Source organism: Cavia porcellus, unplaced genomic scaffold (assembly GCF_034190915.1).
Source record: "Cavia porcellus strain 051 isolate PalLab524CR breed Dunkin Hartley unplaced genomic scaffold, mCavPor4.1 scaffold_9, whole genome shotgun sequence".
NCBI lineage: Eukaryota > Metazoa > Chordata > Mammalia > Rodentia > Caviidae > Cavia > Cavia porcellus.
In genome coordinates, this window is record NW_026947492.1 from 19203276 (window position 1) to 19776154 (window position 572879).

A 572879-nucleotide genomic window follows, 5' to 3' on the forward strand; every position below is an offset into this window, starting at 1 on the left:
CATTTAGCCCTTGAAGGCACTTTGGAGCTTACTAACCCCCAAGTCATCAGCCTGGGTGCTGTGACCAACAGAGGCCAGCAGATTGGCAAATAGTTACTAAGGACCACAGGAAAAGGGGTCCCGTGACAGACTCCTGAGGGGTCAGAGGTGGAAGTGACCCTACAGATCTTCTAGTTCATCCCCTCCAATTTAAAAATTAGTTACTATTTTAATTGTAAAATAAATTTATGGAATGCAGTACACTAATTTAATATGTGTATACAATGCATAATGAACAAATCAGGGTAACAAATGTTTCCATTTCCTTAAACGTTTAAAAATCTTTTGATTAACATGTAATAATTATACATATTTATGAGGCACAGTGTGATATTTCAATATATGTATACAATATGTGCTGAGCGAATCAGAATAATCACATTTCCATTTCCTTACCATTGCTTTGTGTTTGGAGCTTTCAAGCTTCTGTCTTCAGTTATTCATAAGATATATAATTGGTTACTGTGAACTGCAGTGTAAGTTACTGGGACCCAATACTCAGTACTCACCACTTACAGGAGGAAAGGTTTATTTAGGCTCACAGCTTGTAGAGGTTTCAGCCCACAGTCGGCGGGCTCTATGAGGAAAAGGGCATCACAGAGAAGAAACAGCTGGTGGCAAGACAGGCAGAGGACAGAGACAGATCAAGGCAGGAGAGAGGGAGATGGAGCCTTCCAGGCTGTAACCCAGTGAGCCTCCTCCTCCCACCAGGCTTCACCTCCCAACATCACATTTAGCTAAACTAATCCACTGATGAGTATCATGGACCCAGGATGCAATCACTTTACAAAAACTCCACCTATGGAAGAGTGCATGAAGCTTTGGGGGGACATCTAGATATAAACCGTAACATGTATCGTCCCTCCACTATGCTGTAGGGCACTAGCACTGATTCCTTCTAAATAGCTGTGTTTTAGCTGCTGTTGGATGGGGAGCACAGGCTGGAGGAAGGGCTGCAGCACACAAGGACCTTCCCAAAGACCAGCAGAGGCCATGCAGGAGAGGCAAGCCCACCCTACGGGGCCTCCCAAGCCCTGTCTTCAGTCACACCGAGGCTGCAGTGGTTGTAAAGAAGATTGAGACCAAGACGAAAGCTGGTGTGTGAGTCCTCTGATGTTCCCCCCAGGAAGTGACCACTGCAGCCTCCCCCAGCCAGCATCCCTGTGGCAACTTCCCCAGAGCTCGGGGGAGATAGCTGCACACAGGAGCACTGCAAGCAGGAGACCCGCCTCAGGCTCATCCTTGGGAGGAACCTGCTGCCTGGGGTACCCCTTCTTGCTCATGCCTTCCACCAAAAACCAGTTCAATTGTGTTTTCCAAAATAAAGTCTGGGCTGGTTCTGCCCCTCCCAAAAATAAATAAATAAATAATAAAATAAAAAATAAAAGATAAATAACTGTGTTTTGTACCCAGGTAAGCGGAACCCAGAGAGATGGCACAATGTCAGAGGTCGCCCTGGAATCCCGATGCTGTCCCACATTCTGTGAGTGTGTTGCTGGTGCCCTTCTGGCTGTCCACCAGCCCTTTTCTCCATCTCCTCTTCTCGAGTTTGTGTTTTCTGCTGCTGTTATCTGACAGTTCAGTACTGGAGATGCACTGTGTTCTTATTGGTACCCAGCACTGTGTTAGGTCCATGATGCAAAAGTAAGTTACAGACGCACTATTACACAAAAGGAGACTGTAGTGTCCTGCACAGTACACCCCGTTATCTGCTGCCTGTCCTCCTGAAAGGACTGTACTTACCTAAACCATCACATTGCTCGGCTTGTTTCGGCCAATGGGATTTGAGCAGAAGTGATACAGTTATTTCCCAGTGGAGGCCTTTGGGAAATTTTTATGGTTCCTCCTGCATTTTCCCTTTTCTGTCTTTAGGGAGAGTAGCATATCCAGAGGAGTGCTGGGCAGACAGCTGGGTCCCACAACAAAGGGAAGACACAGAGAGCACTGCCAGAGTCACAGGCGACTTACAACAAGGTGAGCACTCAGTCTCTGGGGGTCAGGTCCCCGAGACCCTGTGGTTATTTATCTGCAGCATAAGTTGCAGGGGCTGATAGTACAGTGGGGAAGACAGTTTATGTACAGTGTAAATATGGGGTATAAATGCTTTGCTATATTAGACAAAGACAGCTCAGGAGGAGAGGAAGGAGGGACCTGTAGCTCCCTGGGATGGGAGCACCAGGAGAGGCTCTCTAGAAGAGCCACAGGCCTAGAACCTACGGCAATCGTTCTTTCAGTAACATGTGAATTGTTTTTGTCTAAACTAAAGCCTCAGGTTGAATTGCAGTGTTGGCACCCTGTGATAAATACGTGGATTTGGGGTTGTCGTTTGGGTGCTGGGTCTTTAAAATGTTTGCTACTACTGACTTAGAATTACCTGCAGGCTGGCCAGAAGTTCACCACATGAGGGGATCGGGACACTGTTTACTGAAGCGTCCCAGGCAGACAGGCCAGCACACTTACACCCATAGTATCACGGCAGGCTGATGCCCACGCTAGGGACCGGGACCAGGACCAGGATCAGGACCAGGACCAGGACCAGGACCAGGATTCTTCCCCTTTGAATCATATTGGTCACCATCTTCTGCAAACTCTTGAAGGTGCATGACTTACTTTAAGTAGAGTTTGGGGCCAGAGTCATCATCTGACTGGTACTTAAGAGGACTGAGCAGGACTGTGTGAAATTAACTTGTATGGAAATTTGAATGGAGATCAAAGGATAGGGAGGCATAGCTTGGAAGTCAGCAGTTACCTTGCAATATTTATTTACTACTGACTCAACTAGTATCTCGTGACCATGTATCTTTCTTTGTATAATCTTTTGTTTCTCCAGGTGTTAACAATTGCCTCCTTCTTATTGACCTTATTTCCAAATGTGTGTGTGTGTGTGTGTGTGTGTTTATATCTATTTATTTATAGATAGATATATTTTTCAAATGGTTCATCAGCTCTGCAACATATTTGCTGACACTAGTGTCATGGTTACTTTTCACTGCTGGGACAAAATACATGACAACTATAAGTTAAAGAAGCAGAGGTTTATTTATTGCATATTATTTATTTATACAATAAAAAAGAACAAAAATGATGATATAGAATTTCAAAGCAACATAATAGGAGATTAACAATGGTTAGTGCATTTCATATTGTTTTTTTAAATCGGTACCAGGGATCGAACTCACAACTGCCTGCTTGCAAGGCAGGTGCTTATGCCACTGAGCTAAATCCACAGCCCCACATATTGTTATCTTCTAAGTGGTTGCTCAGATTACAAGACATAGGCATGAAAAAATGATCAAACAATGAAACCACAACCAGTCTTTTTGAGGAACTAACAAAGATTAGTAGTATATCTATCGTATATATATATATATACCATATAAATATAAATATATATATAAAATCTTTTCCCTTCTTACTTTTCTCCTTTCTCATCCCAGTTGTTTTTTCCTTTTGAGCAGTTTCTTCCCCTTTCATAATATGTATTGTACATTTTATTTTTGTTTTTTGCTTTTGTTTCTTGGTACCAGGAATCAAACTCACAACTTCACACTTGCCAGGCAGGCACTTGTGCTGCTGAGCTAAATGCCCAGCCCGTATTGTACATTTTGGATCCTATTTACTCTTTCAGCTTTCACACTAGGGAGACAATACAATGTTCATACATGTGAACTGATTATTTCACTAATGTATATGGTCTTTTTTTTTTTTTTTTCACTATTTTCTTTTTGGCACCGGAACCGAACTCAGGCCCTCGCGTCTGCCAGGCAGGCGCTGCGCCGCTGAGCTACATCCCCGGCCCGATGCATATGGTCTTAAATTGCATCCATTTATCTATAAAAGCCTCTTGTTTATCCTTCTTTATAGCTGACTAATATTCCATTGTATAAAAATATCACATCGTTTTTATCCATTTCATGGTTGATGGGTGTTTGTGTTGTTTCCAAGATTTAGCTATTACAAATTGTGTTGCTATAAACATGGGTGCATATATATTCCTGTGTTATGATGTTTTCAGTTCTTCTGGGAAAATACCCAGAAGGGGAATAGGTGGATCAAATGGGACTCCAATCCTAGTTTTTTGAGGAATCTCCACACTGATTTTCACAGTGGTTGTATCAGTCTACATTCTCACCAACAATGAAGAAGACCCCACCAACATTTGTTATTGATTGATTTACTGATGATAGCCATTCTTTCTGAAGTGAAATGGAATCTTGGTGATGTTTTAATTTGCATTTCTTGAATGATCAGTGATGTTGAACATTTCTTCATGTATTTATTTGCCATTTGTATTTCTTCATCTAAGAAGTATATACTAATCTCAAATGCCCAATTTTGGATTAGGTCTTTAATTTGGGGGCCTGATTTTTTTCAACTCTTTATATTTCTAGCTAGAAGTCTTTGTTCTTAGGGATAGTTGGCTAAAATTTTTTCCCATTTTGTGGGGTGTCTTTTCATTCCGTTATTGATTTCTTTAACTTTTTAATAAGGTGAGATCCCAGAGCCAGGAATTTAACTCAGCAGGTCTAGCACTTGCCTGGTAAGTATGAGGTCATGAGTGTGATTCCCACTCTCCACCAAAAAATGATGAAATGCCCATTGTTGATTCTTTGAAGTGTTTCCCTTGCAGTTTGGGTTTTGTTCATGAACTCTCTACCTACCTCTATATCTTCAAGATTTCTACTACCTTGTCTTCTAGTAGATTTAGAGTTTCTGTTTTATATTTAGATCTTTGATCCATTCTAACTTTAGTTTAGTGCATAGTGATAGGCATGGGTCTAGTTTTAGTCTTTGGTGTGTGCAAGCCAGTTTTTCAGCCCATTTATTAAAGAGGCTGTTTCTTTCAGTGAACATGATTGGCCCCCTTGTTAAAGATAAAGTGGCTAAACATCTTTATAGTTGTGTATGCATTTTCTAATCTGTTCCACTGATCCTTGGGTCTGGTTTTGGTTTCTGTTTCTTTCTTTTCTTGTTTATTTGTTTGTTTGCCAAAACCATGCTGATTTTATCACAGTGGCATTGTAGTATAACTTCTAGCCAGGAATTGTGGTTCCTCCTGCCTTGTCTTTGTTGCCCAGGATTGCCTCTGCTATTTTACATTTCTTCTGTTTCCAAATGAATTTTAGGAATGTTTTCTCTAGATCTGTGAGGTATAATAATGGTATTTTGATGGGGATTGCATCAAATATGTATAATAGTTTTGGGAATGTGGCCATTTTTACTCTGTTGGGTTTTTCTATTTATGAGCAAGGGATATCTTTCCATTTTCTGATATCCACTTCATCCTCCTTTTTCAGAGTACTGTAATTTTCTTTTTTAATTATAGTATTTGCTTTTTATCTTTTTTCTTTTCATCTTTTTGAGACAGGGTCTTGCTATGCAGTTCAGGCTGGCCTTGAGCTCACTTTGTAGCCCAGGCTGGCCTCGAACTCATAATGATCCTCCTGCCTCAGCCTCCTGAGTGCTGGGATTATAGGCTTACATCGCCATGCCCAGCTTGTAATTTTTACTATATAGATCTTTTACGGACTTTGTTAGATTGATTCCTAACTATTTCATTTTTGGGATGGTATTGTGAAAGGTGATGTTTCCCTAATTTCTCTCTCAGTGAGTTTGTTGTTTCTGTACAGGAATTCTGTTGATTTTTAAGGGTCAACTTTGTATTCAGCTACACTGCTGAATTTACTTATTAACTCTAGTAATCTTTTGGTGGAGTTTTTTGAGTCTTCTATGTAGAGTATCATGTCATCTGCAAATAATGATAATTGAAATTTTTTCCTTTCCTATCCTTATCCATTTTATTTCTCTGTCATGTCTGGTTACTCTGGCTAATGTTTCCAGCACTATATTCAATAAAAGTAGTGATAGTGGACATTGTTATCTTGTTCCTGAATCTAGACTGAGATCTTTCAGTTTTTGTCTGTGTAGTGTGATGCTGGCTGTTGGTTTGTCATAGATGGTTTTTATCAGATTGAGGTAGAAACCATCTATTTCAATTTTCTGTAGGGTTCTTACCATGAATGAGTGTTGGCTTTTATCAAAAGCCTTTTCTGCATGTATTGAGATGATCATGTGATTTTTGTCTTTGGCTCTGTTGATGTGCTGTATTGCTTTTATTAATTTGCATATGTTGAACCATCCCTGAATTCCTGGAATGGTTCGTTAGGGGAAATTGTCCTATAGTTGTCTTTTTTGGTTGGGTCTTTCTCTGATTTTGGTGTCAGAGTAATACTTGCCTCCAGGAATGGGTTAAGGAGAATTGTTTGTCTTTCAATTTCATTAAACACTTTGACGAGTATTAGCAGTAAAGCATATTTAAATTTCTTGTGGAATTCAGCCATTCAGGACCTGGATTTTTCTTTGTTGGTAAGTTGTTAATTGCATTTTCAATTTCATTAACTGATATTGAGTTATTCAAAATTGTTCTATCTTCTTGATTCAATTTTGGTAATTCATGCCTTTCTAGGAATCTGTCCACTTCTGTATTTTCCAGCCTATGTGAGTCAAGATTTTGGAAACAGATATTGATTATCTTCTTTCATTCCTCATTGCATGACTTTTAGCTTTCCTTTCCTTGATAAGGTTGGCTAGGGGTTTATCAATTTTGTTTTTTCTTTTAAAGAACCAGCTCTTCAATTCATTAATTCTTTGCATTGTTCTCTTAGTCTCAGTTGTGTTAATTTCTTCTCTGATCGTCATAATTTCCTCTCTTCTAGGAGCTTTGCACTTGACTTGCTCTTCTTTTTCTAGAAGAGATACAGCATTAGTTTGTTTATTTCTACTTGTTCTGTTTTCCTGATGTGAGACTTCACTGCTATATATTTCCCTGTTAGGACTGCTTTCATTGCATCTCACGGGTTCTGGTATAGTGTATCTGCATTCTTACTTGATTGTAGATATTTTTTAATTACTTCTTTTATTTCATCTGTGACTCATTGGTTGTTCAGGAGATTGTTATTTAATTTCATATGTTTATGGAGTTTTTTGGTTTCTTTTGCCATTAATCTCCAATTTCAGTGCACTATAGTCAGATAATATGCATGGGACAATATCAGTTCCTCTGCATTTAGTTAAGCATGTTCTATGGGCTAGGATATGGTCTATTTTAGAGGATGTCCCATGTGCAGCTGAGAAGAACATGTATTCTGATGTTGGATGAAACTCTCTGTAAAATTCTATTAAGTTCATTTGTTCACATATTTGATTCAATTCTATTATTTCTTAGTTTACTTTTTGTCTAGTTGATCTATCTCTTTGTGACAGTGGGTTATTAGAATCCCCTGCTACAACTGTGTTATTTCCTATTTGATTTTTCAAGTGTATGAATATTTGACTAGTATAGTTGGGTGCTTCTATATTTGGTGCATATATATTTATGATTCTTATCTCTTTCTCTGGAATTTTTCCCTTAACAAGTATGTAGGGACATTCTTTATCTCTTTTGATCGTCTTTGGTTTGAAGTTCACATTGTCTACAAACAGAATAGCTACCCCTGCTTTTTTTCTGAGTTCCCATTGCTTGGAGTATTGTTTTCTATCCTTTGATTTTCAGTGTATTCATTTCTTTTTTGAGTTAAATATGTTTCTTGTATACAGCATATTGTTGGATCTTGTTTCTTGATCCATTCTGCCGATTTTTGTCTTTTGATTGGTAATTTGAGGCCTTTTACATTGATGATTATAACTGACATGCATTGCCTTATCTCTGTCATGTTATTTCCCTGTTATTGGTTCCATGCTTTCCCTCTCTGTTTATTTTTTTTTAAAGAGAATAAAACAAAACAAAATAAAGCAAATCAGAACAGAACAATTCAAGTGATACAGGACTTCAAAGCAAGACAACAGTGGCTACCATAATGTCTCTTGTTTTTTTCAAAATAGCTGTAAATACCATCACACACAATAAAATTAAACAAAACAAAACAAAATAAAACCAATCAAGACAAAAGAATGAAAGCATTATAGGACTTCAAGACAAGATGATAGGGAATCAACAATGGGTATCATAATGTGTTGTTTTCTTCAAAGTAGCTGTCCATACCATCACACATAATAAGATCAAACAAAACAGAACAAACTAAAACCAATATAAACAAAAGAATGAGAGCATTAGCTGGGCATAGGGGGACATTCCTGTAATCCTAGCTCTTGGGAGGCTAAGGCAGGAAGACCATTGGGCGTTCAAGACCAGCCTGGGCTACAAAGTGAGCTCAAGGCCAGCCTGAATGGCATAGCAAGATCCCATCTCAAAAAAGACAAAGAATTAAAAAATAAAAAGAGTGAAATTATTATAGGACTTCAAAACAAGAATAGGAAATCAACAGTGGTTACCATAATACATCCCATTATCTTCAAGATAGCTGCCCATACCATCAGACAGTAAAATCTAAGAAAACACAAGACAATAAAACCAAACCTATCAAAATTATGAAAACAGTACAAGAATTCAAAACTAGATAATAGGAAATTAACAGAGGTTAGCATTTTCCCTTTTTAGTTTCCTCCCCTATCACTTTCATAATATCCGTTGTGCTTTTTGGATCCCACTAACTCCTTTAGTTTTTTACCTGAGGGAAATAGCTCATTGTTCACCTGTATGAATCCAAACCATTTCACCCAAGAGCATAATCTCTAAATTGCATCCATTTATCTGCAGAAGCCTTAAGATTATCCTACTTTATAGCTGGGTAGCCTTCCAGTGTATGAAAATACTATCTTTCTTATCCATTTTGTGGTTGATGGGCAAGTTACCCTTGCTTTTTTCTGGTCTCCTGTCACATGGAACAATTGTTGATTTTTAGTCTATGAATTTCCTTTCCAGTTAAATGAGTTTTTTGTATATAGTATATTGATAGGTCTTGTTTCTTGATCCACTCTCTCTATATTTCTTTGGACTGAGGCCATCTACATTAATGGTTACAACCAGCCTGCATGGTTCATCCCTGCCAGTTATCCTCCTGCTGTTGGCCCTCCACTGTTTCCCTTCATTCCAAACAAGTTGCCTGCCTTGTTTGGTGATCCTCCTCTGTTGCTGTTCCTGGAACCATGGTCATCTTTATCTCTCTCTAGAATATCCTTCAGCACTCCCTTTAGGGTTGGTTTGTTGTTCATGAATTCCTTTAGTTGTTCTTTATCATGGAAGTATCTTATTTTTCTATCAGTTTTGAAGGATAGTTTTTCAGAGTACATCAGTCTGGGTTGGAAGTTGTTTTCTCTCAGGATCTGAAACACATCACTAAATCTTCTTGACTTGATGGTTTGTGTTGATAAGTCTACCATGATTCTGATTGGTTTTCCTTTATAGATTATATGTTTCTTTTCTCTAACAGTTTTTAATATTTTGTTCTTGGGCTGAATTTCTGTGATGTTGATTATTACAGGTCTGGGTGTAGATGTATTTGTTTATGGCTAGTTGGAGTTCTATATGCATTTCTTATCTGTATGCCAGATCCTTTCCCCATGTTTGGGAAGTTTTCTGCTATTACTTTTGTAAATATTCTTTTTATTTCATTTGTGTTGAGCCCTGCTTTTTCACTGATACCTATCACTCTTAAATTACTTTCTTTTGCATGATCTTGCAGCCATTGAATTGTTATTTCCTGGTTCCTTGTTATTTTTAAGAGATCTTTCCTTTCATGATTGCTAGCTGTGATCCTGTCTTCAAGGTCTGAAAGTCTATCTTCAATCTCTTTCAAGCAGCTTTCAGTTAACTTTTTAATTTCCTGGGTACCTCTTTGAAGCTATTTCATGCATTGTAATTCCTTCCTATATTGTTCGTTCAAGGTTTCCATCATTTCCCTATGCTCCTCTTTTTTTTAAAATCTATGTCTTCTTTAGATATGCTCAGCAATTCTTTCATTATGTTTATGATTTCTTCTTTTACCATTATTTCTGATCAGATTACTTTTACAGCCTCATGAAGTTGTTTCTAAACTTTAGTTGCTATCCTCTTAGAGATTTCAGATATGTGACTTTCATTTTTCTCATGAGTTTATCTCCCAGACTTGTTCTGTATGGGCTGGATGTCTGCGATTGCCTTTGTTCCTTTGTCTTGGCATTCTCCTAGATTCCTCCCAACAAGCCGGTTGTGGGGTCCTAGGAACTTCCCGTGCTGACTGCCCCTCTGTGGAGGGGAATGGGACAGACACCTGGGTTTCTCTAAACCAAGTTCCCAGGGAGGTAGCAGGGCATGGAGCAGGCTTCTCCAGACTCATGAAGCTAACTGAGGCTTTGCTGATCACCAGGGGTGCGTGGAGGTGGGGCTGCTTCTTGTCTCAGCCTGTGTGTCTGCACTAGGCCTCCCCCAATGGTGGCAGGTACCCTGGGACATGTTTGTCTGATTCTCCTGGTGGCTCTGGCTGCATGAAGGAAGCAAGGGTCTCCAATGGCAGCCTGTGGGTACACTGGGCATATCTGATTGTGTCTCCCTCCCCATACTGGCTCCACACAGGAAGCAAGCCTTCCAAGGGCGGTGGTGGCCTCTCCTTTGTTTAATTGCTTGCCCTGCCTGATGCTTTATTTCTGTTGTTGTTCTGGGAATTGTAGTCATTTTTATCTCTATCTAGAATGTCTTTTAGTACCCTTTCTAAGGTTGGTTTCGTGGACATGAATTTCTTCAGTAGCTCTTTGTCATGAAAGTATCTTATTTCTCCCTTGATTTAAAGATAGTTTTGCAGGTTATATCAGTCTGGGTTGGAAATTGTTTTCTTTCAGGGCTTGAAATACTTTACTCCAAGATCTTTTGACTTGAGGGTTTGTGTTTAGAAGCTGCCCATGAGTCTGATGGGCTTTCCTTTATAGGTGATCTGTTTCTTTTCTTTAAAAGCTTTTAGTATTCTGTTTTTGTACTGAATTTCTGGGATCTTGATTACCAAGTGTCTGGGTGTAGGTTAATTCTGGTTATGGTTTAGTGGATTCTATATGTCTCACTTATCTATATGTCAGATTCTGTTCCCATCCTTGGGAAAGTTTCTGCTATTACTTCTGCAAATAATTTTTTGATGGAATTTATGTTGACTTACGCTTTTTCATTGACATCACTCAATCTTACATTGTTTTTCTTTGGATTGTTTTGGATATGTTGAATTGTTATTTGATGGTACCTTATTTTTAGATTTTTTTCTTTCACGATCACTGGTTGCAATCCTGTCTTTGAGGTCTGAAAGTCTATGTTCAGTTTTGTTCAAGCGATTTTGCCAGCTTTCAATGGAATTTTTAATTTCCTGGATATCTCTTTGAATCTATTTCATGCATTCTATTTCTTTCCTATATTATTTATTCAAAGTTTCCATCATTTTCCTATGCTCCTATACTTTTTATCTACATCTTTTCCAGCTATGCTTTGCAATTCCTTCATTGAGGTAGTTGTTTCTTTTTTGTCTGAGAGATTATTCCTAATCTAATTTCCTCTATAGCCTTGTGAATTTGTTTCTTTTCTCCACTTGTTATCTTTTCAGAAACTTCAGGTGTGTGTCTTCCAATGTCTTCTATGTTGATCTCTCCTCTACTTGTTCCTGATGGACTGGAGGTCTGAGATTGCTTTCTGTTTTTTCATCTTGTTATTTTCAGCTCTTGGTTCGTATTTCATTCTTTTCAATCTTTCTAGTTTTACCTGTCCATTATATGTGTCTTAGTGTCCTATTGTGTGGCTGACATTTGCTCAGCTGCCAGGTGCCACAGTGTAGGAAAGGGACAAGTCGCCTGAATTCCTCCTGTGGGGCCAGTTGGGTGAGGCCTGGATTCTTTCTGGACAGACTAGCCTAGGAGTACTGATATAAGTCAACCCTTAACTCATATTGTTACTGATATCAGACTTTTTGAGCTGCTAGACCCGTCTGTCCATGGTGTGTGCCCCAGCCAGGACCCTACTGTCACACGAGGAGCCTTGCAGGCCCACCTGGGTTCCTCTGGGTGGGGAGAGGCCTGACTTGCACTCTCCACAGCCTGCCACGGTCCTCTGGGTGGTGGAAGGGCTCACCTGCACTGTTGCTGTCCACCTAAATCCTCTAGGTGGGAGGAGGGGTCACCGACACTCTCACCAGCCTGCCAGCGTCCTCTAGGTTGCAGGGAGAAGTTTATTTTGCTTCACAGTTCATAGAGTTTCAGTCCATCATCACCCAGCTCCAAGGCAAGGGACATAGTGAAGGGAAAAGAGTGTGTAGCTGAGCAGGCTGGAAGCCACTGTCCTTGAGGCTGGAGGGTTCTATGCTGTTCCAACCCTCACCTACAGTGACCCGCCCCGCCCTACCAGGCTTCACCTCCCACCATCACACCCACTTATAAACCCATCAGTGAAGTAATCCAGTATCACACACCCATAAACCAGTCCTTCCCCAGAACCCCATCTATGAGTGCCGGAGGCTTTCAGGGGACATTTAGATAGATAAACAACAGCATTTAGTTGCTTTTCTCATTGCCGAGATAAGTTGTTTCCACACATTCAGGCTTGTCTGTTCCACGTCCACCCCTGCAGCTGCTCCTCCTGATACCTTCTGTTTTCTGCTTCAGCATGGACTGCTTACTTTATAGAAATGCTGTGTAATGGTCATTTAGAGTCTTCCGTTTCTTTTTATTTTGAACATTCCCTTCACTGCCTTTCTATCTTGGAACCCCTATTTTCTGAATTCCAAGTATACTGGACTATCATCTAATGTTCCAATAGCTTCCTAAGAAAAGGTGCCTGGAAGGTAATTTTCTTGAGTTATTGTATATTTTAAAAATATCTCTATACTACTCTGAAATGTGGCTGCTAATTTATTTGGGTTTAGATTTATGAGATTAAAAATGTTTTCCTTTAGAATGGAAAAGGCATTTCTCTTCTATCTTTTCACATCTGGTATTACTTTTTAAAATCTGGGATATTCTTTTATTCTTGTTTCTCTTTAGAAGGTGTTAGAAACTTTATTACCTCTGCATTCCAAAATGTCTTAATAATGACGGTGGTGGTGTTGGTGCGTACCTTACTCAATTCTCGTGCTGGGTTAGTCGGGAGATCATTTCCTCTATTTATCTCTTATTCTTCTCTTCTTTCTTCCCTCTTAGAGGTTCCCAATTTTATCTTCTAAACTTTACTTTGAGGCCCATTGTCTGCTGCTTGAAGAAACATTAATTTCAGATCCTCTTATTTATGTTTTCAGTGCTGAAGATTTAACCTTGACGTTGTGCATGAAAGGTACATGTTCTCCCACTGAGCTACACCCTCAGATCCCCCAGGATTTAAAAAAAGTATTATTATTTCAGTGGGGAGGATTAAAGCCAGGACCTCACATGTGCTAGACAAGTACTCTACTACTGAGCTACATACAGCCCCAGCCCTTTTAATTTTTTATTTTGAAACAAAGTCTCAACAAGTTGCTAAGGCTGGCTTGAACCTGTAGTCTTCCCTCAGCCTCCCAAATTCAGGATTACAGGTGTTTGTCACTGAGTTTATCTCCCAGAGGTTTTTTAAGTTGAAAATTTTCCTGTTCATTGTAATTTTTTGTTTATTAATATAATCTTTCTTCTTATCTTTTTGATAAAAGTGTTCTTGAAGTGCTATTGCTTTTTTATTTTGAGCTTTTCTTTTGCTCTTGCAAAATCTCTATTGCCCCCAATCTCCCTTTTCTATGTTTGAAGCTTTAAATAAACCCGGTGACCCTTGACTGTTTGTTCACTTGTAAGAAGGAAGTGCTAGCAATCTCTTCTGGATGCTTGATGTGGAATTGGGCAGTGTGCTGACTGGTGGCCTCGATGCAGGGTGAGCAGGTGGCAGGCCAGCCTTCTCCCTGGGCTGTCTGTGTGCCATTGGGTTGGTACATTCTGCTGGCTAAGCTTGTGGTGTGGGGAATTGCTGTCACGGCCAGGGAAAAGCGTAAAGTCCACTCTTCAGTATGCAAAGCTCTCCTGAATTCTCTTCTATCTCCACCATGCTTGGTGTTTCCAGAAACAATATTGCCCTTTTCAATTTTCGCTAGGGAAAAACTGTTTTCCAGGGCAGCCAGGACCAGCTGCCTGGCTCAATGAAGTAGGTGAAGACTGCTTCTGTGAAGCTTTCCCGCCTGTGTCTCCTGGCCTCAGGGCCACATTGCTTGGTGTCTGAAGAGGTCAGCCCTTTGGGTTTTGCAGAAGGATGGGCACCTGCCACAGGCCCTGGGCTTCTGACCTTTCTCTGCTGAGCCAGTTACCACTCGGAGTTGTGGAACTTCTAGTCTACTGTTTTTGTTTCATTTTATCACTTCTTCTTCTTGATGTCCTTGATTAATACTCTTGCAGTTTCTAAGCCTGGATTGGAGATTCACAGGCTTCCCAGGAAGCCCAGGAAGAAAGCAGGTGAGTGGTGTCACCCTGAGTCTCACTGCATTCGGGCACTCTGATTTCCTGTTGATGCTGTTGTTTTCAGTACTGGGAAGTGAACTCAGGGTCTCCACAGTGAGCTACATCCCCAGCCCTTTGTTTTTATTTTGAGACAGGCTCTTGCTAAGTTGTCAGCCTGGGCTCTTATTTGTGACTGATCCTTCTTCTTTAGCCTCCCAGTGTGCTGGAGTTACTGGTATTTGCTCCCCTGGCCAGCTGCGTCCTCAGGCTCCAGCCCCCCTGGGACTCTTGTTCCTTTAGCATAAACTGAAAACTAGGGTCAGGTCCATGTCTGCTGCTCAGTGCCTGTCTTCTGAGCACATGTCCTGGTTTTGGCTACTGAGTTAGACAGGAGAGAGCACAAAGGTCAGGGCAGAAGAACTGGCCTATGCCTACCGCACAAGGATTTGGGCCCCACCACTTCTTAGCCTCTCCTCAGGGCTTATTGAGGCTTTCTTTTCCTGATCTAAAAGAGGAAGGGCTCTGCTCAGGTAATCAACCTCCATGGTAGGCAGAGATACACAGAATACTTTCCTTTCCTGATCCAGTTCTGTCCCTTCACAATTAGACTCTGCTCTGGGTATTGGACTTATACTGAGAGCAAAGCAGATTGGATTCTGCCTTCTCAGATCTTCTCATCCATCCCAGGAAAGACGTCAACAGAACAAAACTGAGGCAGTTCATCACCATGCAGAAGCCCACGCGCCATTACCGTCCATGTGATACTCAACCGGTTCCTGAGTTCCCGTCTTGGAGGACTGGAACGGGTGGAGTGGGGAGGTCGCGGGTGACACAGGGCATCTGAGCAGGTGGCCAGGGCACACGGCGCTGCTCCATGCTGCGGTGGCATTTGGTACATATGCTTTCCATACTTTATCATCTAGGCAAACTCCACTTGGTCTTTGGAACTGTTCCTTAATTTTTCCTTGCACGAAGTCTTTCCTGGTCTTCCCCATGCAGTATTAATCCTAATTCCCTATGGTTCCCCCCCTCTTTCATATCATCCGCAGCTTCTGAGTTAGTTATGCTTCAGGTGTCGAAGACACAAATAGAGGCGAGACCCTGAACAGTGCGTGGGACTCAAACATCAGCTCCCTTTCCTCTTTCCTTTTAAGGAGCTCTTATTCTAGTAAAGGGGGAAAAACAAGCAACCAATCAATACAGGGCTTTGTTGCAGTTGCTAATGGTGATGCTGGAACAGATGAGAAGAGATAATAAATCACTTGCTGCTGATTTTTGAGTCCACTTCCCTGCTCCTTCCAGACCGTGAGTGCTTCAGAGCGGGGCTACATGATTCTACTTGATTCTGTTCTGTGCCTCTGGCACCTAACACAGTGCCTGACACACAGTAGCTGTTCAATAAATCCCTGCGTCAATGATACAGGAAGGACTCTGAAGGACTCTTGCTTTTCCTGATCACAACTTGATGATTAGAACCTGCTTCTTCCCAGTATTTTTGCCTCCCCAGGCTATTCCTATCTTAGAGAAGGAACAATTACAATTAATCAGCCATGTAGGATGAGAATCTCCTCTCCTCACTTGGAGCTCATGTTTCCAAACATCCCCCCGATCCCTCCTGTGATGTAGGGGTGGGGCCTCAGAGATGCCCCGATGGGCTCACTCCTGTCCTGTGAGACTAGCCTCTCTCCATCTCCCCCTTTCTGAGTACCCAGACGTGCAGGATTCCTCTGACTTATCCATCCTATCCATATGAGTCTGTCTCTCAAACATTTTCTCTCTCTGGCCTCAGCTTGAAATGAAACAACTTGGCCCAGGGACAGTTTTATGGTCCCCTGCCTTCCATCCCTCTAGTTGAGTCACTCGGGTGAGAGCCCAGCCCAGGCTCTGATTTATACAGCTCTCGCAGGCCCCTGTTGGATTCCAAGTCTGGAACAATAAGACAGGGCCATCCATCACCCTCTACTGGATCTCCCAGGACTCATTGGGAAGGAAAGGCGGGTGGTGGCAGAGAAGATAGCCTCGGGGGTCCTGCATCTGTCACACTGATGGAAGGCGAAGGCCCAGGGCAGATGGGAAGGAAGGTGAAGCTTTTTATCTTACCCTAGCCTGCCCTGTGAGCTGGGGACAGAGTAAGGCTGGGACAGGTCTGAGAGCACACTTTGGGCTGGTGCAGGAAGGAACATCCTGATGCAAAATGTCACTCCTCCCCAGCCCCTTCAGCTCCGCATGCAGTGACACCGGTCCAACCATGCTGACCATCACCAGCTTCCCCATCTGACTGGGCATGGGGACACCCCGGTAGCTAGTACAGTAGCAGGAGCTAGGATGCATCAGAGAGCGATGTTTGCTCATAGACTAGGCCTCTTTCCTTCCTCCTTTGGCCTCAGGGTCAAGACCAATCAGAGAAGCCCTCATACTCCTAGTCACCCTCAAATGGAACAGTGTGGCAGTGTGTCTGTATGTTCTGTGCCCATGTATAATGACTACACACCACATGTGATCTTGCAGCTGCACATGCATCGTGGGAATTCATGTGATCAGTGAGAGCCCCGTGGAGGCAGAGTTCTTGCATTCTGCAGTGGGCAGCCCAAGGCATGACTTTGGCTTCTGGGGCCTGAGGAGATGCCACCCTGCCAGGAAGAAGGGCAGGGGTAACCTCTAGATGCTTTCTGACCCTACTCATCCAAAGCAGGGAGGGAGCTATTGCGTGGTCCTGGCTGTAGCCAGTTTGAGATTGGTCTTCTTTCCAGGGCTCTCCACCCTTTGAACTTGGGGAGCATGACCTAGCAAACAAGCTGTGGTGGAGATGGGCCTCTGCACTACCCCCTGACCAAGGGATAGCCACCAGGCACTGTGTGCCACTCACATAGCACAGTCTCTGCCCGGGGAAGAGCGTTTGTGTTGTTAGGAAATTAGAGACTTTGTTCAAAGATAGGAAGAGAAAACCAAAGTTCCAATTTAGGAGCTGAAGGAAAGAGACTTCCAGGGCCGTGGCATGCTTGTGGCTTTGTTGTGTCTTTTTGTCTCAGCGCTGCCGAAGCAATAACGTGTAATGACCTGAGCGGTGCTGCCTTTTCTGCTGCCAGCTGCCTCCAGCGCCCGGGAGGTTGGCTGACCTGAGGAGAAGCCAAGGGTGGCTAATGAGTCATTAAGAGTCTTTATCAAATTAGGATTATAATCCATCTCAACATGCAGAGGAAAATGTTTCAAATTATCTACTTTCTTAATTGCAACTCGAAGATTTGGCAGGAAATTATCATGAGAGATAATGGCTTGAGGTTGACGGATTGTGCTGGTGTGTCTAAGCTCCCATGACTGTAATAGCTGGAAAAATCACCCACACACCCGTGCACACGTGCTTGCACTGGCAGTTGTACACGCTAACCTCCTGCTGGAAACAGTGGTCCTGGATATGAGACAGATACTGTCAAACCCAGGCAGGTAGACAGACAGACAAACATGCAGAGTAGGTCGAACTATGCATTGCTTAGTCAGTTGGAATAGGCCCAGACTCTTGCCAAATGCTGAGAGACTGGGAAGGAGAAGGTAAGATATAAGGAGGTGCTTAGTCCTGCCTTTATGCAGTCAAAAGCTGCTTGGGGAGCTAGTACACACATATTTGAAATTTTAGAACACACAGAGCAATACACAAATGAATCTCACAGTGCGATCGTGAGTGCATATGCTGAGAAGGTCGCAGGACAGGAGTGTCCTGAGTTAAGCAGTTTCAGGAGCCGCTGAGTTTGATTTGGATGTGTACTGTGCATGGTGACAGTGACTAATGGGGATAAACTAAAAAAGATACATTGAGGACCAGGGATGTGGCTCAGCAGCACAGCGCCTGCCTGGCAAGCTCGAGGTTGCGAGTTCCATTCCAGCTACCACAAAACAAAACAAAACAAACAAACAAACAAAAGATACTCTGAGGCTGTGAAGAGGACATTATGTTTGCAAAATCTCCAGGGTGGGTGGGGTTGGAAGACAAACCCTAGATTGGGCTGAGAAGCCAAATCCACTCTTACTTGTTGGTGAAGTCAGGAGAGACTTGAATTCTACCTCTTTGTTGCCCTTCTGCTTGAGCTTCAGTTTCTCTGCCTGTGACGTCTGAGCGGAATCTGAAGTCAGTCTTTGCATGCCTCTCTTGGCCCCAGAAAACCTGGAAGACTTCTGTGACTTCAAGGGTTGTGACACACAGGCCTTTGCAGCCTGACCATCCGGGCAGAATGGGAACCAATGTGCTGGCGAGTTTCTTAGAGGTATCGTGGATGCTGAATGCATGTGTCAGCGCATGAATGGGGACAAAGAGGCAGCGCAGAGCAGTGCTCGGAGGCCCCCTCCCTGAATTCGTACCTACTGACAAGTTGCTCCTCTTACCTGAACCTCTCAGAGATGCTTTGGAGATGTGATGAGCAGCACGGGTGAGGCTTTTCACACAGTCTTGCACTGAGCAATAATCAACACAAATTAGCTATTGTTACCATGGCTGCTTTGTTTTGTTCTTTGCAAAGCAAACTGTGCTCCCCACGCTGGGTAAGCTGTGGGTAACGGAGCTCTTTCACTCTTGGTCACCCTTCCCTTAACATGATAAGGCAGGGCCAATTTCTGTGAGGAATGTGGCTTTCACTCCCTCCTGGGGGCGGGGGTTGGTAGGCTCTCTCTGCCCTGCACGTGGGCTGCTCTGGGCCCCAGCTGCCAGCATGGGTTCTGGAGCCAGCCTGCAAAATCCTCAGCTCAGGAGGGCTTAGAGGTTGGCTGTAGCTTCAAAGGCCGTGACCAAAGGATGTGGGGCAGCTCTGTGACAGACAGAGACAGCAAGGGTGGTGAGTCTGGGGTTAGGACAGAGGTGACGACGGTGGGATCAGGGCTGACCACGGTACAGTGATGGTGATGAAGGTGACAGGAGACAAGGTATTCAGAGATGGGTCCTCTGGGTCAGTCTGGAGAAGAGAACTTTGATTTGCAGAGAGTAAAGGTTTGAAACTCCACAGAACCCTGGTTGGGGTAGGGAGGTGGTTCTTCCCACCTCTTCTGTCTGTCAGAGGCACTGAATGTCCTAAGGATGTCCCCTTGCTGCTTGCTGCCCCAAGACAAGGCTGGCAGAAGCAGAAGGAATTGAAGAGGTAGGGAAAGTTTCAACATGCAAACATAGCTGACACCAGAAGTGAAACCTACAAGGAGACTTCAACAAAGGCAGGATGTAAGGCACACCACGATTTTAAATTTCTTTTTTTTTTTTTCTTTTCTTTTTTTTTTTTTTTTTTTGTCTTTTTCGTTTTTATCGGTACCAGGGATCGAACTCACGACTGCCTGCTTACAATGCAGGCGCTTATGCCACTGAGCTAAATCCCCAGCCCCGATTTTAAATTTCTAGTGGCCACATTTAAATGTCAAAAGAAGACTGAAAATATTTAATGAATCTATTCTTAGTTGACTCTATGTGTCTAAAATGTTATCATTTCAAAATCTAATACGTATAAAATAATCGCTGATGGAATATTTTACATTCTTTTCAGTCTACTGAATCGTCCAAATCCATTCTGTAGCTATGCTGGCCGTCCGTCTCAGTTTGGATGAGTCCCGTTTCAAGAGCTCAGATGCCACGTGTGGCTTCTTCATTGGGCAGCTCATGTCTTTGCCTCCTCTTCTTAAAGTTTGGGGGCCAAACTCTGGGGATATCATTTCTCAGAAATCATCCTGGCATTTTCTCTTCTCTTCCTAACCACTGTTTAAATATTCTATCTCCCAGCCTCTCAGTTTTTTAAGATGGCAGTGACACTTCCCACCCCTCACTAGGACCAAGAGAGAGCTTGGAGGTCTCTCAGAAATCTTCTCTTTCCTCTTCTGCCTGCCACGAAGCCTCCCATCTGGGACTGAGGTAGGTGCAACTCCACCGAAGAGCCCAGTGTGTGTGTGTGTCTATGTTTGTGTGTCTGTGTGTATGCATGGTGTGATGTGGAGGTGCCTAGAAGAAGTCAAGCATGGGACAGATGCAGCACTGGAAGGAACTTTCCCAGAGTACATTAGCGTGGTAAGACAGTGGGTTTTTCTGAAGGACTTTGGGATTATACTGCTTCTACACCAGAGAAGCTGGTTGAAGTTGGGACCCAAGTAGTTGCGTATTGCAGACCCAAAGGACCAGCTGCAGAGGTGGGAGTGGGTGGGAGAGCAGAGTGGATTTTCTGGGGTGAAAAAGGAAGGGAGGAAGGGGAGGAGGGAAGAAGGAAGGGAAAGAAAAAGCAAGGAAAGAAAGTTAAGGAAAGAAAAAAGAGAAGAGAGAAAGGAAGGAAGGAAGGAAGGAAGGAAGGAAGGAAGGAAGAAAGAAAGAAAGAAAGAAAGAAAGAAAAAGAAAGAAAGGGAACTTGAGGGACGGATGGAGGAAGGAGGGAAAAGGAAGATCAGAGTTGAATGAGGAACCTAGAGGTTCTGCTTCCAGTGCAGCAGAATTCTGCAGCCCCACCGCCCAGAGGATTGAAAGTGTCTGAGTTCTGGCAGGGTGTAGGTTGCTTCTCCTCCTCCCTTTCTCCAGGAGCTGCGCCCTGTGTGCTGTTTCCCCTCGCCCAGGTCCAGGGTCAGGAAGGAGGCCTGAAGTAGAGCAGGAGAGTCCCCTTCCTTTCTCTGCCTTGCTATCTGCTATCTGTGTTACAGCCCGCAGGGCCTGTCACAGCATTCTGGGTAAACAGTATCTGCCTTCCTCGGACCAATTAAATAAGCACTATAATAAAGGCTCAGGCAAAGTGCTGCAGCGGCCCTGGGTACCAGGCTATTAACCCTAATGGTTGTCACTTATTGAAGAGCCTCCCATGTGCCGGGACCGTGCTAAGCTCTTACAGTCAGGATGTTATTGGATCCCCACAGTCTCATGAGTTGGTTTCTGTTATCATCTTCATTTCACAAATGCAAAGACTGAGACAGTGAGCGAGAGGGTCAGTGCTTCCAAGATACTGGATGGAGGTCAGAGCCGGGGTTGGTTGACTCCGAAGCTGATGGGGACTCCAAGGTCACTTTCAAAAGAGGTGATCTTTCAGCCAAGACTGCCAGCAGGTACCAGTAGGATTTGGGAAGGTAGGAGAGGGGGGCTGGAAACTCCAGGTTGGAGGAACAGCAGGAGCAAGTGCAGGGGGGTATCAGTGCGGGGTGTGTTCTGGGACGCGTGAGTACCAGGCGGTGGCTGGAAGGGACGACTCGGAACATCTGGGGTGCAGTGGCCTCCACTGCACAGATTCTCAGGCTGTTTTCCAGAACGGCTTTCTAGGACTGGAACCCGAGCCATGAGTTACAGGGAGGCTTCCCAGGAGGTTCTGACACAGCCACTCACTTAGGGCCACCGGAAGGTGGAGCTGGGGAGGTGTAGACCCCTGGATCTGGGACAGAAGAGAAGGACAAACTTGAAAGTCAGGCTAAGGAACATGCATCAAGGTCCCCTGTTTATTATGGTGCCCCAAAAACTTTTTAAAGATTTATTTTTATTTTTAATTGAGAAGTAGTGATTATATGCACTCATGGGGTACAACGACATTTCAACATGTGTGTAGGATGTACAATGATCAGATCAGGGCAGCTGGCATATCTGTCACCTCAGACATCAACCTCTGCTTGCTGCAAATATTCAAAATGCTCTCCACGAGCTATTCTGAAATGTTCAATTAGTCATAGTCAGCTATGATTTCCGGCTGTGTGCCATAGAACATTTTGAGTTATTCCTGCCTAACTGTACCCCTGTATAGCATGCTTTCTGAACTGGACGTTGTACCAGGCTTTGGGGATCCCTTCTCCCCCCCCGCCCTGTACTTTTCCCAGGCCCTGGCAAGCACAATAGTATTCAGTACTTTTTTGACATCAACTTTTTAGCGTCTACATGTAAAGGAGAACGTGTAATATTTGTCTGTCTTTGTTCGGGTTTTGTCACTTTATTTAGTGTCCTTCAGTTCCGTCCATGCAGCTGCAAATGACATTCCCTTCTTTTTTATGGCTGAATAATATCACATTATATTGTTTTATGGTTGTTTTAATCCATTGATCTGTTGATAAGCACAGTTAACTTTCTTTAAATTTTATTTTAAAAAACAAAAGAAAAAATAGAAATGATACAGAATTTCAAAAAATATGAAGTTAGCACTAGTTAATATAGTGCACATTGTTATTTTAAAAGTGATGCTCGGGTTACAAGATCTAGGCATAAAAATGATCACATGAACAAAGAGAGTACAAACTGTTCTTCAGGAACGCACAGATTAGTAGTATAGTTATTTAACTTGTATATATATATACATATACTCATACATGTGCATACCTAGATACATACAATGTTTTCCCTTCTTCCTTTCCTCCATCCCAGTTCTCCTTTCCTTTTGAGCACTTTCTTTCCCTTTCATTTTCACAGTATCTATTGTACATTTTGGATCTTTCCATTTTTCTTTTTACAGTATTTACACACGTGGGTGTGGTTTAGTTCACTTATGAATATGGTCTCAAATTGCATCCATTTACCTATAAAAGCCTCAAATTTATCCTTCTTCATAGCTGAGCAATACTCCACTGTGTAAAAATATCACATCTTTTTTTTTTTTTTTTTTTTTTTTTTTTTTTTTTTAATTTTATTTAAGGAGAAAAGAAAAAAAAAGCAGGGAAAGGGTACAAGTTATACAGATTTACAGAAAAAAAATGAACAGTAGGAAATCACTAGTTAATGGATTACATATTGTCATCTTAGAAATAATTGTTCAAGTCACAAAATTAAAGCTTGTAAAGTGGACATTCCATCAATGATACTGCAAACAGTTCTGTTCATTGATCCAATAAAACTCTGAATATCACATCTTTTTAATCCACTCAGTGATTGATGGGCATTTGGGTTGTTTCTAAAAGCTATTACCTGCTGAAGCACAGTTAAATCTTAGCCCACATTTTCTAGGTAATGGAAACTACTGAGGATTTTGAGGGGAAGCCAAGGTGTGATCCAACTCTGTTTTAGGAAGAACATTCTGGTGATAGAGAGAAAATGGAGATACTGGAGGCTTGTAGAACAGTTAAAAAATCATCAAAATATTCCAAATAGGTGACTGGAGACAAATGTCCCAACTAGGACAGGGGCAGCGATGGAGAAAGAAATTCCATTTGGTTCAATACAGCAAACATGTCTTGAGCACGCTTTCTAAACTGGACGTTGTACCAGGCTTTGGGGATCCTAAGACCAAATGATATATTGGCCCCATCCTCAAGGACCTCACGACCTATCGAGCATTAAGAGAAATTAAATCGAGCATGAAGGGAACTGGTGATTGGGCAGTATCAGGGGCTAAATCGTGCTTCCCCAAATTCCTATGTCAGAGCCCTAACCTCTGAGGTGACTCTGGAGATAGCACCTGAAAGGAGGTAATTAAGGTTAAATAAAGCCATGGGGCTGGCGCTGTGATCCAGTCTGCCTGGGGTCCTTGTAAGAGGAAGAAGAGACTCTCGAGCTGTCTGCTGTGTCTGTATAGAGGAAAGGCCTTGCGAGAACACCGTGACACCATACCATCCACAAGACAGGGAAGAGAGGCCTCCCTCTAGGTCTCCCTAGAAACCAGTGCTCCTGGGGCCTTGCACGTGGATTTCCAGTGTCCAAAACTGTGGGAGAAGAGGGCCTGCTGTTTAAGGTACACAGCCCAAGCAGACTAACACAGCCAGGTCTTATAGTTTATTCATAAGTTGACACCGGCAGGATGCAGCGGCAGGATGCAGCGAGGCCATAGATTGTGTAATCCAGAGCTCAGAGGTTGCAACCTGGCAGGTGTGGATGGTTTAGCCTGAAGACAAAGTGCAGCTGGGGTGAGAAGTGGCCTGGTGCTGGGCTCAGGGTCTGTGATACGCAGGAGGATGGCTGGGATGTGTGGGATTTTGCATTTGGTTAGACCGTGCATGTGTTTATGGGTTATGGGATGCGTGTTTACCTCCACATCCTCAGACAGAGGATGAGAGAGAAAATGTAGAGCACACGCAGCACAATCCACACATTTAATTTCTACTCTGCCCCTTCTCCGTTTACTGGCGGAACCAGATTTAGACGGACACCTAACGCAATTTGACATATCGACGGCCCATTTGTTCATTAATTATTTACCGGCCGTGTCTTCGGTTGGATGTTTGTGTGTTGTTATTTAATGCTTCTGTAATGGTGCTCCGTCTTCCTCGCTAAAGGAAAGCAGCCTGAGGATAGGAGCCAGCTGTCTGTGGGCCTTTTTGCCTGTGCTCTTTACCTTTGGCACCAGCACATGTCTGAGCATCCAGGGGAGCAGGGCTAGTGTTTACTGGGAATGATTATAAAAAGGATGGCTACAGGTAGATAACCATTTTGTCAAGTTGTGCAAATTACAGAGATAGTCATAGCAAGCTACACTGACTTAAAATTACAATGTACACTCAAAGCATGGAGAGGGTATTGGTGGCAATCTTAGTGTTGGACAAGACTCTGCAAATGACTAGCTCATGGCCATGGATCTGCCATTGCAAGGAGCTGGGCATGGAACTGGATTTCAGAAAGTCCATGGTGATTCCTGGGTGTTGCTTGCGGTACCATTTACCTGTTTAGGGCTCCTGATGGGGCTAAGTGTTTACATTCAGCCTCATTCTATCTCTGACCCTGAAGGCTTCTGCAAATCACCAGGAGCCCTGGAAAGAGTAAAACCCTTCCCTCCAGGAGGCCTGGGCAGGGCCAATGGGGCTTCCTTCTTTCTCATATTTGAAACCAACTTCATTACCAGACTTTATGGCAGGATGACCCCCAGTGACTCTGGCCACTTCTGTACTACATCAAAAGGTCAAGTGCATTCATTACTATTATATTGTTGTACAATGTATAATATATAATAGTGATTAGCCTGTCAGCAGCTGGAGCCTGTGACCACAGACAGAGGCTGGGGCTACATAAATTCCGCCAGTCAAGTATTGGGACTACCTACTCGAAGGTGAGGAGTTTCTTCCACAGGACCTAGGAGGGTGCATTTGGGGGTACTGGAGGAACTGGCCTAAGAGTGGCATATGTGGGGTGTGAGGCAAAGTCTCAGTTGCTCCTCTGAGACACGAAACTGAACAGATCTCATTTCTGCCCCGATGGAGGCAGGAGAAGAATGACCCAGAAGGTTGGCATGGCTTAAGAGGCTGCCTCCAGCCTGGGGTCCGATCCTTTACTGAAAACCCGGCTGCCTGGCGGGTTTCCCTTTCTGCTTTCCCTGCTTACAGCAGTGTCTTTGTCTCCGCCCGCCTGGTCTGGGGTCAGAGGATCAATCGCTCTCTGCCTGTGGCTGAAATGGCTGGCTACAGGGGCCAAGGGGTTCTCCTGTGCTTTTATTACAGACAGCCATTGCTAAGCTGGGGAAGCAGGGGACCCGGCTTCCCTAGATATCTGGCGTCTACAGTGCACGTAGTAGGACGGTCACCTTTGTTAAGTGAGGGGGGTGTTGCACATGGTTGTTCTGGTCTTCCAGGTACAAGGCACTTAGATGAGAAGCCAGTGTCCCCTCGGAAGAGGATGAAGCCACCCCAGCAAGCCCCGGTTGAAACAGAAGCCCCTTCCCAGAACTCACTGAGTTTACTAAAGACTTTTTAGAATGAAAATAGCAGCGGCTTCCAGCAGGGTCGCCTGACCTTTGAAGAGGGGCGAGTGGCGGACACAGCGTGGGCCCTCTTTGTCTCTCTCCTGCCCCACCTATCACATCTCCGCCTCCCCGAACCAGCCGCCCCAGGATGCCCACAGCAGAAAAAGCTCTTGAGATTAAGAATCACGAACCCGAGTGTCATCTGAGCACCTTTTCTGGGGCCAGGGTAATGAGAATTATTCAAATGCAATCATAAAAATGAGGCCAGCCAGGCAGGAATAGGGGACGGGTAGGGTGGGAAGTGGGGGTGGAGGGAAGGAATTCTTTCTAGTTTTAAGTTTCCTATTTTCTGGAGAGTTCTCTTGAGGTTCCCAGAAAACTTCACCCCATCTCGGTTCCCCCATCCGGCACCTAACGGCTTGGAACTCCGCCGCTGTGTTCGCCAAAGAGGACTTGCCCTGGGTGGGGTGCGCCCGAGTTCCCGGGTCTCCGCGGCGCTCCGCATCCGCGGCCGCCTCGGGTTTCCAGGCTCCTCCACGAGCGCAGTTCGGCCTCCCCGCCAGCAGGAGCGAGGCCCGCGCCCGGCACCGGAGCGCAGCTTCCAGCAGAGGGAGACACTCCAGCGGCTCGGCGACTGGGAAGCGGCCGGGGCCGGGAGTGGGTGGGGGTGAGGGGGGGTGGGGAGAAAGGGGGAGTGGGGAGAGGGGTGGTGTGCGGAGGGGGGGCTCCGGGGGGCGGGTCCCTGTGCCGCTGACGTCCCGAGCAGTGCTGGGAAGTATAGGCTGTGTTGTCACGCCGGTGTCAGTCTGATGAAGATTGGCATCAGGTAAGCTGTCATTCATTTCCATGTCAGAGACGCTTTTGCAGGCGGCGGCGGCGGCGCGGCGGCTGCTGCTGCGGGCGGCTGCCTCAGAGCGCGTGTGTTTTATTCCAGTCCCCAAGCCAGAGTATTATTCATTGCGACAGGGCAAGGAGGAGAGAGGGAGAGAGGGAGGCAGCAGGGAGGAGAGAGAGGGAGGCAGCAGGGAGGAGGGAGGCAGGGAGCAGAGAGGGACGGCGGGAGCGTGCAGAGCGAAGCTGGGGAAGCGCCGCGGAGCGCGGAGCGCGGCAGCGCGAGGGGCGGCGAGGCCGGGCGAGGGGCGGCGAGGGCTGCGCAGTCCCCCGCGCCCTGCCCGGCCCGGCCCGCTCCGCGCGCAGCCCCGCCGCCGGCGCCGCCTCCGCCTCCGCCTCGCCCGGCTCGGCCCGTGGCCGGGCGCGCATTGTCCGCAGAGGCGAGGAGCCGGGCGTGGACTCCGGCCGCCGCGGGCCGAATGCTGTAGCGGGCGGACGGGCGGGCGGGGAGCGGCGCGCCGGGAGCCTCGGGGACCCGAGTGCGGTGCCGGCGGCTGCGGGCTGCGCGCTCCGCGGGCGAGAAGGGGAAGCGCGGGCCGGCTCCAGGCTCTCCTGCGCCCGGCTTCGGGAGCTCCGGGGCCGGCGCTCACTCGGCGTCACCACCCGGCGCTGCCTGCGAGCGCCTGGAAGCCGGAGCAGCTCCAGCCTGGGGCTGGGTGGCCTGAGTGCAGGAACTGCGGCCGCGTCCTGCGGGCCCGGGGAGGCTTTGCAGGAAGACCAGCGGGGACCGGGAGACACCAGTAGGGTCAGGAAACGGGGCCCGAGGCGCCATGCTCCGGACTCTAGCCGGTGGAGGGGCGAGGAAGCGTAGGGTCACCGGCTCTGCGTGGGTTGCTGGGAGGGTCCTTTGGTGAGGGGAGGAGAAGAGCTGGGGCCCGTGGCGAAGCTTGGGAATCGGGGTTCTCGAAATAGGGGATGAATCCGTAAAACGGGGGACGGAAAGCGCAAAAAGAGGCGAAAGCTGAGGTGGGGATGAGGCAGGATCCCTAGTCAGCGGCGCAAAGTTTGTGTTTCCTTCGGGTTGGGCGAGAGGTTCTCCGGGCTCCTAAAACCAAGGAAGAAACGGGCGCAGAGGGCCGCCCTTTTGCGGGGCTTCTTGCAGGAGAGCCGGGGTTCCCGTGCGGTGGGGAGGAGAGGGCTTGTGGGTCAGCCTTGAAATAGGGCTGTGCTTCAGGGTGGCGACAGTTTGGGTTATAGGATCCAGGCTGTTTGCAGAATCCGGACTGAAGGACCGCTGAGTAGTTTACACGCCGGCGAGAGCCGAGGGCTAGAGGTAGGAGCTGGGGGACCCAGGGTTTAGGTCTGAGGCTGGGGTCGGCGGAATGGCAGGCGATTTTAGGACGCAGCCACAGGATCACCACCCTTTCTTGGGGGTTCAGGCTATTGGGATTTGGGAAAGGTTGCGATTCTAGTCCTGGAAAAGCGTTTAGGTATGTGACAAAAGTAGTTGCGCTAACCCATGGCCTGCGAGCCCCGAATGTCTGCTGCGTGTCCCCATATGCGTTATCTGGAGGAAGAGGTTTGGGGCGCACAGGACTTGATCCTAGGAGAGATTCTGGGAAGCGGACACATGGGAAGGGCATTCTGGAAGAAAGGACAGGGCAGCCTCGCTGGACTCGGAGTGGACCCCGGCGGTCCAGCAGGGTCCACTTGGGGTCTGCGGGCGCGGTGCGGTGCACAGGGGCCGCGGCCTGTGGTGGGGGAGGGGAGCGCGGCCGAGAGGTGCCACCGGGCACCCGAGAAGTCGCCACTGGAGAGCCTGGAAGGCTCCAACTCTAGCGGGCGCCCCATCCCGGAGCCCCCTCCGAATCGCCAAGTGCTGTCTGCGCTTTCCTGGGCCTTGCAGCAAAGCCCACAAGCCCCACCACCAATGCGATATTCTGCCTCAGACGTTGGAGAAAGTTCGGGGTCCCCTGTTTTGATTCTACTTGTCACAGGACTTCAGAATACTGACTTTTTGGATTTCAAATGTTCTCCAACGGGTGGAAGCTAAATGCTTCATGAGTTAGGCATATTTAAACGACCTCCCCACCAATCTGGGAAATGGTGCTCAAACAGCCAAAAGCCCTCACCCCTTGCCCTCTCACTTTGCCATTCCGAGCGCCAGCACCGTGGTGGAAGTGTGTGTTTGTGTGTGTGCTGTCTTATGTTTCTGAACTCAGAATCTCCCATTCTGTAAGCCTTGAGTGCTCAGGCCTTGCTCCAGGGCGCTGGGTGGGGAAGAAGTCCCCACCGTGGGGGGAGGTTACCCTCCGGCCAACTAGCGAAAGACTTGGAGGGGGCGGTGCAGGGGATCAAGGCCTGCGATTTCCTTCTTGCAGTTTTAAGCCTTCCCTTCCCCCAGCGGCGCACTACTGGCTAGGAGAGCCAAAAAGCCCTGACGGGACCCCGGAGCCGCGCGACCTGTGAGTGGCCAGGGAGGCCCGGGGCACGGCGACCGCCTCCGCGGCGGTGCTCCAAGGCTGTTGTTTTTCAGGCTTGGAATTCATGCGCTCGCTCTCCCGCCGAGAGCGCGGGGAGGGAGGGAGCCGTGACCCCACGGAGACTCCCCGGTCACCACCTCCCCTTTGTGAGCACGAAAGGCATGAAACCAGAGAGAAAGAGGAGCTCCTCCGAGTAAGGGCCAGGGGGTTACCGGAGGGAGATGGGCCCGACCACGCTCACAGTAAAATGCCTCGTGCAGATTGAGCAAAAGGCTACCCAACTCGGACTGGCTGTTTTATGATCCTTTCTGGGAGTTTACTGCTCTGTGCTTTTAAGCCTATAGATTGCTTTAAGTTAATGAAAGTGCTGCTTTCAAAAGAGGCTTTTTATTGTGCAGCACTGACAAATCCAGTACCTCCCCTTTACTCTTCCCTGTTGGGGCAAAAGGGAGCTTGCTGGAGTTCCCACCGGGACAGAGCTGGGGGGAGGACGCCGTGACAATGAGGATTAATAAAAGTCAATTTCCAGGTAATTCAGAAAGATGAGTTTACTTCTTTCCCAGCCCAAATTCATCCCGGCTTTCGCAGAACCTGGATTGAAATGTTCCTTGGTGTCTCCTGGCTGTAGCCTGCTCTTATGGTGCTTTAGGTAGGCCTGACTGCGTTCAGTTCAACCCCGACCGGATTTTAGGGTTTCAGCCTTGCTGCCAGTTCAAACTGCCACTAAAATATTTAGTAGGGCTCTGGGGGGGGGGGGCTTTACATGGCATGCAGCACAGACAAATGTGTTTCAATGGCTGGGAATCTTGAGAAGGAACAAGGCAGGCTGCTGCTCAGTGCTTTTTTCCCTTTGCAATGTGTTTGGCACAAAAGGTGAGATGACAAGTTTTTTGACTAGGTCTTAACACAGAAACTGCAGTGGGGCCGGGCGGTGGCTTTGACCGCATGTCATAACCATTTAAACTGTGGTTAGTTGTTCAAAGCTCAAAGCTTCTCCAAGCTGGGTTTCATTAACTCTACACCAGTTGCCTGGAAGTTCAGTAGCAATAAATTGTATAAACACATTTGAAGTAAGTTAGTGATGAAATAAGGAGAATTACTGTCTTGTGAGTGGAGAATCCTGAATTCATGGAGTTCTAGCCTGGCCTAACTGGAAACATACCTCCTTTCCCCTGGCCTTGAAGTTTATAGGTGCACCAGAGTGTGTGTTGAATTTCTTTCTGCCATGTCCATCTTCAACCTACGGCTGTGACTCATTAGAGACCAAGGCATGCCTAGAAAGCAAAGAGGCTCCCTTTTAAAGGGGTCTCTATTAGCCTGATTTAGAAACCAAACCAAAGTGACCAACCTGACTTTGTTACCTTTCTTGAAAGCAACAGGCAACATAAACAGCCACAGGATAGGAGCAAATTAGATTTTTAAATGTTAGAGGCTTAATAATACTGTGCTGTTAGCAATTGAGATTGTTTTTATTAAAGCAACAACCAATAAAATTTATAGGCTTCCAACATGTTGCAAGATTTCCTTGCTATTTGTTTAGCCCCCCACCCCGCCTTTCAGAAATTCTACCTCCAGTTTTAGACTTTTGTTCCTGATTTATTTAATCTGGAGCACATTTTCTAAATTAGCTGGAGGAGGGTGAGAAATGCTGTTATAAGTTTTCCTTTTTCCTATGCCGTGTGGCACAAGGGCTTCGGCGCTGTAAGATATATATAAATGTGTGATGCAATTGCTGGAGGTGACGGCATGTGAAGCAGAGCTTCTGGATCAAACAAAGTGCAGATCCCAGGATGGAGAGGGTGGAAGCTACACTGCAGAGGAAGTTACATGGAGAATGAAATCATCACAAGCCGCCATCGAGAGCCCTGAGCCCCACCAAAGCACCGAGAGCCCCACCAAAGCACATTGCTTTGTGGAAGACACTTCCTAGGAGAGCTGTGACTTATTGAAGATTGAATTACATCTAAGCAGAATTTAGAGGGAGGAGCTGCACTTGCTGGGTTCTATCCAGGCAGCAAGGCCAGGATTGTTGCAACGGGGCTCTGCTAATTTAATTAAATCTAATACCTGGTGGGAAAGGGAGGAGGGCGGGAGGTGAGTGGTGGGGTGATAATCAAGGCTGGCAGGTCAGCGAGCCGGAAGAGTGTTAGGCTGGAATCTGGGGGACTGGCAACTTTGTGCCATGTTACTGACTGCTGCTGGACCCCAGCAGGTCCTCTAGCTGCCAGACCTTGGTTTGTTATCTGGGAAGTGGAATATGACACACATAGTCTTCATTAGTCTTCAAGGAGTGAAGCATGAGATGCACACTAAATAATAAAGAAAATGGGAGGTTAGAGACTTCAGCAGCAAAGTCCTGCATTCTGCTATGTGTTTCCTTCGGCTCCACTGCCTGTCCTTGTGAATCTTACTAGTTCTCAAACTTTGCCAACTGGACAGAGGCCTGCCTAAACTGTGTGCACTTTACTAAGAGGAGCAGTTACTGTCGGGTTGGGACAATCAGCCTGCTTCTTCTGATGGTGCTACCTGGCACAGCCTCACAGAGAGGCAGCCCCTGCTCTGTGCCCTTGGGAATAAAGGCCTCACCCTAACTGGTGTTAGACATCCGGTTGTGCTGGGGGCGGGGTAGGGGGTGGTCTGGAACTTGTGGAGGCCTGGACCTTGCTTAGCAATCTCCATGCTAGCAGATCAAAGCTCATTCTGGGCAAGAAAGCCCAAGAAGTTACACCCGACCCTTCTGCAGAAGTGTATGCCCTGCATGTGTGCTAATAGATTCCTTCAATTCCATGCCTGATTTTTAAAAAGCACGAGCCCTAATCTTGGAGACATGGCTCCCATGGAATGCTTGTCTTGAATTCTCCCTAGTCCATTGTGGATTCTTTAGGGGTAATTTTTTCTTTCACATATCCTTCCCAGCCAGTTGCAGGCAACATTTTTGTCTCTATTTTAACTGGGAGCAGAGAGGGATGTGGGGTTGGGTACAAGGGGCAACAGTTGGGGGCAGAGTCCTTCAGTCAGAGAACTTTTCCAGAATCCCCCAGAGTTAGGGAAAGCCAAGGCCTGGGCTGGCTCAGCTCTGCTGAAGAGTGGACCTGGGGAAGAGCCCGCTGCAAGCCTGTTGTCTTCCATCTTGGGGGGATCTGCTGTTTGCCCTGGAAGCCTCACAGGAGGCCCAGCCTGCCCGGGTTTCTGATTACATGAAGGACGTTTCTGCTAAGACCTATCTCACTAAAAACACATCCTTGTGTGTAATAAGAAACCCCAAAGCAGGCAAGATATTTTAAAACCGAAGCAATGAAGATTAGATTAAGTCTCCACCAAACAGCTTCGTTCTGGTATTATTTTTGGCTGGAATGTGGAGAAAAGCAGCTGGCCCTGGGGCTCAGGGCAGACTCTTAGGGCTTGGATGGGGCCCGGAGTGGGTGGTGTAAACTGTTAGTTCCCTGCTTAGTAGGAATGTGGCCAATTTCCGTACAGCGCAGTCAAGGGAGAAGGGGGTAGGCAGTGCCCAGTGGGACACAGAAGAGGCTCTGGGGAGCGAGAGGTGAGATCCAGATGGGTCACAAAGTGGCTGCAGTATCAGCAGGTGACACGGGCAACAGTGAGAAAGCTTCTCACCTTGTTAGGCCCTAGAGTTTGTGTTCAGTGTGTGCTGCCACACCTCTGTCCCCGTCCCACGCACAGCAAGTGCTGGATCTTGTACATGGTCTGCAGAGGAATCTTCATGGATCAAGCCCTTTTCGCGTGGGAATGCATGATTGTTCAGAGTTCCTGGAAACAGAGCTCAGAAATATAGCATCAGAACCCCTTGTCCTGCTCTGCTGGCATTCATTCATTCATTCCTTTGTTCCTTCACTGAGCCCGTTTCACAGAGTGTCTTGTAAGTGCCCAGCACAGTCCTAGGCACTGAGCACACATCAGTAAGAACAAAGCAGACGCTGACCACAGAGTCTGCCCTCCAGAGGCTGGATGGCGATGGGGATGAGAAACTATGGGTTTCCACATCAGAAGAACTGCATTTTGAGCTTTGCTCTGCTGTTTACATACTGTATGCTTCAGAGAAGTTGCTTAGCATCTTTGCTCTAGTTTCCTCATCTGTAAACTGAGAAACAGAGACATGGCTTGTAGCATCATGGATCAGTGCCTATAAGATCCTGGCACAGAAGAGAGATTCAGATCTGGTTCATTCTCCTGTCCTGTGTTATTTTGGAGCTGATGATCCAGTTGATGGATTGTCCGGCTTCTTTCCTGTTTGCTCCTCTGAAACAGGGCTTAGGTCCTATCCCAGGTCACTGGCACCATCAACAATCTTTGAACACACAGCCAGTTTACACTGTGGCTGGCACTGCGTGGACTCCAGGACAGCTGGGAGTGGAGAATGTTTGGGAGTGGTGGTGATGGTGACAGATACAACACAGAGACACCTTTGGGTGCACAGAGGTAGAGAAAAGGCAACCACCAGTTACTAACAGGCCCATGTCATGTGTGGAGGGAGCTTTTCTTCTGTTCCATGAGGGGACAGCTGGACTCATAGTAGGACAGCAGCCTCAGAGGCACTCCAGATTCATGAGGCCAATTCTGGAGGAAAGCCAAGGTGCTGGAGGGGTCCCTGCAGGCTTCCCTGGAACCTGCTCCCAGGGAATGTCGCTGGCTTTCTTTGGGAAGGCACCTCACTCACCGGGGTCTCTGAGCATCAATGAAGTAGATACTTCCAGTGCTCTGACCTCCAGATTGTCAGGAGGGCTCCTTTCCTAGCTGGACATCTGGTCTCCTAGGGTGACTTTCAATGTCACTTCTGTTGCCTCTCAGGAAAAGGATGAAGGGAGAGCCTATTATAGGGAGTGGCCTTGGCTGCTGGCAGGGCTAAAGGGAACCCCCAAGCACTTGTGGCTGGAGTCCTGGAGCTGGCATTCCTGACTCAGCCACTGGTCTCTGGGGAGGGAGGAAATGAGCCACAGTAGCCTGCTGGTAAGCAGGAGGAAGAACTCTTGTGAGGCTGGGGGTTGCTGTGTGTGTCAGAAGAGCCCCACCATGAAGGCCACAGAGTGGAGGCTTCTCCCTATGGTCTGACTTGGTGCCCAGTCCTAGGCTGGGACCTTGCACCCCTCTTCTGCTGGATCATCCAACACTGCAGATCTGAGAAGGAAAGTGAAGCTCAGAGAGGGTATGAGGATTTCCCCAAGGCCCACAGTGGGTAGAGTATGATTCGGGGCCCGGGGAGGTTGCAGCCTGCTCTAAAGAGTGGTGTGCTCTGGAGAAAGTTGTTGGACCCCTTGATCTCTTCTTTCCTACCCGAGACCACATGCTCACCTGTTCCTCATACACAGCATGACATAGCGCTGGCTTGGGAGGTCATGGATGAAGAGATGGTGGTGTGACAAGATGCTGGTGGCAGACGGTGGAGAGCAAGCCAAAGGTTTGCACTTGAGCCCTGTGGCTGTGTGTTCACTCTGCCCTCACTTTCCTCTTCAGTCAACTGGTGGTTGATAACACATCCTTCCGGGCTGTGGAGAAGATCAGATGAGTTAACTTATGTGGCTGTGTTACACGCATTGTATAAACATAAATGAAAGCGCCTACATGGTGCCTCACATGTAATATGTGGGGGAGAAAACTGGTTGGCACAGACTATGTTTCTTATTAGCTTAAAATAGAGCATGCACACAAACACACAAGCTCTCTCGTACTCACCACTTGCAGCGTGATGACAACCGTGTAGAAGCAATTAAAAGCTGGCGAGATGCCTTCTACAACTGCCCCATGGCTGGGGCATGAATGGCTTCCTCTGGAGTCCTGAGTGCCTGCTGGTTTTCTGAGTCCATCTCAGACTCAGCTAACCTAGATCATGTGCCTACTGTCTGCCTTGGTTGTTCTCTTATGTTTTCCCAGTAGATGCCGGGTAGAGGACTTACCTGGAGGCCGGGTTAGAGTGTGGAGGTGCTGGCCTCTGCCAGTCCTGTAGGCTTGAACCAGGCCTTTGCTTCTTCCCTGCTGGCAACATTCATTCTATAGCTTTTTACGGAGCACCTTATGTTTCAGACCCTGGAGATGTGACCGTGAATGAGAGATGAACGTCCTGCCAGCCGGGCTCAGTATGTCCACGGGGGAGAAAGACACAGAAGTTCCATAGGGAACCTTTGAACCCTGTTTGAGCTGTGCTAGAAGTTGGGAGATTATAAAGAGGGAGCATAGCCTCCTCTAGGTGTCCGGAGGATGTGAGCTTAAGCTAGAGCTGGAAGGAACAGTTGGAGACAGCTAGGTAAGGAGTAGGGGCTAGAACTCCAGATCCCCAGGGCTGGCTGCATGCTGAGATTTGTCCCTTTGGCGAGGCGATTCTCACACCCTCTTCCCTTAGACCCACCATCTTTAAGGAATGCAGGTATCTCTTCCCTTCTTCCTGTAGCACTTGACGGTATCCGGGGGTACATTCGGATCCTGAGTCTAATTCTGGAAACTCCTCCAGGGAAGCAGCAGTGAGGTGAATAGCAGTGACCTAATCTTTCCTTCTCAACACCAGCCATGGAAAGACTATTAGGACAAATTTTCTGGCAGATCTGGCCCCTGGCTCCTCCCCATGTAGGAGGCGATGTAGCATTTTCTTTTGAGGACCTGATAGGGCAGCCAGGGCTGTGTCTTCCCCTGAGAAACACTGAGGACTATCTGTGAATGTTCTGCACTCTGGTTATTTGGAGGGAGCAGCTAGGGGCCAAGTCAGTAGGGCTGCAAAGCCCAACTTACATAGATAGAAAGAGCTGATGCTCCCCTGCCCAAGACTCAGGATACACAGTGTATGTAGCAAAGAGCACCTGAACGGGGGTCCAACAGGTAGGAGGAAAGTTTACCTCCTGGTGCTTGCTGGTTATGTAGTGTTTAATAACTGTCTGATCTCTTTGAGCCTTAGTTTCTTTCATTTTTGTGAAAAGGGGAAAACAGTGTCTCTTGGTGGGGAATGAAACTGGTCACTTTCCAGTTGCTGGAACAAAATATCCAACCTGCGAACATGAAAGAAGAGAGATTTATTTGGCCCATGGTTTCAGAGGGTTCAGCTATGATTGGGTGACTCTATGGTGGTCCAGAAGGAAAAGAGGAGAAACTAGGGGAGGGAAAGGGAGATAGAGAGGAGAGAGGAAGGGAGGAGAGGAGAAGAGAAGAGAAGAGAAAAGAGGAGAGGAGAGGAGAAGGGAGGAGAGGAGAGGAGAGGGGGAAAATGGGGAGCTGGGGACAGAATACGCTCTTCCAGGTCACACTTCCAGGAAAGCATTTCTTCTAACCAAGCCCCACCTTCTAACAGAACATCCAAATATGAGCTCATCCATAGGTTCACCCACTGATGAGAACAGCATCCCTATGATCTAATCATGTTCCAAAAACCCTGCTTCTGAACATGTGAGACTTACGGGAACATTTCAGGTCTAAACTGTAACAATGAGCTGTCATAATAGAAACCTGGCCCAGTGCTGACCTCCAGAAGGTGCTCGTATGTGAGAGCTCCTTTCCTGTCCCTTACTTCCATCCCCACAGTGCTGGGTGCAGACCCAGGTACCCCTGCCGAGGAAGGAGGGAGAGAGTGAGGAGCAGGAAGGTCATGGGCTGCGGGCCTCTCTAAGGAGCAGGACTAGAATGGTTGGCTGGGGACACTGAGAGGCTGGGACATGGGTGTCAGAGCATGGTGGGGCTTCCTGGAAATGGGAGCCAGAGCTCTGGGTGTTTTGGAGGAATCAAGAGCCCCAACATGGCTGCAAGGGGGCTGTGAAGCAGAAAATGTTTAAAACAATAAGAAGAGAGGGAGGGAGACAGATGGAAGACGAAGAAATGAACATTTGTGGAGTATCTGTTATCTGCTGGACCTTGAGCTAGGTTTCCTAACGCTCATGATTTGATTTATAAATTTAGAGCCATAGAATCTTCAGGTCAGGAAGTCTCAGACTGCAAAGGACATGAGCCTTGGGACATCCATTCCACTGTTTTCTTTTAGATGTGGTGAAGGTGAAGTTGAGAGACAGTAACTCAGCCAGCATCACACAGAACATCTGGGGCAGAGTTGAGTTACCAACTGCACAGGCCTGGGCAGGCAGGGCACAGTGGAAAGAGCACTGAAGCTGGGGTCGGAGGACTAGGCTGGACTACAGACGAGCTTGCAGTGTGACAGGGAGATTGTCTACTTCCCAAACCTTAGCTCTGTCCACTATGAGAGAGAGCAATTCTCAACTTGAGTGGCAGCTGCAATAATGAAATGACAAAATACCTGGTGGCATCAGGTTGAGAGGGGAATCAGGGCCCTTCCCCTTCCAGCCTTGCCTCTCCTTCCTTGCTTCATTCTTGGTTCTGGCCTTACCCATGGCACCCACCAGAGCACCTTGAATTTGCCTTGCCTGAGCTTCCATGTTCCTTGAGGCTGCTTCATTCTTTAGTTCAGTTATTCCTTGTAGTTATTGTGTGTATAGGCATTGCCTTGGTGCTGGGACTGGAAAGGTAGTCACAACCAGATAGAATGTACAGTCAAATGGAAAAGATAAGCATTGATTTCTTTAAAATACACAGAGCTGGATATGGTGACCCATGCTTGTCATTCTAGTGCTCTGGGAGGCTGAGGCAGGGGGTTTCCAAGCTCAAATGCAGCCTGAGCAAGTTAGTGATTTAGTGAGACCCTGTCTCAAAGTAAAAAATAAAAATAGGCCAGGGATATAGCTCCGTGAAAAGGCCCTGGGTTCAAACACCAGGACTATCAAAAAAGTTATGCAAGCATGAGAATTTAAGTATAATAAGAGCTTTGAAGAGAAGAGCCTGAAACTGGGAGTGTGTAACAGGGAGACATTCTGTGGAGAGAGTAGGATAAGGTCTCCTTGAGGAGGTGAGGAGCCAGAGAACTAGAACATAGCTCAGGAGAGATGGAGGAGTTATGTTTGTGTTTGGATGCCCCCCCAAGCCTCATGCAATCATGGAGGTGGCTGAATATAGCATTTGTGATTGATTGGCTCATTGTCTAGCTCTGCAATTGATGGTGTGGGTGTTACACCTGCCCAGGGTTGGGGAGCCGGCATACAGTATAAGGGAGGAAAGGAGGTATGCTTTTCCTTTTAGCCTTTTCACTCTTGTCACTTGCAGCCTTCATGAATGGCTGCCCCTCAGCCATGCCACCTTGCCTTGGAGCCAGCTGAATATGGATTGAAATCTCCAAAAATTGTAAGCTAAATAAACCTTTCCTTCATTCATTTTGGGCACTAGGTGTTTCGTCTCATCAATGAGAAGAAACTGACCAAAACAGAATTTAGTACCAGAAGTGGGGTCATTACTGTGACTGTCTGTACCTGACCATGTGGTTCAAGAGCCTTTGGGAATGGCTTATAGGAAGAGATGGGAAAGGTTTGGGGTGTTGCCTGAAAGAGTAGAGCTGAAATGCCTTAGGTTGTTCTGCATGGGAGATTCTGGTTGGAGCTCAGAAGAGTAGAAGGCTGATAGAAAGTCTGTTGGTAAAGACTAGGCTCAGGAGGTTTCTGTTGGAAAGAAGGACCTGCACTGGTTGTTGGACTCCAGATAGTGCATATTGTGGCTTGGCAGAAAGTTTTTCTGCATTTTGCTCATGTCCAGAGACTTTGTCTGAGACTGAGATTAAGATTAAGAGCAGTAGACTGATTAATGTGGCAAAAGAAATTTCAAAACAGTCAAATATTGGTGGCATGGCTATTGTTGAGGACTTTTAGCCAGATTTATGTTGCAAATCAAGAGCAAAGAGCCCAGCAGGATGATTTAAAGTGTTATGAATTTGACCAGAAAGCCAGGCACTATAAAGATAGAGAAAATATCTTCATTGCTGAGAAGGAACAGGAAAGTAAAAAAGATGGCCTGGGGGCATCCCAAGAAGCAGTGGGTCTCTACCCTTTGCAGCCTCAAAACTGCAAAAGTAAAAGACTTTGCTGGGAGGAAAGCCACAAAGCATCATGCTCCAGTGTGGTGGCAAAGGCCACAGAATATTCCAAAATGGCAGCAGCCACACCAGGTTCCAGAATGATGGCAACATAAAAAGTTTATTTCTCACAATCAGATTCAGAGTGCTCAGTGATCTGGGCATTCGACTCCTACAGGCAAGAGAGAGGAAAGACTGGCTACTGCTCCAGCTGGCAGCAGACCTTGATGGCATCCATGTGGTACTGTTTTAGGTGTGCAGAGAATGCATGAGTGCTGAAGTTAGGGCAGCTTTCACCCTGACTTCAGAAGGCCTGGGAGGCCAGACAGTGTGCCTCTGAGAGGGCAATGTGTGAAGCTTTGAATGTGATACCAAAGGTGCAATGGAGAACTCAGAAGTTTGGAAAACAGGAAGATGGATTGTCTAAGAAACCTGCAAGGAGAGAGCAAAGCCAGCCCAAGAGAGAATCTGTGGGAGCTAAAACCACAGGAAGTGCTGGGGTGATGGAGTCATCCAAGCCCTTTGGAACTCACAACCAGATTGCTTCAGATGCTGAGCTTAGAACTTCAGGACTTAATGTTTGTCCTGCTTGGTTTGGACTTCCTTTGGTCCCAATTATTTGTATACTACTGTTTGTACCTTTTGGAGTGGGAATGTTCATCTTGTACCATTGTATATTGGAAGTATTTAACTTTATTTTCATTTGTACAGGGCCTTGCTAAGAGTTTGCCTTAGATCTCAGAGGAGACTTGGGACTTGACCTTTTCAGCAATGCTGAAACTGTTAGGACTATGGAAACTCTTGGAGATAGACTAAATGTCTTTTGTATAAAGGGTGTATACATAGGTTTTTGGGTACTAGGGGTGGAATGTTATGGTTTGTGTTCAGATGGCCCCTGCCAAGCTTCATGCAGTTATGGAGGGGGCTGAATCTACTGTTTGTGATTGGTTCATTTTCTAGTGCTGGGATTGGTGTGATGAGTGTTGTACTTGCCCAGGGGTGGAGCTGGCATACGGTATAAGGGCAGGCAGAAGGTGTGCTTTTCTTTGTTTGCCCTTTTGCACTTGTTGCTTGTGGCTGTATGAATGGCTTGGCCATACCACCCTGCCTTGGAGACAGCTGGGTATGGACTGAAACCTCCAAAAACTGTAAGCTAAATAAACCTTTCCTTTATTCATTTTAGGTACCAGGTATTTTGGCTGAGTAATGAGAAAAAAGAATCCAAGACAGGAGGGGAGTGTGTTCCAGCCCAGGGAACTGCAGGGTTGCAGGCTGTGAGGAGGACAGGGATGGGGCCTTCAGGGACTGAGGGCTGACTGGCTATAAGTGAGCAGTGGCAAATTCATTTATGTCAAAGCTTAGATGATTCGGGTTCATAATCAAACAAAGCCCCGCCTCCACACTTCCTTGCTCTCATTGTCTCCGTCAGGCACAGCAGATTTCTAGGCTTCCCTTTTGTAATAAAAACCCCATGTATTCTGCAGCCTCAGGGCCTTTGCACATGGTATTCTTGCTGCCTTAGTGCCCTCCCCATCTGCGTGATTTACTCCTTAGATTTTTCTAGTTTTCTACTCAAATGTCCCACTGTCAGTGAGGGCCTCCCTGAAAACTCTCTTTTTTTTTTTTTTTTTTTTTTTGGCTTTTTTTCGTTTTTATCGGTACCAGGGATCGAACCCATGACTGCCTGCTTTCAAGGCAGGTGCTTATGCCGCTGAGCTAAATCCCCAGCCCCAGAAAACTCTATCTAGAGTGAAATTCTTTTTTCCTATCCCTGGCTCTCTCTGCTCAAGAATCTTTATTTTTCTTCAGGTTATCAGATTCATATTGTCTCTCTCTTCTCTTACCCTCTCTTTCTCCACTGTAGTTTGGAACAGTGCTTGGTTGTAATAAAATCCCAGGATACCCTTGTGGGTGGATAGATGGATGGATGGATGAGTGAGAGCTGATGGCTGAGAAATGATGTATTAGATTTATTCACGGGCACTTTTTCTCTTTCTCTAAAATCGACTCATGGAATGGCAGAAAGAGAAGGAACCAAGTCATTGGTTTTGGAGAATCCCTCTCACTTAACGACTGAGAAAATAGAGGGCCAGAGAGGGCAGGGCCCATGTAAAAGGTCACGTTGCACAGAGCCTGGGTGAGAACCAAGGCCTCTGGCAATGGCTCCAGGACTCTTCCCATGAAGCTCGGATTGTCCCCGAGACACCGCTCTGGGGAAGCAGGGTTGCTCTGTGGCTCTGGCCTCGAATTCTACTCCTGGGTCCTCGCGGCCAGAGAGGCTGTGATTTCACTGCAGATCTCGGGGGATGCTGCGCATTTCACCAGTAGGACATTGGGAGCCGTTTGAGGGGATGTTGGTGAAGGCTGCTGTTGGCAGCTGACGGCAGACACAGCTCACTCCTCAGGTGAGGACGTAAGATGAATGAGCTGTCATTGGCTGTCGGGTCAACCTGCAGGAAGTGACTCAGCCCCAGCATGGTATGAGCCTGTCTAACAGGGAACACAGAGAAGGGTGAGATTCTAGCGCTGCACTTGAGGAACTTCTGGTCTACCTAGAGAGAGCACGCTTCACTAATGTGGATAGAAACATTAAAATAATCAGACACTCATTGAGTGCTGACTGCCAGACACTTTTAAGTTCTTTATGTGTGTATTAACTCATTTTAATCAACCCCTATGTGCAGTGGTCGCTCTACTCAAGTAACCCGAGGCACATAGAGGTTACGGAGGCTGTTCAAAGTCACACACCTTGTGTGTTGGGAGCCAGGTTCAAAGGCAGGAGGTCTCCCTAGTGTCCATCCTTCTACTCCTTAAATTAAATAATAGCACAAGATGAGAAAGCAAGATGTGGCACGAGTTAAAGGTGGGGTCCAGGCAGGAGTTTACACTGTGGGCTGCAGTGGCTGGAGGTGGCTTCCTGGGGGAGTTCCTACCTCCTGAAGAGGAGAGCTCGGGCAGCAGGAAGGAGGCTCTGCCGTCTTGCTCTTGCACCTCAGGTGACACTAAGGGACTCATGATAGGGGCAAGTCTCCCCTTTGGCACATACATTTGGAGCCAATAAACAAGAACCAGGTCCTTTTCCAGCTGCTGGGTGAGGGCTGGGAGAGGACTTTGGCCTGGGCCGTCCTCCCTGCCCCATAGAGAGTGCTCCCTGAGACAGACCAGACTTTAATCCCCGTCTGTGGTTGAGCATCAGCTTGATTTCGGTCAAGCGTCCCCACCTGAGTGTCACAGTCCCCACGGCTATGTCATGAAGATTCTGGTTTGAGTGAGGTGCTCTTTGATGAGAAGCATAAAATCTGGGCTCTGAAATTTTAGAGAACTTCAGAAAAGATGTTGTAGATAGTCTCCATGATGGTAGCTGCTCTGTCTGTGAAGCGGGCCTGGCCCTCCCACCCTCTCCATGCGTGGGGGTACAGTGAGCATCTGTGTGAGTGGGGGCAACATCTTCAAGACTCTGGCCGGTTTGGCTTTAGTGCCTGTGCACGTGCCTCCTCCCTCTGCTTGCCTCCCTCACTCCTCAGTCATCAATGGCATTGTAGCTGTTACTTTTATCTTCTGTGCTGGGGGCAGACTGGGCAGAAGTAGCCACCCTTATTCTCAGAGAGGCTGGACTGGGAAGGGGTCTCCCCAGTGTTTCTGAATTATCTGTGTCCATGGTATCTGGGAAGCATCTTTGTTTTTCTGTTGTTGTTGAGAAATAAAAACAAGTGACCTGCTGTTGTCCCTGCCCCTGAGGCTGGGCTCAAGGCAAGACCCTTGGAACTTTGAGTGTCTTTCTCTCTTCCTGAGTTAGTTGACTTTTGGGAAATAGGAAAACTGGTTACCATTTGGAACTCATAAAACCTAAAAGAAGAACAGTGGAGTCTCTGGTGTCATCTGGTCTTGTCTGAGATGAGGCACAGGAAGTGGCGACTTGTCTGAGGCTGGGCAGGCACCTCCCTGTCCAGTAGCTGGGGAAGTCCTGAAAGCTTCAAGGAACGCCGCACGTGATGGCTGAGGTGTGCAACAAATCTGTTTCCTGACAGTAGAGTGTCAGCTTTGTGGATTGTCGTTGAAACATGTTCAATTCCTGACCGGCTACCTCTGTCACTTTCTGGGTCACCTCTCCCAAGTGGAGAGTGAGCCATGCCAATGAAAAACTGGCTCCTTAGAAAGCAGAGAAACCCCTCAAAACCCACTAATTTGTCTGCATCAATTCTTTGATGATCACACTAAGCGAAAAAGATAAACACCCATTTCCAAAGACATTCTAAAATTCACAAGAAGAAGTGATGCTTTGCATGTCAACTATTTCCCGGATTAACCACACCACAATTGACCTTAATGAGCCAGGGGTATCTGCAGATTCATTCATTTGATGAAAGGAGCGTTCATTAAGCGCCAGTGTGGGCAGGGACCATTCCATCCAGAGCGGAGATCATGAATGGGCTGTTACTCTGGGCTGAATGTGTTCAGCTTCCTGTGGGGTTTTCCTCTGTTGCCTGCAGACCCTTCATTTGCCTCAAATGTATTTTCAATTTATTTAGTACCCACTGTGTGTGAGCACCATGGAGGGAGACAGAGGCGGACATGATTTGCTCTCTACATGAAAGAGCATGCAGTTTGAGAGAAGAGATAAGCTTGGAAAACAAGGAAGGTTAAATCCCATTGAAGCTCCATTGAAGGAGCTAAATAGCATTACATAAGAGCTATTCCCCCCAAAGATGTTACAGAGGAGTGCGAATCGGTTAATGGATGGGCAATGTGAATCAGAGAGATCCCTTAGAGCTGCGGTAGTGACCCTGTGGCACATGAGCCCCAGCTGGCTATTTGTGATGACCAAAAGCTCTGTAAGGTTTGCCATCACTGCCTCTGAGGAAGGGGAGACCAAGAGGGCGCCAGAACTCAGGGGACACACTGCAGGAGAATGGGGTGGGAATGGGGGCCTCCATGACCTCACAGTTTACATGTGCCAGAGGCCTGGGCTGCACAGATATCAAGTCTGGGTTGGAATGAGCCCCATCTGCTTTTAAACTTTTCTCATTAGAAACGCTGTCTCTCGTGGGCCGGACTTGGAGGCGGATGGCGAGCGGGGAGCTGTAGACAAGGTGTTTGGGAGGTAATGAGCGAAGTCCCCCCAGCCTGGTAGGAAAGAGTGGAACCAGCAGCCCGGCCCTGGAGCTTGCTATTCCGTGCTTCCACCCCTGTCTGGAGGCTTTGAGCTGGAGACCTGTGAGACTGGCGTCTTGCTGGAAAGAGGACTTGCCAGTTCCTGGAGAGCAGTGGTGGCCATGCCATCCAGCACCTGTGGAATGTTCTGCCACGTCTTCCCCTGAACCCTGAATCATGCTGCACGATGATGGAGCAAGGTCCGAAGTGCTAGGCCATGATGGCCAGAGCTCAGAGGACAGAGTAAGGACAAGGTCCCCAGGCAGCTGATTCGTGGTGGCCTCCGTGTGTGCTGTGCGGGGCGCGTGCACAACCTCCGTCACAAGAATGCATTTTGGGAGGACGTGGGCCCTGCTCATGGGCACCTGATCCTAGCACTTCTTCCTCCTGGGTTCCTCCTGTGTCCCTTGTGTACATTTACAGCTACTAGGTTTGAGCCTGAAAGTGATGGGATTTCATTTGTTCTGCAAGGTTCTCAGGATTCACTTTAATTTTACATGAGAAATGAAATCATTATGCCCTATCCTTCCAATTATCCGTTTTTGGCTACAAATCTGTTTCCTAATGTTCAGCTTGCTGTTTTAACCATTGTAAGTGTACAGTAGAGTGGCATCGTATTATATTCATAGTGTGGCACAAACATCACCAGAGTTATTGCTGTAACCTTTACCTCATTCCGAACAGATACTCTTATTTCCTAAGCAGTAATTTCACAGTCCACTTTCTCCTCAGCCCCTGGGAACTTCTAATCTACTGTTTGTCTCTATGAATCTGACTATTCTAGATGCTTTATATCAGTGGAACTGCATTTTTCTGTTTCATCTGGGTGTTCCATTGTGCATGATGTTTTTAAAATTCATCTGTATCATAGCTTGTATCAGATGTCCAGTCTTTTTTCACTGGTAGGTAGTATTCTACATCCATATGCACTGCATTTCATTTATCTATTCATGTGTTAATAAACAATTGCTTTGGTATCATTCATTTTGGTTATCATTCATAGTAGACACTGGTGTACAAGTGTCTCTTCTAATCCATGTTTTCTTTCTTTTTATTTTATTTTTTTGTATCTACCTAGGTGAAGAATTGCTGGGTCATTTTCTTGGTAATTCTGTTTAAACTTTTTAAGGAACCACCAAACTGTTTTCTATAGCAACCATGTCATTTTATATTCCTACCAGCAGTGCATGGGGTTCTAATATTTCCACATCCTGAGCAATATTATTTTCTGTTTTTTGATTAGAGTGCTCTAGTAGGGACAGAGTGGTGTCTCCTTGTATTTTGACTTGCTTTCCTTGAATGGCTAATGATGTTACACATCTTCCCATGTGCTCTTCTTAGTGAATGCCTGTTCAACTCCTGGGCACTTTTAAATTGGGTTGTTTAACTATTTTTTTTTTCTTTTTCCTTTTCATCGGTACCGGGGATCAAACTCACAACTGCCTGCTTGCAAGTCAGGTGCTTATGCCGCTGAGCTAAACCTCCAGCCCCTGTTTAACTATTTGTTATTGGGTTGCACAAGTTCTTTATATGTGTCTGATATTAAGGCCCCATCAAATACATGATTTGTAAATATTTTCTCCTATCCTATAGGTTGTCCTTATTTTCTTAATAATGACTTTTGTAGCACAGTTTTTAATTTTGATGAAGCCTGATTTATAGTTTTATTTTATTGCTTACAATTTTGGTGAGATATCTAAAAATCATTGCCAGATATGAGGTCACAAATATTTTCCTTTATATCATCCCCTAAGAATTTTATGCTTTTTGTGCTAGCTTCAGCTGCACATATACTGAAGTGATTTTATGCTTTTAATTCTTATATTTATGTTGTTGATTCATTTTGAATTAAACTTTGTACATAGTATGAAATAGGGGCCCAGGTTCATTCTTTTATGGAAACCCAGTTGTCTCAGTGCCATTTATTGACCAAACTATTCTTGTTGCATTCAATGGATTTGGTACGTTTGTCAAAAACAAATTGGTCAGGGATGTATTCCTGAGTCTGTGTGTCCATCCTTACGCGCATTATTTTGAGTACCATATAAACTATGGTAAAGTTTGAAGTTAGGAAGCATGAGATTTCCAATTTTGTTCTTCTTCATGATTTTTTGGCTATTTAGGGCTGCTTGCAATTTAATTTGAATCTGATGATTGGCCTTTCACTTTTTGAAAAGAAAGGACTGTTGAAGCTTCGATATGAATCTCTTTGAATCTGTAGATTGCTTTGAATGGTATTGACATCTTAACTATATTAAACCCCGCTATCCATGAACATGGGAAGCCTTTCTCTTTATTTAGGTCTTTAATTACAGCAGTGTTTTGTAGTTTTCAGTATATAAGTCTGCCTTTTTCTTGGTTAGATTGATTCCTAGGTACTTTATTCTTTTCATTGCTATTGTAAACAGAATCACTTTCTTGATTTTGTTTTCAGATTACTTGTTTATATATAGGAACACAATCAATTTTTGTGTAATCTTAAATCCTACAACTTTGCTGAATTTCTTCATTAATTTTAATAGCTTCCTTGTGAATTAGATTTTCTGTATATAGGACCATGTCATCTGTGAACAGAAATGATTTTGTTTTATCCTTCCCATCCAATTTGGATGCCTTTTATTTATTTATTTATTTTTTCCCTGCCTAATTGCTCTGGTCAGAACTTCCAGTGTTAAATAGCAGTGGTGAAAGTGGGCATTGTGTCTTATTTCTTGTCCTGGGAAACTTCAATTCTGTCACCACTGAGCATGGTGTTAATTGTCCACAACCCTTTTGATGATTGGCCACTGCTAGGGGCTGGCTTGGGTGGAGGTAGGAATACTCATCTGCTTTCCTTACTCAGCAAAGGGTCTCTTCTGATGGAATCATATTTGTTATATTGTTCAGAAAAAAATCCTCTAATTAGAAAATATCAATTTCATGGCAGCACTAATGACACTGTTAAAATGTCAGCTGAAGGAAACCCCAGATATTTGTTAAGCTCCTACTATGTTGCAGGTACTTTATTACCTCATTTTCTTCAACAATAGCCCTTTATCACCCCCCCCCCCCACTTTAGAGGTGAGGAAATGCATGCTAGGAGTGGGGAGTGATTCACATAACTGGTCAGTGTCCCTAAGAGTTGCCCTGTAAGTGCTAGGTTTCCTGATTTGTACATTGACTTCTCTGTCCAGTAATTCTCCAAGGGAAGGACAGAGGACAGCTTTTCTTTGTTGGGGGCATCAGAGCTTCCCCAAGTGATGGAGTTCTGGGGAAGGCTTTCTCAAAGACACTGCCATTCTTTATCCCTTCCTGACAGATCATCACTTCTGGAGCTGCTGGCCCCCATTAGAGAGCTATTACTGCAGAGGTCCACAGTGACTGGCCGTCACCCTCAGGAGCATGCAGTAGCAAAAAGGTTGAGCACCCACTGCAAACCGCAACCTCACCTTTACTGCCTGGTGTTGGCAATCTCTACCAGCTACAGAGACTTGTTCCAAGAGGGACCTCTTCCTGAGGATGGGCAGCGCGTGCTTGGCAATGCAAAGAGAGACCACTGGATGTGGTAACTTTTGTCCCTAACCCAAACTGTACTCTTAACTCTGCAGTAATCAATACTCTGAAAGATTAGCTTTATCACGTAACAGCAGCCACAGACACCTGGGTTATTCATAGCCAATGGCTGGTTCCTGCCTCAAATTTCTGGGTCACTGGAGTTGTGTAGGATCTATTCTGGACTTTGTGATGAGACCCACCTAATAAAAGATAGGTCTCTAGCTCCTTTTTGTTAGAGAAGTGTGACCATGAGCCTGGGACAGAGCCCTAATTCAAGAGAGCAGCAACCTGCAAAAAAGTTCTCAGGCTTTCTGAGTCCTCATAATCCTCAGCATGGATAGGCACTACGAAGGTTGCTGTAGGGGTCTGATTGGAAGACTTCTGTACACAGAAGTCCACAGTTCTAGATGGGGCAAAGCTGTGTTTTTCCTCTCTTGATTTTTTCCAGGTTCATTTTTCTCTTTCAGTTTGCCTCATTTTTTGCATTAGCTGGACACCAGCATCTAGATGAATTTAACTCCGTTTTTTTTCCCTCGTGCTCAGACAGGTTTGTTGAACTTTCTGTGTTGATGCTGGCCATTTCAGTGCCACGTTCATGTTTTCGGTTCAGATGAGAGACATCATGTCATGATGAGACTTCCCTGGGCCACAGATGGCCAGGAGGACAGACTCCCCAAGAAGTATCTCTATTGGAATTCAGAGCACACACAGGTAAACAAACAAAACCAAGGGGGAAGCAGTGGCCTGGTTCCTCCTCCCCCGACAATCTGTCCTCCTTAGATTAAACTTGGCAGGTCCATGTTGGCTTGATTCAGTTTAACAAATATCCACACCGTGGTTTAGGTAAGATGTGATTCTCTTCCAACAAATCGGAATTTGCTCGCCCACTCAGTGGAAGCACATGCTTCTCATCCCTTCTTCCCTCAGCTGTTCTGTGCCACTTCCTTTCATCAGCCTCAGGTTTTTGCAGTCTTTCAGGCTTGAAATCATGGAGCTCCCTTCACCCCAGTGTGGCTGCTAACAGCTCCCCTTTCACTCTCAAAAGTGCCCAGGTTCAGGCAACAACTTAACATCAGCTGACCTGTAACCTATCAGAGTACGAGGCAGGCTGCCATCCATCCACGCCTGACAATGCCACTTCCACTGCCACCACTCCAGTTCAGGCACCGTCACTTCCTGCTGGATTACTGTGATTACCTTTTCTCTAGTGTGTGTCTCATTTCCTTCCTTGTGTGTCTCATTTCTAATCCATCTGCGTATCAATGGTTAATTCTTTCAAATTATAGCACCTTGTTCCTCACTTCATACATTGCAAACATCTTCCTGGCATTTGAAACCCTTACTCATGGACAGTGTTCACTCTTTTGGTTTCTCAGCATGAAATCACATTTCCATTCCAGTTGGTCAATGCACTATTTCCTGACCTTGTCCGTGGTCACCTGGGAACATCTGTGCAATAGGTTTGCTGACTGGGCCATCCCCAGGGACTCAAATCCATGCTCACGTCCTTCAAACCCAGCATCAGTTCCCATGTTGTAGACAACGTGTTCTGCGACCAGTCCACCCCACAGCACTCTCTCCTCTGAACTCCTCGGCCTAGAGCAATTATTGCCTGCACAATTCATTTGGCATCTAATCATGTACTGCCTCATGACTTTTCATATATTGCTGTCTTGAACCAAGGCTGAAAGGATTTACTGCAATTTCCCTTCTGTTCTCACATGCCTGTCTCCCCAGCAAAAATCACAGGGTCCTGGAGGATAGAAACTGCTGTGTCTTCTACATCTATCTGCTCCTTAGGGTACCAAGTGCTGAGTAGGTATCAAATACATACGAGATCTTCATTTAAAAATCTCCGACTGAAAAAGCCCTTCTAATCACCGAACTCGAACTCTTATTTTGCAGAAGAGGAAAAAAAGAAGAAAAAAAGAAACCAAGAGATCTGCTTTGAGATCTAGCAAATTCAAATGACATTGCCAGGCCTCCAGGCAGATCTTGTCCCCCTCAGCCCTGGTACTTTTCAGTCACAGAGCCATCACCTGTGTGTTGGTTTTGTACTGTGAGTGAGTTGCATCTATGTTCAAAGATGAGCAGGAATTTAGAAAGTGCAAGCAAAGAAGATGAAGCTGCAGAGGTGAAAACATGCTTGGTGAACTTTTAGGGGAGATATATCTAAGACAGCTGAGGCGGGGTGAGTTTGAGTGACATAGTGGTCCCAGGGCAGCTCCCTGCCAGCACCATGGGTGAAATTCCGTTCTCTGGACTCCACTGTTCAGAAGTTGTGGGGTGGGGTGGACTGGGCTGGCATGGAGAGTGGGGTAGCCAGCTAGGGCCTAGGAGAGGGCGTGGGCAACACCTCCTCAGAAGTGGTTGGGTCACGTTTGCTTTGGGCTATAACGAAACTCGACTTCAGTGGTACTGAAAAACGCCACCAGTAACGCTGTTATATACAGCTTTCAACTTTAATAAGGTTGCAAAAACTATGAAAATACACATAACCGAAAACACATTTCACCAGAAGCTTGCTCTCAAATCCCTTTCTACTGCTCCTGTGCGGTGCTTCGTGCTGTCAGTAGAGCTGTTAACACACGATGGAAAGTGGGTAATTGTGCGTTAGATGGCTTTTGTTTTCCATTATGAAATATCGATGTTCGGAGGAGAGCGGGATTCTGTGGCAGAGGAGGCGCTGGGCGCAGGAGGCTGGAGGCAGGAGAGGGCAGACGGGCCGCGTGGGAATCCGGCTGCAGCCTTCCCAGCGGGTTTCTCTGAGCCTTGGCTTTTCTAACCAGGAACCTGGGGAAATTCGCACAGCCATCTGACACAAAGAGGTTCTGAGTCATTGTGGGAGTTGGCGGAGGACTCTGGGGTCCCAGCCTTGGAGTCCAAGGCAGGCAAGGCTGTGCCCGCTCTCCCAGGAGGGCACAGTCGCTGAGGAATGCTGCTGAAGTCACCTCGAGTGAGATAAGCACAAATTCAGTCAGGAAGCAGAGCTGGAATCACTTCCCAGGAGCGCCTGGCCGGTGTCCATCTCGTGTGCTGCTGGAGGAAGAAATAGGGGTGCGTCACTGATGTCCTTTAGTCTGACGCTGGGGATCCTGGCAGAAGCTGGTCCTGGGGAGGGTGGAGACCCGCTCAAGTGCCCTCCGCCTGGGGCGACTTGTTCTTCCCAAGTAATGATGACAATAAAATAATAATAGCCCTGCTTTATTGAGTGCTGTGTGGCAGGTGTTTTGGGTAGTTTTCTTACTTGATTTTTACAAGAGCCCTGGAAGGGGGTGTTAACCCATTATCTGGATGGGTGGTGGAGGCCAAGCGAAAGACTCTCTGCCTTGTCTGCCAAGTCTGCGGCCTCTCCCTGGTTCCAGGGGCTGCAGAGAGACAAGGACACATGGAAAACACAGAGGCGGGGGCTGGCCAGGTGGAGGGGGTTCGGTCTTGCTCCTTTGGAGGAAGAAAACAGCAGGGGCCAGTAGGGAAGTTGCAGTGAGCGGTGGTGGGCCCTGGGCCGTGTGGGTGAGGACAGTCCTGGGGTCATTCTGGCCTCCACACAGGTGAGCCACTTGCTGAGGCGGGACCCTCAGGGTGACTCCTCTCAGTGGTGTGGCATTGCGGGGTCTGTGACGGGAAGTGAGGGACGCCTGTCTCTTTAGATAGATTACATTTGGTTTGCTCAGAAGGCATTTATGGCTTTATAAAGCTCTTAAATTGGCTCTTTCCCCCCCTTAAAACATTTCTTCAAGCTTACAAGGCCAGTTTTAGAATAGCAATTACCAGCTCCAATATCCCCCAGCAAACTCATGCTGTGCTGTTGTATATAAACTGCTTGGGACATTTGTAATGCTGCCACACGGCTATCTGCAGGCGGAAAGCCCCCATCAGCCTTGTCTCTACCAGGAATGCTGCAGAGGCCCTTTCTCAGCCTTAATTTATGGGCCACATAAAACTCTGTGAAGTTGCCCTGCATCTTTCTGAGGCAAAGTTGAGGTTTTTTACTGTTTCAAGCTGCTAATTTTTTCCATTTAAAGCCAGCCTTCTGTCCATGCAAGTGTGCATGTGTGCATACAAGTTGGCCACTTTAATTTATGTGCCTCCTTCTCTCTGAAATGCTTATAACTTACAAATGCGTGCATAATATACTGCCAGTTCCTCCTTATTCTGAGAGGCTTGGCTGCTTTGTCCTGTGGCTGTGATAACCCTGCAGCTCTGCTCCCCAAGCCCAGGAAGGTAACACCAGTGCAGAGAGGGCAGGGGCTGGAGCCAACCAGTGTCCTCACCCTTAAGACGAAGGGCTTAACAAGAGGCAGCACTGGGCAGAAAGTACAAGCAATTCAGAGCCGGGATGAAGGATTGGGGCTGAAATGAAGCACATGTGCTATAGCTTGGGCAAGCCAGGGTAACCTTTCTATACCTTAGTTTCCCCATTTGCAGGCCAGGAGTAGGAATAGAAATATCTCACTGGAGTGTTGTGAGTTTCAAATATGCTAATGACTGTGAGGTCCCACTACAAGCTAGGGTACTATCCAAAGGCTGGTTGCAGGCTACTCCAAGCTGTCATCTGCTGGCAGGGCCCCGTAGGAGGAGGAACAGCCAAAAGCAATGTGATGTCTCAGGACTTTCCAAAGTCAAATCTAAATGCCGTTGCATGAGCCTGGCCTCCCTGGTCTCTGCTGAGCACTGAGTGCAGAGCTGTTGTGTAATGCAAGGTGGCCGGGCAGGAGTCTGAGCTTTACACGAGCTCCTGCTTTCCTACCAGGGTCTGCTGGGCTCAGAGATTTCTGATCCTTTGAGAAGGCATGTTGGCACCCCCTTCTCCACCATCTCATCCTTGCCCGTTTTCAGGGCTAGTAATCCTCTCCTGGCCTCTGCTGAGCCCATCTTTTCAGGGTCTCCTGAGAACCAGGAAGACTTGCAGAGGCTCATGGAGGCTTCACAGGCAGGAAGTGTGTAGCTCCTAGGCCCAGCTTTGTCTCCACAGGAGGGTCCTCACCGCTCCTCAGGCAGCTTGCCCCTGTTGACCCTTGGGTTGACACTGGCTGATAGAGGGGATAGTCAGTTCCTTGTGGGGTATTTTTTTTTTTCTTGTAGGGGAGTTCCCTCAGTGTAGAGGGATCCTACTCTTGTTTTGGTGTTCTCAAGGTCTTTCTTTCCTCTTTAGCTGCTTGCTGCTAGGATGTTCCTACCTGGATATTTTACCGTAAGTGCAGAACTCTGGGAGTTTAAAACAGATTCACTCAAACACGTTTTTAGAGAAGGGAAAGATGCTGACTTTTATTGAGCAACTACAACATGCCAGCCAACTGCTAAAGTGCACTGTATGCTCTGGGTAATGAAATTCTCACTACAAAACCTACCAGTCAACCCTTAGAGTGTATTCAGCATTTACTACGCACTGGGTACTGTTCTAAGCTCCTTTTGTTAATTCCACCCTCACCGTGCTCCTGTAGGTGATTGAACTGAGACATGGAGAGGCAAAGGAACTTGTCCAGCACCCCACAGCTAGGAATTTGGGGAGATGGGCTTAGCACTCTGTGACTTTAAATGTGAGCCTGAATTCTTAATCACCACAAGGAAATATTCCCTGTTTAAGGGAGGTTTCTGTTTTAATTTTACCCTGCCTAAATTTACATTTGGATGTAAAACAGGATGTTCAGATGGTTTTCTCAGTGATGTACAACCACTAAGAGGCAGAGGCCGGACAGTGCAAGATCAAAGGGTTTATACCTTGCAAGTTGTCTTTTTTGCTGCTTTATCCCTGGTGGAAAATGAAGGGTGACAGAGCATGCTCAGGAGAGAGTGGAAAGGAGGAAGAGCTCATCCTTTGGTCAGAAACCCACTCCTGCAAAAATGGCATTAATTTAGTCATGTCGTGACCCAGTCAACATTTACGGGTCCCACCTCCCAACATTAGTGCACTGAGGAGTAAATTTCTAACTCATGAACTATGGGAAACATCTGAACAGTAGCAGGTGGTGAGAGCCTGGTACTGCTGGGGTTGAGAGAATGGAAAGCAAAAGAGTTTTCTGGGCCAAACTGAAGAACTGGTAGTGTACCACGTACGGGAGGTCCAGCCAGGAGACCCAGTGGATTGATGTACTAGTCATGAAAATGTGATGGGTTCAGGATGCTATGCAACACCCAGTGGAGGAGTCCAACCAGGAGCTGGTGGTTGGTGCCTGATATTTCCTCCAGCCTCTAAAACTGATTCTGGGTACATCAGGGTTCTTGAAGTGTTTGGGTCATGGCTTCTTTGAGAATCTGATAGCATAATTTTCCAAGAAAAATATCTCAAGAGCACAATTTCTTGATAGTGTCCCAGGTGTGGAATCTCTAAGATGAGGGCTCCAGGTTCAGAAGGTTGGGTTTTGTCTTTGTCTTGGTTCAGGCCTTCCAGGCTCAATCACTGCTTGGGCAGAACCCTGGGCTTGTTTGGAAGCTAGAGAGCCATGTTCTGCGTGGCCCATCTCTGTCTCTGGGTATTTGGTATGGGGATCTGGACTGGGATCCTTGAAGGAAAGACTTTTCTGACTTCCCAATAGGGCAGGTGAAGTTTCCTGTCAGACTCTTAGCCCAGGGGAGGATCAGGAACCATGAAGTCTAGGGTGGGACTTTCTGGCTGAGGTAGCTCAGGGCATCTGGCTGAATCATCTTCATTACTGTACACAGAGTTTTTGACCCAATGAGCTCTTGGGAACCTCTGTGTCCTCTGGGGCTACACCTATGACTGAGGCTAAAGAAAAAGGCAGGATCCCCCTCCCACCCCCACCAAAGCAGTCCTAGGAATAGCCAGAAGACTGGAAAATGTGCATAAGGAATGGCTGTAGAGGAGAGGCAAACCCCGGGGCCGAGCTAGAAAGGCAGCTTAGGAAGGCGCCTTGGTGCCACGCAAGTGCTGTCTGTGTCCCTCGGAGTTGCAGTTTCCACCTGTGAAAGTGAGAATGTGCCACCTGTGTGGCTGCCAAGCTAAAGCCATCTGACAGATTCACAGGGAAGAGGAAGAATGACAGCTGGAAAATGGTCATTTTTCATCTCACGCCATTCGCAAAGCCCCGACGTGGTCCCTTCCCTCTCTCCTGTTATTAATGACCGCAAGGACCGCATTCCTGCAGCTCGCTTCCTTACTGGCCTTGCAGAGCCTGGCGGTGGCTGGACACCCCAGCTCCCGCTCAGTGTCTCCTGCTGCGTAGGCATTTCCCCCTCTAACCAAGCCACACCAGCTCACGCCTAGGGTTGGAGAAGAGTGTGTTTTGGGGGTGGTGGGTTCTGCTAGGGGTTGGGGGGTCGCGAGCTGCCTTGTGGCTGCTCTGCAGGGTCTGGCAGAGCCCCAGCCTCTGGCTGTGACATATAGCCCCCTTCATGAAACCAGACAGAATTAAGCCTTTTGTTTCCTGTTTGCTAGGCCGGCTTAAAGAAAACACAGAGGGTCCGTGGGGCTGGGGCTCGCAACAAGACGGCCTTTGTATTCATTTAATTAATCAGTTCGTGGAGGGAAAGAGCAGAGGGAAGTTCATGTTATAAATACATGTTTTTCTTTAGCTGCCTCCCCCCAAGACAGGGCCTGAATGGCATCCCGAGTGAGCCCCCTCATCGCGCCCTGGACATGCTGGGGGCTGGGGCAGGCCAAGCTGCAGCTGTGACCCTTCTTGCCCGCCACTCCCTGAAGGGGTATTAGTCTTGGTATCTGTGGTTCTGGGGAGGTGTTAAATGCTGATGGGGTGGAAGGGTTGCTGCTAGCTGCTGGACCCCATTTCTGAGTCTCCCTCCCCCCCCCCGCCCCCTTCTGCACCCTGTGTGGATAAGGAGCTGCACTGTCCTTGGGACAGGTGTCTGCCCCCCTTGAGGCCTGAGCAGTCTGCAGGTGCATCATGGAGGCAGAATTCTGCACCTCAGCGCACAGTGGGGCTGGCGGTCTCCCTGTGGGCTGGAGCGGGCACCAAGTGGTGGGAACAGAGTGCTCAGCCACTCTCAGGGGACACCAAGGCCCTCCACTGCCCTCCACCCCTTCCACTGGAACCTTTGGGAGCGCAGGGCCCCAGTGAGATGGGTGCTGTCAGGGCTCGGGCAGGGGTGTGGCAGGGGCCGGGGGAGTGCGGGGTCCCTGTCCCCACTTCTGTGTCCAGGGTGCTTCTTCAAAATAAAATAAAGCTTTCTTTAATAATGTTATTGAAACAAAAATGTTTTCACTTTTTTATTTGCTTTTCAGAGATAGGCAAATTTACTCCCTGTTCTCCTCCCCCCTTTCCACTCCCAGCCGCCAGGTGTTTTTGGTGTTAAAAAAAAAGTCTCTTTTATTCTGAGGTAAAATATTTTTGGTCCCTAAATATATGGCTCTCATAATGGAATTTCATGTGCTAAGTTTTTCCTTCTGTGCTCTTCATTTCGAGTCCTAGTTGGAATGCTCTGGTAACTGGTAACTATCGGTCTGGGCCTTCTGAATTTACTGTGAAGAAAATTCCCAGACTTGGCCAAAAAGGTCTTCTGCCTCTGGCCTCTAAATATTTATTTAACTTCTCAGCCTGTCAGGCCACCTGCAGGTGGCTTGAGGTCCTGGCTTCTTCCCACATTTGTCTCCCTGCCTTTCTTGGCTCTTCAGGGAAACAGGAAGACAATGGAGTCCAGGGGGCTGACAGAGCTTCTAGAATGTTCTGTGTAGACTGGACTACAAGGCCTCAGTTTTCTCTTTCTCTGTCCTTCGAGCACATTCTCCTCCTCTCAACCTGTGAGAGGTGGTTTCAAACCACAAACCCCAGTGCCCTCATGTAAGCAGCTTTGGAAATATGATGAAACCAAGCTGAAGGTTTCACTAGGACCAGTAAACTGCCCGCAGTAGTACGGGCATTGGGCTCAGTTTATCGTACTGTGACTGCCCTTGTACCCAGTGCCCTGAAACAATGACAGAAACTTCAGAATGTCCATGTCATCTCCAGGTGATCTGGCACTGCTCCTTTTCTTCCCAAACTTCATTTCTTAAAACCAGTGCTTCATCTTTACATCCGGGGAGGGAGAATTGCAGCCCTCTTGTGCTCCTCTGCCCAGGAGGTGGATCGTAGGTTCTGAGGAAAAAAATCCATGTTACTTTTTCCTTGGGGATCTTGGGATTTCTTTTTGTTAGAGATCATGGAGAAGAGGATGGCACGGAGAGTGGTCGATGCTGAAGAATAAATTTCCTTTGCAGAATCACTTGAATGCTACAGACCCTGGGGAGATTGGGTGGAAAGAAGCCCATTCTTTTCTGAGGAGAGAAAGTAGAGCTCTTGGCATGGTGGTCGGGGGTAGGCATGGCCTGGGTTTCCACCCTACAGTTGAATCTCCAGGGCAGAAAAGGCCATGAAAGCCATGTTTCCCAACCTTAATATATACAAACAGCTAAGCTGGGGGTCTTGTTAAATGCAGATTCTAACCCAGGAGGTCTGTGTGGGGAGAGATTCTGCATGTTTAATAGGCTTCTGGAGGTGGATGCTACTGGCCCGTGGGTCACACTGTGGGAATCACAGATGACTAACTAACGGATGTGTGGGTGATGTGTTCACTCCTCCATGAGAGGGTGCTGGACTGCTCCCAAAGGTCCCTTCATTCCTGTCATAGGTTGACCCACTCACCTCAGTTTGCCTGGGACTTTTCTGGGTGTACTAGTGGAGGTTCCCCTAATCCCAGCCTCCCTTTCTTAATCGTGCTTGTCTTAAAGGTAAACACCTGTCTGTCTTGGACCTTTCCTGTCAGCTCTCTTCCATTTTGATTCTAAATTGACTCACTCTTGGCTGTAAGTTTTGTTTTCTAGCAGATTTCCACAGGCTTTTTCACCCCACTCCTGAGTCATTTTTTCTACTTGGCCTACTCTGGGCTCCAGTCCTGCAGGCCTGACTGAATCGCCTCTTTCTCTCACCTGGCCATGAGCCTCTGGGGTGCATCCATGCTTGGTGCCTAGCACAGGCTGTCTGGTATAATAATGGTAACAATGAGAACAGTAGACACTTTTTCAGTGTGTAGATTGAGTCTAAGACCTTGTATGTAGTAGATAGTCAATCTCTCACTGAGCTATAACCTTATGTTTCTGGGGCTCAGGGCCACGTCTAATCTTTCCTGAGTCCTCTGGAGTGTCTTGCACACAGTGGTTGTTAACCCTTGGAAGGCAGCAGCTTGTCCTGTGTGCACTGCTATTCCTGAAATTCGGCAGAGTGCCAGGCACTGAGTCTGTTGGTTGTAATGTTAGCTATGTGTTCACCATGTTTTTCTTCTAACAAGGAGCAAGGTAGAAGATGCTCCATACACCTGACTATATTTGAAGTCTGGATTCTTGGCTTTTTTAGAAAATTAAAGTGTGTTGTTGGATATGGACTGGGAGGGAACATTGAGAGGCCCAGTCTGAACACAGGCTCAGGTGGGCTTTCTGCTCTCCTTATGGCTTTGTGCACTGAGGCCTGGGCAGGTGGCTTCTTCGTGGAGCACAGCAAGTGATATTTTTGGCTTTTAGGTATACTCTATGACTCTGATTCTGAATTCAGAGTTATAATTATATTTTATTACATCCAAGTAAAAAAAGTCATTTCAGAGCCATCAAATGATTTTCTTACTGAAACAGCCGATGGATGGGATGAGCAGAGACTTAGTTATGCCTCTTTGTACCCCAAATACTTTCCTTCTCTACGTTCCTGTGTCAAATCTGGAGCTCTTACCTCATCTTCCCCCCAACATCCTGCCTCAAACACCTCACTACAGCCAAGCCTCGGCTTCTCATGCTGCATGACATTGAATCACTGTACATTTATGAGGCACTTAAGATGTGCACGGCACTTAAGATAAAAATACAGTTGGCACCTAACCATCTTCAAGGAGTTTATTCTTTAATGGGGTGGCAGCCGTGGAAAGAAAAGTAATATATAAAAGTTAAATAATAACTTTTACCATTAAATATGAAGAGCGCAGTGCAGGAGATATCACATAATGGAGCAAGATTAATTAGTTACTAAATGATGGCACAGATACCTCGTGTTGAGGGAATTCCAAGAAGAGGTGGCTGTACAGTGGGATGCTGTAGCATGGATGTGGGCCTTGGGGGTGGGGGGTGGGGCTCCCCAGGGGGAGAGGACCTCAGTAGCTCCTTGCATATCAATGGAGCACCTGTCGAGTTCCAGGCACAGTGTCACTTTCCACAGTGCAGAATCCCCACCCTTGAGGAGTCTGCAGTCCAGAAGGACAACTGTGAAGGAAACTGCAAATACGGATGACCACTGATGACCACTGATGACCACTGATGAGGTTAGGAGGAACCACATTTTGTGACCTCCAAGTTGACTTGATTAGAAAGTAATTAGGCCAAAAATGTAAGGGTAAGAGTGTTACACAAGGACACTATCCTGCACAAACGCGTGTTTGCACGTACCAGGTAGAGTAAGTGAAAGGTAAATATACCAGGGTTCTACAGCAAGGGCACAATCCAGAAAGTAACAGGAGATGAGTGAAGAAGGAGGCAGGGCCAGGTTAGAGACCTTTGAATGTCGTGCTAAGGAGCTCAGAGCACAGTTGATACAGAGCCCTGGAAGAACCAGTACAAAATAGCAGCCCAGAAGCAGGCTCTTGAGCCAGGTGCCCTGCTCTGCAGCTTGCTACTCATGTAAACTCGGACAAATAACTTCCTCTCTTGCAAAAAAAGGTTAAATCTTAATATTTACCTCGCTGAGGTGTTATGAGGACTGAGTGAGCTTGCTATCAGCATGAAGACCTGTGAACAGCCGTGGAGCAAGGAGAGAGCTCAGTAAATTCTAGCCATTGTTAATGTTAGTATTAAGGGATTTGAGGCTGGTGAAGGACTGGGACAGACTGTGTTTTAGAGAGATCACATTGAGAGTACTGAGGTGGATTCATGCCGGTAAGAGCAGTCACAGGAAGCTTGCAGGTGGCAGTCCCGGGTTGAGGGAGTGGTGCTTGGTGAGTAGAGGCTGTAGCTGGATCAGAAGAATTGGTCAGAAGGGCAAATCTGCAGATGGTGGTGATGGTGGGGAGTGGGGACTGGTCTTTATGTGGGAGGGTAGGGCCAAGGAAGGGCTCCCAGGAGATTTCAGTCTTTACTTTGTAACTGTGTGGGGGATGCTTCAAAAACTCTGATAGGAAATACAAGATGAAAGAGAGATCTTCCTGGGAGTGGGTCCTCTCTCCCTCCCACATTTAGTTCCAGCATCTGGGGGACGCAAAGCTGGGGATGTCCATCAGGAAGCTGAATATGCACATTGGATCCCATGGCTGGAGATGGACACGGGGGAGCTGCTAGCACACGGGAGGGTGGAAACCATACAGGTGAAGGAACTCACCGCAGGACAGTGCAGAGCGGGCAGAGGTAGGAATGAGTTTAAAGGATGGAGACGGAACACAGAGAGTCACAGGGAAGGCAAGAGAGTTAATTAGGAAGAGGATCTGGAAAGCGTGCCATCCCGCAGCCAAAGGAGCAGAGTGCTTTCTGGTTGAGTGGAGATCACAGGGTCAGATGTAACAAGAACAAAATGTCTAGCAAGAGGAGGGCTAAAGGGTATTCTTTGATTTTGTCAATGGGAAAGTTGTTGGCACTCTCGGGAGAGAGGTTTGAGAGGCAGGCCTAGATTGAGGAGATTGGAGAGGAGAGAGCGGGAAATGGGCGGTGAGGAGGAGATGGAGCAAATCTGGGTGGGACACGGCTGCTGTCGGCCTGGCTTTGCCAAATCCCTGCTGGGCAGGAGGAGATCAGCGAGCCGCTGATAGTCAGTGAGCACAGCTTACCTGTGGCACACGGGTGGGGAACTATTGGAGAGACTTTATTTAGTCATTTAATTTTTTTATTGATTAAAAATATTCACAGGGGGCCAGGGCTTTAGCTCAGCGGCGTAAGTGCCTCCTTGGCAAACTCGAGGTCATGAGTTTGATCCCCAGCACCAAAAAAAAAAAAAAAAAACCAAACTAAACAAACAAACAAACAAAATTCGTTGGGCTGGGAATGTGGCTCTGTGGTACAGCACTTGTCTCTCGTGTACTAGGGCCCGTGTTTGATCCCCAGCACCACAAAAAATTAAAAATAAATAAATATTTATTTATCACATAACAGCTATGGAATTTATTGATTGGTTGATTGACTGATTTTTTTTTTTTTTGAGATAGGGTGTGCTATGTGGTCCAGACTGGCCTTGAACTCACTGTGTAGCCCAGGCTGACCTCAAACTTCCAGCAATCCTCCTGCTTCAGCTCTTGAATGCTAGGATTACAGGTGTACACCACCTTACCTGGCTCAAATATGGATTTTAAAGTGTGCAAAATGCAATTCAGTAGTGAGCATGTCCAATAGGAGAGAGAGAACAAGAATATGAATAGCTGAAGTATAAAAGTACAAAGTATCACATGCTATGAGTTTGGACACAGAAACGTTACCTCTCCATGGGGTGACCAGGGAATATATCATGGGACTACTTCATAGTAACTCGAGTTAGACCCAAAGGAAGAGTAAGTTCTGACAGGCGTCAGTGGAAGACAAGGATTTCAACAGAGTTGGCACATGCGAAATCCCCAAGGCAGGTAGGTATGGGTCATCATCCGGGAACAGGAAATACTTTTATTTATTTAGACTGTGGGGAGCACTAGACTGAAATTGAGGCTGGATATTAGAGATTGTAGTCATGCCATGGAGGGACTCTGTGTCAGACTTAGGGATCTGCACTTTATTCTATAGGCCATGAGGAGCCACTTCATGTTTTTGACATGAAGCACAGCAAGAGAAGAGTTTGCTTTGGAGAGACCTTGCTGCCATCACATGTGGGCCAGATCGAGTGGAGGGAAAGGAGTCGGGAGACGACTGTGGTTAGGTGTGAAAAGTCACGAAGACTCTAACAAGCACATGGGTAGTGGGCAAGAGGAAAGGGACTGTGGGAGACAGGTAGGCGCTGGGCTGCTGGGATTTAATACCTGTCCACGTGGAATCCACTGCATCTGGGTTTGTTGGGGGTCAGCAGAAGAGGGGAAAAAGGGGTGTTGCATGAGGGAGAAATCAATAAGACTCCAAGTGTTATGCAGCTTAGATGGTCAAAATAGAAGTGGCATGGGTTACAGAGACAGCAAAGACTGGAAGAGGCGCCCACTGAGGGAGGAAAGGAGCGAAATGCTGCATTGCATTCTTCACACAGGTTAAAGAGGCAGCGGTGGCTGAGCAAGGCTGCTTGACGGGTGGGTAGGAGTGTGAGGCACCCAGGAGCAGTGTCCCTGCGCGTCCTGGGGTCAGCCGCAGAAGGACAGAAGGAGAAGGGAGGAAGTGGTGGTGGTGAACATAATTCTGTTTTTCAAATGTCTGGTGGTATCAGTGAAGGAAAATGAGAGGCTATAACCCAGAGGCCAAACTAAGTAAGTTAAATTCTAAAATTCTGTACACTTACAATTTATCAAGTACATCGAGTCTATTAATATTTAAGAGAGTTTGTGGCAGGAGCTATTACACTTTGCAGACGAAGACACCAAGGCTCTGAAGTACATGGAGTACACAGTGTCACAGCTGGGATGTGGCCTTCTGGGCCGGGGCTGTTTCTGCATCTCTGTTCTGCCTGTGGGTCTGGGGAGACTTTGTATGTTGTAGGTCAGTGTGAGTATCCTAAGACTGAAGATGCATATGTGCACACACACACACACACACGCACACACAGTCACAATTACAGGGTACCATAGGATGGAGGGTCAGGCCACAAATGGGTTCAGCCCTGGGACAGATGGGGGAGTTTAGCTTTTGAGGTGTAAGGAAGGAGAGGGGCTTTAAAGTGACAGCACATGGAAAATGAGATGAAGGACATTAGCAAAACTCAGAAGATACAGAACCAATGGACAGGGTCCTCAGCTGAAAAGGTAAAGAAAAAACAAGAAAAGGAAGAAAAAGAAAGAAAAAAATTAACATGCCAACAAAGAGTGCTAAATGATGGTGAGCTGGAGGCTGGTGGGGACAGGAGAGTGGGCTGTGGGACCCTGCACCTCCAGACAAAAGACACCAGTCAGAATCATCTTTGTTGTGGATAAATGAATGAACAGGCAAGCCAAAATGCCAGGGCCCTGGAAATAATGATCTTGAGGGTGTGGGAATTGGCACCCTAGGCGACCTCAGGTCCATCCTAGTATCATCCTTAACCATTACTCTCCTGGCCACTTAGTTTCTTTCTGGACCATTATTGCTCTTATTTTGACCTTGGCCCCAGGTCAGTAACTACTCCATGCCAGCTGGGGGTCCACAGTAGTTAGGGACCTCACTCTAGATGAAGCAGTGTGGGAGGAGGGGCCTGGGAGGAGTGGACCCCGATGGATTACTCCCAGTGGAGGCAGAAAGATGGAGATACAAGATAAAGGTTCTACAAGACCCTGGCCAGAGAATAGAGGGGTGACTCTTGTATAGAAAAGTCCCACAGGGCAATCATTCCTTCCAAAGCCTTTGATCTAGGACTCCTTTGAGGACACATCCCAGGAGCCCCATTGAACTTCTCAGACACTCATTGCCTGAATCATTGTATCAGAGGGAGGGAGTTTGGCTAAAACCAAAGCCTCCTGACTGGAATTCCAGGAATCTGCCCTCTTTGCTTTGGGGAGGTCACTGTGTCCTTGAGGGAAGAAGGCCGCGTTGTTCTTGTTCTGAGGCCAGAGTTTGCATTCAGAGCACAGGGAGGTAATGATGATGGCTCGCAGGACCCTGCTTCCTCCTCGGGAAGGGTGTCGACTCAGACTTGTGTCTTTGTGGCCATCACACTGCCGTGTGTTGCAAACACAAGGAGTCCTCCAGTCACCCGCCATGGGAAGATGTGCAGGAAGAGTGCTCTACCAGACAGCCCCCTGCTCTTTGGCTCCAGAGTTTTCGGGACTCCAACTGTGGCTGTAGCCCATCTAGGGCAATCAGCTGTTCCTGCTTGCCTGGGATAGAGGGGTTGCCTGGGACATTAGAAGTTAGTGCTAAAACCCAGGAAGTCACAGACAAACCAGAATGAGTTGGTCACTGCTAATAGTCCCTACTTCTGACTTCTAGGAAAGCAGAGTTTAGGGTCTCCATATTCCAGTGAGTTTTCTCCTGGGAGGATACAACTTATATTCCGGTAGAAGGATAAGCTGCACTGTGGTACATTAGGTTGCATAGAAGTAACCAAACCCACTACCACTTCAAAGATGTGCAGATTTTGGGTGAATTAATTCATATTTCTGAGCATCACTTTCTTTACCTGTAAGATGGGAGCATTAACACCAACCTCATGCAGTAGCAGTGAGAAATAAAGGAGACCACTCTCAGTCAGGAGCCTAACCCCGTGCAAGGCACAGGTGGGATACACTCATTATTCTCCCCATTTCCTCCCTCTCCTTCTGCCTTGTGCTGCTCTGATACCCATTCTGCAGATGGAGAAGCTGATGAGCAGGGATGGTTTATTGTGGGTTAAGGTAACAGAGACCACAAATAATCTAGGTCTCCACTGCATTATCTACTTTGGAGTAGACAAGGTTTCTCTATTTGTAATGTTTACTGAATGAAAGGAAACCTTTTATTTGTGTGTTTATTCATGCATTCCATAAGTACTTGCTGAGCACTTACTATGTGTCAGATGCTGGAGCTACAACTGTCAATAAAACCCCTAAGTATTCAACCCTTCATGAGGCTTACATCCTGGTAACAAAGACACATAGTGAAAATCTGTGTAACAGAATGTCAGGTAGTAATAATTGCCTCGGAGGGCAAACAGGACAGATTAAGAGGGTCGAGGTGTCTGGCTGTCCATGTTACCCTGTCGGGAGGTAGAGAGGGAAGCCCTGTCCGAGATGCTGGTGATGAGCTGATGTCTGGAAGAAGGCAGATTGGGTTTTCTGGGTGTCTCGCTCATCCTGCTGCTCCCAACATGGGCTCAGCTGTCCCTGGGAGAGTCAGCTGCTGAGGACAGACAGCCAGTCCCTGACTTGGGCTGAAGCAGTAGATGGGAAGGCAGCTGTTTATCAGCTGTCCTTCCTCAGCACTGACCCCTCTGCTGGTCTGAGCTTTGGTGAAGGGGGAGGAAGTCCAGATAATCTGTACTGAGGGTCAGATTGCAGCTGAAAATGACATAACTAAGCTGCTCTGCCCTGCTTGGAGGCACTCTACATGTGGGGACAAGTCATGGTATATTCAGTTTCCTGTGTGGCTTTGTTTCTTTAGCATTGTCTTTTCCTTTAAGGAAAAAAAAAATAATCTACCCATGTTTGGATTGCAAGCTAAATGATTTATGAGCATTATTCTCCATCAGTTCTACCTGTAGGAGCTCTAACCCTTGCAATCCTATTCATGTTGATTAAGTACATTTGAAAGCCAGAGGAGACCGTCTGAAATTGCTTCACAACACAGACTCATGACTCTTCTAGACCCAAGAGAGAGTCTTCATGCCCCCTTTGAAAGACCTCATTTGTAGCTGTTAAGCAGGAAATCAGACCGGAGGCCTGGAACCAGACTCATGTGTGCTGAACCCGCAAGGCTAGTGCCTTCATCCTGGATCTGACAGCCGTGGATTTGAGATCCTGGAATCCAAGCAGGGCCATCCTCCAAGAGTCAGCTTTCTGGTCTTTTTGCTCCCTTCCTTATCCTGGTCTTACCGCACCTGGCGTGGCCATGGCAGATAGCACCTCAGAGGAGTGTCAGTGGGTTCAGCTTCCTCAGGGACTACTACAGATTGGGCAGGGAAAGAGGGGGAGGAAGAGAAACATCACTGTCTGCCTTTACATGTCCCAGCGCTAATGGACAGTGTGTGTCGGGGAGGCACAACTGACACAGCCAGCTCCCCTGCAGAAAGTGCTTTTGGCTGCTTCTATAGTTGGATCAGGCCCGGGGGCACCTCTGTTCCTCCTTATCCTGCTGTATTTCTGTATGGGGCAGCTCTTGATGATATACAGATAATTAAGGCTCTAGACCTAGAGCTTGGTGCAAGGGAAACTAGAAAGTAGATTCCACAGATTACATTTGACTTGGTGCAGCTTAGTCTGGAAAATAAATATTAATACTTTTCTCCTGTACCCCCATCTGAGGCAGGGTCCCCTCTCTCTCATCTGTGTGGGGGTCAAAGATGAAATAGGACAGTTTTCTCTGGACTCTCAGTCTAGCACCAAGACACATGAAGTTGTCTTCTTGTCTCTGCCTTTTTGCCCCACATACGCCCTCCCGAGCTGCCTTCAGCTTCTAGGTTTTCAGATCCAGGCTCTAAAGTTTTACTTGCTCTATTTCTGAAAAGCTGTCATCCCTTGAGGTGTCCTGTGGTGTGTGAGCCCCAAGCATCTTTGTACTGTCACCCCCCTTCCTGCCCTTTCAGGGCACCTGGAGCTCGAGTCTGCACAGATATCCACCACCAGGCTTTACATGGCTTCAGCTGCACATTTTTGCTTACCTGTTGGGTAACAAAAATTCACTCAACATCTCATCTGTTAAGTAGGAGTTATTTGAAGAGCAAATGAAAAGTACCTTGTAAACTCTACTTATTGGGCTCTGTCCACAGAGCATATTAACAATAAAGTTAAGCTCTGAAATATAAGCGTTTACCTTCCCACTCTCTGGTTACATGCAACTCTGGGGAACAGTGACATGACACACCCCAAGGAAAAAGTCAGAAACCGTTTGTGTGGCAATGTAGGGACAGGACTGATGGTGCCAACTTGATCTCAGTCCTTGCAGCAGGACAAGAGTTGGGGAGATGGAGGGGATGCCCACTCTGTACCAGACACACTCTTGGCATTTTGCAGCTGTCATATTATGTCACTGTACCAACCTGGGGCTACTGTTATTCCCACTTGAGCAGATGACTGGAATGAGACCCAAAGAGGTCAAGTCATTTGGCCAGGGCCACCAAGCTAGCAAGCTGGAGGATGGAGAACAAAACCCAACTCTGCCCAGCACCAGTGTTCCTGTGGTGCCATGCTACATCAGAATCTACTTCCTGGAGGGCACTTCCAGGAAGAGCTGGAGTCTCCTCAGAGTAGCCTCCAAATGCTACCCCTCTGAAGGCCACCAGCCTCTTGAGCTTGTCATTTTACTGCTAATGGTGTAGTCCACAGAGCAATCTGTCTTCTGATTCTCTTTTGCTCTCCCTCCTTCAATGCACCTACCAGGTAGGGCTACTGACAAAGTGTGCATTAGTGTTGTTTGCCAAGCCAAAATAAAATCTCTGAACTCTGAATTGGGGAGAGCAGCTGGTCCTAAAAAGGGCAACAAATTTGCCCATCAGACACAAGCTTTATCTTCTTTAAGTTCTGCATGGGCTGCCCCACCTCTGTAAGTTGAGCCCTGCTCTAGAAACAGCCTTGGAGAATGACCTCCTGCTGCCTGCGCCCCCAGTGAGTGTCCCCACTGCCATGGACCACAGCCCCGCCCAGTGGATGGATGGCTCTGGGTAGCCCTCGCCACTCCTGCCTGCACTCAGACCTGGAACCTTCCCTCCCTTAGTCCCTGCCCTCTCCCTACCACGTTCTCTCTCCTGCAGACCTTGAGGTCGAAGGTTCGGCTCCACCAAAGCTTCTGTCTGCTCCTACGATCCACTCTCTCCAGAGAGGGTCAGAGGGCCTTTTGAGTGGGGTAGCAGGCAGCTGTGGGCCTGGAGAGACAAATAAAGGGCGGAGATCCCCCAGGGCCCCAGTGTCAGGGGCTCTATATCTGGTGACTTCTGAATGCAAGCTCCAACAAAGAGAAACCTGTGATGGGAGAGCCTCTGCGAAGGAAATAAAATCTCCATGAAAACAAACTTTTGTTGGACGCCTTCTCCTCTTGTTTTCGCAGTTGCTGAGTCCTGGGAGGGGGAGGCCCTGTCTTCCGGAGGAGCTAGCAGCTTCAGACTGTCCAAACATGAGCTCGCACCATGACGACTGTTTTTCTCCCCGCAGGAAGCCGGATTTGGGAGGCAGAGCAGTAATGGTTGGTTTTCTAATCAAGGCTACACAGAGCAAAGGAAAAGCTGGGGGCCGTGCAAGGGGCTGTGAGCTGGGCCTTTGAGTTAGGTGATGTCTGTTGGGGGGACTCCACTGATCTTGATGTCCCCTTGAGCCTTGCTTTTCTCACCCTTGAAACTGATACAACTTGTGCATAAATTATCCAGCCAGAAATGTAGGGGCCAGAGGTGGGGAGGCAAAAGAGCTTCTGAGCCATCATAAAACCCCAGGAACCTCAGGTGATAATTTCGCTTTGCTCTTCCCAGGGTTGGGTCATACACACCACATGCAACTGTTCAGTTTCTGCATCTTTTACTACCTTCAAAGAAGCTTAAAGAAGGGCCTTTCGGGCCAGTCTTTGCTGCTAACTTGACTGATTTGGGGACACCGGGTCCAAACAAGGTTTAAAGAATGCAGAAAATGAGGCTTTCCCTAGCCGTAGAGTTGTTTTTATGTTAAATAAGCAAGAGAATATTTTTCCCTTTCAACCGAGGGAAAGAGTAAGCATTCATCTTGTGTCCAGGCCCTGAAGATTGTCTCAGTTTATCCTGCTTGGGGAGAAAAATGTTGGGTTCTGGTTGTCGTTTAACAGAGCTCAGAGGACTTGGAGTAATGGGTGGCCAAGCAGGGGACAGAGCAGGGCAGAGAAGGACGAGCTGTGGGTTGAGTCTGTCTGCTTCTGACAGGCTGTGCGACCTTGGGCAAGAGCTGTCCCTCTCTGAGTGATGCTGTTTCTCTTTCCGTAGGTGGTATAAGTTGATGGGGGGAGAGACCAACTGGAGGGCAGTCCTGGTTAGTGGAAAAGGCCTGAGTGGCCTGGCTGGGAGGAAGCAAGGCTGGGAACCATCCTTTCTCCCAAGTCCCTCTTTATCCTTTCTTGACCGGGTTGCCAGGACTGCTGTTGTTTCTCTTCTTCCAGAGATTGTTTGTCTGAGGTGCTTGTTCTCCAGTGCTCAGGTGTCTATGAGAACTGACATGGGGCGGAAAGCTTCTTCCAGATGTCTTTTCCCCAAAAGGCCAAAGTGCACAACTGGACCAGGAAGCCCTGTCCGGGAAAGGTTGTCCAGATTAGTGCAGTGGCCTTCTCCTTCCCTCTTTTTCTCCACTGTCCCTTGGGTAGTCTTGCTCCGTGGGTCATAGGCTAATAAGATGATGCCACCAGTGTCACGTGGGGGGCCTTGTTGGAGGGGAGTTAATAGGTGAGGTCTCCCATTGCTGCCCACATGCTGAGTTCGCATGGGGCAGGTTCTCACTCTGCTGGCCAGGCTGGGCACGGTGCAGAGGGAGGCAGGAGGCCAGTCTCTGTGAGCTCCCTGGCACCCCTCCTTTTAACATACACAGCTGCGTGTGCATGCGTACACACACAGAGCCGAATACACATGCACAGACATACACATTCATGCGCTTGGACACAGAAACACACAAATACACACAGGCACACACATGTACAGAGAAAAACACATGTGTGCCTGGCCATGGAGTCACATACACAGACGTGTGCACACGTGCACCCTCAAATGAGACACTGGTGATACAAAAGAAACACTTTTCTTCTTTTTATTTCCTTTCCTTTTTTTTTTTCAGTGCTGAGGATTAATGCGGGGTATCACAGAGGCAAAGCATATACTCCACCCCTAAACTATGCCTCAAACCCCAAGAGCAACCTTTGTAAGAGCTCTTTTCCTTGGTCGCCCCTTCACCCCTTTTCCATCCACGGTTCTTGTGCTCCACCAGCCTTCCTGGTCACCTTATCCTGAATCAGCAATGTACACAGGTCCTGGATTTGCCAGGCCAGCCCTCGAGCCATGTAATTTGGAGGCAACGTGAGACAGGAAATCAGAACTCAGCTGGGAGAGGCCAGCAGAACTGGGCTCAGATGCTGACCCCTCCAATAGCCGATTTATGGCCACAGACACATCAGGCAGTCTTTTTAAGCTCCTCTAAACCTTACTTACCTATGAGATCTGCCTGCAGATACCGCCTTGCATTGTAGTTTTGAGGAGCGTGTGTGGTACCAGGTGTGTCCCACCCAGCACAGGCTGGCACGCAGCAGATGTCAATATCAGCTCGCTTCTCACCCACTGTAGACGTATTTCTGCTGTGTGTCCTCACATTGCTAGAAAAGAAGCCTATCCTACTGAAGGATCTGGAGTCAGCCTTGCATGGACTTTCCTTCGTTTTTCTAAGCAGCTGGTTTTGACTCCAAGAGAGAAAATACTATAGCAGTCATTGACAAAGCATTCTGTGAGATAATCACCCTCACCTTGTCTTCACTGCCGTCTCCCCCACTCCTCATCAGTAAGAAAGCTGAGGTATACAGGGGGTTAAGTAATTTGTCTGACTTCACACAGCTAGTAGGTACCCAGCCCCACAGCCTCTAACCTTGATTTTCTCTTGCATGAGATGACTTTTCTACAGCACTGGGGATACTGGCTTGAGTTCATGTATTTATTAGCTTTCTGTTGTTATAACAGTGCCTCAGACAACCACGGATTTGGAGGATCCAGTCCAGTTGACTCTTGCTTTAGGCACATGGTGGGACATCACATCATGGTGGCCAGCACTGATGGAACAAAGCCATCTTCCTGGCCAGGGGTCCCACTATGCCTTAGCGGGCACACGCCCAATAATCAGAAGACCTCCCACGAGGCCTCATGTTGTAAAGGTTCCATCACCTCCCACACTACCCTGAGGACTTACCCTTTAACACATGGGCCTTTGGGGACATTCAAGATCCAAACCTAGCACCATGCCACAGCAAATGGTGCCATTTTGTCTAGTGATTCAACATACTGTCTGTTTCTCCTCTTGGAGCAGACACATGTGGATAGGGCCTTTCTTTTACCTTCTTTCAAAAGTGACATGAATTTGGGTAGAAAGGCTTTGGTTCTGAAGAGCTGGGTAGCAGGCTACCTGAGGGGGCATTTGTGGGGACAAATGGGGTGAGAGTGAGGAACTCCATTCAAATCTGCAAATACTGGTGGATTTAAGAGAGGGCACCAGGGCACCAGGCTGGGTTGTAGGGATTAAGAAGCAGGTGGGACCTTGTCCCTGCCTTTAGGAGCTCACAGAGAAGTTACTGGGTGAGGGCTCAGCCATGTGGAAAGATGGACCGACACTGGGATTCATCCAGCTGTAGAGGAGATGGGACACGTCCCGTGATGAGGTGGGGACTGGTGCCTGGTCTGACATTCTTCTGGAGGAGGCGATGCCAGAGCAGTCTGTCCTGGGAATGAGACAAGAAAGGGAGGGAAGTAGCCTTCTAGGGAGGAGGGACAGAATGAGGGACAGCATGGAGGTGTGAACAAGGAAGAGAAGAGAACACGGGTAGGGTGATGCTGAGACCCTCAGGTTGTATTTTGATGAGGAACTAGTGAATGTGTTTAAATTGGAGGCTGACATTGTCAGATTTATATTTTAAAACAGCAATGGGCATGGATTAGAAAGGACCAGACCTTTGTAAGAAAGGCATTCAAAGTGTGTATCTGCTAGAAAGCTTTATTTTTTATTTTAAAGAGGGTAAAACAAAACAAAACAAAGCAGATGAGAAAAAAACAATGTAAGAGACACAGGGTTTCTTTTTTTTTTTTTTTTGGTACTGGGGACCGAACTCACAACCACATGTTTGCAAGGCAGGTGCTTATGCCGCTGAGCTAAATCCCTGGCCCGAGACACAGGATTTCAAAGTAAGACAACAGGAGATTAATAGTGGCTACTATAATGGCTCTTATTTTCTTCTAAATAGTTGTCTATATCTTCACACACAATGAATTCATACAAAACAAAATAGTATAAAACTGATCAAAACAAAAGAATGAAAACATTACCTGCCTTCAAAACCAGACAGTAGGAAAATCAACAATGGCTACTGTAATGTCTCTTGTACTCTTCAAAATAGCTGTCCATATGCTAGAAAGCTTTTGATTGCCTGTAATATCAAACTCAGCCCCAAATGGCTTAAACAGTAAGAAATTAATTTTGTTGCATATTATGAAGTTTAGGACAGCACTGCCTGGGGACTGGTTACAGAGCCACACTGCTCAGGGGCTTAATGACATCAACAAGCAGCCAGGTTTTTCCTCTGTCTGTGAACTCTGTCTTTGGATACATTTTCCTCTGAATCACAAGATGGTGACAGCAATTCTGACCTTCACAATGCTATCCAGGCTAGAAACTAAGAGTCAAGTCAACTGCGAAACTCTGGGGAGTAGTGGGGACTAAAGCAAATCGGAAAGTATTTGCTGTCTGTCTATTGGTATTCAAGTAGGACATTGTGAAATGCATTGGCAAAAAAATTATAAACAATGTTGAGACAAATTATACACTGGAAAAAGATTCCTATAACTCTTATTGCGGAATTATCCTCCTTAATATACAAAGAACTCCTCAAAATCAACAAGAAAAATACAACACTGTAAAAGATACAGTTCAAGGGTATGAACAAACTATTCCTAGGAAAAAAAAGACAAATGACTCTGACACATGAAAGCATAGTCAAGCTTACACACAAGACAAATACATATTAAAATTACCCTGAGATACCATTATTCATTTACCTTTTAAACAGGCAGGAATTTAATAGGTTTTCACACTATAATAAGACCTTTGGAAAACAGCCCATCTCCTAGGATAAATCAGTGTAAACCTTTGTAGGGTAACTGGAAATGCTTATCTGAATGGTGCCTTTTGACATAGCAATTTCATACTGAGGATCTGATCCTAAAGTGTACTTGTATATGTACGAAACAACATATGTATAAGTGTATTCTTTGCAACATTATTTGTAATAGCAGACCCTTGGAAAGAACCTGAATGCCCGTTAATTGGGGAACATTCATTAAATTATTGAATATTCTGACAATAGAATATTGTACATTTAATAAGAATGAATTTTAGCCTTTGTATCAGGGATTGAACTCATGACTTTGTGCTTGCCAGGCAAATGCTTATGCTGCTGAGCTAAATCTCTGGCCTCCCCAAATATATTTTGTGTAAAGGACAAAAACCCCACCAGAGTGCCAAAAAGCATACAGAAAAAAGAAAAAACAAGAATGTATATTTGTATTTACTTGGACAGGTTGAGAGACTCCAGTGAGAAGGAGTCTCAGTGTATAAATTCTTATGCTTTTTGGTTTTTGAACCATGTTGCACATTACCTTTTTAAAAGCAATACAAAACAAGAAATATGGCCAATCCAACATGTCTGCCATCAACTGCGAATTTTCTGTCAGAATTATACAGTGGCTGTGGGTGGAAGAGAATGGATTTGGAGAGTATTTTGGGGAACCCCATGGGTTGGGTGTGGGAGTGAGAGAACATGAAGGTGGAAGAGCTTCTGGAGGTGGCTGCCCCACTTTGGGATGGGAGGACCGGAGAGAAATGTGCTGGAGAGAACGGAAGCCACCCCCCATCACAGGGTAACAGCCTGGAGAATCACCTCACTGCTCTTCTCTGTGCTTCTCCTGTCCCCCTACTTCTGGGGCCAACCTTGTCCTGTTTCCCTGTATTTCTAGCTACCAAAATAAAGGGAAGATTCCTCTGAAGTTTCACATTTTGCCAACTTCTGACTCACCGAGGGGTATAGGTTCTGGGTTTGCTGGTAGTGTTCTTTCCAGCCTGCATAGCCCTTCAGTCTGAATCCCAAGTCAGGTGTTGAGTCTTCAGGTGGCTCTGGACAGATGACTGAGCATCAGGTCTTCCAGTGAACAGAGGCACTACGAGCGTCTGCAGCTCATGTTGCAGGGACCTGCAGGACAGCAGGAATCTACATTCTCCTCTGGGCTAGCATGTCCTGCAGAACGAGCAGGGCAGGTCCTGTGTTCTGTTCTCTAGTGTTCACCGTTGGCTGCTGGAGAGGACTTAGACTGTAGCCGGGTGCTTGGGCATCCCAGGAGATGATGGGCTGTGCTCTCCCAGGGTTAGTGTCCTCCCAGGGGCATCTTGGCACTGATGGCAGTGGGAGAGGTGGACATGAAGGGGAAGCAGGGTGAGAGGAGCGCGAGGGAATGTGGACATGTGGTTTGTGGGATGGAATGTGTGTTTGGACATGCCTGTCCCTCTTGATGAGAACACCAGTCCATTCAGCTTCTTGCTCTGCTCCAAAGCCATCCACAGAGTTGGGGACCCGGGATAAAAATGGACTGGACCGCTCACAGCAGCCACACTGCTGAATGCTGGAGGTGTTCTGAGCTGGTGCATGAAATGCAGAACACAGTCTTGGTTTGAGTTGTAGCTGGAAAGGATTAGAAGACAATTAATAAATCATTTAGTGCCCTGAGTTTAAGTAACTTATTATTATGGGCTGCATATATTTATTATGCTTCACTGAACAACACTGGCACATTTCCTTGACTGTCACACAATTTGTATGCAATTTTTTCCAAAGGCTTTCTTAAAAATGCATCTATAAATTATTAACCTGCATTTTTCAGGACAGATTGCCAGGACCGCAACCCCTCCCCCACCATCTCCTGTAAGTCTTGTGAAAACTTCCTGTCCACACACGATCTTAGCACCGGCTCCCCTGTCCCCTCTCTGAGGGGCTGGGAAGCGGGTGAGGAGTCACTGGCCATCTCCTGGGTTGAAGACCTGGGCCAGGGACCAAACAAAGGTGTGAAGACAACAAATGCATGACTGGCACCTTGATCAAAATCCTGCCTTTCAGAGATGGGGCCCTTGAATGAGACTCAGAACCCAGCTGACGTGGGAGCCACAGAATTTCAGACCCAATGGCCCCAACAGGCCCCAGCCACCCACGGTGAACCGGGCCCTCAGGGACACCTCAGCCCTGTGGTTTCCTATCCTTTTGTCTTAGTCGATTTCTTGTTGCTGAGAGAAAATACCTGACTCCCAAGAGTTAAAGGAGGAAAGGTTATTTTAGCTCACAGTTTGTAGAGGCTGACTCCAAAGCAGGGCGGAGAAAAGCAGTTCATGGCATGACAGGCAGAAACCAGGAAGACTCACTTCTTTCCCTTTTCATTCCATCCAGGACACAAACCTATTGGTTGGTGCCACCCACACCCAGGGTAGGTCTTCCCTCTTCAGTAAATCCATCATCCACACTTAGAACTATGCTAGACCAATCAGGGGACCAGTCCAGCGTCACACACATGAGCCTACGGTATCACACACTCATACTGCAGTCTCTCCCAAAACCCCACCTACGAGTGCACGAGACTTGCAAGGGACATCTACACATAAGCCGCAGCACCTTCTTAACTCCTCTTAGCTGGGATTTTTAACCACTCATCTTTCTTTTCATCTCTCTTTACTATGCACTGGGAGACCCTGTCTACCTTTTTTCAGGAACAAGACTATCTTGTCTTTTGTGTTTTTTTCTGGAGTGGGGCAGTTCATGGTTTTTAGTAACATGACATTTTTAGTTTTATTCTGAATTATTGTAGAATTCTTACCCAAGTACCTAGGGCCTGGTTAGAGGATACACTGACTGGCTCATCTCTCCTCTTCCCAGATGCCTTTTCTGACATCTGCGTAACACATCTGTCAAGCACTTAATAGTAGTTAGTGTTCTTGGGGTGTGTGTGTGTGTGTGTGTGTGTGTGTGTGTGTGTGTGGTGTCTGTGATGCACAAAAGGCATCTGTGACTTCATTGCCTCTTGCCTTGTTGGGGTGATTCAGCATCCTTAAGCCTCGGTGTCTGCTGGATGAAGTATGAGTGACTCAACTAGAAATGAATGCAAGTAAGCCAGGGATGTGGTGCACTCCTGTAACCCCAGCACGTGGGAGGCTGAGGCAGGAGAATTGTTTGCAAGTTCGAGACCAGCCTGAGTTACAAAGTGAGCTCCAGGCCAGCCTCAACTGCATAATGAGACTCTGTCTCAAAAGAAAAAGAAAATAAAAAAGAATAGAACACAAGTAACTTCTGAACATGCAACCTGTCCTAAAAGAGGAACAAACTTCATTTAGGGTTTTCCAGACAGGGTTATTCTTAAAGTCCTCCAAGGATGTTTTGCATCTTATAAATAGTGAGCACCCATGGGCTGGGGATTTAGCTCAGTGGCATAAGTGCCTGCCTGGCAAGCTTGAGGTCATGAGTTCAATCCCCAGTCCCCAAACCAAAAACAAACAAAAAAATAGTGGGGATCCTTCTTGTCTTCCCCGATCAGTTATCCTGAGCATGGCTGAAGCTTGCTGGGTGGCTTGCTGTGTGGCCCCTTAGCTACTTCCTTTGTCAACCCTCCAGGCCCTCAGTTTACATTTTGGGGAAGCTCAAGCCCTCTCCTCTTTTCTAATCAGCTGAGGCCCAAGGTAACAGACAGCATAACCTGTTAGAAATGCATGCAAAACCAGAATAAAGAAGCCCTAAGCAAGGCCTGGAGAGCTCTAAATAAGGTTCATGAACACTAGTGCAAAGACTTTGCAATGCGTACTTTGACAACTCATGGGTGTTTAGAAATTGTTCCCTTTCCAATCCTCTTGTACCAGTACAAGGTTGTTGAGCAGCTAAACCACAGGCCAGAGAGGCAGGCATTTTTGTCGTAGATCTCATGACACATCCGCAGGCAGGGTGTGAGTAAAAGCTGTGAGAGTTGGTTCTATCTGCTGATTTATTTTCAAGAGGGTCACACTGGAAGTTCTCTGGCTTAGTTATTTTAAGCCACAAAAGGCAATTTAACTGCAAGAAGGCCTTTTGGATCCTGGCAGTCTTGCATGTCTGCCTTGAGAAAGCAGCTCCAGGGAGTCTGCTCACCTCTGCTTCCTCTTTGGCCCTGGAGGGTGCGAGCTCTTTCAGTCTTCTCGTCTGTGTCTTCTCCTGAAGGGTCCCTCAAGTTGACCTTCCTGCAGAGGACCCTTTGAGCAAGTCCTCCTGGAGAGGGTCTTCATGGTCCCTTCCACGCGTGGCCACAGTCGCCTGCATCAGCCCCCAATACCTTCAAGCTCTCTTGCTGGCAGGTGCCCTGTGGAGACTGTCGGCTGCACAGGAGAGAAATTGTTCTGGGTAGTTACTGCTAGCGAGGGACCCCATTTTATCTACCTGCGATCAGAATAATCTGTCCTCTGCTGGAGGCACCTCCAAGGAGCAATGAGCAGGCGAGGCTCGGCAGATGGCAGTGCAGCCAGGGCAACATCGGGGCAAGAAAGCTGGAATGCAGAGCTGTCAACCCTGCTGCCCTACCTCTGTGCCTGGAGGCCAAGGACCTGTGCTGTGAACTCAGAAATCTTCTGGCTCCTCCTCTATTTATGGTGAAGTTGGGCCTCCTTAAGAAAGGCACAGTTTTCCTACTCCGTTTGTTCTCAGATTGGTGTTATACCCTGGAGCCAAATTAGTGGCTAAGAACAATTGGAAACAAATGCTCTTTCAGCATCCCACTGTGATCCTGGGATCCAGGTGGGGACACCAGCCGTGTGGCTGCTTTCTCCACTGAACCACCCCTCCCCGGAGAATCTGCATCTCAGAACCGCTCAGCGTGGCCAAATTCCCTCAGAATGAGCCAGCACTGTGCACATCTGCCTAACCTCAGCTAAACAAGCTGGAGCCCTGTTAAGTTATTTATGAAACAATATTCAGGACCAGCCCCGGGAGGCGAGTTAGGAAATAATGAATGGAAAGTGCCATGGTGCCATTTGGAGAGGCCTGCGGTTGCTCTCCCTATGGCACTGGGCACCCTGAGGCCCCTCTGATGACCCAGAGAGGACACCTTCCCCGAGCTGAGGGTAATGACTCTTGGCTTGTCTTAGACTTGATACTCCCATTTTTTGTGTTCAGTTCAGCACTGGGGAAAAGTAGCCAAGCCTGCCCTTCCCCCTTATCCGGATATAACTGACCCAAACGAAGGACGCCTAGGATGCTGTCTGTGGGGGGGAACTATCCTGCTCCCTGTACAGCTGGAGGACGGCACCGGATCTCCCAGTCGGTGGGTGGTCTGGTGCCCTAATGACTGTGGGATGCATAGGTCTGGGAAGTGGATTGGTTGTTCATATTTGATCTCCGGCCTAGTGAATGAATGAAGGGAATTCCTGGCATGGCTTCCGACCTTAGATTCCCTGAAAAGGCTCCCTACTGCCTGCCCAACCGGGTCCTCAGATGTGAAATCACAATAGATGATCTCCAGGATGTGCAGGCCCAGCCACGCTCCACGCTAACGCTGGTTCCAGCCCTGAGCTGGCTCTGAGCTTCTGTCCTCCCTCTGCCCTGGCTGGCTCCCTCTGGTCTGCTAGGGGGTGACCCCAGGTGCACAGTCCCCTTACCCTGGTGATCCTGGCTTAGTCATTACGTAGACTATCAGTCTGTCTTGCTTTCTGGGACCAAATACTGTCCTCTGCCTATGCTGTTTCCTGATGGGTCCTCAGACTGTCACTTTTCTTTGTCACAAAAACTGAGAATTCCCAGGACCAAAGCCAAGCTGGCTGCAGAATGAGAACTTGTTATACCAAGAGTTGCATCTTTCTGCTCTGGGCTGTACCTTCTGAGGAGGCCATATTTACTTTTAGCATTGGATTCCTCTCCAGTAGGGGAAATAATAGACTCTCCATTTCTACCCAATGAGGAACACCAGGGGTCATCCCGTAGCAGATCTGCCTCCCCTGCCATGCTGCCTTTGTTCCAGCCAAACAGGAGCCAGCTTCTTCCCTCCTCCCCGAGGTCTGCTTCAGCATTTCTTTTGCTTTTTATGAAGCAACCATAACAAGAATATTGACTTACATGGAACACAGAATGTTTCAAAGTATATCGTTATTTTTATGCCATTTTTATATTATCTCTGTGTTGTAGGCAAGGCAGGAATAAACATCTGGATTTATTGGAGGCCTCAAGATTTATTGGCATTTAATCCAAGATTTCTTGGAATCTTAAGACTTTCTGGCTGACAGAGAACCTAGCAAATATCTTTTCCACTAGTTCCTGTCCTCTCTGGGGATGTGGCTGTTAGGTTTTCCGGTGTAATAAGGAGGCAAATAAAGGAAAAGGCCTTTATTGAGGACCAGAAGAGGAGAGCACAGCTTGTGGGCTGCTTCTCTGGCTTGTATAAAGGGGGCTGAAGGTCATATGACTTCTGGCCAGAGGCGGAGCTTTGGGCGGGCATTGATGACGTGTGAGAAACTGATTGGAATTTTCTTCAAGCACGTGACAGGAAATAGGAAGTTGTATTCAGGATTAGGGTTAAGGTTAGGGTTTGTTCAGCTGGAAGATAAACTGTTGTTTTTGTTTTGGCCTTCTGCCGCTTTAGACCACTACCATAATATTCAGTTATTTATGTTAGGGCAGAAACCTTTCAGTGGACAGGCTCAAAAATCTTGCTACAGTTTTCAAATCTTTCCCTAGAAAGATTGAAAAGATTTGTACACATAATTCCATTGGGAAAAAAATTGAGTGGCTTGTGGGCCCCTAAAATCTTAAGGTTCTTCTTGCTTTGTTTGAGCCTGTTTGGCTCAATAGGTGATGAAATGGAGGTCCACAGAATTAGGGTGTCATGTAAAAGCGCCCGGGACTGTGGAGACAAAGGCCATCTCCTTGGTCCTGCCTGAATTCTACCGTTCCAAGCTGCTCACAGCTGCATCAAAGGAGGGGCCTGAATCCTCCAATCTTTTTCTTAGGCTTCTATTACCTTTTCCTTTTGGATTTCCTACAGCGTTTGTCGCTATGGATGCATTTGTAGATTTTCACTTCAGACCTGAGACTTTGTCCCTCTTGCCCTGTCCTACCAAGTTGTTTTCCTGTTTTGTTTTTTGATCCTGTATCATTTCTCATTTGCCAAGTAACAACCCTCTGGAATCACCTTGGTTCAGCTCAGTGCTCCAGGGAAAGTCACCTTCGCTGTTGCAGGCTGACCTGGTCAGTTTTCATCCTTGGAAGGAGGTGGCACGGGAGGCCCTATTCGTTCCTCCCTGGGAAGGCTGTAAGACTCCAGGCTCCCTGGTTTCTCTATAGTAACCCTTGGCTCCTCGTCCCTCTCCTTAGGGTGATAAGCTGCTCCTTTTCTTGCTTTTTAAATTCTAGGATCTTTTAAAAATTTTTCCTGATAGAAATTGGGACAAACTAGTGGAAATACATATATTTTAAAATGAGAGTAAAATATACATAACCATCTTAACCAATTTTTGTCAGTGCCATGAAGTTTACTGATGTACATCATCATCATCATCATCCATCCGTGGAACTCTTCATCTGGCAAAATAGGAACTGTGGTCCTGTGAAATAACTCCCCATCCACCTCACTCCACTTTGGCCCCTGGCATTTTACTGATAGTTCTACTGATAGCCCTGGACTGATAACCTCCATTCCTCTTTCTGTCTTTGTGTATGTGACTATTATAGGTGCCTTATATAAGAGAAATCAAGCAGTATTTGCCCTGTGTGACTGGTGTATTTCACATAGGATAATGTTCTTGGGGTTCATTCATATTATGGCCCTGTCATAATTTCCTTCCTTTTAAAACCTGAATAAAATTCCATTGTATGCTTTTACCACTGTGTTGGTTAACTTTCTATCCCTCTGACAAAGTACCTGAAAAAATCAGTTTGAAAAAGGAAAGGGTTTGTTTTAGCTTATGGTTTCAGAAGCTTCCATCCATGGTTGCTTGGCCCTGTTGCTTTGGGTCTGTAGCAGCACCTACATCATGGCATGAGTGCTTAAAAGCAAAATGAGGAAGGGGCCAGGGTCCCAATGTTCCCTGCAAGGGCACACCCACAAGAACCTAACTTCCTTTTCCTAGGTCCCACCTTCCAGGAACACCCCAGGCTGGTGACTAAGGCTTTCACACATGGGCCTTTGGGGAATGTTTCAGATCCAAGCTAAGCTACTTTTGTTCAACTTTTTTTTTTTTTTTTTTTTTTTTTGTACCTCACAACCTCATGCTTGCCAAGCAGGCACTTATGCCACTGAGCTAAATTCCTTAAGCTACGTTTTGTTTGTCTGTTTGTCATTGATGGCCACTTTTGTTGCTTCTAGTTTTTGCTCTTGTGACTAATGCTGGTGTGAATGGGGTGTACAAGTATCTAAGTGTCTTTTTCCCATTCTCTTTGGAATACGGCACATACTCAGAATTGGAAGCATGTTTTTAAGGTGTTTTAGATATTCTGTACTTTTCTTCGAGGCTATTTTATTTTTAATTAATTTCTCTATTAATTTTTTCATTACCTGTGCTGGAGCCGAGGGCATTTACACTGAACTATATCCCCAGTTCTTTAGTTTTTATTTGGGGTTTCATGAAGTCACTGAGTTGCCCCTACCAGGCTTGAACTTCTGATAATTCTGCTATAGCCTCTCAGAGTGCTGGGGTGATTTTTATTTTATTCTTAAACCAGTGCCTTTTGAGCAGTCACTGACCTTCCGTGGCCTGTGGCCCATGCTACAGAGGGCATTTCCTCAAGATCCCTGCAGTCTCCTCTGCCTTCACTCTCTGTAATGCCCAGCCAGCACTTTTAGGTCACTTTAGTTCTCTCTTTCTGCTGCCTGTTTCTTTTTTACATTTATCACCATTTGAATATCTATGTAGCATTTACTGTTTGCTCTTCCCATTAGAATGTGTGCTTCCTAGAGTCAGGGATTTTCCTTTGATCACTGCTGTATCTCCTGTATCAGGTACGGAGCTTGGTTTATAGCTAGGACATAACTATTAGGGGAGTAAATGAATGATTGAATAAATCTGTTCCTGCTTGCGAGGAGCTTATAGTCTGCATTTGGTGGGCAGTTAGACACATTACAGCCTGTGATATGAGGCTAAATACAGGGATTCAAAGAGGTAGACAAGCAACTTCAATTAGAGAGCCCAGGATGGCTGAGCCGGGAGCTACCACTGTGTATTGGAAGGGAATTCCAACAATGACCCAAAGGCCATATGATGAATGGTTACCATATGGTTGGTATAAGTTGATTTTTAAAAAAATTTCATTTTAGGGGCTGGGGATTTAGCTCAGCGGCATAAGCACCTGCCTTGCAAGCAGGTGGTCATGAGTTCAATCCCCGGTACCGATTTAAAAAAAATTTTTTTTCATTTTAATGAGAAAAAAGAAAAAACAGAAAAATAAAGAGGCAAATAAACCTAAAAAAAAACAAAAAAGCAAAACAATAACAACAAAACAATAGCCATGTAGGTATTCAAAATAAGATGACAGGAATTTAACAATGGTTGTTGTACTGCATACTGTTATCTTCAGAATAGTGGTTCAGGTTACCAGATACAGGAATAAAACAAAAACAATAAAACGGAGCAAAACATTATATTTCAAAAAGAAGGCAGAAGGAAATCCCCCACCGTTGCCACAGTGCACATCACCATTCTCCAAACAGATGCCCAGACCACCAAAGGCCTGCAAAGTCAATCAAACAATGCAAGCATCAAGCTAATCCCTTCCTCTCAGTTGCTATGGTCTCACCCTGAGCTCCTACGAATCAGCCAGTTGCTCACCAGGGGAGAAGAGAGGAAACAGGCTCCAGGATTCCCAGCCCCAGCACCCAGCACCGTGCACCAAGCACTGGGTACCAGCTCACTCAATGGGCAGGCATGGTCCTGCTTCTTGCTGAGTCTCTTCCCATTCCTCATGGTCTAAATTGATTTTCTCATCCATCATCATGACATATTATTAGTTTTATAAGTTTCCAGGTGAGAAAATCAGGCCCAAGAGAAGTTAAGGAACTTGCCCAGGGCCATACAGCTAGTAAGGCACCTCTGAAGGCAAACTTCTTTTTCCTCCTTTTATTCATTATTTTAACTGTATTAAATTTCATTTCAAAAACTGTAAAAGTGTCAGTGTTCATTGCAGCCAGTAAAACAAGGCAAAAATGTACTAAAAGCAGTGTTTCCGTCGAGGACGTCATCTTCACCGTCTCTGTACTCACACAGATTCCTGTAGAAGCGTAAACCTGTACTACGATCTCCTCCATGTCTACAGAAACGGAACCACACTGCATACCTCCCTCTGCTGTTTACATTTCTTCCTTGCAGTATTGTGACCATCTCGAGTGACAAAAGATACAGGTCTGACCTGCTTCCTTTAATAGCTGCTGTATGTTTGGGCCATGTAATCCAGTCATTCCCCTGAGAGTGGACACTAAGTTTTTGCTTTTATCATTTTATACAGTGCTGCCTTGTACTTAGGTATCAGTAGTTTTCTTTCTTTGGGCTGTTCAAGTTGGGGTTGCTCAACCTAAGTATACGTTTAATGCATTTTTAATGGTAATACACACAGCTTTAGGATTTTCCCAAAAGACAGTGGACCATCACTTCCTCTCCTCATGATTTTCCTCAGAGCACTGCCCTCTGGCGCACCCCCAATCTGACCAGACTCTCCCAGGAGCTGCAGGGACACTGCTCCCTTCTCACATGCCGTGTGTGGACCTGGGCTCTCCCTAGGCCACTGAGGGCTACTGGTCAGGGCGGTCTGGATTATAGTCCTAAACGCTGTCATTGACCGGCTGTCTGACCTTGACGAAGCTGTGGAACCTGTCTGTGCATTCTTTGCTGCATGCTCAGTGGAAGGCAGTTCACCATCCAGCGCAACAGCCACCAGCCGCTCGAAGTTGTCCAGCATTTGAAATGCAGCTAGTGCAACAAGAGACTGAATTTTACATTTTATTTCATTGTAATTAATTAGAATTTAAATGTAAAGAGCCGCATGTGGCTAGTGGCTACCTTATGGCACCACGAGGCTATAGAGAATGGATGTGCCCGGTGTCTGGGACATAGTAAACACTCAATAAATGCTTGCTATTATGAGGGCTTCTGTGTCTTGCTTTCTGGCTCACCACACCTGACAGCCCTCTGTAATGCCCACACCAGTTGTCCTGGAGTCACCTGGGGGAGGGAGGAGGGTGGCGCTGCAGTGGTGCATGTCAGTAACGAGCCTCACTCTGAATGTTTCTGGTCGGCTACTTTCCCTGGAGGGTCATGTGAGCCAGAGTGGTATGTGGCCTGCTTTGCAAGTGATTAACATGGTGTAAGCAATCTGCATAGAGAGAAAAAACCCTCGGTTGGTATTCCATTATTCTATTAGAGTTTCAGAGCCAGGATTAAGTGGACATGATTTCTTCCTATGGGCCATTAATTTTGTTTTATTGCTGGTCTGATGGCCATTACCCTTTTTTGCCAATGCATTCCCCCATTAGGTTTGTACAATTAACAAAATATGTGCTGTTAGGGCTTTGATAGGAAGAGTGGGATGGAAATAAAGGGAGGGGGTGCAGCTGCCACAGAGGTGGGGGTGGGGAGAAGCTAGGCTCAGGGGTGAGTCCTCAGGAATCAAGGGGGGTTGGGTCCCCTCAGCACCTGTGAGTGCCTCAGGCATCCCTGGAAAAGTCCAGAAAGGTCTTTCTGGCTGTGCCTCTGCTAGGTGTAGGGGAGGCATCCAGATGAAAGAATGGAACCCTCAGTGGGTCCAGGTGGGAGTATGCTGGCCATCCTCCCCGACCTGCAGCTGGGTACAGCTCAGCTGAGAACGTGATGTGCCATCCCCTGCTACTCCATGCTGTCACCCTGAACTCTTCAGCAGGAGTGGGAGTCAGCCTCTGAGTCCAGACCCACGACAGGAGAGACTTCTGGGGTGATACCTGCTTTCTCTCAAGGAGGCAGAGAGGTAGACTTCCACCCAAGAGAAAGGAGGAGGTGATCCCCAATGTCATTCACTGAGTGCCACGTGGAAATGCACGGTTGGCATGGTTAAGTCTTTTTTTTTTCTTTTTTTGGTGGAAAGAGAAATTTCCCAAATGTTTAGATATTGGCAGAATTCATAAAAACATCAGATAGGCAAGAGTCAATATAGCGGATGCCAGCTGGCAGCCTGTGCCAGGCACTGAGGAGTCTTGTAGGGTTTTGAGGGGGGATGGGCATCATCCAGTTCGTGTTTCAGTAAGATCCTGTGGCAGCAAGTGAGGGGGTAAATGGGCAAGAGAGAGTCAGGCTGGAGGCGAAGAGACCTGTGCAGGGCTCTTGCCCTCTTCTGGAGAAAGAAGCCCATGTGGTCAGTGTCGATGGCATGAATACAGAAGCAGTGATATTCTTGATGCAGAGTTGGCAGGGCCTGTGTCTTGATATGTGCACTGCCGAAGATGTCCCCAGGCCAGGGAGGCCCGGTCCAACCGTGACCCCTCCATTCATCTGCCTCCGCAGAGCCATCCTCTCTGTGAACCCACACCACTATGGATGAGTCTGTGGTCTTCACTTGCTGGGCTTGCAGGGCAAATCACCTGCTTTCCCCCAGGACAGAGAGATCGAAGCATCTCTAGTTCCTTCTCCCATGCGGGTAGATGTAGGTTTAGGTTGAGATGCTTTGCAGGGTTTCAGATTCATACCTAGACTTATAGGTATGGACCAGAAATCAGAGGCCTGACCTGGCCAGGGCCTGGGCAGTGTGACTGGGGAACTTCTGCAGCTCCTGTGTGACTGAGCCCTCAGACTGCATGTGACTCAGAGGGCTGAGGATGGGTGTGGAATTAGAATTCGTTTCTACCAGACTTGGAGAAAGGCTGTGCAGTGCAGTGCCAGTGGGTAGGCATCTTGGACCTGAGTCTTTAGTGCCAGGCAATTATTTCTTTATCTGATTACTCAGTCATTTAAAGCCTGGTGGTCAAAGGCTGCAATGCCTGACTGACAATCTCATGGACAGGTGCAAACAGCTACAAAAAGTCAGTGACCAGTGACAGGGATTGCAGGTGGAGCAACGTGGTGACGCAGATGCAGTGATGGTGAGATACAAGACAAACTGTCTGAAGAGATGCAGAAATAGCCTGTAGATATTCTCCTGGAGTACCCAAGAAAAGGCTGTCACAGTTTGGTTCTTGTCCTAAAGGCCTGGTTTGGGCAAGCTCAGGGAAACTTGTCACAAAAGTCCTCAGACTTTATTTATCCCCTTTTCTCCCTTTGAGTTGTTGTCAATTCTTTTTAAAATAACACCAAATAACACTAGTTCCATTGATTAAGTTATTGATATGTTCCAGGCAGTGCACTAAACTCCATGCATAAATTATCACGTCTAAAAGCATTTCTGTTTTCTCTCTCAGAGATGAGGAAATGGAGGTTCATAGAGGTTCAGGTTAGGTAAATCATGGACCCCAGCTTGAACAGGGAAATGTCCTGCTCCAGCCTCTGTACCATATCAGCACCATCTTATACATCCTGTGCTACCTTAGCAAGACATTTAGGGCTGTCTCTGGAGGTCAATTTGGGCAGCCTCAAAGATACTGTAGATGTCGGATGGAATTCTGTTTTAAGAATCATCCAATAATCTGTCATTTTCAGATAGGAAAACTGAGGCATAGAGAGGATAAAGGCATTTGTCCAAATTCAAACAGTAGAGCCAGGTGTGGTGGTGCACGCCTATAATCTTAGCACTGAGGATGCTGAGACAGGAGGGTTGCCCTTTGAGTTCTGAACTACAGAGCAAAACCTTGTCTCAAAAACAAACAAATCATCCAACCAACAAAAAAACAAAACCAAGCTCCGAGGCAGAGCATGAACCCGCGTCTGGCTGACACCTTCAGTCTAGTGCTTGCTACCCAAAGCCATGGCTTGCTAAGCCCAAGCTCATTTCCCACCATCCTTCGGACTTGCCTGAGTGTGCCTCGCAGAGTTAGCACAGCTGTCCTGAGGACGCCACGTTGGTCTCACTGTGCCACTTCCTTCTAGTCCCTGTTAGGTTTCTTCTAACCCTTGTTCCTGACTCTTTTTCAAGTAAACAGAACTACTCAGCAGCTTCTTTCCTGTTTGTCACTTCCCAGGTGTCCCTCATGTCCATATAAATGGGCACGGTCAGTCTAGTTTACGATTCCATAGTCTCTTCATGGTGAATACAGACTGGAGTCCTGTTCTGGCTGCACTGGTGTATGGTTACAGATTGGCTTTGGAAGATCCTAGAATATCACGTGTGTGGATGGCTCTCCACGTGCATCCTGGGCCAGGGTTGGTCCAGGAAAACTACTCCACTGGTGCATGTGAGGAGTGGAAGAGAAGGGCAGTGCAGAAAAGTTGAGGAGAGAGAGAGAGAGAGAGAGAGAGAGAGAGAGAGAGAGAGAGAGAGAGAGGCAAGTGATGACTGTATTGTGAGCTTTTCCCTTCTTTTGTGTATTGAATTACTTTGAAATGATGCTGAAAGAAGACACTGTTACTATTTTATCAAAACATAAGTTATTAGTCCCATCAGCCTTGTAATGTTTTAAAAACATTTTCAAAAATGGCTGAACGAAATCCAAGGGAAACCACTCTGGAGCAGCTCCTCCTGCGGTGTGGGATTCTCCCTCTGGAGTTGGGATTCACTGCTTTCTGAGAAAATCTGGCTCACTTTTGAGTGGTGCTCAGAGCTTTCTCACTGTGAGAATTGAAGATCGGCTTCCTCTAATGTCTATAGTTAGTCTTAATCCACCTTCTAGAATAATTCAGCTTCTTTCAGGTAGTTCCAACATTTATAGGACCACCTGGTGGAGGGGCACATGTTGTTTTAGTTAGGAGAATTAGGAGAGGGCGCATGGAGGTACTGCTCTGGTTTCTTCTCCATGACTTTTTTCTCACTGTCTTCTTGTAATAATAAAAACAACAACAACAATAGTGTGGGTTCACTGAGTGCTTCCTTTGTGTGAGGTGTGGCCCTTTGCCCCTTGGGTTGCATTAAGTCACCCTCAGAGGCAGATCCATTATTAACCGTGTTTTACAGAATGAAAAACTGAGGCACGGAGGAAATAAGGGTCTCACCCCGGTCAAATTGAGATGGATAGTTGATAGTTGATAGTTGATGGATAGATGATAGTGGGATTCTAGAAACTGCCCTTTTAATTACTAGACATTTAACCCACAATTTAACTGCCTAATGTCATCTCTCACATCTCTTCTCTACCCCTCAATGTTAAAATTCTTAAAATATGATGCCAGAGTTACACATAAAACTGATGGCCTGATGAGTCCATCGTGGAGATTGTCCAGGTCTTAGTTGGACACTGTGTATGATTATAAATGTAACCTAAGAGCACATTTAGTGAGTCTGGCAGCAACACCATATCCTGAACTTGCATTTGACTCAAATAACCCAGGTCATTTTAAAAAACTGGGTCATTCCATTCTATGTTTTTGAAATTGATTTTAAAATATAAGAGCCAGGTATGAAATACTTGGCATTTGTCATTTTTTATCAATAACTGCAGAAAAGGAAAATTTGCAGAACACTGAGAATAATTTGATGGTTTAGAGTAATGAGATTGTGGACAATTTTTCTTATTTTTGAAATTATTTCATTTGTGGTTGTCATGATGCTGTTATGCAAGAAATAACCAGTAAAGTAAAAAATAGACTTTTTAAAGTTTAGACTATGTCTTGGTTGCTTTTGTTCTCATTGCTGGGACGAAAATACCTGATGTCCAAAATTAAGGAAGAAAAGGCTTATTTAGCTCACAGTTTGTGGAGGTTTCAGTCCATAATCAGCTGGCTCCAAAGCAGGGGGGTATGGCACAGGGGCAACACTTCAAGGCTGCAGAAGACAGCAAAGCAACAAGAGCAAAAGAGTAGGGGGAAGAGCAAGCCTCTTTACTTCCTTTATATTGTAAGTAAGCTACGTCCCTCGGGTGGGTGTCTCACTCACAACATCTGGGTGCCCTCCCCTTGCTGAGGATGTCACAAGTTAAGGACCCTTCTCCCCCATCACTTAAACAATTGCCACTATGAACAATATCCTAAAACCATAAAGGCTTGTCCTGTAGACCCCAGAATGCAGAGCTGCTGACTTGTACTTAATGAAGCTTCTAGACTTCTCAAGTTGACACAATGTATCAACCACAACAGCCCATCCTTTTAGCTTGTTATGTGTTGTAACAAGAGCACAGCAGTTCTGCACCACATACCATAGGAAATCCACCTTGTCTTCTTCCAGGTGGTTAGTATCGCAGATGGACTTCCCAGAGGGCAGGGATAGAGCACAGAACTCCATGTAATTTAATCTAGATGCTTGGTGCACTGACTTCAGGGGGTGGACTGAGCTCAGTAGTGATATGCAGGTAGATTAACAAAACACACATTAGAGCCATTTGTCAGCTGAGGGCTGGTTCTGAGGTGTCAGTTATGGATTCTGGGTGGAATGATCAGGATCTATCATTCAGTATTTCAGGACTGGCTTGCAGTCTAGTGTCTTGTAAGCTCCAGAAACTGAAAACTATGATCATACAGATATTGGTAGATAAACTCAGAGGAGGAAACTTGGCCAGAGGACAGAATTGTGGCTGGGACGAATCATTTATTTGCATGAGCATATCTCTCTATAGTTGATACCCGAATCTTCTGAAATTCCACCTTCTTCTCTGATGCCTGTGTTATCTTAATCAAAGGGAAAATACTAGAGGGATTCTGTAGTAGTGGTGCTGCCACCTACCATTTCCTTCTTAGAAATGGTTTCGTGGTTCTAGAAGTTCACGTCCAGGCCTGATCCCTCCTTCCTGGTCCTCAGAGCCTGGATGCTACAGCGCGTCCTGATTAGCTGACACATTTCCTCCTGTTGTTTCCTTTAGGGACACCAGCCTCTCTGCTCTCTCAGACCCCATTTCCTTCCCTTTCTTCTCCTCCTCCTCTTCCTTCTTCTGCTTGTTCTTTGATGTCTTTTTTGAAACAGGGTTTCACTATGCATTTCAGGCTGGTCTCGAACTCACAGTAATCCTCCTGTCTCAACCTCCTGAGTTCTGGGATTACAGATGTGCACCACCACACCCAGGCCCCCTCCTTTGCCGTACCTCAGATTGCCCCCTTCTTTGACATCTCCTCTATTCATTGTCAGTTCCATGTCACTCAGCTTTCTGTCACTATAGCAAAATACTTGAAACAACCCACTTATAAAGCCAAAAGTTTCAGTTTGGATCACAGTCTTGGATTCTTCAGTCTACCATCAGCTGTGCCCATTGCTTTGGCCCTATGGTTAGGTAGCACATGAGCATGGGAATGTGTGGCAGAGCAAAATTCGTCAATCATGACTGGAAAACAGAAAAAAAGAGAGAATGGGGCCATCCTAGAGACTTAAAGACCTGCCACTTGTTCCTATCTTTTAAAGATTCTATCACTTCCCATTAATGTCATGTTGGGAACTAAGCCTTTAACAAGTGACCTCTGGAGGACATCAGACACCCAATCTATAATGTCCTCTCCTTCCAACCAGCTGGAGCCTGCCTGTCCAGTCTTCTGAGGTCCCACTCACATGCTTCATCCCCACCAGAGCTCCCCTGAATGTTCCAGCTCTTGCAGACTCCTGCTCTTCGTGGAGAGAGGATGGTGACCTCTGTGACACAATTTAGCACAGTAGTTTGCATAGTCGTGTCTTCTCTAGTGTTGCTCCATACGGGCAATTTTCTTCTTATATATAACAGGACCAGGGATTTCACTAGCAAGGAAAGATCCCAGACACCCAATAAATGTGTGCTAGTTTTAAAGATTGTTTTATTCCAGAAAGCGAATTAAAAGTAGTCAGGGTTTTGGTTTTTCCATCTTGTCTTCATCATGCTTTTCCGTGCACACTTTCCTCCTGCCCAACTGAACTCTTCCCTTTATTTGACAGTTCCTCCTGTAGGAAGACTTTCATTTTTCCATCATAAACAACGCAGGCAGTTTTGTCATCTGCTTGTAAATGCGACGCTCCCTTTCTGCAAGCTTTTACAGGGGCCCCTGAGCTCCATCCCTGCTCAAGATTTTCCAGCAGGCAAGAGCCTCCAGCAAAAGACTACTCCATGGTCAGTTTGGGATACTTGACAGCTAAGAGCACTATTTTCTCTGGGGCTCCTATATAGAAAGACCCAGAACTCAGGAGAAATGGAGGCACCCAGCAGGGACAGGGAGGTGTGTGTCTGCATTCTGCTTGCCTCTTAAAAACATAACCATTTTGCACCAGGAAGCCTTTGCCAGGAAACTTTCCCACTCAGCGTTGTGGGCACAGAGCTGCCAGTGTGTGCCCACTCTGCCATCAGGCAGATCCCCCGGGCCCTGCTTTTCCTGCCTTTCACCCCTGCATGATCTTACACAGGCTGTAAAGATGTTTTCTTTCATTGGCAGGTGAAGTCTGGAGCAGGACCCTGAGGCTTTCTGTCCTCCATGCGGCTCACTAGAAAGGAGACTGTGAACTGTAAGTAACTTTGATTGACGTTTTCCACACTGACTCAATAAGGTTATGGGTTCAAAGCCGGTCCTGAACCTGACCTTTAACAGCCATGCACTGGACAAGAGAAATATTCAACAGTGAGCTGGTCAGAATGTAAAATTCAGTGGCGCTCTAATTAGACTATGCCTGAATGTGACAAAGCAGCCCTGTAATGTGACACGCCATTTAATTAAACTATATTGATTGGACGGTAAGGTGGACTTGACGTGTTACATGTATCATGAACGCTGGGGAAGGAAGATCTGGAGTCCTCAGAGCTGACCCAGTTTGGAGGACACGGGAGAAGTGGCAGCACCGTGAGTTCCCAGACAAGGCCACATTCATAGCCTGCACTTAACGTTTACGTCTGGTTATTTCTGGGGAGGCCAAAGAAAATACTGCTGACCACTTCCCTTGCCCCCACCCAGTAAGAGCTCTGCTACAAACAGTATGAGCCTAAGTACAGGCTCGCATCACCTCTTCCTGCTTGGCAAGAGTCTGCCCACCTGTAGGAGCTGGCTGAAGTCCAGCTTGCTCTGTGGAGTCTTTTTTTTGAAATCCTAGTGAGAAGCAAGTTCCCTCTTGAGATTCTGCAGCGTTTACATGCCGCCCTGTCCTCTAGCTGGCCTTTTCTGTGCTGTCTCCAGCGAGGCCATGAGCTCCTGGAGGATAAAGCCTGGGACTCCCCCGTGTTTTCACACTGCACCTTAAGTCCAGTTACCGATGGTGATTGTCAGCTAGATGATTGGGCTGCCCTGGGCCGGCAGGACTCCTCCACTCTGCTTCTGGGGCTACCCTAGACCAGGTTGCTGCTACGTTACGACTTTGATAGTACATTGGCTTCCAACCAGTCCATGGAATTATAAATGATTAACCGTTATCAGCGCACATCTTCACCTCTGTGTAAAAATAGATTGACTGTAATGAGTATTTGAATAAATCATAAGAATAGCTGCCCTGTGATCGGCTAACATCCTGCCGATGGCTGCCCGGTGAGTGAGCAGGGCGCCAGCCCTGCCGCCTAATGGCCTGCGATTCAGTGCGGCTTGCCTCTGTGATTGACGGGCCTGGGCTCCCAGGGTGCCTCCCCTGCAGCTCAGGCTCAGGAGTGGTTGGATCCCCAGGCTGAGGGGGTGGAGAAGGGTGCCTCCCTCTGTCCTATTCCAGGAAAGCCTGCCTTGAGGTGGGACTGGGGGGAGGGAACAAGAGTAGAAGATAATGACCTTTGTGAGAATCGATGTCTCCTCGCACCAGAGGTTAGAGGGATCTCATAATTCAAGTCAAGAATGAGGAACAAGCTGAGCATGAACCTTAATGAGAGCTGAGCGTAGGGGAGAAATCCATCTGTACCTTCCCTCCCAGTCCTGGAGGGCACCTCAGGCCTGGGCCACCCACACCCAGAGAGAGCTCCTTCGCAGGGACACTCAGACCTCAGTAAAGATCTGGGAAGAGCAGATTTCTTCAGGTGCCAGGACTCTGAAATGGGAAGGGCTCAAGTGATCTTGCAGGCAGTGGTTTGCTGAAGCCAAGTCAGGCCTGAGGAGCCTTTTGGAGAGGGAGAAGGAAGAGGCCAGGAAGGAGGCTCAGAGTGCTGGGACCAGGTAAGGAGGAGAGAGTCTGCCAGTTGAAGTCTCAGAGAGAAGACCAAAGAGGGCTGGATTCGAGTGGGAAATAACAAACATTCCAGTGGTATTTAGTTCCTAGACTGTGTGGCAAATCACCTCCAAAACATAGTGCCCGAACAACATTTATGTCTTCATGCATTCTGTAAGTTGGGAATTTAGACAAAATGGGATGGGGACAATCTGGCTGTTTTAGCGGGTCTGAGATTTCACATGGGTCAACTCAGAAGCTGGTGCTGGGGTTGTCCACCTCCATAGGTTCCTTTGTTCTAGACTTTGAGGCTGCCTGTTGGCTAAGAGATTAGCTGGGCTTGCCATGTGGTTTTCCACGAGGAGCAGCCTAAGAGAGAGCCAAAGCAAGGTGGGTGCTGCACCACCCATGGAGGGCCAGCTTATGTTGCCGCAGCCATCTTTGGAGAAGACAGTCTCCTCTGACTGGCCTTTGCCAAGCATTTGCTAGCGGTGTGGTACAACCGGTCTCATCTGTTTTCCATCAGGAGTGCAATGAAATGTTCTGTGAGAGGGAGATGTGCTCTCCATCTTAGATAAAATGAACTGCCTTTTGACTCCGAAGGAGGGGCTTTTGCAATGAGACTTCCTTCCTGGACGGGACTTGGTAATTCTGGAAGGTCCTGCAGTTGGGAGAAACCTTAGCCTCTTAGGTCATCTCAGCAAGAGTGTGTCCAGTATGCAATCTGTAGCCATGACGTGTCTGGGCTAAGCTGTCTGAGACCCACAAGTCTTGTCCTTGGTTGACAGCTGGACTCCTTCCATCTCTGTTGGTGTGGCCTTCCAGGCCAGTGTGGATTTCAGCCAAAGAGCAAGGTCTCAGAGGTGATGAGGGGCTTGCTGGAGATGAGGAGCTCCAGGCAGCCCTTGCTTCCTGGCCCCTCAGTGCTTCGGCTGTGCTCCGATTTGGGGAGGGCCTGCTCGTAAGGAACCCTGCTTTTTTCTCTTTTCTGTGTTCATGATGTAAATTCAGCTGAGAGCTAGAAGAGAATCTGAGTGTCTCTCACGGGGATGGAAGCAAAATCCAAGCAACCAAAGGGTAGAAACTGAGGCAGTCTATCCCTGCCCCTGCCCCAACACACGCAAAGGGCTGCGGTTTGAAAACAGCTAATGTTGGAAGGGAGGGCAGGGAAGAAAGGGCTAAGTGGTTTTTAGTTTTGATGAAAAGGTGCTGGGGTTTGGAAAGAAAGTCTTAGGTTCTTCCATATCAGCTTATTATGAACATTAGTAAGCCACACTTTCTGGGTACTTGCTGCATGCTAGGTACTACACTAAGCACTTGGGGTACTTTGCACTAAGCACATGGGGTACAATTTCTGATTGGCCCTGCTATATGAGATCCTGTTATCATCTCTGAATTACAGTCATGGAAGTGAAGGCCTAGAGAACAAGATATACTAAAGGGTAACTGTAAGCTGGCAACAGAGTTGAAATCAACTTACAACTTTATTCTTGATTTAAACTGCTTCATTATTTGATCAGTGCACAGTGTATTGAAATTATCACACTGAATTCTGTTCATGTGTGCAAGGAATATATGTAAATAAAAATTAATTCACTGCTTTTTTTTTTGTCTTTTTTTTTTTTTTTTTTTTAGACAAGGTCTTTGCTATGCAGTTCAGGGTGGCCTTGAGCTCACTTTGTAGCCCAGGCTGGTCTCAAACTTGCAGAATCCTCCTGCCTCAGCTTCCCAAGTGCTGGGATTGCAGACTTGTACCATCATGCCTGAGACAAAAAGCACTAATTATTTTTTTAAAAAGAGTCTTAAAAAAGCTTCACTTTACTCTTCTGTAAAACGGGGATTCTGATGATATCACTACAGTGTCAACTTTAGTTCTGAGAGTCTAAATACACATAATATTCTAGAAACTTGTTTAGACATATTTAAAATGAGCTCCCTTTATGGAGATAGATAGGTTGATATTAAAGTAGGAAATGATTTTCTGTTCTTCTCCCTATTATGAAATGTAGGCCGGGAAACTAATGTTTAATTCGGGCAGGTGGAGGAAACAGATAAAAACATAAAGATCTTTTAGATTTCTGAGGCTCCAACTTGGAGGAAAAATGAATCCCAGCCTTGTAACAGTGCCTTTGTAACCTTGGCGTATGACTTTGGTCGTGAGGTTCCTTGTTTCTACAAAGGAGTCGAGATTATATAAACTTCCCAGAAGTGCTGTGGAGACTCCATAAAATCCAACATGTGAACACCATACACTTAGAGCCATTCCTGCTCACAGTAGGTGCCTAATAGTGGTTTAGGGACTCAGCAACCTAGTAAATAAATAAAAAGTAGAGTTTGATAGAAAGATTATCCCTCTCCATTGCTTCTGACAGAGATGGTCAAGAATCTTGCCTTTAACTGTACTCTCCATAAAAGTTCACTCATAAACTATTGATATTTTAATAATACACATTAGCATCTTGCCCTTTGACAAATGAATATTGAATGAGCAATAAAGAGGCAAAAGAGTAACCAGGTATGCTGCTTTGGAGAAGCTGGAGTCTTAGGGAGTTGTCCAAGGGAATGGCCCCTTTACAGAAGCCTTGTGAATCACCTCTCTCCCCAGTGACCCCTGGAAACAGCTCTTAAAAGGCTCTCAGAGTACAGCCAGACTGACCCAGTCTGGGCAGGGTTTGTCCTCCTCTGTGTTCCTTTTGCTTGGCTGGAAGGGCCTGGGGGAGGAGAGAAGGTCATTAAAGTGGGTCTAAAGGGGTAGAGACTTTACTCCACATCAAATCCCTTGGATTCCCCCCATTCACTTTGCAAAAGGTGTAAGCTTGAAGCTCACACTCTCTCAGGCTGTGAGTTAAAAGTCTGCTGACAGCCAGACAGCACACCCACAAGAAACCAGGTGCACCCTCTCTGGGGCTCTCCCAGGTGGTGGTGAGAGCCCATGCTGGGGCAGGGGTGCTCAGATTTGTAAGATAGAGCTCCTTGCCTCTTCTGGCACCTGTTTCCAGCCCCACTGCCACAGTCTCTGGTGTCTTGTGGCCTCCATCTGGGCTGGGAGTCCTTGAGTGTACGGAGAGCAGTGACAGGGGCTCTTCGTGGGTCCAGCTTAATTGGTGTGATTTAATGGCATATCTGGTGGATTCAGGTTTATATGGCTTTCTGAGCCGCAAATCTGCTTTCTAAATGTAGAATTTTTGTGGAGTGGTAAAAAATAATGGCTGTTCTGTGATTCCTGCCTCCCGAGCTAGGAGATTGCAATTTACATTATGCAAATAGACATTATGCAATCAAGGCACTTTAGCAGGAATCTGGCGGCAGAGAGGCCACTGATGAGAAGCCGAGGCCTGCAGCCCTGACTGGAGGGCTCAGGAAGAGGGGAGAGAAGTGGGAGGAGGTGCGTCAGGTGGGGAGGAGGCCAAAAGTCTGCTTCCCTGGCCCATGGAGGCAGCGTGGAGCCTGCCCGGAGATGAACACATCCCAGAAGCTGCCAAAGGGACTCTCTCAATTAATGGCTTTGTTTAATCATACCCCCTGTCCAGAAGAGTATTGTCTTACGGATAATTTCGTTTGCCTAACGAGATTTTGCTAATTAAATCTCCTTTCAGTTGGTGTGACTGTGCCTGCAGGAGAAGGGGCTATTTGGAATCTTCTTCGTAAACCTTTCTGGAGGGGCTTGAAAGAGGGATGGGGGAGGGGAGAGTGGTGGGAAGGACCCCTGGTCCTGCTGTGAGGGTTTGGAGACTACAGGCTGGTGCCTGGCGCCCCAGCTCCCCTTTCCCTGTGCAGAAGGTCTGTGAAGGGTCCAACAGGAGGGGCTTCCTCCCAGCTCCTGGCTCCTGGCCGCTGCTCCTCTGCGAACTCAGCTTCAGGCTCAGGAGGAGGTGCCACAGAATTTCCAGGGGCTACTGCCAGCACCCCTGGCTGTGGGGACGAGGTGGCATTGGCAGGACCCCACCCCTTGCCTTCACCATTATCCAGCCCAGCCTGTCTGGCTCTTCAGAGAGGAAAATTTGCTCCAGGATGGGCCATTTCTCCAGAGATAATTAACTGCATCCATCAAAGCGGCAACTTCCAGATCAGAGGCACTTATTGTCAGGGGGCAGGGAGCATCCCGGGTGCATAACAGCCCAGCTGTGTGCCCAGTTAACGCTGTGGGGTATCTGTCTCTCAATCACGTGTTTTACTTTCTGTGGTTTCCGTTACCTGCACTCACTAGTGGTCCAAAGCTATTAAATGGAAAATTCCAGAAATTAACAATTCATAAGTTTTGAATAACGTGTAATTGTTCTATTTATTATTGGTGTTAACCTCTTGCTGTTCCTAATTTATACATTACACTTTATCATAGATATGTGTGTAGAGAAAAAACGCAGGACATGATGCATTGGGTTCCATACTACTCGAGGCTTCAGGTGTCCACGGGGGGACTTGGAGCACATTTCCTGAGGATAAGGCAGGACTAGTGCCTGTGACTGTGTCGCTCTTATTCTGGGCCACTCCCAGTGCTCCTTTACTGTTGACAGGCTAAGGTCGGCTTCCTCGGACCTGCTGGCTGTGGGCTGCACAGTTTCAGTTGTAGTCTGCTTTCCCAGTTTTGTCTCCCTCCTTTCTTCCCTCCTTGTACAGACACACATGAGCTCCTATGCTTGAGACCCCAAGCAAGCTGGAATGCAGTTTCCCATTACTCTGTACGTGATCACACCTCAGTGCCTTTGCACGGGCTGTGTCTTTGGAATATCCTCTGCGTGGGAAGCCCCTTTCCCTCTATGGCTGCTTTCTGATGAACCTCTTTCATCTCTACCAAACTGACACTGCTGCTCGCCTCTGCTCCCTGCAGGCTGTCAGCATCTCTAGCCCGATTATCCCAGTACAAGACTGGTGGCATTTTTCTCTTGATACCCGTTCCTAGAACTGCACCCAGTCCACAAGGTCAGTTAGGGGATGGAAGAGTGGCTGAGCAGAGGGTGGGATATGAAGGGGAATATCTAGTAAGCAGCCCTCCCTCTTCTCCACAGCCCCAGGCTGGCCACGGTGGGAGTTCGGGGAACCGATTTCTGTTGAGGTCACTCAAGGTTGCCTGCCCCTCTGTCACCTTCATTTCACTTGTGGAAAGCCGCTCCATTGTCCTTCCCTTCTGTGTGTCCGGCCTGTGCACCAGTGCCTTGCTTCACACTTGCTCATGAGGTGGATACTACCTTAGCAGACAGAATGGAGGTGTGTTGTCCTCATCAGAAGGCGGGGCATTGTTGGTCCTTCATGGGGCTATGGAGGCCTCTGCGGGGTGAAAGCTCTTATGCCCCACCTCCACCTGGCCGGGTGCTCTGCTACCTCACTCCCCATGACGTCAGAGCTCACATGTACTGCATGGCCCCTGTGAGCTTTGGGCCTGTGTCTGTGTGTGTGCTGGAACTTGGCTGCAGATTCTGGGCTCTTCTGGGCTGGCAGCCAGGGTGTCAGGGGAGAGGATTCTGCCTCCCACCCCGGGAGGGGACAGGCCAAGAGATGTGGCTTAGATCTTCATGTGTGATGTGTGAGTGTGTGTGTGTATGTCTGAAGAGAGTGGCTTGTGTTTTTCTTGGTTCCTGACTTTTGTTGCCTTGTGATCCAGGGATGTCTGTCCAGGGGCTATGCCTTCATCCAGGATTTCCATGATTCAAATTCCCAACTATGTGATTCTCTGAGCCTGGACTGTTTCCAAGTACACAGTAGGTGCTCAGTAGATGCTCGGCTAATGCACCAGTTGAAAGACTGTGCTTGGTGTCAGACAGACTGGGTGTGAGCACTGCTCCTGTTATGTACTTAGCGGGAGCTTGCAATTGTATTTTTCTCTTCTCAAAAGCAAGAGTAATCAAAGCCCCTGTTCCATCTTTCCGGAAGGGCTGTCGTGGAGGGTTATAAGACATGGGAAAGTATTTTACAAACTCTGAAGTGCTGCACAAGTAGAAGAACTTATTATTATGATGGTTATTATACTTCAAGTGATCGTTGTGTTTGAAAGTTAGGAATTCTATTTTCCTAATAAATTAGGAATAGAAAATCATCCAGGGCTTATTTGAACTGAGACTTCTGGAGCAATCATTTAGGATATGATTCTAGATTTGCCCAGTCATGGGAGTTTTCCGTTACCAGAGTCCTGGCCAGAGGCCCTGCCCTTCTCCCCATTCCCTGTGGACTTCTCAGCCACGTTGTGGGAGGAGACAGGAAAGGTCTCATCCTCACTTACACCTCCTGTCCACCTATGGAGTAGGAACCTATGGCTGAATGAGACTCTGCCTTTGCCTGTGCTCCGTGCAGTGAAGTCATCTTAGTAGGTGCTGTTCCCTCTGCCAGAAGAGCCTTTCAGTCCCTCTCCCTTGCTCTTTTGTCCTTCTTACACAAGCTACTGCCCTGGCTCCCAGCTCCAGGATTACCAAGGAGGTACCCTATAGGGCATTTATCATAGTGTGCCTGGCACTATTGATTATTACTGTCTGTTCCCCGCACCATGGCAAGCATCCCCAAATACCAGAAACGCTGGTCCCTTAAATGTGGTGACTGCCCTCAGCTCTCCAGGCAGAGGCCTCCAGCTTGTAGCTGTGTGCTGTGGGTGGGGAGCATCTGCCTGCTGCTGACCCCTATAGGTAAGCAGCTGCCCACCTGAAGAGGCATCTGCTATCTACCAAGTCCTCAGCCCTGCCAGATTCTGGCTCTTGGGGGAGGGACGGGCCCCAGCTGGGGCTGATCTGCTGCAAGCCCTCCCAGGGGTCTGGCTCCCTAGCCCTCACCTTGGATTTAAGGCATCTCATCTCCTGACTGCTCTGGGCCTCTCCCCTCGGGCTTCCCATTCCAGCCCCAGGCAGCCTCAGCAAAGTGCCAGGGGGCTGGGAGGCTTTTCATTACCGAATGCACTGAACCTATTTGTGAGTGTTTTGCAAAGTGTTTAATCCAAGGTGTTCCCTCAATTAAATTAGTGCAAACATCTGTGTCCCACATCCACCTCCATTTGCATTCTGTGCCATTTATTACAGCGGGAAATTGGAAGGCACCTTAGGAATACTTAGGACTGAATTAGGCTAGGTAGGTGTGGGCTTCTAGAGGAGGGCGGGCTGACTGTGAGGTTGACCCACCAGGCAGATCCAGCTCCAGCCTGGGACCCGCAAGGAGTTACTTTCTGGTGCAGGAGAACACAGGGAGGGAAGGGACAGTGTCTGGACTCAGGGTCACCTGGTTTTGAGGAGATGGGCGAGTTTAGTCAATGCCCCTGATTCCCACCTGGGGCCAAGAATCTGCAGAGGCAGGAAGAGTTTACAGTTATTATCCTGTAACTTTAAACCCAATTTAAAGAACAAACTGTCACACTCAAGTGACCACCTAGACCTCTCTCCAGGGGAGCCCCTCCCTGTTGGAAGATGGGGCTTTCCTGTCATGCAGCTGCTCAGTCTCTGTGACTAGCGTGGTGACAGCGTTTCATCCCTATATGATGGAATTCCTGTTCTGTCACATACTTGAGGAGACCTACGTTACATTAATCTAGGGAGGAGGGAAGAAGAGTGGTTTCTCTGACAGGCACCAGGAGTACATTATCTGCTATAATCCTCCCACCAGACCTCTGAGCCAAGGATGAGCCAGGCAGCCAGGCTGAGAAAGCAAAGGTGTGTGTTCACCAGTTCACAGCTAGCAGATGGAACAGACAGGATTTGAACTCAGATCTGTACAGCTCCAGAGGCTTTGCTTTTCACTGCCCTGGGGACATTGCTTGTGAAAGAAACCACTGAGACTGGCTCTAAATCACGGTCCTTGGTGCCTCCCTAGATAACCTGTCTCACATTCCAGCCAGGTAATAGAGAGGTCCAGGTCCTAGCCTGCCCCTTCTTGGTATTCCTTAGCTTAGAACTCCTGGGGACCTGTCATGGCCAGGCTGGGCCCGTAACCAACTAAACGGAGACGAGAACTCTGGCTTTTGGGTGCTACGACAGGAAGAGAAGGGGCCTGGGGAGTGAGGAAGAGGCTTGTGAGTTTCTGAAGAAACCTTAGAGAAGGCTGAGTCTCTCTGTTAGTGGGAAACAAAAGCTCAGGGTGGGCAACAATGTGCCCAACAAATAGAGGCCAGGCCAGGGTCCACTCCTGGTAGGTCTCCGAGGGGTTGTAAGGAGGATCCTGCCTTTTTGGATGCAAAGGATAAAAACAGGGGAGCTAGGAAGCCAGGTAGGAGGAGGATGGGAGGCTGCCATGGACTTAGCTACCAAGGATTATTTAGCGCTGAATTTCACACAGAACCATCCATGCCCGACAAGGGTCCTGTGTCTGTAGCTTGGGCCTGGGGCATCCAGACCCCTGGGGAAGATCCCCAGCTGCTCCTGGGGTTTCACCTGTAGAAGTCCAGGAGGAAGCAGAACATTGAGGAAGGTACTTAGGACTTGCGCTAGATACTTCCTTCCGGTATCCAGGCCCTGCGCCTCCCCAGGTCATTGATCCATGTGCCCAGCTGCTGAAGGACATCTTGGTTGCTTTCAGTTTTGCAGGGAGAGGGGGCAGTGAAAGAACATTGGATTCGAGTTCAAATCCTTGCTCTCTCACTTCTCCCTCATACTTTGCCCTGTCTTTGCCTTACCGTCCCCATCTGTTGAAGAGTACTAATAATCTCATCTCATTGGATTGTTGGAAAAATTAAAGGAAATAACAAGCATGTTTGTCTGTGGTCAAGGACCCAAGATGTCTATCTGCATTCCGCTGTCGTTTCCAGTGCTTCTGTCCACCTTCCTCTCTAAGACCTGGGGTTTTGGTCCTGGATATGGAACACTGTGGAGATGAGATCTGCTGGGTTTCCTCCCCCTCCTCCTTTTCCTCTTCTCGTCCCTCCCTCTCTCATCAAAAGACTTTAATAAATGCATCTCAGCATGTGGCACTGCCTGGGGCTTTATAAGAATGAATTGCTTATCCCAGCCTTTACTTCCTAGAAATGACAATCTACAATCAAAACACATTTATTAAGCGCTGACTGTGTGTAGTTCTCCATGCAGGCACAGTGGGTCAGCTCAGGTCCTGCTGTCTCCTCCCAGGATGCCAGAAGTTCCTGCTTTTTTTTTTTTTAATTGCTAGATCCCAGGACCATCTGCTATTCCCAGCAGAATTTTGTGTGTCTGTGCCCTTCTGCTTCTATACACGAGGGCCTTTTTGACTAGAATGTTCTCTGTCCCCATCTTTGGTCATTTCCTGTATTCCCCTGGGGCAGCCAAATTCAGTCTCCCTTGTTTCCTGGATTGAGGATGGCTGTCTGTACCGTAGGGAGTTTCCCCAGTTGAGTGAGGGTTGTTAGGCAGACCTTACTGGGTGCTACTAAGTGCTACTAAGGAGTAGCACTTGAAGACTCCTGTGGCACTCTATAGCTCCTTGGCTTCTTGAGGTTGCTGGACAGGACTCTACCAGGTTCTGAGTGGCGTACCAAGGCTGAATAGCTAGATGGAGTACGCTTTGCAGGCTTTCAGCTCATGTCACAGGTGCACCAAAGCTCCTCAGCATTTGGGGTAGCTCGGTGGGGCCCAACCAGGACCCTGGTGATATACCAAAGGTCCTGGGCTGTTTGGGGACACTAGACAGGGTCCTACCAAGTTCTGAGCAGGGTACTCATGCTGCACGGCTAGGCAGAGTTTGCTGCGCAGGCTTTCAGCTCATGCCACTCAGCACAGAAGGTTCTCTTTCTCTGTCCCCATGTTTACCTGGTTAGACCTCAAGTTTCGTTGCGATGAGCGATGAGTACATCAGGCCAGGGTTTACCTCCTGTGAGCACCCAGTACACACTGAGCATTGCCATCCATGATTTTATCACATCAGCTTTCCATTATGTCTATCTAGACATGGTTGAGATCTAGTAAAGCATTCTAGAGGTCACAGGCTGGAATCACAGAGCCAGCATTGGCCTGGGGTCATCTCTTCTGTTCAGCCTGCAGGACACATCATGCCTCATCTCCTGTTCATTAGAATGCCTTACTCTCTCTCTCCTTAGCCTTTGACGTACAATAAATGCTTGTTCTCTTGGACAGCCTTAGGCCTCCATCACCAGCAGCAGGCTGGGAGGAAGCTGTCAGGGGAGCAGCTTCAAGCTCTAGTTTCTGGGGTGTTCAGTCTGAGGGTTCTCCTCTGCCTCTTCTATTTGCTATTCTATGAAGCTTTTATTCCTTCTTTCCTGCCCAGCCTCCCACCTGGCTCAGGGTATGGGGTCTCCAGATGGAAGCAGGGTAGGCACAGAAGAAACAATCCCTAATGCATTGTTCCTGTGCTTTTGCCAAGGACATTTGCTTTCCCCAAAGTCTTTCTTTTCTATCTGGATGGCCAAATCCTTTCCACCTTCCCTAGCTTCCAGACCACCTCTTCCACAAGGTCTTAGAGCTCTCAGGGGGAAGCAGTTTCTTCCTCCTTCAGCCCCTGGCCTGAACGCCCCTACACTGACCAGCGTCACCTATATCCCAGGTAGCTTTGTGCTTGCCCTTTTTGCTGAGCTGGGTTAGTACGGAGCCCCCGTTCCAACTGGTGCGGTGCCTGACATATTCTGGTTGAAATACATGATCATCAAATATAAGAATTAACAGCTCTGTTACTTCTAGCTTATTTGTGGAGAAGGCATCTTCTCTCTTTCTTGGCTTTGGGTTTTCTGTCCCTAATTTCTAATAGACCTAGAGGCACATTTGTCACCAGTTGCTGGAAACTGGATGCTATGGCAAGCAAAAGAAAAACAGGTGTTAAATTCTGCTTGGTGTACTGAATGGGCTGGAATTACTTCTGCGAAGCAGGACTGTCAGGTCCCAGGACACCGATACTGTACGTGTGCAGTCTCCAAAACCCAGTAAGTAAGATGAACCATTGAAATAAGAGCAGAAAATAGTTCAACTTTGTTTATTTGTATTTTTAAAAATGTTGTCCTGTCTAGACTTATATTTTTGAATGTTTTCCTTAATACACATCATATATTGATAGTGTCTGTATTTGCATTCATGTGCGCACACAACACATGCATGTTTATATGTATATATCTTGAGAGTGTAGCAATATTTTTTTTCTGATAGAGTTGTAAAAATATCTTGAGGACTCATCCCACTGGACCATCATCCAGGAGGTGAGACGGGTGCATATGTACCAGCATCTCTGGAAAAATGCCTCCTATTGTGACCCCACCTTATTCCTAAATCTTTACAACCTGAACCTTGTACCAAAGTGGCAAATTCCTTAAGGAAAGGAGCTTGGGGATTCTATTCCCTTGTGAGTCTCCAAGACCTGACATGCAGCTGGCACTTGTGGAGAAGTATGGCTGGCATGACATTGATTTGAATTGATGAAGACCATTATTGGAGATAACTGGGGATACGTCTTAGTGGTAGAGCCCTGGGTTTGAATTCTTGAAAAGCACAAAAGAAAAGCAAAAGATAAAAGTCTATGAGAGAAGCTTTCAGATTTTATTTTTGGTTTCATCTCCCATTGTTTACTTCCAAGCAGTATATTTGATAAATTTACTGGGAAACCATTATGCAACAAATAAACCAGAACAGTACATGACTAGGTTCCATCTAGGTACTGGGGTGACAGAACTGAAGTCCTTGATCTCAACTTCTTTACATTCCTTTGAAAGAAAGAAAAGAGGAAACAAAGAAAGAACGAAAGAAAGAAAGAAAGAAAGAAAGAAAGAAAGAAAGAAAGAAAGAAAGAAAGAAAAAGAAAATTTCCTGATGTAAAATTTCAGATCCCAAGAAATAGCACAAACAATAAATCATGAACTCCAAATGCACATTACTGAGCATTAGCAACTTTTGGTCCTCCCCTATTCAGCTGGGTCATTTGAAAGAAAATAACAATCCCAGGCCTCATATCATTTCCTCTGCAAATGCTGCAGTAGTTGCAGCCTTTGGGAGAGAGCCAGCGCTCTGAAAATACGACTGTGTTGTAGGAACCACACTGGACCCCACTGGGCACAGCCAGGGCCCAGAGCAAGCCAGAAGGCCTGGTGTGCCCTGGAGAAAGGAGAGAAGGGTCAGGAATGATTTTTGTATTGATGATGCTTAGACTAGGTTTCTAAGATGAACTTTTTAGGCTCTTGTGTTGAAATTTCAGAACCAGAGAGGGGATCTAGCAGATAAGGAGAGAACATGAGAGGAAGACAAGCCCCGGAGGGAGCTGGGAGCATGCCAAGATGAGAAAACAGAGGCCCAGAAAGCAAAGCGAGAGCCTCTTGCCAGCGGCTGCACCCCAGAGTTCCACAGCAGTGGAATCAGGCTGGGACCTCTCAGCATATGCGGGACCCCTGGCCGCGCCAGTCTGTGCCTGCTTTTCCATGTACCCAGATTTCTTTGACCAGGAACAGCACATACTGAACCCTGAACCCTGTTAGCCTGTGAGCTGTGGGCAGCCCCTGGGTCCTCCAGCATCTTCCAGGAGGGGGCCAGTGGCCTGCAGCCCCCAGTCATGACCGGTGGCATGTGACTTCTTCTTTCTTCCTGTACAAGTTGAGCACTTGCCACCCTGCTGTCTGTTTTTCCTTGCTAAGGTTCAGTTCTAATTATGTTGATTTTCTTCATCCCACCCCCTCCTGGAAGCTTATTAGGTTGAATATTTTTATTTATTATCATTTCGCCCAACTCCTGCCAGCATTTCCAATTACTCTCCCCGCTTCCTTGTAATTGTCTTTCTGTAATGGCTCTGAAACAATTGCGCTAAATGAGGTGTCTCCTGCAAGATGAGAGTCTCACTTCATTAAAGGCTAATGTATTCTCAGCTCCAGCTCTGTGGGGCTAGCTTGGAAGGAAGACATTTAAACAGCTTCTTTTATTTTATAGGGAGCAACTTTTCAGCGACGAAGATGTCTGTGGGTTATATGTGCATGTGTGTGTGTGTGTTGCCTAGATTTTAATTTAAAGAAAGTTTATGAAAAAAGTCCTCTTAGTGATAAGATTCTGTCCTCAGGTAGCTGGGATTTATGTAAATGGGGCACCAGGGAGCCCAGTGGAAAGGGGTCCTCCATGCACATGTCCCCTCTGCCTTTCTGCTAGTCCCCACCCCTTCTTCTCTTGATCTATCTCTGCTGGATCAACTCCCAAATCTCTCCACGCCTCCTTCCTGTCTCTGTTTCCTGCAGGACGAGCTCAGGTGCCACCGTAGGATGCCCCCTGTTATGCACTGTTTTGTAAGAATCAAATCCTTTTTGGTTCATATGTCCTGATTCATACATTCATTTATTCATTTTTTGTCACTTATTCATTTGTCCTTTTGTCATTCATTCAGCACATGCGTTTTGCCCACCGCATGAATTCAGCATTATTCAGGCTGGGGATGTGCCCTTTCGGAGAAATAGAGACAGCTGATTCCGAAGCAGGCACCTCTGCCACAATGCGTTAAGTGCTGTAATCAGGCACAGGCAGACACACTGCAAGCAGCCAGGAGGGCACCTCAGAAAGTCTCATGGGATCAAGGAAGGCTCCTAGAGGCAGGGTGGTCCAGGCTGATACCTGGGGGCTGTGGATTTAGCCAAGCAGTGAGGGGGTAGGTGAAAGAACAGGAGCTCTGTGAATCAAGTCCTGGTCGCCAGAGATAGTGTGGCAGGTGAACGGGAATGCAGAATCGTCCATCTGGCAGGTGCATTGTGTGGGATACTGGCTGTGATGAGAGGTGGGGCTGGAGATCAGGGAGGCCCAAGGGACCACATTCCCAAGGGACCAGTGGTAGGCTATCCAAGAGTTCTAAGCAGGCAGTGGATCTGTGTTTGAAAAGATTATTTCTGCTTCAGTATGTACAATGGATTGGAAGAATGTTTCTTTTCTTTTTTCTTTTTTTTTTTTAGAAGAGGCTAGGAGAACTTACAGGCAGCTGTTGCAAGAGAGAATGATGACCTGCCTGAAGATATGGCTGTGGAGTCACGGAGAGCTGTATACATTTGTGCAGTGCCCAGATGGAGAAAAGACAAGCTTGGGATGGAGAGTGGTGGGAGCGAGAGGGGACGTGGAGGACAGGATCTAGGTTTCTGGCCCGCTAGGTTTCTTGCTCAGGCAACTTGGTGAAAGTGTGGGAGGAAGCCAGACAAAGTGTGAACAGTGAGAGGTCCATGGAGCCCCCGCAGGTTGTGTGACTCTCACATTTAAATCCTAGCAGATGTGGTGCCCTGGTCACTATCACCACTAACCACTAAGGACTGAGAGCTCCTCTACCGGCAGGAACCGTGTGGTGCATAAGGGCTTCCAGTTCACTCCTTAAAGACCCATAGGCAAGTGCCACTGCAGATTCTTAAAGTCAACTCGGTGAGCTAAGTTCTGAGCTGAGCAAGGTCACCTATTGGCTCTGACTTCTAGCCTTGGAACACAACCTGTGCCAAGGCCTTGGAGTGCTGCCCAGGCAGCTCCTGTGCCAAAGGGCTGTCTCTTCTGGTAGAGATTTTAGTTCATAGTCAACAAAGAGTAGAAAGGCCCATCATGACATGTTTGGGTTGGAAGTGGAGAATTTAAATATAACCAGAAGTGTCTTTATGCCTCAGGCATTTCCCCTAAGGTCCTTGAAAGCTTGTCAATGACTGGTGTAATAGTTGTAAGAATCACACTAATTCCCAGGCACTTTTTCATGCATTAAACTGTGCATATCTCATTTAGCTCTCATATCAGTCCTCTCATGTAGATATTATTGCTATTGTCATTTTGATTAAAAGGAGAAAACTGAGGCCAGAGAAAATAAACGGGCCATCAGGACACCCCAGCTTGCAATTTCCTTCTCAGCATAAAGGAAAGGGGGAGTTTGGACAGACCAAAGCCAGCTGGAATACGTGCAGAACCCAGGAGAAGGGCTTGGCCCGTCCTTTCCTTGCTGCTTCCCTTGCTGTTCTGATGCCCCCGGGTCCTTTGGTGCCCTGTGTAAATGCCATCCACTCGCCCAGGCGCTGCCAGTATTTCCTTCCTCTGGTTCCCAGAATACATACATTGCTCAGTTTTAGCCCGAGGATTTGCAGTTATTTATTTGCATGTCTATCACCTCAGCTGTACTTTGGGTTTTCCTGAAGAAGGGAGCTTGGCTTCCTTCTCTTTATATCCTGGGCACCCAGCACGGCAGCTGGTCCACAGGAAGTTTTCTATGGATAAATAAGTACTATCAGATAGGCATGATGTTGGGGGCGAACCCTAGGGCTGGAATAAAACATCCCTGCTCCCCTCACTGTCATCCAAGGAGCAGGCTGCCTAGACAGGCTCTAGGTTGAACTCCACACTCCTGGGAACCTACCTGGAAATCAGGGAGGCCACTGGGAGCAAACTCTCTGCCCTGTGAGAACACGTGAGGGCCAATCAGTGCTCCTCCTGGGTGGGGGGATGAAGGAAGCAGGCCGGCTGGCTGTTTATTCTGATGAGGTGCTTATGTAACACCAGGTTCCCTCCAGCTCCCAGGGACTGAAGAGACCACAAGGAAACAAACAAATGAAGATGCACACACTTGTGCCATTAGACGACTGGAGGGAAGAAGTGTACACATCTTCAGCAAAAATTTAGCACCAGGGCGATTTCCAAGCAGTTTTTTACAAAGAAAATGTAGCTCTAAATATCCACATGTGAAGTCACCAGTGGTTTTCTACCTCCCCAAATCTTGATATATTTTTTTTTTCTTGGTACCAGGGATCCAACTCAAGACCTTGTGCTTGCCAGGCAGGCACTGGGCCACTGAGCTAAATCCCCCACCCCCAAGTCTTGAATTATGTTCTTAATTGCCAGGCTTCCAAAGCCTCCTGGGGTGCTGGACGATCCTGTCCTCCTGAGGGACTGGAATTAAACTCTTCCTCCTCAGACTGTGGAGTGAGGGCTCTGGTCACACACAGCCTCAAGACAGCCAGTGAAGGGAAAAAATAAGAAAGGAAGTGCAGTGGCCTCCTGTGTTAGCATGCTCCTCGTCTACAAATTCAGCTCCCTGAGGATGGAAAGTATTTCAGAAAAAATTTAAGCCTGTGCTAAAAGACCTTTTCTCTTGTGATGATTTCCTAAACACTCTAGTCTAACAACTATTTACATTGTAGTAAGTATCCCCAACAATCTATGGATGATTAAAAATACGTGGGAGCACTGGTACAGGGTCTACACAACTACTAGGTCATTGTATTTCTGTAAGGGTCTTGAGCATCTACAAGTTTTAGTACCTTTGAAGAATCCTGGCACCAAAATCCCAGGGATATCAAGGGGCAAACAGCTGTATTGTTCTATTTCTGAGGGCCAAGGGTCTGAGTGTGGTGGCCTGGTCATTAAATAGCTGTGTGGCTTTGGACAAGGAGCCTCCCCTCTCTGAGCTCCCGCTGTCACACCTGTAAAGTGAAGAAAAATGTCCATTCTGCCCCGCTTAACTCATAGGCTTGTCTGGGATATCTGTATCCTGCACGGTGCAGGGGACCGTGATGACTTTGGGGTGCTGTTTCTGATCCAGGTGGGGTCACAAGGAAAGAAAGAGCTGTTTATTCTGATCAAAACCTGTTCTTGTCAGTGCTCCCTTCCTCCTGCTCCGGAGCTGAGCCCACTTGCCATAGCACTTAGCACAGAGTCAACTGAATGCTCCATCTGAAGTCCATGGGGTTCTTGGATACAGCAGATAGGATCTCCTGTGCTCCAGGGAAGTGGGAACTGGGCCTGCCTTCTGCATTTTCACATAAGAAGTCTTAGACTCTTGGACTGAAGTCACACACGGTGTTGTTCTTGGCTGGCAGTGGAGCTCGGTGGTGGAGCCCTCGTCTACACCATGGTAAAGCTCTGGCTTTCATCCCCAGTACTGCAAAAACAAGCACAATATCACTTTGTTCATTTCATTAGCATTTATTAAAGACCTACCATGTGCACAACTAAGCACTGAGGATGTAATGATGAGCAATATGTAGGCCTAACCTTTCAGAGTTTGGAGTACAGCAGTTACACCAGTTTAGTATCCATTTGTCTCCATGTTGTAGAAGAGGAAATAAGGCCAGCCAGGAAGGAGAGTGACCGATTAGTCAGTTAGTGTGCACTGTGAAGATGGAACAAGCTAACACATGCTCAGTGCTCAGAGCCACGCCTGGGGCCCCCTACTGAGGGCTTTAGGCAGGCACACTGCCGTTACCTTCCAGGCTCCAGGAGTGTCTTCTTGGTCTCCCGTGAACTTTCTCTGGCTCCAAATCCCAACCTTGCTCATAACTTGAAGTTAGGAGCCTGACACAGCCCAGACCACCTCCAGGATGAGGTTGACCGTGGGAGGACAGGACTTGCAGTGGTCCTCAGGCACTGGCCGTGGGTCTATGGGAGCAGCCTGGGCATTTTATTCTTTCATTCAGCCAATGCTTAAGGAAAGTTTGCCATACATTAGTTCTGGGGATGGGTTGCAGAAAGTGGCCCCAACCCTCAGGGACCTTATATTGTAGTGACAAGGGTGGGGGTGAATATGTGTGTGTTGGATAATCAATAATAAAAATATACCAAATGTTTCTAGATATAAGGAGATGAGAGCTGGAGGGTGAGAGGGTGATTGGGTATGGCACGTAGAAAGGTTGGAGGTAATATTGACTTTTGGAAACTGCCCTGCCAAATGAGGCAGGATTTGGGTGCCCTTCTCGTTAGCACTAACGGTCCAGGGTCTCTAAATCTCAGTATCCCAAGCAAATGTTATCAATACTTAGATTGTTCCTGCTCTACCTGGCCCCTGCCCACAGCTGGAAGTAATCCATCTCAGCTCCCTCTCAGTTTCCACCAGTAACCCTCAGAGGACTCGGTGATCTCCCTCCATTAAAATCTGGAATCAGGAGTAAAGAAAATACACAGAGATTAGGACTCTTCCCCTGATGCTCCTGGAGCTGAGTTTGCCCATCTGTGAAAGGGGAAACCTAACCTGCCCAGAGAGATGGAGGGCCGGAGCTCCAGCCCACTGGCTGGGTTGAAGCTTCCAGCCCTTGAGTGAATGGGAACGCATTTCATTCCAGGGCAGAGGCAGCAGCATCCCTGTCCCTGTGCAGGGAAAGCCCTGCTCCCCTCGCAGGGGATGGTGCTGGTGTCTGCATCCATCGACACCCCAGCAGTCTGCACACATGTGCAACTGGTTGGTTCTTCCAGAAATCAAAGATGTCCTTTGAACCTGTGTGACTCTGCCCACCCCCATCGACAGGTGGGCCCCTGAGTGCATAGCCCCAGGACTGGCATTGATTGTATTTCAAGGTCCACATAAATAGCCAAAGGCCCACCTAAGAAGTGGACTGAGCAGAGATACGAAGGTGAAGATCTGAAGAAACTTGGATGTAGGCCACATGGTCTACAATTCTTGGTTCTCAAATTTATGGGTGTGCCTGGGACCTAGGAGGTCATCTTTTTCATCCCCCTGACTCCAGGCAGGCTTGCACGGAACCACTCAGCCAACCATGAAAATCCTCTTAGTCCTGGGAATATGAACTCTGGGGGGCCCCAGAGAGGAAGGAAATAATCCACGTGTGGCTGGGCTGCAGGGGCTGGGCTTCCGGATGTGGCATCTACTGAATCTGACTCTCCAGAAGTCTGTCAGAAGCATCCTTAACAGAGACCTAGGACTCAGAATCACGGGTGCACCTTCCTCCGGGTCTCCTGTCCACTGCACCAAGCACAAAAGGAGTAAGCAGCGGCAGTCCCAGCCAGGTGGCACCCACTGTGTGTGTTTTGGGTAAGAGTAGTACTCGGATTCCATCCAGGAAGGACCCTGCTGCTGGCTACTCCGGTGCTGGGGTGGATGGGCCATGCTCTCCTGGGAGGCCTGTCTCCCTAGCTTTGGGGACTGGTGGTCAGCTGAGCCTCCCCCGGCCACATTCTCATCCTTGGACCCCAGGTCCTCAGAGCTCCCTTTTTGTCCACCAGCCCTCTAACTTGGTAGCCCCCAGAGGTGCTTTATTCCCAGGGAGTGGGCCACTTTCTGATTTCTCAGCTAATCAGTCCTGCTGCTTTTCTCTGGCTCAGTTGCTGTCGTGGTTGCAGATTTCCTAGTAACGATCTTCCTCCAGGAGCAAGGGAGAGACATGTTGCTGCTGCTGTTGCTGCTCCGGCTGCTAACATCAAAGCTTTCCGTGTGGCTTTGGTAGAATGTTAAGAATTGCGAGATAATTAAGTTGCATTTCTGTGCATTGTTTACTGTTGCTCTCAACCAATCACTATTCCATAGGGGCTAATCTGTGTAGGTTTTTTTCTTTCTTTGCCGTGCCTGTTTGTACCACATTCTTCATTATGCTTCAGTTACAATTTTAATTTTACTATTATTAAATCTTCCCCAAAGCTGTATTATTCTGTGCCTCTGAGCTGGAATTCCTGATTTGGGGACTGTTTGCATCTGGTCCTATTCACAAATGATTGTTCTTGTTTACAAAAGAACATGCATTAAAACTCAGCACTGGAGGAATCCCAGTTCCCGTCTCTCCTCCCTGCCCCTGGCCCACCTGGCTGTGGGAAGTGAGGGAGAGGAGAGACAAGGAGGGAAGAGGATATGGTATTGGTTGAGATGTTGCTGTTGCAAGAGCATCTTCCAGTGGCCAAGCACCGGAAAAGCAGTTGAGTTCGTGGCCTGAGTAGTGAACTGGGGTCTTAGGAGCATGGGTTTTGAAGTCACACAGATTTCAGTTTGAAACAGAACTTCTTCACTTAATAGGTTTCTGATATAGGGCAGTTATGTAATTTCCCTCAGCCTCAGTTTTCTTGATATAAAAATAAGAAAGAAGATGGGATACTACCAGCCCATGGATGAGAATAAAAGGAGATATCATTTTAGAATGGTGCTTGTCACATAGTAGGAACTTAGTCAAAGTCAAGGGCAGTGCATCAGTCTGTTTTCTATTGCTATAACAAAATGCCTGAGGCTGAGCATTTTATTTTAAAAAGAGGTTTATTTAGCTCACAGTTTCTGAGATTCACATATATAGTACTGGCATCTGCTCGGCTCTGGTGAGGGCCTCATGGAAGATGATGTCACAACAGCAGGACAGGAAGCAAGAGAGACCCAGGTGCTAGGCTTACTCTTTATATAAATTCATTTTCCTTTTTCCAGGAACAATGACTTAACCACCTTCAACTAGGCCCCACCTCTTCAAGGTGCTACAGCTTTTCAATATCATTACACTGTCCAAACTTCCAGCACACAGACCCTGGGGCCATACTGAAATCAGCAGGAAGTAAAGGACTTTTGCTAGTATCATCAGTCATTATTCCATTACTCTGTCTCCTGTCCATTTTGCTTCCTCCATCACCCACCTGGCGTTTGCTTGCTCACTCAGCTTTGCATGACAGCTCTGGAGCCCAGTCCTAGCTGTTGCCATATCAGGAAGCCAGTGGAGTGCAGTACAGGGAACTTTCCATATGCTCCTGATGGCTGGTAATGGTTGAAATTAGTTACCTGCCTTCCGAGAAGGACAGAGTGGCAGATTCCAGAGCCTGCAGAAAGAATCTAGCCTTGTCCCAGCCAAAGATGTCTGACCCTGGGATCTCCAAGCTTAGCACCAGCAAAGCTAGGGAAGCCACCGTGGCCCAGCTGCTCCCATCCCAGCACGTCTCCGGCCACAACTTCCTCCCGGACTTCCCCAGCTTCACTCTCTCTGTGTCATCCTGTACCCCATGCCGCCGTGCACACACTAAAACCATAACTTTTTCCCCCCTTTTCCCATTATCTCTAACCCATATACTCCAGGAAGTTTAATTTGTTCTCGGTAGTAATCACCATTAACTAGAAATTGTCTTTCTCTGTGTAAACACGTCATTAGTGAAGCTGGTTTTCTGCAGGGTCCAGATTTCATTTTTATTAAAATGAAACACTTTCAGGCGCCTCACTGTGTCCAAGGAAAAAGAGTATAATTTTAACCCATTGGGTTGGCCACAGATAATTGGGCTGGCATTTGATTGGACGATTAGGGAAATATCTTCTTTGCATGCAGTATAATTTGCATTTTTTCCCCACTTATATGAAGCTAAGTCATGCTTTCGTACACAGGCAGTTTTAATGAGCATTATAAATCCTAATGAATATATTTTCATGTTCATTTTATTGGCTTGTTTTTATTACTAGAGGTCTGAAAAACAGGGCCAGTGAGGGAGCTGCAGAAGAAATGGCAAGGGAGACAGGCACTGTGGCAGGCACCACACCCCCCCTTCTGCCACCAGGTTGCCAGGGATGGGAAGACGGGCAGAACAGGTCATCCAGGTCCTCTGTAACCAAGCCAGGAGGTGCTCAGGACCCCAGGGGATGCAAGGAGCCAGCAGATCTCCTGCTGTGTCTTCAGCCTTGGCTGCAACAGCAGCATCAGCAACAGGATCCTCGAAGGCAGCAAACCCTACTTCGCTGTGGTCTGCAGTGGAAGAGGAAGGAAGTGTTTCTGTGCAGTGTCGGGCATACAGTAGGATCTCAGTGCAGACAGATCCAACAGAACCAGATTTTGCCCTGGTGCACACGGAGCTGTCACATGTGGAGCACCATTTTCAAACTCAACACTGAAAAGCAGTTCATCAAGACAGAGTGGTTTTCTCCCGTAGGCTTTGGGAGGTTTGTTGCTATCTTGGAGACATAGCATATCATTACGTGTAAAAGCTACAGATCTCTTAGTTTCTCTTATCTCTAAAATGAGAAGAGCCTTCTTCATTCAGTAAACATTTTGGGTCACCTACAGTGTTGTAAGGATACTTGTAATTGGCCTTAATTTTCAGCCAGCCCATTTTTAAATGTTTTGTAATACACATAATCTTTTTCTTTCTAGTCTGCAGCTCTCATTCTAAAATTACTCCCAGTAAGCCAAGCGTTTGGGTTCTTTCCTTTGGGTTCCACAGGTCCCTCTGTGGGCCCCGGCCCTCCTGCCTGGCACATCAGCACTCCGGGTATCTGAACTGACCAGGCCTTTCTTGTTTCCTGCTCCTGAACACACAGCCTGGCCCTGTGGGATCCAACTTCATCCTCTGCCCTTCACATCTGCCCCCTCAGAATGCTGGCGCTGCCCACAGCCTGTGCTCTGGGAAACCTGGCTGGGAGTGCTGTGTCTTGTCACTCATGTACTGACCCCACTGCTCCTCAGCACGCAGCCTGTTGTCTGTCCACCGTCCCACCCAGTCACCCCTCTCCCATTACCACCTCCCTCTTTATTTTTTACTTAGAAAGGTACCTGCTGCTCCCTTAGCTTAAGAATCCTGGGGATGTTTTAGAAGTCACTGTCAACGGAAAAGTAGCCTAGTCGCTTGTGCTACATTCTTTGCAGAGTGACAGCACACTTGAGGGTGATCCCTTTCCCCATAACCCATGACTCACTAGGCTCTGGCTACGTCCTCTCCCCCTCTGCTTCCCCTCTACACCCAGACATGGCTGAACAAATCTTGCTGCAGACTTCAGGACAACTTTTTGTCTTGCTGCTGTACAAGAAATGTTTGCATGTGTACTAGAGTCTCTGAGGACAGAGAAAATTTACCAAGAGGCTTGTCCTGAAGAGGATGGGTGCTGACCCACAGACTTCACTACTTTTTATTGTTGTGACCTCAGGTGTGTACTCAGGCCACACGCAAAGGACACTTTTCCTCCTTGTCACATGGGAATAAGAATTGTCATCTGTGCTGCAGGGTGGCCCAGGAAGTGGTTGGGACTTCAGTGAGACAGTGACTGGGGAAGGGGTGTCACTGTCATCTGGTGGGATGCAACCGTGTCTCAGGGTGATTTGCTCTGTGGCCTTGGCCCAGTTTTTGTCTTGGGTTCATCTCCAAGCTTTTCCTGAAGGGCACAGTGACGGCTGCTGTCAGGATGGGATGCTGCTGCTTCCCAGAGTTGGCTATTCATGGATCTGTTTTTGCAAGGAGGAGGCAACGGAAGGAAAGCTCTGTCTGGAGTTTGCCCTTGGAATGGTCTTGCAGGTCTAATTTCACCATCACCTCTTCACTTTGCTTAAAGACCATCGCCACTCAGTGGGTGCTCGACTGTGCCTTGAGATGTGGGCAAAGCATCTCTTCTCTGGGACAGGGCGGTGTCTGACTGTAATCTGATTAACCTCAGAGCACTCAGCTGCTGAGTCCTTCAAGACTGGAAACTACTTCTGACCAGGGATACTTGTCCAGGGCTTCTTCCACATGTGCCCTCACCGCCACCAGACTCACAGGGCCTGCAGATGGGGTTGGGTGTCATTTGCTCAACAAATGCCTTCCATAACCTCACCGGCCAGACGTCAGGGCACCTGCAATCCTCTCGATACCTCATCTCCATCTCAAATGGAGGCAGATGCCCACAACTGACAGGGTGGTCTTTTTCAGAAGACAGAAAGGTGGCCAGACGAGGAGAGCATTGGCTCTGAAGCTGTCCTTGTTGGATCTGAAGAGCAGAATACGCCTGTGATGTTGACGTTTGATTAAAAAGTAAAGAAGGTGACGTAAACACGAAAGCAATCTTCCTGCCCACTGCAGAGCCAGGTCATCAGCTAGGGAGTGTACATTCCCGAGCTGATCCCTGAGACCCTGTGTCCCTGGAACCAAGGAGTACAACTTCCTCCCTGCTAAGGACAGCAGGAGACACACAGCAGCTCTCAAGTCGCCTGCCACCAACTGGTTTAGGGTGGCTAGGTGAGGAGAGCCTTAGAAGGCAGTTAATTCATCCTGAGAAGCCAGAGGGCTGTCTTCTGGAGGGAAGGGGGCCACTAGCTCAGAAGGGCCTTTGATGTTTGTTAGACTGGGTTCTAGAGAAAGATTGGAGGAGAGGTGAGGGTTAGAGTGGGGAGCTGGAAAAGACCTGGGGTGACTTTCTGGTGGCATCTCCCCTCCATTTAGGGGGCCACCAGTGTGATGACTGGATTGGCGATGTTGGGAGTGAGAACAGACCTAGGGTGCCACTGAGGCTGATGGACAGCAGGAGGAATGAAAGGAGGCTGTGTTCTGGCCTCAGCTAGGGAGGATGGCTGGCTGATGGGCCTCCCAGGGAGGGAGAGTTATCTCACCTCTCTGGCTGAGGAGGTGTTTGTTTAGGTCCCTAGCAGATTAGCCAGGTCTGAGTCTAAGCTTTGCTCTGTGGTGGAGAGGCCAGCAGGCCCCCGAGGCAGATGGGGTGTCAGTGCCCCTTCCCCTGCCATCCACCTCTGCCATCTCCCAGCCTTCCCCTTGTTGCAACCCAGGGTGTGGATGTGGATGGGGTGGGGTGGGGTCCTGACCATTCCCTCCCCTTTGCTCAGCTCGCTCCTCTCCCTGCCTCTGGTCTTGTCCTGCTCTGCTGGGGTGGGGTGGGGGGGCGCCCAACTCACGCTCCCTCTCCTCTTCTCGGTGTTCCTCTTTCTAGTTCTGCCATCCGTTTGGGGTGCTTCTTTCATTCATCCATCGGTGCGCAGTACTCTCTCGGTGGTGTCCGGGGTGGGCCGCGCGGGGCTGGCGGCAGGGTGGCAAGTAGCGCGTTACGGGGAAGGCACCAGTTCCTCCTCTTCCCTGCGCCTCAGTTTCCCCAGACATAAAATGCAAAGGACGTCCCATGCCCGTCAAGGATGAGCCACGCTTCTTGAAGGAGATTTCCTGTCCTCCCCGAAAGTCGAGGCCGCCCTGCGCCCCACCCCCACCCTCCAGGGCTGGGGCGCTGCTCCCCTCCCGGGGAGGAGGGGTGCGGTGCGGCGCGGGGCAGGAGCACGGAGCCGCTCTGCTGCCGGCCTGGTTTAGGCAAACAGCGGGACCGCTGGCGGCGGCGGCGGCCCCCACTTAGGCTGTAACAGCTGCAGTCCAGCTGCTGGCATCCCTGCTGGGGGAGCGTGCTAAACCTCTCCGGGGTCAGCGCTGTGGTATGTCGGTTTCCATAGCAACCAGCCAACGGGCCACTTTCTCAGAACAATTCCCCTACTCAGCCGGGTTCTGGACTTAGCTCAGCCCAAGGGCATGTGGCTGAGGAGCAGCTCGGGCGGGGGAGAGGGCGCCCAGGGTGGACCGGGCCCCACAGAAGGTGGCTATCTCCGTCTTGTCTCGGCTGGCGGGAGGAGAGCTGCTTCAGAGGACAATACTGCATACTCTGTCTTCCGGTCAGGTTGCCCCTTGCCCGTGCTCTATGCGCGCGCGCGCGCGCGCACACACACACACACACACACACACACACACACACACCCATCCACAGACCGCCCAGCTCTGCCTGGTTGCTGGTCTCTGTCTGGATCTGGACAACAGCTGCTTGGCTGGGCTAGGAGGTGGGGGGGAGAAAGTCCCAGAATGGTGTAGGAGGGGCAGAGGGGCTTCCCCTGGCTCCCGCCTCTGCATCTTTCCAGCACCATCTGAATGGCCCCATCTCTAGTGACATACAAGGACGCTGGGGATGGGGGTACCAATTAGCTGTCTCCCTATTTTTAGAGATGGGAAAGGGTCACCACTGTAGTAAGCTCCCTGATCTCAGTAGGTTGATACTGTTGGGGAAAGAGGTAAAGATTCATTCTGGCAGCTACAAAGGACTTTGGTCCATGTTCTACATGAAGCAGGTGTCCAGTGGAAAATGGATGACAGGGAATGAGGGGCATCACAGGAGCAGTTCCCACTTACGGGCACGCACTGTGGGCCTGCTGGAAGCTGCGGCTGGGGTCAGAGCTCCTTCCCTGGTCCTTTGGAATGCAGCTTTGGATGCTGAGGAAAGGACTTATTAGCACAGGCAGAAACTGAAGTAAGAGACACTATCTCTGAGGATGTCTAGTAACTGCAGGGAAGAAGGTAGACTCAGCTTCCTGAGAAGCCACCTGGGTGGTCCCTGCTAAACCGTGGGAGGACCAGAGGTTCCTTTGGGGGGGGGCTGCCCAGCGGCCTTCATCTTCTATTCTCTTAAGTGATTCCTCACTTTAAGGGCCTTTGCTCTTCCTTCTACACTCCCTTACCAAATTTACCATCCTCACCCCTTAAAATGAGGGGACAGATGTCTTTGCTCCCATGCACCACAGCTGCAGCCAGACGCAATTTCTCTAAGCCCTGGAAACAGGTGTAGATTATTCTCAGTCCCCCAGGGACACGCCCAGCTCAAGAAGGTGATCAGTTTTAGAAGCTGCCTTCCCCCCCACCCCCACCCCACTCCCCACCCGGCCCCACCTATGAGATGGCAGGGCTGCTCTAGATTAGCACTTTCTAACCCAGCTCTGAAGCAGGAAGGCGCCCTTTGGGTAAAGAAAAGGCTACAGTGTCAAGAGAGCTTGGGAACAGTTGTAGAACCGCGTGCTTGAACGAATATAGGACTTATACAATCTCCAACACTTTAAGAAGTACAGCACTAAAGAAAAATCAGTTTCACTGACTTTGGCTTCCTCAGCATAGGTAACTGTGGCATCTTTACTTCAAATCCTAGCAATAAACCCACCCTTGGCAAACACCGGCTTCTGCAAAACATTCCAAGGCCCTTCTCTGCCCTGTCCATGTTCCTCAGAGCCCCACTCCTCACCCCAACTATCCCTGTAGGTTTATGAACCACCTGAGGTTTTTTTCCTTCTACGATGGGGCAAAGCTAGGAGAGAACTTGTTCTGGCTGAGAAGTGTCTACTCAGAGAACCCTGCATGGGAAGCATAATACATGCTGCCAGCAGAATAGCCCCCCACACTCTCCAGCCCTTAAACTTGGAACGGTCTCATCCCTCCCTGATCCCTGTGCTATGGTGGACGCGTGAGTATCAGCTGGGACACACTGCAGCCAGCCCCGTGGGTGCCTGGTCTCTGACCTTGGGGTATTGTGTCATCCTCTGTCTTGTCATTTGCTCATCTCTCTGAAGGGAAGAGCGGTTCCTTTTTCCCAGGGTTCTTGTCTGAACTGAGTGGTAAGATGTGTGTGACAGTGGCTGGGGTGTACGAGGAGCTCCCTGAGGGTGTGTGGAAGAGAACTAAGCTCTCCATGAGGTAAGACTGCGCGTTTCAGGAGGCAGAAAGTTAAGCCGCTCGTCCAAAATCAGTCCCTTTGCTTCCCCTTTACCTCATTTCCAGGAAGATGCCTCGAAGGTGGATATTTGTCTTATTATCTTTTAGCACTTAGTGAGTTCTTACTTCCTTTATTCTTGAATCTTTCAGTCTCCCCAAGCAAGTAAAATAGTTGGAGGGAGAGTTACAAGATGGACCTGCTTTTTTGGAGGAGTGCTGTGGGGTGTGGAGGTGGGAAGGAGGTATTATTCTTTTAAAATAGATTTTTAAAAATAGTAGTAGGTGTATGAATTTAAACAATCCCATTTTAGTTTGCAAAGAGCTCCTTTCCTAGCAAGGAAGAACATTTTCTCCTTGTAGTAGTCCCCTCCCCACACTAGGGGAAAGCATTGCAAGACCCCTAATAGATGTCTGAAACTATGCATAGTACCAAGCCCCGTATTCACTATGTTTTCTCCAGTTTGTAAATACCTATGATGGTATAATTTATAAATTAAGCAGATCGAGAGATTAATAGCAACAATAATAAAATGGGGCAGTTGTAACAATATACTGTAATGAAACTACCAACATCACTACTCTTGCACTTTGGAACTAATATTAAGTGAAATAAGGATTACTTGAACATAAGCACTATGACACTGCAGTAGTTGATATAAAAACCGAGATAGCTACTAAGTGCCTGACGGGCAGGTAGCACATATAGCATGGATACCCTAGACAAAAGGACAATGAATGACCTGGTTAGGATAGAGTGATGCAACATGAAACTTTGTCATGCAACTTGGAATAGGATGTAATTTAAAATTTATAAATTATTTCTGGAATTTTCCGTGTAATATTTTAAGACCAAAGCAGTCGGTTAACGGAAGCTGCAGAAAGTGACATTGTGCTGGGAGACTTCTCATGGCATTGTCTGTGAGCTTGGGGATTGGCACACGCATTCTGGGAAACATTGTACGTGCTCCTTCCTGATCACTCAGGCCCTGGACTCTGCCCTCACCACCTCCCTCAGCCTCTTTCCCTGCACAGCAAAAGCAGTTTGCATGAGAGGTCTGGGCTTTGGGACAGGATGAACTGTTTTCTTCCTACCTCTGACCTAGGTTTTACTGAGCACAGAGAAGTAAGGAAAGAATGGAGGGAAAGGGAGACAACATTGGAGAATGTCTTTGAGGTGCTCTGCACTGTGCTAGGCTCTTGGGAGCATCCTTTGCAGCATCCTGCCTCCCTTTTGACTTTTTGTGTAGGTGAGAGAGGGGCCATTTACAGCCCTGCAAGTTTTTATCCCTGCAAGATGTCAGCAGGGGGTCTGTCCTCCCTGTCACCAGCTGCAGCACAGACCAGGATGAGGGCCTCCATTTATCTAAATCACCTTCTCTTCTTCCACTGCCTCCTCTGCTCCCTCCATTATCTGAAATGTCACAGCTAGTGAGGCTGTGAAGGCCAAGTAGACTTGTTTGGTGAAGCTTGAACAGCTAGCTGCTAGACGTGTCACGACGTGATAGATGCATGCTTCAGCACCCATGCGGATCTAGCTCCTGTCTCTGGAGAGCACTCTTGTTGGGAGCAAATGGAAGGGTCAAGAAGGATGTGCTTGTCCTGGTGGCTTGGCAGGAGAGCAATGATCACCTAAGCTGGTCCTTCTGAGCTCCTCCAGGTGTGCTCTCTGCCTGACTGGGCCCTCTTCCCTGCCCTTTTCGCAGGAGGCTGACTGAATTGTGTGAGTGAGAGAAGGTGCTTCTTAGGGGCCTTCTGCTCTCCAGACACGGAGCTGGGAAGCTGCCTGGCTCTGCTCATCATATGGAGAGGGAAAACCTGACTCTAGCACGCATCTGGGAGTAAAGACAACAAACAGTACTAAACATCTCCCAGCACCAGAGCAGTTCAGATTCCCACCATCAGCGAGATTTCCTGCCCAGTGTTCTGTCAGAGGGAACCTCTCTCTCATGTCTCTGTCTGTCTCTGTCTCTGTCTCTGTCTCTGTCTGTCTCTCTCTCTCTGTCTGTCTCTCTCTCTCTCTCTCCTGATTTATAGTCACTTTGTGGATATCAGCACTCTGCAGGAGGAGTGGGCTGGGGCTGGGAGCTGCCTGTGATCAGGGGTCTGATTAGAACAAGGACCTAATCAGCACTATTTATGAAGGTGTTTTGTGCAGGAATGTGCAGTAAGTGATTTAAGGAGGTGCCCTGAGAGAGAGGAAAAGGAGAAGGCCACACTGGTGTCTGACACCTTGGAGCCCTGGGCCTTGGAGAGATGTTAGATCTTGGAAACCACTGTGTGAACAGTGCCCCTCAGAGGGAGTTCAGCCTGAGGGTCACGGAGGATCTCAAAAGGAAGAAAGGAGCAAGGACACAGTGGGCCACTGTGGCTCCAACACTGTGGACCCACACTGATGCCACTGGAAGTCAGGGGGCATCTCTGAGCCTGGTTCCCCTTCTCCTCTTGTGCCCAGTGTTTTGGGAATCAGATGCTGTAGGAACCGCATTATGACAGTGAAAAGAATTCTAATTTGAAATAGGAAGGCCGCAGGTGAGTCACATGACCTGGGTTTTCTTGCATGGAAAATGAGGCCTCTCAACAGTTCCTTGACCATTTCACAGGACTCTAGAGCCCAGTGTGGTGTGGAAAATGGGTTGTAAAGAAACGCAGATGTACGTTTGTTGCTAGTACATGGCAGTTTGCTTATCTGCTTAATGCTGGAGTGGGGACAGGGGCCAAAGCTGGGAGCTGGCACTGGATGACATTATTGAAAGTCCATAAAGCTGATTTGGTGGCTTTAGAATAAAAGCTCCAGGAGGGCAGAGTGGCCTGGGGCTGTTGCTATGGAAACCTCTTGGTTTGAGGAGACCTCTGTTCAGTGTGTATTCTGCCTGTAACCATGAGCTCTGGACTTGACCAGCTACGTTTTTTCTGTTTTGTGTTTTGTTTCTTTTTCTGTTTCTTGGGGATTGAGCACAATATTTTACCCTGACCCATATCCTCAACTCTTTTTTTTAAATTTTGAGGCAGAGTCTCACTAAATTGCCCAGGCTGGACTTGAACTTGCAATCCTCCTGCCTCTGCTTCCCAGAGTACTTGGAGAAACAGGCAGAACCACCATGCCTGGCTTGGACAAGCAGTTTAAACCTGCAACTTGGCTGTGTCATCTCTGAGATCTCCATGGCCTGCCTTGGGTTGGGCTGAAGAGGCCAGGAAGTGGGCTCTGGGCCCAGCAGTCATTCTGGCGCCAGAAAAGCAACAACGTGGCTTTGAGAGGGGAGTGGGGAAAGTGCCAGTTTTGGAGAAGGTGCCACTGGGGTGGGGGAGGGGCCGGCTGCTGCTCTTGGGCCTATGACGCAGATGCTGCCTGAGGTGGTTCCTGGCCCAGTGACCGCCAAGTGCCCTACGGGAGGAGAAGGATGAAAGAGATGGGAATTCTCGTAAATTTTTAATCTGAAAAATAAAGAAAGTGTGAATTAGAATTAATGCAGGTATTAAATATTTAAACTTTCTGTACGTACTTTCATTTTTAACATATTCCTCCCTCAAAAGCTTCCATAACGCTTGTCAGATTTGTTATCAAGACGTCCCTGTCTCTCTGCCTCCCCCCAGCCCAGCCTCAAAGTTAGAATGCAGGTATTCATCATCCTGATGGAAATTTTCATTTTGTTTCTCCTACAGGAACCGTCTGATCCCCACCCTCTCTCTCTGTCTCTCTCTCTCTCTCTGTTTCTCTCTATTTATGCTTTCTGTATATGCCAGCATAAATAATTAATGCCATTATAAACACATCCTATGCAAAATATTTATTAGAAAAAATAACTTTAATTTGGCATGTCATTTAATTCCAATGTTAGCACACAGGCTACAATTGATGCCAGGGCTGGGGGATCCAGTCCGACTGCCAGTCTAACACTTGGAGAGGTGCGAGAGAGGCTCCCACATTGAAGCCCCCTTGGCCGTTTGTCATTTGTGTGCATTTGGTTGATGACAGCAGATGGTATCTGCTGTCAGCATGGGGCTGGAAGTGAGTCTGGAAACAAGATGGGAAAACTCACTTCTCTCTTCAGTAGAATGGGAGTAGGGCTGGTCTAGGTCCCTTCAACTGCATTTGGTGGCATTCATTCAAAAGACCGCTAGGACTTCCAGATGCCAGGCACTTGTTACATCTTCATGGAGGTGGCAATGGTAGTCATTGTTGTTGGAGTTCTGGTTGAGTTCTCACAAAAGCCTGGCTTGGGGTGTGGTAATAAATAGGTTCCTATAGGTTAGGTTTCATGGATGTGTCCTTCAGCAAATATTTATTTAATTTTTTGTACATATGATGCATTTAAGTGGGTACTGGAGACGCGGCGCTAAAGGAAAGGATGGAGATGAACATTTCCAGCCTCTGAATATTCTGCCACTGCCTCTGCTCATTCCCTTTCTGGGTAGCTTAAGGAATCTATGAGCATCTCCACTCCCAGGTTTTAAAGACTCTAGGCGAGTGTCTAGTAACTGGGTGTTCCTGGCCTTATGGATCCCCGAGATCCTCATGAGCTTAGCATGTCCTTGCAGCCACACTGCAGCTACCGCTTCCCACACTCTTCTGGGAGGCGTCTTGAAAGCAAAGTGATGTGTCAGCATTCTTCTCCCCTCCACTCCCGATGATCCCCCTCTTCAGTTAGGGAGGAGCTCTTTGGGGAGCCTGCCCATCCTAGATATCCCTCCATAACCTAGACTTTGGAGCTAAAGCCTCGGACACTTTCTTGACAGTTTCAATGTGGCATTTGTTAACCTTTTCTTCCGTTGAATATCTTCCGTTACTGTGCCCATGCCTGGCATTACTCTGTGTGTTCATTTGTTCGTGGGCCAGACTCTTGTCAATTCTTTCATGGCGTGGAGAATGAGAGGGCAACTACTGCCCTAGGAAAGCAAAAACTGTCATTTTTTCAGTTAGCAGTCTGCCACCATGGAAGGTCAGTGTGCCCTCCTCAGCTTGTAACTTAACTGAGGAGAAAATTAAAACAAATACCACCCAGCTCCCAGCCCACCTTTCCAGAGAGGCATCCATACTTTCCGCGTTTTGCATCTCCTGAAATAGGATGGCAGGAAGAAGTGTGGAAGTCCTGACTGACACCCTGCCCCCTTTCTCACTTTGTGCTCCTAGATCACGCTAATTTAGTAGACTGATGTCTGATGGGAGAGACTTGCAGGTGTACCAAGGGGCTGTTGTTTGTCTGGGACCAATGAGGCTGAACATTGGCTGCCTTGGGAATGGCAGAACAGAAGCTTCTGCAGGGTTAACCCCTGTAATTTGATTTCTGTATCATTCAGGGGGCTGAACTTGTCTAGGGATTCAGAACAAGAAAGTCTGAATAACTCTTTAGTTACCTGGCCTTACCACCCTTACCTGTTTACAGGGAGAGCCATAGGACTGGGGCTCACCTGGGATCTAGTGTCCATTGTAGACTCCTTTGTTAGAGTGTTAATCAGCTTTCCTGTCACTGGGACACAAAACTCAACACTGACCACTTAAAGGAGAATTGCAATTTGGATCATAGTTCAGGGGATTCAGTCCATGGTTCATGGCTTCAAGGCAGAAATATCATGGCAGAAGCCTGTGTAGCAAAGCAAAGCTTCTCAGTTCATGGTGGCTGGGAAGCATAGTGGTGGAGTAGCACCAGAGAATGAACAAGGGACCATGTATAGGACTGTATAGGACTAAGGTCACATCTCCGTGACCCACCCAGACACACCAGGAATGTGCTTTACTAATATGCTAGGTATTTCTTAATCCAACAAAATTGACCTATCAGCATTAATGGTCACAATTAGAAGGGATAAAACAATTGTAGGTGAATCCTCAAACCTTCCTACAAGTACAACTTGGCCATTTGTCCTTACAACACCCAGTTCGCCCTTGTACAGTTATTCCAGTCAGATACTCAGAGCCTTTCTCCGGACTTCTCCAGAGATGGATGCTGCCTGAGGACAGTGTTCTGTGTTCCTCCTTTTTAAATAGACCTTCTCCCGTATTTGCTTCCCAGCCCCAGCCTATCTTCAACCCAAAGGGCATGTGTTCAGTTCTCTGCTGCTCTGTAGCCTTCAATCATTCACTCAGCGCTGACCACTGACCATGCAGACATGGTACCTCTGAACACTCTGCTGGGAACTTGGGTGTCAAAGAAGACTCAGTACCTGCACTCTAGAAGCTCTGGTTTCAGTTTGACTTAGTCCTTCAGCGTGCATCCTGTTGTAAAATAGCAGAGTTAAGGGAAGGGTAGCAACACATTGACAACTTTTTCAAGGAAACAACAACAAGAAAGTGCCACAAGTCCTCTGTCGGCCTCACCCCAGCTCGTAGGCCAGAGCCTTTTCCTGGCTCTGACCCAGAAAGCACAGGACTGCAGGTGGAGCCGTGGAGGGGCCTGACCTTCTAATGGACAAAGCGCTTCTGCCCACTCCGTGACAGAGGCACCGCTGGATCCCTCGGTCAGTTAATAAAACTTGCTCTTGTTTTCCTAATGTCCAGTGCCTGCAGTGGCAAGGCCATGGCCAATAAGTGCTACAGTGATGAACCAGAGAAAACAAGGAGCCTAGAGCTACTCCATGGCTTTTATTGAATTTGACAAATATCCAATAACCCAGGTCTCTTGCCTACTCTACTAGAACATTTGATACAAATTGCATGGAGGCTTGGAGGGAAGAATATTTCAAAAGAAGAGTGCTGGTCATGGTGGTGCCTCCTGGCTTCCAAGAGCGGTGGAGTGTGCGGACCTTTGAGTCTTTCTTGATGTGACTGATCCTGGATCCTTAGGTGATCAATCCACTGACAGAATGTCTGACCCTGGGTAAATAAAGATAACTGTCATTCCAGAAGCATTTTATCAGTTTCCAAGCACTTGCACGTGTATCATCACAGGGAATGCTCACATCGCCCCTGAAATGATTCCCTGTTTGGCAGTTGAGGTGACTGATACCCATTTAAATAGAAAGTTTAAGTGATTATCAAGGTCACATGACTAATGTAGGGGACAACCAAGACTCAAGCTCAGATGTTGATTTTATATCTTGTACTTTATTTCCCCCAGCCTTTTATCCACCATATTTAGAGGGACTCAAGCCTTGCTCTCTCCTAGACCTGGAAGGAGCATTAAAGAGATACGCTCTGGGCTTTGGTCATGTCAAGTAGAGAGATCACGGAGACGTACCATCTTTAGGGGGTCACGCTTTCTTTGTTATCCCCAGTGCCTGCAGCATGGAGCCGAGTATGTACAGCAAAAAACCAGCAAAGAATTAATACTTTATGGAGTCTGTTTCACAGGTATATGGGAGCTGGTTACGCCACTTGCCTTGATGTCCTTGTTTTGAGGGGAGATGGGAGCACCATTTAGCTGTGCTCTCTCTGGTTGGACTGCAGTGCAACGAGGACATTCTGGACTAGAGGCAGACACAAAGGTTTCAAATGTCATTGTCCATTGCTCAAAAGCTTAGACAAGCCATCCTGCTATTTCCTTCTTGGGTCTGAGAAAACCTGCCTAAAAGCACACCCAGCTCCCCAGGGGCTCAAGCGAGAGACAGGCCAGCCAGGAGGAGTGGCCCGCAGGTCAGGAGGGCAGCTAATTAAGTGAACAAATTCCCTAGGTGAGGTTCAGAGGGTCATGGGTGGATGTTTATCTTTGCAGCCCAGCGTGCGTCTAACCACTTGAAATTTTCCCAAAAACCCAGGAGAACAGTTGAAAAATCCAGGTAATATGAAAATGAATAAAAGCTCGGCAAACAGAGCCCAGTTTCTGAGCAAACAGCTAAAAAGGCAGGCAGGCAGAACAGTAGGGAGGAGACAGCAAAAGGAGGATTGTGGGTAGGAGGGGCCCCGGGGCGGTAGGTGAGGGCAGGATGTAGCTTTTATTGTTCTTCTACTGGAGACCTCACTGTGCCACCCGCCACCTGGCGCCCCAGGGGTGAGGAAAACATTTCAACTTTGGTATGGCTGAAGAGACTTTGATAGAAAAATGCCTCAGTGTGGTATTTTCCTACAGTGGAAGGGAATTTTGTAATAAGGGAATATGCATATGAACCTTCCTACAAATTAGCACATAATTGTCACAATGTGAGCTTGGCTATGACTACTTTTGTGGGCCACAGTTTTCTTATTAAAATGAGAAGACTGGACCGTTTGACTTGAAGAGGATCCCTTCAGTTGTCATGTGCTGGGGGTTTTATTTTACCTTCACCGACAAAGACTTGAGCAGGTGTTAGCTTGCTGGGCTGGGCTGAAACCCTTTGGAAGCCTATTCCCTGAGACTCGTATGTCACATGGACTGAGATGTGCATTGCTCACGTAGGTGACTAGGAACCAGCAGAAAATACCTTCTGGACTATTTTGAGTTATACCAGGGTGGGACCAAATGAAGAGCTGTTTCCTTCTAACTTGATGAAGGTGGCTTAGAGTCTCTGTTTATGATAGTGACAGTTTCTTTTGTGTTCATTCTGTGCTTTATTATCTCCTTTACTTTTATACCAATCCAAGGGTTATTATCGTCCTGACACTAGGATGCACCTCCAAAAGCTCAGATAACTGCCCATAGTCAAGTGACTCAGGTTTTACCTAGATCTGCGTGAGGCAGGATCCACATCCATCACTGCTGCAGGCACAGATGTCTATAATCTGCCATCCTAGGGAGAAGAATCCTAGATCTTTAACAGCAGTAGACAGAACTGTAGCATCCTACCACCCTCAGCAGAGCGCGTCAGTTCCCTGACTGGAGCACGGGGTGAGGACGTGCAGTGGGGCTCAGTCCCTCAGTGGCGCTGAGCCCTGTGTGCTGAAGCGCTGCTGCTTTATATGGAACAGAAAACCATGGCCTTTGGCTTGTTTGTCTTCAATACTTTAATAAACCAGAAGGCACGTGAGCTGTGCAGCACTCATGGTGCTAGAAGGTGGGCAGGGATGTGCAAACAAGGGCACAGTGCGGATGCACAGAGGGGTGTGCAGCCAGGGGTGCTTGACCCAGGGCTGGGCCTGGATCTGGCCTTGGTCAGGACTCTGGGTCACAGTCCTCGTCTACTTTGTTAGTTGTGAGGCTCCTCATCAAATATGCTAGGCCCGTGGAAGACTGAATTGACCACTTGGCAAGGAGGTTAGCATAAGTGGAAAATCTAGCTTCAGGTGAAAGGTCAGAGCAGGGGTGTTAAGAAGATGCAGTCAACAAACACTGAGTACCTACTGTGTGCAAGGCAGGGGCAGGTTACAGAGATAAACAAGATGAAGTCCCTGGCATCAGAGGTTTCGTATTCTAGGTAGAGATGAGAGAGCATGAACAAACAAGGAAGCAAATATAGAAATAAGAAAATGTTGGTTCTTGCTCTATGTGGTGAAGGAGACAAAATAGGGGCTCTGGGGGAGTGCCTGGGCCTGATGCCGGGGAGGCTGTTGGAGGATGAGATGTCGGGACTGACACTGGCAGATAAGAAGGTGGCAGCCGTGTGTGCATAGAAGGAAAGCAAGAGCAGAGTCTCTGGAGGAGGCCCAGAGTGTATCTGGGACGCAGTAGGCAAAAGGCAGGATGAAGAGGACCGAGGCTGGGAGGAGGGGAAGGCCTCTGGGACAGCCGGGGGGGGGGGCACCTGTAGGAGGCTGGTTCTTACCTGACTTGCAGTGGGACGCCACTGGAGGGCTATTCAGGAGAAACTGGGGAGAGCTCCCTGTGCTTTTGAAACCACTCTGGCTGCTGTGTGAGTCTAGGAAACCCAACAAGAGGCTCTCTTGGGTTGGCCCTGACCATGGCAGTGAAGATCGAGCAGTATCATTGGATTCCATGCACTATGGGAATGGAAGCAGGAGAAGCGGCTGAAGGGTCACAGTCCTTCAGGATGCAGCTGAAGAAGAGGAAGGAACCAAGACTGATTGCAGGTTTTCAGCAACCCAGTGAAGAGAGCTGTTTCTCCGTAGGTGGGGGAAGGTTTGGCAGGAGCAAGTGTATGGATTTGAGGGGAGAAATTAAACCCTTCTGAATATGTTAAGTCTAGGATGCCTCTGAGACACTCAAGTCAAGATGTTGAGTAGACAGTTGAATGCAGATGTCTGTGGATCTGAGGAGAGTAACAGTCAGAGGTGTCAATCTGAGAGGCCTGAGTGTGCGGAGGTATTTAAAGCTGCAGGATAGATAAGATCACACCAGGAGATGGAGGGGACCATACAGAAGGGAAGAGTATTTTTAGAAAATGCCAACAGGGGCGAATGACAAAGAGTGCTAGTGAAGGATGGAAAAAGTCGGATGAGTAAAGGGTCAGAGGCTGGAGGAGAAAGCATCTTCAGAAGCAGCAGTTGACTGCCTGTACCAGTTGTTTCTGGGAAGCAAAGACGAAGGCAGAGAGTTGGCCGTTTGCTTTGGCAGAATGTGGCTACTCGTCATCTTGGTAACTGGTCATCAGTGGAGTGGTGGATAATGAAGCCTGGCTGGAGTAGGTTGCAGAAAGAACGGAAGATGAGAAAGTAAGAATCGAGGCTCCTTGGAACAGGCTTTCTGGGAAGGAGAGCTCTGAAAGAGGTAGAGTGGAGCAGGAAATGGGGACAAGAGAGGGCTTATTAAAGGCGGACTGCATGGAGGCTTGTTTGTGCACCAGTGGGAGGGTCCAATAAGGAGGAAGAAAATAATAATAATACAAGAAGAAATAAAACAGTAGAGAGCCAGTGAAGGTGATGATCTTCGACAGGGCCCGGGGCTCTTTGTCTGTTGTAGCTGGGGGGTGAGATGGCCAGAGTGCCTTGGTTCTGAGGCAGATACAATAAAGGACTTATTGATGGGAAGACGAGGTAGCTCTCGTCTCATAGAAATCTATTTTATCTATGAAATATACTGCAAGGTCATCAGCTGGGAATGAGCTAGCAGAGAAGGTGCTGGGGACTTGAGGAGAGAGGAAGAAGTATGATAGCGTCCCCAGAGATTGGGAAATTGAATTTTTCTAAGGAAGTGTAGTAGGCTTTTCTGACAGGATTGAGTGAGATTTGTGGTTATATTTGTTCCGAATCTAGTCAGTAAATTCATGTCATTTTTCTCCAGCTGGTGTTCAGTTGCTCTGGTCCAAGGCCTGAATACATGGATAGGATAACAGGGCTGGAGCTGGGCACAGCTGGGGCAGGGGAAGACTTGCAAGGTTACATTATTGGCAAGGGAGCAGTTAAAGTGTTGGATTGTGCAGTCAGAGCTGTGTAGGGGGAGGGGAATACACGCAGACAGTGACAGAAATGGATGACAAAAAAGTGATTCTAATGAAATGAGGTTTGAGAACTGCTGGAATGGTAATGCAAGAGTAAGCCAGCTCTGAGGAAGAGAGTGATGTCCAGAAAGTCAGAAGTTGGAAATCTACACTCACAGATGACTCAGTCACTGGTGTGAGGAAGTCTAGAGATAAGCTGTATGGGTGCACCTCAGGACAGTGAGGAGCAGTGACCATGGGGTCAGCACCACAGGAGCCGCAGTCTGTGACTGAGAAGACTGTATTGGTATGAGCTAGTCTTGGCTTATGATGGGGATGTGGGGCCTTGGGTTGAAGGCTGGGGGAAAGTGGGGTGACCTGCTGGAGTTACTAAAGGAATGAGGGGCCCATCCCTGGAGGTAGGCTGGTTGTTCACCAGCACAGTGGAAGATTGGAATCATATCTGGAGAATGTCAGAGAAAGAAAAGCAGCTCCCAATCAACTCTTTGACTTTTCAGATAAGGAAACTGAGGCTCAGAGGGGTCAGATAACTTGTCTAAGGTCATGAAGCAAGTAAGTTTTATTCAGAACAGAGGTATATGTATAGATTGTGTATACTACTGGGCTATGGCTGTATAGAAGGATTAACAATCTTGGGGAAGTCAGTTTGCCCCCCCTGGCTGGGCTGGGAGGGCACTAACTGTGTCTATTCTCTTCTGTGGTCCCCCCATGCTTGCTCCCAACAGGAACATGTACCTGGCTTGGAAGGACCATTAGAAATCTTGTTTTCTCTCTCCCTGTTACCCCCTTGACACCCAGGTTGAGTGCTCTATCTTTTTCTTAAAGAGGATAAAACCAAGGAAAATAAAACCAATCAAAATAAACCAGTATAAGTGACACAGAACTCCTTACAAAATCAATAATAGTTACCATAATGCCTTTTGTTGTCTTCAAAATAGCTGCAGATAACTTCAGACATAGTAAAAATCAAACAGAACAAAATGGAATAAAAACAAAACAATGAATGCAATAAAAGACTTCAAAATAAACCAATAGTAAATCCAAAATGGCTACCATAATGTATCTTGCTGTCTTTTAAATAGCTGCTCATGCCATCAGAATTAAGATAATCAAACAAAACAAAAGAGAACCAACCCAACCAAACAATGAAAATGATATAGTTTCCAGGTGAGGATCACCTCCCGTTGAGGCCTGGTTCCCCCACGCCCCCTGCAGTCCATGAATGGCCCCAGTGCCCTATCTTATCAGCTTTAAGCTCTCATGGTTGTGGGCATTGCCTGTGAAGGCTGTGGGTAAAGATGTACCCAAGCCTCTCAGGCTGGGCCATGGGATTCCCTGGATGCAAATGAATGAACCATTTATTGAGCACTTACCCTGCACCCAGCACCGCTTCCATGAAGGTAAAACCTAGTTGATGACATCAGGCTTGTGCCTGGGGCCTCAGCAGCTACTGGCAGGGTGGGCTTGAGAGGTCTTTGGATTCGGTTGCTTCCCATTGCAGATGGGGAAATGAGAGCATGGGAGCAGCAAAACAGAGCTCTCCCCAGATCTGTGGACTCACGGTCTAAAGTGCTTTGTGGCCTTTTTATTTGCTTCACCGTGTCTGACCTGGGAGGTCCCCTCAGATGTGGAGCCTTGCCTGTCTTTACTGACGAACACCTTGGGGGTGGAACCAGGGAGAGCTGGCCCCCAGCCTAGACTGGGAGCAGTGCAGTAGGGGGTCGTGATGTCCAGGAGGTCCTTTGGCTGTTCAGGGTGCCAGCAAACGTGGCCTGACGAGCCAGCTCCTGCCTCTGAGCCCCTCTCTCCTTTCAGCCTGCGCAAGTGTTAAATACAGCATCAAATTAAGCAAAATTAAATACATTTCCATGCAGCATTTTTCTCTTGATGGAATCAAACAATGCGGTTGCCATAGCAACAGCCTCTTCTGAAAAGGTCACCTGCAAGAAACTGTGTTTTAGGTACAACTCAAGGAGATTATGGGGGATTAACTCATTTTATACATATATATTAAATATATATTTTTTTCTTTAAAGAGACTGTTATGAAGGACTAATATCCAACTGAGCCAGAAGATACCCACAGAAAAAATTTTAAGTCCCCGATAAAGGATTTTTTTCTTTCTTTCTTTCCTTTTTTTTTTTTTTTAACCAGCATGCAGTGGGGTGATATCTGAAATGGCGACTTTGTGTTTTTACTTGGCTTTAATTAAACCTCAGTCAGGGCTGAGAAATGTGGTGAAGCGAGATAATTGCACTATTCCCAATGCAGTTTTTAAACTCCGGCTTTGATATGCACCTCGTGACAGCCTGAACCTGCACCCAGACTCCTGGGGCTGCTTGAAGCTCAGCTTATAACCACCCCTCTTAACCTGGGGGCATCTGGGAGACCGCCAGGGGTATCTGGAGTGGGAAATGAAGAAGGTGGGAGTAGTGAGGGTCCCTCTGTACAAAGGCAAGGAGCGGCCTGGCTCCTCTAAAAAGTTCATGTCACGTCTCCACTGGACTTTAGGAGAGGACAGGCAGGAGCCCATCTAGTCAGAAGCAGTGGGCTGGGCCTTCTGCAACTTTTCCGTCATTTAGAGATGGGGTATCTTAGGAAGCCTTTATTAGATCTGCGTGAGAGCAGGCTGCCTACTACCAGTTTCTTTGTAAGTGGCACAGGCGGCATGAGGAGTAATACATGTCTCTACTCCCCAGCCTCCGTACAGAGCCTGTGCAGAGACACCACAGACGGCCTATGTGTCTCACACGCTCGCACGACCTTCCTGGCCAGCCCACAGTGGCCCAGGTTGGGCTCCTCTGGTGCCAGAGTGGCTGAAATCTTTGAGTCAGCTGTACGAGAAGTTTGCCTGGCCCCTTCTCGTTCACTTCCTCGGTCTTGCTCGCTTTCCAGGAGGGCATGAAGTGCAGGCCAGGAGGCAGAGTGTTAGGATAGATGGGGAAAGAGAGCACTGTGCCCGCTTCCTGGGTACTCACTGGACGGTCTCCGGATCCCGATGTCAATCCCATTCTAGAGACAATCTAAAGCTTTTGGGTGAGAGCTAACAACTACGATCCCCCACCAGGGTCTCACGAGGTTCAGTTTCCCCCAGAACTCAGGCTGTGCTAGAGCCATGGCTCCCACTTAGCCTGTATGATGCCGTGGCCAGTGCTGGCCCAGAACGATAGCAGGAGGAAAGGAGTTGAAATCCTCAGACACATGCATGCGATTCAGCCACATAAGACTCCAGGCACGCATAGAGCAGCTCTCAGAAATGTTTGAACACCATTCTGATGACTGACCTGCTGAAACCTAGAGCTTCTTTCCCATTCTGCCCCAGATTCTAGTCCCATCTCTTAATTAACTCTAGTGCTAGACTCGGTAGGCTCATGTGGTGTATTTAAGGGAGAGATCTTGGGAGACAGGTAGATCTGGATTTGAGTTCTGGTTGGCCACTAACCGTTGAATCTCTCTGTTTCCTTATCTACCAGGTGGGGATAATAAGAGCTATCATCTTAAATCATAAGTCCTTAAAGGGTTGTTCTGAAGATTAAATGAAATGACCTGAGGGAAAGTGGCCGGATGACAGTTGCTCGATGAATGTTTGTTGACTGTGCCGGGAACATGACTTCTGTACAAAACAAATCATAGGTTTCCTTCCCTGTGAAATCCAGCCTTCCAGCCTGGGGACCACTGCAGAGATTAAAGAAGAAACAGCAATTTCTGTCTCTAATCCCCTAATACAATCACTAGAGGTTTCTTGAACTCTTAAGAAAAGCAAATCTACAGTTATCCAGGGAAGAATTTTATTTTTAGTGCAACATAGTTCTTTGAATTTAGATGCACTCTTAAGAGAAGATCCCTGAGCACCTGGCCAGACTCGATGGACCTAGGTAGACACCATACCACAAGCAGAGACCTGTGAGGGACCCAAGTCCTGCTCGTTTCTCCACGCAGGACAAGCCAGAGCTGCTTCACTGTGATAATGGTATTGCCTAGGCAGCTTGATGGGTTGTCTGGTCTTGAGTGCCACTGTAGAGCTTGTCACGTGAGATGTCCCAAGTTCCTTCAGAAGATATTTGGCAAGGAAATGCTTCCTGCCCACTCTCGGCCAGTGATGTTAGTGTATGGGCTCTGGAGACAGACAAAATTGGGCTTGAAACCTGTTTCTGCTAACTTTTAGCCGTATGACCTTGACCTTGGTTTTTGACCTATAAAATGGGAATGGGTCTCTCATCTCACAGTATTATGGCCAGGTTTTAGTAGGGTGACACGTGTGACATTTGTGAAATGCTCCCCACCATGACTGATGCATAGCAGCTTCAGTCTGTGGCAGGTATAAAAAGTATCAGAATCACCTGAAGAGCTTACTTTTCTTTTTCCCTGTTCAGTACCGAGGATCAAACCCAAAGCGTTTGCGCTGTCCTACAATCCCAGCCTTTACATTTTACAAAAAATTTAGAGGTAGAATCTCACTGAATCACCCAAACTTGGCTCAAACTTGTGATCCTCTTGCCTCAGCTTCCCTGAGTACTAAAATTACTTGTGTGCCCCACTTCCCAGGGTGCAGAGTTTCTTAAAGCACAAACTGCTGGTTACTGATTCGAGAGGTCTGAGATGGGGCCTAAACTCTTGTATTTCAAACAAGGTGGTGCTGCCGGGCCAGGGCCACACTCTGCAAAGCACAGTCCTCTATAATCAGTGAGAGAAATGGCATTACCCTCAAGCTTTTTAGGCATCCAATTTTGTTTCTGAAGGGTTACAAGTGGGCTTAGAAGATTGAATTCAGACTACTGCGGTCTGGGAGAGCTTTCTACAGTGATGAAAATATTCCATATCTGTACTAGTCAATTTAGTAGGCACTTGCTGCAAGCAACAGTGAAACATTGGAGATGAAGCTAGTACAACTGAAGAACTGAATTTATATTTAAATTTAAATAGCCACATGTAGCTGATGGCTGCCATATTGGGCAGTGCAGCATGGAGTCTCATGGGCTCAGCTTGGTGAAGGTGTATCCATTAATCAGGAAAATGAATGGTTAAGTGGAGGTCACCTCAGAAACTGAGATTAGGGTCAAGATACAACACTGCAGCCACCTGCTTCCTCGGTGTATTCCTCTACCTCAGGACCTTCTCTGGTAACCACAGGGGCTAACTAAAGAAGCTCCCTCTTTCTTTCATACACCCGGATATCTAGGTGTACTTCTCAATGGAAGAAGCAGGAACAGTTAAAATACAACGTAGGGTTTGGACATCAGCTGGAATAATGGTAGACCTGTTAGAGGCCACGATGCGCCCTCTCAAAGGACGGGTGCCTGGGCTGTAGCCTATTGTTTCAGGGACAGAATAAAATAAAGACATTTTCTGGGAGGTAATAGGAATCAGAAAATAGTGTGATCTGTTCAGGGTTAGTGGATAGAAAGATCAGTGAAAAGGAAAACTTTACGTGACCTGGGCAAGACTGCAGTAATAATCTGAAGAAGAGGAACTAATTCCTCATTCTGGCGGGGACTGGCAGAAAAAGATTGATATCTTGGTAAGGATAAAAAGGTATTGGTGGGTGGGAAACTGATAGCATCTTGTTATTCCACAGTAGCTCTAACAATGTTTGCCCTAAAATCTCTCATCTCAGGCCATGTCTAATCCACTTTGGAAAGCGACATAACACGGCATTCAAGATCAGTGGTTCTGAGAGTTTACAAAAGTGTTAACTGCCACTTAGGAGCCGCAGGATCTTAGACAAATTGTATGACATCTCCAGCCTTGGCCTTTTGATCTGTAAGTGGAAATAATAATAGTACACACCTTTAGGGCTGTTTTAAAAATTAAATGAGGCAGTACATCTCAAGAGCTTTACACAATGCCCAGCACATAACAAGTACTCTTTGGTCTTTAGATGGTCACTATTCTTACGTTATCTACCCTACATTATGACCTCTCTCCTAGTTTCTGCAGCGAGTGCCTGCCCTGGATTGTCACATATGGGCGATAGGAGGGCTCAGGCTCTGGGAGTCCTTCCCGAGTGTGTCTTATCCCAGTCCCCTCCCCTGGGTAGAGGTGAGTTGAGCTCTCTGCTCCCAGCCTGCTGGGGGTGTGCCTCCATTCCACAACAGCCATGATGGATTGTGGTGGCTGAGAGCACCAAGACACAAGAAATAACATCACCAGAAAACCAACTTAAGCCTGGCCTGATTTAGTACAGAGAAAATGACAGCTGCTGTGCTCGGCTGGCTTCCACCCAGCAGAAGGCTATTTTTTGCAAATAAAATGGTAAGTTGCTAATCAGAAAGATAAATTAAGAAGCATTAAGATAATGATGGTCTAATCACCGTCCACACACAGAATTGCAAGAGTGAATATCCAGGCTACTGAGTGCTCGAGCACATTTGGTGATTATTTGTGTTACGAAGGGAATGATGGATTCCAGGCCTGCAATCATCCAGCTCAGGAAACCCACAGGACCAGCCTCCAGCAGGGACTTCTGGAGGTCATCTACTCCCCTGCCAGCCTCCACTTCCAAGCGCTGAGCAGCCTCCTCAAACCATCCTTCATTTCAGGCTGGCTCACTCCTGAGCCCTCCCCCAGGTTCTTTAAGGGCACCTGTTGGTCCAGCTGTCTAAGTACCCAACATGCTTCTGCTTGGGACTACTGAGTTGGAGGGACATAATCTAGTTTGAGAATAATAGAAGGGCCCCCATCTGGGAGTGAGGCAGCCACATATGATAATTAGACAATGCAATGTGGCTGTCCCCAGCCCTTCTGTGGGCTTTTGGGCAGATCTGCTGACTCCTGGGATGCAAGAGTCTGGCACCATCAAAACTGTAGACACTCACTCGTTTGCTGAGAACTCAAGGTTTAAGGAAGGGAGTTTGTGTGCTTTCTCAGAGACAGAGACAAAATAGAGCCTTTATATGTGCTTATCTGCCTTGAAAACTGCTCTAGTGCTAAACTGAGAAAGAATGTGGAAAACCATACCCCAGACTCCCAGTTCCCAGCTGATGCCCCATTGGATATAAGAACATCGATGAGTGCTGGAAATGGAATTGAATAAATAGAGAAGTCTCAGTTCTGAAGCTTCCTGAGATGGTAAGGAGCTTAGACTTGATCCAATATTGAACTTTAAAGCATTTAAGCTCCCCTAAGCTTTAGTACTCTCCTTCTGGGTCCCCATCTATAAAATGGGGTTAACATGTGACTTGGCCTCTAGGTTTGCCAGGAGCTTCAGTGGAGGGTTACATCTTGCACACCTACCTTGCTGTGGTTCCTGTTGCTGTGAGTCTGTGAGTACCATAGCAGGTGAGCTGGGCCAGCTGGGCTCCATGCAGTGGTATGCTGGAGGCAACCTGCATGAGCCGGTTGTTAGGAACTTTGCAAGTCAGCCGTTAAACGTGGCCATTATTAAAATTAAATCACATCAACTTAGTGTTAAATAAATTATATTAAAAACAAAGTTAAGGGTGTTCTATCACTGTACCTTTGAGGTTATTTCTGTCAGATCTGAAGGAAATAGTGGACCATATTGTGCTACTCTGCATCTCTTCCCCACTTTGTGCCTGGTAGCACCACACTGGTAGCTTGAATTTGGCTGTGGTGAGCATATTCTTCCAGAGAAGCTAGTTGTTAAGTATTTCCCAGCACATCACTGTATGTGTGTGTGCCGTAAGGAAAACCACAGCCCCGGGCTGGGCACACAGTGTGAGCTCAGTTCATGATGGACATCCCTGGGGAAGAACAGAAGGGAAAGCTCGGTAAAGACCAGATGCAGGGCCAGGCCACTGATGCCCAAGGCTGGTTAAATGCTGTAGCTGGAAACCAACGGAAACCTGAGAGCTTCACAATTTTGAATTGCTTAACACCTGCATCTTTAAAAACTCAAACCGTATCTTAAAGCTATGAGGGTGTCTTTGACAAATCCTCTGGTAAAGAATGTAGTAAGGATTCCTTCTGTATTATAAAGAGTCCCTCCGACCCAGGGTAAAAGTGGATTTTTATTCACTTTCTTCAAAACCAGTTTCATCAGTGTGTATTCATGTCTTGAGCCTGATTTAATGGCGGACACTGGAGTCACCTCTGTCCACTCTCCTGGCCCCTACACCACCCCTTGGCTGTCTGCTGGGGCTGTGAGGAAAAGCTGTGTGGAGAATGGGTGCTGGGTGCCTGCTGCCTACCCCCAGGCTTGTGTCACCCACCTGGACCATGCTGGACACCTCCAGCTTTGTGCTGAGCAACAGCCAGACAGTGCTTTGCATTTTTCTCTTCCCTCCCTTCCCCATAGCTCTTTGAGCATCTGGCCTTGGGTTCTGACTACAGGGACATCTGCAGCTGTGGAGCTTGGCCTGTCCTGTTCCAGGACTGACCTTGCTATTTGGCCGCAGCCTCCAGGGACAACTTGGCCAGAACATGTGGAAAGGACATTGCGTGCTGTCGGTGCACAGGCAGGGCACGGCCAGGCTCTTCCAGTCCCCTCCCAGGAGATGGGGTGTTGCTGCTGCTTTTGTCTCAGGACACATGTGCATGTGTGGGTGTGAGCGCCTCTTGGGAAAGCACTTCTGATCCCCTTCAGGCTGTGAGCTGGCCAGCTCAGTGGGACATCTTCGTTGTTGACCTGTCTCTCCCTCAGGCATGTGGTATCAGTAATCTCATTGCATTAATCTTCACAAAGCATGTATTTTATTATCCCCATTTTATAGATGAGAAAATGAGGGTGTAAAGAGGCTCAGTCGCTGCCCACGGTCATGTAGCCAGCCCTCACCTCCAGGGCCATCTGAGCTCTGAGCCCAGGTCCTGTATGACTCTGTGGTCCTGCTAAGGAGCAACTGCTAGACACAGGGAAGCAGCAAGACTTGGGGAGGACCAAGTCTTGGATGTGGGTGCAGCATAGGTGGTCCCTGTGTAGGGCACCCCAACCCTCTTAGCAAGCATGAGAATGTGAGGCAACTCAGCAAAGCTCAGCAACCTGCGCAAAGCCACCACGGCCACAGCCCGGGGCAGAGCTGCATTAGCAGTCACATGCTCTGGAGCCTTGTCAAGCAGAGCCTGACTTCACCAGCCCATGTCTGGAGGGAAAAAGGGGTGCCCAGGGACGACTGTTTCCCCTTCCAATTTCAGTCAGCAGCGGTCACGCCCTCCCAGCTCCTCCTAAAACCAGGCAGACCCTAGAGCAACATGTGGCTTTGAGCTAATTGCTGACTGTGTGGGTAGAGCAGTAAGCGGCCTGGAAATTCCTAAAGACTCAGTCTTCTGGGGAACAAGTGATTCTTCTTCCTCCCAGACCTCCTCAGCAGCTGCTGAGCCTCAGGATTTATCGAAGCCCTTCACGCTCTGTGACAGACTGCTAATGAAAGGGAGCCGGGCTTCTGCGTCCGTCCGCCTCCTTTAGTTTCTTATTTGTTGGGGGATTCTAGCCCCAAGGGGAGACAAGTGACTGGAAGCCAGAGGGCCCCACAGAGCCCCGCAGCCTGTCAGCAGGGCTTGGCTTGAAAGGGTCCCGCCGCGGGCCACCCAGGGGGCTGTTTCCAGCTCCAAGTACCTGCAGGCGATGTGAAACATGCCCGGGATTAATGGGAACCAGATGGGCAGGGCAGCCCCTCCACCTGGCCTCCTGCGCAGAACCGCTCAGAGTTCTGGCCTGGTGGAGACTTTCCTCAGGGCCGCATGCCCAGGAATACAAACCAGGAGGCCTAATACCTCTGTCCAGATGAAGGAAGACAAGAAAGTGAGACAGGACCTGAGAGGGTGTCCAGGGCAAGGCAGTGGTCTTCATTCCAGGGTGCACATGAGAACTCCAGGGGAACCTTTTAAAACTACCGAGATTTGTGTCCTAGCCCAGATCGCCAGCTACATAAAAATCATTCTGAAAGAGGCCCAGGCCCTGTTTGAAAAGCTTCCCAGATGGTCTAATGTGCTGCCCAGGCTGAGAACTGCTCAGTTCATCGTTCATAAACACTTCTGGACTGAGAAAGTGGCCACCCCAAGGTCACCTGGTGAGGATCAGTGGCCTTCTCCGACTCCCATGCCGTGAAGGCGATCTCTCCCTTGTCCCCACCACTCCCAGCCCTTCAGAGGGCCTGCGAAGGATTGCACTTGTCTTTTTTCTTCTGCTTTGCTTATTTTCTTGCCAGTTCAGGGCCCAGCCCTCCTTAAAGTACACATATGCACCTCCTCCATGAAGGCACTGCCCGACCACCCAAGCTCCTCTGAGATTTCTGGATCTGGCTTGATCCATGACTTGCTCCTATAAGTCTGGTGCAGTCAACTCACAACTTTTACTTTTCTTGGTCATGTTGATTTTGGGGCAGAGCAAGAAGCCACCTGGATGGAGTCAGATCCAGTGAATGAGGTAAACAAGGACACGACGTGATGTTTTTATTTGACGGAAAGTGCTATAAACAATTTTGTATTTTGTACCGGGCATGGAACTCACGACCTCGAGTTTGCCAAGCAGGCACTTATGCCGCTGAGCTAACCCCCCCGGCCCCAACCATAAACAATTTTAATTGATCAGCACCAAACATCCAGGCAGCCTTGACAGCGCAACTAAAGACACTTACAGAAGAGGATTTTCAGAACTGCCTCGGAAAGTGGTGAGAATGGTGGAATAGGTGTTTTCAAAGTGAGGAGGAGTATTTTCAGGGGCAGCATGTCTTTTACTGTAATTAAAAATTTAAATTTAAGGGATGGGGATATAGCTCAGCGATACAGGCACCTACCTGGTGAGTGCAAGGTCATGAGTTCATTCCCCTGGCATCAAAAAAATTACATTAAAAATTTAAATGTTTACCATATTTTTTTTTATCACGCTGCATACCTTCTGTCTCTTTAATACATAAGGTCATATTTTCCCATTTTCTAGATGAGCAAACTGAAGTTTCTTTTTAGCCTTGAGCGTTCAGGTTCTGAGTCAGAGATGAGCAGAAACAGGTACATTGGCGCTGCCTCTGTGGAAGATGGGGTGTGTGTGCTCAGAAAGGGGCAGACCTGGTGCTATGCAGGCCAGAGCAGGGACTTATCTGGGCCCGCTCCTAACAAAAGGCGGCGGGGACAGAACCTTAAATCTCTTTCCTAAAACAACCGCTGCTCCCCTCGAGCAAGAGCATGTCACCCTGCGCTCATTAAATGTGGAAGCACCTCCACTGGCGGCCTCTGCCGTCTGGATGCTTTCTCCTTCTCCCAATAACCGTTAATCAGCCTTAGCAGCCACACGAGCCCTATGAGGGCTGGGTCTTGCCTGGCAACCACAATCTGTTCCTATTTCATCTGAAAAACTAAAATGGACGGGATGTTGTGCTGCTCCCCTAACCCCCGGCATAAAAGAGTGGAGGATCAGAGCTCCCTCCCAACCCCCAGCCCGACCCTTGATGAAAAATTAACCAGCTGTGCAGACGGAATGAATCCCTGAAGGGGAATGAGGTCTCTGATGTGAGCTGGCTGGGTTGTGGGAGCTCCAAAAATCCTCGTGGTCGTTAATTCTCCAGCCCCTGGATCCTCAGCGCAGCCATGGACAGGTGTGCGTGGGATGCTAATTGGCCACTCCTCCCACAGCCAGCTGTGCCCAGCAACTGGTGGAGCCCAGACAGCCCTGGTCTGCCTTTTGATGTGATGCGAGTCCCTGTATGCTTTTGGGGAAATGGAGGGGCTTGGGGCATCGTTCTTGTTTACCCCAGTCCTGGTCTACTCTTCTGTGGGTCTCCTGAAGACAGAAGCCGGGGCTTATTTGCATCTGAACCCCAGTCCCTAATAGAGACTGACACATAGCAGTGACTGTACTAAATGAATGAATAAATGAATAAGTGAGTGAATGAGGGCTTGGCTATGAGCCAGAGGCTACTCCGCAGGCTCGGCTCAGTCCTTGGGACCCCATTCATTCATCATCCATTCATTCACAGTTGGTCAATAAACATTCATTAAGCAGTATGGCTAATTCATTCTTTATTCTCATTCATACATTCACTCAACAAACACTAGGTCCTGGCCTTATCCCAGAGCTAGGGATACAAAGATAAGATGCTCATTCTCTGTCCTCAAGATACTCACTATGTGGTAGGGGCATGGGTCACCAAGCTGAAAGCAATAAGAAGTAGGTGACAGCCTTGAGAGTAAATCCCTGGGGTGCTGTGGGAACAGAGGAGAAGTCCCTCAAGTCCCTTGAGAAGACAGAACAGGGCAGGGTGTAGAAGGGTGACAAAATGACATCTGAGCTAAGACCAAAAAGGGTGACAACCCAGCTCTGGCAGGATGGCACAGCAGAAGGAACAAGGGACAGTTAGATCAGGTGTCGTTAGCTCTCTGGGTTCGCCCGGCAGAGCATAGGAGAGCCCTAAGCTTCACTGACACCCCGGGGAGCAGCATAGGGGGCCCTTTCCTCTGACACCCTCAGCTCCAGAGGCTGCGTTTTCTTCCCGTGCTGAGCCCTGAGTGGGCTGCACAGCCTCCCAGGACCCAGACGCGTGGACATCTGTCTCCTGGGCTGGACTGCGTGGATCTATTAAAACTTAGGCTCACTGCGACAGGAAACGGCCTGATGGGTCCTCGAAGAAATTAACCTAGAATTACATTTGCACCAGCTGTGCCGCTCCCACAGGTAAACCCAGAGGAACTGAGAGCAGAGACTCAAACACAGCCATACACCCATCTTCAGAGCAGCCTTCTTCACGATAGCTAGAAAGTCAAAACGACCCAAGTGTTCGCCAACTGACAGATAAACAAAGCCTGGTGTATCCGTGCCATCATGAAATGTTTTTCCTCCATAAAAAGGATCGAAGTTCTGCCATGGGCTATTACACAGATAAGCATTGTGCAGAGAGGAATAAGGCAGACGGAAAAGGACAAATATCGTGTGATTCACTTTACGAACTGTCTGGAATAGGCAAAGTCATCACACGGGAACTAACTTAGAATTTCCAAGGGCTGGGGGAAGATGCTGCTCTGAAAGGTACAGAGCTTCCTCTTAAGTTCAGCTTGCACAACAATGTGAGAGTAATTGTGCCACTGAACTATACACCTACAAAGTGGTTAAAACAGCATATTTTAGTTATAGATGGTACCACAATTTACAAAATCCTCAGCTGGCTTTTGCAGAAAACCCAGCAGTCAACGCATTATCCAATGGCCCTCTCTGGCCTGCCTCCCCGGCAGGCTTTGCGCCCCCCTTAGGACTCCTTGCCGCACAGAGTTCTGCCAGGCGGGTGTGTTTCATTTTTGTTTTTATTTCCTGCATCTGCATCTGCTACCACCAGAATCTATTATTGCTCTCTGGGGCCTGTGCCCCTGACAGCGATTATTTGTACATGTAAATCAGAGAGCCAGGGACAAAGCTTTAATGACAGGCTCTTTGGAGGTGGCCGCAGCAACAGCAGGAGATGAGTGAGTGCTGCCCCCCACTGGCCCCCCTTTGGTCCCCTGCCCAGGGGCCTAGAGGTGGGGGTGCTGACCCTAGCCAGTCCAGGTTCAAAGACCTCTTTCTGGTGGTGATGGTGCTGGCTTCTGGGGGCACTGGGCCTGTGCCCTTTAACGGTGGGATTTGTTGTGAAGCCTCAGCTCTGACTGCTGGTCTGAACGGGCGGCACCCAGCATGTGTGCGGAGGCAGCTTTCAGGCATGAGGTGAGCAGCACCAACCTCTTGTGTTCTCTCTTCCTTTTGTTGTCTACCAGGATCTTTGCAGTCCTTGAGAGCAGGCTTTGGCTTGCCTTGGACCAAGTCCACAATACCTTATGCCTTTATGAGAAGTGCTTATATTCAAAGAGAGAAAGTGTATCAGTTCAAGACTGGAGCCACTGGGCTGGCAGTGTAGCTCAGTGGTAGAAGGTGGAGTTTGCATGCATGAAGCCCTAGGTTTGCTCCACACCAACACACACACACACACACACACACACACACACACACACAGTGTGCACTGTCAAGTAGAGGTTCAAAGTGAACCGGAACCTGCAGGGTAGGAGAACGGGTGTTACTTGGTTTGATTTTTTGAAGTGAAAGGGGTGTACGCATCCCAGGCCACCTAAGCTTGTTTACAGGCCGACAAGGAGAGGTGACATGCAGAACAGCATTGTAGAGTACACTGCCATGTATGTTAGAAACACGGCTGTTTATATGTGCGTAGAACATCCCTGGGAGGGACATACAAACTGTGACAGTAATTGCCTTCTGGAGAGAGGTAGAGGAAGCAGGACTCAGTCAGAAGGAAGATGAAGAAATATGCAGTGTATGCATATGGATGCATATATGTAATTTTCTTACACATACACTATCTGTACACACAAACATATATACACATACATACATATAAAACTGTATACTGCCTAAGGTCCGTACCAGGTGCATGGGGTTGCCTAATTATAAAAACATGTTTTTCTCAGCCCAGCCTCGTGTGTTGTGAGCGGAGAGGTGGCTGTGAGTGGGACAGGTGAGTGGCACTTCGCTGTTGCCCCCTTCTCTCTGATTTCTCTCAGTGAGCATCTCTCTGAAGGAGATGGAGAAGTAGAGAGCTTCTGCCCCTGGGGCGTTCGGCCAGGCGTTAGCGGCTGCACCTTTTGTTTTTATTGGGAGAGATCTTCCGTTCTCAATAGCCTCCTCCCTCGGTTTCTAAACAAGCATGTTGAATCTTGATGCTGCTGGCTTCGGCGGTGTACTCTCTGGGCATCTAGTTGTTGTTGTTTATGGCTCTCCAGAAAGTACAGCTGCTTGTCTTCTGCAAATCTTGTGTCTTTAAACTCCGGGAAGAATCTGTCCTCATCCTCGGTCAGCCTCAGGTAGAGTTCTTTGGTTGGAGCGTGATAGTTGATTCACACTTACGCACACAGTCACACACACACAGCAGGCACACACACACAGCAGGCACACACACACAGCACGCACACACACACAGCAGGCACACACACACAGCAGGCACAGGGCAGAGGAACATCGCTCCCATCTCTGTCTTACTCAAATGCCTTCAAAATTGCTGTAGATGTTACTTTAATCCCATTTTCCCTGACACTGGTTAAAGGAGGGGGGAAAATCAGAAGTCTCAGAACATTCCGAGCAGTGGAAAACTGCGTGTTTGGGAGGAAGCGGTCTCCTTAGCTGAACTCCAGTTCGCTGACACTAATGTTATAATAATATTTTTCTTAGATCACAGAGCTTCCTAACCTCTCTAGTCTACTTAACTTGTCATTTCAGACAATTATTTCTATGTTCACTAGAGGAAATTAACACACTGAATACAAATATAAATGATTCCTGCTTGAAACTGTTTTGAGTATTCTTGCTAAGGAACTGGTTGTTTTCCTATTTCATTCCATGAATAGTTATGAACATCTCTGGACCTACCAGTGACCTGTGGAATACTCAGAAACCTAAAACAAGCCTCTGGTCCTTTGTGTACTGGTTTCTTTTTGTTTCTTATTTTTGAGACAACACCCTCCTGTGCCATGTTGCCCAACCTGGTTTCTGACTCGAGTTCATGGGAGCCTCCTGCCTCAGCCTCTGTAGCTGGGGTGGCAGGTGCCAAGATGGGGAAGATGTGGCTTGAAAGTACCAAAGGCCTGAGCATCGTGTCCTTGTCTGCTGCTCACCAGCCTTGTGATTTCCAAGCTGTCACCCTTATCCATCGTCCACCTCTTCATCTGCAAAACAAGCAGGTCTAAGTCTACCTTATGAGGCTCCCAGGTAAGGTAAGGACTGACACCACCAGGAGACCAGCAATTGCTGGCTCCTCTACCATCTGTCCTAGGTAGAGAACTGGGACCCCAAAATGTGAGCATAAGCATTAAAGAGAAAAAGAAACCCCAACATAAAAAACTGAGACTTCACCTGATCAGTGTGAGGACCCACATAGGGTGTCGAATTTTGAGCCAAAGAGTAAAATAAGAAAGCCATGCTTTAGCTGATGTATCTGGCAGTAGCCTTCAGGAAGACTGACCAGACAGTAAACACAGATGCAGGGCCACGATGGTGCTGATGTTTAGTGATGAGCTATAAAGAAAAAGACACAGTGATTCTAGAGTTAGGGCAACCACAATGCACCCACAAATGAGCAAGGCAGGGAGAAAAATGCAGTGAGAGAAGCAAGCACAGCTTGAACATGAGGTGACAGCTGGGCATCAAGAGGCAGGGTCCCACTGAGATAAAAGTCCTGGGGAGGGGTGTGGTCAGTTTATAGAGAGAGATTGAGAGTCAGATATGCACACTGCTCAGATCAATGTGTGCGTGCATCTGTGCATATGCATGTGTGTGTGCATAGTTCTCAGAGCCAGAGAGCAGAGCAAGGGCTCAGGAGTGGCCTTTGGCAGATGCCAGCGGCTGGAGGACGTGGTGGGAGAACCAAGGAAGTGTATTGGGAGGGAGACACCAGATCAGGTTGTATCCTGGTGTCAGGGTGACAGCGAGTTAAAGGACAGTGAGGTGTGAAACAGGCTCACGGGATGATCTCAGAGCCTGAGCTGACACGAACGGCCCCTTCCTGACAGTCTGTTGGCTTACTTTTTCTTCTCTTCCTTGTCCTTCTTTTTTGAGAGAAGAACTTGCTGTATAGCCCAAGGTATCCTCAAACTCCAGATCCTCCTGCCTCAGCTTCCCAAATGCTGAGATTACCGGCATGGACCACTAGGCTCGGCTTTTCTTCTTCTCTTCCTTCTCTCGTGTGTGGGCATGGGTGCTGGGGCATGGAACCAGGACACTGCATACGTTAGGCAAGGTCTGTACCACTGATCTCTAGCCCCAGCTCCAGCCCTCTTCCCTCTGCAGCTCCTTGGTTCTTGGCTTCTGCTCAATTTATTCTTTCATAGATGGTTTGTCTTCTGTTCTTTCCTTACTATACAGCATGGGCAGCGCTTGCTGCCCAATATGTTTAAAAGCTCTCTGAGGATGTTCTTTTGTTCTCTCCACCCCCGTGCCACTCAGCACGCAGAACGCAACCTTCACCATCTCAGTAAAGGGCAAATCCATGCTTCTGACTGCTCGGGTCAAATCCACCGGGATCATCTGGACTCTGCTCTTTCCCCCACTTTCTCACTCGAGTCTTCAGAAGCCCCGCGAGACCTGACTTCTCCCCGCCTCCCTGCGCCCACCCTCGCCCACGCATCTGGCTCCTGCCTGCACCACTGGGGCAGCCTCCTACGCCCTCGCCCTACACCCACCCTCTCTCCTGCAGGTCTGTGCTCAACCCAACCACCAGAGCCTCCATTTAAAATGACATCAGATCGTGTCACCGGCTGCTTGGGTGCCCCCGAGGGCCTCTCCTCTCTTTCAGAGAGAACACTCAAAGTCTTCTCCATGGCCTGCTGGCCCTTGCTGGTTTGGATTTCTGTCTGCTATGCCGGTCTTTTGCTGGCTCTGCTCCAGCCCCACTGGCCTCCCTGTTGTGCCCAGACATGTGGCTCTGCCTTAGATATGCTTCGACCTGGAGGTGGCTACCCAGGTCACCCATTTGTCACCTCACCAATGAGGTTCCCTAATAGTCTTATATAAAGCAGCAAGCCTGTCCCCTGCCCTGGCTTATTCTTCTCCGTGGTTTCTCTATATCTGGTATATTATGCATTTCCTTGTTAATCTACCTCAACCAATTAGAAGTACGTCCTGTGAAGACCAGGAGCTTGTTTTATTTAACACTTGAAGCTCAGAAACCAGGACAGTGCCTGGCATAGGTGGGTGATTAATAACCATGAGCTGAATGAAAGGGAGGGAAGCTAACATTTACAAGGTGTTTATTACCTGCTAAGTTGTGTTGGAAACATTCGCACGTATGTTTTATCATTTACTGCTTGTGACAATCCGTGAAGCACAGCTGTCCATCAGCACCCGTGGGGGACCGATGCCAGGACCTTTCTCTGGTACTATAATCTGTGGGTGCCCAAGTTCCTTGTGTAAAGTAGTGCAGTGTTTGCATAGGAGTCCTTCCCACTGCACAATGCTGTTTCATACCTTCCATGTGCTATCTCCTTTGCCTAGCGAGCGCACTCTCCCCCACTTCTACCTGTTTCTATTTGGTGACGTTTAGTGCAGAGTTGTTCCCGCTCCTGGATGAATCGTGTGCCATCTCCCCTACATTACCACCCCGCAGAGGAGCTGGGTGCCACTTTCCCACAATCCCCTGCAAACCAGAGCACTGCCGAAGACAGTCTTAATCACTTGCTGGTGTGTGACATGGGACCTGTCATGAGTGGGCACAGGACCTTTGATCGTTAAACAGTACTGAGTCTGTGTTAGGAGGCAAAAGAAGGCTTTCTGGGCCTACGGAGCCCTGCACAAAGGAAGGATGTTTGGGGCATGGTTCCCCAAGCAGGCTGGATGAGCTGCAGTGAGCAGCTGCTTAGGCCCCTAGGAGACCGTGCTAAGGAAACAGGTGGAGCAGCACCTGGGCAGTGGAGACTCAAAGTGTCCTGCCGAGTGACAAGCTTGTGGGCCATTTGTTCAAGTCTGCCGGCTGGAGGCTACAGGGGAATCTCAGGGGCAGCAGACTGACCATGGGGTTGTGAGCACTGAGCTCCAAAGCAGTATGTGGAAGGCTGACCCTGACTCTAGGGTAGGAAGTTCACAGCCACTGCCTCCTTCCCTGAGAGCCCCCAGACTCCTGGGCGCATGAGCCTGGGCTGTGCGAGGGGAGGGAGGCCTCCAGGTCCAGAGCTCCGAGTGGTCAGAAAGGCAGCAAAATGTCTAATACTGAGTAAACATTTGTGGTGGATAGAAGGATGGATGGATGGATGGATGGATGGATGGATGGATGGATAGAATGATAGGTGGAAGTTGAGGTTCAAGGCTGTCAGAAGAGCCAAATCTTAGGCTTAGATTGTGGCCTCTGACCTTCAGAGTATTCCTCGGGTCTGTTCAACCCTTGTGGTATTCAACCTAGGTCAAGCCCTGTTTGTTCCTTTTACACCTGACCTGGTCATTGGCTATCATGTCAGAGTCCAGGAAACCCCCATCAGCTGTCTCAGGATCACAGTCAGCGGGTATCACTGTGGTTATTCACTTCTCCTGCTTGAACCCAGCATGGATGAGCCCCCCAACCCTTCCTTGGGGAAAATGAGAAGGGACAAGGCCCAGGGAAGGGCAGGGTGGTGAAAAGGTGGTCTCAGCTAGGGGTCAGGTTGAGTGGACTTGAACGCCAATAGCACCACTTATTTATGACTTGGGCAGGTCATTCAGCATCTCTGAGCCTTAGCATATTTATGGATTAAATGTAGTTCATAATATGTCTGTCATGTTGCTTGCAAAGGATTCTTGGGAGCAATTAAACAATAGGTTTCTTTTAAATGCCACTGGTAGAAGTCAAGTTTCTAACCTGAGGGCTCCTATTTCCCCACCTGGACAGTGAGGAAGAATCCTCCCACCTGGGCACTGTTTGCCAGGTGTAGGTTCTGGCCCTCCAGTGGCTGTGGGATTCCCCAAAAGCCGTGGAGTCTGTCTGGACAGACCAGAAACAACTGGTCTCTTCCCCCACCTTTCCCTCGTTTTGAGACATCCTTTCTGCCTTCCTCACGACGGCTTCATGCTGGAGGTGACTTGGTCTTGGTAGGAGACAGTGACTGCCCTGTGAAGGGTGACAGTGAGTTGTCTCTGCCCTGACTGCCTGGGGCTGGGGACAGTTTTCTCTGTTCCTGGTCTAGACTCTCGGAGGGAGACAGAGGGGTCAGCTGGCCACTGAGTTCCAGGCTGCAGGGTGTCCCACACAATAGGACATAGAGTGGGGTGAGGACAGCAAGAGGGCGAGTGGCTCATGCCCTGACTGTGGGATGACCTTTGGAGGGAGCACATCTGGGCAGGCTGGAGGAGACCTCTCTGTGCCCGTCCCCTTTATCTTCTTTGGGCCACTCCCCATCAGGTAATAATAGGGCTGGGGTAACGCACTTGGCTTGAATGTTCCATTTGCATTTTTTTGACCTAGGTACTTAGCACTGTGTTGACTATGTGATGGTACTATGCCATTTAATACTATCTAGGAGTATTGTCCCCATTTTCAAGATGAGGCCATGGAGGTACAGCAAGGTTAAGGGATGCCAGCGGGGGATAATAGAATCAAGATTTTAAACCCCAGTATTTCAGTCAAGTCCACACTGTTCACCACTTTTAAAAGGAAAGAGAAGGAAGCGCTGGGTGCTCAGAATGTTTCAGGGTGGCTGGAAGGAGGTGAGTGGGTGTGTGGGAGGGTGGGGGGGCATCTGCAGGGAAAGGGTGAGAGGGGGAGTTGAAAATGCACTTGGAAGCCAGACATTGTCTTAACAGAACCCACCCTGAGCTCCCTAAGGACAAAGCTGCCTAGGGCCTGAGCACAGTACCTAGCAGGTCACCGTCACTGGCTTCTATTATTTACTGGAGGCTCCGGCACAGATGGACAAATAGAAACATTTCTGTCCTAGTGACTGGAAGAAGGGTTTCAAGCACTTGCGAGACTGCAGTGTGTGGCCCAGGGCAAGCCTTGGCCTCTGTTGCTGTCCTGCCTTCCAGGAATTGAAGGTGCTGGTACTATGCCCCAGGCTGAGATGTGCTGCCTGAGTTGAAAGGCTGAGCTGAAAGGCACTGAGGCCTCTGCTAACCTCCAGGGCCTTGGGCTGGCTTGGGCTCCGAAGCATGCATGCAGCTCAGATCAGAGGCCGCCAATCGCTACTGAGGCAGTCTGGGAAAAAGGCAGAGTGAAAGTGTCTCTTGTGTAAGCTCCTTCGGGGGAGGGGGCAGACTGTCCTTTGTCTTATATAAATCTGCAGTAGGGTCCCAAACTCTTAGCCTCAGACAGAGCCGCCCAGGCAGGACAGCCGCAGACTTCTCCTGCGTGTCAGGAAGAATGTGGCATCTGAGCTCATTTCCACAGCTGGCAGCATCAAGTCAATATTTTTCTGTGGTGCAGACAGAGTAAAGAGAGAATAAAGTGTTGAATTGTTTGGCATTATCAAGGATTTCAGCTCTCCAGGACTTCTGCATAAAGAGATGGAAATTTTAGCTGCCAGAGCCAAGAAACACACAGAAGTATATGAATTTATTACATATTATCTTTCCTTTTTCCAAACAGCCATGAAAATGTCAAAAGATCATCTATTGTCTCATCGTTAATAATAATAATAAAAAAACAGTTTGGGTTTGGTGGACTCGGGCTTGGGCTTGGGCACCAAGTGGGCAGTGAGAGGCCGTGGGGAGGAAGACAGCCATTTCCCAGGGCAAGCTTCAGGAGGCCTGGCCGTCTTACCAGCTCTCTCTTGCTGAGTGTTGCATTCACAGATGGCATTTAAGCCAAGAAAAGCATGCAATTATTTATTTGCGTCAACTAAGTCATTTGGCCGCCATTTGCCCAGCCCCTACTGTGTGCAGGTTCCAGCATGTTTGGCGGCATGTGCTAGAGAGCTCCTCGACACGAGGCCCTTGGGGCCTGATGCTCATCTGCCAGGGAGCTGAGAGCGATCCTGGCTTTCTAGATACAACTCTTCTGCCTGTCTGGAGGATCTAGAGCTGGGGTGGCTCCACTACCTGCGGGAGATCGGGGAGACCTCATAGCGAAAGTGCTGAACCTTAGGGAAACAGGCAGATGTTCTACTGGCTGAGAGGGGAGTGAAAGCCCGGCAGCAAACAGAACTGCATGGATGGCACAAACCGAAAGGCCACCTTTCAGACCTAGAAGTTGGGCCTGGGGAGATGAAGACAACTTGAGTCACCTCTGTTGCCCTGAGCTGCCCTAGCCCTTGGCCATCCTAACTATCCAAGGCGTGTCTGATCCGAGACTTGCTTCCCCCCTGTCCTCTGATGCTGCTAGGGGTGTGAGTGTGATGTTCCTGCTGACCTCTGTCCCCTTGCCACCTTCCACAGGCTGGATGTACTGTATGGAGGCCTCAGGCCTCCAGGGACAAAGCCAGCCTGTGGCTCCCTCTCCTATCACCTCCCTTAGCTAGAGAGAGGCTGGATGATAGGAGCTGTTGGCCACTCCCTGCACTGGGCAGGCCATGGGCCCAAGGGGATGAAGTTAGGCCCTTTGGAGCATGCTGGGTGTTTAAATCAAGGTCATCTCCAACTCTACTTCATTGGGAGGAGCTGTCAATCTTAGGCTCATCTTCATGTCTGATAAGGAAGTAGATGAAATGCAAGCTCTGACTCCAGCCTGAGCCCTCTAGGCAAATGGCCAAGAGCCTACACAGGTTTTCCTCTTCTGGCTGGCCACTCCCCAGAAAGGAGGCTCTCTACCCACTCCCCCACACCCTCTCTACCTCTCTTCCCAGGGGGGGCTAGGAAGTCAGAGATAAAGTGGGGAATATCTGAGTTGTGCAAACCCTGGGGAATGCAGAATCCACAACGCAACTGCAATCTGAACTGCCCGCTCCTGCGCCCAGCTCACCCTCCACACAGGCAGCATCTCAACATGAGTCCGTTCTTCTAGCCACTCCCCTTGCCTTAGCCCCAGATCCCCAGAGGCAGACCTGGAGATGATGCCATGCCACAGATAGATACCAGAGCTCCTCCTGCAGCTCTTCTTACCACCCGCAGCCTGGGTGCTGCAAGCCAGGTGGGAAACTCCCTGTCAAACAGACAGTTGTCTCAGAATTTTCTAGCACCTTAACGCCTGCTGGCTAAGAGGGACTCAAGCCCTGGAAATAACTGTTAACCTAAACTGCTTACTTTTTGAACTGTGCTTTGCAGTTTTCCTAGGCTTTTCACATTTATGTTTCTTAGCCTCCTCTAGATGCACTAATGGGGCTGCAAAGCAAGCTTTGCACCACACTTGTGTTTGCAGAGGAGCGGATGGGGGTACAGATTGAGTGATGTCCTAGGGTCTCCCTTCCAAGTACTAACCAGGCCCGACCCTGCTTAGCTTCCGAGATCAGATGAGATCGGGCGCGTTCAGGGTGGTATGGCCGTAGACTGTCCTAGGGTCACACAGCTAACTCTGGGAGTCCAGACTCCAAACTTCTGGTCACAGTTCTGGCACCCCCATCACAGCCCCAGACAGGTCCCAGGGCTGGAAAAGGGATGTGGGTGAAGGTGAGCCCTCACTGACTACAGCCAGCACTAAGGTGGGAATGTGGGCAGGAAGCCCTAGAGCTCTGCCCAGCTTCTTCCCGCAGGAATCATGGCCCTGAAGATTCTTTCCAACTCAGCATGCCTGACCCCACAACTCCATCTCGTATGCCTTCTTCATCAGGAAGCTGCTACTTCAATGTGGGCAGAAATGAAGGAAAAAACTGTGTATGGCATAGTAAAACTGGGGAAGGAAATGGGCCTATGTGGAGAGCCAGGCATCAGGAAAGGGACCTCTAACCCTAAGCCTAAGCCTAAGCCTAAGCCTAAGCCTAAGCCTAAGCCTAAGCCTAACCCACTACAGGACACGCTACCTAGTGGGAAAGACAAGCTATTGGGCTGTGCCTCACAGGCAGGGCAGACAGAGGGATGCTGATGTCCTCCTGTCTGCTATGGAAGCCCCCCCCCCATCACTCCTTTCCTCACTACCCTAGATAGCTGTGTGACCCATCAGAGCAGAGAGGCAGTGATGGGCCACAGTAGAGGCTGATACTAAAGGGTTTCTTTGTGGATACAGGGATGTGGCAGGGATCTGGGAGCAGCCAGGGACTTGGTTGGAAAGCACCCTCCACAACTCAGGGAGCCTTCAGGGAGCAGCCAGCTGGATCACATTCAGGGAGCAGCCAGCTGGATCCAAGGAACACCCCAGGATCTCCCCAGAGAAGACTGTTCGGGTAGGGCCGCTTTGAAATGGGTTCAGTTGGGTGACCAGGCAGAGCCGATTCTCTGGATGGCAGCCCCAACCCCCGGGCCCCATCTCACCAAGCTCTGGCCCTGAAAGGAAGACTTTCCATTCCCCTTTCTTGGAAACCCCCTGGCTTACGGGAAGCTGGGTGTTATCTTAAGGTCTGTAAACGGCCTGCCTGCTTTTCCAGCTGGAGCTGTTCTTCAGAACAATTAGCATGCAGTTTAGAGCTGGAATGGAACATATGGCAAGGGTCCCCAGGAGCCAGCGTGTGGCAGCCCAAGGAGGAGGGGAGCAGGCTGGGAGGCACGCGAGGGGATGTTTGAAGACAGGGCTCAGAGCCTGCTGTCTGGACCAGGTACACCTGCTTTTAGTCCTGGAGGGAACAGAGATGAGGGCTGGCGCCAACTCCTTATGCGTCAGACCATGAATGCACTGAATGTGCCCTAAATCAGCATTTTATATTAAGGGACTTGAAAAGTCCTGTATCCCTAGACAATGTCTTTCCATGGAAAGCTTCAGGGTGAATACTTAGGGATCAACCAAGATTAGGGCGGCAACTGGGGAACTAATACCTTCTTAGGTGCTCTTGGGCATTTGTTCATTCACTAAATATTAACAGAAAGTCTAATGTGTGCCAAGTGCTGTCCCAGGCCTTAGTCTATCCATGAAGAAAACGAACTGAGATCTCTGCCTGCCTGGAGTTTTCACTCCAATGTGGCACATCTGTGAACCTAACAGTGTAACCATTCACTTGTGGAATCGTGTGGGCGTTCAGCATTTTGGGAATTTTTCTCATTTGGATATTTTGATTTGAGGTGGTACATTTTTATTTCCTTTTTTAATTCAAGGATATGGAAACTAAGAGTGTCTAAAAAGCCTGCTCAAGTTCTCTGTGGTAGAGTCTGGATTTAAACTCATCTGGCCCAATGCCCGGGGCAGTCATCTTGCCTGTAAGATGAACAAATGTCCACCCTGATAAGCTCTAGTTGAGGACTCCAGATGCTCTGATGGCTGTCAACTCAGAGACTCCTGGAGCAAAAGTAGCTCTCAGAGATCTCCATGCTGGCCTTACCCTTGTACTGGAAGCCTAATGGTCTGTGTGAGGTCACACAGCCTGGAGGTGAGACTTGAACCCAAAGGTCTGTCCGTCAAACCGTGCTCACTGGCTTAGGTCTTCTCCACAAACCCACAGAAGGGTTCTCAAAAGGACTGGTCTCCTGCGGACTCCTTGTATCCTTCTTGGCTTCTGAGACCGACCTTGCACACATACCTCTACCCCTCCGGGCCTGCCACCCACTCCTGACCCACATCTTACGGGGCTCAAAGCAACGTCCATAACTAGGGTCTTGCAGGGGCAGGAGCTAAGCAACTTCCTGTCTAGAAGAAAAATGACAGTCACAGCACTAGGGGCAGCCACCAGAGTGGGAGGGGAAGGGGAGAGAAGGGACAAGATGACCGAAATGAGGTGGTTATGAGACTTAAATCTGAGCCCAAGGCAGGTAAAGAACAGAGCTATAAATCCAGCCTTCTGAGAGTATTCTGGAAGCAGGAGACACAGGCTCCCTTAAAATATGTCTGAGATGAGAACCAAAGATCGTTATTTTTGAGCAAGGATATAAAATGCTAAACACTGCCTTTATTGGTCCTATTTAAAAGCCAGGTGTAAAATCCTGCCATTCCCGAGATTGTGTTTTTCCTTTTTTTGCTTTAATGGCAGAAATTAAAATCTCCTTAAGCCATTAGCCATCGGTTCCCAAGGTGAGCCCCTCTGCAGCTCTGCCAGGGCCTCTCCTCTCACCCACAGGTGTGGCTGCCACCCGACCAAGCCTCTCACACCCCTTTCCTCCTCCCTGTCAGACCCCACTGGCACCAAGTGCTGGCCCAGTGACAGGTGGCTGCAGAGGCTGAAAAGTTTTATGGGTCTGCCCCTGCAGACCCTGTCTCCCACCGGTTGCCAATTTGGCCAGTTGCTCCCCAACTCACAAATAGCTAATGCTAAAGATATTCAACTCTCTGGCCCGCTGCCGGGCGGGCCTGCCCCCAGGGAGCTACTGCTCCGTGACTCAGCCTTCGGGGCCATCAAATGCCACTTCTGCTCCCAGGCCGCTTCCCCTGTGCTGGATTTTCTTTCTTCCTCCCCATACTTTCTTTCTTTTTTCCTGTTCTTTCCATCAAAGCCTGGTGCTACCACAGAAAAAGTTCATAAAAATGTTATGTCCACCATAAAACCCCTAATGTGGCATTCTGCATGATCCATGCATTAACATTAACATTTCCCAGACAGTTATTGTGAGATAATGGTGCCGGCTATAATTCAGCGGTAACGTTCCTTCGAGCAAATGTTATGGAGGAATAAATGACTTGCCGAGTGTGCTGCTGCAGTGGGGGTGGGGAGAGGCGAGCAGCTTGAGGATGCAGGCGGTGGACCTCAGAGACCCCAGCGTGCACGGGAGGAGGTGGGGGCTCAGTCTGGGCTTGGCCACTGGTTCTCTGGGGGCCATGAGATTAGGCCTCTCTGCCGCTCTGCTGCCAGTTCACCCATAGGAGGAGGGAGAGAAGGGAGGGAGGTGTGGATGGATGAATGGATGGTTGGATGGATGGATAGTTGAGTGACAACAGAAAAACATCTGAAATATAAGCAGATAGTAAGACAAACAGGATAGAAATAAATACCCCACAACACTTTCAAAATCATAAGATGGGGAGCCTGAATGGAACTGAGGGTTCTGCGCTGTATTCAGTTTATTCTATTTCTTTCTTGCTTGCTTATTTGCTTGCTGGCTTCTGCTTCTGCTTCTGCTTCTGCTTCTTTTTCTTCTTCTTCTTCTGCTTCTTCTCCTTCTCCTTCTCCTTCTCTTGCTTCTGCTTCTGTTTCTGCTTCTGCTTCTGCTTCTGCTTCCTTCTCTTCCTCTTCCTCTTCCTCGTCTTCTTTTGGTACCTGGGATTGTGGTTACCAGGCAGGTGCTTTGCTGCTGAGTTATATCCCCACCCTCCGCATTTTATTCTCGAGGAACAAAAGACCAAAAGAAGTTGGTGTCCAAGCCAGGGCTAGAACTCCGACGAATCACGGTTGCCTTGCCACTCATATGCATGTCTAATAATAACAACAAACAAACCCTTTTACCTCCAGGAGCTTGCTTCTCAGAGAAGGAATGACATGAGATAGGAACCCAGTTCTCCATAGCTCAAGGGAAACACAGTGAGTGCTGCTGGGGACGGCTTCAACTTGGAGACAAAAATGTAATCATAAAGGGTGAAGCCCAGGGGGATTACTGAGACCCAGAAATGTAACCACAGAGGGGCAGTTTGGGCAAAGACAGAGAAGACTACAAGCAGAATTCCTCTGAGCCAACACTGCATGCCTGTGGATTTTGAGGACCCCTTCAGAGTGCACCCCGTTACTGCTGCTGGCACCTCCTTCCTTGTGGATCATGCCAGGGACCATGAGGGTCAGCTCTGCTTTTGCTTGGGCTGGACACGGGGGAAGATTGCATGGAGCCACATTATTCCAGAAATCCTGGGAGGGAGAAAAATCTCTGTGAAAAGCAAGAGGGAAAACGTTGGCTCTTTTCCAAATGCCACATGTCATGGCCACCATGATTTCTCCCCAGAGCAGTTCCCCAGAACGCAGAAAGAGATTTATGATATTGGCCAAGGAGATGGCGACCTCTGCAATGTATTCCAGGGACTCTGGGGAGGCTTTGTCCACATCAGAAACATCCTCCTCACTCAGGGGTCTCATAACATTAGGGAGCTGGAAGGGGCCTTGGAGGTCAACTGGTTTAACCTGTCAATCTGGGAAGGCATCTCCACCTGCACACTCTCTTTCTTTACCTAAGGGTTCCTGGGAAAAGCAGCTTTTCATCTGTAGGCGGCTCTTACTGGTAAAACTTCCTCCTATGAAGGGGACCTCTGGGTCTTTGTCATGCCCATCCCTCCCTCCTAGATCTGCTCTCTGGGCAGCACGAAATAAACCCAGCCTTCCTCTGCACGATAGTTAAGTGTTAAAGATGACAGTCATGCCCTTCCCTGGCCTCCTGCTCTGCAGGTGCGTTCCCTTCCCCAGCATCCCAGCCTTCCTCTGCAGATGCACTGCGAGCCCTCAGCATCCTCTTCTGAAGTAAACACTTTCCTCCGGAGGCGGGGGGGGGGGTGCGCAGAGGTGGTCGCTGGGTACTAAGTCATAGTTAGGAGTAAGATGCTCTGCTGCGCTAGACAGTAACATACTGTATATTTCAAAAAGCCAGAAGAAAGAACTGTTACTGTTTCCACTGTAAAGAAATGGTATGTGGCTGGGTAAAGTGGCACATGCCTGTAATCCCAGCCGCTTAGGAGAGGAAGGCAAGAGAATCACAAATCTGAGCCTGAAAAACAGCAAAACCTTGCCTCAAAATAAAGTCACAGAAAGAGCTGGATGTGGGACATGATGGCAAAGCTCTTATTTAGCATGCATGAGGCCCTGGGTTCAATCCCTAGCTCCAGGGAAAGTGTGTGTGTGTGTGTGTGTGTGTGTGTGTGTGTGTGTAAATAGATATCTTTTTTGGGGGGGTCTTTTTGAGACAGGGTCTCCCTGTGCAGTTCCGGCTGGCCCTGAGCTCACTTTGTAGCCCAGGCTGGTCTTGAACTTGCAACAATCCTCCTGCCTTAGCCACTTGAGTTCTGGAATTACAGGCATGTGCCACCATGCCCAGCTTGGAAATAGATATCTTTAATCTGATTTAAACATTACAGTAGATATATATGTAACTAAGCATCATGTCAGATTCAACACATATGTCCAATTTTTATGTATCAGTTAAAATAAATTTTAAAGAACTGAGTATTTATATCCCATCTTGAACAATCAATAATTTTTAAAAAAAGTTTCTGTAGTGTGATCTGAACCACAGCCCGCTTCACTGGAACAGGCCTTGTACCATGTAGCTTAAGGTCACTGTTATCCTTTTTGTCTCTTTCTTACTTTTTCCTTTTTTTTTTCTTTTGGCAAGAAATCTAAACCAGTGTTCTACTGATGCCTGTTACATTGTCAGTCAAATTTCCCTTCATTTTTCCCCATCTGAAATGCGTGTAAGTTCTGTCTCCTTCACCGTACACTTTGCACTTTGCTCTAATGGATACATGTATATTTATCTCTGTTCAACATCGGCTCTCTCCTTGCTTCTCGCCTGTCATTCCCGCCTCACAAGCTCCTTCTCAGTCCTTTTCAGGACTGTCCTCTCCAGTGTGGGGAGTGAAAAGTGTACCTTCTACACTTTATGCAGGTCTTTGTTAAAAATTGTTCGGTGATATAGAGCCAGCTACTTGAACACAAAAACTTCCTTCCAGACTGAAATCTGCACTTGAGTATCGAATGAGAACGATCACTCTTCTAGCTAGGAGATCTCTATCTCTTATCCCATCTTATTCCAATGTCACGGAAGATTTTTAACATATGTCTTGCTGAAGTCACGCTACCCCTCAGTATTTTTTTGGTCTACCAATCTAGAAGTTGTTTTGTTTTTAAGAGTGATAAAAAGTTTGACAGGACTGTTTCTCAATGAAGCCATTCTGGGTTTAGATCATTCTTTCTTCATTCTGTAAACAAATTCATTTAGAATTTTTTGTTGGCAGGTAATGTGAAGCACTGTCTGGTAGCTTCCAGAATCTTGTATTTGCCATGTTATGGAAGCAGTCAGATATTGCCTATTTCTGTTTCTGAGCACTATTTGTTTCCCTGGGTTCACAAATAGCCAACAGTGGTTCCAGAGTCCTACCTTTAAGTCTGTTGCGCTCTCTGAGATGCAGTTTGCGGGGATCCTCAGCCTGGAGTTTACCATTCCCTCACCGGTCTCTTTCAAAATCATCTTTCTGGATTCCTGAGCATCATCCCTAAAATACACAAAGCAGAGTGGGAGTTAAATCATTCTCTTTCCTTCTGTCATCAGGAAACCTCCTGTCGGCCGCAGGCGATAGCTGCCTCAGTTCCTTATTATTTTTTTCTTTCCATCTTGCTTCATGTATTGCTTTGTAACAGAGGAGAAAGGGAATGTGTGTGGGTGTGGAGCGAGAGGTATTCTCAGACTCCTGCTCCTTCTGTGCTCGGCTTTCCTGCAACGCTTCCAACAGGTTTCAGCTCCTCTTTTGTATTACTTCTCATTCATAAGCCCTCTTTCTAGCTTTTGTACGTGTGCTCTGGCTCGTTACACAGCTCAGGTTTGGAAGTGAAGATTCAGACAAAGCTCTGATGCCCGCTACATTTCCCATTTCCCATTGGAAGATAGGGGTTAAAACTTATAGCTCTCCTTAGAAACACAATTCAACACAACTGTTTTTTGGGGGGTGGGGGAGTTGTTCTTTTTGTTTTTCTGGACCTGGGAATTGAACCCAGAGCCTTGGCCCTGAGCTGTATCCCCAGAATCTTACTAAGTTGCTAAACTGCCCAGGCAGATCTCAAACTTGCAATGTTTCTGCCTCGGCCTCCCAGAGTGGCAGGATTGCAGGCATGTGCAAGCACACCTGGCTCAACTCAACCACGTGTTTAATTATTTCTTATGCCCAAGGCTTGGTGCTGAATACTATGGGTGACACCAAAGTGAACCAGAACCATCCCTGCCTTAGACCCCATGGAGGAGGCAGTCCTTAGGCATAGATAGCAAGGAATGAATTAGGATACGGAATATACAAAGTGCTGGGAGAACCCAAAAGGAGAAGAGGCCAGGGCTCCTAGGGAAGATCCAGGGAAGATTCATGAAGGAAGCAGCATTTGGAGCGGCCCCAGGGTCTGGGTGTGCTAACAGAAGTCAGTGGTGTAAGGAAGTCTGTAAAGTCCCTGTAAAGGGCACATGACTAAAAAATAAGATTGTATTAGGGAACAACATGTGTGGGAGGGATACATGGTAGACTGGGGGTGCAGGATAGCCTTGGGCACCCCTTTCTAGCTTTCCCTATGCAGTGTGCATCAAAACTTTGAATACAGTGCATCCTCGAATAGACTCATTGGTACCTCCTCCAAACCCATTCTTTCTCTGTAATCCTTTTTAAATTAAAAAATATTGATAATCCCAGTGTATTGAGCACTGAGTTTGTAATAAAAATTCTGAATCTGAGTGTGAATCTAGGCTCAACCATTTTAGATCGGATGAGTTTCTTAATTTCTCTGCTCCTCTATTGATGGTCTGTAAAATGGGAATTGTACCTAGCTTTCATAAGGGAGTGGTGTGGATTGAATGAGAATGTGTGGGGAGCTGGCTTTGTAAATCAGGAAGCGCATATGGAGATAAAGATGATGGTAACAGAGTCTGGCTCCTGGATTCAGGCACCACGGTAACTGCCTTGCGGTGGAACTGAGGTTTGCAATGAGCAGTCCCTGGCAGTCCCAGTTAATGATGTGTCTGGTGGGTCAGGACTGGGACCCCAAGGCCTGGGGAGAGGGCGATCTGTAGGTGACAGAGCCATAGCCATCTGGAGAGAGGCTGAAGCAGGCTGCTGCTGAGTCTGCCTCAGACACCGCCAGAGCTCACTGGGGCACCAGGCTCTGTGAGGAGCCCCCCTGCCGTGCCTCAGGAGAGCAGGCTGTGAGGTGAATTGGGAATGTTCTGGGGGTCTTTCCCTACAGGACACTCCATGTGGAGAAAGGTCATGGGGCCGGGAGCAGAGGGCAGCAGGTGGCTGGCCTGCATGAACAAATGCAGTGCAGACAGACTTGCTCCCTCCCTGCCTCCTATGGTGGGGCACACACACTCAGGTGCACTGAGCACAAGGAAGACAAAGCCACCATCTGACCTCCACGGGTGTCATTGTAGGAGACACACACACACACACACACACATACACACACACACACTGTAATTACAATTCTCTAGGTAGGTGGCATCGCGGAAGTGTGCTCAGGGTTGTGGGAGGGCATGGGTGGGAGTCCCCATTTGCCAAGAGAGAAACGTAGGAGAAGCCAACCCCAGGAAGAGGGGGCGCAATGGACAGAATGAACCTCATAGCCGGGCAGGGTTGAGTTGGGGGTGGGTGCTGTGGGAAATCCGGCTGGCATCCTACACCACTCGGTTTTGCACCTGAATGCCTCTGCCCTGGTTGAATTTATTTCTTCTTCCACCTGAATTGGAAGCAGCTGGAGGACAGAGGCGGGGCCTTAGGCATCACTGTTTCCCTCAGCGTTCCCTCCATCCTCCCAGACCTGGTGCTGGATGGCACCACAGGAGCCTCACAGACACGCTGACTGTGTCTGGTGACCTTACCTTCGTTTCTGCTCATGCTTGATGATGATGCCTGGAAGCCCCACACCATAGTAAAGCCTGCCTGCCCTCAAGGAGACAAACCCGATTTGGCTCTAGGCGGGGCTCTTTGCTAACAGTGTGGTATTGCTACATTGCCTGTAGGGCCCTCCAGACCTGTGCTGTCTGGTACAGGACCACTATCAAGCAATGTACATAAATAACAAATTAAATAAAATGAAAAATTCAGTCACACTAGGTACAATCCAAGGGCTCCGTAGCAGGTACTGATAGGACATTTCCATTGATGCAGAATGTTCTGTAGGACAGCACCAGGCCACAGTGCTGGGGAGATGTGTGTTGGTACTGCCTCAGAGGCCAGGTGCAGGCCCTGGGGTCTGGGTGTGTGGAGCCCCAGGCATGGTGGCCAGCACACTTCAACCCCTTGGCAGGCAATGGCTATGTCATTCTGAATGAAGGAGAATAGTTGAGACTCTGGCATGCAGCACAGTTTGTAAATCTCCAAGAGGACTCAAGGCCATGGGTGGGAAGAGGATGCCGACCCTAAGCTCAGGGAGGGGTGATAGAGGGGCCTCAGCATGCAGTCTGAGAACATGGGGTTGGAAGCTGGGCAGATCTCAGGAACCTCCAGAGGGATGCATCCTGAGTACTCAGTGACGCTGAGATGATCTTGGAGCCCCTGCAGTGTGATGTCTTTGCCATTGTGTCACTGGTTCATGATGTCACCATGGCAGGTTTGGATCCAGCTCTGCACTGCAGCAGATGGGCTAGGAACTGGGGTGGGCAGGGGTTTGGGGAGTTTGCGCTCAGAAGTCCACTTGTGTCGTGACGTGGGGAAGATGCAGAGCGGGTGTCCAGGTGGCTTGGTGACTTCGCTCCCTGAGAACGGAAAAGCTGCTTCTCCAGTGCCCTCTCGTGCCCTCCGTGTCACTTCAGATAAGAGGATCCATCACCATCTGGAGGAGAGGAGGATGTAGGAGGCCCCGCCAGTGGAGCTGCCTCAGAGATGGGGACCAGGGAGGCAGTGCTGCTCCAGATCTGGGGGTACTGCTGGGGAGGCCCCTTCTCAGGGGCCGTCACACAAGCCATTGCCCTCCCCATCACTTCCCCATTCTTGCCCTGCTCTGCCCCAAGTAAATCACCTGGTCCAAAAGGCAGAGACTTCCCATGAGGATGCCTCTGGTCCCCTGCCCCAAGGACAACCCTAGCTCTCACTGCCCTTTATATAGCTAATAAATCGCACCCCTGGTCTCCCAAACCAGAGGCTGGGCCACGCCAGCCCCAGCCTTTCTCAGCTCCTTTCTGCCACAGTGTTTACGGGGTGGGCTGGGGTGGGGTAGTTGCAGTTTCCTCAGGCTGGAACCTGCTCAGGGGTGGGAGGACCCTCTTCTCACTCTGTGTGGTGCCCCCCCCCTCACACACACACACCTCCTTCCTGTTCTCCTCTCTAGGAGGATGGATTGAGGCAGTGGGGAGAAATCCGAATAACTAATCAGAGTCCTCATTAACCCCCTGCCAGGATGCTCAAACATTCACTTTGCTGTTTGTGAAGCAGGAAAAAAACCCCTCTCCCCGCATTAAAATTGATGTGTTATTAATCCCTGTGCTCCTGACCTGGCAGGCTGCTCTGCCATCCTGCCCGAGGCTCAGCAGCATGAGTACACTACCTCGGGCCTTGGACTTTCTATTATTTATTGGTCCAGTGCAGAGAGACCTCCTCACAGAGAGTGGGCTTAGCGCCAACACAGGGACAGCTGTTGTGCTTTTTCTCTGGTCAGAGCTTGCAGGGGTCTCTCTGTTCAGCCCCACCCAGGGGTGTAGCTGCCAGCTGTGCCTGGGCTTGCATGGGGCAGGTTGACTAAACACCAGGCAAAGGTCTGTCTTCCTGCAGACCTGAAAGTGAGAGGTGACCTGCTCCAGGCTTCACATGGGGGCCGATCTGCTCCAGGCTTTCGGGCAGCAGCTTCAGCCCACCAGTGGGCTGCGTGTGGAAGGCTGCTCTCTGTTCTCCGAAGAACTGACCCTCTGCACACCTGGAGCTGCACTGCCCCAGGTGGCCTCCCTGCTGTACCCTAATTCAGGAACCTAAAGCTCTCCTCTGGCTCTGCACGCCAGGCAGGTGCACCTAAGTGGCCTACCCTCTACCTGTGTAAGAGCAGGCAGCCTCAGTCTTGATTGAGTGCTGACCTGGCATTCTGGCTGTGGGAGCTCAAAGACACGGAAGGTGCAGCCCCACAGCTCGGGGAAATGGCCTTGTAATGGGACAAGCTGGCCATTCATAGAACACTGATGCAACAGCAAATGAGGGGAGGGGAGGGGGGATGGAAGAAGAATCCTAGTCCATTTTCTGTTGCTATAATACAACACCACAGGCTGGATACTTTGTAAAGGTGGAAGTTTATTTGGTTCACAGTTCTAGAGACTGGGAAACCCAAAAGACAGCAATGTCTTTACGTCTGGTAAAGCTTCCTGCTTTGTCATTGCATGGCAGAGGACGAAGGAATATGCTCAGGACAGAGAAAACCAGTTGATCTCTCTCTTTTTTTGTAAATCAGGAACCCACTCTCATAACAAACCCACTCCCATGATGACAGACAGCACTAGTGAACTCCTGAGAGCAGAGCACTCCTGGACTAATCGCCTCTCGAAGGCCTCTCCTCTTCATACTGCTACGGTGGCAATTTAATTTCAACATGAATTTTGAAGGGGAATGTTCAAACTGTTGCAGGAAGGGAAGGAGAGAGAAGCTCAGGTGTGAACGGGCTCCTTTGGGTTCCCCCTGAGCCCAGTATAGGAAGGCTGCTTAGAAGATTCAAGACCCGCTGCAAATCGCTGGCTGCCAGCTGGTTGGTGCTGGCTTGGGCCTCTTTCTTAATTGTCTTTCTGCCCTAGTACAGGCCTGTTCATGTTTACTTCCTATCCTGAACCGGGTCTGGGCATGGGCCTGTGTCACCTCTGTCATGTGGCCTTGCCCGTCTTAGGTCTCTAAAGGCATCTTTGCAAGAATGATAAAAACCTGCAAGTGCAGGGTGAGAAGAAAGGGGAATTTAACGCCTAGATTTTATTTCTAATCATTTCATTCCACACAGTAAGACGTCAGAGGTCCACAGAGTAAGAAGCCTTATAAGGTAGGAGAGTTTGGCATAGCTCCCGGAGGAAGCCTTGAGTCAAGACATGAAAACACACAGTTGAAAGTAGATGAAGAAGAGTATCTGCCAGGGAGCTCTGGTAGCTTATGTAAATGCCCTGTGGTAGGAAGAAGCAACATCTTGGTTTCTGGAAAGCAAAGAGTGAACCAGAAGCTGGAAAGGTTGTGACCATTGTACGGATGGGTGCTGGTCGAATGGGAAACTAGTGACAAATTGGAGACGTGGGAGGTAGAGGGTATAGCAGGATGAGATTTGCACTTCAAATGTGGCTGCTCAAGGGAGAGCAGATGGGGCATTCCGAGAATGTTAAATGGGTCATTTGTCCCTTGCTGCTTCCTGTCTCCGCTTTAGTGAACAGAAGTCTATAGAATGTGCTGGAGTCTTATAAAAAGGAAGATGCATATCTAAATTCTGGCCATCATATTCAGCCTCAGCTAAAAATGCACAGAAGCAGGCTGTGATCCGTGAGTCAGCTCCCTTCCTTTCCTAACTAATACAGCAGGGATTTGGGTTGTCGTTGACCACCTTGGCCACTCCAAGCTGGCATTTGGATGCACAGAGGATCCTGCAGAACAGGACAAGTGGCCCGGCCTCATTGAGCAGATGTCAGAAGGGCAAATTGCTGAGAGCAGGGTTAGACTGCAGGAAACTAGAAAGGTTGGGTTACCCCAGATGTCCCAGGCACACAGTGGCCTGTGGACCATAAGCACAATGACAAAAACACAACCATGCAACCTCCATGGCTGCACATCCCTCCTGTCCTTCCACCTGCTGGCTCCCCCATGCTTTGTTGTTCTAGCTGGCTGCACTTAAAGATGGTGCTTGGGGCAGAGCCCTGCCTTCTTTTCTTTCAACAAATATTAACTGATCTTATTTTCTGCACAAGGACACTTGGACAATTAAAAACTCCCCACACTGTCCTGGTCCTTCAGCATGCTGCCTGCTAGGGGAAGCAGGAGATACGTTCCACCATGAGAAGGCGAAAGGAAACAGACCCCAGAGCTAGCGGCACTATAGGACCTGCTGGACCAGGAGTGGTCTCAGGAGAAGCCTGGAGTTGCTGTGGAATTGGGAATCACCTCTCCATCACTCTCACAGTTTTTCCCCTATGAGTGATAATTTAGGTGGTTACCCTAAGCGTAAATGTAATTGGCCATGTGGAGGTCAGAGGGATTCTGTGTAGGCATTCAGAAATGCACAAAATGAGTAATGAGCTGAGTCCTTGAGGAATGAGTTGCATATCAGCTCTGAGAATGTGGGGTGAGGTCAGCCCAGCCTAGGAACAAGCAAGGGCCTGAAAGGACCAGGTGCCGTGTAGAGGGCAGAGTGCAGTTGAACATGACCTTGACTAGGGTCAGCAAACTTTCTGTACAGGTTCAGACAGCAAATATTTCAGGTTTCATGCTACAAATATTCAGCTCTGCTACTATCAAACTACTGTACTCTACCATGCCACTTAATGGAAAGTGGTCAGACCTTAATCAATAAGGGGGTGTGACTGTGTGCTAATAAAACTTTATTTATAAGAGCAGACAACCTCAGATTGGTTCACGAGTATATACATTTGTCCATTTGGGCTCATATAACAAACTAACTTAGACTTTGTGGCTTTTAAATAACAGGAATGTATTTCTCACAGTTTTGGAGACTGGAGAAAAACATGAGCAAATTCAATGTCTAATCAGGGCTTATTCCTCGTAGATGGCATTTCCTCACATGGTGAAAGAGCCAGGAAGCTCCCTTTAGCCTTTCGTAAGGGCAGAACCTTCAGAAGTTTATCACTGCAAGTTCAGGAGGGGCACACTCAGACCGCAGCAGTGTGACCTGCCAGTCCTTACCCGCTAGGGACTCAAACAGAGTCATAAACAAAAACCCTGAAAAGTTCTGTAGGAATCATATCATAGCTCAACTACAAAGTGCCAAAGATGTATCTTATTTTTAAAAAATAGTAAGACTTTTGAGCATAGAGATGGATCAAATGGGGGGGTCTAGGATTTACCATTGGGATTTGGAGGGTGCTGGAGAAAGGCAGGGATCCACAGTAAGGGCAGAGACCTGGCCTGGGGCCTGGGCCTTCCCTTGGTGGCAAGTCAGCGAGCCAGTATTCATCCTTCCAGAATCTTCTTTTTCATTCTACATTAATGCCTGCCATTCTTGAGATGCTGAGGGGCCTCACCTTCTTTGAGGCAGACACAGGAGCAAGGAGCTGTTCTTGGATTTTCCCATGGAGTGAAAGCAACTGATGCTTCCCCACCCCACCCCACCAGATGTTTATGAAGGTTTAATCCTTCAGACCCCAGAGCTCTCCATAGCCGCTGGTACTTTCATAGCTTGATTTTTTTCAGGGTACTTCTTTGCAGTAGCCATCTGCCATCCCTCTCCCAGTCCCTAACCACTTAAAAGTGAGTGGTCACCTTCACACTGAACACCCCAATAGATTGACTTAGGTTTCCCTCCTTCACGGCAGAAAGCCCATGGCTTCCCCACATTCCAGGAGAAGGCAGTGCTTAGATGCTGGTTACATCCCCAGAAGATGTCCTGTTCATCTTTCTCTGTCTTGCTTGCAGGGCCTCTTCCTTGCCCCCTGCATGGACTGCCCATGTGCGGATGTGGCCTCTTCTGCACACTGCACAGCGACTACACGTGTACAGTCTTTACTGGAGACATAGAACAAGGTGTGCTAGGACTCGATTACCCCAGGCACAAAATTTAAGGGTTATGGGGATTCCCAGAAACTCAGTAATCAACTGAAATAATTTTTTTTTCCGGTACCGGGGATTGAACTCACAACCTTGCACTTGCCAGGCAGGGGCTTATGCCACTGAGCTAAATCCCTGGCCCAAGTGAAATAATATTTTAATGCAATAGTCTCTAAAATCAAAATTAATAGCAAAAATGTATGATCAGCAAAATGTTTAGAAGTTGTAGATTTTGCTTGACTCATAATAATTGTGCATACCTGGAGGGTACACGGGATATTTCTGGGTATTTATCCATGAAGGTGGCAGCATCACTGATCTTTGGTCACAGGCCCCCGTGTGGCTTGGGAAGGCACTGGCTGTTTGTGTTTCCATTCTTGAGGTTTTGGGGGCCTTGTAAATGTTGGCCCTGAAGCAAAAACTCCTGACACTTCACCCCTTTCCTTTACCTTTTGTCCTTTGCCCTTAATGTCTTTTCTATGCATTTTATTTATATAAGTTGTTTATTATCTTGTTACCAACCAGAATACAAGCCTTAGGCACGCTGGCAGATTGTATCAGGCCTATTCAGAAGTTTGAACAGTTGCTAGCACAGAGCAGGCTTTCAGTAAACACATGTTGAATGAGTGAGGAACAGTTTGGTTCCCTTTCATCTAATTTCAGACCGGGCCCCTCTTTTTAATAGCAAAAGAAAGTCAATTTTAGGGCTGGGGATTTAGCTCAGCGGCATAAGTGCCTGCCTTGCAAGTGTGTAGTCGTGAGTGAGTTCGATCCCTGGTACCGATGGGGGGAAAAAAAATGAAAAAGGTAAAGAAAGTCAATTTTTTCCCTTGAACCAAAGGGCCGGCTGCCCTGGGCCTCCATCCTCAACCCAGAAAAAAGTCAGCAGGTTTAAAATTACAATTAGTGTTTAACATATCTGACCTTGGCAATAGAAAAAAACATTCTTTCAACACAAAAACTCCAGGATTTTCAAGGTGCGTTTTGCTGGTAGTTTGCTTTTAAATAGGGCTATCACTCGAATCAGTAGTGATTTTTTTTTAACCCTTTTTTAACCCTCAACCAAGACATTTAAAACTCAGTTTTGCTTATCCTGTTTGTACAACTAACCTCATAGTTATAATGAAGCTTGAACAAAGAGCTCAGGGATATGGCTGGACACCTTTTAAGTCATCTTACGAATTCAGAGGTATGCAAAGCCCTACTAACCAAGGCTTAGCAAGGTAGCCCCTGATACAGATGATGGACGAAGTGACCATCCCGTCCCCACTTTCTCATTTTACAGATGGCAAACCTGAGGCCCAGAGCACTCAGAATTGGGATAAAACTAGCTGCTTCCAGCCCCAGTGCAGAATCTGGCCTCTCTAAATTTTCAAGGGGCCATAGGAACGGGGACCCTAGATGCTTCTTTGAGTCCAAGCCAACATCAGCATGGCTAGGAGGGAATTCCTGACTTTCAAATACCCTTGCAAATCCCAACCCTTTACAAACCGCCTGGGGAAGGAAGTGTGTGAAGGAAATCCTCTTACCATCCCTCGGTTTCGGAGATCCATTTCTGAGCGGCATCTGAATGAGAATTGTATTTCCTTGTTATCCTTGTTATCCTTCCCCCGCTTTCCTCAGAGCAGGTTGTGCTTGTGCCTCCTCCAGGCGCAGGGGATAAATCTTCCTGAGTGGGAGCTGCGCCCCGGGCAGCAGGTCATTGGGTTGGCACCATCTCCACGTGAAGTGGATCACAGGGAGGAAGCAGGACCCTGAGAAACACAGGGGGCACAGAGAGATTAATTTCTTCAATGTCACGCTCCCTCTGTGTTCCTTAATGACTGAAATTTACATGTGTGGGGAAAATTGCAAATTCCCCTGGAAGGCATGGGAGGGGAAGGCAGGGCAGGCAGACTGTGCTGCAAGTGGGCGTATCTGTGGGCCGCACATCCCTCTGACTTGGAATCTTTTGGCTTCTCACTGTGCAAACATGACTGTGAACACACACCAGAACCTGTGCCCTTGTGGATCTGGAACTTTCTTTTTGTGTGTGGGTATGTGCATATTCATGTGTGCATATGCAAGTGTGTGTGTGTGTGTGTGTGTGTGTGTGTGTGTTGCACTTACCGTTGTCTTTGTGACTATGTGTAAATCAATTTGTTTCTTTAAAAATGTATATATTTCTTCTTTCCTGCATAAATTACTTCGCATAAAAGGCCATCAGAGCTCAGTTCCTAGCATCTCTTTTCAATAACACAATATTATCAGAGCTTGGTTCCAAAACTAGTCCCAGGAGAGGCTTTTCCTAGACTCTTTGTCAAACAAAATGTCACTGGCTCACCAAATGATGAGAAGAAAAATTCTTCTTGTTTATTTCCCTAGTGAGGCAGAACGACTCAGCCTTTTGACACCGTCTCCCTAGCTAGGTGGACGTGTGGGCAGGTGGGCAGGTGCCACGGAGCTGTTGCAAGGAGGTCACAATAAAACTCTGGGTCACCTGACTAGCTTTGTGACTCCAAGCAAGTCATTTCACTTTCCTAACCTGTTCCTCCTATATAAAAGTGAGAGTGATAATATCTACTTCAGAGAGGTATTCCAAGGGTTCAATACTAAATTGGGTAGAATTATTCCTTGTTAAGGAGATCAGCATAAGGTATGCTGTATACTTTGTCCATCTTCGGAACATACACTTTTATTTACCTCTTCATGCAACAAATCTTCATTGATCACTTGGTAAACAAATTACATATAGAGGTATAAGGGTCTGAGCTTCTGCTTAGGGCTGTATGCTTAGTGGGGCACACAGGTTGTACACTGACAACCACAGTTTGGTGAGCTACATGTTAAGTTAGCACTCAGGTGCTGGAACTGTCCTAGGATGGGCTAGGTATCAGAGGCTACTCCTGAGCTACGGGTGGTAGTGGATGTGGAGAGAAGGGTGCTGTAGCTCACTCAGTGCAGGTACGGACAGGAAAAGAAATGGTTACGAGTACTAAGATGCATTTCTGGAGCAGGCTGCCTGAGAACCCAGGGTCACCCAGCAGCCTAGTTAAGAGAGGGAATGGGGGTGAGGGGCGTCCTGACCTTTGAGGAAAGGCTGGCAGGGAAGGGTGAGAGAGAGAGAAAGAACGGGATAAGGAGGGGTGGTTACAGGCGGGGCTTTGCAAGTTTTCAACGTCAGAATCTTCCCATGGGACTGGAAGTTTCCCCAAGGAAGCAAATCCTCCTGGGCAAGGTAAAGGGCTTCTTTGAAGGTGGGGGCTGGTCTTGGTTGAGTTAAAAGGCAGAATCACTTTACCTGGTTAATTCCCAGCCCCGCCAGTCTGTTTCTTCAGACAGAAAACAATTTGCATCTGCTCGAACTCTAGCCCGGTCTCTTGTCGGCTTTTGGCGACCCTGCCTGTCCATTCAGTCCCTCGTCTCAGAAACACCACTGGGTCATCCAGCAGTGGAAGCCAAGTGGAGAATACTCAGTCCTTGGCTCTGGAAGCTCACAGCTTCACAGGACACACAGAAGAACAAATGGTAATAATTACCTGATAGGGCATGAAGTCTGGACTTCATTTTAGATAATGGTCAGAGTTACCGGGTGACTAGAAAAGACAGAATGACCAGTCCTGTGTGGCGAAGAAAGGTCTTGAGAAAGAATTTGAAGAGCTGAATCTTGAAGGATTGGGGTTTTACTAGATCTAAGCATAATATCACTACTGCCATTATCACGAATGACAATAGTCACCATTTATTAAAGCTTGAGTCCATGTCACTACAGAGCCCTTAACTATCCACTAAGCACCTTTGTTTGTGATAGAATAGAAAATCCGAAGAAACACCCTGTGCGTCAGGTATTACTGTTCCCATTTTTCAGAAATAGGAAAACAGTTGCTTGTACGATGTATTAGATCACACGCTGGGGCGAGGATGGGCCTGGCGTTTGAATCCCGGTTTGGCTGATCTCTTCCACAGTCTCTCCCACACTGACTCAGGATTAGCACGGAAAGCATATGAAATAATCCACAGTTCAAACGCTCTCCACTCAAGGACACATTGAAATGAGGAGAGTTGCCATGTGCTTGGCAATGACTGCAATAACTACATGGGCAGACTCTTGACTGAACTGATTCAGCATTGATCTGACTCAATATTTTCTGGCAATGGCTTGTCTCCTTCGGACAAGGGTACTTGCAGTGATCTTCATGGGCACAGTATTCACCCAGGTGTATATGGAGGGGATACTGGAAGAGAAATGGACACAGGTTGTCCTCAGAAGTTTATGATGCCTCGAGGAGACTTAGTTAACACCAAGAGCATAAGTTGAGAAAAGAGCACGATTAAGGCCCAGTCATACAGTGGACAGAGAGAGAGGCAGATCTTCCATTTGCAGAGAAGGAAGGTCGCAGCAGCCTTTGGGGACTGGATAGGAAGTGGATGGCGAGAGGAGAGGGAGCACTGGGTCTTCCAGAACAGAGGCTAAAAAATTTGTTTTTATGGCCCCAGCAAGCCATTGTAGACTTCTGCACAGAAAAGAAACACTAAAAACAAGTCTGTGTGCTGTTTTGGCTTCCTGGGAGCCCCTCTCTGGGATAACAGTTGAGTTCAGTAGCTAATGAAGTGTCCTCAGAGAACAGAATGGGAGCATGTCACCCCATCGGGCTGGCTTCTTGTTCACAGGTGACAGTGATAAGGGTGGTGATGGAACAGAATGCAGACTGGTGAGGTTCCAAGGTCACAGAACACACTTGTGGCAGCCAGCGCTGCCCCTGGCTGGCCTCCTTAGCTTGCTTGCCCCAGCAGGGGTGGGAGGAGGCTAAAGCTCTGAGAGATTCCTGCCTTGGGGGGATGCTGGAGGGTGCTTAAAGGCAAACCATGCTGCATCACTGCACTTGTAGAGGAAAAAGTCCTCGAGTGGGCTCCGGAGTGAGAATATACCCTTTCCAGCTCTTAGGTCAACCAGGGCAGGATCCTTGGTGCTTTTTGCTCCTGGGATAAATCCAGGGTGGATTAATTTCCCCAAAGTGGAAGGAAAACTCTTTGGTTCAGGCTTCTGGTCAGAAATTCTGGAGTCTTTTCTACTCATCTGCAGAAGGTCCTAGGGTGAGTTGGCAGAAGAGGTGAAGGCATTCCCTGCAGAAGCCTGCCCATCCCTGTGAGAAGGTGCCCAGGTAAAATGTACCTGTACAGGCAGGAGGGGACTCACTGAGAACCAAAGAGGTGGAGTGCAGACACTCCATTTCGGTGGGAAGCTGTGGGGACCTTAAGGAACTTTATTTCCAGTCTGACCATCCTGCTTTTTTCCTTGTTCCCAAAACGTCTGGACTGTCACATCAAGTCACACACAGCCCAATTTCTGGGTGTCGTTTCTCTGCCTCTGTGTCCTGGCCTTGCTTGTTGGAGGGGCTCACTCAGCTCAGGATCAGGAAATATCTCTGCAGGCTTCCTGTTAGCCATCAGAGGAGAGAACCTTGCAAGTGATGAGCACAATGTGCCAGGTCTCTGCCGGTGGTATAAAAAGGTGCATCAGGTGCCCTCTTCCAGGGCCAGGCAGAGTGGCTCCCAGAGGAGGGCTGCTCAGGAAGGATCCCCACCACCCATCGGCACCTCCCTTCTCGCTGTCAACCCCAGACTGTCTTTCATTCTCCTCCAGCTTTCTGACATTCGAGTCGCCCTCCTTCTGCTCAGAAGAATTGCTGGCAGCGACAGAAAGGAGATTACAGACAATATTTCTGCCTTGAAGCTTTCTTCAGGCAATAGGGAAACAAGTAGAAGTAGCTGGTTGTCAGTTCTGGGAAAGGAGAAACCCAGGGAGATTGTAGCCCTGAAGCAGCACCCTGCAGGGGGCATGCAGATGTCACCTCTGATTGTCCTTCTTCTTGCTGATGTGCATTTTATTAATCCCTGGGTGGGAAGTCAGTTGACCTCTCTTCCCTGACACTGGTGGGACTCCTCTCCAAGAGTTACAGCTCCTCCATGGTGTCCCAGGGCTGGGAGCAGACAGACGTGTGGCCCAAGAAGCAGAGGTATGCGTGGCTGCAGCAGGATTGGGCGGGACAGCTCTGGCCCTACAGGGCCACAAGGGCTATGACGAGAGAAGCCAAAGGAGACACGTAGCAGGCAGGGCTTCCTTTCTTTCTCACCTGACTCTCCTTGCAGAGAAGGAGTGTGTGTGTGTGTGTGTGTGTGTGTGTGTGTGTGTTTCATATTTGGGTTGTCAGGCCTAGGTACATGCTAGATTTTTAATAGACTAGCACTAATTTAAGCAGTTTGCATCTTCCCAGAGGAGGAAAAGAGAGAACAGCACAAACCTGCCCAGCACAGCTCTCCAGTCTGCCGTGCTGGCCTCAGACCTCTGGGAAGTAACGTTAGCAAAGTTCCAAGGCCTGGCTCACCAACAGATCACATCCACCTCTGCCTGGCCCTTCAGGGACCGCAACATTGGTTTGGCACTTAAGAGTCCTTACGCTCTCTTTGGATTTGTAAGAAACACAAGAATAACAACAGAGGTGGGGAACAACATATCTGGAGTTGGAAGATAATACCACTCGCTGGCCGTGTTCCTCTCTAGACCCGTGCTTGACTTTCCTAAACCTCGGTATCCATGTTCGTAAAATCGGAACAATGGGCCGGCAAGGAAAAAGGCATTTCTCATCTGCCCTCTAGCAGGATGTAAAGGGCATTTCTGCATGTATTTTGTAGAAACTTTTAACAAATATGCCTTTGGATTTGGCAAGTTGATATCTAAAAACTGACCCTACAGAAATGATCAAGTCTGGTGCAAAAGTCAGCTGCAAGAATGGGCATTATTTTTTTTCTAACTACAAAAACTAGAAATAATGTAAATGACATATGATAAAAATCTGGCTGATTAATTATAATACATCCATAAATATGATGCTGCATAACTATTAAAATTAGAGTATATATTTCCCCGACAAGGAAGTTTTGAGATATTGGTGACTATAAAAGGCTGGTTTCTGAACAGTATGTATTTTCAAGAAAGAACCGATTTACTCCCCATGTTGGCTATAGTCATCTTTGTATTATAGGAGTGCATTTAACTTTTTCTATTGTATTTATCTATTTTCTACAATAAGCATGCGTGATTTTGTAAAGCTATTAAAGGTGTTGTATTAAAATGTCTACTCCTAAAGTTTAAGAACTGACTGAGATATTGCACATAAGGATACTTTGCAAACTGAGTGGCTACACGGACATCTTTCTGACCACGAGAAGCTTATTGGAAAGGCATGACACGTATGTAAAATAACCGCAGTGTGAGACAGAGTGTGAGGAGACCTTGCATAGGAGGGCAAACAGCAGGTTACCACAGAAGGGGAAAAGTTACTGTTGGCTGCAAGGCAGCTGCAGATTGCTGGAGCCCAATATCAAAGAATGGCTGGGACAGTGACGGTGAACCTCTTAATGCTTTTCATGATACACAGAGCTGTCCATGGCACGCATGCCTTATATCTGCCAGTGGTCTGGTCGGGTGGAAACACAGAACCAGGGCACTGAGAGTGCAAAAGAAGCTGCCTGTCCTAGAAGGTCAGTCAGCTGTGGTGCATTCGTGTGCTGGGAGGCCAAGGGTGGGGACAAAGCCAGTGACTTTTCTAGGTTGCAACACTGTAAATAGAAAGAAGGAAGGGTGATCTGCACCTTGATAGAGAGGGATGAGAAGAGCACAATGGGGAGAGAGAATTAAGTGGGGCTCAGTGGCGGCAGGAGTTGGACAGTATTTCAGGTGTGCAGCGTGCCTGGCTAGAGTCCTGGGAGTTGTCGGGGTTTATAGACATGGTGGCCTGGAGAAAGAGCAGGGTCCAGGGAGTGAGGGAGGAGTAATTTGGCTCACATGAAACCACCCAACCTCTGGGCTCCTCAGCATGGCTGCCCCAGGGGCCCTGTAACTGTGTCTCAGTACTCACCCTTCTTGGATGGAGTCCGGGCTGAGGAACAGGGAACGGGCGCTCATGGCAATGCAGGAGCTGTCCCCTTACCCCAGGACTGAGCTTCTCTCAGCCAGCTCCAGAACTTCTCACACCTGGGCCTCCTCTTTCCTGCATCTGAGACTTCCCGTCTCTCTCAGCATCCTGGATGCTCTCTCTCTGCCACCCTCATCCCCCCAGGAGTGTGCGCATGGGTGCGCACACTTGGGCACATGTGGGAGGTGTGAAAGCCTTGTTGTGTCTCCATTTCCGCTTCCTCACAGCAGCTCCCAGCCTGGGCCACTGCTTCGCTCCCCTTGTTGTCATGTCACTGGTTAATTACATTCTTTACTGAGGTGCAAATGTGTTTTTACAAGGAGACTAAGCTGGCGTTTACTAGGAAGGAGCCCGTTAATGTTAAGGATGCATTTACCTGTTAATGCTAAGGTGCAGGGCTGGGGTCCTCGGCTGGAGATGCTGCCCAGAGTGCAGCCCCCATCCCATGACCATGACCCTGCTACCCCGGCTCCAGGCACAGCGCCCTAGAGCCAGACTAACAACGCATCCACCAAGAGAGACTGATGGGACTGCTAAGAGGCACCTGGCTAGAGCTCATGGCAGCACTGACACCCGCCTCCAGGTGCAGGCACCCTGCTCATTTCAGATATTGAGAAAATTAATTCACTTCAATCTAAAGTGAAATAAGTAAGTTATCCAGCCAAAGCCACCTGCAGACCTCAGGTTGTCTCACCCCTTCACTGCTTTCAGTTCATCCCCTCTGCCCTGTGGCAGAGTCACCCTTTGCACCCCACCCCACCCAATCCACATCCCTCCAGACTCTCAGTCCAGGCATCCTAGGGACCCCACTCTCATCTGCAGCCTCAAAAGAGCCTCTGCTGCTGCCCCTCCCTTGGAATTCTACTTGAATCCCAGAACTCACAGGCAGAGACCGGGGGAGAGAGCTCAGGTGCACCTGGAATCGGGGAACCAGACAGGTCAAAGAAAGTACTAGCAATGGTGGACAGGTTTGGGCTCCAAAACAGATGGCAGGGAAAGAGGGTGCTCTGTAACCGTGCTGGGGAGAGTCAAATGGCAAATATGGGAGGAAAGTGTGGAGAGGAAAAAGAATCTGTCCCTTCTAGGACAGAACATACTGGGGAGAGGAGGCGTGAACAGAGCCGGGAGCCCCCTGTGCTCTGATGTCCTGCTGGGTGCTGCTCTGCCCTCCCCTAGGTGCTCGGGCTGTACAGACCCGGAAGTCATTCTAGCCCAGCTGGGATTTAAAAGTGGAGAGTGAGGCTCCTCAAGACCACCCCAGAGGTGGGGCTCACCCTTTGAACATAGCTCCTCTTCCAGGCAAGTTTTCCTCTCTTCTGAAAGCTTCTAGCGCCAGCCAATCTTGGAACTGGTACTTAGCACCAGCAACCTTAGGCAGCAAAACTCTGCTGTTTTTTTGACGTCACCTGCTTAGCTCCTCCAGGACTAAGGCCAGGCCTTGTCCCTATGTGTTCCTTGAGTGATGAGTTCCTGGTGGAGAGGGACAGGCACTTGCTCATATCCATGGTGATCGTCGAGTTTATAGAACTCTCTGGCGAGCATGCAACCACCTGGGAATTACGTGGGTGTGCAGGTAATGAATGCAGTTCCTGGGCCTCACAGCCACATTCTGATTCTGTCAGCGGGGGGTGAAGACCAGTGAATCTGTACCCCAGGGCTTATGATGAAGGCTGAGGAAAGTGCATCCCAGGTGTCTCTGATAAACATGGAGAAACAGTTCTCTAGGATACGTTAAGTATTTGAATAGAGAATCTCGTTTAATCCTCTTATCAGACAGGGATGTAGGGTTTTTGTTTTTTAAATCTTCTAAAGTAACTTCATGATCTCACAAACTTAAGTATCAGCAAGAGGCAGGATGTAGAGAGCCAATTATCCAGAACAACCTCTTTTTGCTTCCTAGTATGCCATATATGAGGGCTGCATCTGTCGTGGTGAGATCAGGCCCCGACTCCAAAGACCTCTGGCCAGGATTTTGTAAGTTTCCCTGACGTCCGAGGGCTACTATGACCTTACAGTTTATGAGCCTCCCTTCTGGGGACAGTGTGACCATGTTCCACACAAACGCTGGTTCTCTGCAGAGCGGGAGAGGAAGAAAGCAAGAGTGGGCCTCAGCCCTAGGGTCGGGGAACTGGCAGCAGGGACGGTCCTCTTCCTGTCTGTGCCGTAGGTGTAGTAAGGGGGTGACCAGCGTGCTCAAGCATGCTGTGGTTCCTTGAGGGAAGGCTGTCTTCAACAGTCAAGACTCCAGTTGCACTCTCTGGACAGCCCCAGATGGGGAAGAGTTGACACTTTCTAACATTTGGCCCCGTGTGGACAGTGATATGGCACAGAGCACACTGCACAGTGAGGACTTAGGAGGACAGGTGACTAAAAATCAGAGGACAGACAAGGGTTATATGTCTAGTGAGCCAGTTATAAGTGTACAGCACCCCTGTCCAGTGGCTCACTCTGGGACCGATATGGCATGGAAGTTCTTCCTTGGAACTACTCAATTGGTAGAGCTCCACTGTCTCCTGGCTGAGGCCATGGTTGCTGATCCAAACAGGCCATCTCGTGCCTGGGAGAAAGGATGTGCCCACTGCCACCACCTACATGGTGGAACATGGGGAAACAGGTCAGCAGGCTGCTGACCTCTGGATGGACTTTGTCTTTCTGGAGAAGGGAAGGCTTCTATGGATTGGACAGAAGCAGACTCACACATCACCCTTGACCTTCATTCTCATCATCCCCCCAGAATGCATGCTTGCATGCACGTGTGCGTACATACCCACACACACACTACACTGTCTTTCCAAATGAGTGACATTAGGGTCTGTCCTGGGGACGACATACAGTTGAACTATTGCTAGGATGGGTGCAATTGGCAAGGACAATTTTTGCAGCTAATGCTGGAAGTGTGGCAATCAGAGAAGCCGCCAGCTGTCTCACTTAAATTCTTAGCTCTTTTTTTAAAATCGTTTTGCTTACATAATCCACCCTCTTTTTATTTTCTAATTCTCTCCTTGCAAAGCTGGCACCAGAGGGGAAGGGCTGGGGTGGAGGGGGTAGCAATTACACATTAGTTTGGGGAGCATTTACATTTTGCAATTACAATTTAAAAATAAGTCTCGTTAATGATCTCCACGTGTAATGACAAACCTTAACTGACACACACACCCTCTCCCGGGCCTGCCTGCTACCTTGCCCAGAAGCCAGAGGCTCAGTGGAGGCAGAAGTTCCCAACGAGGGACCAGAGGAGGTGGGGATGCCCAGATCTGAGGGGCAGCCAGGGGAATTTCATGTGCTTTTGAGGATGGAGATGGGGCTGAGGACGTGGAAACCAAGCCTTCTGGTCTCCAGTCCCCACCTCCTCCCTGAGCTCAGGTGGGACCCTGGCCCGTCCTGCTGAGCTCTGCTATGGTCAATCTCTCTTCTCAGAAAGCACCATCATACTCAGGGCTGTAGCAAAGGGACCCGAACTGCTGATGACCACCCAGGTCCTGTGGAGCAGAGGTGGACCCCAGTTCCTGAGAGCCAGTCAAGGCACCTGGACGCCCATCGCTTGGGTAACAAGGATGATTATTTACTCCAAGTTCAGGAAATGAAGAGCGATTATTGATTCACCATATGGGAAAGACACTTCTCTTTTTATGATTGAGTTAGTGCGTGTCTATCGGAGGCTTCTGGTTCCTGTGTCAGCTTAAGCTTTGAATCTGGACCACCTAAGCTCAGATGGTAGTTCTCCTGTTTACTAGCAGACTTGGGCAGGTTGCAGCAGTTTCCCATCATCATGTTTGTGTAATTGGGGTAATCAGGGCACCCTCCTAGGGCTTCCTACAATATCTAGTGCATGGAAATGCTCAGAAAGGATGGCTCCTGCCCCAGACCCTCCCCAGTACCCCCAAAGTGCTTTCTCCTCCTCATGTTAGAAGTTTTTCCTCCCTAGATACCAGAGACACTCAGGAAGGGTGTCACAAGCTCGCTTCTCTCTTTTCTGGGTGCTCCTTCAGTGGGGTGGTATTTTCTCTCTATCCACCAGCCAGAACCCAATGCACATTTCTTATCAGGGGATGACGGTGCTGCGAACAGGAGCCCTGGAGGAGCCTTTCATTCTGAGAGCAGGAGCCTGTGCTCCTCACCCCCTACTCAGTTCCCCTCCAGCAAGTGCTGGTGTAGAAGCTGCCTGCTCCTCAGAGGCAGGATGTGTACTTTCATTCCCAGGTTATTTGACACGGTGCAATGTTATGTGTGAGGGTGGTGTGGCTCGGTGTACAGCACTGGCCTAGCATCACAAGTCTCTGGGTTAGCAAAGAAAATAAAGAAGGAGAGACAGAGAGAGAGAGAGACAGAGACAGAGAGAGAGCCAGAGAGATTAAATATTGTCCTAAAAAGTTACGTATTGAAAAAATTGACACATAATAATAGCACATGGTTATGAGGTAGAAATCCATGCATGTACACAATGTGTAATGATTAAATGAGGGTAATTAGCACTTGTTTCTCCTTATTGTGTGTAAAGGTCATTCTTTTGTGTAAAAGTCACTTTTTAAACATAGATTGTATGAAGGACTGCTTTCCCCATCAGAATAACTAGACCTATCCCCGTTATTTCCAATGGCTGCATGTTTCTTTATTTATGTGGGTGTCTAAGTTTTTGTAAAATTAGAATTAAAGCGTGTGTAAAAGGCAAATAGTGTAAAAGATACAAAACAAGAGGCCCCCTTCTCTCTTCCACCGCTTAACCACAGTGAACATCTTCTAATTTTAGTTATTTGGTGACCGATACTTATTGTGCTAAATAATACACTACATTTCCTCTTTCCTAATTTATCCTCCTGCAGTGCCCTGCTACGAAACTTCAAAGAATCACCACACATTCTCTCCCTTCTGGTTTACAAAAGTTTGACAATTTTTTTTTATTCAACTGTATCTAACAGTCTCTTTTAGTACATATTAATATATATTATGTATGCTATATAGTATAATCTTATGTAGCATATGCTATGCATTATTATAAATATAAATCTTTTAAACCATAATGTAAAATATATACTAAATAATATACAGTATACATAACACTGAATTATGTATACTATTAGGTACTATAGGATTCACTATTTAATACATTTATATAGTATATCCTATATTATACTAATAATATATAGTATTATACTATTATAAATTCAGTGCTATATATTAGTATATACATTAAAATTTCAAGTTCAAAACCTTTTTCTCTCTACTTTTAATGACAGTTCTACCATATTATTTCTAATCTTACAGTGAAAGCTATATAAACATATGATGCCATCTGCTATTATAATCTATATTATTTAAACTACATATAATTATATGTAATATATTTAAAGAATACATGTAAAATATATAGTATACAATATATACTATATATTATTCTATGTCTTATTTTTAATCCACTATTTTTAAATTGTTGAGATTTATTATAAGAATTATATTCTCTTGAATAACTGTAGTTCACATCCACATTTTGAAATACAGGTAATACTATATGAAAACATGTTAAAAGCATTTAACCCAGTATGGGTATGGAACTCTTATTCAAACACATAACCACACAGTGTGATTTGTCTGCGAACAAGGAAATGAATCCCATATTCTAATCCTGGCTGCCTCGGTAGGCTCTCCTGACCACCACGGTGCAGCAGGCTGCTCTCTGTACCGACCTCCACCTTTGTTCTTTGCAGTGCTGGGACTGAACCCGGGACCTCCTGCGTCCCAGCTCTACCTCTCAGTTATGCTCCCGGCCATCTCTGGGAGGGCTTGACTCTTGATGATCTTGTTCTTCCTCTGCTCTTCTCTTCCCCTCTCCTTCGTCCTCCTCTTCTTGTTCTCCTCCTCTTTTCCATTTACTCCCTCTTCTTTCCCGTCTCCCCCCTTCTCCTTTTTCTTCTTCTCTTTTTACAGTACTGGGGATTAGACCCTAGGCTCTATACCTATTAGGCAAGTGTTCTACCACTGAGCTGCATTCCCTAGCCCTTTTAAAATTTATTTTTGAGATAATTTTGCGAAATTGCTTGAACTCGTGACCCTCCTGCCTCAGTCCCCCAAGCCAGTGGATCACAGGTGTGTGCCACCCCAGCTGGACCCGCGGACTTCTGATTTCAGTTCTTGCAGTAAGGGTCATGGGAACTGTCGGCTTCCTTTCATCTTCTCTTTAAGATTCTGCAGTTTCACCACTGTGTCCTGAAGCTGGAGGTCTGTTTTGTTGGACTCTTTCTTTTCAATTCTTCAGCCCTTGGGGCCCTCTGAAGCCCAGCTTCGGCTGTGGGAAGTTTTCCTTCTGTCGCGTCCCTGTTCATTACCTCTTTCTTGCCTGCTGTCGCTTCCACCACCCAGAGCAGTGTGGCAAGTGGCAGCTTATTGTTGGGCTTGCTGCTTGGAGTCTGGGATCTAGCGAGGACCATGGCCAACTCACGGCACCAACTTGGGCAAGCTTCCTCCTTCGTCCAGCGGAGAAGTCAGCCCCAGTCCTGCGCAGGACCTTTCTCACGTCCTCTGATGGTCAGCTCCAGAGCCTTGAGTCCCCACTCCCCCTGGCTCAGGAAGCAGCGGTCAGTTTCTGAGCAGAGAGCACACTGAGGTGGAGATCAGGGCGGCAACAGCAGCAGCCTCCCACCGTGGCCTGGCCCTGTGTCTTCCATCTCTCCTGCATCCCGTGTACCCTTCTGGGGACTTCTCTCCTTGACATTCCGGGTCATTCTGAAGTGGTCTCCTCACTTCTTCCTCCCCCTCTGCCCACTGCTGTTCCCCTCACTGCTCAGCTCACCACACACCCTGCTTCTGTTAGGAACAATCCTGACCATGCAAGCAGCCCCTTAAGGGAGATCCTTATCTCCCACTCTGAACTCCAGGACAAAGAGATGGCAGACTGCTCTTCCTCCTGCCCCAAAGCAGAGGCAGCCACACCCTCAAAAGAGAAGAAAGCACAGAGGGCCTGCAGGTGGCAAGGATCTGCCCCAGCCTTGGCAAACTTGGGCTCTGGGGGAGTCATTTTGGATGAGGATCTCCTTGTGGTGACATGTGCCACTAAACCCCCCTGCCTACCTGGAGCAACCTGCTCTAGACAGAACCTTCAAGCCTAGGAGTTAAGATTCTGGGTTCCTTTTCCCTGGGCAGCCTGACCCTGGAAGATCCAAAGTAACAAGTCCTCGAGTCCCAGGAGAGGGGTAGCTGTTCTAAATCGGAGCATCTTAATTGGTCCCTGAGGGCCACTGTGCAAAAGTCTTCTCCCCATCTTTTACTCTCTGATCCTTGCCCTGGGGTGACAAGTCAGGTCCATCTTATAGGAGAAAAAAGAAGGGGACATAGAGGCACAGCCTTGAACTCCAAATCCACAAAGACTGCTGAAGTTAAGGCACTTTCTTTTCCAGCTATGACAGGAAATGAATTGTCATTGCAAAAGTCCCAGGGTTACGGTTCCTTGGGAGTCACAGTTTTCAGTCGAGTTGTTAGTCCTCAAATATTCTGTTGCTAATAGGAAACACTTCTCCTTTGTGCCTGAGTGTAACTGGAAGGTGCAGTGTAGACTAAAGCTTTCCTTAGCAGAAGCCAGAGAACTGTAGACCCCTTCCCAAGGCTGGGGGTTGAAGGAGCGGGAGCTGGCAGGAAGTAGCCAGGAGCGGGTAGGAGGTGGGACACAGCCTGCGTGCCCTGTCCTTTGGTCTGATTGCTGCCTAACTGCTGCCTGCTTTGGAAGCTCTGAGCAATAACTCTTTGGTGACCTGCTAAGATGTCATCATTGGCTGCCCAAAGCCTCTGAAAGGAAGATGTCCAGGAAAAAGTCTCTACAAAAAGACAAAAGCTAGAAGTTAGGAAGATATGTCTGGAAGGGGACCCTGGCACAGGCTGGAGTGCCCTGCCTTGTACAAATGACTGTTGTCAACTGGGCAGGCTTTCCAAAGAGACAGCCAGGTGTCTCTTCTCTTGTGAGTCACAGAGGACTTTGTTCTAGAGCAGAAACTTTGTTTCTGCAGCTATGGTGCTCGCTGGAGAGCCATGGATGAGGTGGGAGATAAAGCCACATGGAGACAGCTCAGAGGGCAGGCTGACCACCTGTCCCATCCCACCCACCCCAGCTGTGCCCCCTGCAGGGCAGGGTCCAGGCACTAGTGAATCAGAGACCCAGCCCTGCACAGGTCAGGGTCAGGGCCACTGTGGCAGTGCGTCTGGTCCTACACAGCAAAGACACGGGATTGGCTTGGGCTCCCAATTACATGTCGCCTCAGACGCAGTCTCCAACAGACAGCGCCACCATTCCATGTCCGGTTTTTAAATTCGCTCTTTCCCTTCCTAACTGAACACACAGTCCAGTGAGTCTGCGGGAGACTCAGGATTCGCCTGGATCAGGGCGTGCCACGCTTCCATGTTTGTCTTCCTACTTCTTATTGCTGGTATTAGCACTGTCCCTTCTCTCTGTCCCATTCACTCATTTTTTTAAAATGAATTAATAACAAAGTGCAATTAAATTCTTTAAACAAATTCAGAACAACACTTCTGCACCAGGACCAACACAAGGAACCGTAGCGTTGAAGCAGCCCCCTGGGAAAAGGTGCAGGGTCTACACTTCAGCTGTGTACAGCAGCCCTCAGGTGACACCAAGAAGCTGTAGTGATGATGTCCATGTAGAACAATTCTTGGAAATTCAGGCCATGTGAAAATCAAAGGACAGCCTAGTGAGGGGCCCGGCCAAATCGGCAGCTTGTCATCATCAGCTGTGACTTTTCTACTGTCTAAAGCCTCGTCCCTCCTCTGGTGTTTCCTGCCTTTGCCCTTAAACGTTCAGACTCTGGCATTAAGCTGTAACATTTGGCAATGCTCTCAACTGCTCTGAACCTCAGTGTTCCCGTCTAAGAATGGGAGCAACCACAATGCCAACTCCACGTGGTCGATGAGCAAAGTACACGAGGCCATGGAGCATGGAGCATGCGTGTCACAGTGCTCGGTGTGTGGGGAGGGCCTCCGAAGTGGAGCTGGTTTTCATCCTGCCTTACTGTCTGGATACCATCAAAATTCACCCCAGGGAGAGGGACTAACAAACTCGTTCCCACTGGGGCCTAAATCGCTGTTAGGATTGAAAGGGTTATCCCTCTCGGCCTTGTTTATTTGGTCTACATCCTAATAGTAAGCCAAGGAAATTGAATTGCAACTGTGCGGTATGTACTTTCAGGCTCCATCCCTGTGAAGTCATATTGCACATGCTCACGCCCCCATCAAGGGAGAAGCCAGACAGAGCCACAATCTCGAGTCCTGGCGAGCTTAGGGGGTCACTGGGCAAGACGGGACATGAGACCAGCAGGAGACTCTCTATAACAGAGAAGCAGGCGTAATGACCAATCCTGCCACTGTCTCTGCTATAAGCATGGGTGGAAAGGAAGGTGCAGGGAGGCTTCATGGGAGAATAGGGTTTGGAGCACAGTTTTGGAGAGGGAAAACCAGTGTGAGTGTGGTCCTGGACTGTGCCACGCTGAACTGGTGGGCAAGAAAAACAGCGAAGGCCTGGAGGACAGAGTGGTGTGTCTGTCCAGCTGGGTCCCAGGATGGACTCACTGCCCCGTATCACTTCCTCTCAAGTCATGGCTATCACCTACCTTCCCTGGCAGGGGACTTTCTTCAGGGCAGGAGCACAGAGCCGCTGCGCCTGCCCTCATTCCGGCAGTAGTGGGGACCGAGGGTGGACGGGGGCACAGCCAGGCAGTCTTCCGATCCGCAGCTGATCACGTGGCTCCACCCCTGCCTCTCTTTTTCTTACAAGCATCACCTGGACCACCTCAAAAACCCCAGGGAAGGTCACCCATTCCCTGGGGACACATAGACTTCTGATGACAGAGCCAACTAACCTAGAGACCATTTTCTCCCACAGCTCTGACTCTTGGTCATTTTGTTTTTTCCTGGAGGTGAGATTTAAAAATTGGGGTGGAGTATTGTCCAGCCAAAGAATATGGTTCCATCCTTCTCAGAGAGGAGAGGGACCTAGCTGATGTTTTAGAAGAATCTGGGATCATCGCAGAAGATGGACCGGCTGGGCTTCCCAGTCGCTTGTCTCTGTGGACCCACCCTGTCCAGTTCCTCTCACCTATACTTCCCCAGCCCCCATGTCTGCTTCCCTACCTCTCCCCTGTTCCCAGGGAGCACCCTGTGCCAGTACAGGGGTGAGGAGAGAGAGGCAGACAGGGCAGCAGGCGGAGCTGCCTGGCTCCTCTCCTGGAGGATCCCCAGCGTCCGAGCTGTTTGTCTGTCTGTCTCTGTTGAGTTGTGAGCCTCAGGGGCCGGGTCTGGGTTGTTTTCTCAGCTCAGCTCCTGAGCAGCGGCTGCTGTCAGCTCTCGACAAATAATAATAAACCTGGGAATCAGGTTTGTCGAGGGGGACTTCAGTCCCTGGGTTCATTTTTAGATTTGTTTCTCTACGTGTATGTGCAGACAAGGGAGCACGTGATGGTGTCTCGGGGGACCAGACTGAGCCTCCTGGGAGGATCCGCCCTGCCTGCCACCCCATGGAAGAGCTCGCGGGCCCCCTTCTGTCCCTGAGTCGTCCGGGTGTTTAGGAGAAATGACAAACAATTGAATAGAAGCCTCAGGTCGTCTCCCTGACCTGTGCCTACCACCTCTCCCACTCGTGCTGTCTGGAAAGCCAGGAAGGGGCACGGGGATGAGGAAGACAGGACAGACCCCCTTTCTGGGTCAGACAGTTGTCGAGTGGTGGACAGGATCTGAAGCAAGAGGCCTGAGAGAGGACAGCGGCTGGAAACCCCCAGCTTCTGGTTTTGGGGCACAATAAGTTGTGGGGCCTCTTGGAAGGGAAAAAGACTGTAAGTCAAACTTAATGGTAAAAGCAGCGCAGTTCTGGGTGAGGGTAAGTTTAAAACACCAACTGTGCCCTTCTGGGACAGAGCAGTGCCCACTGTTCTGCAGACTGAGCCCATCTGAGGTCACCACTGCCACCCAGGCCCCTGGCAGGGGACAGTGCAGACCACCTCCCTGTGAGGAGGATGCAGGCTGATTCCCCTTAGAGCCAACAAGGTATTTTTTTTTTCTGTTTGTTTTATTTTGTTTAAAGGAACCAAAGGGGGGGAAATTGCCGAGTTATAAAGTGCTTAAAGAAGAGGTAAGAATCTTCATCAAAATGCTAAAAGCTGGAGGGGGAGAGTAATGTGAAAACTCTTGCCTGCTATTTATGGGATTGATTCTCAGATCAAGAAGAAGCAAGCAGTTGGATGAAAGGAATTATTGTTAAGCTCCTCGGTAGGAAGATCTAATGGACAATTGCCACTATCGGGGAGAATTAAATTGCTGTTTCAGTTTGTAAAATATCTCAGCAGCTTTTCAAAGCCAACGAAGGTGCGACAGCCAGGTGGGGAGGCGAGTGGGGCTCTTCCACTGTCTGGTCCTGGTACGTAGAAGCAGGAAGCCGAGCCAAGGCTCAGGACCGGGTCCACGCGTTCACAGCAGATCGCAGAAGAGTCGAGCTGCAGGGGAAAGGCAGGAAGGCAGTAGCCCTAGAACTCTGGGCTCCGAGACACCAAGGCACCCATGAGTCAGGGCTCTAGGCCAGTTAGCAACCAGGCAAAACGGCAGGGATCCTCTCTGGCAAACCCGGCCAGGCTGGCGTTCAAGGGAGACTAGTTCTGCTCCTGGAGGAAGGAGGGGCCATGGATGAAGGTGGGTCTGTGATTACAGGTGCCCTGCTCTTAACTGGAAGCAGAGTTCTATCCCCAAAAACTTCGGAGACAGATGTTCCACTGTCTGTGATCACTGAGCCTCCCCTGCATAAACACACACTAAACTGCAGACATCCCTCTCATACACACACCCCAGAACTGGTCTCTGGAGGAATCATGTGCTCATCTCTAGGCTGGTTCATAAACGGGTATGCATAAATGACCTCCCTGCCATCCACATAGGAACGTGATATTCCAGATAAAGAGCAAGCAGTAACACAGCCGTGGGGGCGGAGAAAGGGAAAGAGGGGCGATCCTTGAAAATAGGGCCACAGCGGGTTTTTGAACAAGTTTGTGCTCATCTCCAGGCGGGGTCCTAAATGAGTGTGCATAAGTGACCTGTGTCCTCATCTACATGGGGACATGCTATTCCAGATAAAGAGCAGGCAGTAAAATGGCCTGGAGGGTGGAGGAGGGATGGATGTGGAGGCGCTTGGCCTCAGGGCTGCAGGCCACGCCTCGGGTTGGGGAGCAGGGAGGGTGTATGTTACCCTTCCCAAAGCCTGTTCCCTCCATGCGGCAGTTCAGAGCTGATGAAGGAGAAGAGGGGTTTTCACATCTCCCAAAGGAGTCCTTGCCACAGCTCAGGTTGGCGCCCACTCTGCCCCTTGCTGCTCCCTGGAGACCAGTGTCATCATATACCAGGGCCTGATCTGGCACCACCTTCCAATAGGCATCCCACAAAGCAGAAAGTGACCGTTGGTTTTGAGAGCTGTGGTGGCCAGTGGTCTGGGCTGTCATCTCTCCTTGTTGCTGAAGTCAGGAGAGAATTACGTTCCACTGTTTCAGACAGGAGCCCAGAGGGCACTAGGAAGGTGGTCCTCCTGGATGTGACATCTTGCAGGGGCTTGGGCTCTGGGTGAGGTGCAGTGTGTCCTGGGACCCAGTAATGGTGCAGCTCATTCCTGACCCTTAGCCAGGTAGGCTAAGGACACACACACACTGGCGTCAGACCTGAGTTCAAATCCAGCTCTTTTCCTCTCCCAACTCTTCCCTTGATAACACAGACATAGGTGTGGTCTGCAGCCCTCAGGCCCCACTTGAGCCCTGCTTGACTGCATGAGAGAGAGACTGAGACAGAGACAGAGACAGAGATCCACACACAGAGAAAGAAGGTACAGAGGAACTGGACCCCATGGTCCTTCCTGGGCCATGGTCCTTCTTCCCGCCCTCCCTCACTGGCATAGTGTCTGGCGAGGTGTGCCATGCAACAGATTCCCAGAGTACCTGACTGTCTTCTCACCCTTCCTTAGCCCCCCACCAAGGACCCTTCACTTTCTCCGCCTTGTAAAACATTTCAACCAGAGAAACTGATTTGGGGGTGAAAGCCCTGCTCATATTTGAGTCAGTCTGCCGTGTATTCTCTGTCCACTCTCTTCTCCTCCATCCCCACCCCCTAACTGGCCTCACCCTTGTCCCCCAGTTCTCAGCATTGACTCGAGGCACCCAGCCAAGGGGGGCCCGTGGTGTCCCTGTAAACGCTCAGCTCTCAGCCTGTGAATTCTGGCCTTGCGTGGGCTCTGCAAGAGACCTGTGGTGTGTGTGTGCGTGTGTGTGTGTGTGTGTGTGTGTGTGTGTTCGCAAGGCGCATCCACACGCCTGCATTTCTTTAGATAAATCCACAGAGTCACATGAAATCAGTGACAGGTTGACACCGTTATTTCAAGATTCATCGCACTGAGTTGCCAGCAGAGGAGACCTAGCCAACTCCTTCCCACCAACAACACTTTTTTTCCAGGCATAATTTATAGCACTGGGGTGAATTTGTTTCCAAAAGATGAATATCACACTATCAGCAACAGCTGCCTCTCATTTTTATTTGTTTTTAAATTTGACTCAAAGTCCAATTCTCCATACACATCTGAAGCTGTAAATCCTAAGGCGACTGATTACATGATTTAGTAAACAGGTTATATTATATAATGCAATTAAAGAGGGCCCTGCCACACCACCTACAGGCTGTTTCTGGGAAGGGCACAGGACGAAGTTTGCCAGGAAAGAAAAAGAAAGGGGATTTCACCCTGGCTTAGGTGACTGCCCCAGAAGGGGTTAAAGCCAGCCAGCTTACTAATGCAGCTTTTTGGTCCCTCCTGCTGAGTTCACTGTGTTATTTCAGCCTCATGCAAAGCTGTCAGAACCTTGCTTGGGCAGCTGTGTAAAGGGGATGGCTGGGGAATGGGGTAGAGGGGCTGCCTTGGGTAGTCTGGCTGAACCTGGAGACCCTTCCCCAGTTGCAAAAGAGCCAAGACCAGAGCAAGAGCAGAGAAGAGGTGGCTGGTCTTCAGAAAGAAGCTGTATCTAACAGTTGGCAGCCAATTCAACAGGCATGCGTGGAGTGCTAACTGTGGGCAGACTTTCAGGGTGTGCTGGGGAAATCCTTTCATTCTGCAACGCATGAGAGAGACCTATATGGGCCACAGTGGAGTGGCAGATTCTGCTGGGTGTGGAATCCAGCCTTGGGACCCTAAACGCAGGCTGTAACTTGGGATTCAAAGCTGGGGGTGGGCTGGGGATATAGCTCAGTGGCACAGCACCTGCTTGGCAGGCATGAGGTCGTGAGTTAGATCCCAGAACGAAAGGAAAAAGAAAAAAGAAAGCTGAGAGTGACCTCCTGGTCCTCTTGTCCATCTGAGTTCCCAGATGAGGACTTGAGACCCTGTCCTGTCATGAGGCTTCATAGCCTCTACTTCCAGTGAGGGAGAGGGGTTGTGAAAGCACGCGTGTGTGTGTGTGTGTGTGTGTGTGTGTGTGTGTGTGTGTGTGTGTGTGTTGGGGTAGCAGAAGGACTCTGAGGGGAAGCAAAGAGAAAGAGAGGGAGGAAGAGAGCCCAGAACTACTCTTTTAACCCCTGTCCTCAACTGCAATACTCCTGGGATGCATTGGAATCTTGGGCCTCAAGGATTCCTGCTTTTCCAGGAATTTTTCTTTTTCTTTTTCTTTTTCTTTTTCTGAGAGTGCGTAACATTGCAGAAAACCAGTCCCTACAGATAGGAGACTCACTTTTCTTTTTTTTTTTTCTTTTTTTGGTCTTTTTCCTTTTTATCGGTACCAGGGATCAAACTCACGACTGCCTGCTTACAAGGCAGACGCTTATGCTGCTGAGCTAAATCCCCAGCCCCGAGACTCAGTTTTCTAGGAAAGACACGGACAAGAAATTGGAAGGGGAGAGACTCTAGGTGAAGAGCACAGCACTCAGGACTCAGGGTGGAAGGGTCCCCTCCCCCTGTCCTGTGCCAGCCCAGGCTACAGTTTGGAGCCAGGTGGTGGGGCAGTGGGAAGCTGGGCCCTTCCCACCTTCTGGTATCCCAGTTCCGGATACAGTTTAGTGGCAGCAAGGACCAGGGGCCAGGGACAAATTCTATTGGGCCTCCTGTCCACACAGCCCCCAATTAGACTTTGTTTTTCATCCTTAAGGCCCTGAGCCCCTAACCCCTGCACCCTGGCCCAATTACTGCCCGGCAGCATTAACCCCTTGGTGCTCTAGGCTGTTAATGGAATGTTAATTGGTCTAATGGGTTTCATGTCAACAAGTCCTAATGAGCTCCTTCTAACGAGCTTGGCATTTTTTTTTCCTAAGCCTGTTTGTCAACATGCTGGCGTTCAGGTCCTCACGGAGCAGGCTGGGGGGAGCTGAAGCTGAGGGGACAGAGCGGGATGGGTGTCCCTGAAGTGTACACAGCTGTTTCCGAAAGAGGTCTCCTCTTGTGCCCCTCATCCACTTCGAGTCCCTCAAGGCCTCAGAGTCTAAAATGTCATCTTCAACTTCTCTGAATGACAATATCAGTGACACAAATTATTTCCTCTTGGATATCAGTGTGGAGCTGGGTGTTGCATCAGTTTCTTTTTTCTCCCTCCTAAGCTGTCATATAATAAAGGTTTTCAGCACTTTTAGCCTGCCCTGAATGGGGCACTTGCTCCCGGTAAATGTACCTTATGTGCCCTCCATTTGCAGCCTTGGCTCTGCTCCCTGAATGCCATGGTATCTGGTGACAGAAGCCCAGGGCCCCTGGCCACAGCTACGGCCTCCTGGGGTCCCTAACAAAAGCGCAGGCAATCAGCCTTCCGTTCCTGCTCCCAAAGAAAGTGCACCAAGACCAGGTCTTCCCCAAGGGCCGGGACCCCCCTATTGCCTAGGGCCTTCTGCCCAGGCCCTAGAGCCTCAGCCAAGCCCCTGGCAGGATCATCAAACCCCTGGAGTCCTTTCCAGCATGGTTGCATGCGCCCCCCAGGGAGGACTGAGCAGGACAGGGTTCGTGTGCGGGCGGAGGGTGAATGAACACAGCCAGCTTCCAGCGTGGGTGCAGCTGATCTCCCCAGTGTCAAGTTGCCAGAGGCTTCCATGCCCCGCTGAGCAGATAAAGAAACCTAAGCCCCTGCTGAAAAGGCCTCCTGTTCTCCCGCAGGAGAAGACCTTGGAGGGCATTGGGGCAGTGGCCTTGTGGCCTGTGGTGACGGGGGGGGGGGGGGGGGGCAGGGGCCATCTGGAGCTTCAGAAAAGTCCTCTTGCTCCTCTGCCCAGGCAGAGCTGGTTCTGACCCCGTCATAGCTCAGCAGGCTGCAGACTAACAAGGGTCTCCGCCTGGCGGATGGCTGTCTCTGGGTGCAGACCACTCAAGGGTCCCTGCCGCCCCCAGACAGGGCAGCCATGATGCTTAAGGGCAGGGTCTCCAAACTGACCCTGCCTCCCATTCATTTCCCAGTGAACAAAAGAATGGATTACAGACTCTCTGTTTAGTCCACATCCTCTTCATTGCATTTCTTTGCTTTGCCTTCAGTACGGATTTCTCATTTACAGAATGAAATTACCAAAAGCCCCAAGCTCAGGGTTTTAGGGAACCAGTGGCCCCAAAAAGAGGGGTGAAAAACCTTCCTAAATGCGGCTCCAGGCCTAACTCTGCCCCGAGGCTCCCTCTTCTGGAAGCTTTTAGAACTGCAGCCTTTCAGGTTTCCTACCCAATGAGCGTCTAGGATTGGTGCTCTGGGGAAGGGACCTAGAATCATGATCCTGTCTCCATCCAACAAAGGGGAAAGGTCGTAGTTAACACACCTCCGAATCATCCATGGTTCCTCTCTTCTCTCAGGGCCCAAAGGGTGCGATTCCACACCCATCTGAATATCTCTAAGTCTTAACTCTGGAATTTCTAATGTCTCAAGGAATCTGTACTTGGACTGCGGGGGTAGCTCAGTGGTGCAATGCTTGCCTCAAAGACTCAAGGGGACCCTGGGTACAGTCCTTGGTACTGAAAAAAAAACACTTTTCTCCTTTTCTTCCAGTATGGAAGCCCCTGAGTGAAGATAAGACTTCACACTGGTAATTTGCCTGCCTGAGGGGGAGACTGTCTGCCTCCTCTCACGGCTCTCTACTGAGCCCCTGTGCAACAGAGAAAGTCTGGATCTCAGTGTCTGTAGTGCATAAGATGGGTGACATCTTGGCTGCTTCTATCACAGAGTGTCCTGCTGGCCCGTCTCCTGAGGTCAGCCCTGTGTAAGGAGAGGCCCAGGCCAAGGCTAGCAGGACTGCCCCACACAGGAAAAGCCGCCACACACTCCGCCACACCCACCCGGCCTTCTTCTTTCCTGCAGATTGTCACCTCCCTCTAGCAACCACACTCTGGAGAGAAGACCTGGCTTCATTCCTCCAGCCTGCCTCAGCTCCTCGCACCATTCCCCGTACACAACTGAGATGTGATAAATATCTCCTGAATGAAACGTGAATCCCATTGGTTCATGTGTGCACTTGAGAACCAAGCGGGCCTAGTACTTTGGAAGCTCAGGTCAGGCTAGGTCGGAGATTTCCTCACCTCTCTGAAAACAGCGAAGAGAACATCTTACGCACATGCACATGTCCTGCACCCCAGAGCATTCTCCAGCAGTGATGGGCCACCCTCTATCAGCAGGTAGCTGTGGTTTCCGGCTCTAACTACGGCAGGGCATCTGCTGTAGCTCAGTGGTGCTCAGGGCATTGTGTTTCCTTGGGTGGGACTGCCAAGCTGTCTCCATTTACAGAACCACATTCTGGTTCAGGAAGAAACTTCGAGGCCCCGTGGGGGCAGCTCACTTACTGATTGTGTGGTGGGATGTGATGCAGTGAAGCAGACATGGAACACATGCACGCAACACACACACACACACACACACACACACACACACACACACACCCACTTCTCTTGCTCCCTGTCACTTCCGTAAGAGGTGAGCCAACCTTTTGGCTCTGACAGCTCTTCTGGCCCCGCGTGCCTGTGGTCCTATATGACGCCAGGCTAAAGGAAGTGCTGGAGTCACAGCCTGCACCTGAAAACCCAGGAGGTGACTATCATCCCTCTGCCTCTTGCCCTCCCCAAGCCCCCCTCTGCCCTCCGCCCCTCTTGGGCTGCACTCTGAGGGGCCAGCAGCCCACATCCCTTGCCGCCACTAGGGGGTGTGGTGAGCACACTCAGGTGGAAGGACCTGGTGCTTGGAGACCCCAGGGCGGGGGAGCTGGCATGGCGGCTTCTTGCATGCCAAGGAGCACCCTTGTCAGGAGGGACAAGCTGAGGCTCCAGACTCTCGTAGGCTGGGCTGTGAAGGGAGTATCCAAGTAGCCTCCAACCCCATGAGGCTGCCACAGCCTGGCTGCCCTCCCCAGCCCCAGGTTCCCCCTCCCCACACACCAGGCCAGAGCTGTTGCTGAACAAAGCATCGCTGCAGGGGCACAGGTTGTTTTACATATGATTTGAATATCGTTTCTTTCAAGTCAAAAATAGCACAGCAAACCCTCCTGCGCAGCCTCTCCCCTGAGCTCTCCTGTGTTCCTCTGCAGGGCCTCCTGCCCTGGCTGTATCCTGTCAGTCCAGGTGGCCCAGGCTGGTCCCAGGGCTCACCTGCGCTTGCTCAGTGGCATTAACAGTGCGCCCCTCTCTCCTGCCCACAGATCCTCGATGTGAATCAATCCCATGATGCAACATGCCTCCCCAGCCCCAGCTCTGACAATGATGGCCACGCAGAATGTCCCTCCCCCACCCTACCAGGACAGCCCGCAGGTGAGTGTGCCACAGAAGGCGCTGGGAGGGAGTGTGGTGGCCTTGGGAATCCCATGGGTTGGGGGTCCTCCAGAGCAATAAGCAGGGTCATATCTGCCCAGGAATTGCCCTGGAGACCTATGCAGGGAGTCCTTATGAACACAGACTCCCAAGGGACTCATTGCCTTCAACAAAATGCCCTACTGGGGTCATTCTGTCACCAGGGCCATAATCTGGAGTAGTGGTCATGGACACTTGCCCACTGCCTCTACCCTGCTAGCCTCAGAAAGTGCAGCTGGACCCCTGTGTCACGGTCAGGGTAAGATGCACGCTTGAGACACAGGCAGAAACTGTAAGCAGAGCCCACCTCTGAGTGTTTGGCAACTTCCTGCTCCTGTGGTCTGCCTGGAAGAATGTCTGTTCTCAACTGGGACAGTCCTGGGCTTCTCCCTGGAAACAGCCAGGCTCTTGCTGGGCACACTCCTGCTGCTTCCCGTCTCTTCCCAGTGCCCATCCGCAGCTAAGCAGTCAGGTTCCTCCAAGACTTGCTTCTTGGTTACAAGTCCTGCTCCGGGCATCAGCCCCTCCTGGACACTGCCTTCTCACTGTGGCCCTGTCCTGTCCCTTTGCCGCTCCGAAAGCTGCCTGGCTTTTCTGAGCAAGCTCCTGTAGTCCTGGAGACTGATCCCTTTTCAGGTCTGCCTCCCCTGGGGCACCCCCACCCACCCTCCAGTCTTTGCAAGCCTGAGTTTTGCAGCTGATCCTTTGTACAAAGGCTCTGTTCTCTGACCTTTACCGTCGTGTTCTCTGGTTCTTTCCACCCTGGTCTCTTGGGTCAGGATGAATTCAGTAATTATTTGTTGAGCACCTGCCATTGAAATGCGCCCACTAAAATGTTCACTCATTCATTCAAGCCCCATTTAGAAAGTGCCTACTGTGTGACAGGGTGCCCCCCTCTCGTCCAGCAGCCTTTCTCTGCCTTGCTGATTTCCCTGGCTTATTAGCATTTCAAACACAGCCCTTCTCACAGACCTGGAAGGAGGTCTCTGAAGCAGGAAGAGTGTTAGATGCTGGCGAAAGGGAGAGGCTTTCCCACAGCAAACCCTAAGGCCGGGGCAGCTGCTCGCCACATCCTCGAGGTCGCTCTGCTCCCATGAAGTTATCAGATGGGGCCACTCTGCAGTGACCACCCTGACTTCTTCTGCCCTGAAAGTCCAAAAGTGCCTGTCATTCACTGACCCGTCCAGCATGTGGTCTTGAGTCCCCAGCCTTGCCTCACATAGCAACTTCAGGCTCCTTCCCCAAATGCATCTCAGGGGCGGCAAGTCCTCTGCCCACAATGACTGCAGGACCACACTTGGCCTTTATTTGGAAGCTTCCAGATATCCGCACTCTGTCTGGACACTTCCATCTACGTCCCAAGTCCTGGAGTTGAAGTTCAAAAGGTGCCCTCAATGGTGAAATAAAAAAAAATGACAAGAAGAGAGGACATTTAGGGGACAAAAACCCAGCCTTCCTGCATAGACACGGACCCCTATCTGCCCCAGCTCCCCTGGGGTCTGAAGAGCAGGAACTTTGGCTTCATTTCTCTTGTCACTGGACGCTGCTTTCCGAGCTCTCCAGTGGAAAGAGGATGCAGGGTGGGAGCACTTCCTCCGCCCAGCAGGCGGCGAGTGTGAGGCTGGGGTTCAAGGGCTATGAGGGCAGGCTGTAGGGCAGGGGGCTGGGATGGGCTCAGCTGCTGGCCGCTGCTCCTCCCTCCTGCCCCTTTCTGCTTGGCCTACCTGGGAAGCTGGGGGAAGTTTTGGCTCAGTGGGATTAGCAGGAAAGCTATGGCAAGGGCCTGTGTCCTCCAAGAATGCTGACCGAGGAGCTTAATTTAATTCTTAGCATACAGCTGGATGAATAAATTCCAGCTGTCAAGGGAGGTGATGGAGCCTTAAGGGGCTCACGCCCTCATTCCCCACTGCTGAGCTGCTCTGGCCTTTGAGGAAAGGAGGAAGTTAGAGCCAAAGCCAGATGTGGGGACCGTGCTGAGACTCCTCTGTGAGGAATAATTTGCCCTGGGGGAACTGTGTCTGCCCGTAAAGCTAGTGACTCAGGAACACCGTACCTGCCAGGAAGTCTTGAGGTCTTGAGGTCTTCGTGGCCTTGGTTAAGCTACTAGGCTGTGACTAGGTTGCTATTGGCCTTTCCTGGGCCAGGCTGACTCCCAAGAAAGAGGATCCAGATGAGAAGCTAGAGCAGGGGGGAACTGGGGAAAGAGAGGAGGGGGTGAGGCGCCAGGACTAAGGCTTCCCTTTGAGGTCACCTGGCTCTGCGAGCTGTTCTCCCACTGTTTCAGGAACAACTTTTAGGAACAACTCCTCATGTGCACTTGGTCACCAAGAACTTGAAAACCTGCGCTGGTCCTCCTTCCCCCTCTACTTCCAAGAGCAGACCCCAGCTCCTCAGGGGAAAGCTCTGCTCCATTTCCCCCTTCACGCTGTTATCCGAAAGAGCCAGCTGCTCGTGGACATCCAGCCTTTTTTCTTTTTTCCAGGAAAGTCCAGACTAATAGGCACAGGTCAGGGACACAGAGCATCCTAAATGAGCCCTCTGGAACGAGGTCCACTCCCTCCTCACACCTTTAGGTCTCATCTCACGACTTCTAGCCCCTGTGTGATCTGTTTCCTCAAGGCCTGCACAGTGAGCACATCCGTGTCACCTCCTTAGAAAGCCAGTTTCTTCCCCAGGCGAGAAATGGACAGTCTCTGATATGAGGTCCCCAAAATGAGAAAGGAAGAGAGAAGTAGAGCCCTTCCTCCGAGACCCAGGCAATCGTTTTAATAATGTTCCCATTGTGCTGAGGGCTAGCAATACTGAGTATAATCTATTCCAATGCACAGGAGAGCATCACTTTGGAAAATTAGGAATCTACATAAAAAAAATTCCCAAGCCCAGGACCTTCTTCATAATAAATTAGAATTTTTTTTTCAAGGCAAGTTCTTAAGTTGGCAATTTCATTTTTAAAGTTTGGGGAATAAAATTATTAAAAATGAGGGAGACTTTTCTTCTTCCCATTTAGTAGAGAAGCATTAATGGTTACGGCCCCATGCTATTGGGGATAAGCCAAGTGGCAGAATGGCCAATGCCTGCTACTCCTCAGTTCTGTTTCAGTCCATCCAGGGCAGACTCTGTGATCACTCACAAGGACATTACTCTGTTTATCGTGCTTCTAGAAAGTGCAAAAGCAAGAACCCACTGAGACCCTTCCTGTAGACTACTTCCTCCTTCCGGTCAAATGGTTAAATTGTAATAAGATAGCAGCGCCCTCTACTGTCCAACTAAAACACCTCCCGTCTAGCAGGCTGGAGCTGGGTCTTCCAAACTGAGCCTCACTTGAAACTCTTAAGTAGAAATGAGTCACCAGAGATCATGCAGTGCCACGAGGATTGTTTAACGAAAACATTTTCTCCAGAGAGGCCTGGAGATGAGCTGGGTGTATATTACTCTCAGTTTAGTGCAACTGTGTTAATTCTTCTATCACTCCCGTTCCGTTCTGCAACTCTGTCTCTGTAGGCCTGGCCCTCACTGTGACCAGGAGTTTCAGAACCCCTCCTCCACTGCCCAGCACCCCACTCACTGCAGTGGAACCCTCTAAGTTGCTCCTCTCTCTTATTCATGCTTAGAATTGCAGCAAATGTCATTCCAGCCCCCCCCACCCCCACCCCGAGGGTTTCTCAGTAACCACCTCCCTCTGGCTCCTAGGGATCTACCTTCCTTCCCGCACTCTCTCTCCACCTGGAAATGCCATCCTCTCACTTCCCAGCATCTACCAAGCGAGGCTCTCCCTTCTGCAGCCCTACTAGCCACTTGGAAGCCCCTGGGATTCACTAGCAAAGACAAACTGTTATCCACCGAAAACAGACTCTGGCTGTCAGCACCCATTCTCCACTCTTCCCCAAAAACACACACACTTACCAGTGGTGCCATGAATCTTTGTCCTTGGTTTACAGGCAAGACACACGTTTTGTCTGGTTTACTGTGTATGTACCTGGTGTTTAGAGTTTTGTCTGTGTGTCCCCAGCAAGTCAGGATGCATGAGAAAACAGAACTCCTATGCACCCTGGTCTGACTCACTAGGCACAGTGTAGACACAGCACTCAGTGGATAGTGAAGTTTAGAACAAACTGATAGGTAGTGAGATGTCTATGTAGTGTACTTCCAATGGTGGTACCCAAAGCTTTGGCAAGATTGGATGTGGTGGCACACATTTGTAATCCCAGCACATGGCAGGCTGAGGCAGAAAGGGTCCTGTGAGTGTGAAGCCATCCTAGGCTACAAAGTGAGTTCAAGGCCAGCCTGAACTGCAGAGCAAAACCCTGTCTCAAAAAAACAAAACAAGGGGCTGGGGATTTAGCTCAGCGGCATAAGTGCCTGCCTTGCAAGCAGGCAGTCGTGAGTTCAATCCCCAGTACCGATAAAAAGGAAAAAGACAAAAAAAAAAAAAAAAAAACAAGTAAACAAACAAAAAAACAGCTTTGGCAGTTCACTAAGAACAAGCCCTTTACTGACCAGAGAGCAAGACAGACCAAGATTCAGACCAGTATGGGATGTTTGCCACAAAAGGAGTCAAGCATTTTCCTGGGCCCCTTTGACAAAAAGCTACATTCCCATACTGTTCATCCGCTAGCAACCCTCGGGGTGAGAGAATGCTGTTCAAAACCCCAGCAGAGTCATGTTTGCACACCTGAGTGCAGGCTGATGCCATGTCACACCTGCTCTGCCAGGGGAAGGCTAAAGCTGGGTCTGGACTGGTAGGGGACCCAGACAGGTCCCTCTTGTCCCTACGAGGCATCTCTGTGTGCACTCTGCTCCCACTCTGGGAGGGCCCGTGCCATCCCGGAGAAGCTGGCTCGGCTTTGATCAGTCATTAGGATCCCAATGCTGCTTTCATTAACTGGAGGCAGAAGGGGGTGGCTGGGGCCCCTGGCTGTGAATGGCCTCCATGCAGGCCAGGCAGCTGTGACGGCAGAAGTGAGTTCAGATGTTTTTACACTCATTTATATTCTCATCTCTTTAAGGCCTGCCTGGAGCCCCCCTCCCCCCTTGGCTGCCTGTGAAACCACATTCCCTTTGCAGCAGTAGAGTTAATTCAGCCACTTTGAAAGTTCCCCTAAGCCTTTGCTGTAGCTGTGACTGACCTCTCCCTCTGCCCCCAGGGGCAAGCTCCAGGGACCATGTGGGGGGACCCACCTTCCTGTGCTTTGACTCATCAAAACAGACTCCTCTTTTTTATTTTCTGCTGGCCTTTCTTCCCTTTGTGTGTGGTGACCTCTCCCTGAATGCTTGGGCCACCCGTGTCTTTAAACTGGACAGATCCCTGGACTCTGGCTCACTCCAGACCCGGATTTTCATTGCTTAATTTAAAGGTGATAACAACGTCCAGGTCCACCCTCAAAGCCTCTCTGTCCCCTCTGTAGGGATGGTGGCCCGTCCTAGGAGTTCAAGGCTTGTAAGGGAACTCCTGCCACAGTCTACTTTCCTTTAATGAATTTGCTACCTGAATTCTGATAGTTTTCAAAACCCGGAGATCTTATTGTCTGTCTTCTCATCTCCAAGCAGGACAAGTGCTGTGACAGCCACAAAAATAGTCAGTGGCTCAAGAATACAAAGCCTAAAATAAACTGGAGAACAGGTGACCCAAGTCAGCAGCAGGGCTGCAAGTACTTCACAGCCTGGCTGCCCCTTCACGCCATCTCTGGTGGCAGCTCGGTGGCCCAGCTGGAGGGGGCTGGGAGAGTAGGGACCCGGGAGGCTGTTACCCTTGGAGCTGGTGGTCCGGAGAAAAGCAGGGTGACTGAACCCAGCTCAGACTCAGAAATGCTAGGCCTGGCCCCAGCCCCCGTGCCCATGAATGGCAAAAATTTAGGCAAATAATTTCAGCACTATGTTATTTGTTGTGATGGTGGTTTTTAGTTTATTTATTTACTGGTGGTGGCACTGGGGATTGAACCCAGGTCCTTCACTCTAAGCTGCATTCCCAGTCATTTTTATTTTTTATTTGGAGATGGCATCTCACGAAGTTGCCCAGGCTAGGCTCGAACCTATGGTCCTCTTGCTTCAGCCAGGGTGCTGGGTCACAGGCATGCACCACCATTGCTGGGTTTCTCATCATAGCTCATGCAATCCTCCATTCAGTAAACAGCACTTCCTATGGGTCTTGTGGAGTTCTTGGCCCCAGGGAATTTGCAGTCCGTTTGGAGCCTTAGATTCTGCCCTGGGAAATGAGAGTGGCTTCTTCTCTCCTGCCTCTCTGGGTTGGTGGCATGGCTGCTAAGAGTGGAGTGGCATTCGCACCTGCACGAGCCACGCCCCACCTAGGTTCTTCACTCAGCTTCTGATTCGAAACACAATAGGCCAATAGGGGTAGAGAATGCGTTTCTCACCCGCAGCCCCATGAGCACAGAAGAGTGCACGCTCACTAGGATCCTGTCCATCCGGGACCCCTCCTAGGTCTGTTGGAATTGTGACAAAAGGGAGGGTCCTTGGGAATGGGTGGGCAGAGAGGGGAGCGGTCAGTTCCCGGAAATGCACGAAGCTGAGAACCGAAAGACTCAGCCCAGCAATACCCTGGGCCGTGCCGTGAGGCTCAGGAACTGTGATGAGCCTCCAAAGGCTTGTGCAGCTGAGTCCTTGACGCCTCCGTGGTGCACCACTGAGCACCTTCTTGTGTCAGGCAGGCCTGTCCAGTGGGAGGTAGGATCTGGTGGAGGCTGAGGCCTGCTGTCCCAGGAGCCCCGTCCAGCTGCCTTGGCTGCCTGGGGAGGCTGCCAGGCCTTCTCCTGGTGCTGATGGGGTTGGGGATACTTTAAGGATCCCTTTTTTGCTTCTCTCCTCCTTATCTCATTAACTTACCGATCATTCATTCCCTTTTGCAGTCCATCATTTACTCATTTAACAAACACACCAGAGCAAGATACAGGAGCCAGAAAAACGTGCCATGCAGACAGACAAAGGGCCCTGAGGTGTCCCAGGTTTTTTAGACAAGGATACAGATGATGCAGGGACCAGGGCTGCCTGGGCCTGTGAGCTATGAAGAACCAGAAAGGTTTCTTGGGAGAGTCGGGGCTCCAGCTGGTTGGGAGGGCAAACGAGGACACTTCCTGCAGCGGTGGGTATAGGCAGGAGGCGCGAAGACGTGAGCTGTAGGACACAGTGGGGGCCGGTGGGGTGCCGGAGAAGAGGCAGGGTATATGCCTTCTTGCAGCGGATCCGATTGATGAACAGGCTCGGACCCGCAGCATCCCCAGCCCAGGCTGTGCCTGCTGCTGCCTGCCGCCTGGTATCTGCCTAGTGGCTTCAAGCCCTGACCTCCTTCCAAGTCCTTGGACTGCCTTAATTGCCAGGAAACTGACCCGGGCACAGGTTGCCCCAGCGCCAGGAGGAGGCGCCGGCTGCTGGCTGGAGCTTTAATCCCGCCCCCGGTGGGCGGGCCTCTGCGGCGCCCCACCCCTCCCCACCTTCAACCCAAGGTCAGCTGGCTCACACTCTGCAGGGGACGTCCCCCAAAGGGGACCCTCTGTTTCGCTACAAAGGGCCTGCAAGAAGTATGTGCTATAGCAGTCACAGAACACACCTGGGTCGGGGGAGCTGGACCTGCGGGGCAGGGTCTGATGAGGGTTGGGTTTGGTTCCACAGCTGAAGACTAAAGAAAGATTTTAAAGTGTCTAGAGAAGCAGCATGTGGTAGCATAAGCTTGTATCCAGCCCTTTGGGAGGCTGAGACAGGAGGATCACAAACTCAAGCCCACCCTGGGCACTTGGTGACTTGGTGAGATCCTGTCACGAAATTTAAAATTAAGAATGAAGACGTAGCTCAGTACCGAGGGCCTGGGTTCAGTCTCCAATACACAAGGAAAAAAAGAGAGTTCTAGGGGCCAAGGGTGTGGCTCTGTGGTAGAGAGCTTGCCTGGCATCAAGGCGCTGGGCTCCATTTCCAGCACAAGAAAAACAAGGACTAGAAACCAAAACCAGAGTTTATTTAGCTTCCACTGTTTGTAGTGTTCTCGCCCATATCGCTACCCTGGGGCAGATATATTATTACGTTCATTTTCACCTTATAGGTAAACTGAGGCCCAGAGGAACGGAGTCGCTTGCCCAAGGTGACAGCTAGTGATCAGCCATGTCTGTTTCCACGACACTCAGCCCCCTTCCCTGCCCTAAGTCCCCACTCCCCCAGGAGCGAGGTGGACCAGCTTCCCACACTCACAGGAGCGGAGCCCCAGGGCTGGGGCTGCAGAGTGGATTGTGCTGAGGGTCCCTAACACTCACAGCACATCACAGCCACCTGCTTGCCATACACACCTTATTCTAACAAACCCCTCCTTAGATATAATGAGTGCTATGTTAGAGGTAAAAACCCTGAATCCCAAATCACACAGGCAGAGACAGAGCCAAATCTGAATCCAGGTCCAGGAAAGACATTCATTGCTTCAATCAGAGTGTCTCGGGGACTGTAACCTTCTCCATCACCGCCTGAGGCATTCAGGGCCAAGGAGATAAATGGGGTAGCATCTGCTGGGAGGGCCTACCTCCTCCCACCACTCCTGCTTCCCCGGATACTCTGGACACTCCGGCTGTAACTCGTAGCTGCAACAGTATGGGGATGAGACCCAGTCCCTGTCCTCAAGGGTGGGACTCAAAGTCAGTTTGATCTGATGTCCACACCCCCACTCTCTCCCACACAAACTGCCTCCTTCAGATGCTAGGAAGACAGTCGGGCCTGCACCAGAAGGCTTGGAGCTCCTCAAGGTCAGCTTCCTTCTTCATCCCTGGGTCTCCAGGACTCCCCTTTGATGCATAAACTCTCCTCCATGCCTTCCTGCCTGGGTCCCACATGGAAGGATGCTTGAGCACAATTATTGCTGAGAGAATTAACCTGAACTCTGTGTGGGGTCACTGGGGGACAAAGAAGCTGGGACGTGCAGTGAGGAGGGGGTAAACTGCCTGGAGACTCATGGGTTGTGCCAGGAAGTGAAGATTCATTCCGATTCCAGGCTCCCTTCTCCTCTCCCCCTTTTCACTGGAGGTGGAGGTCTTTCCATTCTTCTCTTCAAAGAAAAGTAATTAAATGCACCAATTCACATAGCCCTCTCTGCTTACCCCCAGTTTGCATGAGCTGGCTGTGGTCGCTAGCAGTGTCTTCATCCCCAGGGGCTTGGAGTCTTGTCTGTAAGATGAGACAATGCTGCCTTTTTACACAGGCTTATAGTCAGACCTGGAAACCCATCACAGCGTCATACAGCTGGCCAGAACCTAGGGGGCCGTTCTCCACACAGCTAGAAAAGAATGATTCTTGACAGAAGAGGCATCTTGAAGGTCATTCAAGTACCAGTTAGGGGGACTGCAGAGATATCCAGGGGCTACTTCCTGCCCCCCTCCTACATCTTCCAGGGAATATCTTCTACTTGTTCATTCAGATAGACCAGGCTGTCCAGCCCCCAGACATTGCGTGCCTACCGTATATCCTACAGTAACTCCCAACTTGTTGCACTCCTAATAGGATGGAGGGACAGAGAACTTCATTTCAAGATGTCACAAAACAAGAACCTTGGGGGCCCCTTTAGCTCCAGGCTTCAGGGAGGGCTGATTCTTGCTAAATGACAGACAGAAGCCCTGTGGTTTTAGTATCTAAGGAAGAAAAGCAGTGGAGGCACAGGCCCAGGATCTTAGCTCCAGGGAGGACCTGAGGCTAAGGAGAGAGATCAAAACCACAGAACCGTGGCTGGCAGGAGCAGGCTGCCACTGTGCCCTGTCCACTGGCCATTAATACAACCCCACAAAGATTAGGAAACTGCAGATTAGGAAACTGAAGAGGTCAAAGAACTGGCCCCAAAATGTGTACTAAGAATCAGCAAAGGAGCATCAAACTCTGGACCTGCACCCCAGCTGCTTCCAGTCTGTGGGGCTTTTCTGAGCCCCCTCGTTGGTTCTCGGGACATCACTCAATTCTGCCCATCCCCCCCTGCATCTTAGCTTCCCCTACCTGAAAAGGAACATTCTTGCATGAGTGCTGTCGTCCCAGCCTGTCTGCAGTGAACCACCAAAGCAGGGTCTCCAGAGTACTCTGAGGTCTCCTTAGAGAAAGTACAGATTCCAGGATGCTCAGTTCTGGAATGTTCCAAGTGGTCTCATGGGCCATGTGAGGCTGGTTTCTTCCTCTGTCACACTGAGGAGACTGGAAGGAAGTGACTTGGGGGACAACCCCTGAAATAGTGATGCACTGATAAATAACTAGCTGGCTTCCTAGGGGAGGGGTGGAGAGGCAGAGGGAGACCCAGGTTTGTACCATTGCTAATTTCCTTGTTCCTACCATGGCTGATTGTGAGATGTCTATGTGATATAAACCATCTTACAAAATTCCTGAACATTTCAACAGTTGGCTTTCACAGGCCATGACAAGGCAGCTCCACCCAGGTCCTGGACCTGGACCCACGTGTCCTGGTCCACCCAGGTCCTCCCAACTCTGTTTAAGGCTGTGCTCCTCCAAAACTTACCTCAGGTTACCTCCATCCTCCTCCTGCAGCAGCACCCACCCCCTCAGGACAGCTGCAGGTCCTTTCAGCTCGGGAAATGGAGGTCTCTAGCTAGAAAAAGAAATCTATTTGGAGATAAACATTCATCCTCAAATCTGGAAGAAATGCAGAGTTTGCTGAACTGGTCCCCATGAGCTACATAAATCTGAGTCATCGCCCCCCTCAGTCCAGCTCTGCTCCTCTCTTCCTCCCTCAAGTAACAGCCTCAAGCATGTTGGGGTGCATGCCAGAGACACCCTTTGATTTATGTTTTTATTAGCTTACATTCCTCTCTATCCCAGCAGGCCCTCTAGCATCTGTCCCTGAAGTCCTTTCTAGGAGGGGCTAGGAGAAAGACAGGGAGAGACCCCCACATCCCTCTCTATTTCTGAGGCTCATCTTAGTGGAAGCCCCTGCCGATCCTTCAAGGACACAAGGAAATGCATTTGGTGGGCATGGCACAGTATACCAATCCCCTGACACTTCATCCACAGATGAACTGTGAGGACACAGCTGAGCCTTGCTTTATGGCAGGAGCACACTCTGGAAATCTGATACTGAGCAACAGAGGTTCCAAAGCCCTTTTATGGACATCACCTAATCTGAGCCTCCTGCCAAGCTGAAGCTATGGTTGGTGATGGTTAAAACACCCTGTTTGCGTCCCAGCTTGTCGATATTGGAGATGTCTCCTAACCTGGCCACCTAGCTAATGATTCCATCCTTTCCAAGTCGCACGCTTGAGCCTTGGAGATTCCAGGGCTCGGAAAGGTGTTATGTAGACGTCTCCTTGTTACCAGTTTAGTGCATTGCTTGGAATTAGACCAGAAGTCATACCATCTAATCCCCTCACTTAAAGGGGGCTTTCATTTCTCCCCATTTCTCCCAAATCTTGCTTAAAGGTTTTAGGCTCTTTCAAATAGGCCTTCTATGGTGCACTACAGAATTCCTCCACCATCCTGACCAACTCTTTTCTGAGCATGTCTTCATATACTTGCTTAATCAGAGTAGGACAGGGCCAGAAACTTCTTCATCCCATGAGCCATGCTTCTGTTTAATTTACCCTCATGGGCTTGTTCTCTCTCTCTCTCTCTCTCTCTCTCTCTCTCTCTCTCTCATTTTGTTTTGTTTCTGGGCAGATGCTACACTTTGCATACATTGAGCTGTCAACTAAAACCCTGCCGCCAAGCCATGTCTCCCTCTTTCTTCACTTAACATTACTGATTTTTTTTTTTTTTTGGCCCAATGTTAGAAGTGTTCCATTTTAACTTCCCAGGTGAACATTAATCTTATTAGGTTTAGCACACTGCCAAAATCTGTAAAGATCTTTTGGATCCCAGTTGCATGTCATTCATAAATTTGTGGCGCATTTCTTTAACTATCCTCTAAGTCACGGGTGAAAAACTGTTGAAGAGGACAAAAGACAAAGCATGTGGCACTTTCCTAGAAACTGCCCCAAGCCGACACCTGTCCTCTAACCTTACTCCCTTTGGTGTAGTTTTCTAAGGCATCCAGTGCCCAGCAGGCCACCTATCTCCAAGTTTTCCACAAGGATATCATGGGCGACAGCTTTCCAAGGTCAGTTGCATTATATCTTCCTGATCTGTCAGGGAGGAATCGTGCCAAAGCCACAAACTGAGCTCCACAGGAGCAGGTACTGCGTCTGTGATTGTATTTCCTACAACAGAGCCTGGTACTTAGCGGGCCTTACAGAGCACCCGAAGAAAAGGCCCATTGTGTGCACGGGTGAGTGTGTGAATGAAGCAGCCTGGCCCAGATCAGCCTGGCCAAAATCTCATGTTTCTGAATCCACCTTGTTTCTCTATCTCGGTTTTGGGTTTCTTTGATACGGCAGAGTCCCCCTAAGGAGCCCAGGATGTTGTCAGACTTGCAACCCCTGGCCTCAGCCTCCTGAGAGCTGAGGTTACAGGCATGTTCCGTGCTTCTTTCTTATAGCACTTTTCTTATATACATGAACCTTAAAAGGCCACCAATTTGCTTCCTGATTAAAAAAAAATAGGCGCTTAAGAAAGTTAAGGGGTTCACCCAAGTTTAAAGGCAAATAAGAGGATTCGGGCAATGACCTGGTGGACGCAAGGCACATGATGTTCTGCTGTGCCTCTCACACCCTGGACTTGAGGGTGCCCCCCAACTCAGTGACAAAGAAGAATCCTAAGAAAAGTGACATGCTCAGGAAAGCCAAACGTTTCTTTTTTGCTCTCAGCTTTGCTCATCAGCCTTCATTCCTTCATTCATTGATTTTTTTTTTTGTCTTTTTCTTTTTTATCGGTACCAGGGATTGAACTCATAACCACACACTTGCAAGGCAGGGGCTTGTGCCACTGAGCTAAATTCCCAGCCCCTCATTTATTGATTTGACAAATGTTTATTTAACACCAACTCCTGCCAGATTATCTGGAGCCATAGGAATATAACTGTTATAAGATCACCTTGAGCTTAAGTTTTAGTTTGAAGTGGGAAAAATAGGCAAATGGATATATATGGTTATGGTGTGAGCACTGCAGAAAAATTAAGCTAGAGGCGGAGCAGCTAGATTTACTCTGAAGGAGAGGCATCTGAGCAGACATAAATGAAGAGAACAAGACACACACTCCATCCTGTATGGGGATACACACCAACGATGCGCTTATACTCACAGAAATACAATTTTTATTTTTATACAGAAGGCAGGGACCTAGATTTTATTATGAGCATCCTAGCTGTAAAATATCGGATCCCTTTGAGGCACATCCATCCATCTATTCATTCACTCATTTTCTCCACAAATATATTTATTAAGCATCAATCATTTTTATTAAGCATGCCCAGCTGGGTGCTGGGGACAGAGGGTGAACAAGGCCTTCAAGCTGGAGACAGACAGCTACATTTAGGCCAACAGCACAGCGTGATAAGAGCTATCAGGATGCTAGGGACAGGTTGATGTGAGAGAACGGGAAGAATGTCACCGTTCCAGGGATCTGTGTGACTGAAGGAAATGTGAAAGCATTAAATTCCATAACCATGGTTTTCAAAACTTTTAAAGCTACTAAACCATTTCTTTCAACGAAACCTTAGACAGAAAGTCCAATATATAATATTAAAAAGAGTTGCTCTGGTTGACACAAAATTGAAAGCCTCAGGACACCTTCAAAAACCCATAATACAGTATGAACACCACTTCTCTAAATATCTGTTCTGTCCAAGAAGAAAAATCTGCCTATTGTCCATTAAATCTTATCTTCAAATGGCCAGGTGAACCTGATTTGGAAAGCCATCCGGTCATCAATTAAAACCATTAGAACTGTTGGCTCTTGGCTTGCGTTAGAGAATAACTAACCCTTGCCCAAATGAGAACTGACTCAGCTGCTTTCTTTCCTGCTCTCTGGAGTCATCTAATCAAACTTACTGACATCCAAAAGACTCATGAGCATAATTTAAATGGCTCTTTGTATTTTTCTCTACTTCTGGGGTGAGGTCACCACATTAGGAATCATCTCTTTAAAAGTGTTCTGGACATCACCTAGGATGGAGTGGCTCTAAATTGTTTTCTAAAACACTCTTGGAAGAAAGGCTTGCTTTTCTCTCCACTGTGGCCCATGGACAAATGGATGCTTATCGTACACTACAGATCTCTTCTCGCTCACAACTCTTTTCCTGGCACACCGTCAGCCTCACCCCCGACTTGGGAGCCTGCCAAGATAAGCTGCCACCTCTTTTTTCTTCTCTCTGCAGATGACGGCCACTGCCCAGCCTCCCTCCAAGGCCCAGGCTGTTCACATCTCCGCACCATCAGCTACTGCCAGCACACCTGTGCCCAGTGCTCCCATTGATCCCCAGGCCCAGCTGGAAGCTGACAAGAGAGCTGTGTACAGGTAGGAGCCCCCCCACAATGTTCAGAAGCCCCAGTGAACCTTGGGCCCGGCTCAGCCTTTTGAGATGGCCATGGCAGAGAGGGTGGGTGCGTCAGCCACGTGGCCAGCAGCTGCTCTTAGCCTCGCTAGCGCTCTCAAGTCAACCCAGAAATCCCCAGTGCACGCTGGGGGCTGACTTTGGCTTCTTGGAAGTGACTAGTGACTAGTGACTAGTGACTAGTGACTAGTGAGGGGTACGAAGACCTGGGCAGTGTCTCCCACCAAGACCCCCTCCCGTCTCAGGTGAGGAGATGAACCCTCAGCTCAGCCAAAAGCAGCTGCTCACGACCCTGTCCTTGTCCTGCCTCCCACTGCCGCCTTCACTATGACAAGCCCACCAACGTATCAGACATCTGATGGAACTACCAGGACTTAGTACACAAACTTCACATGCGTGCAAATCACAGGGGGAGCTTATTAAAGCTCATAGTCCCAAGCTCCATGTTCAGAGATGCTAATTCAGTAGGTCAAGCTACAGGAAGGGAATGATTTTTTTTTTTTTAAGCATTACAGTTAAATCTGATGAGCTGGTTGTTGGACACATTTTGATCCATAAAGTCTGTGCTTTATCAATCGGCATTGTGTGTGACCGTGTAAGCCCCCCCTGCCCTCTCCCCTGTCCTCCCCTCTGCCCTCCCCCCTGCCCTCCCCCAGGATGGCAGCTTGTTCCTCTTGTTCTGCATCTGCCCTATGCACCTAGGGCTGGGTCCTGGGTGTTGCAGAGAGGTACCTGAAGCTCAGGGAAATGTCTGTTGGCCTTGATGATCTCTAGTTCTGATGCATGTATTTGGAGAAGAAGATGTGGTCATCTGAGAACAGGCCTGATTAAGACTCCAGCAGGAATTGTAGTCATCATTATTTATGGGGAGCCCATACTTAGCAGATCTCATGCTCACATCAGCACTCAGTGTCGAGGCTGGACCATTGCTCACCTTTGCTTCTGTGAGTTCATAGGTTCCAGGGCATCATCCCCAATTGCAGCTCACCCTGGTGAAGTATATATTGTATTAAATGCCAGTAGCACATGGCATGATACACCCAAGACAAATAAATAGGAAATGGATCCCTGGTTACCCTCCCTCACCACCCCCCCAGTGGCAATGTTTTATGGTAATTATGGTAATTATTATTGCTATTGTCATTATCACTGGCATTGTTTTTAGTTACTCAGAGGAGCTGAATACCTCTAATATCAACAGTTGGGAAATCCAGAGCAGTGACTTAATCCAGGGACCCTGGCATTCCCAAGAAGGAAAAAACACAGAGCCTGGTCTCTATTCCATGAATGCATGGGCCAGGCCCAGCTGTCTGCAGGTATAAGCTCTGCCTTGGACCCCAAAGAATTCCAGGCTCTGGCCTCTGTATCTGTCACGGATAACTTCAGGGAGGGCAAGCCAACCTCCTCCAGTGTAGGACATGTCCTCCTGTCCTCTCTCTCTTCCTTCCTTTACACTCTTTTATTAACCCTTATTATTAACATTGCATGCACTGTGCTTGGCTCCTAGGACAGATGGTAAGATAGGAAGGAAATCATGGGCCCTTCCCTTTGTGTCCAGCATCCAATAGAGCTGCAAATAAACAATGCTGTGTAGTCTGACCAAAAGGGCAGACTTCATGGAGGAGATAGTATTTGAGTCTGGTCGTACAAGGCTGAGACCCTGCCAGGTGGGCAAAGAGGCAGAAGAGAACCTGGTGTATCTGGGAAGGGTCAGTGGTCAGAGCAGTTAGGGGTGGGGTAAGGTGATGCATGAGACTGAGCAGTCACCTGAAAGTTAACCTGGACCACATATGCTGGGCTTTTGCCTTTTGTGAGGAGCCTAAGGAGAAAGAGAAGAGCAAAGGAGCCTCTGAAAACTGCCCAGTGGCTTACAACTTGCATGCAAGCCCATGACTCTGTGTATAGATTGCTGGTACTCAAAGGATGGCGCATGGACCGGCAGCATGCAGGAACTGATTACAAATACAGAATCTCCACAAGCACCTGCCTAGCAAGCACAGGTCATGAGTTCGATCCTCAGTACCAAAACCAAACAAACAACAATAATAAACAAACAAACAACAACAAAACCCCACAAAAAACCAAACAACAGAATCTCAGGGCCCACTCAGAATTCAGGGTGCATGATCTACACTTTTACAAGATCTCAGGTGATCCCCCTGTGTACTTGACTGATCCAGGATCCAGGACCCATAGACTTCTAGGGGTGGGGACTAGAAGTAGATTATTGCAGGTTTTATAGCACTGGTGGTGAAACTATGGTACATATGCCACAGCAGGATGTTTGTATCACTGAAAGCTCTAGGGTTCGCCATCACTGATTCGTAGAGACCACCTGAAAGTTCCTGGAAATCTAGTCTTGAGTCCTGCTTCTGCTGAGCACTTGTCTCTCTGAGCTTCAGTTTCATGGTAGAATTAAAGCAGTAGATTGGATAAGCATTACCCAAACAGCCCATTAAGCACCTGTACCTGGCACGAAGCAAATGGGCTTCCTTGGTCCTGCCAGTGGGAGCCATGGACTTTAGGGTCCTCCCCAAGACCCTCGGCTCACATGCTACCCAGGCAGCTGCAGAAAAGGTGGATCACCCACCCATGGGAGCCATCCACCATAATGTTCCTTGAAGAACGGCTCAGACCTTCCTTCAACCACACTTTTTTGCTCAGTTTCACTCCTGAACCTACCCTCTCCCAAGGGGCCCACCGACCATACCACAGACCTTAGCACTGACTCAGAGTTTGTATGCGGCCTCCGCAGTGGAGGGACTCCCAGGCAAATATGCCTGGCTAGCATGACTCATGGCTCATGAACTGGCTGGAGCTGATGTATCTACACCATGCCAGGCTCCCCAGCCCTCCGTCCTGTGTCCTCCTGGCCCAGGCCCCAGGGTTGTTCCCACAACCACACCTCTCCCATTAGTACCAGCTGCCCTCTCTCTAGCCACTGCTGGGATGACTGACCTCCTGTCGGGTCAGGTAATTTTAATTAGATTTGTCTGCCTGGGGCATCCTTGGCTGCTCCAAAGCACATCAGGGAGTCTGCATTTCATGTCAATAAATGTAACAAGACCCTTTCCATTCAGATTAGTGTCTTGGCACTGACTTTGGAAGCCCCAGTCACAGGGCCCCTCTGGGAGCCACAGAGGAAGGTGGGTCAGGCACCTCCCTGTCCCTGCTGCAAGGCAGAGGGGCAGTGTGACAAAGAGGAGGGAGCTTGCCTGTAGCCGAGGTTTTATTTGTGTATGAGGATGTGTTAATGAAATGTATTGGTTCCCTTCTGATGTGGAAGCTGGGGGTAGTGGTGGGGGCAGAGCCTGTCTTTAATTGGATCATACCAGAGCATCATCTGGGCTAATCAGCAAGGCAACCAGGAGCTCCCGCTCAGATTAATGATTGCAGTCTAATCCACACAGATCCCATGATTGGATGCACATCCCGGCTAATTGTGTTTGAGGCCCAGGAGCAAGGATGAGAGGGGGTCCGTGGAGGGGAGGCAAGTGGGGTGGGGGTGGGCCCTAGGTTTGGACCCTGCTCAGTTCTCTCCTTCCCCAGCCTCCACTCAACCCTGATATTTTCTCCCCCAAAAGTTCAAACTTCAGGAGGACCACAACACCCCAACACCCAAGATGACCAAGCAGTGGTCAGGTGTCAGGTGCTCTCTGAGACCTGGGGATTAGGTTGCTGGCTGCGCAGAAACAGGGCCAAGAGGGTGAGGTTAATCCAGCTTTCCATTCTCCCTCCTTCCCTCCAGTCTCCTGCATTCCCCTTTGAAGTGAGTGGGTTCCCATGGAAACTGCGATGTCCTGGGGAGGAGAAGAGTGGCAGGGAGTGAGGCTGGCCAGGTGTGAGTGGGGGAGGAGGGCGGCTTTGTGAGGTATTGGAGGTATTGGCCTTCTCCCCTGTGGCGAAAACCTCTCCTGATCCTGGGAAGGGAAGTGGCCCGCCTGGCAGTGTTGAAGAAGTTACCTATTATTGATAAGGAAACCCTGGGCTGGAGGCGGGAGCGGTGAGAAAATAGCCAGGGCAGTTGCACTTTGCTTCTCAATTAAAAATGCTGGAGAACCGAGCTGCAGGATGAGAGGGAGAGAGGAGACAGCTTTGTACCCAGTCTTTCTCCTCCATGACAGCACTCACACTTGAATTCATTGCATTGTTGACAGTGTTTCCGGCTGCTCCCTCACCGTGACTGTTAACTGTAGGATGACAGGGCCCACAACATGCTCACTGCTTTGTCCCCAGGACCTTAGATGAAGTAGGTGCTGAAGGGCTTGTTGGATAGATTCCTTACATAGGTTAAGCAGCACCCCATAAAAATTCTGTGCTTCTAGATTGATGTGCCAGAAATGGCGGTAGGGAGTCGGGGGGAGGGGCTCTGATTTGTAGTGTTTGCCGATTTCTGTGGTGTAAATGCTCCTTCCATGGCCCTTTCCAAACCACCACTGTGTGCTGCTGGCCCCAGTTAGACTGCGATGTGCACCGCCATTTCTCACCAACTTCACCGTACAGACCCCAGACAAGGAGCCGAGTCACAGGTGCACAGTCTTCATTTCTAAACAGGTAAACTCACCCTGTATGCCAATTCTTTGGGATGGCATTACTGCCACCTATGGCTGTGATCTACATTCCTGGTCTCGCTGTCTTGTCTGGTCTAACCCAGGATTCTTAGTTTGGAAGGTTCTCTTTTAATGAGTTAATACTTGTAACAGTGTCGAAGCCAGCAGGTTTTATAAGTGTCTGTAGCTAAGAGTTTCCACCTGAACCCGGGGCAGTGAATTTCCTCCTCCAAAGATTTTACCCAGTGCTGTCCCTTTCATCTGCTTGAGCAAACCTCACCTTTACTCTGATGTCCCCACTTGTCCAAATCGTCTCCAAGCCTTTCCTGGCTTCCTGATTCTTTTCTAGCGGCAATAAAAATCCTGCTTCAAACCCTTCTTCTCCCTCCTGGTTAGTTCTTCAGCTCTAGGAATTTGGCATTTCCTTACCATATGCCTAAGTCTTCACACCAGTCCTCTCTCCCGATAAATTATGTGCTCAGAGCTTCTACTCAAGCGTGCCCTACCCCTGACAGCTCTGCTCAGATCCAGCTCTAGTCAACAAAGCAAGCCCTGCTTGTCCTGTGCTTGACCTGTGCCTTAGAGACTGAGTTCCTCTCCAGTCCACACCTGTTCAGAGAAGGGGCAGAGTAGGGTAGTGGGCAGTGTTCAGATCACTCCTGGGAGACCCCTGTTAAGGGTCACCAAAGCCTCAGACTTGACCTTGACAGTCCTTTAGCTGGAGGTGTGAATTCAGCCAAGTGGCCGTGCAGGGCCCCTGGGAGATAGAGTAATGGGCTAGAAATAAACTTGGTGATAACCAGCTTTGTCACCCGGAGCAAGTTCATCTCTTAGAGCCTGTATACCCGACTGTCAAAAAGAAAACAATAATATCCAGAACAAAATTACATAACACAAGACAATACTGGCACCCAGAGCAATGTTCATTAGGTGAACCCTTTAAGCAAAGGGTCCAGCACATGTCACTTTGACCTGCTCAGTAGGTGACAGTCTGGTGCATTCTAGGAGGTGGGATTTACAGCTTTTGGACATAGGTTGTCTGGTTCATCTCTGGCTACACCAAACCTTTCTATGTCTCAGTTTCCTCATCCATAAAATAATCCTAAAAACAATGCTGTCACTTCATCAGGATTTCATAAGGAGTAATTGTAATGCAGCTAAATTTTTGGTGAGGAAGCTGGCAGCGGGCAGGCACGCTGTAGGTGTCAGCTGCTATGTGATGTTTGGGAAAATTAAAGCTAGCAGAGCTTGGTGAGACGGGCTGGGAAGTGGCAGGGGTGATGAGGACGGGCAGGGGTGACGAGGACACGAGGGGGCCCAGGCTAGTGGTCTTACTCTGTGATTCACCTGAGCACTTACTGAATCTATTGTGTTAAGCCGTGACAGGGGTTCAGGAAATGCGGAAAGATAGACCTAGAAAGTAATGTAAACTTGACACAGAAGAGCTCAAAAACAGTATCTGTGGAGTAACAACATACATATATGTGTATGTGTGTGTGTGTGTGCCACTGATCTCTCTGAGTTCACTGAAGAGAACCATTTGTGCTGGTAGTGTTCAGACAACTGTAAGCAGATGTCTTGTGCTCTGGGTGAATGATTTGGGGATGACAGTGTGCTGTGTAAGTACCATTGTTGGCCCCTGATTGACATGCTTTGAAATTTAGGTTTAGTTTTTTAATTTTTTTATTGAAATAAAATGGACTTGAAAATAATAAAATGATTATGTTTGCAGGGGAAAAAAAGTATTTGTGGAATTGACTCAAAGCCTCTGCCCATAGAGCAGTGCCGGAGAGATATACTGCTTTTTCGGGGAGAAGTGAACCCCAGTGGAATGACCACTCATTGTTCCTGGAGGCCGGGGTACATCCTGGGGAAAAAGTGCCTTAGGCCCAGGCTGTGGGGGGCTGAGTCCCTTTGTGTGTGTCCTCCTTAGCAGCCACCTGCTGGGCCCTGGGAACCGGTGCTTCCTGGTGAAGTGTCTTTGAGGGAACTCGATTGCCCTGTGACCACAGAGCCTTCTGGCTCCAGCAAGGCGACCTCAGAGCTGCCCTTGGTCATTCCTGGAATGTGCTGGGTGTGTGGCCCCAGGATGGTGTGAGAGAAGTGTAGCCATTGCCAGTGGAAAAGTCAGGCCCAGATGGCCAGGCCAGGACCCCTGGAGTGTTAGGCACCCTGAGCAAATGTTCTTGCCTGGGCTGTCAGGCTTTCCCTTTATGGAGCAGTCAGCTTCACTGGGACCAGAGGTAACATCACAGCCATTGGCTACAAACAGTGGCGGTGGTGTGAGCCTGTTGGAATCACCATCTGGAAAGCAAAGCCATGCTCAGGCGTCCTGGGGTACCAAGAAGCACTGGTTCACTGCCCTTGCTGCCGGGGTCTGAACCCCCAACCCCAAGCCCAGGCTCCGTACACTCCTAGCAAGACCAGAGGCTGTGGCCGCCTCCCTCAGGAACAAGTGTGCTCAGGGTGCTGGGTCCTGCCTCTTCCTGCTAGACAGAGCCCAGTGGTCTGGGCACCCTGCCAAGATGAGGCTCACAGATAAGAGCTCCAGGGGCCTGGGAGCCTGGTGATGGTTATCCTCACCAGGTTACATCAGACTTAGATTCGATAACCAGTGCTAATAGCTGGCAGCACTTGGCACATAGCAGGCTCTCCATGAACTGCAGCTTCATCGGCAGTGCAGTTTCTGTGATAAGTGCTGTCACAGCTGTGCCTTGTGCTAGTACAGACGGCATGAGATCGAAGAGTTGAACAGCAAGCTGGGGCTGTCAGGCCCTTGCTGGGCAGCGGCCTCTTGCCAGGCCTGGGCTAAGGAAGTGTGCCCCTCTTTTAACCACAAGGCCACTCTGCTTTGCACAGGCACTGGTCCATCTCACAGTCAGGTAGAAAGCACATAAACCAAGGCTCAGCCTGAGTTTTGACTCTGCCATTAGGCAAATCATTGAACCTCTTTAGACAAATGTTCCCACTCACACAGTAGGCATCAAACGAGAAAATGAAAGATCTGTCAGAGTGCTAAAGCCCTCCTCAAATGAGGCAGAGATTTGCTTGTCTTGGCAACAGTCTTGATGCTCAAGGGTGGACCTGGCCATTCAGTTCTTTAGCTACAGGACTCTCAGGACTTCACGATAGTGGAAAAAAAGAGAAGATTGTAGAGCGATTCCAGTAATGAGTCAAAATAGCACATGCGAGAGGGATGAGTACAAGAGTGGGGTGTGTATCCCCAAACTTAAATCTCAACTCGGTCGCCTCTTAGTGTGGTGAAATATTTTGACACAGCATGTCAGCTTGCTAGTCAGTAAAACGGGCATAGTTTAAGACAATCTACATATACCAGAGCTCTTTGTAACTTAACAATGTCACCAAGAGTGTGTGGGTGTATGCTTTGTCCCTGCCAGTGACAGAGGTGACGGAGCTCCCCGCTCCACACCAGCCCTTCCCCGGGGAGATATTCCCTTTTTGGACTAAATAAATTTCCAGTGACTTAAATAGGAGCTCTGGTGACCTCTTATTTAGCCATCATACCCTTTCTTGCCTGCTACCTCTCCTTACCAGGAAGAGAATGGACATGAGATCCCTACAGGACTTGGGCTGGGCCCTTTGTGCCCGTGAACCAGCCCTGACCTTCCCTATGTTGAAATTTCACGTTGACTTTTTTTCAGTGTAGCCGGAGGTGTGCATGCGCGCATGCGTGTGAATGAAGGGGCGGGATCTGCAGCAGACTGCAACCTGCCCGGGTCTCACGCTGCCAGGAATGGACCTGTCCACCCACCTGGGGGAGGAGAACTGGGCTGGAGCCCAGAAGCCCTAACAGATGCAGCTCCAATTTAGCAACAAGAAGAAGTCCTCTCCAAGGCAACCCAGGCGATCATACCGCCCACTGGGCAGGACTAAAAATACACCCGCGTGGTTTAACGTCACACCTGAAGTAAAAATATACTCAGCCAGGGCTGCTGGCTTGCCCCCCTCCCCAGTCTCTTCTCTCCATCTGGTGCCTCCGAGGCAAGGAAAAGCAGTGGGCAAGCACCTTTCTTCACACTTTCTGCCCTCTCTCTAAGGTCCTGTCACCCCTCCCCACACACATCCTCCCACTGGGCCCCAAAGGAGACAAGGTCCTTTTGTTGCAACGGTGGCTAGAAGCTGCCAGATGGCCAATCTGATCCTGGTCCCCCAGTATGGATTAGCCTGGAGTTACTTGAGGATCCTGTCTCCAAGCGTGCATTCCCACAGTCCTTGCTTTCTGCAGTCGTTTGTTCGTTCCCATTCACTGATCCATCAAAGCTTACTGACTCCTGCTCTGTGCCTCATACTGTACCTACCTAGAGGGGTTCAGGAAAAGGAGCTGAGGTCCCCTACTGCAGATAGTGAGGGGAAAAGATCTGCACACAAAAACCTGCGGCTACTAGAACGTAACAAGTGTCCTAGAGAAATAAAAATAAATCCTTACTCACAGTGATCCTTTTGGGTAAAAGAAAATAAAGTTTCGAGTTCTGAAAAATGGTAAGGCCTCCCCCCATCCCCTATTTCTAGGCTTCTATTTGAATTGGTGCATGGGCACATCTTCCAGCTGAATGAGTCAGGGGAATGGGAAGGTAAAGTTATTGGAGCGGACGGTGTCACTGTGGCTCTGAATAAGGAAGGCACCCACACGCCATTCCAAGGGACTGCAACTTTGGCAGCTTTCTGAGTGCCAGGCACACTCCTTGTCCCCCCACTTAATCCTCATGAGAGCCTGCACGGGAGGTGTTATCCCTGTCAAACAAAGCAAGAAATTGAGTCCTCAGTCTGCCCAAAGTCACACAGCTGTCTGTCTTCTAAATCAGTGCTTATTTCAGAAGCTCCCTGCTCCCCACCCTACGTCGCCTGTGAAGTCCAGAGAAACTCAAGCATTTCAAGCGGCAGCCGGAAGGGGGCAGTAGTTTCTCTTCCGGACAGAGCTACGTGGCGGGGGATCTCAGAGTGATGGCCCTTGGGGCTGTGTTCTGGAGATGGTTAGAAGGAACATGGAGGGATGCAGGTTGTTCAGGAGAAAGGAATGGCTGGAGCGCAAGTGTGGAAGTCAGAGGTTAAAATACAGCACAAGAAGTGCAGATGGCTGGGATGTGGGAGCACACCTGTAATGCCAACTCTCAGGAGGCTGAGGCAGGCAGATCACTGTGATTCGAGGCCAGCCTGTGCTGTACAGTGAGAGCCAGTCTCAAAGCAAAATACCCAACATCTCCATGCACTCAAGGCCAGCCTGGGAGCTGCATAGAGTTCAAGGCTGGCCTGAACTATATAGTGAGACCCGGTCTCAAAAAACAGTGACAGCGTTGGGGACACCATGCTGTCCCTCACACTCGCCACTGAACCCGTCCAGGACAAATACTAAAAAGAGGCTGACGGTTCATCATGATAAGCCTGGAGTGTCCTCCTCAGGAGTGCTGCCTTGACTCCTCAGCCTCCAGGAGAAAGTTCTCCAGAGTCTGCAGCACAGGTACTCACTGCCTTCCAGCAGGGGAAGATGCCCAGGACAGGCTGAGGAGCTGTCCTGGAGAGGGTGTTCTAGGATACTGGCTCTGGTTCTGTAATTCCAGTGGTCCTTGGCCTGGGACATTAGAAATAAAGGACCAAACCCCGGCGCCTAGACAGAGGTCTAGAAAGGTGGGCAGTTTGATAGCCACTTTGTGTCCGTGGACAGTACAAGCCCCAGCTCAGCACCAGCAGATGAACATCCTCCAGAGCAGACTGACCCTGAACAGGCCTCTCTTCCCACTGGATTCATCCTTCGAAATCTCCATCTCCTGCACACATTCCGCCTCCTGGATCATCATCCTTGTCCCACTCAGGAAGGGTTGAAGACGCTGACTTTCCTGTCCCCCTAGAGGAACCCAGGCCCTCTGGAGTGGGTAGGCACTGATGCTGGGGCTCCCCCTGTCCACCTACCAGGAGGACAGGTCTGGGCTGTGAGGGGCATCACATGAGAAGCTGAGGGCTCCAAGGGCAGTTGCAGGGAGAGGAGGTGGACACTCAGGCAGGCAACCACACACTTGGCTGGACCCGTAATTGAGGTCTATAGTCCTGCCAAGGTCACAAGGGAGGAGATGGAAGGGACAGAGTGGCGTGACTGTGAATCAGAAAGTTTATCACCCAGAAAGAGTGCTCAACACTAATGTCTCCCCTGCCCGGGACCCCCCTCAACCCCCCACCCCAGTCTGTTTCTGACCACACATCTCTTCTATCTGGTTCTCTTATTTTTTCTTAGCCTCTCCAAAGCTCTATATTTTTGCATTCTTTGTTGTTTTTTGTTCATCTCTGTTTCTACTCCCCCATAAGCAGGAAGAAATGTTTTAAATTCAAAACAAAACACAGCCAGGTTGTCCAGGGAGGAAGGAAAGGAAGTGGGAAAAGTATCTGCTGTCTGGAGTCCTTTTGACAAAAGGACATGAGCTGAGCTACACCGGGGAACTTGTGGTTACCTAGGAGTATAAAAATCCCCAGGGAAGTTCTGATCTCCTCCCCAGAAGGCCTTTGAAAATGTTGGGGACACTTAACAGCCCACTTCGTGCTAAGATGCTCTGTCGTGAGGTAGGGAGGGATGAGATGGGCCCTGTTGAATTTCACAAATGTACTCTCAGAAGCGTCACCAGAGATGGGGTGAGCACCCAGAAAAATCTCCTGATCCTGACTTAGGGAAGTTCTTCATCGTGGGGTCTCAGCCTGTCTGTTGCTTAGAGAGAGGATGCCGGGACCTGTGAAGGACTTCAACCCACATCCTGTCCTGTCTTGAATCTGCTTTCCTGGGGAACGGCCCCATACACCTTGGCCCCGCACTGGGCTTTCCAGACCAGCAGATTTGGGTGATACAGCAAACGTGAAGGCAAAAATGTCAGAAGTAATTAAACCAAACGATGGCTCAAAGCCCTGTAGAAATCAACACATCCGGTTTAATCACCTTCTTAAGCTAGCACAAGGCTGCAATTCTATGGAGAGGGCTTCTTTATTTCTTTGGATCGTTAACGGGAACTGCATATCTTGAGCTTGATTTTAGTTCGGATACTCCTGGGGAGAGGTGATGAGGGTGGGGGGCTCAGAAAAGAAAAAGGAAATAATAAAACGTTATTTGAGATCGTCTCTTCTTCCCCTCTCCCTGAGCTGAGCCTCGCCTCCCTCCTGCCTCTGTCCGCTCCCAGCACCGGGCGGAGGCACAGTGCTGAATGTGCTAAATTAGGCCATTAGAGAAATTCATTTCTCTTTATTAGTCTGTGTCAAATCCTTTTTATTAGTGGCTGGAAACGACCTCTCTCTGCAGTAAAATGTCATGCCAGTTCACTCCTTTTATTTGTTCTGCACTGACGAGGCTCAAACTCTCACTGAATTAGTGCAGTGAGATTTATTTCCTCCAAATTTTGAACGGCTTAAGAGAGATTGGGGTGGAGGGGGCGGTCACGGGAGAGGAAGCCTGGGGGGACCAGGGCAGGGAAGGGACCCGGAAGGAGAGGTAAGCTGCTCGCGTGGAGGTCAAATGCCCTTAGCTCTTTGGAAGTCAAGTCCAGTGGGCATCTCTCACATCTTGTTCGTCCTCTTCTGGGCACAGGGGACTGAGTCTCCACATTCTTGCTTCTGGTTTCCACATAGAAGAGACCTGAGCAGTGGGAGAGACCTGGACAGGGGGAGAGGACCCCATGTTTAGCCTGGCATGGTGGCACATGGGTAAAATCCCAAGATTGAGTGAGGCTGAGGCAGGAGAATTGCACATTTGAGTCTCATCTGGTCAACATGGCAAGACCCTGGCTCAATGTAAAAATGACTTGGGATGTAGCTCAATGGCAGGGTCTGAGTTCAGACCCTAGGAGGAAAAACAAACAAACAAACATGTTCTATGGCTGAACATGTGACTCAGTGGAAGAACACTTGCCTAGCATGCACAAAAACCCTGGCCTCAACTCCCAGTAATATATATGCAAAGTGAGGCTCAGGAAGGCCCACGTCTAAGGGGAAATCCTTCTCCCTATCCTGTCCCCATTTCAGGCAGAGCCTTTCCTGGCCCCTGTAATTCTGAACCCATCTCTCATAGACCCTGCCTTGTCCAGGATGGTCCCACGCCTGCAGCCCAAGCTGCCGGAAAAAACTCCCAGAGGTTCCTGCCAGCCTGTTTTCTGGCTCATAGGGAGATGTTAGAGGAAAATATGGGTTGGCCCCTAGGCAAGGACAGAATGGGTAACTGAGGAAGTAGCAGGTGACTCTCCCATAACCACAGAAGGAGAGCAGCCCCAGCTCCCCTCCCCCAGCCGGGTCTCGGGGAAGGAGCCTGTATGCTGGGTACGGGGACCTTGGCTCAGCAGTCCCTATGTGTGAGGTGGCAGGTCAGCAGGAAGCAGCCAGGGTACATCAAGCAATCCAGAAGGACAGCACCAGTGGGGCGTGGTTCATGTGAGAAGCTGCGGATAAGCTCAGGTGCCCTCTGGGATCAAGGAGGCAGACAGGGCTGCTGGGGTCAGCAGGAGGAAGCGACTCTGGAGCCCAGGGAGAGCAGAGTATGAGAAGAGAGGGTCGGGGTGCAGCAGCCAGCACTGTCACCCCCCTTCTGCCCGAGTGTCTACTGCCCAGGTGGGAAGGGCCGAAGGGAGGTGGACTGGTCATCTCCATGTGGTCCATCCTTAGCTCCATGGACCCTGCATTAACCTGGGGGACAGGTGGCAATTTCCTGTCTTCCAAAAGATAGCAGAAGACATGGAAAACACCCCAAAGGGGCCAGGGGCATCACTCAGTGGTAAAGCACTTTCCTAGCAAGTGTGAGACTCTAGGTTGGGCCCCCATCACCATCAAATACACATACACACACACATACACTCACACTCACACACACACATACACACCCCTGGCTAGGGGCATCACATATCTCATGTAAACCTGTTCTGGGGACATCTGACAGGAAGTGGAGGCTTGTGAAATTGAACCCGTGCTGTGACTCTGCACAAGAGATACATTGTTCCCAGCATGTAGATGCCCCCAACCCCATGAGTCCAGCTGTCTCACACCTGCCGGGCACCTCCCGATCTGAGTCCTGCTGCCTTTTCTACCCTGTCCCCTTTGTTTCCCTCCTGTCCACCTGGCTTCAGCCACACTCAGCTAGACCGGGGTGCAGAAAGGTGCCAAGCTCACTCCTGTCTCAGGGGCTTTGCTGTCTCTCTTTCCCCAAAGGCCTTTCCCTCCGTTCTTTGCAGGGGGTTAACTTAAATGTCACCTTCTCTCAAGATGGCCCTCCATATCCACTCTCAGAAAAACTGCTCCTCCCTGTAGGGCAAGGACAGAAGAGAGATGCACCCTCCTCCTGCTGCTCCTGATGCCAGTAACTTGGAAATCAGTCCCACAGACCCACCTGCCCCTTCCACCTGCTGTTTGCACTGTGTACACAAAGCAAGCAACCCACATATATGGTCCATACAGACGACACAATGCATGTGCATACCATGTTTGTGGTACATGAATCTGCCCCACAGTTGCACACATGCCACCTTCTGTGCATCATAGAATAAACACAACATCATTTGTGCATACACCCATAGCCTTGCACCCTTGCCAGCCTGTATTCAACTCAGTGCATGCACACACATGAACACATATGTATACACACACACGCACACCCTCTCACCTTTCCACTCAGGAGCTGCCTGCCCTCCCTCCAGCCAGCAAGAGAGGGACGTGTGGTGACCATTCCGCTGCAGCAGGTCGGGGCGGGGGCTGTACCCCCACCACATGGCACGATGCTGCGGATTATTAGTTCCTGGTAATTTAGTGCCCTTGTACTGAGTCGATTTGTGCCTTTCATTCCTAATTGATCTAGTGGCTGTTTAAATGGCAGCAGGCATCTGTTGAGAGTAGGAAGGTTCATAAGGCGCAATAATTCATAACACCGTCTGAAATTTGCCTTTCATGGCCCTCAGCTAAACCACTGCCGGGCTCTGCTTAAATTACAGCCACTGAGGCTTTCTTTGGTATTCCACTCAGGGCCAGGAGAAGCTTGCATTAAACTGGGATCAGGCTAGATTAGACTATAATATGCTGCAGTATTAGTGGCTGCAAATGAAGACTTAGGCTGGAGTTTAACCCCTTCACCTGGTGCGCTCTTTGTCTTCAGCTGGGTGCTGACGCCCCCCATTGTTTTCCCTGCCAGTTTTCTGCCAGGGCCCAACAGATCTGCTGGCACTCTGGTGCTGTGAACAAGCCACCCTTAGATACTGACCCTCTTTCCTGCTGCCTTGGGGTCCAGGGGTTTTCCATCAGCACCCAGCTCGAGGGTCAAGGAGGTGGCATCCAGGGCTGACTCTGCCAAGCCCAGCAGCTCGTGTGAAGCAGGAATTTATCTCCTGCCACCTCTACTGCCCTGAGCCTGAGTAGAAAGATGTTTGAAGTATGAATATGAGTGTGAGGGCTGCCAAGCACTGCCTGTGTCTGTGCCCACAATTGTTCGAGTTTCAGAATGGGACAGGCACCTAGGGGTTCCCCTTCCCCTGCCGCAAACTGTGCAGAGTGCTCTGGGTGTTCAGTTCTCTCGGGGTCTCCAGGGCTGGAAGGGAAAAAACTGTGTTCTGTTTTCCTTTTCCATGCTTCCTGTGTTCTCCAACACGGTGGCCACCAGCCACACGTGGCCATTTCAATTTAAATTAATTAAAATTCAATAAAATTAAAAATCCAGCATCTTGATTCCAGTAGTCATATTTCAAGTGCTCCTTGGCCCCATGTGACTCGTGGTTATCGTGTTGGACAACATTTCCTTCACTGCGGGAAGTACTGCTGGGCGGTCCTGGTGAGAGTACCCTCCTGGCCAAGGCCTGGTGGGTCGGGTCCAGCACACGTTCTCCTACTCTCCCAGGAAGCAGGATTTTATCAAAAAGAAAGGAACTCAGTTTTATATGGTCCAGGAATCTGAGGAGACAGAGCAGAGAGGGATGTGTGGATCTCAAGGGAAGAGAAAGGGTCTTTCCAAGATCTCAGATCAACAGCCCAGCCACATACATGCATGCATGCTGCAAAAGTAAATATGATAGACACCTATGCATGCAAAATAAGTGTGCATACCTGTGACACAAGCATTCAACAAATATTGGTGGAGATCCACTTACCTCTGCTGGCTATTCAGTGGTGGAATAATTCATAACACCTGCTCAAATTTATTCCTGCTCCAATTCCAAGGGAGGAAGGCAGATGATAAACAATTCGAATACGTAGCTGGGGGTGGGAAGTCAGGGAAGCTTCCAGGAGCGGTCATCTCTAGCCTAAGACCCACAGAGCCATTAGGTAGGTACTTCAGCTCATTTACATACATCACAGATATTTAGAACATTCCTCAATCAAGGATTCATTTGTTCACTCACCCAATATTTATTAAATGCCTGTCATGAGCATAGTTGGCAAGAGCTAGGAATACATCATTAACATGGGGAGGTCTTAGAGGAAAACAGAGATGTAAATTATCACTTATTTTATCACAGCTCTGCTAAGAGTATAATGAGGAAAATGTAGGGAGATGTTGCACATGTATTTGGGGTGTCTGAGCTGAGTCTCCCAGCAACCACTGGCCAGGTCTGTGTAGACCAGTATTGAGGCTCATACACATACCCTATGCACACACTTGCAAGTACACAAGTGTTTGTACATGTCATTGCCTTCAGCTGGCTCTGGTTAGTGAGTGAGTGCATGTGTGGGGTGGGAGGGGGCATGGATGGTTGATAGTGTATGTGTGAGCAGATGTGCTTAACTAAATGGCTCTATGGGTCTTAGCTTGGATACCAGCTACACCCAGTGTTCATGTCCAGAACTTCTCTAGACCTTTCTCACACTTCCTTCCTGGGCCAGAAATGGACACTTTCTTCTGGGAAGCGTTATGACCCATCCTCCCTCTCCAGAAAACATGCAGCTTATTTGATGGAAGAGAAAAGTTAGGAGTCTTTGGAGGCCCTGAGCCCTGAGACACTGAACTCTGCTGCCATCTAGGCTGCCCTTGGGACCAGGGACATTTTCAAGGAGCAGGAACTTGGGAGAAGAAATGACAGGGATCTGGGAAAGTGAGTCTGGCCAGCAGCATGGCCTCTGTGTGTGCGTGTGTGTGAGCTCTTGATGTCCCCGCAGGCACCCTCTTTTCCCGCTCCTGACGCTGCTGTTTGAGAAATGTGAACAGGCCACCCAGGGCTCTGAGTGCATCACCTCCGCCGGCTTTGATGTGGACATCGAGAACTTTGTCCACCAGCAGGAGCAGGAGCACAAACCCTTCTTCAGCGATGACCCAGAACTGGACAATCTGGTAAAGACCCTCCATCCCACACCCTAGCCAGAGTCTTCCTCCCCTCTGATCCCTTTGAAATGCCCTAGAAATGTTCTTTGAATTAATTCATCCAACAAAAAGATTTGAGTACCCAATGTGGAGAAGGTTCCAGATGCACCTTCTAGTGCCTTTTAAATTTATAAACCAAGAGTTCTGGGCACATGTGCTGCTAGAGTTCCTCCTGTCGCTACCCAAGGTGGCACCAGACCTGACTGCCCACCACTCTGCAATTCAGGCAAATGGAAAGAAGGACATAGAAGCCAGAATGTCTAAGATGGCTGTTCCAAGGCCTGGACTTCTGGAACATTAACAAACCTGTCTGGGCCTTCCCAGGGCAGAGCTGATGGCTCCCATGCCACCATATGGAGGATTCGAGATATCAGCATGTGTGAGCAGATCAATAGAGAGACCTGGGGACGCAGTCATGCTGGGAACATCAGCAGAGGCCCTGTTCGTGTAGTGAACACAGCAGATCAGGCTCCCAAACAGTTTGCCATGCCGGTTATCACCACAGCATATAAACTGGCCTCTCCTGGGCTGCGCCAGGAAATTGTGACTCAGTTGGTTACAAGTAACCTGGACCGCTGCAGTCATTGGTTGGACTTGGTGACTCCTGGGTTGGATGACACCTGAAATTCTGGGAGTTCTGCTGCAGTATGGTACTAGAGAGGTGGCTCTGTATGTCCATGACTCTAACAGTCCTCCTGAAATCATTAACTATGGTTCCTTATTTTTCTATGTGGGTGGATTACCCAGATTACGTACAGTGAATTTGGAAGCTGTGAAACTCTTCCCTTACACACTAACTGGTGACAGTGCTGGCCTCTTGCAGCCAGAGTTGGGCTGGTGTCTGTTCCCAAAAAGAGAACAGAATTAGAAAAGCAAATGTGACCGGGAAAAGGAAGAAAAATTACACACACCTGTGTGCACGCGCACACACACGGTGCATCTGCAGAGCAGATGTGAGCGACTGGGTGTTGCTCTGTGCTATGGATTAGCCACACTGCTGCTCCATCGGAGCTGAATGCACTACTTTATGGAGGGCAGGAGCGCTCCGAGGAGAACCCTGAAGTCTGCAGAGTGCGGGTGGAGCCGTTCTTTGGAGAATGGGCCTCCATCTCTGCCCAGTGTGAGCACTTGCTTGTGCTAGCAGCCCCGGTGGGGGCATCGGAGCCCCCACTTCTGCCTCTGCTCAGCCCTGGCCTTCCAGACCGTCTTCCCAGGAGGCTAAACCTCTGCCTCTGGGATGCCCAGGCGGCTTCCCTGTGCAAGTCCTCCAGGTCAGCTGAGAAATGCAGACTGGCCTGGCCCTGCCCTGCCCTTTGGCTGATCAAAGTGCAGTTGGAAAGTAGATCCTGAGACCACCCCCCCAGGCCCAGGCAGCTGTGGGGGAGGACACGAGGGACCTGTTGCTGTGGGGATGGGCATGGAGCTGAGAGTGGGGGGCAGGGCTCACTCACTCGCTTATCGTGAAGAGAAACTGAGGCCTAAAATAAGACTGAGGGATGTTAAACCTTCTTATGATGTAAGAGTCCTGGAGAAGCAAACCTCACATTCCTTGTCCCCACACTGCCTTCCCAGGGAGCTGTGGAAGACCCACCAAAGACAGCCTCCTGTTCTAGCACAGCTGGAAGATTCAAAAAGTACCAGGTCCATGCCCTTGACACCTCTGACCAGATCTCTCATGATTCTGTTCAAAGAACCAAGTTGGGCATGGTGGTGCGTGTCTGTAATTCCGGGCTGAGGCAGGAGGGCTGCCACAAATTCGAAGTTAGCCTAGGCCATAAAGTGAGAGGGACCCTTTCCCCAACCCCCCAAAAAATCCACACAAAGATCCAGATTTCCTAATTCAATCCAAGGAAACTAGGTTGAATAGACTACGGTGTGCCATTCCGAGCTGGGGACAGGGGTGTTACAGGAGCTGCCCTAGTGACCTCAGACCTCTGCTGTCCCTGGTCTTCTATTTCAGTGACCAGGCTGGGCATGGTCCACTCAGTGGGGCAATCCTTAGTCCATTTGCTGGTGTGTTAACTATAGTCAGTGACTAGCTAATTATTGATTGATTAAGTGATTGATTGATTATGAAAATGGAGAGATTTGAAAGAACCCTTAAAGACAAAAGATCTGAGTCTTGGGTCACTATTTACTATCTGTGTGACTTGGGAGACCAAGCGCCTTTGAAGCTCGGTTTCCTCATCTGTAGAGCTAATGCACTTATTCTGCGTGATTGTAATAAAAATTTAATGAATTGGCTGACGGGATTGGCCTTTAAAGGTGTCTCCCATCCCGAAGATTAATCTCAAAGGCAATATCACTGCACCAGGCAAGGTGTTCCAGCTCCCCAGCCTCCTGCCTGCCACCAGGGCCTGTGTGATTGGGACCCTGAAATCTCTTTGGGGGAGTGGAGCAGTGCCCTTTGCCACCCCTGGGGTGGCCCTGTGTAGGGCAGAGAGATGAAGAGGCCAAGCGTAGGAGCCATCATTAAAACAAGAATCATGTCGCCAGCACAGCCGAGATGCACATAATTAGAAATTAGAAAAAGGTCAGATCGCGTTATTACCAGCTCAATCAGCTGCCAAGTGCCACAGCCAGTTAATTTGGCATCTGTATTTTTTACAACCCCGCACACGTAGCCCAACGGACTGTAACTCTTTATCCGGACAGATATACTGCGAAGCCGAGCAGGGATATAAAATGAGGGACCCCAAGCAAATGAGCTGAGATAATTGAGAGATTTATTTTTTATATATATGCATGTCAGGGTGGCTTTCCTTTGCCCTTGAATATTGACTTTCATAGATGGGATTGTCAGGAGGGCACTTGGGTCCCCAAAAACTTAGCCCCAGAGAAGGTCTCTTCCTGCTTCTCCTCCTCTTCCTGGTCCTATGCTCCCTGCCCCACCCTCAAGCCCCATGCTGGCCTGCCTGCTGTCTTCACCCTTTGGACAGCATCCTGCCCATCTCCTGCCCATGCCCAGCTGGCCCCCCAACTCTTTGCCATGCATGAAGCTTGTTGGACCCTCCCATGACCCTGCAGTCTCCTTGAGCTGCTTTTCTAGAAAACTCCCTTTGAAAAAGTGCTCCTCCAAAGCTGCCTCAAGATAGGAGCGAGCTCAGATGCAGATTTCTGAGGGGCTTCCCTCCCCTCTGAGCCTCCGCCCCCTGTTCCCCAGCAGCCCTGATGATGGGAAGGAAGTCCTAGGATCCTCAGGAAAAGCAAGTTACCCCCTTTCACAGGCAGGAGCACTGACATCCAGAGGAATGACTCCTCAGGACCAGGAAGAACCCAGGGCTCCTGCCTCTGTGCTCCTTCTGCTGTCATTCTGCCCTGGTGGCAATAGAGTCCTCACAAATAGGACAGTGCAACCAGTGATGTCCCCCACACGCTGACTCCCCCAGCCCATCACCATGCCCTGGCGGCAGCTATCCATGACCATCAATCCCACGGAGCTCCCCGAGCTCCCTGGGAAGAAGCCCCTGTTCCCATGCCCCCTGCAGTGCTCACCAGTCCTATTTCTTACCTGGCCCCTTCGACCCTCTCCTTGAGCCCAGCAGCCTCTGACTGGCAGTTGGTAAAGTTTGTAAAATTTGCAAGTTCCCCAAACCCCTTTGAAACGTAAAAGCTTTTTGTTTTATAATATCTGATTTACAGGCCCCTGGTGCAGGACCAAGGTTTTATATATTATGCAAGATTTCAAACTAAGGCTGTAAAACGTACGGTTTCAGTTTCATGCATGGAATTTTTTTATGTGTAAATTTTTTAACATTTATGGGGCACGTTTTAATGAGACTCTGGTGTGGCTCGAGGGACAGATTACAGCTGCCTGACCACAAAGCCAGCTCTAAAATGGGGGCCCCTGGGCCGGGTCTGAAGAGGCAGGCCAAAGGCCGGAAGCTGTGAGTGAGGAGGACCACGAAGGAGGTGGACCCAGGCGCTGTGCCCACCGGGACCTCAGCCCAGCCCAGCCCAGCCCAGTTCCCCAATCACTTTCTCCAGCCCACAGTCCAGGCTCTCTGCCTAGATAGGAGCAGAAGATCTCACAGAGACCATCAAAGGGAAAGGAAATAAGAATAATCAGTGCTGGTAATAGCATTTATAGAGTACTTACCGAGTACTCTTCCAAACACTTCACATCCATTGTTCAAGCTTCTTTCTAAACCCACAAGGTGGTATTAATGTTATCCTCATTTCCACATGGTTTGATCCCCAGCACTGGAAGAAGGAAAAAGAGAGAGGAAGGAGGAAGACAGAGAGAGAGAGAGAGAGAGAGAGAGAGAGAGAGAGAGAGAGACAGAGAGAGAGAGAGACAGAGAGAGAGAGAGAGACAGAGAGAGAGAGAGACAGAGAGAGACAGAGAGAGAGATTTCCATTTTAAGAGGTGAAATCATTAGCACAAATTGAGCTAGGATGGGGCTGAGATAGAGTGAAGCTCTAACTAAGCTACACTAACCTGTTACACACCACCTGCAGCTAATCTCTTCCTACACATGCCCAGGAGCTTTAGTTTGTTTTAACCAGGTCTTGTTGAATCCTCAGCACAACTCTCAGAGAATCACTACCACTGGGTGCTAGTAATAGAATCCAGGACCTTCCACTGTGTGCAGGTCCTCCTCCACTGAACTGGGCCCCTGGCCCATGGGAGCCTCTTTTATTCTCCTCTTTACAGATGAGGAAACTGTTCAAGATCACAACTTGGGGAGCAGGGATGGCTCAGCCTCTGAAGCCCATTGTCCTTGAGTACCCTACTTGCTATTTAATTATTACAATGGCCCTATGAAATACCCATCATCTCCATTTATCAGGGGAGGATTAAGGCCAGGGACCTTACAGCCAGTAAGTTATACAATTGAGGCTTGGCCCAGCCTCTGTCTCTGGGCCCCATCTGCTTCTCCAGATTCTGAAGTCCCTAAAGCAGAAGTGCTAGGGCCCTGACTCAAAGTGATTTAACTTGTCATACATGCTAGTTTCCATAGAATGTGCATTCCATCCCCATCACCTGCCCAGTCCCTGGTATTTATGCCTTTTTTTCCTGCCCTCCCAACCCAGTGCTGGAGCTCAAACTCAGAGCCTTAGCACTGAGCTACACTGCAGTCCTTTCTTTACTTTTTGTTTTGAGACAGGGTCTTGCTAAGTTACCCAAGTTGAGCTCTAATTTGCAATCCACCCCCCCCCAGCTTCCCGAAGTGTTGGGGTTACAGATATGCACCACACCCAGGCCCATGTTCCATTTTCATTCTAGGGACCCCACACTTCCAGCTGGTCAAGTGGAGCTTGCCAGGTTTGGAAAAATTCCTGATTATATTTTACCTCTGGCTCCCCAGTGACCCACAGGAAATGTCAACGCACATTAAGGAACATGTAATTATAAACTCCTTCTCCCTAAAGTGAGGGAGAATAGCTCTGGCTTCCCAACTAGCAGAGGAAGAAGGATGGGGTGGAAGGGATTATCCCCAAGGCAGGAATGCCTCCTGATTCCCACAAAACTGAGTAGGTTTCTAATCTCTGGGCCTCAGGTTTCCTTATCTCTAAGAAAGTGGTAGATAACATTGCCTGTGTCCCTGTAGTGATGAGACTCAAATGAGATAATGGAGAGAAAAGCAGTTTTGTAAATTGTAAAATACCATGTATACAAATGTTTTGAGAGGCAAGGAATTATTGTCATCAAGTGAAGAGGCCAAGACCATATACTGCCGCCAAGACTTGACATTCATTGAAGACCTACTACATGTCCAGAACATGTGCATACATGATCTCATCCAACCTTCAAAACCTTTAAACTGTACATATCCTTATGTAGCATCTTGAACTGTACAAAGTTTAAAGGACTGGTCCAAAATGCCCAAGCAGCAGATAATAGATCTGGGACTGTTTGTCGCTTTTCTCATCCCGGAGACACACACCCAACACCCACAACTTTCAGAAGGAGAGAGTTACAGGATTTTCAGAAGTTTCAATCCATGGCTGGTGACTGCACTGCAGAAATGGCGTGGTGCGGAGGCCTGCAGAGGGGGAAAGCTGCTCACACCCTGGCAGCCAGGAAGTGGAGAGTGAGGGAGGAGGCCAGGCCCCAGGGACCCACGTCTTCTATCCAGGCCCTGCTGCCCACCAGCACACTCAGCCAACGCGCTCCCTAGCAGATGCGTTCACTGATGATTGTAGCATCTACGTGGCCCAGCCACCCTGCAAAAGCCCTACCTCTGAGCACAGGAGAGTTTTGAGGGACATACCACACCCATACCACAGTGGGGACACCTCAGCAGGTGACGTCACAGGCAATAAGAAGCCTCAGTCTTGGGAATTTCCTGGGACTGGGGACTGGGTACAGTGCTATGTGATTAAAATGTGGAGTCACATCTTGCTTTGCTTTTTGGAGGAAACTTCTTTGATGAAGAAGACTGAATCTTTATTTCAAAAGAGAAGGGAGGTAGAGAAGCTGATGAGGCACAACTTGCAAAAGGAATTAAGCACACATACATCATACTTGGTGATGATATTAAATTAAGTGACACTGTAATTGCTCTAGAAGACTTGGAATAACTTTTTACATGACCTAAATCATTTAGAAAAATTGTTTAATATATCAGCCATTATTCAGACTCAGAGGGAAAAATCTAAAATTTTAAAATATAGGATAGAGGATGCTTAATTGAACACAAATGTAGAAGGGAAAAAAGCAGACATTGGGAATTATTTTTCTACTAGCTGAATGTGGACCAGCAATGAAAAAGCCAACAGTGTATTAGAAATTATTAAAGGAAATTTACAAAAAAAAATATGCCTTTAGTTCCCTATGGCTTATAAAGTGTTTTCTTATTATTTTATGTTAACCCTCATTGACTCTTGTTAGAAAGGATTGTTATCCCATTCTACAAATGAGGAAACTGAGGCTCTGAGAAGTCATGGAATTTGTCCTCTGGCACTAAAATAACAAACATAACCTGGGGATTTAGATCAGTGGCGTAAGTGCCTGCCTGGCAAGCATGAGGTTGTGAATTATATCCTGGGTACCAAACAAACAAACAAGCATGAACCTGGCCTCAAAGGCTGTCTGATGTACCCCACAGACATTCTGTCCTTTGGGGCAGCCCCTGACTCCCACCCCCACGAACGACCTTGCTACCTTTTCTCTAATATTGAAGAGGTCCTACATATTCATTGCCTCCGAGAGTACCTTCTTACTATGCCTTCTTAAATCTTTAAACCAATTCTATTAGCCCATAAAAAAGTAATCCTCCTGCCTGGCTTTATCAGACTCAAATATAGGCTGGGTCTCAGCCTCTGCAGAACAGATCTGATTTAAACATGTGGTACATATATTGCATTTGAGCAAAGGTATTCTGGACAGATTTTATTTTTTTATGTTGCTTAACTTATCTATATTTTCTGATTTTAAAGAAAAATAAGTACATATTTGTTACATATATTAAAGTACATGAATAGGGATGTGACGTTTTCTATGTATGTGACGGCCGAGTGTATATGTAGAGATGTGTGTGGATGTGTGTTACTTCACAAGAAGGCTTAACAATAAATGAGCAAATGAAACGTTGATTAAAATGCAAGACCAGGCTGAGGATATAGCTCAGTGGCAAAACACTTGCCTAGCATGCACGAGGCCCTGGTTTCCATTCCCAGCACCAAAACAAACAACAATTAAAAAAAATAAAACCAAAACAGAATAGTCTGGCAATGAACACTGAGAAGAAGAAGGAAAAGAGAAAGGGGAGGAAGGAAAGCAAGAAGGCAGGAAAAGAGAAACAGAGGGAAAGGAAAGAGAAAGAAAAAAGGGTTAAGAAATTAGCTTTACTTTTTTTTTCTTTTATCGGTACCGGGGATCGAACTCACAACCACCTGGTTGCAACGCAGGTGCTTATGCCACTGAGCTAAATCCCCAGCCCGCAGGTTTACTTTTAGCTGGAGAAGAAAAAACTGATTGTGCAACTTTGTTTAAAGGGAAGTTGTATTAGGGAGGCGATGGATGTGCTTGGCGCCCCAGAAGGTGGGATACACCCTGCACATTGAGGCAGGAGAGGTGTTGCTTAAATGTAAGGAAAGCTTCTTCATCAGCAGGTTGGGAAAACAGAAATGGCCCAAAGCCCTGTCCCAGGGACGGGCGCAGCCTAGCAGGGCTGTGGGTCCTTGCCCTCCCCCTGCCCTGGCCTGGATCATCCTGTGAGGCCCCTCCCAGCCCCGCAAAGGAGCTGAGGACAAAGGTCCTGCTTATGCTTAGAGAATCACCCACATCGCCCATCTCTTCACACAAGAACCAATCACTTGTGCAGGAAAGCGTGCCCAGCTCTGGAGTGCGGAGAGATGGGAAATGGCACTGCCCACTGAGGGAACATGACCACAGGGATCCCAGAAATCCTCACCTTTAATGTCCCCAAAGGGATTAGTATCCCATACTTCTTGTCACTGAGCTTTCCTCCCAGCCCAGGCACTCTTTAGACTGCAGCTTCCTATACCGCTGTACAAGTCCTGAGTCCATATTGAGGGTGAAGCAAATCCAACTCGGGGGTGAGACCACCGAGTAGTTCTGTACGGCACCTACTTCATCTTCTTCAGCTGTAAAATACAGGCAACGTGATCCTGCAGAATTCATGAGATGGGCATGGAATAGGCTAAGCCCAGTGCCTGAGGCATAGTAAGACTCAGAAACACTTGGGTGTGGTTATCAATTCACCAACAAGTCTGATCAGCACCTTACGGTACACAGATCGTTCTGGGAGACATAAGCCAAGACCTTCGTGGTCAAAGTCAAGTAGAAAACCTGAGCAAAAGCAGATCTCTTTTAAGTACCTAGTTCACTTTCTGGTCTAATGGCCCACATTAACTTTCCCCTCTAGAACTGGTCCGCTGGCTCTCCACGGATGAGGCCTTGTACCTGAGCCCTGTATCAAGTCACATGATTGTTAGCTTCTGTCTTTGAGTGGCACTGAGTCTAATTTAGCGCTTCAAAAGCTCTTAGCTAGTTGAGCCCATCTGACGATCTGCAAGTCCAGCCCAGGGCTATGGGAGCTCAACTTGAAATGCCAGAGAAGCTCAAAGAAAGCTGTCACACTGGCCTCCAGCCTCAGCTCAGACAGAGCTCTCCTTTTTCCTTTCCTTTCCTTTCCTTTCCTTTCCTTTCCTTTCCTTTCCTTTCCTTTCCTTTTTTTTCTTTCCTTTCCATTCTGCTGAGACTCCTCCTTAAGTATCAAAATAGTAGCAAAAAGCTAGGAAGTTAGGGTTAAATATACTCACATGTACTGCTTGGTCAACATAACTGGAGAGGTCCTTACAATAAATCCTCGCTTTTTCTTTTTTTAAGAAAGGGGCTCACTACATAATCCAAGCTGGCCTGGAACTCACTGTGTAGCCCAAGCTGGCCTTGAACTCTCTACCCTCCTCCCTCAGCCTCCCAAACACTGGGGTCACAGGCATGCGTCACTATACCTGGTTATCATTTTACTGTTTATTTGATGCAATTATAAATACACAGGCAATATAAGAACTAATACAGAAAGACCTTAATTCTCTTCTTGTGTAACCATAGCACCTTTCACTGTCAAGAATAATCCACCAACCTTATTTAGATTTCATTACTGTTGCATGTACCGTGTGTGTGTGTGTGTGTGTGTGTGTGTGTGTGTGTGTGTGTGTCTAGTTCTATGCAGTTGTATCACATGTGGGCTCACGCAATCATCACTATTATAGTCAAAGTATAAGACAGCTCCTCCCTCCTCCAGCTCACCCATCAAACGCTAATCCATTCTCTATCTCTATGATTTTGTCATTTCAAGAATGTTATATAAATAACACTCTATAGTATATAATCCTTTGAGATTGGTTTTTCTCTCAGCATAATTCTCTTATGACATCTCCGAGTTGTTGAGCGTATCAATAGTTCATTCCTTTTTATTGTTAAGTCAAAGTATTATCAAAGAATAAGGTGACTGTTTAAATTTTTAAAATTTATTACAGTGAAAAGCGTATTGCTATCAGTAACCCTCACCGGTCCTGCCCCCTCTGGAAGAAGTTCTGGAAATCCTCTGTGATGGGGTCCTTAGTTACACTGTTGTGGCTGCCTCGATGCCTTAGATCAGCTCAACATATTTACCTTTCACGATCATTTTGCCTTCCGTGGAGTCTCCACCGAAGTTGCCCGGGGCGTCTCCACTGAAGCAGGTGGAGGAGGACACGCTGTGTGTTTTATGAATCTGCCTTCCCCTGAATGGCACTCAGCAACAGCGTCCACCATTTTTTTTTTATCATACCTCATAGACTCATCAAAGAGACTTTCAGAGCTGCTTCAAAAAATGGCAAGAACAGTGAGATAAATGTGTTCAAATCGAGGGGGAAATATTTTGAGAGGGATCAGCAGTAATGTGCCTTTTATTGTAATAATTTTTTGTTTATGCATCCTCAGTATATTTCAGTCTCCACAGATGCTTTTTCCATTCACCTGTTGAACTATATTTGGGTTGTTTGGAGCTATTAGAAATCAAGCTGCTTTGAGCATTCATGGACAAGTGTTTGTGTGAACATACATTTTTATTTCTCTGGAGTAAGTGCCTAAGAGTATAATTGCTGGGTCATACAGTGAGCACATATTAACTAAACTTTGTAAGGAACAGCTGGGCTTGGTGGTGCATGCGTGCAACTCCAGCATTTGGGAGGCTGAGGCAAGAGGATTTTTTAAATTCAAGGCCAGCCTGGGCTACACAGAGTTCAAGACCAGCCTAACTATACTGGGAGTATATACTGGAGGTCTTGTCTCAAAGAGGAAGGAAGGAAGGAAGGAAGGAAGGAAGGAAGGAAGGAAGGAAGGAAGGAAGGAAGGAAGGGAGGGAGGGAGGGAGGGAGAGAGGGAGGCAGGGAGGGAGGGAGGGAGGAAAGAAGGAATTGCCATACTATTTTCCAGAGGGGCTGCACCATTTTATATTCCCACCAGCAAAGCATAAGTGATCTGGTTTCCAGTTCCTCACCAGCAGTTAGGGTACCACTGACTTTTGCAGTGATACCTCATTGCAGTTTTAATTTGCATTTTCCTAATGGCTAATGACACTGAGCATCTTCTCATGTGCTTATTTGCTATTTCATAGCCTCTTCAGTGAAATGTCTGTGTATGTCTTTCATCCAGGTTCTAACTGGGTTGCTTATAATTTTACTGGTTAGTTCTGAGAGTTCTTTGCATATTCTGGATACAAGTACTTTGTTAAATAGGTGGTTTGCAAATATTGTCTTATAATCTGTAGTTTTTATATCCTCTTTACAGGGCCTGGTGAAGAGTAAACATTTAAAATTTTAACAAGGCCCAATTCATCATTCTCCATTTCTAGATCATATATTTGGTGTCAAGTCTAAGACCTCTTTGCCTTACCCAAAATCTGGAAGATTTGCTTGTGTTTTGTTTTTTGTTTGTTTTGGTTTTTTACCTAAAAGTATTATAGTTTTGTGTATGTTTAGGCTTTTGATCCATTTTGAGTTTTTTTTAATAATGTGAGGTTTAAATAAAGCATCGGTTCTTTTTTTATTTTTTATGAATATCCAGTTGTTCAGGCATCATTTGAACAGCCTCTGTTGAAAAACAGATCGGCATTATTTATAATGGGCCCTAAGAATGTCTGTAGCTTTTTCTCTGTCACTTCTGAGAATTCATTCTAGGGAAATAATGCGGTAATGGGGTGGGGAGGACCATAAACTTAGAAAATCATCACTGAAATTTTGTTTTCATAAGATCAGGAATAGTCTAAATGCCTAGTCATATGAGACAAGCTTAGTACCACACACATATGGAGTGGTATGTGGTATGTGGCAATACCTTTACTCAATAATTTTCACCCATCCAATGAACATTTATTTCATATTCATGTGTATTGATACTGAGCATAACAGAGTGAGCAGGTCAGACTTCACCCCTGCCTTCTCAGAGCTCTTAATTTAGAAGAGAGAAGAGAGGATAGAGAAAACAATTCATTTAGATAGGCAGAGTTGATAAACTGAAGGAAAAATTGAGACTAATATTGTATTACAAGCTTATTGAAAGGTTAAAAATACGTATATGGAAAAAACAAAAAGCCCTTTTCAAGTGGCTGAGTCAGAGATAGTTTTCTTCGCCCTCTTCTGTACTGTTTTTCAATGAAAAGAACACAACAAAAAGTAAAGTTTCAATTGCAAAGTGGCTTCTTGCAATGCTATGGCTTGGAATATTGTTATGAAGAGGTCGCAGGTGCACAGAACAATCCACACGGATACCAGAGCCCCGCTGTTACTCAATCAGTCAGCAGCTATCAGCAGAGCGTCCGCAACGTAGCCCACAGCCCATAGAGTGCTTGGGACACGAGAGTAAGGACAGTCCCTGACCTCGTGGGCCACTCCTGGAAGCTCTGATCTTAATCTCCTCTTGTGCTTATCAGCTCACACTCTGCAGCCTGCCACCATGTGTCCCCTCATGTGATCCTCTCAACAAACTTGTAGTTATTAAGGAGAATGTAATTGTCCCCAGTTCCTTGGGCACTGAGGCGCAGAGAACCTAAACAACTCACCCAAGGCCACGCAGTTAATAAATGGCAGGCACTGGGCTTCTGCTTCTGAGGTCCACTCTCAGAATGCCACAGTGGCCTCAAGGGCAGGTGTGACAGCATCAGACTCAGAGCAAACAGAGAATCAGCAAAGGGCTGTGTCAAGAATTACAGTCACAGGAGATGCAGGAGACGGGCTGCTTTCCCTGGCTGTGGTTGGGCTGGGGGGCTGGGCAGTGGGGGGATGCGGTGCGAGCCCTGGGCTGACCTCTCCACCCTCTCCGCAGATGGTGAAGGCAATCCAGGTGCTGAGGATCCACCTGCTGGAGTTGGAGAAAGTCAATGAACTCTGCAAGGACTTTTGCAACCGTTACATCACCTGCCTCAAAACCAAGATGCACAGTGATAACCTGCTCAGGAATGACCTCGGGGGGCCCTACTCCCCCAACCAACCCTCCATAAACCTTCACTCACAGGTAACACACAGGGCTGGGTCCTCACTCCCTCAGCCAGGTGTGTAGGAAGGTCAGAGAGTCCCCTGGTGACCTAGGCAAAGGGACTTAACTTAATGGATGCTTTTACCTCTGACCCACTCCTCTATCCATTGAGCAGTGCAATCTCCCCTACCAGAGGCCAGTGTCCCTTAAACAATGACCAAATCTCAAAGGGACAGTTCCTGACCTCCTGATCCAAGATCTTCCGAGAGCTGAGTAAGCTCCGGCATGAAAGACATAGGGTACTCACTCAGAGTAGGAGCTGGGGATCAGCCTAGACCTTCTGGCCAACAGGCCTCTGTTTGGCAGGCCTCAAAGGTGAGCTGTCTGCACTTCTATAAGTGTAAGAGAGGCTTAGGTCCTTCCCCCAAGCCTGCCCTCTTCACAAATGAAGACAGCTTCCACAGGACTGTTCTTCCCTGATCGTTCTCTAGATGCCCAGTCTGCCTAGGGTTGCAGGCCACTGTAAATGTGACCTCAGTGCACCCCTTCCAAGACTGAGCTGCCACATCCTAGGCACTGGAAATAAGGACATGGTGCCCATGCACTCCTTCTCACCAGAGCAAAATGCTTTCTTCAAACCAATAAGCTAAGAAGTGGCTGATTATACGTTCGTACCATATGCCCTGGCATCTATGCATGCTGCGGGCTCACCCCGTGTTCCCTTTCACTGAGTTCCTGAGCTCAGAACATCTTCAGAGGTCCCTGAGAAGTTACAGAAGTGATTTCTCACTAGACAGTCAGGTGTGGGGATGTGGGAAACGTTCTAAGAATGAATGGTAAGAGGTGGGAAGAGAGATGCTCAAGGAAGGCTGTGCGGGTCTTATCCCTGTAAGCCCTGTAAGGACCTCCAGGCTGCTAGGGAAGAAGCAGCCAGTCACACCCACTGTGACATTAAGACCTGAAACTCCACCTTGCATCACATCAAACCCACCCCAGTAGGGTCTCTGTGGGGTGCGGGAGTGCGTAGTGTGCATAGACACCGGGCAAAAAGTTTATTTCCTCTTCCTATTGCCTGGAATCACCAAATCACTTTATTACAGATCTAAAGGCAGCAGCCCGGGCTTCTGCTTGCTAATATTCTCTTGAAATAGACTCATTCCTTCAGAGTCTTATTGTACTTTCCCTTATGATCAAAATTAGCAAGAAACTTGCATAAAAGAGGACAATAATTGTTCAACGAGCATCTCGTTTGTAATTTATTAGTTTCTATTATTGTGAGTTACCATGGTGACGCTGCGCAGCCCCGGTGACGGGAGAGATGTAAGATAGGAGCTGAGGAGGCTGTGAGGCCTCACCAAATGGAGATGCACATTTTTATCAGTAATTTTCATGAAAATAATAAGTGAGGAGTTAATGAGATGGAAAGCCATCCTGTGGCTATTGTGAATTTTTTTTTAAGTGTTGATCTAATTAGAATGCATCGGTCAGGAAAAGTAATGAGGATTTAGTGCCTCACAGAGATGTGAGGATCATATCAGAAAATTAGCACAAGTCTTTGGAAATAATCAGGTCCTTGGAGAGGCCCTGGATTTCCCCTCCTGGGCCTCTGACTCTACCTTGAGCTCTGGGCTTGGGGGTGTATTACGGTGGTGGAGGGAGGAGGGAGGAGGGCAGAGTGCCTGACAGCTGCAGTGGCCCCTCAGGGTTGGGGAGTCTGAGACTGACAAGCCAACACGCATGAAGCAGGGTCACTGGAGGAGTGGGGTTTGCAGAGAAGGAAAGGTCTTAGAGATGCTGCCTGCAAAAATTGGCCCTCTTGGGGAAAGGCACCTTGGAGTTCCCAGGGACGAGGATGGAACCTTGGTTCCTCTCACTGGGAGCAGAACATCCCTGACAGGGGCTGAGGCTGGCTCTGGGGTTGCCCCTGAAGAAAGGTTTCTGATCCTCATGGAAAACAGAACTCAGACATTTGAGTGAAAAACAAAGACCGTGGGAGAGGTGCAAAGACACTTAGCAAGCTGTTCCTCCGTGGTGTCACTCAGGTTTGTCCCTTTGTACCCTCTGACTGCTGCCCCTCTGTGTAGGCTTCAGGGGGTAAATCAGGCAGCTGCACTTTGGTTCCACAGAAGCTTCCAGAGCCGCCTTATCTTCCCAGCCCCACTCCTGCCCCTCACAAGCTCCTGCCATTGCAGGTGTTTTCCCAAAGCTCTCTCTAGATCGTTCTGCTCACAGAGCCTGGTAGCATCTGGACCTTTCACATCTGACGTGGCCCTCCTAGCTACATCCTTGGCCTCCCATCCTGGGCCAGACACGCTGCTGAGGGACCGCTACTGTGGCTGTGCATTGTTTGTCTGGGGGACAACTTCCCACAGCCCACTTCTGTGCAGAGCCAAATCAGGCCATTCCCAAGGGCAGCAGTGACGCTCCTCTCCTCTCCCAGGCAGCCTCTCCAGTCTCTCATCCAGAATGACCTCCTTCTCGGTCAACTATCAGAACCACTAAGCCACTATGATGGCAAACCTGCTACACGATTAGATAATAACATTTATATTGGTCTCATTCTCCTCTCCTAGGTAACGCAGGTTTTTAGAGTTTGAGACAGTATTTTGCATATTTACTTTATTATGGATCTAAAAGCAGCTGTCCAGGCTTCTGCTTGCTAGTATTCTCTTAAAATAGACACAGTCCTTCGGAGTCTTATTGTGGTTCCCTGGAGGGTCCCAGCTGTGGCCACATGGTCTTGGATGTGATGAATGGCTGGTTCATGTTGAAAGAAGTAATGGGTTGAGAGACAGAGACACAGAGAGAAGAGAAGGTAGAAAGGAAAAAGTAGAAAGGAGAGAGAGAGAGAGAGAGAGAAGAAAAAAAGGAGAGAGAAAAAATAGAGGATCAGCTCAGCATTCAAAAGGGAGACAAGAGGCGGGCTAAGGATCGGGAGGAAAAGGGCAATGAAGAGAAAGACGGGAAGATTCACGGCACAAGGAAAAGGGAGGCGATGCTGAGGATGACAGAAAGAGAAGGAAAGGGAGAAGGGCGCGGGACCGCGATGGAGAGGCTCCTCAGCGCACAGGCCAGGGGACTTGAGGGAGCGGACGGTGAGTAGGTTGTTCCCATCCTGTTCCCAGGCCAGGCTTGTGTCATGGTCTTACGAACTAGGACCAAGCAACGAGACTCTCGGCTGCCAAGGATCAGGACCGGGGAGCCGGTGTGGGAGACGAGAGAAGAGTGGGGGACGCGTGTGGTGTGCGCATGCGTGCGGGTGCACGCGTGTTCCTTTTGCTCTGGCCTTAATCCCCCCCATCCTGAAATAGCTGTCCCGAGCGCCAGCCTGGCCTGGGGCGGGGTGTGTTCCCTCTGGAACATGATCCCCGGGATCAACGTCTCGGCCGCCTGCCAGCTTTGTTGCAGAATGCTGGCTCATGGTTTTCCCTGTGTGCTAATCATCCAGCCTGTGTCGCAGGCTGGGAGACATTTTCATTTTCCAGTTGGTGGCCCGTCTCCCAGGTGCCATGCTGTACCCTCCCACCGCCTCTGTAGGGTTTGGGCATATCCCCACTTGGCCTTCCTTCTCTATCTGTGGGTGTTCTCTGTGGGGATGGAACAGAGGTGGGAACGGGGGAGAAGGATGCTTCTACCAAGCAGAACTAAAAGAGTTCCAGGACTTGCTTTCAGCACAGCTGGTTCTTTCCATCTCCCTAGGAAGCCATCATGCCCTGCCTGTACCTAGTGACACCCAGGCTCGTTGCAGGGGCGGCCTCCCCCCTGTAGACACTGACTCCAGACTCTGACCCTGGTCCCCTAACCTTCCTACAGGGCACGACCTAAACCACTCCACTGGAGAGGACCTGGCCCCTGTCTGACTTATCCAGGCACCACCGTGACCACCACTCTTTCTCCAGGGGCTTCAGGCCCAGCTCTATTTCAGGCACACAGTTCTCATGTAAGCTGTTTGGGTCCTTCCTGTATGCACTGTGCTAGGCCTGGTGGAAACACAGGTGACTGGTCCAGGAGGAGCCCTGTCCCAGCAGGGAGGAGCCACGAGTCACACCTGGGGGTCTGGGACATCAGCCATAAGACACTCAAGGCTGGGGCTTCTGAGACAGGGCAAGAAAGGAACCTCGAAAAATCAGGGAGAGGGGCCAAAGGAAGGGGTTCTCAATGGAGAATCCATGAGGCTGCACTGATCATCCCACTTCCTCCCCCATGGAGAGCCCAGCCTGAGGCCTGGCACGCATGCCCTCATGGCCAGGTCTATTCCTGCCTGGACACAGGGTGGACAAAGCCAGTATGAGTCAGATTGGCCAGCATGAGGATTTTGCCCAATGTGGTGGGGAAAGTTGTAGATTCGATGCCACTGGGAGGGCTTCCTGGGGGAGGAGGCTGAGAGGAATTAACCACCTATTGGCATCTCTAAGATGAGTGTTTCCTGTGCATCAAGAATTTGGGGACAGGGTGGGAAACAGCCTTCCAGAGTCCCAAGAGAGAAGGCAGCAGAGGGTTGAGCAGTCATTCACTTGCACATCTGCAGCTCCCGGAGCACTTATGGAGACTGCTGAGCTCCCAGGACAAATAATGGATGTGGCACAGTCCTTGCCCTCAGCATGTCACAGTGGAGTCTCCTGCCTCCAGGTTTATGAATGGGCTCTATTCTTCCCTGATCGTGGTGCAGCTTGCTAGGATCTTAAAGGAAATGGAAAATGTAGGCCAAGAGGTCAGGGCTGGAGACATGTTAATTGAATAACCATGTCTCCTGTGACTCAGCACAGAACTGGCAGACGGAGGGAACATTGCAAACACTGACTGAGCCCCCAGCCCTTCAATGCTTTACATATAAAGTCTTCTTCACCCCCCCAAAACAAGGCTTCAGAGTGCCCATTGCTTTGTACATTTTACAAAAATAAAGACGCCAAGGTCAGAGGTCTAATGAGACAGAGAGTGGGGCGGGTCACTGCAGAGCCTGAGTCTTCTTACAATGGCAATGCTTCGGGGTGGCACATTTGAAAGAGAGGGAGGACCCTGGGTCCTGGGCCCCAGGTAGAGAGGAATGATCCAGTACAGCTCAGTGATTCAGGAGCTACGGAAGCAGGAGTTTGGGTCTGTGAATATATTGGGAGTGAGTAAAGAGCAGAGAGGTGTAAAGTGAATCCAATCTGAGATGTTGGACTTAGCAGGCCAGATCTACTAGCTCTTCAGCTCTGCAGCTCCCTAACAGCATAGCAAGGGGTCTGTCTAATCCACACACCCTCCCTGGGAAGAGCCAACCTTGCTCACCGGCCTACAGGGACCTCTACGTTTTCAAGTTGGCAGGAGCATGGAGGTCGGTCACTTCGGCCCAGGCTCTAGAGATTCTGCCCCGTGGCCAAGCATCCTGAGGACTTGACCTGTGAGTTTAAGGCCACGTGGTGGCAAGGGAGATAATCCACTCAGAAAGATCACCACTGTGGTGGAAAGGGGACACCCCCAAACCACAACTGCAAGAAGCTAAGCTCACGCTGCCTACTTCTGGTCATTGCATTACAGCTGTCCCTCTGTAGGTTCTTCGACCCCAGCCCTCCTCCATGCTGGGGGCCGGGAGACCCCGAGGCTACATTCCCGCCAAGCCCATGAAACCTGAGAGCCTCTCTCCTTCCCAGAAGGAATGTTCCTTAAGAGCAGCAGCTGCTGCTTGTCCCTTGGGACTAAGCCCCCACAGGAACGGAACAGAGACAGGATTAGGTGGCTTGATTATATGTGCTTGGCTTCCTTGAGTTTGCCAACCTGGCTCGTCTTGGTCTGAGGCTGGGCTCTGCGGGAACAGAGAGACTCTGCCAGGAAGGGTGTCTGGGGACAGGGGTAACCTCACCCATGTAAGGCATGCACACAAACACCCACACACACACACACCAGCCCAGTCAAGCCACATGTTTATCAAACATCTACCATGCACTTAACACTGTACTGGGCCATTTTGGAGAAATCAAAGGAAAACTCCCTTTTCCTCGGGGGCTAAGGGGGAGCTTGAGACCAAACTAGGGCAAAAGGACACATCTGCCTAAGAAAGAAAACCACTGTATTGCATGTTCTGTATATGAGGTGATAGAAACCGTGAAGAGGATGATGGTCCATGGCCATGCTCAGAGGAGATTAAGACAAGCACCCCAGCGGAAATGGGGAAGTCTGAACCCACCTGGATCCTCCCCGACCCCTACAAGTTAGCGACCAGAACCATCCTCCTGGGAGGTCTGGGTGAGCTGATCTGAGGCGGTGGATCAGCAGAGACCCCTAGCGGCGAGGGTGAGGATGGCCGGTAACTGGGTTCCTCGTTCTGCAGCCGTTCCCCTCTCTGGCTCCAGTCGCGCACCCTGCCCACGCAGTAAATGATCCACGTTGGTCTTTCGACAGTCTGCAGCTGCAAGGACCTTCTCGAGGCCATCTAGCTCATTCCTCTGCTTCACAAGCACCCTAGTACGATGAAAATTCCAACAATTTCTAGAAAGCTTTGAGGGAAACTTTATTGTCACTTCTCCCCATCACTCCTGCATGTCTACATTCACATTTTCTTTCAGAAATTTCCATTGTGGGTGAAAACTAAGTCTCCTGGACACCTTAGGCTCTTCCCCTATGAATAGCCAAGAACAGTGGCCCACCAGGGGGACAACAGCATCTCCATCCACAGCCACTGTGGGTTCATGGATGTCCCCACGTTCCAAAAGTCACCTCAAAAACACCACCTCCTGTTTCTTAGTAAGGTCTTTAGTTTGAACAGGCTATCTTGTTTGGTTCCAAAAATGAGGTTTACACTAAAACTCACCTAGGATCACCAAGGTCCAGAAAGAATGATTAATGACCCTGGATAGGGCCGTTTCTGTTGGCCTGGCAGGCCACCATGGACCACAAGCTGCTATGCAGTCACTGCTCAGCCCCTTGGAGGGGTGGGCTTGGGGGTGCAGCCCTGTCTCAAGCAAAGGACAGCATGCTGGGGTCAAGAGCAGGCAGCCGCTGGGCACACCTGCGAGCCCAGCCCCTGGCTCTCCGTCCCATCCCCAGGCTTCAGGTGTCTCTCCAGAGGGCCGCTGTGCCATGTACCCATGGGAAAAGATGAGAAGTCCTTGGTTTGAATAACCAGTTCTCAGCTCCTGATTCCTGGACAATTCAAATGGGGACGTGATGCCGGAAAATGTCACCAAAACTGTGCCACACGTGTTTCACACTTCTCGGCGGGTGCTAAGGAGCCTGGAAGGAAGTGGCTCTATCTGGATCCAGACAGCAGCGCCTACCTGGGTGTGGCGTGTGATGAGCGCCCTGGGAGAGCTGTCGGGAGGGTAACAACACCGTGTGCTTAGCCAGCAGTCTTCCCTGGGGCTCCGATGCTGCCATGGTAGCTCCTTCCTTGGAGAAGACCTGCGGCTTTCCCTGGGGACTCAGGGCTCTAGCGTCACCATTCTACAGAGCTAGGGTCTGAGGCTGGACTTGAAAGTGCAGCAAAGTGAATTTTTGGAGCTAGGCTGGGAGGTGCGTGTGCGTGTTCGTGTGCATGTGTGTGTGTGTGTGTGTGTGTGCGCGCACACGCGCTCGCTCAGAACTGCTGTTTGTCCAGGCTGCAAGTCAGGCAGAGAGGCAGGCCCCAAAGGGGTATGTGGCAAGGTTTGTGTCACTCCAGCTGGGTGTGCAACCTCAGCTGAACTGCTTCTGTTGCTAAGTAAAGAACCCAAGTGGCTCTAGGACTTCTAGGACAGGATTTTAATCCCCACTGTGCCACTCCCAGCTGAGTGACCTCAGCCAAAGGAAGTGGGAAATAAATTATTGGGTGGCTAAATGTGCCAGGCAGTGTGTTTGTATTGGAGCCTGTCTCTCTGATCCCAAGGCCCATTTCCTCTCCCTGCAGGCATCTGTCCTCCAGGCAGGGCCATTTGACTATGGAATTCACTTCCATTCTCTAGACCTCGATTCCATTTCAGGCAAGTGGAATAATCTCTGTCTTGCTGGCTTCATTAGGTGGGGAGATTAAAGGGAAATAAGAACACTCTCTAATATTCAGTGGATGATAAATAAGTAATTTGCAGATTCATCTGATCTTTTGGGCTAGCCAAGGGAAACTTTTTTAAATACTGATTGTGGAGGGTCTGATTCAGTGGCTATTAGAACCTAAGTCTTTAAAAACACCCCCATGTTCAGGAGGTTTCTGAGACAGCTTCTGTTTGCAGGTGCAGGGGGTGAGTACTGCTTCCCCAGACCCTGGGTGTGCCAGGACTTAGCATCCTATTTCTCACCCCCACCCCACCAAAATGCAACCAGCCTCGGCCCTCCCCATGGTCTCTCCCTCTAAAGTTTCCCATTCTATTCTTCCACTGATTTAACTTGGCTGCCTCTCAGCACCTCCCAGCCAAAGACTCAGAGAAGGAGGAGGAGAGCGGGAAAGAAAAGGATCTGATCCAATGTATAAATTGCCTTTAGGTAGCCAAACCTGGTGAGCTGGCATGGAGCTATCCAAGCCACAGGGGAGAGAACCAGCCAGAGTTTGAGCAAGCAGATGAAATATCCAGGTGGTATCTCACCCTTCTGCCTTTGGCTAGAAGACAAAAATACCATGGGACACATCTTGTATTTATGGTACTGATTCTCCCTGTACTTTCCTAAACTTGCTGGATACTTCTTTTGGGCAAAGAGAGTTGAGGAGAACTCTTTCTGTTTGAAATTCTCAAATATCTTTAGCAAAAAAAGAAAGAAAATGAGTATCTTCACACAGATGATTCCAAATGAGAGACTATCAAACAGCTACTTCCACTGGTTTCAGGATGAATGGTGTTAAGGCCTCCTCTCCTCTGTGAACTTGACCTTGCAAGTTTGCTTCAGTTTCAAATAACTTCAAGACTGGTTTGCACGCTGTGAGAATAGTTGGCTGGGATATGGGACAAGGGGAGCTCAACCTTGGAGCAACCTTGTTCCTGGGCTGTCAGTACTGCAGAATACATTTCATAAATAGTGAGGTGAAGTCCACAGAAGGGTCGTGCCATGATTCCCAAACTAGCCATCCTTCCTCTGGTGCCCACACTTCTGGGTTTGGGTTGGTTTTCATCTGCTCACCTTACCTTTGGTGAATGGGATTCAAGGATTGTCTTGCATCCCAGAGCCCAGCACAAGGTAGGTTGAATACTGAGTGTACTGTAGTTGTAGATGAAGGAGAGCTGTGTTCCAGTCCTACTGCTGCTTAACAACTGGGCGACTGTGGGCAAGACACTATGGCCTGTCAATCTCAGCTTCTTGCTTGTACCTCTGGGAGGTGGAATATGAGGAGACTTTAAGGGATCCTGCAGGTTCTAGACTGCTGCACATCACACGGTCTTAGACCCCAATTACATGAACAATCAGATCAGGAGTTCTGCTCAAGGAATGAACCTCAGTGGGTGAGAAGCTCTCATAGAGTCCCAGAACGGGGAGGCCAAGGAAGGAGTCATTCTGCAAGTTCATAGCAGTAGAGGTGACCGAAGGATACCCCAGAGAAACAACCCCAGAGGCCACTGTGGTGCTGGGTGGGAAGAGGGGGGCTCTTCGTTACCTTCCTCTCATTGCTGAGACAAAATGCCCAATGCCCAAAATTAAGGAATGAAGAGTTTACTTAGCTCACAGTTTGTGGAAGTTTCAGTCTGTACTCCGCTGGCTCCAAGGCAGGGTGGTGTGGCCAAGGGGCAACCGTTTATGGTGGCAGAAGACAGAAAAACAGAGAAATTCTCCTAAGCCTTCTTCTCTGCCTCATTGGCTCAGTTTCTTGCTTTTTCCAATTCTACAAACATTGACCTTTCACACAGCCAGTCTGTTCACAGACTCTCTGATAACCCAGCCACCACATGTGGGCTCCCCAGAGTTGGGGGACACCAAACCAAGCCTCTTCCTACAGAATCTTGAACCCCTCAACATCAAGTTCAAGAATCCTTACCTGATCATTGACTAAGAATGTTGAAGGGAGCGGTATGCAGGAAAAATGTTTTCTTAACTTCCTTGGCTACTGCAAAAGCAAACTACAGGGCTGCGGATTTAGCTCAGCAGCATAAGCGCCTGCCTGGCAAGTGCAAGGTCATGAGTTTGATCAGCAGTACCAAAAGAAAAAAAAATACAAGGGGTGCCCGTGTGGGGCAGGGGGACCCTGTTTCAGTGCACTCCTCTGCTGGAAACCTGAGGAAGAGCAAAGAATCGATCGTATGTGCTAAAGGAGCTACAGTTAAGACTGGTATAAGATTTCCTTAAAAGACAGGTTACGCAGGGGCCAGTGTGGCTTCACTGTTATTTTTAAACAAATATTTTCATATTCTGAACTAGGTGCTAAGGATACAAAGACAGGGCCAGGGATATGGCTCAGCGATGCAGTACCTGCCTGGCCAGCAAAAGGGCCTGAGTCCAATTCCTGGTCCCCCACCCCCACCTCACAACAAGAAAGATACAAAGGTGAAGCATTGGAGGGCTGGAGACGCAGCTCAGTGGTGGTGTGCTCGCCTAGCATGCATGAGGCCCTGGGTTTGAGCCCCAGCACTGCAAACAAATACAATTAAACAATAACATACAAAATAAAAACCAGAGGCTGCTTTGTCTTGATCTGCAATGTAGTAAACGCATGCTGTTCTAAAGGATGTGAGAAAGAGAGCACTTCCGAGTGGGGAGGACAACCAGGGAGAAAACCTGGCGCTATCGAGCGTGAGAAGCAGCAGATGCAGAGCAGGCGAAGCCAGGGGCTCTGCCGAGGCTGCCTGTCAGGACCGCCTGGGGAGTTTGGAAACCCCCAAGCCCAAGACATACCCCTGGCCATTAAACAAGTTTCAGGGTTTGGAATCCAGGAGATTCCAAAGTATAGCCAAGGTGAGGCCCACTGGTTTGGGGGTAACCCGTACCTCAGGTTGGCAGGGAGTGGAATGGTTGCGTAGATGACCATTGTTATTTTTTTGGTTTGGGTTTTCATTTTCTTAGTGTTGGATTCTAAGAAGCCAGGAGAACTGCCTTCTGGACCTGGGACTGAGGAGGAGCAGAAAGGAAGGGGAGGGAAGACAGAAAGGGGATAGGAGGATTTGGGGGCACAGAATCCCAATTCTCAGGGACATTGTCATAAACCATGCCTCCCTTACCGCCAGGACCTCCTGCAGAATTCCCCCAATTCCATGTCTGGCGTCTCCAATAACCCCCAGGGAATTGTGGTCCCAGCCTCAGCACTCCAGCAGGGCAACATCGCCATGACAACCGTCAACTCACAAGTCGTGTCAGGTCAGTGCAGAGAATGGGGTGTTGGGAGTTGTGGGGAGCATCCTTGGAAGAAGACAGGGTGGCCCCTAGGGAACTCCAGGGTCAGAGGGCGTCCACTGCCATTGGACGTCCAGCACCCTCAGTTTCTTGACTGAAGTGTTCTCAGACGGTACACCAAGTCTTGATGGCGATGGGTTGGAACACATTTGGGTCAAATTCTCCATGATCCAACCCCCAATCAGGACTAGGTAAGACTGCGGTCCCTTCCCTCAAACACTTCCCTCCAGAAGCTCTGCTCTCTCATCTGGACACCAACCCCACACACCTGCTCCTTTCCAACAAGTGAAGGAACCATCATACCTCATTGCCCCAGGCCTCCATGGCAGAGGGTTTTCACACACAAATGCCAAGGGACCTGGGGACCCTGATTGCCCTCACTCTTCCCAACCCCCCATGACAGGGGACCCCAAAACTGGTTGTCTCCTCAGGTGGAGCCTTATACCAACCGGTTACCATGGTAACCTCCCAGGGTCAGGTGGTCACCCAAGCAATCCCCCAGGGAGCCATCCAGATCCAGAACACACAGGTGAGTGTGTGTAGGTGTGTGACATGTGCATGGGCAGGGGAGGGCACTCATGATGACTTATTCTCTGCCAGCCACTTAAGGCAGTGATTCTTTTCATCTTCCCCATCCCTCCAGGAGGTATCCATACCCCCACGTTACAGATAAGAAGCTGGGGGGTTCTGAGAAAGGTTTTTATTAACTCCTGGGACTCAGCTGCCTTCTGAGTTTACATCAAAGAGTCCCACACCTCCTAGCTCTTGTCTCCAAAGTCACCCCACATCAGTGGTATACAGTGCAGATCTATAGAAAGAGCTGATCTTGGAGGCCTAAGCTCTGACGTTACTGCCCTGATCTTGGATAAGTCTTCTATTGTCTCAGAGCCTCAGAGTTCTTATCAATAAAGGTGGATCTATACCAAGTGCACACAGGCCAACCAAACCACAGGGCTATTGTGAAGGTTATCTGTGGCCAAGGTTAGGAAAGTGCTGTGCAAACTATGAAGTGTTAACAGCTATTGGATAGTTTACAGCAAATTCACATCTTTGATGCTCTGTGCATGCCTCCACATTTTCTCCGTCTCCTCCTGTCTCTCCTTCTCCCTCTCTCTTTTCCTTGCTCCCTTGACCCCAAGCCTCATCTCCATCCTCTGAGGGGCTGGAGAGGGGCGAGAGGGAAAGGTGACTTCCCCAGAGCCCTAAGAATGAGTTCAGAACGGACTTGGCAGCCAGAGCCTGCTGTCGCTATGGCAACAGGTCCCTAGCCACTGGCCTCACAGCCTACTGATGCTGATTTTTTTCTCCACGTGCCCTGAAGGTTAACCTTGACCTCACCTCCCTCCTGGACAATGAGGATAAGAAGTCCAAGAACAAACGCGGAGTCTTGCCCAAGCACGCCACCAATATAATGCGTTCTTGGCTCTTCCAACATCTCATGGTGAGTGTGTCTACACTGGGGTGTGGAGTCACAGCGGGGAGTATGAGTAACCCACAGTGTGGGTGCCAGGGTCTGCTGCTCCCTACAGACCTGCGGAGGGTGGGGCCTCAGAGACAGCACTGCTGTGTTAGGGATACTGGCAAAGGCCAGATTGGGAGGGGGGCTTAAGTGGAACCTAAAGCTAGGAGACTTTTTAGTACTTGCTGCTGCTGCCTGAAAAAAAGTGTATCAGTCAAATGGGAACAAGCCCTCTGAAGGCAGGTAAGTACTAGCCAAGTGTACAGTATTATTCTGGGCACAGAGCAAGATGTAGGGGTGGGCTCGCGGTTACTTGTCCAGTACACCTTGCCCCTCTCTCGTGAGGAATAGGTCAGTTCTTCATCAGGACACTGAGTCCACTGACCTGGGGGAAGCTCAGGTGTCCATGTCTCTGCAGACCAGAGCAGGCAGAGGAGGTGCAGTGTGGAAACTCAGCCTCCAGAGGGGCACCCAAGGCTGGACATCACTAAGCTTTTGCACATCACCTGTGACACAGAACGAAGGCTTTCCTAAGTCTCAGCCCCTATCGCTGTAAAGGGACATGATTCCCGGGGTTTAATGCAGTGTTTATAAAGTGCCTACTGTGTGCATGTAACACCATGGCAGTTCCGTGTTAGCCTTTGATAGACTGTTAGGGACAACTTCTCGGTCATAATCCTCTAGCACCAATTTCAAGAGCAGTAGCAATAAAGAAAGAAAGCCCACTAGCTGCAGGGGCTGATTGTGTGAGTGTGTGTGTGTGTGTGTGTGTGTGTGTGTGTGTGTGTGTGTTCATACACACTGGATGACCCAGCATCTGGGACCCCACTGGGCTTTCAGCAGTCTGCCCACACTCAGCTGCAGGTCAGGACACTACACACACAGAGAAGACAGATACTTACCAAGGAATGGGCACATTGTCCTGAGAACCATGTGAAGAGACATCTTTCTTCAGTGAGAAAGAGAAAAACCAAACAGATCATGGAGCTAGCTCACATAGCAGCAAATGGAGAGACCTCCAGGAGCCACAGGAATGAGACCAGGCAGCAGCTCTAGCGTTTGGAACAGCAGAAGACTGTGGCCTTAGGGACTGTGCCTCAGAAGTGCCCGCCCTGTGCAGCCAGTGGATGAGACCAGTCACTCTGGGACACTGGAGGTGGGGCCAGGACTTTGTGTCCACCCACACGTGTCCACCAGCCCTGGGGACCTGGGCTGCCCCTGTGCTTTGCTGAGCAAGCATGTGTTGAAATCCTTTTCTGATTGAAAGCCTAGAGCTTCCAAATCAGAAATCAAATTTGGAGAGAAGTGGGTAGAGGCCCTCAGAGACTAGGACATGAGACCAGGAACCAGGGGCAGGTCCATGCTGATGCTCCTGCTGGCAATGCCTGGGTCTCCTGCCTGTTTGTTTTCCATATTGTCAGAGAGCCTGGGCCCAGAAGGACTTGGTGGCCCCAGGAGCCAGTGTCTGTGCTGCAGCTCATGGTCCACCCCAGGGAGGAGGGACCCCTAGGGAAGGACCTCTCAAAGGTCTTCTGTGCAGTGACTGCATCACAGCTCAGATCAGGGCAGCCCAGGTACATCTCCAATGGATCAAATGTGACTCCACTCACCACATGGTGACACAACTACGGGGCAGTGTCTGTAGTAGAAAGCGCGTGGTTTTTTGAGGCCACCAGCCTAGGTTCAAGGCTAGGTTTCGCCTGTTGCTCTGCAATCCAGGCCACTGCCAGCTCTTGTGGAGATCACAATGGAGCCAGGAAGTAACTGCAAAGACACTGGCCACCCTAAAGTACTTAACAAGATCTGTTCCCTTTCCTTCTTCACCTCTGCCCACTGTGCTTCCTTCTGCCCTGGGGCCCAGAGCCTTCTCTCTAACCCCACCCTTCCACGTCCACTGCAGCTCACCCCTCGGAGTTCCCCAGCTCAGTCCCCAGCCCCCACCTCACCTCCTGGCCTGCCTGGTTTCCCCCAGCTTGAAGCCCCAGATCCTCTTTGCTGAGCACAAGCAGAAGGGAAGGAAGGATCCATGGGGGCTCTTTAATAAGTCCTGGGACCTTGCTGGACAGCCTGACTACAAGCTTGCTGCCCACCTTCACCCATCCATCCTGCTATTCTTTCTAACCCAGGAGCGTGCTCGGGCACAGATGCTGGTACTAAAGTGTTTGCCATTGGCACAGTCCTCCTGCCATGAGTGCCTTCCCCACAGCAGCCTCCAGAGATGAGAAGTGAGTGGTGGTCAGGCCTCCAAAGTCGGAACTCTCAGCTTCTGCACTGAGGGGGAGAAGGCCATGCTGCTCTAGGACCCAGGGGTTCCACTGTACTCCAGGCCACAGCTGCCCACGCAGACCTGGCCAGGCCACAGAGCCTGCTCCACCCCCAGGGCAGCCTTGTTCTCTACGGAGACACACATCCCTGCCCCAGCTTCAGGACAGAGGCCAGAAGACTCTGGTAACCAGGCACGGGGGAAAGAAGATGGAATCTGAAGCCAGGCAGATCAGGGTATGGACTGAGGCTCCCACCCTACCTGTATGATGGTTCCTCTTCTACTGCTTTGAAATGAGCAGGGATCATTTCCTGTGGCTGTGAAAAGTAAATGAGAAAACGTCCAGAAAGAGCCAGTCCCGCACATAGTCTGTGCTTAAGAAATTGCTCCCTTTGGGGCTGGGGATTTAGCTCGGTGGCATAAGCACCTGCCTTGCAAGCAAGTGGTCGGGAGTTCGATGCCCGGTACCGATAAAAAGTTAAAAAACAAAAAAAAAAAAAGTTAGAAATTGCTCCCTTTGAACTTTCTAGAATAGTGGCCCAAGAGCAAGCTTTGGAGCTTGAAGCCCAGCATTTGTGAAAATTAACTAGAGATGGGTGGCTGATAGGTCATTTTGATCTGTAGTGCCTACTGATAAAAGGTCACTTCTCCATTCTGGGTGTGTGTGTGTGTGTGTGTGTGTGTGTGTGTGTGTGTGTGTGTTTGAGTGCACACACACACTAGTAAATTTTCTGAGAATAGGGGCTATGCACTATTCTGTGGGTCCTTCAGTCTTGATTTCTTCACAGGATTTACTGAGTGTTGCTGCCAAAAATGTGACTCATGGTGAAATTTTGGGGGTAAATCTGGATTCTGAATGCGTAGTGTATTTATTTACATTTAGTGCACACTAGATAGTATGGTGAATTTGCAAGAGGTATTAGGTTTAAGAATCCTCTAAAACTTACTTGCTGGTGCTCCATCGGTTGGCATCATTACTCTGAAGAAGTTCTGGGGACATACCATTCCATGGTCACATCAGGCAGATAGTCACTGCTTGGTTTTAGGAACGAAAAGGTACGAAGTAAAAAAAAGATCATAGTGTACCATAGGTGCCTCACAACCAGTGCATTTGGGACAGCTAGTTCGTTGTTTAGTTAATTGGAAAAACTGCTTTAACAAGAAACAACCCATTCAAAGCACACGCTTTACCTTAATTTAGAAGATACACATATATATTTACTTGTGAATCTTTTAGTAAAGGGCCCCAAGGACTTTTTATGATTACAGTGTATGATTTTACTTGCGTAAACCTTTCCTATTAAAAATCTGTAAGCTCTATGTTTGAAGTGAACAAACACACTGATGTGTGGGCACCTTGACATTTTATGATGTATCCAGGCTCTTACATCTGTCTCACCTGATCCTAACTAGTCAGCATTTGAAAGCAGATTTGAATCTTGAGCCTAAAAAAAAAAAAAAAAAAGAAACTTATAAACATGTATCATGTGTACATGGGAGACACCCAGGGGAAAATGAGTAATTCCAGAAGTGACCCAGAGTACCAGCCATCTAGCATCCTACTAAAAACAAGGAGTGTAAGCCAGGGGACTCTCAAGTCTTCTCAGAGCTTTCTGTCTTGTTTTTCCCAGCAACAATAACTCTTTCTTTTTCCCCTCATATTTTATTTGCTTACAAGTAGCTCATTAAGTTAGAGAATTACAGTAACATGTACCATTGGCATCCACCAGTCTGGATACCGTACTGCTGACTTTCTGGTGAGCAGCTAATTTGGCCACTCAGATTGCTCCTGCCAAGAAGCCTGCTTGGCCCCTCAGGCGTCAGCCTCTGAGGAGGGGCAGTGCTGACCGTGTGTAGAAACGGACGGCACTAGGTTGCTTGCCACCGTGGTGAGCAGATACTGATTTGGAGCACTTCGGGGGTAAAACCTGGTTTTTCCTGTCATCTTCTTTCCCTCGGGCAAAAGTTAGTATTTTGCTTTTCATTCTTCTTTGTCCGATGGCTTCCTGTCATGGCCACTGCTCTGTGGCACTGCAGCTAGGGACAGGCGTTCAGATGACAGGAAGCTCCTGAAATGGAGGCTGCACCCCAGAGCCTTTTTGGCTGGGAGGCTGCAGGGAGCTCGAACGCCTTCATCCATTAGCTGCTGGCTTCGGGGCCCCTGAAGAATCCACTGACGTTTTGTGCCACTGTGTGCTGGCTGCAAGAGGCTGAAGGCTTGTGGGAAGAGGTCATTGTGGACTGAGTGGGTGGGAAGCACCGGCAGGCGCAGTGCTGTGGAGCAGAGGAAAGAGGGGTGCTGCTCCCCGCTCCAGCTCCAGCCCTCACCCTGCTGTTCTGATCCAGCGCCATCCTGACCTGCTGGTGCTGCTCGCTTGGGTGCCTAAAGGCAACGTGATGCTCTGTGCTCCTGCCACCCCACACGTGAGCACCCCAACGCTCTTCTCTGTGTGCAGGGCAGTCTTGGAAGAGAGCCAGGCCCCAGCAGGCCCCGCTGTCCACCGAGCAGCCTTTCCTGCTGTTCCCACTTCAATGCCAGAGTCTGTGCTCAGATACGCTAGTGAAACCCCGCCACCACCACCCTGATCCTAGGAGGCTGGCACTGCTGTGGTTCTCAGCTTCCCTGTGACAAGACTGAGACTTAAGATGGCAACATATTTCACAAGGTTGCATCAGATTTGAATCCAGAACCATGTGGCCCAAGGCTCTCATCTCCCACCAGTGGCCTCCACACTGATCTAGGAAGCCACAGTTCTTTCTCTGCTCTCATGCAAAGTCTAGGGAGGGCAAAGGAGAACTCCAGCTCTCAGCCTGGGAGAGGCCTGTGGGATTTTTATACACCCAGGCACAGTGTTCAGCTCTCACTGCTTAAGATATCCCTCTGCCCCATCTCTATCCATCCCATGTCAGCCTGGGGTGGCGTCTGGCCAGGGCCCAGCTGGACTCTCTGTCTTCCCCTCCCCCACCCTCCTTCTCACCCCAGAAGCCAAAAGCCCTGCTCCAGGCCCTCATATGACCTCTGCTGTGGCCAAAAAGCTGAGTGCACAAGAGATACCAGAGGCCTTCTCTGTGTGTCTGAAACATAAGTCATATGCCACCCTTCGAAACAATTCCATGGGTTGAACATATTTAAAAAGTTGTGCAATAATAACTATCTAATTCCAGAATATCTTCGTCACCCAGAAAGAAATCCCACACACATTACTCATGACCCTCAGCCCCTGGAATCTAGAATCTACGCTGTCTCGATGCGATTACCCATTCCGGACATTTCATGGCTCAAAACATGTAACGAGGTCTTTTGCACCTGGCATCTCTCTCCCAACATAATGTTCTCGAAGTGCCGAGTACTTTGTTCCATTTTCGAAATGCCGAGTACTTTGTTCCATTTAGTAGCTGAACAGTGGTCCGTCGTGTGGGTGTGCCCGATCCGGCTGTATCTTCCCCCGCTGACGGATGCAGGGGTTCTTTCCGCCTTTTGGCTTATGAGGAGCACTATGTTCCAGGTAACTTGCCTCTTCACAAATGCCTAAATTTCAGGTGTGAGACATGATTTCAGCAGTCACGGGCTCGTAATTTAACAGGAGGAATAAATTATACACATAAACCAGGATGGAGATGTAGCCCCATGTAGAGCTCTTGCTAGCATGTGTTAGATCCTGACCTCAGTCCCCAGCACCACAAAACATGAAGAAGAAGAGGAGGAGGACAAAGAGGAGGAAGAAGAAGAGGAGGAAAAGGAAGAAGAAGAAAAGGGAGAATTAAAAGCCTGATGTGAGGGGGTGCACCTGTACTCCAGCTACTCAGGAGGCAACAAGTATCCTTGAGCTAAGAGTTTGACGTCTCTGTCTTAGAAAGTGAGAACAAAGCTGGGTACACACAAAGGAAGTCAGCCCATGAGGAAACGAAGGGCGATCACAGAAATGCAACTGTCCCCGGGTCTGAGACCAGGGGAGTCAGTACAGGCAGAGTCTTTGGCCAGTTTTTAGGCCACTCAGAGCTCAGTTTTCTCCTTTGTGACATGGGAATCATGATGCCTGCTTTCTCAACACCTGGAGATTTCAGTGAGAATACAGGACATGTGCCTCAGCAGAACCCGCACTGCGTGTGTCCTCCAAGCATGCCACAAACTGCAGGTGTCCCACAAAGGGCTGCTGCCATGAGGTAACTTCAGAGGACCCTGGATGAGACTGAGAGGCAGATGTGAGCTCGACAGGAAGCTGTCCCCATCCATCAGAGGCTGCACACGGAGTGGTGGTGGCGCGGCAGAGCCATCTCTCCCCGGCTTTCAGCCGCTTGCACTGGAGACCGGCGAGGGGATCCTCACCACCTCAGACTCACTAAACCACAGCCAAGGCTGCAGACATCCCCTCTCCATGCACCCGACTTGTTCTATACTGGTATAAAGGGCTCCTGAGCCTTGGGAGAGGCCGAGGTCCAGGACCTTTCAGGCTCTGTTAACAAGGTCTGGTAGAGGAGCTAGCATCTGGGCTGGGCCTCAAGCATTGCTGGGATTGGATAGGAAGAGAAAAGGCAGGTTCGTTCTGGATGGAAGTTTTCTCTTGAGTAAGGATCAATGTCAACAAAAGGGACTGATGGTCCCTTACAGTGTGTGCTGATCATGAGTCCTCCATCCCTTTTCTCCCCTGAAGAGCTTGGCAACTCTTGTGGCCCCTTGCCATGGCCAGGATGGTTTCTACCGAGGCCACACAGGGGGCTGGTACTGCAGGACTTCCCTGGAGGCACCCTGGGAGGCTGGTGCCAGGCCAGGTGGAATCTTAACTGGAGTCGTTTCTTGGTACACACATAGTCCACCAGTTTCTGCCCATGACATGAGACAGTTTTCTCCCACCACCCTTCACTGTAGAGACCAAGAGAGAAGCTTTCTGATTCTAGTGAGGATGGAGCACCTCAAGAGCACGCCCTGCACAGCTTTGGTCCTGGGCCCTACGCCACATTGGCAGGGAGCCTGGGGAAGGAGGAACTCGGTCCGCCTCCACCTGAGTTGGGCCTTGCTGCCAGCAAGCATCAGCCAGCGCTGGATGGGCAAGCTGAAAGACAGGGAGAGGGACCCAGGAGCCTCGGCGATTCTCCTGAAAATGCTTTGGGAGACTTACAACCTCCAGAAGCTGAGACCAGACTCAGAAGGGAGTACACCCTTTGCATGTGCACGGCCTGGGGTGGTCTCAGGCCAGCCTGTTGGACAAAGGAGCCCAGTGACACAGGTGCCGAGGGCCGCTGGGAGGCTGGTATGGGCTGCCAGGAAACAACCTGGGCCTTTCAGAGAGAGCCCCATGCATCGTGCCAAGGGTTTGCTCACCTATTTATTTTTTAACAAGCACTCATAGACTATGCCAGGTGCTGTGCTAAATATTGTTAACTCATGGAGTCCCTGTAGCATCCTGGAGGCACAAGGGATGATTTTCCACATTACAGAAAAGGAAGCTCACCCACGTCTTGAGCTGCTGAGGAGGATGGGGATTTGAAGCTGGGTCGTCTGGCTCTACAGCCCATGTCGATACCCACTTCCCATAGTGCTGTGCTATCCCTGTCTAGGGAGGCAACCATCGGGCCTTGGTGGACTCTTGATCACCCCTTCCTTCCTCCCAAACATACATTTAACAGCCAATTGCAGTTAGTAGATAGGGCAGCCCACCTCTGGGTGGAATCAAAAGGGGGTCTGAGCCACTGGTGCCCCCCCACCCAGCTCCATGTCTTCAGGCACACGGAAGAAAAGCAGGCACCCCAGAGCTCCTGTGTTTACTCATTCAACAAACGCACAGCAAGTACTTAGTGCGAGCTGGACAGTCTCAGAACTGGTGGTGGTGATGGGAGAAAACATGGTTCCTCTTCTTGACTATTTGCTGCCTGTCTGTTTGGGGTGACAGGTAACAACAGATTCCCCTCGAAGTGTGAGGGATCCTAGGCAGGGTAAATGGTCAGACCTCATAGAAGGGGGCTTGACTTAACGGGTAGGGAAGGTGCAGGAGGAGTCAAGAAGGAGCCATCTTGCTGCAGCATGAATGGTTTGAAATAGAAACCGGAGGGAGAGAGAATCGTTCTGAGATCTCAGAAAGATGAAGAACAAAGAACAGTGGATTGTCAGGATGGAAAGGAATAGATGGTCACACAGAACAACCATGGAGGCACAATTCCATTCATTGCAAAACCGAGCCATCATGGTGCAGGGTGTAATACAGATGATAAAGCTATGGGGAAAAGCAGGCACGTAATTACCACAAGAGGTTACTTTGGGGTAGACATCGGGGAGGTGACTGGGGGGCCATAAGTGGGGGCTCAGCGTGCTTTAGTGTTCTATCTTTGGACTTGGGAGTGGTTACACGAGGATCTGTTTTGTGAGAAGACATGAGATTAAACATTTTAGTTCTTTATGTTTTTTGCCTTAAAAGGAACAGGGGTGAACATGAGAGAGCAAATAACCCGGAAGGTCCGAACCGGTGACAGCAGGCTCCTTCTTGGGGGCTCGCTTTGTCTGCATCAGCACCTTTGGAACCAGGGTATGCCCTCCAGCGGTGGCAGCTCAGATGTGATGGGACCTGTTTGCTCAGGGCCCCTCACCTGCCAGCCGCCTCCCTCTAGGAGGCCTCCCACCTCCTGAGCAGTGCCCACAGCAGGGTGGCACACAGCAGCCAGTGGCCCCGAGATTGTCAGGAGTGAGGCGAAGAGGGGACCCAGAGCATGCTGGTGATGACCAGAATCGGGAGCAAAACCCCCTCCTCAGCGTCTGACCCGATGCCCCTCTCCAGCCACAGAGCAGGGTCTGCTGCAGCTCGCTGTGTGTCACGTCCCTGGGTAACCTGGCCAGCCTCACAATGAGATGCGCATGGGCTGGGAGGTAGGACAATCTTGGGACGGTGGGTTTGATGGTCGAAGAGATCAGGGACCTAGGAGCCAGAAAGAGCTTAGCTTCCTTCTGGCCGGGCCCCAGGCACAATTCACTCTTCAAGCTGAAAGTTACCTTCGGTGTCATTTGAGCCCAGTCGGGTGTGCTGTGGAGCTATAAAGGGAAGTAAGGGACAGTAGGAGGGGCTTAGGTTAGATTTCAGAGGCACTTCCTGATGGCAGCTATGAAACACCTATTTAATATAAATGCTGCAGTTTGTGCCTCTAAAACCCCTAAATATGCAGCTAGATGGCATCTAGCAGGCTTCAGGGTGTTGGGCGGTGAGTCAATGGATTATATCCAGCCACGCCATCTCTGAATCATCCCCCAAGTCCAAGCTGAGGCTGGAAGACATAAAACAGCAGGAATCCAAGCTTCCCCAGCTGCCACTATGGGCAAACTCGACCTCTTCCCCCCAGGTAGCACTGTCCAATCGTGGAGTCTTCCGCTGGCTCTGACAAATGATCTAGAAAGCTTTCACTTCTTTTTAGTGGAATACTGTCCACTTCCAGAAGAGTGACTCCAAATAATCGGAGAGCAGCTGCCAGGGTCAGAGGCTTCCATGATCCCACTTTATCCCTCCTCTGACCCAGGCCCCAAACCTTTCCAGCCGTGCTATAAGCAGCACTGACCCAATCCCTGTCTGTCCAGGGGCCAGGACAATTTTGACTCTGTCCCCGGGACTCGTGGTCTGAGGCGCGTACGAGCTGGACCGATCCCATGAGCGCTCAGTGGTGGTGCCAGGAATGTTCTGGCCGACACACCTGTTCCCAGAGCCGGGCTAAATCCCACCACTCACCCACTGCCCGCACTGGGTGGGTCCAGGAGAAAGATGGGGGGACTGGTATGGCGTAGTTAGGGGCTTATCTCCTCATTTGTGAGAACAATCAGGCAGTTTTTGCTGACACTGCCTCTTGTAGCTCTCCACTAGATGGGAGCATGGTGATCACTGCCTGCTTAGAGCACACATCACGGTCCTTCTGTGGAAGGCCCAGGGACTTCCCTCTCTAGTGCTTTTCCTAGGCTGGTTTAACTCTAAGTCCTGGGCCAAGGTTCTTGCCTGTGTCTCCTTCTCCTTGTCTGCTGCAGAGTTTTGGTTGCTCTTCAAACACCTTCCCCGGTGAATCTTCCTGGGTCAGGCCTGCCCCATCCCTCTCTTCCGTCCCAGGTGCTTAGTGTGAGCTACCCTTTCACAGAGGTGCCCCCGACACACAAACCTTCCCTTTCCGTCTCCGCGGAAGGCTCTTAAAGTCAGGTATATTTCACTTCCTGCGCCCAGGATGCAACAGGTACGCAGCCAGGACGGGTGCACGGCCAGCTCAGCTCAGAAAGAAGTCTGCACCTCCTCCCTGTGTTCATAGGCGGCCTCTGAGTGCGATCTGTCTGCTCCTCACTGATCTGAACCCTGAAGCGAGAGTGTCTCGGGAGGCCAGGCCTCAGACCGAGAGCAGCCTGTGGCCCCTGGGGACAGTATGACCACATGGCTGGCACCGAGCCCTGGTGCAGAGGCAGTGTGTGACTCACTTCTCCTCAGGCCTGTGGGAAAGGCTTCTCCCAGGAGCTGACCTGAGGCTCACTGAGCAAGGCGTGAAGGGCAGAAGGGTGGGGGGCTCCTGTCAAACCCCCAGCCCTCCAATCCCTTTCCACGTCATCAGATACAACCGATTTGGGACTGAAAATCTTGAAAAACAAAAGTGTCCGTACTGAGCATGTAACGACTTGTAGGGCCGGGGATTTAGCTCAGTGGCCTAAGCACCTGCCTGGCAAGTGTGAGGTCGTGAGTTTGATCCCCGGTACCAAAAAACAAAAAAAAGAGTGCAGACTTGTGCCTTATCATTGTTTCTGAAATAATGCAGTGTAACAGCTACTGATGCAGCATTCACATGGAGGTATCATAAGTGACCTTGAGAGACCTTAAAGGACACCAGTGCTGTGTTATTTCATATGACTGAAACACCCATGGATCTTGGAACCGACCCCTGCCGATGTGAGAGAGGACTTCGCTTCCCAGCCTGGCTTGCCGTGGACAGTGAGCCTGCTGGACTCCTTGCCCGTGCAGCACACTGGTCCCCAGGCCTCGGGGCTCCGGTGTCCTTGTCTGTTCCCTAGGAGCCTTCACCTCTCCTTCTGGCTTCTCTCTGCTCCTTCCCGAGGAGTGTGAAATTGGTTCCCATGTGCCTGATGTTCCTTCTCTCTTGCTAGAATCTTCACAAGTCCCCAGCTGCCCCCGCATAGGTGGTCAGGGTCAGAAGTACAAATTAAAATAACCCGTGATCCCATGCTGCAGGCGGGGGACGCTGAGGCATCCCGGAAGCCAGCTGAAGAGGCTGCTCCCCTGTGTCACTGGCAGTGAGAGCACTTCCGAGGCTGTGGGTCTCAGACTTCTTTCTTCCTCGGAGAGCTTTAAACACCATGCCCACGTTATCCCATCATAATAAGACGGAAAGCTATTCTTTTATTGAGCCCTTTAAGTATAATTTCATTTAATCATTAGATGACTTTATGGTGTATGATTAAGTGATCTCACAGCTGCTCGTGATATAACCAGAGTCTCCAGCTCTGGAACCTTGTGTTACCAGCACAGTCGAAAAAGGTGAGCCTGGTCAGAGGGTGCCGTGCAGCCCGCAAGTGTTCCCTGGGCTCCAGAACAAAGCGCTGACCCATTCCAATGCTCACGGTGCCTTCTGGGTGCCGGGCACTAAGCTGGGACCTGTGGAGAATGCAGAAATGTGTGGACTTAGCGTCCATGCTCACCCTCAGTGGCCCCAAGACGCCCTCCCCAGACTCAGCCATTCTTTAGTGTGACCTGGTCAGCACCCCACACAACTCCCCTTTCTCTAAGCTTAACTGCACAAGCGATAGTACCTGCTGCTTTTGCTCTTTTTAATTTACTGAGCAGTCATTCAAATGTGGCAGGCGATGGGGATACATTGGTACACATGCCACCATCATGAAGTCACCTGGACTGTGCACCCTGCCCCCAAAGACTCAGTCCCACAAAGTGGCACTGTGAGAAGACTGGGCCACAGGCAAAAGAACTGAGGTGCCACCATTTGAGCAGCAGGGGGACAGTCACTCAGGCCTTCCAACTAGGAAGTGGGGACAGCAATACCTTGCTGGGTGGGGTGGTGCGTGCCTGTGATCCCAGCACTCCAGCACTCGGGAGGCTGAGGCAAGAGGGTCTGAGGCCAGCCTGGGCTCTACAGCCTGAACTGCATAGAAAGACCCTGTCTCAAAAAAAAAGACACCTAACCTGCCTATCTGACAGAGGACTGGCCCAACTAAATGAAATTAAGAGTATGAAGCCACTTCTTGGGTTATAAAGTCCTACCCCGGTAATGCTACCATGATATTCATCTTCTGTCTCCTAAGCATGGCTGGACACATAGTAAATATTGGTTGATTGAAACTGAACTGATTCATTCACCCCTCCTACCACCTTCTTCGGGCCCTGGAGCCCCCTGTAAATCCTAGCGCAGGGAAGGCCTGTCCACCTGCTGGGTCAAGTGAGAAGGACCCAGAAGCACCCCGGAAGCTGTCCTGAGGCTGCTGCCTTCGGGGCCCACCGGGAAGCTGGCCTAGCAGCTGGGTGCCCTGGATGTGGGGCCACAGGCATTGAGGAACCTGGGTCTAACCCAGGGCCCACTGACTTTGAGAAACAAGCGTTACACGTCCCACAGTTTGAGCTGCCAGCCACTAGGGCCGACAGGGCCAGGGCGGTTCTTGTGACACAGAACGGTCTCCAGAGGGACCCCGCTGCCACGTGCGCACTCATTAGTCCTTCACCTGTCATTGCAGCACCCCTACCCCACGGAGGACGAGAAGAGACAGATTGCAGCCCAGACAAACCTCACACTCCTTCAAGTAAACAACTGGTGAGTTAGCATCACCTGCCCAAGGACTTTCAGATCCAAGGGCCACATGCTTGGCAAAGGAACACCTAGCAGGGGGAAGAGATCGAATGCCCAGACATGCTTCGGTCTCAGCCCAGCTGGCTGCCAGGCCAATTCTGGTTGGGCTAACGGCAAAATCAACACTGGCACCTATGGAGTCATCTGCAGCTTCTTAGCGCCCTCTGCTGGTCAGTTATGTCAGGCACATCCGCGGAAGCTTCTGGCGGAATAAAAATCCCAGCAGGCCTTGAGAGTCCAGCCCCACCTGTCCTGCAGAAATGGGCTGAAACACCCATGCCTGTGCCTGGGGGTGCAGCAAGTGGTCAGCTGGGCTGTCCCACTTTCCCGAAAACTGCAAGGAAAACGTTCTGCTAAGTTAGGAGCAGAGAGAGCTGCGGTCCTCAAGGATCTCTGTTTTCCCCTCCCCCTGTGTCCAGCTGGATGAGAGTAGGCTCCAGAGGCAGGGCCCCAGATCTACAGAGAAGTCAGAAGTTGGTGCCTGTGAATTCCTGCTTCCCCTCCTCTGTTCCATCCTGATTTTGATTGTCTGATCTCTCCACGTGTGTTCTTCCCTTATTACTTGGGGTGACTGAGCCCTAGGGGGGTTCATGAGCTCCTTGGTAGCCAGGCCCTTGTCCCTGCTAAATCGAAATGCTGTCCACTGTGTTCAGTGAAGTCTACAAACACTCACCCCATCACCCAAAGGGTAACTGACCAGGTAACCGCTTTTCCCCCCCAGGTTCATCAATGCCCGGAGGCGCATCCTGCAGCCCATGCTCGATGCCAGCAACCCAGACCCTGCCCCAAAAGCCAAGAAGATCAAGTCCCAGCACCGGCCCACCCAAAGATTCTGGCCCAACTCCATCGCCGCGGGGGTGCTGCAGCAGCAAGGCGGCACCCCAGGGACGAACCCTGATGGTAGGAACTGGGCCGAGGGCACCTGGAGGTGGGGAGCTCCTGGAGAGCAGATTGAGGGTCATCTCCTCACTCAGCACCATGTAGCTGTCCCGTCCAGTTACCCCTCCCTGGTCCCCATCAGACCTCTGTACCCCTCTTGCAAGCCAAGCAGTCTCTGAGAAGAGTGAGAGCTACGGTTGTCTGAGTCGGTGACTGCTCAGCAGAGCCCCCCTTCACGCCCACACCTCCCGCTGCTCAGCACAGGCAGTGCCACACTGCTCCCCAAGGCCGAGGCCATCTATAAATACCAAGCAGGCAGCTGGCTTGTGAACAGAGGCCAGGAAGAGCTTGGTTTTCCCAGCTTCTCCATCACAGCCCCCCCCCCCCACACACACACTCTCTTCTAATTGCCAGCCACCCAGCACACAATGAATAGTTCAGTCAGACGTTTTAGGGCTGGGTGTGCGAAGCTAGCTCAGCTTGAGCAGCAGGAGGAGGTGTGTGAGTGTGCATGCGTGCGTCCGTGGCTCTCTGTGGTTGTGTAAGGTCCCACGTACCAGGGGCAGCATGTTTTAGGCTACAATAGAAATAAACAGACTTGGGGCTAGGGCGGCCCGAGAGAGAATCCCAGCTGGGTAGCCTGGCGTTCCCTTGAGCTAATGTCCTCACTGGTCTGAGAGGCAGCTTCCTCCATCTTTGAGTGACATCTGAATTCTTAAAAAGTCAAAAGTGCTTCTTCACCTGTGAGGTGTGATCTAAAACTATGGTGAATGTTTAAGTTTTTAAAAGTTTCTTACAGCAAAAGACACATGGTTATTAAGCTGCCTTTAAAAACTTCCCCTCCCTTGGAACACACTCCGGCAGTCCTGAGCCATCCCGGAGTCCCCTTTCAGGTCTTTAGTTGCACTGGTGCGTGTACTTCAACATCCTGTATCAGTTCAAAACATTTACCTTTCGTGGTCTTTTTGACTTTGGGGAAGAGCAAGAAGTCATCTGGTGAATAAGGTTGATGGACCCATAGTAACGTTTTTGTTTGACAGAAGTTACCGTAAATGTTTGATCGAGGGGAGGCGATCACAACTCCATCTAATGCTTAAATTTAAAAATTCATTACCGTAAAAGACACCAGGCCATTAATCCCTCTCAGAAGACTTCCTTGTTTCACACGCGCTTACCTCATCCTTCTTGGCAATGTGTCTCTTACTGTAATAAGTTTTTCTTCGTTTAAAGGCTCGCTCGCTCTCTCTGTCACTCCTTGTATGTGTGCAGGAGATGCTACCGGGCGGCCTAAGGTGCTGCTGCTTGGTGTGGGGACAGGAAGTGGCTGAGGAGGGAGTGGTGGGAGACTCCCCAGGGCGAGAATGGCCTACTTTAGAGTTGGGCACTCTTGGACATAAGGAGCTCACCACCCTATGACCGTATGACCCTCTCCGTTTGACCTAGGAGGCCGCTGGGCCTATGACGGCCGCTGCGTGTTTGTGACCCTTGTCCTCTCTCATGCAGGTTCCATCAATTTGGACAACCTGCAGTCCTTGTCCTCAGACAATGCCACCATGGCCATGCAGCAGGCTATGATGGCTGCACACGATGACTCTCTGGATGGGACAGAAGAAGAGGATGAGGATGAGATGGAGGAAGAGGAGGAGGAAGAGGACCTTGAGGAGGAGGCCGATGAGCTGCAAACGACAAATGTCAGTGACCTGGGCTTGGAACACAGTGACTCCCTGGAGTAGTCACAGCCCACTGGCGCTGATCTCCAGGGCAGGAGAGGATTGGCGTCGGGAGGGTTTGGGGCGGGGGAAGGAGGGCACAGCCAGGCAGCGCTGAGGAAGCTGAGCCCTCGCCTCCCCAAATCAGTAGCTCAAGGAAATACAGAGGAGACACCCTGTTCCTCCCCGACCGCCAGGCTTCAACAAGCACCCAGCCTGCTTCCCTAGAACTGGAGCGGACTCCACTGGCAGAGCCATCAAGCAACCTCTGTGGGAAGCAGGACTGAGACTGGGTTTACCCGATCCGAGAGGATGGATGGCACCAGTGGGCACCTCCCCCTGGAAGGACTTGACTGTGTACAAACCCTGAGTTGCAAGGTGAATTGGTGTTGTTTGCAGAGTAGGCTTTTGGTGAGGGAGGACTCGAGAGGGGAGGGTGACAATCCCCTTCCCCCAAGCATCTCTGCTCCTTTAAGAGACACTCAAGGGCAGCAGAGGTCCCCCAAACATGATCAGTGGCTGTTGGAGGGGGAGGGCCCTAAGCAGGTCTTGCAGACTGGAGCAGGACCTGGACTCCACGGGGCTCCAGCTCAGCCCAGGACCCATCCATGGGCACAACAGCTACGGACTTGGAGAGCGTGGAGTAGGGCCTCTTTCTTTCTCCTGGAAATGCATTGTTGGCTATTGGGCTCAATCTGTAAGAGGCTAAAAGAGTTTCCTCATCTGGGTCAGCTCCAGGAGCCAAGGAGATGGCAGCACCTGGACTGGGAGCCATATCAAGGTGACTTTGGGACCATAGCTGTCCCTAGGTGGTCACAGAACTCAGTTCCTATCACAGCAGGACAATGGTGTCATAACCCTAGATGTCCCCCGCCTCAGATGAAGCTGCTTGGGTGTTCCAGGACCTCCGCAGACCCTCGGAGAGTGGTGGCAGAGCGACTTGGAATCTTCCCACCCTGCAGGCCATCTGGCTCCTTCCCTGCGCCCGGCTGGCTGACGCTGTCAGCCTGCAGCCTCTCACTTCGTGGTACCCATCAGAGAAGGCAGGAGAAGCATGGGAAAGAAGCAGCAGCTGGTGGAAGCCAGAGTTTGGAGAAGGCACTGCCTCCTCCTTCTCATCAGCATTCAAAATGGCAGAGAGGGATGGCCCTCGAGAGCCCACAGAGGTGCCCACCCTGCCCACCTCCTGTCCCGCACGCTCGCACTGCACACCGCGCTGGAGGACCCGGAGCTCCTGGGAGGACGAGGCTTTCCATCTGCCCTCAGGCACCTTCTCCCAGCCCAGCTTCCCGGCTCCCATCGTGGGCACCCTCTCCTCCCGCTTCCTCCTGCCCTATGGCTGTGAACGACAAGACTGATGACATGTGTTTCCGACTGGATTTAATTTGACGGACATGCGGTTTCATTTGTAAATTGTGCATTGGCCATCTCCTTCAGTGGCATGATGTGAGTGGCTACCTAGCTCAACTGGAGGGGACCTCAGGGCCCTCTGGGGCTTCCCCTCCTCTACTGGAGGGGGCGGAGCAAAAGGATAGTCGCTTTCCTGAGGTCTCCCTGAAATGAATGTATTTCTCCCCCCAAAAGAGCTGATATTTAATGTTTTAATAGGGATTTTTGACAAACAAATAACCTTATTTATAATCTGGGTGATCCAATCATTTTTTTACTCCCTTTTGATGCCATAGGTAGAGGAAAGTCTAACTTTTTTGGCGTGAGACTTTGCAACGTGCAGTGGGATAAAATACATTTCTTCTTCTGGTTCATTTTTCTTGTTAAAATGTAGACAGACACACACGGACACACACACACCCTATCCCACTCACCACGTCAGCAGCACCCCCACTCCGCACGGGCACCCCTCTTATAGGTGCCCCCATCTCTCCCTCCAGCCCCGCCTACTGTTATACAACCTCCTTCCGATGTATCCACCATCCCGGTACTGAATGTGGCCGAGAAGTTTCAGTAAATCTTATTACCTACCATGACCCTGGTGCGCAACTCTGTGTCTGTGGCAGCTGTACGGGTCCTTTCCTTCTTCAGTGGGATCCTGGGCCGTACAGAATCTGGAGACCTCAGCGTCCACTCCATTAAGGTGTCTCCCCTAGAGAGGGCTTTGGAGGCAGCCCATTTGTCTGGGAAGGAAAATGGGCAAGTTTAACACATTTACCTTGCTTGCGCCTAACTCTAAAACAAAGAGGAAAGCTCCACACTGCCACCTCCTGGCACTCCCCGCTACTGCAGGTGGGAGTTCCCTGGGGCCACCTCCCTCCAAGGCCTGTGGGTTCCCCATCTTCCTCCTAATGCCCCCACCCGGGGTGTTACTCTATCCAAGCTGGTTCCACCACGACACTTCAGCTCAGCATTCATGCGGCCCCTTGGGCCAGGTGAAAGGTCCCGGCAACCCAGTGGAGGTGCGCTCTTGATTCACTTTGACCCCTGGGCTGTGTCTGCCTTGTGCATGAGTGAGAAGGGGAAGCTGCCTTATACTCCTGGGGCCCAGCACTGAGTTCCCTGGAGTTGTTGGGCAGCTCATCTCCCCGAGCCCGTGAGGAGCTTTCTTGTCAGCCTCAGCCTGGAGCTTTCCTTCCCTGGCCATGTTGCTGAGCTGTCCAGAGCATCTGTGGAGCAGGAGGGGAATTCCTGTCCCCAATGGTGAAGGCTGCAGAATGGACACACATCTGTGGGTCCCCTGGAGCCAGGCTGAGGACGGGGAAAGAGGCCGTCACATGAGTGGGCCCAAGCAGCTCCGAGGAGGGGTTCCCCATGTTACTGTTCTCACGGAGCCCAGCCCTACCATCACCCCAAGCAGGGACCTTTTCTCCTCGGAAAGATGGAAAAGTTCAAGCTCCTCAAGGAGACAGTGCGTTAGATGCTTAGCACCCAATCTTTAAAGCAGTGTTTCCAAGGGAACGAAGTTCAGTGGCCCAACTTCCTAGTACTGTAGAGCTAGCTGTACCTTGCTAGTAGAGTTTCATAACGCACCGCAGAATGTTAAAGGCTCTTAGGCAAAAGAAACCTATTGAACTTTGTTTCAGATATTTCCCGGGTTTTGTGTCCCCTGCCTCTGCCTTGTGTGCATGGGGCCCATGAGGCAGTGACCGCTGTCCTGCGCCTGTTCTATCTCACTCCTTGTAAGTCCCACTCTGTCCCAAGCACTGTTACAGACATCAAGGGTACAATTGTGATCAATAGAGCTCTTGCCTTTGGTGTGGGGTTTACATCTTAGAAGACCAGCCTGAAGGTGGCCTGTGATGTCCCCAGTAATGGTTAGACCCGAGATCTCAAATTCAATCACTCCCAGTTACAAATGAGAGATTCTCAGGTGTGACAGACGGGTTAAAATTCTGCTGGTAGATATGTTTTCTCTGGACCATCAGTTGTTAAATTTTTTATGCCATCATTTATTGAAAGATTGCCTGTGAGCGCATGCGTATGAGCACACGTACACGCATGCGCGCGCGTGCACACACACACACACACACACACAGATTCCTGGTCTTGAGAAATCAGGCAACTTGGGGTCTGTAACCCACATGGCCCCATTGTAGTTGAATCGTTGCTTCTGACTCAGGGAAGCTTCCAGGTTGTGACACTGGCCATCCCTGTGGTCCCCCAGCACTGAGGCCAAGGGTCAGCTGCCACTTATGAAGGGGCTCACCCTATTGGTTAGCCAGTTGGTGGTTTTACTTCCCACTCCATCCTTTTCCCTTTTCAGCAGCTAAGTGGTTGTTTTAAAGAACATTAAATCAATGACTTCATGAAGAATGAAAAAGTAGGGCTGGGGATTTAGCTCAGCAGCATAAGCACCTGCCTTGCAAGCGTGCAGTCATGAGTTCGATCCCCCGCACCAAAAAAAGAAAAAGTATACAGGATGTGGTGGTGCACACCCATCATCTCAGCACTCAGACGGCTGAGTACTGTGTGTTCGAGGCCATCTTGGACTACAGAGCAAGAATGAGAGAGAGAGAGAGGGAGAGAGGGAGAGAGAGAGAGAGAGAGAGAGAGAGAGAGAGGAGAGAAGAGGCAGGGGGGAGGAGAGGAGAAAGAGAAGAGAAGAGAAGAGAAGAGAAGAGAAGAGAAGAGAAGAGAAGAGAGCAAAATATAGTAAAAGAGCGCTCTGCTGTGAAAAAAAAGTATTGGACAGAATACATTCATGGAAATGAAGATTCTACCACCTTGCACTGCAATGTGAACCTGTACGTAATGTTCTAGAGACCCTCCCTCCTGTGTTGACTGCCTGGCTGGGCTCTAGAAGCAATCATGAGTCTTGAGGCACCAGGTTTGTTGTTGCTCTGTGTATCTTAGCCCTCCAACCAGTGTTTTCCCCTGGAACAGGCTCACAGATGAGAGCCTTCAGTGCCTCTTGCAGCTCTTTGCTTCACAGCCTCTCCTAATTTCTTTTTCCATGCAAACTACTACTGTATGCTGGCATCAACCTGGGGTCAAAGAGTAATTCACCTTTGCACAGCATCACGGGCCAAGCCATAGGGACCGAGGACCGGCAGACAGAACCTGAACTGCATTTCCACTTCAGCATCCTATTTCCAGCCCACAGATGAAGCCAGGTTTACGATACCACTTCCCAGTGTATCTCACACTTTTCGATTCCTCAGCCTCTCTCTGGGCCAATCTCATTTAGCCTCTTTGCAAATTAATGCATCTCATTAAGTTGAACCCATTTAGGACAATGCCCTTCAGGTGTGTGCATCTTTGTGCATCTTTCATTTTAAGACAAGTGTTTGATTTATTTTTCATCTCATTACGCTCTTTAAAATTATGTGCATCTCATTACACTCAGTGCACTGCGATGACTTATTTCAGGTGTAGATATTACACCCAGTATTATCAGGCAAGAATATGATTTTTTTCATTTCATTACAAGCTTTACAATTTATGTACATCTCATTACAATCAGCCATTTAAGACAATTCCCTTCAGTCGTGTGCATCTCATTATAGCTTTTCATTTTGTTTGGGTTTTGGATGTTTTATTCAGAGGGCTCACGTCAGGTGTATATCTCTCATAGTTGTCTATTATTTCAAGTGAATTTTTGGGTGGTTGTCTGAGTACTGCAAAATTTGTATTCTATCGAATTCATTTAAGGCAGGATCTGTGCCCCTGCAAGCCTCCGGGAGTTCTTTGATCAGAAAGGAAGGGTGCAGGGTTCTGCCCCTTTTGGTTGAGACTCTACCAGTGGCCTCCCCTTACACACGAAGACCATCTAAGCAGCTTTCACTGAGGGGTTTAGGGGACCAAGATGTTGTCTAGGTTTCCTGCTTTCTTTCCCTTCTCTAGGTTCGACCCCTTGGGTTGTAGTCTGAGGAACTCCAGGGCTGTGGAGGTCAGCGTGTTCTGTGGACGCTGCTTAGCTCAGCTGTCCAAGCCCACAAAAGAACGGTGTTGGCCCATTCTGGAAGGAGGAGATGGTCAAGAATCAGATGGTCCCAAAATTTGTACCTGGAAGGTGGACGGAAGATTAAAAAAAAAAAAAAAAAGGAGTCCCATGACCTGTCTCTTGCTTCAACAGTGTTCCAATGGAAACCCTGGGCTGGGGGGACTTCTTTTGTGGATGGCTCCTTACTGCTGATCAGCCATGACCTCTCAGATTCATCAGAAGTACTCCCCAAAGGCGGAGGCTGCAGTCCACCGTCCACTGCTTAGTGAACCTGCACCTGAAGGCCTCCTACACCTGCCTCTCTCTGGGCCTCTACTTTGACAGCGATGATGTGGCTCTGGCAGGCATGGGCCATTTCTTCCGTGAGCTGGCCAAGGAAAAACTCGAGGGTGCCAAACGTCTCCTGAAGACACAAAACCAGCACAGCAGCCATGCTCTCTTCCAAGATGCACAGAAGCCTTGTGAAGATGAGCAGGTAAAACCCTGGGTGCCATGGAAGCTGCCCTGACCCTGCAGAAAAACCTGAACAGAGCTCTTCTGGATCTTCATGCCTTGAGCTCTGCCAAGACAGACCCCATGTCTGTGATTTCCTGGGGAATCACTTCCTAGATGAGGAGGTGAAGCTCAAGAAGATAGGCGATCGCCTCACTAACCTCCACAGACTGGCAGGGCGAGTACCTTTCACAAGGCTCCCCCTTAAAGAGGACTAGGAGGTCCTGGAGACTGGCGTCCTCTGAACGGCTCCTGCATCACCTGGCATCAGGCTTTGGCCCAGCCCTCTCCCTCCAGACACTAGGCAGGTTTTTTTTAAACCTCTTTGGAGCCCCCTCCCAAATCTTGGAACAAAAGAAAATAAAGCCTTTTGCAGGGAAAAAAGAATTGCTGAAAAGTGTTTGGAGTCGCAAGAACCCTAGTTCTATTTTCAACTTACTAATTCAGAGTCTTCTAGCTCCGGGGCCAGGTAGGTTCATTTGTAATAGTGTCCCTGAGATTCTGAGGCCCCATCTTAACAGAGTCTGATTGCACAAGAGGACCTGCAGTGTAGCTGAGCTGAAGATACTCAAGGCTGTCAGTATGGCCCCCCTCCTTGCCTATCTTAGCAATTCAAATATAATGTGAAAAAATCATTTCCTCATCCTGATAGAGCACTGAGGGTCAGTACATCTGACTCAGCCACACAGAGAGGACCCCCAGCGCCAGCACAGCACTGATTGTCCTCTTTACCTCATACTGCCCACTGCCTTCCAGGCCAAGAAAGCCAGATTGCTGCACAGAGGCCACAGTTCCTCCAGCTTCTGCTCCCAACCTGGGATCCGCCTGCTGCAAACAGCACAAGCAGAGAGAGCACTGCGGGCTGTGACGAGGTCTTCGTGGCTCCTGTAACCTGTGCACCCAGCCCTCTAGGCAGCCCTTAAGCCTTCCACGTGCTGCTTGGATTAATCCTCACTTTTGCACCCGTGTCTCAAGGCCTGAGCAGTTCCCTGAGTGATTCTGGGGTGGTCTGTGTGTTTCCCTTCCTCTGCTCTCCCCGTCTCCATGCCTGTGAAAACTGCATTCTCCAAACTCAAAAATAAATTTGACTTCACACCATCTCTCACCCTCTACTTCCAGGAGAGAGCCTGCTGGAGAATCAGGGTAACAGCCAGCCCTGCCTCTGCTTTGTCCCTTTGCACAGGTGCACCAGGGATCCTTGGTTCCAGGATCAGCAGCCCAGATTCCCTGGGCTACCACTGGGCAGGATTTAATGAGGATATAGAGCTGGCTTAATATGTAGTGCAGCTGGAATTGAACCCAAGGCAAAGGCCTTATGAGATAATAAACTCCTCTAAACTTTGGTTCAAGGAAGGATCATCCTTTGGAGTCCAGGGCAGAGATTCCTTTCTCAGCACAAGTCTGAGGTGGGGACACCACCTGCACCTGCCTTGTTTGTTCCCTGTAAGGCTTCTGAGTGAAAAGCACTCAAAGGTGTGAGATGTGGTCTCCTGCTGAGCATCCCTCCTATAGGGAAAGGACAGGACTGAGGACCTCTGAACTTAAGGAATTGCTCTGTGCACTTTCCAAGGAGCTCAGCTCCAAGAGCATCAGAAAGCTGAGCTTCAGAGGAGCAAATGCAACCTGAGATAAAGGTCTGGGCCACGAAAGTGCAGCTGGCAGTGGTGCAGTGGAATAGAAACTGAGCCGGCTCAACAAGCATGAGGAGAACCTGAAGACGAAGAAGCAGCAGCGGAAGGAGCGGCTGTATCCTCTGCGCAAGTTTGCTGTCAAGGCCTGAGCAGCACGGTGACAATAAAACTCAAAACTCTGCCTCGGTAAAAAAAAAAAAAAAAAGAAACTGAGCCTGTCAGGCAGCACCCAGTGCAACGCTATCAGTGAGAACGGCGGACCCCGGCCTTCTCTTTCTGGCCTGTGTATGTAGGGGACTCCTTTTCATTCACTCCAAGAGCAGGGCCTGGTTCTTAGGTTTTTAGACTTAACTGCTGAGAGTAAAGGCAAAAGGTAAAGGCGGAGGCAGGACAAAGGGTAGGGGCCCATCCCTGGAGATGGCACAGAATGGATGCCCGAAAGGGGGCAGCCAATGCAGAGCAGAGGACAGGCCCAAGGTCACAGGGCATTCTCAGACCCAGCAACTCTGGTAGGAAAGGAGCAAAACAATTCTATTCAAAGGGGATGGGGAGAAAGGATGAAGTGGAAATCCAGCGGACTCGAATGCAAACACCTGGTCCTCTGTTCACTCTCTTCTTTGGTTCTGTAATTCATTTGCTTTTTCTCCAGCAGGAAAGAGTGGGAGAGAGAGTGCAGGGCAGTACACAGGGTGAAGGAAAGAGACACTACACGTGCCTGTGTCCCTGGGGTTTTTTTCTTACAACGCTATTATCAAAATGCCAACCAGGTCCTGGCCAATCTGCATATTCCACGCTGTGCTCTTTGAAGCAAAGATGAATATGCATGAGGGCTTGGGCGGCGCTTGGGGCTGCTGGGCTGTGGGCTGAGTTGGCTCATTGTTCTTTGAGAAGAAAGGCATTTGGAGGCCAACACGTCTTCCAGGTCAGCAGGCTTACCTTCCCCTCTCTCCTGAAAGGAGAGAAGACCCCAGGTCCAGACAGAAACCCGAATGACTATTTTGTTACCCTCTTAAGGAAATAAATAAGCAGGCACTAGCAAGAACCAGAATGTCTCTTCTCTAAGAATAGCATGGAATTACTGCCCTCTCAACGCACACTAATCACAAGGCTGGAGTGGCGGTAAAACGGACCTCTCCCGGCTTCTGGGAGGCTGATGCTGCCTGTCCCTATCTCCTGCCTCTGCCACATGGAAAGCAAAACGCTCTGTGCTTTTGACCTGTGGTGACCTCTGTGACGTAGCTGTGGTAGGAGCCTAGGGCCTAGTGGATGCTCAGAAATGCTCCTGGAATGGACTCAGCCAAGTCCATGAGGATCTGGGTTACAACTCAATTCATCCTGAAACAGCTGGGTAGGAGCTGCGGATGTGACTCAGTGGTAAACCACACACAAAGCACGTGCAAGCACATGCAGTCCTCAGCACCACCTCGACAAAACCAGGAGGGGCAGTGCCCGCTTATGGAGCGTCTCCATGTCTTCTCTGACTACATGATGATCATTATACTTCAGCCAGTGAGTCTGGAAAGGGGTTATTAAATTTTAAGAATCGTATTTGTCCCGTAAACTGCAGAGCCACAAAGCCTTCCTTTGGGATTTCCTTTCCAAAAGACACATCTGCTTTGCCATCCTGCAATAGACAGGAATGGATATTTCACTGGGAAAATGGTCTGTGCCTGTGAGCATTTGTTTCAGCTCTACATTAATAAAGGCTGGCTTGTGGCTGCATAGTGGAGTTTTCTTGCCAGAGCCTGATGAAGCTAGGTTGAACGAACACTTTAATTAACAGGAAACTTAGTTAACGATCCTGCCAGCCAAGCTGACCTCTAACCTAGCTAAAGGATGCTTTGTGGACATGAGCTCTCCAAGTCCCCTGCCTGCAATTCTGTGCTAACCAGCTCCTAGGTGTGGACCACGCTGCTGGGTACCACACTTTGAATAGTGAGGATGGTGGGAAGGGCAATGTAGAACCCCAGGAATGGATTCATATCCCTTCCAAACTCCTGATGTGGACCCATTCCTCCCTTTCTCATTCAGCTGCCCCTGGACTGAGTGTGTACCTAACACTTGAGATTTATTTTTAACTGCCAGCAGTTTTGATTAGCTTGTCTCCACGGCCTCAGACACCCGCCGGCAGGGTAAATTGGGGGAAACAAGCAGCTGACCCAGATCTCACAAATCCAAGGCAAGAAGCAAAATTCTGGGGATTCACTGCATCTTCTCTGCTGAGACGAGTGAAAAACCCCACGGATGGCACAACATTAAATCTGCCAGTGACCCCGCTCACCAGTCACCCTTGCATCTTTAGCTCAGTGCCCAGAAGGTACAGAATTGAACTCGTCCCTTTTCATCAAGGGACTAATATTTATGCCAATGTGCTGACCCTGAGGATTTTCATGGGTATCTTATGGTCATTTAAGTATGATTTACCACATACCTGGGAGACCTAAATGCTCCGTTAAAGAACTAGGCTCCTACACGCCTAGGAATGGGTCAAAGTCTTGGATAAGAGACCTAAGTGCCAGTCAGTCTCTACTGCCACCCGTGCTGCCTTGGGAAGCTGCCGAGGATTCCTGCTGCTCTCCTCTGGAAAACCTCGATAATACTGAAGCAGGTGTCTGTGATATAAGACAGCGAGCGTGTACAGTGGTAGGCAGTAACTCTTGGTAACTGGTAGGGTTAAGATCATTCAAGCTAGAAGACACGGCTGGGCGAATTCAGGCTGCGGTGAGGCTGAACCAGCATCCGAAATACAGGGACAGCTTTTGCTCCTGGTTGGTCAGGGCTCACAGCTGCTTGCTGTCCATGTCAGGGATGACATGTAGGAGCAAAGACTGCAGGGGGGACGTGCGAAGTCACAGGTGCTGTTCCCAGAGGTCCCCGAGGCAGACAGAAGCACTGATGTCTCTCAGCACAGGAACAAAGCCATGACGCCCCCTGTTGGGAAAGCTGGGCAGAGCTGACTCCCCCTAGCCATTGAACTCCAAGGCCTCCAGGAGCCAACCTGGCCACCCTGACCAAAGGCACTGCAGCTGTATGGCTCCTCCTTGGGGCTCACTTTCCATCTGTACGCCCTGTCCCCTAACCCCTTCAGGGCACTTGTTTCTGAAACACACAGTGCAGAGTCTGTAGGCCAAGCTCCTTCTTCCGTCTGGACTTATGCAGCTCCACCTCATGTCACGATGCCACCGCAGCCCACAGCAGGGCACAGTCCCTGACACGAGCACTGTGCTACCTGCCAGAACCACAAAACCACCTGGGAAGGCAGCCATGCAGCCTCCTTGAGGGGGTCCGGGATAGAGGAACAGTGGACACCACACACCAAAACGCATGAAGAATATTAATTAAATGAAGGTTTATTTCAAAATTAGTCAGAAGAGTATAAGCTTTTGAGGGCTGGAGCCAGACTACATAATGAGAGGTGAGAACAGCGCCTTCCCTGACACAGGTGGAGAGGAGGCTGTCGCCCACCCTGCGCCCCCATCATGCACCCAATGATTACTAGCACTAGAAGCCAACAGCAGAGGATCCCGCGCGATTGCTCATGTTTAATCCCGGTTAGGCTATACACGTTTAAATACACGTCGGAGGTTACGTGGTGTCATGCAGTCCCTGTGGTGGAGTGACTCCTGCTCAGTGACCTCCCGAAGCCAGGCTGCTCCAAAGGCAAGTTTAGGTGGGACAGAGCACTGCAACGAGAAGAGGGGGACAGGGGGGAGGGTCAGGCACTGCGGTGTCACAGCGGCTCCTAGCAGAAAATGGTCCCTGAGAACGAGGTGTGGCTATAGTTGGGTGTCTTCCAAGGGTGGCAGCAGGCGGATGTTTGGTGTCAAGATTAAGCATGTGGTCTCCAGGGCCCATCCGCCCTGGTCAAATCCTGACCTGCCATTGCTAATTCTATGACCCTAGAGAAATGAGTCGATCTCTTCACTCCTGTATCCTCAGCTCCACAGCACAGTGCCCCTGGGCACCCCACAGGGTTGCTGAGAAGCACACAGGGGCACCTGGTAAATATTAACTACTTTTATAAAGTCATTGACATTGCAGAGAATCATGAGCGTTAAGTCTGGCCCTCCACTAGCAAACTCTGGTAACCTATTTCTAACCACCTCCTTTAAGAACACTGCCACTCCTTGCCAGTCTTTAAGAGTCACAAGTTCCTGACCGGGGATGTAGCTCAGTAGCAGCTCGTCTCCCGCGCATGCGCCCTGGGATTGGTCTGCAGCATGGCAGAAGATGGAGGAGATGGAGGGGGAGGAGGAGAAGCCAAGCCACAAGTTCTTCCTGTTTCGACTAAATTCTTCCTGCTCAAATTTAAGATTCCTCTTTCTGCTGTTTCCAGAAAGGGTACAGCTCAGGGTTTACTCCACAAGCTTTCTGAAACTAGTTTTGTGAACAAGTAGAGTAAAAGCTAATCAAATAATGGATCCAGATAATGAATGATCATCAATGGCTACAAACACACACACACACACACACACACACACACACACACACACACACACACAAGCAGACAAGGTTTCCTATGGAAATCTACAACCCTGAAAATGTAGTGCCTATCTAAAGATCTGAGGCTGAATCTGTTCGAATCTCATTCTATCTGTCCTTGGAGATGAAAGAGCATATTAAATGGTACCTTGGGGCTGCAATCAGGAAAGATTCAGGATGAAGAAATTCTATAGGACAAATAACCTAGTTTCTCCAACAAAAAAATCTGACAGAATGTGGAAGAGAAGAAAATGGAAGCTGTACTAGGAGAGACCCCAGGAGATATGCTATCAGTTTATAACATGGGCTTTCGTTAGATCTCAATTCAAACAAGTCCTGAAAAATATTTTATGGGAAAATTAGGGAAATCTGAACACTGATCGACTGATTCATGATAGTTAGGGGCTGGGGGTTTAGCTCAGCGGCATAAGTGCCTGCCTTGAAAGCAGGCAGTCGTGAGTTCGATCCTCGGTACCGATAACAAGGAAAAAGACAAAAAAAAAAAAAAAAAAACCAAAAACCTCTTAGTTTTAGCCAGGGATGGTAGCACACACCTATCATCCCAGCACTCTGAGAGGCTGAGGCAGAAGAATGTCAAGTTCTAGCCCAGCCTGGGCAACTTAGCCTCTTAGTGACACCCTGTCTCAAAATCCAAAATAAAAAGAACTGGGGGACAGACATGGTGGCACATAACAATAAGCCCAGCACTTTGGGAGGCTGAGGCAAGGGGATTGCAAATTAGAGCCTAGACTGGGAAATTCAGCAAATTAGTATGACTCTGTCTCAAAACAAAAAATGAACTGGGTGGAGGATGAACTTCAGGGTGAAGTTCAATTTTCAAAACCACAAAAACGAAGAAAAAAAAAAGAAGCTTACTTTTTTTTTTTTGAAGTTGAGATAATGGTATTACTGCTATCTTTTTCTAGAGAATTCTTACGCTTTAGAAATGCATACTGAAATATTTATGGCTAACAAACATGATAGAGATTTGCTTCACAATAACATAGGGGAACCCGGTGTGGTGGGGTGCACCTGTAATCCCAGTACTCAGGAAGCTGAGGCAGGATGATCACTGCAAGTTCAAGGCCAGCCTGTAAGGTGAGCTCAAGACTGGCCTGAACTGCATAGTGAGACCCTACCTCAAAAGAACAAAGACAAAAAAAAAAAAACTAAATTAAATTAAAAAACAAATAATGGAGAAGTTGGGTAGGAATGCAATGAAATAAGACGTCATAATTAAGGATGGTGGCACTGATTCGTGAGTCATAATAAAAGGTTTTTAAAAAGTTATGAAAGGACAAATCTAACCATGAATCCATTTTCAAGTGCATTTCTTTTTCAGGCTTGATTTTCTCAGCTAATTATTACATAGCCCCAAGTCCACAGGACCTTCACAGGGCGCCCTTTGTTGGTCTCCTGCCCCACAGCCGGAGTCACATGGGTGACTCAGGGTGAGAGAACATTCTCGGGCCTGTTGGCAACACTCACTCATTCCCGCGAGGCCCCGCTGACATCCACTCGCTGTCCCCACCCCGTACTGGAGCTGCAGCCCCTAGCTCCACACTACACCAGGAAGCTCACGGCTATGCTCACCTTTTAAAATGTAGTCCGTTAGCAAAGTAGGCACCTTCTCATTATCCTCCTTCATGGCGAAGAGAACTGGGGAGGGAGACAAGACGATGAGCCAAGGCTCCATCAGGGCATTGCTGGGTCCAGGGCCAAGCAACCTCCCAGCCCAGAAGGGAGCAGCTATTGGGGTAATCGAATATTCACCCAGTACAGGGAGCTCAGAAGCCTCTCCCAGGGTCCACCTGCCGGGGTGAGGGAGGGACAGTGTCCCCAGGTAAGGTGATTTCTTTTCTTCTGAGTTTTCCATTGACTGTCTGATTTTTGGTTCCTCTATAATTTACATGCCACCTACTAAGTATGCATCTTTCATAATCACAGACATGGATAGAGTAATTGTTCTAAAGAAATTAGCTTTCAGATAGCATCCACAGACTAACAGCCATCGCATCACTGAAGTTACCATTAAAATTGCCCTTAAAGGCATCCTACTCATAAACAGCACCTCGAGAAGAATTCTTGCCTTTAATTTCTTGACAATGAATGAAGTTAATTCAACAAATATTTACTCCCTATGCTATGCCCATCACAGTGCTAGACATCATGGCGCTGCAGAACAATCGTGTGCTCCCAGGCTTCTTCTCCTGACACCACATGAGCTACACATGAATTGAGTAACAGGGAGGCTTTTAAAGCCCAAAGGCTTTTTTTTTTTTTTTTTTTCAGAAGCCATTCATAAAATTTTAAAAACAGCTTTTTCCTAGGCTGGGGATATAGCTCAGTGGTAGAGCACTTGCCTAATATAGCCCTAGATTCCCTGCCTAGCACTGAAGGAAAAATAAAAAATAAAGATCTTTCTGTTATTAAACTAAGTAACCTCTTGTAATTCCTACTGTGGAAGTCAGCTTTGCAGCGAATCCTGTAAGAATGTATCTGGACTGTATTTATAACACAAAATGAGTACTCAGCAAAAGATTCCTGTCAATAAACTTCCTCAAACTGCAGTGTATCTATCTATTCAGTGTAGTCTTACATGGCCTTAAAAAATGAGGGCTGTAGGTATAAGATGTATTCTCAGCAAGAAAAGAAGGTTGCAGAACGCACATTAAATTTATAATGCTGGGGCTGGGGATTTAGCTCAGCGGCATAAGTGCCTGCCTTGCAAGCAGGCAGTCGTGAGTTCGATCCCTGGTACCGATAAAAAGGAAAAAGACAAAAAAAAATTTATAATGCTAACATTTCTAGGAAAAGTCCAGAAGAATGGTCCCTAAGACCTACACAGATGTCCCTGACTCAGACCACAGGAAACAGTCTCTCCAGGATGTCTCTGTATACTGTCGGACACTTCTGCACAGAAATGCTTTGCTGTTACAAGCGAAAGCAATAAAGATCAGCGGGCATGGGCAGCTAGGTAAGGGGGCAGCAGTGTGACAGTGGGACCTAATCCATGTCCATGCCTTTGCCCTCCAGGGTTCACCTTGCCTCATTTCAAACAAGCATCGAAAATCAGAGTGGGCGAGGAACAGCCCAGTAATGCTGTGAGGCAGTGGCCAGCTCCAGAGAAAGCAAAACTGGACCGCGGCACGCCCATGTGGGTTTTTCCGTTTCATTTCTAATCTGTTTTGTTTTGTTTTGTTTTGTTTTGTTTTGGTACTGGGAATTGAACTTAGGACCTTGTGCTTGCCAAACAGGTGCTTATGCTGCTGAGCTATGTCCTCGGCTTCTTACCAGCTTTTAGACATGTATTCATTTCAATTTAAGTGGGTGCCAGGGGTCCTGATGTTTTTGAGGTGTTTTTGGTTTTGTTTTTCTGTATTTTAAACACACAATTACGTCCACTTTCATGACTTCAAGACTAAGCCTGGCAGACTAACTGCCACATCAAAAGGTTTGCAGTAAAAATGCAATAACCACACTCATTCGGTATGTATCCAAGTTGATCTCCAGACTCCAAAACAAATTTATTTTTTTTCTTCCAAAATAAACTTATTGGTGTATTTATAGACAGGGTCTCACTGTGTGGTTCAAGCTAGCCTTAAACTCACATCGATCATCCTGCCTCAGCCTCCTGAGGGCTGGCATCACAAATGTGTGCCACCACAACAGACACCAAAATTTAGACTCCAGTCAGAGAAGCTGGTGTTGGCCTGTGTTCCTGGTTCAAAGAGAGAGGACACTACTCACAAATTCATATGAGGATTTGCTAGAAATGAGTGATTTACAACCTATAAAAGAACTAGTCTGCAGAGAGTGTGGCAGTTTTTCCTTTAAAAGGAAGAAAATATTGGAGTGTAGTATATCCCCATGATACAAAAGTATGCGTAGAAAGAATATAAACAAAACATTAACAATTCAGTGACATGACTAAACTCACAGCACAAAACTATATGGCCAGTGTAATCACAACTATCTGGAAAACACTACAGTGCTTAATATGACAGAGAACAGGGATTATTTATTTGTCTCTGTTCACTTTTCTATAGGTCACACAGTATTCTAACGCTGGGTTCACTCTAGCTGTAATTTTTACAGTGAATTTGAAAAATGTAAACAAGCCCACTCCGAGTGGAAACGCGTCTGTTTTTTAATTGCAATGGAAAGAAAATCTCACACTGAACTTCTGGATGGGAGTTCTTAATAAATTAATAGTTTTTCCTTCTCTTAAAACCAGGATCAAGGACTTCACATATTTCAACTTTTATAATTTGTCCAAATTATTTTCCAAATGTTTACCACCATGAAAACATAAACATCTTATAAATGCATTTCCTATTTATTTATTTATTAGCACTAGGAATTAAATCCAGGATTCAGTGCTAAGCAAGTACTTTACTGCTGAGCTATACCTGCAGTCCTACAAATGCATTTCCATCTACTCCTTTAAAAAAGTCTCGATGCACATGTATGCAAAGAGAGAAGTTTAAAATGAGTCAAGAACAAGTCTGTGTACTTCCATTTTTAAATTCCTGATTCTCCAGTCTCCAGCGGGATTTCCATTTGCTACCATCTCCCGCTTTCATTCTTCAAACTGATAGAAATGAAAACATTTGGTCACCTTCGGCACCAGGGTGCAGTGGGCATCTATCTTCCCTGGCTGAACAGTGGCCCCTCTGCCTTCTCCTGGGGTGTCGATGGCCCTGCACGGCCCACTCCCGCCAGGGCAGCCTGAGCAGGCTGTGCAGCCTCCCAGCCAGCATCGCCCTGCACGCCCGGTTGCCAGGGAAATGGAATTTCTCTCTGATCCACCGTGTCTCAGCCTGGGATTTTTCTCCTCCTCACAGAGCCAGGCTGACATTGATGACTGAACCACCCACCCCAGCCCTTTGGGAGTTGTACTGTTTGATGTATGTAAAGAGATTCTGCCTACAAAGGGCTCTTTATTACAGTCCTCTCCCATAGCTCCGAATGTTTATTAATATAGGACAATGGCGCCAAAGCAGGGGAGGGAGCCACTCACTTCCTGGCAGGCAAACTAGAGGCTCTTCTTTCCAGTCAGCCTCACTCCACCCAAGAAACCTTGCTTGTCATTAAAAACACAGCCAGACCTACAAGAGCAAGCTCCCCACCGCAGAAGGCACAAGGGTGGACCCAGCAACCCCAGTTCCAGAGACAACAGGTGTGGCAGAAAATACTAAGCCCTGAGAGCCACTGCGGAAACAAAACAACCATGTCCTGCCTCCCACCCCTACCCAAACCCCTGTCACCGGTTCTTCCCCCACCCCCACCCCAGCAGATTTCTTCCCTTGCAGAAAAGACAGCTCTGGGTATCTCTGCAGAGGGTTTTAATTTTACCCCATGCAGGGGGATGGGATAAGTAGTGCTGGACCTGTTTAGACCTCTTAAAGCTGCCCTGTTGAGGCACCTCACCCATGCAGGGACGAGGACAGAGAGCAGAGAACTCACTGTTCGTCAGCATCTGCAGGTCTTCCACAGAGGGAGGAGAGGATTTCTTCTCGTAAGGGATGACTGTGTTCAGGTACTGTAAGACACACAGGGTATACAGCCTGAGATGTCACCAGAACTGGTCTCACGGGGTTTAAGGTAGGGCGGAGGATCTGGATGGAGACCCTGCTTCCCTCTAAGACACGCACCACGTCAGACTGATGTTCTCAACAATCGTTCACTGTGCCATCATTATTTCAGAACTATTTCCCCCACCTTAGGGGCTGTCTCTTTAAAAATAAGGCTTTGCTCCTGCTTAGCCAAGAAAAGCTTCCCTCCATCCCAACTTCTACCTTCTTCCAACAGGAGAAACTTTTTGTGATCTAGGAATCCTGAGGGCCTTCGGTTTTCCTTCAGGCTGGGAGCAAAGAACATCCCCAGAGGGCTTGTTTTTGTTTTTGGGTCCTTTGCGGTGCAATTGGAGAAGGAATTATTTCTCCTTTGTCAAAAATGACAGAAGAAATGCCAACCCCGCCCAGGGCCTTGGATGTTGGATTTGCTCCCCCTGCTGGATGTGAGGTGCTTCTCCAACAAACCCAGCGTCTGGGTGTTCAGTGCCTGGCGAGAAAAATTCTAAAACAGCCTAAGACAGAGGCTTTAAAGTGTGCTCGTGACTCTGCCATTACAGCAAGGCCTCATCGCTCTGGGTCTCATTCTCACTGCTGTGAAAGGACAGAGCAGGTTCAATGTTCCTAAGGTCTCTGCCCATGCTGCAGCTGCAGAATTCTAACGCTCAGAATCCTGCTATAAACATGTTTGAAAGATACCCATGTTTCATGAGCAACCTGTCAAGCTGGTCTGTCCCTTCCTCTCTCCCCTTTTGGCTTCACCAGAAGCCAAACCAGTGAGGCACCCATCTGTGGAATTGATTCTCAAAAACTGTAAGCCAAATAAACCTTTTCTCTTTATAAAGATGGTTGCCTCCAGTATTTTGTTGTAGTAACACAAAGCTAACTAACAACAGGCAAGTCATTCCTAAATGGAGTCAATGAGGAGCTGCCACAGAGTGGGTCACAATCAGAGCCAGCCCAAAGAGATGGTTTTGATGGTAGCATTGTATCACCTGGTGATCCAATATGATGGAGGTGATTAAAGTCTAAAATGGAATCGGCTCTCAAACAGGTTCTCTTTTGATGCACTTTGTCCTTGAAACAACTTAATGCATAATTCTGCAAATAGGGTTGGATTTTACGTTTTGTGCAGATTTTCACTGAGTGGCCAGAACCCAGGTGAAGAACAGGAGTGGGGAGTCAGTTTGTACCTGCTTGTCGGTTCCTGAGGAGCCAAAGGTCTGGCGGATGCCACTCTGCAGGATGTTGGAGATGCCTTCCATGCTGAAACGCTGGCAAGAGAGATGCAAGAAGAGCCGATGCTTCCTGCCCCCTGGTCACCTCCCCAGGGACCCCTGTGTCCTCACCCCAGTGCCCAAGCCCATTGGCTACCACACTATCATAGTAACTAGAGTCAGCATTAGGACTTGGCTGACAAAGACAGGGCAGAGTTTAAGCTGAACTTGCAAGAATAAACAGTAGTAGTCTTGAGGAGTTTGTCTCAAAACTAGCTCAGCTGGTCCCTCATGCAAAGAGTTCTCTGTATTCTCCCAGTTCACCTCATTTCATTGTTTACTGCATAAAAAAAAAATCAGAGTTCGGTAAAACTTAGAGGAATAATAATGCAATGACTCAGACTCAGGGAAAATAAAATGTTTAGTTATCAGAGAGGGCAAGTTTAAAGCAACTGTCCTAGTCTGGGGAGCTTTGTTTCAAAATGCATGAGTCCAAGCCTAATTCAATTGGTCTGAGATGGAGCTGGGCAAAGGCATTTTGAAAATGTTCCTTAGATGATGCTAGGATGCTTTCCCCATTTAGAACCACTTGTTTGGAGAATAGTATCTATAGACTGTTATAATTTGTGTCTGGATGTCCCCCCAAAGCGGGGGTGGGCATTTTGAATCTAGAGTTTGCAATTGGTTGTCTAGTGCTAGAACTGGGGGGTGTGAGTGCTATACCCATCAGAGCCAGGTAGCCTGCATATACTATAAGGGAGGAAAAAAGGCTTGCTCCCCATTTTTTTGTTCTTGTTTGTTTTGCTGTCTGCCTTGCCACCCTGCTTTGCAGCCAGCTGATTCTGAACTGAGACTTCCACAAACTGTGAGCTCAATAAACCTTTTCTCCCTTAATTTTGGGTGTCAAGTATTTTGTCTCAGCAATGAGGAAAAAGTAACTAAGACACAGACCAATAAGGCACCTGGTCACTTCCAACCCGAGTACTCTATCACCACCGACACACACCTTAACCAGACCAGGTTGGAGCACACCCAGGCCAGGGGCAGAGACCCTGACTGGAGCCCTGGTGCCCAGTGTCTTTGCCCCATGGTGTAGCCTAAGAACTCAGGCCATACTTTAATGTTTATATCCTGTGTCTACCAGTTAGACAGGGACCCTGTGGGCAACTCCTCTGACCACATCTATCATGGGGTCCCTTATAATTTCTCCATAAATGCTTATGTATCCACCACAGGCCAGGTACCAGGACTTGTGTGGCTAGGATTCAAGGCTGAGTGCACCTGGTTCTCCAGCTGCAGCGCTCACGTACCTTGAGAGGCATCTGGTTTCCCTTCTCTATCCGGTTACTCTGCAGGCTCAGCCCTTTCTCTCTCCGCCTCTTCTTCATCAGCTCCCGCTGCTCCTTCTGCTTGTTCTGAACCTCAATAAGCACCGTGATGAAGGAGTTCTTCACTTCCTTCTCAAACTCTAGCTCATCCCGACGGGCCAGCTGGTGCACCAGCTCCTCCGAGAAGTCCCGGATGGCACCTTCCACCTGGTCCAGGAGCTCGGTCAGTTCAGACCCTGACATGTGCCGCAGCCCTGCAGGGGAAGACCACCTGCACTGACACCCACAGCCAGGCCTGAGCCCTCTGAGGATGGGACCCTCTCTGATTCCTTAGCGGTCCCCAAAAGACCTTCAAATTTGGGGGTCAGGCCAGTAAGAGAAAGGCCCTGAAATCATGTACAGAACAGAACACCCCAGTCTGAAAAAAGAAAAGAAAAAAGGACAAGAAACAGCCCCCCAAGGAAGACTGTAGATTCTGTGCACACAAATGTAGGTGGACAGATGCCTGGCTTTTTGATCCTTTGCTCTGTTTGCCTGTGTCTGTAATATTCTTCACATAGGACTGGGTCAGGAATGGGAGGGGCACAAGAGACAGACTTTGGCATCTGAGCAGAAGAGCAATAAAAAGTTGATATTGATATTTATTCCCAAGAACTGATCACGGTATAGTCCACAGGAACATAAGCAGGAGGTTGGAAGATGCATGTCCTGGGCTGCAATGAACACATCTGGAACTGAGGGAGTCCTGTGGGAGACTGGGAATGTGCAGGGAAAACCGAGGCCCAGCCACCACCTCCAGACACAAGTGGGAAAGACGAACCCAGAACACAGACAGATTTCCTTTCACTTCCTGCCCTCGAAGCAGCTTCGTTTAAGATAGATTTAGGTGGCTGATAACTGTGAGTCAGCTATTTCAGAATAGCTCATACATGGGGTCTCAACTGTTCACAGCACAGGAAACTGGCGAACGGCTGAGGTGGCAGACACCCTGGTCACCCGATCACTGCACCGCAGACAGGTGCTGAGATGTCACTCTGTCCCCACAGACAATCACCGCACGTTCATTACGAATGGAACCAGACATAAAACAGATCTGGAAAGCTCCTGACCCAGGCATCTTCCCTTTCATCTAAGAATCCGCCTCCCTTTTCCCTTTCTTCCCGCTGCTCGGCTGGGTATTTGCTGACTTGGCCATTTCTCCTCCTCTATTTCGCCCTCTGGAGCTGGTCTCCGCCTTCCGCTTTTTGCCATTTCACGCTGCGTCTCAGCTGTTTTCCTGACTCCTTTGCGGAACACTTCTGTTTGGGGCCTTTGTGCGGCTGAGAATGGCCCATTGGGGCGGCTGTGAATGCAGCAGGGCAGCCAAACCCATTCATCACCCCCACGGCTCCCCCACCCCACTACCCAGGCAGCGGCTGCCACCCTGTCTCTGCTCCTCCAAGCTGCAGGACTGCACTTTCTGCACACACACACGCACACTGTGCTTCAGACCCACTCCTCGATGTTTGTCACTTGTCCCTGAGCAACCCACCTGCTGTCCCTGTGGTTTACAAACCAAACCCACCCCGCCCCCATGGGGACCTTCCACCAAGAACAGGGCCCTTCCTGCACCTTGGGCACTGTCACCCCTATAGACTGATGGGTTTCACTTTTGCCTTGTGTGTGTTAAATTTTTTCATGTGTGTTACACTTTTTCGTTTCACGCTTCATCCAGCCCTTTTTTTCCACCGTCATTAGCATTCACCTGTGACACAGGGATTAGGAGACTGGAGGCTGGAGTGAACTTAGCTGTAAGTGCTCGCTGCACCACTGAGACTCACCGGACGTTTGAGGGTTAGGCCCGTCTCCGATGAGACTCTGAGCCGTCCTCATGGGGAATAAGGAAAGAGGGCTGAGGGTACAGCTTAGGGCTACAGCATGTGCTCAGCGTGTGTGAGGTCTTGGGGCCAAGCCTCAGCGCTACACAAAACAATCAACGCGCGAAGAGATTATTCTTTTCTCTGACTTTCTTTTGCTTTCAAAATTTCTTTGTCCTTTTCGAAAGTATGTTCAATCTGTTACTGGCGATGTGAACCTCCTATCATCCCCACAATTCGGAAAGGCTTCCTCAGGGCCTGGGAGTCACTGCTTTGAAGGGCAATCAAGAAAGAGAAAGCTTAATCTCCCACTGCGCTGGAGGCAGAGAGGTCTAACACATCTTCTGACTCCACGCTGCAAAAGCCACTTAGCGTAATGGGCTCTGTCCACTTAGCAAAAGAGCAGAGCAAGACTGCTCTCTGTCTTTGCCATCCTTTAGTGGGCTGTGATGTGCACCCTACTCTGGTTTCATGCTTACTCAACAGTAAAAATGTTTTCTTCCTCTTCTGACTTTGTGGAGAGGTTTTTCTGGATAGTGAAGACATTTAGTATTAATTCTATTTCCCCAAAAGAGGCCTGGACAAGCATTTTGTCTATGAAACACCAGAGACCAGTCCTACCCGGGTGGTGTGAGGTCAGAGTGAGATTCTGCATAAAAAGCCACAAGCATGTCTGGCACCTGGAAAGCACTCAGCAACGCTAAGGTGGCATTACTGACTTTTGTACATTTTCATTGATTTTATGGATGCATCATGCATTGCGTTTTGACCTTGGTTTCAAGTTCTTCCATACCCTTCTTAGTCTCGCTCTTTGCATGCATTGTGCTTAACTTCCTTTTTATTTATAAAACAGATCACTTCATGGACTGGTGATACAGTGTAGCAGCACAGCCCTCCCTGGCTAGCACAAGGTCCTGAGTCTATTCCCAGTTCCGTAAATAACTCACACTCACTTCCCTCCTGATGTGGAGGAGGAGGGAAGGTGTCATCCAGCCTCTGCATGTGTAAGCCTCTGCTCTGGGGCTGAGCCTGGGCTCTGCCACATGTGTCACCGTGCAGGCACAACATTCTCAGACACCCTACCCCAGGCCTCACCTTCGTAGGACCAGTTGTTGTTGAAAGTCTGCGTCAAGGCTTGCATCTCCTGCAGCAGGACCGAGTCTGCCTGGGATGAGGTTTCTCCTCCATCCTCTTCCTCCAGAGCCTCCTCTTCATCCTCAGGATCTGGGGAGTTCTGCATCATCTCCTCAATCTCCTCGATTACCTGAGGAGGGAACACAACAGAACATGAACTCTGGAGGACCACTTGGGCTCGGATTCTGATCAGTTAAGGGTGTGTCTAATCTCTAGTCGATAGAATTCTTGAAGCAGTGTCATTTCTTAATAAATAATAATAATAATAATAGACCCAGGCAAAGGCTCACCCACACTCTGCCTTTAATAGAAAGCACTCTTTCATGCACAATTTCTTCCAAGAGCTCCATTTAGACGAATGCTTTATTGGAAATAAACTACTCTGTCAGAGACAAACCGGAGCTGCCTGGAAAGGAACACTGACTTCAATTTGCTGAGTGCTTTATTTCTAAGTAGGAAAATATTTTATCCGCCCAACTTTAACACAAAACCCAGTTCATTAACTGTCACAATACGTGTGACTGGGGAGAAAAAGAGTGTTCCCAGAACAACTCACAGTGGGGAGCAGAGCAGCCATTTCTGCAGAATTCACCTGGCCGGGAAACGAAGCTACCTAGCAACAAGTGAAAACAAAGCTATAAGAGGAGAGCCAGGGTCTCTAGAGCAGAAAATAGGTAAGAACCTCAGCTCTGATCTCCACGATTAAAGGGAAACTGCTTCTAGAAGTGAAGGCAAAGACTCAATACCTGGCGAAAGGACCATGCTGAGCTACTACTGCGTGCACTGACTGCAGGCGCATGAAGAAATCAGTCAGCGAGCTCCTTCTGAAGCTGACTCTATAGGTGACTTTGGTGGTATACAACTGAATATTCCAGACCTTTGAGAGGCTCCATCTCCAAGGCCACAGGGCTATGTACGGTCTTGGAAGGTGGTTTCCTCCTGGCAGGCTCAGAGTCCCCTCCTCTAGAGTAACTCCTATTTTTGACTCACAAACCTCTTCAACTCTACTTAGGAACATAATGGACACCTAGATGCTGAGGACTGAAAGTTAATTTATTGGATGTGACTTCAGGACACAAACTTCCTCAGGGTTTGATGGCTGAAATTTGAGGGGGAGGGGGGGCGTGGCATTGGTACTGAATGGCCCTCACGAAGGCCCAGATCCTCCTCAGGAGCCAGGAGGATAACCATCAGCTCCTGTTCCTTTCTATCTTCTGTTCTTTATCTGCTTCAAATTCCACCTTTTTAAAAAATTAAAGAAAATTTTAAAAAGAAAACAAATCCTATCCTTTGACCACAAATATGAAGAGACACCTCTTCCAATAGCCCTGCTGGGCACTGACGGCTCCCCATAGAATGTTTCCAGAAAGATTTTTTTTTTAACTTATATTGTTCCTAGCTCACAATAAACACTCATAGATATCCGTTGACTAAAATGTTGAGTAAGAACTCCAAATTCAACACTGACCTCCCCAATAAATTACTGCAGCTAAAATACAATTAATCAAACGTGACACCTTCTGTGTCTTCTCGCAAAGACAGACCAAGGCTCCTTTTGGGAAGTCCAAACCTTTCAGAACTCTGTGAAACGTGAGACAGTACTCATCACACGGAAGCCTCCTTGTTACTTTGCTTCTTTGGAAGAACAGATATTTGAGAAACTCACTTAAATGTCCTGACTCTGAACGCTAAACACGGAATTGCAGTAGGAGGCTCAGCAGGCCCGCCTCCTGCAGTGATCACAACCTACACCCATCAGCCAAGTGTCAGGAAGTCTGCCTGTGTTCTCCACAGGTGGCACAGAGCCACCCGGACTTGTGGACAGCCACTCTTTGTTTTAAGTGGCTGTGACAAGTATACTCTCCTACACTTTTACTCTATCAGAACAAAAGCCCTCGAGGACCTGCAGAGGGCCACCCACCTGGTCTGCGGTGAGGAGAGGCTCCTCGTTGATCCCGGAATCATTCTCGCTCTTCTCGTTGAACTCTTCCTCTTCTTTCTCATGGATCTGGGGGAGGAAGGCAGACGGGACGCCGATTTACCGGCAAAGGGCTAGGGTTCTCTGCAGCTGGGTGATGCTGACTGAGAGGTCACTGCAGCCACCCCCAGTCTCAGAGGGAAGCTGCGGGAGTCCAGAGCTGCGGGCCCCCACCAAAGGTGCCCGGTCACACAGCAGTTTGTGACAGAAGAAAACAATGGGGCCAGAGCAGGCAGCACCACTTTGACTCTAAGGGATCAGTCCTGTTCTTTAACCGCTGGACAGGTCATCCTTGGGATGAGCCACCCTGCAGCACAGACACACTTACTTCACTTGCTAAGGAGTGTCAGCCTGGGGTGTGGCTCAGAATTCGTCGTATTGGGCATGTTAAGGGTAGTTGTTCCAAGCCAAATAAGCCATGGCTTTTAGAATGCAGTGCTGGGCCAGGGATATAGTTCAGCGGCTACAAGCGCCTGCCTAGCAAGATGAGGTCATGAGTTCAATCCCCAGCGCCATTAAAAAAAATAGAACTGTGATACAGTGCCACAATGCTGACAGCTGATGCAAATGTAATAAACATAACAGGGTATACCACTGAATAACCTGACCATGTGAACCAAAGGATAAGCAAAGCAAGAAAAACACAGAAAGGAGAAATTTGTTTGGCCCATTTACTCTGTGTCTCCAAAATCCCATAATCCTAAGTAACATTCTTGAGATTCACAACATTGAGATTCTAGATGTTGGAGTCCAACAGAACCGTTGTAGCACATCTGGTTTTACTGACCATATCTCAGAGTGTAGCGAAATGGCATACACGTTCAAATTCCATACAAACTAATGAGCTTGCCATAAGGAGCTCCACTTTCAGAAATCTGATTGGAAAGTCAAAGGGACTGACACGTGGGGTTTCCAGGAGATCCCTCTGCGGCAGTGCCTTCATCCAGTCTTCCTTTCTCCCGGAGAGCTGGCTGAGGATTGGTTTTCCCTTAATTCATCCTATTCTAACAGCAAACAACCGATTCAAATCCCAGCAGTCAGGCCGAGGTCATCTGTCCTCAGGAACTTTCCCCTCTGCTTCGAGCCCCTTAACAAGGCACATCACCTGCTATCTCTATCTGCTTAAATCCAGGACTAGGTAATTTTTTAAAAATTGAACAGATCGATTTGAAATGCCGGATGTGCTGCGACATTTGTCACCCCCTTGATCGCCAGGAGTGATTCACCTGACCTGGCTCGCAAGGTGGGTGCTCCCTTCCGCCCTCCATGTTCCATGTGTGTTCCTGCTGAAGCTTCGCGCTCAGTGGAGGAAGACAACCACCCCAATAGACAAGCACCAGTCCTCCGTCGGGTACAGGGACAGCCCGGATCCCCTGCTAGGACCTCCAAGCAAGCTCTCCAGATTTTAAGTGCCATCTGCTCTCCACCTGGAGCAGGGCAGGACGGGAGGGGATGGAGTCATCCGAGGGGCTGGTGTGCCAGATGGTGACATCTCATTCTGCCATCAGCCCCATATGCCGACGTGTCTGCCAAGTCTACCTCCTGAGGTAGCCGCTTGGTTTCCACGGCTCCCCACGAGCAAAAACAAAACTCTCGGGGTATCACTTTGTTCACAGCTACATTCATACGGCAGCCCTTGCTGCAGGACAGTCCTGGGGGAGACGTCAGGCTTTTCCAGAAAGATGGAAGTTTCTGCTTTCCGGTTTCTGTTTGAATTACTTTTATAAACCTCTGGCAGCCACTGTTAGTCTATGACCAGAATTTGGGGGTGAGGGTGTGGCGCTGTGGCAGATCAGTCAGACTGTCCCCTTGACTGGCTTTGGGATCCACCAGGGGCCTGGTGGGGCACACTCCCAGGGGTGTCCGTATGGCTGAGGATGTGTGGCCTTTGGTCACTCTTCTCTGGCATCACTCCCTGCTCTGCCTTCCAGGATCTTCACTCCACCACGCCCTCCCACCATGATGCCCCTGCCTTTCCGTCGGATGTTCAGGGGATAGATTCCTTGTTTTGGTTTGTTTTTGAGAAAGTCTCACCATGTAGTTCAGTATATAGATGGCCTCAGACCTATGTAGATCTTTTGCCTCAGCTTCCCAAGAACTGGGATTATATAGGCATCCACCACCAATTTAGCTCTAAATTCCCTTAATTATGAGCCAAATTAAACTCTGCTCCTTTAAATTTTGGGTGCTGGGAATTGTGTTCAGCAACAGAAAGTTGACTAATACTAGTATTAGGCGAGAAAACTGCAATATTTACATTTTCTAAAATGCATACAAAATCCAGCGTGGTGGCACACACCTTTAATCTCAGCACTTGAGAGGCTGCGGCAGGAGGATCGCTCTGAGTACGAGGCAAGCCTGAACTGCACAGAGAGGACTTGTCTAAAACAAAAACAAAAACCCCCTAAAATGCATCCAATCTCAGTGAGTTTCACTGTCTGTTAATACTGCGCCTTCCCATCCTTCCTTCCCAAGGTTCTCCCTGGGTGCCAGGCAGGAAGGGAGCTTTAAAGCAGGCGTTTCTGTGCCAATGGTAATGAACCGGGCTGCGGCGTGGAAGAGGAGCACTTTCTCCCATCTCGCTCTCAGGCCACAAAGCCTCCAGATCTGTAGTGTGCAAACTGTGTAAACAGATCTGAAAGTCAACTAGAAGCTCATGAAAGCAATGTGAGCGCCCACTCTCCTGACAGCTACACCCACTCCTCATTTTCCCGGATCTCAGAAATCTCCCACCCAAATGCACAGTGAAAGGAGAACACAAAGCATTCTGGGAAAGCCCGGCCCCTTCCCTCTTCCATCCGAGGGGCGGGTTCATCCTGTCCCGGTTCCGGTTCCCTCACATCCACCTGGTCCCTGGCTTTTGCTCCTCCTCCTGTTTTTGATTCTGCCTCTCCCATTCTTCTTCATCCTCCCTGGGCCTGGTTCCTCGGAGTCCCCTCAATCCTGCCAGACCGTTATGCCCCACGTCTCCATCTCTGCTCCATGAGCCTGTCACCTTTCCACAAGCTGGTGACAGATTCCCCAGCAGCGTCTTTTGCAGAATGGGAGCTGGAGAACAAGGAGCAGACTAAGAGAGAGGACCGGAAACCGACGGTACTTCTGTGCACGGACTCTCTTTTCCCTGGGATATGACAGACATAAGTTGGCACAGGAGCTCCCTCGGCCACCGTGCAACCATGGGGGAGCCATGTGCCAAAACAGTCCCCTGGCCGGGTCGCTCAGAGGTGCATTTCTCCATGGATTCAACTTGCTGGCTGACTCACTCTTATCTCTTGACATGAACTAGCTCTTTACCGGAAATGCTTCCTTCCCTGGATCCACACAGGCTTCTTCCATACCAAGTGGCAGGCTGCTGCTCCTCCTGCCCGAGGGGAGGGTACCAAAAGCTGTCCCTGGGCAGCAAAAGCCTGATGATGAGTGCGGTGCCTGCGGTTCAAGTTGCGGGTAGAGCTCTGCTGAGTCCTTGCATCCAACACTGACCCTCACTAGTGCCTCTGTTCAAGCATCCCTTGATGACTCCATTCACAGAAAGGCAGTTTCTGCCCTTGGCCTAATAGTTCCCTGCCTTTCCCACCAATGATTCACTTGGCTGGTTGCCTCCCTGACTAAGAAAAGAAAGGCATCTTTTTTTAACCTCCAGATGACACGTAGAAGAGAAGTCTATTGCGATGTACTCAGCTAAAGGAAAGGGCCACAGTGTCCCTTCACGCTTGTGAACAACCAGGAAACATCTGTGTGGGTGAAGTTGAGCTCTGTGTTCCCACAGTGCAGTCCTCCGCTGCACACAGCAAACACACTGAAAGAGCCAATGAGCAAACAACTAAATCCAGTCTACGGCCGCCATAGATTCATCCCACCATCCCACATAACTCAGCTTCCCCATCACCTAAAAACTAGGAGGAGGCAATGTAACATCCTGTCCTGGACTTCCGTTCCCTCTTGTCCTAGACTTCTGTTCCCTCTTGTCCTGGACAACAGCTATCCATCACGAAATCAAAGTTACAGGACTCAAAAGACATTCTCTCGTAAAGCTCAGGTGGGAACAGAACAGCTTGATTTAGTGGAAAAACCCAAAGTGGGTGGTGGCTAGCTAGGGGTGGTGGTGCCAGCTTGTAATTCCAACCCTCTAGGAGGCTGAAACAGGAAGACTGCAGACGCAAGCCCAACCTGGGAATCGCAGCAAGATGCTCTCTTAACATAAGAAGTGGGCTTGGGGATACAGTTCAGTGGCACAGCGCCTGCCTGGCCAGCGCAAGGTCCTGAGTTTGATTCTGAATATCAATCAATCAATAAATAAATAAATAAAGCACCGGGGACATGGCTCAGTGTGGGTTTAATCCTCAGTACCAGAAAAAAAAAGTGGACTAATTTTTAAATAATACAAACAAACAAACATACATACACATGTAGCTCAAGCATAATATTATTCTGATTTAAAAATACAAATCAAGTCACTTATTATTCACCAGCTCCCATGGAAGGCCAAGCTTTTTTGCCGAGCACCTGACTGGAATTTACAAGGGGTTTCCATGTCCTCAGCAGGAGCCCCGCAGCAGACCCAGGGGATATCCCGCCTCCCTCCTCTCCCAGACCCTACGAAAGTGAGAACAAGGAATCAAAAGACAGTGCCCCATCCCAGGCTGGCGAGATCGTGCAGCAAGGTCCTAAATTCAATCTCTGGTACAAAATAAGTGTCTGAAGAGACAGCAGCCAGAGAAGCCACAGGGCAGCTGCAGAAAATGCTCAGCCTCCCAGGGCCTCACTTTTCAACACAAAGGATCCCCAAGGATCACCAGACTTGTGGGGAAAATCCCCACTCTGAATGGTGCACTCTGAAATACACAGAAACGGGAACAAAAGCAACACCGAGTACTCACGGCTTTGATGGTAATGGTACACAGTGTATGACTATTCCTATCCTCTCATGATTTTGTTAGGAAATTTCATTTTATTTTCTCATGGAGCAGAAGATGCTTTTGCTATGAAACTAGCAACGGCCTTCAGGGGGACAACAGAAAGTGCTGCACCCTTGAAACACAACCCATTTATAAGATTTCATCAAGCGCTCGGTGGGTGCTCATGAACCCAGCACTTCAAGGTACTGAGCCAGGAGGGTCACAAGCTCAAGCCCAACCCAGGCAAGTTAAAGGGACCTGGTCTCAAAATAAGAAGGCCCCACCGAGGGGACTGCAGCTCAGTGCCCAGGCCTTAGGTTCAATGCCAAGTACTGCAAAAAGCTGTGAGGAGGATGATCAAAAACCACAAGGTCTTAGAAATTAAAAGTGCAATAATAAAGTTCAGTTTTTTAAGTAAAGTTGAAAGTTGAGGGCTGGGGATTTAGCTCAGCGGCATAAGCACCTGCCTTACAAGCAGGCGGTCGTGAGTTCGATCCCTGGTACCGATAAAAAAGAAAGAAAGAAAGTTGAGAAACTCTCCTGGAGACTAAATTAAGTAGATTAAAAACGGGGTGGGAAGGAGTTTCGGGTTAATTTGCAAAGTTCAATACCTGAATAAAAGAACTACAGAGATCAAGAACGGAAGGGACAGGAGGCCCGCAAGGCATTTCAGAGCTCCTGGCTGGGACTGTCCCTCCGGGTACCCACTCTACTGGCCAGAGTCTCTCAGCACCAGATATGAGGTCAGGATCCTTGAAAGAGGGACAAACCATGAAATAAATGAAAACTGAAAGGCTCTGTTATCCGAGGCCTTATACTACAAGAAGTCCTGAGCGAACTTAGGTCCTGGCAGCGCACAGTTACTGTCCAGTACTCTGGTAATTGCAGGAAGGAGGCAAGTTCAAGCCCAGCCAAGGCTCTGTGGACGCTTAGGGAGACCCTCGTCTTGAAAATAGGAAATGGGAAAAGGGCTGGGGAGGTAGCTCAGTGTGAAGACCCAAGCTTCAATTCCCACAGCCCTCAGTACCAAACTGAAAAAAAAAAAACGATGAAAAAAGAAACCCTATAAAAGTTGTTCAGAGATGAAAAGGAGTGATTAAAAATCAGACCTGCAGAAATGACAAGAACACTGGAAATATTATTATTTTTCTTCTATTAATGTCTGGGACAAAAATTATTTTGCACTGTGGAGTATAAAATGTAACTTGAATTAAAATATATGACCACAATAGCACAAAGGGTAGAGGGAACAGATTTATACTGGTGAGAATTTTACATTTTACGTAAAGAGACACAGTCGTGGGGGCTGGGGATTTAGCTCAGCAGCATAAGTGCCTGCCTTGCAAGCAGGCAGTCATGAGTTTGATCCTCGGTACTGATAAAAAGGAAAAAGACAAAAAAAAAAAAAAAAAAAAGAGGCACAGTCATTATCCCAAATAGACCAAATGAATAACTAAGTAATGTATACTGCAATCCCTAGAGAAACCACTTTTGAAAGTATAAAAAGAAACCAGGTATTTAGCGCAATGGTGTAAGTGCCTGCCTGGCAAGCACAAGGTCATGAGTTCGATCCCTACTACAAAAAAAAAAGCATAAAAAAGAAACCCAGGCATGGTGGTGCATACCTGTAATCCCAGCACTCAGGAAGCTGAGGCAGGAGGATCATAGTGAGTTCGAGACCAGCCTGGGCTACAAAGTGAGCTCAAGGCCAGCCTGAACTGCATAGTGATACCTTATCTCAAAAAGACAAAAGATTAAAAAAAAATTTTTTTTAAAGTACAAAAATGATAGCAATCAAAAGACAAAAAATGGAAATAGTATTTTATTTACCAACATATATATATATATATATATGTGTGTGTGTGTGTGTGTTTTGTCACATATACATATATATTTTGTCTTATATATCTGACAAACGGTAGGCATAAGAAAGCTAGAGTAGCTAAATTTATATTGGAAAAAGATTTTAAACTGGGCATGGTGGTACACACCTCTAATATCAGCACTCAAGACACAGGCAGGAGGATTGCCATTAGTCCAACAGTAATCTGGGCTACATAGTGCGTTCAAGGCCAGCCTGAACTACACAGCAAGATCCTAACACAAGAAAACAAAACAAAAGAATTAAGCAAGAAATAATATCCATCTGACAAAAGCCTCTACAAAAAAAAAACAATTTTTAGTCCCTTGACCTTGGAACAAAAGCAAATTATAGGGCAATCCTTAGTAAATCCTTAGTAAACCAAATTCCATGTTATATAAAAAAAACATTGAAAGGGAAAAACTGTACAAAAGAAATTGTTCTTTATAAAACTTTGTTCTTTTTTAAACTGCCTAGTTCCGTAACCATGTCATGGCTCTGTAATTACTTTCCTGTAAAAAGAGTGTATCTGAAGATGCAGGCTGTCCGACTGGAACAAGCTCCATGATTATTAATCTAGTCTCGTAACTGATGATCATTACCCTAGCCCTGTAACCAATATCTCACCATGCTCGCTAGTCAGAAGGACTGCCAGGCTGTTCTGTGCCCCCTTCGTAACCCCTGCCCATATACACCAGATAAAAGCCCCAGACCATCAGAGATCAGGGCCTGATACTCTGGGAATCAATCAGTGCCTCCCAATCTGTCTCCAAATCCTGCGTGTCATTTTGGTGTTTCTGTTTGCCATAGCATCATAACTGAGGTTTACCTTAGAAATGCTGATTTAATATCTGAAAATCAATTAATGTAAATTGTTCCTATATAAATGATCCACAGATTCAACATAGTCACAGTTCAAGTTTTTTGTAGATTTTCATTATATAGAAATAGAAAGGACCTAATGTAGTCAAAACAACTTGGGGAAAAAACAAAATAATAAAATTAGAGGATGTATCTGCATTAAGACTCATTATAAAGCTACAATAATCAACACAATGTTGTATCAGCATAAAGATAGACATATACATACACCTATGTGATATATACAAACAAAATTCACAGGCTGGGCATGGTGGTACATGCCTGTAGTCCCAGCACTAGGAAGGCTGAGGCAGGAGGATTGCTGAGAGTTTAAAGCCAGAATAGTAAATTCAAGTCCAGCCTGGACTATGTAGCAAGATCCTATCTAAAAAAAATAAATTTCAGATACAGATCCACACATATAGGGTCAATTGATTTTCGACAAAGGTACCAAATAATTTAATGGGGGAAGGGATAATATTTTAATGAATGGTACTGAAACTATTAGTCACATGGGAAAAAAAATAAAACTTGACCCTTACCTCCCATTATATAGAAATGAATTTGAAGGGGCTGGGGATTTAGTTCAGCGTCCTAAGTGTCTGCCTTGCAAGCGCGTGTTGTGAGTTCGACCCCTGGTACCGGTAAAAAATTTTTAAAAATTAAAAAAAAAAAAAGAATTTGAACTGTATCATAGACATAAATATAAGAGCTAAAATGATATAATGTCTAGAAGAAGACTTAAGAAAATCTTAGTGACCTCAGGTACAACGAAGATTTTGCCCAGTATGGTACCACATGCCTGTGATCTCAGCACTTGGGAGGCTGAGGCAGGAGGATTGCTACAAGTTCAAGATCAGAATGGACTATATAGTGAGTTCAAGGCCAGCCTGAACTACACAGTGAGGCTCTGCCTCAAACAAACAAAAGAAAAACAGCAAAACGAAAAGATTTCTGAAATTCAATATAAGAAGTATAAACTATAAAAAACAAAATATCAATAAATTGGAACATCAGAACATGTGCTTGGTATTTGTGTGAGGCCCTGGGTTCAATCTCCAGGAGCACCAAAAAAGAGAGAGAGAAACAATGTTAGGAAATTAAAAGACCAGAAGAAAATATTTGTAACACAAATCTGCAAAGGACTTATAGTTAGACTGTATAGAGAACTCCTACAACTCAATAATAAGTTCACAAAATTCTACTAAGGAAGTGGACAAGCCATCTGAACAGGTTCTTCCTTAAATATACAGATCATAAGGTGCCTGCCCGAATGCCCACACATGGGAGGCTAAGGCAGGAGGACTGCTGCAATGCTGGTACTACATAGTGAGTTCAAGGCCAGCCTGAACTACATAGCAGGACTCTGTCGCAAAAAAAAAAAAATCAAAGAGAGAGAGAGAGATTGTAAATAATCACTGAAAAGCTGCTGCACACCCTATGTCACTAGTGAAATGCACAAAACCAAAATAAGACGTAACTATACATCCACTACAATGCCTAAATTAACGTTTAAAAACTGTCCATAACACCTGTTGGTGAGAACGTGTAACAATTTGAGCTCTCCAACTGGAAAACAAACAGATCCTTCAAAAGTTACACATAGCCGTATGATGGTGCATGCCTGTAATCCAGTACTTGGGAGGCTGAGGCAAGAGGATCACTGCAAGTTTGAGGCCAACCTAGGCTACAAAGTGAGTTCAAGGCCAGCTTGAACTGCATAGTGAAATCCTGTCCCCAAAAGACACATAAGCCAGGTGTGGTGGCACACAGCTGCAAGACCAATTCCCTGAGAGGCTGAGACAGGAAGGTCACAAGCTCCAACCTGGCCTGGAGAACTCAGTAAGTTGGAGAGAACCTGTCTCAAAACAAAAAATAGGAAGGGCTGGGGGTGTGGCACAGTGCAAAGGCCCTGGGTTCCATCCCCAGTGGTACACACATACACATAAGAGTTAAATATACACTCAGAGATGACTGTCTTCCACCCCTAGGTTTTTATCCAAAAGAAAAAAAAAAAGCCTACATTCAATGAAGACTTAGACAAGAATGTTCACTTATTTTGCAATATTCAAAGCCTATAAAGAACCCAGTGTTCATCTATAGATGCTTGAAAAAACATACTGTGGACCAGCCATACAAGACTGCTACTAGCAATCAAAGGAATGCACTGTGGATATATTCAGTAACATGAATGAACATCCAAGAAATTCCATTGCCTGGGGGTAGAGCTTAATGGGAGAGCATTTGCCTAGCATATGAAAGGCGTCGAGTTAATCCTCAGGGCTGAATAATAATAGAAAATAATTACACTGAGTTTTAAAAGGCAGACAAAAGTGCATACTTCATGCATCCATGTACATAGAATTCTAGAAAATGCAAAGGCCATGCAGTAAGTAAAAGCAGTGAAGCCCAGAGGCTGGAGATGAGCAGGAGGGAGGGAAGGCAGCCACAGGTTCAACATCCAGAGTGGTGACAGCCACACACACATAACACAACCCGTGAAATTACATACTTCATCAGTGCATCTTGTTATAGGCCAAGCTTCAGTAAAGCTTTGGAAGACAAAAGAAAGCCAAACATAAAACACAAGGCAAAAGCCTCATGACAAGTTGGGTTTACCATGCAAGGTTGATTGAATACTTGAAAATTAATTTGTGTAATTCATCACATCAACGTAATAGAGGAGGTAAACTATATACTCGTCTCAATAAGGGCGGACGATAAAAATATTGGAAGGAAACACGCTAGAATTTAAAGCCATACACTTTAGGTGGAGCACACATTATAATGCACAATGGGTGAGAAAAACCTCACTATGAGGCTCACATTGTTAAATTTCAAAGGAGAAAGGAAAACAGAACATAGAAACACTTCCAGAGAGAACAGAAACCACTGTGGATTTGGGGCTTCTCAACAGCAACTGAAACCAGAGAACAATGCCTTCACAATTCTGAGAATAAGCAAGAATAATTCTCTCTCCAACACAACCCGCTCGAGTGTGTAGCAGGTGAAAGAATGTCTGTGTCTTCTAAGATACAGGTTCCTCTGTGCACTTTTCTCAAGCACACGCTGTTCCCTCCCTGCCCCACCTCCATCCAAACAAAGTGTTATTCCCACACGGTAAACACACGGTCCCAGAGGACGGGACAGGAAAGGAAGAAGGTCCCCAGAAGGAAGGTGAAGGAAATGCTCAGGACAAGTTACACCAAAAATCTAGTGTTAGTCACACCCATTTGTTGTAGGAAAATACTGAATTAACATAATATTTGTTGTTCCCTTTTGTTTTGTTTTGAGAAACTCATGATGATCCTCCGGTCTCAGTCTGCTGAGTGCCAGGATCACAGGTATGCACTACCACACCCAGCAGGTTTTTTAACCACAGTATTGTTCTTTGTTTTTCTTGAGACCTGTGCAGTTCAAGGCTGGCCTTGAGCTCACTTTGTAGCCCAGGCTGGTCTCGAATTTGCAACAATCCTCCTGTCTCAGCTTCCGGAGTGCTGGGACTGCAGGTGTGCACCACCATTCCTGGCATAAAAGTCTGTTCAGTGAGGAGAGGCACCTGCAGAGGGAGCCAGTTCGCAGGGACTGCCAGGGGGTCAACCGGCAGCAGCCTTTAGCCTTGGACACCCCAGGACCAGAGGCAGGTAACCAGGGACACCGAGCTGACTCAGACTATCCAAGCCGAACTGACTAGCCAAGGACACTCCAGTGAAGTGGAAGCCTGACTCTCCTGGCCACTTCTGCCTCCTGGCAAACAGGCTTCCTGCATGGCCACATGGAGTCTGCCCTGCCTCCCATTTCTAGCACCCAAAACTATCAGAGAAATCCTTCTTTATAGATTTAATCAATTACAGATCACAACATTTTTTAAAACTCCATCTGTTCTACACACGTACAGACTTTTTTTTTTACTTTTTTTTTTTTTTTTTTTTTTTTTGTCAAGACAGGGTTTCACTATGCAGCCCAGGCTGGCCTTGAACTCCACACAACTCTCCTGCCTCAGCCTTTCAAGTGTTGGAATTACAGGCATGTACCGCCACACCCAGTCTGGTTTTTTTCTTATACTATATTTCTGTGTACTATATATGGCACACTAACTATATAACATTTATATTGTATTAGGTATCATAACTAACTTAGAGATAATTTATAGGGTACAAGAAAAAGTGCATAGGTTCAATGCAAAAACTACACTATTTGAGTATGAGAGTTGAACAGCTTCAATTTAGGTATTGACAAGGAGTCCTGAGACCAATCTCCCCTCCCCCAGGACACGGTACAACAAACTTTGCTCTCGGGGTCGGGATTTAGCTTAGTGGCACAAGCCCCTGCCTCCCCTCCAAAAAAAACAAAGAAAAGAAAAGACAGAAGCTGAAAAAATGTATATTAAATACAGCGAAATCCTGATTTGGAGCATAACTTATTCTGAAATACACTTGTAATTCAAAGCCCTCATAAAGTGAACCCCATAAGAAATGATGAAAACTCAGATAATTTGCTCCACAGCCCAAAAATAATCATATAAAAATGACTACAGTATTGTAATATAATGCAAAATAATAAAGAAAATTTAAAATATAAAGAAAAATAGGGGGCTGGGGATTTAGCTCAGCGGCGTAAGCACCTGCCTTGCAAGCAGGCAGTCGTGAGTTCGATCCCCAGTACCGATAAAAATGAAAAAGACAAAAAAAAAAAAAAAAAAAGAAAAGAAAAGAAAAACAAATTAACCTGCATTACCTTTGAACACACTCATGGTTGGTGAGAGGCAGACAAGACAGAGGAGGGTTACTGAGTAGGACAACATTCACCATCACTGAGCCAGGGATATAGCTCGGAGGCACAGCACCTGCCAGGCAAGTATGAGGTCCTGAGTTCGATTCCCAGCACCCCCACAAAAATATGATCCCCTATAATACAAATGTGTCATTTATAGCCGGGTATGGTGGCACACACCTGTAATCCTAGCATTCAGAAGGCTGAGGTAGGAGGATCATTGAGAGTTCGAGACCAGCCTGGGCTATAAAGAGAGCTCAAGGCCAGCCTGAACTACATAGTGAAACTCTGACTCAAAAAGAAAAAAATAACATTCACTATCACTGACAGAATCGCTGCTATCTATTAGCTCAATGGAATCTTTTTGTTTTGTGCAAATTTAGCAAGGAGCCTCTCCAATGACACTTGCTTTTGCCTCTTTTTGAGAGTTTTGTGGACATGAGACAGTGCATTGTTGCTAAACAGGTTCATCGCTCACACTGTCACGGCCTTCTTCAGGTGGTGTTTTCTGCAAAGTTCTGTACAGTTTCCTACAGTTTACACAACTGCCTAATCTCCGCCCTTTTCTCCTCTTCTGCGGGTGAGACCTCCTCCATGGCCTCTTGCTGTTGGGAGAGGATCACCTCCAATCCCACAGCATGGTAGTGGGGAAACCACTGGTTCAGCTGTGACCACATGACATTCAGCTTCATGCATTACTCATATTGCACAATGTTCCTTGTTTTCAAGCTAAAACTTATCACGAATTTTTGCTCACCTTGCCGTACAAGTTACTCACATCCCAAGGTTATACTGCAATTGCTATTATTTATTGAGAGGTAGGGTTATAGGTCATTTTTTTCTGTTTTCTTTTTGCTTGTCAGGGTTTCCCTCTATAATGAACATGGAATGACTTTCGTAAAGATTTAAAAGATAAATAAACATTAAATACAAATTCAAAAAAAATAATAGAAATATCTACTTCCGTGTAAGTGGACGGGGAGATTCTTTCTTTTTTGGGGGGGTGGGGAGGGGTACTGGGAATTGAATTCATGACCTTGTGCTTGTCAAGCAAGCACTTGTGCCACTGAATTAATTCCCCAGCCAGGAAATTCTTGATGTACAGCTGACATTTTCCCTTTTTTTGGATCAATATCACAGATGGGTAAGAGTTCATATCTATGTGAATAAATGGAAATTATGAATGCAAAAAAAATACTGAATTAACTACAGATTAATGACAATCCTACATCACAAAGGTAAAAGCGTACATCTGAGTTCGGGCGCTGTGTAAATGAACTGAATCTAGGCACACATCTGCAATCCTACTGCACAAGAGACTGAGGCAGGAGGATTGTCACAAGTTGGAGACCAGTATGGGCCACATCACAAGTTCAAAGTTAGCCTGAACTACACAGCAAGACCCTACTTCAAAAAAATAAATTAAATCTTCATCATATATATATAGATTGAACCCAGGAATCACACATGGTAAGCATGTACTCTACCACTGAGCTGGCCCCCAAATTGCTAATTTTAAGACTTAAATTAATGTTACAGTACTTATAGGTGGGGCTTTGGGGAGGTGTGGTACTCCAGCGGATTACATCACTGATGAGTTCAGAGCTCACTGTGATGTTGGGAGGGGAGCCTGGTGGGAGGAGGTGGTCACCGGGGCGTGGCCTGGAAGGCTCCATCTGCCTTCCTCCACCTCTGACCTATCTTCCTATGGACTGAAACCTCTACAGAGTATGAGCCAAAATAAACCTTTCCACCTCTAAATTTAGGACACTGGGTCTAGGCACACACTTGCCTCAGTGATGAGACAGTAACTAAGACAGTGGCGGTGAAGACAGGGCAAAAGTGCCATTGCAGGCTCTTATCATTAAAGCTCTAAGAGGTCTGCCATCCTTGAAACACAAATAGCAATGTAAATATGCTGCCAGAAAACTAGAACTCTACACCCAAAGCAAAATAAACAAAAACTGCTGGAAGAAATAAAAGCAGTCACAACCATAGATCAGGGAAAGACAGACACAAGGGGCCCTGACTTAACAGTACTTAAAAAGGACTATTTAACTTTGTTAAACTATATATAGTGAAAAATAAATAAGTCAACTATATACAGTCGACCCTCAAGTTACAACTGGCCTCACGTACAAACAACTCAGTTTATAACTGGACTTCTAGGTTGAACACACAATCAAAGTCTTCAGTTACAACCTGATTGCCGGCTGCTTGTGCACAAAGACTCCTGGTGCCAGAAAAGATATGTAAGTGTACATAAGCATCAGTCTAAACCCAGATGGGCACGTTTGTGGCTATGATTTCGGTCAGTGCTTTATATTTGCTACCAAAAGGCGTCCAAAAAGCTAAAAAAGAAGTGAAGGAAGGAAAGCATGGCAAAGAAAGCCATCACAATAAAAAGAAGAAGGAAGAGTGTGTGTGACCCATCTCGGTACTATGCACAGCGTGCTGGATTCCATCATCTCTACATTCTTTTACAGAGAAGAGATTTGTAAAAGGGAGCTAGTGTTGCTAAAGGTGTTACTCCGATTAGTAAGTTACCATCAACAGTGCTAGACAAGGAAGGAAGGCTATTATAAGTGTGGATAAGCAACAGGCAGATGGCAGGTTGTGGCCTGAGTCTGTAATTTGTCAAAAAGCTAGGACTATAAATGCAGATCTTGTAAGGAATAATCCATCGACGAGTAATAATGGTGAAACATTTCATGCCTGTAAGGGGTGGTTTCAAAATTTTAAAGTGAGAACTGGGGTTTATAACATAACTAGGCACAGTAACGCAGCCAGTGATCATAAAAGAGCAGCTGAAAACCACATAAACCACTTTGAAACAATGACACAGAGAGATGGTTTCAGCTGTCATCAAGTTTTTCACTGTGATGAAACTGGTCTTCTCTGGGAGCAGATGCCCAGGAGAGAATATACTACTCAGGCAGAGAAGAAAATGCCAAGCCACAGCCTGTGAAGCCTTATTGTTATGTGCCAATTTGAGTGGTGACCTCAAGATAAAGCCTCTCTTGGGTTATCCCTGGAGTGTTCAGAAAACATAAAGTCATGAAGAATAGGCCGAGGGTCATGTGGAGATCTAACACGAAAGGCTGGGTAACAAGAGTACTTTTTCTTGAGTGGCTTGGGAAGGCTTGCTGTCCTACTGTTAGGAAATATGTAGAGGACGAAGGTTTACCACTCCGGGTTCCCCTCACCATGGACAGCGCTCCTGCCTTCTCCCTGAGATTCGGAAGAACTGGCTGAAGAACTCCTCTCCTGCAGCCTATGGACCAGAAAGCTATAGCTAACTTCTGTTTTGTTTTTTGTTTTTTTGAGATCGCATCTCGTTATGCAGTTCAAGCTGGGCTGGAACTCACTTTGTAGCCCAAACTGGCCTCAGGCTCGCACCAATGCTCCTGTCTCAGCCTCCTGGGTGCTGCGGTTACAAGCATGTGCCACCATGCCTGGTAGTTATAGCTAACTTTAAGAAACTATACACTGAGAAGTCTTCCTAAAGTGCTTCTAGATGGTCTCAGATACAGATTTAACCCTTAAAGAGTTCTGGAAGGAACATTACAATATCCTTTCCTGTGTGGGGTTAATTGCAAGTTCGAAAAACCCTGGCCCAATGTCCCTCTAACGACACAGAAATCTGCCTGGAATAAAGCATGACCTAAAACTATAAAGGAGAGAGGCTTCAAAGGCTGTATAGAGGAACCTGAGCCTCCAGTTGACCCTGTGTCACGATAGCAGAGTCACGATAGCAAGTCAGTTGTCACATTCACTTAATGACAATGACATGTCATACTACGGAACAGTGTTAAAGAAAAGACACAGACAACCTTACACCAGTTTTTAGTTCTAAAAGGCTGAGACCTACTGAGCCAGAAGCAGGTTCTAGTGGGCTAAGGATTCCCCCAAGAAAGGACACCAGAGAGCCAGATTCCTGATGTTCCCATGGATGGGGACTCTCCTTCCCAACAACACCCACCTTCCATGTCACCCTCCCTTCCTGCAAGCTACAGATGTCAGCTTAAATATTGAGTACAGTGTGAAATTACTGTTTTGGGTAAACTAGGCACATTCTATAATTTTTTGGTGAATACAATAGGAAAATTGTTGGTTTTTCTCCTAACATACACATACAACCTTTTTTTTATTATGAAAAGATTAGTTATGGGGTGTTTGGTGAGGTTCAGAACACATGATGGGTATTTCCATTATTTCTTATGGGAAAAATAGTCTTGGCTTACAACCGACTTGAGTTACAACCACCCCTCATGAACAAACTGAGTTCATAAGTCAAGGATCCGCTGTACATGTGTTATTTTGATTTACAGCAAAACAAAAATGACTCTTCTTATAGTCGCAATTTGATAATATCTATACTATTCAGTGAAATTAGAGTCACAAGGGCAAGCATGAACAGGTTGAGAGGAGCAATAGCTCCCAAAATGAAGCACCTTCCAGGCCATACTGGAACCCCCGGAGTACGGCTGGGTGTGTGCACCCATGTCTGCTGGCACTAGGTTGGTTCTGCATATTTTACAGAAGGAATTCAGAGCACCTAGTGAGCCATTTAAACTGAGGTTCACTAAAGAGCTTCCACTGTAATTAATCCAAATAATAAAGGAGTAAGCAATAGAAAAGCCTTCCTCTATCCACTCTCGCTCTCCCAGGGATTAGATGGAAGACTGCCACAAAGCACCACACAAGGTCATCCTCCCCAGGCGTCACTCAGTTTGCCTTGAAAAATATGAGCCCTTTTGAGGGAAATCTGCAGAAGGGGATAAATTAGTCCTCTGGAAGGACAGGTCATCTTATATATCCATTGGCTTAATCCACAAGATGAACCAGAAAGGTGGCCAAAGAGATAACAAATCAAAATCTGCCATTTGCAGCATGATGGGCCTGATTTAATTTCAGTAACTAAATTTATTCCATTATTGCCTCCTTCTTTGCATTTTGAGTAACGTCTCAGCACCGTACACATATTTGCTGCAAAACAAAACAAGCAGGCAAGAGCTCAAAACAGCACTGCAGACGCAGCTGTAGCGTCTGCCTAGAAGTCTGCAGCAAAACAGTCTCCAGGTTATCACCTTGCCTGTCTCGGTCAATGGACATTTGAGGTTCTGAGTATTTTGGATTTAATGGTCACAAGATGAAGAAGGGTACACAATCACTTTCTAAATAAGTCAGCCAAATGTCGATCTCTGTGCTGTGTTATTTTGAGCAATCATCTGCAGATACACTGGTCCAGTAAAAGGAATGTGTTTCCAGTTCTCTTACTTTGGACTCAGTGCAGGAGCACCTAGGAAGATGAGTCCGCACCCCAAGCCCAGCGCTTTGCAGCATCTTCTGTGCTGTGCCAACCTTTCCTGATACACAACTGTCACACTTCCTTCATACCTAATCTTAGAAAACCAAGCAAGGCAGAAATTACCCTTTAACATGCTCGGAGCCATTAAATGTTTTTACATTTTGCTACCGGGTAAATGTTTGTAGCCCCTCAAAATTTTTATGTTAGCCGAAGGTGACGGTACATGCCTTGATAACCCAGCACTCAAGAGGGTGAGGCAGGAGGATCACTGCAAGTTCGAGACCAGCCTGGGCTACAATGTGAGCTCAAGGCCAGCCTGAACTGCATAGTGAGACCCTGTCTCAAAAAGATTAAAAAAAAAAAAAAAATTATGTTGAAATCTCAGCCTCCTAAGTGATAGCATTTGGGAGTTCATTAGGTCATGAGGATGGAGCCCACAGAAATGGAGTTGGTGCCTTGTAAAACAGGCTCAAGGACGTTTGTTTATGCCTCCTGCAATGTGAGGACACAGCAAGAAAATACTGTCTGGGAGCCAGGAATCGGGCTCACTCCAGATTCTGAATCGCCCAAGTTTGCTTTTGGACTTCCAGGCTCTAAAACTGGAAAATAAACCTCTGTGGCCTGTAAATCATTCAGCCTAAGACATTCTGCTATACAGACCGGGACACCATCCATGCTATATAGGCAGAGTCAGCCAGAAGGGCAGTCCTCCCAAGGGTCATTTCCCTCAGTTTATGCAAACCATCTCCAAAGGGGTCTCTTTATCAGAAGTCCTTACTGACTACCTGAGGCCACTTTGTTCCTTGGCACTAGTGCCCACAGACAGTGACGCTGGCCCAGACACACAAACGTCTCCTTGGTTGATTCATAAAAAATTCTTGGATTGGAGATACAGCTCAGTGGTAAATTCTTGCCAAGTATGTACAAGATTCTGAAAGGAAGGAAGTTCTTCCCCACTTCCAGGCTACTTGTTCACAACATTGCCTTTGATGCATCTGAACTCTTTATCAAATCAGAAAAATCGGGTTTTTAAAAAACCATCATTATTTGAACACAGAGGAAGCCTGCGATAGTCAGTCCCCTCCTCTCTTCACCCACAGTCTCATTCAGCAGGTTACAGTGCAGAAATCAATAGTGGTAGTTATCCGCGGGGGCGGGGGGAGGGGTGCGGCTCAGCCATAGAGAGCATGCTGAGCATGCGCACAGGCCCCAGTTCGCTCTCCAGCACGCATGCACACGTGCACACATGCGCACACGCACACTGAAGTTATCCGCACTTATACTTTTTAGCCAGAAACGCTGCGGGCACCTCGAATACATCAGATGTCCCTCTTATCTCATTTTTTTAAAATCTGGCTCCAAACTCATCAGACTCACAGCAATGATTTCCGGCCGCCGCTGTGGATGTCTGCTGAGCTGCCCAGTGTGCATCTAACTGGATCCCACCTCTTCCCCAGCCCGCTAAACAGGGGGCCCCAGAGGGGTACCTCGGTGTCAGAACTGTTGCCGTTCAGAGCCTCGATGTTTGGGTCCCTCCAGTCTTCAGAGAGTGAAGGGATGTAATTGTCCGTCAGCGCGTCCCAAACCCTGAAAACAAAGAGAGCTCTCATTAGCGCGCATCTGTGGCCGCCCGCCTGGAGACAGGAAGAGCCGGCCTGCGGGAGAGGCTGCCGAGTGTCGCCTCGGGTCATCTGCCCTCCAGCCCCGAGGCAGAGCTGCTGAGAACCAGAACGCGCGTGCGGGGAGAAAGAGAGGGCACACCGGGCCTGGCCTGGCGCAGCTGGCAAGGGTGTTCGCCCACGGCCCCGAAATCAATCTGTACCCCAAGCAAACAGTCGCGCTGGGAATCTAAGACGTGCCTGCGCTCCTTTCCTAGGGGTAGAGGGGGTGAGCAGAAGAGGGGAAAAGGGGATCTGGGCTGATTTTCTGAATAAATCTCAATAAAAATTAGGGTGGCCATGCAGTTTGCATAGCTTTCCATTTCAATTAACTCCTGAGGTCTGCCCTGGGACAGGGGTGACGCCAGTGCAGTGACTGCTCTCTTATCACCTGGGTGGCACAGTCCTGCCCTCTCCTAGTGAGAATCTGCGCCTGCTGTGACTCCATGGTGGTTACTCTGGCGAACACAAAAGGAATGAAAAACTCACCTCCAGCTGCAGTCTGTTTTTAGTAGGGGAGGGTGAGGCTCCTTTTGTTACATTTTTTTTAAAAATTCTGACAGTACATTAAGCTGCACGTGGTGGCACATATATGTAATCACTGCACTCAGGAGGCTGAGACAGGAGGATCACTGCAAGTTTAAGGCCAGCCTGTACCATATAGTAAGTTCAAGGGCAGTCTGAACTCCATAGTACAATCCTGCCTTAAAAATAAGAAAAGAAGGCCAGGGATTTAGCTCATCTGGGCAGGGGATTTAGCTCAATGGCTCAAGTACTTGCCTGGTAAGTGCAAAGTTGTGACTTTGATCCTTGGTACCAAAAAAAAAAAAAAAAAAAAAAAAAAAAAAAAAAAAAGGAAAATTCTGATAGTACATTATAACAACGTTCTTTTTTAAAAAAATAATTCTTATCACTTGACTATTATTTCAGAAAGATTTCTTTGAGGAAAAAGAGGGAAGGTTGGGAAAACTTCTGAAGTCTCAAACATTTACATATCAGGAAAATACATAAATTAGTCAACGCCAGGAGATGAGTGGAAATCAGTAAATTAAGTTTCTAACAATGTCAGCAACAAAAAACAGTAGCACCTGCATTAATGTTAGGTAAGTCAGATGTGGTGATACGTGCTTATAATCCTAGCACTCTGGGAGGAGGAGGTAGGAGAATCACATTTCAGGCTGGGTAACTTAGTGATTTGGAGCAAGACTCTTGTTTCAAAATACAAAATATTTACTTATGTATTTGTGTGTGCAGTGCCCAGGATTGAACCCAGGGCCTTGAGCATGCAAAGCAAGTGCTTTAACACTGAGCCACATCCCCAGCCTTAAAATATCTTTTTAAAAGGGCTGAGGATATAGCTCAGTGCAAAGGCTTTGGGTTTAATTCCCCATACCACCAAAAATAAGAATAAAAAATAAATAAAAAGAAAGAACAAACTTGTGAGACCAAAATTTAAGAAGACATTGCATTTAGATAAACTAGCCCAGTGCAATAGCCTTTTAAAAATAAGCAAATATGGCCAGGGATTTAGCTCAGTTGACATAAGCGGTGCCTGGCAAGCACAAGGTTGTAAGTTCGATGCCCAGTACCAAAAAAAAAAGCAAATATGTTTCCATAGGGATCAAATTCATGTTGTAAGATAAGTGCAAAATAGATGCAGATATCAGAGAACCAACACTTGGAATCAGATATATAACCATAACATGAGTTATGTAATAAACACACGGGTGCTTTTTTTTTTTTTTTTTGAGGTAGAGTCTCACTATGTAGACTAGGTTGGGCTTGAACTCACTATGTAGCTTAGACTGTCCTCAAACTCACAGCATCTTCCTGCCTCAGCCTCCAGAGTGTTAGGTATACAGGCGTGTGCCACCAACCCACTTCACAGGTGCTATTAACATAAAATCAGGAATGAACAGCATATGATGTAGAAGGAATACATGTGCACCATGCATGCAATGGAAGATGAAACCAAATCAAAAAACATAATTTGCTGGCAGTGCTTGAAGCACTTGCTTGTTTGCTATTTTTCCACCACAAAAAAACACTTTTGAGAGAACTCAAGTGCTCATGACACAACTTAGCAGCAGGATGTCAGAGCCCACTTCTCAAACCCTGGGTGAGAACCCATTAGGCACTGTAAGAGCTACCTCATTCCAGGATAATTCTAAATCCAAGTCCCATTAGCGCACTGCAGCCAAGAGGTAAACTCAATTTCCTGAAGGCACCACACCCACTGGAGAGGCCGTGGGGCTCCTCAGCTCTGCTGTAATGCACTCTGCTCTGAGGAGGAACAAACCTCCAGGAACTGAGCTGCAGATTTGTCCCTGCAGGAGGTGCCTGGAGAAGACAGATTCAGCAAAGCTCAAAGTAGGCAGGAATCTTTTGTATCTTCCCTACCCCAGGTGGGGCAGAAGCTGGGAGCTTAATAGATTGTCCACTGACCAGTGACCTTGAGGCTGCAGTATCCTTAAAGTAGCAACTGGGAACTCAGCCATCCAGGAGTGCCTGTTTCTCTCCTCTGACTCTTGACTGACACTCTTTGGAATTTATCTCCTAATTCTAAATCCTAGACACTTCCCTAAACCTTTATTTCCATGGAATTTCAAACTATCTTCATTTCTTCTTTCTTCTTTTTGGATATACATTTTATCCTTTAAAGTTTATAAATGACCTTTAAGACAAGCTGCTGTCTCCTCTGTGTAATTGCTGCATTCCAACCCTACCTATTCCATTTCCACTCAACCACCACAGTGCAGCCCACGCCCACTGAGCACTCACTAGGGGTCGAGTGCCATCTAAGCTCTGCATGCTAGCTGATGTGTTCGCTCCTCACCACAACTCTACAAAGCAGACATCTCAAGAGGAACACTTAAGACACAGTGAAATTAATTACCTGTCTAAGGTCACATAGCGAGTAGTAGGATTTGAACCAGGGCCTCCCAGCAACAGAGCCCATACTCTCACCACTTAACAATTTCAAGTCTTTATGATTTACCTGATGACCGACACTGATACAAGGATCATAATGATGTACCAAGATCCAAATCACAGCCTACATCAGCTGGCCCTGCATGCAAACCCACACCAACATTACGTGGACTTTGTGTTTTCATCAGTCTGCTTGAGAAGTGGCAGGGCAGAAGGTGTGTGACAGCTTCCAGTCTGGGTCCCCAGTGCCTGGGAGGCAGAGGCAGGACCCCAGCAGGCAGCCAGTCACAGGGACAGAGGAGCCAGCAGCAGGAGTGGAAGACAAAGCTCTCTGTAAGGAAGAGAACCAGAAGGGCTCAAGGGGTGGACTGTAGCACTTCGCTTCTCATGGCTGGGGGGTGCAGCTCAGATAGGAAGCACTCATTGAAGATGGGCATGGTCCTGGGTTTCATCCCTAGGACTGAAACAATGTTTTAAACTCCACTTCTCCAAGAATTAGTATGCTATTTACATTTCCTCTTACCTTAGAGAAAGAAGACGCTGTGAGCCATCCACACTATCATTTAACAGAGATAGCTAAACAGCTCACCTTGGCCCTTACCACTGTGTCACCGTGACACTGAGATTCTGTTTGCTATCCTGGACCTCACAATAGCAAAAAACGCTTTTTATGTTCCTAGTTTACAGCGTGGGCTCAGGCACCTGTAAAGTTGACTAAACTATGGTTTCCCACAGAGGGCAGGCATTTGGAAAAGGATGCTGGCAGGGATGAGCAAAGCCAGGAGAGGGGGTTGTGCCAACCCAACTATGTTCAAAAGGCTGCAGGGCCTGAGACCTGCCACATGGCCACCTGGGTCCCATCAGCCCTGACAAATAAATACATACACACAAGCAACCTCACACATACCTATGAGCCCATTTCTGACAATATGGTAAGCGGCTTAAGAGGCTAATTAAAATTTCTTCCCAGGTACATTTCCCTTAATTCCCCCCTTGGCAACTACTTGCCTTGTTCAGGGCTTTGTTTATATCCAGTCATAAAAAATACTCGCACTTAAATATGTTAACATGAATATGATTTTGCAGTTCATGTGGAGGGATTAGGAATTATTGCAAATGCCTTTGCACAACTTTTAAAATTCTTCCAAATGTTTAAATAGAATCAACACCACCTGACTATATTAATGTTTTTGGATCATTGAACACAGCTGTTTGCAGTCTCTCTGTTTGAATGTTCACTTTGTATTCTTTGATACTGTGATTTGAGCAACTATTTCCAAGATGATAATATGTAATCTATTAGCAGGTGATTTCTTACTATTATGTTTTTTTTTTTTGTAGTTCTGTATTACGTGTACCCTTACACCACTTTGTTTTGTTTTGTGTTTTTCTCTTTTTCCTCTTAAATAAAATTAAAAAAAAAAGTTACTATTAAAAAAAAAAAAAAAAAAAAAAAAAAACTCTGCCTTCTATATGAGGAAACAAACTGCTAAGAAAACCTCTTATCGACAACTTTGATAACCATTGTTGATAACCTTGTACTCTGTTCTACATCATGTGCTATGTCTATCCTTGGTTTTGAGTGACAGCTTTGTTTTCCATATTTGACTATATTCTCTCCCCCCCCCAAAAGTAATAAGAACTAGGAGTAATAAAATCCAAAATGTGTAAATTTTGTTGTAAAAAAGAGAAGGAAAAAAAAAGAGCTCTATGGATATAACAGCAATTGTGTTTAGGGGTGTTAAATAGCTGACTATATTAATGTTTTTGGATCATTGAACACAGCTGTTTGCAGTCTCTCTGTTTGAATGTTCACTTTGTATTCTTTGATACTGTGATTTGAGCAACTATTTCCAAGATGATAATATGTAATCTATTAGCAGGTGATTTCTTACTATTATGTTTTTTTTTTTTGTAGTTCTGTATTACGTGTACCCTTACACCACTTTGTTTTGTTTTGTGTTTTTCTCTTTTTCCTCTTAAATAAAATTAAAAAAAAAAGTTACTATTAAAAAAAAAAAAAAAAAAAAAGAAAACCTCTTATCAATCAGCTTTCACCCTCTGACTATTAAATACAGTGTTTCCTTGTCCCCAATTTAAAGAATATCTGACGAGTGCTTTAAACTCCACTTTTCCAAGTGCCGATTGCCATGGTGGCTCTTGCTTGTAATCCCAGCACTCAGGAGGCTGAGGCAGGAGGACTGCTGCAACTTCAAGATCCGTCAGGCTATGTAGTGAGTTCAAGGCCAGTCTGAACTACATAGTGAGACTCTATCTCAAAAAACAAAACAACAACAACAACCAAGTATATCTGATGACAGGAAGTTTACTGATTGTGTGGACTTTATACTTAACCCATTTTTATCCCAGGCAATCGTTCCCACATGTGTGGCTCCTCTGTGTGAAGGGTACTGGTAACAGCAGAGAAGGATCCCAGGAAGGAGGAAGTGGAGTGAGGGTTGTTGTTAGGTTTGTATCTAGCTGTCCCCTCAAAGACTCACTGTCAAAGGTGGGGCTTTTTCAGAATTGCTGCTCTAGAGTGTTTGATGCTGGGATTAAGGGTGATACTAAATCAGGGCACTGATTGGTTTGACATTGCTCTAATCCCAGTAGCCTAGATACAATACAAAAGGGACAGATGTTGACAGGCCCCTTGCTTGCTTACTTTTGCTGCCTTCTCCCTGCCATGAACTGTTTCTCCTTTGCAGTGCCCCTCTGCCATGCCACCCTGCCTCGGAGCCTGCCTAGTATGGACTGAAAGCTATGCAAACTGTGAGCCAAATAAGCCTTTCCTCTTTAACTTTGGGTATCGGATATTTGTCTCAACATCAAGAAAAGTAACTAAGACAGTTGTCCATTCCCATTTGGTAGCAGCTGTAGAGGTCTGAAATATCAGGTCCCATCTCTTCCAGAGAAGGGGAAGGATGCTCACACATACACACAAAGATTCTGAAGTAGTTTCTGAATTTAAAACCAGAAAACATACACAGCATTCAAATCTGACTCTTGTTGAAGGCCTAAAACTTCCATGCTCTGACAATGAAAAGATAAACTGACATCCCAACTTACTGGCCATATAATTCCAAATGAGAGTTAAAGAAATCAAAATTTAGCTAGGCATGGTGGCATACACCTGTAATTCCAGCACTCAGGAGGCTTTGGCAGGAGGACTGCCACAAGTTCAAGGCCAGCCTCGGCTATATGATATTATCATAAAGAAAGAAAGAAAGAAAGAAAGAAAGAAAGAAAGAAAGAAAGAAAGAAAGAAAGAAAGAGCAAGCAAGCTATTCAAAACTTCTAAGGAAGTCATTGCATCTGTTTTATGATGTGTGCCAGCTTTGAGGAGCTTAGTTTAATCAAGAAGTTTGGCTTCTGTTTCTTAGCTCTAATCCCACCCAGAGGGACATGGTAATGCACACCTGTGATCCCAACACTTAGGAGGCTGAGGCAGGAGGATTGCCATGAGTTCAAGGTCAGCCTGGGATATACAACAAGTTCAGGGCTAGCCTGGACTACATGGTGAGACCATGTGTGAAAAAATACATAAATACATAAAAACCCTACTGGAAACATTTTCAACTCATTTGTAGATGAAACAGTCTTCTAAATACCAAACCCGACCAGGCTTAGCACTGTAACACTAGAAGAGATTTGCAACCAGATTAGACAACATGTCATTCTTTTCCTCTGCTTGGTCATGATTTCACAGTGGAAATAGCCAGGTAGTGGCTGTAAACCCAAGTGTGTAGTGTAATTCTGATGTTCAGTTTAAGTTGAAAAGAGTTTTCAACTTAGAGTTACTGAATGCCTAGGAAGCACAGTGCCATTTTTTTTCCCTCCTTGTCCCCTGTCCCCACTTTATCTCTAAGGAATTATTTACCCTGCGGCCTCTTAGCTGCGGTCAGTGAAGCAGTCAAGTCAGGAAAACCAGGCTGGGCAGACCCATACACAGTCCCGTGTGATGGCAGTTAACATCGAGTGGCCGCTGCTGAGGAGGTGGAGGAGAGGATGGACCTGCTACCAGGTCTTCATTCTCCATGAGGCAGAGGCAGGGCTCAGACAGGGGTTAAGTGATTCGTCACATAGAAAGGGATGCATCTTAAAATGTCATTTTCAGACCACATCCCAGGCAAGGGAAGATAATGAAGCTCTTTGCAAGTCCTTAGCCCTGCTTCATGGAGACTGAGCTCTGCAGGTTCCAAGATAAGAACCCACACGGCCACTAGCGTTAAGTGACTTGCCCAAGGTCACACAGTGCATTGGTGAGAGTACAAAAATTAGAATCCATATTCTTTGTGTTTCCAGTTCATAGCTTGATGCACTGGAATGAAAAAAGATTCCATGTAACAAAGCCCCACAGCCATAATTGCCTGACTCACAGAAATTGAACAAATTCTAACAGGCTCAGAATTTAAAAAGAACCAGCGGGAAACTTGAATTGAATTGAAACACATAGCCCGCAGAGGTAGCACCGGTCACCATTAATTAAAAAGCACAGGAGGAAATGGTGCAGACCTAGAAATACACTGCCTGGACCTGCAAAGCCAGCTACTACCACTCATTCTCTATTCAGTGTTTCATTCAAAAATGCTATTTACCTACGACACAACAAATGGGGACAGTAACAGTGAATAAGATACACACTTCCCTCTCCCAGAGATGCAGGCTAGCAATCAAATAAGCAGCTCATTTCTAAATGCTGTCAGGAGTGTCCACAACTCTGGTCCCCTTATTTAAGAGCAACTCTTCCCAATCAAGTTCATAGAAAGAGAAACCAGTCTGGGGGTGGGGTTCAGTGAAAGAACATTTGTCTAGCATGCACCAGATCTTGGGTCAATTCCCCAGCATGGCAAAAACAAACCAATTAAATTAAAAGAAAGCACAGCTACTCCAAACTCCCATGAGCACCTAGTTGACATGCAATGTTTCCTAAGAATTGGTGTGTATAAGGGGCTAGGGATTTAGCTCAGCAGCATAAGCGCCTGCCTTGCAAGCAGGCAGTCGTGGGTTCGATCACTGGTACTGATAAAAAGGAAAAACACAAAAAAAAAAATTAAAAAAAAAAGAATTGGTGTGTATTGTGCTAGCTCTATCAGGAACATGCATATTTTTCTAAATGCCTAAAACACCTGTAATTGATGTTAATAGATGCTCTTTTTCCCTTTCTAGTCCCTCCTTGAATAGTACTTTTTTCTGATTCCTTTTCCTTACTAACTGCTAAGACCTTGGAAGTTTGCCAGTAAGTGACCCAGAGAATCCGCACACAGTTTTTGACTGTGTGACTCAGATCCCTGTTTATTTTGTCCTGGGTCATTCCCTGGACTCTCAGTTAAGCTTGGGTGCTTTATTATTTGCACATATCTTAATACTGAGGATAATTTTCCAAGACTACAAACAATTTTAAGATTTTCATAACTCTGGTACTTCCTGAGGCAAATAGGTCCAATAATAGATTCTTCTATCATTGTTTTCTGGTACTGGTTTCTAATATTTGAGTTGATTACCACTGACATAAAGACAACTGCCTTGCATGGTGACACACCCTGTAATCCCAGGATTCAGGAGGCTGAGGCAAGAGGACTGAACATTCAAGGCCACCTCAGTCTTCATAGCCTGGACTACGTAGCAAGACTCTGGCTCAAAACAAGATAAGAAAGTAGCATGACTGTAAATTTTTCTTTTTCCTTTTTATCTTTGATTTTTATGAGACAGAGTCTCACTGTGTAGTCCAGGCTGGCCTCAGATTTATGGCGCTCCTCCTGCCTCAGCCTCTCAAGTGTTGGGCAAGTCTTAAGCTAAGAAAACTTTCTGTAGGTATCTCCCTGAAAAGGGACATAGAAATATGTCACAGGTCACCAGAGCATTGCCCCACGGGCAGCATAAAAATTAAATAAAGTGCCATGTAAATCCACAGACAACAATTAGCCTTAGGTCAAAGAGCCCAGGCTACAGGGCTCTCATCTGACGCTGGAGAGGACAAATAAGACTTCTTACTCCTCATCCTGCAGGGTCTCCTCCTCCTCCTGGATCTGTAACTGGTTCTTCACGGGAGCCAGGTTCTCTGTCTTGGCATTGTAATTCCGAAAGCAGACATTGAGCTTCTCATCAAATTCGTTCACGAGGTCCTCCATGGACTTGAAGCTGATAATTTCAGAAGAGAAATTCTCCAGCTCAGAGAGGGAGGGGTCCTCCAGATGGTGGGGCGATGAGCCATAGAGACAGCGGGGCTTCTCCTCCGGGTCCTCGGAGCAGCAGGGCCGAAGGTCCTCAAACTCTTCGTCCAGACTCACCAGGGGGGCCTCCATCCTTGCAGCACAACGGAAACTTCCAGAATCCGTTTCCCTGTAAGAAATAAGCAAAGCAATGTGAGTTCGCCCTGGGCATTTGTACCAGTCCTGCAGGGAGCCAGGATCACATATTGCATTATCTACATCCATTCAAAAGCAACAGATTCCACTTCCCTGGCATCTGTAGTTTCTGTGCTCCCCCACTACTGTGTGCACAAAGACTTCTCAGATCACTGAGTGTGTTAACTATATACATTAATAACTAAACCACGGGAACTTTGAGATACACCTGATTCCAGTTACCTGCTCCACAAAACAAAGCACAGTGGTTACACACACATGCAGCTCCTGCTCAAATCTGCATTCTCCTCGGAGCCCCTACCAGCTGGGACCTGAGGCAAGTTCCTTAATTTCTCTATGCTTTCTTTTATTCTTCTCATGACAGCAGTAATAACAGGTTCAATCTAAAAGGGTCTTTATAAGATTAAAGGAGTAAACACACACATACACACACACACACAAACTGTGCCTAGTAGATAATAAATACCAAGACTGAGCTGAGATATAGTTCAGTCAAGTATGTGCGAAGCCTGGGGTTCAGTTCCTAGGGCCACAGAAGACATAAATAAATAAATGCCAATGCAGTTCGACACTCTCTGTTATTATTATTATCATAGGTCTTCATCTCCACCAACAGGCTCCAAAACTGCAAGGTTGTCATAACTCAGTTGGCAAAAACAAACGAACAAAAAACTGACCGAGCTGGTTATGGTTTTAATTTATCCTATTTCCTCTTTCAATGCAAAAGTATTAAAATTTTAAGTTATAAAGGTGGTTGGGGGCTGCTCATTGTTAGAGCATAAATTTTACATTCATGAGGCCCTGGGTTCAATCCCCCCAGCATGAAGTAAATTCATAGTTATCCCAGGCCCAGGGGATGAAAAGCAGAATATGCATTCTGTTACTGCCTTTCCCAATTTGAAATAATCTAAATTCTGGAATATATCAGACCCTGAGGGTTTGGATAAGGTACTGTGGACCTGGATATTAGTCACTTTTTTTAGTTGGGGGGAATTGTTTGTTTTACATGCCACTAGAGACTGAACCCAGGGCCTCTGGCCTGAGCTACATTCCCCACCCTTTTTCTGTCTTCAGCGTGACACAGTATCTTGCCAAGTTGCCCAGCCTGGGCTCAAACTTGTGATCCTTCTTTTGCCTTAGCCTCCCCGATGGGATTATAGGTATGCATTCCCAACCCCAGGTATTTGTTTTCTGAGACAGGGTCTCACCATGTAGTCCAGGCTAAATTTGAACTAGTTAAGTATCTCAGGCTGGCCTCAAACTCCCAGTCCTCCAACCTCAACTTCCTGAGTACAGGGATGGGGGGTGGTGAGACAGGGTCTCAAAAAACAAAAACAAACAAACACTATATAGCCCAGGCTGGTCTCCAACTAGCAGCAATCCTCCTGCCTCAGCCTCCAAAGCACTGCAATTACAGGTATGTAGCACCATGCCCAGCTTGAGTGCTGGGACTATTAGTGTATGTCACTATGCCTGGCTATTTTTACTTAATTATTTATTTCTAGCAGCGCTAAGAACTGAATGCATTCTAGGCATGTGCTCTACCACCTAGCTACACCTCATTAATAAATAAGAACTCCCCTCATTAATAAATAATAGAAACTAGTAAAACATTAATAGAGATTTCCTACCAGATGCCAGACACAGTGACATTTGTTTACTGTAGCCTTAACCATCTGGGAAGCTAAAGCAGGAGAATCCCTTCAGCCTAGAAGCTCCAGGCCAGCCTGGGTAATACCAAGAACCTTTAAAAAAAAATGAAAATGAAAATAAAAATAAAAATAGCCAGGCATCGTAGTACACACCTGTAACTCCAGAACTCTGGGATGCTGAGGCAGGAGGATCACAAACTCTAGTCCAGCCGAGTCAATTTAGCAACTTATCGAAGCTCTGTCTCAAAATAAAAACTAAAGAAAGGTCAGGGATACAGAAGGCCTTGAGTTTAACTGCCAGTACCATGAACACACACACACAAAAGACTTTCTTTTTTTTTTCCTACCACTGCTGAGATGAGAAAACTTTCCAACAGGAACTACATCTTACCCAGATACAGAGCACATGACCAAGAAGACAGTATCGCACTAAATTACCTATTTTCCTATGACCCTGTAAGAAGCAGACCCAGTTGCCCACGTGCTCCTAGCCAGCCCTGTGCCCATCGTGGGCACTGCGCCAGGGGACTCTGTACGCTCAGGGCTCCCTCTATGACCCACTCCAGGTCCACCCCTCATGGACTTCCCCCATACTGCCTGAAGCTGTGGGAAAGATCCCTTCCCAATTTTGATTTGAATTCCTTCAGGGCACAGACGTCCTCTGGATATTCTCCCTGGCTCCTAGCACAGACAGCGGAGCAGCTAGGCAATCAATCCGTGTGTGCTCACCAAAAACTGATTCTCTGTCCTCCACATACAGTTTCCCCCAGGCATCATGGCTGATCATACCCTTCCCTCAACCTCCTTCCTCAGGACACGGAAAGAAGCCCAGTTTTCCTCTCCTAGTTTGCATAGATAGCGCTGATCCAGCTAGATGCTAACATTGGAAACATAGCCTTAGGAGAAGGAAACAGACAGCAAAACGCAGGGTTTGCCCTAGTAGTACCTAGCCCTGGACTCTATCTGCAAACTCTAAACTAGTGGCAGCTGACCTGTGGTGTACCTGCTGACTGTGTCACTGAAAGTTCTAAAAGGTTTGCCATCACTTGGCCTAAGCTGTAAGCCAGGTGGGATGTCGCCCCGAGGAGGGCTGGTGAGTACATCCTTATTGGGCTTTTGCTGGGATAAAGTCAGTGACCAATAGCATCAGAATAGATTCTGAGCACTTAATTTGCAAAGGCAATGTAACAGGACCTTGGACAAAACGAGAGGAAAGCAGTACCATTTATGCGAAAGAACCCAGGTTTGAAAGCCAACAGACCAGTCTGGGGTGTAGTTTAGTAGTAGAGTGATTTCCTAGCACGGGTGAAACCTAAATTTAATCCCTAGCACTATGAAAACTACAAACACCCAACAGACCTGCCACTGATTGGCTGACTAAGGATTCCTAATTTCCTCCTTTGTTATAATGAAGGTGTTCACATAGATTTAATCTTTTATAAATTAACTTCAGTAACTTTAATTGTAGCAATATATTTTCATAATTTTACTTAATCCAGTATACCCAAAATACTACCATTTCAAAACACTATCCACATGTAAAATGTTAATGAGGGAATTTACATATTTAATTTTTTTGACAGTAGTAGGGATTGAACTCAGGCCTGTGCACTGAACTATATTCCCAGCCCATGTTTCATTAAAGTTCCCAGGCTTGACTCCAACTTGCCATCTTCCTGCCTCATCCTTCCAAAATGCTGGGATTACAGGCATGTGCCACCCAATTCTACTGAAATCTTTTACATTTTTATACTGCGTCCTTTAAAACCCGGTGTGGTGGCATATGCCTGTAATCCTAGCACTCGGGAGGCTGAGGCAGTAGGATTGCGCTGTGAGTTCAAGGCTAGCCCAGGCTGCATATGAGTTTAAAGCCAGCCTGAACTACATAGCAAGACCTTGTCTTGGGCTGGGGATTTAGTTCAGCGGCATAAGCACCTGCCTTGCAAGTGTGTGAAGTGTGTGGTTGTGAGTTCAATTCCTGGTACCGATAAAAAAGAAAAAGACAAAAAAAAAAAAACTTGTCTCAAAAAAAAAAAAAAACAAACAAACAAAAAAGAAAGAAAGAAAAGAAAAACAAACACACAAAAAAGAAAAAAATCCAAAGTGCACTTTACATTACAATCTCTCTCTGTGAACTGGTCCCCTCTCAAGTGCCCAACAGCTACACCTAGCTGGTAGCAACCACAGGGCACTGCACAGATCTATAGCAATGAGCCACTACAGCCAGTTGGGCTCTTTATTCATGGTCCAGCAATCTTCACAGGCTCTTTGGCTATCCCTGTATTTCAGTGAAATGGGCTTTCTTTCTAAATCTAAATATTTCATTTTATGGGTTTTTGAAAACCACTATTCAGAGAAGAATCCCATAGGTCTCTGCACCACCAAAATAGGTGGTCACAGCACAAAAATAGAGAAAGAAACAGGGGACAGGAGGGGAAATGTTGTAGGAGTTGGAATTGTCCCTGAGCACCAAAAAGGTGAGTTTAGATAAGAAGTCAAAGTACAGCAGTCAGTAGGGAGGGTTTCAGCACCAGAGGAAGTCCAGTAATTGAGGACTACAAGCCCAGCTTCCAGGTTTCTGCCCTGGTGCTACAGCTCCTAGCTGTGAGGCCCTGAGCAAATCATGTCCTCACCTATAAATGGGGCTTAAAAGGGCGGCTGACCTGGAAGGTTATTTTGTGGACTTAATGAGTTTATCTTTGAAGTGCTGGCACAATATGTGGATTACAGAAAATGTCCAGTAAATGTTGGCAATGCTAGGAAAATCAAGGCAGCGTATTTACATAGAAGCGTGACAAGAGTTTTCCAAGAAAAAAACATTCTTGCCATGGTAGTCTATGTCTGATGCTGCAAAACGATGATCATATGGATGAAGTATTGCTGCAAGCATCTAAGTTCTTTTTGTTTTGTTTTGTTTTTGACTCATTTGGCCAAAGTTTCCTAGGTCACTGGTCCTATTCCAGAGAGATTTGTAGGCTCACCAGCTAGAGTCGCAAGCATTTACATCTTCTTTTAACTCCTCTGCAGCAGTGACAGGGGAGCTGGAATGAGAAGGGGACACTAACAGTGGTGCTGATTTAAAATGGTATGGTCTAATATGGGGATGGCGAACCTTTTAGAGACTGAGTGCCCAAACTGCAACACAAAATGCACTAACTTATCGCAAAGTGCTAACACTGTCACAGAATCTGATTACTGGGGTTTTAGCTTAGAAAGCACGTGCTCACCTTCAGAGGTGGCTCAGCTTGCCTGCCAACAGAGATGGTTCTGCCTGCCCACTGTGGCACCCATGCCATAGGTTTGCCACCACTGGATATCATTTACCAGTGACAAGGGCCAAACCAGTCAAAACCTCAGAGTAGAACTGAAGTTTTGTTTTGTTTTGGTAATGGAAATGGAACTCAGGACCCTGCATTTGCCAGCCAGGTGCTGTGCTGCTGGGCTATGCCCCTGGCCCAAGACAGAGTATTTAATATTGGCAACAGAAGATTATGCTGAAAATGCCTATTTTCAGACTATCAGGTTCTAAGGGAAACATACTCATCTAGATTATAAAAGAAGAAATGAATGCCAAGATCTGGAGCTGAACATGGTGATGTACACCTGTAATCCCAGCACTTAGGAGGCTGAGGCAGGATGATTACTAAAAATTTGAGGCCAGCCTAGCTTACATAGTGAGTTCAAGGTGGCTTTCACTACATAGCAAGACTGTCTCAAGCAATCAATCAATGAATGTTGATAATGGAAACAGGAGCTGGACCTAATGCTCATATGCTACAATCCCAGCACTGAGGAGGCAGAGACAGTAAGATCATCATGAACTCCAGCCCGGGCTGCACAGTGAGTTCAAGGCCCGACTGAACTACATATTGAAATCCTGTCGGGAAAAAAAAAAAAAAAGAGACCAGAAACATGGCTATGTGAAATAATTCATAATATAACTGATTGCTTTTATTTATTTTCTTGTTGTCGTTGTGGTTTGGAAAAAGTGTCTTGCTGTGCGGTTCAGGCTGGCCTTGAATACAGATATTACATCCACCACCACACCTGGCTCCAATTGCTTTTCATCAGCTCACTACTTAGGAGCCAAGAAGTGCTGAATGAATGACCACTGAGATTAAGCTAAAATTGAAAGCCAAAACTAAGAGTCTGAAGTCACTGAGCACCCAGTGCAAACCTCCATTTGTAGAAAGATCCCAGGCTGCAGTAGAGGACACAGAGTCAGGCACTCTGACTGGCCTCACCATTCTCTCAAGAACAGGGCTCTGGGTTTGGCTTGGCATAGCTCTGGCAAGGTGCCTGCTACCTTCTTCAGCTCTTGTTTTTTGGCTCCTCTTTAGCTGGGATGACTTCATCCCCCAACTATAATATCTGAAACAAGCCTCTATTCTTCCATCCTGGCAAGCTATCTGAGCCGTCCTTTAAAAGGTAGGGCTAAGGGATGGGAGTATAGCTCAGTGGTAGAGAGCTTGCTTTGCACGCTCAAGGGCCTAGGTTTCATCTTCGGAGCCCAAAACAAAGAAAGCTAGAGTTAATACAAGTAACAATGGTCGACTTTCTACTTCCCAAAATAAACACATGCGTGAAAAATGGCAGAAAGAGATATCATGGGAGGGTCTTCTTTTTTTTCTCCATGGTAGAACACAGTGCAGGGCTATAATTGTCCTATAATTAATTCCCTCTCTTTCTCTCTCTCTCTCTCTCTCTCTCTCTCTCTCTCTCTCTCTCTCTCTCTCTCTCGTTCTCCTGTTCTCCCTTTCTCTTTCTTTTTGTTTCCCAGTAGATGATGTAATTTGGAAAAGAAAGGCAGGCTCAGAGCTTAACAGAGACCCACTGGGAAACACAGAAGCCTCCCCCTGCAGCGTAACGATGCACAAGCTGCAGCTTTAGGGCTGCAGTCAGAATTGCCAGTCCCAGCTCTGCCGTGCTGAGCAGCCTGAGTGGGCAGCACAGACCTCTCAGTGCACAGAGAGCTCCATTCACCTTCCCTTCTTCCTGTTATACTCCATTGATTCCATGCGCCTCACCCCGATCCATCCCTAAAATCTGCCCTCCTCTGATCCACCCTTCAGATTCTCATGGCTCCCCAGCCAACAGAGTTTCGCCAGCCGCACATTTTGGCAGAAAGAGAGTATTTCATTGCCCACGAATCATCTACCGTCTCGGTGGCGCTGCGCCCCTTCCCCCTCCCGCTGCGGCTCCATTCACCTCCATCTCGGATCCCTTCTCCCCCACGCCGACGGGGTAAAGAAAGGCTCTTCGGGCAGCACAATGGCTGGTGCCCGGAGGAAGCCAAGCTCTGCCAATGGTTTCAAGGGCTGCACAGGTACCCCAGTGCCCTTCTGCACAAAAAGAATAGGACGCTGGAGCGCACTGTGGGTCCCTGCTGTGGAGGGGCGAGGAAGGCAGGGAAGGCAGCAAGGAAGCGGTGCGGGTTGTGTAACAGATCCTCGGGCCCAGAGGACGGCGCGCAGCCCCGCACCGACCCAGCGCCGCGCGCGTCCTTCCCCCGACCCGCGCTGTAGTACAACAATCGCGCCCCGCGCGCGGCCAGCAGTTCTGACTCTGCAGGAACGCACGGTCTCGGAACCGCTGCACGCCCCGGGGAGGGGCGAGCCCGGCAGAGGTCAGCTTCTCAGGGACAAAGATGACTCCGGGGCGTCAATTAGCCCCGCTAACGGTCCTGGAAGGAAGAAACGGCCCGCACTGTTCTGCCACCGTCCAGCGCCATCCCCTGGCTCCCCTAGACCCCATACCACTCCTTCTCCTTTTGCACACCTGCACACACTTGCACACACACACACACACACACACACACACACACACACGCCAGGCCTGGCAGGGGGCCGACGTTCTAGGACGATGCTGGCAATGCCCGTCATCCTACCTCTCCCGGCCCCAGCTGCGCTCCCAAAACTGCTGGACAGGAAGGCGACGGCCTCCGGGTTTTCCCTCGCCAATCCCGGCGCCCCCAGCTCGTCCCGTCGAGAGTCCCGAGTCCGGGGCCTCCTTCCCTACCCCCACGTTCCCGCCTCGGTTCGCGTGTCCGGTCCAGGCTAAGGTCGGTCCCCTCGACGGCACCTGTGTGGGTCCTGGCAGAAGGAGGCGGATCCCGGGGCTCAGCCGGACAACCCCCATCCACAGCCCAGCGGCCGGAGCGCAGCGCGGCGGCAGCGGCGAGCAGAGCCAGCCAGCCTGCGAGCGCGCTCCCCGCAGCTCCGGCGGCGCCCGCTCCGCGCCTCCACCGCCCTCCGCGCGCCCGGCCCGGGGCCCGCGCCCGCGCCCGCGCCCGCCCGCCTGGCACGCGCGAGCGCCCGGACGTCATCCTCGCGTGAACAGGCATGGCCTCCTCCGAGCACGTGGGCCTACTGCTATTAATATTTATGAATTACTGTTTCTGGGCTCTTCAGCAGAGCCCCTTCTGCTTCCCTCATGAATATTCAGGAACGCTGAGATGCGTGCGTGCCTTAACTGCCAATGTGGACACCTCCGGGGGCCTGACGCCCCATGACCCCCGTGGAAAGCCCAGGCGGATGGAGCAGGAGGGCGCCCGCCAGCACACAGCACCCTCCGGCCGCTCACCGGCTCGCTGAGTGGGAAGGCCAGGAAATCTTCGCACCCCAGTCGGCCTCCAGCCAAGGTAAAGAAGGCCGTGGGAACGCTTTGTCACCAAAAGACGCAGGAGGAGAGCTGGAAGCAGGCTAAGAAATCTGAGTGCCAGAGCTTGAGGCCCTGGAAACTATGAGATAGTGGAGAAATCAAAAACTGTGCGTGTGCCAACGCCCCGTCAATGTGATCATTATGTACTGTGATCATTGTAGTAGTATAAATTTTTAAAAGAAAAAGAGGGCTGGGGATTTAGCTCAGCGGCACTTTCATCGCTCCTGGACACAGACAACGAAGAGAGAGGCAAAAAAGTAGGCACAGGAAAAGTGTGTCTCTTGGCGAATCCAAGGATTTTCTCTGATGGCAAAGGACAGTACCTGCTGCTGAACTGACTGTCCAGAGCGTGTAAAACAGAGGGATGCTGACCCCCGAGATAATAAGTTAGGCAACTTGTCTTTCTGGTGGAACTGACCAGAGGATTTTTTGCTAGAGGAAAGAAAGTGGGTAGTTAAATATCCTATGCCTATCTTCCTGGAACTGTCCCCACTTCTGTGACCTTGGAAAAATTCTCCTCCCTGTAGTCATTTCCTCACCTGGATAACAATAGATCCACTCCAGCTGTTGTGAGATTGAAGGAGTTTAAGTGTGTGAAGTATTTCGGGGTGCCTAGGAAGGTACTCTATTAATCTTGGCTAATTCTCCTCCGATAGAGGCCAGGGATACTGTATTAGAGGCCAGCTTTTGTCCAGATCTTCAGAGTGTGGAGCGCAGGCTTGAGAGAGAGTTGTGAGGAAATGCTGGAAATGATGCACACCTCAGTCTCTGAGAAAGCTCAGGTTTAAACCCCTGTGTTCCACTTATGAGCTGGTGATCTGGTACAAATTACCCTTCCTAAGCTGGGTCATCCTATCTGTGAAGTGTGTATTCCAGTATCTACTCTGAGGTTGTTATGCAGGTTAAATAATATAAAGCATACAAGTTGCTTAGCCTAGTGCCTGGAATATCAGACGTATTCCATAAGTGAATTATGTTCCTCTTAATATTTTTGTGAGAATATGAAAGATCTAGAAGCTGAGAACTGGGCGGGTAGGTACGTGGGCAGAGAATCCTCTAAATGTGAGCCAAGTAGTTCTACATATACACACACATATATATTTCCCCCAAATAAATATATTTCCACCATCAAGAAAAGAAAAACTTGTATAAATATTTTAATATTAAATGTACTGAGACATCATGAGATTAATTCGTTACCTTTGGCATCTCCAATTACAAGGGGTGCTCCAAGTGGTGGCTGTCAGCTTCTAGACACTTATTAGTACGGTGAACTGCTGAAATGTACATACATTTTTGGCAGACTGTACATATGTGTATATATTACCATTTTAATTAGCCTTAAGGGTACAATTCAGTATTAAGGACATTCAGATTGTTATGTAGCCATCACACCTACAGAACTATCAGTTGCAAGACTTTTTCATCATCCCAAACAGAAAATATGTACTTTTAAACAATAGCAGCAAACATGGGGCTGGGGATTTAGCTCAGCGGCACAAGCACCTGCCTTGCAAGCAGGCAGTTGGGAGTTTGATCCCGATAAAAAGGAAAAAGAAAAAAAAAATAGCAGCAAACAAACAAACAAAAACCCGGTAACAGCTTATGACTCCTTCCCACCAGAGCCTGGTAGACACTGTTCTATTTTCTGTCTGAATTCCATATTCTAAGTACTCTATATGAGTGGAATCATAAGGCCTTTTTGAAAGTGGTTTATTTCATTTACATATTTTCTGAATATCATCAGAATTTCACTCCTTTTAGAGGTTCAGTAATATTCCATTGTGTGTGATTTATCTATAAATCTGTCTTATTTTTTGTCACTGAGACACAATACCTGATACTCTCCACTCTAACAAAGAAAAATTTATTTTGGCTCAGTTTGAAGAAATCTCAGTCCATAGTCAGCTGGCTCCAAGGCAGAGCAGCATGGCAGAGGATGATTGCTCATAGCATGGCAGACAGGAAGCAGAGAAAGGCAGGTCAAAGAAGAAAGGAGAGAGAGATACCCTTCTGGGCCCCGCCCTCGTTGACCCACCTCCACCAATCACATGACCCACCGCCACCAATCACATGTAGCTATAAATTCATCAATGGACCAATCAACTTCTGAGCATCAAGTCCCAGTAAACAAATTACTCCCTTAAAGCCCCATCTATGAAGTCTTTGAGGAGTCATCTAGATGAAACCATAACACCATCTAGGTTACATTTTCTTTCTTTTTTTTTTTTTTTTTTTTTTTTTTTTGCCTTTTTCCTTTTTATCGGTACCGGGGATCGAACTCACGACTGCCTGCTTGCAAGGCAGGTGCTTATGCCGCTGAGCTAAACCTCCAGCCCCAACGTTACATTTTCTTTATCCAATCATCTCTCAGTGGATATTTGAATTGTTTCTACTTTTTGGGTATTGCAAATGATGCTACTGTAAACATTAGGATATGGAGCCCAGAAAGTGTTTGATCACATCCTACCACCCAGGCTAGCAACTAGGAAGGTAAATTCAAGACATGCCTTCAAAAGGCACAGGATGAAGGGGCTGGGGATTTAGCTCAGCAGCATAAGCGCCTGCCTTGCAAGCACGAGATCGTGTGTTCGATATCTGGTACCGATAAAAAAAAAAAAAGGCACAGGGTGTAGTGTGTTGATTTCTAAACCCTGCTCAACTTGGAACTTGTAGTGGGTTGAGTGTACCCCTCAAAATTCATGTTGACTCAGCATCTGAGTGTATGAATTCTGCAGATATAATTAATTAAGATAGAGAGGGCCCCGTTTATTAACCTGATTTGAACCCCAGTATTGCTCTCCCCATCTTGTTATGTCTGATTATACTATATTCTATTTTGTTTGATAGTATCAAGTTTGAGGATATAGGCAACCACTTTGAAGGCAATAAGATATACTATGATGCCCATTATGGTTTGATTATTATCTTTTTTTGAAGTCCTGTAAGGTCTCCAGTGTAGGTTTTATTGGTCTTGTTCTGTACTGTTTTTTTGTTTGTTTGGTTGGTTGGTTGTTTTTTTTTTTTTTTTTTTTTTTTTTTTGGTGCATCTCCTTTCTGAAGTTCTGTACTGTTTTGATGAATTCTATTATAGCTGATGATATAGGCAATTCAATTTAAAAATAGCAAGAGGCATAATGGTAACCACTTTTGATCACCTGGTATTCTACTTTTGAATCATGTACTATGCCCATCCTTCTGGTCTAACTGACTCTGTTTTGCTTAGTCACATTTGGTTTTATTCTCTTCAAAAAAAGTAATAAGAACTGTGGGAATAATAAAACCCAAAAAGTGTAATTGTTATTGTAAACAAGAGAGGAAAGGAAGGTGGACTAAGGGATATAACCGCGTGTATGTTTGAGTGTGTAGGATGGAAAACCCTATTACTGAGCTTTTGCTGGATCATTGAACGGAACTGTCTCCAAACTCACTGTATGAATGTCCACTTTATATACTTTAACTTATAATTTGGACAACTGTTTCTAAGAAGACAATATGTAACCTATTAACTAGTGATTTCTTACTGTATATTTTTTTCTTGAAATTCTGTATTACTTTTACCCTTTTACTGCTTTGTTTTTTTATGTCCTTTCTTTTTTTCTCTTTAAATTAAAAAAAAAGATAGAGAGGGCTCCTAATCCAATGCTGGGTGTCACTTCCTAAGCAACAGAAAACAAATCAATTTCTTCACTCTTTCAAACAAAAGTCTCAAGAAATTTGAAGCTGCTCATTATAATCCCCTTGTATCATCTGCCCCGCCCCGCAGGTCAGACAGTCCCTCTTCACTGTTACTCATTTGATGTGGTTTTTGGACAATTTCAGGATTCTGTTGTCCTCCTCCGTTAAACTCTAAATTTTTAACTCCCCTTATAAATGCAACACCTAGAAACAAAGTAATTCCCAACATGAGGACTGATTAATGCCTATTAGAGGCTATACTTCTCCCTTCTCATGAAGCAGTTACTCCTGTATTTCATTCATCAAAGTGGCTTTTTAAATTTATTTCCCTTTCCACCAACATATCCCATATTTTGAAAGATCCTTCTATTAACCTGCGGGGTGGGGAGGGGTGGGGTTGAGAGGCAGTACTGGAAGTTGAATCCAGGGCTTTTGCAGAGAGGTACATTCCCTGGTTTTTTAATTTCTTTAAATTTTGAAACAGAGTTTTATAAATTGCTGAGTTGTCCAGTCTGAGCTCAAACTTGCAATCCTCCTGCCTCAGTCTCCCAGAATGCTGGGATGATAGACATATACCACCACTTTTTAAACTACTTTTAAAACTACTTTTTAAACTACTTTTTCTTTTCTTGGCTTTTGGAGACAATGTCTTGCCATGCAGTTCAGTTGGGCCTTGAGCTTGCTGTGTAGCCTAGACTGGCTTCAAACTCAGCAATTCTCCTGCCTCTGCCTCCTGAATGCTGGGATTACAGACATGCATCACCATATGGGTTTAAACTACATTTTTTAAAAACAATAATATTTTCTCCTAAGATTTAAATAACATAAAAACACTAAAATTCATGTATTTCCAAGGAAAATATACTCCTATGGCCTCACTACAAGTTAATATGTCATTATTAATAATACTTTTTTTGGCTTTGTTTTGTTTTGTTTTTTACAGATACCAGGGATCGAACTCACGACCACGCGCTTGCAAGGCAGGCGCTTATGCCGCTGAGCTAAATTCCCAGCCCCTATTAATAATACTTATATCTACATTATTTATTATTAAATATTTTATAGGTTTCACCTTTCAACAGTAACTACATCAAAGAATTTCAGGCTGAGAATCACTAATGCGATATTTCTGTTAATAAAGTTAAACTTTTTAAAAACTTCTTTTTTTCTGTGTTTTTAAAATTGTATTAGTACATTTTAGGTATGTGTGATAGCACTTATTGTAGAGAATTTGCACCTGTACATGATATATATATATATATATATATATATATATATTTTTTTTTTTTTTTTTTTTTTTCCATACCAGAGATCAAACTCAGGACCTTGTACTTGCCAGGCAGGCGCTTATGCCACTGAGCTAAATCCCCAGCCCTGTACGTGATATCTTGCTTGTTCCCTTTTTCTCATTCCCCTCCCCTCTCTTCAACCCCTCTTCCTGTCCTTATCTACAAAAGCTTTGTTTCCATTTTCCATCAATTCTTTTTTTGTCCCTCCCCACTCAAGTTCCTCTTCTCATTTAAACATTTTCTTCCCATTATCTATTATCAATTTTTCCTTATTTACCCTTTCAGATTCTCATATCAGAGAAACAATGGAATATTTAAACATGTGTGTCCAATTTACTCCACTTAAGAGTATGGCTTCAAGGTGCATCCATTTAAGCTAAAATGGCTGAAGCTTATCCTTCTTCACGACACAGTGGTACTCCACTGCATGAAAACAAACACGTCTTCTTTATCCATTCCTCTGTAGAAGGGCATTTGGGTTGTTCCCAAGATTTAGTTACTGTAAACCATACCACTATAAACATAAGTGTGTATATTTTGCTGTGTATGAAGTTTTTAATTCTTTCAGTAAGGCACAAAAATGGAAAATAGCTGTGTTCAATGGATCCTCTAGTTTAGGTTTTTTTGAGGAATCTCCACATTGATTTCCACAGTGGTTGCACCAATCTACACTCCCATTAATAGTGGGATGGCTCCTTTTTCTCCTATAGTCCGGCCAACATTTGTTATTGGTTGATTTCTTGTTAACAGCCATTCTCTCTGGAATCTGAGTGTTGTTTTAATTTGCATCTCTCAAATGACAAGTGATGTTGAACACTTTTTCATATTCTTATTTGCCATTTCTACTTCTTCATTTGAGAAGTATTTCTTCATCTCAGATGCCTATTTTGGATTGGGTCTTTAGATCTCACTCCTCTTAGGAGCAAATTGCTCTGTGGGTTGTTTCTTTTACAAAGCAAAAGCTTTCTAATAAGATGAAGTTCTTGGGGTTTCTTTTGCCATCAATTTCCAATTTCATTGCACTTTGGTCTGATAATATGCATGGGATAACTTCAATACCTGTGGTCTATTTTGGAGAACATCACATGGGCACCCAGGAAGACTGTGTATTCTGATGTGGCGGAGTGGAACACTCTATAGGTATCTACCAAGTCCAACTGTTCAAAAATTTGGTTCAGTTCTAAATTCATTGTTATTTATCTATTTCATAGTTGATCTGTTTCTGGCAATGGGGTATTGAGATCCCCCAATGCAATTGTATTAGTGCTTATCTCATTTTTCATTTCCATTAATATTTGTTTTATGTCATTGGAGGGCTAGTATTTAATTCTGATTGTTATCTGATAGTTATCTCTTCCTCTTGGATTGTTCTCTTTACAAGGAGGTAGTGACCTTCTTTCTCTTAATCAGTCTTAGCTTGAAATTCACTGTGTCTGTAAACAGAACAGCTCCCCCTGCTTTTTCCAGGATTCTTGTCACATGGAGTATTGTTTTCCATTCATTGACTTTCAGCCTATGAATTTTTTGAACTAAATGTGTTTCTTATATGTAGCATATTGTTGGATCTTGCTTCCTCTGCTAGTCTGTTTCTTTTGGTTGGTGAATTGCGACCATTAACATCAATGGTTATAACTGCTATCTGACTTATCCTTGTCATGTTATTTTCCTGTTGTTATTTCCCTGTTCTCCTTCCTAATTAATTGCTTGCCTTACCTGGTGGATTCATTCTGTTGGGGTTCATGGAGTGGTAGTGCCCTGCTTCAGAACATTTTGGAGTGCTGGGATACATCAATTGGGGCTAGCTAGAGCTATTTTCTTTTAGGACTTGAAATACTTCACTCTAAGCTCTCCTTGACTTCAGGGTTTGTGTAGAGAAGTCTGCTGTGATTCTGGTGGGCTCTCTTTTATAGATGATTTTTTTTCTAACAGCTTTTAATAGTTTGTTGAATTTCTGGAACTGTGACTCTTGTATGCCTTGATATATATATATATATATATTTTTTTTTTAATCATAACTATTTAGATTTCTGCGTGATCCAATTATTTCTATGTCAAATTCTTTTTCCCTGCTTAAGTAGTTTCCTGCCATTACTTCCGTGAACAGCTTTTTTATGTCATTTGCACTATTTCCAGCTTTTTAAAAATTCACTCTGATCAACCATATGTTATTCTAGATTATTGCATCATCTAGCAGCTGTTGCATTGATCTTTAGTGGTCCCTTGCTATTCCTAAGACATCTTTTCATAATTGCTAACTACAATCCTGTTTTCTGTATCTGATATTCTGTCCTCACATTGGCTCTCCTGCTGCATATAATTAATGGATTGTTGTTTTGTTGTCTTTTTGAGACAGGGTCTCACTATGCAGTTTGGGCTGGCCTTGAGCTCACTTTTATAACCCAGGCTGGTCTTGAATTTGCAACAATCCTCTTGTCTCAGCCTCTTGATTGCTTGGATTGTAGGCGTGTGCAACTATGCATGGCTTCAGTGGAATTTTTAATTTTCCTGGATATCTATGATATGGGGTCCATTGCTTTCCTATGTTGAGCATTCATGGTTTCCATCATTTTTCTAAGCTCCTCTATTTTTTGTCTGTATCTGCTCTCGAGTCACTAACCATGTCTTCTATGATGGTCACCATCTCTGCAGTTACCTGAGAAATTATTTCTGATTTCAATTTTTCAAAACCTCATTCATCTGCTTTGTTGTTTCCACTGCAGAGAGGCCAGGTTCTAATTGTTCTGTGTCATTGCCCCCTTTGGAGGGCTACAAGTCTGCTGAAGTTTTTTCTTCCTTTCTTTTTCTTTCTTTCCTGCTTTTTTAAGTTTAATTCCTGGTCAATGCTTATAAATTGCTTATGGCAGGTAGCTTTATCCATAGCATTGAGAACCTTAGGAAATGACTGCCCTTCAGAGATGTCTTCCCGGTGTAGCTGGCTTTTGGGTTTTTAGTCCTATTGCAAGATCCTACCTCTTCAATTGGTTGGGAATGAGAAGTTACACCTATTGGTCACACCTGCATTCTTTAGCTCTGGCCTACAGTACCGTTTATGACCCTTAGGCAATCTCAGTCTTGCCCATGAAGAACAACAAATTAGAAAAATTCTGACACCTTGACTCATGTAATACAATCAGCCATAGCATGAAACACAGCCTAGAAAATGAGAAACTGCTTTAACTATTAATTTGCCATCTTTAACCATATGAACTAGGTTTGTGGTTATATAACAAAATATAAAATGAACCAGAAAATTGGATACATTAAACATGCCCTTAATATGGCAATTTTACCCAGGGGAGAATATTCTGAAGGGGTTGGAGTAAATATAGAGAACAGAAAAGAGAAAGAGATTAGAAGAAAAACTGGAGGATCAGGGAAGATTTGGGGGACTTTGGGGAACTTGAAGAAGACAGGAGGGAAAGAGAGAAGGAAGAAATAAAAGCAAGAGCAGAATAACCACAACAACAAAACTAGAAACAATGTTCACCCTCATGTAGAAATAAGAACAATCAAGAAAAAAGAGAACAAAACAAACACAAGAGAAGACAAGAACAAAAAGGTCCACTTCAGTAGCTGTCTCTGCTGTCACTGGCAGGCAAAGGAAGCAGATAGCCCCAGGTCCATGCTGGCTAATCCCAGCAGCCAGGTGTAGATTTATGGCAGGGTAGTGGATAATCCCCACAAGTCTGCACCTTCAGTTCCACAGAAGTTCAAACTGGTTTCTGGCAGTGAGGCTGGAACCTGATTTGTTCAGCCGGCAACACTCCACGTGCCCCTTGCCGACTTGAACTCAGCTCCTCAACCTCCTGCTGACTTTAACTCAGTTCCTCCTCACCCTGACCCTGAACACTGCTAGGTGGTGCCAGCCCACATGGCTACTGTCAATCTCCCTCTTCCTGGGGACGCTGAACCCACAACTCACCAGTCACTGCAGTCTGCTATTTCTTTTCTTTTTTCTTTCTTCCTTTTTTTTTGTCTTTTTCCTTTTTATCGGTACCAGGGATCAAATTCACGACTGCCTGCTTGCAAGACAGGCGCTTATGCCGCTGAGCTAAATCCCCAGCCCCCAGTCTGCTATTTCTACTGCTCTGTTCCACTGATGCATTTCTCTGTGGAGGTCTCTAGGGTAGCCATAGTCACTGTGTGTCTAACAGCTTCAAGCTGCCCCTCCCATGCAGTGTCAGGAATCAGGGAGAAAACATAACTTGCCATTTCCTTCCCCTTGAGTCCTCTCTATGCTCTCCTTGTGGGTTTCAATTCTTAGTTTAGATCCTTACTGGGTCCCGGAGACCCACTTCCCTCCGTTTTCTCTTCCTGATGTTGTTATATTCTAGCATCTGGACACAAAATCTCAGAGAGGCTATTTCTTTGCTGTTCACCACTCCACCATCTTTCCAGGAGTTAGAATGCTGTCCTTTTAAAAGTTGCTTTATTAGCTGTGTGTGGTAGCACCCATCTGTAATCCCAGCACTTGGAAGGCTAAGGCAGGAGGATTACTGCAAATGCAGGGCCAGCGTGGTCTACCCAGTGAGTTCAAGGCCAGCCTGAACCGCATACTGAAACCCTGCCTCAAACAAAAAACCAAAACAAAAAAAATTGCAAAATTGGCTTTGGAACTGGGTAACAGAGGTTGAAAGAATTCTGAAGCATAAGATATTTATTGTAGCTTGGCACAACTGAAGCCATCTTGTGCCCTGTATTTGACCCAGAAGAGTGAAAAGTTACTCAGGGTATAATCCCACGAGAAAAGCAGAATGAGCTGCACCAACAAGAGAAAAATTAACCTGCTCAACAAAGGAGCAGGATACAGGTGTCAACCAAAAATTAATGTAAGATTCAAGCCAAATTGTTTCCAACAGGATGTCTTTTTGTGGTTGTCTGTTTTAAAGCTTTGTAACTTTCCAATTCAGTGCCACTCAGTGGGACTCTGAAATGGGTCCACGGGTGGTCACTCAGCTAATAGAATCCCAAATTTATCAATTTGGCTGCTTGGATTTGTATATTGTTTACAGACCCACTTCAATGGCAACATTTGGGCATGCCCTTAGTAGACTGTGGGTAGAAATGTGAACACGAAAGCAATTTTGGTGAGGGCCTAGAAAGAAGCACAGAGAATGCAGAAAAAGTTGCTATATTACAGAGAATACACATATCATCACAGAGATGGAAATATGAATGAAAGGTCTTCTGGAAAGATCTCAGATCAAAAAGAGGAACTTGTTAAGCATGCGCAAAAGATAACCCTTGTTATAAAGTGCCAGGGAACTTGGCTGAGCTGTGTTCCACTATTGCATGGCAAGCAGAACTTGTAAAAAGTAAACTTTTATATTTAGCTAAGGAGATTTCTGAGTAATGTATGGAATCTACAGCCTGATTTTCCCTTGCTACATTTAGTAAACTGTAATGGGGAATTATGGAGCAGACATCCTTCCCTCCTAAGTAGCAAGCTACACAGGAGATGGACTAAGATTCTGATGATTCTACACCAACAGAGGCAGCCTAAACTGAAAAGGATGGAGATAGGTTGACATGAAAGACAGTGCTTAAAGTTCTGAAGTTCCAGGGGCTGGGGATTTAGCTCAGCGGCATAAGCACCTGCCTTGCAAGCAGGCAGTAGTGAGTTCGATCCCTGGTACCGATGAAAATGAAAATGAAAAAGACAAAAAAAAAAAAAAGTTCTGAAGTTCCACAGGCAGAAAATAAGCTGATAGAGATCCTCAGCTTCAAGAAAAAGGAAACTAGTCAGGCATGGTGGTGCATGCCTATAATCCTAGAATCTGGGAGGCTGAAACAGAAGGATCTCTGTAAATTTGACCCCGCCTGGCTACATAGCAAGACCCTGTCTCAAAAAGCAAAAAACAAAAACAGGAGGCTGAGGCAGGAGGATAGCTTGAGTCCAGCCTGGTCAACAGAGTAAGACAGCAGTTAACGATGGAGAGGGAGGGTAATAAATCATTAATGGAGAAGCTAGTCATTTGTTTTTGCTTTGTTTTATTTTGTTTTTGAGACAGAGTCTCACTATGTAGTCCAGGCTGGATTTGAATTTGTGGCAGTTCTGCCTTTCGCTAATAATCCTTTAGTTTGCTGAGTAAGGAAACTTTAAGGCTGCATCCTAGGCACAGATGCTGTTTACTGATTAAGTAACCCGTCCCAGAATCCCACCAGTACCCTCTAGGTGTGACCAGTGTTCACTGTGTCTGATCTTCCCTGGAAGGCTCCTCCTCGAAGAAGCCGGTTTTCCACGACAGTCTGGAAATGAGCCAGAGTCCTAAACTCCATCAGTCTCAGCCCAGAAAATAAAGATGAGCTCATACTTGCTCACACTTTCAAAAGACTTGATTTTTGCATCCCTGGTGGTTCTCAAGCTCCAACATTTATCTCAAGCCTATATTCATCTCCATCCTTAATCTCTCCAACTGATTAAAATCCCCGACTCATTTCCACAAGGAAAATGGAACACTCCTCAAAATTCAAAAACTGTTCACAGCCACCTAACCAGCAGGCAACTACCCATTACCATAAAGTACAGGCACCAAGAACAAGTCCTGTTACTTTCAACAGAACAGGCAGTAGTAAAAAAAGGACATTAAATCCTTTCCAAGAAAATTATGACATTCTAGAATGGTAATCCCTGTTACCTAATGAAATCACAAAGTATTGAACCAGTTGACAAATAGAAGAATGAGATCCTCTAAAATACTGGAAATTCTCTTTCTTTCTTTCTTTCTTTCTTTCTTTCTTCTTTCTTTTTTCTTTCTGTCTTTCTCTTTCTTTCTTGTTTTGTTTTGCTTTTGGGGTGTTTCTTTGTTTTTGAGACAGTCTTGCTACATAATTCAGGCTCACCTTGAACTCACTGTACGGCCCAGGTTGGCCTCAAACCCACTACCATCCTCTTGCCTCAGTCTCCCCAGCACTGGGCTTATTGACATGCACCACTATATCCAGCATGACTGGTTTGGTTTTTTTGAGACAGGTCATGGTACGTAGTCCATGGCGGCCTTTAACTCCCCCTATGACCCAGGCTAGCCTTCAACTTGAGATATTTCTGCCTCAGCCTCTCAGGTACTGGTGCCTCCTTTCCTTGGAAGGAAACAGAACCTAGAACTCAGTGTCCTGTGGGTGTGAGGCACTCATGAAATGGCTTGGTTTTGTGAGCTCACTTTTAGGTTACACTTTGGTCCTAACTGAGCTGCTCAGTCAGAGCAGATATGCAAAGCCCTGAGGAATGATGCCCACTCCCCTGTGTGTCAAACTAATCTAATCTCTATTTTCTGCTACCCCAAGCATGTCCAGGTATGTGATGGTTCAGAAAGGAACTGGAGGAAATGAAAATGCCAGAGGAAATTACTGTCACTGCACCAGTCCGGCTAAATCAAAATCACTCACCACCAGCCAACCCACACAGCCCAGTGTGCAGTGGGAACACTGCCCCAGGCTGCAGCTGGCCTCATTAGGGCTCAACCCTGCCTCCTGACAATGTCTACAATGCTGAAAATGGGGAGGGCAGAACGCTTCTTTCCCACAAGGTGTCATCTTAGCAGTTAGGGGTGCCTGCACGGTGCTGCTGGCTGAGATGTAAACAGGCCAATCTCTTCCAGTGATTGCATTTGACGAGATGAGTGCTCTACAGAACTCCAGGATCCGAGGGAGCAATGTAAAACAAAACAAAACAAACAACAGCAAAAACATCAACTAGGAGCAAGAAATGGAGGAAGGGGAAAAAGAGAGTAGGGGGAGAGGTTGACAAAAGAGTTAATGTGTATTGGGCTGGGGATTTAGCTCAGCAGCATAAGCACCTGCCTTGCAAGTGTGTGGTCATGAGTTTGATCCCTGGTACCGATAAAAAAGAAAAAAAAGAGTTAATGTGTATTATGTACACACCAGCCCCCCAATGTGAATGTAATCATACTGCAAGCACAATTAAAAATTAAATTTTTTTTTAAAAAATGAAGTCAACCTTACTGAGCTTTAACAAATCTCACTGAATGATTCTTTTCTTTAACAGTTGCTTTAGAAATAGAAGGTAAATGCCAGACGTGGTGGTGTACTCCTGTAATCCTTGCACTCAGGAGACTGAGGCAGGCAGATTGTTGCAAATTCGAGACCAGCATGGGCTACAAAGTGAGCTCAAGGCCAGCCTGAACTGCACAGTGAGACCCTGTTTCAAGAAATAAAAATAAATAAATAAAAAATTTTTAAAAATAGAGAGCAAATGATACCCTGGAAATGTTTGACGTCACACAGTAGTGCAAGTAGGTTTTGGAGAACAGTTGGGGGCAAGGTTGCTGCTGGCAGTAATTCCCTGGGCTGCAAAAAACCGGGTGCTGTCTTAGAAACAAGCAAAACAGCTGGGCAGGCACTGAATAGAACACCAGAAGCTTTGAGAGGCTTGGCAATCTAGGATCATTCAAAGTCTGCATATTCAAATAAACTCCAATTCCTTCCAGGCTGAGAATGTGTCCCCATGGTGGGACAGGAATGAAATGCAAAATGTATAAGTCAAAGAAAGCTCACTCATTGTCTATTAGGAAAAGATTACACAAAAATCTGATAGTGGCAACTATTTTTCATCATTCTTTGCGTGCATGTGTGTATGTGTGCGTGCGTGTGTACATGCATGTGTCTGTGCATGTATGTGTGTGTACATGCATGTGTGTGTGTGTGTGTGTGTGTTACTGGGGATTCACACCGAGCTACACCCCAGCCATTTCTTAAATTTTTATTTAGAGACAATGTTTACTAAGTTGCTAAATTGCCTAGGCTGCCCTGGAATTTACCACCTCCTGCCTCAGTTTCCCAGAGGGATTGCTATGAGTTTAAGGTCAGCCTGGATTATATAGTGAGTTCAAGGCCAGCCTGAACTACACAGTTGTAGGGGAATGCAATCTATAGGCAGGCAAAAATACGAAACAAAGGCCTCATTGCGCTTTCTGGCTAGTCCTGACTAGAAAGGCTTGTTTCTTCCTTGGTTTGCTTGCTTTCACTGTCTTCCACTGCCATGAACTGTTGCCCCTCTGCCATGTGCCAGCCTGCCTTGGAGCCAAAACACCTTTCCTTTCTTAACTTTTGTCCCAGCAATGAGAAAATTAACTAAAACATATTTAGTTTACAAAAATGCACATATCTGCACATCTGTATACATATATATATTTTTTTCTCATTGTAGGGTCACTATAATACTTCACTAGCTATACACATAACCTCTTACTCAGTCACTAACTCAAATTTGTATGCAAGGCTCCTCCTAACCCAACTATAAGTTCCAGAGATGAGGCCCATTGTATTTCGATCTGGGCATCCTGGTCTTGGAATCAGAGGGTGGGTCTAGTCCCTGAAGGGGGTGGGGGGCGTCCAGTGTCCAGACCTGGGTCCTCCCCGTTTTTCCCAGCTATTTCCTTGGTTACTTCAGATCTAGTCCAGAAAGCCAGCTCTGAGAAAGGCCACTCCTCCCTTCTTTCTCCAACCTTAGGACATTATGGCCGATCTAGCAAGGCAGAAAGTAGATTGCCAGGAGCTGTGGGGAGTGGCCACGAATGCACGCGTAGTTGCTGAGCATATTTGGACCATGGTGAAAGTGTGCTAACCTTAGTAGCAGGTAGTAAAATTAGTCCTACAATAGCTGCACAACTCTGTGACTCTGCAAAGAGTCGCTGGGTTTTGCAGCTGGGCAGTACTGAAGATGGAACCCTGGGTCTTCACACTGAGCTACATCCCCAGCTACCTTCCTTTTTATTGTTTTATTTTGAGAGTCTCATAACGTCACTAAATTTTCCAGGCTGGGTTCAAACTCCTTCCACAGCCTCCCAGCGTGCTGGGAAAATAGATGTGCAATACCATGTTGGAGTCGGTATTATGTTTTTTTTTTTTTTAAGGGAATAAAACAGAGCAAAACAAACGAGAACAATATTGGATTTGGAAAACAAGACAGAGGGAAATGCCCCGTAGTTGCTACATTATGTATTGTTATCATCTAAATAGATACTCACACTACTGACGTTAGGCCTGCAAAGTCAATCAAACAATACAAGCAATAAATTGTTTTTTTTACTTCAGTTGCTATCATCTCAATTTGTGTTCCTCTGAATCAGCTAGTTGCTTGGGAGAGTGGGGCAGGGGCACTTTTCTTGTCTCCTGGCCTGCGCATGGGAGGGCAGGTTGGCTTCTTGGTTCTTCTTTTATATATACACATATATATATGTATGTATTGTACCGAGGATTGAACTCACAACCTCTCACTTGCCAAGCAGGCACCTGTGCCACTGAGCCAAATTCCTGCCAATGTTACACTTTAAAAGGGTAAATTTATATGATGTCCTTATTCAAAAAGTGTTGATTTTAAGAAGTCAATGCAGTTAAACAAAAACTTGTCTGGGTCTGACATGATGCTATAGAGCTACCTAAATAGCACTTCCTGCTTCTTTTCCTTCCTTTCCTTTCCTTTTCTTTTCTTTTTAACAGCCTCACTATGTAATTGAGGTTGGCTTTGCACACACCAAGTAACCCAACTGCCTGGCCTTGAACTCACAACAATCCTCCTGCCTCAGCCTCCCCAGTGCTGAATTAGAAACACTGCTTGCCTTTACCAACTCTTTTTCTATTCTTTCTTTTATTTTTCTGTTATACTGGGAATTGAACCCAGAGAGTACTAAACTATAGGCCCAGTCCTTGACACTATACTCCATTTATTTTTTTATTTTGAGACAAAGTCTGACTAAATTAACCAGGCTGGGTTTGAGTTTGTAATCCTTCTGCTCCAACCTTCTGAGTGCTGGGATTATAGGTGTGTGCCCAAATCCCACTAAATGGAGTCATTTCTAAAGAGCTGATAGAGGCCAGGTATGGTGGTGCATGCCTATAATCCCAGCACTTGGGAGGCTAATGCCTTAGGCCATGGTGAGTTCAAAACCAGCCTAGGCTTCATAGTTGAGTCCCTGCTTCAACCCCCCCCAAAAAAACACTATATATAATATAAATTATATATAATTATGTAAATATTATATAAATTATAATTATATAAGTTATATAAGTATTAAAATTTAAAGAGCTGGTAGAGTAACAAGATAGTTATCATTATATATTTACAATAAAAGAAGTTTATCTGGTTGGGTATGGTGTCATATACCTGTGATCACAGCACTCAGGAGGTTGAGGCAGGAAGATTGCTGTGAGTTTAAAGCCAGCCTGGGCTACATAGGGAGATCCTGTCTCAAAAACAAAATAACAACAACAACATAAAACAAGAAGATTATCTAATATTATTGTTTACTAAACCATTTTTGGGGAGGAGGGATGTCGATTTATAGTTCAGGCTGGCCTTGAGCTCACTTTGTAGCCCAGGCTGGCCTCAAACTCATAATGATCCTCCTGAATTCTAGTTTTATTTTTTGTACTGGGAGTTGAACTCAGGACCTTGCACTTGCCAAGCAGGCGCTGTGCCACCAAGCTGTATCTCCAGCCCAGAAACCTTTTATCTCTTTTAATTTTCAAAACAAAGGGTACGCGTGGCTTCAGTGGAGAAGTTGGAAGGTTCAGTTTTGAGGCTGTGGTCAGTCTCCTTGGTCAAAGGCACCCTGAGAGGAAGCTCATGTCTGCTGATGCTGTACCTCTGTGCACAAAGGTTTCCCTTCCCCTCCTAGGGAGGGAGTGATGGCAGCTGTGTATGGAGAGGCCTCAGTGTATTCAAATCCAGTAGGCTCAAGGAAGACTTTTTCCCACATCTGCTCTAACTCAAACGTTTGCCATTTATAGTACTCTTTATATCACTCTGGTGGGTTCTCAGTCCGTTTGTTTTTGCTTTTACTGTATTCTTACCGTTGTGAACCTTATTGCAATGATTTATTTCTTCCTTTAGGTGCTGCTAAGAAAATTCCTCATCCCCAGACATCTTTAATAAAAGGTTCTTTTTATTTGGCAATAAACAGTATGAAATATGCTGGAGTATAGCTCAGCAGTGCAGCGCTTGCCTGGCTACTGCAGCCTGTGTTCTATCATTAGTGCCACTAGGATGCTGGCACCCTGCAAAAGCTCGAGGTGTCATTTGGCTTATGGTTGCACATATAGAGCTTCCATTCTGTGTCTCCCAGCCCCTACTCCTGTCCTGGTGCTGCTGAGCTACTGCGGAAAACAAAAAATATGAGTAGGTGTAGGTCAGCGATGGTGAACCTTTTAGAGAGCAAGTGCCTGAACTGCAACCCCGCAACTCAATCTGAAAGCTGCGATTTAGTTTAGAAAGATCAACTTATACATGAACATCTTCGTCTTAAAAGAAAAACGCAATGATAGTTTTCAGGGATACAAACGGGGTCTTACTGAGAGTAAAAGTTTGCGTTTAGCATGCTTTTGTGTGTCGTTATTCGATGTACAGCTGCTGGGGAATGCTGGAGGTGGGCAGGCGGGCGACTGGGCCAGGAGCTCACAGAGCAGGCCCGCTGGTCTAAATCTTGGTGTCCAGTTGGATTTCTAGTTCTCCTCCATGGCGCCTGACCTGGTTTAAGGAGGAACATTGGAAACATTCGGGACTTCTCCCTGGCAGCAGCTAGAGGCCAACCTGGCCCTTTTCCTCTTCTCCCCTCAGCAAGATGGGGAGCTGCTGCCCCTCCTGTCTTCCTCAGGAACACAGCTCTGAACTTTCCACTGTTTTCCTCCTCTCCACCTCCCTGCCTGTCTTTCAATTGGCTGCCAAGTTACCATGCCAATAAGGTTCCCATGGTTACTAGGAAGCCCCACTGCATTCCCTTAGACAGCTCCCATCTACCCAAAGAGAAAATGAAACTGTTGTCACCCCCAGGGCTAAATAAATAAATCAGGAACTAAGGACAGATGGGGGTCTCAGCCAGAGAGCGGCTGGAGGAGGAATCTCACGGCAGCTCTCTGCTTTGGGCTGGATCCAGAAACAAACTCTGTTGTCTCTGTTTAAGTTCTTTCTCCTCTGACTCTGGGGACAGAGATGCCTGGCACGGGTTCAATTCCATTGTTTTGCTTAGAGAGAGGTCCAAATAGGCACTGCATTGTGAGGGCCGTTAGTATGTAAATAACTGATACATCTGTGCTCTTTGTGGAGCCAGGAAACCCATGGCACAGGAAGCATACTCTACCGTCCCCTCAGACTGAAGTCTTGTCAGGGAAGCTGCTTTCATCCTTATGGTGTCTCTCCCTGCAGTGACTCAGGTCACAATCTTTTTTTTTTTTTTTAATTTGGTACGGTGGGGGGAGGGGAATCGAACTCATGACCTCAAACTTGCCAGGGCAAGTGCTTACACCACTAAGCTCAGCCCCTGGCTTTAGTTTTTAACAGCGTTTGCTTTACCGAAACATAAATAAATGTATTTTAATATAAAATTTAAAAATAAAAACATTCACGGTTCCAAAATACAAATATTTATTCTTTTAAAAAATTCAGTGTTCAAGTTTCAGTTTAGTTTGCAGTGCTGGGGATTGAACTCAGAATGAATGTTTCCTATCAATGAGCTGCATCTCTAAATCCTTAACAAAGTTGTTCGTTTGTTTGGTTTGGTTTTCCTGAGATAGGATCTCACCCTGCAGGTCAGGCTGGCCCTGAACTAACTTTGTAGCCCAGGCTGGTGTTGAACTCAAAACAATCCTCCTGCCTCGGCCTCCTGAGTGCTGGGGTTATTCCGCTCCTGTTTGTTTGTTTCTTTGAGACAGGGTCTCCTTTGTAGTTCAAACTGCCTTTGAGTTTACTATTCAGCTCAGGCAGACCTTGAGCTGGCAGTGGTTCTCTGCTTCAGCCTTGTATGTGCTGCCAGGCCTAGCTAATGTGCTACTTTTTAAATTTCCTGGTGAAAAAGGGTAAATAAGGGAGCTCCTAATCATTCACGGAGAAGAAAAAAATAAAAGAAATCATGTATCTTTGTTTGTTTTGCTTTTGTTGTTTTTTGGCTTTTTGAGACAGGGTTTTGCTATACAGTTCAGGCTGGCCTTAAATTCAACTTTGTGGCCCAGGCTGGTCTTGAACCTGCAGAGATCCTCCTGCCTCTGCCTCTTGAGTGCTGAGATTACAGACAGAGCAACCTTGCCTGGCTTTTGTCTATTTTTTGTTGCTAGGGGTGAGGGGAAGGGGATATAAAAAGTAATTAAAATGTTTCATGTAATTTCCCATGATGAATGTAATCACTAAAATACATATACTCCCAACAATGAAACAATGAAGAGGGAAATAGGTAATCATTATATACTACAGCCACACACACAAAAATAAATAAAACAAAATACCTGAGTTTTCCCCTTGCTTGTACAAAACCCTCAGTTTGATCCCCATAACTGCAAAAACAAATCAAAAACACCTGAGACTGGGGACTTCAGAAAGCAGAGGTTCACATGGCTCATGATTCTGGTACTGGAGGGTACAGGAGGATAGCATGGTCCCACATCCAACTGAGGGCCCAAGGCTGCCTCCCAGTGGGGTGGGGCTTGGCGGTGGAAAAGGCAGCAATCTTACACAAAGGGGCCAACCACAAGGGCTGGCTTTATAACAACCTGCTCTCAAAAGATCTGACTTGTTGGGCGTGGTGTTGCATACCTGTAATCCCAGTACTTGAGAGGTTGAGGCAGGAGGATCACTGTGAGTTCAAGGCCAGCCTGGGCAACATTGCAAGACACTATCTCCAAAATCCAATCAAAAAGACCTAACTCACTCCTAGAATTCAACACTGACCCTCCAGAGGGCATTCATCACCCAGCCCCATCCAGGGGTCCTTTTGCTTAGGGGTTGTAGTACAGATAGGGTATTGAGGGGCTGTGGAATCACTCCCTTCTGCCACTTGAACTCAGCACCACCTTAAGCGCCCTCAAACCAGCCCTCCCTAACCTCTCCCCTCCACCCACGTGTGCCAGCAGCCAGAGCTGTGTATATCATCCCAGACCAGAGCCCTTGCCCGGTCTTTTTCCCCTTCTCCCCCGAGCCCCAGAGCCCAGTTTGTCTGTACAGTCTGCACTAAAATTGCTTTTTTGCCATCCTTTTCTCTGTTTGTGACCTTCAATACATGCAGCTGCTTTCCCGCACTACTGAGCATGTGCTTTGCAATTCCTTGCTTTCCCTGGGCAAGAACCTGGACTCTCTGTGGCTCCCTGTGAGGAACAGTAGCACTCACACTGCCAAGGCCAGAGATGGAGCCTCAGCACTCAAACCTTGTACACGTGCTGAAACCTAAGCAGATGACAGCACCCTCAGCCTGCGTGCTGTTCCAAGAAGGACATTTGTCTCTGCCTTCAGGTTCATCATATCTACACTGATATATACATAATTCCTTTCAGCTTTCATGAGAACATTTGGAATAAGCAAGAGATGTGCTGGGTTTCCCAATGGAACACCAGCCACTGTTTAACACACACTTGTGCCATCCTAGGAAATACCTGTTGGTCTCTGTCTCCAGCCCTAAAACCCTTGAAATTTACTGAATATTAAGAACAATTTTGGTTATTCACAGTCCTTTTCAACCATGAATTTATATAGAGGTATAGTATAGATAAAATATATTTTATAATGAGATTACTAAAAGTGGGTCCCTAGAGCGCTTCAAGGGACCAGAGAGACCCAGTCATGATTAGAAGGCTGGAACCTTCAGCTCCACCCCACTCTTTGACCTCAGGGAAATGGGGGTGGACATGGGAGACTGAGTTAATTATCAGTGGGCCAATGATTTAATCAGTCGTAATACATAATAAAACCTCCATAAAAATTTGTGTATGGGGTTCAGAGCTTCTAGTTGGCAAACACATCCCTGTGCCAGTAGATGGCACCCCAGAGAGGGCACGGGAGCTCCACGAAACAGCCTCCCCACACGCCTCTCCCTCAGTGTCTCTTCTTGTGTTATCATGACCCAGAACACATACATAAAGCATTCTCCTGATTTCTGTGAGCCATTTATTATTATTATTATTATTATTATTATTATTATTATTACTATTACTATTATCAGTGGCACTTGATAGAACTGTGGGGGACCAGTGGTGGCTGAAAAGATAAGAAGTATGAAATATAAATGACCTTTATTTTGAGAATGCAGGGAGAGACACCCCCAACCCCCTGGGGTGCGGCATCTCTGCCCGGGGTCAGCAATCTCTCCATGGAACAGGTGGAGTGGGGGCCTATATGTAGCTTAGGTTAGGGATGGTGCCTGAGGGGGCATTAGGGATGCACAGGTAGCCCATTGGTATTCTTTTGGCGCCATAGGTAAATTCCTAGGGGCAGGGATGATAGAGTCACAGGTAAATTCCTAGGGGTGGGAGAGATGGAGCTCCTTGGTTCGGCCTGAGGTTTTTCCAGCTACAGTGTCCGGCCTGGGCCAAAACTCTTTCAGTACTGAAGACTGAACCCCACATCTTTCACTCTGAGTTTTTAATTTTTTTTATTTTAAGACACAATCTGACTAAAATATTAAATTGCCTGGTCTAGGCTCCAACTTGCAAGCCTCCTGGTTCAGCTTCCAGAGTACTAGATGACAGCCCTGTGCCACCAAGCCTTGCTGTGCATCACTTTTTTTTTTTTTTTGTCTTTTTCCTTTTTTATTGGTACCGGTGATCGAACTTGAAAGGGTTTTGGCCCAGGCTGGACACTGTAGCCAGTAAAGCCAAGGAGCTCCATCTCCCCCACCCTTAGGAATCTACCTCTGGCGCCAAACAATGACCAATGGGCTACCTGTGCATTCCTAATGCCCCCTTAGGTTTCACCCCAAGCCGAGGCTACTTATGTGCCTCACTCCACGTCTTCCACAGAGAGATCGCCGACCCCGGGGTAGAGATGCTGCACCCCTAGGGAGGTCAGGGGTGTCTCTCCCTGAATTCTCAAAATAAAGGTCATTTATATTTCATACTTCTTATCTTTTCAGCCGCTGCCTGTCCCCCACAGTTCTATCATATGATTCCCTGACCAGGAACGGCAGATGAGAGACTCCTGGGGCTGGTTCCCAGTATGAGTCCCCTGCTGTTCAGGACCAGGACCAGACTGCATCCTGCATTAATTCCTTGCTTCTACACTCAGGAGCTGTAAGCTTGTCGTTGCCGGTTCGCAAACAACAGCCACCTAATTTACCACAGGTAGCAACTCCCTGGAGATAGCCACTGGGCCAGGCCCAGGTGAGTTTTCTCCCCCTTTGCGTGGGTTCGTGACGCTCTCATGTCCTCAGCCCAAGACAGGGTCTTTCTGGGGAAACCTGTGTCCACTCTGGACCACCCACACTGAGAGACCCTCACATTCTTCAGAGCTTTTTAAGTTCTCACGGCAGAGCGGTTACTCGGCCCACCTAGAGTCTATTCACAATATTGGTGATGGCCAATTATTAGGAGTCTTGGAGCCATATAACCTGTCGGTCTGAGGTGCAAAGTGACGACTTTAAACTTGGCAGACCACGGCCCATTGCCTCATCTGATTGTAACCCTGTGGGCTAGACCCCACACCAGATTTTATCTCAGGGACCACTTCCTGTCCCCCCCTAAAAAAACTATACCTATCTATGGCTTATCACACTGCCGACAAGCTTACAAAACTCTCTATCTTTAAGCCTTTGTTTTGGAAATGTGTGTCCTTTCCCAATCCTCCAGGATCCCTCCCCCTCCCCACACTTAAAGAGATAACAACATCTTCCCTTGCAGCCTTTCAGAGCTTTCTCAGTGTCTGCTTTCCTCCCTGTTTCCCCCACCCCCCCAACCCCGCTGGGCTGCCAGCATCCCTTTGTTTCCTGTGCGCGCCAACCCATTCCCTGCCGAGATAAAAAATGAGACCAAAACAGTGTTAAGAGATACATGCAAAACTGCTTTGAGCTTTAAACAGTATTTTTGGCTTTCATGCCGCCGCCTCCAACTCCGCGCACGGTGTTTCGGCTCTCATGGCCCAATTCAGGTCCGCTTGAGCAATTCAGCTTTAATATCGTGCCCTAATCCACGCCGCGGGTTCGTCTTTTAACGCCGTGCCCTAAGCCGCATGCCCTGCGAGCAGCTCCTCCAAGTGGCAATTTGGCGGCTGCCAGCCGCATGCCTCAGGGAGCAGCCCCCAGCTTCAAGCTGCACTGGGGCACCTCCCAGCCCTGGTGCTGCCACTGCCACTGCCACGAGGCTGCCAGCCCCTCCCTCTGCCATCATTGCCACCGCCTTACGCGTTTCCGGGGGCAGTCCAGCCCGCCCCTGCGCACTGCGTCCTGGCGCTCACCCTGCCCACGCTGCGTGTTCCACCTAGGCGCTGCGTGCCAGAGAGATCTCAGCCGCCACCCCCAAGCGCAGATGCGGCTCTCTACAAGGGCGCTCTGTCTGTCTCAGAGTTCCGAACTGCCTTAGACACTGCGCATCTCCTAAGCAGCCGCGTTTCCCAGGTAGGCTCCTCCCAAACACAAGTGCCGCTTTAAACACAGGCACAGATAGGCAGCAACACCTCGGCGGCTCCACTCAGACATGCTTTTTTTACAATTCAGCTCCACTCAAGAGATGCTATTTTTTTTTTATCACAGTTCTCAAACCATTTAATTAAGGTTACTGGCCACCTGATAATTTTACCAGCTTTGTTTATCAATCAAAGCCTTCACTAATCTCCTGTTTTAAACTTATTCCCTCTATTATACTGTGTTGTCGCTGATCTCCTGTTTAACAACTAAGGTTATAAATTCCTTTTTGCTGGGAAACACTAGCTATGTTTCAAGACAAAGGTTTTATTCAAAGTTTTATTTGTCTTGGTTCATACTACTGCAAATAACAGATTTTTAAAAAGTAAATGTGTTCAAAATTTGACAGTATTAGGTCAGTTTTCATAGTTTTATTCATAAGATTGGTAAACCTTTACTGCAAAATGTTTCCATTAAAATATGATTATACTCCAAAAGGGGGAAGACAGACTAAAGCCTTTTTAGAGGAGAGCAAACTAAAGCCTTTTTGGGCAGACTAAAGCCTTTTTTGTTAAATATGTAATTCTACGTGGCACCCTATAAAACAGCGGTGTGCCATCCAGATAAAACCTGCTCTCTAATCTAAAATGCCAATATTAAACTCCTACATACTTACTTAATTCTACAAATACCTTCTTCTATAGTCCAGATCTCAAACAAAAAGGCAAAACTTGACCTTCAAACTTTACAGAGACTTTCTTAATATGGCTTTTTATATTTTTCAACAACAGAGATAACAGTGACACTTAGAGTTCTGAGGCAGGTAAACCTACACAAGGTGGAGCTGCCTGGCCCCCCACGGACCATGCCCAAATGCAGCAGAAGACACTGGGCAAGAGAGAGTGCCCCAACCTGGCATTCTTTGATACCTTACTCCAGGGCTGCTGGGCTGTCCTAGCCACCAGAGAGTGGGTAAGCCATCCTAACCTCTAGCCCTCACAGGAAATGTCCACACTGCCAGATTCGTCGCTGACAGATAAAATTGCTGCCAAAGATTGAGGGGCTCAGGGCCAACACAGCCCCCTTTGTAGGTGTCCGTCTCAGAACCCAAGTCACATTAAACTCTCAGGTAAAATGCTCTCTATATTTATGGACATAGAGGCCATATATACAGAGTTCTTCCTCAGTTTTCAGGCTGCTATATTAAGTCTTCAATCTCTATGACGGGGTATTGATGGTCAACCTATGCCGTTTACAAACAGGGCCTATTTTGTGCAGGTCCCAGTCCTAAATCTTAAAATGCCTTTTATACAGGCTGACTTAGACACACTGAGGCCTCAACAGCTTCCATCTGTTGTTGCTGGTGGACCCCTCCTCAGTAATATAGACCACCCCCTTCCTTTCTTATTCACCAGTTTCTCAGGTAACCCTAGTCAAGACTCAGACACATTTTTGTCTTCTCACTTGGTTTATACTTTTTTTAGGATACATAAAAGCCTTTTTCATACTTGCTAAAGTTCTGTTACAGCAAATCATTCCAAGGACCACAACCAGGTTACAGTGACCCATGCCTAAATCAAAGTTGCTAGACTGCCATTCTGGTTTCACATCACTCAGGCTAAGAGGTGCCCTTCCAGCCCTAAATCTGATCATTCTGAGTGGTCATCTCATCTTCTGTCGCCTACCTGTCTCCGTCTCACAAAGGCCTCGCAGCCATAGTTAACAGGCTAAGTCATGTTTTGTTACCCACTTTGGTTCCTAATTCCTTAATGATCATTTTTACAGCAGGACTCTTTAACAGTATTGCCTACAGACTCCAGCGTCATGCATACCAGAGACAAGCCTTACCAACCTACTGTCTTAATTTTTATGCTCTCAGATGGGAGAGTAATCACCTCTCATAACTCCACTCCTCCTAACCCCACATTTAATTTTTAGAATTCTGCCTTACCGTGGAAATGTTTCTACCTCAACATGGTCCTGATAGAATGATATGTCTAAATCAAAGGCACCTTTCCTTCTACCTCACCTGGGTCCTTAAATATGACAGTGTCATGTCTCCTCATAACATCTTGTCTCTTTGTTTTTCCAGTCTGACATACGTGCATTCACCAGTGAAGTTGTCCTGGCTAAAACACCTGGCACCAGCGTCTACCTGGGCATCAACCTTCATCCCGTCGACTCCTCTAGGCTCCAGTACAGCGCCCTCTGCCAGCAGGAAGTAGTTAAAGAGAGAAATCTTCGCCCCCTTTCATAATAATAATCATAAGACGGGATATGAAAGGGTTTTGGCCCAGATAGGACACTGTAGCCAGGAAAGCCACAACCGGAAGCAGGAAGCCCCATCTCCCCTGCCCCTAGGAAGTTACCTGTGACGCCATCTTCCCGCCCCTGGAAATTTACATATGGCGCCAAACCTAGGACCAATGGGCTACCTGTGTATCCCTAATGCCCGCCTTAGGTTCCACCCCAAACTGAGGCTATTTACAGGCCCCCATGCCACGTGTCTGCCGGAGAGATCACTGGACACCAGCGATGGGGGTCTGGTCATCTCTTTCCATGTTCTCAGAATAAAGGCCGCTTTTATTTTATATTTCTCATCTTTTGTTAATATTTTTCATCTTTTGGAAATAACCCTAGCAAAGAAAACCAACAACAACAAATGCTGGAGAGGCTGTGGGGAAAAAGGAACTCTCCTATGCTGTTGGTGGGAGTGTAGACTGGTACAACCTTTGTGGAGGTCAGTTTGGAGACTTCTCAAAAGGCTGGGATTGGAAGTCCCATTTGTTCCCGCTATTCCACTACTAGGCATTTTCCCAGAAGAACTGAAAGCATCATACCAAAGTGATATATGCGCACCTATGTTTATAGCAGCACAATTTGTAATTGCTAGATCATGGAAACAACCCAAATGTCCATCAACCGAGGAATGGATAAAAAAGCTGTGGTACTTCTATATAATGGAGTACTACTCAGCTGTAAAGAAGGATCACATTGAGGTATTTATCAATAAATGGGCGCAGCTTGAAACCATACTCATAAGTGAACTAAATCAAACTCGCATCTGTGAACTCCGAATAGTTTCCCTAGTGTAGGAAATGAATCAAATATATAAAAGTACGTGATAACCATGATTCCCCATTATATGGCCTTGAAGCCTTATAAAATTGTCACTCATTACTTGGAATGGCTTTATTCTGGGCTGTTTGATATCATGGCCGGTGATGCAATGAACAGCCACTTTGAAGAAAATAAGACATAATAACAGCTAGTGCTGATTTAATAACATCTTGTCTTAAAGCCGTACCAAACTATGGTTCTTCTGTCTCCATTGATTTTATTATGTTGTAACTTGCTGGACTTTATCGTATGTGGTAGTATAAACAAAAATTGTTATAGGCAAAGAGATAATATTGAAACCATTGATCATTTTTTTGTGTTAGCTGGTTCTAAATACTCTACAAGGCTTTCATCCACTTGAATGGTGTTACACAATCTTGATATATTTGATGCTATAGCATATGAAGTTATATTCAAATATTTTAAAGAAAAAGACACTATGGTAACTACTATTAAGTCAGGCTATTTGGTGGTGAAGCACTAGGTTGCTGAAAGTGTTATGCTTTAACCTGTATTGTTATGTTGTTATGCCCCCTTTTATCTCATCCTCTCCCTTATTCATTAAAAAATCATTTAAATTTTTAAAAAAATATATCAACCAATAAAAAATGCTCCTGGTTCTGTAGGGAAAAAGAAACCCTTTACAACTGTTGGTTAGAGAGTAGATTAGTACAAACACTGTGGAAATCAGTGTGGCGATTCCTCAAAAAATTAGGATTAGAGGTCCCATTCAACCCAGGTATTCCCCTTCTGTGTATCTTCCCAGAAGGATTGAAAAACATCACACCACAGTGACATATGTGAAACCATAAGGTTCAAAATATACAATAGTCACTGTGAAATGGAAAGAAACTGTTCAATAAAAAGAAGAAACTAAGACAGGGGAAAAGAGAAAGGATAGAAGGGAAAAGAAAAAAAATGCAAGTTAGTTGTACATTAGTGTCACTTAGTTCACTGAATAGGAAAGGTTGTGCTAATATTGATTGAAGTAATTTTTATGCCCATATTTTTTACTTGACTGACTAAAGATAATGTTGTGTAATTTATCAACAATTGTTACTTTTCCGTTATTTTGTTGTGAAAATTTGTTTTACCTTTTCTTCTTAATATTAACAAATAAAGTAATAAATAAAAAAAAAATCCATGGTGCCACAGATTTCAACAGAGCCTCCACAAGTCTGAGACAGCTCGGAACAGAACTAATCATGTCACAGAGGCTGAATTGTTGTCATTAACAATAAAGACTTCTCGGGCTGGGGATTTAGCTCAGCGGCATAAATGCCTGCCTTGCAAGTGTGCGGTCATGAGTTCGATCCCTGGTACCAATAAAAACTAAAAAGACGAAAAAAAATTTTAAAAAAATCAATAAAGACTTCTCCTGGAGCCATCTACAATTGTAAGGCCGGTGTCGCAGGGAAGAAGACCCCAAGGACCCACGTCTCTAAGGGGAAAAAAGCTTTATTTCCATGCGCATGGGGTCCGTCCAGCAAACTAGTGCGGAGGACCCCGAAGGGAAGTTACACAGGGTTTTTAAAGGCATAAACCGCAAAGCAGGCGAGGTTACAGAAGCAGATCGCATTGGTTAGTTTTGAACGGCACAGGGGTTGGCAGGAGCTGATTGGAGGGCTTCAGGGTTGGGTAACTTTGGTGCCCGGGGGTCGTAGCCCGGTCACTGTGTTCCCGGAACAGTTGTCTTATCTTGCCTAACCCACTGAGACAGAACATTCTGCGGACCCGTGGAAAGTCCCTTCCTGTTTTGTACAGATAGCTCGGGGGTTGCAGCTGTAAAGTTAACTCTTTCACAATGAGATTATCATCAAGCAGACCCTGGCCAGACTCAGCCAAGTTATAAAGGAGATGGCTGGAAAACAGGATGTAACCTGTCAATCACAAAGACTCAGGATTGAGGCTGAGCAACAGGATATGACCTGTCAATCACATCCAAGATGCACGGGCAGAGCAATTCTTGATGGATTGAACCTGAGAGGGTACAAAAGATGGCGGCCATGGACTTTACCACTGCAGTCTTCCTGTTCTGTTATCTCCCTGTTTCTGCAGTGGCCTATCCTGCATGTGGGATGTGTCTCTTGTTGCCCTTCACTTTTCTTCACTCTTTCCTTTTCTACCTTGCTTTTAAATAAAAATTACATTTACTGGGGCTGGGGATTTAGCTCAGCAGCATAAGTGCCTGCCTTCTAAGCAGGCAGTCGTGAGTTCGATCCCTGCTACTGGTAAAAAAGAAAAAGACAAAAAAAAAATTACATTTATCTGTTCATCTGTTGTCCTGGTCAAATCTTTGGGCAGGAAGAAAAGAGCCTGGCACCACTGGACACCACACCTCCAACAACTTATACTGAAGTCCCCAGGCTCTAGCATTCTTTTTTTCTGCTCCTTCAACCTTTGTGATTGCACAAGCTCGTTTATTCAGACCTCTGCCTCTTCTTTCCTTTTTTTGCATGGTTGATTCTTCTTCCTCTTAGTCTTCATATTATAGAGGTTTCTAGGAACATGGTGCTGAGCAATCTGTTTAAACTGTGGTGGGGCTAGGGAGTATATGGCTCATTATAGAGCATGTGCCTACCATGCACAAGGTCCTGGGTTCAATTCTCAGCATCAAACAAGGACCAGAGCAAAACAAACAAGATCACCACTGCCACCAACAAAAATATGTGGTAAAATATTGTTGTGATTTAGATCTAAAATGTCTCATGGGCTCAGAGGTGAGACCTGGTAGTGGGAAGAGAAGAGTCACTCGGGTGTGACCAGTAAGTGTGTATTCTTGTGCCCAACTCTTCTCTTTCTTCTCTGTCTCCGGAGTCCCCAAAACTAAATCAAACCTTTCTTCCTTCAAGTTGTGGACATCAGGTATTATGATTCAGTGGAGAATGCTGATTAATACAAATGTAGACAACAAGGTTTTACCATTTTAGCCATTTAGAGTCCACAGGTCAGTGGCATTACTATGAGTATGACTAAAAAATTACGACGAATATTAAATTTTAAAATTTTATGACAATAGCAAGGCGTAGTGATGGATGCCAGTCATCCCAGCATTCAGGAGGCTGAGGAAGGAGGATCATCATGAGTTCAATGCCAGCTTGGGCTACGTAGTGAGTTTAAGACCAGACTGAACTATATAATGAGATCCTATTGCAAAAAAAATAATTTATTGCTGCAAAAGACACATTGCTATAATTCCCCTCAAATATTGTGATTTCTCTTTTGTTGCCATTGCTGAAACAGAGCTGGGAGTCCTCTTTTGTATGTTTAGTTGCACTGTCTTGACTGCTTTGATGTCTTGAACTGATTCAAAGCAGTTACCTGGGGGCTGGGGATTTAGCTCAGCGGCATAAGCGACTGCCTTGCAAGCAGGCAGTCATGAGTTCAATCCCTGATACCGATTAAAAAAAAAACCCAAAACAGTTACCTTTCAAGGTAATTTTGGTTTGGGGAAAAAGCCAGAAGTTGCACAGGGTCAGAGCCCATGCATCAGTTGGATGAGGATTCACTAATGTTTGTATGAGCCTGCCTTTCTATTGGATAGTACTAGACCATGACATTTACATACCTTTTATTTTTTACCATATCTTTTATTACATTATTCTAGATATAAAAATGTCTAGATCTGCTCCAGAACAGTGGGATAAATGTGTTCAAAGAAAAGAAGAATATATTGATGGAAATTAATGGCAGTGTTCCCTTTATTGTAATAAATTTTTATTTAAACATTCACCATGTACTTTGATGTTGTGTCATCATCATCACTACCCATCTGTAGAAAACTTCATTAACCCAGACTGAATTTCTAGTGTTCATGAAATAACCTCTGCCCATTTCCTCATTACCCCAGCCTTGGAACATCATCTTTCTACTATGGATTTATGAATTTGACTGTGTAGGTAACTCCTGATGGAGGAGTCACACAATATCTGGTCTTTTGTGCCTGGTTTCTTTCAGTTAACATTTCTTTTCCTTTAATTCCTTTAATGATATTAAAGACTTCCATTTCTTTGGTAATATTATATCATATGTAGATATGCTACGTTTGATTATTTCGTCCTGTTCATTCCTCAGTGGACACTTGGCTTCTTTCCAATATTTTGCTTGCATGGAGAATTCTGCTATGACTGATAGTGTAGATGCTGGCAAACAGAATGAAGCAAATTATTAAAAAAGCAAAAAAAAAATGTCTACTTAAAGGTTCGTCTCTGGTATCACTGATAGACAATGTGTGGAGACAGGGTCCAGACCTGTGTTGATTTATCCCAGCAGGGGAGCAGTAGCTTTAAGGTGGGTAGTGGATAATCTCAGTGAGACCGCACCTTCATTTCCCCTGAAATTCAGGCTGCTTTCTGGTCAGGAGGCTGGGACCAGACCTGCTCAGCCTGCGGCTCTCTGCACAGCTTCTGCTAGCTTGAACTCAGCTGGCAGCCATCAGATGGCCTCAGCAGTTGTCCTGAGTCCGAGCTCAGCTGACCCCTCTTCAAGGTGGCTCCTGGCCAAGGCCCCCTGCTGCAGGACAATCCCACAGCACTCACCCCCAGCCAGTGCGGTCCTCCACATTCACCACTCCCTTCCACCACCGCGTCTGGCCATGGAGGCCTCCAGTATTGCCAGCGGTCACGGGATGTCTGCAGGACTGAGCCCTCCTCCCACAGTGAGCACTGACTGGGGAGAAGGTGCTGACTGCTGCCTCCTCCTTCCTTGAAGTTTCTTTGTCTCCAGGTGTGTTTGAATTCTTGTGTCAGATCTTTCCCAGGTCTAGGTGACCCACTTCCTTCTTTTCTTTCTCAAATTGCTATACTTCAGTGTCTGGACACTGTTATAGCCTAATTGTCTGTTCTGTATGTGTCGTTTGGCCTCCCCCTCCCCATTTCCCCTTTCTATCCAGCTAGGTTAAGTTTCAATTCCTAAAAGGCTGTAAAAGCCTTGGGTATCAGTTTCCTGTAACCCCTCCCCTACCCCTCATCCAGCTATCTGTAATAAAATTTGCTGTTCTTTAAGAAATGCTCTCCTCTGTAAAGATTGTAAGATCTTACCTAGTTGATATGTTAACCATTGTTGCCCTCTGCAAATAACAGATGTGGTGCTAAAATAAGCTAACAGGGGTTGTTAATTACTGCTAGGTTTCTCTATTCTCTACTAAGGGAAAAAAGATGTTTGCCCAATCTAAACTTGCTTGAATGCAGGGAGACTTGCTTGTTAGCCCACCCCTTATCTGAACTTTGCTCTTCCCAATATAATTGCCCCGTTTCTGTCCTATAGTGCACCCCAGCTCCCCCCCCCCCACCTGCATTGTGAGACCTGCAGCTGTTTGTGGTTTTTACAAGATAAAAGCCCTGACTTCTAGCTGTGAGGTGCACAGTCTTTGGGTCGATCCTGGAGAGACTGTGCCACCAGGCCTGGAAATAAAGCCTTTGCTCCCCAAATTTCAATCTCTTACTTCCTTGGATTTTATTCTGGGGTCCGAGCTATCACAGACACCAAATCTTGGAGAGGCTCTTCCTTTTTTTCCCTTTTCTCTTGTCTTTCTTTCTTTCTTCTTTTTTTTGGGTCTTTTTGAGACAGGGTCTCATGATGCAGTTCAGGCTGGCCTTTAGCTCACTTTGTAGCCCAGGCTGGTCTCAAACTTGCTATAATTCTCCTGTCTCGGCCTCCTGAGTGCTGGGATTACAGAGGCATGTGCCACCATGCCCAGCTGGAGAGGCTCTTTCTATGCTGCTTATCACAGTGCTATCATCTATCTCTACTTTTGATAACGTTTTTGCTTTTGAAACAGAGGCTAGCTAAACACTCCAGGCTGACCTTGAATTCTGTGTGTGTGAGAATGTATAGTGCTGGCTGTTGAACCCCATCTTCACAATAAGCTACATTTCCAGTCTCCTGGAAATGTAGCTTTTTCTTTTCTTTTCTTTCTTTTTTTTTTTTTTTTTTTTTTTTTTTTTTTTTTTGTTTCTGGGGATTGAACTCATGACCTTGCACTTGCCAGGATGGTGTTTGTGCCACTGAGCTAAATCCCCAGCTTAATTTTTTTTGAGATGAGTTAAGGCCTGGCTATGTATTTTAAAGGTAGGCTGGAGCTCACCATGTAGTCCAGGTTGGCCTTGCCTCACAGTGACCCTCCTGCCTCAGTCTCCTGAGTGCTGGGATTACAGGCATGCATCACCATAATCAGCTCTTTAAATTTCTAAACTGAGGCAATTTAAGGTGTTTTCGTGATGTGTCTGGTGGGGACACAGTCTAGCCAAAGGACTGTTGACATGCGGCTGTCTTGGGTACTGCAGCTTGGGGTACTGGAAGTCTCAGTCTTCTTAAAAATGTAATGTTTAGTTATGATTTCCTCGTCTCCTTTCTACCCATCTTTCATTTCTTCTGTCCTATCTCAGGATTACAAGTGTGTGCCTATGCCACCAGTTTACTTTCTTATTTTGAGCCGGGGTCTCACTAAGTTGTCCAGCAGGGATTTGAATTTGTTATCCTCCTACCTCAGTTTCCCGGACGTGGGCCACCTGGCGAGTGTTCACTGTGAGCCATTTTTTTTTCCTCACATGCATGCAGTCTTTGCTACTAGAGCGATCTTTCATTGTGTTGTTGTTGTTTTGCTGTTATTTTTATTTTTTATTTTTTAGTACCGGGGATTGAACTCACGCCCGCGTACTTGCAAGGCAGGCGCTTATGCTGAGCTAAATCCCTGGCTTTTTTTTTTTTTTTGCTGTTATTTTTTGAGACAGGGTCTCATTACATAGCATAGACTAGCTTTGAACTCACTGTGTAGCCCAAGTAGGCCTGGAACTTGCAGGGATCTTCCTGCCTCAGCCTCTTGAGTGCTGGAATTATAACTGTACACCACCACATCCAATTTGTTTGTTTGTGGTTAAGTTCTTACTGTATATTTCAGCCTTGCCTTAAATTCATTAGGTAACCCAGGTTGATCTTGAGCTTATGGCAGTCTTTCTGCCTTAGCTTCCCATGTGTTGTGATTTACAGGCAGGTGCCACCATCCTTGTTCATAAATTGTCTTTAAAGTCCCTTGGTTGCATCTTAGGGCTAGTGTCTGAAAGCTGTGAGATAACATAGAGAGCTATTATCTAACTGTGTATCTTAATTTCCATTAATCTTTTCATTTATGCTTTCAAGTATTTGAATGTTTATTCCAAAGCTAGATCCCACGCTAAGCACTAGGGATATTAAAAACAAAACAAAAAAACCCAAACAAACCAACAAAAAACTAGGTGTGGTGGTACACACCTCTACTCCTATTGCTTTGGAAGGCTGAGGCAGGAGGATTGCAAAGTCAAGCCCAGTTTGGGCAACTTAGCAAGTTAATGAGGGTCAGTCTTAAAATAAAATGTTTAAAAAAAACTAAAGTGTTTTGAAATTTTGTTGTAGTTTTCTTCTTTTTAAAATTTTTTATCCTTGAAACAAAATAGATTTTAAAAAATAGACTAGGGAAATAAAAAGGAAGACTTCACATGAGACACCTGGTTTGGGATCAGGATTTGAGACCTTTTCCTGATGGGAATAGGACATAGGAGACACTGAAGGGTTTGAGGCCAAGAGAAGAATGACCACATTCCATTTTCTAAAGTTCTGTGTGTCTGTCATGTGAGGAGTGGGTAGAAGTGACTGGGTAGCTGGGCATGGTCACGCAGTCCTGTCATCCCAGCACTTGGGAGCGGAGGCAGGAGGATCATCACGACTTTGAGGCCAGCCTGGGCTACACAGTAAGTTCAAGGCCAGTAGAAATGCATAGCAAGACTCTGTCTATACAACAACAACTAACCCCAACTATTGCATGTGAAAATTAAAAGAGACGAAGTCATGTATGATGACATATTCTAGCCACAGCGTCCTTACTTCTGCATCTGAAATAAATGAGGCAAGTTTTTGCCCTGGAGCTGAGGTGCATGGCTCCCCCTGTGAAGGCAGAGCTGTGCCAGGCTGCATTCTCACCCGTTCAGAGCTCCAAGTCACTATGCAGTCCGGCCTCTTTCCTTTTCTTTGAACATACAGTGGCAGCCACCAGACCAGTGGGGAATGGAACTCAGGGCATGCTGGGTAAGTGCTCTACCACTGAGAGGTACTCACAAGCCCTGTTTTATTCCATTTTATCTTTTCTGTCCTACCTTATCAGTTCATTTGAATGTGGACTCCATTAAAGCAGACATTTGGCCTGGCTTACTTACCCTGAAATCCTATTATTCTATTATTTGCATTCAATAAGTAGGATGTGTATCTCCTGCCAATTCTCCTCCTAGCCTAAATTTCAGCCATGCCAAGCAAATCACAGTGCTCTAAACTTGGCAGCTGGTCTTCTGTGCACTGCTCCTTCTGAGCAGAATTCCCTCTTTTCCATGCTAACTTCTGCCCCTCAAGGCTTGGTTTACATCACATTGCCTTACCCTATCCATTTCCCCATGGAAGGAGTAAATTGAGGGCATTATGTGCCCCAAATACCTTGCCAGGATGCGTAGGTAAGAGGCACTCTGGATGACTGTTGGGATTGTGTGGGACCTTGCCGGAACTGCAGAACCTTAGCCCTTACCCCAGAGAAACTAAATCAGTTTGTACCGAGCAAAGTCTCCAGGTGATTCACCGTCCCATTCAAATGTGAGGAACATTTTTAAATTTTAAACTTTATTCTCTTTATTATCACATATTAGTCATGCATATTGATCACATTCATCCCAGAAAGCTATACCAGTACATAACACATCTTGATTCTTTTTTTTTTCTCATTCTCCTATAATCTTTTCAACCCTTCTTCCCCTCCCCATTTACAAAAACTTTGTTTCCACTTCTCCTTTGCATTCTTTTTAAATCCCATTTCCCTCCCCTTCCCTTGTCCCCTTCACATTTGGGCATGTGCTTCCTACTTCTGAATATCTATCATTAATTTTGCTCCTTATTTACTTTTTGTGTTTCTTATTCAAGAGAAACAATATGATATTTAAATTTGTGTGTTTGATTTATTTTACTTAAGATTAAGGTCATGAGGTGCATTCATTTTCCCACAAATGATTCAAGTTTATTCTTCTTTGTGGTAGAGTACTATTTCACTGTACATAAATATATTTTCTTTCTCCATTCATCTGTTGATGGGCATGTGGGCTGTGTGAGAGATTTAGCTATTAAAATTGCACTACTATAAGCATCAGTATGTATGGATAACTGTGGTGTGATGTTTTTAACTCTTTGGAAAGATATCTAGAAAGGAAACAGTTGGGTCAGATAGAACTTCTAGCTGTAGCTTTTTGAGGAATCATTACAGTGACTTCCACAAGTGGTATCAGTTTATACCAGTTTATACCAACAATGCAGAAGGGAGGAATATTGTGTTAGTAAAGGTAATTCACATCCTGAATTGTACATGCTTGTATTAAGAGCTAGAGGGTTATTTGTTTGTTTTTTGGTGGTAGTAAGGAATAGAACTCAGGACCTTGCACATGTAATACAAGAGCTCTACCACTGAGCCACATCCCCAGCGCAGGGCCTAGTGGTTTATTTTGTTATTTCTGTTGTTTTGTTTTGGTACCGGGGATCAAACTCATGACCTCACGTTTACCAGGCAGGCACTTATGCCACTGAGCTAAATCTCCAGCCCAAGGCTTAGTGGTTTTTAAACTACATCCCTAGCACCTTTATTTATTTATTTATTTATTTTTGCATGGAGAATTGAACTCAGGACCTAACACTTGCCAGGCGGGCTCTGTGCTGCTGAGCTACATCCTTGGTTCTAGTACTTTTTTAATTTTAAACTTTATTCTCTTTATTATCACATATTTGTCATGCGTATTGATCACATTCATCCCAGAAAGCTATACCAGTACATGATGGTTTTTTAAAAAACTGTACCACATTAGTCATGATGATACACATCATGACTATACCATATACACATATGGTTTTTCTCTTGGATATTAACAGTGCAGTACTTTTTACAGACTGAAATGTTTCAGCAGGACCAAGAACGTTGGCCTAGTACTCTATACATTATTTTTTATTTTTACTTTTATTAGTACATGTTTGCAGTACATAATGATTACAGTGATCAAGGGGAATTGGTATGTGTACCTAACACATCTTAGGGATTTTTGGGGAGGAAGGTTCCCTTCCCCTTTATTTTTTATTTTGAGACAGGGTTTTGTCAAATTGCCTGCTTGTCCAGGCTGGCCTCGAGTTAGCGACTCTCCTGCCTCAGCCTCCCCAGTGCTGGGATTACAGGAGGGCGCCACCACACCTGGCTGTTTAGTATTCTTTAATTACAGGAAGTAATTTTGGATCAGTAAGTATCAGATAAACCAACGTGACCGCTATTTCATTGTAATGGGCTTCACAGGATTTTAGAAAAAGCACACCATGGAGGTTAAGTAGGGTCCAGATCCGTGAACTGGGGACCGGAGCGAAAGTGGGAAACTAGCGCTCCGGGATCCGGATTCCAAGGACTGGGCTTCCCCGGCTACTTAGCTCTAGGCCCGCCCTTTTCCGCACGGCACGCCCCCTCCCCATCGGGCCCCGCCCATATCTGCTAGGTCCCGCCCCCCGGCGGCGCTGCTCTGTGCACGCCCGACTTCCCAGCGGCCCCGTGCGGCCCGGGCATGCCCAGTGCGGGCGCCGCGGCCCGGCCTGGGAGCGCCCCGCGGAGCGGGCTGCTAGGCAAGGAGCTCTGGGGCTGACGGTCGGCGAGGGCGCTGGGGGGTAGGTGCGGGGCGAACGGCCGGGCTTCGGGACCGCCGGAGCCGGTCCTGGGCGACCGGGCCGGGAGGGCATGCGAGGGCAGCAGGCAGAGCGAGCGCGCGTCTGTGAGGGTCCCAGCCGGGCTGGGCCGGGCTGAGGAAAGGATCCCGGGCGGGCGGGGAGGGTTGGGAGCTCGTGAGGCCGCGGCGCCGGGCGCAGCCGTGCGGAGCGCCCCTGGTGCGGCACGCTGTCTGCCCTCCGTGCGGCCAGAGGAAGTGTGGTCCTCACCGCGCGCAGTGCAGCGCGTGGGAAGGCGGCCCGGAGCCGGGGAGGGCTGGAGCCGGGCGCCGAGGCCGTAGCAGAACCCTGTGCGGGGGCACGGCGGTGACCGGTTCCGTACCTGGCGCGGGCTAGGCGCATTCCCAGACTCGGGCGTGTGCTTTAGGAATGAACGTGCAGGACCATGCCTCGGTAGACGCTCAGTCCTTTCCGACGGCTGTCGGGAATTTCATGCCCAGCTATATGTCAAGGTTTAGAAAAGGGTTTTCGTTTGTGAGGTGCACCTTCCTCATTGCGGAGCCCGAGCAAAAAGAAGTCCCAATCAAGGGTTAGAACACCGGGCTTCAGAACTTCGCCGAACTGTCTTTCCCTCTCCTCTGGCTCCGGGCGAGCCGTGAAGCGTGTGAACCGCGGTTCCCCCACCATTAAGGTGCTGTCCGCCAGATGCATCTTTATTCCCTCACTTGTAGAATTCCAATGTGTCATTCAGTCTGTGTGGTCTTCTCGTCCCGAGTAATTTTTTTTTCCCATGCGTTAGCTGTTGGTCGTACCCAGTATTCCTCTAGGTAGGATGTTGAGCTTAAAATTGAAATGATTGCTTCAAAGGCCGCTGTTGGTCGTATTAATTGCCCCAGATTCGTAGAACATAGGGTTTTGATCTGTGGACAGACATGTTTCAGGCATCCTGTACTGTGTAATCGGCTTCCTCACACCCCCCAAATGGACTCATTTTTGTAGTGGGATTGTGTTCATACAGTATTTTAAGTTTTCGGGCTGAGGCTTTAAAGCTCAGTGGCATAAGCGCCTACCTTGCAAGTGTGCAGTCATGAGTTCAATCCCCGGTACCAAAAAAACCCCCAAAAAAACAAAAAACTCAGGATTTTAAGTTTTCTTGGGAGGTTGAGGCAGGAAGATTGCTGCGAGTTTGAGACCAGCCTGTACTACATTACACAGTGAGACCCTGTCTCAAAAAGAGAAGGAGGTTTTAAGTTTTTATATTTTATTCTGTTGGACTCTTATGCTAGAACCTATGAAGTGTTCTAATACTTTTTAGTTTATAAATAAGTGTGTAACTGGTTAAGAGAGTGAACCCATGTTAGTCTTTTCAAACTAAATCTCTTATCACTGAACATTTATTACTTGCCTGGTTTTGAGCGGCCTTCCCTGAAACCCTGAGGGTCAGTGGTGCCTGGACCTACATCCACATGTTGGAACACCAAGGTGTTTGTTTTTAGGAGGGAAGAATGGGAGTGTTAGACGATGTTTCTTAGCCTTAGAAATTTCTCTACCTGAGGTGAGCATATCTGAGGAGGAGTTGACAGAAAGGGCAGGTGGCTTATGTGGTCTTGGCAGTTGCTGACCCACAGCTGTATTCCCTGCTCTTCCAGTTCTCTGTGGCCTTTGTCTAGCTGGGTCACTGCTGTTTGCAAATGGTTAAAGGTCAGGAAAAGGCTGCTTGTGTTTTGAAACTTGAAGTTTAAAATGTCTGACTATATATGTATGTATATATCTTTTTTTTTTTTCTTTTTGAAACAAGGCCATGCTGTGCAGTTTGAGCTGGCCTTGAACTCAGGATGATCCTGCCTCAGCCTCCCTAGGGCTGGGATTATGGGCATGTGCCACCACACCAAGCATATTTACATTTTAAATTGAGAGTTTTGAAATTCATCAAGTAGGACTTTAGAACTTTAAATCCTAAGGTTTTTGTTTTTTGTTGTTGACAGGGTCTCACTATGTAGTTCAGGCTGGTCATGAACTCACTTGTAGCCCAGGCTGGGCTGGAATTTGCAGTGTCCTGCCCCAGCCTTCTGACTGCAGGGATTACAGATGTGTGCCACCAGTAAGTTCTTAGGAAATTTCTGCAAATTGATTTTTGATTTACCTTCGAATTTACTAAAGAAATTAAATGATTCAAGACTCTTTCCAAATAAGTTAAGACATTGCAGTGGTGTATGATATTCATGTTTATAGCAGCACAACTTTTAATAGCTGAATCTTGAAAGCAGTCTAACATGTCCTGTGGATGAATGGATAAAGAAAAGGTACTGCATAGTGGAGTACTACTCAGCCGTAAAGAAAGATAAATGAGTCATTCATAGGAAAACAGATGCAACTTGAGACCAAAATGTTAAGTGAAATAAATCACACACTTAAGCTTAAATATTGCAATGTTTTTCTTATACGAGAAACCCAAAAGAAAGAGCAAAATAAGAGCTAGATAATGGGAAATAGGGGATAGATTTTTCTGCAGCAGGAAAAGGGACCAAGAGATGAGTGAAGAATGGGAAAGGCACTGAAAAAGGATTAAAATGTGCTATATGCGTGTGCCAGCCCCTTACAAGGAGTATACTTGTGTGCTGCAGACAGACAGCGGTGCCAGGAAGTTAGAAAACAGATTAACTTAGAAGGAGGTCTTGATGATAGTCTCACATCATCCACTAAGCCAGTGATGCTGAACCTTTCAGAGCTCAGTGATGCACATGGCCCATGGCCACCTGCGTCCCACAGGTTCGCCCCCACTGCCTCAAACCTTGCCATGTGCTGAAGGATCCTGTGTATGGTTGTTTTTTTTTTTTTTTTTTTGAGACAGGGTCACGCTATGTAACCCAGACTGTGTGCAAACTTGGGGCAGTCCTTCTGCCTCATCCTCCTGAGTGCTGGCATTACAAGCACATGCCCCCATGCCTGGCTTCTGCATATGATTGAGGTGTGTGTTTAGTCATTTTTTGTAAAAACATATATATTCAAGGGTTCGAGGTTATCCAACAAGCATAAAAAATGCTTAAAAGGATACTAAGATATTTTTATCCATCTCCAAATCTTTGAAAATACTTGTAGTGTAGGAGGGAAAGTCAAAGCCCACGAGACCACTGGTCTGGTCCAAGAGCACATTTACCCCACAAAAAGTGAAAGAGTAGTGAGTGATTTAAAGCAAAACAAAACTTATGCCAGGTATGTTAAGTCCCTCTAGTACCAGCTACTTGGGAGGCTGGGGCAGGAGGATTGCTTGAGCCCAGGAGTTGGTGACCAGCCTGGCCCCACAGTGAGCCCTTATTTCAAAATAAACCAAGCAAAGAAAAAAATTAAGGATTTTGGGTTTCAGCACTTATGGATATAGCCTTACTTAGTTCCTTGTGAGGTAGAATCAGAGTAGAATCTGTTGCTTTGCTGTGAAAGCCAGAATGTGGGGTTTTCTACATTTTGTGAATGTAGAAACGTACATGAAGTAATTGGTGTTTTGTTTTGAAGTAAATTGTCTTTAAGATAAATTATGCTTCGTGTGTTTCCAGATGCTTCATGATGAGAGATTGGGGACACTTCTCTCTCCTCTGTGTAACTGATAAGACATCTGGGTGGTGAAGAGATGGCCGACAGTGTCAAAACCTTTCTCCAGGACCTTGGCAGGGTGAGTATATAAGGCAGGGTGAGTACATGTTATTTCAAGGAATTTATCTCTTAATCCTTTTTGCTAACAGAACTGACTAGGAAATCCTTCAGATTTTTTTTTTTTGAATGTTTTACTTGTTGAATCCGTCATAGTTCACATACAGTCCAGGTCATCTTGCTCAGGGGATGGAAATTATCCTGTGTCTTTTCCCCCTCCTTGATTTTTTTTGAGAGAGCCTCTCGCTTAGTCCAGACTGGACTTGAACTTTACTGTGTTGTGCAGGCTGGCCTGGGTGATTCTTGTGCTTCAGCCTCCGGAGCACTTGGATTGCTCTCCTGCAGGTGTGTGTTCTCCTGCCCGACCTAAGACCAGCGTTTTATTTACCTTTGTATTTCTGAACTTAATATAAATATAGGAAATACTGCAAGTGGTTAATGAATACTGAAGGCAATAACTTGACTTCACAGTGTGGACATTTATGGAGAAATTGAAAAACTTTTGCACCCGTATGATTTGAGCTTAGTTTGGCAAGAATTAATGGATGCCAAATCTTGAGGGGAAAATTTGATGAACAGAAAATTTGCATGGTCTAAAAAGTACCTTTCTGTAGTTTACTCATTAATTAGGAGAGGAAAAAAAATTGCAGCTAATACAGTAGAAAAGCTTGGTATGTAAAATTAAGTTTACTTCAAGGCAAAAAGTGATTGTGTGTATCTTGATGTGATATCTTGAAGGGAACACAATCACTTCTGTGATATTCCTGCAAAAAGGAGCTTAACCTGGGTCTCGCCATGAGAAAATGAACTAAAGTCCTGGGGAAATTCTATAAAGTAGCTGTCATGCTCTTAAAAGAAAGACAAGCCGGGCGTGGTGGTACACACCTATAATCCTAGCATTCTGGAGGCTGAGGCAGGAGGATTGGCTGTGTGTTCAAGGCCCACCTGAGCTGTGTTAATAGGATCCTGTCTCAAAAAAAAAAAGCTAAGGAACTGATTTGGATTTAAAAAGGATAAAGAGATATGATAATTAAATGGGATACATGATATTAGACTAAGCTCTTGAGTTTGTCACAGAACTCTTTTTTTTTTTTTTTTCCTGGCAAACTATACATTAAATGTTTTTCAGTAATAAATTTCTTGATAACTATCCTGTGTATGTAAAAATACTGTTTTTAGGAAATACACACTGAAAAAAGATTCTGCAATCTAGTCAAATGATTTATTAAAAATGTATATAAAACTGGCAGAACATTAAACCAGTGAGTATAAAACATATTTGGAAATTTTCAATTATTTTTGCAACTTTTCTGTAGATTGGGAGTCATTTGAAAAATAGAAATCAAGGGCTAAGTGGTAGAGTGCTTGCCTAGCATGCACAGAGCCCTGGGTTCAAGCCCTAGCACTGGAAAAAATTAAAAAGAGAGAAAGAGAAAAATCAAAACCCTTTTTAAGTTCCACAGCAAAATCAGTTCTCCAGTTTCCACTGTTCCTTCAGTTTCCCGTATGTAACTTTGGAAAGTCTTGTACAATCCATGATCTTTCCTGTTTAAAAATATCTTTATAGGGAATCAAAGACTCCATCTGGGGCATCTGTACCATCTCAAAGTTGGATGCTCGGATCCAGCAAAAGAGAGAGGAGCAGCGTCGAAGACGGGCAAGTAGTGCCCTGGCTCAAAGGAGAACCCAGAGTATAGAGCGGAAGCAAGACAGGTAAGGTGTGCAGTCCAAGTCAGAAAATGTCCCAGAGTGGGGTGCTTCGGGAAGTGACTGAGTGTAGTACAAACACCCTATGCAGGAAGTTTCAGCAATTCAAAAAAACTTTTTTTGAGGTGGTCTTGCTGTGCAGGTCTGGCTAGGCTTGACCTCAGTAGTTAGTCCAGGCTGGCTTCAGATTTGCAGCAATCCTCTTGCCTCAGCCTTCCGAGTGCTGGAGTTACAGGTGTAGGCTACCACACCTGACAGGAAAGCGGTTATTCAGAAATACTTTTCGTCTTTTCTCATTGTCTGAATTAGAACATTGGGAGAGAATAATGAATAATGTGCTGAAAAGAATATGGTGTCAGAAAGGTATAAAAATGGTGGGTACTGAATGAAGGCTAGGAAAGCATCTGTATGCCTTGTAAACTAAAGCATGTGATCTCTTCCAGTGAGTCACGTATCCTTAGTCGAATTTTCCAGTGCTGTGCTTGGAATGGTGGAGTATTCTGGGTACGTTCTTTCCCTCAAATTCCAGATGTCTCATAAGCATCTTCAGATGGTTGCTAGGTTAGTGGTCCTTAGCTATTTTCTTAAAACACTAAGACATACAGCTTTGAACTGTGTATACACCCTTAAGACCATAACTCAGGGTTCTGTGTACTTTAGAGGAATCTTATTCTTACTCAAGAAAGAACGTGGTTTTTTTTTTTTTTTTTTTTTTTCTTTTTTTGCATGTTACTGGGAATGGAACCCAGGACTTTGTATGTGCTAGGCAAGAGCTCTGCTACTGAGTTACATTCCCCTGCTCACCCTTCTTTTTTATTTATCTTTTTTTATTTTTTTTACCTGTACTAGGATCAAACTCATGGCTGCGTGCTTGCAAGGCAGGCACTTATGCCACTGAGCTAAATCCCCAGTCCCTTCACCCTTCTTTTTAAGACAGGATCTCACTATATGATTCAGGCCAGCCTTGTGCTCACTATATGTAGCCTAGGCAAGCCCTGAACTATGGTGACTGTCTGCTTCAGTTTCCTGAGTACTGGAATTACAGGCATGTGTCACCTATTCCTATTTATTTTGCCTTATTCCTATTTATTTTTTGAGACAGTTTTGCTATGTAGTTCAGGCTCCCGCCTCAGCCTCAGGAGTGCTGGGAGTATAGGTGTGCGCCACCATGCCCTGCTCTTAAATTTTATTTTAAGATGGGTTTTTGCCAAGGCCCAAGCTGGCCTTAAACTTGTAGTCCTCCTGCTTCAGCTTCCTGAGTAGCTGGAATTATAGGCCTGTGACACTGTGCTTGTCTTTTTTTGAATGAATCATTACAAGCTTTAGAAGTATTTTAGGTGACAGTGTCTGTTGATGCTGTCTAGGCTTTTTGGCTAAGAGGTTTATGGGAATCAGAGGAGAAGGGCAGATAAAGCTGAATAAAAGCAAGGCTCTCCTTGTTTCTGTCTCCCAAAGTGCTGCAATTGTAGGCATGCCCCATCACCCCTGACCAGACTTCCTATTTTTTTCTTTTTCTCTTTTTATCGGTACCAGGGATCGAACTCACGATTGCCTGCTTGCAAGGCAGGTGCTTATGCCACTGAGCTAAATCCCCAGCCCCTATTTTTTTCTTTTTTTGAGACAAGATTTTGCTATGTAGTTCAGGCTGGCTTTGGAATTACAGGCATGTGCCACCATACTCAGCCCTGATTTTTTTTTTCCCTGCTTTTTTGGGTACCAGGAATCAAACTTAGGGCCTTGTGCTTGCCAGACAGGCGCTATGCTGCTGAACTCCGTCCCGTGGCCCTCGTTCTCCTGATTTTTAATGGGCACCCCCATCTGGAAAATTGTCAAACAGAAATGTGAAGCTCTTGAAGAAGGGCTTTTGACATTTACCTTATTGTTTCTTTCCTTTTAGTTAAGTCTATTCTTGTTTTATCGAGTATTTATTCCTGTGCTTCAGTCAGTGACAGCACGGATTATTGGTAAGTATATACCTTGTTCCTTGCTGTCTGCTGGAAATGCAGTGGGAAATATTTTTCTAGTCTCCTTCAGTTTACTGAACATTTCTTATGGATCGGGAGCTTTAGGTGTTTTTAACTCAAGACATCTCAACAATGCACTGTTGTTCTGTCTCATCAACAGTTGACGAGGAAATGAAGTTAGTTACTATGGTTAAACCATTAGTAAATGGCAGAGCTGGGATTTAAACCCAGGTGGTTTCCTTGGAATTGTCTGCTATTAATTACTGACATCTCAGTCTGTGCCTGGGTACTCAGAGGGGCAGGGTGGCAGCAGGTGGTGTGTCTATGGTGGATAAGACTTCGAGCAGGATGCAGTGATATACTAGAAGGAAAAGAATGTGACAGGGGACAAAGAATAGTCGGAAAATAGAAGTACCGTATTTGGTCTCTTGTTTTTACATTTCTCCACTTAAGCTAATCACTCTTTGCCCTTCCTAGGTGATCCATCCCTACATGGAGATATTTGGTCTTGGCTGGAATTCTTCATCACATCAGTTTTCAGTGCTCTTTGGGTGCTCCCCTTGTTTGTGCTCAGCAAAATCGTGAATGCCATTTGGTTTCAAGTAGGTCCAGGGTAGAACGGAGTCTGGGGCTTACAGCCTGATGGGTGGGCGGGTAGCAGGTCTCAGCCTGTGAAGGTACGGACACAGAGGGACCTTTCTGACCTTGATCTTTCTTGGTCCAGTAGTCAGTGGAGGTCTTTGTGTGTTTGTTAAGTGCAGTTGCTGTCTGAAGGCACTGAAGCATCTTGCTGAATGCTGGGGACTTTTTTCTCGTGGAAGTTTTAGTAGCAGACAAAAATCCTTGTTTTAAGCATGGATACTAAGGCTATTTAATTCATGTTTCGGCATACTACTTTCTCTGTTACAGGATATAGCTGACCTGGCGTTTGAGGTGTCAGGGAGAAAGCCTCAGCCATTCCCCAGTGTCAGCAAAATAATTGCTGACATGCTCTTCAACCTCCTGCTGCAGGCTCTTTTCCTTATCCAGGTGAGACTGGCCTTCTGGGTGGGACGCATGGACTGATTAAAAAGACTTGTGACTAGATGGAGCCTCACAAGGACAGTGTGTTGCATTTATCTTGCGGTATCCATATAGACTTTGTGGGACATAATGAATTTTAAGTCTTTTTTTTTTCATAGAAAAAAATAGAATTTCAATATAAAATTGTAGCCCAGGTGTGATGGCACACGCCTATAATCCCAGCACTCAGTTGTCTGAGGCAGGAGGGTTGCCTGAGTTCAGGGCCAGTCTGGGCCACACAGTGAATTCAAGGCCAACCTGAACTATGTAACAAGATCTTGTCTCAGAAAATCAAAATAAATACAAACTTGTAAGAAACAAATTTATCTACTCTTTTCTTGCCACCCCAGGAGTTCTCCATTCTCTTGCTCTTTAGACATTTAAGAAGTAGCTAGGAGGCTATCTTGGCAGTACTGTTGATTGTGCATTGGTGGGTGAATGGTCTCTGCACCATTTGGAATTAAGCTATGCCGTCTTTGTTCTTCAGGGGATGTTTGTGAGTCTCTTTCCCATCCATCTGGTTGGTCAGCTGGTCAGTCTGTTGCATATGTCCCTTCTGTACTCACTGTACTGCTTCGAGTATCGTTGGTTCAATAAAGGTAAGTCCGTGTAAAGTTCATAGAGACAGTGCATAGAGACCCAGATGGAAACCGCCACTCCTTAAACCATTCAAGTCCTGGGCACATCATTAAAGGAAGGGGCTTTACTGGTCAGAGGGAGCTTACATTTGGCTTTGTAGGTTTGATCCCTAATTCTGAAACTAGGGAAGTAGCAATGTAAAATTAGCATTCTCATTGTTAATGTGATATAGCTGGACTGAGCTGAATTATTCAGCATGAATTATTCTAAATTAGAGAAATGAAGCTAATGCCAGCACATTTATTTTGGGGCTCTTAAAAAAGATGTGTATATATATCTGTATAAATGTATATATATGTATGTATACATATATAGATATATATGTATGTGTGTATGTCTGAAAGGTCAGCTGACTTCTACAGGATGGCCTTCTTTTTATTTGGTATCTTACTTTGTTCTAGATTAGTCCTGTTAAGGATGCCGGTGCTGGTGTTCAAATTCATAACTCACTTAGCCTGTTGGTTTTTAAATTGTGATTATTTGAATTACAAACTTTGAATAAAGGTTTTTTTCTTTTTAAATGGTATTTGGGGTTGAACTCAGAGCCTTTCACACTGGGCTACACTCCCAGCCCTTTCTTTCCACATTTTATTTTGAGAGGGTCTCACTAAGTCCCTAAGTTGTTCAGCTGGGTTCTAAGATGGGATCCCCTTGCCTCAGCCTCCCAGAATACTGAGATTATAGGCATGTGCCACCATGTCTGGCTTGCGTAGAATCTTTGTGTCAGATTTGTACAGTTTACTTTGTATGCTTTCACCTTGTAGCTTTGCATCAGAAACCCAAGCCTCAATTAATTTGTCTACTGTAGTTTGCACTTGATTAAAAGAAAATGTGTAGCCTAATTGTATTGGCCTCCTTTTTTTAGGAATTGAAATGCATCAGCGGTTGTCAAACATAGAAAGGAACTGGCCTTACTACTTTGGATTTGGTCTGCCCTTGGCTTTCCTCACAGCAATGCAGTCCTCGTATATTATCAGGTAATTAGGCTGGAAAGATCTCAGAAAGAATAGTAAAAGTAAAAGTCACGTAGCGAGCATCTTTTATTTGCTTGGTTCTCTGCCAAGCATTCTCCATTCTCATTTGACCATCAGGAGACCTGTAGGGAGTTTTCTGTTTGGCAGACAGCCATAGACATTTGGCTAGGCCACATTCATTTTCCTATGTTGCTTCCTAAAGCAGTATTAAGCATGATGAGTGCATAGAAAAACCTCTGTCCTTCCCCAAAGCTGTGTCTGATTTGTTAGGGTTTCAGCAGACTGTGATACCCACATTGCAAGCCCAGGGACTGGACTTGCAGTATCTGCCCTAGAGTCACGGCTGTCATGAAGAGGATTCAGTATTTCTTTTCTTTTTTAGTGGCTGCCTCTTCTCTATCCTTTTTCCTTTGTTCATCATCAGCGCCAATGAAGCAAAGACCCCTGGAAAAGCATAGTGAGTATTGACTGGTAATGATGTTTTTGCTGTATGAAGGAGGGCTGTAATGCCACAATTACATTAGTAAGCTTTTAATAATCTTATGTTGCTGGAAGACCTTAAGAAAAACACTTCTGGGATATACCCCACATATTCTGTGAATCCTTGCATGCGTATATTAAAATCTAACAGTTCAGCAAGGTGTGTAGTTCAGAGGTAGAGTGTTTGCCCTAGTATACATAAGGCACTGAGTTCCATCCTCAGCATCACCACAGGAGTGGGGAATCTAATAATTCACCTAACATAAGCTGCTTATAAACAGCTAGAGTTTGGTAAGTTCATTTTTGTTAGACCTGTTTGTACTTGTGAGCACTTTTTCATTCTCAGGACTGGGGATTGATTAGAACCTAGGGACTCAGTGCTAACCTACATGTCCAACCTCACTTACTTATTTATATACTGAAACAGGGTCTCAAATTGTAACCCTCCTGTCTCAGCTTTGTGCTGGGATTATAAGCATATACCACCATAGCTGGCTTGAGCATGATATTTTCATAAAGGCATACAGAATATTTTGATCATACTCATTCCCCAAGTGCTGCTTCCTCTGGGAGCCCCAGTACTTCAAAACTGGTTATTCCAGTATGTGCACATCACAGCAGGACCCACTGCAATTTTTTCTCCAGTGCTGCGGATTGAATCCAGGGCCTCATGTATGCCAGGCAGGCCTGCTTCCACTGAGCCATACCGCAGTCTGCAGCACCTTGTTTAGTTGCCTGTTCAGTTCATGTGTCTGCTGTCTTAAACTTCTTTGATCAAATATGCTTTGATGAAATTGCAGTTGCCTTGTCTTCCTCTGTATAGTATAGTTGTAAGTTTAATGTTGTCAAATAAGCTGTCGCTTCCTGAAACAATCATTTTGATTCACTAGGGGATGAACAAGTTGGGTCTCTTGTTCCCTAGCCTTTTCCAGTTGCGCCTCTTCTCCTTGGTGGTCTTCTTAAGCAACAGACTCTTCCATAAGACAGTCTACCTGCAGTCGGCGATGAGCAGCTCCACTTCTGCAGAGAAGCTCCCCTCACCGCATCCATCTCCTGCCAAAATGAAGGCCACTGCAGGCCATTGAGTTGCCTGCTGTCCAGAGGCCATGGGTGGGATCGGAGGGCGGCCGTGGCAGCTCTTTTCTCGGTTATCTTTCCCTGGTCAGGAAAGGTGGGGCCCATTCTGCCAAGGGTCCTTGTGTGTCCCCTTCTCTGAAGAATTGGAATTTTTGTCTCTGGTGCATGTAAGGCAAAATCTTCTGACACCAGTGCGTGGATTTTTAACACCATCATGAGTCTGAATGGACCATAGGTTTTTCTAGCATTTGCCGGCCTCTGTGCCTAGACCCATTTGAATATTTGTCTTTTTCCCTTGTGCCATTTACCCTCCTGTCTGTCCTTCCTGCCTTCTAGCCCCCTTGGATGAATGAGTTTTGTAATTCTAGCTGTTGTGTTTTGTGGATCTGTTATTTTGTTTTTCTGTGAAGCACATACATTGGATGTGGGAGGTAAAGGAGCACAGTGTCTCAGTGGCTCCTGGTCACTTCCGTTACAGCCATCACTGTCTTGTTTCTTGTAACTCAGGTTAGGTTTTGGTCTCTCTTGCTCTACTGCAAAAAAGAAAAAGAAAAAAAGAGCTTGAAGAGATGGAAAGACCTCTCAGCCAGATCAGCTAGGTTTTGAGATAATCTTCTTTCTTCCCCTTGAAGGGGAAAAAGCTTTTCTTTCACTGGTACCTTTAAAGCTCTCCAGCTGTGGGGAGGTACTGATTCTGGACAAGTGCCACCGCAACAGAGAGTGCTCAGAGAACCTGAACTTGTCAGCTCCGAAGGTGGAAATTTACTGTTGGCCACTGCCGTGTCTCACTGGTATTTCAGAGGAACATTGGGTGCTGAAATAGGAACTGAAGGGTTACCCTTATTAAACCCATTAAACCTGTGCGTGCTGATGTTTGTGTCACTTTAAGAGACTGAATGTGGGGAGGGAGGGCAGATGTCAAAACACTTGTACAATTTTAAAATGTCACTATTAAATGTGAGCTGGTTTCCCACAAGTGTGTAATGGCCGAATTTAAAAATCATAACCTCAGGATACATATTCATGGAACACAAGACTCTGTCTTGGATATTTTGGTGATGAAAGTTTTTGAGAGATTAGCCCTGAAGGATGTTCTCTCTGAGAAAGTTTGAATTATATTTTACATTTTATGAAAGACTGGGTTTGTTACTCCAACTCTTGCATTCTGTTTTGATTCAGAAAGATGAGTGTAGATTTCAGTGAATTTAACATTCCTTTGTCAGAGGATGAGATTAGATTTCTGGCTAATAGAAACCTTTATTATGTATAAGATTAAAGAATTAAAAATTGTAGCTGGGAATTGTAATCTGAATTGGAAGTGATATGCAATTGATAGAATTTTTAAACAGTGGGCATCTTAGAAGTGATCAAACTATTTCTAGCTTATGTTCTAAAAATTATAAAAACCTCTGTGATTCCCATGACAAATTTGCAGACAGTCTCAAGTGAGGTGAACTTGCAAGGCCCTGTCATTTCATTAGGTACTGAGCTGTGATTAGGAAACTGGGATCAAAGGAAATTAGTCTGTTTTTGCCAAGGTCAGAAGGGCAATTTGAGGTAAAATAATTAGCAGCTAAAATGAAGGAAACTTGATAGGCGTGGTGGCGCATACCTTCAATCCCAGCACTCAGGAGACGGAGGCAGGCGGGCCACCATGAGTTCAAGGCCATCCTGCACTATATCCTTGCCTCAAAAAATAAAAAAATGGTAGTGCACACTTGTAATCCCAGCACTTGGGAAGCAGAGGCAGGAAGATTGCTGCAAGTTTGGGGCCAGCCTATATTATATAGTGAGACCCTGTCTCAGGAAAAAAAAAGGGCATTGTAGCGTACACTAATTCCAGTGTTGGTTTAGAAATGGCTTGCCAGTTAAACTTACTCTAGGTCTTTCTTGCCCTTAACAAAGAATTGGATGAGACAAGCCAAAAATGGTTCCCAAAGTTTATTTGAAAAGTGAGGAGTGCTGGCTCTGTACAGTGAATTTGAGCTAGACAAGTGGATAAAAAGAACAAAAATAAAATACACCTCGTGCCTGGAAGACACAGCACGGGCTACTGTGGAATCACAGCACTGGGCTCCTTATGGTATCCTATCTCTTACGCCATCCACGTCTCATGGTACCGCAGGAGAAATTCCGCATAAGAATCTCCAGGGTTATTAGACCCTACCTAGTCCTAAATAACCGGCACTTGGGCAGCCAGGCCAGGAGGATTGCAGTGATTTCAAGGCCAGTTTGGGCCACATAGGAAGATGTCTCAATTTTTAAAAATGGAGAAGGCTGAGGATATAGTTCAGAGTGAAGGCTTTGGGTTTAATTCTTTAAAAATAATGGAAAACTCCAAGAAACTGGCATACTAAACAAAACACCCAACCAAGCAACATGAGGCAGGTGTGGAATCCAGAAACACTGGGAGGAAATCTTAGCAATATAGTTTTGAAGCACACTTAGAAAAGTGGGTGGTGGGGAAAGCTTCTTGGGAGAATAATATTCCAGCGTGCTGCAAATGAGATACAGGTAAGAGTACCATGTGATTGATGATCATGCCACAGCTTGACTCTTGAATGTGGAAGACTTGGTCCCTAGCCAGGGGAGTTGTGCAACCTTTTGGAGATTGGGCCTTGTGGGGAGAAGTTGGGTGACTGGCCTTGTTCCCCTTCTCTCCCTGCTTTGAAGTGAGTAGGGCTTTTGCACTCTGGCTCCCAGCTTGATGAGCTTATTGACCCAAACTAACAGGGTCAAGAGATCAGAGACTGAAACCTGAAATCTTGAACCACAGCAAACCCTTCTTCCCTTTAAATGGATTATTTTGGCTTTTTCTTTTTTCTTTTTGTCAGTAACAGAAATCTGACCAGCACAGACAAAAGAAAGGGAAGCAGACACTTTAGGAAAGACCAAAAGTTCTACGTGAAATAATGAGTCCTACAAAATATTTGAAGTAAATGATGGAACAGAAAAGCAGTATATTCTGAAAGTCACACTTGGTTAGGAGGGAAGCTAATATATATAATTCATCTAGGTGGTTTTTAAATAAAATTTGAGGGGTGGTACTGGAAATTGAACCCAAGGCCTTCACACTGAGATACACTTCTAGACCTTTTAAATTTTTACTTTTTTTATTTTGAGACAGGGTCTCCTTAAGTTACCCATGCTGGCCTCAAACTTACAGTATTGCCTCAGTTGTCCAGAATGTTGGTGTTACAGTCATGGGGTATTGTCCCGAGTTTATATGAGGTTTTTTTGAGTTTGTTTTCCTTTGATTTTATTTACAGATTACTCTTTTCCTATAGACTAGAATCAAAGTCTGTCCTAAAGGTTGGAGGGGCACACCATAGTGGGAGCGCCCTTGCCTAATAAGGGAAAGGCTGCAGATTCCATCAACTATACTACAAAAGAAAACACAACAAAAGGAAAAACAAACACAGGGCTGGGCATTTAGCTCAGCAGCATAAGCACCTGCCTGGCAAGCTCAAGGTCATGAGTTTGATTCCTGTTACAAAAAAAAAAATAAAATCTTAACAATATGCTTGGGAAAAAAATATGCTTTAACACTTCTCCTAACTGGACCCCCCAGTACTAGGGATTGAACCCAGGGATCGCACACTCAGCACTTTTCATTGAGACAAGGTTTTGCTGAATTTCCTTGAAAGTTGAATTGTGCCTCAGCCCACTAAGTAGCTAAAATCGTAGTGTGATCCATCACACCTAGTTTAACCTTTCAATAGTGTATTCTGACTTCTGAAAAAGGTGACAATTTATCACCTAAAGGGGATCAGTAATTTTTTAAAGAGAACTCTAACGTCTTAATAGTCTTCATGGTACTTTTTTTCCACTTTGAAAGACATCGAATTTAGTTTTAAACTTGTCCTGAGGAACGAATACTTACCATAAAAATAGAATATAGGGGTTCTATTTCCTCCTATCAGTTATGCGGAAAGCCTTGTATTGTGACTTTTTAAGAAAACACACGACTTTAAAGCATTGGAGTCACGCGCTTCCAGTAGGTTTGGTGACTCGTGGTGCAAGTGTAAATGGGGAGCCCTGTGGCAGTGGGACCACATTTGGACAGTGGGTGGAAGTTACCCCCCCCCCTTTTTAAAGAGTAGTTAAATTTATTTGCGAGTAGGAATAACTGGGCGACAGGAATGGTCCCGAGTGGGTCTGTTCCTCCGTGCAGCCTGGAAGGTGCGAGAATACTGCGGCATGTAAGTGGGTCGGAAGAGCGAATTTGGCTGGTGACACTGCTCCCTTCCCTCCCTTGCCAATGTATTTTTGGGAGGAAGGGAGAGGAAAGGCAAGGCGAAGGAGGGGACACAGCTCTAGGGCAAACAGTCAGGCGAGCGAGGACGCCGGCTGGCTGCTCGGTCACCGGCTGCTCGGCGGCGGCTGCTGTCTAGGAGCCGGGAAGGGGTGTCCCCCGGCCGAACCCCAACGCCCTATCAGATCGAGGCACCATCTTCCACAAAGCCGTACGGAAAGGGACATGCCTCCGGAAATATGCCAGGGCTCCATATCTATGGCAGTTTCGGGAGGTCGGTAAGAAAAACCAGCAAATCACGGGCAGTCTTTCCCGCAGAAGTGGGACGGCCCTGCCCGGAAGCCTCGGCGTTTTCATCAACTTTGACCTTCTCTCTTAACCTTTTATTAAGGCAACGGCCCAGCTCGCAGTAAGGAAAAAAGATACGGACGGCTTCCGAGTCCCGCACCTCGGGATCTCCGCCGCCGGTTCCTCAGCGTCGTTTCCGCTTCTGGTCATGTGGCTGGTAACCGGCCACACCTTCCCACGGAGCCCCCTTCCCCGGCCGCTGACCGACACGTCACTCCTCGGCTCTCAACCAAACTTCTCCGAGCAGGTTCTTTCCGCGCGCTTTGCTCTTACGCGCAGGCCTATGACAGCGCAGTGGGAGCCCATAGTCCCGCCCCTAGTGTGCTGAGTGATAGCTTTTCTGACTAGTTAAAAAGTGAAAGTGCCGCTTGATCGTGGGCTCCTAATCTGATTGACCGTCACGTAGCCCTATAATTTGCCCGAAGTGGTATATTGGTAGGAAGCCATCCAATGCGGAGCGGGCTAAGGGGCGGATCAGGCCCCCAGGGTTGGGTGCGCCGCTGAGCGGATGGCAGTGGGAGCGGAGCGGGTTCCAGAGGAACGGTGGCCGGATGAGAAGGCCGTAGGCTGTAAGTTGAGAAATGGCTGCAAGTACTGTCCAGGATGTTGACGGACCCGAGCGAAGTGCCGGGAGCAGCTCTCTAGAAGGTGGTGGGGAGCAGGTTTAGGGCCTTTAGAGGAGGGGGTGTGAGGTGTGACGTGGGAACCTCGTGGAAGGGAGGGATGTGGCGATTGAGGGAAAGGACTAAGGGAGAGTCGTGGGCATGGGGCGTGCATTTTAGGTCAGGGGAGCTTGGGAAAGACTGGATCCCGGAACTAGAGTGTCAAGGGGTTGCCGCAGAGGATGCTGAGCTTGTGGGGTTCTGCGGTGGTTGGTGTCAGGGGCGGTCACTTCCACTGGGGTGGGAAGGAGAGGCAGGTGGGACCTGCAGAAGAGAGCCAAAAGGCGGAGGGGAGGGCAGAGACAAGAACTTGGGGCTGGGGAGGTTGCAGTCTTGCATTGCAGACTAGGATGGGACAGGCTGTCAAATCTTGCCCGACACAGTTGAAGAGGAGAGAGATCCAGATTTTTAAAAATGAAAGTATATTAGCTGTTATTTGCTTTGGCGATGTGCAAAAATGATGAGAGAGCACACGATGAAAACTTCCTTTACGGTCTGGCCTTCAATTACCAGCTCGTGTACTCAGTTTTCAGGTTCTGGCACTTTCGTTTCCTCTGTTTATTCTCCCAGGTGTGGATCATACCAACTCAGTGGTGCCGAGTTTGTTACTATCTTGGCCATTCCTGAAAGCAGGCACAAACTTGGGACATAGAGCTAGATCGTTGACTTTTTTTTTTTCCTTCTTTTTTTTTTGTAGTGGGGATTGAACTCACGACCTTATGCTGCTGAGCCAAACCCCCAACCCCAGATCGTTGGCTTCTTGGAATTAGGTTTTTGATTGTATGATAAGGTTTTTCCTTTGGGATTATAATTAAGCATGTGCCACTAAGGCTCCTCCCCTGGGACAGTTAATTATAGAAAAGATGTTCAAGCTAGAAATACATGATTCTTCATGCTTTCTACTTAAACCAGTGTAATGTTTTCTTTTCCTTCAGTAATAGAAAAAGATCAGGAACAATGCAAATTTCCTTTTTCTCTACATAGTTTTGAATGATGTTACATATACTTTGCTGTTATATTCTTTGTTTCTTAGGCCTTGACTAGTTTATAGTTTAGGATGGTAGTTCTGCCTTGTACTCAGGCTGACCTTGAACTCACTGTGTAACCCAAACTGCCCTTGAACTCGGCAGTCCTTTTCACTCAGCCTCCCAGGTGTTGGAATTACAGGTTCCAGCATGCCCAGTTCATTTTGAAGTGTTGACAGACTGCTTTCTTTTAACATTTTAGCCCAACCTCTGCTTTCTCCTTCATTAAGAAACATTTATTTTCTTTTCCTTTCAGATTATTGTCTGGTACTATAAACTGTGTCATGGAATCAAGTCACTTAGATGGGTTTCTGTTAAAGAGATGCTTTGAAACAGATAATTGGAAATGGAAATAGAGTTGAACAGTAATTACAATGTGACTGGGATTGTGGTCTGTTTATGTCTACTTCTCTCTTGAGTGCATAACTGCCTCTGCATTATGTCCTGCTTTTTTTTAGTGGACTGAACCCAGAACCATCACATGTTCCCAGGCCTTCAAAAAATTTTTTTTAAAAAAAATTTTTAAATTTTGAGACAGCATTTTGCCAGGTCACTAAATTACTTACTGTGGGCTGAGGTTGAACTTTTGATCCTCCTGCCTCAGCCTCCCAGAGTGCTAGGATTTTAAGCCATGCTTGGCTATCATATTGTTTAGTTGATTCTGCAACTCCAGTGAAATTTGGGACAGTGTGCGGTTTATAGTCAAGTCAGTTAGCTGAGGCTTACATTTAGGGGAAATTGTGCTGATTTAGTCAGGACTTCTCTTTATCTCTTTCTACTTTCACTTCTGTATCTACTTTTTGTTTACTTCTTCCCTCCTGTATATTCTTACCTTTCCTGGACTGCTCTGTTTCTGTGTCATTATTTTTATCTTTCGTATTTTTGGACCCTCTCCTTCCACCTATTTTTCCCCTTTACTTACATTTCTGCTTTGCTTCTGTCATGCTTGTATACTTGTTTGTTGTGAGAGGGAACGAACAGAATTATGGGTAGTATATTTTGATTGCTCCTTGTTAGTCTTGACACATGGAGATGACTGTGTATGCTTCCTTGCCAGCATGTTATACTTCAGGCAAGGCTTGGGAATGGGTATGACCCTTTCTGATGCTTTTCCTAGCTCACTGTGGTCCACTGTGGTTCTCGTACCATAAAATAGAGAAATTAATGTATTCAATAAATTGAAGGTGTTCAATATTGTAAAGTCTTTTTTTCCATTTTAGCTATTTGTGTGTCATCTGTTGCCACCTGTTAATGTCAAGATGACTAAGCTTGGATTTTTACGGCTGTCCTATGAGAAGCAGGACACGCTTCTGAAGCTTCTCATTCTGTCCATGGCTGCTGTGCTATGTGAGTGTGCACGGGGTCTTTTATTTCTTTGGGGATGGAAAGGAGAAAATCTTGAGAAAAACTGAAAATAACTTTTTAAAATGCTTTGTTCTTTTAGCAGATTTTTGTGAGTTTTTGGTTTTCTTTGTTTTCTTTCTCGGGACAGGTTCTTGCTTTGTAGTTCAGGCTGGCCTAGACCTCACTTTATAGCCCATGCTTGCCTCGAACTCGTGGTTTTCTTCCTGCCTCAGCTTCCCTAGTGTTAGGCTTATAGGCGTGCACTGGCATGCTTGGTTTAGCAGATTATTATTTGTTCTTTTTATTATTCTCCATCAGGGTAATTTTATGAAGACAAAATAAAGGATATGGAGGATATGAAGGGGCTGATGAATCTTTGGGAAGCATGTTGTGTTAATTCTGCTTTCTTATAGGGCTGAATAATACTGGGGATCGTTGGCTACTGATTTTTGCAAAAGACAGTTTTTAAAATGGCTATCTTAGTGCTATTTTTTTCTTTTTTCTTTTTGAGACAAGGTCTTGCTTTGTGGTTCAGCTGGCCTTGCATTCACTGTGTAGCCAAGGCTGGCCTCGAACTTGCAGCAAATCTCCTGCATTAGCCCTCCAATTTCTGGGGTCACAGGCATGGTGTGCCCGTAATATTAAAAAGTCTTTCGAGAACTCAATTCTGCCTTGAGATTTTCTGACCCTTCATAAGTCATTAGTATAGTTTTGATTGACTTTTTGCTTGCGCCAAGGTTAAGGTTAGTGCTGATAGGTGCATGTTTCTGTCTGTACCATATAAAAGATGACCATGTAAGCTGAGTTCAGTATTGATAGGTGAGTACAATGTTATAGGCTTTGTATAATACATTAAGGAGTTAAATGTGCCTTACCTAAGTGGAAAATGTAGATGGCATTGCTTGACTAATTTTTTTTCCTCCATGTGGAGATAGATGGATAAGAACTTTATTCAGCGATGGTTTTATGTTTCCTGTGAGCCCTGTGCTGCATAATGTTATTTTCTCTGTAAGGCTACTATTTATCTGCTGTTTCTCTGTCATTGTACATTACCATAAAAACATTCATTCTCTGATTTTTGTAGCTTTCTCCACTCGTCTCTTTGCTGTCCTGCGATTTGAAAGTGTTATCCATGAGTTTGATCCGTGAGTACCTCTGTGTGGTCTGGTGTTACTGGGGAGGTGTTACGGTTCATGGGTTTCAGGTTAAATTGCTGTCAACTCTCAGCGATGAGAATGTTTTCAGTGCAGTTAAGGGAAGAATTCAAGTTTCCCACGGGACCTAATCATCCCTTTGAAACATTTCCTTTGCAGTTGTTCGAATGAGTCTTATAAACAAAAAATGTGAGTTAGGTATGCCTACGATCTGCCTAGGCAAAAACGTTTAGCTTCTCAGTTTGGTCAAGCATTAGTGATGGATTGAGGGCCTGGTATATGTATGCATTCAAGCCTCAAAAGAGAATTACAAATCATGAATTTGTGATCTATGACTGTTTTTGTTGTTTTCTGCTTTAACTGTTTGTAGAATAGAAATTGGGCTTATTGTTAAATTCTAAACCATCAAGAAATAAAAGCTATGCATTTGATAGGGATTTTATTAGATTAAAAATGATACAGGTGAAAACCTCCACTTTTCACTTTTTGTATGTGTGTATTTTTATCTCCCCCCAAACTGGAGATTAAACCCAGGACCTTTATATGGAGCTACACCCACAACCCCTTTCGTAAATTTATTTTGGGGCAGGGTCTCACTAAATTGCGAGCTTAGGTTCAAATTTGTGATCCTCCTGCTTTAGCCTCTCAGAATGCTTGGATTGTAGGCAATTTCAGTAGTTTTATTTTTATTTATTTATTTTTTTGGCACTGGGAATTGAACTCAGGGCCTCACGCTTTCCAGACAGACGTGCCACTGAGTTACATCCCCAGCCCTTTCAGTAATTTTAGTAACATTTACTAATCATTCATTTTATTTCAAGAAGTATTTTACAGATGATACAGCTGCTATTAATCCTTTTTACCTCTAAGGAGACTTAGGTTGGGAGAAGTTGTCTAAGGTTGTACATTTAGTAAGTAAATGAGTCAGGTTGAATGTGGTTTTGTCTCACTTCTGAGATTATAGTCACTATGTTGTATTGCCTAAAATCAGGGCTTATGAAAAACCAGAATCATAAATTTTTTTTTTGTCTTTTTGAGACAGGGTCTCGCTATGCAGTTCAGGCTGGCCTTGAGCTCATTTTGTAGCCCAGGCTGGTCTCAAACTTGCAACGATCCTTCTGTCTCAGCTTCCTGAGTGCTGGGATTACAGGTGTGTGCCACCATACCCGGCAAGAATCATACATTCTTAAAAATTATGTATTTCTCCATGGAGCATTGAGTCAAAAGTTTAATACCTTTATCTGTTTGTAGATTGATTATTTCATTTTGTGTAGATTTGGAGGCATCACAGATATTCTCTCTGGGTCCTCCAAAATCAGTGTATATTTTTCTCTCTCTCTTTTTTTTTTTTTTTTTGGTCTTTTATGAGACGGGGTCTCGCTATGCAGTTCGGCTGGCCTTGAGCTCACTTTGTAGCCCAGGCTGGTCTCAAACTCGTAATGATCCTCCTACCTCAGCCTTCCGAGTGCTGGGATTACAGGTATGAGCCACCACGCCTGGCTGTATATTTTTCTCTTGATTGAGGAAGCTCATATCCTTTTTTTTCTTGATGAGATTTTTTTAGAACTTCTTTCTTAGAACCCTAAATGAGCATATATTAAGGTGAGAGGGTCAGGGAAAACAAATATGGTCTGTAGTCACAGAACTAGAAGGAATGAGAAAGATTATGTGATTTGACACTTTTGCCAAGGAGGAGTGACAGGTCCAGAATGTGTCTATCTCCCAAACCTGTTCCTTTAACTTGAAATTTCTCTGTCTCACTCTGCCTCCTCCTGGGAGGTAAAGGACACCATTGTGACACATGTTAGCTGCAGACGCCCCTCAAACCTGTCTCTGACAGTAACCAAAATTATATTTATCAGTGATGAATAGAAGGATAGAGATTTTTTCCATTTGCTGCTGCTTCTTAGTTCAGTTGCCAAAACTTGACTGACCAAAGAGAAAATAGGCTTAGGAAGGTGGACAGGGAATACTTTTCTGGGGTTTCTTTTTGAGACAGTCGCGCTCTGTAATTCATCTTGGCCTTGAATGCACTATGTAGCCCAGGCTGGCCTCAGACTTGTAATGATCCTCCTGCCTCAGCCTTGTGAGTGCTGGGACGACAGGTGTGCACCACCATGTGTAATTTTGGTAGAGAAGATATTTAGTCATTATTATCTGAGGTAATTAAACTATTCCTAGTTTGGCACACTTATTTTTTTAATGCCTTTTCTTTCTTTTTTTATTCTTATTTCCTTTTAAATGGGAAATTTGTAAGGGCTTACCCAACAGACCTAAAGAGCTGTCTTTCTATGTGTAACACTAAGCATTTCATATCAGATGTTTTTTATGGAATCTATTTTTAGCAGTAATGCAGGCAGCATTCAGGTATATTTGAAATGACATGAGTAGACCTTGTTACACGTTTAAACTCATTAAACAGTTTACGCTATGATGCAGATTGAAATGTTTTCACCCCACATATGGTGTTGTATGAGCACCTTTAAAGGCGGTCATCCTTTGAAGTTACCGATGTGTCCTTTTGTGTGGATCAGAAATATTTTTTGTATGTTACTTGTCACTTGAAGTGGGCAGAATTTACTGGTGCCCATGTGTCTGCAGTCTTGTCTCACAGGCACTTAGATTCTCTTGACAGGTTCTGTCACCCACCACATTCTGGCGTGGTAAATGATCCTGCTTGAATGTTTGGGATGACATCGGCTCCAAGTTCATTTCCTTAAGGTAAAAGCAGCACTTTAGTTGACACATGCATGGAGCACAAATGCAGGATCATATGGTACTGTAGTGAGTTTTGGAGCCAAACTAACCTATTCAGGTAATAAGTTCCTCAGTGCTAGAGCCTGAAGAGCAAAATTCACTTCAGATTAGTAAAATGTTTGCCTACAAAGAAGAGACACAGAGCTTTATTTTTCCTACTGCAGGTACTTCAATTATCGGACTACCCGGTTCTTAGCTGAGGAAGGATTTTATAAATTCCATAACTGGTTTGATGACCGGGCCTGGTACCCTTTGGGGCGAATCATTGGAGGAACAATTTACCCAGGTGAGAGGAACACTATTTTTTTTTTAAATAAGGTGAGATAGCTGGGCATGGTGGCTCATGCCTGTAATCCCAGCACTCGGGAGGCTGAGGCAGGAGGATCGTCTCGAGTTCGAGACCAGCCTGGGCTACAAAGTGAGCTCAAAGCCAGCCTGAACTGCATAGCGAGACCCCGTCTCAAAAAGACAAAAATATATAAATAAATAAATAAAATAAAATAAATAAGGTGAGGTAGTTATACATTAGAGAACAATTGCTTTTATTGCTAATAGTTTCATTTCATGACACTTGTGATTTCATCCTGACTATAGACTTCCAAAAGCAGATCTTATATAGGACAGGGGAACAGATGTGAGAAAATGGAGAGGGGTATTTTTTAAACTTTCTGGATTTCCAATTGGCTGCTTAGGAGGGAAACTTAGAGGCCTGCTGCCGTTGCTGTGCTGGTTTGTCAAGACCTCTGTGGTCTCTTTATTGATGACCAAGTTGGCCCCTTCCCTTTCCCTTAAGTTCTTTATGTTACCAGGGCAGCCTAATGGAGTTTCTTTTTTCTGTTGCAGGTTTAATGATCACCTCTGCTGCAATCTACCATGTGCTTCATTTTTTCCACATCACCATCGACATTCGGAATGTCTGTGTGTTCCTGGCCCCTCTCTTCTCTTCCTTCACCACCATCGTCACGTACCACCTTACCAAAGAGCTCAAGGTGAAGGATTTGGGGTGACCAGAGCTTGGGAATAAATGTTGTTGAACCTCTCTAGTAGATGCTGGAGGGTGGGAGACTGACAGCCTTATAAGCAAGGAGAAAGAGAGGTTAAGAACAGTGTCTGCTGGGTTGAATTAATTGGGTTTAGTCCATGGCTTCCACTGAATATGTGGTTTCTAATCATTAGCAACTGTTTGTTCTTATGAGAGGACTTTTAAAAGTCAAATGTAAATTGCTACATAAAGGGGAAATGGAACCATGTGAAATGGAAATGTTAGGTTTAGATTGTTTTGTTTTGTTTGTGCTGGAGATCAAACCCAGGCTCGTATGTATGCTAGGCAAGCGCTGTAACATGAGCCATACGCTGAGATTTAGATTTGGAAGCCTTAAAAATGTAAGAGAAAGGCAAAAACAACAACAACAAAACATACGTGAAGTTCTAAAAGTGTTCTTTCAGAAATAAGCGTTTAGCAGTTGTTTGTTTGTTTAAGTGTTCATTTTAGAATTCTTATGTCACTTGGCTTCTGTAATTGCCTCTGTAGTGCTGACTCTCCCTTTTGCCAGGTTTCAGCCTTGCTGACCTGCTCCCCAGAGTCTGTCCTTAGTGGCCTGGTGTTAGGGGGATACTGAGGTGATAACTGGTAGGCAAGCTTGGGGAGCCTGAATTCACTTTGGAAAACTTCTCATCCTTCTCCTTGTTGCCTTTGTCCCAAACTGATTCCTGCCAACACTCAGGTCCTTTTTCTTTTGGGGTGTGGGTTATATTTTGTTTTTCCTTTTTCCTGAGCTCAGAGGTTGTTTGGTGATATTCCAACTTTACTACATAAGCGTCTGACATCTTTGGTCTAGGTGGATTGGCTTTTTAATTTAAATAATAATTCTCTCCCTTTGTCATTACATGGCTTTTAGATGTGTAACAGGTGTTCCTGTGCTGTATAGCCATTGTTAGAGGGAAAGGACTGATGAGCCTAGTAATACTTGTAGCCACACTGCCTGTCCTGGGGCAAGCTTTGATAGCTGACAGCACACAAAATGTATCTGTCTTAGCATCTGAATCTCGTTTCAGGCTTGGTGTCATCACGGGGAAATGGTCGTGAGGATTATAACTTTTGTATGCTGTAAGCATTTCTACCACTTTAGCATCTCATGTCTACCTTAGAAATTGTTGGGCTCTCTCTGGGTCCACTATAAATGGAGTGGACTTGTGGATCCTCTGGGCTTTAACAGGTGTATTGGTGTTAACTGCTTACTGTTCGTTTCTCTTAACAGGATGCAGGGGCTGGGCTTCTTGCTGCTGCCATGATTGCTGTAGTTCCCGGCTACATCTCCCGATCTGTGGCTGGCTCTTATGATAATGAAGGTAAGACTTGTAAAATGCTGGAGGATCATTTAAGGGAGTCTGTTTGCTTCATTCTCTACTAGAATGAAGGAAAGTACAGTTTGGGTTCAGATGGATAAAAACAACCTGGTGAGTGAGATTAGAAATGGCAGAAAGAGATCTATACAAATACACATTCTCTTCCTCTTTTTTTTTTTTTAAATTTTTTTTTTGTCTTTTTGCTTTTTATTGGTACCAGGGATTGAACTCATGACTGCCTGCTTACAAGGCAGGCGCTTATGCCGCTGAGCTAAATCCCCAGCCCCAACATTCTCCTCCTCTTGTCTTCTCTAGGAAGGCAGCTGGAAGCTTCTTACAAGCCTTCGGTTTAATCTCTGAATTCAGAGTTCACTTTTATTGCCTAAACAAGGAATAGAGGTGTCCTTAAAATTGTGATGATTTTTTTAAAAAACTTAATTTATTTTTTGAGATAGGATCTCACTGTACAATTCAGGCTGATCTTGAACTCTGATGTAGCCCAAGCTAGCCTCAAATGAGCGGTCATCCTGCCTCTGCTTCCCAAATGCTGGGATTATAAGTGTGTGCCACCATCCTCAGATCTTTATTGATTTATTTTTAATACAATATGTATGTATTGAATGTTATTGGGAAAAGATAGTGTTACTATTACAGAGATTGACAATGCAGATGATTATTTTGGCTCAAAAATTAAGAAACTGAAAGGATAGATCATAAGTTCATATTGGTCCATAATCTATATGCTAAGGATAATAAAAATGGACCTATAACGGTAACTCCAATGGTAGGCAAATAGTGCTGTGCACCATGATGGCAATATGGACAGAGTGCTTTGGAAAATGCAGTACAAGGAGATGCTAATTTCAATTTGGGAACCAAGGCTTTTTGAAAGTAGTTGAAGTTGAACTGGGCCGTGAAGTTGGCCTCTGTTAGGCAAATATGAAGGAGAGCATCAGTCAGCATAACAGCCAGCTTGTGTTCACATGCACATGCAGGGCAGTGTGTGACAGGGTGAGACGTCTTTAAGACTAGCAGGAAATTTAATTCCTGCAGTGAACACTGATAATAATGGCTGACATTCACTGTAAGCTTACTGTGTGATGGGTGCTGTTCTAAATGTTTTATGTGAATTTGATTGTTTGTCTTCACAATAGTTATATCAAATAGATGCTATGACAGGCTCCTTTTACAGGAAACTGAGGCAATGGGCAGTAGAAGAATTTGCCAGAACTTTAGTGTTACTAGGTCTGAGATACGAATCTAGAGAGTCTATTTCAGAGCAGATTTTAACTATGCTAGCATGACTGCTTCTTGAATATTCATTTTTGTTTGTTTCTTCAGGGATTGCCATCTTTTGCATGCTGCTCACTTACTACATGTGGATCAAGGCAGTAAAGACTGGTTCCATCTACTGGGCAGCCAAGTGTGCTCTCGCTTATTTCTACATGGTAACTTTTTCACATTTTTCCCCTGTACTGGGGTGAAGCCTGTCATGTATTCTAGGCAAGTGCATTGACCCTGGACTATGCTCTCAGTCCTTTACGTGTTTTTAATTTCTAAAATTCTTCCAATGCAGTGTATCCTATGCGTACATGTTGGTTGACCAACCTTCTTTTCTAGGATGTGCCTTTAAATTTTTCCTTTTCTCTGGTTCAGTCTTACATACACATGTAGACTTTATTTCCTTAGCTGATTCTAGTTGCTCGCATATCCTTAAACTCGTTTTTTTTTTTTTTTTTTTTTAAAGCCAGTCAGATTTAGCAGTGATTCCTTAAATTCTTTATGCGATGGTACAGTGTACTGTGCAGATTAACTCTGAGGTGGTCTTGTTATATGATCATGATGTCAGCAGCCATAAGGGAGAGGGGATTAACTTGCAGTAATGGGTTTGAATATGATTTTTTTCTACTTAAAAAATGAGTTCTTTATACTCTTTAAGCCACAACATAAAGTTTATAGTTAATGTAAAGGGATGACCTTTAAAAAGGTCACAACTGTCCAAGTGTGGTGGCTCATGCCTGTAATCCTGGCACTCTGGAAGCTGGGATCTTGAGTCCAACCTGAACAGCTTAGCGAGACTGTCAGAATTTTAAAAGGGCTAGGACTGAAACTGAGTGTGAGGTGCTGGGTTCAGCCCTCAGTACTGAGGGTGGACAGAATGACAAGTGCCATCCTAAGGCAGCAATGGTGAACCTTTTAGAGCTTTCAAGGATCAAAAACAGCTGGCCGCAGCTCACACACCATAGGTTTGTCACCTCTGTCCTGAGGTGTCATGCTCAGAGGAAGAACTGTTGCTTTCCATCCTGCCCTAGGTCTCTTCCTGGGGAGGCTACGTGTTCCTGATCAATTTGATCCCGCTCCATGTCCTGGTGCTGATGCTCACAGGCCGCTTCTCCCACCGGATCTACGTGGCCTACTGCACTGTTTACTGCCTGGGCACCATTCTCTCTATGCAGATCTCCTTTGTGGGTTTCCAGGTGAGCCTGAGACCAGTAGGGATTCCAGTTCCTTCCAGTCTTTCTAAGTGGGTCCAACTCGATTGATTTGCCTTAGATTCACTTAAGATCAAGAAATATTTCCAGCTTTGAACTTGGACTGCTTATGTTAATTGAAGCAACAAAATTACTCATCATTAAGTCTAGGAGCGTGTTAAGATTTGCTCATTGAATTTTGAATTTAATGGCTCTTACTTTGGCTTAGGTTTGTGGAGGAAGAGAGATACTTTGGTTAAGCTGAGTTAATGTTACTGATGAAAGTTATAAATTTAAAAAATCCCTATTATATCCTGTCCCTTTTAATACTGATGACCTCATTTAATAGCAGTGAATTTTGATCTTAATATGACCTGTGTGTTAAAGCTTCAGGGAGCAGAGCACAAACCTTTTAAACAATTACTGTACTCCACAGGGCTTTCAGATAGCTCTTAAAGAATAATGTGATGTGTTTGATTTCTCCTTAAGTTTTATAAAAGTGGAATGTTAAAGCCAGGTGTGGTGGCTCACGCTGTAATCTCAGCACTCGGGAGGCTGAGGCAGGAGGATCATTATGAGACCAGCCTGGGCTACAAAGTGAGCTCAAGGCCAACCTGAACTGTGTAGAGAGACCCTGTCACAAAAGAAAAAGAAAAAAAAGTGGAATTTTTACTTAGAGGTCAGCAAATATTTCTTTATTGATTAGCCTACTATTTGTAATTTGCTAATCACTGTCAAACATAAAAGGAAGTGAAAGTACATCCTGGTCATTAAGGAAGTTATAGTCTTCTGTAGAAAGATATACCTGCAGCTGTCTGTAACCTACAGTATATTGGCTGTAGAGTGTTAGGTTTTGTTTTGTTCTTTTTTGAGACATGGTCTTGCTGTGTAGTTCAGGCTGGCCTCGAACTTGATGTGTAGCTGAGGCCAGTATAACTATTAGCAGCATATAGAAACTTATTTATGCCCAAATTCTGTAGCCCTGTTACCTATCTTTCATCTTAGTTACTTTCTTGTTTCTGGGACAAAACATCCACTTTCTGCCTAATGCAACAGAGGAAAAGTTTATTTTAGCTCACAGTTGATAGAGGTTTTTAGTCCATAGTTGGTTGACTGTAGCAGGATAGAGGGGATGGGGTTCATGGCAGGCAGGCAGGCAGGCAGCAGCGAGTGCTCAAGGCAAGAGGCACATATATCTCCAGAGCACACCCTCAGTGACCCAGCTCCTCCTACAGGCTTCACCTCCCAGCATCATGTCCAGCTATTAGCCTGTCAGACTGATCCAGTAACCCATGCTCAGGATCCAGTCACTTCTCAGAAGGCCCAGCCATGAGCTCATGAGGCATTGGGGGGCCGTCTGTATAAATCACAGCACTTCCTGACTCAGGCTTAGAGTGGGCTCAGCAGTTGGTTTGAACATCCTCACTGGTTATTGTTAGCGTTGGAGAATCTTTGGTCTAAGGCAAAGAGTAATAAGTGCTAGAAGAGATCTAGAGTGCTGTGGAACATAGACAGAAGTGATTGGTTTGGCAGTTTAGGAAGAGGGTGTTCGCATTAAAACAGAATTCCACTTGAGTGAAATTATTGTCTGGACTAAGGATATACCTGGAGCAAAGGCAGAGATGTGATTATGAGGGTGTGTGGTATGCTCTGAGGGAATAAACAGTCTTCAGAAAATGGGGCAGGTGAGTTAAGTGCTTCCTTAGATTGGTCCTGATGCCCTTGTGAAACCTAGAGCTCATTGGACCTTTTGGGCTGCACTAGGTCAAGACAATGAAGATCGGGGCTGGATTCAACTTACTTATGTTTTCCTCCGTTGTGATGACTGACACAGTGCCTTTTTCTCTGTAGCCCGTCCTTTCATCCGAGCACATGGCAGCCTTTGGAGTCTTTGGTCTCTGCCAGATTCATGCGTTTGTGGATTACCTGCGCAGCAAGTTGAATCCGCAGCAGTTTGAGGTTCTTTTCCGGAGTGTCATCTCCCTGGTAGGGTTTGTGCTGCTCACAGTTGGAGCGCTCCTCATGCTGACAGGTAGGGAAGAGTCAGAGCTTGCATTATAGAGGGCGAATGGGAACAGACATGGGATAAACTCCAGAAAGATAGGAGACTTTCTGACCACAGAAGATTCTTTTTTTTTCCCTTCTATTTCTCTTTTTGTTTCAAACACAAAAGTCGCTTTTTCATATTCAGTCCGCTTGTCAGGTAAGGGTTTGGATTCAGAATATCAGAGAATGTCTTTTTAGAGCTATTTCTAATTACATCTGGTAAAAGGATTGTATATTACTAATTTTATTCATTTTCTTTCCTCTTGATGAGGCGGTGGAGATCCTGTTCTTTGCTACACTTTTCATAGTGGCACTTGTCTAATCCTGTGGGAACTAAGTCACGGCTCTTTAGCTTGCTGGGCCTGCCATATTTTCCTGCTCCATTTTTCCCCCTTGTACTTTTCAGGGGCTATTCTGATTTTGCCTTTGTCTCTGTATTGGCTAATTCAGAGCAAGACTGAACGATGTAGTTCATATAGTTCCTGGAGATGCCTTGCTTTGAACACATTAGGCCTAACACGCTTCCAGGAAGTTTTTTTTCTTCTCCCTGAATTTATACACAATCCAGTTTTAGTCTGCTGACTATTGACAAAAGTTTCCTCAAGCTTGAAAGGAAACAAGTGAAACTCCTTTAAGTACTATTGGTGACATTGAGGCAAAAACTTAGTCTTTCTCTGTCTTTGAGTCTGTTGAAATAAGGTGTAATCAGTTCAGGTAAGACGTTTGTTTTAAGAGCATATGGGAAATACTTCTTGTCTCTTTGCTGCCAGGAAAAATATCTCCGTGGACGGGGCGCTTCTACTCCCTGCTGGACCCTTCCTATGCTAAGAACAACATTCCCATCATTGCCTCCGTATCTGAACACCAGCCCACCACGTGGTCCTCCTACTATTTCGATCTGCAGCTCCTGGTCTTCATGTTTCCAGGTCTGTCGGCCTTGTGTTTTGCAGTGGGCTTTGTAGGAATCCCCCCGTGATCCCAAACTCGTCACCCGCTGTCATGCTTGCTTTGTCTGCCTGTTTGTGCTGCGTAGGACGGAGGACAGCTAGGCACAGTAGAAGTCAGATGTGGAAGTTACAGATGTTGGCAAGTTCAGAACTTCAGAATTTTCTCCTCATTTGTGTTGTAATTTAAAATCCAACTTCTAATTTTTGTTATTACTTTTACAGTACTCTTAATATTCTTTCCCCTTCGTATCAGTTTTCTTTATGGCAGTGTTGCAGTTCCGTGCTGGGAGCTGCTGAGTGCATAGGCACTTCATTCGTTACCTTCTGGCCAGCGCACGTGACTAAGAATTTACCAACGTTAGTAGTCTTTTTGTTTTCTAAAACAACTTTTACATTTTGTTTTACATCGTGAAAGTAGTTTGTATAAAACGGAAAAAAGAGGACTTGTAGGAGTACTTTTCACTGACTTAGCGTCACTATTAACGTTATTCATCTGCTTACTTATTGAATAAAAATGAGATCATGTGGTTTTTCCTCCTGGTCATAAAGAATCATAATAGGACTGGGGCTGTAACTTCATGGTAGAGCACTTGCTTAGGGTATGTGAAGTCCTGGGTTTGGTCCCCAGTACTGTGAAAAGAGAAGAACCATGATGATCTTTGTCATTTAGTATTATTTTGTAGACATATTTAAGGTGTGTTTTTTTTTTTAAACATACAGAGTTGTATTAAGTTGTAGGAGGCAAATAGTACATATCTTCAGTGCAGTAATGCTTTAAACAGTGTATTCCATTTTAAAAATAAGCTAGCTAGCTTCTTTACTGGCGAGTTATTAGGTTGTGTCTGATGTTTTTGCTATGTTAAAGAATGCTGAAGTAAGCATCTTTGATGTTTCTGTGATTTTTTGTTGTTGTTTTGTGTTTTTAAGGATAAATTCCTGGAAATGGAATTGCTGGGCCGTGTGGCGTCTCCAGTCATACAGTGAAGATACTTTCCTGTATAGGCTCCGGTCTCTGGGCTCGGTGCTCATTTCTGCTTTCTTTCTTTCTTTTATAGTTGGCCTCTACTACTGCTTTAGCAACCTGTCTGATGCCCGGATTTTTATCATCATGTATGGTGTGACCAGCATGTACTTTTCAGCTGTCATGGTGAGGAATGAGCTCAGTCCTAACTGAGGTGCTGTTTGTTTGTTTGTTTCTGCCCGATAGGGTTTAGAGCACACTAATGTCTGTGTGTGTGCTCTAATGAGCCTTTAGGGGCTGAGTCGTGAAGGTGTGTGTGGTTGTTGATCTTCCGGGAACATATAGCACACTAATACACAGTGGCAGTGGGGTCCAGCTCTCTTGGGTTCGGATTATTCTGTCTGTGAGGCACTTTTGTACCTTGTTAAAGAATTGGCTTTGCATATCTTTAAGTGGGGATTTGTTTTATTAAGGACTGGGAAAATTACCCATTGCTAGATTGAAAGATGAGGGATTTTACATATTGTAGTAAGATGCTCTTTTTCATGTTATTTTGATCTCAAAACTACAGTTAAGAATATAGGTCCAGGGGAATAGCTCAGCAGTGCAGTGCCTGCCTGCAAGTCGAGGCCCTGAGTTTAATTTCCAGTGCCCACATCCCCCCCAAAAATATATTTATATCTATGTCTATCATTTTTGTTTGTTTGTTTCGTTTTGGAGACAGGGTTTTGCTATATAGTGCAGGCTGATTTTTGAACTTACTGTGCAGCCCAGGGTAGCCTCAAGCTCAAGGTGGCCCTCCTGTCTCGGCCTCCCAAATGCTTGAATTATAGGTGTGTGCCTCCACACCTGCCTTCTAAGAATATATTTTGTATCATTATTGAGGGTACATACATACATGTACACATCTGTATAATTGCAACAAGTTTGAAGTATATATATATATATACATATATTTTATTTTTTTAAATTAGATTTTATTGGTACATTTTAGATATGCATAATGATCACATCATAGAGAATTTGTACTTGTATATGCTATAACTTGGATTTTTTTCCCCCATTTTCTTACTCTACTGTTTGCTTTTTGAGACAGGGTCACACAGTGTAGTTCTTGGTGGCCTTGAACTCACTATGTGGACCAGGCTGGCGGTGAACTCACAGTGAACCTCTACCACACCCAGCACATTAATAATGTATTTTTACTGTAGCTATACTATGTATTTTTTTATTTCACTTTTTATTTTTAAAAAAATCAGATGAAGGGGCTGGGGATTTAGCTCAGTGGCATAAGTGCCTGCCTTGCAAGCAGGCAGTGGTGGGTTCGATCCCCGGTACCGATAAAAAGGAAAAAGACAAAAAAAAAAAAAAAAATCAGATGAGGAGCTGGGGATTTAGCTCAGCAGCAAAGGCGCTTGCCTGGCAAGCATAAGGTCATGAGTTCTGGTACCAATAAGGAAAAAAAAAATCAGATGGTTCCTTAAAACAAAAATTAGGTGATGAACAGCCCTAAGCTGCTGTCACAGTCTACTAATAAGTTAAGCCCTGTGACTTGTAAAGCCCTGGCAAGGCTGATCCTGACTCCTGTATTCCTAGGTCCGTCTGATGCTCGTGCTGGCGCCCGTCATGTGCATTCTTTCTGGCATTGGAGTCTCCCAGGTGCTGTCCACTTACATGAAGAATCTGGACATGAGTCGCCCAGACAAGAAGAGCAAGAAGCAGCAGGACTCCACTTACCCAATCAAGAATGAAGTGAGATTTAAGCAATGCTAATAGCTTGGAAACTCTACCTGTGCCTGTGCCTGTGTGTGCGCGCACACGTGCATGCATTTGTATGTATTTGGGCTGTGCAGTAAAGTGGAGCACTGTCGGGATGGTCAGAATTACCTCCTGTAGCCTCTGGCTGGCTGGTTGTTTTATAGTATGATTATGTAAGCAGCCGTCCCGTGTTGTGTAAATTCAGTTTGGTTTATCACACACTTCTTCCTTTTCTAGGTGGCGAGTGGGATGATCCTGGTCATGGCTTTCTTTCTCATTACCTACACCTTTCACTCAACTTGGGTGACCAGCGAGGCCTACTCTTCTCCCTCCATTGTGTTATCTGCCCGTGGCGGGGACGGCAGCAGGATCATTTTTGATGACTTTCGAGAAGCATATTATTGGCTTCGTCATAATACTCCAGAGGTGAAAGCGTGGGAGAGGCGGAGTTCTGGGGGCGGGGAGAAGGGAAGACATTCCATATTGTAGTGGCATTTGGGTGGGTGGGGCGCTTAGAGATAGAGTATTAGAAACTGGTTTTAGGGCCGGGTATGTAGTGCAGGGCACAGTGCCTGCCTGGCAAGTACAAGGTCCTTAGTTCAATTCTTGGTGCCAAAAGTAAAAAAAAAAGACCCTTGGTTTTAAATGAGCTTTAGTGGCTAACCACCATTTGCTAGACTTTCTTCTATAGTGATTCTTTTTTTTTTAATTTTTAATTTTGATCTTTCATTTTATTATTTTTTTTATGACAGGGCCTTTAAAAAAAAAAAAGAGAGATACTGTCTTCCTGTGTAGTTCAGGCTAGGCTTGAACTCACAGTGCTTCTCTTGCCTCAGTCTCCCTAGTGCTGGAATTGCAGAGGTGTGCTACCATCCTGCTTCTGTAGTGATTCTTAATTATCTGTACTTTGCTTATATACTTACTACGTTGATATGGTGGTGTCAGATAGTATCAGTTTCAAAAGAAAAAGTTATGCATAATGCATATTCACTGTAGTAGCATCGCAAAATAAAAACAAGGCAAAAGATCTAAATCATCCATAAAATTACCACCTAATGATAACTACTTTTTATTTATTTATTTATTTTGGTACCAAGATTTGGACTCCTGACCTTGTGCTTCCCAGGCAGGCGCATGTGCCGCTGAGCTAAATCCCCAGCCCTTTGAGGTAGGGTCTTTCTGTGTAGTTAGTTGAGACCAGCCTTACACTCACTGTGTAGCGCAGGCTGGTCTTGAATTTGTGGTGATCCTAAGGCCTCAGCCTCCTGAGTGCAAGGATTACAGATGTGTACCACCATACCCAGCCATGTTAACTCCTTTTTAAGGTTTAAAAATTTTAAAAAATTTCTTATGTAAGGCTTAATGTTTATTAAAGGTAGGAGAAGAAACATGCTCTAGGGGGCTGGGAATTTAGCTCAGTGGCATAAGCACCTGCCTTGTAAGCAGTTGATCGTCAGTTCGATCCCCGGTACTGATTAAAAAAAAAAGAAACATGCTCTGCAGAATAAGTATAGGCCAATTGAAAGTAGGAAATTTAGTACACCTCTACAGAGTGGTAGCAGATCACTGAAAAAGCAGTGGCCAAATTTCTGTGTTTTAGAAGAGAACCAGAATTTATTGAACTCAAGGTGTAATAGGAAAGCTGCTTTTAACATTTTAGCTTTTTTTTTTTTTTCTTAAGCAGTTTATACCTTTTGAGGATCTGAACTGATTTGTTTTGTAGTAGCCATTGGTAATAGCCTTTGTGAGTTAGAGTTAAGAGTCAAAATGTGAGAAGTGCTTTTTTGGGGGGCCGGAACTGAACCCAGGATCTTATACATACAAGGCAAGCACTTACCCCACTTAGTGATATCCCCAGCCCTAAGACTAAAAATCATTGTCTGTCGCTTGTGTCATTTCCATTTCATCTTTTTTTTTTTTTTTTTTTTTGTCTTTTTGAGACAGGGTCTTGCTATCCAGTTCAGGCTGGCCTTGAGCTCACTGTGTAGCCCATGTTGGTCTCAAACTTGCAATGATCCTCCTGCTTTAGTCTCCCAGCTACTGGGATTTCAGATGTGCGCCACCATGCCGGGCCTGCATTTTATCTTTATAGCTGATTTTTGTGATGCTTCTAAAAGGTCATTTATTTCATAAATTTACTTACTGGTACTAGGCTATTTATTTGACTGAATTACACTATGCCTTCCACTTAAAGTGATCCGAGTAGGTCTTGGCAATATTGGGTTGTATATAATTTGTGGTGAGATTTCCTGACTGTACATAAATAAATGGAGGGTGAATGTCAGATTTATTGTCTGGTTAGGAGTACGCTGTGAGGAATTGATTAGTCAGCCCACAGAAGCCTGTCTCTTTCTTCTCTAGCATTTGATACTTAGGGGTGATGAGAAGTCCATCTCCTGTTACTGTTTTTCATTCTTTCAGGATGCAAAGGTCATGTCATGGTGGGATTATGGCTATCAGATTACAGCTATGGCAAATCGGACAATTTTAGTGGACAATAACACGTGGAATAATACCCATATTTCTCGAGTAGGACAGGTAAGGGAAATAGATCTTTTGAGTGTTTTTGTCCTTATCTTTTTGAGAGAGTCTCACTATGGAATTCAGGCTGGTCTTGAGCTCATTGTGTAGCCCAGGCTGGTCTTGAACTTGGCAATAATTGAGTGCTGAGATTACAGGCCTGTGCCACCACACCCGGCTTCTTTGGAGTATGTAAAGTCTAGTGAGAAATACTGGTGCATGAAGGGGTGGTAGGACTTGAGACTTTGCTCTGAGAAGTGCACATTTACTTTTTAGGCAATGGCATCCACAGAAGAAAAAGCCTATGAGATCATGCGGGAGCTCGATGTCAGCTATGTGTTGGTCATCTTTGGAGGCCTTACTGGGTATTCGTCTGACGGTAATGTATTACATTCTCTTTCTAGCTGCCAGCCAGAGTCTAAGAAAACAAGTGCATCTCCTGTGTCTGTGTCCGTTTATTTTGCAAAAATAAGAAATAAATGTATATTAATTCTCAAGGAGATAAGACATTCTATGATTGTGTGAAAACCTAGGCATGTTTCCAAAACTAGGAAGGCAAAGCACAAAAGGCTCTTAAAAATGAACTTTGGAATTAGCATTGGCTGGGCACGGTGGCACACGGGTGTAATTGTAGCACTCTAGGAAATTGAGGCAGGAGGATTACAAGTTCAAGCCCAGCCTGCACAGCCTAGTAACTTGGCAAGACTCTCTCACCACAGAAAAGTTTGGGGGCTGTACCTGAGTGTGAAGGCTCTGGGTTGTCTCCAATACAAAAAAAAAAAAAAAAAAAAAAAAAATCAGCATTGTTTAGTGGATTTAAGCCATATGATCTTCTTCTAGCTTAAAATGTATTTTTGAGGCCAGGGGTTTAGCTCAGCAGCATAAGTGCCTGTGTGGCAAGCACAAGGTTGTGAGTTCAATCCTCAGTACAAAAAAAAAAAAAAAAAAAGAAAAAAATTATTTTGATTCATATGTATGAAAAATATACATATATGCACATATATAATATACATGTGTCTGTACACTCAGCCTTCTCTATCCATGTGTCCTGTAGCCCTGCATTCAAATAACTATGGATTGAAAATATTTGGGAAGGAAGACTTGTATCTGTACTAAATACATGCAGACCTTTTCTTGTCATTATTCCCTAAATGAGAAAATGTAACCAATATTTATACTGTTACTATAAGTAATCAAAAGGTAATTTAAAGTGTATGGGAGGATGTAGGTCAAATGTAAATACTATCCATTTTATTAAGGGAATACAGATTTGGATAAGCTTTTTTTGTTTTTGTTTTTTGATACAGGGTCTCGCTATATAGTTCAGGATGGCCTTGATCTCACTATGTAGCCCAGGCTGGTCTCAAACTCATGGCTGTTCTCCTGTGTCAGCCTCCTGAGTGATGGGATTGCAGATGTGTGCCACCATGCCTGGCAGACATGCACATTTTGGTATCCATGTGGGCTGTTGGACCCAGTCCCCCAGGGATATGGAGGGAACACTGAATGTATATCACTGTGTTCTCTGTACTTATGTTACAGTGTTTCCTGTGATACTTGCAAAACAGATGTTTTCATGAGAAATAGCCACATATAGTTCACTGACTTAAAAACTTACAAAATTAAAAAGTAATACCTATTTATATGTTTAAAGTATGAAATAGTTCAAAGGTTTATAATAAAAAATGATAGTGTCCTGCCCCTCAACTGTAGCCTGTACTAACATCAGTGCCCCAATTCAGTAATTCTTTGTTTAAATTTTTTATTTTTATAGTACATGTTTGCAGTCATAGTAGTTGCGCTCATTGTGGAGAGTTGATACATGTACATAGCACATCGTACTATGGCCTTCTCCCCACACCTCCTTTCCTTCCCCCTCTGTCTCATAACTCATGTCGTTGTGTCCTCTAGTATAGATCTTCCTTTTGCAGGACTGGGAATCAAACTCAGCACTTTGTGCACTGGGCTAAACCCACTGAGCTGTAACCCAGATGTCCTATTTTTAAATAGTATGTGTATTCTGTTATTCAGTGACTGATCAGTCTAGGTATACTGCATCAACTTCTTACAGTGGATAAATGGTCTTTTAATTGATCTCATTTCTCCCTGTTTTTTTTTTTCTTTTTGGTGGTACTGGGGATTGAACTTGGCCTGTGCATGCCAGGCAAGCACTGTACCACTGAGCTACATGCCCAGCCCTCTTCTTTTTCATTGTTCATTTTCTCAGTACATGGTTTTAGTTTTTAGTTAAATCCACATAAAACTTTTTAAAAATGTTACTCTATAAATAATGTTTACTGTGGAGTCAGCCATCTCTGTGGTTACATTCTTATCTTGAATGATTTGTTTTTCTCTAGTCAATAATTACATTGTATTTCAATCTTAATTTTCTTTGAATAGGCTGGGCATGGTTGTGAACACATGTACTCCCGGCTAGTTGTAGGCTGAGATGGGAGCATTGCTTGAGTCCAGGAGTTTTCCACCAGCCTGGCAACATAGACTCTGGGTTGAAATTTTTTTTTGAACTGAGATTTGAACCCAGGGCTATGTATAACCATATACTTTATCACTGAGCTCCACCTCCAACCCTATGCTACATCTGAGATGGTCTGTATTTGAGATTATCTTTAGCTTCTGATATAGATAGACCTGACAGTGCCATGCAGATAATGTATCTGGTAACTGTAAATATAGAGCAGTAATACTATTTCATGTGTCTCTTGTATGTTCATGGGAAGAATGATGATTGTGGCCTGGCGTGGTGACCTGTAATTCTGGCACTCAGGAGGCTGAGGCAGGAGGATCACTGCAAGTTTGAGGCCAGGCTAGGCTATATAAGGAGTTCAAGGCCATATGAACTACATAGTGAGACCCTATCTTAAAATTTAAAAAAGATGTTAGCAAGGATATGTCAGTAGATTTCTATTCTCACAAAAATTACACCAAAAAGATAAAAAACAAACAAACAAACTTGCATATATCTTAAAAAATGAAAACAAAGATCAGGGATTTAACTCAGTGGCACAGTGCTTAACTGGAAAGTGTGAGGTCATGAGTTTGCTTCCTGATACAAAAAAATAGAAAACAAAAAAACTGAACTGCACCAGGACTATTTGATTGTAATTACTTACAAGTTTGCTTTTTACTATACTAATACAGCTAAGAATGAAAAGATATTTGTGTTGGTATATATATCTGTACACACAGGCGTGTGTAAATGTGTGGTTGAAAGTATGGTCTCTGAAGTCTTGGTAACTACTGGGAGGTAACCATTGTCAGTAAATAGTTTATTGCATGCTAAGGTGAATAGGAAGATATATTTAATGTTAGAATAAAAACAAGTCATTATTTGGAATGTAGTATAATTTTTTAAATGAAATTCAGGAACTTAATAATTGGCCAGTGAGGCACCTGAGAAAGTAACTTAGCAGGAAAAGAAATATGGCTAAGCTCAAGGGGTCTTAATTATACAAGATTTAAAGTAAACGGGGTTGAATGTGATATTTAGAAAGAGGTAGATGTTGTTAAATGAATAGCTTGATGAAAATCATACACAACCCACCACCGAAGTGCAAGCATGTTACTTGTGTACTGGAATTCCTCTTCATGCTCCCTTGCAGTATCTACCCTTAGCTCCCAAGCACAGTCACTATCCTGATTTGTAAAACCATTTTAAAACAGATTTATTCACGTATCAGCATGTTACACACTGTACATATTTAAAATGTGCTTAATAGTATGTATACTTGTGACATCACATACATTGAAGTTGTGTCTGTTTGAATCGTATAAAGTTGAAATGCACTGTGCTTCTGCCTTTTCTTTTGTTTGGTCAGCATTAATGTTTTAAGACTCACTCACGGTGCGGATAGTTTACTCTCATTCTTGTGTTCTGTGTGAATCAGCATATCCATTTTAGTGTTGAGGAATATTTGTGCTGTGTCTAATTTGAGGTTATTTTGAGTAATGCTGAACATTCTTGTGTACATTTTTTGGTGAACATATGTACTGAAGAATGGAACTGCTAGCTTAGAGCGAATTCATTTTGTTCAGATTAAAGGAAACAAAGAGATACTGACACAGAGATCGCCAGGCTGGTAGTGCCAGTTGACAGTCCGGTCAGGGGTATCTGTAGTTGTCAGTTGCTGTTTTTGCCTGTTCTTGGAGGTGTTTGTCTTTTTCATTTGGGTTTGTGTGTATGGTGACAAGAGATATTTTAATGAGGATGAAGAGGCTGTTTCTTCATAATAAATTGTTCATGTAGGAGTATAAAAATGTGAAAAGCAGATTTAATGAGGTCATATTGAAGCTTTTTAAATAGTTTTAAGTTTACATAATAACTTGTTCAGAATGAAAGTCTTAACAAAAACAAAACATTCTTTGAAGGTTATGCCATGCTTTTGAATTGTCACAAAAATGACAATTGTACAGTTGCTGTAACTGGATGCTAGGTTCTTTAATAATGAAGATAATAACACAACCATTAAAAATGTGCAACACTTATATAGATCTGTGAAAGCAGATATATAGCTTTCTGAAAGCACTTTGAAAGCATTATTATGAAAGCACTTATATAGATCTGTGTGTGACAACCAAAATGGAAGACCTTTGCCCTGAGCTTATTTCTTATATTGGATTTATTTCTCAAGATTATATTATCACTTTAGTTTTCTTAGTTCTAAAAATTTTGAGAGGTATACAATGGAAAGGCATGAACTCAGTCTTGACATTATTATTATTCAATCATGATAACATTCAACCTGGTTCCTTTATGCTTGTAATTTTTTGAATGGTCTGTATTAAAAATAGCATTAATCTTTCAACATGTACCTAAAAAATACAGTCCTACTGATTTTTAAATTTTTTTTTTCTCTTTTTGAGACAGGGTCCTACTGTAGTTTAGGCCAGGCTCACTGTAGCCCAGGCTCACCTTGAATTTGTAGCAGTCCTTCTGCCTCAGCCTCCTGAACGTTGGGATTATAGGAGTTATAATCCCACCATGCCATGCCTGGCTCACTGATAGCTGATACTGTCTCAATTTTGCAGGCCCCCAACTCAACTGTAGTCATTATTCTTGTCTTTGAGTCTATTAAAAAACAAAGTGAAACAAAGCTCATGACTTGGGCTCTGAATACAATCTTTTCACTATTATTATGTTTTAGTAATGGTAGGGCCTGAATCTAGGACTTTCCACATCCTGAGCATGCATTGTACTGGAGTTATACCCCAGTCAGACCTCTGAAGGCAATCTTTTCTTTCTTTTCCTCCTCCTCCTCCTCCTTACTTCTTCTTTTTTTTTCTTCTTCTTTTGGGGGAGACACTTTAGATTAAACCCATGGCCTTTGCGTTGGCTATGTTCTGTGTATATCCTTGTTACGTAGATCAAGAAGGAGTACACACACTTGTGTCTTCTTTTTTGGTGAAACTGCTACTTCTTGGGTCAGTGTACTGGGCTGATAGAAGTATAATGGGAACCACATATGTCATTTATATCATTTTATGTTTTCTGTTAACCATATTTTGATGTATAAAGAAACAAGTTAGTTAAATTATTTTAAATTACAATCAGTATAGTTTACTCACTTTTGTTTTGAACTAAACCCTGTGGCCCCTGTGTATATTTTGTATACCACCTTTTAGTTTGGACTAGCGACATTTCAAGTGCCACATGTTGCCAGTGGCTGCTGTGTTCAATAGTTGAGCCACAGCTAAAATTCAGGAGTAATTTCTGTTGTGACTTAAGTGGTCTTGGGCCAATAGTGTAGGATTTCAGGAGTCTAATTATTTCCAAATAAAGTATATTTTCCTGAATTATTTTGCTCACACATTGTCTTTCCTGTTTTTATAAATTAGAAGTGAATGATATCATGCCTTTTTAGAAAGATAATGGGCCAGGGATTCAGCTCAACAGCATAAGCGCCTGCCTGGCAAGCACGAGGTCATGAATTTGATCCTCGGTACCAAAAAGAAAAACATAATGGGAAATATCCTTGGAAATGGTGACTCTTTCATTATGTATTTAGTTTCAACAGCCTATCTGATGGAGCAATGTTTTCTTTCCTTTTTTTCTTTAGACATCAACAAGTTTCTTTGGATGGTGCGGATTGGAGGGAGCACAGACACAGGCAGACATATCAAGGAGAATGACTATTACACTCCAACCGGGGAATTCCGTGTGGACCGTGAGGGTTCCCCAGTGTTGCTCAACTGCCTCATGTATAAGATGTGTTACTACCGCTTCGGGCAGGTCTACACTGAAGCCAGTGAGTAATTCTCCACATCAGCAGCACGGCCATGGTGGTGATGGTTGCTGACATATGCTGTGCCTTTCAAGCGCTGCTCTAAGCACTTTAGATCTGTTAACTTATTTAATCTTTACAGCAATCCAGGAGGTGGGTGCTGTACCATATTATAGGTGAGGAAATTGAGGTATTAGTAGGTGATTGAATTCCCCAACACTACATGACTAGCGGTTGAGTCGGGTTCAAACCAGGCAGTTTGACTTCGGATTCTGTGCTTTTAAATATTCATCTTTTTTTTTATTTTAACTTTTTTTCTGGTGTTGGGGATTGAACTCTAGATCTTTGCACTGGGCTGTATCTCCAGCCCTTTCAAAACTGTTTCATTTGAGACAGGATCTTGCTAAATTGTTGTGTTGCCCAGGATGGGCTTGAACTTGCAGTCTTCCTGCCTCAGTCTCTGAGAGTGTAGGATTAAAAGCATGTGCCACCATGTCTGCCTTAAATATGCATCTTTTATTATTTCTCAGAAAAGAGGATTACAGTGAGGGCAAGAATAAAAAGGAGACAAAAGATTTCATTCTTCAGATAAATACATTGAGAGGGATTTGATCAGATTAAGTCTTTTCTTCAGACTTCAGTTTTTGAGTCTGTGCCTGGAGAATGTGTGAAGTGGATGCACAGTGGACCAGCCTGCCCAGATGCCCCCTGTGGGGAGCCAGCCCACTCCTCGAGCTTTCCCCTCGTGGGGACCTAGGACCTGGTCCTGCTACTGACCTAAGGGCAACAAGGATGAATGATATAGAGACACAGTTTTTGAACTGAAAGAGACACAGGTTTTATGGGCAACCACAGGACAGGGGCTCTTGCCTCTTGTGGGCAGGGGAACCCTGACCATCTGACTCATTCTGTTTTTATTCACTCACACATGGGTACAAACACCGGACTCATTTGTCTTACATTATTCATTAACACATGCTCAGGTGAACAGCTTAAACCCAGCAGTACTGACTTTTCTTAGACCCTGCAGCATGCCAGTATCTCTGTGTGTTGCTTTTCTCCTTTGTGCAGACAGAGGAGACCAATTATCAGGTCTCAGTTCTGTTTTTCCACAAATGAGGGCCCTTGGTTGCTTCTCTGATCCATGGGAGGTTTATGGGTGAAGGTACAGTGGCTTCTGGGTGACAATTCTCTAGAATACAGAGGTTTGGAAGTCAGCCCTTTTTTGGAGACAAGATGAGCTCCACGGATTCTGCCAAGTGTCGTTTTGGATGGGACTTGGGTTAGGGTAAAATTTACTACATGATGAAAGCTTCTGCAGACTCTACTCTCATTACCTTGCAAGTGAAGGAATAGCAATATAAAGAATAGCTGATGTTCCAAGTTGATTTAACGTCTTTTTGGAAATGAGCATTGTAGAAAGTAGTATTCTTTCTGTGTCCCTTTTTAGAGCGTCCACCAGGCTTTGACCGTGTCCGAAATGCTGAGATTGGGAATAAGGACTTTGAGCTTGATGTTCTAGAGGAAGCATATACTACAGAACACTGGCTGGTTAGGATATACAAGGTGAGCTGTCTCAAGAAAAAGATTTCATGTTTTCAGATGGGTTCTGGTGCTTAAAAATGTGGCTACATATTTTTCAAATAGGAACAATTACAATAACAACTGTGCCTAAAAAGTAGCCAGCAGCCCAGACAACATTTTACTGTTTTAATTTTAGGCTGTGCTTAAAAAATAACATCATGGTCACCTAGCAGTTGTTGCTGGTTTTTTTCTCAGTGGCTTGATTCACCATGTTTCAATGGTTAGGAGGCTTGGGGGTAAAAAAGCAAGTTTGTGTCTGTATTTGTGAACTACATTTTCTTATACTGAAGAATTTGTGGCAGTGACATGGTATCATGTTGGAGTGTTTTGTCTCTTAGGAGAAGCCTGAGAATCTGCCATCCACATGAAAGGTAGATGTTTATAGTGCTTCTCAGGACAGGCACTGCTAAAGCAGAGTAGCTGTTTCAAACCCACGCTCATTTCATCACAGTGCCACACTGGTGGCAGATCCCAATGTATTTTCCTCCTACTTCTGTGAACCTGTATTAATAGAAAAGCTCTCCAAAGCTGCCGTGATTGTAGTATTAACCTGGCATTTTTATGTTGCAGGTAAAGGACCTAGATAATCGAGGCTTGTCAAGAACATAAATGCAGCATTCAGCTCTGATATGCTTCGCACTGAGCGTGTCATATTAAGGACGTTGAAGATTTTTTTAATACAAAGTTTATAAGAACAGAGCCGGATGGGATTAGAATTGTCTGGAAGTTTTGCCCTGGACAGTGTGGGCTGGGCCAAATGGAATGATTTTTATAATTCTGAGCAGGTTACCAAATCAAATGTCATGGCTTTACTTTGGTCAATTAAAGGGGGGAATTTTTAAAAAATGTGCCTTATTTGTTTTGACTTGTAGCTGATTTGAAGAAAGTAAAAGTTTGTGCCGGGCTGGTAGAACAATAGCAAACCTTCCCCACGCTCTTAGCTCTGTAAATGAGCCTCATAGAGCATTCTTTCTCATATCAGGAAAACTACCAGGGTTTAGCTCTGAGTCTACATATATAAACACTTTGTCATATTTCTGTGTTGTAGCACCTACTGAATGCCTTGCACTTAGTGGGTGCTCAATAAATTTTTATCTAATGAAATAAATGTTTGTGGGACTGGAGGAGTGTATTTCTGGGCAGGGAAAAAGCAATTTTCCTATTATTATGTCTTTGTCTTCAATGTCTTACCCTTAGAGGCTCTTTTCATTTATAAGGGATGAAAAAGTTGCTAGCTTTTTTTTTTTTTTTTTTTTTTTTTGGTCTCATCTTTTTTGAGACAGGTTCTTGCTATGCAGTTCAGGCTGACCTTGAGCTTACTTTGTATCCCAGGCTGGCCTCAAACTCACAGCAATACTTCTGCCTCAGTCTCCCAAGTGCTGGGATTACAGGCATGTGCCACCATGCCAGGCTGCCTGTTGTTTTTATACACCACTTCAAACTCAGTCACCTGGCTCTGAAGCCCTTGCCATATAAGAGACAAATCAGAAGAAGCACCACTGTTAAGCAAACACCTGGAGAGCTCTGCCAATCTGAGTGTAAGAAAAGAAACTTCTTATAACACTCTGCAGTCCCGTAGGTATTTGATGTCAGGACAGACCGCTTTCTGTTCAGTACAGTACAGTAGTATATTTTATGTATTTTACAGTGTAAGACATGTCACTGAGTATGTATACTCTTTAAGTCTTAAAAAATTTAAGGTAACTACTATCTATTCAAAATAAACAGGAACAGTTAGTTACAAGGCTTTGGGTAAGTCAGAATGGTACTCAGAACGGTATTCCTAAAGGTCTGTTTGGGTACATTTGTATACCTATGTAATTTCATCTTCCAAAGCAATTTTTATACCATGTGTGTAGTTTACCTGTAGTTGAGACTTAGATTTAACATAAGATTTCATTTAATACATTTAAATATATTACTTGCTGGCGCCTGCCCCTGTAATCCTAGGACTTGGGAAGCTGAGGTAGGAGGTTTGCTGTGAGTTTGAGGCCAACCTGGGAGCTACATAGTAAGTTCAAAGCTAGCTTGAAATACATAGCAAGACCCTATCTTAACAACAACAACAACAAAAACAAAAACAAAAAAATCTATATGTATGAGCTTCATTTAGATACAGAATTATTCCCTGGAAAAGGGTATTTGAGTTTTATTCATCATGATGATTAATAGTAGAGATCTTTAGTAAACTCCCTGTACAGTAATGTGATGTTTTTAACTATAATTGTGGCTCTTAGGAATTTACTTTTGTTACTTTCTAGGCTACACGAAGCTATCTTTTTTGTTTTGTGCTGTTTTTTGAGACAGTTTTATGTAGTTCAGGCTAACTGTGACCTAAGTACTACTCTAGGCTGGCCTCAAAATTGGAATCCTCCTGTCTCAGCCTCCTGTAGGACTAGAGGGATGCCACCATTTCTGCTAATGTGTTCTTCTTCTTTTTTTTATCAGTACCAGGGATTGAACTCATGACCACACGCTTGCAAGGCAGGTGCTTATGCCACTGAGCTAAATCCCCAGCCCCTGTGCCACCATTTCTGGCTACATGAAACTAGTTTAGAAATACTGACTTTCTGGCACACATCTATAACCTTAGCAATGGGGAGGCTGAGGGAGGTAGATCACTATGAATTTGAGGCTAGCCTGAACTACAAAGTGAGTTCAAGGTCAGGTTGAACTGTATAGTGAGAGCTTGTCTCAGAAAAACCACACATATACACACACAGACACAGAGTATTTACTTTTATTTTCACTGTTATGATGGTACACTTATTTTTTTAAAAAATCAGTTCTAAAACAAAACCCTTTACTTTCCAGAGATAAACACTTTCAACTATTTTCATTACTTACCTACATATCATTAAATAATTTACTTCTCATTACTTACATACATATCATTAAATAACTTGCTAGGTTTTGTTGTTTCCACTTTTAGTACTAAAAATTTTCTGATGTGGAATTTGATGATTTAGCTTTTTCACCATCCTTCACACTTACGGACATGTATTCTTAGTGTTTTCTACTATAGCTCTGATTTTCGTTATATTCTGTTGTTAAATTCTAGTTACTCAATTTTTGTATTCTATTCACATCTATTATAGTTAGGTCTGTTTAAGTTAGATCAGTAGTTTTTATCTTCTGTCCAATTCATGTAATATATATTGTTAATACTTTTCCTGCATACTTTTTAGGAAGTTGTTTTTGGAATTTTCACTAATTTGACCCCCAGTTCCTTTTTATTTGTGCCAGCCTCTTCTTCATACGTTGACATATTAGGTATTTGTTGTTAAGGATGTCTTCTCATTTGGTGTGTTGCAGTTTGAATTGGTTTACTCCTAGGTCTACAGGGCCGTATTGCTTTGCTGTTGTGTGTGTATGTTTTAATTGTCTGATTTTATTTATTTATTTATTTTTTGCTATTACTGGGGATTGAATGCAGGGCTTTCCACTGAGCTACATCCCTAGCCCTTCTTTGTTTTTTATTTGGAGACAAGGTCTCAGTAAACCACTAATTTTTCTGGACTATATTCGATCTTTTGATACTCCTGCTTCAGCCTCTAGGAGGCTGTACTACCATGTAGGTGTGTACCATCATGCCCAGCTTCCTTTTTTCTTTCTTTTCTTTCCATTCTTTATTTTTCAGAGAGAGAGTCTTGCTGTCTAGCCCACTCTGGTCTTGAACTCCGTGATCATCCTGCTTCAGCCTGTAAATGCTGCGCTTATAGGCATGAGCCACTACATCAGGCAGGGCTTCTTTCTTGACTTTCCATCTTTACCTTCCTGAGGGAATGTATGTGGAAGATACACTAAGGTTTCAGGAGATCTGGCATATCCCTTGTCATACTTGATAGGTAGGTGGGTTATAGGATTCCAGGTTGGGGATGATTTTTCTTCAGGATTATGTAGCCTAAACGTTGTTGAAAAATGCAGTGTCGTTCCCATCATTGTTAGTATTTGTTCATTCGGACTCTCAGTCCTGACCACTTAGGGTCTTTTCTTTGTGTCAGAACTTCCCGTGTTATACCTGAGTGGGTCAACAGCTGTGTTGTACACTTTGGGCTTTGCGAATGCAAATCAACTTATTCACTGTGGAAAGTATTCTTGTGTTATATGTGGATTTCACTTTTTCTTATAGTTACAGATATTGGACATTTTGAATCAGTCTCCTATTTTCCATCTTCTGGGAAATTTCCTCAACTGTATTTTTAACCTATTTAAAATACTGTAGTTTTTTTTGCCCCCCACTGTCAACTTGTAATGTTCGAGGGTTTTTCTTTGAACATCTGTTTTGGTATCTTTTCAATTAAAGACTCTCAAATTCTTGATTGTCTGCTGTTAAGAGAGGGACCGTAGGAAGCTGATGGAAAGGGCTCTGTAGGTGATACTCATGGGGTGTCTGCTGTTTCAATCCACTGTGACCTGCTTAGGTATTTACATTGGGAAATGTCTAATACTGGTGACTTATATATTTTTTGTTTTCTTTGATAAAATTCCCTCAAGAAATTCTCTATCGTCTTAAGGACATAAGCTGCCAGCTTTTTGGTAGTAGAAAAGCAGGTTTATGTGTCTAACCTTCGGTGTATACTTCTGCCTGTTTTTAGTAACACACCTAAGGTTTCTCTCGAGTTCAGATATAATGTAAAAAAACCTTAAATCTTTACCCAGCCTTGGGAAAGGGCAGTTAGCTCTTTTCAAGGAATAGTGAGGACAAGCAGAGGTCTATTTGGTTTTCATATATATAGTCTTTTAAGAAATTTATCCTCTTTTTGCCCTCCTTTAACCTCCAGAGTTGCCTGGTGTCATGAATTCAACAGGAGCCTTTGAGATTTCTATGATGTAAATCTATGATGTAAATCAAGCTTTATTTTACTAGGTCCCATTGCCACCTTTGGGATTCATCTTCGTTACGGTTCATTTAAAGCTTTCTATCTTCCAAAATTTTTCTTATACTCTAAGAAGTTATTTTAAAGAAAAATTTTTTACTATTATTTAAGTTTCAGAGGAAAAAGAAGCTATTCTCATATGTGCTTTTTAACTGGTATGAATCTGTATACCTTGTTTTCAGGCTAGAAAGATAGTTTCCATTTAGACATTTATAATCCATGCAGATCTTCCTTCATATTTTTTTATTTTCAGGACACAGGAAATCGTAGAAAGAGATAAATGATTTAGAAACTTATGAGTCTTAGATGTCATAGTTTGAGATTTCACATAGAAACATTTGGAGTGTTCTAACAATTTGCACCTTTCAAGTAGATGTGTATTTTTCTTTTTTTGATATATAATGTATTTTAGATGTATTTTGCTCTAAATGACTGTTATCACTAGTTATGTTGAATATAGTGTGGCCCTGTTTTGAGGAAAGGGCACTGAATGCAGATCTTGCTGTGCCTTGAACCCTTAGCTTATTTGCCATTGGGAATGCCTCCTGCAGTTTTTGCAGACTCCGTTCCCAGGTGCCTTTGTTCAGAACTTAGGTGCCCCTGTTACTCTACTTTTTATTTTGCGTTGTAAAATTTCGGCTTCTACTTGGCTGTTAATACACATGCACAATGAAGAAGCTCATAGTACTAAGCTAGGCAGACAGTTTTCCTTCAAACCAGGCTGAGCTAAAGCACTGTTTCCGACGGAGCCTTCACTGGCAAGACAGGGCAAAATCGGTAGCTCTGATATTTTCTCAACTGCCACCAAAATAAAGCCAAACCCCAAAACCCTTTCTTCTTGCCCCTCATCCCTGTTTGTGGCACTGTCTGACGTCTGTCGCTCCCACCACGCGCTCCCGGCTCTCCACAGATCAGGTCCCAGCAGCTCCCCACGCGCGCTGCGGCGCGGTCCGTGGCTGGCGCGGCACTACGCGAGCACAGCCAGGGGCCCGCGCGGGCTCGCGTCACTCCGGGCGGATGCAGCCGGCGGTGTTCTCGGGTCACAGTCCGCCTTTGACCGCCAATGAACCTGGGGTGGCCAGCTCCAGCCCGGGCAGGAGGAGGAGTAAGTCTCGAGCAGCCAGTCGGCCAGCGGTCTCTCCAGAGCGGCGGGACGCAGAAGCGCACGCCGCCCTGCTTTACGGCAAGGACGCGCGCGTTTGCGATAGCGTGAAGCAAGCAAGTTTTGGCGGGAAAAGCGCTGCATTGGGACTGCTGTGGTGGTAGGCAAAGGACAGGCTGGTGAGGAGAGGCGGCCGGTGGAGTGGGAAGGGAGTCTGGAGGAGGAGTGAGGCAGGTCTAGGTTAGTGAGGAGGAGGAGCCCGGGACACAGTGTGGCTGGGAACGACCGAAGGGACGGAGACCTTCTAGCGGAGAGGGTGGAGGCTGTGGAACCGCGGGTCCTTATTGTCGCGGGCACGGGTACGGGAGGGCGCACCCTGTGGCCGGACGCCTCCGAACCTGGACGCCGTCCCGCGGGTCCCGGCCCTGCCTTCGGCTCCGGGGGCGGCGCGGCCCCGCCCCGCCCCCTCCCGGGCTCCGGCCTTTCGGGGTGGGAATTGGACCCGCGCTGGGCGTAGGAGGGGCCGCGGGAGCCGGGGCCCCGGCCGCCTCCATTAGCCTGAAGCCTTCGCCCTTCCCGCCCCCTCCGGGAAGCGTCTGTCTCCCGGCCCCTCGGGCCGAGGGAGGCAGCCCCGCCTCACGTGTGCGGAGCAGTGGGCGTCGGGATCTAAACGACTGGACGCCTAATCTCGCTCGTGGTGGAAAATTGGCTAAATCCGGATGAGGCGTCAGGGGAACCCAGGGGCTGTTCTAGGGTGCCTTGGCCGGGGGCGGGGCTCGGTGGCCCTGCAGGTGATCGCAGCTTGCACTCCTCCCTCCCGCTTGCAGGGCTCCTGTCTCGCCCAGCTGGGTGCGCGGCGAAGTCATGGCCGTGCCCTTCGTGGAAGACTGGGACTTGGTGCAGACCCTGGGAGAAGGGGCCTATGGAGAGTGAGTGGAGCCCTGATTTTATCCTGCCTCATGCAGGCTTCAGTTTCCTGTCTACTGCTCACTCTGAGAGCATAGTTGGTGTTTAGAGAACAGATCTTTGTATGTAAATGGAAACCAAGGCTTTTAGCAAGTGAAAGTAACACAATCATAAGTTAGTATTTTTTTCCTAACTTCTCTGTCTCCTCTCCCTCCTGCCCTCTTCACTTCCTCTTCCCGCCTCTTCCCTCCTTCACTACTTCTCCCCTTTCCTCTGTTAAAGTTACTGTTTCCCCCAGCAACCAAACAGTCTATGTCTTTAAGCATAGTGATTAAATGAACGGGTTCTGACAGCTTGCCTGGCTCCAGATTCTTTCTGTGATAGCATGCACTGATCTTGTTTCCTGATCATAGGCAAACTTCCTCCTGCCTGGTATCTATCTCTCTTTCCTCATATACAAGTGGTAATGTTACCTACCCCAAAGATAGAGTAGTCACCACAGGCATAGAATTACTAAATGCTATTAAAGTAATATGACTAGAACATCTACATATGTGATGCGACCTAGGATTGCTACTATTTTAATTTATTTTATGAAACACTTACTAAATGGTTTGCATGCACTGCATAATGAATTCTTTGGAGTGTTAGCTATAGTACTTTACAATCCCAAAAATATCTCCTGAGGCTGCGACAGAAACCAAGTAAATGGTTTCTCTTTGGTGGAGAGAACAACACGTAAAATAGTTTTTGATGTGTTTAATTTTTTTAATTTTTAAAAAATTTCAAATGTCTAGAATGTTACCATTCTTTCTGTTCTTGTTTCAGAGTTCAACTTGCTGTGAATAGAATAACTGAAGAGGCAGTTGCAGTGAAGATTGTAGACATGAAGCGTGCCGTAGATTGTCCAGAAAACATTAAGAAAGAGATCTGTATCAATAAAATGTTAAATCATGAAAATGTAGTGAAATTCTATGGTCACAGGAGAGAAGGCAATATCCAGTATCTATTTCTGGAGTACTGTAGTGGGGGAGAGCTTTTTGATAGAATAGGTATGGAAAAAATTTAAGATACTTTGCTGAAAAAGTTATTAAATATGTATGTTTTTAAAAATTACATATTTTGGGCTGGGGATTTAGCTCAGCGGCATAAGCGCTTGCCTTTCAAGCCTGTGGTGCTGAGTTCGAGCCATGGTACTGGTAAAAATACAAAAAAAAAAAAATTACGTTTTTACCTTGGGTAGCTATTTGGTCATACTCCTCTCAGAACTGCTTATGCAATAGTAGAATTGGAGTAAATTGTGTTTTGGGTCAGTTTATGTTAACAGCGTATACAACAGTATAAAGTCAGTGAAAGAAAACTTTTCTTAAAGGATTTTGTTTAGGATTGCTGTCTTTTGGAATTTAAGAATGATAAACTAGTTTTTTGGTGAGGTACCATCATAAATTCAATTTATCGTTGGCCTGTGTAAATTTTTTCTTTGTAGATATTTTAAAATGAAATCATTGTATACGTTTTCAGATCCAAAATAATAACATGTTATATTTTCTCTTTGTTAAAGTGAAAAAGTTGTTTTCTAGAATTCATATATATATGATTCTGTGTGGTACTTAAGTATTCTATGCAGACTCATGATTATTACAGGAGACTGAGAAATACATAAATTATATTTGGATCTAAGTTTATTACTTAAAGCTATTTTATTAATTAATTTAAAAAACTACTAAGATTGCCAATGTGAATGTCAAGAGGGTTGACAGTAAATCAGAAGTTGATAAGAGATCAAAATATGGTAAAAGAAAACTGACAATAGAGTGTTTCTTAGTGAAACTTCTCAAAAGGCACTTTTTAGGCATTCATGGCTTTGTTGTTATGAGAGTTTATAAAGTTTAAATCTGTTTGGTATTTGGTGAAATTGGTTTAAACCCTAGGGTTCCACATTGGCAGTTTTATCTCAGGTTTGAGAAAAATTCTAGCTTAGCACTTAGGAGAAATAGTTTGAAGAATACCAAATAAATCTGGGTTAGTGTAAAGATAAATAAATCTGGGTTAGTATAAACAGGAACATTTGAGGCATGCCTCACATTCTAGATTTGAATGATAGTTTTTTTCTTTGTAATTATTCTATGGTAATTTGTTTAAGTATGAGTTATTAAATACTGTATTTGTTAATGGATTCTTCAGTCTTTTGTTACTGTAAGATTCTGTTTGGTAAAGTACAATCCTAAATGTCTAAATTTGAATTAAGAAGCTATGTGGTTGATACTTGGTAAAATTTATCCAGTAAAATAATTTTGGTAATTAATTCTTGCAGAGCCAGACATAGGCATGCCTGAACAAGATGCTCAGAGGTTCTTCCATCAACTCATGGCAGGGGTGGTAGGTACAGTGGTTTCTTTTCCTTTTACTTCAAATTGGTATGATTAAGGAAGTTCCAAATTCTAGTATGTTTTTCTTTCTCCTCCTTAGGTTTATCTGCATGGTATTGGAATAACTCACAGGGATATTAAGCCAGAAAATCTCCTTTTGGATGAAAGGGGTAAGTTTATCATTGTGTTTGTGATACATTTTAATACAACCACACAAGATCAAGGCTTTTGCATTACATTGGGGCAAAAAATCTGACAAGGAAATTTGAAAGATTCAGTGTATTTAGACTTCACAGATTTTTTCATGACATTGGTGTGGGTGAAGTAGAGAAATCTGACCTAGAACAAAGGTAGTTCACTAGCTGAATAAATATAAGAATAGTTTTCAACAATTTTTAATGAATTAATAAAGTGGGTTTGTTTTGGAATACGCTAGACCTCTGATGGTGAACCTTTTAGAGTTTTCAATAATAAAAATAGCCCGTGATTCACATGCTGTATGTTCACTACTGTTGCCCTGGGGCTTAGACTTATCCTGTTCATCCCCTTTTATCTGACTTGAATAAGATGCAAGATGTTTAGTTTTATTTTGTAGGTGTCATAAAACTGAGAGGGATACGTATGGAGAGTGCTAGCTTACAGAGTTGGAATAAAAAAATGACAGCTATATGAGCCAGTGGTTTTTGTCTCTTGTGTAATGCACTATTCCTACTATTAGACTAGCACCTGATAAAATAGTTGGTGTTTAAAAATATCTGAAAGAATGAATTTAGCAGGCCAAAGAGGTGAGTCAAATCTAGTAAGTTGTTTTCTTTCAGGAAGTCTGAAGTCTTTTTTTTTGAATTATAAATACTAACTCAAGTTTTTGAATGACATGTTCTTGGCAGTGAAAAAGTTTAAAAAAGAAATTTACTAGACAGCAAGCCTAGTACTACTCACCTATGTGATTGGGTCATAGAATACTAAAGTGTTATTATCCAGAATGAGGAGAGTAGCAGTCCGCCACTACTCTGAGTCTACACTGGAAATAAAGGGTTTCTTGGGGTTACAGTTGTGACCTATGCAGAAAAAAAGACTTACTGAAAGAACTCGGGGAAATTTTGCTAATGGTTAAATTTGTTTCTTTGAAACATATTGATGATCACTTCTCAGCCTTTTGGCTAAGATGAAGTGTAGAACGTATTGGTGAAAATGAAAACTAATCAGAAACAATTTGAATTGGTACAGGGATTAATGGTTTTGTCCTAAAACAGAATTAGTTGCTTTGGAATGTAGTAAGTATATAAAATTAGGATCAAACACTGGAGTATTAATGACTAGAGGTACTGTAAAGGGAATTTAGACATTTCTTGACTTGTTTGATTAAAGTACTTTCAAGATCTTGTCCAACACTGAGGTTAATTTAGCTTCCTGTGAGTTATTTTATAAGGTATGTAGCAGAATTTTAGATATTTAGAAATATTTGTACAAGGAAAAAACTAATTTTGAGTCTTCAGACATGGGAGCACAGCATAAGCTGTGAGGAGACCTCCTGCTTCTATTTTTCATGCTATCTCCATTACTTTTGAGTGTTAATAGTCTTGATGTTACCCTCCATTACTCTTCCTCAGTTCCAAGCAAATCCTTTCTTTTTGATTAAATGCAGGTATGAAGCAACACAAAACACTATGGAAAAGGATTACATGTCTCTAATATGAAGGGCAATGTAGAATAGTGTTAAGAGCTTGAGTTTTGTAGTGATTTGAACATAGGTTTAATCCAGGCCGTCTCATTCTAGATGTATGACCTTGGGTAAGTTGCCTAACTTCTATCTGCCTCACTTCCTCATCTATAAAATGGGGATGATAAGAGAATCTGTTTGAATTATGTGTGATTTTTAACATAGTATGTTCCTGCACATAGTAAAAGTTTCTCTCCCTCTATCTGCATACATATATATGTATATATTTACACACACATATCTATACTCATAGCCACATAAAAATATATAAAATAAGTGTATATTTACCTGGCACATAATTGACAGTAAAAAATATGATAGCTATTGTTACTATATAAAATCTAATGTAAATTGAGTCATAGCATATATGCTTTTTTCTTATGCACAGCAATTTTACTTTTTATTGTAATTTTTTTGTTTTGTTTTGTTTTTTGGTCTTTTTGAGACAGGATTTCACTGTGCAGTTCCCACTGGCCATGAACTCATTTTGTAGACTAGATTGGCCTTGAACTCACAGAGATCCTCCTTCCTCAGCCTCCTGAGTGCTGGGATTACCACCATGCCCAGCTCCATCTCATTTTTCACTTTGAGATGAACTCGCACTGAAGTGATGAATTGTACAGACTAGGATTGAATTTGAAATTCTGTTCCAATCTCCTAGAGTCCTTGGATTGTATGTGTGTGTACTGTGTCCAGCTACTTTTCACTCTTGGCATAAAAATATTTTTATTTAAAACTAAAACATTAAGCCCACAGAAGTTTTTGTGAAATAGACATTAATATAAGCACCTATGTAACCACTTGTCTTAAAAATAGAACAGTGCTATTGTATAAGAATGTTCAGATGGTGGTATTTAGTAGAAAACTGTAAACAACCTAAATGTCTACAGCAATAAGATAGATAATTGAGTGGAGTGGTGCATGCCTCTAATCCTTAGCGCTTGAAGAGATTGAGGTGGGAGCTGACAAGTTTAAGTCCTACCTAGGCATTTTAGTAAGACTGTCTTAAAATAGAAATGACTGAGGATATATCTCAGTGTTACATAGATGTCTAGTACCACACACACATAAAAGGGTTAGGTTTTGAAATAGATAATTTATAGTTATAAACACGACATGCATACATTTCAGGAATATAAGGATATAGAAAAGGGCACTGGCAAAATAATTCCTATGATTTATTTTTATGAAGTTCAGAAATGTGTAAAATCAGTGCAGTGAAGTCTAGGTTCACAAACTTAATTTTTTCTATGATTTTGGGAAAGATGGCCATGTGTGTGTTGTGTGGGAAAGATTACTACAGTCATGTTTGTCACCTGGTAACAGCTTGAAAACAAAAACAAAGTTTTGCCAAATGCTTCTGTTTGGGAACCAAATTGTTTGCAAACGAAAGCGTTTATGAACTGGGTTCCACTATATATTACTTAGGAATACAAACAAGGAAAAGAATCACACAAAAAAGCAAAAGAATAATAAAAGGAGAAGGAAGGGGGATGGGAAAAAGCAGCAAAATGTAGCTCGTACAGGTACCAATTCTCTGTGATGAGTGTTACCAATATGTATATCTAAAAAACATGCCAATAAAATGGAAAGAAAATGAAAACGATGGGTGCCTCTGAGAGGTCAGGGGAGGGAATGCATTTAAGATAGCAATTATGAGGGATTTCCAGGAAGTGGAGTGCCATTTTTCTTAAGTAGGTAATGGGGGAGTAGATATTCATGATGTTGTGTTGCATAATATGTAAGTATTTTGTTTCTATTCAGTATTTAATAATTTTTTTTAAAGAAACAAAATGTTACCTATATTTTATCTTTCTGTTTTCCTTCATAAATATATTCCCCCTTTCTATATTATTGAGGTAATCATATTCCTTAATTTTGAATTTATTACATACAGTTCTGTGTTCTAACAAAATATTAGGTTGTTGCCATAAAACCATAGCATTCAAAGGATATACTATGGTACTCTATTAGTTTAAGTGATTATAACTTACAGGTAATTTGTAACTAAGTGTCAAGGGTTTGTCCAGATATTAACATGGACCTAATAAAAGATTGGAATCATAAAGTTACCTCCCAAAGTCAAATACAGATAAATATCATCAATTGCTTACATGTTATATTCTGAGTGTACTTGAGTTTTAAAGTCAATCCTGTGTGAGGACGTTTGAATTGTTTTAAACTTAATAACAGAACAACAGTGATTTCTATAAAGCTGTGCATAGGTCCAGTACAAAAATTGGATTGTGTTATAATAAGTACTAGTATTCCTCTGCCGTTTTCCCCACTTATATCCTCTTCCATATTAGTGCATGTAGATATACCTTGTTTTTAACTGCCTTCGTAGTTTTTATTATACACGTGCATTGTAAGATTTAGTCATTTATTGATGGACATTTAAGTTATTAAAAATAATGTTGCTTTTTTTTCCTTATGAAATCGGGAATTGAACCCAGGGTTTTATGCATGCAAGGCAAGAAGTCTACCACTGAGCTATATTCCCAACTCCCCAAAATAGTATTGCTATGAATAACCTTACCTTTGTAAAATTTAGAGTTTATTTCTGTGTATATGGTTCTAGAAGTGGGAATTGCTAGTTCTAAAGAGTAAATGGATCAGATTTTGCTATCTTTGGCCAAATTGGCCTCTGATTAGATTGTAGATTGTAGTTGTTGGGGAGTTAGGGTTTTCCTAACTCCTGTATGACTAGTGCAGCATCTGTCACTTGGGTGCCGCAGCCATTCACTAGGTGTAAGTTGAAAGTCTTTACGTGCGGTTTGTGTATACTGAAGATAGGAAGGCAGGGGAAAGTTTTGAGTTTCTGATTTGTTTGTTGTGCGGCACTTCTTATCCTTTCTTCCCTCTCTCAGTTTTGCTACTTTGACAAGAAGTTATTGTTTCTAAATCTTCAATTTGGAATATCCTGACATACTTGTCTCAACAGGTCTCTTGTCAGCTGAGTTTGTTTACTGTTTGTGAAAGCTGTGCCTAACATTACAAGTCTCCTTTCTGCCTTTCATACTTCCTGATTCCTGTCACATAACCCAAGTCTGTGGTGTCTAGTGTCTTTTGACTAGTGTCTTTAATCTCATCCATACTGTTTTGTATGTTCATAATATTTCTCTTAAGTCAACAGAAAAGATGAAGCCTTCTTGAGTTTTTGCATAGATGATATCTTTTCATTTTCTTTTTAAAATTAAAAAAAATTTTGGATCATTTTAAGGTAGGATATTCTATAAACCTTAAGTAACATCAACAATATTTCCAGTAAGCTCTAATTTCTGTAAGTATATATGTTTGCAGATTTCATTATTCAGTGCCTGTTTTTTCCTTTTCATTTAGATAACCTCAAAATCTCTGACTTTGGCTTGGCCACAGTGTTTCGGCATAATAATCGTGAACGTTTATTGAACAAGATGTGTGGTACTTTACCTTATGTTGCTCCAGAACTTCTAAAGAGAAAGGAATTTCATGCAGAACCAGTTGATGTTTGGTCCTGTGGAATAGTGCTTACTGCCATGTTGGCTGGAGGTAAAAGCCATTTGATCATGACTAAACTTCTGTCTTATGGGAAGTCAGATTCAGATTTGCCTACCAAAGGAAAGCCATATTTATATAGTACTCTTTTATTACTTTCTTAACCAGTTTGGACTACTATAACACAGTAACAGACTATAGGTGCTTGCACAAAACAGATTTCAATTTCAGAAATTCTAGAGGCTAGAAGTTTGTGTCAGTGTACAGGTGTGGTTATGATTAGGTGATCACCCTCTTCTGGCATGAAGATGAAATGGCTGTCTTACTGTATCCTCTATACCTACTATATACCTACTATATGTTTGGAACTAGTTTGTGTTCTCTAAAATCGAAGAATAAATTTTACAAACAATGGAGGTTAAGAGCAGAAATATTTATTGAGAGAGAAAGCTTCTGTCTGAGAGACAGAAGGGGTCCCTAGTGGGTTGCCAAAGATTCTGTATTTTCTTGGGATTTTTATAGAGTAAAATCACGAGGTGAGGCAGTTCTAAAGTTGGGGAAAACTGGCAACTTGTAATGTGGATTGGCATGAGGTGGGACAGAGCTATGTTTAGCCAATAAGATTAATGGTTCAGGTGAAATTGATTAAATTTGGAACAAATGGGGAAGAGAGTCATGTAGAAAGATGGCCTTCTTAGCAGTGACTCTTCCCTAGGGATTGGAATGGTGACTCCTGATTGCTCAAGGTGATCCAAATTTAATCCCTAAGGATTATACTTAAGAATATGGTTACATTTGTTTTGCCTTCTGTCCTGAGATATGGCTCACAGCTAGAGATGTGTGTTTCCTCCAAGATCATCATATGTCTGGTCCTCTGTACTGCTTCTTTGAGGGCCCAGCCCTGTCTGCCTATAATATTTCTAACTAGCTCAGCTGCCTGTAACAACAGCAGGGACAGCAAAGTAAGCTACTCAGCATTTTTCTTATAGCGACATAGATCTCTTTGTGAGGGCTTCCACCTTCAGAGACCTGATAACTTCCCAAAAACCTTGTCTCTAAATGCTGCACTGTGTTGTGGGTCACAGTTTCAGTAATACAGCTAGCTTGGTGTAAGTGCCTGCCTGGCAAGCAGGAAGTCATGAGTTTGATCCCTGGTATCTAAATAAATAAATAATTAAGAATTTCAGTAATATGAATTATTTGGGGGAAACAAACATGTTTATAATCCCAAAGGTTTTTAAAGTAAGGCATATGTAGCTATTAAATGAATTTTTTTTGATACCAAGAATCGAATTTAGGACCTTGTGCTAGCCAGGCAGGTGCTTATGCAATTAAGGCATATACTCAACCGTAAATGAATTTAAAATATTTTTTAAAAATGAATAATCCCAACAGCCAGCTCATTTTAGTTTCATGTAAACACTTTAAAATTGTTTGTTTGCTTATTTATTTATTTTTTTGAGACAAGGTTTCACTATGCAGTTCAGGCTAGCTTTGATCTGTGTAGCCAGGCTATCCTTGAACTCTCAGTGATCCTCCTGCCTCAGCATCCTGAATGCAGGTTATAGGTGTGTGCCACCTAAGTGATTACATTTATCATGTGAAATTGGAAACCTATTTTGATTCTTTTCATTTGCCCTTCTCTTCCCTCTAATCCCTAGATCCCTTTCCCATTTGAAAAAGGTTTATCACCCTGGTTCCTCTTATCTGTCTTTTATTTATAGGGCAAAAAATGGTTCATCTGTCTTTGAGTGCCTTTAAAGTTTCTTTTTTTTCTGAGATAGGGTCTTGTGATGTAGTTCAGGCAGGCCTCCAACTCACTATATAACTCGACTGGCCTCAAATTTGAGGCTGGGTTTACAGATGTGTGCCTCTATGCCACAGTGCACACAGTCTGTATTTGATAATGTGTCTTTTTTTGGTTTGTTTGTTTGTTTTCTTGAGACAGGATCTCAATATGTACTTCAGGCTCACTATGTAGCCTGGAGTGGCCTTGAACTTGTGGTGTTCCTTTTGCCTCAGCCTTCTGAGTGCTGGGATTACAGGCATGTGCCACTGCACCTGGCTTTTTTTTTTTTTTAACTAATATGTGTCTTTAATGTTCATTGAGTGATGGCCCGGCTTCTTATTATGTAGTTTTTTAGTTTGGAAAGCATATTGAATTAGTTTGAAGGAAATGTTTTATAGAGTTGTATATTGATTATTTTCTCTTGAAATCTTTACTATATAACTATATGAATACTCAGAAAACTGTGATTCATTTCTTTTTTAGAATTGCCATGGGACCAGCCCAGTGACAGTTGTCAGGAATATGTTGATTGGAAAGAAAAGAAGACGTATCTCAACCCTTGGAAAAAAATTGATTCTGCTCCACTAGGTGACTGGGTTATCTTGATTAAAATTACTGATTTCTTGGATAATGAATATAATCTGAATTTTTTTAAACAAATAATTACATAAGTTTTAAATAAGTCAGAAAATCAAATAAAAATTGAGAAAACACTGGGTGAGGTAGCATATGCCTATAATCCCAGCATTCAGAAGGCTGAGGCAAGAGAATCACTGTGAGTTCAAGGGCTGCCTGGGCTACATAATGAGTTTAAGGCCAACCTGAATTACATAGCAAGACCTTGTCTCAAAAAAACAAATTAAGAAAAAAATCTTATCCCTGAATACAAAAATAGCCTTTGGAAAATATTTTGATATGTACACTGTGCTTTGCTATAAACATATATATAAGATGTGCCTATTAGGTGTGTATATTATTGTGAATATATGTTAACAAAAAATTAAGTCATTCACAATTTTTTTTACCTGTGTTTTGTTATTCATGTTCTGTGAACATTTTCTGTGTCTATATCATTGTTTTTGGTACTGGGAATCAAACTCAGGACCTTGCACTTTCCAGGCAGGAGTTGGTCTTCCTGAGCTAAATTCCTAGCCCTACGTCATTTTTAAAGGCTGTTATGGTATTCTGCAATATGGATGACCTCATTGCTGAGTTTTGCTTTGTCAAAAATTTGGATTTTTTTTTTCCTAAGTACTCAGTGTTGTATAAGAAATATAATCTTTGCTCATAGCCTTGTAATTATTTAACTTACAGAAGCAAAATTGCAGGGTCAAGTATGTAAATAGTTTTAAGTACCAGGATTTATTTTGCCAAATTATTTTCCAAAGAGTTTGTATCATTTTGTAGTGTTATCACTATCTCATCAGTTTATATTGAAAAATTAACTATTTAACATTTTCTAATCTTTAATTTTGTTATTTTTGGTTTCTGACTACATAGTTATACTTAGAAAGGTCTTTTTTAATCCCTAATTTTTTTTAAACAATCCTCTGTTTTCTCTTAGTGCTTTTATGCCTTTAATTTTAAGTCTTTTGTTCGAAAATAATTTTGGTATTGGAAGACAAATGCATTCTTTTAAGAAAATACATATATATTACAGCATGTGTGTTTTAATGTGGTATTTTCAAATGTGCATAACATTTTGGTCATCTCCATTCCTTCACGATGTATGAATTCTTTATCAGGATAATTAAAATGATTTAGGATGATAGTTAGTTATCTGTACTGTCTCCTAACAAGTTACTGATGAGTAAGCTTTCTTTATAAAACTGTGAATGAAGAAATGTAAGAACATGACAGAGCAATGAAATCTAGTATTTGTAACAGGTAAAAATTTGGTTTATTCTGCTTTTTAGTATCTCATTAAATGTTGCATGGTAAGAAATATTTCCCCTTGATTCTTATTCTGCTTGTTCAAAAGAATTGAGAATTAAGAGTCTGAAAAGAATATTCTAAAGCAGAGACAGTAACAAAGAATAGCTGCATGAAATTAAAGCAATAATTTGGTAGATTTATTCTTTTCTTTCCCCAGAAATAATATTTAGAAATAAGGAGGCCAAAGAGGATGTATTCCTTAAAAGTCCTAGACTTTTCTAATCTGTGTGACTCTTTCGTAAATGTTGTTTTTAGCTCTGCTACATAAAATCCTAGTTGAAAATCCATCGATCAGGATTACCATTCCAGACATCAAAAAAGATAGATGGTACAATAAACCACTCAAGAAAGGTAATATTCTTCTTCTTCTTCTTTTTTTTTTTTTTTTTTATTATTTAAAGAAAGACAAAATAGAAAACGGGCAGAAATAGTACATATTTTCAAAGAAAAGAAATGAACAGTAATAAATCACTAGTTGATATATACATATTGTCCCCCCACAAATAGTTGTTCAAGGTACAAAAGTGGAACATATAAATGGGAATTCAACCAGGGAGACTGCAAACAGTTCTATTCAACTATCCAACAAAAACTAAGTAATATGGCTATCAATCCTATATACTTAGACATGTACACATTTATCCATATCTTCATTTATGTTGAGACCTAACAAAATGTAGTAGATTAAAAACCTTCTGAACAAAGATTAATAATAATGCTGGATTTCACATCATAACACTCCAGAATCAGCTCTGGGTACTGCACTGCCCCTTTCTTTCCTTCCAAGTATTTCTTCATTTCATCATGTGTCATAAGATCAGTTCTCATAAACTGTTTATAGGTTTTACACAAGCATGAGTCTTAACATGTATTTCTATCCAAGAAAGGTAATATTCTTAAAATTTGATCACTTTTCTCTATGAAAAAATGTTACTTGCCCCGGGCCTGGTAGTATATACCTGTAATCCTAGCACTTAAGAGGCTGGGGTAGGAGAATTTTAGTGAGTTTGAGGCCAACCTAGGCTACATAGTTCAAGGACAACCTGAACTACCTATGTAGTGAGACCTTGTTTTAAATAAAAAAATAAGCGGGACGTGGTGCCTCACATCTGTAATCTCAGCATTTGGGAGATTGAAGCAGGAGGATGGTCAAGAGTTGGATACCAACCTGGGCTACAAAGTGAGCTCAAGGCCAGCATGAACTGTGTAGTGAGATGCTGTCTTAAAAAGATGGGAAAAAAAAAGTGTAAATCAAAAAATAAAAGAAGGAATGTTATGTACTAAGTTGGTATCACAAGTTAACAAAAGTTTGATCTCTATCCTGGTGGAACTTATAATGTCTAAAAACAAATATAAAATGTAGTTTTGTTTATTAATAACTACTAAGGGAAGGCTGAGGTACTGTAACTAAGCATTTGATCAAATCTTAAGTCTTAAATAAATTTTCTTCCTGAGGAAATGACCTGAAATCTAAGATTTCTTAATGTGAGAAGCCAAAATAAACATATGTATATGTATATAAGAAAATAGTTGATAGTTTAAAAAAAAAAGAAATTAAGATTTCCAGATTAAAGAGGAGGTAATCAGGAAATGTGAGCCACACATAGGATTTTGAGCAGAGGAAGCATTCAGAAAATGCACTATTAGATTTATTAAATCCGGAGCATCTGAGGAACTTGGAAGGTGGTCATTATGGCATGAACCTCATCAGTATTCTCTCTCTCATCAGTGGTTAGTGTATTTGAGGTGCATCATAGACACTCAGTGTTTGTGAAGTAAATGATTAAAGAGGAGGAAGAGGGAGAGCATCTTTTGAAATGGTATCTGCTAGGCAGATAGCAGCCAGGTTACAGGGATGGAGGCCTTGGGTATGAGGCTAAGAATTCTGGGCTTTAGCTTAAGCCCATTAAGAAAACTTTTGACAGATGTTAAGAAAATGTCAAGGCTGTGTATATTTAGTTTAACTGTCAAGTCTCTATGATTGTGGTTACAACTCTTTCTTTTCATTCCTCCCTGCCTCATATTGGAGTCTGAACTCACTATCTTGAGCTTGCCAGGCAGGTCTTATGCCTCTGAGGTATATCCTGGGCCAGTTTTCGTTGTTTCTGATGACTAGGAAGAGATTAGGAGTGCTATCAGCTTTTACAGAAGTGGTTTAGGTATGAGAAGACAGTAGTTGGAGTAGGTGAGCAGTAGTAGGGCTGCAGAGAAGGAAATGCAAAGACTTTTAAGGACCAAAATTGACTGGTGATTATTTAGATAAGGAAAATGATAGTAATGCACTACCAAGGATGACTCCAAGGTTCTGGTTTTGGTGACTCTAGTTTGAGAAAATTTTCCTTTTATTTTGGTTTTGATTTTTGTTTTTATTGAGACCAGCTCTTGCTATGTAGTTCAGGCTGGTTTTGAACTCACTGTGTACCTCACGCTGGATTTGAATTTTTGGCGATTCTCCTGTTTCAGCCTCCCAAATGCTGGGAGTATAGATGTGTGCCACCTTGCCCAGCTGGGAAAATTTTGTTTAATTTTGAATTTGAGGAGCTGAGTTAAAAACTGGGTAGGGTGTGTGTGTGTGTGGGTGTGCGCGGTATAATCCAGGAAATAAGACTGATATTTCAGTTTGGGAAGTAAAGCATGGTGGTAAATGAAATTAAGTAGAGGGAATTTTAAGGAACACCAGTATTTAAGTGATTGGTGGAGACCAGGGAAACAAAGAGGAGAGAGAGGGGACAGGAATGTCTGGAGAATATGGAATAATGGATCAGTAACATGAAGCCTAAAATTTGTCCAAGATACTCCATGACATGGTTACTCCTGATGGGGCAAGAAAGTTTTACTGCAAAGTTGGGAGTAAATTCCAGATCACAGTGATTGTAGTGTAGAAGGAAGGTAAGGTTTTTAGAGAGGGTCACTGTAGACAGCTCACTCAAGAAGTCTGGCTTTGAGACAGAGAGGAGAAGACAGCAGCCAAGGGTGGACAAGGAATTTTTAAGTTAATTCTTCTCTGACTGTGACCTTCACCTTTTTGTTCTTAGTGTCCATTTCACCCCTGAGGACACTGCTTCCTCTGAAGCAGTGGATCTGTTCCGTCTGATACCCTCATAGCTTTGAGTTCGGAAGTAGAGCAGGTGTTTGATACGCGTCTTGACCCTTGTTTTTTTATTTTTTCCCAGTATTAGAGGCTGAACCCAGGGCCTCCACGTTGAGCTCTAACTCCAGCCTTTTTTATTTTGTGGCAGAGTCTTGCTAAATTGCCCAGGTTGGGCTTGACCTTGCAGTCCTGATTCAGCCTCACAGTGCTGGAGTTGTAGGCATCACATGAGGCTCCTTGTTCTTCATTGGGCCTTTTTTTCCTACATTGCTTTTCCTTTTTTTTTTTTTTTTTTTTTTTTTTGAGGCACAGTTTTACTATGTAGTTCAGACTGGCCTTGAACTCACTGTGTAGCCTAGGATGGCCTTAAACTCATGGCAGTCCTCCTGCCTCAGCCTCTTCTCTCCTTTAAATCTCGTATTACCCTGATGCTGCCATTCACTATTGCTCCTTAGCACAATTTTAACCATGAGTTTGCAGTAGCATCGTTTTCTTTATAATGATTATTCTTAGTAATTATTCTAGGGAGCAGTGTGTTACATAGGGAATATTTATGTTTATTGCTATTACATTAAATTCTTTTTTATTTTAAAATGTTCTGGTCCTTTAACTAGATCTCTTCATTTTTATAGAACACTATTGTGTTACTCATAAAAGATATCATTACGTTGTGCTTTTAGCATGATAACCCACAGTTAAAACACACTTAAAGGTTACAATTGGTGAAGCATGTAATTTTCCAAGTGAGTCTTAGTAAATTCATAGCCTGACCACCTTTCTTGTAAAATCATGTACAAAAACCCATTGTTTGTTTTCTATGTACTTTGTTTGCATTAAGTGTATTTCAATATAGTTTTACTTATTCAAGTTGCTAGTTAGATTAATTAAAAAGCATCTACATAGAAGGCTTAAAAGGAGTTGTGTTGTTTTCTGTTTTAGGAGCAAAGAGACCCCGGGTCACTTCAGGTGGTATGTCAGAGTCTCCTAGTGGATTCTCTAAGCACATTCACTCAAATTTGGACTTCTCTCCAGTAAACAGTGCTTCTAGGTAAGTTAATAAAGAAAGATTAAGTAGTTATGAATATAGAATTCCTCAAGAAGAATAATGCATGCATATATGTTTCTTAATTATAAACACAATTTTTTCAGGATGAGGATGATTGTTATAAGAAAGACCTGGTAGATTTTATTTAAAGATATTTCTATTGAGCATGACGCCCTATGTCTGTAGTCTTAGCTACTACTGTACTTGGGAGACTGGGCAGAATGATAGTTACTTGGAGCCTATGTGCATAACATGTTAAGATATGGTCTCAAAGAACAAAAGTACCTGAAGCAGAGAAAACTGAAGACGTGTTTTTCTGTCTGTCTTAATTTCTCAGTGAAGAGAATGTGAAGTACTCCAGTTCTCAGCCAGAACCACGGACGGGTCTTTCCTTATGGGATACCTGTCCCTCGTACATCGATAAACTGGTACAAGGGATCAGTTTTTCCCAACCCGCATGCCCTGATCATATGCTTCTGAATAGTCAGTTAGTTGGCACCCCAGGATCTTCACAGGTAAGGGAATTTAATTTTTTAAATGAACAATGTTGGTCTTATTTTGATTTTGATTGTCTTTTAAGTCTTTTGTTCATGTAGAAATCTTAAATATTTTTAATTTGTATATTTTTTTGTGCAAGGAAAAATTAGAGGACTCTTTCATGGAAAAGGCTCTCCAATCATAGAAAAAAAATTTCAGGCTAAGTAACTGTGATATCTCTGGTTTGGGTCATTGTGGATTTATTTAGCTTTTCTCTTTGACATGCAGAACCCCTGGCAGCGGTTGGTCAAAAGAATGACACGTTTCTTTACCAAACTGGATGCAGATAAATCTTACCAGTGCCTGAAAGAGACTTGTGAGAAGTTGGGCTATCAATGGAAAAAGAGTTGTATGAATCAGGTATGTGTTGTTGATTTTATGTATTTTTCTGCAGAAAATTAAAAATTTGACTACAAACTATCATTAGTATTTAATATTTCAAAAATAATTCAAATTTGAAAAATAATTGAAATTGAGGTCCAGGGATGTAGCTCAGTGATATACTGCCTGCCTGGCAAGTGTGAGGTCCTAAGTTCAATTCTTTGTACCAGAAAAGAACCCCTTCTTCCAAAAAAGACCCCTTAAAAAAAGAAATTGAAAAAATTTTATTGATTGATTGATTGTCTTTTTGAGACAAGGTTTCACTTTGCAGTTCAGGCTGGACTTAAACTGATTTTGTAGCCTGGGCTGGCTTTGAACTCTCAGAGATCATCCTGTTTTAGCCTCTCGAATGCTGGGATTACAGGTGTGTGCCACCACGCCTGGCTATTTATGTATATTTTAAAAAGACAAGGTTTTATTGTGTAGTTCAGGCTGGCCTCCAATTCATGACCATTCTCCTGTCTCAGCCTCCTTATTGAAGAAATTGAAAAAATTTAAATAAAATGCTCTTTATCTTAAATAATATTTCTGGAAAATACTTAAAGTATCAGCCAAGTGTAGTGGCACACAACTTGAAATCCCAGCACTGAGGAGGTTGAGGCAGGAGAATGATGAATTTGGAACCAGGTCGTGCTATATAGTCAGCTTAGAAAATAAATAAAACATTAAATAGGTGGACTCCTTACTTAAAAACTATATATAGTTAATTGTAATAGTTGACTGCCCTCTGTGGAAGAAGTATAGGAATAAACCTCATACTTCTTCCTGTTGCTCCTAATCCTACTCACCAGTTTTTGTTTATATTATTGTAGCATAGTTGTAACACTGGCATTCTAATCTATATTTAGGATTTTGAAGAAACAGTTACACTGTATTAAAGGAGATTTAAGAGGCCTGAAAACTAAATCAAATATATGGCCTTTCACTAGTTTACTGTTGGTGAACCTTTTGGAGCTTTCAGTGAAGAAGCCTGCAGTGACACATGTGCCGTAGGTTCTCCACCACTACACTAGATCTTAGATAAACAACTGTAAAGGATGTTATCAGTACAAAATGGGCTGATTTTTAGGTCAGGTGGTGGGATGATGATACTATGTAGAGAATGTCTTTGTAAGGTAGAGGTTCTTTAAAGACCATAAGAACATTCTAAACGAAAGAAGTAGAAGTTGCAAGACCTCTCCAGATCTTTTCATCATTTTTTAATTTTTTTAGGATAGGGTCTGTGCAGCCCAGGCTGATCACAAACTTGCAATGATCTTCCTGCCTCACCTTCCAAGTATGGGGGGTACAGGTGTGCCCTACCACATCTGGCTAGCCTCTCTTTTTCTTTTTCATATTGTAATAATATTGTTCCTGTCTATATATTATTCTTTGTTTCTTCTTTCAGTTTTATTTCTTTGTTGGTTAAGGGTTCCCATGAATGCAGTTCCTATTTACAGGTTGTTTGGTTTGGACACACAGCACTCCTGCTTTAGAAGTACACTACAAATTTTTATCTCACAAGTCTCATTGACCTGAGATATATATCTCACAAGTCTCATTGACCTGAGAATATAATTTTATTCTAGGAATATTTTCTACTCATGCGTATAGCTTAACCTTATTTTTGTTGCCTTAGGTTACTGTGTCAACAACTGACAGGAGAAACAATAAACTGATTTTCAAAGTGAATTTGGTAGAAATGAATGAGAAGATATTGGTTGACTTCCGGCTTTCTAAGGTACTTTTGATAATTTTGTTATGCTATTCTTCTTATGGAAATATTTCTGTGTGGATTTTTAGTGGCATTATTCTTACATATAGTTGTCTTCCTACCTATAGTTTACTTTCTGCAGTTTCAGGTCAACGGTAGTTAGACCATAACAAATGCAAAGTTCAGAAATAAATACTTCATAAGGTTTCAGATAAGTGCAGGGTACTTGGGCATCTAATGCGGACAGGTTGAGTACCACAATTTTAAGTCCATCCTGGGCAACATAGTAAAACCATGTCTCAAAAAGAGTTGGGGGTGAAGCTCAGTGGCAGTGCGCTTGTTTGGCATAGGCAAGATCTTGGATTCAATCCCCAGTCTTACTCCTTGGCCTTCCCAAAATAGAATATAATTCTGAGTAGCATGATGAAATCTCGTACTGTCCCTCTCCCTCCTAGCAGGGTATGAATCATCCTTTCATCTGTCATAAAAATCTTACGCATAGATTTTTGTTTATGTTTTATATTGGCTTTTATTCATTAATTATTTTGATTATCAGATTAAATGTCACAATATTGCAGTACATAATGTTCAAATAGTCTGTTTTACTTAAGAGTGGTACCAAAGCACAAGCATAGTAATGCTGCAAGTTTATTATTTATTTATCTTTTATCTGTACGTTTGTAATACATAGGAATTTGAGGGGAGTTGGTACATAAACATGACACATCTTAATCCCCCCCCGTCTCTAGATCCCTTTCCCATTTGCAGAAGATCTACTTGATTCCTATTATCCATCCAATATTTTGCTCTTAAAATTACTTATTCTTTGAATTTCTCATATTTGAGCTTGGTATCTGACTTAATTCACTTAACACTGTGGTCTCAAGGTACATCCATTTTCCTACAAGTCACTAAATTTTCCCTTCTTCATGGCACAATTATATTCTTAATAGAGTATTATATATATATAGAGAGAGTATTTTATATATATATAGAAAAAACAATTTCTTTAATTGGCCATCTGTTGATGGACATATAGCCTCTTCTATGATTTAATTTTTGTGAGTTGGGCTGCTATAAACATGGGTATGCATGTGTCACTGTCTATAATGTCTTCAGCTTTTTTGAGGCGATACCTAGAAGGGGAATAGCTGGGTTAAGTGGAATTTCTATTATTAGTTTTTTGAGAAATCTCCATACTGAGTGCCATAGTGGTTGTGCTAGTTTATTATCCTATTGGCAGTATAGAAATATTTTTTCCCCTACAACTTCATTGCTAATAGTTTTCAGTATGTTTTATTATTAGTTATGTTGCTAATCTCTTACTGTGTCTAAAGCCAATCAAAATAAAACAATGTGACACAGGACTTCAAAACAATAGAAAATCAATAATGGTTACCATAATGCCTCTTGTCTTCAGAAGAGCTGCAGATCTTTCAGACATAGTAAAAATCAAACAAGACAAAACAGGTAAGAACCAGTAAAAACAAAACAGTGAATGGAATAAAGATTTCAAAACACGATAATAGCAAATCCCAAATGGCTACCATAATATATCTTACCTTTGAAGTAGCTGCTCATGCTATCGGGTATAATAAAATCAAACGAAATAGAATAAAATCCAGCCCAACAAAACAATGAAAATGATACAGGACTTTAAAATAAGACGATAGGGAATTAACAATGACCACCACCGGGGCTGGGGATTTAGCTCAGCGGCATAAGCACCTGCCTTGCAAGCAGGCAGTTGTGAGTTCAATCCCTGGTACCAATAAAAACAAAAAAGGCAAAAAAAAAAATGACCACCACCTTCAGAAGGAGATCCCCACTAGATGCTGCACTATGTACCATTATCCTCTGAGTAGATAATCAGACCACGGGCCCTAACACCTGTAAAGTCAGTGAAGCACCACACACCAAAAGCATCAAATCGCATTTCACCTCAATATCCATCATTGCAGCCTGAGTTTCTCCAGATGAACTGGCTGCTTACTGGGGTGGGAGTGGGGTATTGGTGGTCCTTGTTTCCCAGCCCCCTGCAGGAAGGGCCTGGGGTCTGGCTGTCCCTCTGGCAGCCTGCACATGGCACTGGTTTGCAGGGAGGGTTTGCTTCTTGTTGACTTCTTGTTCTCCTTTGTATTTGTAAGTACATGATAACTTGTTTTTTTTCATTTAATATTATAAACTGTTCTCTCAAATCAGTTTTTTGCCTGACACTATTATAAAAGTTTTTGGTTTTTACAGACAAATACATATAAAGAATAAAAACAATTGTAAATTATGCTTCTCAGAAGTAATCACCTTTAGTATTTTGAAATATTTGAATTTTCTTTTAATTCATATATATTTTTTCTTTATAATTCAATGAACCTTTATTTCAGTAATTCTGTGATTAATATTTTTAGAGTTTTGTTCACATTTCTGATTGTTTGTTTTTTGGTACCAGGGATCAAACTCATAACCTTGTGCTTGCCAGCAGGTACTGGTGCCATTGAGCTAAACCCCGGCCCTATTTCTAGTTTTAAAATTATTGACATGTGCAAGATGACAATAGTGTTTTCTTCATTTCCTGTGAGATTAAATAAACATGGCTCTAAAGACAGTTGGAGGGCTAGTTCTTTATATTAGATATATGCTAGCATACTGCTTTCTATTGTTTGCTGTGGATTTATGAAAGATTCTACTTTAATGAAATCCTTCTCATTTGTTGATTTTGTTGCCATAGTATTGTGTCAGAAAAATTGTGTGACTTAGTTTTAGAATACAAATCCTTACTCCCTGTGAAAATCTCAGATCTAATGTCTAGTGATACTAACTCTTGAAATAGTGACTTTGTTACTTTTCTCATTGCTGAGACAAAATATTTGACACCCAAAATTAAAAGAGGAAAGGTTTACTTAGCTTACAGTTTGTGGAGATTTCAGTCCGTAATCAGCTGGCTGCACAGCAGGGTGGTGTGGTTGAAGGACACCTGTTCATAGTGGCAGAAGGTGCAAAAGGAACCATAGCAAAAAGCGAGGATCAAGCCTCTTTTCTTCCCTTATGTTGTATGCAGGCTACTTGCTCTAGAGTTGCCTCTCTGCACCCTGGGTGTAGACTTACAGAGTCACTTAGTTTAAGCTTCTGAAATTTTCAAGTTGACCCAGTGTATTAACCATTACAATCCACCTCTTGTCAATTTGGCAACCAGACACATTTCTTTAAACTGGTCTCCAGATATGAAGACATGCTTATAATTATGCCCACTGTGTTTTAATTATCCTGTGTACAAACAAAAATGCACTAATTCCCTCATCAGAATAGAAGGTAAGTTTTTTGGGGATGATGCTTATTCCTGTCATTTCACAATTTGAACATTTTAACACAGGTTTAACAATCCTTAAGAACCAGTATCAAGTCTATGATCATTATATTACATTAAAACCATAACATCCTACCCTTTTTAACTGCACAGCTCTGGCATTCTGCGTGTGCCTAAAACCACCATGTGAATGCTGCCAAGGTCTGCTGCCAGCTGGAGTGGTAACCAGGCTTTTCTCTGGAGTGCCTGGGTCGCTGAACACTCTGAATCCAAATCTGAGGAGTAAATTTTCTGTACTACTGCCATTCTGGAATATGGTGCTCACTGGCTTTCTCCTCAGAGCAAAGTCTTTCATCTTTGCAGTTTTGAGTCTGCAGTGGATGGAGATTTGCTGTTTCTTGTGATGCCCTCAGGCCATCTTCTATATTTCCCATTTCTCTTCAGCAGTCAAGATTTCCTGAGCTCTATCTTTATACACCACAGTTTTACCGGAACTTCCTTTCTGATCAAACTCAATGTTTTAAATCATTCTGCTGGGCTTTTTTGGTCGTGATTCTCAACATAGATCTGGCTAAAAGCCCCAGGAGTAGCCATGCCACAGCCTCAACATTTGAATGCCTTAAAATTTCTTCTGCCAGATAGTCCACCACCTTTATTCTTAGTCTCAGGCAAAGTCTCTAGACATAAGCAAGATGCAGACAAATTTTCTGCCAAGCCATCACATATGTCATCTGGAGTCCAGCAACCAATGCAGTCCTTCACAGCAGAAACCTCTTGAGCCTGGTCTTTCCCAGTTTTCTGATCTTCTGAGCTGTGATTAGAATCTCCAATACAGAACAACCTCTTTCTAGCAGCATCTCTGAGCCTTTCCAAACTCTTCGCACAAGCCATTTCCAAAGGCTCTTGAATCACATGGTCAAGTATAGTCATAGCAATGACCAAATTCTGTCTTAGTTAATTTTCTCATTGCTGATACAAAATACCTGACACCCAAATTTAAGGAGGAAAGGTTGATTTAACTCACAGTTTGTGGAGGTTTCAGTCTGTAATCAGCTGGCTCCAAGGCAGGGTGGCACAGCTAAAGGGGTGACGCACAAGCTAAAACGGGGAAAACCTGTTCTCTTGCCTTACATTGTACGCAGGCTACCTGCCCTAGGGTAGGCCCTCTACATCCTAGGAGGTAGAATTGCTGAGTCATTTAGTTAAGCTTCTAAACTTTTTCAGGTTGATAAGTGAACCAGCCAATACAGACAGGATGCTATTTTTTCTACTTTCTGAGTTCAGTGTGGTGGGAACAGTGAAGAACACATAATAACAGTGAAGAACACATAACTATTTATGTAACCATTTCCTCTGTAATAATATTTAATCTTAGTGGGTATAGGGTATTGTAGCTGGTCATATCTAAGAATGTTTGTTTCTACTTATCAGGAAAGAGTTTGATTTTATGCCATAATTTCCTTTTCTCTAATATTATTTTTGTATATCATTTCTACTATAGGGTGATGGATTGGAGTTCAAGAGACACTTTCTGAAGATTAAGGGGAAGCTGAGTGATGTTGTGAGCAGCCAGAAGGTTTGGCTTCCTGCCACATGATCAACCTATACCCCTGGGTATTGCTGGTGAATATAGTGCTGCTATGTTGACATTATTCTTCCTAGAGAAGATTATCCTATTCTGCACACTGCGAACAATCATTGCTGAAGAGTTTTCTTCCTTATGCAAACATCTTCCAATTCTTTGTATGTTTTGGATACAAATAATACCTGTATCTTAATTGTAAGTAATACCTTGGGAAGGGCCATTGTTTCATCTGTGTGTTGTGTCTGAATTTGAAATCCATCTGATAGAAACTAGCTTTTAGGGTCCGTGTGTTCATCAGATTTTATAATAACATAACATCCCATTCTTAACAGAACATGTTTCATCCAGGAAATGTGTCTTCCACATTGACTTAATTATAAAAATGGTTGATAAAGGCTTAGTCCTTGTGACTTTTGGATGGTAAATTGTTCAGTCAGGGAAGTGACTCTAGCTTCAAGAAATGTAACCTGAAGATTTGTACTTAGTTTTCAAAAGGGTCTGACCAGCTACATAAATCTGTTGCTGAGTTATAAGGATTAATTAAATACTGGTTGGTCTTTCAGAAAGTTGAGTATAAATTCTACTGCTTAACTAAAATTGCTGTTGCACCTCTAAATATTTTTCTATATTCTCTACTTTCACAGCCATATTTTAATTCTTCACTACAGAAATAAAGTCTATTTTGAAAGTGATATCTAACTTTGTGAACTTATTGGTCACCAAAGTTTTAGGTGATGTGGAATAAAAGGGGAGGAGGGGGAGGAAGGGAGCTATTGTTGAATATATCTGATTCCTACTATCGTATGAGTTGGTATAATCTTTTTAAGTTTATTCTACTTTTGAGTTCATTGAACTTCATGTATTTGTAGATTGATGGCTTTCCTTGAATTGGGAATATTTCAGCCTTTATTTTTTCTCATAATGTCTGTCTTTTGGTTCTTTCAGGGTTTTCACAGTACACTTATCGATCTGCTCAATGGTGTTCCGTGTGTCCCTTAGACTGTTCGCATTTTGTTTTCTTTGGGTGGTTACTGTGTATTGCACCCGGCACCTTGCACATGCTAAGAAAGATTCTACAACTAAGATAAATCCCCAGCTTGTCTTTTCATTTTTTCCCCTTTTTATTCCTTAGTTCATTTATTTTAAATGGTTTGTGTCTCAGATTTGCTGATTCTGCACAGAAGATATAGCTTGGTGATGGAGTGTTTGCTTAGCACAGTTGAGGTGCTGGGTTTGCAGCACTGCAGAAAAATAATTTACAGATATTCTGCCTATTAGGTACGCTGCTGAACTCTCACAGTGAACTTTCCAGTATAGTTACTGTGGGGTTTTTTTCAGAATTTGCTTCCTTTTTAGTTTCTCCTTGTTGATATTCTTATTTTATTTACCTATTGTTTTCATGAGTATTCTTAGTTCTTTGTTATCTTCTACCTCTTCTAGCATATTTAACACTTTTAAAAAAAAGTCTTTGTGGGGTTTGGGGATATAGTTCAGTGACATGGCACCTGCCTGCTAAGCACAAGGTCCTGAGTTCAGTTCCCGGTACTAAAAAAAAAGTCTTTGTGTAGTATAGCCAGCCTGTGTTTCTTTAGGAATTATTTCTGCTATATTTTTTCCCTTTCAATGGGGTATGTTATCCTCTTTCTTCTCTTTGTTTTTCATGTGGTATTTTTGTTGAAATTTGGCATTTGAGAAAAGTCAATTCTGCTTAACCAGATCTGTACTGAAAAAGACCTTTACTAGTAGCAGATCATGTTTTGAGCGTAGGTGTTAGCCTGGTATGAAGGGTTAATGTCTTCTTTCTTATGTGTCTTTTCTTTAGTCTCCAGCATACACAGAGACTTTGAGTATCTTAATTTCTTAGAGTTTCACGCCAGGTTTGTCAGGTTGAGTGAGTGTTTTGTTGTGTTCTTTATCCCTAACCTTGCCCAGGCATCTGCCGATCGTGGTCCCTCTGCAGCTTTGTTGAGCAGCATTGCTTCCCATGGTTTTTCCCAACCTGAGATGGAAGCTGTTCTGCTTTCCCTGAGTAAGCTTGGAATGAGGTGAAGCACAATCTCTGCAGTTCTCCACAAGGTTTGTATTTTACAAATAAAGTCTGCTCTGTGTTCCCTGAAGCTTGGGAATTTGGGCCTCTCCTCCCAGGTGTGCGATGCAGAGAAGAGTGTGGATCAAAGGCTGGTAAAACGCTAGCATTTGAGTCTGTGATCCTCAAGCTCTGACTGATGTGGACAGCCCCGAAAAACTCTCTGCTTAGTTGTTTTCAGCTTTCAGATTCTATTGTTGAGACTCTTGAAGTTTTGGATTTGCCATAACATTGGTCAGAATTTCTCCTTAGATTTGAGTTTATCCTCTCTGTTCTTTGCAGGATTTCTCCCAAACTTCACAGCTGCTCTGAGAGTCCTAAACTAGGTTCTCTGAAGCCTCAGATCAGTGTGTGTGTGGTACTACGGATTGAACCTAGAGCTTTCACACTGAGCTTTCGTCACTCTTCTTCCTATTGATTGATTGATTTTTTTTTTTTGTCTTTTTCTTTATCGGTACCAGGGATCGAACTCACGACCACACACTTGCAAGGCAGGCGCTTATGCCACTGAGCTAAATCCAATCCCCAGCCCCAGATTGATTTTTGAGACATAGTCTTGCTGTCACTAAATTGTCCAGGCCAGGCTTGAACTTCAGTTTCTCCAACAACTGGGATTATAGCCACCATGCCTAGTTTTCAGACTGTTTTTTGTTTGTTTTGTGATGTGTCAATTGAGAAGCACCTCAGGCATAAGCCCTTCAGTCTCATTCAGTGCATTCCTGACTGTTCTGGAGGGACTTCTCTTCATTTTCTTTGGAGGAACTTTCAGATAGTTGTTTCCTTTCTTTTTGTTATCTGTAGAGGGTTGTTCACCATAAATGGAAGCCAGTACGCCTTGTCTCATAAATTTTATTTTTTGTGGAAATTTTTTTGAGACTAATGTCATGCTGTGTAATTTAGGCTGGTCTTTTTTTTTTTTACATTTATTTTTTGGTCTTTTTCCTTTTTATCGGTACCAGGGATCGAACTCATGACTGCCTGCTTGCAAGGCAGGCGCTTATGCCGCTGAGCTAAATCCCCAGCCCCCAGGCTGGTCTTGAAGTTGCTGTATAGCCCACGCTGCCTTGAACTCATGACCATTTTCTTGCCTCATCCTCCTAAATGCTGCGATTGTGTGTGTACTACCATGCCAGCTCTATAAAATTTAAACCTTTATTTTTGAATACCATTTCATTAGAGATAGGATTAATAGGTTCAAAATAATTTTCATTCAGAAATTTGAAGAAAAATTTTATTGTCTTCTAGACTATAGTTATTACCAATAAAGAATCTGTTACCAGTATTTTTTGGGATGGACCACAATATAAATATTAAAAAATTTTTTAATTTTATATACAGTAAAAATGACTGTTTTTTGGTATACAATTCTAAGAGATCTTAGGCATGAGCCCTAAAGCCCTAGTCATTAAAAATGTTAGATTGGACTATTAAAATTAAAGGTTTTTGCTTTGCAAAATACATTAAGAGCACCCAACTGATGTCCAGAGCTTTTACACAGAGAGGTGTGGAAGCAGCCACTCAGAGGGGTGGGCGTAGGTGGGAGGAGAGGCCTGGCTGGGTTCAGCCTTCAAAAGCCACGCTGGCTGATGCTCATTGTGTGAAATAATGGCTCTGAAGCCGCGCAGATTCAGTTTTAGAGTCTAACACTGACTTTCACTAGCTTTGTCACGTTGGTCAGTTGGGAATATGGAATATGAATAAATAAAACTTCTCCATGACACATTTCCTTATTTATAAAGAAAGGATCTTTTCTGTCTGGCTCTTTCCTGAGGGTCAGGTGAGACCATGTATGTAGAAGCATCTCTAGGCTATGAGTGACTGTTTAGCATTCCACTCACTCCATTATGGTGGGTAGATGATCCAGTAACATTTTGTAGGAAAAATGCTTTATGAGTTTCTGAGAAGAAATAAAAGGAATCATTTTTTTCTCATTATATGGATTTAAGACTGAAAATTCCAGAGCCAAAGAAAGGTTGAATTCTTTATACAAGTGGAACGATGTGAGGGAAAAACAGGATGGAAAGGTAGGGGGACAGAGAGAAGTACCTGTAAGAAATACCATTTAAATTCCATGAACGACTGATACCTACTTTGTATCCTTGTTTTCTCTGCCTTGGAAGACCCCTTCTCTTTTGCTGCTGCTAGGTGAGGTGGCACACACCTGTAATTCCAGCTCATTGGGAAGCTGATGAAGGATAATTGCAATTCCGAGGCCAGCCTGAGCAACTTAGCAAGACTCCATCTTCAGAAGGGCTCAGTGGGAGAGGACTTGCCTAGCATGTTCAAGGTCCTCAGTTCAATTCCCAATACCACACACAAAACAGCCAAAGTAGTGGAGGTGGAAAAAGCCCAGGCTGACCCTGCAGCTGGACTGATGGGAAAGGAAGTCTGTCTGAAATCTGTTCTTTAGCTACGAGACATTTATTTTAAAAAAGGAAATCTGGAATATCACAGGAAGGGCAGACGAGGCAGGGTGGAGAAGAATGTGTAATGCCATGAATAGGAGAGGAAAGATACTTGAGTGTCTTGTCTGACATTCAGACAGGTATGGAAGCTAGATTTGAACTGAATCAAGTAGAGTGGTGGAGGCCTTCTGCTCCTGAGTCAGGCTTCTAGACCTTGTTGCAGTAAGGTGTATTTCTGCAGCATATAATTTGCATCCTTGTTCCGTGGGAAATGAGATTCATAGAGGGGCACTTGTTCTCACACCCTTGAACCATGAATTGAAGTTTTCCACCTGAAAGAGCCAAAGACACATTGGAGTTAGCAGAAGGCTTCCTTCTCTACCTTACCTTTACCCCGTGTCCTCTTGCAGAGATGATTGAGACACCCATGTGTACATTCTCCCTCCTGTCTGCCTCCTCTGGAACCTTCACTCTGTCAGTTGCCCACTTCTCTCTTACTGCTTCAGTTTTTCTCTCTACTGGCTCCTTTTTTTGGTCTTATAGGTATGCCCAAGTTCTCCCAAACTTGAAGATAGTTTCTTTGTATCACTTTCCTGCCACCATTCCTTCCCCGCAAACTTCTCTGGAGGACTGGCTGTTCTCACTTGACCTTCCTTCTGCCCTAGCCCCTCCAAGTCATGAGTGTACTGAAATTCCTCCCTCGAAGGTTTCTGCTTTTTAGATTCTGCAGCCAGTTTTTAGGAATCTGACTTCTGTAGACATGCAATCCTTTAGACTTTCTATCCTCCCTCTCTTCATCTCCCCTCTCCCTATCTCCCTCCTTCCCTTCTTTTTGAGACAGGATATTCCTATGTAGGTAGTCCAGACAAGCCTTGAACTCACTATGTATCCCAAGCTGGCTTTGAACTCTCAGTGATCCTGACTTAACCTCCTGAGTGCTGAGATTACTAGCGTGTGCCACCACACCTAGCATTTGTTTCTTTCTTGACACTTCTCTGGATAGCCTTTTGTACTCTGGATCTAGTTATCTGTGCTTTCCCATGTAGAATTCTCACATTTCCAACAAACTGATGGTCACCTCCATTCAGATGTGCTAAGGACATAAAAAATTTACTCTGCTCCAAATGAAGTTCATTTCCATCCTCCTCACTTGAACTTACTTTCTTGATATTTCCCTATATATTTTCTGTATCACACTCTCAAAACCTCTGTGCTCTCTGATTTCTCCCTTTGCCCTTTCTAATTGGTTATGAAGGCCTCTGAGTTCTACTCTTACAACATGTGTTGTTTTTAAGTTGTTGCTTTCATTCTTCAGACATTTAAGGGACCTTTCCTGTGTGGGGGCAACTAAGGTAAACACCAGAGGATATTAAGACTAATAAGATCCAAGTCTTCAATGTCAAGCACTGAGAGAGAGAGAGGGAGAGAGAGAGAGCGCCATTTCACTTTTCTACAATTCAGTTTCCTTTCTGTTAACAAGGAAAACTTTTTTGTGAAGATTAAATGAGAAAGCATACTTTATAAAGTACATCCCAGTGTCTGATATATGTGCTGGAGGTAAATAAAAAACTGTTATTTGTATTAGCTTTTATCAAGTAACTCCTTTATTCAAAATACCTACATTCAAACTCTATAAACTAATACTGAAGGGTTTTTTTGAGGAGTGAGTGGGTGGCTTTTTTGTGGGGATTGAACACAGGCTTTTCACACCGAGCTAATCCCCAGCCTTTGTTTTTGTATTGTCTTGGGTTTTTCGTTTGTTTTTGTTTTATTTTGGGACAGTCTTGGTATGTAGTTGAGGTTGACCTAAACTCAGCAGTTCTTTTACCTAAGTCTCCCGAGTGCTGGGGTTACAAATGTGCACCACGAAGCCCAGCTCTTGTTTTTATATTTTACTTTGAGATAAGACCTATCTAAATTGTTAAGCTGCTCAAGGTGGGCGTGGATTTGGGATCCTCCTGCCTCAGCCTCCCAGAGTTCTGGAATTACAGGCATATGCCATCACATCCTGCAGTATTTCAGGTCCTTTTGTATGATGTGACTCCAGCCAGCCATTCCCAAATTTATTTTCTTTTCCCCTATTTACTATTCCCAAATAGTTATTTTTCCTGTTTATATCCTGCACTTTTCCACCTTTTGTTTTCATCATTTCCCATCTCTGGCATATCCTTCATCAACTATTGCCTCATGACTAAATCAGGAGTTCTCTTAAATCCTGAGGGTATGTTAGGATGGTTGAGTAGTTTTAAAAAATACTGATGATGCTGGGCCTAATGGCATAGGCCTGTAAGCCCAGTACTCAGGAATCATAAATGTGAGCCCATTCTGGGAGACTTACTGAGACCCTGTCTCAAAAATGTGATTGGGAAGCTGGGCACACCTGTAATCCCAGTACTTGGGAGACTGAAGCAGGTTGCTGTGAATTCAAGGCCAGTCTGGGCTACAAAGTTGAGTTTAAGGTCAACCTGCATAACATTGCAAGACCCTGTCACAAACAAACAGACAAACAATGGGGCTGGGGAATGAAGATGTAGCTCAGTTAAAGACCTGATATTTAATCCCTAGTACCAAGAAAAAAAGGGGGGCCCTGAAATTAATCCCCAGAGATCTGACTTCGTGTCACCTGAGCATTAGGAATTTTAAAAGCTGTTCAAGTGATCTTAGTGTGTAGCCAAGTCACTGGCCCACATTTTACGTGTTCCCTCAGTGCCTTTTCTGAATGCTACCTCCAACTTTGTTTGGAATTTTTGCTCCTCTCATCTTCTTTCTCTGCCACCTAATCTTTCCTTCCCTTGTTGAATTCCCAATACTCTGTATGCCTTTTTTTTTTTTTTTTTTTTAAAGTGCTACTAGGGACATCTCATCGAACTGCATACCCATCCCTCTTATTTTTATGTTGAGGCCACATTGATAGGTTGCTTAGTTGTCCAGTTTTGTCTAACTAGATTTAACCTATTCCTATCTTCCTGTTGCATCCTCCTAGAATGCTGGGAATACAGGCATGTGCCACCACTCTCAGTCTTTGTGTGTCTCTTAGGACTTCATTTTCTCCTTTGTGATATTATTTGTTACGTAGGCCAGGGGTACCCAAACCCTGGGCTGTGGAGAGTTACTGGTTGGTGGCCTATTAGGAACTGCGCTATTCAGCAGGAGGTGAGCAGTAAGGCAGGTGAGTAAAACTTCTGTATTTATAGCAGCAGGGGAACCCTACAGTGCATTGCAACCTGAGGGATCTCCTGAAATCACCCTGAAATAGGTCACCCCTGCCTTCAACCGCCTCACCCCTATTATGGCAAAATTGTCTCCTATGAAACTGGTCCCTGGTACCAAAAAAGCTTAAGGACCACTGTATTAAGCCATAATCTTATTTGCAATATATATAATATATATTTATATATGAATATATATATATATATATATGTACATATATAAACATATATGTATATATTTTCTTTTGGGACAGGGTCTCACTGTTCAATTCAGGCTGACCTTAAATTCATTATGTAACCCAGGCTGGCCTTGAACTCATGGTTATCCTCAGCCTTCCAAGTGCTGGGGTTAAGGACCACCATGCCTAGCATACACAGCCTGTATTTGATAGTATGTGTCTTTTTAATGTTTGTTGAGTGGTGGAATGGCAGGTGAATGCACATATATAGAAATGAGATAATGGCATTTCTATGAGGGACTGAACAAACCACAGAGTTCCTGGAATACAAGTAACCAAGTTTCCTTTTTTGAGGAGAAAGGTGAAAGTGAGGGAAGAGAGGTGTAGGAACATACTCAGTCTGGTTTGGCAACCTGTGAACATAGATCTGTAGTTAATTGTTATTTTGTTCATTCAGTATTTGCTAACTGCCTACTCTACCAGATCTGGATATTGTACTAGGCCCTGAGAATATGTAGCCATGAAAAAATTAGATGTAGTGCTGAGTTTACAGTCTGTCTCAGTGGCTTCAGGGACAACTCACACAGCCATTATCCCTGCCTCCTTTTCTATGAAGTCTCAGTCTGCTGGCCTGTACCTCCCTAATCAGTACCTCGGATTCTACTCTAAAATCCAGGAAAGGAAGTTCTTTTTAATCTCCAATTTTCTTGATCCCTCTTCTTAGCCTCTTAGCCTCTGTCAGCCTATTACTACTTAAGTTGTCTGATGTGTTCTCACCTTCAAAGATCTTCTTTAGCATGCACTGCTGGGATTTCTCAGTGGTACACGTTCCCTCTCCACGAAGACATTTTCCTTGATCATTCATATAAGCACATGTGTGGCAATTTAATATTGTGCCTGCAATTTTAACATAAGACTGGTGAAATCCCTTTCTGGGCCAAGTGTGGATATGTAAGTCAGATATCTGGGTGGAATGATGGACAATAAAGCCTGGAAACAACATACTTTTTTTTGTCTTTTTTGTTTTTTATCGGTACCAGGGATCGAACTCACCACTGCCTGCTTGCAAGGCAGGCGCTTATGCCGCTGGGCTAAATCCCCAGCCCCACAACATGCTTCTGAGTGTTTTTTTTTCTTTCTGAGTTCTTGCTGGGGATCTGAGAGTCCCGTGTCTGATACAGCATGTTGTCTAGAGGAAATTCCTTCATTCTTTTTTTTTTGTCTTTTTCCTTTTTATCGGTACCAGGGATCGAACTCATGACTGCCTGCTTGCAAGGCAGGCACTTATGCCACTGAGCTAAATCCCTAGCCCCCAATTCCTTCATTCTTATTGTTTCATCTATGAGCTTTGTTGCTGATAAATCCCAGATTTACTTCCTGACTTTTACTCTATTTCATATCTTCACTGGCTTCCTGGATACATGTAATTAGTTACTCTTCTGATGTATCTTACTCCAAAGGAACAAAGTGCCATGTAGTGACTGCCTGCCACCTTCACTGCTCTGCCATAGTCTGACAAATCCACAAAGCACCAACACTTGGAATCAAATTGACTGATTTTTAGGCTTTAGAATGCTCTACCTTTGCAAATGGAGTATTCTCCATTTTCACATTGACCTTTTTTAAGGTCACAGAGCATTTCCTTTGAAATTTATCCATATTACCTCTTACATTATTTCTGTTAATCCCCTAGTTCAGGAAGTACAAAGAAGTACATTGGGGAAAACTTGGTCTTAGATTGACCTAAGTTTGAATCCAAGATTTGCTACTTTCTGGCCATGTGACTGACACTGGATCTGTTACTTTTGGCCAGTTACTTTTTATCTCATCTGAAAGTTTAGAATAGTAATCCTTTTTTTTTTTTTTTTTTGTACCAGGCGAAATGACGACCTCATGCTTGCCAAGCATGTGCTTGTGCTACTGAGCTGTATGCCCAGCCTAGAACAGTAATTCTTACGGAATGGGATGAAATGTGAAGTGTTAATATTGCTGTTGGTAACTTGAGACCTCACACTTTATTAGTTTTCTTGCTTGAATCATCTGTTTTAAGTAAGAGCCACAGAAAAGCAGTTATCTTGGGGAAGCATTGCCTAAGTTACATTCTATGTTAGTCTTCAGGATTCTGTACTCCCTATGAGCCCTGCCAGAGAAACTGTGAGCTTTTGTATTCATAATTTCTTAGGGTTCATGGAATTGGTGGGGCTATTGGCATTTTGTGTTTGTGTTATTTTCTTAAACAAGTATTCTCCAAATTATGTAGCCTACAGACCTCATAAAACATAGCACATGATTTTTGGTATTACTGTGAAGAGGCTTAGAGAACCTTTGGAAGAGTTGTTTCTGAAGTGTTAATGATTCTTCCTATTCTTTCCCTAAAATTGGGTTTTCCTGATGTGTTTCCCACTTCTCATACGAAACCAATGTGACTCACCTGAAGATGTATTTGGAAATGGTGTGCTTGAAGACTGTTCCCTGGGAGCAGGTTCATCTAGAGCCTGTTGACCTCCAGACTTTACACCAGAACGCTGTTCACCTGAAGTCTCTTCACCTGAAGTATGGTCACTTGAAGGCTCTCCGCCTGAGGCATGTCCACCTGAAGTCTCTTCCTCTGTAGTCTCTTCACCCGAGGCGTGCTCACCTGCAGTCTCTTTACCTGAGGCATGTTCACCTGAAGCTTCGTCACCTGGAGCATGCTCACCCGAAGCATCGTCACCTGGAGCATGCTCACCCGAAGCATCGTCACCTGGAGCATGCTCACCCGAAGCCTCGTCACCTGGAGCATGCTCACCTGAAGCCTCGTCACCTGAACCATGCTCACCTGAAGCCTCGTCACCTGGAGCATGCTCACCTGCAACCTCGTCACCTGGCGCATGCTCACCTGAAGTCTCTTCACCTGAGACGTGCTCACCTGCAGTGTCTTCATTTGAGGTGTGCTCACGTGCAGTGTTTTCACCTGCACTGTCGTCACGTGAGGTGTGCTCACTTGCAGTTTCTTCACCTGCAGTCCCCTCACCTGAAGCATGGTCATCTGAAGACTGTTCACTTAGAGCATGCTCACCTGAAGTCTCTTCCTCTGAGATGTGTTCACTTGAAGCATGTTCACTTGCATCATGTTCATTCACAGTGTGTTCGCCAGCAATATGCTTGTTTGAACTGTGCTCACTGGAACCATGCTCAGCCAATGCATTCTTACCTGAAGTCGTCTCATATAAAGCATCAATATCTGAAAGACTTATAGGTGAGAGGTGCTTATTTGAAAGTCGCTGAGCTGAACTTTGATGATCCATGGAGGCAAGCGGTGCATCGGGCTGACCTGATGCTCCTGACATGGAGAAGAAAAACAAGAGATGATAAAGGTGAGAAACAGACTGGGATAAAGAGAGAGACAAATGGGGACCCCTAAGTTTTCTGTGGGTCTAGAACAAGCACTGATAGTGCAAATATTGGAGGAAGTTCACTAATTACTCTGAGAGACCATGGAGGATAGAGCTGTTTACTGCAAAATACAGAGACCACCTCTGGGATTAGAGGAAAGAATTTTAAATACATAATACTAAAAACTACATGGGAGATACTCATACATCAGAAGCACCTAAAGGGAAATGAAAGTATCTCCCTAACAAAGCCAGCAGCAGGAAATCAAGTCACTTATGTCATCAGAAGTCTGCCACCAGCCCTCCCATCAGTCATCCTTCGGTGAAGTCAAGAATAGAGATAGAGCGAGAGAAAGCAAATAGTTTCCAATAGCTGAGTAATTCCGGGCAAAATTGAGGCTGGACAGTTTTTTTTTTAATTTTAAATAAGAATAATTGTTTAAACAATACATTTATTTATGTATATATTTAGAAGTATTGAGGATTGAACCAGGGCCTTCACACTAAGTTACTGTATTTATTTTTAAATTTGTTAAATATTGAGACAGGGAAGGACTTGATAAATTGCCCATACAGGCCTCAGACTTTTGCCTTTTGCCTCATCCTTTTGCCTCATCCTCCCAGAGTGCTGGGATTAGAGGATAGAAAATTTTAACCTTTGCTTAGAAATTTTCAACTAGAAGATGATCCACAGGATGACCTTGAGCCCATGAAAATTACCAGGAGGGATTAAGTCACTATTTGGTAAGGTCAAGTTCTTTCCCACAATCCTTAATTCACATGGGTTGGGTATTCAGAAGGTGAAGTTGCTATAAATTATTAGATTGAAAAACTCTGGGGCCAGTCTGATGCCCTTCATCAGAGCATGCCCCCTCAAATTGCTCAGGCTAGTATCCTTCTCTATTTTTCTTACTTTATTTGTCAAGAGCTGTCCTGATCTTTGTTGGCTCTACAGACTAAAATTTCTCACCATTTTTTTCTTACTTTCCAAGTAAAGCTTTTTCCTGTTAGAAAAACAACAACAACAGCAGATTCTTGGCTTACATTTATGTATGCCTGAATGGAAATTCCCAATGACATACCATGTATACCTACTTTATGGAGTTATTGGGTATTTTAGGAAGATAAATTGTGAAGTGCCTTGTCTATTGCTCAGATGCTCAGTTAATTTTAATTTCTCTTCTCCCCACCTTACACTGGCATTTGCAAACCTCAAAGAGGGCCATTCTCTTTTGGCTGATCTCTTCTACCTTAAATCTAGGTCATATTCTTAAGCGTGACTTTCACATTAATTGAATGGAAAAGCAGGGGCTGGGGATTTAGCTCAGTGGCATAAGCACCTGCCTTGCAAGCAGGCAGTCATGAGTTCGATTCCCAGTACCGATAAAAATGAAAAAACAAACAAAAAAATCCTGAATGGAAAAGCAAACTGTTAGATAATTGACCTTGATTATACTTAGTAGCCTAAAGGGAAGGCAAGAAGACTGTAAGGACTGGGTTATGAAGACTAGTTAGAAGCTGAGAGCTATTACAGGATCTTTAAGCTGAGATAAGTTAGAAGGCTTCTGGGTACTCTAGCCTTGTATGAATCCTATAAGAGGTATATACTTATAATCAGGTACTTTCCAAAAATCTAGGGTTGCTTGGCAAGGTTGTGCATGCCTGTAATCACTGCTCTTAGGCAGAGGAAGGAGAATTGAAAGTTTGACGCCAGCCTGGATAATTTAGACCCTGTCTCAAAAAACCAAAGATAAAAAATAAAGACGAGGGTTATAATATGTTGATAAAACATTTGATAAGGTTTTTAGTGGGTTTTTATTTTTAAAACATAATATTTGTTTGACTGATTCTTCACTAGTTAAAACAATTTTTAATAAAGAACTATTTGTGACAGAATAGAAAACAGGTTTGAATAAGCATGCTGATGTCTCAGTCACTGTTAGGTCTTATGATCTTCACTGCTATGTGACTGGCACATAGTATCATCCAGTGGTTGTGTATCTACATTTCTGAGTCAAGTGGTTTTTTTGTTTTGTTTTTGAGACGGTCTTGCTATGTAGTTCAGGCTGGTCTTGAACTCACTGTGTAGCCCACACTGGTTTTGAACTTGTGATCCTCCTGCCTCAGCCTTCCAGGTCCTGGGATTACAGGTGTGTGCCACCAAGCTTGGCTCAAATTTTTGAAAGCAACAAAACAATAAGAAAAATCTATGAAATCCAACATTACTGAGAGCTTGTCATTTCAACAGCTTAGCTCTTCTTGTGGTAGGCAGGAGGGAACAGAGTTCTTCATGATTCCCAAAACAGTAATACAGAAAACGAATGGATAAACACAGCCATAAAGGAGTTACATGATCTCTGGCCCATACATCTGTTTGTTGAGATGTTTTTCTTAGCCCATTCTTTTCTATTTCGTTGTATCTTTTCTTGGCACATTAACTGCTAAGGAGCTCTTATACTCAATGAGTAGGAACAAACTCACTGGGCTATCACTGAACCTCCAGGCCTATTCTCCCTTCTCATAGAACATCAGATTCAAATGTTGAGCGGCTGAAAGAGCTAAACAGGAAAGTGCCAGGTCAGAGGGCCTCAATGACTATAAAGCTATAGCTAGACGCAGGCAGGTGGTTCAGAATCTCTCACTGTTGGTCTTACTTAGTTACTCTTGATTCCTAATTAGATTGGTTTGGGTAACTGAGTGACTTCCTTAAGGACAGAAGCACCTTAAAGAGAGCCCCTTATGCACCTATCTCAAGCCTAGGCACAAGACTCACCTCTGACAGATCCAAGCAGGTAAAGACTCATTAGTAAGATTAACTTGTTCATTGGGATTTAGGCAAAGAGAGGTCTTTAGTGTGGGACACCCAAAAGCTGTGAAGACAGAGCAGCTGGGCATTCTAGAACCTCAGAGACAAGCCATGTTTCCTCACAATGAGTGGTGTTCTGAGGTCCTCATCTGTCAAGCAGGCTGGCCTTTATACCTCTGGCAAATTCCCCTGGTGAAGACGTGAGTATTTTCTGTGTGTAGGATAGTGTTTGTGAACTGTTTGCGCTATCTTTAAAAAAAAAAAAATTGCCAAATAATATCTATTCTTTGTAAAACAATTTTAAAAGCATTCTTGCTCTCCCTCTCTCTGTCTCTGTTTTACATTTAAACTCTGAGTGTTCTTTTTTAGTTTTTGTTTTGTTTTTTTTGAGACAGGGTCTCACTGTGTAGTTCAGGCTAGCTAGCCTTAAACACACTATGTAGCTGAAGCTGGCCTCAAACTCATAGCAATACTCCTACCTCGGCCTCCTGCATGCTGGGATTACAGGTGTGTGCCACTATACCCTCCTGTAGGTGTTCTTGATAGGGAGATGTGAAGGTGTTATTTTCTCTTGAAATATGCTGTTCTTGGCCTTGATCCTATTCTGGAAGGCCGATTGATGTTGATTTAATCACCTAAATACTAAATCTGGGCTTGGCTTCAGATTGAATTTAACCTACAGAAGAATAGAGGGGAGAGGGGAAGAAAAGAGTATATATTCTTCCTATTTTCACACCACAGTTGCCTCTAGCCGAGTCTTTCTCACCCTGCAAGGCTTTTGTGCTATTTCCTGTCTCCAATGGCTCCAGCATTCAACCAGGATATGATAACATTTTCCTCTCTCTACCCTTTTTGTCTAGGTTTCCACTGTTGCTAAAACCTGGATGGCCCAATTTTCTTTTTTTTTTTTAAATTCCTGTAGCCCCCCCTACCCACCTTTGTAGATAGATGTTTTTCTTTTTTAAATTGGTACATTTTAGATATACATAATAATAACATTTATCATAGGGACTTTCTACATGTACATGACTTATCTTTTTGTCCCCCATTCTCTTCCCCTCCTTTCAACCCCTTTTCCTCTTTATTTACAAAAGCTTTGTTTGCATTTTTCCTTTCTGTTTTTCTTGTCCTTTCCCCCTCCTCTTCCCTTTTTCCTTTTCTCATTTGAACATTTTCTTTCCATTTTCAAATATTTATTACACATTTTGGTCTTTATGTACATTTTTGGTTTTTTGCACCAAAAACAATATGATATTTACCTATGTGTCCAATTTATTTCACTTGTGAGTATGGTCTCAAGATCCATCCATTTACTTGAAAATATCTCAAATGTATCTTTTTTTATTTTAAAGAGGGTAAAACTAAACAAAACAGAACAAAGCAGATCAGAAGAAAACAATGTAAGTGACACAGATTTCAAAGCAAGACAACAGAAGGTCTACGGTGGCTACCATAATGTCTCTTGTTTTCTTCTAAATGGTTGTCCATATCTTCACACACAACAAATTCATACAAAACAAAATAGTACAAAACTGATCAGAACAGAGTTATGAAGATATTATAGGCCTTCAAAACCAGACAATAGGGAAATCAACAATGGCTAACGTAATGTCTTTAATTCTCTTCAAAATAGCTGTCCATATGTTGAAATTAAACAATTCAAAACAGACTAAACACTCTAAACAAAGAATAAAAGCAGTAAATAAAACCAGTAGGTTTTTGCATCACAATGATAGGAATTCAGAAATGGATAATCATAATGTCTCTTTTTCTTCAAGGTAGCTGTTTATCACGCATAATATAATCGATTCTCGTAAACTGTTTAGGAGAAGTTCTATGCATGTTTAAGCCTTTACATGTATACCTATCCTTTTTGTATCAGAGGGAAAAACAAAACAAAACAGATTACTAGAAAAACACAAAACAAAAAGACAAAAAACAATAGCAGAGTCCAAAATGATACAGGCCTTCACAACAAGGTGGTAGGAGCATAATTAGGGTTGTTATCTTACATAATGATCTTCAAGAGTTCCTCAGGTCACCAGTCACTAACATGCTCAATTGTTCCAATCCTATGAATGTTAACTGTTCTGTTCCAAGAACTAATAGAGTTTGTAGCGCAGTCGTCTTAGCTATCTTGTGTGTTTATTCAATTTTAGATTTTTTTCTTTTCCCTTTTTCTTTTTCCTTCTTTTCCCTGAGATATTTTTTCCCCTTTGAGCAGATTCTTATCCTTCCACTATATTTATCAAGGACTTTGTATCTTATGTACATTTACATTTATGTAATTTCTTACATAAGGAGACAATACAGTATTTACATAAGTGAGTTTGATTTTTTTCACTTACGAGTATGGTCTCAAGTTGCATCCATTTATTTATAAATATCTCAATGTATAAAAATATCACATCTTTTTTATCCATTCTTCGATTAATGGGCATTTAGTTTGTTTCCAATATCTGGCTGTTACAAATTGTGCTGCTATACACATGGGTGTACATGTATCACTGTGGTGTGATGTTTTCAGTTCTTCTGGGAATATGCCCAGAAGTGGAATAGTTGGATCAAATGGGACTTCCAATCCCAGCATTTGAGGAATCTTTAAACTGACTTCAACAGTGGTTGTACCAGTCTGCACTTCCACCAACAGTGCAGAAGAGTTCTTTTTCCTCCACGGCCTCTCCAGCATTTGTTGTTGGCCGTTCTTTCTGGAGTGAGATGGAATCTCAGTGTGGCTTTCATTTGCATTTCTCTAATGACCAATAGTGTTGAACATTTTTTCATGTATTTATTTGCCATTTGTATTTCTTCATCTGAGAACTGTGTATTAATCTCAGCTGCCCATGTTTGGATTGGGTCTTTGAATTTTGAGGGTCTGATTTTTTTTTTTTTTAATCCTTGATATGTTCTAGTCAGAAGTACTTTGTCTAAGGGACAGTTGACTAAGATTGTTTCCCAAACTGTGGGCTTTCTTTTCACTATGCTAGAGATTTAATTCTTTTGACATGCAAAAACTTTTTAATAAGACGTGATCCCAGCTATTCATTCTGGGAAGTATTTCCCATGTGTTTTGATTCTTGTTCATGAATTCTCTACCTAACCGTATATCTTCAAGATTTCTACCTACTTCCAGCAGATTTAGTGTTTCTGTTTTAATATTTAGATCTTTGATCCATTTTGACTTTAGTTTAATACATGGTGATAGGCATGGGTCTAGTTTCAGTTTTCAGCATATGGAGAGCCAATATTTCAAGTACTATTAAAGAGATTATCTTTCTTCCAGTGAGTGTGAAGATAAGGTGGTTGAGTGTGTTTGTAGTTGTAGTTGTGTCTTCTAATCTATTCCATTGATCTTCAGGTCTTTTTAAATTTTAGAACCATGCTGATTTTATTGTAGTAGCTTTGTAGTATAACTTCAAATCAGGGGTTGTGATGTCTCCTGCCTTGCCTTTGTTGCTCAGAATTGTCTTTGCTATTTTAGGTTTCTTCTGATTCCAGATGAATTTTAGGAATGATTTCTCTAGATCTATGAGGTTTGCTAGTGGTATTTTGATTGGGATTGCATTAAATCTGTGTAACAATTTTGGAAGAATGGCCATTTTCACAATATTTGTTCTTCCTTCCCAGAACAAGGGACATCTTTCCATTTTCTGAGGTCCTCTTTGATTTCTTTTTTCAGTGTATTGTAACTTTCCCTGAATAGATCTTTTACTACTTTTGTTAGATCAATTCCTAAGTATTTCATTTTTTTGGATGCTATTGTGAAGGGTGTGGCTTCTCTTATTTCTTTCTCAGTGATTTTGTTGTTTGTGTTTATGAGTGCAATTGATTTTTGAGTGTAACTTTGTATCCAGCTACATTACTGAATTTAGTTATTGTACCTTGGAGTCTTTTGGTGGAGTTTTGGGGGCCTTCTATGTAGTATCATGTCATTTGCAAATAATGATAATTTAGCTGCTTCTTTTCCTATCCTTACTCTTTTTATTTCTCTCTCTTGTCTAATTGCTCTGGCTAGTGTTTCCAGCATTATATTGAATAGGAGTGGTGATAATGGACATCCTTGTCTTGTTCCTGATTTTAGGGTAAAAGTTTTTAGATATTGGCCATTTAATATGGTGCTGGCTGTTGGTTTGTCATAGATGGCCTTTATCATATTGAGGTAAAGAACATCTATGCTAGTTTTCTGTAAGGTTCTTATCATGAATAAGTGTTGGACCTTATCAAAAGGCTTTTCTGCATCTATACAAATGATCATGTGATTCTTATTTTTGGCTACTGATTGCTCAGGAGTGTATTATTCAATTTCCATGTGTTTGTGAGGTTTTTGCAGTTTGTCATTAATTTCTAGTTTCATTGTGTTATGATCTGATAACATGCATGGGATAATTTCAATTCTTTTTCATTTACTTAAGTATGTTCTGTGGGCTAGTATATGGTCTATTTTAGAGAATGTTCCACATGCTGCTGAGAAGAATGTATATTCTGATGATGTTGGGTATACCTCCACTGTAAACCTCCACCAAGTCCATTTGTTCATGGTTGTGATTCAGTTATTTCTTTGCTGATTTTCTGTCCTGTTGATCTGTCTCTTTGTGTCAATGGGTTGTTAAGATCTCCTATTGTAATTATGTTATTGCTTATTTGATTTTTAATTTCTATTAATACTTGTTTTGTATAGTTGGGTGCTCCTGAATTTGGTGCATAGATATTTAAGATTGTTATCTCTTCCTCTTGAAGTTTTCCCATAACTAATAGGTAGTGACCTTCTTTATCTCTTTTGACCATTTTTGGTTTGAAGTTTACATTGTGTGCAAACAGAATAGCTATCCCTTTTTTTTGGTGAACGCGCGGTGGGGGGGTGTTCCAGTTGGATGTAGTATTGTTTTCCATCCTTTGACTTTTTTTGGGGTTAGATGGATTTCTTGTATACAGTATATGGTTGGATGTTGTTTCTTGATCCATTCTGCCAGTCTGTTTCTTTTAATTGGTGAATTGAGGCCATTAACATTAATGGTTATAATTGATATATATATTGGTTTATTTTTGACATGTTATCTTTCTGCTGTGGATTCTTTACCTTTCCATACTATTTAATTGTTTGCCTTGCTCAGTGGTTTTTTTCCTGTGTCTGTCTAGAATGTCTTTCAGTATGCTTTGCAGGGTTGGTTTTGTGGTCATGCGTTCTTCAGCTGTTGTCATTGAAGTATCTTATTTCTCCATCCATTTTGAAGGACAGTTTTGCAGAGTACATCAATCTGGGCTGGAAGTCATTTTCCTTTAAGATCTGAAATACTTCACTCCATGCTCTTCTTGACTTTGTTGTTTGTGTTGAGAAGTCTGCTGTGATTCTGATAGGCTTTCTTTTATAGGTGATCTGTCTCTTTTATCTACCAGCTTTTAATAGTCTGTTCTTATGCTGGATTTCTGAGATGTTGATTATTATTTGTCTGGGTGTAGTTTTACTTTGGTTATGGGTATTTGGCATTCTGTATGCTTCACTTATGTGTATTCCAGCTTCCATTCTCACATTTGGGAAATTTTCAGCTATTACTCTGTAAATTGCCTCTTGGTATTGTTTGTGTTGTCACCTTCTTTTTCATTTATACCTATCAATCTTTTTTTTTTTTTTTTTTTTTTTTTGTCGTTTTCCTTTTTATCAGTACCGGGGATTGAACTCACAACTGCCTGCTTGCAAGGCAGGCGCTTATGCCGCTGAGCTAAATCCGCAGCCCCTTATACCTATCAATCTTATGTTGCTTTTCTTTGCATCATTTGCAGCTGTTGAATTGTTATTTCATGATTCTTTGTTATTTTTAAGAATCTTTCTTTTTCTGTTCACTAGCTACAACCTTGTCTCTGAGGTCTGAAAGACTGTCTTCACTTTCATTGAGACAGTTTTGCCAACTTTTGATGGAATTTTTGATTTCCTGTATATCTCTTTGAATCTGAAATACTTTCATGCATTGTTTCTTATATTGTTCATTCAAGGTTTCCATCTTTTTGCACTGTTCCTCTAATTTTTTAACTATGTCATCTTTAGATGTGTTGTTCAGCATTTCTTTCATTACATTTATCAATTCTTCTTTTACGTGGGAGATTATTTCTGATCTGAGTTCTTTTATAGCTTCCCAGAGTTGTTTCTTTACTTCATTTGCTATCATTTCATGAGTTTCAGGTGTATGGCTTACATTTTGTTCTATGTGCATGTCTCCTAGGCTTGCTTGGGATGGGCTGGAGGTTTGAGATTATATTTTGCTCTTTTGTTTTGTCATTTTTCTATATTTCTGGGCTCAGAGCAATGTTCCCAAAGCTTGCGTGTGCACTGGAAATCACCTTGTGCACTTTGGCTCCTGAGGCAGAATACACGCAGCTACTGGCAGCCCGGGGGTTGCTGGGCATGGGAGTGTATCCTTCTTTATGACAGAGTAGTACATTACTTGAGTATAAAAAACACCTGTGTCTTTACCAATCATTAGGGAATGAGCAGCTGTTATAAACCGTGCCACTGTAAACATGGGTATGCATATATCACTGTGGTATGATGCTTTTAATTATTTTGGGAAGATACCCAGAAGGTGTGGAGACCGGGTGATCTGGAGATCAATGGCACATTTTGGCCAGAGTAAGGCTAGCTCTGAGAAGATCCAGTGCTAGTAAACAAGTTTTTGGGACTGAAGCAAAGCCAGTTCAGCAGGTGTCTGACCTTGGTGCTCCCTGTTAACTATAGCAAAGGTATCTCTGAGAATGTCTTGCTTTTAGTGTTAACAAAACACTGCAACCTTATGCTTTTGACCCTGTTGCACGATTGCCCACCTTTTTACCCTGTATAAAGATACAGACCTTGCTGGTTTGTTGCTTCCTCTCCATCAGAGAAGTCAGATTTTACTTGGTCTGAACTTCCCTTTTATTATTTGTCTAGTTTTTTTGTAATCTCATGTTGCCCCCTCTCAGGAACCCACTGGCTATGCAGGTTGTGGCAGGAGGGCGAATAGCAGAGTCAAACAAAACCTCTGGTTTTAGTTTCTTGAAAAATCTCCATACTGATTTCCACAGTGATTTTACAAGCCTACATGTCCACCACCAATGCAGAAGGGTACGTTTTCCCCCACAGCTGTGTCAATACTTGTTATTGGTTGATTTGTTGATCATAACTCTTTTCCCTGCAGTGAGATGCGATCTCAGTATTGTGTTTAATTTGTATTTCTTGAATAACTAGTGATGGTGAACATTTTTTCATATATTTATTTGCCACTTGTACTTATTTTGAGAAGTGTCTACTCAGTTCACCTGCCTATTTCTGGAGTGAGTCTTTAAATTTAGGGGGTCTGATTTCTTTGAGCTCTTCATATATTCTAGATATTAATCCTTTGTCTGAGAAACAGCTGGCAGGCTGAACTCAGGGAAATGAATCCTCCTAAGGGAACTGATTCCTTAGGTGGCCCTTTTGAACTTATGGTTCCAGGTGTTCTCTTCTCAAATGAAAGGTTTGAGATTTTAGATCTTTGAATTTTATGAGCTAATTGGAGAACAGTAATTACTACTTAATTTATAAAGTACTGCTTTCTAGGCTGAAGTGGGAGGATAAAAATTTAAGGCTGGCCTAGGCAACTAGCTAACACTTTATCTCAAAATAAAAATTAAATGGAGTAGGGGAAGGGATTGTAGCTCAGTGGTAGAGCAACTGGGAGGCCTTAGGTTCAGTGTCCAGTACTACAATATGTACACAGGGTGGTCAAAAACACAGTGAATGTTTAATTGCAAAATGCATTAAAGTAAAAAACATTGCTAAGAATGTTTAGGATAGGGTGCTAAAGTGAAGCACAGTATTTTGACCACACAGGGGGATTAATGGCAACATGTCTGTAACTTTACTACATTTTTGAATTTAAACATTCATTGTAGTTATTGACAAAACATGACAGTGGGACTTCATTCACAAGAAAGGTGTGACTCCCAGCTCCTCCCTAAATGATGGAGAGAGGTGTGAGGTGTGACACTTCAGGAGGATCAGAAGCCAACCTTGGCGAAGGCATTGGTGTGAACATTTCCATGGGGCCTGGGAGCCAGGTGATTTGCGCGTACAGGTCCTGTCTGTGAGGTCAGAGATGAGAGGAGCTCATCCCTTAGCAAGTCACAGTAGTGTCTGTTCTGACTGCATCTGCTGGGAAGAACGGAATTCCTGCCTCTCCTCCACCCTCTCTGTACCCTGACAGCAACAAAACAGACTCAGCAGGACTAGGTTCACATTATGTGTGTAATTGCTCTGTTTAAAAATGTGCTCCAGTTTTTGTAAATCAAGAGGATGGCCCCATACACCAGCGAGGCCCTTTCAATCTTGCTGATGGAGCCTGAGGCAGGCTTGACTGCTTTCTGTGATCTCCACGTGCTGAGGAAATATTTTGCCACACTCTGCTTAGTGCAGTTTGTACTAAGAAAGCAGTCAAGTTTCATTTGCTCTTTGAAGTCTAGCATACTCATTGTGTCATTGTTAGTGAAAATGATGCTGTCTCTGCCCCTTAAGTTCCTGATGCTACCCCTCCCTGCCACCAGCCCTTGACTGCTGCATGATGCACAGTGTGGGCTCCTCAGTCCCCCCACGGGCCTCTGTTGTCCTTTGTGGGAAAGACTGTGATCAGGAGCTCAGGGCTGTGCTTGGCCTGGGGGTTTGGACAGCTGGGCCTTCTGGAAGGAGAAGCAGGAGGAAAGGTCCAGGGAGTACACAGCAAAGAAGCCGTAGGGCTGGACGACACAAGGCCTAGGTCTCCCCTTCCCATGCTTAGCATTCTGGGATTAGAGGTAAGTGAGAGGCCCAGAGAAAGCACTTTGTAAACAACTGATTCTTAGCAAACTGGGAAAATCACTACTGTTGACAAATGTCCACTGTCAGTGTGAGTGAGCTCATCCATCTGACAAGGTCCCAGGTGACATGTTTGAGCAGAGGTCCTATCCTCTGGTTTGGACACCAACAGGAGGGTTCCAGGACCCGGGAAGCCTTGGGTTCTCTTAGCAGAGTGCCCGAGTCTGGGAAGTCTTCAGAATTGGGTTTCAATCTGGCGTTTACCCTGTCATTCGCCTTGGCCAGATTTTTATTCCCTCAGCTATAGAAAGAAATGCTAATACCCACCACACAAGCTCTTGTGAAGTTTCGTGTAGAATCATGTGAAGTATAAAGTATTACAAACGTTTAATTCACACCTTGAGTTCTTTTTGGAGGGATAATGACAATCTCTGAGACTTCAGTGCCTGACTGAGTACTAATTGCACCTTGTACCTCTACAGAGGGTGTCCCCCACCCATTTCAGTGAGTTTCGAATTCTTAGGGTAGGAGACAGGGTAGACAGGGTGGGGGAGGCTGACTCTTAGTCCACAGTGTAGTGAGAATAGAGCCAGGGTCTGCAGGGTGCCTAGGGCTCCAGAGAAGCCTGACGCCACAGCAACACACGTGTTTCTGAAGATCCGTGTTTTAAAATTGCCTTCCATCAAGTGTATAAACTCTAGCGGTGCCTGCATCCTGCCTGGAAGATACATCCAAATCTCCTGTCTTGGGTTAGGGCTTTCGGTGTAAGAGCCCAGGAGGTGTCCATTCCCATGAGGTGAGAAGTGTTAAGCCTGAACTCTGCGTTCTGCTGGCTGTCATTTCCTTAGGCAGGAAAAGCGTCATACAGTAGGCCACACTGGTTAGGCTCATCAGCCATCTGCTCCCACAGTGTCTTTAGATGGGTCACACTGCCCTGATACCCCCATTTCAAGTTCACAAAAATCTGCAGTCTGAGGAAGCTGGGTCCCCAGGGCCCTCTGCTCGCCCTGCCTCTGGGAAACTCAGCTTCTGCCTGGGCTCCCATTGGCTGCCCCTGCAGCCCGGCAGGATAAAGGTGCAGCATCTCTGGCGTGATTGCTGTTGCTCCTAGGTCCTGGCCACCCTGATGATGGGAAAGCACCTGCTGCTCTTGCTGGGCCTGGCTTTGCTGTCAGGCTTCCTGCAAGGTGAGTCCTTGGGGACAGCCTTCCCTCGGGCTGGGCACGCAGACTAATTGTTGGCTGCAGATGGTTTCTGGGCTGTGGGGAGGGAAGGGGCATGGACCAAGGCTTTTAGAGGCAATTGCTGCCCTTCACCCCTCACCCCTCTTTCTGTTCACCACTTTGGGGCCAGCCCACTGCTGTGCTTCTCCTTCAGGTTCCTCGGCCCCAGAGTGAACCCTGGAGAGTTCTAATTTCTACAGCTTTCTTGCAGATGGCCCTGGCCTTGAATTGTAAAGGGGCCAAGGAAGATTGTTTGCAGAGAATCTGAAAAAACGATGCAGAGGCATGGAAGAGTAGTCCCAGGAAGGGTGTTGGGGTCCCATGGCCTGAAGCAAGGCCTGCCTCTTCTTTCCAGAGGCCTTGTGCATGCCTGCTAGAGTGCATGTTGGAGATACTCTAGCTACTGTCCATCAGGAACCAGCTAGGGCATGGGGCCTCAATTCAGGTATCCGATGAGCCCGAATCCAGGTTTTTGCACCAGGGGAATGATCATTTTCCTACAGTCAGCAGTTATGGCCCCTGTGTTGGCCTCCTCCTTGACTAGTGAGGCTCTTTCTGCCTTTGCAGCTCTGACCTGTATCCATTGCAATCGCACAAGTGTTGATGGGATTTGCCAGACTCGGAAAAGCTCCTGCCAGACTTATGGATCCCAGCAGTGCTACCTACGGAAGGTCTATGAAGGTAGGGAGTGCCTGGTGTTAGGGTGTGCCTGGCCTGGCCTTGGAAGGAGGTGACCCTCTCAGGAGAAATGTTCTTGCTCCGGGAAAGTGGGAGAAGGCTTCTATGGTTTTGGTACAGGGCTGCCATGGTTTTGCCTGGGCTCATATAACCATTAGAAGACAGAACGCTTACTGAGGGTTCTCTGGGTGCCCCTCAAAGATCTAGGTAAACAGAAGCTACAGAAACCAGACTTTAAGTCCCACTGCATGTGGGTAAGAATAGGACTGCAGATGGGCTGAGAGAAGGCACCTCAGTCATCTCCGAGTGGCTCATGTCCCTTCAGCCTGGGAACCCGGCTGCAGGACAGCATGAAGTTTCTCTTCATTCCCAGTCACTGGTTCCTGCCACACCGATTTATTGTTTGCTCCTGTGTCTCTTGCTTTCCAGATGGCATCTTCCAGTATGCAAGGCAGGGCTGTAGTGACCTGTGCTTTCCCATGATCCCCATGAATGAAAGAACTAGAGTGGAGTTTATATGCTGTGACAATGAGCCATTCTGTAACAGACTCTGAAAGGCCCGACCTTCTCTGCCCCCTCCTGTGTCCACCAAGCTTTGCCCCCCACTGCAGCCTTTCTCTGTCTTCCCGCAGCCCCAGCCTAGGGCTCCTTCCCCAGCACAGCCTGAGCCCTGACACTGCCTGCCCTCAGCATCAGGCCTTGCCCTGTCCACAGCTCCTCCCAGCTGGGCAGATGTGCTCTTTATCCCTGTCCTCATCCTCGATCTTTCACTGGCACACAGTAAACTCTCTTCTCCATCTTCAGTTCTTTCTTCTTCTTTTCACAAATATTTTACAAATATTTTCTGATTCCTAATCGCTGAAATGTGGCTCTGAGTGTGCAGAAGCGAACACCACGTCTGCCTCCTGCCCTCAGTGGACCTTCAGTCCTGCAGAGGACAAAGGCTTCAGACTGTAGCCTCCATCCTATTCCTGGCCTGGAACCTCCGGCCTGGGCCGTGTTCAGCACCACCAGCCCTGCATGAGGATTTGCAAGGGCACAGACAGTGTGATTCCTTCGTGTATTGGACATAGCCCAGTGTGGAGCCTTTGCACTAATAAATACCATGTGTCCTTGATTTTGTTTGGAATTGTTATTGATTTATTTTAATAGTTTCAATGTTTTTTTGTGTGTGACACTGGGTTCTGAAGAGCCTTCACACTGAGCTGTATCCTGTGATCTTCTTTTATTAAAATTGTGTGTGAAAAATCTTAATAAATTCTCTTAGTTTATGTTTTCTGTCAAAGACATATATTGTGACTATTCTCTCGGAGTATACTTTATCTTTCCATAGTTTCACAACAATAGTTTCTCATAAATGTAGATTACAGTTTTAGTAAAGGTGAATTTTCCAGTTTTTATATGCCTGGTGTGGACTCAATCTTTATTTGTCCTTTGAATTCAGTGTTAAAATCGAATCCAGAGTGTAATGCTATTTCTATATTTTTAACGCATTGTGGCAGGGCTTGGGGTTGTATTTCAGGTCTCTCTGTAACTATAACCCTTTATGTTCTGAGACGGGTGCTGGTTAATTTGCTGGATTCCAGGTTGGGTTCAAGTTTGCAGTTGTGCTTCAGGCTCCCAGAGTGCTGGAATTAGCGAAGCTGGGCACCAAGCTGACTGAAGCAGTAAGAGGTGGGTGATGGGAGGTTAGTAGGTCAGGAGGGTGGGGAACTCACAAGTGAGACCCAGGTCCTCGTGCAAAAGATTACCTCTCCATGGGCCATTGTGTTACTAGCCTGGAACCCTGCCTGTCGGAGGCTGAGGCAGAAGGATTCCTGTGAGTTGGAGGACAGCCTGGGCTACAAAGTGACTCTTAGCCCAGTTTGAAGGACATAGTGAAACCCTGTCTCAAAAAGATCAAACAAAGAAACAAACCAAAAAACTCAGACAAACAAAAATACTGAAAAATTGTGTACCACAGAGAAATTGTTTCTGCATGTGAGTTCATAGAAAGCTAAGGACACCAGTCTTCACTAGGATTCAATCATTAGTGCCTTGATCGTGGATCTCCTAGCTTTAAAATAGTAAGACATAAGTTTCTGTTGTTTATAATATGTGATTGAGCTCTTAAGTGTTTGGAGATTTCTGTTATCTTTGTAATTCTCACTAGCAGTTATTTTCTTCATGGTAAGTAAGTTTCCTGTATGGGAACTACTTTAAGTTTTGTAAAGGTTTTCACTATGTAGTTCAGTCTAGCCTTGAACTCAATTTGTATCGGAGGCTGCCCGCAAAAGTCAGTGGTGATCCTCCTGCCCCAGCCTTCCAAGTGCTGGATCACAGGCGGACACTGGCACAACCTACCTTGTTATTTCTTCCTGCTGTCTTTCACACCAGACTTATGCACTAGCTTGGCAGAGTTCATGTGATTTTCCTTTGCTCTTGATTCATGCTTTAGTCCCTTCCTCTTCTATTCTGTTTTCCCCCATGTCTCTCTTTTTTGTGTGAGTGTGAAATTGTGATACTGAGGGCCCATGTAGTCCAGACAATTTTCTGGTTCATTTTAGATTTTGTACTGTAACCACACATGTAGCTCATAGAGTTAAAAGTGGCAAATTCTGTGTTCCCATGGTGTCTGCCATTTTCTAGGCTGTGTTTGATGGTAGTGTTATTGTTGACCATGCCAGTGTAGCCAAAGTGACATATTTGTTCTAAGTTCTTCCTGGCATGCCGAGACTGAGATTGCCTAAGGTCCATAAAAATACTGCAGGCTATTGACAAATAGACAGGGTTGAGGCCCAGTAGGCAGCAGCTCCTCCTGCCCAGGAAACTAAACAGGTTGGATCCTGCATCAGACTCAGAATCCAAAAGCCAGCTATACCTGGAAGAGACCCTCAGAACCAGTCATTTCCTAAGGGTTCTGAGTATTAGCAATATAACACTATAATAACTCACTATAAGCAATTTCCAAACATCAGCCCAGGAATTAAACTCAAATACACAATAGAAAATGCAGGTACATTTAAGCAAGAGGCACCCCCAGACTTCCAGCTCCCCAAAGACAAACCCAGAGGGCAGTGAGGTGGGGCAGCATGGAAGCAGCCACCTGGACTCAGAAGTGGCCACAGGAGAAGTAAGAGAGCAGATCCACGGGGCTCCAGACAGAAATCAAATCACATAACTTATGGGATAACTGCAGAGATGGTGAACATCATCAAAAACAAGGTTAGTGGCAGTAGAACAGACACAGGCACAAAATGGAGCTTAGGGAAATGATGGAAATCTTGAGTGTCTTCTCTGGGAAAGAAATGGGCTCCATGAAATCGATTCAAACAGGAGTCCAGAGGACTGAGGAGGAGTTTCAGAGTACATGTGGCACAATGAGCCATTGTGGGAACAATATCAGGTACAGAAGACAGCAGTGTATTTGGTTGTAATTTCTTCTTAATATTAAGGGGCCATGGGAAGTCAATCAAAGATTGCTAGATAATGAGAAATAACAAGATTAATCCGAACCAGTGAAAAAGAAGGGGATGACACATAGGAGGTAAAAAAGCTGTTCATAGAAGTCATGACAGCAAAGTTTCCAAGTAGGGAAAAAAGTTTGACACGCAGGTAAGTGAGACATGACAAACTCCAATTAGCCATGATCAAATGTAAAGGAAAATGCAAAACAAAACTAAACCTAGTATGGAAAGGCATATAATATTCAAGATTGCAGAAATTCAGGACAACAGAATATGCAAAGGTGTTGGAGAATAACCAGTCATTTATATTGGAGAGTCCAGAATCGTAGCAGATTTCTCAACACAAATCTTGAATTCAGGCAGGGCTTGGAGTGCAGTATCTCAAGCCCTCAAGCCTTCAACGCAGATTGTTGTATTCTGCCAAACTATCTTTCAAATCTGATGGAGTAATAAGATACATCCATGACAACCCCTGTAGATATTCAGGACCACCAATCCAGCATTGTAGAATATTCAAAAGGACATTCTAGAAAGTGATAAGAGATACAACACCCTGGAGACCAACAGAATAACTCCAATAGGTAAGGCAATCATTGAAACAGGGGAAGAAGGGGAACCAACAATAGGAAAATAACAGCATCCATCTGGTGTAGCCATCGATATAAATGTTCTCAGCCATCAAAAGAAGCAGACTGGCAGAAGGGATCAAGAAGCAAGATCCCACAATGCACTGCATACCAGAGACACATTTAATCTTAAAAGTCTGAAGGCATGTAGCTGAGAAGCAGAAGCCTGAATGTCAAAGACAAGTTTTCTGAAATCATTTAGCCCTTTCTTTTGTTCTGTTTGCTGCTAATCAGAAGGTGGCAGCCCACCCTCAGGCATCTCACAGGCATTGCAATGGTGGGATTCAAGGGGTCTTATTGCAGGCATCAGTTTGCCACACAGCAGCTTAAGACAAAGTCTCTTATCTGACAACTCTAACTCTAGGGCTCTGCTCCATTCTCCATGTAGTGATTCACAAGGCCAAAATGAAAACTCAGGCTGCCTTGCTCTGAGGATCCCCCTCCATCCTCATTCAGGGGTCTGCAGAGTTAGTGCTGTGCTGCTGCAGTACAGGGTGCACGTGTCCCCACTCTCTGTCGGCCTCAGGGCCCCTCCGTTCTCTGAGGCTAGTGTTCCTCACGTGGCTCTGCCATCTGAGGTAGGGGAAGATGGCAGCTTTGACAGAGCACTCTCAGATGGAACAGACCTCTAAAACCTTTGAGACTCAGAGAGGAAGGAAGAGACCCAGCTGTTAGCGGAGAGCAAGCTGCTCTAGTGTTGAAGGAGAACATGGCGGATGCACAGGCAACATGTGTGTGACCGATGCAAGCAGTGATTCTTGAGAAAGAAAACAAAAGGCAAACATGAGGGTTAAGGTTCATTTAAACAACATTAAAAACTTAAAAATCCTTTTATAACTGGTGAAACAACTGTTGCCTTTCACTACGAAAGCATATTTGACCTGCTATCTGGAAGTAGAAATATACACAGTGATAAAGACTCTGCTATGTAAACACTTGAAGTTTTTAAAGCTAAAGTCGCACACACATGATACATGCACATTAACCAGTAATCTCTCTTAAGTCATATGCTTTGCATTTTTGCCATGAATCTATAAATGGTCACGAAAATTTTTCACTTTTCTCTGGTTTATATTCTGTATCCTTCAGTTTCGGAAAGTCCTGCCAGTTGAACAGTGCTGACATTTAAAAGTGGTCTAGATCTACTGGCTTCAGCTGAAGGACCATTTTGTGGCTGTGTAAATGAAATGCACTTGTACTCTGGGTGAAAGTCTGTTTATGATCATCAATGCTATTCCTAAGTTTGTAAGAGATCTAAAGGAAGTTGTTTTTTTGTGTGTGTGCTGTGAAACTGTGGACCTGTTAAATGCATAATCGTATTAGAATAGCACTACTACTGAACCATAGATTCTAAATTTCATCTGAAGAGTCAACACTATGTGTATATGTAAAGGACTTCTGTGTAGTTGTAATGTTAAGTATTTCTGACCTATTTATATCTTAAGTGCATTTTGGTTCCCTACATGTCCAAGCCTTCTGAAATAAGCAGCTGAAATAGAAAAAGCACCTCACCATTCTGCACTCCCCCAACCAAAACTGTTAGTAATGATAGTCTGGTAAAGCTTTTTGCGCTCCCTGTTTACTGTGATCAAATCTGCCCAAACAATGTACATTCTAAAAATGTATCGCTCCAATGACCGAAAGACTGGCCATTAGGCACCTGTAATGTATACCTATAACTAAAGCCATCATACTTAAAAGGACACTAATTCTGACAAAACTAAATGTATTTATTGTGTTTCTTAGATTACTATGTTAAATGGATTTTTCCTACTCTTTTTAAAATTTTTATTCTTTATTAGCTCATTTTTGCAACCAGAATGATCATATACCTCATGCGGATGTGTCTCATTTCTACAATACTGCTCAAGGCTTTTTCATTCCCTGTTCTCTTTCCTCTGTCCCCCTCCATCTCTTGGTCCCATTCCTATTTGTAAAAAATCTAGCTCTGTATTTCCTAGGATGCTCAGAGAAGAAACCATGGGATATTTTAATTTGTGCCTCGGATTCATTATGCTTATACTATTTTTATTTCATGTTTGCTTTGCACATTGGTGTTTGTCAACATTCTGCAGGGCTCTGACTTCCAGACAGATAACCTGAAGCCCATTTTAAAACTAGATACCCTGCCATACAAGAGACAGAGCACAGGACACTCCTCCCAGTAGCTGGAGGAAATTCCCATAGGTGATATCAGGGCCCACAGCTCCCACTTAAGGTTGATATAAAGGAACTTCGGGGCGCTCACCACTTGAGTATTGGCCACCAAAGCTGAGGAGGATAAAAGGCATGAGAAGACATCCAACATTTTGGCTCCTGGGCTCTGAGGTCAGCCAGGTCCTAAGGAATAAGAGGACCCCTCTAAAAGGGGCCTAAAAATTCCCTGAGTCACCAAATTTGCTGGGAAGGAGGCATCATTAGACAGGAGAGTGTAAGAGTCAGTCAGTGTGCACTCTGCAAAAGGAGCATCAGGGTAGAAGATTAGAGACTCAAGTATTCAAGAGAAGCCATTGGACCAGCAAGACCGTGACCCATTCTGGGCAGTGGCACAGTGAGTAGAAAAAGAGAATGGAGAAAGAAACAAAAAACTGCTCATTGGTCCCCAGAATAATCTCTGACCACTGTTGAGTGACCTGAATGTTAAAAAGGAAGTTAATGTTGTCTATCTCTTTAGTCTTAAACACCCAACAGAAAGGCATCACCAGAGAATTAAAATAGTTGACATTGTGAAAAGGAGAGAGATCTTTGTCTTTGTGCTCTTAGATCACTCCTGGGTGCTAACTTGTACCTCATTAAAAGTGCAATCTCTGCTTTGTTCTGAGACAATCAGGGTCTTCACAGCAGTTTTTGCTGAATCCCTGACTCTGCACTTGGCCTACAAAGGCTCAGTAGGTAATTTAAAGCAGAGCAGAGCATAAGCTTTATGGTTTGCCTCCTTAATTACCTTAAAGCTGTGGATATAGGTGTGTTACTTGTTTGCAAAAAGTCAGCGGAAGAAAGTTTATGGGGCTCTTTGATCCCCACTTAAGAGAAAGGACAGGATGAGAGTAATTTTTGGAATCACAGGGACATCCAGTTGCCAGCCTTTATACCATTCAGGTCCAGATCCTTTCCTGTTGGAACAGTCCCTGAAATCTCCAGTCAGTGTCCTGAATCTAGGATTCCCTGAGTCCCAAGACAAACAGATCCTCACATGATAGGGCCCCACTACCGAGAAAGAATAATTTCATAGGAATAGAACTGTCCCCCTCCCCTAGGGTGAAGCCAGCAGTGAGATACTAATCAGCTGGACCACTGCCCACCTGAGCATCCCAGGAAGTACAGGGAGATCTTAGCTGCTCACACCCTTTTCAGGCTCCAGCTCAGGTGGGGGTGATTGTTCCCTTCTGTATGGTGGTGTCCCTAAGTGCCTCACATGCTCTTAGGGGACACTAAATATATGCTGCGTGGGAGCCAAAGGCAGCCTCCTTTTCCTTAAGTTGTGTCTGGTGTTTTGTCACAGCAGTGAGAAAAGAAATAGGACAGTCATGATGTAAAATGCCTAAAGGACAAGCATCACAGGAGCCCCTCACTGGCTGTGATAAAATCTAAGGTGCACTCTTGATGAGGAGGCCACAGAACATTGCAATAGGTGGGCTTTATCTCAGTCTGATGAACCTGTGTAGGCAAAAACTTCTGCAAAAATCTATTCAAAGGGGAAAGCTCAAAGGTTTTCTTCTAAAATCAAGAACAAGAGCATCCAGTCTCCTCTATCTTGTTCAATCCAGTATTAAAACTGTTTCTAGACCAATCACAGAAGAGAAAGAAATAAGAGAAATATGTACAGAAAAGGGAACGGTCCAATTATCATTCTTTGCAACTGCCATGATGTTGTAGGTGGAGATGTAGCACTTTCCTCAAAAGTGCTTCCTGGAGTTAACTAAATTTAGGAACAAAGCAGGAAAGAAAATCGACACACAAAAATCCACAGTGTTCTTGTTCAAAAATAATGAACCTGATAGAGAGAAATTAGGCAAACACCACTGACAATAGCAACAGAAAAGTCCTTCGACCTAAACGAGGAAGCAAAAGCCTCTAATGAAAACTACAGCACTCTGAACAAAGGAGATTGAAGAGATTGTTACAAACTGGGAAGATCGCTGGGCACTTGGTGGACACCTGTAATCCCTGCAGTGGGGCAGTTGGGTCAGGAGAATCACTGTGAGTCTGAGGCCAGCCTGGACTACACAGTGTGAGAGCCTGTCTCCTAAACAAAGCACAACAAACAAATTCATGAAAGATGCACCCTGTTCCTGAATAGTTGGAAACAATTCTGTGACAATGACCAAACTTCTAAACTTCACATTAAGGTCTAAATAATCCCAATGAAAATACCAATAACATCTACCACAGAATTAGAGAAAATAACCCTAAATTTCCCATGCAACCAGAAGAGATCCAGAATAGCAAAAGCAGCCCTCAGCAATAAGAGCAAAGCAGGAAAGATCACAACCCTGGACTTCAAGTTGTACTGCAGAGCTACAGTGATGCAAAACAGCACTGCACTGCCACAGAAACAGACAAGTGAATCCCTGGAGCAGCTTAGCCTATGCAAACACAACGCCATGTGCATTCAGGAATCCAGTCTTTCAGAAACAGCCAGAAACAAGCTGGAAGAAAGAGAGCCTCTGTAAGAGGCAGAGTGGGAAGGCTGGCTGGCTTTTCATATGAGGGGATTGAATCCAGACTGGTAACTCTCACCACATCCTAAACAAATCGAAATAACTCAAATATCTAATATGTTGAAAAAGAAATACTTAATCTGCTGGAAGATAAAATAGGTAAAACTCTTGAAAACCCAGGTGTAGGCCAGGACTTTAGGAGCAAAACCCCAGAAGCCCAGGAAATCTCACCAAGACTCAACAAGTGGTATCTCATCCTATTTAATGCTCTGTCCAGGAAAGGAAACAGCCAGCAATCTGAAAATACGACTTACAGCGTGGAAAAGAGAAAAACTGCCAACGTTGCAAGCACATGGTCCTGAGTTCGATCCCTAGTACTGATAAAAATACAAAATAAAAATAAACACTGCCTGGTGAGACTGCAGGGTAAAATAAACCCTTCTCCACTGTTGATGGGTATGAAAACTAGTACACCCACTATGGTAATCAGTGTGGAGAGTTCTCAGAAAACTAAAACTACAAATCTCACCTATCCCAGTTATTCCCCTTCTATGGGTCTTCCTGAAAGACTCTGCATCACATTGCAGTGATCGGAGCACAGCATGTTCAGAGCAGCACAACTTATAATAGCTAAACCTCAGAAGTAGCCCTGGCCGATGAATAGAAAAAGAACATGTGGATTTTATACCCGGAGAAGGGCTCCTGCTTTGTCCTAAAGAAAGGTAAACTTGTGTCATTTGTAAGAAAGTGGATGCACAGTGAGACCATGATATTATAGGAAGGAAATCAGGTGCCCAAGCTTAAATGCTGTGTGGGTTTTCATGCGAGTAAAGCAGAAGATAGATAGTGGAGGGGAGGGGACCAAGAGATGGAGGTAGGGGAGAGGGGTGAGGATGAAACAAGACTTCGGATGTGTCGCATAATTACAGACTCCCTGGAAAGGACGTGATCCCTGTATACTGCCCCCACAATGTGCCATTAACAGTAAGCATTAAAAACACAGTGGTACCAGTGAGTAATTGCACTCTGTTTCCACTTACATTTTACGTCTTTTTAATGCTGTCTGCAGGTCACACAGTGTACGAGCAATGTCTCTGATTATATGTATGTGTGTACATCTGTCTCCTATCTACACATCTGAAATACACTGTGAGATACACATGTACCTCAGGGTGGCCTGGGACTTGCACAGATTCTCCTGCCTCAGCCTCCTGATGACTATAGGTGTGAGGCACAAGGCCTGGTACCATGAACTGTCATCCTCATTTGGATATACAGCATGTCTCCGACATGCATTTTTTTTTTTTTTTGAAACAGTAAATAGCCTTAGAATCTCAGGAATGCAGAATCGAGGGGATTGTGTGTGCTTGTTCCCCAGTTCTTTCCAAGAGAGCCATTTTGAAAATTATTTTTCCAGTACATGAGGGAGTGCACTGTGTGACTCCACTTGCTGAAACCCAGTGGGAGGCACCATGATGAGGACGTGTGGTGCTCACACCCATGTGTCTGTTTGCAGAAGTGATGTCATTATGACTGTCCACCTGCAGACCACAGTCAGATACTGACCTTCTGACTCTGAAGCCTCCATCAAGTGCAGAGCTGCTGTGCCCTGACAGAGCCAAATACTGCAGTGCAGAAAGGACTGGGGACATTGCTTGTGGGACCCCAGCAAGGCATCAGTGTGTGGCCTTTGTAAAAAATCTGTTTAAGTCTCTCAGGATGTCACTGTGAGGATGTTAAAGCCTTGTGAGTGCAGGGGCTGTGGACTGTTCCTGAGGATTCCCTTGGCCCGCTGAGACCTGAGTAATTAGGGGCATTTCAGCCACTATTCCTTAAAGCACACATCAGTCAGAGAGACTTCACCACCACCACTGGAGCCACATTAAGTACAGAACAGGTAAGTTTTCCAAGCAGGGATTTCCACCCTGTGCCCATTAGTTTCAACTTCAAATATTTTGAGCCTATATAAGCATAGGGAGTATCCTCCTTACCTAGGACACTGCTTCAACACTTAGAACAGCCACATTATTTTGTGTCGAGCATCTCAGATTATTTTGGTTCAAGCTTCCTGGCAGGTTTTATTAAAGGAAATTTTTCACTTCTATAAGATGAAACTTGTGGAATTAATTTGATTGCATAGAATTTAATCATGAGTCTTTGTGACCTTTCTCAGCTCTGGGACAAAATCTCTCACACTCACAGCTGACAGGAGAAGCCATTTCTGTTTGCTTCCAGTTTCAGCGAGTCCAGTCCATGACGAGACTACTCAAGGCAGAAGCCATGTGACATAAGAGTCTGGTGAGGGAGAACTGCTCCCAGCCTGGATGCTAGGACACAGAAAAGGCAGAAGGTGTGTACAATGATGTATCCTTGCAGGTCACCCAGTAGGAGCTGCCTCTTGTGCTCTGGCCCTACCTGCACAGCATGGTCAGCTGCTGACATGTGAGCGAATTCACTGACCAGTAACCTCCCTCCTCATGACCCTATCACTTGAGAATTTGGAGGTCAGTTGACATCTCACTGTGACGTTTTGCCCCTGACCTACAAAAGACTCGTGTCCATCTTACAGGGAAAGATGCCTTCAGTTGATCTCTAAAAGTCACCAAACCTTACCAGTTCCATAACGCTGAAAAATAAAATTCCAAGGTCTTCTGTGAGATTCAAGGCAAACTCAGCTGTGAGGCCCTGTGAAAGTTAAAAAGAAATTCCTTCTAACAGACAATGAAACAGGTAAGCATGCTCATCCTGAAGGGGAGGATTAGGGAAAAGCATGTAAGGAGAGCAAGGAAGCCAAACCCTGCAGGGCAAAGAGGAAGTCTTGGAGCTCCACGTGTAGTACGCAGGGCAGGTTGGGAACAAATGTGACACCCAGAGGGTTGGTCCGCCCAGCTCCGGGCCTTGTTCCTTGTGTTCCCCATGGCATTTCTCTTTGGTTGTCTCCACTCTCTGCCACTGGCTTGTCTTAGAAGACACCCCTTGTCCTTTGGCGCCTCCATGTTTTCGGCGTCTCTACTACACGTTTGGCTTCACTCACTGCTTCTCGCATGACCGCTTCAGGGACACATTGCCTGCCTCCCAAGTCTTTTTCCAGATGTGAATGGAAACTTTTACAAACCCACAACTATTGCATTCCATATGCATGGAAAACCAGCATCACATAGGTGATACCATGGTCATCCAGCATCTTGGGTGCCTGGATGGCTAAACTCAGGGAAATGAATCCTCCTGAGGGAACTGATTCCTTAGGTGGCCCTGCTGAAGTTAGGGCTCCAGGTGTTCTCCTCCCAAATAAAAGGTTTTTAGGCTTTTGAGCATACGTGGTGAGGTCTGGTCAATTCCTGAAAAGCCTTCAAGCTGACTTTCCTATTGTCCTGATGCAAAGTATTCAACGTCTTTTTAATGGTAATCTTTTCAGCAACCACAGCTTTATTTGCCCCAGCTTTACAGGTGCTTTCTTTCTGTACTGAGTTCACCTCACCTGGTTCTAGTTTGTGCTCCTAATTCCTACTGTAAATCTTGCCAAAGCCTGAATGTTGGGCTACATTGAAGTTTCCTTTACCAGAGGAAAGGGTCCACTGCCACTAATCCAAACCTCCTGCAACATCTCAGGACAGGGGCAAAATGCAGAGAAACTTTTTGCCAAAGTAGAACACATGCGGGCTCCAGTCCAGTTCTTCATGGAGTCCTTGTTCCTAATGGAAACCTCATGAGCTCAGCCTTTGCTCTGCACAAACCTTGCAGCATTCTATCTTCTGATTTCTGATGAGTATCGTACACCAGCACTTCCCACAGTACTTCAGGACATGTCTAGGTTGCGTCTTACAATTCTTCCAAACTCCTCTCACTAACCAGTTTCAAAAGCTTGTAAACCACACGATCAACCACAGACACGACGCTGACTCCCCCACTAGTATCAACTTTCCATGCAAGTCAGCTTACTTTCTTGTGACAAAGTACTTGAGAACTGTGGCTTAAAGAAAGGGAGGTATATTTTGATTCACAGTTTCAGTGGCTTAGTTCCAAGGCAGACGCTGTGTGGTGGAAAGGCCTGGTGGAGGAAAGCGGCTACAATTGTGGCCAGGAAGGACATTGAGAAAGCAGGAACATGGACAGTGTCTCATCCGCCCAGATCACGCCCTCGGTAACTTGCCTCATCTCAGCAGGCACAGCACAGTCAGACATCTGAGCCACCTCTGCATGTCTCTAATGACGAGTGGGAAACCCCCATGATCAATCAGCTTCCAAATACATGAGATTTGGGGACAGTTAAGATTTGCTGATTTATTTAATTTTCGAGACAGCATCTCACTCTGTAGTGCAAGCTGGCCCTGTACACACTTTGTCACCCAGGCTGTCTTTGAACTTGTGGACACCCTCGTGCCTCAGCTTCCCCTGAGCTGGTATTGCAGGTATGTGCCATCACACCCAGAAAATTTTAGATTTATACCAAAGTCATTGTCACAGAAAGACAAGAAGAAGCGGAGTGGGTGGCAGTGGTGTGTACAGAGACCCTGTTTCACGCATTAGATGTCAGGGATATATCTGCAGGAGGGATTCTGTGGGTATCAGAAATAGAACTCAGGGAGCCCTGACACATTCACTTTAGCCTTTGTCTAGAGAGGATATGAGGTGGTTTTCAGTCGGTGTCTGGAATTTCCTAGTTGCTGAGGCCTATAGAAATACCCTGATAATAAAGCTCCTGCATGACTTTTTCAGAAACTTCAAATAAGAAGGTTCCCTGAACAGCTTCTCCAGAGAAGCCTCCACAGCTTTACAGTGCTGCCAAGATGGCTGCCTCCACAGCCTGATTAGACTCATCCTCAGGGTCCTTTTAGACACTGCATCCTCTACTACCTTTCGTGAAGGCCCCAAAGGGCTGCTTACATGGAGGAACGGCGTCTGCTCAGCTGTCCACAGACACTTGTCTCTCTATGGTAAATCAAGTCAGGGACTAGAGGAGTGGTAGCAGCACTGGGAACTGGTTGAGTAAGGACGAAACCTATTCCTGAGGCTCTTTACAGAATGTGACAGTACCAGTGGAGGGGCTGGGCTGTGCCAGCTTAGCAAAGCTGACCGGGAAAGGTTTCAGGAGTTTTATGAGCTACTTGGAGAATGGTTGCCATTAAAACTTCATTTATAATGTGCTGCATTGTAGGCTCAGGCATGAGGATAGCATTTTTCAGGCCAGCCTGGGCAACTCACTGAGATCTTGTCTCAAAATAAAAATTAAATGGATTGGGGCAGGGAATGTAGCTCAATGGTAGACCACCTGGGAGGACTTAGGTTCAGTGTCCAGTACCACCATAGGTACACAGGGTGGTCAAAAGCACAATGAATGTTCAACTGCAAAATGCATTAAAGTAAAAAACATTGCTAAGAGTGTTTGGGATAAGGGTGCTAAAGTGAGCACAGTATTTTGAGTACACAGGGGGACTAATGGCAACGTCTGTTACTCTACTACATTTTGAATTTGAACATTCATTGTAGTTTTTGCCAAAACAAAACATGACAAGGGTCCTCATTCACCAGAGAGGGGGAACTCTCAGCTCCTCCCTAAAGGATGGAGAGAGGTGTGAGGTGTGACATTTCAGGAGCATCAGAAGCCAGCCTGGCCAGGGCAGTGGTCTGCATGTTTCCATGGGGCCTGGGAGTCCCGTGATTTGCGCGTTCAAGTCCTGTCTGCAGGCTCAGAGATGAGAGGAGCTCATTCCTTAGAGAGTCACAGTAGTGTTCATCCTGACTGCATCTGCTGAGAAAAATGGAATTGCTGCCTCTTCCTCCACCCTGGGTTCCCTGACAGCAGCACAACAGGCTCAGTAGGACGAGGTCACATTACTTGTGTAATTGCTATGTTTAAAAATGTACTGCAGTTTTGGTAAATGTAGATGATGTCCCCGTCCCACAGCGAGGCCCTTGCTGATGGAGCCCCAGGCAGGGTTGATTCCTCTTTGTGATCTCCACGTGCTTAGGAGGTATTTTGCACACTCTGCTTGTGAAGTTTGTACTAAGAAAGCAGTCAAGTTTCTTTGCTCTTTGAAGTCTAGCATACTCAGTGTGTCATTGTTAGTGAAAATGATGCTGTCTCTCCCCCTTAAGTTCCTGGTGTTACCCCTCCGCGCCACCAGCCCTTGACTGCTGCATGATGCACAGTGTAGGCTCCTCAGTCCCCCCACGGGCCTCTGTTGTCCTTTGTGGGAAAGACTGTGATCAGGAGCTCAGGGCCGTGCTTGCCTGGGGATTTGGACAGCTGGGCCTTCTGGAAGCAGAAGCAGGAGGAAAGGTCCAGGGAGTACACAGCAAAGCCGTAGGGCTGGACGACACAGTAAGGCCTAGGTCTCCCCTTCCCATGCTCAGCATTCTACGATTAAACCTAAGCGAGAGGCCCAGAGAAAGCATTTCATAAACAACTCATTCTTCACAGACTGGGAAAATGACTGTTGTTGACAAATGTCCACTGTCAGTTAGTGTGAGTGAGGTCGCCAATCTGACAAGGTCCCAGGTGACATGTTTGAGCAGAGGCCCTGTCCTCTGGTCCTTGGACACCAACAGGAGGGTCCCAGTACTCGGGAAGCCTTGGGTTCTATTAGCAGAGTGCCTGAGTCTGCGAAGTCTTCAGAATTGGGTATCAATCTGTCGTTTACCCTGTGAGTCGCCTTGGCCAGATTTTTATTCCCTCAGCTGTACAAAGAAATGCTAATACCCACTACACAAGCTCTTGTGAAAATTTGAGTAGAATCATGTGAAGTGTGAAGCATTGCAAATGTTTAATGCACACCGTGTGTTGTGGGTCGAACAGGACCCTTGAGTGTTGCTGGGTAATAACTGTACCTTATCCTCCACAAACATTGTTCCCTGTTGTAGTTAAGGGTTGTGTGGAGAACAATTAGAATCAGGACAGAGAATTTATAACATTATGTTATGATGTTCACCTGTAGTTAAACACTGCAAAATCTGTCCATAGCACTAAATGTGCAGAGTTTTCAGCCAAGGGCCTGGATCCCACAGCAATGTCCTCCATGAGCCCAGATGAAAACCTAGAGCCATGACAGTGCCTCCCACGTGTCCAACAGGAGGTGTAGAGCCCTCGAGAAGGCCTCTCACCAGTCTGATTTATGGATCTGAGCTGGAAAGGCACAAAGGTCAGCAATGGAAGCTAGAAAGTCTATGCCATTGGGGTGATGGAGCTGTGCTGACAGGTTGAGTGTTTTATACTGGAGCTGCGAAATCATGATCAAAATAAGACCTGGGCTGCCCTGGAATGTACCACAGCCATCCTCAGGGATACGGAGGCCACAAGCTCCTCAATGATAAGAATACTTGAGTACGTATCAGAAAGCCAGCATGACCAGTTTGTTCTGTAGATTAAATGGAATATGTCTTCCCCTCGGGAGCTAGGAAGAAATGTTTGATGTAAGGACCAGAGCTCCCCCCAATGTGAACCACAGCCACTCTCACCAACAATGTCCTAGCTCCTCTAATGACAATGATCGATCTTACACTGGGGAAGCTGCTCATGATGAGCTCCTCCAGGAGAGCCAAAGGCTCCAACAGCAATACTTAGAGAAAACCATAATGTGGCACTTGTCTTCTCCACATCTCTATATATGCTGGCAAGTTTCCTTGGGTGGGACATCAATGCGCAGCATCATGGTGATTTAATTTCGCTGTTGTTAAGTTGACCAGCATTTAAATTTTTTTTTTTTTATTTTAAAGAGTGTAAGACAAAAGAGGACGTAACAAAGCAGATCACATCATAACAATGCAATTTCAAAGCATTTTGCCACAAGAGAAACCCATAATTAACAGTAACTACCACAGTGTCTCTTTCTTTGAAATATTTAAGCATAGCTGCATATACCAGAATATCAAGCATAACAAAACAGTATAGAACCATTCAAGAGAATGAAAGCATTACAGGGCTTTCAGAACCAAATAGCAGAAAAGGAACAATGGTATTATATTATCTGACTTTCCATAGAAAATTTGTTTATACTATCACATACTAATATCACACATAATAAGATATAACAGGATAGAACCAAAGGAAACAGAAAAACTGAAGCATAGTAGTACTTCAGATAAAGATGATACTAAATAAGCACTGGATATTCCAATGTCTTCTTTTGTTTAAAATAGCTGTTTAAACTATCATAGATAATAAAATCAAACAAAGTAGGATAAAACTATCCCACCTAATGAATGCAGATATTATATGGCTTCAGAGCAATACAATGTGGAATCATTGTTACAATAAAGTCTTATGTACTCTTACCATTTCTTATACTAGGGAGACTATTCGATATTTATGCATGTGAGTTTCATGTATTTTGCTAATGAGTATGGTGACCACCATTTTTTAATCCATAGCATCTCACATCCATTTCAGGCTTCAGTTTAAGACTCTAGGATAGGAGACAGGGTAGAGAGGGGAGCACGAAGCTTGTAGGCTTTTCAGGTCTATAGTACAGTGAGAATAGAGCCAAGGTCTGCAGGATGCCGAGGGCTCCAGAGACACCTGACACCAAAGCCATACACGTGTTTCTGGAGATCCGTGTTTTATAATTGTCTTCATCAAGTTTAGAAACTCTAGTGGGGACTGCACCCTGCCTAGAAGAACATCCAAATCTCCTGTCTTGAGTTAGGGCTTTTTGAGTAATAGTCCAGCAGGTGTCCCTTTACATGAAGTGAGAAGCATTAAATTTGGACTCTGTGTTCTGCTGGACAACATTTCCTGAGGCAGGAAAGGAGTCATACAGGAGGCCACACTGGTCAGGCTCCTCAGCCATCTGCTCCCACAGCGTCTTTGGATGGGTCACACGGCCTGATACCCTCATTTCAAGTTCCCTAAAACGTGCAGTCAGTGAGGCAGCTGGGACTTGGTTCCCCCAGGCGCTGTGCTCTCACTGCCTCTGGGCAACTCAGCTTCTGCCTGGGCTCCCATTGGCTGCCTCTTCAGCCCGGCAGGATAAAGCTGTAGCAGCTCTGGCTGGACTGCTGTTGCTCCTAGGTCCTGGCTACCCTGACGATGGGAAAGCACCTGCTGCTCTTGCTGGGCTTGGCCTTGCTGTCAGGCTTCGTGCATGGTGAGTCCTTGGGGACAGCCTTCCCTCGGGCTGGGCATGCAGACTAACTGGCGGCTGCAGATGATTTCTGGGCTGTGGGGAGGGGAGGGGCGTGGACCAGGGCTTTTAGAGGCCATTGCTGCCCTTTACCTCCCACCCCTGTTTCTCCTGCCACCCTGGGGACAGCCCACTGCTGTCGTCCTCCTTCAGGTTCTTCTGCTCTCCTGGCCCAGAGTGAACCCTGGAGAGTCCTTTCTATAGCTTTCTTGCAGATGGCCCTGGCCTTGAATTGTAAATGGGCCAAGAGTGTTGTTTGCAGAGAATGAAGATTCATAATGTGAAGACATGGAAGAGTGGTCCCAGGAAGTGTGGTGGGGTCCCATGGCCTGATGTGGCCTGCCTCTTCTTTCCAGAGTCCCTGTCCATGGCTGCTAGAGTGCCCGGTGGGAATACTCTACCTGCCCTCTGCTGGCTGCTCTTAGCTAGTGCCGTGAGGCCGCCTTTAGATATTTGATCAGCCTGAGTCCAGCTCCTTCCTGCACCAGGGGAATGATCCTTTTCCCAGGGTCAGCAGTCATGACCCATGTGTCGGCCTCCTCCTTGACCAGTGAGGGTCCTTCTGCCTTTGCAGCTCTGACCTGTGTGCAGTGTGATCACACAAATGCTGATGGAGTTTGCCAGAGTCGGGAAAGCTCCTGCCAGACTTCTGGCTTCCAGCAGTGCTTCCTGCGGAAGATCTATAAAGGTAGGGAGAGCCTGGTGTTGGGGCGTGCCTGGCCTGGCCTTGAGTGAGATGACCCGTTGAGGAACAGTGTTCTTACTCCCCGGATATGGGAGAAGGCTTGTATGGTTTAGGGACAAGGCTGCCACGGTTTTGCCTGTGCTGATGGAATTATTAGGAGGCAGAGTGCTTTCTGAGGGTTCCGTGGGTACCCCTCAAAGATGTAGGTAAAGAGATGCTACAGAAATCAGACTATTAAGCGCCACTGATGTGTGCAAGATCCGTGCTGGAGATGGGCTGAGAAAGGCCACCTCAGTCATCTCAGGTTGACTCATGTCCCTTCAGCCTGGGAGCCCAGCTGAAGGACAGTGTGCTGCATTTCCTTCCCGAGTCACTGATTCTGGCCACACCGATTTATTGTTTGCTCCTGTGTCTCTTGCTTTCCAGATGGCAAATTCCAGTATGCGAGGCAGGGCTGTAGTAGCCTGTGCTTTCCCTCGATGCTCTTCAACCAGATATCCAGAGTGCAGTTTATGTGCTGTAACAAGGAGTCTTTCTGTAACAGACTCTGAGCGGCCCGGCCCTCTCTGCCCCCTCCTGTGTCCACCAAGCTTGGCTGCCCACTGCAGGCTTTCTCTGTCTTCCCGCAGCCCCAGCTTAGAGCTCCTTCCCCAGCACAGCCTGAGCCCTGACACTGCCTGCCCTCAGCATCAGGCCTTGCCCTGTCCACGGCTCCTCCCAGCTGGGCAGATGTGCTCTTTATCCCTTTCCTCATCCTCGATCTTTCACTGGCACACAGTAAACTCTCTTCTCCCTCTTCAGTTCTTTCTTCTTCTTTTCACAAATATTTTACAAATAATTTCTGATTCCTCATCACTGGAATGTGGTTCTGAGTGTGCAGCAGTGTACACCAGGTTTGCCTCCTGCCCTCAATGGACCTTCAGTCCTGCAGAGGACAAGGGCTTCAGACTGCAGCTTCCATCCTATTCCTGTGTTGGAACCTCAGGCTTGGGCCGTGCTCAGCACATCTTCTGCCTCTGCACCACCCCAGGACTGCATGGACAGTTACAAGGGCACAGACAGTGCGAATCCTTCATGTTGTGGAAATAGTTCAGTGTGGAGCCTTTGCACTAATAAATACCATGTGTCAGTCCTTGATGTTGTTTGGAATTGTTATTGATTTATTTTAATAGTGACAATGTTGTTTGTGCGACACGGGTTCTGAAGAGCCTTCACCCTGAGCTGTATCCTGTGACCTTTTTTGTTTTCTTTTATTAAAATTGTGTGTGAAAACTCCTAACAAATTTTCTGTGTTCAAGTTTTCTGTCCAAGAAATATATTATGACTGTTCTCCCGGACTATATTTTATCTTTCCATAGTTTTGCAACAATAGTTTCTGATAACTGTAGGTTGCAGTTTTTAAAAAGGTGAATTTTCCAGTTCTTATATGCCTGGTGCGGACTCCATCTTGTTTGTTTTTTGAATTCAAGTGTTAAAATCTAATCCCTAGTGGAATGCTATTTCTTTCTTTTTTTTTACTGGTACTGGGGATCGAACTGACGACTGCCTGCTTGCAAGGCAGGTGCTTATGCCGCTGAGCTAAATCTCCAGCTCCTATTTCTATCTTTTTCACACATTGTGGCCTGGCTTCGGGTTGTAGTTCAGCTCTCACCCTGGGCTGTAGCCATAACCCTTTATGTTTTGAGACAGGTGCTGGGTAATTTGCTGGATTCCGAGTTGGGTTCAAGTTTGCAGTTGTGCTTCAGGCTCCCAGCGTGCTAGAATTAGGGAAGCTGGGCACCAAGCTGACTGAGGCAGGAAGAGGGGCGTGTTTGGGAGGTTAGTATGTCACGAGGGAGGGGCACCCACAAGTGAGACCCAGGTCCTCATGCAAAAGATTGTACCTGTCTGTGGGCCATGGTGTTGGTAGCCTGGAATCCTGCCTGTCGGAGGCAGAGGCAGAAGAATTGCTGTGAGTTGGAGCCAAATCTGGGCTACAAAGTGACTTGAAGGCCAGTTTGAGGTACATAGTGAAACCCTGTCTCATAGGTATCGAACAAAGAAACAAACCAAACAACCCAGAAAAACAAAAATACAGAAAAACTGTACCACAGAGAAGGACTGATTGTTTCTGCATGTGAGCTGATAAGGAGCTAAGGACACCAGTCCTCACTAGGATTCAATCATTAGGGCCTTTCGTGGATTTCTTAGCTTTGAAACAGGAAGAAATAAATTTATGTTGTTCATAATATATTATTGGGCTCTTAAATGTTCTGTTATCTTTGTAATACTCATTAGCAGTTAAATTTCCTCATGTTAAGTAAACTTCCTGTGTGGGAAGTACTTTCAGTTTTGTAAAGGGTTTCACTATGTAGTTCAGTCTGGCCTTGAACACACTTTGTGTGGTAGGCTGCCCTCACAGTCAGTGGTGATCCTCCCGCCCAGCCTCCCGAGAGCTGGATCCCTGGCGGACACTGGCACAGCCTGTGTTGTTATTGCTTTCTCCTGTCTTTCATGCTAGTCTTCTGAACCAGCTTGCCCGTGTTCACGTGTTCTCTTTGCTCTCCAGTTGTGCTTCAGTTCCTTTCTCTTATATTCTCTATGTTTTCCCATATGTCTGTCTATTTTTCCTGTGAGAGTGAAATTGTGATACTGAAGGCCTACGTACTGCATACATTTTTCTGGTTCATTTTAGATTTTGTTCTGTAACCGCAAATCTAGCTCATAGAGTTAAATGTGGCAAATTGTGTGTTCCCGTAGTGTCTGCCATTTTCTCGGCTGTGTTTGATGATACGGGTATTGTTGACTGTACCAGTGTATCCAAAGTGACACATTTGTTCTCACCAGTTCTTCCTGCCATGCCAAGACTGAGATTGCCTAAATTTCATAAAAATACTGCAGGCTGTTGAGAAATGGACTGGCGTGAGCCTAACAAGGAAACAGTTCCTCATGCCCAGTAAACTGAGGAGGTTGCATCCTGCACCAGACTCAGAATGCAAAAGCCAGCGCTCCCCCTGAGGACACCCTCAGAACCAGTCATTTCCTAAGGGTTCTGAGTATTAGCAATATAATAATACAATAACTCACCATAGGCAAGTTCCCAATAGCAACCCAGGAATAAACTGAAAAACACAATAGAAAATGCTGATGCACTTAAGCAAGCGCCACCCCCAGACTTCCAGCTCCTCAGTGGCAAACCCAGAGGGCAGTGAGGTGGAGCCATGTGGAAGCAGCCACCCCGACTCAGAAGTGGCAACAGGACAAGTAAGAGAGCAGATCCACCGGGCTCCAGACAGAAATCAAATCACATAGCTTCCGCAACACCTGCAGGGATGGTGACCATCATCAAAGACAGGGTTAGTGGCAGTAGAACAGACACAGGAACAAAAATAGAGGAGCTTGGGGCCTGGGGATTTAGCTCAGCGGCATAAGCACCTGCCTTGCATGCAGGCAGTTGTGAGTTCAATCCCTGGTACCGATAAAAACGAAAAAGACAAAAAAAAAAAAAAAAAAAAAAAAAAAAAAAAGAAGAGCTTAGTAAAATAATGGAAAGCATGAGTGTGCACCTTGGGAAAGAAATGGACTCCATGAAGTAGATTCAAACAGGAGTCCAGAGAACTGAGGAGAAGATTTAGAGTATATGGCTCAGAATGAGCCATTGTGGGAACAGAATGTCAGGTACGGAAGACAGAATTGTGGTTGGTTGTGATTTCTTCAAAATATCAAGGGACCATGGAAAGTCAATCAAGGAGTTGCTAGATGATGAAAAATAACAAGATTAATCAGAATGAGTGAAAAAGAGGAGATGACACATAGGAGCTAAAGAAGCTGTTTATATAAGTCATGACAGAAAACTTCCTGTGTGGGGAAAATGTTTGACACTCAGGTAAGCGCGGCTTGATGAACTCCAATTAGCCATGATCAAAATAAAAAGGAACTTGCAAAATAAACCATGCCCAGTATAAAAAGGCATATAATAATCAAGACTGCAGAAATTCAGGACAATAACAGATTACGCAAAGGTATTGGAAAAAAACCAGTCACTTATACCGGAGAGCCCATCAGAATTGTAGCAGATTTCTCAGCCCAATCCTTGAATTCAGGGGGATCATGGAGTGCAGAATTTCAAGCCCTCAAGCCTGCAAGGCACATTGATGCACCCTGCCAAACTATCTTTCAAATCTGATGGAGTAATAAGATACATCCATGACAACACCTGAAGACATTCAGGACCACCAAACCAGCACTCCAGAATATTCAAAAGGACATTCTGGAAAGTGATAAGAGATACTGCTCCATGGAGCATTTAAACAGAGGGGCAGCACAGGAACCAGTAATAGAAAAATAAGATGATAAGGAAACCCTGTCAGCTATAGTCATCGATGGAAACAGTCTCAATTCACCCATCAAAGAAACAGACTGGCAGAAGACATCAAGAAGCAAGATCCCACAATGCAGTGCATACAGGAGACACATTTAATCTTAAAAGTCTGAAGGCAGGTAGCTGACACGCAGAACCCTGAATGCCAGAGACAAGTTTTCTGAAATCATTTAGCCCTTTCTTTTGTTCCTTTTGCTGCTAATCAGAAGGTGGCAGCCCACCCTCAGGCATCTCACAGGCATTGCAATGGTGGGGTGCAGGGTGTTCTATTGCAGGCATCAGTTTACCACGCAGTTAGCAGCTTAAGACAAAGTCACTTATCTGAAAGCTTTCACTCCAGGGCTCAGCTCTATTCTCTGTGTAGTGACTCAGAAGTCCTAAATCGAAACTCAAAGTGGCTTTGCTCTGAGGATCCCTCTCCATCCTCATTCAGGGGCCTGCAGAATTAGTGCTGTGCTGCTGCAGGACAGCGTGCACGTGTCCCCACTGACTGTCGGCCTCAGATCCTCTTCATTCTCTGAGGCCAGTGCTCCTCACGTGGCTCTGCCCTCTGAGGTAAGGAAGGCTGGAAACTTTGACATAGCGGCTTCCGAAGGAACAGACCCCTAACACCTTTGAGAATCAGAGGAGGGAAGAAACCCAGCTGTTAGCAGAGAGCAATCGCTGTGGTCTTGGAGAACAAGGCGGATGCACAGGTAACAGGTGTGGGACTGATGCAAGTAGTGACTGCTTGAGAAAGAAAACAAGGACAAACAAGAGAGTTAATGTTCATTTACACAGCGTTAAAGAGGCTGGGGATTTAGCTCAGCGGCACAAGTGCCTCACTTGCAGGTGTGTGGTCGTGAGTTCGCTCTCCGCTACCAATAAAATGAAAAGAAAAGAAAAGAAAAGAAAAGAAAAAGACAGAAAAAAAATTAAACAGCATTAAAAAGTCAAAAGTCATTTTATGATTGATGAAACAACTATTGCTGTTCACTGTGAAAGCGTATTTGACTTGGGATCTGGAAGTACAGATACACATAGTGATAAAGACTCTGCTATGTAAATGTTTGAGGTTTTTAAATCTGAAGTTGCATAGACCTGAACCATGCATAGTAACCTCTGTAACCTCTCTTACATCATATATATGGTTTGCATTTTGGCCTGGAAGGTATATATGGTCAGGAAAACTTTTCACATTTCTCTGGTTTATATTCAGCATCATTCAGCTGGGGAAAATCCTGCCATTTGAACAGTGCTGATATTTAAAAGTGGCCCAGATCTAAGGCTTCAGCTGAAGGAGCATTTTGTGGCTGTGTAAATGAAATGCACTTGTACTCTGGGTGAAAGTCTATTTATAGTCATTAATGCTATTCCAAAGTTCGTAAGAGATCTAAAGGAAGTTGTTTTTTTGTGTGTGCTGTGAAACTGTGGACCTGTTAAATGCATAATCATATTAAAATAGCTCTACTACTGAGCCATAGACTCTAAATTTCATCTGAAGAGTCAACACTATGTGTATATGTAAAGGGCTTCTGTGTAGCGGTAATGCTAAGCATTTCTGACCTATTTATATGGTAAGTGCATTTGGGTTTCTTACATGTTCAAGCCTCCTAAAACAAAGAGCTGAAATAGAAAAAGTACCTGACCATTCTTTACCCCCCCACCCCCAATCAAAACTGTCTGTAGGGTTAGACTGGTTAAGCTTTTTGTGCTTCCCGTTTACTCTAATCAGATCTGCCCAAGCAATGTACATTCTAAAAATGTATTGCGCCAATGACCAGAAAACTGGACATTAGGCACGTGTAATGTAAACCTGTAGCTAAAGCCATCATACTTAAAAGGAATGTAATTCTGGAAAAACTAGATTCATTTGTTGTGTTTCTTAGATTACCATGGTAACTATATTTATTATACTCTTTTTTTCAAATTTTATTTTTATTAGCACATTTTTGCAACACAGAATTATCACATTCCTCATGCCAATTTTTGCCACTTCTACAACCCAGCTCAAGTTTTTTTCATTCCCTGTCCTCCTTTCATCTCTTGGTCCCCTTCCTATTTGTAAAAAATTAGCTTTGTATTTCCTAGGATGCATGGTTTATTTTGCTCTTTATTTCTCAGAGAAGGGAAACCAATGGATATTTAAGTTTGTGTGCATGATTGATTATGCTTATACTATTTTTATTTTATGTTTGCTTTGCATATTGTTGTCTGTTAATATTCTGCAGTGGTATGATTCCTAAAGAGAGATAACTTGAAGCACATTTTTAAAGAGATGCCCTGCCCTACAAGATAGCACAGGACACTGCCTCCCAGTAGCCGGAGGAAATTCCCATAGGTGATATCAGGACCCACAGCTTCCACTTAAGGTTGGTACAAAGGAGCTTCTGGGTGTTTACCACCTAAGCAGTGGCCACCAAAGCTGAGGAGGATAAAAGGCATGAAAAGATGGCCACCATTTTGCCTCCTGGGCTCTGAGGTCACCCAGGTCCTAAGGACTAAGTGGACCCCTCTAAAAGGGGCCTAAAAATTCCCTGAGTCATCAAATCTGCTGGGCAGGATTTATCTTTAGACAGGAGAGGGTAAGAGTCAGTTAGTGTGCCCTCTGCAAAAGGAGGGTCAGGGTAGGAGATTCCATACTGACGTTTTCAAGAGAAGCCATTTGGGCCAGCAATACCATGATCCATTCTGGGCAGTGACACAATGAGTAGAGGAAGAGAATGGAGAAAGAAACAAAAAACTGTTCATTGGTCCCCAGAATAATCTCTGACCACTGTTGAGTGACCTGAATGTTAAAAAGGAACTTAGTATTGTCAGTCTCTTCAGTCTTAAACACCCAACAGAAAGGCATCAGCGGAGAATTAAAATAGTTGACATTGTGAAAAGGAAAGAGATCTTTGTCTTTGTGTTCTTAGAACATAGAGGATGAGCAGGCACGGTGACACAGGCCTGACCTTCAGCACTGGGAGGCTGAGGGAGGAGGATCAGAGTGCGAGTCCTGCTTGGGCAATTTAGGGACATAATGTGACCCTGTCTCAAAAACAAGCAAGCAGGATAAAGTCTCTGAGAGGGAATTGCATAGTCATGACACAGAGACCGCTCCAGGGATCCAGGACAGACAACTCCTGGGTGCTAAGTTGTACCTCATTAAAAGTACAATCTCTGCTTTGTTCTGAGACAATCAGGGTCTTCACAGCAGTTTTTGCTGAATCCCTGACTCTGCACTTGGCCTACAAAGGCTCAGTAGGTAATTTAATGCAGAGCAGAGCATGAGCTTTATAGTTTGCCTCCTTAATTACCTTAAAGCTGTGGATATAGGTGTGTTACTTGTTTGCAAAAAGTCAGCGGAAGAAAGTTTATGGGGCTCTTTGATCCCCACTTAAGAGGAAGGATAGGATGAGAGTAATTTTTGGAACACAGGGACATCCAGTTGCCAGCCCTTATACCATTGAGGTCCAGATCCTTTCCTGTTGGAACAGTCCCTGAAATCTCCAGTCAGTGTCCTGAATCTGGGATTCCCTGGGTGCTAGGACAAACAGAACCTCACATGACAGGTCCTCACTACCGAGAAAAAATAATTTCATAGAAATAGAGCAGTCTCCCTCCCCTATCGGGAAGCCAGCTGTGAGATACTAATCAGCTGGACCACTGCCCACCTGAGCATCCCATGAAGTGCAGGAAGATCTTAGCTGCTCAAACCCTTTTCAGGCTCCAGCTCAGGTGGGGGTGATTGTTTCTGATCTGTATGGTTGTGTTCCCTAAGTGCCTAGTACATTCATAGGTGATGATATAACTGCGCTGCATGGGAGCCAATGGCAGAATCCTTTTCCTTAAGTTGTGTGAGGTGTTTTGTCAAAGTAGTGAGAAAAGAATTAGGATAGTCATGATTTTTTTTAACAGTAATAGGTATCACAGTATATTTCGTTCTCTTTCCAATAGTTATTCTTTCAAACACATATATCAAAATAAAATGAAATACAGAACATTATAGAACTTATATAAACAGAATATTGAATAGAGCAGTAGCATTAATCAGAATAGAGCAAAAGAGTAATAAAAATATTTGCCTTCAAAGAGATGTAGAAGGAAATCCCCCTTATTTGTTATGGTCAACCTCCCTGTAGATGCTCAGATTTCTGGTTCCCATTTGCTAACGGGGGGACAGGAGAAGTGGGGTAGGGGAGGTGGCACGTTTGACTCTAGACCATGCACCAGTAGGTTCACTATTGCATAGCAGGGAGACAGGCTGGTTGCTTGATTTCCCTGCGTTCTAAGTTCCGCCATGTTGTGGATCTCAGGCGACACTGGTGGTTCTCCCCCTGGAAGAGCCACAGTCTACCACACCACAGGCACTTACCAGGGAGGAGAGCTGCTTGCCTGGTTTCCAGGGTCCTAAGTCCAACATGGTGTGGATCTCAGGAGACAGAAAGTCATCATCTAAAATGCCTAAAGGACAAGCATCACAGGATCCTGTCAAGGGATGTAGAAAGGCCTTCATAAAATCTGAGGTGCACTCATGATGAGGAGCCCACCAAACTTTGAGAGAGGTGGGCTTTATCTCAGTGTGATGAGCCTGTGTAGGCAAAACTTCTGCAAAAACCACATTAAAAGGGGGAAAGCTCAAAGGTTTTCTTCTAAAACCAAGAACAAGAGCATCCACTGCCCTCACTCTTGTTCAATCCAGTATTGAAAACAGTTGCTAGGCAGTCACTATTGTCTTCCCCAATGTCATGTCTTGAAGACCTAAAAAGCCTTCATCACCCTGTTATGATCAGATTAGTTCTATAACGTTCAGCATGTATTCACTGTGTGTGAAGATGGGGACAACTACATGGAAGGAACCTAGAAACAATAAGACAGACGGTGAAGATCTCCAGTGGACTTGCTTTGAAAAAGTATTTCTTAAAATTGTTTCCTTATGATCTGTTTTGTTCTTTTTTGGTATGTTTAATCTTACCCTCTTTAAGATATGGGCAATTCTTTTGACGATAGCAAGAAGCATTATAGCAGCCATCATTGATCACCTTGTATTTTGTTTTTACATCATATATTATATCTATTCTTGTTTTAAGTGACTCCATTTTGCTTTGTCACTTTTGGTTTTATTCTCTTCAAACAAAGTAATAACTGTGGGAGTAATAAAACCTAAAATGTGTAATTGTTATTGTAAAAAAGAGAGGAAAAGAAAGTGCTCTAAAGGATATAACCCGATGTATGTTCACAGATGTAAAACAGATAACCATATTACTAAGTTTTTGTTGGATCATTGAACAGAACTGTTTGCAGTCTCACTGTGTAAATGTGCACTTTGTGTGGTTTAATTTTGTAACTGGAACAGCGACTTCTAAGATGACAATATGTAATCTATAAACTAGTGATTTCTTACTGTTTTTTTGACATTCTGTATTACTTCTACCCTTTTTTCTGTTTGGCTTTTTTCTCTCTTTAAATAAAACCCTTTATAAAAAAATAAAAACAGTTGCTAGACCAATCATGGAAGAGAGAGAAATATGTACAGAAAAGGGAACCGTTAAATTGGCATTCTTTGCCGATGCCATGATGCTGTAGGTGGAGACCCAGCACTTGCTGCAAATGAGCCCTAGAAATAACTGAATTCCAGAACACAGCAGGATAGAAAATCGACAAACAAAAATCAACAGTGTTCTTGTCCCAAAATAATGAAGTTGACAAGAGAGAAATTAGGAAAAGAACACCATGGACAATCGCAACAGCAAAAGTGCTTCGACATTAACCTAACAAATGAAGTAAAAGGCCTCCAGTGAAAACTACAGTACTCTGAACAAAGGAGATTGAAGAGGTCGTCACAAACTGGGAAGATCGATGGCACGGGGGTGCACACCTGTCATCCCTGCAGTGGGGAAGTTGAGGCAGGAGAATCACTGTGAATTCGAGGCCAGCATGGACAAACAGTGTGCTCTAGACCAGCTCACAGTATAGTGAGAGCCTGTCTCCTAAACAAAGCACAACAAATAAAATGCGGAAAGATGCACCCTGAATAGTCAGAACCAATACTGTGACAATGACTGAACTTCCAAACTTCACATTAAGGTCTAATATAATCCCAATGAAAATACCAACAACCTCTCCCACAGAATTAGAGAAAATAATTCTAAAATTGCGATACAACCGGAAGAGATCCAGAATAGCAAAAGCCGCCCTCGGCAATAAGAGCAAATCAGGAGGCATCACAACCCTGGACTTGACGTTGTATTGCAAAGCTACAGTGATGCAAACCAGCACTGCACTGCCACAGAAACACACAAGTGAATCCCTGGAGCAGCTTAGCAGATGGAAACACAACTCCAGATGCCTTCAGGATTCTGGTATTTGAGAAATAGCCAGAAACATGCTGGAGTAAACAGCCTGTTTAACAGGCAGAGCGGGAAGACTGGCTGGCTCTTCACATGTGGGGATTGAATCTAGACTGGTAGCTCTCACCATGTCCTAAGCAAATCAAAATGGCTCAAATATCTAATACATTAAAAAAGAAATACTTAATCTGCTGGAAGATAAGAAAGGTAAAACCCTTGAAAATCCAGGTTTAGGCCAGGACTTTTGGAACAAAACCCCAGTAGCCCAGGAAATCTCACCTAGAATCAACAAATGGGATCTCATCCTATTTAAAACTCTGTCCAGGAAGGAAATAGCCAGCAATGTAAAAAGACGACTAATAGTGTGGAAAAGATTACTTTTTTCATGCATTCCTCAGCCAGAGAACTAATACTAGAATATATAAATGACTAAAACCAATTAGAGCCCCCAAGTAAAAAACCAAATAAAAAACGGGCAGCAGAAATGAATAGATACTTCTCAGAAGAAGGACACAGGGCCAATACATACATGAAAAAATGATGAACATCTCTGGGCATCAGAACATGCACACTAGGACAGCACTGAGATTGTACTTTACTATGAATGGAAAACATAAAAATTTCAAATACTGCCTGGTGAGACTGCAGGGAAAAGGAAATCCTTCTCCACTGCGGTGAGCATGAAAACAAGCACACCTGCTCTGGACATCAGTGTGGAGAGTCTCTGAAAACCGAAACTATAAATTTCATCTTTCCCAGTTATTCCCCTTCTATGGGTCTTCCTGAAAGCCTCTGCATCACATTGCAGTGATCCGAGCACACCATGTTCATTCCAGCACAACCAGTAATAGCTAAACCTCAGAAGTAGCCCGGACACATGAATAAAAAAAGAAAATGTGGCATTTATACTCGGCGAAGGACTCCTGCTTTGTCCTAAAGAAAGGTAAACTTGTGTCATTATTAAGAAATGGATGCACAGTGAGACCATGGTATTATAGGAAGGAAATCAGGTGCCCACGCTTAAATGCTGTGTGGGTTTTCATGCGAGTAAAGCAGAAGATAAGATAGCGGAGGGGAGGGGACCAAGAGATGGATGTAGGGGTGAGGATGAGACAGGACTTTGAATGTGTTGTGTAGGTACACAGACTCCCTGGGAAGGACGTGATCCCTGTATACTGCCCCCATGTGCCAGTAATAGTCAGTGTTAAAAACACAGTGGTACCAGTGAGTAATTGCTGTCTGTTTCCTTAACATTTTACCTCTTTTAATGAAAGCGAGATCAAATATGCTCTCTGCGGATCACACAGTGTATGAGCAATGTCTCTGGTTATATGTATGTGTGTATGTTTCATATGTACAGATCTGAAATACACTTTGAGATATACATGTATCTCAGGCTGGCCTGGGACTGGCACGGATTCTCCTGCCTCAGCCTCCTGATGAGTACAGGTGTGCGGCACAAGACCTGGTTTGGCTGTCAGTGTTCAGTGAAGAGATTGACAAGGTGTGGCCTTGCTTGATGTATTTCTAAGTTGCATCCTGTGTTTTCCCAAGGACAAAGGATATTGTAAAACAGAACAAAAGAAATATCTCTTCACAGATAATGGTAACTGTAACGCAGAATGAAGTTTTGGCGTCAAAGGCAGCAGAAGGGACATATTTTTGTAAAAAGTATCATTGGGGAAGAGGCTTTAACAGTGGTTCTCAGCTGGGGTGCTCCTCCCCTGCAGAGGATATGAGCAGTGTCTGGAGACGCTGTGGGTTGCTGCTGGTCTGGGTGGTGCCCTTGGAGGAAAAGGATGAGGATGAGCATGGTGTGAATTCCATTTTGGGAAACGTGCCCAAGGCCAAGCTGAGGCGTTGGTATTTGAGGAGCTGCATGGACCAGAGAAGCTTTTTTTTTTTTTTTTTTTTTTTTTCAGAGAAGCTTTGAGCAGGAGAGTGAAACCGCTGTGACTTTATTCTCCAAAGCCAAATCCAGGGAGGCATGGGAGTTGTGCTGGAGCTGAGAGCGAGAAATTCTCCCAATGTAGACAGAGCAGGATTTCACACAAAAGGCAACAGGGAGGTAAAGAGGAGCTAGACTAGTCACCATCAATGCCCATGCCAGCAAATTTCCCACAGAAAGATAAGTGTGGTCAGAAAGGAGAAGAAGCACTCTGAAATCAGCCCACAAGTTCTCTATGGTATCATGAATTGTCACCCTCATTTGGATCTACAACATGTCTCCGACAAGCATTGTTTTAGAGACATTAAATAGCCTTGGCTTATCAGGAATGCAGAATGGAGTGGAGTGTTTGTGCTTATTCCCCAGATCTTTCCAAGAAAGCCATTTTGAAATTATTTCTTCAATACATGAAGGAGTGCACTGTGTGGCTCCACTTGCAGAAATCCAGTGCGAGGCACTATGACAAGGATGTGGGTTGCTCACACCCATGTGCCTGTTTGCAGCAGTGACATCACTGTGACTGCCCACCTGCAAACCACGGTCAGATACTGACCTTCCGATTCTGAGCCTCCATCAAGTGCAGAGCTGCTGTGCCCTGACAGAGCCAAATACTGCTGTGCAGAAAGGACTGGGGACACTGCTTGTGGGACCTCATCAAGGCATCAGTGTGTGGCCTTTGTAAAAAAATCTGTTAAGTCTCTCAGGATGTCAATGCGAGGATGTGAAATCCTTGTGAGTGCAGGGGCTGCGGACTGTTCCTGAGGATTCCCTTGGCCGCTGAGACCTCAATAATTAGGGGCCTTTCAGCCACTATTCCTTAAAGCACACATCAATCAGAGAGACTTCTCTACCACCCCTGGAGCCACATTAAATATGGAACCGGCAAGTTTTCCAAGCACTGATTTCTACCCTGTGCCCATTAGTTTCAACTTCAAATGCTTTGAACCTATGTAAGCACAGGGAGTATCCTCCTTACCTAGGACACAGCTTCAACACTTAGACAGAACAGCTATGTTATTTTGTGTCGAGCATCTCAGATTATTTTTGTTCAAGCTTCCTGGCAGGTTTTTTGAGAGAATACTTTCACTTCCACAAGATGAATTTTGTGGAATTAATTTTTTTGCATATAATTTAATGATGTGACTTTGTGAGATTTCTCATCTGTGGGACAAAATCCCTCACACTCACAGCTGACAGGGGAAGCCACTTCTGTTTGCTCCCAGTTTCAGGGGTCCAGTCTATGACGAGGCTACGCAAGGCGGAAACCATGTGACCTAAGACTTTGGTGAGGGACAACTGTTCCCAGCTTGTTGGCCAGGACACAGATAAAAGGCAGAAGCTGGGTACAGTGATGCCCCCTTCCAGGTCTCCCTGGGTAGCTCCCTCTTCTGCTCAGGCCCCACCGGCACAGCATGGTCAGCTGCTGACATAGTGAGCGAATTCACTGACGAGTGTGCCTCCCTCCACACTGACCCCATCCCTTGAGAATTTGGAGGATAATTGACATCTAGACCATGACGTTTTGCCCCTGACCTACAAAAGACTCGTGTCCATCTTACTGGGAAAGATGTCTTCAGTTTATCTCTAAAAGTCACCAAATCTTACCAGTTCCATAATGCTGAAAAATAGATTCCAAGGTCTTCTGCGAGGTTCAAGGCAACCTCCTCTGTGAGCCCCTGTAAAAGTTAAAAAGGAAGTCCTTCTAGCACACAATGAAACAGGTACACATTCGCATCCTAAAGGGAAGGATTAGGGAGCAGAAGGTAAGGAGAGCAAAGAAGCCAAATCCTCAGGGCGAAGAGGAAGCCTTGGAGCTGCATGTGCAGTGCCCAGGGCAGGCTGTGGAGCAATGTGACAGCCAGAGGGTTGCTGATTTACTTACTTTTCGAGACAGCTTCCCACTCTGTAGTGCAGGCTGGCCCTGTACTCACTGTGTCACCCAGGCTGTTTTTGAACTTGTGGACACCCTCCTGCCTCAGCTTCCCAAGAGTTCCGGTTACAGGTGTGTGCGACCACACCCAGGAAATTTTAGATTTATCCTAAATCCTAAGTCATCCTCATAGAAAGACAGGAAGAAGTGGAGTGGGTGGCTCTAGTGTGTACAGAGACCCTGTTTCACACATTAGATGTCTGGGATATACTTGCAGGACGGATTCTGTGGGTCACAGAAATACAATTCAGGGAGCCCTGACGCATTCACTTTAGCCTTTGTCTAGAGAAGATATGAGGTGTTTTCCAGTCGGTGTCTGGAATTTCCTAGTTGATGAGGTCTATAGAAGTATGCCGATAGTAAAGCTCCTCTATGACTTTTGCAGAAACTCCAAATAAAAATGTTCCCTGCACAGCTTCAGAGAAGCTTCCAAAGCCTTCCAGTCCTACCAAGATGGCTGCCTCTGCAGCTGGTTAGACTCATCCTCAGGGTCTTGTTGAGACACTGCCTCCTCCATTGCCCTTTTGTGGAGGCCACAAAGGCCTGTTTACATGGAGGAACGGCGTCTGCTCAGCTGTCCGCAGACTCTTGTCTCTCTATGGTAAATCAAGTCAGGGACTAGAGGAGTGGTAGCAGCGCTGGGCACCGGGTGAGTAAAGAGGGGACCCATGCCTGAGCCTCTTTACAGAATGTGACTGTGCCAGTGGAGGGGCTGGTCTGTGCCAGCTTAGCAAAGCTGACTTTAAATGTTTCAGCAATTTTATGAGCTAACTGGAGATCAGTCACCATTAAAATTTCATTTATAAAGTGCTGCTTTGTAGGCTGAGGCAGGAGGATAGCAATTTTCAAGCTGGCCTTGGAGACACTTTATCTCAAAATAAAAATTAAATGGAGTGGGGTAGGGAATGTAGCTCAGTGATAGAGCAACTGGGAGGCCTTACGTTCAATGTCCAGAGTCACAAAATGTACACAGGGTGGTCAAAAACACAGTAAAAGTTTAACTGAAAAATGCATTACATTAAGAAACATTGCTAAGGGTGCTAAAGTGAAGCACAGTATTTTCAGGACACCGGAGGATTAATGGTAGCATGTCTGTTACTCTACTATGTTTTGGAATTTAAACATTCATTTTAGTTTTTGCCAAATCAAAACATCACACTGGGGCTTCAGAGATGGATGACTCCCAGCTCCTCCCTAAAGGATGGCGAGCTATGTGGGGTGTGACATTTTAGGAGCATCAGAAGCCAGCCCCAGCCTCGGCAGTGCTGTGAACCTTTTCCTTGGGCGCGAGAGCCACGTGATTTGCGCGTACAGGTCCTGTCTTCAGAGCTCCAAGATGAGAGGAGCTCATTCCTTAGCGAGTCATAGTAGTGTCTGTTCTGACTGCATCTGCTGGGAAGAACGGAATTCCTGCCTCTCCTCCACCCTCTCTGTACCCTGACAGCAACAAAACAGGCTCAGCAGGACTAGGTTCACATTATGTGTGTAATTGCTCTGTTTAAAAATGTGCTCCAGGGGCTGGGGATTTAGCACAGCGGCATAAGCACCTGCCTTGCAAGCAGGCGGTCGTGAGTTTGATCTCCAGTTTTTGTAAATCTAGAGGATGGCCCCATACCCCAGCAGGGCCCTTTGAACCTTGCTGATGGAGCCCGAGGCAGGCTTGACTGCTTTCTGTGATGTCCACGTGCTGAGGAGATATTTTGCCTCACTCTGCTTTGTGCAATTTGTACTAAGAAAGCAGTCAAGTTTCTTTGTTGTTTGAAGTCTAGCATACTCCTTGTGTCGTTTTTAGTGAAAATGATGGTGTCCCTCTCCTTAAGTTCCTGGTGCCACCCCTCCCTGCCACCAGCCCTTAACTGCTGCACCATGCACAGTGTGGGCTCCTCAGTCCCCCCAGAGGCATCTGTTCTCCTTTTTGGGAAGGACTGGTGATCAGGAGCTCAGGGCCCTGCTTGGCCTGGGGGTTTGGACAGCTGGGCCTTCTGGAAGGAGAAGCAGGAGGAAAGGTCCAGGGAGTACACAGCAAAGAAGCCGTAGGGCTGGACGACACAAGGCCTAGGTCTCCCCTTCCCATGCTTAGCATTCTGGGATTAGAGGTAAGTGAGAGGCCCAGAGAAAGCATTTCGTAAACAACTGATTCTTAGCAGACTGGGAAAATCACTTCTGTTGACAAATGTTCACTGTCAGTTAGTTTGAGTGAGGTCGCCAATCTGACAAGGTCCCAGGTGACATGTTTGAGCAGAGGTCCTGTCCTCTGGTTCTTGGACACCAACAGGAGGCTCCCAGGACCCGGGAAACCTTGGATTCTATTAGGAGAGTGACCGAGTCTGGGAAGTCTTCAGAATTGGGTATCAATCCAGCGTTTACCCTGTGAGTCAGCTTGGCCAGTTTTTTATTCCCTTAAGAGTCTTTGGTTAGGGCTTTTGGAGTAACAGACCAGCACGTGCTCCTTTCCATGAAGTGAGTGTTAAACCTGGACTCTGCATTCTGGTGGTCATCATTTACTTAGGCAGGGAAAGCGCCACAGAGTAGGCCACTCTGGTCAGGCTCATCATCCATCTGCTCCCACAGAATTTTGTTTGGGTCACATGGCCTGATAGCCTCATTTCAAGTTCACAAAAATCTGTAATCAGTGAGGCAGCTGGGACCTGGGTCCCATGGGTGCTGTGCTCTCACTGCCTCTGAGAAACTCAGCTTCTGCCTGGGCTCCCATCGGCTGCTCCCGCAGCCCGGCAGGATAAAGGTGCAGCATCTCTGGCTGGACTGCTGTTGCTCCTAGGTCCTGGCCACCCTGATGATGGGAAAGCACCTGCTGCTCTTGCTGAGCTAGGCTTTGCTGTCAGGCTTCCTGCAAGGTGAGTCCTTGGGGACAGCCTTCCCTGGGGCTGGGCACGCAGACTAATTGGTGGCTGCAGATGGTTTCTGGGCTGTGGGGAGGGGAGGGGCATGGACCAAGGCTTTTAGAGGCGATTGCTGCCCTTCACCCCTCACCCCTCTTTCTGTTCACCACTTTGGGGCCAGCCCACTGCTGTGCTTCTCCTTCAGGTTCCTCGGCCCCAGAGTGAACCCTGGAGAGTTCTAATTTCTACAGCTTTCTTGCAGATGGCCCTGGCCTTGAATTGTAAAGGGGCCAAGGAAGATTGTTTGCAGAGAATCAAGATAAATAATGCAAAGGCATGGAAGAATGGTCCCAGGAATGTTGGGTGGAGTTCCATGGCCGGAAGTGGCCTGACTCTTCCTTCCAAAGGCCTTGTGCATGCCTGCTAGAGTGCGGGTGGCTAATCTCTAGCCGCCCTCTGCTGGCTGCTCTTAGCTAATGCCATGAGGCCGCCTTCAGATATCTGATCAGCCTGAGTCCAGCTCCTTCCTGCACCAGGGGAATTAGCATTTTCCTAGGGTCAGTAGTCATGACCCGTGTGTCGGCCTCCTCCTTGACCAGTGAGGGTCCTTCTGCCTTTGCAACTCTGACCTGTGTCCAGTGTGATCGCACAAATGCTGATGGAGTTTGTCAGAGTTGGGAAAGCTCCTGCCAGACTTCTGGCTTCCAGCAGTGCTTCCTGAGGAAGGTCTATGAAGTGGGGAATGCCTGGTGTTGGGGCGTCCCTGGCTGGGCCTTGAGAGAGGTGACCTTTTTCGGAGCAATGTTCTTGCCTCCCGGATATGGGAGTAGCCTTGTATGGTTTTGGGATAAGGCTGCAATGGTTTTGCCTGTGCTGGTGGAATTATTAGGGGCAGAGTGCTTACTGAGGGTTCCCTAGGAGCCCCTCAAAGATCTAGGTAAAGAGAAGCTACAGAAACTAGATGATGAAGTCCCACTTTATGTGGGCTAGATGAGGGCTGGAGATGGGCTGAGAGAGGCCACGTCAGTCATCTCAGAGTGGCTCATGTCCCTCCTGGAGTGGGAGCCCAGCTGCAGGACAGCATGCTGTTTATCTTCGTTCCCAGCATCACTGATTCTGGCCACACAGATTTATCGTTTGCTCCTGTGTCTCTTGCTTTCCAGATGGCAAATTCCAGTATGCGAGGCAGGGCTGTAGTAGCCTGTGCTTTTCCTAAATGCTCTTCAACCAGAGATCCAGAGTAGAGTTTATGTGCTGTAACAAGGAGCCTTTCTGTAACAGACTCTGAGAGTCCTCCGGCCCTCTCTGCTCCCTCCTGTGTCCATGAACCTTTACCCCCCACTGCAGCCTTTCTCTGTTTTCCCACAGCCCCAGCCTAGGGCTCCTTCCCCAGCACAGCCTGAGCCCTGACACTGCCTGCCCTCAGCATCAGGCCTTGCCCTGTCCACGGCTCCTCCCAGCTAGGCAGATGTGCTCTTTATCCCTGTCCTCATCCTCGATCTTTCACTGGCACACAGTAAACTCTCTCTTCTCCCTCTTCAGTTCTTTTTTCTTCTTTTCATTAATATTTTACAAATATTTTCTGATTCCTCATCACTGGAATGTGTTTCTGAGTGTGCAGCAGTGAACACCAGGTTTGCCTCCTGCCCTCAGTGGACCTTCTGTCCTGCAGAGGACAAGGGCTTCAGACTGTAGCCTCCATCCTATTCCTGGGCTGGAACCTCAGGCTTGGGCTGTGCTCAGCACATCTTGTGCCTCTGCACCACCCCTGGCCTGCATGGAGATTTGCAAGGGCACAAACAGTGCGATTCCTTCACGTTGTGGAAATAGTTCAGTGTGGAGCCTTTGCACTAATAAATACCATGTGTCAGTCCTTGATGTTGTTTGGAATTATTGATTTATTTTAATAGTGACAATGTTGTTTGTGCAACACGGGGTCTGAAGAGCCTTCACCCTGAGCTGTATCCTGTGACTTTTTTGGTTTTGTTTTATTAAAATTGTGTGTGAAAAATCCTAACAAATTTTCTGTGTTCAAGTTTTCTGTCCAAGACATATATTATGACTCTTCTCCCGGACTATATTTTATCTTTCCATAGTTTTGCAACAATAGTTTCTGATAAATGTAGGTTGCAGTTTTTAAAAACTTGAATTTTCCAGCTCTTATACGCCTGGTGTAGCAAATCAATCTTTGTTTGTCCTTTGAATTCATGTGTTAAAATGGAATCCAGACTGTGATGCTATTTCTGTATTTTAAACACATTGTGGCAGGGCTTGGGGTTGTGTCTCAGGTCTCACCCTGTGCTGTAACCATAACCCTTTATGTTTTGAGACAGGTGCTGGGTAATTTGCTGGATTCCGAGTTGGGTTCAAGTTTGTGGTTGTGCTTCAGGCTCCCAGCGTGCTGGAATTAGCCAAGTTGGGCCACAAGTTGGCTGAGACAGTAAGAGGTGGGTGTCTGGGAGGTTAGTAGGTCTCGAGGTGGGGCACTCACTAATGAGACTCAAGTCTTCATGCAAAAGATTGTACTGCTCAGGGGGCCACGGTGCAGCTAGCGTGGAATCTCACCTGTTGGAGGCTGAGGCAGAAGGATTGTGGTCAATTGGAGGCCAGTTTGGGCTACAAAGTAACTCCAAGGCCAGTTTGAAGTACATAGTGAAACCCTGTCTCAAAAAGACCAAACAAACAGACAAAAAATTCAGACAAACAAAACACAGAAAAACTGTACCACAGAGAAGGACTGATGCTTCCTGCCATGTGAGTTCATAAGGAGCTGAGGACCCCAGTCCTCATTAGGAGTCAGTCATAGTTAGGCCTTGTTCATGGATCTCCTAGCTTTAAAATAGGAAGAAATAAATTTCTGTTCTTTATAATATATTATTGACCTCTTAACTGTTTGGAGATTTCTGTTGTCTGTGTGTTGCTGGTTAGCAGGTAAATTTCTTCATGGTAAGTAAACTTCCTGTGTGAGAACTACTTTAAGTTTTGTAAAGGTTTTCACTATGAAGTTCAGGCTGGCCTTGAACTCACTTTGTATGCTAGGCTGCCCTCAAAAGTCAGTGGTGATCCCCCTGCCCCAGCCTCCCGAGTGAACCCGAGTGCTGGATCACAGGGGGACCCTGGCACAGCCTACCTTGTTATTTCTTCCTGCTGTCTTTCACACCAGACTTCTGCACCAACTTGGCAGAGTTCACGTGAACTCTTTGCTCTTCAGTTGTGCTTCAGTCCCTTCGTCTTCTATTCTCTAGATTTTCCCCCACGTCTCTCTATTTTTCATGTGAGAGTGAAATTGTGATACTGAGGGCCTACATACTGCATACATTTTTCTGGTTCATTTTAGATTTTGTTCTGTAATCATACATGTAATTCATAGAGTTAAATGTGGCAAATTGTGTGTTCCCGTAGTGTCTGCCATTTTCTAGGCTGTGTTTGATGGTATTGTATTGTTGACTGTTCCAGTGTAGCCAAAGTGACATATTTGTTCTTACCAGTTCTTACTGGCATGCCAAGACTGAGATTGCCTAAGGTTCATAAAGATACTGCAGGCTATTGACAAAAGGGGCTAGGCAAAGTAGGTAGCAGTTCCTCATGCCCAGTATAAAGAAGGTCCTGCACCAGACTCAGAATGCAAAAGCCAGCTCCCCCTGAAGACACCCTCAGAACCAGTCATTTCCTAAGGGTTCTGAGTATTAGCAATATAACAATACAATAACTCACCATAGGCAATTTCCCAATAGCAACCCAGGAATAAATTGAAAAACACAATAGAAAATGCAGGTACACTTAAGCAAGCGCCACCCCCAGACTTCCAGCTCTTCAGTGGCAAACCCAGAGGGCAGTGAGGTGGAGCCATGTGGAAGCAGCCACCCGGACTCAGAAGTGGCCACAGGAGAAGTAAGAGAGCAGATCCACGGGGCTCCAGACAGAAATCAAATCACATAGCTTCCGGAACAACTGCAGGGATGGTGACCATCATCAAAGACAGGGTTAGGTGCAGTAGAACAGACACAGGAACTAAAATAGAGGAGCTCAGGGAAATGATAGAAACCATAAGTGTCCACTCTGGGAAGGAGATGGACTCCATGAAATAGATTCAAACCGGAGTCCAGAGGACTGTGGAACAGATTCAACGTATATGCAGCGGAATGAGCCATTGTGGGCCCAGAATATCAGGCACGAAGACAGCACTGAGTTTGGTTGTGATTTCTTCATAATATCAAGGGACCAGGGGAAGTCAATCAAAGAATTGCTAGAGAAATAACAAGATTAATCAGAACCTGTGAAAAAGAAGGAGATGACACATAACAGGTAACAATGCTGTTTATAAAAGTCATGGCAGAAAATTTTTCAAGTAGGGAAAACAGTTTGACACTCTGGTAAGTGAGGCATGATGACCTGCAATTAGCTATGATTAAAATATAAAGGAAAAGGCCAAACAAAACAAAACCCAGATTAAGAAGGGATACAATAGTCAACATTTCAGAAATTCAGGACAACAGAATATGCAAAGTGTTGGAGAAAAATCAGTCACTTATAAGGCAGAACCCATCAGAATCGTAGCAGATTTCTCAACACAAATCTTGAATTCAAGCAGGTCTTGGGGTGCAGTATCTCAAGCCCTCAGTCTTCCAACGCATATTGGTGCCCCTTGCCAATTTATCTTTGAAATCTGATGGAGTAATAACATACTTCCATGACGACTGCTGTAGATATTCAGGACAACCAAACCAACATTCTAGAATATTCAAAAGGACATTCTAGAAAGTGATAAGAGATACAACTCCCTGGAGACCAACAGAATAAATCCATCAGGTAAGGCAAGCATTTAAACAGAGGGGAAGTAGGGAAAGCCAAAATAGGGAAATAACATCATAAAGAAACCCCATCAGTTGTAGCCATCGATGTAAATGTTCTCATTCATAAAAAAAAAAAAAAAAAAAACCAGACTGGCAGAAGGGATCAAGAAGCAAGATCTCACAATGCACTGCATATAAGAGACATATTTAATCTTAAAAGTCTGAAGGCAGGTAGCTGACAAGCAGAAGCCTGAATGTCAAAGGAGTTATCTGAAATCATTTAGCCCTTTCTTTTGTTCTGTTTGCTGCTAATCAGAAGGTGGCAGCCCACCCTCAGGCATCTCACAGGCATTGCAATGGTGGGATTCAAGGGGTCTTATTGCAGGCATCAGTTTACCACACAGTTAGCAGCTTAAGACAAACTCACTTATCTGACAGCTCTAACTTCAGGGCTCAGCTCCATTCTCCATGTAGTGACTCACAAGACCTAAATCAAAAATCAGGCTGGCTTTGCTCTGAGGATCCCCCTGCATCCTCATTCAGGGTCCTGCAGAGTTAGTGCTGTGCTGCTGCAGGACAGGGTGCACGTGTCCTCACTAACTGTCGGCCTCAGGGCCCCTTCATTCTCTGAGGTCAGTGCTCCTCATGCGCCTCTACCATGTGACCTAGGGGATGATGGCAGGCTTTGACGCAGCAGCCTCAGGTGGTACAGAACCCCAACACCTTTGAGAATCAGAGTGGAGGGAAGAAACCCATCTGTCAGCAGAGAGCAAGCTGCTCTAGTTTTGGAGGAGAACAGAGCGGATGCACAGGCAACATGTGTGTGACTGACGCAAGCAGTGATTGCTTGAGAAAGAAAACAAAAGACGAAGCAGAGGGTTAAGGTTCATTTAAACAACACTAAAACCTTAAAACTCATTTTATGACTGGAGAAACAACTATTGCTTTTCACTATGAAAGCATGTTTGACATGGGATCTGGAAGTAGAGACATACACAGTGATAAAGACTCCGCTATATAAAGGCTTGAGGTTTTTTTTTTTATTTAAAGAGAAAAAAAAAAAAAAGGAAATAAAATAAAAAAACAAAGCAGTAAATGGGTACAAATAATACAGAATTTCATGGAAAAAAATACAGTAAGATATCACTAGTTAATAGGTTACACATTGTCATCTTTGAAATAGTTGTCTAAATTATAAAATTAAAGCATGTAAAGTGAACATTCATACAATGAGATTAAACACAATGCCAATCAATGATCCAACAAAAGTTCAGTAATATGGATTTCCATCAAAACAAAACATACATGCAGTTATATCCCTTAGACCACCTTCCTTTCCTCTTTTTAATAACAATTACACTTTTTGGGTTTTTTTTTTTTACTCCCACAATTCTTATTATTTTTGGAAAGAATAAAACCTAATGTGGCTAAACAAAACAGAGTGGGTTAGAACAAAAGGATGGGCATAGTACATGATGTAAAAATAGAATATCAGGTGATCTAAAATGGTTACCATTGTGCAAGGCTTGAGGTTTTTAAAGCTAAAGTCACACATACATGATACATGCACAGTAACCAGTAATCTCTCTTACGTCATATGCTTTGCATTTTGGCCTTGAATGTATAAATGGTCACGAAAACTTTTTGCATTTCTCGTGTATATTCAGCATTATTCACTTGGGGAAAATCCTGCCGCTTGAACAGTGCTGACATTAAAAAGTGGCCCAGATCTACTGGCTTCAGCTGAAGGAGCATTTTGTGGCTGTGTAAATGAAATGCACTTGTACTCTGGGTGAAAGTCTGTTTACGGTCATCAATGCTAGTCCAAAGTTTGTAAGAGATCTAAAGGGAATTGTTTGTGTGTGTGTGTGTGTGTGTGTGTGTGTGTGTGTGTGTGTGTGTGCTGTGAATCTGTGGACCTGTGGAATATGCACATAATCATATTAGAATAGCTCTACTACTGAGCCATAGACTCTAAATTTCATCTGAAGAATCAACACTACGTATATATGTAAAGGACTTCTATGTAGCCGTAATGTTAAGTATTTCTGACCTACTTATATCTTAAGTGCATTTGGGTTCTCTACATGTCCAAGCCTAAAATAAGGAGCTGAAATAGAAAAAGCACCTCACCGTTCTGCACCCCCAAACCAAGACTGTTTGTAATGATAGACTGGTTTTGGTTTATGTGCTCCCCATTTACTGTAATCAGATCTGCCCAAGCAATGTGCATTCTAAAAATATATCGTTCCAATGATCGAAAGGCTGGACAATAGCACCTGTAATGTAAACCTGTAACTAAAGCCATCATACATAAAGGACCCTAATTCTGGCAAAACTAGATTCATTTGTTGTGTTTCTTAGATTACCATGGTAACTGGATTTATTATACTCTTTTTTCAAATTTTATTTTTATTATCACATTTTTGCAACACAGAATGATCATATTCCTTGTGCAAATTTGTGCCACTTCTATAACACTGCTCAAGTCTTTTTTATTCCCTGTCCTCTTTCCTCTGTCCCCCTCCATCTCTTGGTCCCCTTCCTATTTGTAAAAATCTAGCTCTGTATTTCCTAGGATGTATCTTTTATTTAGCTATTTATTTCTCAGAGGAGAAACCATGGGATAGTTTAATTTGTGCCTTTGATTGATTATGCTTATACTATTTATATTCTATGTTTGCTTTGCAAAATGATGTCTGTTAACATTCTGCAGTGGTATGCCATCCAAAGACAGATAACCTGAAGCTCATTTTGAAACGAGATGCCCTGCCCTACAAGAGACAGAGCCCAGGACACTGCCTCCTGGTAGCTGGAGGAAAATCCCATAGGTGATATCAGGACCCACAGCTCCCACTTATTGTTGGTATAAAGGAGCTTCTGGGTGCTCACCACCTGAGCACTGGACACCAGAACTGAGGAGGACAAAAGGAATGAGAAGACAGCCAACATTTTGCCTCCTGGGCTCTGAGGTCAGCCAGGTCCTAAGGAATAAGAGGACCCCTCTAAAAGGGGCCTAAAAATTCCCCGAGTCACCAAATCTGCTGGGCAGGAGCTAGCATAAGACAGGAGAGGGTAAGAGTCAGTCAGTGTGCACTCTGCAAAAGGAGGGTCAGGGTAGAAGATTAGATTCTCATGCTTCCAAGACAAGCCATTTGGACCAGTAAGACCGTGATTCATTCTGGGCAGTGACACAATGAGTAGAAGAGAATGGAGAAGGAAACAAAAAACTCGTCAATGATGCCCAGAATAATCTCTGATCACTGTTGAATGACCTGAATGTTAAAAAGGAAGTTAATGTTGTCCATCTCTTCAGTCCTTTTTTTTTTTTTTTTTTTTTTGGTCTTTTTCGTTTTTACCAGTACTGGGGATCGAACCCTATCTCTTCAGTCTTAAACACCCAATAGAGAGGCATCACCAGAGAATTAAAATAGTTGACATTGTGAAAAGGAGAGAGATCTTCGACTTTCTCCTCTTAGAGCACGGAGGATAAGCAGCATGGTGAAGTTGGCCTTGATCCCAGCACTGGGAGGCTGAGGGAGGAGGATCAGAGTGCGAGTCCAGCTTGGGCAGTTTAGGGACATAATGTGACCTTGTCTCAAAAACAAGCAAGCAGGATAAAGTCTCTAAGAGGGAATTGCATAGTCATGACACAGAGACCGCTCCAGGGATCCAGGACAGACAACTCCCGGGTGCTCACTTGTGCCTCATTGAAAGTGCAATCTCTGCTTTGTTTTGAGACAATCAGGGTCTTCACAGCAGTTTTTGCTGAATCCCTGACTCTGCACTTGGCCTTCAAAGGATCAGCAGGTAATTTAAAGCAGAGCAGAGCATGAGCTTTATGTTTCGTGTCCTTAATTACCTTACAGCTGTGGATATAGGTGTGTTACCTCCTTGCAAAAAGTCCGCAGAAGAAAGTTTATGGGGCTTTTGATCCCCACTTAAGAGAAAGGACAGGATGAGAGTAATTTTTGGAATCACAGGGACATCCCATTGCCAGCCTTTATACCATTGAGGTCCAGATCATTTTCTCAATCTCCAGTCAGTGTCCTGAATCTGGGATTCCCTGGGTCCCAGGACAAACAGAGCCTCATATGATAGGGCCCCACTACGGAGAAAGAATAATTTCATAGGGATAGAGCTGTCCTCCTTCCCTAGTGTGAAGCCAGCAGTGAGATACTAATCAGCTGGACCACTGCCCACCTGAGCATCTCATGAAGCGCAGGGAGATCTTAGCTGCTCAAACCCTTTTCAGGCTCCAGCTCAGGTGGGGGTGATTTTTCCCTTCTGTATGGTGGTGTTCCCTAAGTGCCTCACATGCTCTTAGGGGACACTAAAAATGTGCCGCGTGGGAGCCAAAGGCAGCCCCCGTTTCCTTAAGTTGTGTCTGGTGTTTTGTCACAGCAATGAGAAAAAAATAGGACAGTCACAATGTAAAATGCCTAAAGGACAAGCATCACAGGAGCCCCTCACTGGCTGTGATAAAATCTAAGGTGCACTCTTGATGAGGAAGCCACAGAACATTGCAATAGGTGGGCTTTATCTCAGTCTGATGAACCTGTGTAGGCAAAAACTTCTGCAAAAATCTATTCAAAGGGGAAAGCTCAAAGGTTTTCTTCTAAAAGCAAGAACAAGAGCGTCCAGTCTCCTCTATCTTTTTCAATCCAGTATTAAAAACAGTTTGTAGACCAATCACCGAAGAGAAAGAAATAAGAGAAATATGTACAGAAATATGTACAGTCCAATTATCATTCTTTGCAATTGCCGTGATGTTATAGGTGGAGACCCAGCAGTTTTTTCAAAAGACTCCTGGAATTAACTGAATTCAGGAACACAGCAGGATAGAAAATCTAAACACAAAAATCAACAGTGTTCGTGTTCAGAAATAATGAACCTGTCGGAGGGAAATTAAGCAAACACCACTGACAAAAGGAGCAACCAAAGTCCTTCAACATTAACCTAAGCAAGGAAGCAAAAGCCCTCCAATGAAAACCACAGCACTCTGAACAAAGGAGATTGAAGAGGTCGTCACAAACTGGGAAGATCGCTGGGCATCGGGGTGCACAATTGTCATCCTTGCAGTGGGGAAGTTGAGGCAGGAGAATCACTGTGAGTTCGAGGCCAGCCGAGACAACACAGTGCATTCTAGACCAGCTTACAGTATAGTGAGAGCCTGTCTCCTAAACAAAGCACAACAAACAAATTCAGGAAAGATGCACCCTGTTCTTGAATTGTCAGAACTAATACTGTGACAATGACCGAACTTCTAAACTTCACATTGAGGTCTAAATAATCCCAATGAAAATACCAATAACATCTACCACAGAATTAGAGAAAATAACCCTAAATTTCCGATGCAACCGGAAGAGATCCAGAATAGCAAAAACAGCCCTCAGCAATAAGAGCAAAGCAGGAAAGATCACAACCCTGGACTTCAAGTTGTACTGCAGAGCTACAGTGATGCAAACCAGCACTGTACTGACAGAGAAACAGACAAGTGAATCCCTGCAGCAGCTTAGCCTATGCAAACACAGCGCCATGCGCATTCAGGAATCCGGTCTTTGAGAAACAACCAGAAACAAGCTGGAGGAAAGAGAGCCTCTGTAACAGGCAGAGTGTGAAGGCTGGCTGCCTATTCATATGAGGGGATTGAATCCAGACTGGTAACTCTCACCACATCCTAAACAAATCAAAATAACTCAAATATCCAATATGTTGAAAAAGAAATACTTAATCTGCTGGAAGATAAAAGAGGTAAAACTCTTGAAAACCCAGGTGTAGGCCAGGACTTTAGGAACAAAACCCCAGAAGCCCAGGAAATCTCACCTAGAATCAGCAAATGGGATCTCATCCTATTTAATGCTCTGTCCAGGAAAGGAAAGAGCCAGCAATCTAAAAAGACGACTTACAGCGTGCAAAAGATATAAAGTACCAGCCTTGCAAGTGCAAGGTCGTGAGTTCAATCCCTGGAAGCAATAAAAAAAAATAAAATTAAAAAAAAAAACAACACTGCCTGGTGACACTGCAGGGTAAAATAAACACTTCTCCACTGCTGGTGGGTATGAAAACAAGTAAACCCGCTCTGGAAATCAGTGTGGAGAGTTCTCAGAAAACTAAAACTACAAATCTCACCTATCCCAGTTATTCTCCTTCTATGGGTCTTCCTGAAAGACTCTGCGTCACATTGCAGTGATCCGAGCACAGCGTGTTCAGAGCAGCACAACTTGTAATAGCTAAACCTCAGAAGTAGCCGTGGCCAATGAATAGAAAAGAAAATGTGGCATTTATACTCGGAGAAGGACTCCTGCTTTGTCCTAAAGAAGGTAAACTTGTGTCATTTGTAAGAAAGTGGATGCACATAGAGACCGTGGTGTTAAAGGAAGGAAATCAGCTGCCCAAGCTTAAATGCTTCATCTGTTGTCATGCAAGTAAAGTAGAAAATAGGAGGGATGGGACCAAGAGATGGAGGTAGGGGAGAGGAGGATGAGATAAGATTTCGGATGTGTTGTGTAGGTGCACAGACTCACTGGGAAGGACGTGATCCCTGTATACTGCCCCCATGTGACAGTAACAGTAAGCGTGAAAAACACAGTGGTAACAGCAAGTAATTGCTGTCTGTTTCCACAAACGTTTTATGTTCGTTAATGAAAGCAAGATCAAATATGCTCTCTGTGGATCACAGAGTGTACAAGCAATGTCTCTGGTTATATATATGTGTATACTCTGATATGTCTTCTATCTACACATCTGAAATACACTGTGAGATACACATGTAGCTCAGGCTGGCCTGGGAATTGCACAGATTCTCCTGCCTCAGCCTCCTGATGAGTACAGGTGTGCGGCACAAGGCCTGGTTCAGCTGTGAGTCTTCAGTGAAGAGACTGACAAGGTGTGGGCTTGCTTGATTTATTTCTAAGTTACATCCTGTGATTTCCCAAGGACAGAAGGTCAGTATAAAACGGAACAAAAGGAATGTCTCTTCACAGATAATTGTAATATTAAGCAGAAGAGACCCGCTGCTCAAATATTATTTGGGACCAGACTTTAACAGTGGTTCTCAGCTGGGGTGCTCCTCCTCTCCAGAGGATATGAGCAGTGTCTGGAGACGCTGTGGGTTGCTGCTGGTGTCGCTGGTGATATTGGAGGAAAAGAATGAGGATGAGCGTGGTGTGAAGACCATTTCAGGAAATGTGCCCAAGGCCAAGCTGAGGCGTTGGTACTTGAGGAGCTGCGTGGACCAGAGAAGCTTGAGCAGGAGAGTGAAACCGCTGTGACTTTATTCTCGGAGGCCAAATCCAGGGAAGCACGGGAGTTGGCCTTGAGCTGAGAGCGTGAAGTCACTGTGATTCTGTTCAGGAACCGAGACATTCTCCCAGAGTAGACTGAGCAGGATTTCACACAAAACGCAACATGGAGGTAAAGAGGAGCTAGGCTCGTCACCATTAATGCCCATGCCACCAAATTGCCCGCAGAAAGGTAAATGTGCTCAGAAAGCAGAAGAAGCATTCAGAAATCAGCCCACAAGTTCTCCATGGTAACATGCATTGTCACCCTCCTTTAGGATTCGTGCCATGTCTCTGGCATTTTCTTTGAGACATTAAATAGCCCTAGCTTCTCAGGAATGCAGAGTGGAGTGGAATGTTTGTGCTTGTTCCCCAGTTCTTTCCAAGAGAGCCATTTTGAAAATAATTGTTTGTCCAATACATGAAGGAGTGCACTGTGTGATTCCATTTGCTGAACCCAGTGCGAGGTGCCGTGGCGAGGACATGCAGACCTCACGCTCGTGTGCCTGTTTGCAGAAGTGATGTCACTGTGACTGTCCACCTGCTGACCACGGTCAGATACTGACCTTCTGACTCTGAGCCTCCATCAAGTACAGAGCTGCTGTGCCCAGACAGAGCCAAATACTGCAGTGCAGACAGACTGGGGACATTGCTTGTGGGACCCCAGCAAGGCATCAGTGTGTTTAAAACCTGTTAAGTCTCTCAGGATGTCAATGCGAGGATGTTAAAGCCTTGTGAGTGCAGGGGCTGCGGACTGTTCCGGATGATTCCCTTGCCTGAGATCTCAATAATTAGGGGTCCTTTCTGCTACTATTCCTTTAAAGCACACATCAGTCGGAGAGACTTCTCCACCACCCCTGGAGCCACATTAAATACAGAACCGGCAAGTTTCCCAAGCAGGGCTTTCTACCCTGTGCCCATTAGTTTCAACTTCAAATATTTTGAACCTATGTAAGCATAGGGAGTATCCTCCTTACCTAGGATACAGCTTCAACACTTAGAAGAATCATGTTATTTTGTGTCGAGCATCTCAGATTATTTTGCTTCAAGCTTCCTGGCAGGTTTTTTTTTTTTTTTTTTTTTTGAACTTTTTCCTTTTTATGGGTACCAGGAATCGAACTCAATGCCTGCTTGCAAGGCAGGTGCTTATGCCACTGAGCTAAATCCCCAGCACCCCTGGCAGTTTTTGAAAGAATATTTTCAGTGCCACAAGATGAATCTTATGGAATTAATTTCACTGCATACAATTTAATGATGTGACTTTGTGAGATTTCTCATCTGTGGGACAAAATCCCTCACACTCACAGCTGACAGGAGAAGCCACTTCTGTTTGCTCCCAGTTTCAGGGGTCCAGTCCATGACGAGGCTACGCAAGGCGGAAACCATGTGACCTAAGACTTTGGTGAGGGACAACTGTTCCCAGCTTGTTGGCCAGGACACAGATAAAAGGCAGAAGCTGGGTACAGTGATGCCCCCTTCCAGGTCTCCCTGGGTAGCTCCCTCTTCTGCTCAGGCCCCACCGGCACAGCATGGTCAGCTGCTTACATAGTGAGCGAATTCACTGACGAGTGTGCCTCCCTCCACACTGACCCCATCCCTTGAGAATTTGGAGGATAATTGACATCTAGACCATGACGTTTTGCCCCTGACCTACAAAAGACTCGTGTCCATCTTACTGGGAAAGATGTCTTCAGTTTATCTCTAAAAGTCACCAAATCTTACCAGTTCCATAATGCTGAAAAATAGATTCCAAGGTCTTCTGCGAGGTTCAAGGCACCCTCCGCTGTGAGCCCCTGTGAAAGTTAAAAAGGAAGTCCTTCTAGCACACAATGAAACAGGTACACATTCGCATCCTAAAGGGAAGGATTAGGGAGCAGAAGGTAAGGAGAGCAAAGAAGCCAAATCCTCAGGGCGAAGAGGAAGCCTTGGAGCTGCATGTGCAGTGCCCAGGGCAGGCTGTGGAGCAATGTGACAGCCAGAGGGTTGCTGATTTACTTACTTTTCGAGACAGCTTCCCACTCTGTAGTGCAGGCTGGCCCTGTACTCACTGTGTCACCCAGGCTGTTTTTGAACTTGTGGACACCCTCCTGCCTCAGCTTCCCAAGAGTTCCGGTTACAGGTGTGTGCGACCACACCCAGGAAATTTTAGATTTATCCTAAATCCTAAGTCATCCTCATAGAAAGACAGGAAGAAGTGGAGTGGGTGGCACTAGTGTGTACAGAGACCCTGTTTCACACATTAGATGTCTGGGATATACTTGCAGGACGGATTCTGTGGGTCACAGAAATACAATTCAGGGAGCCCTGACGCATTCACTTTAGCCTTTGTCTAGAGAAGATATGAGGTGTTTTCCAGTCGGTGTCTGGAATTTCCTAGTTGATGAGGTCTATAGAAGTATGCCGATAGTAAAGCTCCTCTATGACTTTTGCAGAAACTCCAAATAAAAATGTTCCCTGCACAGCTTCAGAGAAGCTTCCAAAGCCTTCCAGTCCTACCAAGATGGCTGCCTCTGCAGCTGGTTAGACTCATCCTCAGGGTCTTGTTGAGACACTGCCTCCTCCATTGCCCTTTTGTGGAGGCCACAAAGGCCTGTTTACATGGAGGAACGGCGTCTGCTCAGCTGTCCGCAGACTCTTGTCTCTCTATGGTAAATCAAGTCAGGGACTAGAGGAGTGGTAGCAGCGCTGGGCACCGGGTGAGTAAAGAGGGGACCCATGCCTGAGCCTCTTTACAGAATGTGACTGTGCCAGTGGAGGGGCTGGTCTGTGCCAGCTTAGCAAAGCTGACTTTAAATGTTTCAGCAATTTTATGAGCTAACTGGAGATCAGTCACCATTAAAATTTCATTTATAAAGTGCTGCTTTGTAGGCTGAGGCAGGAGGATAGCAATTTTCAAGCTGGCCTTGGAGACACTTTATCTCAAAATAAAAATTAAATGGAGTGGGGTAGGGAATGTAGCTCAGTGATAGAGCAACTGGGAGGCCTTACGTTCAATGTCCAGAGTCACAAAATGTACACAGGGTGGTCAAAAACACAGTAAAAGTTTAACTGAAAAATGCATTACATTAAGAAACATTGCTAAGGGTGCTAAAGTGAAGCACAGTATTTTCAGGACACCGGAGGATTAATGGTAGCATGTCTGTTACTCTACTATGTTTTGGAATTTAAACATTCATTTTAGTTTTTGCCAAATCAAAACATCACACTGGGGCTTCAGAGATGGATGACTCCCAGCTCCTCCCTAAAGGATGGCGAGCTATGTGGGGTGTGACATTTTAGGAGCATCAGAAGCCAGCCCCAGCCTCGGCAGTGCTGTGAACCTTTTCCTTGGGCGCGAGAGCCACGTGATTTGCGCGTACAGGTCCTGTCTTCAGAGCTCCAAGATGAGAGGAGCTCATTCCTTAGCGAGTCATAGTAGTGTCTGTTCTGACTGCATCTGCTGGGAAGAACGGAATTCCTGCCTCTCCTCCACCCTCTCTGTACCCTGACAGCAACAAAACAGGCTCAGCAGGACTAGGTTCACATTATGTGTGTAATTGCTCTGTTTAAAAATGTGCTCCAGGGGCTGGGGATTTAGCACAGCGGCATAAGCACCTGCCTTGCAAGCAGGCGGTCGTGAGTTTGATCTCCAGTTTTTGTAAATCTAGAGGATGGCCCCATACCCCAGCAGGGCCCTTTGAACCTTGCTGATGGAGCCCGAGGCAGGCTTGACTGCTTTCTGTGATGTCCACGTGCTGAGGAGATATTTTGCCTCACTCTGCTTTGTGCAATTTGTACTAAGAAAGCAGTCAAGTTTCTTTGTTGTTTGAAGTCTAGCATACTCCTTGTGTCGTTTTTAGTGAAAATGATGGTGTCCCTCTCCTTAAGTTCCTGGTGCCACCCCTCCCTGCCACCAGCCCTTAACTGCTGCACCATGCACAGTGTGGGCTCCTCAGTCCCCCCAGAGGCATCTGTTCTCCTTTTTGGGAAGGACTGGTGATCAGGAGCTCAGGGCCCTGCTTGGCCTGGGGGTTTGGACAGCTGGGCCTTCTGGAAGGAGAAGCAGGAGGAAAGGTCCAGGGAGTACACAGCAAAGAAGCCGTAGGGCTGGACGACACAAGGCCTAGGTCTCCCCTTCCCATGCTTAGCATTCTGGGATTAGAGGTAAGTGAGAGGCCCAGAGAAAGCATTTCGTAAACAACTGATTCTTAGCAGACTGGGAAAATCACTTCTGTTGACAAATGTTCACTGTCAGTTAGTTTGAGTGAGGTCGCCAATCTGACAAGGTCCCAGGTGACATGTTTGAGCAGAGGTCCTGTCCTCTGGTTCTTGGACACCAACAGGAGGCTCCCAGGACCCGGGAAACCTTGGATTCTATTAGGAGAGTGACCGAGTCTGGGAAGTCTTCAGAATTGGGTATCAATCCAGCGTTTACCCTGTGAGTCAGCTTGGCCAGTTTTTTATTCCCTTAAGAGTCTTTGGTTAGGGCTTTTGGAGTAACAGACCAGCACGTGCTCCTTTCCATGAAGTGAGTGTTAAACCTGGACTCTGCATTCTGGTGGTCATCATTTACTTAGGCAGGGAAAGCGCCACAGAGTAGGCCACTCTGGTCAGGCTCATCATCCATCTGCTCCCACAGAATTTTGTTTGGGTCACATGGCCTGATAGCCTCATTTCAAGTTCACAAAAATCTGTAATCAGTGAGGCAGCTGGGACCTGGGTCCCATGGGTGCTGTGCTCTCACTGCCTCTGAGAAACTCAGCTTCTGCCTGGGCTCCCATCGGCTGCTCCCGCAGCCCGGCAGGATAAAGGTGCAGCATCTCTGGCTGGACTGCTGTTGCTCCTAGGTCCTGGCCACCCTGATGATGGGAAAGCACCTGCTGCTCTTGCTGAGCTAGGCTTTGCTGTCAGGCTTCCTGCAAGGTGAGTCCTTGGGGACAGCCTTCCCTGGGGCTGGGCACGCAGACTAATTGGTGGCTGCAGATGGTTTCTGGGCTGTGGGGAGGGGAGGGGCATGGACCAAGGCTTTTAGAGGCGATTGCTGCCCTTCACCCCTCACCCCTCTTTCTGTTCACCACTTTGGGGCCAGCCCACTGCTGTGCTTCTCCTTCAGGTTCCTCGGCCCCAGAGTGAACCCTGGAGAGTTCTAATTTCTACAGCTTTCTTGCAGATGGCCCTGGCCTTGAATTGTAAAGGGGCCAAGGAAGATTGTTTGCAGAGAATCAAGATAAATAATGCAAAGGCATGGAAGAATGGTCCCAGGAATGTTGGGTGGAGTTCCATGGCCGGAAGTGGCCTGACTCTTCCTTCCAAAGGCCTTGTGCATGCCTGCTAGAGTGCGGGTGGCTAATCTCTAGCCGCCCTCTGCTGGCTGCTCTTAGCTAATGCCATGAGGCCGCCTTCAGATATCTGATCAGCCTGAGTCCAGCTCCTTCCTGCACCAGGGGAATTAGCATTTTCCTAGGGTCAGTAGTCATGACCCGTGTGTCGGCCTCCTCCTTGACCAGTGAGGGTCCTTCTGCCTTTGCAACTCTGACCTGTGTCCAGTGTGATCGCACAAATGCTGATGGAGTTTGTCAGAGTTGGGAAAGCTCCTGCCAGACTTCTGGCTTCCAGCAGTGCTTCCTGAGGAAGGTCTATGAAGTGGGGAATGCCTGGTGTTGGGGCGTCCCTGGCTGGGCCTTGAGAGAGGTGACCTTTTTCGGAGCAATGTTCTTGCCTCCCGGATATGGGAGTAGCCTTGTATGGTTTTGGGATAAGGCTGCAATGGTTTTGCCTGTGCTGGTGGAATTATTAGGGGCAGAGTGCTTACTGAGGGTTCCCTAGGAGCCCCTCAAAGATCTAGGTAAAGAGAAGCTACAGAAACTAGATGATGAAGTCCCACTTTATGTGGGCTAGATGAGGGCTGGAGATGGGCTGAGAGAGGCCACGTCAGTCATCTCAGAGTGGCTCATGTCCCTCCTGGAGTGGGAGCCCAGCTGCAGGACAGCATGCTGTTTATCTTCGTTCCCAGCATCACTGATTCTGGCCACACAGATTTATCGTTTGCTCCTGTGTCTCTTGCTTTCCAGATGGCAAATTCCAGTATGCGAGGCAGGGCTGTAGTAGCCTGTGCTTTTCCTAAATGCTCTTCAACCAGAGATCCAGAGTAGAGTTTATGTGCTGTAACAAGGAGCCTTTCTGTAACAGACTCTGAGAGTCCTCCGGCCCTCTCTGCTCCCTCCTGTGTCCATGAACCTTTACCCCCCACTGCAGCCTTTCTCTGTTTTCCCACAGCCCCAGCCTAGGGCTCCTTCCCCAGCACAGCCTGAGCCCTGACACTGCCTGCCCTCAGCATCAGGCCTTGCCCTGTCCACGGCTCCTCCCAGCTAGGCAGATGTGCTCTTTATCCCTGTCCTCATCCTCGATCTTTCACTGGCACACAGTAAACTCTCTCTTCTCCCTCTTCAGTTCTTTTTTCTTCTTTTCATTAATATTTTACAAATATTTTCTGATTCCTCATCACTGGAATGTGTTTCTGAGTGTGCAGCAGTGAACACCAGGTTTGCCTCCTGCCCTCAGTGGACCTTCTGTCCTGCAGAGGACAAGGGCTTCAGACTGTAGCCTCCATCCTATTCCTGGGCTGGAACCTCAGGCTTGGGCTGTGCTCAGCACATCTTGTGCCTCTGCACCACCCCTGGCCTGCATGGAGATTTGCAAGGGCACAAACAGTGCGATTCCTTCACGTTGTGGAAATAGTTCAGTGTGGAGCCTTTGCACTAATAAATACCATGTGTCAGTCCTTGATGTTGTTTGGAATTATTGATTTATTTTAATAGTGACAATGTTGTTTGTGCAACACGGGGTCTGAAGAGCCTTCACCCTGAGCTGTATCCTGTGACTTTTTTGGTTTTGTTTTATTAAAATTGTGTGTGAAAAATCCTAACAAATTTTCTGTGTTCAAGTTTTCTGTCCAAGACATATATTATGACTCTTCTCCCGGACTATATTTTATCTTTCCATAGTTTTGCAACAATAGTTTCTGATAAATGTAGGTTGCAGTTTTTAAAAACTTGAATTTTCCAGCTCTTATACGCCTGGTGTAGCAAATCAATCTTTGTTTGTCCTTTGAATTCATGTGTTAAAATGGAATCCAGACTGTGATGCTATTTCTGTATTTTAAACACATTGTGGCAGGGCTTGGGGTTGTGTCTCAGGTCTCACCCTGTGCTGTAACCATAACCCTTTATGTTTTGAGACAGGTGCTGGGTAATTTGCTGGATTCCGAGTTGGGTTCAAGTTTGTGGTTGTGCTTCAGGCTCCCAGCGTGCTGGAATTAGCCAAGTTGGGCCACAAGTTGGCTGAGACAGTAAGAGGTGGGTGTCTGGGAGGTTAGTAGGTCTCGAGGTGGGGCACTCACTAATGAGACTCAAGTCTTCATGCAAAAGATTGTACTGCTCAGGGGGCCACGGTGCAGCTAGCGTGGAATCTCACCTGTTGGAGGCTGAGGCAGAAGGATTGTGGTCAATTGGAGGCCAGTTTGGGCTACAAAGTAACTCCAAGGCCAGTTTGAAGTACATAGTGAAACCCTGTCTCAAAAAGACCAAACAAACAGACAAAAAATTCAGACAAACAAAACACAGAAAAACTGTACCACAGAGAAGGACTGATGCTTCCTGCCATGTGAGTTCATAAGGAGCTGAGGACCCCAGTCCTCATTAGGAGTCAGTCATAGTTAGGCCTTGTTCATGGATCTCCTAGCTTTAAAATAGGAAGAAATAAATTTCTGTTCTTTATAATATATTATTGACCTCTTAACTGTTTGGAGATTTCTGTTGTCTGTGTGTTGCTGGTTAGCAGGTAAATTTCTTCATGGTAAGTAAACTTCCTGTGTGAGAACTACTTTAAGTTTTGTAAAGGTTTTCACTATGAAGTTCAGGCTGGCCTTGAACTCACTTTGTATGCTAGGCTGCCCTCAAAAGTCAGTGGTGATCCCCCTGCCCCAGCCTCCCGAGTGAACCCGAGTGCTGGATCACAGGGGGACCCTGGCACAGCCTACCTTGTTATTTCTTCCTGCTGTCTTTCACACCAGACTTCTGCACCAACTTGGCAGAGTTCACGTGAACTCTTTGCTCTTCAGTTGTGCTTCAGTCCCTTCGTCTTCTATTCTCTAGATTTTCCCCCACGTCTCTCTATTTTTCATGTGAGAGTGAAATTGTGATACTGAGGGCCTACATACTGCATACATTTTTCTGGTTCATTTTAGATTTTGTTCTGTAATCATACATGTAATTCATAGAGTTAAATGTGGCAAATTGTGTGTTCCCGTAGTGTCTGCCATTTTCTAGGCTGTGTTTGATGGTATTGTATTGTTGACTGTTCCAGTGTAGCCAAAGTGACATATTTGTTCTTACCAGTTCTTACTGGCATGCCAAGACTGAGATTGCCTAAGGTTCATAAAGATACTGCAGGCTATTGACAAAAGGGGCTAGGCAAAGTAGGTAGCAGTTCCTCATGCCCAGTATAAAGAAGGTCCTGCACCAGACTCAGAATGCAAAAGCCAGCTCCCCCTGAAGACACCCTCAGAACCAGTCATTTCCTAAGGGTTCTGAGTATTAGCAATATAACAATACAATAACTCACCATAGGCAATTTCCCAATAGCAACCCAGGAATAAATTGAAAAACACAATAGAAAATGCAGGTACACTTAAGCAAGCGCCACCCCCAGACTTCCAGCTCTTCAGTGGCAAACCCAGAGGGCAGTGAGGTGGAGCCATGTGGAAGCAGCCACCCGGACTCAGAAGTGGCCACAGGAGAAGTAAGAGAGCAGATCCACGGGGCTCCAGACAGAAATCAAATCACATAGCTTCCGGAACAACTGCAGGGATGGTGACCATCATCAAAGACAGGGTTAGGTGCAGTAGAACAGACACAGGAACTAAAATAGAGGAGCTCAGGGAAATGATAGAAACCATAAGTGTCCACTCTGGGAAGGAGATGGACTCCATGAAATAGATTCAAACCGGAGTCCAGAGGACTGTGGAACAGATTCAACGTATATGCAGCGGAATGAGCCATTGTGGGCCCAGAATATCAGGCACGAAGACAGCACTGAGTTTGGTTGTGATTTCTTCATAATATCAAGGGACCAGGGGAAGTCAATCAAAGAATTGCTAGAGAAATAACAAGATTAATCAGAACCTGTGAAAAAGAAGGAGATGACACATAACAGGTAACAATGCTGTTTATAAAAGTCATGGCAGAAAATTTTTCAAGTAGGGAAAACAGTTTGACACTCTGGTAAGTGAGGCATGATGACCTGCAATTAGCTATGATTAAAATATAAAGGAAAAGGCCAAACAAAACAAAACCCAGATTAAGAAGGGATACAATAGTCAACATTTCAGAAATTCAGGACAACAGAATATGCAAAGTGTTGGAGAAAAATCAGTCACTTATAAGGCAGAACCCATCAGAATCGTAGCAGATTTCTCAACACAAATCTTGAATTCAAGCAGGTCTTGGGGTGCAGTATCTCAAGCCCTCAGTCTTCCAACGCATATTGGTGCCCCTTGCCAATTTATCTTTGAAATCTGATGGAGTAATAACATACTTCCATGACGACTGCTGTAGATATTCAGGACAACCAAACCAACATTCTAGAATATTCAAAAGGACATTCTAGAAAGTGATAAGAGATACAACTCCCTGGAGACCAACAGAATAAATCCATCAGGTAAGGCAAGCATTTAAACAGAGGGGAAGTAGGGAAAGCCAAAATAGGGAAATAACATCATAAAGAAACCCCATCAGTTGTAGCCATCGATGTAAATGTTCTCATTCATAAAAAAAAAAAAAAAAAAAACCAGACTGGCAGAAGGGATCAAGAAGCAAGATCTCACAATGCACTGCATATAAGAGACATATTTAATCTTAAAAGTCTGAAGGCAGGTAGCTGACAAGCAGAAGCCTGAATGTCAAAGGAGTTATCTGAAATCATTTAGCCCTTTCTTTTGTTCTGTTTGCTGCTAATCAGAAGGTGGCAGCCCACCCTCAGGCATCTCACAGGCATTGCAATGGTGGGATTCAAGGGGTCTTATTGCAGGCATCAGTTTACCACACAGTTAGCAGCTTAAGACAAACTCACTTATCTGACAGCTCTAACTTCAGGGCTCAGCTCCATTCTCCATGTAGTGACTCACAAGACCTAAATCAAAAATCAGGCTGGCTTTGCTCTGAGGATCCCCCTGCATCCTCATTCAGGGTCCTGCAGAGTTAGTGCTGTGCTGCTGCAGGACAGGGTGCACGTGTCCTCACTAACTGTCGGCCTCAGGGCCCCTTCATTCTCTGAGGTCAGTGCTCCTCATGCGCCTCTACCATGTGACCTAGGGGATGATGGCAGGCTTTGACGCAGCAGCCTCAGGTGGTACAGAACCCCAACACCTTTGAGAATCAGAGTGGAGGGAAGAAACCCATCTGTCAGCAGAGAGCAAGCTGCTCTAGTTTTGGAGGAGAACAGAGCGGATGCACAGGCAACATGTGTGTGACTGACGCAAGCAGTGATTGCTTGAGAAAGAAAACAAAAGACGAAGCAGAGGGTTAAGGTTCATTTAAACAACACTAAAACCTTAAAACTCATTTTATGACTGGAGAAACAACTATTGCTTTTCACTATGAAAGCATGTTTGACATGGGATCTGGAAGTAGAGACATACACAGTGATAAAGACTCCGCTATATAAAGGCTTGAGGTTTTTTTTTTTATTTAAAGAGAAAAAAAAAAAAAAGGAAATAAAATAAAAAAACAAAGCAGTAAATGGGTACAAATAATACAGAATTTCATGGAAAAAAATACAGTAAGATATCACTAGTTAATAGGTTACACATTGTCATCTTTGAAATAGTTGTCTAAATTATAAAATTAAAGCATGTAAAGTGAACATTCATACAATGAGATTAAACACAATGCCAATCAATGATCCAACAAAAGTTCAGTAATATGGATTTCCATCAAAACAAAACATACATGCAGTTATATCCCTTAGACCACCTTCCTTTCCTCTTTTTAATAACAATTACACTTTTTGGGTTTTTTTTTTTTACTCCCACAATTCTTATTATTTTTGGAAAGAATAAAACCTAATGTGGCTAAACAAAACAGAGTGGGTTAGAACAAAAGGATGGGCATAGTACATGATGTAAAAATAGAATATCAGGTGATCTAAAATGGTTACCATTGTGCAAGGCTTGAGGTTTTTAAAGCTAAAGTCACACATACATGATACATGCACAGTAACCAGTAATCTCTCTTACGTCATATGCTTTGCATTTTGGCCTTGAATGTATAAATGGTCACGAAAACTTTTTGCATTTCTCGTGTATATTCAGCATTATTCACTTGGGGAAAATCCTGCCGCTTGAACAGTGCTGACATTAAAAAGTGGCCCAGATCTACTGGCTTCAGCTGAAGGAGCATTTTGTGGCTGTGTAAATGAAATGCACTTGTACTCTGGGTGAAAGTCTGTTTACGGTCATCAATGCTAGTCCAAAGTTTGTAAGAGATCTAAAGGGAATTGTTGTGTGTGTGTGTGTGTGTGTGTGTGTGTGTGTGTGTGTGTGTGTGTGCTGTGAATCTGTGGACCTGTGGAATATGCACATAATCATATTAGAATAGCTCTACTACTGAGCCATAGACTCTAAATTTCATCTGAAGAATCAACACTACGTATATATGTAAAGGACTTCTATGTAGCCGTAATGTTAAGTATTTCTGACCTACTTATATCTTAAGTGCATTTGGGTTCTCTACATGTCCAAGCCTAAAATAAGGAGCTGAAATAGAAAAAGCACCTCACCGTTCTGCACCCCCAAACCAAGACTGTTTGTAATGATAGACTGGTTTTGGTTTATGTGCTCCCCATTTACTGTAATCAGATCTGCCCAAGCAATGTGCATTCTAAAAATATATCGTTCCAATGATCGAAAGGCTGGACAATAGCACCTGTAATGTAAACCTGTAACTAAAGCCATCATACATAAAGGACCCTAATTCTGGCAAAACTAGATTCATTTGTTGTGTTTCTTAGATTACCATGGTAACTGGATTTATTATACTCTTTTTTCAAATTTTATTTTTATTATCACATTTTTGCAACACAGAATGATCATATTCCTTGTGCAAATTTGTGCCACTTCTATAACACTGCTCAAGTCTTTTTTATTCCCTGTCCTCTTTCCTCTGTCCCCCTCCATCTCTTGGTCCCCTTCCTATTTGTAAAAATCTAGCTCTGTATTTCCTAGGATGTATCTTTTATTTAGCTATTTATTTCTCAGAGGAGAAACCATGGGATAGTTTAATTTGTGCCTTTGATTGATTATGCTTATACTATTTATATTCTATGTTTGCTTTGCAAAATGATGTCTGTTAACATTCTGCAGTGGTATGCCATCCAAAGACAGATAACCTGAAGCTCATTTTGAAACGAGATGCCCTGCCCTACAAGAGACAGAGCCCAGGACACTGCCTCCTGGTAGCTGGAGGAAAATCCCATAGGTGATATCAGGACCCACAGCTCCCACTTATTGTTGGTATAAAGGAGCTTCTGGGTGCTCACCACCTGAGCACTGGACACCAGAACTGAGGAGGACAAAAGGAATGAGAAGACAGCCAACATTTTGCCTCCTGGGCTCTGAGGTCAGCCAGGTCCTAAGGAATAAGAGGACCCCTCTAAAAGGGGCCTAAAAATTCCCCGAGTCACCAAATCTGCTGGGCAGGAGCTAGCATAAGACAGGAGAGGGTAAGAGTCAGTCAGTGTGCACTCTGCAAAAGGAGGGTCAGGGTAGAAGATTAGATTCTCATGCTTCCAAGACAAGCCATTTGGACCAGTAAGACCGTGATTCATTCTGGGCAGTGACACAATGAGTAGAAGAGAATGGAGAAGGAAACAAAAAACTCGTCAATGATGCCCAGAATAATCTCTGATCACTGTTGAATGACCTGAATGTTAAAAAGGAAGTTAATGTTGTCCATCTCTTCAGTCCTTTTTTTTTTTTTTTTTTTTTTGGTCTTTTTCGTTTTTACCAGTACTGGGGATCGAACCCTATCTCTTCAGTCTTAAACACCCAATAGAGAGGCATCACCAGAGAATTAAAATAGTTGACATTGTGAAAAGGAGAGAGATCTTCGACTTTCTCCTCTTAGAGCACGGAGGATAAGCAGCATGGTGAAGTTGGCCTTGATCCCAGCACTGGGAGGCTGAGGGAGGAGGATCAGAGTGCGAGTCCAGCTTGGGCAGTTTAGGGACATAATGTGACCTTGTCTCAAAAACAAGCAAGCAGGATAAAGTCTCTAAGAGGGAATTGCATAGTCATGACACAGAGACCGCTCCAGGGATCCAGGACAGACAACTCCCGGGTGCTCACTTGTGCCTCATTGAAAGTGCAATCTCTGCTTTGTTTTGAGACAATCAGGGTCTTCACAGCAGTTTTTGCTGAATCCCTGACTCTGCACTTGGCCTTCAAAGGATCAGCAGGTAATTTAAAGCAGAGCAGAGCATGAGCTTTATGTTTCGTGTCCTTAATTACCTTACAGCTGTGGATATAGGTGTGTTACCTCCTTGCAAAAAGTCCGCAGAAGAAAGTTTATGGGGCTTTTGATCCCCACTTAAGAGAAAGGACAGGATGAGAGTAATTTTTGGAATCACAGGGACATCCCATTGCCAGCCTTTATACCATTGAGGTCCAGATCATTTTCTCAATCTCCAGTCAGTGTCCTGAATCTGGGATTCCCTGGGTCCCAGGACAAACAGAGCCTCATATGATAGGGCCCCACTACGGAGAAAGAATAATTTCATAGGGATAGAGCTGTCCTCCTTCCCTAGTGTGAAGCCAGCAGTGAGATACTAATCAGCTGGACCACTGCCCACCTGAGCATCTCATGAAGCGCAGGGAGATCTTAGCTGCTCAAACCCTTTTCAGGCTCCAGCTCAGGTGGGGGTGATTTTTCCCTTCTGTATGGTGGTGTTCCCTAAGTGCCTCACATGCTCTTAGGGGACACTAAAAATGTGCCGCGTGGGAGCCAAAGGCAGCCCCCGTTTCCTTAAGTTGTGTCTGGTGTTTTGTCACAGCAATGAGAAAAAAATAGGACAGTCACAATGTAAAATGCCTAAAGGACAAGCATCACAGGAGCCCCTCACTGGCTGTGATAAAATCTAAGGTGCACTCTTGATGAGGAAGCCACAGAACATTGCAATAGGTGGGCTTTATCTCAGTCTGATGAACCTGTGTAGGCAAAAACTTCTGCAAAAATCTATTCAAAGGGGAAAGCTCAAAGGTTTTCTTCTAAAAGCAAGAACAAGAGCGTCCAGTCTCCTCTATCTTTTTCAATCCAGTATTAAAAACAGTTTGTAGACCAATCACCGAAGAGAAAGAAATAAGAGAAATATGTACAGAAATATGTACAGTCCAATTATCATTCTTTGCAATTGCCGTGATGTTATAGGTGGAGACCCAGCAGTTTTTTCAAAAGACTCCTGGAATTAACTGAATTCAGGAACACAGCAGGATAGAAAATCTAAACACAAAAATCAACAGTGTTCGTGTTCAGAAATAATGAACCTGTCGGAGGGAAATTAAGCAAACACCACTGACAAAAGGAGCAACCAAAGTCCTTCAACATTAACCTAAGCAAGGAAGCAAAAGCCCTCCAATGAAAACCACAGCACTCTGAACAAAGGAGATTGAAGAGGTCGTCACAAACTGGGAAGATCGCTGGGCATCGGGGTGCACAATTGTCATCCTTGCAGTGGGGAAGTTGAGGCAGGAGAATCACTGTGAGTTCGAGGCCAGCCGAGACAACACAGTGCATTCTAGACCAGCTTACAGTATAGTGAGAGCCTGTCTCCTAAACAAAGCACAACAAACAAATTCAGGAAAGATGCACCCTGTTCTTGAATTGTCAGAACTAATACTGTGACAATGACCGAACTTCTAAACTTCACATTGAGGTCTAAATAATCCCAATGAAAATACCAATAACATCTACCACAGAATTAGAGAAAATAACCCTAAATTTCCGATGCAACCGGAAGAGATCCAGAATAGCAAAAACAGCCCTCAGCAATAAGAGCAAAGCAGGAAAGATCACAACCCTGGACTTCAAGTTGTACTGCAGAGCTACAGTGATGCAAACCAGCACTGTACTGACAGAGAAACAGACAAGTGAATCCCTGCAGCAGCTTAGCCTATGCAAACACAGCGCCATGCGCATTCAGGAATCCGGTCTTTGAGAAACAACCAGAAACAAGCTGGAGGAAAGAGAGCCTCTGTAACAGGCAGAGTGTGAAGGCTGGCTGCCTATTCATATGAGGGGATTGAATCCAGACTGGTAACTCTCACCACATCCTAAACAAATCAAAATAACTCAAATATCCAATATGTTGAAAAAGAAATACTTAATCTGCTGGAAGATAAAAGAGGTAAAACTCTTGAAAACCCAGGTGTAGGCCAGGACTTTAGGAACAAAACCCCAGAAGCCCAGGAAATCTCACCTAGAATCAGCAAATGGGATCTCATCCTATTTAATGCTCTGTCCAGGAAAGGAAAGAGCCAGCAATCTAAAAAGACGACTTACAGCGTGCAAAAGATATAAAGTACCAGCCTTGCAAGTGCAAGGTCGTGAGTTCAATCCCTGGAAGCAATAAAAAAAAATAAAATTAAAAAAAAAAACAACACTGCCTGGTGACACTGCAGGGTAAAATAAACACTTCTCCACTGCTGGTGGGTATGAAAACAAGTAAACCCGCTCTGGAAATCAGTGTGGAGAGTTCTCAGAAAACTAAAACTACAAATCTCACCTATCCCAGTTATTCTCCTTCTATGGGTCTTCCTGAAAGACTCTGCGTCACATTGCAGTGATCCGAGCACAGCGTGTTCAGAGCAGCACAACTTGTAATAGCTAAACCTCAGAAGTAGCCGTGGCCAATGAATAGAAAAGAAAATGTGGCATTTATACTCGGAGAAGGACTCCTGCTTTGTCCTAAAGAAGGTAAACTTGTGTCATTTGTAAGAAAGTGGATGCACATAGAGACCGTGGTGTTAAAGGAAGGAAATCAGCTGCCCAAGCTTAAATGCTTCATCTGTTGTCATGCAAGTAAAGTAGAAAATAGGAGGGATGGGACCAAGAGATGGAGGTAGGGGAGAGGAGGATGAGATAAGATTTCGGATGTGTTGTGTAGGTGCACAGACTCACTGGGAAGGACGTGATCCCTGTATACTGCCCCCATGTGACAGTAACAGTAAGCGTGAAAAACACAGTGGTAACAGCAAGTAATTGCTGTCTGTTTCCACAAACGTTTTATGTTCGTTAATGAAAGCAAGATCAAATATGCTCTCTGTGGATCACAGAGTGTACAAGCAATGTCTCTGGTTATATATATGTGTATACTCTGATATGTCTTCTATCTACACATCTGAAATACACTGTGAGATACACATGTAGCTCAGGCTGGCCTGGGAATTGCACAGATTCTCCTGCCTCAGCCTCCTGATGAGTACAGGTGTGCGGCACAAGGCCTGGTTCAGCTGTGAGTCTTCAGTGAAGAGACTGACAAGGTGTGGGCTTGCTTGATTTATTTCTAAGTTACATCCTGTGATTTCCCAAGGACAGAAGGTCAGTATAAAACGGAACAAAAGGAATGTCTCTTCACAGATAATTGTAATATTAAGCAGAAGAGACCCGCTGCTCAAATATTATTTGGGACCAGACTTTAACAGTGGTTCTCAGCTGGGGTGCTCCTCCTCTCCAGAGGATATGAGCAGTGTCTGGAGACGCTGTGGGTTGCTGCTGGTGTCGCTGGTGATATTGGAGGAAAAGAATGAGGATGAGCGTGGTGTGAAGACCATTTCAGGAAATGTGCCCAAGGCCAAGCTGAGGCGTTGGTACTTGAGGAGCTGCGTGGACCAGAGAAGCTTGAGCAGGAGAGTGAAACCGCTGTGACTTTATTCTCGGAGGCCAAATCCAGGGAAGCACGGGAGTTGGCCTTGAGCTGAGAGCGTGAAGTCACTGTGATTCTGTTCAGGAACCGAGACATTCTCCCAGAGTAGACTGAGCAGGATTTCACACAAAACGCAACATGGAGGTAAAGAGGAGCTAGGCTCGTCACCATTAATGCCCATGCCACCAAATTGCCCGCAGAAAGGTAAATGTGCTCAGAAAGCAGAAGAAGCATTCAGAAATCAGCCCACAAGTTCTCCATGGTAACATGCATTGTCACCCTCCTTTAGGATTCGTGCCATGTCTCTGGCATTTTCTTTGAGACATTAAATAGCCCTAGCTTCTCAGGAATGCAGAGTGGAGTGGAATGTTTGTGCTTGTTCCCCAGTTCTTTCCAAGAGAGCCATTTTGAAAATAATTGTTTGTCCAATACATGAAGGAGTGCACTGTGTGATTCCATTTGCTGAACCCAGTGCGAGGTGCCGTGGCGAGGACATGCAGACCTCACGCTCGTGTGCCTGTTTGCAGAAGTGATGTCACTGTGACTGTCCACCTGCTGACCACGGTCAGATACTGACCTTCTGACTCTGAGCCTCCATCAAGTACAGAGCTGCTGTGCCCAGACAGAGCCAAATACTGCAGTGCAGACAGACTGGGGACATTGCTTGTGGGACCCCAGCAAGGCATCAGTGTGTTTAAAACCTGTTAAGTCTCTCAGGATGTCAATGCGAGGATGTTAAAGCCTTGTGAGTGCAGGGGCTGCGGACTGTTCCGGATGATTCCCTTGCCTGAGATCTCAATAATTAGGGGTCCTTTCTGCTACTATTCCTTTAAAGCACACATCAGTCGGAGAGACTTCTCCACCACCCCTGGAGCCACATTAAATACAGAACCGGCAAGTTTCCCAAGCAGGGCTTTCTACCCTGTGCCCATTAGTTTCAACTTCAAATATTTTGAACCTATGTAAGCATAGGGAGTATCCTCCTTACCTAGGATACAGCTTCAACACTTAGAAGAATCATGTTATTTTGTGTCGAGCATCTCAGATTATTTTGCTTCAAGCTTCCTGGCAGGTTTTTTTTTTTTTTTTTTTTTTGAACTTTTTCCTTTTTATGGGTACCAGGAATCGAACTCAATGCCTGCTTGCAAGGCAGGTGCTTATGCCACTGAGCTAAATCCCCAGCACCCCTGGCAGTTTTTGAAAGAATATTTTCAGTGCCACAAGATGAATCTTATGGAATTAATTTCACTGCATACAATTTAATGATGTGACTTTGTGAGATTTCTCATCTGTGGGACAAAATCCCTCACACTCACAGCTGACAGGAGAAGCCACTTCTGTTTGCTCCCAGTTTCAGGGGTCCAGTCCATGACGAGGCTACGCAAGGCGGAAACCATGTGACCTAAGACTTTGGTGAGGGACAACTGTTCCCAGCTTGTTGGCCAGGACACAGATAAAAGGCAGAAGCTGGGTACAGTGATGCCCCCTTCCAGGTCTCCCTGGGTAGCTCCCTCTTCTGCTCAGGCCCCACCGGCACAGCATGGTCAGCTGCTTACATAGTGAGTGAATTCACTGACGAGTGTGCCTCCCTCCACACTGACCCCATCCCTTGAGAATTTGGAGGATAATTGACATCTAGACCATGACGTTTTGCCCCTGACCTACAAAAGACTCGTGTCCATCTTACTGGGAAAGATGTCTTCAGTTTATCTCTAAAAGTCACCAAATCTTACCAGTTCCATAATGCTGAAAAATAGATTCCAAGGTCTTCTGCGAGGTTCAAGGCACCCTCCGCTGTGAGCCCCTGTGAAAGTTAAAAAGGAAGTCCTTCTAGCACACAATGAAACAGGTACACATTCGCATCCTAAAGGGAAGGATTAGGGAGCAGAAGGTAAGGAGAGCAAAGAAGCCAAATCCTCAGGGCGAAGAGGAAGCCTTGGAGCTGCATGTGCAGTGCCCAGGGCAGGCTGTGGAGCAATGTGACAGCCAGAGGGTTGCTGATTTACTTACTTTTCGAGACAGCTTCCCACTCTGTAGTGCAGGCTGGCCCTGTACTCACTGTGTCACCCAGGCTGTTTTTGAACTTGTGGACACCCTCCTGCCTCAGCTTCCCAAGAGTTCCGGTTACAGGTGTGTGCGACCACACCCAGGAAATTTTAGATTTATCCTAAATCCTAAGTCATCCTCATAGAAAGACAGGAAGAAGTGGAGTGGGTGGCACTAGTGTGTACAGAGACCCTGTTTCACACATTAGATGTCTGGGATATACTTGCAGGACGGATTCTGTGGGTCACAGAAATACAATTCAGGGAGCCCTGACGCATTCACTTTAGCCTTTGTCTAGAGAAGATATGAGGTGTTTTCCAGTCGGTGTCTGGAATTTCCTAGTTGATGAGGTCTATAGAAGTATGCCGATAGTAAAGCTCCTCTATGACTTTTGCAGAAACTCCAAATAAAAATGTTCCCTGCACAGCTTCAGAGAAGCTTCCAAAGCCTTCCAGTCCTACCAAGATGGCTGCCTCTGCAGCTGGTTAGACTCATCCTCAGGGTCTTGTTGAGACACTGCCTCCTCCATTGCCCTTTTGTGGAGGCCACAAAGGCCTGTTTACATGGAGGAACGGCGTCTGCTCAGCTGTCCGCAGACTCTTGTCTCTCTATGGTAAATCAAGTCAGGGACTAGAGGAGTGGTAGCAGCGCTGGGCACCGGGTGAGTAAAGAGGGGACCCATGCCTGAGCCTCTTTACAGAATGTGACTGTGCCAGTGGAGGGGCTGGTCTGTGCCAGCTTAGCAAAGCTGACTTTAAATGTTTCAGCAATTTTATGAGCTAACTGGAGATCAGTCACCATTAAAATTTCATTTATAAAGTGCTGCTTTGTAGGCTGAGGCAGGAGGATAGCAATTTTCAAGCTGGCCTTGGAGACACTTTATCTCAAAATAAAAATTAAATGGAGTGGGGTAGGGAATGTAGCTCAGTGATAGAGCAACTGGGAGGCCTTACGTTCAATGTCCAGAGTCACAAAATGTACACAGGGTGGTCAAAAACACAGTAAAAGTTTAACTGAAAAATGCATTACATTAAGAAACATTGCTAAGGGTGCTAAAGTGAAGCACAGTATTTTCAGGACACCGGAGGATTAATGGTAGCATGTCTGTTACTCTACTATGTTTTGGAATTTAAACATTCATTTTAGTTTTTGCCAAATCAAAACATCACACTGGGGCTTCAGAGATGGATGACTCCCAGCTCCTCCCTAAAGGATGGCGAGCTATGTGGGGTGTGACATTTTAGGAGCATCAGAAGCCAGCCCCAGCCTCGGCAGTGCTGTGAACCTTTTCCTTGGGCGCGAGAGCCACGTGATTTGCGCGTACAGGTCCTGTCTTCAGAGCTCCAAGATGAGAGGAGCTCATTCCTTAGCGAGTCATAGTAGTGTCTGTTCTGACTGCATCTGCTGGGAAGAACGGAATTCCTGCCTCTCCTCCACCCTCTCTGTACCCTGACAGCAACAAAACAGGCTCAGCAGGACTAGGTTCACATTATGTGTGTAATTGCTCTGTTTAAAAATGTGCTCCAGGGGCTGGGGATTTAGCACAGCGGCATAAGCACCTGCCTTGCAAGCAGGCGGTCGTGAGTTTGATCTCCAGTTTTTGTAAATCTAGAGGATGGCCCCATACCCCAGCAGGGCCCTTTGAACCTTGCTGATGGAGCCCGAGGCAGGCTTGACTGCTTTCTGTGATGTCCACGTGCTGAGGAGATATTTTGCCTCACTCTGCTTTGTGCAATTTGTACTAAGAAAGCAGTCAAGTTTCTTTGTTGTTTGAAGTCTAGCATACTCCTTGTGTCGTTTTTAGTGAAAATGATGGTGTCCCTCTCCTTAAGTTCCTGGTGCCACCCCTCCCTGCCACCAGCCCTTAACTGCTGCACCATGCACAGTGTGGGCTCCTCAGTCCCCCCAGAGGCATCTGTTCTCCTTTTTGGGAAGGACTGGTGATCAGGAGCTCAGGGCCCTGCTTGGCCTGGGGGTTTGGACAGCTGGGCCTTCTGGAAGGAGAAGCAGGAGGAAAGGTCCAGGGAGTACACAGCAAAGAAGCCGTAGGGCTGGACGACACAAGGCCTAGGTCTCCCCTTCCCATGCTTAGCATTCTGGGATTAGAGGTAAGTGAGAGGCCCAGAGAAAGCATTTCGTAAACAACTGATTCTTAGCAGACTGGGAAAATCACTTCTGTTGACAAATGTTCACTGTCAGTTAGTTTGAGTGAGGTCGCCAATCTGACAAGGTCCCAGGTGACATGTTTGAGCAGAGGTCCTGTCCTCTGGTTCTTGGACACCAACAGGAGGCTCCCAGGACCCGGGAAACCTTGGATTCTATTAGGAGAGTGACCGAGTCTGGGAAGTCTTCAGAATTGGGTATCAATCCAGCGTTTACCCTGTGAGTCAGCTTGGCCAGTTTTTTATTCCCTTAAGAGTCTTTGGTTAGGGCTTTTGGAGTAACAGACCAGCACGTGCTCCTTTCCATGAAGTGAGTGTTAAACCTGGACTCTGCATTCTGGTGGTCATCATTTACTTAGGCAGGGAAAGCGCCACAGAGTAGGCCACTCTGGTCAGGCTCATCATCCATCTGCTCCCACAGAATTTTGTTTGGGTCACATGGCCTGATAGCCTCATTTCAAGTTCACAAAAATCTGTAATCAGTGAGGCAGCTGGGACCTGGGTCCCATGGGTGCTGTGCTCTCACTGCCTCTGAGAAACTCAGCTTCTGCCTGGGCTCCCATCGGCTGCTCCCGCAGCCCGGCAGGATAAAGGTGCAGCATCTCTGGCTGGACTGCTGTTGCTCCTAGGTCCTGGCCACCCTGATGATGGGAAAGCACCTGCTGCTCTTGCTGAGCTAGGCTTTGCTGTCAGGCTTCCTGCAAGGTGAGTCCTTGGGGACAGCCTTCCCTGGGGCTGGGCACGCAGACTAATTGGTGGCTGCAGATGGTTTCTGGGCTGTGGGGAGGGGAGGGGCATGGACCAAGGCTTTTAGAGGCGATTGCTGCCCTTCACCCCTCACCCCTCTTTCTGTTCACCACTTTGGGGCCAGCCCACTGCTGTGCTTCTCCTTCAGGTTCCTCGGCCCCAGAGTGAACCCTGGAGAGTTCTAATTTCTACAGCTTTCTTGCAGATGGCCCTGGCCTTGAATTGTAAAGGGGCCAAGGAAGATTGTTTGCAGAGAATCAAGATAAATAATGCAAAGGCATGGAAGAATGGTCCCAGGAATGTTGGGTGGAGTTCCATGGCCGGAAGTGGCCTGACTCTTCCTTCCAAAGGCCTTGTGCATGCCTGCTAGAGTGCGGGTGGCTAATCTCTAGCCGCCCTCTGCTGGCTGCTCTTAGCTAATGCCATGAGGCCGCCTTCAGATATCTGATCAGCCTGAGTCCAGCTCCTTCCTGCACCAGGGGAATTAGCATTTTCCTAGGGTCAGTAGTCATGACCCGTGTGTCGGCCTCCTCCTTGACCAGTGAGGGTCCTTCTGCCTTTGCAACTCTGACCTGTGTCCAGTGTGATCGCACAAATGCTGATGGAGTTTGTCAGAGTTGGGAAAGCTCCTGCCAGACTTCTGGCTTCCAGCAGTGCTTCCTGAGGAAGGTCTATGAAGTGGGGAATGCCTGGTGTTGGGGCGTCCCTGGCTGGGCCTTGAGAGAGGTGACCTTTTTCGGAGCAATGTTCTTGCCTCCCGGATATGGGAGTAGCCTTGTATGGTTTTGGGATAAGGCTGCAATGGTTTTGCCTGTGCTGGTGGAATTATTAGGGGCAGAGTGCTTACTGAGGGTTCCCTAGGAGCCCCTCAAAGATCTAGGTAAAGAGAAGCTACAGAAACTAGATGATGAAGTCCCACTTTATGTGGGCTAGATGAGGGCTGGAGATGGGCTGAGAGAGGCCACGTCAGTCATCTCAGAGTGGCTCATGTCCCTCCTGGAGTGGGAGCCCAGCTGCAGGACAGCATGCTGTTTATCTTCGTTCCCAGCATCACTGATTCTGGCCACACAGATTTATCGTTTGCTCCTGTGTCTCTTGCTTTCCAGATGGCAAATTCCAGTATGCGAGGCAGGGCTGTAGTAGCCTGTGCTTTTCCTAAATGCTCTTCAACCAGAGATCCAGAGTAGAGTTTATGTGCTGTAACAAGGAGCCTTTCTGTAACAGACTCTGAGAGTCCTCCGGCCCTCTCTGCTCCCTCCTGTGTCCATGAACCTTTACCCCCCACTGCAGCCTTTCTCTGTTTTCCCACAGCCCCAGCCTAGGGCTCCTTCCCCAGCACAGCCTGAGCCCTGACACTGCCTGCCCTCAGCATCAGGCCTTGCCCTGTCCACGGCTCCTCCCAGCTAGGCAGATGTGCTCTTTATCCCTGTCCTCATCCTCGATCTTTCACTGGCACACAGTAAACTCTCTCTTCTCCCTCTTCAGTTCTTTTTTCTTCTTTTCATTAATATTTTACAAATATTTTCTGATTCCTCATCACTGGAATGTGTTTCTGAGTGTGCAGCAGTGAACACCAGGTTTGCCTCCTGCCCTCAGTGGACCTTCTGTCCTGCAGAGGACAAGGGCTTCAGACTGTAGCCTCCATCCTATTCCTGGGCTGGAACCTCAGGCTTGGGCTGTGCTCAGCACATCTTGTGCCTCTGCACCACCCCTGGCCTGCATGGAGATTTGCAAGGGCACAAACAGTGCGATTCCTTCACGTTGTGGAAATAGTTCAGTGTGGAGCCTTTGCACTAATAAATACCATGTGTCAGTCCTTGATGTTGTTTGGAATTATTGATTTATTTTAATAGTGACAATGTTGTTTGTGCAACACGGGGTCTGAAGAGCCTTCACCCTGAGCTGTATCCTGTGACTTTTTTGGTTTTGTTTTATTAAAATTGTGTGTGAAAAATCCTAACAAATTTTCTGTGTTCAAGTTTTCTGTCCAAGACATATATTATGACTCTTCTCCCGGACTATATTTTATCTTTCCATAGTTTTGCAACAATAGTTTCTGATAAATGTAGGTTGCAGTTTTTAAAAACTTGAATTTTCCAGCTCTTATACGCCTGGTGTAGCAAATCAATCTTTGTTTGTCCTTTGAATTCATGTGTTAAAATGGAATCCAGACTGTGATGCTATTTCTGTATTTTAAACACATTGTGGCAGGGCTTGGGGTTGTGTCTCAGGTCTCACCCTGTGCTGTAACCATAACCCTTTATGTTTTGAGACAGGTGCTGGGTAATTTGCTGGATTCCGAGTTGGGTTCAAGTTTGTGGTTGTGCTTCAGGCTCCCAGCGTGCTGGAATTAGCCAAGTTGGGCCACAAGTTGGCTGAGACAGTAAGAGGTGGGTGTCTGGGAGGTTAGTAGGTCTCGAGGTGGGGCACTCACTAATGAGACTCAAGTCTTCATGCAAAAGATTGTACTGCTCAGGGGGCCACGGTGCAGCTAGCGTGGAATCTCACCTGTTGGAGGCTGAGGCAGAAGGATTGTGGTCAATTGGAGGCCAGTTTGGGCTACAAAGTAACTCCAAGGCCAGTTTGAAGTACATAGTGAAACCCTGTCTCAAAAAGACCAAACAAACAGACAAAAAATTCAGACAAACAAAACACAGAAAAACTGTACCACAGAGAAGGACTGATGCTTCCTGCCATGTGAGTTCATAAGGAGCTGAGGACCCCAGTCCTCATTAGGAGTCAGTCATAGTTAGGCCTTGTTCATGGATCTCCTAGCTTTAAAATAGGAAGAAATAAATTTCTGTTCTTTATAATATATTATTGACCTCTTAACTGTTTGGAGATTTCTGTTGTCTGTGTGTTGCTGGTTAGCAGGTAAATTTCTTCATGGTAAGTAAACTTCCTGTGTGAGAACTACTTTAAGTTTTGTAAAGGTTTTCACTATGAAGTTCAGGCTGGCCTTGAACTCACTTTGTATGCTAGGCTGCCCTCAAAAGTCAGTGGTGATCCCCCTGCCCCAGCCTCCCGAGTGAACCCGAGTGCTGGATCACAGGGGGACCCTGGCACAGCCTACCTTGTTATTTCTTCCTGCTGTCTTTCACACCAGACTTCTGCACCAACTTGGCAGAGTTCACGTGAACTCTTTGCTCTTCAGTTGTGCTTCAGTCCCTTCGTCTTCTATTCTCTAGATTTTCCCCCACGTCTCTCTATTTTTCATGTGAGAGTGAAATTGTGATACTGAGGGCCTACATACTGCATACATTTTTCTGGTTCATTTTAGATTTTGTTCTGTAATCATACATGTAATTCATAGAGTTAAATGTGGCAAATTGTGTGTTCCCGTAGTGTCTGCCATTTTCTAGGCTGTGTTTGATGGTATTGTATTGTTGACTGTTCCAGTGTAGCCAAAGTGACATATTTGTTCTTACCAGTTCTTACTGGCATGCCAAGACTGAGATTGCCTAAGGTTCATAAAGATACTGCAGGCTATTGACAAAAGGGGCTAGGCAAAGTAGGTAGCAGTTCCTCATGCCCAGTATAAAGAAGGTCCTGCACCAGACTCAGAATGCAAAAGCCAGCTCCCCCTGAAGACACCCTCAGAACCAGTCATTTCCTAAGGGTTCTGAGTATTAGCAATATAACAATACAATAACTCACCATAGGCAATTTCCCAATAGCAACCCAGGAATAAATTGAAAAACACAATAGAAAATGCAGGTACACTTAAGCAAGCGCCACCCCCAGACTTCCAGCTCTTCAGTGGCAAACCCAGAGGGCAGTGAGGTGGAGCCATGTGGAAGCAGCCACCCGGACTCAGAAGTGGCCACAGGAGAAGTAAGAGAGCAGATCCACGGGGCTCCAGACAGAAATCAAATCACATAGCTTCCGGAACAACTGCAGGGATGGTGACCATCATCAAAGACAGGGTTAGGTGCAGTAGAACAGACACAGGAACTAAAATAGAGGAGCTCAGGGAAATGATAGAAACCATAAGTGTCCACTCTGGGAAGGAGATGGACTCCATGAAATAGATTCAAACCGGAGTCCAGAGGACTGTGGAACAGATTCAACGTATATGCAGCGGAATGAGCCATTGTGGGCCCAGAATATCAGGCACGAAGACAGCACTGAGTTTGGTTGTGATTTCTTCATAATATCAAGGGACCAGGGGAAGTCAATCAAAGAATTGCTAGAGAAATAACAAGATTAATCAGAACCTGTGAAAAAGAAGGAGATGACACATAACAGGTAACAATGCTGTTTATAAAAGTCATGGCAGAAAATTTTTCAAGTAGGGAAAACAGTTTGACACTCTGGTAAGTGAGGCATGATGACCTGCAATTAGCTATGATTAAAATATAAAGGAAAAGGCCAAACAAAACAAAACCCAGATTAAGAAGGGATACAATAGTCAACATTTCAGAAATTCAGGACAACAGAATATGCAAAGTGTTGGAGAAAAATCAGTCACTTATAAGGCAGAACCCATCAGAATCGTAGCAGATTTCTCAACACAAATCTTGAATTCAAGCAGGTCTTGGGGTGCAGTATCTCAAGCCCTCAGTCTTCCAACGCATATTGGTGCCCCTTGCCAATTTATCTTTGAAATCTGATGGAGTAATAACATACTTCCATGACGACTGCTGTAGATATTCAGGACAACCAAACCAACATTCTAGAATATTCAAAAGGACATTCTAGAAAGTGATAAGAGATACAACTCCCTGGAGACCAACAGAATAAATCCATCAGGTAAGGCAAGCATTTAAACAGAGGGGAAGTAGGGAAAGCCAAAATAGGGAAATAACATCATAAAGAAACCCCATCAGTTGTAGCCATCGATGTAAATGTTCTCATTCATAAAAAAAAAAAAAAAAAAAACCAGACTGGCAGAAGGGATCAAGAAGCAAGATCTCACAATGCACTGCATATAAGAGACATATTTAATCTTAAAAGTCTGAAGGCAGGTAGCTGACAAGCAGAAGCCTGAATGTCAAAGGAGTTATCTGAAATCATTTAGCCCTTTCTTTTGTTCTGTTTGCTGCTAATCAGAAGGTGGCAGCCCACCCTCAGGCATCTCACAGGCATTGCAATGGTGGGATTCAAGGGGTCTTATTGCAGGCATCAGTTTACCACACAGTTAGCAGCTTAAGACAAACTCACTTATCTGACAGCTCTAACTTCAGGGCTCAGCTCCATTCTCCATGTAGTGACTCACAAGACCTAAATCAAAAATCAGGCTGGCTTTGCTCTGAGGATCCCCCTGCATCCTCATTCAGGGTCCTGCAGAGTTAGTGCTGTGCTGCTGCAGGACAGGGTGCACGTGTCCTCACTAACTGTCGGCCTCAGGGCCCCTTCATTCTCTGAGGTCAGTGCTCCTCATGCGCCTCTACCATGTGACCTAGGGGATGATGGCAGGCTTTGACGCAGCAGCCTCAGGTGGTACAGAACCCCAACACCTTTGAGAATCAGAGTGGAGGGAAGAAACCCATCTGTCAGCAGAGAGCAAGCTGCTCTAGTTTTGGAGGAGAACAGAGCGGATGCACAGGCAACATGTGTGTGACTGACGCAAGCAGTGATTGCTTGAGAAAGAAAACAAAAGACGAAGCAGAGGGTTAAGGTTCATTTAAACAACACTAAAACCTTAAAACTCATTTTATGACTGGAGAAACAACTATTGCTTTTCACTATGAAAGCATGTTTGACATGGGATCTGGAAGTAGAGACATACACAGTGATAAAGACTCCGCTATATAAAGGCTTGAGGTTTTTTTTTTTATTTAAAGAGAAAAAAAAAAAAAAGGAAATAAAATAAAAAAACAAAGCAGTAAATGGGTACAAATAATACAGAATTTCATGGAAAAAAATACAGTAAGATATCACTAGTTAATAGGTTACACATTGTCATCTTTGAAATAGTTGTCTAAATTATAAAATTAAAGCATGTAAAGTGAACATTCATACAATGAGATTAAACACAATGCCAATCAATGATCCAACAAAAGTTCAGTAATATGGATTTCCATCAAAACAAAACATACATGCAGTTATATCCCTTAGACCACCTTCCTTTCCTCTTTTTAATAACAATTACACTTTTTGGGTTTTTTTTTTTTACTCCCACAATTCTTATTATTTTTGGAAAGAATAAAACCTAATGTGGCTAAACAAAACAGAGTGGGTTAGAACAAAAGGATGGGCATAGTACATGATGTAAAAATAGAATATCAGGTGATCTAAAATGGTTACCATTGTGCAAGGCTTGAGGTTTTTAAAGCTAAAGTCACACATACATGATACATGCACAGTAACCAGTAATCTCTCTTACGTCATATGCTTTGCATTTTGGCCTTGAATGTATAAATGGTCACGAAAACTTTTTGCATTTCTCGTGTATATTCAGCATTATTCACTTGGGGAAAATCCTGCCGCTTGAACAGTGCTGACATTAAAAAGTGGCCCAGATCTACTGGCTTCAGCTGAAGGAGCATTTTGTGGCTGTGTAAATGAAATGCACTTGTACTCTGGGTGAAAGTCTGTTTACGGTCATCAATGCTAGTCCAAAGTTTGTAAGAGATCTAAAGGGAATTGTTTGTGTGTGTGTGTGTGTGTGTGTGTGTGTGTGTGTGTGTGTGTGTGTGCTGTGAATCTGTGGACCTGTGGAATATGCACATAATCATATTAGAATAGCTCTACTACTGAGCCATAGACTCTAAATTTCATCTGAAGAATCAACACTACGTATATATGTAAAGGACTTCTATGTAGCCGTAATGTTAAGTATTTCTGACCTACTTATATCTTAAGTGCATTTGGGTTCTCTACATGTCCAAGCCTAAAATAAGGAGCTGAAATAGAAAAAGCACCTCACCGTTCTGCACCCCCAAACCAAGACTGTTTGTAATGATAGACTGGTTTTGGTTTATGTGCTCCCCATTTACTGTAATCAGATCTGCCCAAGCAATGTGCATTCTAAAAATATATCGTTCCAATGATCGAAAGGCTGGACAATAGCACCTGTAATGTAAACCTGTAACTAAAGCCATCATACATAAAGGACCCTAATTCTGGCAAAACTAGATTCATTTGTTGTGTTTCTTAGATTACCATGGTAACTGGATTTATTATACTCTTTTTTCAAATTTTATTTTTATTATCACATTTTTGCAACACAGAATGATCATATTCCTTGTGCAAATTTGTGCCACTTCTATAACACTGCTCAAGTCTTTTTTATTCCCTGTCCTCTTTCCTCTGTCCCCCTCCATCTCTTGGTCCCCTTCCTATTTGTAAAAATCTAGCTCTGTATTTCCTAGGATGTATCTTTTATTTAGCTATTTATTTCTCAGAGGAGAAACCATGGGATAGTTTAATTTGTGCCTTTGATTGATTATGCTTATACTATTTATATTCTATGTTTGCTTTGCAAAATGATGTCTGTTAACATTCTGCAGTGGTATGCCATCCAAAGACAGATAACCTGAAGCTCATTTTGAAACGAGATGCCCTGCCCTACAAGAGACAGAGCCCAGGACACTGCCTCCTGGTAGCTGGAGGAAAATCCCATAGGTGATATCAGGACCCACAGCTCCCACTTATTGTTGGTATAAAGGAGCTTCTGGGTGCTCACCACCTGAGCACTGGACACCAGAACTGAGGAGGACAAAAGGAATGAGAAGACAGCCAACATTTTGCCTCCTGGGCTCTGAGGTCAGCCAGGTCCTAAGGAATAAGAGGACCCCTCTAAAAGGGGCCTAAAAATTCCCCGAGTCACCAAATCTGCTGGGCAGGAGCTAGCATAAGACAGGAGAGGGTAAGAGTCAGTCAGTGTGCACTCTGCAAAAGGAGGGTCAGGGTAGAAGATTAGATTCTCATGCTTCCAAGACAAGCCATTTGGACCAGTAAGACCGTGATTCATTCTGGGCAGTGACACAATGAGTAGAAGAGAATGGAGAAGGAAACAAAAAACTCGTCAATGATGCCCAGAATAATCTCTGATCACTGTTGAATGACCTGAATGTTAAAAAGGAAGTTAATGTTGTCCATCTCTTCAGTCCTTTTTTTTTTTTTTTTTTTTTTGGTCTTTTTCGTTTTTACCAGTACTGGGGATCGAACCCTATCTCTTCAGTCTTAAACACCCAATAGAGAGGCATCACCAGAGAATTAAAATAGTTGACATTGTGAAAAGGAGAGAGATCTTCGACTTTCTCCTCTTAGAGCACGGAGGATAAGCAGCATGGTGAAGTTGGCCTTGATCCCAGCACTGGGAGGCTGAGGGAGGAGGATCAGAGTGCGAGTCCAGCTTGGGCAGTTTAGGGACATAATGTGACCTTGTCTCAAAAACAAGCAAGCAGGATAAAGTCTCTAAGAGGGAATTGCATAGTCATGACACAGAGACCGCTCCAGGGATCCAGGACAGACAACTCCCGGGTGCTCACTTGTGCCTCATTGAAAGTGCAATCTCTGCTTTGTTTTGAGACAATCAGGGTCTTCACAGCAGTTTTTGCTGAATCCCTGACTCTGCACTTGGCCTTCAAAGGATCAGCAGGTAATTTAAAGCAGAGCAGAGCATGAGCTTTATGTTTCGTGTCCTTAATTACCTTACAGCTGTGGATATAGGTGTGTTACCTCCTTGCAAAAAGTCCGCAGAAGAAAGTTTATGGGGCTTTTGATCCCCACTTAAGAGAAAGGACAGGATGAGAGTAATTTTTGGAATCACAGGGACATCCCATTGCCAGCCTTTATACCATTGAGGTCCAGATCATTTTCTCAATCTCCAGTCAGTGTCCTGAATCTGGGATTCCCTGGGTCCCAGGACAAACAGAGCCTCATATGATAGGGCCCCACTACGGAGAAAGAATAATTTCATAGGGATAGAGCTGTCCTCCTTCCCTAGTGTGAAGCCAGCAGTGAGATACTAATCAGCTGGACCACTGCCCACCTGAGCATCTCATGAAGCGCAGGGAGATCTTAGCTGCTCAAACCCTTTTCAGGCTCCAGCTCAGGTGGGGGTGATTTTTCCCTTCTGTATGGTGGTGTTCCCTAAGTGCCTCACATGCTCTTAGGGGACACTAAAAATGTGCCGCGTGGGAGCCAAAGGCAGCCCCCGTTTCCTTAAGTTGTGTCTGGTGTTTTGTCACAGCAATGAGAAAAAAATAGGACAGTCACAATGTAAAATGCCTAAAGGACAAGCATCACAGGAGCCCCTCACTGGCTGTGATAAAATCTAAGGTGCACTCTTGATGAGGAAGCCACAGAACATTGCAATAGGTGGGCTTTATCTCAGTCTGATGAACCTGTGTAGGCAAAAACTTCTGCAAAAATCTATTCAAAGGGGAAAGCTCAAAGGTTTTCTTCTAAAAGCAAGAACAAGAGCGTCCAGTCTCCTCTATCTTTTTCAATCCAGTATTAAAAACAGTTTGTAGACCAATCACCGAAGAGAAAGAAATAAGAGAAATATGTACAGAAATATGTACAGTCCAATTATCATTCTTTGCAATTGCCGTGATGTTATAGGTGGAGACCCAGCAGTTTTTTCAAAAGACTCCTGGAATTAACTGAATTCAGGAACACAGCAGGATAGAAAATCTAAACACAAAAATCAACAGTGTTCGTGTTCAGAAATAATGAACCTGTCGGAGGGAAATTAAGCAAACACCACTGACAAAAGGAGCAACCAAAGTCCTTCAACATTAACCTAAGCAAGGAAGCAAAAGCCCTCCAATGAAAACCACAGCACTCTGAACAAAGGAGATTGAAGAGGTCGTCACAAACTGGGAAGATCGCTGGGCATCGGGGTGCACAATTGTCATCCTTGCAGTGGGGAAGTTGAGGCAGGAGAATCACTGTGAGTTCGAGGCCAGCCGAGACAACACAGTGCATTCTAGACCAGCTTACAGTATAGTGAGAGCCTGTCTCCTAAACAAAGCACAACAAACAAATTCAGGAAAGATGCACCCTGTTCTTGAATTGTCAGAACTAATACTGTGACAATGACCGAACTTCTAAACTTCACATTGAGGTCTAAATAATCCCAATGAAAATACCAATAACATCTACCACAGAATTAGAGAAAATAACCCTAAATTTCCGATGCAACCGGAAGAGATCCAGAATAGCAAAAACAGCCCTCAGCAATAAGAGCAAAGCAGGAAAGATCACAACCCTGGACTTCAAGTTGTACTGCAGAGCTACAGTGATGCAAACCAGCACTGTACTGACAGAGAAACAGACAAGTGAATCCCTGCAGCAGCTTAGCCTATGCAAACACAGCGCCATGCGCATTCAGGAATCCGGTCTTTGAGAAACAACCAGAAACAAGCTGGAGGAAAGAGAGCCTCTGTAACAGGCAGAGTGTGAAGGCTGGCTGCCTATTCATATGAGGGGATTGAATCCAGACTGGTAACTCTCACCACATCCTAAACAAATCAAAATAACTCAAATATCCAATATGTTGAAAAAGAAATACTTAATCTGCTGGAAGATAAAAGAGGTAAAACTCTTGAAAACCCAGGTGTAGGCCAGGACTTTAGGAACAAAACCCCAGAAGCCCAGGAAATCTCACCTAGAATCAGCAAATGGGATCTCATCCTATTTAATGCTCTGTCCAGGAAAGGAAAGAGCCAGCAATCTAAAAAGACGACTTACAGCGTGCAAAAGATATAAAGTACCAGCCTTGCAAGTGCAAGGTCGTGAGTTCAATCCCTGGAAGCAATAAAAAAAAATAAAATTAAAAAAAAAAACAACACTGCCTGGTGACACTGCAGGGTAAAATAAACACTTCTCCACTGCTGGTGGGTATGAAAACAAGTAAACCCGCTCTGGAAATCAGTGTGGAGAGTTCTCAGAAAACTAAAACTACAAATCTCACCTATCCCAGTTATTCTCCTTCTATGGGTCTTCCTGAAAGACTCTGCGTCACATTGCAGTGATCCGAGCACAGCGTGTTCAGAGCAGCACAACTTGTAATAGCTAAACCTCAGAAGTAGCCGTGGCCAATGAATAGAAAAGAAAATGTGGCATTTATACTCGGAGAAGGACTCCTGCTTTGTCCTAAAGAAGGTAAACTTGTGTCATTTGTAAGAAAGTGGATGCACATAGAGACCGTGGTGTTAAAGGAAGGAAATCAGCTGCCCAAGCTTAAATGCTTCATCTGTTGTCATGCAAGTAAAGTAGAAAATAGGAGGGATGGGACCAAGAGATGGAGGTAGGGGAGAGGAGGATGAGATAAGATTTCGGATGTGTTGTGTAGGTGCACAGACTCACTGGGAAGGACGTGATCCCTGTATACTGCCCCCATGTGACAGTAACAGTAAGCGTGAAAAACACAGTGGTAACAGCAAGTAATTGCTGTCTGTTTCCACAAACGTTTTATGTTCGTTAATGAAAGCAAGATCAAATATGCTCTCTGTGGATCACAGAGTGTACAAGCAATGTCTCTGGTTATATATATGTGTATACTCTGATATGTCTTCTATCTACACATCTGAAATACACTGTGAGATACACATGTAGCTCAGGCTGGCCTGGGAATTGCACAGATTCTCCTGCCTCAGCCTCCTGATGAGTACAGGTGTGCGGCACAAGGCCTGGTTCAGCTGTGAGTCTTCAGTGAAGAGACTGACAAGGTGTGGGCTTGCTTGATTTATTTCTAAGTTACATCCTGTGATTTCCCAAGGACAGAAGGTCAGTATAAAACGGAACAAAAGGAATGTCTCTTCACAGATAATTGTAATATTAAGCAGAAGAGACCCGCTGCTCAAATATTATTTGGGACCAGACTTTAACAGTGGTTCTCAGCTGGGGTGCTCCTCCTCTCCAGAGGATATGAGCAGTGTCTGGAGACGCTGTGGGTTGCTGCTGGTGTCGCTGGTGATATTGGAGGAAAAGAATGAGGATGAGCGTGGTGTGAAGACCATTTCAGGAAATGTGCCCAAGGCCAAGCTGAGGCGTTGGTACTTGAGGAGCTGCGTGGACCAGAGAAGCTTGAGCAGGAGAGTGAAACCGCTGTGACTTTATTCTCGGAGGCCAAATCCAGGGAAGCACGGGAGTTGGCCTTGAGCTGAGAGCGTGAAGTCACTGTGATTCTGTTCAGGAACCGAGACATTCTCCCAGAGTAGACTGAGCAGGATTTCACACAAAACGCAACATGGAGGTAAAGAGGAGCTAGGCTCGTCACCATTAATGCCCATGCCACCAAATTGCCCGCAGAAAGGTAAATGTGCTCAGAAAGCAGAAGAAGCATTCAGAAATCAGCCCACAAGTTCTCCATGGTAACATGCATTGTCACCCTCCTTTAGGATTCGTGCCATGTCTCTGGCATTTTCTTTGAGACATTAAATAGCCCTAGCTTCTCAGGAATGCAGAGTGGAGTGGAATGTTTGTGCTTGTTCCCCAGTTCTTTCCAAGAGAGCCATTTTGAAAATAATTGTTTGTCCAATACATGAAGGAGTGCACTGTGTGATTCCATTTGCTGAACCCAGTGCGAGGTGCCGTGGCGAGGACATGCAGACCTCACGCTCGTGTGCCTGTTTGCAGAAGTGATGTCACTGTGACTGTCCACCTGCTGACCACGGTCAGATACTGACCTTCTGACTCTGAGCCTCCATCAAGTACAGAGCTGCTGTGCCCAGACAGAGCCAAATACTGCAGTGCAGACAGACTGGGGACATTGCTTGTGGGACCCCAGCAAGGCATCAGTGTGTTTAAAACCTGTTAAGTCTCTCAGGATGTCAATGCGAGGATGTTAAAGCCTTGTGAGTGCAGGGGCTGCGGACTGTTCCGGATGATTCCCTTGCCTGAGATCTCAATAATTAGGGGTCCTTTCTGCTACTATTCCTTTAAAGCACACATCAGTCGGAGAGACTTCTCCACCACCCCTGGAGCCACATTAAATACAGAACCGGCAAGTTTCCCAAGCAGGGCTTTCTACCCTGTGCCCATTAGTTTCAACTTCAAATATTTTGAACCTATGTAAGCATAGGGAGTATCCTCCTTACCTAGGATACAGCTTCAACACTTAGAAGAATCATGTTATTTTGTGTCGAGCATCTCAGATTATTTTGCTTCAAGCTTCCTGGCAGGTTTTTTTTTTTTTTTTTTTTTTGAACTTTTTCCTTTTTATGGGTACCAGGAATCGAACTCAATGCCTGCTTGCAAGGCAGGTGCTTATGCCACTGAGCTAAATCCCCAGCACCCCTGGCAGTTTTTGAAAGAATATTTTCAGTGCCACAAGATGAATCTTATGGAATTAATTTCACTGCATACAATTTAATGATGTGACTTTGTGAGATTTCTCATCTGTGGGACAAAATCCCTCACACTCACAGCTGACAGGAGAAGCCACTTCTGTTTGCTCCCAGTTTCAGGGGTCCAGTCCATGACGAGGCTACGCAAGGCGGAAACCATGTGACCTAAGACTTTGGTGAGGGACAACTGTTCCCAGCTTGTTGGCCAGGACACAGATAAAAGGCAGAAGCTGGGTACAGTGATGCCCCCTTCCAGGTCTCCCTGGGTAGCTCCCTCTTCTGCTCAGGCCCCACCGGCACAGCATGGTCAGCTGCTGACATAGTGAGCGAATTCACTGACGAGTGTGCCTCCCTCCACACTGACCCCATCCCTTGAGAATTTGGAGGATAATTGACATCTAGACCATGACGTTTTGCCCCTGACCTACAAAAGACTCGTGTCCATCTTACTGGGAAAGATGTCTTCAGTTTATCTCTAAAAGTCACCAAATCTTACCAGTTCCATAATGCTGAAAAATAGATTCCAAGGTCTTCTGCGAGGTTCAAGGCACCCTCCGCTGTGAGCCCCTGTGAAAGTTAAAAAGGAAGTCCTTCTAGCACACAATGAAACAGGTACACATTCGCATCCTAAAGGGAAGGATTAGGGAGCAGAAGGTAAGGAGAGCAAAGAAGCCAAATCCTCAGGGCGAAGAGGAAGCCTTGGAGCTGCATGTGCAGTGCCCAGGGCAGGCTGTGGAGCAATGTGACAGCCAGAGGGTTGCTGATTTACTTACTTTTCGAGACAGCTTCCCACTCTGTAGTGCAGGCTGGCCCTGTACTCACTGTGTCACCCAGGCTGTTTTTGAACTTGTGGACACCCTCCTGCCTCAGCTTCCCAAGAGTTCCGGTTACAGGTGTGTGCGACCACACCCAGGAAATTTTAGATTTATCCTAAATCCTAAGTCATCCTCATAGAAAGACAGGAAGAAGTGGAGTGGGTGGCTCTAGTGTGTACAGAGACCCTGTTTCACACATTAGATGTCTGGGATATACTTGCAGGACGGATTCTGTGGGTCACAGAAATACAATTCAGGGAGCCCTGACGCATTCACTTTAGCCTTTGTCTAGAGAAGATATGAGATGGTTTTCAGTAGGTGTCTGGAATTTCCTAGTTGGTGAGGTCTATAAAAATATCCTGATAATAAAGCTCCTCTATGGCTTTTGCAGAAACCCAAATAAAAATGTTCCTTGCACAGTTTCTCCAGAGAAGCTTCCAAAGCCTTTCATTGTTGCCAAGATGGCTGCCTCTGCAGCCTGATTAGACTCATCCTCCTTTGATTTTGATTCCCTCAGCTGTAGAAAGAAATGCTAAATCCCTCCACAAGCTCTTGTGAAGATTTGTGTAGAATCATATAGCTGTCCGCAGACTCTTGTCTCTCTATGGTAAATCAAGTCAGGGACTAGAGGAGTGGTAGCAGCGCTGGGCACCGGGTGAGTAAAGAGGGGACCCATGCCTGAGCCTCTTTACAGAATGTGACTGTGCCAGTGGAGGGGCTGGTCTGTGCCAGCTTAGCAAAGCTGACTTTAAATGTTTCAGCAATTTTATGAGCTAACTGGAGATCAGTCACCATTAAAATTTCATTTATAAAGTGCTGCTTTGTAGGCTGAGGCAGGAGGATAGCAATTTTCAAGCTGGCCTTGGAGACACTTTATCTCAAAATAAAAATTAAATGGAGTGGGGTAGGGAATGTAGCTCAGTGATAGAGCAACTGGGAGGCCTTACGTTCAATGTCCAGAGTCACAAAATGTACACAGGGTGGTCAAAAACACAGTAAAAGTTTAACTGAAAAATGCATTACATTAAGAAACATTGCTAAGGGTGCTAAAGTGAAGCACAGTATTTTCAGGACACCGGAGGATTAATGGTAGCATGTCTGTTACTCTACTATGTTTTGGAATTTAAACATTCATTTTAGTTTTTGCCAAATCAAAACATCACACTGGGGCTTCAGAGATGGATGACTCCCAGCTCCTCCCTAAAGGATGGCGAGCTATGTGGGGTGTGACATTTTAGGAGCATCAGAAGCCAGCCCCAGCCTCGGCAGTGCTGTGAACCTTTTCCTTGGGCGCGAGAGCCACGTGATTTGCGCGTACAGGTCCTGTCTTCAGAGCTCCAAGATGAGAGGAGCTCATTCCTTAGCGAGTCATAGTAGTGTCTGTTCTGACTGCATCTGCTGGGAAGAACGGAATTCCTGCCTCTCCTCCACCCTCTCTGTACCCTGACAGCAACAAAACAGGCTCAGCAGGACTAGGTTCACATTATGTGTGTAATTGCTCTGTTTAAAAATGTGCTCCAGGGGCTGGGGATTTAGCACAGCGGCATAAGCACCTGCCTTGCAAGCAGGCGGTCGTGAGTTTGATCTCCAGTTTTTGTAAATCTAGAGGATGGCCCCATACCCCAGCAGGGCCCTTTGAACCTTGCTGATGGAGCCCGAGGCAGGCTTGACTGCTTTCTGTGATGTCCACGTGCTGAGGAGATATTTTGCCTCACTCTGCTTTGTGCAATTTGTACTAAGAAAGCAGTCAAGTTTCTTTGTTGTTTGAAGTCTAGCATACTCCTTGTGTCGTTTTTAGTGAAAATGATGGTGTCCCTCTCCTTAAGTTCCTGGTGCCACCCCTCCCTGCCACCAGCCCTTAACTGCTGCACCATGCACAGTGTGGGCTCCTCAGTCCCCCCAGAGGCATCTGTTCTCCTTTTTGGGAAGGACTGGTGATCAGGAGCTCAGGGCCCTGCTTGGCCTGGGGGTTTGGACAGCTGGGCCTTCTGGAAGGAGAAGCAGGAGGAAAGGTCCAGGGAGTACACAGCAAAGAAGCCGTAGGGCTGGACGACACAAGGCCTAGGTCTCCCCTTCCCATGCTTAGCATTCTGGGATTAGAGGTAAGTGAGAGGCCCAGAGAAAGCATTTCGTAAACAACTGATTCTTAGCAGACTGGGAAAATCACTTCTGTTGACAAATGTTCACTGTCAGTTAGTTTGAGTGAGGTCGCCAATCTGACAAGGTCCCAGGTGACATGTTTGAGCAGAGGTCCTGTCCTCTGGTTCTTGGACACCAACAGGAGGCTCCCAGGACCCGGGAAACCTTGGATTCTATTAGGAGAGTGACCGAGTCTGGGAAGTCTTCAGAATTGGGTATCAATCCAGCGTTTACCCTGTGAGTCAGCTTGGCCAGTTTTTTATTCCCTTAAGAGTCTTTGGTTAGGGCTTTTGGAGTAACAGACCAGCACGTGCTCCTTTCCATGAAGTGAGTGTTAAACCTGGACTCTGCATTCTGGTGGTCATCATTTACTTAGGCAGGGAAAGCGCCACAGAGTAGGCCACTCTGGTCAGGCTCATCATCCATCTGCTCCCACAGAATTTTGTTTGGGTCACATGGCCTGATAGCCTCATTTCAAGTTCACAAAAATCTGTAATCAGTGAGGCAGCTGGGACCTGGGTCCCATGGGTGCTGTGCTCTCACTGCCTCTGAGAAACTCAGCTTCTGCCTGGGCTCCCATCGGCTGCTCCCGCAGCCCGGCAGGATAAAGGTGCAGCATCTCTGGCTGGACTGCTGTTGCTCCTAGGTCCTGGCCACCCTGATGATGGGAAAGCACCTGCTGCTCTTGCTGAGCTAGGCTTTGCTGTCAGGCTTCCTGCAAGGTGAGTCCTTGGGGACAGCCTTCCCTGGGGCTGGGCACGCAGACTAATTGGTGGCTGCAGATGGTTTCTGGGCTGTGGGGAGGGGAGGGGCATGGACCAAGGCTTTTAGAGGCGATTGCTGCCCTTCACCCCTCACCCCTCTTTCTGTTCACCACTTTGGGGCCAGCCCACTGCTGTGCTTCTCCTTCAGGTTCCTCGGCCCCAGAGTGAACCCTGGAGAGTTCTAATTTCTACAGCTTTCTTGCAGATGGCCCTGGCCTTGAATTGTAAAGGGGCCAAGGAAGATTGTTTGCAGAGAATCAAGATAAATAATGCAAAGGCATGGAAGAATGGTCCCAGGAATGTTGGGTGGAGTTCCATGGCCGGAAGTGGCCTGACTCTTCCTTCCAAAGGCCTTGTGCATGCCTGCTAGAGTGCGGGTGGCTAATCTCTAGCCGCCCTCTGCTGGCTGCTCTTAGCTAATGCCATGAGGCCGCCTTCAGATATCTGATCAGCCTGAGTCCAGCTCCTTCCTGCACCAGGGGAATTAGCATTTTCCTAGGGTCAGTAGTCATGACCCGTGTGTCGGCCTCCTCCTTGACCAGTGAGGGTCCTTCTGCCTTTGCAACTCTGACCTGTGTCCAGTGTGATCGCACAAATGCTGATGGAGTTTGTCAGAGTTGGGAAAGCTCCTGCCAGACTTCTGGCTTCCAGCAGTGCTTCCTGAGGAAGGTCTATGAAGTGGGGAATGCCTGGTGTTGGGGCGTCCCTGGCTGGGCCTTGAGAGAGGTGACCTTTTTCGGAGCAATGTTCTTGCCTCCCGGATATGGGAGTAGCCTTGTATGGTTTTGGGATAAGGCTGCAATGGTTTTGCCTGTGCTGGTGGAATTATTAGGGGCAGAGTGCTTACTGAGGGTTCCCTAGGAGCCCCTCAAAGATCTAGGTAAAGAGAAGCTACAGAAACTAGATGATGAAGTCCCACTTTATGTGGGCTAGATGAGGGCTGGAGATGGGCTGAGAGAGGCCACGTCAGTCATCTCAGAGTGGCTCATGTCCCTCCTGGAGTGGGAGCCCAGCTGCAGGACAGCATGCTGTTTATCTTCGTTCCCAGCATCACTGATTCTGGCCACACAGATTTATCGTTTGCTCCTGTGTCTCTTGCTTTCCAGATGGCAAATTCCAGTATGCGAGGCAGGGCTGTAGTAGCCTGTGCTTTTCCTAAATGCTCTTCAACCAGAGATCCAGAGTAGAGTTTATGTGCTGTAACAAGGAGCCTTTCTGTAACAGACTCTGAGAGTCCTCCGGCCCTCTCTGCTCCCTCCTGTGTCCATGAACCTTTACCCCCCACTGCAGCCTTTCTCTGTTTTCCCACAGCCCCAGCCTAGGGCTCCTTCCCCAGCACAGCCTGAGCCCTGACACTGCCTGCCCTCAGCATCAGGCCTTGCCCTGTCCACGGCTCCTCCCAGCTAGGCAGATGTGCTCTTTATCCCTGTCCTCATCCTCGATCTTTCACTGGCACACAGTAAACTCTCTCTTCTCCCTCTTCAGTTCTTTTTTCTTCTTTTCATTAATATTTTACAAATATTTTCTGATTCCTCATCACTGGAATGTGTTTCTGAGTGTGCAGCAGTGAACACCAGGTTTGCCTCCTGCCCTCAGTGGACCTTCTGTCCTGCAGAGGACAAGGGCTTCAGACTGTAGCCTCCATCCTATTCCTGGGCTGGAACCTCAGGCTTGGGCTGTGCTCAGCACATCTTGTGCCTCTGCACCACCCCTGGCCTGCATGGAGATTTGCAAGGGCACAAACAGTGCGATTCCTTCACGTTGTGGAAATAGTTCAGTGTGGAGCCTTTGCACTAATAAATACCATGTGTCAGTCCTTGATGTTGTTTGGAATTATTGATTTATTTTAATAGTGACAATGTTGTTTGTGCAACACGGGGTCTGAAGAGCCTTCACCCTGAGCTGTATCCTGTGACTTTTTTGGTTTTGTTTTATTAAAATTGTGTGTGAAAAATCCTAACAAATTTTCTGTGTTCAAGTTTTCTGTCCAAGACATATATTATGACTCTTCTCCCGGACTATATTTTATCTTTCCATAGTTTTGCAACAATAGTTTCTGATAAATGTAGGTTGCAGTTTTTAAAAACTTGAATTTTCCAGCTCTTATACGCCTGGTGTAGCAAATCAATCTTTGTTTGTCCTTTGAATTCATGTGTTAAAATGGAATCCAGACTGTGATGCTATTTCTGTATTTTAAACACATTGTGGCAGGGCTTGGGGTTGTGTCTCAGGTCTCACCCTGTGCTGTAACCATAACCCTTTATGTTTTGAGACAGGTGCTGGGTAATTTGCTGGATTCCGAGTTGGGTTCAAGTTTGTGGTTGTGCTTCAGGCTCCCAGCGTGCTGGAATTAGCCAAGTTGGGCCACAAGTTGGCTGAGACAGTAAGAGGTGGGTGTCTGGGAGGTTAGTAGGTCTCGAGGTGGGGCACTCACTAATGAGACTCAAGTCTTCATGCAAAAGATTGTACTGCTCAGGGGGCCACGGTGCAGCTAGCGTGGAATCTCACCTGTTGGAGGCTGAGGCAGAAGGATTGTGGTCAATTGGAGGCCAGTTTGGGCTACAAAGTAACTCCAAGGCCAGTTTGAAGTACATAGTGAAACCCTGTCTCAAAAAGACCAAACAAACAGACAAAAAATTCAGACAAACAAAACACAGAAAAACTGTACCACAGAGAAGGACTGATGCTTCCTGCCATGTGAGTTCATAAGGAGCTGAGGACCCCAGTCCTCATTAGGAGTCAGTCATAGTTAGGCCTTGTTCATGGATCTCCTAGCTTTAAAATAGGAAGAAATAAATTTCTGTTCTTTATAATATATTATTGACCTCTTAACTGTTTGGAGATTTCTGTTGTCTGTGTGTTGCTGGTTAGCAGGTAAATTTCTTCATGGTAAGTAAACTTCCTGTGTGAGAACTACTTTAAGTTTTGTAAAGGTTTTCACTATGAAGTTCAGGCTGGCCTTGAACTCACTTTGTATGCTAGGCTGCCCTCAAAAGTCAGTGGTGATCCCCCTGCCCCAGCCTCCCGAGTGAACCCGAGTGCTGGATCACAGGGGGACCCTGGCACAGCCTACCTTGTTATTTCTTCCTGCTGTCTTTCACACCAGACTTCTGCACCAACTTGGCAGAGTTCACGTGAACTCTTTGCTCTTCAGTTGTGCTTCAGTCCCTTCGTCTTCTATTCTCTAGATTTTCCCCCACGTCTCTCTATTTTTCATGTGAGAGTGAAATTGTGATACTGAGGGCCTACATACTGCATACATTTTTCTGGTTCATTTTAGATTTTGTTCTGTAATCATACATGTAATTCATAGAGTTAAATGTGGCAAATTGTGTGTTCCCGTAGTGTCTGCCATTTTCTAGGCTGTGTTTGATGGTATTGTATTGTTGACTGTTCCAGTGTAGCCAAAGTGACATATTTGTTCTTACCAGTTCTTACTGGCATGCCAAGACTGAGATTGCCTAAGGTTCATAAAGATACTGCAGGCTATTGACAAAAGGGGCTAGGCAAAGTAGGTAGCAGTTCCTCATGCCCAGTATAAAGAAGGTCCTGCACCAGACTCAGAATGCAAAAGCCAGCTCCCCCTGAAGACACCCTCAGAACCAGTCATTTCCTAAGGGTTCTGAGTATTAGCAATATAACAATACAATAACTCACCATAGGCAATTTCCCAATAGCAACCCAGGAATAAATTGAAAAACACAATAGAAAATGCAGGTACACTTAAGCAAGCGCCACCCCCAGACTTCCAGCTCTTCAGTGGCAAACCCAGAGGGCAGTGAGGTGGAGCCATGTGGAAGCAGCCACCCGGACTCAGAAGTGGCCACAGGAGAAGTAAGAGAGCAGATCCACGGGGCTCCAGACAGAAATCAAATCACATAGCTTCCGGAACAACTGCAGGGATGGTGACCATCATCAAAGACAGGGTTAGGTGCAGTAGAACAGACACAGGAACTAAAATAGAGGAGCTCAGGGAAATGATAGAAACCATAAGTGTCCACTCTGGGAAGGAGATGGACTCCATGAAATAGATTCAAACCGGAGTCCAGAGGACTGTGGAACAGATTCAACGTATATGCAGCGGAATGAGCCATTGTGGGCCCAGAATATCAGGCACGAAGACAGCACTGAGTTTGGTTGTGATTTCTTCATAATATCAAGGGACCAGGGGAAGTCAATCAAAGAATTGCTAGAGAAATAACAAGATTAATCAGAACCTGTGAAAAAGAAGGAGATGACACATAACAGGTAACAATGCTGTTTATAAAAGTCATGGCAGAAAATTTTTCAAGTAGGGAAAACAGTTTGACACTCTGGTAAGTGAGGCATGATGACCTGCAATTAGCTATGATTAAAATATAAAGGAAAAGGCCAAACAAAACAAAACCCAGATTAAGAAGGGATACAATAGTCAACATTTCAGAAATTCAGGACAACAGAATATGCAAAGTGTTGGAGAAAAATCAGTCACTTATAAGGCAGAACCCATCAGAATCGTAGCAGATTTCTCAACACAAATCTTGAATTCAAGCAGGTCTTGGGGTGCAGTATCTCAAGCCCTCAGTCTTCCAACGCATATTGGTGCCCCTTGCCATTTAACTTTGAAATCTGATGGAGTAATAACAATACTTCCATGACGACTGCTGTAGATATTCAGGACAACCAAACCAACATTCTAGAATATTCAAAAGGACATTCTAGAAAGTGATAAGAGATACAACTCCCTGGAGACCAACAGATAAATCCATCAGGTAAGGCAAGCATTTAAACAGAGGGGAAGTAGGGAAAGCCAAAATAGGGAAATAACATCATAAAGAAAACCCCATCAGTTGTAGCCATCGATGTAAATGTTCTCATTCATAAAAAAAAAAAAAAAAAAAACCAGACTGGCAGAAGGGATCAAGAAGCAAGATCTCACAATGCACTGCATATAAGAGACATATTTAATCTTAAAAGTCTGAAGGCAGGTAGCTGACAAGCAGAAGCCTGAATGTCAAAGGAGTTATCTGAAATCATTTAGCCCTTTCTTTTGTTCTGTTTGCTGCTAATCAGAAGGTGGCAGCCCACCCTCAGGCATCTCACAGGCATTGCAATGGTGGGATTCAAGGGGTCTTATTGCAGGCATCAGTTTACCACACAGTTAGCAGCTTAAGACAAACTCACTTATCTGACAGCTCTAACTTCAGGGCTCAGCTCCATTCTCCATGTAGTGACTCACAAGACCTAAATCAAAAATCAGGCTGGCTTTGCTCTGAGGATCCCCCTGCATCCTCATTCAGGGTCCTGCAGAGTTAGTGCTGTGCTGCTGCAGGACAGGGTGCACGTGTCCTCACTAACTGTCGGCCTCAGGGCCCCTTCATTCTCTGAGGTCAGTGCTCCTCATGCGCCTCTACCATGTGACCTAGGGGATGATGGCAGGCTTTGACGCAGCAGCCTCAGGTGGTACAGAACCCCAACACCTTTGAGAATCAGAGTGGAGGGAAGAAACCCATCTGTCAGCAGAGAGCAAGCTGCTCTAGTTTTGGAGGAGAACAGAGCGGATGCACAGGCAACATGTGTGTGACTGACGCAAGCAGTGATTGCTTGAGAAAGAAAACAAAAGACGAAGCAGAGGGTTAAGGTTCATTTAAACAACACTAAAACCTTAAAACTCATTTTATGACTGGAGAAACAACTATTGCTTTTCACTATGAAAGCATGTTTGACATGGGATCTGGAAGTAGAGACATACACAGTGATAAAGACTCCGCTATATAAAGGCTTGAGGTTTTTTTTTTATTAAAGAGAAAAAAAAAAAAAAGGAAATAAAAAAAAAAAACCCAAAAAGTGTAATAAAGAGAAAGAAGTGTCTAAGATATAACTGATAGTTTGTTTTGATCTGAAGATCCATAAGTTACTGAACTTTTGTGTGGCATTGATTAGGCAGTTGTGTTTAATCTCAGTTGTAGGAAGTTCACTTCATACAATGAGATTAAACACAATGCCAATCAATGATCCAACAAAAGTTCAGTAATATGGATTTCCATCAAAACAAAACATACATGCAGTTATATCCCTTAGACCACCTTCCTTTCCTCTTTTTAATAACAATTACACTTTTTGGGTTTTTTTTTTTTACTCCCACAATTCTTATTATTTTTGGAAAGAATAAAACCTAATGTGGCTAAACAAAACAGAGTGGGTTAGAACAAAAGGATGGGCATAGTACATGATGTAAAAATAGAATATCAGGTGATCTAAAATGGTTACCATTGTGCAAGGCTTGAGGTTTTTAAAGCTAAAGTCACACATACATGATACATGCACAGTAACCAGTAATCTCTCTTACGTCATATGCTTTGCATTTTGGCCTTGAATGTATAAATGGTCACGAAAACTTTTTGCATTTCTCGTGTATATTCAGCATTATTCACTTGGGGAAAATCCTGCCGCTTGAACAGTGCTGACATTAAAAAGTGGCCCAGATCTACTGGCTTCAGCTGAAGGAGCATTTTGTGGCTGTGTAAATGAAATGCACTTGTACTCTGGGTGAAAGTCTGTTTACGGTCATCAATGCTAGTCCAAAGTTTGTAAGAGATCTAAAGGGAATTGTTTGTGTGTGTGTGTGTGTGTGTGTGTGTGTGTGTGTGTGTGTGTGTGTGCTGTGAATCTGTGGACCTGTGGAATATGCACATAATCATATTAGAATAGCTCTACTACTGAGCCATAGACTCTAAATTTCATCTGAAGAATCAACACTACGTATATATGTAAAGGACTTCTATGTAGCCGTAATGTTAAGTATTTCTGACCTACTTATATCTTAAGTGCATTTGGGTTCTCTACATGTCCAAGCCTAAAATAAGGAGCTGAAATAGAAAAAGCACCTCACCGTTCTGCACCCCCAAACCAAGACTGTTTGTAATGATAGACTGGTTTTGGTTTATGTGCTCCCCATTTACTGTAATCAGATCTGCCCAAGCAATGTGCATTCTAAAAATATATCGTTCCAATGATCGAAAGGCTGGACAATAGCACCTGTAATGTAAACCTGTAACTAAAGCCATCATACATAAAGGACCCTAATTCTGGCAAAACTAGATTCATTTGTTGTGTTTCTTAGATTACCATGGTAACTGGATTTATTATACTCTTTTTTCAAATTTTATTTTTATTATCACATTTTTGCAACACAGAATGATCATATTCCTTGTGCAAATTTGTGCCACTTCTATAACACTGCTCAAGTCTTTTTTATTCCCTGTCCTCTTTCCTCTGTCCCCCTCCATCTCTTGGTCCCCTTCCTATTTGTAAAAATCTAGCTCTGTATTTCCTAGGATGTATCTTTTATTTAGCTATTTATTTCTCAGAGGAGAAACCATGGGATAGTTTAATTTGTGCCTTTGATTGATTATGCTTATACTATTTATATTCTATGTTTGCTTTGCAAAATGATGTCTGTTAACATTCTGCAGTGGTATGCCATCCAAAGACAGATAACCTGAAGCTCATTTTGAAACGAGATGCCCTGCCCTACAAGAGACAGAGCCCAGGACACTGCCTCCTGGTAGCTGGAGGAAAATCCCATAGGTGATATCAGGACCCACAGCTCCCACTTATTGTTGGTATAAAGGAGCTTCTGGGTGCTCACCACCTGAGCACTGGACACCAGAACTGAGGAGGACAAAAGGAATGAGAAGACAGCCAACATTTTGCCTCCTGGGCTCTGAGGTCAGCCAGGTCCTAAGGAATAAGAGGACCCCTCTAAAAGGGGCCTAAAAATTCCCCGAGTCACCAAATCTGCTGGGCAGGAGCTAGCATAAGACAGGAGAGGGTAAGAGTCAGTCAGTGTGCACTCTGCAAAAGGAGGGTCAGGGTAGAAGATTAGATTCTCATGCTTCCAAGACAAGCCATTTGGACCAGTAAGACCGTGATTCATTCTGGGCAGTGACACAATGAGTAGAAGAGAATGGAGAAGGAAACAAAAAACTCGTCAATGATGCCCAGAATAATCTCTGATCACTGTTGAATGACCTGAATGTTAAAAAGGAAGTTAATGTTGTCCATCTCTTCAGTCCTTTTTTTTTTTTTTTTTTTTTTGGTCTTTTTCGTTTTTACCAGTACTGGGGATCGAACCCTATCTCTTCAGTCTTAAACACCCAATAGAGAGGCATCACCAGAGAATTAAAATAGTTGACATTGTGAAAAGGAGAGAGATCTTCGACTTTCTCCTCTTAGAGCACGGAGGATAAGCAGCATGGTGAAGTTGGCCTTGATCCCAGCACTGGGAGGCTGAGGGAGGAGGATCAGAGTGCGAGTCCAGCTTGGGCAGTTTAGGGACATAATGTGACCTTGTCTCAAAAACAAGCAAGCAGGATAAAGTCTCTAAGAGGGAATTGCATAGTCATGACACAGAGACCGCTCCAGGGATCCAGGACAGACAACTCCCGGGTGCTCACTTGTGCCTCATTGAAAGTGCAATCTCTGCTTTGTTTTGAGACAATCAGGGTCTTCACAGCAGTTTTTGCTGAATCCCTGACTCTGCACTTGGCCTTCAAAGGATCAGCAGGTAATTTAAAGCAGAGCAGAGCATGAGCTTTATGTTTCGTGTCCTTAATTACCTTACAGCTGTGGATATAGGTGTGTTACCTCCTTGCAAAAAGTCCGCAGAAGAAAGTTTATGGGGCTTTTGATCCCCACTTAAGAGAAAGGACAGGATGAGAGTAATTTTTGGAATCACAGGGACATCCCATTGCCAGCCTTTATACCATTGAGGTCCAGATCATTTTCTCAATCTCCAGTCAGTGTCCTGAATCTGGGATTCCCTGGGTCCCAGGACAAACAGAGCCTCATATGATAGGGCCCCACTACGGAGAAAGAATAATTTCATAGGGATAGAGCTGTCCTCCTTCCCTAGTGTGAAGCCAGCAGTGAGATACTAATCAGCTGGACCACTGCCCACCTGAGCATCTCATGAAGCGCAGGGAGATCTTAGCTGCTCAAACCCTTTTCAGGCTCCAGCTCAGGTGGGGGTGATTTTTCCCTTCTGTATGGTGGTGTTCCCTAAGTGCCTCACATGCTCTTAGGGGACACTAAAAATGTGCCGCGTGGGAGCCAAAGGCAGCCCCCGTTTCCTTAAGTTGTGTCTGGTGTTTTGTCACAGCAATGAGAAAAAAATAGGACAGTCACAATGTAAAATGCCTAAAGGACAAGCATCACAGGAGCCCCTCACTGGCTGTGATAAAATCTAAGGTGCACTCTTGATGAGGAAGCCACAGAACATTGCAATAGGTGGGCTTTATCTCAGTCTGATGAACCTGTGTAGGCAAAAACTTCTGCAAAAATCTATTCAAAGGGGAAAGCTCAAAGGTTTTCTTCTAAAAGCAAGAACAAGAGCGTCCAGTCTCCTCTATCTTTTTCAATCCAGTATTAAAAACAGTTTGTAGACCAATCACCGAAGAGAAAGAAATAAGAGAAATATGTACAGAAATATGTACAGTCCAATTATCATTCTTTGCAATTGCCGTGATGTTATAGGTGGAGACCCAGCAGTTTTTTCAAAAGACTCCTGGAATTAACTGAATTCAGGAACACAGCAGGATAGAAAATCTAAACACAAAAATCAACAGTGTTCGTGTTCAGAAATAATGAACCTGTCGGAGGGAAATTAAGCAAACACCACTGACAAAAGGAGCAACCAAAGTCCTTCAACATTAACCTAAGCAAGGAAGCAAAAGCCCTCCAATGAAAACCACAGCACTCTGAACAAAGGAGATTGAAGAGGTCGTCACAAACTGGGAAGATCGCTGGGCATCGGGGTGCACAATTGTCATCCTTGCAGTGGGGAAGTTGAGGCAGGAGAATCACTGTGAGTTCGAGGCCAGCCGAGACAACACAGTGCATTCTAGACCAGCTTACAGTATAGTGAGAGCCTGTCTCCTAAACAAAGCACAACAAACAAATTCAGGAAAGATGCACCCTGTTCTTGAATTGTCAGAACTAATACTGTGACAATGACCGAACTTCTAAACTTCACATTGAGGTCTAAATAATCCCAATGAAAATACCAATAACATCTACCACAGAATTAGAGAAAATAACCCTAAATTTCCGATGCAACCGGAAGAGATCCAGAATAGCAAAAACAGCCCTCAGCAATAAGAGCAAAGCAGGAAAGATCACAACCCTGGACTTCAAGTTGTACTGCAGAGCTACAGTGATGCAAACCAGCACTGTACTGACAGAGAAACAGACAAGTGAATCCCTGCAGCAGCTTAGCCTATGCAAACACAGCGCCATGCGCATTCAGGAATCCGGTCTTTGAGAAACAACCAGAAACAAGCTGGAGGAAAGAGAGCCTCTGTAACAGGCAGAGTGTGAAGGCTGGCTGCCTATTCATATGAGGGGATTGAATCCAGACTGGTAACTCTCACCACATCCTAAACAAATCAAAATAACTCAAATATCCAATATGTTGAAAAAGAAATACTTAATCTGCTGGAAGATAAAAGAGGTAAAACTCTTGAAAACCCAGGTGTAGGCCAGGACTTTAGGAACAAAACCCCAGAAGCCCAGGAAATCTCACCTAGAATCAGCAAATGGGATCTCATCCTATTTAATGCTCTGTCCAGGAAAGGAAAGAGCCAGCAATCTAAAAAGACGACTTACAGCGTGCAAAAGATATAAAGTACCAGCCTTGCAAGTGCAAGGTCGTGAGTTCAATCCCTGGAAGCAATAAAAAAAAATAAAATTAAAAAAAAAAACAACACTGCCTGGTGACACTGCAGGGTAAAATAAACACTTCTCCACTGCTGGTGGGTATGAAAACAAGTAAACCCGCTCTGGAAATCAGTGTGGAGAGTTCTCAGAAAACTAAAACTACAAATCTCACCTATCCCAGTTATTCTCCTTCTATGGGTCTTCCTGAAAGACTCTGCGTCACATTGCAGTGATCCGAGCACAGCGTGTTCAGAGCAGCACAACTTGTAATAGCTAAACCTCAGAAGTAGCCGTGGCCAATGAATAGAAAAGAAAATGTGGCATTTATACTCGGAGAAGGACTCCTGCTTTGTCCTAAAGAAGGTAAACTTGTGTCATTTGTAAGAAAGTGGATGCACATAGAGACCGTGGTGTTAAAGGAAGGAAATCAGCTGCCCAAGCTTAAATGCTTCATCTGTTGTCATGCAAGTAAAGTAGAAAATAGGAGGGATGGGACCAAGAGATGGAGGTAGGGGAGAGGAGGATGAGATAAGATTTCGGATGTGTTGTGTAGGTGCACAGACTCACTGGGAAGGACGTGATCCCTGTATACTGCCCCCATGTGACAGTAACAGTAAGCGTGAAAAACACAGTGGTAACAGCAAGTAATTGCTGTCTGTTTCCACAAACGTTTTATGTTCGTTAATGAAAGCAAGATCAAATATGCTCTCTGTGGATCACAGAGTGTACAAGCAATGTCTCTGGTTATATATATGTGTATACTCTGATATGTCTTCTATCTACACATCTGAAATACACTGTGAGATACACATGTAGCTCAGGCTGGCCTGGGAATTGCACAGATTCTCCTGCCTCAGCCTCCTGATGAGTACAGGTGTGCGGCACAAGGCCTGGTTCAGCTGTGAGTCTTCAGTGAAGAGACTGACAAGGTGTGGGCTTGCTTGATTTATTTCTAAGTTACATCCTGTGATTTCCCAAGGACAGAAGGTCAGTATAAAACGGAACAAAAGGAATGTCTCTTCACAGATAATTGTAATATTAAGCAGAAGAGACCCGCTGCTCAAATATTATTTGGGACCAGACTTTAACAGTGGTTCTCAGCTGGGGTGCTCCTCCTCTCCAGAGGATATGAGCAGTGTCTGGAGACGCTGTGGGTTGCTGCTGGTGTCGCTGGTGATATTGGAGGAAAAGAATGAGGATGAGCGTGGTGTGAAGACCATTTCAGGAAATGTGCCCAAGGCCAAGCTGAGGCGTTGGTACTTGAGGAGCTGCGTGGACCAGAGAAGCTTGAGCAGGAGAGTGAAACCGCTGTGACTTTATTCTCGGAGGCCAAATCCAGGGAAGCACGGGAGTTGGCCTTGAGCTGAGAGCGTGAAGTCACTGTGATTCTGTTCAGGAACCGAGACATTCTCCCAGAGTAGACTGAGCAGGATTTCACACAAAACGCAACATGGAGGTAAAGAGGAGCTAGGCTCGTCACCATTAATGCCCATGCCACCAAATTGCCCGCAGAAAGGTAAATGTGCTCAGAAAGCAGAAGAAGCATTCAGAAATCAGCCCACAAGTTCTCCATGGTAACATGCATTGTCACCCTCCTTTAGGATTCGTGCCATGTCTCTGGCATTTTCTTTGAGACATTAAATAGCCCTAGCTTCTCAGGAATGCAGAGTGGAGTGGAATGTTTGTGCTTGTTCCCCAGTTCTTTCCAAGAGAGCCATTTTGAAAATAATTGTTTGTCCAATACATGAAGGAGTGCACTGTGTGATTCCATTTGCTGAACCCAGTGCGAGGTGCCGTGGCGAGGACATGCAGACCTCACGCTCGTGTGCCTGTTTGCAGAAGTGATGTCACTGTGACTGTCCACCTGCTGACCACGGTCAGATACTGACCTTCTGACTCTGAGCCTCCATCAAGTACAGAGCTGCTGTGCCCAGACAGAGCCAAATACTGCAGTGCAGACAGACTGGGGACATTGCTTGTGGGACCCCAGCAAGGCATCAGTGTGTTTAAAACCTGTTAAGTCTCTCAGGATGTCAATGCGAGGATGTTAAAGCCTTGTGAGTGCAGGGGCTGCGGACTGTTCCGGATGATTCCCTTGCCTGAGATCTCAATAATTAGGGGTCCTTTCTGCTACTATTCCTTTAAAGCACACATCAGTCGGAGAGACTTCTCCACCACCCCTGGAGCCACATTAAATACAGAACCGGCAAGTTTCCCAAGCAGGGCTTTCTACCCTGTGCCCATTAGTTTCAACTTCAAATATTTTGAACCTATGTAAGCATAGGGAGTATCCTCCTTACCTAGGATACAGCTTCAACACTTAGAAGAATCATGTTATTTTGTGTCGAGCATCTCAGATTATTTTGCTTCAAGCTTCCTGGCAGGTTTTTTTTTTTTTTTTTTTTTTGAACTTTTTCCTTTTTATGGGTACCAGGAATCGAACTCAATGCCTGCTTGCAAGGCAGGTGCTTATGCCACTGAGCTAAATCCCCAGCACCCCTGGCAGTTTTTGAAAGAATATTTTCAGTGCCACAAGATGAATCTTATGGAATTAATTTCACTGCATACAATTTAATGATGTGACTTTGTGAGATTTCTCATCTGTGGGACAAAATCCCTCACACTCACAGCTGACAGGAGAAGCCACTTCTGTTTGCTCCCAGTTTCAGGGGTCCAGTCCATGACGAGGCTACGCAAGGCGGAAACCATGTGACCTAAGACTTTGGTGAGGGACAACTGTTCCCAGCTTGTTGGCCAGGACACAGATAAAAGGCAGAAGCTGGGTACAGTGATGCCCCCTTCCAGGTCTCCCTGGGTAGCTCCCTCTTCTGCTCAGGCCCCACCGGCACAGCATGGTCAGCTGCTTACATAGTGAGTGAATTCACTGACGAGTGTGCCTCCCTCCACACTGACCCCATCCCTTGAGAATTTGGAGGATAATTGACATCTAGACCATGACGTTTTGCCCCTGACCTACAAAAGACTCGTGTCCATCTTACTGGGCAAGATGTCTTCAGTTTATCTCTAAAAGTCACCAAATCTTACCAGTTCCATAATGCTGAAAAATAGATTCCAAGGTCTTCTGCGAGGTTCAAGGCACCCTCCGCTGTGAGCCCCTGTGAAAGTTAAAAAGGAAGTCCTTCTAGCACACAATGAAACAGGTACACATTCGCATCCTAAAGGGAAGGATTAGGGAGCAGAAGGTAAGGAGAGCAAAGAAGCCAAATCCTCAGGGCGAAGAGGAAGCCTTGGAGCTGCATGTGCAGTGCCCAGGGCAGGCTGTGGAGCAATGTGACAGCCAGAGGGTTGCTGATTTACTTACTTTTCGAGACAGCTTCCCACTCTGTAGTGCAGGCTGGCCCTGTACTCACTGTGTCACCCAGGCTGTTTTTGAACTTGTGGACACCCTCCTGCCTCAGCTTCCCAAGAGTTCCGGTTACAGGTGTGTGCGACCACACCCAGGAAATTTTAGATTTATCCTAAATCCTAAGTCATCCTCATAGAAAGACAGGAAGAAGTGGAGTGGGTGGCTCTAGTGTGTACAGAGACCCTGTTTCACACATTAGATGTCTGGGATATACTTGCAGGACGGATTCTGTGGGTCACAGAAATACAATTCAGGGAGCCCTGACGCATTCACTTTAGCCTTTGTCTAGAGAAGATATGAGATGGTTTTCAGTAGGTGTCTGGAATTTCCTAGTTGGTGAGGTCTATAAAAATATCCTGATAATAAAGCTCCTCTATGGCTTTTGCAGAAACCCAAATAAAAATGTTCCTTGCACAGTTTCTCCAGAGAAGCTTCCAAAGCCTTTCATTGTTGCCAAGATGGCTGCCTCTGCAGCCTGATTAGACTCATCCTCCTTTGATTTTGATTCCCTCAGCTGTAGAAAGAAATGCTAAATCCCTCCACAAGCTCTTGTGAAGATTTGTGTAGAATCATATGAAGTGTGGAGTATTGCAAACGTTTAATGCACACCTTGTGGTGTGGATGGAATAGGACCTTTGAGTGTCGGACTGGGTAATAACTGTACCTTATTCTCCACATACATTGTCCCCTCTTGTACTCAGGGGTTGTGTGGAGAACAATTAGAATCACGAAAGAGAATTTATAATATTATTTTATGATGGTCACCTAGAGTTAAACACAATAAAATCTGTGCACAGCACTAAATATCCAGAGTATTCAGCCAAGGGCCTCGATCCCACGGCAATGTCTTCCAAGAGCCCAGATGAAAACCTAGAGCCATGACAATGCCTCCTACAAGTCCAACAGGAGGTGTAGAGCCCACGAGAAGGACTCTCGACAGTCTGACTTCTGGATCTGAGCTGGAAAGGCCCAAAGATCAACGGTGGAAGCTAGAAAGTCTATGCCAGCAGGATGAAGGAGCTGTGCTGACAGGTTGAGTGTTTTATACTGGAGCTGAGAAGTCATGATCAAAATAAGAACCTGGGTTGCCCTGAAAAGTACCACAGCCATCCACAGGGACACAAGGCCACAAGCTCCTTGATGAGAATGATAGTTGAGTCCATGTCAGAAAGCCAGCATGACATGTTTGTCCTGGAGATTAAATGGTACATGTCTTCCCCTGTGGAGCCAGGAAGCAATGTTTGATGTAAGGACCAGAGCTCCCCCAATGTGAACCACAGCCACTCTCACCAACAATGTCCTGAGCTCCTCTAATGAAATGATCGATCTCACAGTGGGTAAGCTGGTCCTGAGTAGCTCCTCCAGGAGAGCCAATGGCTCAAACAGCAACAATTAGAGAAATCTATAATGCCTCACTCATCTTCTCCACGTCTCTATTTATGCATGCAACTTTCCTCAGGTGGGACATCAATGCTCGTGCTAGCACCATGCTGATTTAATTTCACTGGTGTTAAGTTAACCACCATTTTTGAAACTTTTTTTTTTATTTTAAAGAGAGTAAGACAAAAGAGGACATAACAAAGCAGATCAGATCAGAGCAATGCAATAACACAGTATTTTACCACAAGACAACCCATAATTAACAGTAACTACCATAGTGTCTCTTTCTTTGAAATAGTTGGGCATAGCTTCATATATGATAGTATTAAGCATAACAAAACAGTATAGAACCATTAAAGAGAATAAAGGCATTACAGGGCTTTCAGAACCCAATAGCAGAGAACGAACAATGGCTACCATGTAATCTCATTTTCCATACAAACTTTGTTTGTACTATGACACAAATAATATCCAATAAGATATAACAGGATAGAACCAAATGCGACAGAATAAAGCATAGCAGGCCTTTAGAGTAAGATGATATTCACTTAACTCTGGCTATTCTAATGTCTTCTTTAAAATAGCTGTTTAAACTATCATAGATAATAAAATCAATCAAACTAGGATAAAACCATTCCAACTAATGAATGCAGACATTATAAGGCTTCAGAGCAATGTAATGGGGAATCACTGTTACTATAAAGTCTTATGTACTCTTACATTTCTTATACTAGGGAGACTATTCGATATTTATGAATGTGAGTTTCATGTATTTTGCTAATGAGTATGGGGACAACCATTTTTTAATCCATAGCATCTCACATCCATTTCAGTCTTCAGTTCAAGACTCTAGGATAGGAGAGAGGGTAGAGAGGGGAGCACGAAGCTTGTAGGCTTTTCAGGTCTACAGTATAGTGAGAATAGAGCCAAGGTCTGCAGGCTGCCGAGGGCTCCAGAGACACCTGACACCAAAGCCATACACGTGTTTCTGGAGATCCGTGTTTTATAATTGTCTTCATCAAGCTTAGAAACTCTAGCGGGGACTGCACCCTGCCTAGAAGAACATCCAAATCTCCTGTCTTGGGTTAGGGCTTTTTGAATAACAGGCCAGCACGTGCTAAACCTGGACTCTGGGTTCTAATCACCTTTATTTCCTGAGGCAGGAAAGGAGTCATACAGGAGGCCACACTGGTCAGGCTCATCAGCCATCTGCTCCCACAGCGTCTTTGGATGGGTCACACAGCCCTGATACCCTCATTTCAAGTTCCCAAAAATGTGCAGTCAGTGAGGCAGCTGGGACTTGGTTCCCCCCAGGCGCTGTGCTCTCACTGCCTCTGGGCAACTCAGCTTCTGCCTGGGCTCCCATTGGCTGCCTCTCCAGCCCGGCAGGATAAAGCTGTAGCAGCTCTGGCTGGACTGCTGTTGCTCCTAGGTCCTGGCCACCCTGACGATGGGAAAGCACCTGCTGCTCTTGCTGGGCCTGGCCTTGCTGTCAGGCTTCGTGCATGGTGAGTCCTTGGGGACAGCCTTCCCTCAGGTTGGGCATGCAGACTAACTGGCGGCTGCAGATGATTTCTGGGCTGTGGGGAGGGTAGGACCATAGACCAGGGCTTTTAGAGGCCATTGCTGCCCTTTACCTCCCACCCCTATTTCTCCTGCCACCCTGGCGCCAGTCTACTGCTGTCCTCCTCCTCCATGTTCTTCTGCTCTCCTGCCTCAGAGTGAACCCTGGAGAGTCCTAATTTCTACAGCTTTCTTGCAGATGGCCCTGGCCTTGAATTGTAAAGGGGACAAGGAAGATTGATTGCAGAGAATCAAGATAAACAATGCACAGGCATGGAAGAATAGTCCCAGGAATTTTAGGTGGAGTCCCATGGCCTGAAGTGGCCTGCCTCTTCCTTCCAGAGGCCCTGTCCATACCAGCTAGAGTGCTTGGTGGGAATACTCTAGCTATCTTCTGCTGGCTGTTCTTAGATAGTGCCTTCAGATATCTGATCAGCCTGAGTCCAGCTCCTTCCTGCACCAGGGGAATGATCCTTTTCCCAGGGTCAGCAGTCGTGACCCGTGTGTCGGCCTCCTCCTTGACCAGTGAGGGTCCTTCTGCCTTTGCAGCTCTGACCTGTGTCCAGTGTGATCGCACAAATGCTGATGGAGTTTGCCAGAGTCGGGAAAGCACCTGCCAGACTTCTGTCTTCCAGCAGTGCTTCCTGCGTAAGATCTATAAAGGTAGGGAGAGCCTGGTGTTGGGGCGTGCCTGGCCTGGCCTTGAGGGGGGTGACCCTCTTCAGAGCAATGTTCTTGCTCCCCGGAAATGGGAGAAGCCTTGTATGGTTTAGAGACAGGGCTGCCATGGTTTTGCCTGGGCTGATATAACTATTAGAAGACAGAATGCTTACTGAGGGTTCCCTGGGAGCCCCTCAAACATCTAGGTAAAGAGAAGCTACAGAAACCAGGTGATGAAGTCCCACTGTATGTGGGCCAGACGAAGGCTGGAGATGGGCTGAGAAAGGCCACCTCAGTCATCTCAGGTTGACTCATGTCCCTACAGCCTGGGAGCCCAGTGAAGGACAGTGTGCTGCACTTCCTTCCCGAGTCACTGATTCTGGCCACACCGATTTATCGTTTGTTCCTGTGTCTCTTGCTTTCCAGATGGCAAATTCCAGTATGCGAGGCAGGGCTGTAGTAGCCTGTGCTTTCCCTCGATGCTCTTCAACCAGATATCCAGAGTGCAGTTTATGTGCTGTAACAAGGAGTCTTTCTGTAACAGACTCTGAGAGGCCCGGCCCTCTCTGCCCCCTCCTGTGTCCACTAAGCTTGGCCACCCACTGCAGGCTTTCTCTGTCTTCCTGCAGCCCCAGCCTAGAGCTCCTTCCCCAGCACAGCCTGAGCCCTGACACTGCCTGCCCTCAGCATCAGGCCTTGCCCTGTCCTCGGGTCCTCCCAGCTCAGGCTGGTGTGCTCTTTGTCCCTGTCCTCCTCCTCCATCTTTCACTGGCCCATAGTAAACTCTCTCTTCTCCCTCTTCAGTTCTTTTTTCTTCTTTTCACAAATATTTTACAAATAATTTCTGATTCCTGACACTGGAATGTGGCTCTGAGTGTGCAGCAGTGAACACCAGGTTTGCCTCCTGCCCTCAGTGGACCTTCAGTCCTGCAGAGGACAAGGGCTTCAGACTGCAGCCTCCATCCTATTCCTGGGCTGGAACCTCCGGCCTGGGCCGTGCTCAGCACATCTTCTGCCTCTGTACCACTCAGCCCTGCATGAGAATTTGCAAGGGCACAAACAGTGTGATTCCTTTGTATTTTGGAAATAGTCCTGTGTGGAGCCTTTGCACTAATAAATACCATGTGTCAGTCCTTGATGTTGTTTGGAATTGTTATTGATTTATTTTAATTGTAGCAATGTTTTTTTGTGTGACATGGGGTCTGAAGAGTCTTCACACTGAACTGTATCCTGTGATGTTGCTCTTTTTAAAAAAAAATTGTATGTGAAAAATCTTAATTGATTCTTAGTACAAGGTTTCTGTCAAAGACATATATTGTGAATATTCTTCCAGACTGCACTTTATCTCTCCATAGTTTCTTAACTGTTTGCAATAAATGTAGCCTCCCAAGTGCTGGGATAACAGGCATGTGTCGCCATGCCTGGATGAAATGGGCTTCCCAAAATAGTAAGAAGACCTGCCCTGCGCTGTCCTGTCTCTGCCCGGAAGAGCAGAAGCTGAGGGATGTCTAGGGGATGCTCAGAATTTTCTTTGTGCACAGATGGGAAAGGAAGTTGCAATTAGGGATGAAGAAGGAGGAAGTGGTAAATGTTTCTGCTTTGGCCTTCCGCCACGTTAGACCACCGCCATAACTGTACAGTGACTTATGCTAGGGCGAAACTCTTTCAGCTTCCATCAAATATAATTTTATAGAACCCATTAACACCTCTCACTGACATCTACCAAATGACAGCACGTAAGGGTATATAACAACCAAAATCATCATGTAACTGGTTGAACATGTGAACTCAGACCTTTTTCAGATATATTAATTGTATTATTTACAAATATTTTCTTTCATTATGTGAGTTTGCCTTTTACTTTCTTGATACTGTACTTTGAAGAAAAGACATTTCTAAATTTTAGTGAAGTCCAATTTATTTGTTTATTTCTTGGTTGTGTTTTTATTTTTTTAATTAATTAATTAATTAATTTTTGATACTGGGGCATTTCTACTGAGCTGTATTTCCAGCAATTTTTATTTTTTATTTTGAGGCAGGGTATTGCTAAGTCACTAAATTGCTGATACTGGACTGAAGTTGGTGAGTGCTGGGACCACAAGCTTATGTTACTACACCCAGCTTGGGCATCATATCTAAGAGACTATTGCCTAATTCAGGTCACAAAGTTTTATGTCTATGATTTTTTTCCCTAGGAATTTTATAGTGTAGCTCATACATTTGAGCCTTAGATCCATTTTGAGTTAATTTCTGTGTATGGCATAAGACAGGTGACTCACTTGATTCTCTTCGAATGGTTGTCTGAGCACTACTTGATGAAAACATTGTGATTTATTTATTTCACTGTCCTGACATCCTTGTGAATGTGCGAGTTTGTCTGACATCTTAATTTTATTCCATTAATCTATATGCTTATTTTTATATACCAGAGATTTACACAAAATATACACATAATTCTTTATACACAAAATTATTGTAGACGTATAGTAACTTTTAAAATTGGACATTGTGAGTAATACAGTGTGCTTTTATTCTTTGGGGATTGATTCATCTATTTTGGGTCCTTTGTAAGTTTCTATGTAAGTTTTAGGGATAACTTGTCAATTTTAGGGATAACTTTAGGGATAACTTGGTTTCTATGTAAGTTTTAGGGATAACTTGTCAATTTTTGGAAAAAGCCACATAGAATTTTTATTGCTACTGCATTGAATCTGTAGTACTCAAAGCAAGTTTTTGTCATATTAACAAAATTAAATGGCCTAACTCATGAACACAAACTATCTTCCCATTTAGACTTTTAAAGAATGCCTTTAATGTCTTTCAGTGATATCCTGTAGCTTTCCATGTACAAAATTACGCTTGCATTTAGTTTATAAAATTTATTCCTGCTTTATTTGTTTTCAATCTCTTATGATAGCATCATTTTAAAATTTTATTTTCAGGTTTTTTATGTGTAGAAATACAATCACTGTTTATATATTGATCTGGTATCCTGTAAGATAGGTGAATTTATTAGCTGTAATAGATTTTTGAGAATTTTGTACAATGAGATCTTGTCAACTGCACGCAGGGGTACTTTCATTCATTTCTTTACAAACTAAGTACTCTTATTTATTTTTTCTTGTCTCTTTCTTTGGCAACAGAACTTGTGGTGCTAGGTTGAGTTGAGGGAGTGAGAGTGCAAGCACCTTTATTTTATTTGTGATCTTAGAGTAAGCAACTTAAATCTTTCACCATTGTGTGCATTGGCTGTACATTTT

At 45.8% G+C, this 572879-nt stretch overlaps 9 protein-coding genes, 5 long non-coding RNA genes and 1 pseudogene across 35 annotated transcripts; 8 read left to right on the top strand and 7 right to left on the bottom strand.

Moving 5' to 3' along the window:
* Positions 1-17356: 17356 nt before the first annotated feature.
* LOC134477489 (uncharacterized) lies at positions 17357-28586 on the bottom strand. Its single transcript, XM_063255599.1, has 4 exons — positions 28412-28586; positions 26960-27577; positions 26316-26808; positions 17357-17447 (listed from the first exon to the last, which is right to left on the bottom strand). Exons 1-4 carry the CDS (start codon positions 28584-28586, stop codon positions 17357-17359), a joined length of 1377 nt encoding a protein of 458 aa, XP_063111669.1.
* Positions 26623-269355, top strand: Pknox2 (PBX/knotted 1 homeobox 2). 2 transcript variants are annotated; one of them, XM_003472709.5, is made up of 12 exons: positions 26623-26730; positions 90666-90735; positions 194638-194746; positions 209013-209152; positions 225851-226022; positions 238834-239022; positions 250080-250209; positions 250677-250774; positions 251567-251686; positions 264670-264746; positions 265504-265682; positions 267165-269355. In XM_003472709.5, exons 3-12 carry the CDS (start codon positions 194660-194662, stop codon positions 267392-267394), a joined length of 1422 nt encoding a protein of 473 aa, XP_003472757.1. In that variant the 5' UTR covers positions 26623-26730; positions 90666-90735; positions 194638-194659; the 3' UTR covers positions 267395-269355. The 2 variants fall into 2 exon arrangements, with proteins under 2 accessions (XP_003472757.1, XP_063112082.1); XM_063256012.1 differs by lacking the exon at positions 26623-26730 and adding an exon at positions 27933-28068.
* LOC106028259 (uncharacterized) lies at positions 113299-117394 on the bottom strand. 2 transcript variants are annotated; one of them, XR_010049714.1, is made up of 2 exons: positions 116531-117394; positions 113299-115611 (listed from the first exon to the last, which is right to left on the bottom strand). It is a non-coding gene; the product is annotated as an uncharacterized LOC106028259 (long non-coding RNA). The 2 variants fall into 2 exon arrangements; XR_001201867.3 differs by having other exon boundaries at positions 113299-115972.
* On the bottom strand, positions 125699-132148 carry LOC111757635 (uncharacterized). The gene is made up of 3 exons (XR_002791939.2): positions 131696-132148; positions 127711-127778; positions 125699-126542 (listed from the first exon to the last, which is right to left on the bottom strand). It is a non-coding gene; the product is annotated as an uncharacterized LOC111757635 (long non-coding RNA).
* On the bottom strand, positions 155589-169962 carry LOC134477635 (uncharacterized). The gene is made up of 3 exons (XR_010049713.1): positions 169570-169962; positions 159721-159835; positions 155589-157503 (listed from the first exon to the last, which is right to left on the bottom strand). It is a non-coding gene; the product is annotated as an uncharacterized LOC134477635 (long non-coding RNA).
* Positions 221097-223681, bottom strand: LOC134477637 (uncharacterized). The gene is made up of 2 exons (XR_010049715.1): positions 223374-223681; positions 221097-221381 (listed from the first exon to the last, which is right to left on the bottom strand). It is a non-coding gene; the product is annotated as an uncharacterized LOC134477637 (long non-coding RNA).
* A 114-nt stretch (positions 269356-269469) lies between the features above and the next one.
* On the top strand, positions 269470-275069 carry LOC134477636 (ferritin light chain-like; annotated as a pseudogene).
* A 3151-nt stretch (positions 275070-278220) lies between these two features.
* Positions 278221-329039, bottom strand: Fez1 (fasciculation and elongation protein zeta 1). 10 transcript variants are annotated; one of them, XM_023566175.2, is made up of 12 exons: positions 328851-328962; positions 322923-323024; positions 320744-321091; positions 311648-311747; positions 292403-292489; positions 291038-291094; positions 290443-290611; positions 287474-287745; positions 286140-286220; positions 284840-284915; positions 280964-281029; positions 278221-278571 (listed from the first exon to the last, which is right to left on the bottom strand). In XM_023566175.2, the coding sequence occupies exons 3-12, from the start codon at positions 321052-321054 to the stop codon at positions 278555-278557; spliced, it is 1236 nt and encodes a 411-aa protein (XP_023421943.1). In that variant the 5' UTR covers positions 321055-321091; positions 322923-323024; positions 328851-328962; the 3' UTR covers positions 278221-278554. The 10 variants fall into 10 exon arrangements, with proteins under 10 accessions (XP_023421943.1, XP_013011077.1, XP_063112088.1 ...); XM_013155623.2 differs by having other exon boundaries at positions 322923-323007; positions 328788-328945; XM_063256018.1 differs by having other exon boundaries at positions 328788-328901.
* Positions 329040-329389: 350 nt separating this feature from the next.
* Positions 329390-379064, top strand: Ei24 (EI24 autophagy associated transmembrane protein). Of its 4 annotated transcripts, XM_063256019.1 has the most exons (12): positions 366423-366543; positions 368526-368641; positions 370092-370207; positions 371753-371898; positions 372336-372396; positions 373790-373856; positions 374334-374458; positions 374766-374885; positions 375406-375517; positions 376423-376534; positions 376914-376988; positions 377934-379064. In XM_063256019.1, exons 3-12 carry the CDS (start codon positions 370166-370168, stop codon positions 378094-378096), a joined length of 1023 nt encoding a protein of 340 aa, XP_063112089.1. In that variant the 5' UTR covers positions 366423-366543; positions 368526-368641; positions 370092-370165; the 3' UTR covers positions 378097-379064. The 4 variants fall into 4 exon arrangements, with proteins under 4 accessions (XP_023421942.1, XP_005008839.2, XP_063112089.1 ...); XM_023566174.2 differs by lacking the exons at positions 366423-366543; positions 368526-368641 and adding an exon at positions 329390-329409; XM_005008782.4 differs by lacking the exon at positions 368526-368641 and having other exon boundaries at positions 366388-366543.
* A 4045-nt stretch (positions 379065-383109) lies between these two features.
* Positions 383110-411613, top strand: Stt3a (STT3 oligosaccharyltransferase complex catalytic subunit A). 2 transcript variants are annotated; one of them, XM_003472707.5, is made up of 18 exons: positions 383110-383260; positions 385599-385725; positions 386807-386867; positions 389798-389919; positions 390477-390622; positions 391892-391982; positions 393321-393427; positions 394292-394456; positions 396302-396482; positions 397267-397422; positions 398499-398590; positions 400001-400156; positions 400400-400588; positions 402584-402700; positions 402959-403061; positions 408757-408945; positions 410372-410487; positions 411076-411613. In XM_003472707.5, the coding sequence occupies exons 2-18, from the start codon at positions 385638-385640 to the stop codon at positions 411112-411114; spliced, it is 2118 nt and encodes a 705-aa protein (XP_003472755.1). In that variant the 5' UTR covers positions 383110-383260; positions 385599-385637; the 3' UTR covers positions 411115-411613. The 2 variants fall into 2 exon arrangements, with proteins under 2 accessions (XP_003472755.1, XP_005004979.1); XM_005004922.4 differs by having other exon boundaries at positions 383198-383339.
* A 4061-nt stretch (positions 411614-415674) lies between these two features.
* Chek1 (checkpoint kinase 1) lies at positions 415675-441008 on the top strand. Of its 5 annotated transcripts, none has more exons than XM_063256013.1 (13): positions 416492-416647; positions 417315-417416; positions 418222-418445; positions 419708-419772; positions 419863-419932; positions 424825-425013; positions 427232-427336; positions 428939-429034; positions 432714-432822; positions 433157-433334; positions 433585-433716; positions 435356-435457; positions 440233-441008. In XM_063256013.1, exons 2-13 carry the CDS (start codon positions 417352-417354, stop codon positions 440326-440328), a joined length of 1431 nt encoding a protein of 476 aa, XP_063112083.1. In that variant the 5' UTR covers positions 416492-416647; positions 417315-417351; the 3' UTR covers positions 440329-441008. The 5 variants fall into 5 exon arrangements, with proteins under 5 accessions (XP_063112084.1, XP_063112083.1, XP_063112085.1 ...); XM_063256015.1 differs by having other exon boundaries at positions 416575-416666; XM_063256016.1 differs by having other exon boundaries at positions 416612-416727.
* A 3663-nt stretch (positions 441009-444671) lies between these two features.
* Positions 444672-454496, bottom strand: LOC100719335 (acrosomal protein SP-10-like). The gene is made up of 4 exons (XM_023566268.2): positions 454343-454496; positions 450627-451517; positions 448973-449092; positions 444672-445139 (listed from the first exon to the last, which is right to left on the bottom strand). The coding sequence occupies exons 1-4, from the start codon at positions 454392-454394 to the stop codon at positions 445015-445017; spliced, it is 1188 nt and encodes a 395-aa protein (XP_023422036.1). The 5' UTR covers positions 454395-454496; the 3' UTR covers positions 444672-445014.
* On the top strand, positions 451394-466190 carry LOC101789079 (protein PIP-1-like). 3 transcript variants are annotated; one of them, XM_063256021.1, is made up of 4 exons: positions 451394-451551; positions 464284-464359; positions 464963-465076; positions 465503-466190. In XM_063256021.1, the coding sequence occupies exons 1-4, from the start codon at positions 451543-451545 to the stop codon at positions 465625-465627; spliced, it is 324 nt and encodes a 107-aa protein (XP_063112091.1). In that variant the 5' UTR covers positions 451394-451542; the 3' UTR covers positions 465628-466190. The 3 variants fall into 3 exon arrangements, with proteins under 3 accessions (XP_063112091.1, XP_063112092.1, XP_013010911.1); XM_063256022.1 differs by lacking the exon at positions 451394-451551 and adding an exon at positions 454233-454361; XM_013155457.3 differs by lacking the exon at positions 451394-451551 and adding an exon at positions 454478-454575.
* A 17309-nt stretch (positions 466191-483499) lies between these two features.
* LOC134477538 (uncharacterized) lies at positions 483500-484742 on the top strand. Its single transcript, XR_010049557.1, has 2 exons — positions 483500-483613; positions 484037-484742. It is a non-coding gene; the product is annotated as an uncharacterized LOC134477538 (long non-coding RNA).
* An 84090-nt stretch (positions 484743-568832) lies between these two features.
* LOC134477539 (secreted protein of Ly-6 domain 1-like) lies at positions 568833-570653 on the top strand. Its single transcript, XM_063255651.1, has 3 exons — positions 568833-568904; positions 569509-569622; positions 570046-570653. The coding sequence occupies exons 1-3, from the start codon at positions 568847-568849 to the stop codon at positions 570168-570170; spliced, it is 297 nt and encodes a 98-aa protein (XP_063111721.1). The 5' UTR covers positions 568833-568846; the 3' UTR covers positions 570171-570653.
* Positions 570654-572879: the final 2226 nt, after the last annotated feature.

Bases quoted from the DNA above. Each gene is read 5' to 3' on its own strand.
- Stt3a (XM_003472707.5), top strand. From the start codon at position 385,638: ATGACTAAGCTTGGATTTTTACGGCTGTCCTATGAGAAGCAGGACACG. The intron at 386,868-389,797 runs GTGAGTACCTCT...TTCCTACTGCAG, and splicing joins GTTATCCATGAGTTTGATCC to GTACTTCAATTATCGGACTA. The intron at 389,920-390,476 runs GTGAGAGGAACA...TTTCTGTTGCAG, and splicing joins TGGAGGAACAATTTACCCAG to GTTTAATGATCACCTCTGCT.
- Ei24 (XM_023566174.2), top strand. From the start codon at position 370,166: ATGGCCGACAGTGTCAAAACCTTTCTCCAGGACCTTGGCAGG. The intron at 373,857-374,333 runs GTAAGTATATAC...TGCCCTTCCTAG, and splicing joins AGTGACAGCACGGATTATTG to GTGATCCATCCCTACATGGA. The intron at 376,535-376,913 runs GTAATTAGGCTG...TTTCTTTTTTAG, and splicing joins CAGTCCTCGTATATTATCAG to TGGCTGCCTCTTCTCTATCC.
- Pknox2 (XM_003472709.5), top strand. From the start codon at position 194,660: ATGATGCAACATGCCTCCCCAGCCCCAGCTCTGACAATGATGGCCACG. The intron at 209,153-225,850 runs GTAGGAGCCCCC...ATGTCCCCGCAG, and splicing joins GACAAGAGAGCTGTGTACAG to GCACCCTCTTTTCCCGCTCC. The intron at 226,023-238,833 runs GTAAAGACCCTC...CCCTCTCCGCAG, and splicing joins ACCCAGAACTGGACAATCTG to ATGGTGAAGGCAATCCAGGT.
- LOC100719335 (XM_023566268.2), bottom strand. From the start codon at position 454,394: ATGAACAAGTTAATCTTACTAATGAGTCTTTACCTGCTTGGATCTGTC. The intron at 449,093-450,626 runs GTGAGTCACATT...TTAAAATTGCAG, and splicing joins ATTTCCAAATACATCTTCAG to GCACAATATTAAATTGCCAC. The intron at 445,140-448,972 runs GTGAGAACACAT...TGGCTCTTTCAG, and splicing joins GCTAAAGAAGATCTTTGAAG to GTGGAAAACTTCAATTCATG.
- LOC101789079 (XM_063256021.1), top strand. The intron at 464,360-464,962 runs GTGAGTCCTTGG...CTGCCTTTGCAG, and splicing joins GCTGTCAGGCTTCCTGCAAG to CTCTGACCTGTATCCATTGC. The intron at 465,077-465,502 runs GTAGGGAGTGCC...CTTGCTTTCCAG, and splicing joins CCTACGGAAGGTCTATGAAG to ATGGCATCTTCCAGTATGCA.
- LOC134477539 (XM_063255651.1), top strand. From the start codon at position 568,847: ATGGGAAAGCACCTGCTGCTCTTGCTGGGCCTGGCCTTGCTGTCAGGC. The intron at 568,905-569,508 runs GTGAGTCCTTGG...CTGCCTTTGCAG, and splicing joins GCTGTCAGGCTTCGTGCATG to CTCTGACCTGTGTCCAGTGT. The intron at 569,623-570,045 runs GTAGGGAGAGCC...CTTGCTTTCCAG, and splicing joins CCTGCGTAAGATCTATAAAG to ATGGCAAATTCCAGTATGCG.
- LOC134477489 (XM_063255599.1), bottom strand. From the start codon at position 28,586: ATGGGGCGCCCGCTAGAGTTGGAGCCTTCCAGGCTCTCCAGTGGCGAC. The intron at 27,578-28,411 runs GTCCAGCGAGGC...TCCACCGGCTAG, and splicing joins ACCGCCGGGGTCCACTCCGA to AGTCCGGAGCATGGCGCCTC. The intron at 17,448-26,315 runs GTGCCGGATGGG...GCTTCTCCTCAG, and splicing joins GCGGAGTTCCAAGCCGTTAG to GTCAGCCAACCTCCCGGGCG.
- Chek1 (XM_063256014.1), top strand. From the start codon at position 416,403: ATGCAGCCGGCGGTGTTCTCGGGTCACAGTCCGCCTTTGACCGCCAAT. The intron at 427,337-432,713 runs GTGACTGGGTTA...TTTCTGTTTTAG, and splicing joins AATTGATTCTGCTCCACTAG to GAGCAAAGAGACCCCGGGTC. The intron at 435,458-440,232 runs GTACTTTTGATA...TTTCTACTATAG, and splicing joins TTGACTTCCGGCTTTCTAAG to GGTGATGGATTGGAGTTCAA.
- Fez1 (XM_005004923.4), bottom strand. From the start codon at position 328,907: ATGGGGGTTGTCCGGCTGAGCCCCGGGATCCGCCTCCTTCTGCCAGGA. The intron at 292,490-311,647 runs GTACCCCTCTGG...TTCCTCCCCCAG, and splicing joins GCAACAGTTCTGACACCGAG to ATCCATGAGAAAGAAGAGGA. The intron at 290,612-291,037 runs GTGAGTTGTTCT...TTCCCTCCTCAG, and splicing joins TGGCTGCTCTGCTCCCCACT to GTAATCGAGGAGATTGAGGA.